We start from the raw sequence: 515318 nt of genomic DNA, 5'->3' as shown, positions 1-515318 counted from the left end.
ACCCACGAGAACCCCGAGCCTTAGAAAGCATTAATGCAGAAACAATTAAGACAAAACAGACCGTAATTCCTTCGCGCTGCCTTGGTGGTCAAATAGCGAAATAATTTTAAAGAAAAAAACTTCCTCGATTCTCCGTCACCGAAAGAGAGCGCCCACAGCGGATAAAAAACCAGAATTGGAAGAAAATAAGAATTGGATCATTTTGGTGGCCCATCGTATAGGCCTCGACCAATAAGTACAATAAAGGAAACACTAATGCGCAGTCCAAGGCCGAAGGAAAGGCTTAGGATGACTTGTCAAGAAGAGAGAAGCGTTGGACTGCGGCGGTTCGCCCGCCTTAAAGCGTGGTATTCGGTTAAGCCTTTGTTCTATCTAAGCCTCGGCGATCTCTTCACTGTCTTTCGCGTCTCCCGGGCCTATTTAGATAGTGCGCTCGCTTGAAGTGGCCCGCCTGCATAGCAATTTCTGCAACATCGACTGAAATAGCGACTCTCGGATTCGGCTGGGAGGTAAGAGAAAGGATGCGGAGGTTTCTCCACCAGATGGCGTTTACCTACTGTTCGATTTTCAGTGTTTTGTTTAGTGGGAGGCTTGCGCGTGTTGTTTCTATGTCTACGCTGGTGTTTCGTCTTGCCTGTTTATAATTAAATAAAAATTGTTGACTTGTTTTTCTATTTCTGGATACGATATAATCAATGACACGTTTAAAACTAGGCCACGAACTTTCTCGTTTAATATAAATAAAACAAATATCTAGTTCTACGCGATGACTTGTTCGTATTGAATTGTACGTATCGAAATGCCCTTGATAAAAGTGTTAACCGAGAAAACGATAGGTCAGCGCTATTTTCTCTTATCGTCTCTAGTTAAGATATCGCTAATACCTTTGAGGAGCTTTCCTCAAATCCACTCTAACCTGTCAATTAATACAAAGTGCATTGTCAGTCGTACCGCGTTTCTAGATCAATGCCAAGTCCGTTTGACCCGAATAGGTGTAATTTAATTTGACGATTAATTCGCTCGCTTAGTAATTAAAGCCACCTAAAGCTACTTCAGACTGTCGTTAAATAAGTTGTTTTCGTTTAATTTTAAGCAGATCGATTGTACTGTCATTAAAACTCGGCTTATAAATTATATTAGTTTTACTAAACAGCTATCGGACTGTATGTATCCAATTTTAATATAGAATGTTTATCACCTGATGCGAAAAATACTAGCCTTTGATCATAGCCAAAATACTACCCTTTGATCATAGCCAAAATACTACAATTTGATCTTAGCCAAAATACTACAATTTGGTCTTAGCCAAAATACTACAATTTGGTCTTAGCCAAAATACTATAATTTGGTCTTAGCCGAAATACTATAATTTGATCACAGCCAAAATACTACCCTTTGATCTTAGCCAAAATACTACAATTTGGTCTTAGCCAAAATACTACAATTTGGTCTTAGCCAAAATACTATAATTTGGTCTTAGCCGAAATACTATAATTTGATCACAGCCAAAATACTACCCTTTGATCTTAGCCAAAATACTACAATTTGGTCTTAGCCAAAATATTATAATTTGATCACAGCCAAAATACTACCCTTTGATCTTAGCCAAATACTACTATTTGTTCTTAGCCAAAATACTACAATTTGATCACAGCCAAAATACTACCCTTTGATCTTAGCCAAAATACTACAATTTTATCTTAGTCAAAATACGAAGAACTTGGAAGAAGCTTATTAATATATTTCAAAAATATTATTATATAAAAATAATTTTTTTAGAAATTGTAGATTTATTTTATTAAAAATTAAAAATATTAATTTTACACGCTATTTAAAGAAGATACATATTTTTTGTTGGTGATAATAGATGCTAAACTTTGATCTTAGCCAAAATTCAATTAAGCTTTTTATTCATTTTGTACAGAACCAAATATTTTAATGGTGCCTATCGACGCATAAATGTTTTACAAAAAGTGTGTTACAGAATTACGCCAAAAACGATACAGCTAAGGAATGTATAGCAGTTGTACTGTTGAAATTCCAACGTATTTCGACAAAATTATAAACAAAATCCCGAAATTTTTTTTTTAAAGCCAATAATATCGTGGCAGTATCTACAAAGCTATAGCTACTCAAGACTCAGGTTTGCCTTTAGCGTCAACCAACCTTGGTCCCTTAACTTAAGAAGTGTAACCTTGATTTTCTATAAAAACTTTCGAATAAGCGTAAACTGTACTTTTGCCCTACCTTTGATAGCGCTATTTCCTAAACCTAAGGCTAAAGTGAACTGGGAAAGTTTTTGTAGCTATGCCAAAAAAGGACCCCGGGCAAAAATGTTTTTATTGTTCTTAGAAGAATTGTTTGCTGTAGGTGAGTTACGTCTAAAAACTATATTTTATTTTTCGAGAATCGTTGTTTCGAGACACTTGATTTGATTTTTTTTTGCAGAATTTTTGAAACGCTTTGAGTATTTTTGTTCAATGCGTTTTTAAGGTGAAATTGTTTTTCGACAAGGGTTGTTTTAAAAGTATGAAAAATGAGTTGATGGACGTTTTGAAAGTGTTAAGTTTCGTTCACATTATACAACTTTAGTTTGGCCATCAAATTTGTCGAACCATAAGTGTATAATATTTTTACATGAGTGTGAAACTTTATATTCTTCAAAAACACGTAAATAATCCTATTGGATGACCCCAGAAGGCTAGCCCTTCTGTGTGTTGTACTATAGAGTAGTAGCACTCCGTAGCTTTGGCCATGGCCGCTATTGTGGGCGCGAATGTTTTATGAATAGGAAAAAGCATGGGTGACGTAGTGCGACGTCGCACTGCCATTACTCTATTGAGTGATCAGTATTGAATATAAAGATGAGTGTGTATATATATTTATACATGATATATATACGTTATATATATATACATTATATATATACATTATATATATATATATATATATATATATATACAGTTTTCAACTTAGGCCGACCACATTTGGTATAGTATCTCATGGTACCCTGACTGTGGTTTTCGACGGTTCCGGTCAGCAAAAAAATTTTAAATAATTGAATTAATTTAATAACTAGGTATATCCACTATTTACAAGATACTACACTTTGATCTCAGCCAAAAGACTGAGTTTCTTAATTCTTTAGGCATACCCCCGAAAAAAGCATAAATTATAGCAATTTTGTTTAAAAGCCTTCTTCTATAGACACAAGGCCGTATATTAAAAGGTAAATTATTATGTAGTCAACGTACAATTGGTTAAAATTCTCATTAACCAGTTGGTTATATTGTGTACGTTGCCATGCGTCGATAGTGTTGTGGTAGCGTTCTATTTTCATGTTAAATGTGTAAGAGTTCCGTAATTTATGTATAAAAAATAAATAGTTTAATAATCAACGTAAAAGTTTATCGGTAAAGATTGTAATCTTATAATATATATTCATAGTTCCGCGGGAAATACCGTGTACCCCTGCTAGTATTGACACAAAGGCATTGTTTGGTGGTAAAATAGAGTGACTAATTAGTTGGTACATCGTAATTATGAACAACTAATTTTCACCAACATAATTGCCTAGTCTGAACATAACTTGAAAAGTGTGAAAGATTAGCAAACTTTTGTCAAATATTCGTTGTCATACTTGAAAATACTTTTTAAATGGCAAAACAGAAGTTGTAAAGTGTGAGTGCTCCTATATGCATTTCGTCTCACTTGAGTGTTTTTTTTATAAAAATAAACTTAGACATAAAACGCTCGTTTTTAAAGGCTTAACGTACGCGTCTGTGACTGTAAAGTTTGAATTTAAAATTTAAAAACAATGTAATTTTTTTAAGCGTTTTACCCAAAAATAACTATCTTTAAAAAATACCCTATAAACTTACTAACATAGTAACGCTATTATATTAGGCAAATTCTAAGTCAGCAGTATGAAACACCAGCACATCATATTCACAGCTCCAAACTTAACTTTTAATATCAGGTGGCACGCGTAACCTAGATATCAACTTTAACCTTTACGTCAGTGGCCAATCAAAACGGTCAGTAGAGTTTCAACCTAAAGACAGCCCAAGTACGCGATACGGATAATACATCGCGTTTAGCCTTTACTTCCGCTGCATAGTTAACTAGTCAGGGAACTGTATAAAATACGAAAAAAAGGGTTCCCTAAATCTGACCGCACCCAATGTGTTTAAATTCAAACTGTCAGTTTCGGAGTCAAGAGTACCTGTCAGCCATGTCAAAGCGGGAGTAGGCTCACGCCAGAAGTGAGAGGCGCTGTCAACCAACCTGCCATCGTCGGGGGTTACGCCTACCTATTAGGAAGGTTAAGAAGACGATCTTTTCACGCGTACGTGTACGTCTAGATATAACGAAACGTCCACGGGTTCAAGGTTGGGCCATTGACGATCTAAAGATATCTATTTCGATGCGCAATTTATCGTATTTATTTGAAAACATTTCGTGTAATAGTTATAGATAATAATAAAACAAAATAAAATAAAATGTAATGTAATGTAAACTAATGAATTGAATTGTAATGTAATATAATGTAATGTAATGTCAGGGCTGAAAAAAAAATATTTTTTTTTTTAATAAAAACCCAAAAAACCATTTAAACCAGGTTTTTTTTGGTTTAAATCAGCTTTTTTACTTTTAATCTAGTTTTCGCTTTTGTTTAACCGTGCATACATATTACCAATCAACTAAAAATTAATAAGTATTATTACAGGTCTCACGTGACCATGACAAAGTTTTAGTTTTAGTTTCGTTTTTTACAAGTCTTACCAGAACGAAGTTTTAGTTTTAGTTATGATTTTTTATAAATGCAGGGTGACCAGGAAAATGCCTAGAAAATTTTATAGAAAATAATATGAAATTTTCAAGCGAATTAAAGGACAATATAGGAAAAACATTAAGCAAAAATAAGGATTCTTAACGAATAAAAGTAGCTAAAATAAAGTGAAATATAGGATGAAGAAGGGTACACGACGACGGAATGATTTCGGGTTATACTACATGAGAAAACCTAAGGAATTTATAGGAAGGTATTGAAAATATAGGAAATGTGGTAATCATTACGGTAAGAAAATGTACAAACATATTGGAATAAATTTTAGTTTAAAAAAAATCATTTAGTTTAAACCATGGTTTTAACCAGGCAACGTTGTGTAATTTTATTTATAATACATTATAAGAATTATATATTACATTATATTATATAATATAAAATTTAATATATATAGTAATGTAATATAAAATATATTAATCATAAAATAATTTAGGTTAATATACGATATTTTATTAAATAAAACATTGCCTAACATACAGGATATCTGAATATCTATGAACACTTTTAGCGCGCAATAGCCTAGACAGTAATTCGTCTCGATAAAAGCTAAAAGTTGGAGTCCAGAAGGGGTAAAAATGCATTATAGTCAGAGCTACGTGCAAGGGGGACATTGCCAAGAAAACCCCCGATGCCGTGTTTACTTTACACACTTTAAAAAGTCGTTTTTCCAACGAAACAAACTTTAATTTGTTTTCATAAATTCGCGATTCGGAAAGTGACTCATTTTGAGCGAAATTTCTCCAAGTATTCTGTATAATTTAAAAACGCACGCTTAAGTTCAGACCAGATGAGATCAAGTTACTTCCTTGAAACCTAGCCAAATGTTTTTCTACATAAATTTCGGAGAATATCCGACCATAAAACTAAAACTCTAATCATTCACTGTTTTTCTTCTATATTCTTGGCATCCGATGTTAGGAACTTACGAAGGCTGACCTAATATAGTCCCTCTTTATGGGCACGTACGGACTTAACCTTATCTTTTGCCTTTCAGCGCACTATTAGGTTAAGTTTGTCGTAAATTTGTCACTGCCCATTAGATCTGGAAATTTTGTGATTTACTAGGCTTCACTAATGGTAACTAATGGTAGGCAATTTGGAGGTGCTTCTTTTCTCTTTGGTGGTTTTTCGAGGATTTCTCGTCGACTTTGAATTCGGAATTCTGTCTCCTAAAATGTGATCAATTTCTCTCTCTCTCTAGGTCAAAATTGATTATTTTTATTTATTTGTGTCCATAAGAGGTTTTATTTGAATCTTTTTTGTCTCGAGGTCGATTCAATTTGCGGCGCTTTATGCTGTTCTTGATTTTTGATCCGTTGAACCTATTTAGGATTACTGATAACGTTTGCTATTTAAAAAGAGTGTCACCTCTAACCTCTACTTACATTTACACATTAGTTTGTTGCGGACGTAAATTCTAAAATTGACTTTGGTTATATTCCCTTTAAAACAAGGTTGTGGGAAAAACTGCTAAAAACCGGAAAAAATGGTAAAAACTCTTTTCATGCTAAATTAATCATCGATATATCTATTAAGTGACTAATTTGGTCATTGCAAATAGGAGAGATTAAAAAAAGAGTGAATAGAATAGAAGAATATACTGCTTTTATTATTTTTTATCGAGTTTTGCCACTAGAGGTGGAAAAAACCATGGAAGTACGATTTTCCACACGGTTTTTAACAGCAAAACAAAAGGTGGAAAAAACCACGGAAAAATCTAGTTTTTGCCACCCTCATTCCATAAATTTTATAACGACATCTGACATCGTTTTTAGTACGTGCAAATTAAATTAATGGTAAATCTAACGGTTTAGAAAATTTTAAAACTTGATATTAATAATCCACGAAAGATGGCGATACTATATATTTAAAAAATTAGATTGGCAATGAATTTTTCTCGTGCACAAGCGTAAAGAGTTTATTTTAAAACCCGACCGCGGTTTCGGTCACCTTCATGGTGCCATTTTCCAGAGTGAAACCGTTTCACATAGTGTTGTTAATTTTTCGGAAATATAAAATGCGGAAAATTTTCCAGCTCTAAACCAGGGACGTCATTTGGGTAGGGCAAGGGGGGGGCATTGCCCCCCCCCCCCTGGATTTCTATGATCTTAAAATGTTCATGCATATCTTGGGAAATTTTTGGTTCTCGCTATTATCCTGAAAATCAATAGCAAATATGCAATAACTATTTCGATTAAAAATCCCAAAAATATGAAATTTGATGGGTTTTTGTCCTTTTAAAAAACTGGTTTTCCGGAGCTCTATAGTTCTGCCCCCTCCTGTAAAATCCTGAAATGACGTTCCTGCTCTAAACTTTTTCGCAAATCGGAAAAATAAAAAAATGAAACATAAATGACTTTTTAAGGGTTTTTATGTTTTTAACTTTTTATCGATATAAAATGTTTAATATCAGTAAACATACCACACAACATTAATAGTGTTACATTGTTAACCAGTTTAAACTAGTCTAGAGGTTTAGTTTTACTTTCAGATTCGAAAAAATGAGGCGAAAATGCCGCTTTATTTAAATTTGCAAACGATATATTAGACTAATCATGGAATGAAAACTTTTTTTTTATTTTTTTCGGAAAAATACGGAAAATATTCCGGAAAAAAGGCCTCGGTCATTTATTATTTTTGATCAAATACGATTCCCTAATATTTAATTCTAATAGGTGGTTACATTCTTTTTTAAGGGTAGTGTTATCCGTCGTATTGTGTGATTTAAATTAAGACAGTGTTCAGCTAATGCTGATTTTCCTACCCTCCCGTGGTTGACGTCTACTTTTGTTCGGTTGGGTTTTAAAATAACCTTTTTACGCTTGTGCACGATAAAAATTCTTTTTCAATCTAATTTTTTAAATAAATATATTTTGCGCAAGTCAATCGCTAACCTCTAAATAATTTAAAGTAAGTGTCGGCTCGACGTCATGTAGCTCTTTTTTCATCAGATGTCGCTATCATCGAAATAAAAACAAGTTAGTTAAGCTAAATTTTGACCCAAAATGCGGGTACTTATAGGTACCCCTCGCGTTGATTGGATAGTTTGTAAATTGGTCAATAACATAAATTACAGTAATTTTAAACATTATTTTTCACATGGGATATATAATTTAGGTTCAAGCCCACTAAATAAAGTATCAGTTGCCTAAATACAATCCCCTACAAAGGCTCTCTGACGACGTTATCATTTGGCTATTTTGAATTTAACTTCCTTTGGCATTAATAGATGGCACTACGCTCTCCACTTAAGTTGCTTTTTTTCGAAGAATCGGATAGATTCATGGCCATCTCTAATAAAAGAGGTCGTTTCATAATACAGGTGGCAATGATAGAGCCGACAGTTGCTTTAATAACTAGTTGAGGTTAACGGTAATAGTTAGTGTAGGGAGCTGTTGGCTCGATCGCGTGGCATGCAGGGCTTGCCAGTTGCCACCACCCTCCTACGCATTGTAACCCGGCCACCTGAATTAATGGCTTTAAAAGTCTCTTGATGACTTAAGCCTAAGGTGGTGCCTTGGGTATTAGCCTAGCTGATTATTATTATTTTTATTATTTAATCTCCACCAAAAGTGACTTAATTACCAAAAGTGTGTCAATCGGACCTATTTCCGAATGAATGTTACGAGCGAAATACAAGTTGGGAGGGGAGAAGGGAATGTAGGCCTTGGGGGAGGGGAGGAAGTTAAAACCAACAAATAACGCCTCGTAGTGAGGAACGGAGGAACTAAGTAGCACTGGTCAAAGTTAGTGAATTTTTTGATTTTTCGTCGTTCTGTGGAGATGCTATCGCCATCTAAGTACGATATAATACCATAGACTATAATAAATAGTCTTTTATGTGCTCGATCTCGAGTCGAGCATTCTTAAACCTTTAGCATACGAAAGTACAGGGATTGTCACACTTTTGGTAATTATGTCACTTTTGGATCTACGCAGTAAGTACTCCCTGTCCTAAAAAACCTTTTAATATAAACGTTGAATAAACGAGTTTCAATAATATCTCACACACGCGCAGTTAGACGAACAAGCAGACGAGGATTGAACTTTGACGTCATACCTCGGGGACCTATGACGTCATCTTAGGCTTCCATTTTTTTGTGACAAGTACCATACTAATATTTATTTTTAAATTTGAAAGATGGCGGTTCGGTTATTGAAACTCGATTAATAAATATGTATTGCCCAATAGTGAATAGGGTAAACATAAATTTGAAATTTAGTTTTAATAATTAACGAAAGATGGCGATACGGTTTTTAAAATAAGTAACTCCCAATAGTACTTCCTGTCTCAAAAAAAAAGCGTTGGCTGCGTTCATAAACTCTAAAATTTTAACTTCCGGTTTTGACGTCACGTTGCCCGTCCGTTGAGCAACGAAGTAAGAGCAGGTTTTTCCGTTGCTCAACGGTCACGTGACGTCTCAGCACGGAGGAAGGCTGGCTGCAGATGACGCAACAGACGATATTTTACAAAATTTAAAACGTTCAACAAGATCCTACGTCATAGATAAAGTAAAAGAAAGGCCACTATTGCGTAGTACTGACTTAATTATTTTATTTACAAAATAAAACATGTTGAAACCGAACGGTTATCGAAACTAGTCGTGTATTTTTTGTAAATAAAATATTTAAGTCAGTATTACGTGTAATAATATTGTAATTGAAATTCGCGCCATGTAGATGGCGTTAGCGTGAATACCGGAAAAAGACGGAAAACCCATGTAATGATCAGACCGTATTCAAAGAGTATAAAAGTTTATTAAATAGCTGAGAAGAATATGTTCTTCCAATCTCGTTAGATTGGCTTATATTAAATACAAAGCAATTTAGTTTTTTATAATTTGTTTTCCGTCTTTTGCCGGTAGGCACGCTAACGCCATCTACATGGCGCGAATATGGTAAAAATGCATTTTAAAACATGATTTTATTATTACAAGAAAGATGGCGATACTGTATTTTTTAAATAAGAATTTAAAGAAATAGCCAAAGCACAAAAATCCTACGATACCGAAATAATCTTCAACAAATGCTTATCGTTTAAACTACGGAAAGTAGGTCTAGAGCAGTGGGAATTACAATCATTCAGGAAAATTCGAAGCTACCGGAAAAAGGGAGGGGAGGCAATAATATCAAAAGAAACTACATCTGCAAAGCCTCAGAAGTAGGATATAACCTTCAATCGCAACCATAACGAGTGCTCTTTGTTGAGAGAGCTCGCGAACGAAACTAACAAAAAATGAAGCGTCTTATGCCTCGCTTTCAAGACAAAGGATTTGGCCCAAAATGATCTTGCCCTAGTTTCGCTACCCCCTTTTCATTCCTCCCCCTTCGCCTGGCCAATCAGCAGCGAGCTAATATCGACGGTTGTTTTGGAACTTTCAAAGGCTCGTTAAAGCGACGGTTCAAGATCAAGGGTACAGAAGCCAATATGGAAACGGAAGGTCATTTCATTTACTAAGCCTTGGCCCCAATATTACGCGCAAAGTTAAACAGGAATTCACACTTATCGTCTTTTCAAACTACGTCTAGTGGAGAAATTAAACAATCTGGTCTTGTAAAATCCATTCTTTCGTGTTCGCCGAAGTTGGCAGGCATTGGTCCTATTTAGTCTAAACAATTCCATGGCTTTAACTTACACGATTAGAAATATTAAATTCAACTTGCAAATTTTGGAATTGAACATAATATCAAGAATGGGGTTATTTATACTTGGGGGATAATAGGCGAAGCTATAAATTAAATTTGGTCTTAACCAGCTTGTTAAAATGGGAAAACAAAATCACGTGACTACCATATCACAGCCAACTTCGATTCGGTAACTCGTGTTCAAAGTTGGTCGTGCGACGGTAAAGAAAAAAATTATTCCTTCCAGATACTACAGACAGCTAATTAACTTACACCTGTCTATGACAAGATGGTTTAAATAATAATAATAAATAGATAATTTAGATGAATAGATCAAAATTTAAACCACCATTGGCAAAACAGCTCGATGTGTCTACCATCTTTTCAGCCCCCCTGGACTTTATAGTTAAGTTGAGAAGTTTTAGGGTTGCTCCCATTCTCCGTTATGCTTTAAAAGTAAGCTCCCCCCCCCTTAAAAAACCAAATCAACTCGGCCGAATATTTTCGGTTATCCCGAAGACGTTTTTGGTAAAATCTAACCCAAAATCTGTAAACAGGACTAAAAATTCGTGCTAAAAATTTTAATAATAGTGAAAACCGTTTTTTATTATAATTGTAAAATGTAATCAAAATGGTGAATGTTCAAAAACTTAAAAATTATTTTCAAAAAAATTAAATTGAGAACCGTTAGTAATCTCAAAATATTTCTAAAAATAAATAGAGACGCGTTGGTAATCTCAAAATTATTCATAAAAATTAAATAGAGACACATTAGTAATCTCAAAATTATTTCCAAAAAATAAATAAAAACCGTTAGTATTCAAAATATTATTACTAAAAATTAAATATAGAAACGTTATTAATCTAAAAATTATTACTAAAAATTAAATCGACACGGTAATCTCAAAATTATTTTCAAAAAATTAAATAGATAAAGTAATCTCAAAATTATTTTCAAAAAATTAAATCGACACGGTAATCTCAAAATTATTTCCAAAAAATCAAATAGACAAAGTAATCTCAAAATTATTTTCAAAAAATTAAATAGATAAAGTAATCTCAAAATTATTTTCAAAAAATTAAATAGACAAAGTAATCTCAAAATTATTTTCAAAAAATTAAATAGACAAAGTAATCTCAGAATTATTTTCAAAAAATTAAATAGATAAAGTAATCTCAAAATTATTTTCAAAAAATTAAATAGATAAAGTAATCTCAAAATTATTTTCAAAAAATTAAATAGATAAAGTAATCTCAAAATTATTTTCAAAAAATTAAATCGACACGGTAATCTCAAAATTATTTTCAAAAAATTAAATAGATAAAGTAATCTCAAAATTATTTTCAAAAAATTAAATAAAGAAACGTTAGTAATCTCAAAACGAGCCGTCTCAAAATTATTCCTAAAAATTAAATCGACACAGTAATCTCAAAATTATCTTCCGCAAATTAAATAGAAGCTGAAAACTATTCGTGAGTTCTGAACCGTTCAACCAGTCCCCATGCGCACTATTCGGCAAAAAAAAATTCTAGAACTACCCAAATGCAAACTATTCGCAGACAAGAACCTCTTGTTGAACCGTTCGGAACCGTTCTAAATGGTACCTGCTCAAGAGCAAGTACTGGCCGGAACTCAAGGTTGAAATCTCTAAAATTCGTCTGCACATCGGGCTGTGTACGTCAAATCGTACGAATCACAACTATTCGTACAATGTTCTGAACTATCCAGAACTGTTGCGTGACGTTACAGCTCAGTCCTAGGCCGTTCTCTTAACGGTTCAGAACTCACGAATAGTTTTCAGCTAGAGAAACGTTATCATTCTTTAGATCAGTGCGAACAAATTCAAGTAATAATTCCGATTCGCCTCACCAGTCTAGTGCCGGATTAAGGACTAGGCCTACTAGGCACAGGCCTATGGGCCCCCACCAACAGAAGGCCCACACCACTGATGAAATCAATGGATTTTTCACTGATTCGGTTTAAGAGAAAAACATATCAAGCTCGTTGCTTTATTATTGGAAAAATCATTACTTTCGTCACATAACTCAGCTTCGGGATACGCGAGTTTTGCGTTTTTACGCTTTCCTTACAAGGGCCCCACCAACTTAGGGCCCCCTAACTTAGGGCACCTTCAACCTAGGGCCCCACCAACTTAGGGCCCCACCAACTTAGGGCCCCACCAACGTAGGGCCCCACCAACTTAGGGCCCCACCAACGTAGGGCCCCACCAACTTAGGGCCCCACCAACTTAGGGCCCCACCAACGTAGGGCCCCACCAACGTAGGGCCCCACCAACTTAGGGCCCCACCAACTTAGGGCCCCACCAACGTAGGGCCCCACCAACTTAGGGCCCCACCAACTTAGGGCCCCACCAACTTAGGGCCCCACCAACGTAGGGCCCCACCAACTTAGGGCCCCACCAACTTAGGGCCCATCCAACTTAGAGCCGTTCCTACTTAGGGCCGTTCCTACTTAGGGCCCTTCCTACTTAGGGCCCCTCCAACTTAGAGCCCCACCTACCTAGGGCCCCACTAACTTAGAGCCCCACCTACCTAGGGCCCCACCAACGTAGGGCCCCACCAACTTAGGGACCATCCAACTTAGGGCCCCTCCAACTTAGAGCCCATCCAACTTAGGGCCCCTCCAACTTAGGGCCCTTCCTACGTAGGGCCCCTCCAACTTAGAGCCCCACCTACCTAGGGCCCTCTTTCAGTAAATGCGGCACTGACCTCACCAGCAATGCGATTTAGATTCTTGTTTACATTGAGACCTTGGAAGTAGCCGCATCGAGTCATTACCAGCTGCTGCTGATTAATTAAACCGAGTGGCTTAGGTGTCGAGTGGCTACAACTCTTGCTACTGCGTTACGTGATCTGGACTCCTTAACGCGTACCTACTGCCTGCGAATATTTCACGAAACGATACTTATAATAATGTCCTTGTAAGTCTCGCGTCTATTGCTGCTACCAGAAGTATATAGGATACCTCTTAGGAAGAAGTTTGCACAAGCTTAATAGTAGCGTACAGGGTTGGACATAAGGCACTAGTCACGGCATTTGACAACTAAAATAAATGCTCTGACTGCTAAAATCGAAATCTGGGGGCTCAATAGTCATTTTGACTAGTGAAAAATTTAGCTAACCATTTATGAATAATGGCGAATATGGCGTATCATAAATTCATCATTCATCAATCCCATTTTATTTAAATAAAATAACCACATACTTGAAGAGCTTGTAGAATATTAAGAGTGCAGAGAGTCCACTGCACCTCAGACAAGTTCTGATTCAGAATCTCTATCTCAAATTATTGCGTCATTTGATGATATTATCAATGAAAATATTTTAATCTAGTCAAAGACTCTAAAGCCTGGTTTTCACTTGGCGGAAAATCACCGACAGAAAGTTTGACGTCGGCGATATGGTTTTCGACGTTTCGCTCACTGTCGGCGTTTTAGCATTTTCACTTGGCGTTTTTTTAGGGGCGGAAATAAAGCGATTTCTTTCAGGCAGCGAGTTCGTCGGTTTTCGTCTGATAGTGGAGATTTAAGGCTAGGCCTAAAAATGGATGATTTATCTGATCATAATAATGAACTATTGATTAAAGCTCATGTAAGCATTTTAAATTTAATGTTATTTTACATGATCTATCGTGTTCAAAGAAATATGAGTTATGAAAGATCGGTTTGTGTGAAAGAAACATACTGGAAAAGAAGGCAACAAGGGTATCAAAAAAAAACACGTTCCAAAATTCACAGAAAAGCACGTGGCCGAGTTCCGGATGCGAGAAGCGGGAAATTAACCATCCCCCTAACGTCACAGTCACCTTTCGAAAATGGTTTTTGATTGGTTGAAAAAGAGCGAAATCGCCCAACTGAGCGAAAAAATAGAAATGAAAATCGCCACACAAAACCGAAAACCGACGGAATTTCCGCCCGGCGTCGACGGAAATTTTCGCCCATTTTCCGTCGACGCCGGGCTTTTTCGCCCAAAAACCGCCAAGTGAAAACCAGGCTTTACGCATTTTTTTGCATCGATCAAAAATCTCGATTAGGCCTAATTCAATGTTTTTGGCGTTGACACAAAAATCTACATTAAGCATAACGCAATATTTTCGCGTCGACGGAAAAATCTCCGTTAGGCCTAACGCAATAATTTCGCGTCGACGCAAAAATCTCCATTAGGCTTAAGCCTGGTTTTCACTTGGCGGTTTTTGGGCGAAAAAGCCCGGCGTCGACGGAAAATGGGCGAAAATTTCCGTCGACGCCGGGCGGAAATTCCGTCGGTTTTCGGTTTTGTGTGGCGATTTTCATTTCTATTTTTTTCGCTCAGTTGGGCGATTTCGCTCTTTTTCAACCAATCAAAAACCATTTTCGAAAGGTGACTGTGACGTCAGGGGGGATGGTTAATGCTTTTCCGTGAATTTTTTTAACGTGTTTTTTTTTCATGATACCCTTGTTGCCTTCTTTTCCAGTATGTTTCTTTCACACAAACCGATCTTTCATAACTCATATTTCTTTGAACACGATAGATCATGTAAAATAACATTAAATTTAAAATGTTTACATGAGCTTTAATCAATAGTTCACTATTATGATCAGATAAATCATCCATTTTTAGGCTTAAATCTCCACAATCAGACGAAAACCGACGAACTCGCTGGCAGAAACAAAAGCGCTTTATTTCCGCCAAAAAAAAAACGCCAAGTGAAAATGCTAAAACGCCGACAGTGAGCGAAACGTCGAAAACCATATCGCCGACGTCGAACTTTCAGTCGGTGAGTTTCCGCCAAGTGAAAACCAGGCTTTAACACAAATTTTCCCCACGACGTTTTGTCTCTTTGAAAACTAGCTCGCACGTCCACGTTTTCTTTGCTGAATGGGTTTTATTTAAGCGTTTATTCGACAAGTTTGTTTGACGGTGCTTTCTAAACGTTTTACATTTATCATTTAAACGTCTACGCTCCTAATTTCTTGACAGTGCTTTCTGAACGTCTACGCTATCGAATCAAATATAACGCGCGCGTCTACTTTGTATTCCTAAATATCGAGTTATTTTCGCTAAAACGTTGTCCGTGAAAAATTCGACGCGTGTGTAAAACGCGGAACTAAAATTAATATTCAAGAAACGTTTCACCGGAACACAATTGATCTTTCCGCGTCGGGCCGAGTTGGCGCACCTTCGCTGTATCTTCCCGCCTGAATATTTAAAATCGAAACGTTTTGTAATTAACGGGAAGTTCCCGCACCAAATCTTTTAACAAGATCAAAACTTTGTCACTGGGCTACATATTAGGTCCTTTTAAAAGCTTTTATTTCGTGATTCATAAATCGATACGTCGATTTTGAAGTTAAACCTATTTTAGTTTGTCGTGTCGCCATATTTAATAAAGAGCTATTTTTGTAAATCAATTTTTAGTTTAATTCAAAATATTTCTTTTTTTTAAATAAATGAAATTAGATTGAAAAATTTGATCAATCGCTATTATTAGACAGGTTAAGCCATCATTTAGAGGTTAGATGCAGCTTTATTCTGAGCAGGGGGTAGAAACGTACGCGAAATGCGTTGTCTCATGCGATTCCCTAGTGGGAGAGGTGGGGGTGGAAGTTTAGTCTGAAAGTTTCAGCGGGTTCGTCTGCTTCGGTATCTGGACCTCGTTCGGGCCTCGGGCTAAAAATGGATCACGCTTATTGTCAAAAGAAACAACCCAAATCTAAAAAGCCGAATGGTTAGTATTACAATTTTAATTATCATCGATGTAGTCATAAATTGTTTGTTTTAAATATAATTTCAGGGGTAAACTTTAAAAAACGCTTCAAAATTAATATTTTTGCCCAATGAAGAGATTGAATCTCCTGATTTACCTTTTGTAAAAATTAGTTTTAAATGCTTAATTTCAAATGTTTTTCTATATTTTTATTCTTTTTAAACAGCTTTGCTTAGAAAAAATTAAGGCAAATGAAGCATTCCATTACTGGTCCATATTTACAATTGAAGGCACCAACTTATTAATAAACTTCGCTACAATTTCAATTTAACCCAACTTATGACTTGTGATAGTTCTTACAACTCTTGAATTGGCAAGATTTTCCCATATTTAGTTTACACCTTGGTAAAATAAAATAAACCTTAGTTTAATATTATATCTGGTTAATGTAACTTAAAACTAATACCTTTGAAATTCAATCAGTAAAATAAAGAAAATTTACGCTTCAAATCAAACTTGGTCGAACCCTCGGGGCTCGGGCCTCGTCCTCCAGTTCCGATTTTTTTTTGTTTAGACTGCCAGCAGCCAGAACCGACCGTTCAACTGAATTTTTCAGACTTTTTACCCCCACGTTATTACATTGCCCCCCGCAACTAGGGAATCAACATGTTTAGACGGGAACCCGTAGGAATCTCGCCGCATTTCCAATCTAGGGTACGTAGTCTAGATTATCTTTGTTCTGAGCAATATAATCTTCTTCGAGTTTCCCCTACACGTTTTCCAAAAGGTTGCTTAATCTGTCTAATTTTATCGTTTTGGAAATCAATTAATAAATAAATGTAAAATAATAATTTGTTGTAAATCAATTCTTAATTTAATGTAAATCAATTCTTAATTTAATGTAAATCAATTCTTAATTTAATGTAAATCAATTCCTAATTTAATGTAAATCAATTCCTAATTTATTGTAAATCAATTCTTAATTTAATGTAAATCAATTCCTAATTTAATGTAAATCAATTCCTAATTTAATGTAAATCAATTCCCAATTTAATGTTTAACAATTATTAATTTATTGTAAATTCCAATTTTTTCGGGTTTGAAAATTTTATAAATAAATCTGTATATTTTGATGCGTTATTGAAAAATAAAACTAATACAAATCCAATAAATCTATAAATTTAAAATCTAATTCGTATAACAAGAAATAAATAGAAATAGCATGAAGTCCATTTTCGATCATTTTCCCCATCGTCTCCCCACTTTGACAACGCGTAGGAAATAGCTACAATAGGATGACTGTGACTTTTGACTGTACCTTTAAAAGCGGCAGATGTGTTACTACCTCATGAAAAATAGTGCACCAAGTTATTTTTCATTTTCAGTGCTTACTCCAATTGGTCTCCGAAATAATCTCATGTTTAATTGATGAGTTTTGGAATTCTTAAAAGTAGCTTAATGAGAACAGCTGATTATTTTATTAACTTAAATAATTTATGTGGTGTCGTTCAATTGGCCATTTAGATTTAAAATATCCTTAATTATTAACTTACAAACACTAACTCTGTATTTATTATTGTAATTTTTGGTTCCGAATCAATACTATAGCATTATTTTGCCAACGTAAACATTATTTTAACACGTTTCATTCCGTAAGCCTTTGCTGAAATGTTAAATAAGTTATTTCCTCAAACATTATTTTAAACATCTTTTGCTGCTTTTACTATTATTATTATTATTATATATTAATTAATTATTATTAACTAATTTATTGATGCGAATTATGGCTAGTAGTGCATCGTCCCATTGCCACATGAGCGTAAAGCTCGTGCGTGGCGGGGACATTCTTATACATTTTTACACAAAAGTTCATTTAAAAAAATAATGAAATATTTATATCGGACAGAACTCCGTGGGTGGTTTATACATTAATTAAAGATTTAGCGATTTTTAAATTTAGTGTTTTAAATTTATAAATTTTAAAGTTATTAAATTTTTTGACACTTTATGGGTCTAAATAATTATACAATTTGGGGCCTAAATATTTCGCGTGTTTTATCCCAACAGTTTTTAACGTTTTTGATGGTAACAAATTTACATCCTACACAAATCTTGTAAAAAGATCACCGAAAAGAACACGATTTTTAATTACATTTTTATTTTATTATTATTAACTTAATAAATTATTATTATTGTTTGTCGAAAACGAACAATTAGTTAAGGCATGTTCTAAATCTTTTTTTTTAACTTAACCAACGCCAGTTAACCCAAGTTTCTGTTAAACTTGCTAAATATGAAATTAGGTGATCTACAGTAAAAATATTATTTTGGAGTTGTAATTGCGTAATTAGCTTGTCGGCTTTCATCAAAGCATCGGAAGCAATCGATTAAACTTAAAGTCGATAATTTTACCCATAATTATCTGCCCAATCAAGCCGAAGTGCAACGCTACTCCACTATTATTGGTTACACGTGACGTAATTTATAGTTTAGAAATCGTGAAATCAACTTGAAAATCCAAAAACCTGGCCGAAAATTAGTTCCAAAATTTCCAAATAAGTCTTAATCATTAGAAATCAACACGACCAACGTACTCAAAATTATCCAAAACAGTTTCTGTATTCTGAAATTTAAAAAGTGCTGAAAAACCAAATACTAATTTATTTTAAGCTATTTCTATTTATTTTTGGTATCAAGGGTTAGAAAAATACCTTTTATAAAACGTATGAAAGGTATAAACTTTCTAAAATATCCATGATAATTTATTAATAATATTTTTTATCATTGATATTATAATAATTATTATTATATCTTTAAGGTCAAACCTTTTATCTCGTGTTACGTAATAGTTCCACTTTAGTCGCTACGAGCTATAAAAGCGAATCGTTAACTGGCAACTCGATCCCGCCCCCTGTGGAGGAAAGGACGAAAGATAAAAAACCTTCGATTTAATCTAATAATAGCTCTTTAACGCCCTCTCATAAAAAAAGCCACATCTTTTTTTTACGATGTACAAACTCCGATGATGTCTTTTTCGGACACCAAATGGATCCCGTCTTTAGCTATGACGTATTTCGGAATGACCCTTCCCACTGAAATACAAATTTCACCGGATATTTTTACATTTTTTGTACCTGTACAAGAAATGTTAAACTGTGATTTTGTTGGAAATTCCTCGTTACTATGGTTACTGATATATTAAGGGTACTTAATGGACTAAAGATAAGGGGGGGGGGGATTAATTGTAGTTTAGACTTGTTCGAGCTCGGTTTTTAAAAGTATTAAAAAATATTAAGAATATTTTAGATTTCTTTGCATATATATATATATTTTAAAATTTAAGACCTGGTTTGCACGAATACTTTGTATATTTTAATTTTAATATTTTAAACTCGTTTTTACAACGTTTAAGTATATTTAAATACTTTAGACATAGACTAAGAAAGGTTTCACAAGGACATTTCGCTCACGAAATTAAAACCATGTAAAGTCTCAGCACGGGAGGGCGCCACGTATATCAAAATGCTGGTGCGATCAAAAGACTAGTTAAAGTTTACCCAAACACGTGACCGCATTTTTCTTATTAGCACGTGTTTTAGAAATCAGATGTGATACACGTGAGGTACTATATGGGTTTGAAAACGTATATATTTAATTAAAAATGAATTTGAATACAAATATGGATGATTTGGATACTAATATGCATGATTTGGAAAGTCTCTTCAATCATGGTATGTATTAAGTTATTAAATTAGCTTTCCAGTACTAATAATAACTAATTAAATAACGAACCAGGGGGCCTATTCTGTAAATATTCGAAATCCAATTTTCGATCGAAAACTAGATTTTGAACTTCTAGATCTCGACGAATGGTATTCGGTAAAGATTTCGAATAAGCATAAATCAATGCAAATTGTCGAAGTCGATCTCGACATGGTATAGGATATCGAGATCGAATTACCATTCGATTTTTTACAGAATCGCCCCCCAGAACGCACCCCTTGTTTTTCGGAATTTTCAACGTTTAAAAAAGAACTAAAAATAATAAAGGTCATACAATAAAATTCCAAAATGTGAGAAAAACTTAATTTACCTTTTCAGTTTATTGTTCGGGAATAAATTTCCTAAAATTATTAAATAATTCTAGAAAATATAACCATTTCCAAAATGAAACTATGAAGAAGAGCAATGCAGACGAAATTCTGTTGAAATTCAAATGAAAATAATATGCACGTGATCACCACTTTCTTTAAAATCCGCTAGGCGCGCGGCCGTTCCCACCATTAACGAAGTCGGGGGTCTCGCGCCGCCGGTTATAGAGGAAAAAGCTAAGGGGGGTCACACGCGAAATGTCCTTGTGAAACCTTTCTTAGTCTATTCTTTAGACTTGTTTGTATCAATTTCAAGTATATTTAAATACTTTAGACTTGTTTGTATCAATTTCAAGTATATTAAAATATTTTAGACTTGTTTGCACAAATTTCAAGTATATTTAAATATTTCATACTTGTTCGAACCAATTTCAAGTATAGTTAAATACTTTACACTTGTTTGCACAAATTTTAAGTATATTTAAATACTTTAGACTTGTTCGTAACAAATTCAAGTATATTTAAATACTTTAGACTTGTTCGTACCAAATTCAAGTATATTTAAATACTTTAGACTTGTTCGTACCAAATTCAAGTATATTTAAATACTTTAGACTTGTTTGCACAATTTCAAGTATATTTAAATATTATAGACTTGTTCGTACCAAATTCAAGTATATCTTATTATTTTAATCTTGTTCGCACAACTTTGAAGTTGACTTGGGCCTAATGTTGTGCCTTGGATATTAGCCTAGCTGCTTATTTATTTATTTATCTAATTATTTTAGACTTGTTTGCACAATTTAAAATTTTAATTTTAGAGTTGTTGGCGCTATTTTGAAGTATAAATTTTGAAAGAGCTTAAAATGTTTTCCACGAACGATCCATGGATACAGATGGCGTGATCAACGTATTGATGCTATTTATATTTAATTCGGTTTCGCTTCGATAACGTTGATTACAGTGTGAAAAGGTAAGCTGGTTGTTAAGTGACAGGCGGGGAATTGAGACTATCAGGGTCGCGAAACTACCAGCTATGGCGCGAGTAGGTCAAACAATCGGTTTTCAAATTAGCATATTTTCTCAATGTTCGTTACTGTTACTGCTTTATTTGGTAGGCTGACTTCGTAGTAGCGAAAAAACCTTGACCATTAGTTTTGTGGTCAGCTAGTTTACTTAGCTGACACGCGATTGGGCCAATGCATAATTGAAGGGAATTTCTGGCTTGAATTAGAGACAGACGGACCTTGTCATACGTATTTATTTGGGTACTGCTTAGTTGGAAATTATTCTTTAGAGTTTTGGTCGGTCTTTAGAGTTTTGGTCGGTCTTTCGAGTTTTGGTCGGTCTTTAGAGTTTTGGTCGGTCTTTAGAGATTTTGGTCGGTCTTTAGAGTTTTGGTCGGTCTTTAGAGTTTTGGTCGGTCTTTAGAGATTTTGGTCGGTCTTTAGAGATTTTGGTCGGTCTTTCGTTAAGTTTTGTTTCTTAAATTAGTTCTTTTTTCCGGGTTTGCTAATGAGATTTGGCTAAAGCTTTCCCAGTAGCTAAAATAAGTGAAATATAGGATGAAGAAGGGTACACGACGACGGAATGATTTCGGGTTATACTACATGAGAAAACCTAAGGAATTTATAGGAAGGTATTGAAAATAAAAGAAATGTGGTCACCTTGTAAATGTTTTTAGAAATGTAATCATTTCGGTAAGAAAATGTACAAACATTTTGGAATAATTTTAAATTAATTAAAAAAAAAACAAATTATTAAAAAAACTTTTTTTTAAATCACTTGGTTTAAACCAGGCAACCTGTGTAATGTTATTTATAATATGTTATAAGAATTATATATTATTTTACATTATATTATATTATATAATATAAAATTTAATATATATAGCAATGAAATATAAAATATATTATTAATAAAATAATTTAGGTTAATATACGATATTTTATTAAAATAAGTCATTGCTTAACATACAGGATATCTGAATATTATCTACGAAAACTTTTAGTGCTCAATAGCATAGACAGTAATTCGTCTGGGTAGAAGCTCAAAGGGGGGTCGAGAAGGGGTAAAAATGTATTATAGTCAGAGCTACGTGCCAAGAAAACCCCCGATGCCGTGTTTACTTTACACACTTTCAAAAGTCGTTTTCCAACGGAATAAACTATAATTTTTTTTTTATAAATTCGCGATTCGGAAAGTGACTTATTATCAGTGAAATTTCTTCAAGTACTCTATAGTCGTTAATTTTATTTTATTTTATTTAATTTGATTTAATTTTAAATGATTTTATATCATTTGATTTGATTTGATTTGATTTGATTTGATTTGTTTTATTTGATTTTATTTGATTTGATTTGATTTGATTTGATTTGATTTTATTTGATTTTATTTGATTTTACTTGATTCTATTTGGTTTTAATTGATTTTATTTCATATTTTATAAACATCTGACTATATTAAATGAAATTATTATTTTCGAATTATTTTAAAAATTAGGGTATTTGACTCCAATATAACATTTTATTTTTTCGTCTGGTTACCCTGTAATTTCATAAAATTATCCTATATTAATTAATCGTTGATTATATGACTGTGAGCTTAAATGATCAAATGTATCAAAAATATTAAAATCCTGAAATATACTTATTCTTATTATAACTTTTGCGTGTTGTGGATGAAACTATTCACAATTCTTGTTCATTAAAATTAAAATTTCGTTTTAATTGCTTAATTTCAAACTTCATCAAAACTTAAGATTGGCAGGATTGAAGTTACTTTGGAAACTTTCTAAAGAGATAAAATAAACTCCAATTATGATTAATTAAGCAACTTGATTTGACGTATTTTATAAAATGAATCGCTTATTAAAGGAAGTATGAATTACCAAGCTAGGGGTGATTGGCGCTAGTTAGGTTAAAACCATTTGCTCAGAGTGTTAGCAGACGATTTTTTCTATTTAGTTTGCCTCAATTTTAGCTGGTTTAACACTTTCCTAATTATGATGTATTGACAAATTTAAAGAATTTGCCACTAGGTTTACCAATAGCTAGGGGTGATTGGCGCTAGTTAGGTTAAAAACAAATCGTAACGCGTGTTAATCACCTATTTATGTTTCTATTTACTTCCTAGTTAAGTCAGTTTCGCTGGACGAAAAACCTGACGTTTTTACGATAAATATAACGCTGAACTTAAAATATAACGAAACTTATTCAAACTTAACACTAAATGGAAAATATAACTAAACTTATTCAAACTTATTAACACTAAACGGAAAATATAACGAAACTTATTAAAAATTAACGCAGAACTTTAAATAAAACGAAACTTATTCAAAATTAACGCAGAACTTTAAATAAAACGAAACTTATTCAAAATTACCACTAAACGGAAAATATAACGAAATTTATTCAAAATTAACACTGAACGGAAAATGTAATGAAACTTATTCAAACTTAACGCAGAGCTTAAAATATAACGAAACTTATTCAAAATTAACACTAAACGGAAAATGTAATGAAACTTATTCAAACTTAACGCAGAGCTTAAAATATAACGAAACTTTTTCAAACTTAACGCTGAACTTGAAATATAACTTAACTTATTCAAAATTACCACTAAACGGAAAATTTAACGTAACTTATTCAAACTTATTATCACTAAACGGATAATATAACGAAACTTATTCGAACTTATTAACACTAAACGGATAATATAACGAAACTTATTCCAACTTAAAGCTAATGCGGATAATTTTCCGTTTAGTGTGAAAACAACGTTTTTAAAATCGTGTAATGAAGGGGCGATGCAGGGGCAAAGCTTACCTGTTTGCCAGGGCATCCCCGGACGGCCAATAACTGCTCGATGACTTTATCCACGTTGAGGTCGCTCTTCTTATTGGTCATCGCGGTCGCGTTGGGCTGCTGGTGAACGGGCATCGAAGATTCCGGCTTCTTCTTCTTGGGTGCCAGTCCGAAAAAAGCCCACCGCCCGCCGTGATCCTTGGCCGCCGCAGCTCCGCACTCCCCAATTTTCATGCAAATTTCGAAAGCCCTACTAATCACGTTTCGGTCACTGATTGCTTCTCTGGGAAGATCGCTTCCGGTGTTATCGTCCTTCGCGCGTCATTCAGGCTCGATACTTTGCTGGTGTGTCTGACGCAAGTTCGCGTTGCGGACTGCCCAACGCCGCTAACCAGGGTTTCTCTATAACTCCATTTAGCCCCCTCTGGTGGGGGGGGGGGGGGGGCTGAGAGTTAGGCTTCCCAGCGCTCGCCACTAGCGGAGAAGAGTCACGTGATCGACTCGCCGTTGCCGTGGAAACGACGCTATTCCACCCCCTCCGCCGCCGATCCGGGATTGACTGGGAACTCTCCGAGAGAAAAATGATTTCGGGAGATTGGAAAGGCGCCCGTGCCGCTACCTGCCGGTGGTTACGGGAAGTTTATCGTAGGCGAAAACATTGATAAGATGAAATTTCAATACCGTTATCATTTATTAGAAATGTCGAAATTTTTCTAATTGGGTTTGAATTATAGTTTCCAAGTTACGAAACCTTTATTCCGTAATTAAGATTTGAGAATGTAGGCCTGGTTACGATACACCGGTGTGTGTTAGTTGGAACACTTCTACAGGCGCTGGTAGGTCAAAAATAGACCTAATTTAAAAAACGTCCAAATACGCTTGTAAAGTCATAAGTGACATAGCGCAAAAGTATAGTCGAAACAAAGGTTGGTACTAATTGGTAAAGTAATATAACACATAAGTAAAATGAAAAATAGTATCGAGGTAGGAATTACTAATCTTCAATTTTAAAGTTCTGTTCCATGGTTCAATTTGAATAAGTAAAAAGATTTAAGAAAATAATTACTGTTACTTCATGGAAATAAAATATTTAATCTAATTTAAAATGTTCAGTTCTTTTTTCTTAAGTCTTTTTACTTATAGGAATTACTAAGTAAGGTAGGTTCAGAACAGGAAACCCGTCACTCCTTCCGCGTTGAGTTTGCAAGTTATATCCCCACTGGTTAAAGGGGTTTTCCCCCGAGTTCTTTGGTTTCGCCTTTCTATTAAAAAAACCTTTTGAGGTTAACGGTAATAGTTAGTGTAGGGATCTTTTGGCTCGCGTGGCATGAAGGACCTGCCACCCCACTCTTACACATTGTGACCCGGCCACCTGAATTAAGGCATTAAAAGTCGCTTGATGACTTGGGCCTAAAGTGGCAGCGGCGTAGACAAGGGAGGGGGGGGGGTTTCCAGGTCCAGACCCCCCCTTGGGCCTACCTTTGACTGTACTAAATTTCCACCCCTTCTCGACCCCCTCTTAAAATTCACATACTTCGACCCCCCCTGGACGAATTTCTTGCTATGCCACTGTAAAGTGGTGTCAAGGGTATTAACCTAGCTAGCTGATTATTATCCTATCTTTTTATTGGAAAAAATTCTGCCAGGTTAGCTATATGGTTAGCAGTGCAAACGCGAAATTAATTTGCTTGAGAAACCAACGGCGTGTTTAAAGTAGCCAAATTTACCTTTGGTTTCGAAAATTCGGTAAAAATCAAAAGTATATGCTACTTTCTAAAGCGTTTAGATTTTCAATAAGACTTGGCTGCTTGGGCATCGTTACCTGGAAACTCCCAAAACTGGTGAAGTTATAAATCATATCATTGTTCAACCTTATTGGTCATTGGTGGAACAGACTATCAATAAATCATTCGCATTGGCACGAATCGGGCGTGTCCTACTTATAATGTTACCTTACTCATGGTATCACTGATAAAGGTTCGGTCTTCTAATAACATTCCTCATAATTACACAAATATTTAATATAGTTTTCTGATATTTAAAAAGCTTAAATCGAACAACTTTTAAATTAATTTAAATAAGAAAGAAAAAATATTACGCATAGTTTGGATGCAAGTGTTTTGCAGATAAGCTTTTTAATAGTTGAATTTATAAAATAAAAAGGTCTTGCCCAACTTGTTAAAATGTTGCTCTTACGTCACAAGACACAGCTTTATTAGTATATTTTTCGCACGCGCGCTAGTAAACCGAATATTCCTCTGACGACTGTAGCGCGCGCTCGTAGACTTGTAGAAGTATAAGAGACTGTGACGTCAGAGCCACATTTAAACAATAAGGCCACGTTACTTTATAAAAATAACTAATACATTAAATAAAAACATGATACATTTTTCACTCGTAGATCTATTTGGTCCGAGTTTCGCGTCTTTTTGTTTGCTCGAAGACCTATCGGTACGAGCTATTAGTAAGTTTTTAAATTTCTTCAAATTTGTTTAGGGCTTAGCTTTATTATCCCTTTTTCATAATGGACTAATCTACTTATTCGCTAATTTTATCATCCTTTACAATGCAGTCCATAGGTGGTTCCATTTAACTTAACATTGAGTAAATAAAAACATAATTACTTCTAACGTTAATTTTTAATAAAAACGAGCCTTAAGAAACATATTTGTTTTCTTTAGGCAAACTATTTTTTTTTAAGAAAAACAACTTTATTTCAACGTTTCTTCTGGCATTAAAAACGCAAACCGAATTTCTTTTGAGATGGTAACCTCATTGCGTCCGAATGAAGCCTACAAATTCCCAACAAAACCCGCAAAATATCGCCCTCTTTCCAGAAAAACCTTTTTTTTCTTCTAAATTACGCCCAAAACGGTGATAAATACGTGATACAAAACGTCAAGTCGTCAAACAGAGGTCTTTCAACGGCATCCAAAGAAGCCGAAACGTTTCCTCTGAAACATAAACAAAAGATCGTTTTAAAAACGATTCCGCTTAAAAATAGATATTTCCCCTTAAAGAAAAACCTAATTCGTCGTAACGCCACCAGATGGCGTCAGATGAAGCGTCGTCCCGAGAAATTTGGCGTTAGTCCTAACTCGACAGTTTCGGATTTTCCTAGATTTATCCCAACTCCTTTAGGTTCAGCTGATAGCGAAAGCGGAGGCTACGATGGGGGTATACTCTACGTTAAGGAATGGGTGCGATGTATATCAACTTAAGTGAAGGGTTTCCGGATTTAAAATCCAAAGAATAGCCACTATTCTTACAAAATAAACCGATTTCTTTTATGTGGAAAAATTTTTAAAATAAATGTTATTGTATTTCTAAGGAAAATGGGTAGAACCTTTGGCTATTCTTCGTTTGTAACGGGGAGTTATGGTATTGGCATACGCGCTTTTATGCAGATTTAGGTCAGGGTGAAACTTTTTCGGTTTGGCTTTTAGTTCAAAATACTTTGCGGGATTAAAATAGAGTTATTTAGAGTTTGTCTAGTTTCTTTTTTTCTATTTTCGCGGTTTGTTTGCGAAAATGCAAATTTGGGTTAAAACAACTGTTAGGTGTTCTAAAATTGGAGATTCCTTATTTTTGGAAGTGTTATTAGGATGTTTATGGTGGGTGCAAATATTTATAGGTTCAATGGGGTTTTTGGGAATTCTTCCAGATGTTTCAATTTTCTCAATCGGGACCATCGGGGTATTTTTTATATAATATTATATATTCAAAACGAATTTACAAATGGATTATACGGCAACAAAAATTTAAAGAAAAGGGTGCCCAAATTTTCAATTTTGAAGGTCGGGATTGTTTTATAAAAGGCACACCTGCCATAAAGGTTCTATTTTAAACTCTTTAATTGATATTAGATGGCGATTAATTTAAACGATTTTTCAGGAAATTAATAAATGCTTAAGGATTTATTACAAAAACCACATATAACACTATTTAAAACGATGTTCGATGTAAAAGCTGTAAATAAAAATGAAATTCAAATACAAAGGAAAAGGACCACGAAAATAATTATTTTCGTGGCTGTTGGCGCCATTAAGAACGCATAGAACTAAGTAAGAACTGCTGTTATGATGTCATAGTTCTCAGAATAGGGAACGCTCTAAAAATCGGTCTGTAGCGCCATCTGGAAAATGAAAAAATGAAACATTTTTCTACTATCTGTTTAAAAATTTAAAAACAGGAAGATAATTTTTTAAAATTTGCATTACCTAACTGAAGTTTTATGATTTATAATTATACTAATTAGTAGATAATAATAATAATTATATTATAAATTTTATAATTTATAGACTCAATTTTTCAAGACTTTACGAAAATGTGGGCCCTAGATGGCACCATTAAATTCTCTGAGTTTGAGAAGTAGAACTTCATAGTGCCAGCATTTAATATTTTCATTATTCTTAGTTACTTCTTACGCGTTCTCAGTGCCATCTGTTAGACTTCGGGTAATTAAAAATTGACCTTTAATGGCGTGACACCTGCAAAGGATCTTCTCCCTGGACTAATTAAACTAATTAAATATATTAAATAACAGACGAATTTAGTTGCCTAGTAAATTTCATACGCCAAACAAAAGCGCAATAAATGACACGTGGCTCCGTAGCCCAATTCGTCTAAAAATGGTATTTAGGTCAATGGCGCCACCTAGTGGCAACTGAAGCCATCCCATATATCAATCGGTATTTAATTTAAGGGTTTGGCAATCGAAAACTGTATAGCCGTTTACCACAATTCATTATCGTCCCCGTCGACTACCTCGACCTCCACCGACTTCAAACGTTCCTTAGTAGCAGCGAACCTCGAACGTCAAAAACAACCCAATATGTTCCCTCAGACGAAGAAGAGATATTTGAACTCGATAGTCAGTTTCCTTTGGCGTTACTGGCCCTACGGTGGAGGGTAAATTTCCCCAATTGCTTTATCAAACCGTACGAAAGCAGCGAGGTGACAATGGTGTCTGACGGAGGAGCGCCTATATTTAGAAGTTAATATTGGGTTTTGGAACGGCTCGGCTTCAACCTTGAATCCTTCAATTGATCAGATTTTTCTTTGTTTGCAACCGTGACTCCGGGGATTTCATTAGCAGTCGAAATGTATGTCATTAACGCACGATCTCGAAAAATTAGTCTTAAGCCTTGGCTCGCATTTTCGAGGTTATATATAGATTATGGATTTATTAGTACGCAGATATTTTCCTATTAATAAAATGACTACCATAAACCAGTCAAATTCCTTAAAAATGCTTATATATTTACTAATACCAGAAGTATATAATAGCAGAAGTATTTCATCTCCTTATGCCTAGTGCTCAGCATTCGATTAATTTTTATCCATGAATAAAATAAGCTCAGCGATATTTAAATAATATTCATTTAAATAACCAATAGTTGAATAAAAATTGTTAAATGTTTAAATAATCGAAAGTGAATAAGCCTATTATTTAAATAAAACAAACAATTATTTAAATAAATGCCACTTTTATTCAAATAAATGCTTGGTTGCGTAAAAAACATAATTAAATAAGTTAAAATGATATTCTTTTTACCAACGTTTTTTAAATAAATAAGAAAATTTGTGGATAATGAATAAACAATTCCGAGCACTACTTATGCCGATAATTTTATTTAATAGCTTTTTCCGTGGATCTTTGCAAGTTAACTATTTTTTCTCAAAATATGTTTTGTAAGAAAAATTGTTGCACTATAAAGTTGATTATTAAGTTCCATAAACCTAATTTAATTTATCATCAAGTTTAACAGGACTTTTCGTGTAACTCGTGTTCGTAGACGATTTTTACCTCTCCGGGAGGAGTTTTACAATCACCCTGTCGGTCTGTCTGTCTGGGCGTTCGCAGTTTCTTGGAGCCCTCTTTTTGTCATTGGGTGTAGTACAAATTTTTTTCAATTTGCGTTACTATCGGGCGGGATTCAACCCGAGCCCTCCTGCACGACAGGTGAGCGTTCTACCACAAAACCACGGATACATATTACTTTTCACTGAAAATGAGAAACTCTTCCGAGGATAGGTATATTTTGGCTTGCCAACTTGTTCTATAATCGAAATTTTAATCTAGCAATAGGCGATATTGTAAAGTCAGATATGCTTGCTCAACTTGTTAAAATGGGATAACGAAATAGTACAGTTAAAGCCTACGGATGAATTCATAGTCTCTTTGGTGGGAAAGCTAATGGAAGCATAGTGGAAGGTGGCCTTTCCCATCAAAACAAGAAGGCCACGTTACTTTATTATATCGCCTATTTGCGCAAAAATTACTAATAAAAAATAATAAAAACAATGATTTTTTCTAGTGCACAAAATTTAATTAAGACTAAAAATATTTATATGAATTTGCTGTTCAAAAATCGATTGTGTTTTTTTTTTATAAAAAATCAACTGTATTTTGACATCGCTCCCGTTGATATAAATTGATTGCTTCAACACTTGAAACGGTTAAACGTCGGGGTGTGTAATTAAATATTTTTAGTTTTAATTAAATTTTGTGCACTAGAAAAAAATCATTGTTTTTATTATTTGTTATTAGTAACTTGTTCTATTTGTCGGCAAAATCCAACACGATTTTCAAATGACTCTACATCTATCAGAAGTGGATTAAAAGCGAAGTGTTCAACTTTGAACGGCCGTCTATAGGATACGCGAACGTGGTCAAGAATAAAATATGGAAATATGGAAACGTCCAAACAAAACTAACTAACTTTTTATCGTTTCTATCCTGTCGGTTGGTGGGTATGATAACGTGTTTGTATTTTAAATTATTTTAATTTTAATTCCTTCCTCCCCCCACCCATTTAATTCCGTCAGTGCACGATAGGTAACGCCATGATCAAGTTAATATTTTTAATTAAAGGGGAACGGTCAAGCTTTAACCAGTTAGATAGCCCTATAACCCGTTAAAAACAAAATTTTATGGCGAAAACCGCATAAAAATATTAAGTGGTTAATTTTTATTAAAATAAAAGAAATTTCTGGAAATTAAAAAGCTCCCGTCCACCGCGACACCTGGTGAGAAATCGGTGAGACAGAAAAACAACGTAAAAGCACGCGCGGCTGAAGACGCAAAAGATTTGTTTCGTACGCGCGGCGCGTTCCAGTTATAAGAGAGTTAAGACTAAATTACGCGATTTTAAAAGTTAGGATAGTTCGCAAATCGCTCACTAAGGTGCTGCTGGCGCTGGCGATACACCTTAAGATGGCGGCGAAAATTCAAACCCAAATACTTGGCTTTATTTTGCGTTTCAACTTTTTGAGCTAAAAACTATTTTTTTAAGACAAAATAAGGTACGTGTAAGTATATTGAACGTCGTGTTGATCTTTTGATATGCAAATAAGGCGATATTTGGAAACGGTTGGCCGTTCCCTTTTAAACATTAGCTTCGCAAGAATCGCAACAGATAGTGTTACGCGCGCAACAATTGACGTAGCACGTGTTTCAATCTTGCACCAATATTGAATACTTCTATCTTGATATGAACTCCTGATATAGGGCTGATATTTTCATAGTAGAAAAACGATTCCTTTCAAAATGCATCTGGCATGACAAATAGCGAATAATCTTGCCAGCAACGCGAGAACGGCTAACTGACCATCCAGCGAAACTATCCCGGCGAGCGGAGTTCAACGAACTTCCTTTAGAAAACGGGCGAGTGTCCTAAATTCCGAAGGAACCTATTTTTCCACTCAATTTTTATTTATCTTCTTCCACCATTCTTATAGACTCCGGTCCTCAGAATCTAACGTTAGTTTGCAGCGCCGACGAAGGCTAAGAGACGGGTACGAGCTACGTACACGCTTGGCTGACTGTTAAACTAAACCACGGAATGTTCGAAATTGTTCTATAGGACGGAAAACGCCCAAATTCGACATGAAGAACCCTCGTCGTTCGATTTAGTCAGGGCCAATTGACTGTTCGTCCGGTTGCTCGTTGCCAGGTCAGTCCTCTTAGAGTAGCGCTGTCAATCGGTCTTGTCCGCTGGATTTCACTATATGGGAGAACTTTCGGATGGACCTCACGTTCGGATTTGAGATTTCGTCCCGTCCTCTTCCAAGATTGCGCCGATAAAATCTGGGTTACAACGTGTTTTTATGGAGGATTGGGCTTCTTTCTTTATCAAGTGACTTTATGGATTTCGTGATCCGCGGAAACTTCTTTGACCATTTCTATTTGGGGTTAAAAGGATTGTTACGCCATTTTCTTGTTTCTTGACAATTGCCGGTTTGGAAACGCGTTGACTATTTTTCGTGGCTTTTAAGATATCGCTTTAGTGAGGAAGGTTTTTGCTTCGATTCTGCTGAAGATGGCGCTACGCAACAATAATTATCAGCTACGCTAATACCCAAGGTATAGCACCTTAGGCTTAAGTCATCTAGTGACTTTTAAAGCAACTGTCGGTTTTATCATTGCCACCTGCAGGGCCGTCTTTCCCATTGGGCAAAAAGGGCACTGCCCTAGGGCCCCAAGATTCTGGAGGGCCCCATTTTTAAAATTGGGAAATGTAAAAGAAATTTTAATAAAAAAATGATTTTAACATTGCTCGAAAGTCCTAAACTTCGTATTTAGTCGCGTCTACAACCAGGGTAAATCTAAAACGAATAAAGACTTTTGGTTGTTAGTATTTTTAAATTCAGAAAAAGCTTCTTCTTTAGTAATCTTTAGTAGGTTAAGTGAAACTATTTGAACCGATAGTTGTAGATTAGAGTGACGATGGACTTCGCACTGGAGGTTGGAAACTTGGGTGGAGTTACGGGGGATCGCCCATAGCCTTGCCCAGGGGCCTCCCATTAGGTAAAGACGGCCCTGGCCACCTGTATTATGAAAATGCCCCTGTTATTATAGATGGCCATGAATATATCCGATTCTTCGAAAAAATACTGAAGCGTGTGGTGCCATCTAAATTTATGTCAAAGGAAGCTAAAATTCAAAATAGCGAAACAATAACGTCGTCGGAGAACCATGCATTGTAGAGTATTATAGTTAGGAAATGTATACTCTATTTAGTGGGCTTTAACCTAAATTATATATCCCATGTGAAAATATTGTTTATAATTGCTGTAATTCATGTTATTGGCAAAATTTACAAACGATCCAATCAACGCGAGGGTTACCTATAAGAACCGCCTTTTATATTTCGACGCTAGCGACATCTATTGAAAAAAGAGTTACTACACGTCGATCCGACACATGCTTTAATGCCTTTAATTGATGTGACGTTCACCGTTTTCAAATACAAGCTGGGAAACCCCCCTAGCGTGAAGTAGCGCCATCTTCAGTGTGGCCGGAGCAAACATCTTCCTCATTGCAAGAACTATTGGAAATTGGTCATTCTTTTCCGTTTAAAATTAAAAGCCTTAAGTAAAACTTCGTTAGAAAATTGTACCTCCAACTTATTTAAAAAAAATCGTTTTAAAAGAAAAATAGTGCCAAGCTAATTACATCAAATACTGACTTTCTAAAATTATTATTGACTAAAATATGGTTTATAAGAAAGTATATATGCATAGGATATATAATTTTTATATTTTACATAGTTCGGCGAAGTAATACAGGCGGTTTGACGAGAATTTAACTCCCAATGGAATCTACGTCGAGCCTGCAAAGGTTCATGTTTCATTTGTATAGCCTAAAGGTTCATTATATACTTCTAGTATAAGTTATTGTTATTCCAAAATTATCGAGATGAAAATATAAATTATTTCAACATCATGACTTCTATAGCGTTTGCAAAAATGCCCTTACTTTATCTGAATATTTTTTTATTTACTTGTATGTTAATCAATATTATTAATTGTAAATATTGAAAATATTTACAATCTATCTCATTGATTATAATAGGTGTTTTTTTTTTGCCTGTTCTTGGTTTTTTGAGCAGGTTAAAAAGTGTAGCGTCATTTTACTTCAATTCTGTTTTGACGAAAAAACGAGTTGTAGTAAGAATTAAGGGAGTAGTTATAGGTTAAAGGTTATTTACAACAAGCTTGCCTCATGTGAAGAAGTCTAAACGAGTCATGTTTTCGTTTAAGCAGACGACAAAGCTAGATTACTCCATCTACACCTCCTTTCGAGGAGGAGTAAAAAGTGTAACCTTAGATCTCTGGAACGAGCGAACAAAATTCGGGACAGGGTAAATCTTACCCCGAGAACAGGCGAATAAAATGTTTTAGGACAAAAAGTTTACACTTTTTGTCCTCGGACAAGCGAAAAAAACCACCTAATGTTTATACAACGTGTGTTACGATATGACACCCCACGAGACTTGAAAAATAAAAGCACGCACTCATTTTCAAAATTTCAAAACACTTCAGCAAAGGCTTCTTGACAAAATTTTAAATTATAGCCGTGCTCTAAAATGCGGTCTTCTAAACGAGCAATAATCAGAAGTGATCCAAGGTCAAGGGCCAGCACCACATGGACAATATCGTCCAGCAAACCTTCATTGACAGCGGCCAACAGGAAAAGAAACGCAAACTTAAGCAAAACAGCACCGACAGCATCCAATACCGTTAGGACACGAAAAGCGAGAGCGCCACCATCGAGAGCCACTAATAACAAAAGGAAAGTAACGTCAAGTAAACAATCATCGGCAGCATTCAAGACCTTAAGGACACGAACGGTGGGAGCAGCACCATCGAATACGGCCAACAGAAAAAGGAATGCAAAGTCCAGAAAACAGTCCTCGGCAGCAGCCAAAACCGAAAGGACAATAAAGTCGATCACTCAGCCATTGACAGCGACCATTAGAAAAAGGACACTAACGTTAAGCGAACAAGCATCGAGAGCAGTCAAAACCCCAAGGACACGAACAGTGAGAGCAGCTCCATCGACAGCGGCCAACAGAAAAAGGAAACTAATGCCAAGAAAACAATCCTCAACAGCCGCCAAGACTGCAAAGACAATAAATTCGTCCGCTCAGCCATCGATAACGACCAATAGTGAAAGGACACTAATATTAAGCACACCAACCTCGAAAACAGCCAGCACTACAGCGATACCAAGGTCAATCACATCACCAACGACAACAGCCAGCACCATGAGGACATCATCATCCAGAAAATCACAATCTATAGTGGCCAGCACCACACCAATAGTAACGTCAACTACACCAACATCGACAGCGACCAGCGCCACACGGACACTATCTTCGGGCACACCTCCTTCGGCAACAGCCAGCACCACATGGACACCATTGTCTAGCAAATCACCGTTGACAGCGGCCAGCACCACACGAACAGTAACATCCAGAAAATCGCCATTGACAACGTCCAGCACCACACGAACAGTAACGTCAAGTACACCAACATCGACAGCATTCACCACCACATGGATACCATCGTCCAGCAAATCACCATCGACAGTCCCCAGCACTACACGGACACTATCGTCAAGTGCACCACCATCGGCAACGGCCGGCACTACATGGACCACACCGTCCAAGAAACCACAATCGAGCGTGGCCAGCACCACACGTACACTAACGTCAAGTACACTACCATCATTAACTGCCAGCTCCACAAGGACAGCAGCGTCAAATACACCACCATTGACAACGGCCGACAGTCAAAAGGAAGACTTACCAGTGATTATATATGCCCAAAACCCTGTCAGTGGATCACCTGGTTCAATTTCAAGTACATTTGAATGTCCCATTTGCATGGAGAGCTACAATACTTTACTACGAAAGAATCGACAAATTGTCTCCACTAGTTGCGGACATCTTTCGTGCGATGTCTGTCTCGAACGCCGCCTGAAAGTTAAAATGACTTGCCCAAAATGTAATCAAAAAGTCCTCTACCATCACAACATTTATTTCTGAATTTTCCTGAACCCGTTCAAAGATAACAATTCTTCAAAATTTAGGTTACGAAGCCAAACACGAACACCAAATCTTTCGTTGTCTAATCTTCCGAAGTCAGTGACTTAAAATTTATTTCTTGTGTCGTCCGACTTCCCCTACGTAATACAGTCTGTTCCATCGTCTTCTCTCCCACTCTCTCTTTTATGACGTAGTACAAGAACGAAATTTTCTCCCACTGACATTTTTCGGAATTTTGCATCACTTAAATTTTGAACTAAATTTGTTTTTAATTTTTCTTCTGCATATTGTAAATATTTTATAATTTACTAAAATTGTCTAAATTCCAATAGATCTAATGTGTCAATGTGAAGTCAATGTACAACTACGTGTCTACTTATCCCCGCTCAAAACAAGGGTAGTCGGTAATTTTGCACAAAGGTAAAAATGTACAAGTGTGTTTTTTTTTCGTTGTACATTTTTACCGCGTATCTCTATATACATATTCATTTGTACCTTGCAAATTTTTAACTGGGAAAACATATCTTGTACATTTATACCTTTGTACATTTTCACCTAGATTCCAAAACAAGTGCGTACAGCATGTCTACTAATCCCCGCCCAAAACCCCGGTGCACTAAGTGTCTACTTATGCCCGCCCAAAAATGTTAGTACTACGTGTCTATTTATCTGCGTCCAAAATAGTGAGTACTACGTGTCTATTTATCTGCGTCCAAAATAGTGAGTACTACGTGTCTACTTATCTGCGTCCAAATAGTGAGTACTACGTGTCCACTTATCTGCGTCCAAAAAAAGTGAGTATTACGTGGTGTCCACTTATCTGCGTCCCAAAAAAGGGGGGCCTACGTGTCTACTTATCTGCGTCCAAAACACATCGACTGAGAATTTGTGTAAAACCTAGAACCAGAACATGTTACCCCTAAATGATATTCAACCGGATGAAACTTAATGTTTAAATCGAGGTATTTCAACTGAACGAAAAGTGTCGAATTTTTCTCATCGCGAAACGGAGTCTCAGAGAGTTTAATTCGATTAAAAAGATCTTCCGGGAACTTTATTTTCAAGAAGGGTGTTTAACCAAAAAGCAATTTATTCCCCACCCCCGCGCTCTGTATAATTTCGTTTCAATTTTGACTCGATGTCGCAGCACTTCAGGTTCGTTGAACTTAGTCTCGAGATTTTTCGCTTTGTAGCCGATTTTTTACAGTTTAAATTCGAAATTTGTATTTGGCTTTTATACATGTTTTTGGAGGAGCCTTAGGCATTCTTCTTTCGATTCTCGAGAGGTTTTGGCTGCTAGGGGGCGCACTCTTCCTAACGAAAGGTGTGTATAAGTCAATTTCCTAAATAGGTATTTCCATTAGAAAATAATAACCGTAAGTATGACATTTCTTATTCTTCCTTTAAAGAGAGTATGAACGAATTCCTCATTTCTTTAACAGACGTGTTAGCAGACGATTTTTATTTTGTTCATACTCCCTTTAATGATAGTCAATGGCCCAATAAATCATAATGCGGCTAAGGACTGACAACTTTCCGAGTATCATTAGTTGCAATTGCGAATTTAAGTGGCGCTAGTTAAGTTTCAAACAAGTCGTAGACCGTGTTAGCAGACTTTTTTATTTAGTTCACACTCCCTTTAATGATAGACAATGACTAAATAAGTAATATCGTGGGCTAAGGACTGGCAACTTTCCGAGAATCTTTGGTAGGTTTTGGGTGGTGCAAAACGTAAGGGACTTTTTGGACTAAGAAAGATGACGTACAGTTTAAACCACACCTAAAATGAAATCCTGGATACGCACATAGTAGTCCTTGAAAGTGACCGATAAGAATGTAAATTTACCAAAAATACCAATAAAAAACTTGAACTTGAACGTGAAATTAATTTGGTCTACGAAGAGAGTAGGCCGTGACGTAATTCCTCTTCCTAAACTACCGATGACGTAATCACTTAATCACTTTGCAACACTTTCACTATCCGAATAGTGTCATACTTATTCTATAATGTTACTTATGCTATTTCCAATTTGGGGTTTTGCGTTTTTGGGAACAATAGAGATTTGTTCTCGGTTGATGAGAATTTTATATAAAAGCCAGGCTTAGCCCGTGATAGAAAGCGCGTAGAGAGAAATCGAGTAGGAGTGTAGACGTAGCTTTATTGTGTAGAGAGTGTTTACCCCACGCGTTTCGTAACGCTGGTTACTATCTATTTAGTGCAGTGCTTTTTAGTGGCTGAAGTCGTTGACCTTTAAGTTGTCTGTTTTGGAATGAGTCTCTAGCAACAGTTATTATTGTCAAAGCATAGACTTTGCGTTCGCCACCATAGTATACCTTGACCAGGAACACTGCTATCATGTCTGTTTACATCTAGTTACAAAATGAAAAATACCATTAAATTTTGAATTTTCGAAATGGCCAGCCATAAGGTAAATTTTTTTTGTGGTTAGCTAAGGTGGTCTTCGTCAATAGATTTTTCTCAAACTATAGGTGTGGGCGGAGTGGTTAGCACTTTCGCCTCGCAGCAAGAGGAGCCGGGTTCGATCCCACCTTGTGCCACTGGGTGAAATTCGAAACAACTCCTTCTGCATTGACTTTGCAAGTTCTCTCCCCACTGGTTTAAGGGATTTTCTCCTGAGCTCTTAGGTTTCCCCTTCCGTAAAAGCTTGTAGAGGTTAACGGTAATAGTGAGTGTAGGGAGCTGTTGGCTCGCGTGGGACGAAGGGCTTTCCACCACCCTCCTACGCATTGTAACCCGGCCACCTGAATTAATGGCTTCAAAAGTCGCATGATGACTTAGGCCTTGGGTGGTGCCTTGGGTATTAGCCTAGCTGATTATTATTATTAATAAAATGGAATAGAACACGGAGTTACCAAAACTTCATTGTAAAGGGAACTAACACTCCGTAGCTTTGGCTGTCGCCCGAGGGGCAGGTCACTTGATTAACGACGCACCCCTCAAAAGATTAAATCCGATTTAATCGTGATTTAATGATTAAATCTGATTGAAATGATTAATTCCTGATTGAAACGATGAAATCGTGATTAGTATGATTAAATCGCGATTAGAACTTAGAACGAGAATCAGAATGATTATATCGGTGATTATAATGATTATAATTGTGCGTGATTAGAACTAGCGGATTAGAATAATTTAATATTAAAAAATGTAGTTCCTATAACAATGTTACCTTAATTACTAAGCTACGATAACTCGTGTTACAAAGCTGTGATGTTTTCGTATGTTTTTTTTTCAATCATTTCAATCAAACTCAATTGCGATATAACCATCAATATTAAAAGTTAATATTAAATCGTACTTTAGTTTTGATTTTAATTATAAAATCTCGATTCGACCGATTATATTGATTAAATCGTGATTAAAGTGATTAAATCTAATTAAAATGATTAAATCTAATTAAAATGATTAAATCTGATTAAAATGATTAAATCTGATTAAAATGATTAAACCATGATTAGAATGATTAAATCTCTTTTAATTCGTGATTAGATTGATTAAATCGTGTTTAGATTTTCTAATCTTGATTTAATTATTTAATTATTTTTTCAATAGGAACGTAGAACTGTTAGCTCCTTATACAATAAATTGCTCACACATTACACTAATAAATACGTAAGCACAATAATCAGCTAGGCCAGCGGTTTCCAAAAGGTGTTCCGCGGAACCCTGGGGTTCCGTAAAAGGGTCACAGGGGTTCCGAGAATTCGCAGCGCGGCCATCTTTGTTTGTGTCAAGAGTTTAAGATGAGTAAAAAAAATGAGTTGGGGTTCCGCTAGAATTAGGTGGATAATTTAGGGTCCCATAGCAAAATAAAATTGGGAAGCGCTGAGCTAGGCCCAAGTCATCGAGCGACTTTTAAAGCCATTAATTCAGGGTTTCAATGCGTAGGAGCCCTTCATGCCACGTGAGCCAACAGCTCCCTACACTAACTATTACCGTTAACCTCTACAAGTTGGAAGGAACATGATCTTCAATATGTCTATTTTTTGTATCCCTCGGGTTCTGGAATTGCATGTTTTCACTTTTATGTCTGACCAATTGGTTAAAAGCATATCCACTGCTACATAATCCGATTTGATAACCTTGCTCTTATTTTTCAGTTACTTAAGTACTATAGGAGGAAAAGTGTGCACAACGTAGGGTGTCCAATTAATTGGTACTTAGGAAATGAACAAGAAATTGGCACCAATAAAATTCCATAGTCTAAACGGTTCTTTTAAGTATTTAATTCCTTACAAAATGTTTAAATAGGTCTTTCCATAAATTCGCTAAGACTGCCCAGCTTGTTCTTGAGATAGTGCACTCAAGCCTATGGACGAATTAACTAGCTCCTTTTAGTGGGAAAGAAGGAGTAGCATTGTAGAAGTGGGGGGCAAAACAGTAATCATCAAGACCGCGTTATTTTATAGAAATGCCTAGTGGCGCCATCTAGAAAAAATACGCTCATTAAAATCGAACCGCCAAGGGCTTCGTTCTAAACTTTTGTTTTCCTGTAAGCAATTTGCGAATGGCTCGATTGTCCACTCCTACGCTAAGTAGATATATGCTTTTACCTCCGGGTTCGCGGACCTCCTTATATTTGACCCACAAAAGCCCGTAGAAGAGGGTTCCAAACTCAGGTAGGAAATCCACCATAGCTAGGGAGACCATTGTTTACAAAAACACTCGAGACACGGTAATCCGGAAATGAAAATAGCGAAACCGGATAAGTACATAGAAGGCTAAAAAACGAGGTAAAGGGTCCCCCCTCCCTGAAAGGTCAACGAACTTTTCGCGACCATCCGTATATTTCTTAGCCTTTTTTGTGTTTGTCTCCTCCGTCGCTAGATGGCGATAACTGATCTTAGCAGCGCCGCAATTGAGAATGAGACCGCGAAAAATTGTTTTCTTTATCGCCAAAAATACGCGACGCAAAAACGCAGATTCAATTCGCGTTTAGACCGATGCTTAGTCACCATTGCCAAGGCTTAGTCGGCATTGCCAAGGCTTAGGCATTTCCCCCCATCCATGTTTTTTCTACGGATTCTGTGTATAGCTTCCAATTGGAAATGCGCGGAAGTTCTGGATGGGAGATTTTATTGGGTTATCGACGATGTCTTTTTTTTATTATTTTTGTTTCCGGGGGGTGAGGAAGGGGGGGGGGAGTACGTTTGTATGCAAAACGTGGGCAACCACCGGTTCCCTAAATTGGATTGCAGAGACATCTACGTGAAGGAGAGTTTTTTCGGGGAAACCCTATAATTTTCTAGGAATTTATTGGGCTTCATTTTTAAGAGCTATAATGGTGTCTAGACTGTCATGGTAGTGGAATTTTATAGCTCACCACTTTCGAGTGTTTATACGAAGATGAATTATTATTGGGAATTGATCAGGATGGCTGTGTTTTAATATAAATAGGATTTTTAATTTAATTTAATATCTTCATTCTTCGTAATTATATTGACGATGTTATTCACTTGAAACTTTCGCAGACTCCCTTTGGTAATATTGATTCTCTAAAACTATTTCAATGGGAAAAAAATTATTTATTAATGAGTAACTATCCGAAATTAACGTATTTTTTGAAGCCTGAGCAACAAACACGAGGAGAACGCAGCTATCCTTAAAGTAATTGTCGACTCGACGTCATGTAGCTCTTTTTTCATCAGATGTCGCTATCTTCGAAATCAAAACAAGACAGTTAAGCTACATTTTGACCCAAAAGGCGGGTACTTATAGGTACCCCTCGTGTTGATTGGATCGTTTGTAAATTGGTCAATGACATAAATTACAGTAATTTTAAACAATATTTTTTTCATGGGATATATAGTTTAGGTTAAAGCCCACTAAATAAAGTATAAGTTGTTAAGTTGTCTAAATATAATACTCTACAAGGGCTCTCTGACGACGTTATCATTTGGCTATTTTGAATTTAACTTCCTTTGCCATTAATAGATGGCACTACGCTCTCCACCAAAGTCGCTTTTTGTCGAAGAATCGGATAGATTCATGGCCATCTCTAATAAAAGAGGTCTATTCATAATACAGGTGGCAATGATAGAGCCGACAGTTGCTTTAAAACACGCTAAGGCAGTGTTGTGTACAAATTTCATTGGACGAGCCTTTACGCTGACCGTTTTACGGGCGGAGGGAAGACAATTTCCGAATTTTCCCCTTCCGACGGCAGCAGGCGCTAAAGCGTCTAACCAATGAAAACTGTACGCAAGAAAATGCATGACTTTTGACGGGTTGCGTTCTCCTTGTGTGGGGTGCTGTGTTTGTGGCTCCTAGTTTGAATTATCTTTATTTAAAGGATCCGTCACCAAATCTAGTTCCTTTTTCAAAACAGGAGCAATGAAATGAAATTAGGGTGAATTTTCATGTTTTTCGTCGTGACTACTTCTTCAATAACTTTAAAAGTTCAAGTCCGATCTCAGTGTGATCACGCGTCGAACAAGTGCAGGCACGATATAATTTATTCATTTATTCGTGATGTCATTATGGACGGGTTTTTATATTTCCGGGTTTGCTCACGTCCAAATGGTGCTAGCGCATTATTTATCACTGCATATTATTTTCATGAAGGTATTCTTTCCCAAAAGCCCACAGTCGGTTCTTTACATAAAATAGAAACAAAATGGCTGCCAAGAGAAAACGGCCAGAAACGGAACTGTACGTAAGACGTCAGCTTTAGCGAACCAATGAGAAATCGAGTCTGATTTGATTTTGTTTAAGGGGTTGGAGCTTACTGCTAGAGCGTGAGGGGGATTGGGAGTAACTCTGAAGTTTGCATCACCATAGGCTTCGAGCTTATGAAATATAGCGCCATCTGCCTTAATATCCGACAACTAAATATGTGAAGAAATAGCAGAAGACTTTTTGCAGAGATAATTTTGATTGAGCAGACACCACTTATATATTCAATTTAAATAGTTTTTTTAATTTTTCGGAAAAATGCGGAAATATTTCCTGAAAATTACTTTTTAAGGGATGTTAATGTTTTTAACTTTCTATCGATATAAAATGTCAAATATCATAAACATACTACAAAACATTAATAGTGTTACTAGTTTAAACTAGTCTAAAGGTTTAGTTTTACTTTAAGATTCGAAAAAATGAGGCGAAAATGCCACTTTATTTAAATTTGCAAACAATATATTAGACTAATCATGGAATTAAAACTTTTTTTATTTTTTTTTCGGAAAAATACGGAAAATTTTCCGGAAAAAAGGCCTCGGTCATTTTCCGGAAAATTTTACGACTAACAAGTTACAACACTAAATTTAAAACTCGGTCGGTAGGCGGCGATACTTATGACCAAAATTTAAACTACGCACGAAACATTTTGAATACCAATGACTATATACTAGCTGCTACTTTGGTGATCAATGTGCTGAGTTTCCGGTAGATAATTGTCCTGGCTACGACTATCGAATGAAGTAATAAGCGGAAAACACGGGAACCGCTGCTATCTCCCGCTCCTAATGCGTAATGTCTAAGCTATATATACGTAGTTGAAAAGATCTATTGATTTGTAATTTGCTTCTCTAGCTAAGTCGAACGTACCCGATCTAACTCTGTAATATAAGCGAATAAGTAGAAAAGTCCATTAAGAAAAGGGATAAAAAAGCTAAACCCTAAACAAATTTGAAGAAATTTAAAAACTTACAAATAGCTCGTACCGATAGGTATTCGAGCAAACCAAAAGACGCGAAACTCGTACCAAATAGATCTTCGAGTGCAAAACTAATGCAGTCCATAGGTGGTTCCTTTAAACTCTGTAATATACCTTATGAAAAACGTAAATAGTACATTTATTTATATCGTACAAAATACATAGTTTGCATCCCTACGTCATCAATAACGCAGTTCCAAGTATAGATATATGCACCAAGAATAAATATGTAATATTTGTAATTTGAGCAAGAATGATTAACTCCATTTTGCTGGTGTAGATTTCTTACTAATACGCGAGGGTTAACAGTTTCAATCGTCTGTTTACGGATTTTAATTATTTTCAAATGATTCAGAATTTAGTTTCACGTTAAAAATGGTTACCTGCCTTGTTAAAAATTGTTCGATTAGTTCAATTAGAAAGAGAGACCGAATATTGCAAAAGGATCACGACAAAGGCCTAATTTGATAAATTTTACCAAACTCTTACTCTGGTATTAATAGACCTTTACAATAGTTTTAGAGTTCAGTGAGCAACAAAAATTATCGAATAGTTTTCCCCTCGAAAAGACGACGTTTGAGTGTTTTAACATCCAGGCTTAGAAAAGCAGCCTTCAACATTGTTTCAATTATCTGAACAAGTTCAATCAAAAGTTCGTGAGGGAAAATGAAATAACCTCCATTAAGCCTTGTCACCGCGGCTTCTTTCATTACTTTCCGAATTGTCCCGTCGGGATTTTGGCGGACGTCAAAACAAGATGTTTAGAGGCAAAGACAAAGTCGCGGGCGCTCGGCGTGGTCTCAATCGATCATGGCCGCGGATATATGCATTTGCAGGTTCAACAAACGGAGCTTTCTCTTCCTTATTGCTTCGCTATTTTCTCTAATGGGACCCTGTCTTTAATATCATTTGTTGGATGGATTCTACGCCCCCTGGTGGTTAGAAGATCGTTAATTTGCCCCCCCCCCCCTGAAACTTCCAGATAGGAAAGTATCAATTCACTTAAGCTCTCCTTACTGACCATTTGGTCTCAGTGGGCGATTTGTGTATAGGACTTTTAATCGATATTCGATTTAATATTAAATTAAATTCTATTTCAGTAAAGGCTAAGTTCCGGGTTATCTTTTTACGGAAATTTGTTTAATTTAATTTAGAAACTTGTACGCCTCAAATGCGATTCGAAATAAATCTAAGATGTAACGTAAAAGTACTTATGATAAGAAAGTAACTAGAAACTAAAACATTTTTAATTTAAATTAAAGAAAATAAATATAGAAATGTGGTTTTAATGTATTTATTTTCTGGGTTATTTTTTTTTAAATCTTAAATTTTAAGAATTGGAAAAAAAATCGATTTATTTAATTTAAATTGATTTTAACTGAATTTTTATTTTGATAATTTAAGGTTTTATGCCTGTTTTTCTTGATAAATTATTTATAATTTGAGTGCAGTAAACAAAAATATAAATTAATCATCATTAAATTTAGTTAATATTAAAAATTAAATTTAATTGAGTTTGTTTTTAATTGACAGTGTTAGATTACCTATGTTCGTACATTTAACTATGATGTGGGAAATATCCTCGACAGAGCAGCCACACAGGGGACACTCGGGGTTTTCTCCAAAGACATCCGCTCGACGACTGGCCGTTGGGAGCACGCCTGTCCTCGCTAGGAAGAACAAGTGACTTCGACGGTCATTCCGATAAAAAGGCTCGAACGATGGAAGAGTCTTCTTCGTGTACCACCCCAAACTAGGATGAGAGGCCACTTCGCGCTTCCAGAAGGAATCAGATCTTTCCCGAACCGCGTCGTCCACCGCCCGTTGCCAATCTCTCAGGTTCGTGACACCCTTTCTTGAAACGGCTGACCCGAACAACCCGTCTAAATAGGTGGCGCGCGTTACCCGCTTTGCGCGAAGACCCGTCATGCGAACATATTGATATACCCCGTGCGCTAGGTTGACCATGCCATTTCCCCTTTTATGGCAGCGTTGGCCGTCAGGAAGTTTCCACCTAACGCTAGTTTCCCAACTGCATTTTGGGCTGGGTCACACGTTTGCAGGATGTTGGGGGAGAAGCGGAGAACTTCGTTGCCGTAGGTGAAGCTGGGGACGGCAATCGTTTTCCAAAGAGTTCGCGTCACTGTATACGTGTTGTAGGAGTGGGCTCCTTTGTGTTTGATGGCTCCCACTAAAGTTGTCGCGCGTCTTCGTATTTTCTCTTCGTGGCTCCCGAGGTATTGGTCTTCTCTGGATATTTTTATTCCTAAGTAGTCTATCTTTTCAACTACAGGTACGCTTTGACCCTGAATACTTATCATTAAATGAAATTATTCAACATTTTGTAGCGTTAAAATCAAGGCCGTAGTCAAGAGCCAATGGCGTAAATAGCGCCCCCACAGACCCCGCGGCGCGGGGGCCCCCCGATAACTAGGGGCCCCCAAACGTTTATGATTAAAATCGGTGCTATTTAAAAGGGCCCCGAGTTGTTTTTCGTGGGGGGCCCCGGAGTTCCAAGTTACGTCACTGTCAAGAGCGTACTGGCCACATATACCCAGTAGGTCTTGGAGCTCTTTAGTAGATTCCGACGTGTTAAATATATCGTCTGCGAAAAAGAGTGACGGGATATATATATTTATTAGATTTAATTTATATTATTTAATTGCGCTTAACCGTTTATCCATGGATATTATCCATGGACAAAAACGATTTAATATGGGAAAAAGCCAAGAATAACTGATTATTTTTTGGATAATTTTTGTTAATGGATATTATCCAAACAAACCGTTAATTGTTATCCAAACGCCGACCTCTAACTGTAATACATTCCCCCAAAACTTACAATACACCCACGTATTACGGGAAAGCACCGGCTGTTCTAAGGGGCAACTTGGCGTATTTCTGTTATTTATGATCTGTGGTTAGATAAAAGGCAAATATGTTATTAATTGACCTCAAATAATTTTTCCACAGAAATAAATCCGTGTTAAAAATATACATCCGAAATATCGTCTAGTCGCGCTTGGTGGCTCTCTTCCCCTCAAATCCCCAAAAGAGAAAAGCCCATTATCCCAAAGTAGCGCCTTACATCCAAGGGGAACAAGCCGTCCCACGTTCTTCGCGTTTGGTGGTTCAGCCACCCTTAGAACTACAGCTACGGGCACACTGTTCTCATTTTGGAACTTCGAGAGGAAAGAAAATCGTTTTAAAAGAACGCGAATTTCAACCCGGCGCTCAAAGAAGATCCAAACCGGAGGAGCGCAAATTTCGACGCTCAAAGAAGAGTAAAAAGAAAGGAGAGCAAATCTCACCGCTCAAAGAAGAGCGAAAAAGAGGAGCGCAAATATCACCGCTCAAAGAAGAGCGAAAAAGAGGAGCGCAAATCTCACCGCTCAAAGAAGAGCGAAAAAGAGGAGCGCAAATATCACCGCTCAAAGAAGAGCGAAAAAGAGGAGCGCAAATATCACCGCTCAAAGAAGAGCGAAAAAGAGGAGCGCAAATATCACCGCTCAAAGAAGAGCGAAAAAGAGGAGCGCAAATATCACCGCTCAAAGAAGAGCGAAAAAGAGGAGCGCAAATATCACCGCTCAAAGAAGAGCGAAAAAGAGGAGCGCAAATATCACCGCTCAAAGAAGAGCGAAAAAGAGGAGCGCAAATATCACCGCTCAAAGAAGAGCGAAAAAGAGGAGCGCAAATATCACCGCTCAAAGAAGAGCGAAAAAGAGGAGCGCAAATATCACCGCTCAAAGAAGAGCGAAAAAGAGGAGCGCAAATATCACCGCTCAAAGAAGAGCGAAAAAGAGGAGCGCAAATATCACCGCTCAAAGAAGAGCGAAAAAGAGGAGCGCAAATATCACCGCTCAAAGAAGAGCGAAAAAGAGGAGCGCAAATATCACCGCTCAAAGAAGAGCGAAAAAGAGGAGCGCAAATATCACCGCTCAAAGAAGAGCGAAAAAGAGGAGCGCAAATATCACCGCTCAAAGAAGAGCGAAAAAGAGGAGCGCAAATATCACCGCTCAAAGAAGAGCGAAAAAGAGGAGCGCAAATATCACCGCTCAAAGAAGAGCGAAAAAGAGGAGCGCAAATATCACCGCTCAAAGAAGAGCGAAAAAGAGGAGCGCAAATATCACCGCTCAAAGAAGAGCGAAAAAGAGGAGCGCAAATATCACCGCTCAAAGAAGAGCGAAAAAGAGGAGCGCAAATATCACCGCTCAAAGAAGAGCGAAAAAGAGGAGCGCAAATATCACCGCTCAAAGAAGAGCGAAAAAGAGGAGCGCAAATATCACCGCTCAAAGAAGAGCGAAAAAGAGGAGCGCAAATATCACCGCTCAAAGAAGAGCGAAAAAGAGGAGCGCAAATATCACCGCTCAAAGAAGTTCCAAAACAGAAGAACAGCTAATCCCACCGCTCAAAGAAATTTCACTGCTCAAATAAGATCCAAAACAGAGGAGCGCAAATCTTTCCGCTTAAAAAGAGCATAAAGAGAGGAACGCCAATTTCTTAGCTCAAAAAGAGCGTAAAGATGCATAAGCGCAAATTTCATAGCTCAAAGCTTCTCACGAAGATAATCGTAAATTTCACCGCTCAAAAATGACCAGCAAGAGATGATTACAAATATCACCGCCTCAAAAAGAACCACAATATGAAGTATCGCGAAATAAACCACTCAAAAACATGGCTGTGGGTGCTCTTTAGCTGCTGCCACCTAGGAGCAACAAACACAGCACTGCCCACACAAGGATAACGCAACCCGCTAAAAGTCGTGCATTTTCTTGAGTACATTTTTCATTGGTTAAATGCATTAGCGCCTGCTGCCGTCGGAAGGGAAAAATTCGGAAATTGTCTCCCCCCACCGCCCGTAAAACGATCAGCGTACAGGCTCGTCCAATGACATTTGTACACAACTCGGCGTTAGCGTGTTTAAAGGTTATCTGCGTTCTCCTTGCGTTTGTGGCTCCTAGCTGCCAAACTCGATCGCGTGTAAAGACAGACAACGATCCGACTTCTCATAAGAGCCTTCTTATCCCGGAAAGGCCCGTTTCGAATGAGAAATCGCAGAGCGAGGACCGTTTTCTCATCCCTGGAGAAAAACGTTCCTTTTTTTGACTCTGCCTGAGATGAAATTCCCGGAATTTTGGCGTTTTACTCCTGCCGTTACGGGGAAAAGATTTACAAAAGTTTTCACTCGCGCGTGTGTGTACATACTGAAGGAAACGTGTACTCATTTCGCAAATGATCTCAAGCTATTTTTAGATCTTCGTCACGTATCAAATGCCTCATTAGGGAAAACGACACGAACGCCACCTACACTTTGTTTTCGAAAATAATTATGGACGTTATAAATTTTACGTGAAATTTTATTGTTTGAAGTGTCTAGTAGGATTTGTTTGAATGCGAGTACATTAATGTGTTATTATAAGTCGATAAGATTACTCTAAAAGTATGACACGTTTTATTTTTAACGTGGTAAATTTATTTTCAGAATTATTTGTAACACAGAATATATAACGGGCTTAATAGCTATCCGATGGTTCTCGCGTCTCACGGGTAATTTGACAGTGTCCCGCTAGAGGGCATGGTTTGACACACTTATATTTTTATATTTTCTGGAATTTATCGATTTTTTAGGAATTAGTGATGGATAATTTGTCAATATCGGTTATTCAAACTAAAATTAAATTGAATCTTAAAATAAATTAATTATTATTTAATAATTTACTTTGTATTGGAAATGTATAAGAACCTATTTTTTGCCATATTTAAATACACATTATGTGATATAAAACAATTATTTGAAAAAAAAACATTTGATTTAAATCCGGGTTTGAAATTGTGATGCAAAACAATTATTTGAAAAAATAATTTTATTTAAATCCGGATTTGAATTTGTGATTTAAAACAATTATTTGAAAAAATCATTTCATTTAAATCCGGGTTTGAAATTGTTAGGGGGCGATATTTTTAATGCTATGACGTCACGCCGTAAATAGTTCTAAGTAACATATCTCCCAAAGGGTCATACTTATAGAACAAAAGGCTTACGAAAAATACAATTTTTTATATTAGGTATTTTTCTAATTTTGACCATTAGCCCAAATAATCCAAAATTATTATGAAGTAATTTTTATTATATTAAATATTTCTACAAGTTCTTTATAAATTATGGATCATTTTAAATAGAACACGTCCTTAAAAAAATTATCCAATACATCAGGATGGATCACAAAATTGCGTGGAATTTTTAATAACATTTTAATATACAAAAATAATCGTAATCGTAGGACTTTGTTACACGGATAACGTACTCTTATTAAAACGATGCTCCATTTTTTTTCTATCTCGCTGCCATATCTGCCAAATGAATTCCAGCCCAACGTCAAATAATTGTAACCGCCGAAGAACGCGGGATATGACTTTTTAGCTGAGCTGACATCCGCGCGTCGTTCTGGAGAGTATACTTTGTAAAGGGCAAAAGGCAAAAGTGAATGACCTAATATATACCTTCGTCGGAATTGGGTTAAAAATGTTTTATTAATGAAGTCTCCACCGCCAGGGGGCGTTGGTGGATAGCGTGTTTCGCGTTATCACCGCCTCGCCTGCTGATGTCTCCTCGAGCTTTTAATATTAGATAAACTCGAAGCTATCCAATCCTAATAGCGGGACTATAACTAATAATTATAGTCTGGCATTTGACCGAGTTCTACGGTGACTCAGCGGAGGGATATTTCGTTATATATTGGATGAAATTCCTTCGCGTACTGTTTTCTTTGATCCTGCCTTATTGCATTTGGGGGTATTTTAAAGCGGTTGACGAATTAATTGGCCAAAATGAAGGGTTTCTACGGTCAGTGAATACCGGGAAATCAGGGAAACAGGAAATATCGGGGAAAACAGACCTAAATAGTTAGGGAAAGGTCAGATAATTTTAGGAATTTGGGTGAAAGTCAGGGTATTTGAAAGTAGACCTAAAAGGTCAGGGAAATTTAAGAATTAGGGAAAGGTCGAGGTATTTTAAATGGACCTAAAAGGTCGGTTAATTTTTAGAATTAGGGAAAGGTCGAGGTATTTTAAATGGACCTAAAAGGTCGGCTAATTTTGAAAATTAGGGAATAGTAGGGGATTTGAAAAAGACCTAAAAGGTTGGGTAATTTTTAGAATTAGGGAAAAGTAGGGGATTTGAAAAACCCCTAAAAGGTTGGGCAATTTTTAGAATTGGGGAAAAGTCGAGGTATTAAATTTTGAAATAGACCTAAATAGTCAGGTAATTTTTACAACTAGGGAAAAGACGGGGAATTTGATATAGACCTAAAAGGTCGGATAATTTTGAGAATTAGTTAAAAATCATGGAATTTAAATTTATATTGAAAATTTTTGCCCTCCTACGCAGTATAACCCGTCATTAAAATTCGCTTTGGGCCTAAAGTGGTGACAAGGGTATTAACCAATGCTTATTATTATTAATATTTTTAAAACGTTTTTCTGGATAACTTTTAAATAAGATACGGTAATCTCAATGATTAATTAAAATAATCGGGCCCGTAGCCAGGATTTTTCAGATGAGGATCATGAGGGGGCCCGACAAATTCTTAAGGGGACACCCTTAAAAATCAATTTATTACCTAAGACTTATGAGGCTATGACTACTTTAATATGAGCTTAAAGGGCGTTTGACATTGGAACATGTGGTTTAAATAGATATAAATTAAATTTACATACTAATCACATTAGTTTGGTCTTTTTTTCATTATGTTATTACGACAAATTCAAACATACTTGGACCTACCATGACTTAATTAATAAATTAACATCATGCGAGTCGATAGCGAAACTAAAATGGTGTAAACTTGGAATGTTCTATTGTTCTGAAATATAGAACGCCACTACACGGAGGGAATAAAGTGAAAAAGCCCCAGTTAGTATAGTCCAATCAATATTTGTACTTGATAACGTGCCATATTATGGTTTCTGCTACAGCTACAACTTTCAACTTCAAATCCGAATATAGTAAAGCAAAGTACACGAAAGTAAATAATATAGTTTGGGCAGTTGGACTTAACTAAATATAATATGTTAATAGGATATTTTTTATTGATTTTGTTTCCTTACTAGGGCCACAAATATTTGAAGGGTCTGGGCCCCAACAGGCACCTCGCTGGCTACGGGCCTGAAAATAAGGCTTTTCTGATTTTACAAATTTGGCCAGTCGTATTTTGACCCGCCCTGACCCTATCTCGTTTTCGATATTACGAAAAACGAATCTGTACGTTGTATTTCAATCGGCAAAAAATAAGGAAACAAACTTAATTAGGCGTGTAATATCTCGCTTTCTGCTTTGGATTTTGAACTTCGTCGCCAAGAAAAAGGACCAACTTCAAATCGACTGCTTTCTCCAAGTCCCGTAAGTGCTTTTCGTTTTGTCGTTGCAATTCAAAGCGGAAACCGGAAAAGGATCATCTCCGGTTTCTTACTTAAAACAACGCGTTTCCTTTATTTCATTATTAGCCAGGCGCCTCTAAGCCTCGGCAGTACGTTTCGTCTGCTACCTATTCAATTCTACCTTTGGCTTTTCTTCAATAACCGCAGTGCGCCGTTAGACCCTCAAAACGTGCATCAAGATAGTCTGGGCAATATATATAATATGTCCAACACAATTCTTGTAACTTGGAAAAATTACGTGTTTTTGGTCTAAACCCCCACACGTGTGGGGATCATCGTGCGCAGGTATGCCCACCTATTGTCTTGTAACTGAGAAAAATAGCGTGTTTTTGGACTAAACCCCCACACGTGTGGGGATCATCGTCTGCAGGTATGCCCACATATTGTCTTGTAACTGAGAAAAATAGCGTGTTTTTGGACTAAACCCCCTCACGTGTGGGGATCATCGTGCGCAGGTATGCCCACATATTGTCTTGTAACTGAGAAAAATAGCGTGTTTTTGGACTAAACCCCCACACGTGTGGGGATCATCGTGCGCAGGTATGCCCACATATTGTCTTGTAACTGAGAAAAATAGCGTGTTTTTGGACTAAACCCCCTCACGTGTGGGGATCATCGTGCGCAGGTATGCCCACATATTGTTTTGTAACTGAGAAAAATAGCGTGTTTTTGGACTAAACCCCCTCACGTGTGGGGATCATCGTGCGCAGGTATGCCCACATATTGTCTTGTAACTGAGAAAAATAGCGTGTTTTTGGACTAAACCCCCTCACGTGTGGGGATCATCGTGCGCAGGTATGCCCACATATTGTTTTGTAACTGAGAAAAATAGCGTGTTTTTGGACTAAACCCCCACACGTGTGGGGATCATCGTGCGCAGGTATGCCCACATATTGTTTTGTAACTGAGAAAAATAGCGTGTTTTTGGACTAAACCCCCACCAGAAATCCTATATAGCTACGCTAAGGGAGATATGAAACACAACGCTAGAGCAATGGTAAAATGGCGTAAAGTGCCTGCCCCCTTTTTTGCCTTGCTACGCCAGCGCCTCAGTGGCAGGAAGTAAAAACATTTATTTCCCAAAAATTATCACATGTTTCTGGCACGCCCGTAACCAGCCACCAAAACTCGGGAGCGCAAAATTTTTGGAGGGGGGGGGGGCACCAATGCCTTGATACTAAAAATCGTAATTTTTAACTCCTACTCCTGAAATTAGTAAACATACCGAAATTACTGTGAGGATCCTTATGCACTGGTATGTCCAAATTGTAACGGGGAAAATAACGAGTTTTTGGAACAAACCCCTCACATGCGGGAGTCCGTGTGTACAAGTATGCCCACATAATTAGTTTTGAAAATATGTTGTATTTGTACTAATCGCTCACAGTATAAATATGGAAAATATGTGGGGAACCGTGTACAACACTGTCTAAATTAGACAGAAAATATTAAAATAGGCCGTCTTTTCGACCTTATCCCAAACTTATCTTCATATAAATATAAATATATTTTAAATTCATCAAAAATTAAAGTGTAAACAAAAGCTCTAAATTTAATTATTTTAAAAGCACGTTACTTCAAAACCATATCAGAAAAAATTGCAAGAATTCTTATCAACTTGACGTCCACACTGTTTATAAGGATTAAGGAAGTAAATCGTTTAGACGAGGTGCTGCCCTCTATCGAGAGCTAGCGAAAACAATCGCGTGATGGCGTTTTGAAAAATTAGCGATTCTGGACTACCCATCACTCAAAAGCGGCGCTCTGCGGCCCTGTGTTATCGGAAACGGGGGATTTTTCATACAAAGTAGATTTGGTTGTCCCCCTTTTTATGAGCGAGGCTATTCCCAGGATCCTTTGACCCAGTGACCCTCCAAAAACAGAAAGAGAGCGCGCGCGCGAAACCGGACGGCGCCTAATCACAACGACGGAAGTGGGTGTGGCTTCAACCTTGTTTCAAGGGTTCCCCCTTTTAGGAGAGCTCCTTTAAATTAAGATTTAATAAACGCGTATTACGACGACCTTGTAAAATGGTACGCGTTACTGTGGGCAAATTCGATTCGGTTTTTTAATAGAACTTAAGCCTTGGACTCTTTCGTTTTAATTATAGAATATGATTTGAACGTTTTCGCTAGATTTAATAGTCTGACGGGTGACGGACAGACGTCAAAATAAAGAAATAAAATAAAATCACTGGATATAGGCTAAAATTAGTCGCTAAATACGTACCTAAAAGTCTCTGAATCAGCATAATAAAATCACAGTTGGAAATCTCATAATCAACACGAAAATCACTGTTGGAAATCTCATAACCAGCACGAAAATCAAATTGGGAAATCTCATAACCAGCACGAAAATCAAATTGGGAAATCTCATAATCAGCATGAGAAAATCACTGTTGGAAATCTCATAATCAGCATGATATAATCACAGTTGGAAATCTAATAAACAGCATGATAAAATAACAGTTGGAAATCTCATAATGAGCACGAAAATCAGTTGGTAATATCATAATCAGCACGAAAATTACAGTTGGAAATCTCATAATCAGCATGATATAATCACAGTTGGAAATCTCATAATCAGCATGATATAATCACAGTTGGAAATCTCATAATCAGCATGATATAATCACAGTTGGAAATCTAATAAACAGCATGATAAAATAACAGTTGGAAATCTCATAATGAGCACGAAAATCAGTTGGAAATATCATAATCAGCACGAAAATTACAGTTGGAAATCTCATAATCAGCATGATATAATCACAGTTGGAAATCTCATAAACAGCATGATAAATTCACAGTTGGAAATCTCATAAACAGCACGAAAATCACAGTTGGAAATATCATAATCAGCACGAAAATTACAGTTGGAAATCTCATAATCAGCATGATATAATCACCGTTTTAAATCTCATAAACAGCACGAAAATCACAGTTGGAAATCTCATAAACAGCATGATAAAAGCAGAGTTGGAAAGCTCATAAACAGCACGAAAATCACAGTTGGAACTCTCATAATCAGCATGATATAATCACAGTTGGAAAGCTCATAAACAGCATGATAAAATCACAGTTGGAACTCTCATAATCAGCATGATATAATCACAGTTGGAAATCTCATAAACAGCATGATAAAATCACAGTTGGAAATCTCATAATCAGCACGTAAATCACAGTTGGAAATCTCATAAAGGCACGATAAAAGCACAGTTGGAAACCTCATAAACAGCACGAAAATCACAGTTGGAAATCTCATAATCAGCACGAAAATCACAGTTGGAAATCTCATAATCAGCACGAAAATCACCGTGGAAAATATCATTATTTGCACGAATATCACAGTTATAAATCTGATAATTTGCACGAATATCACCGTTGGAAATCTCATAATCAGCACGAAAATCACAGTTGAAAATATCATTATTTGCACGAATATCACAGTTATAAATCTGATAATTTGCACGAATGTCACAGTTGGAAATCTCATAATTTGCACAAATATCACCGTTGGAAATCTCATAATCAGCACGAAAATCACAGTTGGAAATCTCATAATCAGCATGAAAATCACAGTTGGAAATCTCATAATCAGCATGATATAATCACAGTTGGAAATCTCGTAAACAGCATGATAAAATCACAGTTGGAATTCTAATAAACAGCATGATAAAATCACAGTTGGAATTCTAATAAACAGCACGAAAATCACAGTTGGAAATCTCATAATCAGCAAGATATAATCACAGTTTTAAATCTCATAAACAGCATGATAAAATCACAGTTGGAAATCTCATAATCAGCACGAAAATCACAGTTGGAAATCTCATAATCAGCATGAAAATCACAGTTGGAAATCTCATAAACAGCATGATAAAATCACAGCTGGAAAGCTCATAAACAGCACGAAAATCACAGTTGGAAATCTCATAATCAGCATGATATAATCACAGTTGGAAATTTCATAAACAGCATGATAAAATCACAGTTGGAAACATCATAATCAGCATGATATAATCACAGTTGGAAATATCATAATCAGCACGAAAATTACAGTTGGAAATCTCATAATCAGCATGATATAATCACAGTTTTAAATCTCATAAACAGCATGATATAATCACAGTTGGAAATCTCATAAACAGCATGATAAAATCACAGTTGGAAAGCTCATAAACAGCACGAAAATCACAGTTGGAAATCTCATAATCAGCATGATATAATCACAGTTGGAAATTTCATAAACAGCATGATAAAATCACAGTTGGAAACATCATAATCAGCATGATATAATCACAGTTGGAAATATCATAATCAGCACGAAAATTACAGTTGGAAATCTCATAATCAGCATGATATAATCACAGTTTTAAATCTCATAAACAGCATGATAAAATCACAGTTGGAAATCTCATAAACAGCACGAAAATCAGTTGGAAATCTCATAAACAGCATGATAAAATCACAGTTGGAAATCTCATAATCAGCATGATATAATCACAGTTGGAAATCTCATAAACAGCATGATAAATTCACAGTTGGAAATCTCATAAACAGCATGATAAATTCACAGTTGGAAATCTCATAAACAGCACGAAAATCACAGTTGGAAATATCATAATCAGCACGAAAATTACAGTTGGAAATCTCATAATCAGCATGATATAATCACCGTTTTAAATCTCATAAACAGCACGAAAATCACAGTTGGAAATCTCATAAACAGCATGATAAAAGCAGAGTTGGAAAGCTCATAAACAGCACGAAAATCACAGTTGGAACTCTCATAATCAGCATGATATAATCACAGTTGGAAAGCTCATAAACAGCATGATAAAATCACAGTTGGAACTCTCATAATCAGCATGATATAATCACAGTTGGAAATCTCATAAACAGCATGATAAAATCACAGTTGGAAATCTCATAATCAGCACGTAAATCACAGTTGGAAATCTCATAAAGGCACGATAAAAGCACAGTTGGAAACCTCATAAACAGCACGAAAATCACAGTTGGAAATCTCATAATCAGCACGAAAATCACAGTTGGAAATCTCATAATCAGCACGAAAATCACCGTGGAAAATATCATTATTTGCACGAATATCACAGTTATAAATCTGATAATTTGCACGAATATCACCGTTGGAAATCTCATAATCAGCACAAATATCACCGTTGGAAATCTCATAATCAGCACGAAAATCACAGTTGGAAATCTCATAATCAGCATGAAAATCACAGTTGGAAATTTCATAATCAGCATGATATAATCACAGTTGGAAATCTCGTAAACAGCATGATAAAATCACAGTTGGAATTCTAATAAACAGCATGATAAAATCACAGTTGGAATTCTAATAAACAGCACGAAAATCACAGTTGGAAATCTCATAATCAGCAAGATATAATCACAGTTTTAAATCTCATAAACAGCATGATAAAATCACAGTTGGAAATCTCATAATCAGCACGAAAATCACAGTTGGAAATCTCATAATCAGCATGAAAATCACAGTTGGAAATCTCATAAACAGCATGATAAAATCACAGTTGGAAATCTCATAATCAGCACGAAAATCACAGTTGGAAATCTCATAACCAGCATGAAAATCACAGTTGGAAATCTCATAAACAGCATGATAAAATCACAGTTGGAAAGCTCATAAACAGCACGAAAATCACAGTTGGAAATCTCATAATCAGCATGATATAATCACAGTTGGAAATTTCATAAACAGCATGATAAAATCACAGTTGGAAACATCATAATCAGCATGATATAATCACAGTTGGAAATATCATAATCAGCACGAAAAATACAGTTGGAAATCTCATAATCAGCATGATATAATCACAGTTTTAAATCTCATAAACAGCATGATATAATCACAGTTGGAAATCTCATAAACAGCATGATAAAATCACAGTTGGAAAGCTCATAAACAGCACGAAAATCACAGTTGGAAATCTCATAATCAGCATGATATAATCACAGTTGGAAATTTCATAAACAGCATGATAAAATCACAGTTGGAAACATCATAATCAGCATGATATAATCACAGTTGGAAATATCATAATCAGCACGAAAATTACAGTTGGAAATCTCATAATCAGCATGATATAATCACAGTTTTAAATCTCATAAACAGCATGATAAAATCACAGTTGGAAATCTCATAAACAGCACGAAAATCAGTTGGAAATCTCATAAACAGCATGATAAAATCACAGTTGGAAATCTCATAATCAGCATGATATAATCACAGTTGGAAATCTCATAAACAGCATGATAAATTCACAGTTGGAAATCTCATAAACAGCACGAAAATCACAGTTGGAAATATCATAATCAGCACGAAAATTACAGTTGGAAATCTCATAATCAGCATGATATAATCACCGTTTTAAATCTCATAAACAGCACGAAAATCACAGTTGGAAATCTCATAAACAGCACGAAAATCACAGTTGGAAATCTCATAAACAGCATGATAAAAGCAGAGTTGGAAAGCTCATAAACAGCACGAAAATCACAGTTGGAACTCTCATAATCAGCATGATATAATCACAGTTGGAAAGCTCATAAACAGCATGATAAAATCACAGTTGGAACTCTCATAATCAGCATGATATAATCACAGTTGGAAATCTCATAAACAGCATGATAAAATCACAGTTGGAAATCTCATAATCAGCACGTAAATCACAGTTGGAAATCTCATAAAGGCACGATAAAAGCACAGTTGGAAACCTCATAAACAGCACGAAAATCACAGTTGGAAATCTCATAATCAGCACGAAAATCACAGTTGGAAATCTCATAATCAGCACGAAAATCACCGTGGAAAATATCATTATTTGCACGAATATCACAGTTATAAATCTGATAATTTGCACGAATATCACCGTTGGAAATCTCATAATCAGCACAAATATCACCGTTGGAAATCTCATAATCAGCACGAAAATCACAGTTGGAAATCTCATAATCAGCATGAAAATCACAGTTGGAAATCTCATAATCAGCATGATATAATCACAGTTGGAAATCTCGTAAACAGCATGATAAAATCACAGTTGGAATTCTAATAAACAGCATGATAAAATCACAGTTGGAATTCTAATAAACAGCACGAAAATCACAGTTGGAAATCTCATAATCAGCAAGATATAATCACAGTTTTAAATCTCATAAACAGCATGATAAAATCACAGTTGGAAATCTCATAATCAGCACGAAAATCACAGTTGGAAATCTCATAATCAGCATGAAAATCACAGTTGGAAATCTCATAAACAGCATGATAAAATCACAGTTGGAAAGCTCATAAACAGCACGAAAATCACAGTTGGAAATCTCATAATCAGCATGATATAATCACAGTTGGAAATTTCATAAACAGCATGATAAAATCACAGTTGGAAATCTCATAATCAGCATGATATAATCACAGTTGGAAATCTCATAAACAGCATGATAAAATCACAGTTGGAAAGCTCATAAACAGCACGAAAATCACAGTTGGAAATCTCATAATCAGCATGATATAATCACAGTTGGAAATTTCATAAACAGCATGATAAAATCACAGTTGGAAACATCATAATCAGCATGATATAATCACAGTTGGAAATATCATAATCAGCACGAAAATTACAGTTGGAAATCTCATAATCAGCATGATATAATCACAGTTTTAAATCTCATAAACAGCATGATAAAATCACAGTTGGAAATCTCATAAACAGCACGAAAATCAGTTGGAAATCTCATAAACAGCATGATAAAATCACAGTTGGAAATCTCATAATCAGCACGTAAATCACAGTTGGAAATCTCATAAACAGCACGATAAAAGCACAGTTGGAAACCTCATAAACAGCACGAATTTCACAGTTGGAAATCTCATAAACAGCACGATAAAAGCACAGTTGGAAACCTCATAAACAGCACGAATTTCACAGTTGGAAATCTCATTATCAGCATGAAAAAAGCACAGTTGGAAATCTCAAAATCACTAAGAAAATCAAATATTTGAAATCTCAAAAATAATGCAAGAAAATTGTAAAAGAAAAAATGTGATTTAAAAAAAATTGTTTTTGATACAGAAGGTGTCAAAATAGAGGTCAAAGACTAAAATGGTCTAATGACCTCTACAGTATATCGTTAACGGTCTTACGGCTGGTTGGATTTAGATTTTGGGGTTCTGCGGGATCAATTGAGTGAATTAATTGTGGAACTACCCGATGACCTTAAGTACTTTTTCATGCAAATGACCATCGAATAAATTTTGGGGCTCTTCAATTAATTTAGGACATTTAATAGCGAACAATATTTCGTGTTAATTAAATCATATTTCGGCTAGAAAACAAAATTCATCTAACTACAAGATTTTCCAACGTATATACAAAAGACTAAAATCAATTCCAAACCCCACACCACCTAAAAATCGAACAAAAATACAAATTTAAACCGTCGTTTTGCAATAACGTGAAATTTCCTCCATTTGGCAAAACTCCGGAGATAGCAAAACACCATTAGGTATATTTTAAAATAATTAAGTCAACCTCGACCACGCCACCAGTATTAATAGCTACAAACTCTACTTGCTTCACCATCGTCGCCTAGAGTGTCAGCTAGATAGTGCATTTCTAGCGAATTATCCCGATACGGAAACCCCGGGCGATGCTATATATAGCTTCCGTGACGTCATACATACGTAATCACCCGCGGCCTTACTTCCGCTTTCTTTCCCCCCGCGAGCTACTTTTAGAACTTACCACCATTGACGCTGGTAATAAATTGATATTGATATAGCCTTTCATACCTGGAAATTCTTGCGTTGAACGACAGTAGCGCCATCTTCTGTTCCGAATTGAAACTACGCGTTAGGGGATTGGTTTATCCGCTTGAAAATTGGGGATTAGGTCAAATAAATTACAAATAATTTAAAAGTAAAAAATAAGCTAATAATTTAAACTCAATTGTACTAGTTAATAATAATTTAGAGATCCCGAATATCAGAAAATTTGGTCTATTTTTAGTCTACTAACGCCTGTAGAAGTGTTTCACACGCAGTACACTAATGTTCAGGAAGAAGCTAGCTTAAGCGATTTAGAATTAATACTTACCTGGTATAACTATCAAATCATTGTTACCTCTCCGAGGGGACAAATTGAACTCGGGTCTGTCTCGTGCAACAGATTTACTCTAACCACTCAGCCACCACCGCTTGTTAAATTACGGTGTTTTTCTAAAAAACAGCTTTGGCGAATGTCATTTACAAAAATATAACGTTAGGTACTATAATTTATTCTACATCATTTTAAATATTTCTAAATTATATTAATATTATATTTAATTAAATATTTATAAATTATATTTAATTAAATATCTGAGTATTTTAATTTATTTGATCGTGTTCAGGAATTGAACTCGGGTCGCATCGTTACAATGCAGATAGTTTACCGCCGAGCCATTTACTTCCTTTAGGAAAACAAAAAGTAAAGAAACCATTATGATAAGGCGGGTTTTTTACCTTTTAATAACGCTATAAAAAAGTAATAATATAGCGCCACCGTGTGGAGAACTATCAATCAAACCGGGTAAAAAATATAATCTCTTCAATTTTTCGAACTTAAGTCAAATCTCGAGGGGTCAAAAAAAACACGAAATAAAGGTATATAAAGCCGTTGCCGTCAATTTAAAAGATTTAGTCTTTCTTAGCTCTTGGCTGTCAGACGAACTACTACAGGACACGGTCCTGGTGTCGGTCAAAAGTTATGAGGTAACTTTGCGGTTTTAATTAGTATGTTCGGTCTTCGGTCAAGAAAAGAGTTAAATTGTGTTTCGCGTTTGGAACGTGAGTGAATGGACTTAAGTGTATGAACCGTGCGTGCTTAAGACTGAAAGTGTTAAAGTAATTGTGAACTAACTCAAGTCAGCTGTAAGATAAAATTGATTGTTATTTTTTTTAATTGGAATAACCTAATTATACCCTTGAAATTGTCAACTCAACCTGTGAGGCTAATTAAGTAGATTGGAAGTAATTAGTAGCGAACAGCTCTCAGCTGTTAATTAAGACAGTTTATAGTTAGGTAGTTTGAATTTAGTTAAAATTACTCAGTATAATTTATAATATTTACTTAAGTATAAGTGTGTTTTTTGTTTATGTTTCAATCACGATGAACTAAGACAAATCTAGTCTTAGACACTTAAGTACCAGTTCTGTACAATTACGTAGAAGGGAATAAAAATAAACATTTATAATTTTGTATAATTCTTGTTGCCATTTTATTTTCTAATCACTCGCCCACAACATTACAGTTCTGGCAATCCCGAATCAAATAAATTTTCGATATAACGGCGACGGGAAATTATTCTCGTAAATTTATCGCGCGGCCTTAGGGAATATTATTTTAACAAAATTTCGATAAACTATCGTTTAATTAAAATCAGCCCGATTCCGTTAAAATTATAAACCAAAAAGCGAACGGTCGTTATAATACCCTCTGTAGATATTTCTTTCATTAAAATTTGCTTCGTATTATACATGTATTCAACTTATAAACTTGTACTGTAAAAAAGGGTTAAATTCAATTGTGCAGTGTTATAGTACGTCTAACTCACTGTTGTAACAACTAACTTATGATATTCTGAATAAATTAAAATTGGTCGTTTCGTCTCAATTATTTTAATTATAATTAAAATTTTATACCGGGCGGGATAGAACTGGGATAAAATTTTTAACAAATAACTCTAAATTGCGGAGATATATCTTAAAGAGTTATCTCGAGACATTAATACCACTAGGGACAATTCTTCCGAGGAGAGGTATATTTTGGCTTGCCAACTTGTTTAAAAACACCTTAACCGTCTTATACAAATTAAACCATGGACAACATTAACTTTTATATTTATGTATTTGGTTTCAACGTAGCTATTAAAAATCGCAATTCGTATTTTTAATAATAGTTACAATTAAATAATGTAAATTATTTAATGTAATATATTTAATAAAATAATATGACAATTTCGCAACAGAAACATTCGTAACAGTCAATTCTCTTCTACAGATATGAAAAATGAAATGATGTCTTCGCAAATGATCCCATTTTGTTACCATAAACACTCCATAAAATGGAACCCATTTCTTCTCACAACTGCAACTAAAGTTAATTTTGACCATCAGCGCCCCCAGCTAAAACACGCCACGATAAAGTACCCCATCCCAGGGGAAAGTGGTTGAAAAGGCAAATAAAAAATGTACTTGTTCCGAATTATGTCTGAAAATATGGGTCAAGTACCCCCCATTTGTTCGGCAGACGAAATTTGTGTCCGTAATAATCCAATGAGCTTCTGAAATCCCTGAGATTTCTCTTTCCCTTATTTGCCTTAGGTTCAAACCTTGGCCCCCATCAATATACGGGGCTCATTGTCGTTTGGCTCGTAGTATTTCATTTCACTGGACCTCTTTTCGATATTTTTGCTCAGTGTTTGGGTAGTCTAGGAGACTCCCCGCGAGAAAGTAGATGGGATTTTATTTGATAAATTTGACCCAGTTTTCCGGACTTTTTTCGGCGCTGTCAATTTTTTTCCTCACGCCCCTCGGAATAAATTTAAGGGGTGTTTGTTTTGAACTCTGCGCCTTTTTTCCGGGCTTTGGCATCAGGTTGTTGGATGTGAAATTTTAATTAAAGCAGGATTGGCTGGGGCTTAACTCGCTTAACGCCACGACCAGGGTAAGAATGCAAACGCATTCGGGGCTTTTCGGTAATTGTTCAAGTTTTTAAACCGTAAAAGGTTCGTTATTATGTAAATAATACTGCGAAAAATGGTCGAATTATGTTTACAAAAAGTATGACTTGAATAGTTAAATTACAGGGTTTGACCCAGTTTTCGTTAAACACGCTTTAAATTTAGATAATTTAATAATTTTAAGTTCATCTGTATGATCAAAGTGCGGTATCCGTTGAGTCCTAAGTATGGGTACGCCTGACCTGTACGATCAAAGTGTGGTATCCGTTGAGTCATAATTAGGTGCGCCGTACCAATTAAATAATTAATACAACATTTGTTTTATTATAATTAAGGCGCTACTTTATTTTCAGGAGACCGGGTAATACTTTGTAGGAGGGTCATGCCACGACAGCCAACAGCTCCCTACACTCACTATAACGTTAACCTCAACAAGTTTTTATGGAAAGGGGAACAGAAAAACTTGGGGAAACCCCTTTAACCACTGAAAAGAGAACTTGCAAACTTAACGCGGAAGGAGTTGTTTAGAGGTTTCGGCAATGCTACAAACTGGAGTAGAACCCGGCTCCTCTTGCGGCGAGCCGAAAGTGCTAACCACACCGCCATTCTAATCGACAGAACTGGAGGAATTGAATGTCAGCTTCGATGTAACTTAGCTTTTCATAATGAAAATGCTAACTACTTTTAAGGTCAATTAATTTTCAAACTACGGTTTCATTTACTTTTGGTATTATTCATTATTTTCTTCTTTAACATTGATTGTTTATTGGCTAACCAAAGATCAAAGTGTAGTATTAGTTTTGTCAAACTATTACATTGGGAAAATAAATATTATATAAAAAATTAACCATCGAGATCAAAGTTCAACATTTTACATTTTGAGATGCGCAGTAATATGCGTAGTATGCTCAAGAATGTATTTATTTCAACTTAGGTACGAATTTGAAATTTTAAGGATATGAAGAGTGTAGGGATCATTCGATAATAAAAATTTCAATGACCTTGAACCATGTCTTCAAGGTCATTCTAAATGTATCTCGAGAACCATTAGGGTTAGGGGAATGGTTCCAATTTGAAAAATGTGCGCCAACGTTTTTTAAGTAAAATTAACTCTAACACGATTCAAATTGACCAAAAATTAAGTAATAAAATTAAATGAAAAATCTATAATTCATCAGAATTTCATAAGTTGGGTTATTTTGGACAATTTGCAACGGGCAAAAGTGACATAATTACCAAAAGTGTGACAATCCCTGTACTTTCGTATGCTAAAGGTTTAATGAATGCTCGACTCGAGATCGACCACATAAAAGACTATTTATTGTCGCCTTTCTGGATCTTTTTTTAGTCTATGGTATTATATCGGAGGTAGATGGCGATAGCATCTCCACAGAACGACGAAAAATAAAAAAATCCACTAACTTTGACTAGTGCTACTTAGTTCCTCCGTTCCTCACTACGAGGCGTTATTTGTTGGTTTTAACTTCCTTCCCTTCCCAAGGCATACTTTCCCTTCTCCCCTCCCAACTTGTATTTCGCTCGTAACATTCATTCTGAAATAGGTCCGATTGACACACTTTTGGTCATTATGTCACTTTTGCAACGGGTATATTATGAACTTTTGATCTCACTTATATTAGAAGCAGCCACCATTATTTAAAACAGAATAATACATAATTAGAACCTTCTTAATTTTTTACCTTTTTAAAAAAATATTTAAAAAACAGATGTCGTAAAAACGGAAATAAAATTTTTTACCTTTTTAAAAAAAATATTTAAAAAACAGATGTCGTAAAAACGGAAATAAAATTTTTTACCTTTTTAAAAAAATATTTAAAAAACAGATGTCGTAAAAACGGAAGTAAAATTTTTTACCTTTTTAAAAAAACAGATGTCTTAAAAACGGAAGTAAAATTTTTTACCTTTTTAAAAAAATATTTAAAAAACAGATGAGTCATTCCAGGTCAAATCAACCAGGTCCATACCCCTCAAGTTACCGATTTTGATGAAATTTGGTGAACAGGTGTAGTTATGCATAAAACCAACCCCTGTAAAGCAGAAATGCCGAAAAGGTTTTTTGAGGGGAGTTACAGGACTAAATGTATTTTGGCAGTTTTCCAAATGCCAGTTCCGCTTTAGCTATAAAATCACTATAGCTTCAGTTTGAAAGGTGATATAAATATGCCTAATGGCTTATTTTCAAGGTAATTAATCAATTAATGCCCCAGATTATTATTTTCAAAAAAATTTAAAATTTGAAAACAAATTGAAATTTGAAATTTGGAAGTCACCTATTCGTGGATACCCAAAATAGCTATATTTAGAAAAATTATTTTTTGGCTTTTATTGCCTTATTTGATCACATTACGTAATCTGTAAAAATATTTTCTTGTGTTTTCCAGTTTTAACGAAGTTACAATCAATTTACCTTACCGCCGCGCCTCAACCAATTTTTTTTGGCGGGGATTTTAAAATTTTATATTTTTTCCTTGTGAACAACCAAATTTCCTCGTATTTTTTAAAACTTATTATCAGTTCCCGCAAGGTGTACTCCTGCTATATAAACACTTAAATATAATTAAGGGCAAAGTTTACTCCACCGCACCATATTTTGTTTGTTGGTTTCTAATAGCTTATCAACAACAGACTTGTATAGTACTGAGAAATCAATTTTATGATTAAAGAATTTACAAAGTCTTAGCACTTATAGTTAGTGCTTTTTCAGCTTTTTTAGTTTCCGCAGCTGTTAGCTTATATTGGGAAGGAGCACCATCTGAGAAGTAAACAACTCCCCGCAAACCAGTTAAAGCTTTTTTTCAAAAACTCAATTAGTTTCATTAAAAACACGTGAACAGTTGTAGCATCATGCTTTACGCTATCAGATATTACAACATAGTTAACATGGTTTAATGGTCCTCCGATGTGTTCTCTGTAATAGCAAACAAATGGATGGAGAGTGGCTTGATCCGATGCCCAGTGAAAAGACTGAATTGCGTCTTGCGCTATAAACGTATAATTTTCAGAAAAGTCGCCGATGATGAGGGCATAGCCTGGAACTAGGGACGCTTTTCTCTGTTGTAAATACAGCGATTGCTCTGTTGTAATATGATCATGCGTTAAAAGCTCTTCTAAATTTTCAAGAAGTTCATCCACAAATTCTAAATAATTTTTTTGTATAACTTCAAGAGTGCTTCTATCCACGTTGATCCATTGTCTGAAGGTGACAGTGTCGATACTTTCCTCATCAATTATATTTTCGATGTAGTTTCTGAGTTCGTAAAATCCTGGGCATTCCTCACATTCTTTCAGAAAACAGTCTTCTGTCGGATTGACACAGACAACGCTCTTCAGTCAATCTTTATAACTTTTCAAATGCTCTTTCGTCAGTTCCCCTAACCTAACACCTTTACTTCACATTTTGATGATACTTGCATACGCAAGTAGAATGAGTACAAGAGGATCCAGCGAGTAAGCAGTTTTTTGGTCTTAATTCGGCAAACTTAGAACAGGATATTGGTATTTCACTGTGCATTGACTTAAACATTTGATGTAGTTCCTTTAAATTGCACAAAATGAGTCTTTTCTGTTTGTGTACTCTTTGGTCAAATTCACGGATGCTTTTAAAATCTTTCTTGCCTGGAAGAGTTCGGCCACTGCATTCCTCATTTTCAAGGAAATTTCTCACACTATCCACCGTATTCTGATCCAGATTTTTCCCAGGTTTGGGGTTGGGTGTACTCAAGATTCCTTTTTCTTCCACAAGCAGGAGTACACCTTGGGGGAACTGATAATAAGTTTTAAAAAATACGAGGAAATTTGGTTGTTCACAAGGAAAAAAATAAAATTTTAAAAATCACCGCCAAAAAAAAAATAAAATTGGTTGAGGCGCGGGGGTAAGGTAAATTGATTGTAACTTCGTTAAAACTGGAAAACACAAGAAAATATTTTTATAGATTACGTAATGTGATCAAATAAGGCAATACAAGCCAAAAAATATTTTTTCTAAATATAGCTATTTTGGGTATCCACGAATAGGTGACTTCCAAATTTCAAATTTCAATTTGTTTTCAAATTTTCAAATTTTTTGAAAATAATAATCTGGGGCATTAATTGATTAATTACCTTGAAAATAAGCCATTAGGCATATTTATATCACTTTTCAAACTGAAATTATAGTGATTTTATAGCTAAAGCGCAACTGGCATTTGGAAAACCGCCAAAATACATTTCGTCCTGTAACTCCCCTCAAAAAACCTTTTCGGCATTTCTGCTTTACAGGGGTTGGTTTTATGCATAACTATACCTGTTCACCAAATTTCATCAAAATCGGTTACTTGAGGGGTATGGACCTGGTTGATTTGACCTGGAATGACTCAGATGTCTTAAAAACGGAAGTAAATTTTTTTACCTTTTTAAAAAAAATATTTAAAAAACAGATAAACAGATGTCTTGAAAACGGAAGTAAATAAATTAAACAGCCTAGCGGGATACTTTTCCCATATGAACTTCCGCTACAATCTTCCAAATTTGAGTTAAAAATACAGAATTCAAGACTATTAGAAAGCAAAATGAAAAAAACACTTTAAAATGTCCAAACAAACCAGACATGTTTCGCCACCTAGGGGCCATAAACTTAAACTTTCAAACCGATATAAGCATCTTTAAGAGAGTGTCGAGTGTTCGTTCTCAATACAAATGAAAGCTATAGGGTGGAAAGTAGCAACCCATCTCTTTCTAAGTCTCTCTGGCGAAAGTAGGCTAACGACCCGGATGCGACAAGGCTTAAAGGACCTCAAAACTGACTGATTTGATGTATTTATCAAGCTTATAGTTTAGGCGACGGGGGTTTTTTGTTGAAGAGGAAATGTTTTCAGAGCTATCCGCCGAAGAACTGGCACTTAGAACCTATGACTGGAAACTGGGATGATCGAGTGGGTTACTTCTACTGTTTTTGGTTCCTAAGATGTCATAACACAGTCTGTCGACAGCAACCAGTGGCCTAGGCCTAATTTGCGAACTCGGCACAACAAAATTATCTTCTATGTTGATTCCGTAAGTAACATAATAAATCACGAGAATGATTTACGCGTCTTGTTTGTAGTGGCGCCAAAATATATCTCGAAATAACGCCACGCAGTGGTGACTTCGCGAACTATAACTAATTGTTAATCGTTGTAATAATCATTGTATCCAAATTTTATCCAATTAATGGCGTTATTAAAATTATCATATAAAATAATAATATGATTAAAAAATGTTAGTAACGCCACACAGTGGTGACTTCACGAGCTATAACTAACGCTCATTGTATCGACGCGATATCAAAATTAGATTCCCTTACTGACAAAAATATTTAATAACGCCACACAGTGGTGACTCCACGTACTAAGATCAACGCTAATTGTATTCAAATGTTACCGAAATTAATAACATAAGTAAAATAACCATATAATACCAATAATAAATACGATTTGGTCAGTGACATATAAAATGTTAATAGCGTCACATGGTGGTGAATTTGTGAATTATAACTAATTCGTATCAAAGTGAATGAAATTTATTTTTCCGTTTTTTGGACTGACCATTATTTAAAAAATGAAAATCCACGTAGACTTCTAAATTAGCCAATCCTTACCCGTTTTTATTAGTGGATTTGATAGATACTATGAAAAAATCATTGGCAACAGCTACTTATGACAATTAAGTTACTTATGATAATGTCAGAAGTAAATGAACCGAAGTTATCGAAATAGCGCTCAGAATCGGAGGGCGTTTTCTAGATGAAAATGATGAGAAAATCGAGTTAAATAAAAGCTAATTTCCATCCCCGTCTTTTGACGCGATACATTACGCTTGGGAATTGTGGGTAGTAGCTATTTCTATGTATAAAAATAGTTTCATAAAAACCAAAACTTGTTTCGGCCTAGGAGCGCGCAAAATTGCAAATTCGAGGTCAAAATGTAACTTCATAAGGAAAACGCCTCCAACATGGGGAGTATAGCAGTCTGATAACTTCGGTTCATTTACTTCTGATAATATAGCCTGAGTTTCAGTTTCAGTTTCGCGTTTAAACTCGGGGCCTTAAACAGTAATACCCTTTTGACCCAGATTGAAATTAATATCAAACTACGACTGTGTACGCATAAATAAATGAACAATTTATCGTGTTAAGTAATTACAAATGCATTATTACCGGAAGTGGAGCGCGAATCAATTTAATAACATATTGGAAATAAAACGTTCTTTAATATTTACTAGTAAAATTCAACGCGCCTTCAATTCTGGCGAAATACGCGCTCAGTCTAGGCTCATAAATTATAACCGAAACTGCCGTTGATCTTCAACAGATGGGGCGACCTACTTTCGAACGCCGAGCGCCGACCGTCTTTCGCGGTTCCTCGGTTAGGCTTAGCTCGCGTACCGCGTTCAGGCCTTAAAGAGGGTAAAGTCGGCGTCGTCTTTGTTAGAAACGCGTCGCCCGCTAAGCCTTTGCCCTCTAGGGTTTTTTAAGGGTTGATAGTGACCTAGATACGAGCCGGGAAAGTTGGAGGATTTCCCCAGTCGTAACCATAAAGAAAAGGCGGATTCTTTTCGATTCTAATATATTTTTATGTCTTCTTTACCTTATGATTTGATCATAATTCCTATCGTACCGGAAACGTTATTTTATTCGGTGGAAGTAATACGACACCTATCAAGCGAAAGTTTTCCCGTTGTCTGCTCAAATTTTGTTGTGATCGTCTGTCGGAGGAATCTTAAATTAAATTCTAACGTTGGCTGTCTTGAAATTCCCATATTTCGGCACCTATAGTCATTGAAGATGGATGGAGTGCAAGAATGCCCGAATCATCTTCTACCATTAACTTAAGTATAGAGAGACTCTCCAGTTATACCACTTAGAGGTACTATAAACGTCGTTGATATTTAAAAAAAAATTACGACTTGATTATGTAGTTCAAAAGTACGCCGCAAACTATAGTAACTTAATTAGCGCTTTATGTAACGGGAAATTAATACCAGGGTTATTCAACTTTTACGCTGTAATTTACAGGTAACGACAGCTGGGAATTTCCTTCAACAGCTAAATTTTTACCTCTCCGAGGGGACAAAGTCCCCTAGGAGGGGTTATACAACGACCGTGTCTGTCTGTGGGTCGGTCTGTGGGTGGGTCTGTGGGTGTGTCTGTCTGTCAGGACTGCGAACGCGTTCGCATTTTCGGTGCAAAGTGTAATCACTGCGTACGCAGTTTCTCAAAGGGTTGGCAAAACCACCGTGTGACGGTGAGCGTTAACGGATGCATTTGCGGTTTGGTTTGGATGGTGTTTTTTCGCTCACCGTCGTGACGGTTTGGTGTATTACGTTTTTGTAATGTTTATGCGTAGGTTGTGAGTGTTGAATTTGTTGTGTTTGTGTTCTGATGGATGTGCATGTTGAGACTGTTGTGTTTATATGGGCGTTTTCTCTCCAACTTCTTCTTAATGACTTTGGGACGGACCGAGTGCTGAGTGTAATGCTACCTCTCAACGTCCAATGGCAGGGTTTCCACCAGTTGTACACGGTATTCGTCTTAGTATCAATTTGCGATCGCATCGGGCGGGATTTGAACCCGAGACCTCCTGATTGACAGGCGGACGTTCTACCACAGAACCACCGACACTTGTTACGCCTTATTGAAAATTAGACCTTCAGCTTTATCGGAAGCGTATTTAATAGAGTACGAAATTTTGGTTTAATTGAAATAGAATTGAAATTGAAATTATTGCATCGAAGAAATTCTAATTTAGCGTTTCTCTATTGATTAAAAACAAATGCGCCACCCAGGTTTCGAACCCAGACCATTCGGCTTGGCAGTCGAGCGCTCTACCACAGAACCACCGATAGCTGCTTAGATTCACTGAAATTAAGGCAGGCATCGTAAGCATAATAGGTAATAAAGTCTTTTTTTATTAATGAATTTATGAAGGCCTAATCTGGTATTTTTTAAAGGTTAAATCTTGTTTTAGCGCAGTCAGCCGAGATTAGAGGGTTAAAGGGTAGACCCTTTAACGTTAATTGCTTTAAAAGCTGGCGGTTAGTCAAGTGGCTCTCTGTGCTTTGTTGATGGTAAGGTTTTTGCTTCTTGTAAATACATTTGGTGTGGATATTTGGATATCTACGATTTCTAACGCAGTCAATGATTTCTTGGGTGTGCGAGTCATTATATGATATTGGAAATTGGACGGCATTGGTCTTTTTCATGTGGTATGCGTCACAACGTCAACAGGAAGTGAACGAGTCGTCCACTACCAGATATCTACGGTATCTTCATCAAGGGCGAGTGTTGAAATAAAATGAGCGTTAAAGATGCGGCAAGTATTGCGTAAGCGAGTAATTCCAAAAAGCCTCTGTAGATATTTCATAAAAATTTGCTTCGTATTATATTTAACTGATAAACTTGTTCTGTAAAAGGGTTTAATTCAATTGTGCATTGTTATAGTACGTCTAACTTACTGTTGTAACTACTTAACTTATGATATTCTGAATAAATTAAAATTGGTCGTTTCGTCTCAATTATTTTAATTATAATTAAAATTTTATACCGGGCGGGATAGAAATGGGTTAATATTTTTAACAAATAACTCTAAATTGCGGAGATATATCTTTAAGGGTTATCTCGAGAAATTAATACCACTAGGGACAATTCTTCCGAGGAGAGGTATATTTTGGCTTGCCAACTTGTTAATTGATGCCAACTTCGACGGTTAAATTTTTAATTGATGCCAACTTCGACGGTTAAATTTTTAATTGATGCCAACTTCGACGGCTAAATTTTTAATTGATGCCAACTTCGACGGTTAAATTTTTAATTGATGCCAACTTCGACTTCTAAATTTTTAATTGATGCCAACTTCGACGGCTTAATTTTTAATTGATGCCAACTTCGACGGCTAAATCTTTAATTGATGCCAACTTCGACGGCTAAATTTTTGATTGATGCCAACTTCGACAGCTAAATTTTTGATTGATGCCAACTTCGACGGCTAAATTTTTAATTGATGCCAACTTCGACGGTTAAATTTTTAATTGATGACAACTTCGACGGGTAAATTTTCAATTGATGCCAACTTTGACGGCTAAATTTTCAATTGATGCCAACTTTGACGGCTAAATTTTCAATTGATGCCACTTTGACGGCTAAATTTTCAATTGATGCCAACTTTGACGGCTAAATTTTCCATTGATGCCAACTTCGACAGCTAAATTTTTAATTGATGCCAACTTCGACGGCTAAATTTTTAATTGATGCCAACTTCGACGGTTAAATTTTTAATTGATGCCAACTTCGACGGGTAAATTTTTAATTGATGCCAACTTCGACCGGTAAATTTTCAATTGATGCCAACTTTGACGGCTAAATTTTCAATTGATGCCAACTTTGACGGCTAAATTTTCAATTGATGCCAACTTTGACGGCTAAATTTTTAATTGATGCCAACTTCGACGGTTAAATTTTTAATTGATGCCAACTTCGACTTCTAAATTTTTAATTGATGCCAACTTCGACGGTTAAATTTTTAATTGATGCCAACTTCGACTTCTAAATTTTTAATTGATGCCAACTTCGACGGTTAAATGTTTAATTGATGACAACTTCGACGGGTAAATTTTCAATTGATGCCAACTTTGACGGCTAAATTTTCAATTGATGCCAACTTTGACGGCTAAATTTTCAATTGATGCCACTTTGACGGCTAAATTTTCAATTGATGCCAACTTTGACGGCTAAATTTTCCATTGATGCCAACTTCGACAGCTAAATTTTTAATTGATGCCAACTTCGACGGCTAAATTTTTAATTGATGCCAACTTCGACGGTTAAATTTTTAATTGATGCCAACTTCGACGGGTAAATTTTTAATTGATGCCAACTTCGACCGGTAAATTTTCAATTGATGCCAACTTTGACGGCTAAATTTTCAATTGATGCCAACTTTGACGGCTAAATTTTCAATTGATGCCAACTTTGACGGCTAAATTTTTAATTGATGCCAACTTCGACGGTTAAATTTTTAATTGATGCCAACTTCGACTTCTAAATTTTTAATTGATGCCAACTTCGACGGTTAAATTTTTAATTGATGCCAACTTCGACTTCTAAATTTTTAATTGATGCCAACTTCGACGGTTAAATGTTTAATTGATGACAACTTCGACGGGTAAATTTTCAATTGATGCCAACTTTGACGGCTAAATTTTCAATTGATGCCAACTTTGACGGCTAAATTTTCAATTGATGCCACTTTGACGGCTAAATTTTCAATTGATGCCAACTTTGACGGCTAAATTTTCCATTGATGCCAACTTCGACAGCTAAATTTTTAATTGATGCCAACTTCGACGGCTAAATTTTTAATTGATGCCAACTTCGACGGTTAAATTTTTAATTGATGCCAACTTCGACGGGTAAATTTTTAATTGATGCCAACTTCGACCGGTAAATTTTCAATTGATGCCAACTTTGACGGCTAAATTTTCAATTGATGCCAACTTTGACGGCTAAATTTTCAATTGATGCCAACTTTGACGGCTAAATTTTTAATTGATGCCAACTTCGACGGTTAAATTTTTAATTGATGCCAACTTCGACTTCTAAATTTTTAATTGATGCCAACTTCGACGGTTAAATTTTTAATTGATGCCAACTTCGACTTCTAAATTTTTAATTGATGCCAACTTCGACGGTTAAATGTTTAATTGATGACAACTTCGACGGGTAAATTTTCAATTGATGCCAACTTTGACGGCTAAATTTTCAATTGATGCCAACTTTGACGGCTAAATTTTCAATTGATGCCACTTTGACGGCTAAATTTTCAATTGATGCCAACTTTGACGGCTAAATTTTCCATTGATGCCAACTTCGACAGCTAAATTTTTAATTGATGCCAACTTCGACGGCTAAATTTTTAATTGATGCCAACTTCGACGGTTAAATTTTTAATTGATGCCAACTTCGACGGGTAAATTTTTAATTGATGCCAACTTCGACCGGTAAATTTTCAATTGATGCCAACTTTGACGGCTAAATTTTCAATTGATGCCAACTTTGACGGCTAAATTTTCAATTGATGCCAACTTTGACGGCTAAATTTTTAATTGATGCCAACTTCGACGGTTAAATTTTTAATTGATGCCAACTTCGACTTCTAAATTTTTAATTGATGCCAACTTCGACGGTTAAATTTTTAATTGATGCCAACTTCGACTTCTAAATTTTTAATTGATGCCAACTTCGACGGTTAAATGTTTAATTGATGACAACTTCGACGGGTAAATTTTCAATTGATGCCAACTTTGACGGCTAAATTTTCAATTGATGCCAACTTTGACGGCTAAATTTTCAATTGATGCCACTTTGACGGCTAAATTTTCAATTGATGCCAACTTTGACGGCTAAATTTTCCATTGATGCCAACTTCGACAGCTAAATTTTTAATTGATGCCAACTTCGACGGCTAAATTTTTAATTGATGCCAACTTCGACGGTTAAATTTTTAATTGATGCCAACTTCGACGGGTAAATTTTTAATTGATGCCAACTTCGACCGGTAAATTTTCAATTGATGCCAACTTTGACGGCTAAATTTTCAATTGATGCCAACTTTGACGGCTAAATTTTCAATTGATGCCAACTTTGACGGCTAAATTTTCAATTGATGCCAACTTCGACGGTTAAATTTTTAATTGGTGCCAACTTCGACGGCTAAATTTTTAATTGATGATAAATTCGACAGCTAAATCTTTAATTGATGCCAACTTCGACGGCTAAATTTTTAATTGATGCCAACTTCGACAGCTAAATTTTTAATTGTTGCCAAGGCTTATTGAAAAATAAAACCGGGGTTATACCACTTTTAGGAAGCTGGATTGAGACGCTGTATGTAACTTACAGTTAACGACAGCTAGGAATCTACTTTGACAGAATTTTTACTTGATGCCAAGGCTTATTGTAAAATGAAACCAGGGTTATTCAACTTGGATAACGACGCTGTACCTGCGTACGAAATTTTTTGTCCCACAGTAAGTCATACTTAACCGTATCAGCAGGGCGAAGGAAGACGATTTTATGTTGATTTGCAGATAAATATAAGCTCGTGAAAAAATAAGAAAGCATTGGTGGTGTTAATTATGAAACAAATTTACTTATATTAGGCATATAAAAATATTTAATGTAATTAACAAAGGTTAGAAAAGAGGGGATATTTTGGTAAATCACATCTGACATATGGGCACCAGCCGAAAAGCTTCCGTAATCAAACCTCCTTAAGTTGAATAACCCTGCCAAACAATTCCATAACGAAATCCGACGATTTCTTCTACAACACATCGTATTGAAAAGTAAAATTGACTAGTATAAGCACTTACGTTAATTTTTTGGACACGAGGATATTGTCACCATAAGACATTCTCGCTAACTATATGCATTATTCGTAAAATCGTGATTGTCATTAAAATGATTGTTTTTTGTTTTCTATAAACCAATTTTCAGTCTATCGGTGGAATTCAAACCTGAACCATTCCAAGCTACAAATACATTGAGCAAGATACGCATGTCTGTAATGGAATAATTTTGAATTTGATTTTGTTCCACCTTTGTAGGTTCTCTTAAAGGGAGTATAATCTAAATAAAAAATCGTCTCCTAGCCCGTGTTACAATTTGTTTCTAACGTAACTAGATTCTGTTAGACCTGCTAGCAGATATTTTTAATTCGTTGATCCATAAATATGGAGGTTTTAACTCCCTTTATATATAATATATTCTACATCGAAAAGTCGTCTAGTAACTTAACTTAACTAGAGTTAATTACTCTCACTAATTAGCCCTAGGAAGCAGAAATTGGAAATTCGTTGATCGACCCGAAATATTGCTCAAGACTTAATAAACCTTCCAGAAATATAGATCTCGATACTCCCTCTAATTCACTTTCCAGAAATATAGATCTTGCTACTCCCTCTAATTCACTTTCCAGAAATATAGATCTTTATACTCCCTCTAATTCACTTTCCAGAAATGTAGAGCCTTATACTCCCTCTAATTCACTTTCCAGAAATATAGAGCTTTATACGCCCTCTAGTTCACTTTCTAGAAATATTGATCTTGATACTCCCTCTAGTTCACTTTCCAGAAATATAGAGCTTTATACTCCCTCTAATTCACTTTCCAGAAATATTGATCTTGATACTCCCTCTAATTCACTTTCCAGAAATATTGAACTTGATACTCCCTCTAATTCACTTTCCAGAAATATTGAACTTGATACTCCCTCTAATTCGCTTTCCAGATTAGTTCCCTCTGCCCCCTAACCCCAACACTGCTCTGTTGCGCAATCAAAGATTAGTACTTTGAACAGAACCCCCTAGTATACAAATCTGACCTAGTAGAAATATACTACCAAAGGATGAGAATACTCGGTTCGATTGCTGGACGAGAGTAAAAAAGGTTCGGTAAACAAATTAACATTAAAACAACAGAAAGTGTCATACTTATTGATATAACGTTACTTAAAGGGGTACACCGGCGTATGCAAAATTCTGGGTGAAAATCAAGTAGCTCCTCCTCTTCCGTATCTCGTGATAGCGGATCCGGTCGATGTGGTCCTTTAAGGAGATGTTCACAAGCCACGTCACACAAAGCAAAATACATTTTTCGACACTCTTTCCCCCTAAAAAATTACGTTGCAAATCCTCATGGTTTAAATCATTGCTATAGCCAAGAAGTAATATTTCCGAGAGCCAGGACCTGCAAGTTACTGTTTATCTAGGAGCAACAAACACAGCACTGCCCACACAATGTCAATAGTAGTACATTTTTCATTGGTTAGACGCTTTAGCGCCTGCTGCCGCCGGAAGGTGAAAATTCGGAAATTGTCTCTACCCCCGCCTGTAAAACGTTCAGCGTAAAGGTTCGTCCAATGAAATTTGTACACAACGCTGTGTTAGCATGTTTAAAAGCTAGCTGCGTTCTCCTTGTGTTTTTTGCTCCTAGCTGTTTATATTGTGCTTGTTAAAGTAACAAGCGTTCCCTTTTAACCAGGTAACTATTGAGGCTTGGCAAAAACACGACGTTCTGTTTACAGGTGAAGAGTTTTAATTATTTCCACAAGCACTATGTAAACAATAACTTGCGGGTCCTGGCTCTCGGAAATATTACTTCTTGGCGATTTCTTGGGAGGATGATTTATTGAAATGCCTATTCATAGCATAAATTTCAAAGCATAGAATACTTTAATATAAAACTGGTTTGATAGACTATGCTATAGCATTATTCGTTTGAAAATCGAACAACTATGTACGTAACGCTTTGCTATAGCATTTGATGTTCAAAATCGCCTTTCGCTATGCTATTCTATATCATTCAAAGTTCAAAATCATCGATTACTACGCTATGCGATTGCAATTTTGTTCTAAAACCACTTTGATAGATTAAGCTAGAACATTTAACGTTCAAATTTCCGTTTGATATGCTTTCCTATTGCATTATATTTAATAAAATGGATTTTTCATGCTATATTGCAGAAAGTATGTTAAATTCCGGTTTCTTAAGGCACTATTTTGATATATGTATTATAATTAATATACTAAAATACAGAAATGAGCGAAAACATCTTAACGTAATCAAATTAATTAGGCGTTTTTTATAACATTGACTACAAAACTAAACTGGTGAACACACACACGCCAAATTATGGAAACTTTGTGGATTAAATATTCGTCTATATCACCAAATAACTACAGTAGAACTGAAACTATTGGTAGCTTTAAATGCCCTAAAAGTAAGTCCTTGAAATGAGACATCCAGTTGTTAAGAATTATCACTCCCTGATTTAAAACGAACTATCGAATTTACTTTTCTGGTTTAGAAAATGTACATATCCCGAATTCAATTTAATTTTTTAAACAAAAATTAAAACACAAATACACAATCTAGTGTAAACCTCTTCCATTGTGTGGATGAGTTACTAACGAAGAAATGGTTTACATGGTAACTTTCTGATTTAACACTTAATAATTCATAATCTGTGGATCACCTGGCGCCATCTAACTTACCAACCATTAGGATATTTAATTATTATTTTAAAAATATTTTAATTTTAATTTAATTAAAGACAATGCTGATTTCACTGAAATTTTTGTGATAACTGTAAACTTGTATTTATACTTTACAATTTAAATAAATTGTTAATCGACCATATTCCTATTTACGCCTAGCGGTAAAAAGGGGGAAACACATCAGTGGACAGTGGAGTTTTTGCGCGGGCCTAATAGGTTCAGAGGGCTCTGACCGATTATTGAGTAGTCTCGGATCGTAGATTGTTAAAATGGCAGCGTAGTTACACTCGACCGTCTCGACGTTTTTTTGACAGTTTTTTCGACTGCTTCCATTACGAATTTTTGTCGTACGATAAAGATAAGTTATTTATTTTATTCTTTTATACTTGCACTTTACTTGGAATAAGATTCTCAAGTGAAATTCGATTTCTATCGTCCCCCCCCCCAAGGTATTTTCCTTAAGCCATGATTTGCTCTTGTCGAGACTAGTGATTCAAATTCTTTTGATGCATCATTTTCAGATATTCTTTTTGAGAAATTAGAATTTAAGTTTCGATTGTTCTTCTATTTTAAAATATTGTGATACTATGTACCAAACGAAGCAAAATAAAATAATTAGTTTTCCAAATGTATATTTACTTTAATATTAACTTTACAGAGGTGCACTATTACAATGAAAAATTCCTCCATGGGAGTTAATTATCTTGTTGAACCACATTTCACATTCACTATCTCATCAAGCACTTCTTTAGTTTCACCCTCCTGGCCAATGTATGATACAGTGTTAAAATTTAAAATAGTTAATTACGCGTTTTTAGATTGTAAGTGAAATAATTAAATTAATTAGTGTAAAAATTGTATTGTATGACTGTAAATTTTAAGTGTATTAACCTTTGTAAAAATAATAGTGTTGTATATAATATTTCGATTGTTGTAAATAGGCCTAAAAATATTCCATTTTTGTTGTAAAGAAAATAACTTTTACTTCAGAGAGGAAATCCTCTCTGAAGATCGTTCATTGTATGTCGTGTTTCAAATGTATTGTGTGTACGAGAGTGTGGAAAACCAAAAGATAATTCCGCTGCCCATCCTAGAAGTCGTGGGAGTAGGGGTACGTGGTCAGCTTGTCGCCTGTCTAAATTTTCCAGGCATTGCCCGGCCACTTATCCCCCTCCCTCCCCCCCATTTGAAAGGAGGGGCCCTTTCCGAAGGGTAAAAAGCCCTGTAGAACCAAGAAATCAACCAGAATCGAATAAGCTTTCGAACTCGAAGTCCTTAGCTGTAATTCTGCCAAAGCAGATAATCATTTCCTTCAGCAATAATAAAGTATTAAAGTTGTTCGGTTACCAAAAAATGTTGTATTTTTTACATTAACTTCGTCCAGCAAGGGTTCCTACTGTTTCAGTCCGGTAGGAAACTTAAATTAGCTCTCCCCTAAGACCAAATCGCCTAATATCACGAAAGAAATTCTTCATACAGAGGCTGCCTCGGGCAACAAAAATTGGTAGAAAGCACAAAATTGTTCATAGGATGAAAATCCAGTATAAAATGTAATTGTTTTATCGCTGCATAGAAATTTATTTTAAGTCAATTTCCCCTTTTTGCCTCAGTTCGAAAAACAAATTGGTACTTTAAGTTGCCAGTGATTTAGTACTATAGTCAGATCCAATACTACTTAATGGCATCATGGATATTGGGAATCAATAATTAGTTCTTCAGCTTGTGGGATGGGATTTTCCAAGTCCTTGAGAGAAAATGTTTCCTCATCATCACTACTGCCTGTTTGTAAAATATACTAATCGTGCATGTAAGTACATATAAGAATGTTCTTTCGAAGCTTTGCTGTAGTGTTCGGCTGCCAGAGAATAAGCGTGGTCTGAATGTTGCTCAGTTTCAGTATTTTCAGTTGACCAGGGAAATATCGGTAGTGTAGCATAGTGTTTCAGAATGGGTATCTTTCCAACAATTTTGAATAAGATGAAAAGGGTTTTATAGTGGCTTTAATAACTCTTATTTCATGCATTATATGCCAAGGCTTAGGGGAAATATCTCGGGGGAAAAACGATAGAAATCAAATTTTACTCTAGAATCTTATTCCAAGTAAAGTGCAAGTATAAAAGAATAAAATAAATAACTTATCTTTATCGTACGACAAAAATTCGTAATGGAAGCAGTCGAAAAAACTGTCAAAACAAACGTCGAGTGTAACTACGCCGCCATTTTTACAATCTAGGTTTAAAGCCTACTCAATAATCGGTCAGAGCCCTCTGAACACATTAGGCCTGAGCAAAAACTCCATTGTCCCCCGATGTGTTTCGCCCTTTTCGCCGGTAGGCGTAAATAGGAATATGGTCGATTGAAATCAGTCATTGAAATCGTAAATATAGGTCAAAATGTGTCACACTACACATAAGGCGTGCATTTTCTTGCGTATGTTTTTCATTGGTTAGACGCTTTAGCGCCTGCTAGCTGCTGCCGTCGGAAGGGGAAAATTCGGAAATTGTCTTCTCCCTTTCCGTGAAACGTTCAGCGCAAAGGCTCGTCCAATGAAATTTGACCACAACACTGCCTTAGTTTAAAGGCTAGCTGCATTGTTGCTCCTAGATGTCACGAAGTCTGTTTGAAATGTCTCCGCGGTGCGAGGGGTCCGACACTCTTTCAAATTTCGTACACGCCAGTGATTTGAAAATTTCCAAATTTCAAATTTCTGATTAAATTTTAGAAAATATTTTCAAATTTCTCAAATTTCTCAAATGTTTTGGTAAATTTTTAAATTTTTTAAGGATTCCGACAAATTTCTCAAATTTAATAAATCTTATGAAATTTGATGGTTTTCCGCAAATTTTTATGAAATCTTACAAAAATTTGTAAATTGGAATTAAAATTTTAGCAAATCTTGAGAAAATTCATAAATTTCTACGAGAAATTTAAGAAATCTTCAAAATTTACAAATTTACAAAAATCGCCGCGAAATTATCTTCGCCCTCGCTAATATATCCAAGGCAATATCCGAGCTTTATAGGGTCGGCCCTCGGATCTACCATAGCGTTTGCCGAGTGATCGTTCACATACTATAAATTTGTAAAACAAATGGGATTTCTACCATCAACCTCGAGCGCTCAACTTAGTCTAACATTGTTTTTGTATAAATCGTAGTTCTACTTCACCCACCTATACATCGACGTTGAATTTTGCCCCGTTTTGGTTTTTGTCTCAGTTGTTCGCTCGTTTTTACACACAATCCTAAGGATTTATGTGTATTACCCTCACGTACAGTGTAGCCGATGTCGATGCCGCCGTGTCGTGCATATCTCTTCCAACGGTTAGGACTAGAAGAGTCAATGATATCTCGTTCGAATGTACACATACATCGCCATTGATAGCCGTTTATAAAGTTTTCAAATCGGAGCCCTAGAAGTTGGGCATTTTCCCAATTTACTATTTCGCTTTATGTGGTAGATATTTTTTTTACAATTAAGTCCGATAACGTTAAAAAAATATTATTGTATAGGTTAGGATTCAGCGGACCTACAACTTCAGTTATATCAGTAAATATTAAATTTAAGTAGAGTTTTCAGGGTAATTTACGGGACGCCAATTTACGTGGTTTAATATTTTGGCCTAAAAATCTACATACAGTTCCTTAATTTAAGTCCGATATCCATGAAATTTATATTTTTGAATAGCTGTTGTTTACATATAACCTAGAGTTGCAAATACGTTCCTTAATTTTAATTCTAAGTAAAGTTTTTTTTCAGCGTATACGGACCCCCACAATTTCCAATATTGTAAATCCGCGTGTTTATAGAGGTCTACGCGCCCGTTTCCCTCTAGCGTTTTTCAAGGCCGTTCAGAGTGCGCCGCGCTTTCAACGTATGACCAGAAGTAACAATTAAGTATGACACTGATCGACCTAGTTTTCGGCGTATGTCCAGAAGGTTTACCCCATTTCGCTCAAAATAGTTATCCCAATTCCAATTTCTCCCAATCCCATTTCTCCCAATTCCCATTTCTCCCAATCCCATTTCTCCCAATCCTATTTGTCCCAATCCCATTTGTCCCAATCCCATTTGTCCCAAAATAGTTATCCCAAATCCCATTTATCCCAAAATAGTTATCCCAAATCCCATTTGTCCCAAAATAGTTATCCCAAATCCCATTTGTCCCAAAATAGTTATTCCAAATCCCATTTGTCCCAAAATTACACTTGGTATAAACATGAATCTAAGTTTTATTTTAATATGCAAGTATATCAATTTTTGCCCATTTCATTTTACATCGAATCCCCATTTTATCGCTTCGAGGAATTCTTCTCTGGTTTTGGATCCTAACCTAATCTAACCTAACCTAACCTAACCTAACCTAACCTAACGCCAAGTCAATTCACATATTCACAAAACGGTAAACTTACTTTGTTTACCGATTCCAAATAATGATTGGGAGAAAGGGGAATCCATATTTTTGGGAATATTGATCGTTGGGAGAAATGGGAATCAATTTTTTTGGGAAACTTGATCGTTGGGAAAAATGGGAATACATATTTTTGGGTTAAATGAACTCCGGTTCGGAGAAATGGAATTGGGACAAATGGGACACCATGTTTTTGGGAGAACTGATAACTTTGGGAGAAGGTAAAATTGGGTTAAATGGGAACATACCGTCCAGAAGTAATAAGTGTGACACTCAACGGCTGACTAGTAGTAACAAATAAGTGGGATTAGAAGTAAAAAATAAGAGTGACACTGATCGAAGGAATCTTCGATGTTTTCAAAGTATGACTAGAACTAACAAATAAGTGTAAATACATTTATGTGTGACCGTGGATATATATCGGTTGCAGGTTGCTGTGAATAGCTCAAACAAACTGAACACATTAGAAGGATTGTGTGTATTCTGACCATCGTACGTCTTGTTGTTTCTCGCTCGATCCAGAATTAAAGATATTTCGTCAAATTTAAAAATTTAAAGGTACTGTTACACTCTTGTCCATCGAAAAAATACTACCTGAATATTTCGGTAAAATCCCGGACATGTTGGTAATATCGAAATGTTGATGTACTACCCTTTAGTCATAATAAACCGAGTAATATCCACTTTTAGATTGATTAGTTAAGTAAATTCAATAAAATTGGCCTCTTAACACACCTTTGGAAATTCAAAAGCTTAGATATCCCTTAAAGAAATACTCTCGCTTCGTTGCTTTAAAATTAATTAAATTTAAAATTTAAATAGCTAACTGCAGTAAGTTTCCTAATTACAATCAGAATTTGCGTTTCTCATAAGCTTTGGTCACACGTTGGAATCGATTTCGAAACGGTTTTGGACCACTTTGGAAGTACGGTGTTACGTCACGAAAACGATTTCGAAGCAATTGAAACGGTTTGAAGATAATTAACGCGGTTCACACTAGCCTTTGAGAACCGTTTTCGACCGTTTTGGAATGGTCAACTTGATTTTTTTGAGCCATTTGAGTGATCGTTGAAAAATGAAATTATACTTTTCAAAATTAATTTTGATTTCTCAAAACGATCGAAAACGGTTCTCAAAGTCTCTAGTGTGAATACGACTTGAGCCGCGTTAACACTAGAGACTTTGACGAAAACGGTTTGAAGCCCCTTGAATCGCTATGAGATAATGAGAGAAATGTAAACCGAGCTCGAAAGAGCTATAGATTTTCGAAATATTAAAATGGCGATCACGATCAAATCTCATGAAAATTTGAAAATCCCCATCAAACCTCATAAAAATTTCCAAATCCTTATCAAATCTCGTTAAAATTTCCAAATTCCTATCAAATCTCATCCAAATTTTCAAATCCCTATCAAATCTCATTGAAATTTGCAAATCACATATAAAATTTGGAAATTCTGCAAATTTAGGAAATTTCGGTCAAATCTTCAAATCTGGACGTCAAGATTTGAAGATTTTCAAATTTCGTACGCATTTTAGACGAGTGTCGGACCCCTCGCCGCGGTGGCCGCATGGACATGGAGTCTATATGAGGATGTAAACAAAACCATCCCAAATGATCCAACAGCCAAAGGCGTTTTTACCCATTTGACCTCATTAGGGTGTCAGCAGTGCGGTCAGATCTAAATTTATATCGTTAAATGAACAATTTAAATTATAAGTTCTTATCAGTGTTAAGGGTCTAAATTTGACATATTTCTATTAAGCTTTTCCAAATATGGCCTTATTTCCGTATGAAACGATTAACAAGACGTTCAATATACTAACACGTACCTTTTTTTGTCTTTTAAAAATAGCTTTTGGCCCAAAAAGTTGAAACGAAAAAAATCGCCAGGTGTTCGGGTTTGAATTTTCGCCGCCATCTTAGGGGCTGCCACCAGCGCCCCTAACCCCGTATGAACGATTTGCGAAATATCCTAACTTTTAAAATAGCGCAATTTAGGCTTAAGTCTCTTATAACTGGAACGCGCCGCGCGTGCAAAACAAATTTTTTGCGTCTTCAGCAGCGCGCGCTTTTACGTTGTTTTTCTGTGTCACCGACTTCTCACCAGGATGGTGTCGCGGCGGACGCGCGCTTTTCGAATTCCCGAAATTTCTTTATTTTATTAAAAATTAACCACTCTATATTTTTTGATCCGGCTTTCACCATAAATTTTAGTTTTTAATAAGCTATAGGGCTATCTAACTGGTTAAAGCTTGACCGTTCCCCTTTAAGTACACCTAATTTTCTTGGTTCTCTTTCAAGGTGTTCTAATCATGTTTAAAAACCAGCTATTGGTGCTATCATTGAATACTTCTACACGACTTTCGATAGTGTCAAAGTGTTAGACAGTTTTTTAAATACCAATATATGAAAATGGTTTCCACTATTATAGTATCAATCTAACCTATAATTTTTTTCAATTTAAAAATAAATTACCCTACGAGCGAAATGCTACGCAGTATTTCTATTACTTTTGTATTAACATTGGCATGGTAAGTCCACTTACCTACGGAATTAAAATCTACTAAGCAGACGATATGCGATTTAAAGGACAAAGAATCTGCTTAGCTTAAAGATTTCTAGCGTAGTCCGCTAGGTGGCTCTATGTTAACTTAAAGGCTAATCATCTTTTCCATTAAGCAAAGTTTTATTAGAACAAAATTTTAAATTTCAAGCTCATAGTTTTAAATAGCAAATCTTAGTATTTCAAAAAAGCTTAGCAAAGATAGCATTTAAGCCCTTCAAATTTCTTCCAGCATCGCATAGTTAAGTGTTTCTATCCATCTCGTTTCTAAGAGCAGGGTACAGTTTAGCATTCCGGGCATTTTATTTCTGAGAACAGCAAAGTTTAGCATTCCGGGAAATTTATTTTTGAGAACATAGCACAGTTTAGCATTCCGGGCATTTTATTTTTGAGAACAGAGTACAGTTAAGCATTCCGGGAATTTTATTTTTTGAGAGCATAGCACAGTTTAGAATTCCGGGAATTTTATTTTTGAGAACATAGCCCAGTTTAGCATTCCGGATAATTTATTCTTTGAGAGTATAGCACAGTTTAGTATTCCGGGCATTTTATTTTTTTGTGGGAGCAGAGTACAGTTAAGCATTCCGGGCATTTTCCTTTGAGAGCATAGCACAGTTTAGCATTTTATGTCATCCCTTTTTATAATAGCATAGCCATAGTTTAACAATTTGTGTCAAACGTTACTTGTAGCAATAGCATAGCATTTTATATCAGCAAATCATTTTAAACCCTGCAAATACTACGACCCTCTTAATTATTAACCATACATGTTTAAATAATTTTATTTATAATTAAGCCTACAAATCTGTTATTTTACCATTTAAAAACTAATCAGATTGTAATTTACGAACGACCCCTTTTTTTGTAACTTTCCGAGCAATTTGCATAATGCCTGGACGTGTTTTTGGCATATTTCCGTTTAGCGGCTCACTTAAAATTCCGCCCTCTAGCGCCGTTCGTGTCAATTAAATATTATCCCGCCGAGTTTGAGCCGAAATTTCCGAAATTTGTTGAGTTTGACCTAAATTTCAAAAGTGGCTCCTTCTCAGCGAGCGGTGACAAACCTCGACAACCGTCCCAATCATCTAAAGCCCGTTCTTTTAATGTGTCCTGAGATCGCTCTACACCAGATTGAATATCTTTTGGCTTAACCGTTGACTTCAATCATGGACCAAGAATTAAAAGGGACTCACTGTTCAGGCTTAAAAAGTATGCGTTAATACAAAAGTGACATAATTACCAAAAGTGTGACAATCCCTGTACTTTCGTATGCTAAAGGTTTAATGAATGCTCGACTCGAGATCGACCACATAAAAGACTATTTATTGTCGACTTTCTGGATCATTTTTTAGTCTATGGTATTATATCGTAGGTAGATGGCATCTCCACAGAACGACGAAAAATAAAAAAATACACTAACTTTGACCATGGCAACCGAAAACGTTTTTGACAACATGATTTGGAATTATTCCCATTGAAAATAACATGGGAATCTGAAGGATTTTAATTGACCAAATTGCATTTAAACTTGATAAAATTTAATTTGTAAAATCAATTTAAATGTATTTTTAACGGTTTTGAAATTTTCAGAATTTTTCATTTTTTAAAAGGTTTCACAGGGGGGACCCTTAAAATCCTTCAGATTCCCATGTATTTTCAAAGGAAAACCCCAAATCCTGTTGTCAAAAACGTTTTCGGTTGCCATGGCAAAATGAAAGCCCGTCGCAACTTTTCCCTTGCAGGTTTTTTAAGGTACATGGAGGTGTACACTATACCCGAGTTTGAACAAAATCGGTGATTATCACCTCGGGTCATCTCCTTGTTAGTTCCTCCGTTCCTCACTACGAGGCGTTATTTGTTGGTTTTAACTTCCTTCCCTCCCCAAGGCATACTTTCCCTTCTCCCCTCCCAACTTGTATTTCGCTCGTAACATTCATTCAGAAATAGGTCAGCACTTGTGGTTAATACTGGGAATAGGAAAATCACAGGCTTATGGTCCCCCACCAACGGCAATAAACATTTTTGTCTCGTGAAAAATCAGTGAACTTTTACTGTTTCACTGGTTTTGCAGTGAACATTTCACTCACTGATGAAATCAATGGATTTTTCACTGATTCTGTGTAAAGCAGCGTTCAGACTATGTGAAAATATTGCGTTTGCGTCGATCGTGTCGGTTCTTTCGATTTCTTACATCGTTCAGACTTCTCAACAGAGACTTTAAATTTTCGCGCGTGTCGTTTACATTTTTTTCATTTCGTTGCGGACTGCCTAGATGGCGTCTCGGTTTAAAGCTCAAAATTTCATAGCAGACAATTAGCCTTATGCCTCACCTTTAGAACCATCGAAATACTATAACCAATCAGAGGTGGATAAAAAATTATTTCAATTTTTTAACCACCTCTGATTGGTTATAGTATTTCGATGGTTCTAAAGGTCGCCACTACCTAGAGTCAGCGCTGATGAGGCATAAGGCTAATTGTCTGCTATGAACGTTTTGAGCGCCACGAAATGAAAAAATGTAAACGACACGCGCGAAAATTTAAAGTCTCTGAACGGTGTAAGAAATCGAAAGAACCGACACGATCGACGCAAGCGTCATATTTTCACATAGTTTGAACGCTGCTTAAGATAAAAATATATCAGGCTTGTTGCTTTATTATTTGAAAAATCATTATTCTCGTGACATAAGCTCAGCTTTGGGAGTTATGCCTTCCTTACATAGGCCCCACCTTCAATAAATGCGGCACTGTTTCCGGCGTAGTTTCGTAGAGAAGCTGGAGCGTTCACGTTCAATTTTGACCAAATGGCGCCGTCGTGGTTGGTTAAATGATTAGGCTTAGTAAGTTTTTGACAATTTTTTTTTAGGAAATTGGTTCTTTAAAAGCTTAATTAATGGTAATTAACCATTGTGTTAATAAAAATAACCAGTAAGCCACCTTATTCCGCATATAGCTGAGAAATAACCAGTAAGCCGCATTCACTGGATTCTATTTCATTTCTAAACTTAAAGCATTTCATGAACCAGGCTTTACCTAATTTCCTCGCACGTACTGTCGACTAAGGTTCTTGTAGTGATAGTTGAACAGAATTCTTGAGGCGCTTCAAAGCGGCTGATGTACTTCAGTAAGCCTTCCAATTTAGGCCACGTCTACCGTGAGTCCACTTAGATTCTTCGTCCATGCTTCAATACATAAATCCTTTGCCTGGAAATTTAAGAGTTGTAGACAGCATGGCGCCATCTAGATTGCGTATTTGGAAACTAGCAGCTGGGAAATTATGATTTATTTGTTTTAATTTGCATTATTTAGATATTTTAAGGAATAGGCGTTGCCCCAGAAGTGTATAAGCCATCTTACTACATAAGTATATTCACCTACCTATACTGCTGATATGTTATGCACTTGAGGCATGTACCATCGCAGGTTTAACAACGAAAAAGTATTAAAATGTTTAAAAATATAAAGATGCTAACGTCGTAAGTTAATATCAATACGCGGTTTAATTTCGAAATTTTGCACCATTAACTTCCGATTATTTCACTTATTTCACCTTGAATTCGCGATTAGTTATTTACCACATGTTTCATGACTTAAAAATATGAAAAAGTAAATATTGAATGAAAGTAAAGTTTTAATACATAAACCAATCGTTTATTTTCAAAATGTTTTCACAGAATGCAATGTTAAATTTTCCCCATACAATCCTGCAATTAAAATTAAACTCGTTAATTATTTGTGAAAATCAAAATTAATGAATTGAATTAGTTAACTAAATTTATTTATTTATTAACTAATAAATTCAATTCAATTTATTTATCAAGTTTATTAATTTAATAACTAATTAATTCAGTTAAATTAATTTATTTATCATGTTAATTAAATTCAAAAATATTAATTTGAGAAAATCAAAATTAATTAATTGAATTAATTTGCTAAATTTATTTATTTATTAACTATTAAATTCAAGTAAATTTATTTATTTATCATGTTAATTAAATTAAAATATATTAGGTTCATTAAATCACTAAATACTTAAATTATATTTATTTATTTATTAAGTTCATTCACTAAAATATATTTATTAAAATTATTCATTTTTAAGATAATTACTATTTCCTATTTTTAAATTAATTATTTTCAAAATAAATAATTTTAATTTAATTAAGTAATTAATTAAATTAATTAATAAAATAAAATAAAATAAAATAAAATAAAATAAAATAAAATAAAATAAAATAATTAAATTAAATTAAATTAATATAATTAAATTAAACTAATTAATTAAATTAATTTAATTAATTAAATTAATTAATTAAATTAATTAATTAAATTAATTAATTAAATTGAAATTATTTATTTTTAAGATAATTAATATAAAATAGGAAATAGTCATTAATTAAATTATATTAATTAATTAAATTTATGATTAAAATATTTATTAAGTTAATTAATGAAATAAAGTCTTTATTAAGTTAAATAATTAGCTTATTATTTTTAAATTAAATTAAATTAATTCTAAATTTAATTTAATATTTACCCATCTTTCTTTGTTCTCTTCGGCGGTCTGTGAAAAGAAAGAATTCAAATTATTATTCTTATTTGCATATTCTCAAATTAAAGCTATCAAGCTTTGAAAATAACTCACGATGGGCTCAAAGTTTTTCTCTGCGCATTGTCCAAACTTGAAATATTGAATTATTAATATTACTATAATTTATATAATTTAATTAGTGTAAAATAAAATTACCTGCTTAAATAATGCCTTTTCTGCACACATTTTCATCAGAAATTCGTCATTCGCAATACTAGCTGAGGCACTGCACGCTTCTTGCTTGCATTTATTCCATGGTCCCAGTTTCTGCGTTAAAATTGGATCTTTTAAGTCCGGCGTCTCATAGATGGCGCCAGAATAATACTCTGATAAAGGGATTAATTTCGTCTTTTGTTGACACCATTTCGAAAGATTGATCGACCCTTGAATAGCTTAAATATCTGAAAAGTGGCTCGCAGGGTATTGAGAGATAATATATTGAAGGCTTTTCGCTTCGTTTCGTCGCTGTCTGTTCTAGGAATATGGAGCCCCCTATCTATTGCAGCGCTGGAGGATAAACTTAAAAGCGTAATTTTAAAATTAATTTTAAATTAAGCATTAAAAATAAATTAAATTAATATTGAATTAGTTTAATTAAATTACTATTAATATAATGTTACGGTGCTTTTCTCACCAAATGGTCGGTTTCGCGAATGTAGATGGCGACCTAAGCGCCGGACTATATTTTGAATTGGGTAACGTGTTATAAGGACTATTTATAAAACTCAACAATAAAGGTACTTATTCAGTAAGAGATTCATTATAAACTTTTGCTGTCACTTACGTTAGATCCCTCTACCATTTTGAAGCAGGTCAATACTTTGTTAGCACTTTCTTTATTTTTAACTTTTTCTGTAAAATATGTAAATTTATGGTTTTTATTAGATTATTAGCAGAAGTAAATTAATTTTATTATTAGCAGAAGTAAATTAATTTTATTATTAGCAGAAGTAAATTAATTTTATTATTAGCAGAAGTAAATTAATTTTATTATTAGCAGAAGTAAATTAATTTTATTATTAGTAGAAGTAAATTAATTTAAATATTACCAGAAGTCAATTAATAAAATTATTAGCAGAATAATATTAAATTTTTATTTGAAGACGTAAATTAATTAGATTATTTCCAGAACTAAACTAATTAGATTATTAGCAAAAGTGAATTAATTAAATTATTAATAGAAGTAAATTAATGAAATTTAAGCAGCTGGAAATTAATTAAATTATTAATGTAAGTAAATGAAATAAATTATTAATGTAAGTAAATGAAATAAATTATTAATGTAAGTAAATGAAATAAATTATTAGCAGAAATAAACGAAATAAACTAATAGTAATAATAATATTAAATTATTAGCAGAAGTATATTTATTAAATTTTTGACAGAAGTATATTTATTAAATTATTGACAGAAGAATCTTAAATTATTGACAGAAGTATATTAAGTTATTGACAGAAGTATATTAAGTTATTGACAAAAGTATATTAAATTATTAGTAGAATAAATTAAATTATTAGTAGAATAAATTAAATTATTAGTAGAATAAATTAAATTATTAGTAGAATAAATTAAATTATTAGTAGAATAAATTAAATTATTAGTAGAATAAATTAAATTATTAGTAGAATAAATTAAATTATTAGTAGAATAAATTAAATTATTAGTAGAATAAATTAAATTATTAGTAGAATAAATTAAATTATTAGTAGAATAAATTAAATTATTAGTAGAATAAATTAAATTATTAGTAGAATAAATTAAATTATTAGTAGAATAAATTAAATTATTAGTAGAATAAATTAAATTATTAGTAGAATAAATTAAATTATTAGTAGAATAAATTAAATTATTAGTAGAATAAATTAAATTATTAGTAGAATAAATTAAATTATTAGTAGAATAAATTAAATTATTAGTAGAATAAATTAAATTATTAGTAGAATAAATTAAATTATTAGTAGAATAAATTAAATTATTAGTAGAATAAATTAAATTATTAGTAGAATAAATTAAATTATTAGTAGAATAAATTAAATTATTAGTAGAATAAATTAAATTATTAGTAGAATAAATTAAATTATTAGTAGAATAAATTAAATTATTAGTAGAATAAATTAAATTATTAGTAGAATAAATTAAATTATTAGTAGAATAAATTAAATTATTAGTAGAATAAATTAAATTATTAGTAGAATAAATTAAATTATTAGTAGAATAAATTAAATTATTAGTAGAATAAATTAAATTATTAGTAGAATAAATTAAATTATTAGTAGAATAAATTAAATTATTAGTAGAATAAATTAAATTATTAGTAGAATAAATTAAATTATTAGTAGAATAAATTAAATTATTAGTAGAATAAATTAAATTATTAGTAGAATAAATTAAATTATTAGTAGAATAAATTAAATTATTAGTAGAATAAATTAAATTATTAGTAGAATAAATTAAATTATTAGTAGAATAAATTAAATTATTAGTAGAATAAATTAAATTATTAGTAGAATAAATTAAATTATTAGTAGAATAAATTAAATTATTAGTAGAATAAATTAAATTATTAGTAGAATAAATTAAATTATTAGTAGAATAAATTAAATTATTAGTAGAATAAATTAAATTATTAGTAGAATAAATTAAATTATTAGTAGAATAAATTAAATTATTAGTAGAATAAATTAAATTATTAGTAGAATAAATTAAATTATTAGTAGAATAAATTAAATTATTAGTAGAATAAATTAAATTATTAGTAGAATAAATTAAATTATTAGTAGAATAAATTAAATTATTAGTAGAATAAATTAAATTATTAGTAGAATAAATTAAATTATTAGTAGAATAAATTAAATTATTAGTAGAATAAATTAAATTATTAGTAGAATAAATTAAATTATTAGTAGAATAAATTAAATTATTAGTAGAATAAATTAAATTATTAGTAGAATAAATTAAATTATTAGTAGAATAAATTAAATTATTAGTAGAATAAATTAAATTATTAGTAGAATAAATTAAATTATTAGTAGAATAAATTAAATTATTAGTAGAATAAATTAAATTATTAGTAGAATAAATTAAATTATTAGTAGAATCAAGAATTGATCTATTTATATATAGAGAGAATGTTTATATTCCGTCGATTTTTACCATCGCTCCCATTGCAGCTTTGGGATAAGAACCTGGCCCTCCTCTTTAAAATTCAATCAATTCTAGGCGGCGCATTATTGGCTCCCTAAATATTACGTCCGCTTGACGCGATTGACATTCGCGTGAGAGACGTAGAATTAATGAAATTATTAGTAGAATAAATGAGAATATGAGAGGAATAAATGAAAATTATTAGTAGAATAGATGAAATTAGTAGTAGAATAGATGAAATTATTAGTAGAATAAATGAGAATATTAGTAGAATAAATGAGAATATTAGTAGAATAAATGAGAATATTAATGGAATAAATGAAATTATTAGTAGAATAGATGAAATTATTAGTAGAATAAAAATAAATAAATTAAATTATTGGTTGAAAAATAAATTAATTAAATTAATGGTAGAATAAATAAATAAATTTAATTACTGGTAGAATAAATTAATTAGATTTTAAGCAAAAGTGCATGAATTAAATTGACGTGTGAAATAAATAATACAGCTAAGTTTGAAATATAATTTGGGTCTTACCGCAAACTTTCAAATCCTCTTCACTCTGGGCGGTGACGCAAGCCAAACCCAGAACAATCATAGCGAAGCACTTCATTTTCACGGTAAATTTCGTTTTAATGTAAAACTATTTCTAAGTTGTGCCTGGTTTTTATTTGTCATTTATCTCGTGAATTTTCATAATCCTCGATACCTTTGAAGAAAAACCTGAGTAAACTAGACTGCATTGTGTTAAAAGTTTTCGTCGTCGTATTTATTTTTATTGAATAGTTTATATTTAAAAGTATCTGTTTAAACAGATATTGTCACTCAAATTTATAAAATAAACGTGTAAAATCGGCACAAAGACGTTTTTGGTCGTCAATTGTTATGTCAAGTCCTCAAATACCGCACTCCTGAACAGGAAAAACAATGTAACACGAATTACGTCTTTTTTGCTTTAAAGAGTTTTGAACTTCTACGAGGCATTCTGATATCAGGGCGAGGGGTCGAAAAATTTCCGAAAACCATGTACGGAATTTTGCAATTCGATTCCATTAAATTCAGTTTAATTAGAAAAATTAATTAAAGAATTAGTGGGGTCGGTTCATTTTGTGACATGGATTATAGTCTGGATGTACGAAATTTTCCAAATTTCAACTGTAGCTTTAAAAAATTAATGAATTTGTGGATTATTAAAAAATTCACGAATCAGGATTTTTTCATCCATTTGTGGATTTTTAATAAATTCATGATTTTGTATTTCTTATTGGATTTAACGACTATTCTTTTCCAGTTTATATTTCCAGTTTTTACCACTGAATCGAGAATCCCATCGATGCTGATTTGACCCGATTGTTTCACGGTTAATATTTTTGCGTCTAAATTACTGATTTTTGCCAATTATTCGTTTCGTGTGTAAATTGTCGATTTGTACCGATTAATGGAAAAGAACTACTGGTACCGATTTGATTCGATTTTGAACTTTATCTTGGTTAACGTAGGCTTAAGGTTTCGATTCGTAACTTTTGAAGTAGTTACAGTGAACCATCAAAATTGAATTTGGGAAGCTCATTAAAAAAGAGTGTGAAATTCCTTTATTAATAAGTAATACCATAAGTGTATAATATAGTAAGGCTGACACTTCCTATTCTTCACTGAGAGCTATCCACAAGACAGACTGCATTACCGGCTTCGACGCAGTTTTGCGTCCGCTCGCTAACGCGTCACACGTAGCCATTGACAGCGCGTCGCTAGGGGGAGATTTTCTTCTTGTGATGACGCTTCTCCATTAATAACTCTCATTAAAATAATCCGTAAAGTGACAAACTTATGGAATAATATTATAGACTTATGGTAATACAAATGGTAATAAGACCGTTAATTTTAATTAGGAAAAACGAAGCATGTACAAAAATGTCTTCGAGGTGGTTAGAAAATTAAAACACCTTAGTAGTTAAATTAGACAAAATTTTTACACCTCATTTTCCTAATTTTTAAAATACAAATCACTTGGCCATCGCATTAACCGACTGCCATATTTTCAGAGAGAAGTGCTGCCAGACACATTTTCCGAAAATCTTTTTGCATGTTGATGTACGTTTGGGACGTTCCACTCTGAAAATATGGCCGGTGATCACGTCATCCGCAGGGCTGGTCGATAATTATCGATGGATAATTATCAATGATAATTATCATGATAATTATCGATATTTATCCGATGAAAAAATCATGATAATTATCGAATTAAATTAAAATATCTGAAAACAGTTTTTAAAGTTAAATTTAATAATTTTGAAAGCAATATACAGCAGTATTAAGTATTTATGACATTTATGCTCGCATTTATGTAATGTTTACAACTATCCAAAATGAATTTTCTCAAATTTTAAACTTGAAAAGGCAATGTTGTTAATTCATCGGAATCATCGTAAAATTTTTCAACTTAAATTCCAAATATTCATAATTATCAAAAAAATCAGATATTTATCCAAATAATCCGATAATTATCCAAATAATCGGATTATTATCAAATGATCGGATAATTATCAAAAAATCCGATAATTATCGTATAAATCGGATTTTTTGATTTTTTCCGAAAAAATCCGATTTTTTGCCAACCCTGGTCATCCGAGATTTCCCGCGAAAAACGCCGCAAATTTGCGAGACTTGTGCGGCGTAGATATCGACTAAGACTATTTGTGGATTTTTTAAAACAAATGTGGATTTTTAAAAAATGGGGATTTTAAATAAAATGTGGATTTAAAAAAAATGTGGATTTTTCAAAAAATGTGGATTTTAAAAAATGTGTATTTTAAAAAAAAATGAATTTTAAAAAATGTGGATTTAAAAAAAAATTATTTTTAAAAATTTATGGATTTGGTTTTTTATTGGATTTGTGTATAAATTTCTGATGGAGTATGACTGGTGTTAAGGTAGGAGCCAACTTATTGTAGTAGTGTTTATAACTAGAAAATCTTTATTTTGAAATCACCGTTTCACACAAAATCGCTCATTTTTAGGCGAAACAAGAAATTTAAATATTTATATCTTTTTATTTCTTAACAATTTTGAACACAATATATTGTTTACCGCATTTCTTCCTAACATCTTAAATGGCTTGCAAGCAATCCTGTACGTAAGGAAAAGCTTTCCCAATTTCAAATCATTTAAATATATAAATTTATGTCATAATACCTTAACTTTCTTCATATCCGATTCACTCTGTGTGATAAATTAATGAAATTATTAAAATTACTATTTCATTTAAAAAAATTTATTATAGAATTAAAGTCAGTTAAACTTACGATTGGCTTGAATTCTTTGTTGGCGCATTGATCGAACTATAAGATTTTCAATGATAATATTAAACTCATGTTTTTTTCAGTAATTGCAAATTTTTAGTGTACTTTTTCTCGCAGCGGTTCGTCCTTGCAAAGTGCCATCAGGAAGGTGGCGCAGGATTGTAATTCGTTCCCGCCGTTCGCTTCCAATTTGCATTTCTTCCAAGCTTTCATGTCCTATTTTTAGTTGATTTTAAGGTGTTATTTAATATTCGTTTCTATTCTACTGTTTCTATTATGCTGTAACGGTGCTGTAAAAACTATTAGTTACAATTTCCAGCAACATTCGTACCGTTTACTAGAATAGTTTGATTCGTACCGTTTTACGACTTGAATAGTGGGATTTTTACCGATTTACGACTTGAATAGTGGAATTCGTAGCGTTTTACATTATGAATAGTGGGATTCGTACCGTTTTACGACTTGAATAGGGGGATTCATACCGTTTTACGACTTGAATAGTGGAATTCGTAGCGTTTTACAATATCAATAGTGGGATTTCTACCGTTTTACGACTTGAATAGTGGTATTCATACCGTTTTGCGACTTGAATAGTGGGATTCGTACCGTTTTACGACTTGAATAGTGGGTTTCATACCGTTTTACGACTTGAATAATGGGATTCGTACCGTTTAACGACTTGAATAGTGGGATTCCGGATTCGTACCGTTTTACGACTTGAATAGTGGGATTCCGGATTCGTACCGTTTTACGACTTGAATAGTGGGATTCCGGATTCGTACCGTTTTACGACTTGAATAGTGGGATTCCGGATTCGTACCGTTTTACGGCTTGAATAGTGGGATTCCGGATTCGTACCGTTTTACGGCTTGAATAGTGGGATTCCGGATTCGTACCGTTTTACGACTTGAATAGTGGGATTCCGGATTCGTACCGTTTTACGGCTTGAATAGTGGGATTCCGGATTCGTACCGTTTTACGACTTGAATAGTGGGATTCCGGATTCGTACCGTTTTACGACTTGAATAATGGGATTCCGGATTCGTACCGTTTTACGACTTGAATAATGGGATTCCGGATTCGTACCGTTTTACGACTTGAATAGTGGGATTCCGGATTCGTACCGTTTTACGGCTTGAATAGTGGGATTCCGGATTCGTACCGTTTTACGGCTTGAATAGTGGGATTCCGGATTCGTACCGTTTTACGACTTGAATAGTGGGATTCCGGATTCGTACCGTTTTACGACTTGAATAGTGGGATTCCGGATTCGTACCGTTTTACGACTTGAATAGTGGGATTCCGGATTCGTACCGTTTTACGACTTGAATAGTGCGATTCCGGATTCGTACCGTTTTACGACTTGAATAGTGGGATTCCGGATTCGTACTGTTTTACGACTTTTATAAAAAAGATTCATAACGTGGTTTTATATAACGGCTTTAAATTTTGTAGTAGTATCTACCATACTACCCCCAAATCCATAGTTAAATTACTAGCATAATACCGCTAATTTAGTAGTTTCATACTGATATCTAGGAGCATCAAACACAAGGAGAACGCAACCCGTTTAAAGTCGTGTATCTTCTTGTGTACATTTTTCATTGGTTAGATGCTTTAGCGCCTGCTGCCGTCGGAAGGGAAAAATTCGGAAATTGTCTTCCCCCTTTCTGTAAAACGTTCAGCGTAAAGGTTCGTCCAATGAAATTTGTACACAACCCGGCGTTAGCGTGTTTAAAGGCTAGCTGCGTTCTCCTAGTGTTTGTTGCTCCTAGCTGATATCAAACTTAGTAATACCTCGGGTTTGTTTTCCATGTCGAAACATTTCAGTACTTTTTCGGTGGATTCAATCGTTTTTGTATTATCTGATAAAACGAACAAAATTAGTACAAACTGAGGGCAGGGTTGGCAAAATCCTTGTTTTTTTCAAGAAGAACAAAAACAATGTTTTTTATTGTTTTAAACAAGTTTCATTGTTTTTAACTGTTTTTAAATCAAACCATAAAAAACACAAAATAAACAATAAAAAACTTTGTTTAAAACACGTTTTAAACAATTCATTATACTTATGAATCAGACTCACGAGTAAACTCATTTAAAGAAATATTACGTATCAATAAACGTATTATCATAAGTGGCATATTTACCCTAAGTGTGTCAATAAGATGAATTTTTCAATGATACCTTGTTTAACGAAAGTGACGTAAATGACGTCATTTTTCCAGTGACGAAATTTACGTAATGTGTTTGCGAAGCGGCGTCTGCGGCGAGAGCATTAAAAATACCATATAGGGTACTTGAACGGAATTCGCTAGTCCTACGTTTCTTTGGTCTGTTTAGAATAAGCTCTAATTGAAGATTTTCTGTGTGAAAGGCTCCTATTGGCACACTTAGGGTAATTATGCCACTTATGGTATTATAAATAAACTCACAGGGCGAAGAACCAAAGAGTACACGCTTATTTAAACGAGCCAAGAATTTCGCTAAGCGTTGTTGACCAACCATTGACGGCCTTAGGGTTTTCGATGCTCCATGCAAATACTACCTAATTAACCTGTAGTAGGGTTTTTAATATAGCTATCATCCTGGAATTTTCGGTCGCATAGTACTAAGAAAAGGGAAAATAGCTAGTTATCCACACATTGTTTTTAGGTTTGGTTTATTGAAATGTGCACGTCTGCAGTCATAAATCATCACAAATAAACAATGTTATAAAAAATAAGCACTTAGATACCTCTATAATCTTAAAACTTCCATCACATCATAAAATTTCAAAAAAATCTACCGAAATCCCTTAATTTTTATCTAGGAGTGCCGCCTAGTTGGTTTTAACCCGATTTGTCCAGACCGGCCGTGTTTCTTGTACTGGCACAGCCCGACTAAACAGCAACCCTACTTTTATCTCGTGCATAGGTAGGGTGCCAAATAAATGTATATTGGCAGCTATATACATTCTATTTAGACAAAAAGATAAAATTCAATGCGTTCGTAGGATTTTTGCACTGGTAGGAAATTTATGAAATCATATCGAGCCCATTCAGTCGCTCTTTTCAAAGAATCTTAAGATCCAACTAGCCGTTATCAATACAATTTACCTTTCTTAGAGCCTTGGAATGGTTTTTTCTGCCTTTTCCCTCATATTGAATAACCAAAATCTTACAAAAAAACAATGAAAATTTACCTTATAAAAAACATGTTTAAAACAGATAGTTTAAAACGTTTAAAACAAATTGGTGTTTGTTTAAAATATTTGTTTTAAACGTGTATTAAACACTTGTTTTAAACATTTTGTTTTAAACTTGCCAACCCTGACTGAGGGTAACAAATGGCGCAATGGTGTACTTGCCACAAATTAGTTTAAATTCCTCAGAATCCAAAGCGGCATTTACGGCGACGGCAATTGAAAATACCGCTAATACAATTAAACTTTTCATATTGGTAGAGAATTTCAACAACTTATTGAAAGTAAGTTATAGGTAAATTCTTTCGAAAACCAGAATATTTATACCCAAAAATGTCTAGACATTTGTTCAGTTGTAAAAATTCGCTTCTACTCTTGAAGATAAGGACACGTCTGTTTCCGTATAATTTTGATTTGTACGACTCTTACGTACCTATTTTGTAACTTTTCCTTTGTCACAACTTGTAATTTACAACTGAAATAACATTTCTATCTTTGTAGTTTTTTGATATTTATATTCTTAAGTAGATCGGTCAATATAAGATTAGATAAAATGCTTTTTACCCAGACGGAAATAATAGGTGTTAAAAGTTCTCGGATCGTGTTTTGGGCTGTTTAAACATTTGATTTTATAGTTTACATTCTAATCCGTAAAGTGGGTTATTTTTTACATCAGAAATTTAGTTCGGTTTTCTTTATTCGCTATGTCTAGGTCACAATTAATTACTTAAATTCTGACATGCAGTGAAAGCAAAAGTATCGTAATAACACTTTCTATTCTTTTAATGCCAGTTTTCGGACATTCTCTCACATCAGCTCCGACTTGGACTCGCAACCGGGTAGTATATTGAGCTTTGTAAATATTTAGAACTCAATTAATATTAAATTAAAAGGTAGAACTCAATTCTGAATTAAATTAAAATGTAGAACTCAATTCTGAATTAAATTAAAATGTAGAACTCAATTCTGAATTAAATTAAAATGTAGAACTCAATTCTGAATTAAATTGAAATGTAGAATTCAATTATGAATTAAAATTAAGAATTCCATTCTGAATTAAAATTAAGAATGAAATTAATTCTATATTTAAATTAAGAATTCAATTAATTCTATATTTAAATTAAGAATTCAATTAATTCTATATTTAAATTAAGAATTCAATTAATTCTATATTTAAATTAAGAATTCAATTAATTCTATATTTAAATTAAGAAGTCAATTAATTCTATATTTAAATTAAGAATTCAATTAATTCTATATTTAAATTAAGAATTCAATTAATTCTATATTTAAATTAAGAATTCAATTAATTCTATATTTAAATTAAGAATTCAATTAATTCTATATTTAAATTAAGAATTCAATTAATTCTATATTTAAATTAAGAATTCAATTAATTCTATATTTAAATTAAGAATTCAATTAATTCTATATTTAAATTAACATTTAAATTATTATTAAAAAAATGAGAATTCAATAAATATCAAATTAAAATTAGGAATTCAATTATTATTAAATTAAAATTAAGAATTCAATTATTATTAAATTAAAATTAAGAATTCAATTATTATTAAATTAAAATTAAATTCAATTATTATTAAATTAAAATTAAGAATTCAATTATTATTAAATTAAAATTAAATTCAATTATTATTAAATTAAAATTAAATTCAATTATTATTAAATTAAAATTAAATTCAATTATTATTAAATTAAAATTAATAAATCGGTTAGTATTAAATTAAAATTAAAAATTAAATTATTATAGATTAAGATTTCAAATAATATTAAATTAACTTAGTTATATCCATATTAAATTTATTTGACTTAGTTAAATCAATATTAAATTAAATTAACTAAGTTATATCAACATTAAATTAAATTAACTAAGTTATATCAATATGAATTTAAATTAACTAAGTTATATCAATATGAAATTAAATTACCTAAGTTATATCAATATTAAATTAAAATAACTAAGTTTTATCAATATTAAATTAAATTACCTAAGTTATATCAATATTAAATTAAATTAACTAAGTTATATCAATATTAAATTAAATTAACTTACAATTGTTAGATAAATCAATATTAAATTATTTTAACTTACAATTGTTAGTTAAATCAATATTAAATTCACTTAGATAAATCAATGTTAAATTTATTTAAATTAGTTAAATCTATACTGAAAAAAATTAATTTAACTTATTTAAATCAATATTGAAAAAAATTAATTTAACTTAGTTAAATCTATATTGAAATAAATTAAATTATCTTAGATAAATAAAAATTAAATTAATTAAATTCATATTAAAAAACTATTTTTGTGTTTTTCTTGACAAATGTTCGTTTTCACGAATGTTACGCACTGCCGTGCAAAGCACAAAAGCATTAACGACCAAAACCAAAATATGGAGAAAACCCGCGAAATTCAAACTTTCTTTGCCTTAAGATACCCCAACTTACTTCTTTCAAGTTTATATAGTAGACTTGGATTTTTCAACTCAAATTATATTCTGGCACTAAACAATTTACAGGCCAAACGATATTTCAGAAATATCATAAAAAATACTTTTTAGCACGTATATGTTGGACTGTTTATGTCTTAAAACGCTAAAAATTGCGTCTTGATTTGACTTTTAAAGAAAATAAACACATTAATGCGTTTTTGGTTTGAAAATAATGTAAAAATCTAAAATAATGCGTTTTGCAACAAGTCATTTCTCTAAGAACAAAAATTTTAAATTCAAAAATTAGTTCAAAATTGAATTTAACGTATAACATAAGGTAAAATAAAACCAAAATCTGTAAATCGAAAATTTGGTCGTTAATGCTTTTGTGCTTTGCACGGTAGTGTAGATGGCTACTTAAGCGTGAAGTCAAAACCACCATGGACCAATAATCTAAGGGGACTCGCTGTTCAGGCTTTAAAAATTACGCGTTAATACTGGTATTAGTTCAATGTGGACAAACTTGTCGTCGCTGAAGTCGATTTCCGGCGTAGTTTTGTAGAGAAGCTGGATCGTTCACGTTCAATTTTGACAAAATGGCGCCGTTGTTGTCGGTTAAATGATGAGTCTTAGAAAGTTTTAGATCTTTTAGTTTTGAAATGGGTTCTTTAAAAGTTTAAGTAATGTAATTAACCATGGTGTTAAGTAAAAATAACCGGTAAGCCGCGTATGGCTGAGGGCTTTTAACCAAATTCACTGGAATCCATTTAATTTCTAAACTAAATTTAATGAACCAAGCCTAACGTAACTTTATCGCACGTTATGTCACCTAAGCCCCGACTAAGCCTCTCGTAGTGATAGTTGATCAGAATTCTTGAGGCGCTTCAAAGCGGCTAGCGTACCTCAAAAAGCCTTCCAATTTAGATCACGCCTACTGTGCCAAAATATCGGGAACAGTGAGTCCCCTTTTAGATTCTTGGTCCACGAAGCCACAAAATTCCCAACTAGAGGAGCGAAAAAATATCCCATTTTTTGAGACTTCAGTAACGCTTTAAAATTGTCTTACAGCACCACTCCCGACTTTTTCTCTTTGATATTCCTCAAATCAGTATAATAAATAATTCAGTTTTTTTTTAAAACTTGCCTTTATTTTATAATATATTTAGAACATAACAAATTTAACAACAAAAATTAATTTTATTTTAAATGTTTTATTGGATTTTGAGGACGCACTCCTGAAATTTTTAAATTTTTAATTAGTTGAGAATACAAACTTAGATTGATAAATATTTAATACTAAAAGTATATAAGATATTCATTAAGAGATAAGTTCATCTAGAAACTGCCGAGGGTAAATTCGACCATAATGGCCCGGCTGGTCTCAACATAGACTTCGTGCGTATTTAAAATTTTGGTCATAAGTATCGCCGCCTACTGACCGAGTTTTAAATTGAATATATGAAAGCTGTCTGCTCGTTCAAAATTATCTTTGGACAACCGCTGAACGTTTCAACCGAAGAACTTAAAAATTTAAAAGTCCTCTGCTATTTCTTTACATAAATAGTTCAGTAATATTAAGGCAGATGGCGCTATATTTCGTAGACTCGAAGCCCGTAGACATTATCCATAGATATAGGAAACGTATAGAAAGGTCTAGATAAAATATTTCAAAGGGAGTGAATAGGGAGGTGCTCCATGGTGACAGCTAGCAGAAAGCCAGAAACGCGTAATTTCTGCAGGCTATCCTTATAAGGCGCTATCTATCGGTAAGAAAGCTCGTGCTATCGTCGCGAGAGCCATTGTCTCCTGCTTAAAAATTATACTAAAAGTCACCAACAGATGGTGTCTAAAGACTACGGCCGGCGGAAAGGTCAAGCACTTAGTACTAAAATGCTAGGAGAGCTCGCGCTCTTGGTCACGTGCCTTCCTCGGTGTCTGCTAGGTGTCAATTGACGGCTTTTAAAATTCATTTTGCGCGTGAAAATACCTCTACATGTTATGGTAAAAAAAGCACGCAAAGAAGGCTGTGTGCCCAAGACATGTACAGTCCTGATCAAAAGTTTCTGGCCGTTTTTGTTTGGGAGTCAATTTGTTTCTATTTTAGGTAGAGAGCCGAGTGAGGGCTTCACGGAAAGAATACCCTCACGAAAATATTATGCCGGGTACGATAATGCGCTACCACTAGTAGGGCACAACCCATACCGGAAATAGTAAAACCCCCCGAAATGGCGTCACGAAAAAATTAGTATAATTTGTCGTGTTTACGCTCGTTCGACGCGTTATCCTATTTAAAAACCAAATCCGGGTTCACTTTTCTAATCGGAATTGTGGTTGAAAAGTTATTGAAGAAATAGTGACGACGTAAAACACGAAAATTAACCCTAATTTGGTTTTCAAGTGAAACAAAAGCAAACGTGAAAGTACTAATATTTGACATAATATCGCGCGAGACCATTTATTTAATAAATTATAATTATAAACACGACAAATTATACTAATTTTTTCGTGACACCATTTCGGAGGGGTTTTACTATTTCCGGTATGGGTTGTGCTCTACTAGTGGTAGCGCATTATCGTAACCGGCATAATATTTTCGTGAGGGTATTCTTTCCGTGAAGCCCTCACTCGGTTCTCTACCTAAAATAGAAACAAATTGACTGCCAAACAAAAACGGCCAGAAACTTTTGATCAGGACTGTACCTGTAGTGTCGCGCGCTAAAACGTCATTTCAAAATTCGTCAATTCCGTATTTTATGTTAGGCTTGACGCCCCGAAATTTATCTAGACCTTTGTATACATTTCTTATATCTATGAAATATATCCTTGATTACACTACTTAGGGCTATTGATTTTTTTTATTATTTTATTATTTTCGCGTTTTTCCAGAACAAATTTATCTGCCGAAACGAATTTTTTTAAATGCAATGGGAGCCTTCGAAGCTACATGTTTGAAGCGAGTAACAGTTCTCTAAATAGATATAATATATATTTATGTTAACACTCACCCCATAGGATTTTATAGTTTCCACAGTCTGCAAAAAATGTGTTAAACAAAAGGGTTATACTCAACGTTATCTACATTATCTTAGATTAAATTAAAATGAAAAAGATAGTCCACTTACGGGAAATTTTCCGCTTTTGAGAAAACAGTTCACGGCCTGATTTAAATAGCGGGGATAAAATTAGTATTCGACTAGCAAATTCACTGAAAATTATGGCTGATTCTCACTCGGACAAGAGCACCACGACGGCGAGCGTGGACACAAAACAAAAACTTAGTTAGGCCTAATGCAATTTCTTTTGCTTTGACGGCAAATATCATCGTTAGGCGATTCGTTAGGCCTTATACAATTTGTTTTGTGTCGATGCTCGCCATCGTCGAGTTTTTCCCTGGTGAAAACCCGCCTTCTCTGAAATGTAATCGTACCATGCGTGATATAGATTCGTCCATACACATTTTCATGAGAAAATCGGCATTTTCAAGTTCTTGGTTGTTGTTAGCCTCTACTTTGCACATTTGCCAAGCAGCTTTGCTCTAAAAAAGTAGCTTTTTTAATTTTGGTTTTACTAGACCCTTTAAAAGGTTCCGTATCTCCTGGTCCATAGACCCATTTGAAAACTTGTTCATTTTAGACCCCTCTGAATTAACTTTAGCGTTTATCCTAGACCTAGACCTCTTTGAAATATTTCCTGTCTTTATGCCTATATCACAACGAATTCATTCCCACGTTTCCTAGACCTAGACCTAGACCTCTTTGAAATATTTCCTGTCTTTATGCCTATATCACAACGAATTCATTCCCACGTTTCCTAGACCTAGACCTCTTTGAAATATTTCCCATCTTCTACACCTAGAACTATTTGAAATATTTCAGTCTCCTATGCCTAGACCGCATTGAATTTTACTAGTCTCCAAGACATGAGTCTTTGAAATATTTCCCGTCTCCCATGTCTATACCACCATTAATAAATAAATTTGGACCGAAATTTTTTTGTATGATTCTGTGATCCTTTAAAGTACCAACCTAGCGGCCAAATTGCCACTTATAGTCAGTGCCGTGCTTAGAGGTCTCGCGGCCCCGGGCGAAATGCATGGGCGAAACTGATTGTAGCGGCCCTCCGGTATATACATCCCTATGGTAAAATTTTAAAGGCCCTGGGCGACCGCCCGGCTCTCCACCCCCTAAGCACGGCCCTGCTTATAGTTTCAGTTAAAGGGTCAATAGATATGATAGAGACAGTGGCGTAGCTAGCATGGGTGGCACCCGGTGCGGATATCATGGTGTGCTACTTACTAGTCAAAACGCGTAAAAAAGTTTTTTCGAACTTTTCTAGTTTGTGTAAGTTTTTATATTTTTCACGGTCGGTTGTCACCCCCAAAACGGCCCCAAACGGGTGGCACCCGGTGTGGGCCGCCCCCCCCTAGCTACGCCACTGCGCTTCAATAAAACATCTTCAAGGAAATCACCAAGAAGTAATATTTCCGAGAACCAGGACCTGAAAGCTACTGTTTATATAGTACTTGTTGAAATAATGGTAACTTTTCACCTGCACGATATGCAACAAGTTTTTCCTTTTAACCAAGGTGCCTTTTTTGACATATTTAGGCTTAGCAAAAACATGAACGAATTATAACCGACGTTCTGTTAACAGGTGAAAAGTTTCCATTATTTCAACCAGCAGTAAATTGCAAGTCCTGGCTCTCGGATATATTACTTCTTAGCCATTTCCTTGAAGAGGTTTTATTTAAGCGCCTATTCTGTCCCACGTCTCCTAGACTTGAATTATTTCTCATTTCCAAGCCAAATTTGATTTAAAACTAGCTCGTCTCTTAGACCACATTCTTTCTTTTATCAAGATTAAATATTAAATTTAAATACCTCATCATTGAAATGCTGCATCATGCAATCCACACTTTTTTGCGCCAGGTTAGATTTCTGGGCTTTCCCTACACATTTTATTGTTGATTACGTAATTACGATGATTAAATTATTTGGAAATAAGTCTAAGACATACATACCGCAAAACCACTGCCTAGCTTCTTCCATATCAGCCGCATTCGCGATTGCAATAACCAAACAAATGGAAAAAATACTCAACAAATGACTCATCTTTACAAATATTTCTTGCGAAAAACGATGATAAACTTTAAAGAAAATTTAACTGTTTAAAGTTTCAATTTCTTGCTTATATACTATCCGAAACAATCGCTTATTTAATAACATAGCAGATTAATTGGATAATTTTAGGTTATAAGGAGGAAAATATTACAATATTAAAGTTATAGTTACCAGGACATTAATTCAAAGCTAGGATAAGGGTAAAGTTTACGTTAGAGTGATACAAAGTAAATAGTTCTAAATGCTTCCAAAGTTACCCAACAGATCTATTAAAGGCAGTGATAGAGTGAAGTTCAAATTCTAATTGGTTCGGGTAACTGTCAGGTGACATATAAGTGCATATATCTAATTCAAGGTTCCTCAAGTAATTTAAAATTTTCATTGTATTTAAATTAGCGACAAATTTCCTTGAATAACAAAATAGCCCTGAATTGTAGGTAATATTAACGAAATTAAATATCATATGCAAATCATTTTATTTATTACACAAACAACAAAATATAAAATATTTCTATACATATCAATATACCGCATTGAGTGTAGTGTTTTTTAGACATATATTGGCAGTAATACGTTAATTTTTATTGACTACAATGATTTTTAACAAGCAATTCCTTCGTGATGTAGCAACCATTTTTTAATTTTGGGTCCACCACCTGAATACTGCCCTATAGTTCCATCTCCGCGTAAAACACGATGACACGGAACCAAAATCATGATTGGGTTGTTCCTCATTGCAGAACCAACGGCCCTAGCTCCATTGCTACCGCATAATTTGGCCAGATTATGGTATGTTATTGATTGACCTAATGGTATATCCGCGAGTAATTTCAACCATGTTTTTTGGTAGAATGAACCTGAAATATTAATAATATTTTTACTGAAAATGAGAAACATTTATTATTAAACCCTCTTATTACCATTATTATTTGCAATTGAAGAACATATTGGCGGTTTTATGGCTAAATCAATGCCATTCGGGTTTTTAAAATAGACTTTTAACCAGTCAATACATTGCAACGCTGGTTTGTAAGAATAGCCATTATCCTGCCAATGCTGTTCGATTAATGCCACTTCTTGTCTATAAAAATTGAGCTGTGAGTCTTTGAAACACTTTTAAAATTAGGGGTGTGCATACTCGGGTTGGGGTTCGAAGTCGGGATCTACTCGCTTGCTTTGAATGTTATGTAATCCACTGGGACAGCTAGTGATAAGCATATTGCCAATCGGGCTGCTCACAAGGTAGCTATTTGTTGGACCATAGTGGCATGAGTGTTTTTTGTTTCCTTTGTGCATCTTCGCTGCTTGATGAGCGGAATATGCAGCTGCAACTTTATTGAAAAACAAAGCATTTAAGATTAGTAAACATTCTAAGCCTTGGCTCGAATTTATTTTTCTGGTGTTTCTTAAGATAAAACAGGCGTATTATGATTAAAATGTAAAAATTTCGCTTTTAAACCTTTATTCGATGAAATCTTGACGGAAACTTAAACGAGACAAAGTTTAAAAATTATATTATTTAGCAATTTTGCAGACTGATTCGAGCCAAAATCGAGCTTACCAAAAACAAACGGGCTTTACTATTTTTGACAGCCTTTAAGTTTCAGAACCTCCAGGAAATAATCCGAAATTACCCGGATATCTTCACAATATATTTCTGGCAGTTCTGTAGATATTGATAATGTAGTTTAGAAAACCGAAAATAGATGGCGATACCTTTTTGATCTTTAAGTATTCTTCGACATCCGTCCAATCAGCCACAGGAGGCGCTCGTACATTTTCGATGTTTTCAAAGAAAATCAGCAGAAACGAGATTGGCTTCGCAGTGAGTGTGTACTGTTGTTATTATTCCGTTCTATTTGGTTATGTTGCCGTGAATAACGTGGGGGAAAACCCACATTATAGTGAAATATTGACGTGTCAAATTCGCGCATTCGTCGTCCAAACGCAATGTATGTCTAGTATTAGAATATATTATTTTACTTAAAAATTTTTTGGCGTTGTGATACAGTTAAGCCTTGGCCATTCAGACCTTGACCTGGTGAACGGAAAAAAAATATTGAGAACGTGCGTTGGGTGATTGTCATTTTAAAATCACCCAAGTATGCGTTGCGGTTGTGCGTTTTCAGCGCTTTTCTTGACGGTGTAGTAAAGTCATGTCCCAGAATAATTCGCCAAAGTACAGCAGATCAGCTTCAGAAGGGAATTTAGCCGATTGTGAAGATGACGAACCATTCGAACGAGATAGCCTACCTGTGTATTCCAAATCATCCTCGCCAGAATCCAAACTGGTCTCTTCGTTTTCGACCCTACCTCGTAGGATGGGACCCAGGAAAAGGTTCAAACGTAAACAGCTGAAGAGGGACGAACGTTACGAAAGGGTTTTAGAACCGAAACCCACTAAACCAAGCAAACATAATCCAGAACTGAAGAAAATTCCAAAAAGTCATTCCACCGATGGTTTTTTTACAAGACTGTTTCGAACTTTAGGTTCATTAACCACGAACAATCGAGCCAATCAAAATTATAAAGTCTCCGCTTTGGAACCCACTCAAGTTGTTGTACGGCCTGCTAGCAATCAAGTTGTACCGGTGTCCAAACCTAAACAAACTAAATCAAGGTTGATATCCGCATCTAACAATGATATAAGATCTCAACAACCTGCGTTGGAAATTACCGCAACTGATCATAGTGATCGATTTAAAGATAAAACACCAGCTATATGCGGACTAAGGAACCACGGTAATACGTGTTTTATGAATGCAGTTATTCAGTGTTTGTGTAACACGGACCCATTTGCCGAGTACTTTGTATTGGACCAGTATAAAGTGGACCTAAGCCGTCACAATAAAATTCACGCGAAAAAGTACGGTACCAGAGGAGAGGTGACTGAGCAGCTAGCTCAGCTATTGAAATCAGTGTGGTCTTGTCAGTATTCGCAGGAAATTTCAAATAAGTTCAAAAACTTGGTGTCAAAGTATGGAAATCAATACGAAGGCAGCTTACAACATGATGCCCAAGAGTTTTTGTTATGGTTGTTGGATAAAGTTCACGAGGATCTCAACATTGCAACAAAAAAGAAATATAAGAAGCCCAAGGTATGCTAAGTTTTCTTTTATTTGTTTCTGTTAGTGTTTTTAACATAGCGTTTTGTTATAAAGAATGATGCATTGGATTTAGTCGCTGCAAATTGATAGAGGCATTTGCATGTGATTATCATTCATCTTGAATCTTTTTGTGCTTTGCAATTAATAGAAAGCGCGTCAAATGGTTTTTCGTTTTTTTTATAGAAAATGCGCCTAATCCCTTGATATTTATAGAAAACTTGCAGGATTCATTGATATTTATAGAAAACGCGCCGAATCTCTGGCTATTTATAGAAAACCATCGAATCTCTTGATATTTATAGCAAACGCATCGATTATCGTTATATTTATAGAAAACGCGCCGAATCTCTTATTTACAGAAAACGCGCCGAATCTCTGGATATTTATAGAAAACCATCAAATCTCTTGATATTTATAGCAAACGCATCGATTATCGTTATATTTATAGAAAACGTGCCGAATCTCTTATTTACAGAAAATGCGCCGAATCTCTGGATATTTTCAGAAACGCGCCGAATCTCTGGATATTTTCAGAAACGCGACGAATCTCTGGATATTTTCAGAAATACGCCGAATCTCTTGATATTTATAGCAAACGCATCGATTCTCGTGATATTTATAGAAAACGCGCCGAATCTCTGGATATTTAAAGAAAACTCACCGAATCTTTCATTTACCGAAAACTCGCCGAATCTCTTGTTATTTTTAGAAAACGCGCCGAATTTCTTGTTATTTTTAGAAAACGCGCCGAATCTCTAGATAGAAAACGCACCAGATATCCTTCTTTTTTTGTTAAAAAAAATCGCAAAATTTTATAATTTTCGTAGAAAACTCTCAGCATCATTCGGCTTAATGCAGAAAACGGGCCGATTTTTGAAATTAATAGTAGAAAACGTTATAAAAATGTACATGCCATTTTGTACACTTGAAAAAGATTAATTTTGGCTGTCCATTTTTGTGACAAAATACGCGTACTTTAATTTTTCGGGTTCCCTACAAAGAGAACCCCTTTCATCGCAGTTCATCTAGAATTTCTATTTTTTTCAAGGGCATTTTACTGTCATTTTCGTTTTAGGTTGCTTTTTTTTCTCCTTTTGGTAAATGACATGTTCAATTATCTAGCCAGAAATTTCGCAATTTTTGTCAGTAACAATGGGGATTAATTTAGACAAAAGACATTAGGAAAAATCCTTATCAACTTCGTTTTCTCGAGTACCAGTCCGGTCTACGAACGAAGAATTTTTGCAATGAAGATAAATGTTTAAATAGCCTCCCTTCAAAGAACACGTACCATCCGGAGCTCCCCTTTGTTGCAATTTTGACCACTTTTTTGTTTTAATCCAAGCAGCACGAGCCAGGGGGGTTTGTCTACGCCATCAGACTTATTTACTACCCTTCCATTTTACGGTACTGCCAAGCGAGCAAGCGAGATCGTCCCCCTCCGCCCCAAAAACGGGCTATTTTAAATATGAAATTGTTTCAATGCCCAATTTTACGGTACGGTGGGTTTCGAAAAAATACGTTAAAAACTATACTCGTACTTTAAAAACCTCGAGCAAAACCTTAAAAGAATAAGGCCTTCTTTAAATATTTAACGTTGGAAAGGTTTTTAGGCACGATATTTTTATTATTTATTATGACAGGTCTACCGTTTTAAAGCTCCGTTTTTCCCCGCATTTTAAACGCGTTTTCCAACGACCGAGGCTTAGTTGAAATGGATAATTTCGGTTATTTTTGATACTTCGCGTAAAACGCGCGCTTTCGTTCAATTTAATTCTTTTTTTTTTAAAAGATAGTATTTGAAACAATGCGTTAAATATCTGTATCACGAAATCTCGACCGAAAGGGCAGTTCTTTTTTTGACCCACCCCAGACGAAACTTGTCTTATTATATTTTTTGCACCTCTCGCGCACGAGTATTCGTTTTATAAAACGGCTTTTTTACTGCATAACGGTGGATGATTTTTTACGTATTTTTAGACTTGTTTTTTGTAGCTATCCCTTATTACGTGATATTACCAGGGTTAATAACTTGTCGCTACCCGGTATTTGGGGCCTCATCGTATATTAAAATTGCAAATTTTTGGCGAGGTGATTTTTTTTGCTGGCCTAAATAACAGGAAAATGTCTTCCGTTTTGGTTCGGATGATATTATCGAAGATTTATTTCATTATACGGTAACTTGACCTTTATAAGGTTTTTATTTATTTAGCGTTCATTTGATCTTCGAACTCCCCGTTTATTAGACTAGACTTCTGTTGGTTTTATCTCGGGTTTCGTAATGCTGGGTTCTTATCTAGCGTTTAACATCTGCGTTTAAAAATGACGTTAATGTTGAAAAGCTGTCTTGAATATTAAATGTTGATTTGTTCTTTATGAAAGTTGATCATTACGGGCAATTTTTTAGTTTAGAAACACGTCCCTAGATAGCGCTGTTTGACGTCAAAGCAAATTACTAGCAAGTCTAATAAAATACTATTTGTTAACAACTGAATTTTTATTTAATATAAAGCGTAATAATTTAATATTTGAAATATATTATGTTGAAGTGTGTTATAAAGTTATTAAATTTTCCTTTAAGATCCTATGTGTTAAAAATGTTAGTCCTATCCCATATAATTATATTTCGTGTCTATAATTCTATAAATTGACAAATATCCTTTTTTTCCTATACGGAATTCAAACTGTTATGCCATCTGTTGGGGATTTGTTTGGAAATATTTTGCCTTGACACAATAACTGAGATTCCACGAAACTCTTCTAGTATATGTGAAGGAATTAAAAAAGTTACTTCGTTAAATTCAGCTTTTTTTATTTATTCAGCTGATTCTGTTTACGGGGCGGAGCTTACTCTTAAAGCTTATGAGGGCGATTGCGAGCAATGATAAAAATAATCTTAACATAGTCAGTTTATCTTAATGGAAATAAATAAATTTTTGACTAAAATAAATATTGGTAAATTTATAATTTTTTCATAAATCACGTTTTTTGACTTGCTTGACATTTTCTCGCGCTATTTTTTTTAGGGATGCACCTATATATCGGCCTATTTTTATAATATCGGTATCGGCCAATATCGGCACGATATTAAAAAAACCATTTACAGAGAAACAGTTAAAAATAAGAAAATTCTCAATTAACTTTTGATAATATTTTATTTGATTAGCCGCACCACGTACGGCAGACTTCAGAAGCTAGATCATACCTTTTTTAGACAGCGGGTTACGAGTGTAAACAAATAAAAAACAACGACATTTAATTTGTGATAGAAAATATGTATCAAGTATAATGGAAAAAAACATATTCGGATATGCTCTTGCAAATTTTTTTCATGAAAATTTTAATTAACTTTTAAGATTTTAAGGCAGTGCACTGAACCGTCTTTTACAATGATTTATTCGTATTAGGGTTCGTACACGACCTGCAAAAGTCAGGGAAAAGTCAAGGAATTTGAAAATGGTCCCAAAAAGTGAGGGGATTTTAAAATGGTCCAAAAAAGTGTGGGGATTTTAAAATGGTCCAAAAAAGTCAGGGGATTTTAAAATGACCCCAAAAAAATCAGTCAAATAAAATTTTGAAAGATGTATTAAAAATCATCGGAGAAAATTTGCCAAATTGGTCAAGAAAAACCTGGAAATGTCAGGGAATTTAATTCCGGAAATTTTGTACGAACCCTGCGTATAACACTACTGTTATGATAGATATCTTTGTTAATATCAGCCGATATTATCGGCCACGAATAGCCGATATATTGTCCGGCCCATATCGGTGCATCCCTTTTTTTAAACAAATTATTGAAAAGCAATTATGCAAATTATATACAGAAACGCCGAGGCAAATTATTCTCAAAATCAAATCGGCAATTAAGAAAGTTTTGGAAACATCTCGTCGAAGAAGTTCGTGCGTGTTTTGGATAAATGTTCGTTTTGAGCCGTGACACGCGGTGGACGTCCAAGGCTTAAGGGAATGAGTTATTGACGGCTTGCAGGTGTTCTACCTAATATGATAAACTGGAATTCCTGCATACGGGTAAAGCTGTCCCAAAATACCACCAGTACGAAGGGGAAATACACCCATCACGAACTCGTATAAATTATTTTTCTAAAAAGATTTTGTAAAACATAACCCCTTTTTTTCTAAAGGGTTATGACGCTGATTTAAAGGGGATGTTCGCAAATTACGTAATGCGATAGAGTAATGTTCAATTTTAAAGATCCCTACGTGACGTTTAACCTAACCCCCTCAATTGTAATTAACATCACGCACCTTAAAATTACAACATTTCTTTCATAATGAAGCCTATTTATTTACCCGTTGAAACCTAATCATATCTAGTGCTCGGAATTGTTTATTCATTATCCACAAAATTTCCGATTTATTTAACAAAAGTTGGTAAAAAGAAGATAATTTTAACTTATTTAATTAAGTTTTTTACAAAAGTTTTTTTTAAAATGGTATTTATTTAAATAATTGTTTGTTTTGTTTAAATAATAGGCTTATCCACTTTCGATTATTTTAACATTTTACAATTATTATTCAAATATTGGTTATTTAAATAAATATTATTTAAATATCGCCATGCTTATTTTATTCATGGATAAAAGTTAATCGAACGCCGACCTCTAATCATATCATTTAATAATCAGCTAGAAGAGTAAATGTTTCAAAATTTGAAAAGTATTAAAAAGTCGCGCGAATCAATTATTAAACAAAATTCCCTTCAAAAAATCCCTGGATTTTTACTTCATAAGTACTTGAAACATATATTTTAATGTAATTCAGAGCCCCCAGAGGTCCTATAATTCCTATAAAATCCTACATTTTCAAAAATGTCCTATAGCATCCTATATTTTTAGCCAAATCCCCAAAAAGTTCTATAAAATACTATCATTATGATATTTTCCATTTAAAATCAATTAAATTGCTAGATTTAGCTATAGGATTAATTCCTATACATAGCCATTCTAGTCTATATTTTTTTATTGTTAACATGGTTAGCTACTAGTATATTTTTGTGATAAAATCGTTAAGTAGTTCATATTTTTTAATTGAAAATCAAAGATTTATTTCCCTAAATATAGATTTTGTTTTTAAATGCATTAAGTTAATAAAATCCTATATTTTTATAAATAGTCTTATTTTTCGTATAAAACATTTGAAGATTTGACCTGGTAATTTTATGGCATTATCCTACATAGGGATGCACCGATATATCGACCTATTTTTCTAATACCGGTATTAAAAAAATTATATCCAGAAAAACATTTCAAAATAAGAAAATTATTGATTTAACTAACTAATGATAATATTTTATTTGATTAGCCGCGCCACGTACGGCAGACTTCAGAAGCTAGATCATACCTTTTTTAGACAGGGGGTTTACGAGTGTAAACAAATAAAAAAACAACGATATTCGATTTGTGATAGAAAATATGTATAACGTAAAATGAACAGAAACATATTCGGATATGCTCTTTGCAAACATTTTTCATGAAAAATTTTAATAAAATTGTATGACAGTGTACTGAAACGTCTTTTACAATTATTTTATCATATACACTACTGTTATGAAAGATAACTTGGTTTATATAGAGTAATATCGGCGTGACGTATGTTGACGTCACCCATGCTTTTTCCTATAGATAAAAAAATCGCCCTCAAAATGGTGGCCATATCCTAAAGCTACCGAGCGATACTACTTTATTGTCCGATATATCGGTTGTACCCATATCAGTGCATCCCTAATCCCATATTTTCCTTAACTTTGCAAAGAAATGTTTCTATACTATCCTATAAATCGACTACTAATTTCCTATTTCTCCTGCGAATGGAGTGCACACCGGTGACGTCTTGCTTATGCAGAGCCCTACCTACGTGACGTAATTTGTGAACAACCCCCCAAGGAATAATTTAATTTTTTTTAAACTTTTTTATACATAAAACAGCGCAGTCGCGTGTTTTATTGAGACACGATCTGTATGCGGGTGTCGTGAATAATCCTACGCGATGTTAAATAGTTCCCTCGGAAACCGTGATAAGGTCAAATTGAAAAAAAATTGTAGGACCAGTACCTTTAAAAAATGTATGCAAATTTTGATACGGTCATGTGATACTTTTTAAATAATTCATGCTTTTTCCACCGCCGCGCCGTCTTGTTTCGTCGTGATTTACGGTTTTATGACTCGAGGAGAAAACTTTTGAAATAACTTTTTTTTTCCGGAAAATGTGATTTGTATCTCGCAGGTTTTTTTTTTTTTGGAAAGCTGAAACTTAGAAAGGAATTTTTTTCTGATTAGATAGTTGGGAAATAATTTTATCTATGTATTTCGTGGTTTGCTGGAAATGAAATGTCTGATAAGCGATAACGGTTTTAAATTTACCTGCAGATTTTTTTGTTTTTATTTCTCGGCAAGTTTTTACCTTTTTGAAAAGTCAACGTTCGTATGACGTAGCGTATTTGCTTTACAAAGCTTCCCGTATCTGTTAACCACACGTGTTATATCCAAACGCGAGAAGTTATTTTTCAAGGTTATTAACTTTATGTATGCCTGTGTTCCTCGTATGGTATACGTTTTGTTTTGGTTTTCATTAAATTTAATTACTTAAATGTGAATAAATGTCGTATTTAAGTAGCGGTTAGTCAGATCAAGAACATATTTAGTTTTACCGAGTACGCACGTGTCTAAATAAGCGAGTAGTAGTATCACCTGGAAGTGTTGTCTTATTTAAATTAATCAGTGATTTAAATCACCTGAAAATTTACGGATTAACTAGGTTCTCTAGTAATGTCAATTCAGGGCAAATTGAAATTAATCTTAATTAGATTTAATTAAAAATTAAATTTATTTAAGAATAATTTAAATTGTAGTTAAATTAAATTAAATTTTTGTTCATCTGCACTAAAATTATTAATCGATTTATCAAAAAAAGCAGACATAAAACCTTTAAAATGCAATACAAATCTTATTTAAATCAAATAAATGTATTTTTATCGGTTTTTTTTTAATCCAAACCTTGTTACCTGGGTGTGACTTAAATTCGCAATTCTAATTAAAACTCCAATGCCATCTATCGGGGACCTGTTTATTTATGGATTAAATAATAAAATGAACTCCTTAAATTCAGCTTTTATGGAAGTTGCGTGAACTAAATTACTAGAAAATATAGGTTCTATTTGGCGTAATGAATAATTAGTTTCTTTGAGCAATGTTAATTTGTTGAGTGGGTGCCCTGATAATTTTAATGGTGTTAACCTATATTTTCCTTAATTTTGCAAAAAAAAATTCTTCTTTAATATCCTTCAAATTGACTACAAATTTCCTATATTTCGGATAACATTTAAAAAAAATTCTGACGCCATTGAAATGCACGCCAGGGGATGCTCAGGGAATACCCGACCGACCCAGACACAAAATCGATTGCTCAACTACCAACTAATATCATAAAACATCGGTTACCTGTATTTTTAATAAAATATTCTTTTTTCAAGTTGAAATTTCTAATTTAAAAAATAACAAAATAAGCCAATTTCGGGAGTTAAAAATGACGATTTTTAGTATGAAGGCATTGGCGCCCCCTCCCTAAATTTCAGCGCCCCCGAAGTTGGCGGCTGGTTCCGATTTAAAATTAATTGAAATTTTAAGTTATGTTTAAAACGTATCTATTAAAATATCCGATTTAAGTTGATTAAATCACGTTTAATCATAATTAGAATGTTTAAATTTGATTTAATCATGATTAAATGATTAAAATGATTAAATCTGTTTAAAATGATTAAATCCTGATTAAAAAAATTGTATCGTGATTAGTATGATTAAATCGTACTATAGTTTTGATTTTAATGATAAATTCTCTATTCGACCGATTATATTGATTTAATCTAATTAAAATGATTAAATCTAATTAAAATGATTTAATCTAATTAAAATGATTTAATCTAATTAAAATGATTTAATCTAATTAAAATGATTTAATCTAATTAAAATGATTTAATCTAATTAAAATGATTTAATCTAATTAAAATGATTAAATCTGATTAGATCTAATTTAAATGATTAGATCTGATTAGAATGATATGATTAGAATGATATGATTAGATTATGATTAGATTATGATTAGATTATGATTAGATTATGATTAGATTATGATTAGATTATGATTAGATTATGATTAGATTATGATTAGAATGATTAGATCTCGTTTAAATCGTGATTAGATTTTTTAATCTTTATTACCTTGATTTAATAATTTTACTATGATTAAGACGCACCCAAAATGGAAGTGACCTGCCCCTCGATCACGTAGCCCGCCATTTTCTGTCTATAATATTATACAGCTCTAGCAAGGCTAAAACACAGTTGGCCAATGGCGCAGCCCATAGCGAACACTGCGAAATAAGGTCGCGTGACCTGGCTGAAAGAAGCAATTCTGAAATCTCGGTATCGAGGGAGTCGACCTTCTTTTCTGGCCGGAACGAGTTAAAAATTATACGATTCTTTAAAAGCAAATAATTTCCCGGGATGAAAGAAGCGCCGTTAAGCCTTTGAATTTCGAAATCCCGCCAGATTTAGTCTCTATCCGCTTCTATTGATGCAGTTTCGTAGATTGGGTTCCGTCTTTTCAGTTTCATCTCGTTATTGGGAGCAAACGTTGAGATCGCATTTGTTGCTCGCTCTCGGGTTTTGTTGATTTAATTTTTTTTCCGTCCCAAGTAAAGATTTACTCCAAAATCGATTTTTATTTCGAGCGGGTGGACAGACGCTAAAACGTTGCCTATGATTCTCTTTTACCTCGATTTAAGCCTTTGAAATTGACGTATCTTTGCACCCGCCCCTGGATAGGCGAAACTATAAAGTCCAGGGGGGGCTCACGTGACTTTGTGGAGAGCTGCAGCGCCATCTATCCTTAGAAATACGAATTATTATTAATTTTACTTTGCTAATGGTGGTTTAAATTTTGATTCATCTAACTTATCTAATTATTTTTATTATTTAAACCATCTTGTAATAGAAAGGTGGAAGTTAATTAGCTGTCTGCAATATCTGAAAGGAATCATTTTTCCTTTAAAGGTTAAAGGTTTATTTGTGGATCGTACAAACGTACACTCCGTTGAATCGGAGCGGCATACACAGATTGAATATATACACACACATGTACACATACATAAACAATTATATTGATCGCACGGCCAACTATGAACACGAGTTACCGAATCGAAGTTGGCTGTGATATGGTAGTCACGTGATTTTGTTTTCCCATTTTAAGAAGTTGGTTAATAGTTACAAAATATACCCGAATTGTTCGAAATTGGTATACAGCTCTGAAAATTGATACACACGTGCCTTGAACTATACTCTCGACTACCTGAATTATTTTTCAAAAAACCGACAGGAAAAACTTTTATAAGCAAAAAACGCCTTTGTTTGCCGAGGACGCGCGCATCTTAGTTTATTTGTGTTTTTAAAATGCTTTAATCTACGTTGCACCGCATCTCCGCAACTTTAGGAATAAAAAATGGTAAATCGCGTGTAGCTCGCGTGGTAAAGGTGGTAAAGTTATGAATTTTTTATGGTAATACGTGTCACAGTGCTACTTAAAACCTGATATGGAACCACATCGAGGTATTTTTTTTACTTGACGTTTTTTACCATTTTTCATTTTTCTCTATAGGGAGAAATGGCATATCAGGTTTTAAGTAGTACTTTGACACGTATCACCATAAAGAAATTTCATAACTTTTCCACCTTTACCAACCGAGATACACACAATTTACCATTTTCAAAATTTCGAAAATGCCAAAAATAGAAAAAATAGATAAAAATTGACAAAAAAAACATCAAAATTGATCAACTTTTGAAGTCAAAATCCCATGTCATTTTCAATGGGAAAATTTAATATTTTGTGTTGTTAAAAACATTTTTCGTTGCCATGGCAAAACGGTTGCCCATTGAATAAATTCCCTTTAGGATTTTTCATGATACATGAAGGTCTACCAATCCCCCGAGTTTGAACAAAATCGGTGGCTTACACTTCGGGATGTCTCCTTGTCAGTTAAATTGCTAAATTTAGCTATAGGATAAATTCCTATTCAAAGTCATAAATAAATAATAATAAACTATGCTGGTTATCGGCTCCTGCTAATACCCTTGGCACCACCTTGGGCCCAAGTCATCGAGCGACTTTCAATGCCTTTTATAACAACATAGATGAAGAACGGGTCTACCAGTTCTTCATCTATGATAGCAGGTGGCCGGGTTACAATGCGTAGGAGGGTGGTGGAAAGCCCTTCATACGACACGAGCCAACAGCTCCCTACACTATTACCGTTAACCTCTACAAGTTTTTATGGGAAGGGGAAACCGAAGAACTATACTATACTTTTGTTATTGTTAACACGGTTGGCTTACTAGTATATTTTTGTGATAAAATTTCTATTTTTTTAAGGGAAAATCAAAGATTTATTTAACTAAATATAGATTTTTTTTAAATGCATAAAGTTAGTAAATAGTCATATAAAATCCTATAATTTTGAAAAAAATATTTTTCCTATAAAAAAATTTAAGATTTAAGTGGGGGGCCTATACTTGTGTAAAAATTGGTTAAGGTAGCGAGGGTTTTCGACATAATAAGATTAAACCTTAGTTTTGATTGAGGTTATCGTAAAACGTTGGTGCATTTGCACCGGGAAAAGTCAGCGAATATCAGTTGGAAGTCAAAAATTAACCCTGAAAATAATTGAACTTTTGTGTGCTGTAGTTTAACGAAATTGGGACTCTAAAGTGTAGCTATAATGAAAAAGTCTTGGAATGTCACGGATTTAAAGGACAATATTAAGCGCAGGGTGACCAGACTTCCTATATTTCCTATATTTATAATGCCTTCCTATAATTTCCTTTATTCTTACCTATTTTATTATAATTTCACGGTCTTTTGAAAATGAAAGAACTTTTTTGTACGTGTCATCATCTAGTGTAAATACTGCCATTTTAAAAAAAAATCTTGAAATTTACGAGCTTTGTAAATCCGCTAAGTGATCCAATAATGCAAGAAAGTAGTGTACAAAACATTATCAATATTCTAGGTGATTCGAGTCTAAGTATACCGACATGCAATAATTACCTTATTATTTTTCCCATATTTTTCTTTGTTAGTTTCCTATATTTCGCCTATTTAATATCCTATTATTCCTATATTTTCCTATAATTCGCCCCTAAAATTCCTATTTTTCCTATAAAATTTTCAAAGCTTTTCCCTGGTCACCCTGTAAGCCGGTAGTGGTAGGCCAATCGAATGGCTAATATTAAGCCTGGATTCGTAAGTCAATCTGATGACAAAATGATTGCTGGTGTAGATTTTTCAATCTTGCCATATTCGCAGTTCCATTTCGCAACTAAGCCGGGGTAACGATGTCAAATTTTTCGTTCCACTCACTTTCGTAAACTTCCTGAAAGTTTGAATCTCTGGGAGAGCGCGTGGTATGTTAACGGCAAATCTTTCTCGGCAACATGAGATTAAAGTCAATTTAGAAGCAGCGGCGTCCCACGCTGACCTTCCGTTCAATTACCCGAGGAGCCGAGAAATCGCATTTCGCCAAAATGAGAATCTTTTGCGACACGCTTCTGACATTCCGTCGCTGCTTCGGCGAGAGAAGTGCCTGCGTTTTGTACATTGACTATTTGAAGCAGCGTTGCCAACTCCCGAAGAAATTAAATCGTTGTATCGATGCCACAAAATACTCGATTATACCAAAATAAACCATCCATGTGCCTAATTTTCAGATAAAAAAACCCAAATAACCGTCAGAACAAAGTTAGGGAATTTGAAAATGATTCCAAATGGTCAGGGAACTTGAAAATGATTCCAAATGGTCAGGGAACTTGAAAATGATTCCAAATGGTCAGGGAACTTGAAAATGATTCCAAATGGTCAGGGAACTTGAAAATGATTCCAAATGGTCAGGGAACTTGAAAATGATTCCAAATGGTCAGGGAACTTGAAAATGATTCCAAATGGTCAGGGAACTTGAAAATGATTCCAAATGGTCAGGGAACTTGAAAATGATTCCAAATGGTCAGGGAACTTGAAAATGATTCCAAATGGTCAGGGAATTTTAAAATGGCCCAATAAAGTAAGGGAATTTTAAAATGGCCCAAAAACGTAAGGGAATTTTAAAATGATTCCAAATGGTCAGGGAACTTGAAAATGATTCCAAATGGTCAGGGAACTTGAAAATGATTCCAAATGGTCAGGGAACTTGAAAATGATTCCAAATGGTCAGGGAACTTGAAAATGATTCCAAATGGTCAGGGAACTTGAAAATGATTCCAAATGGTCAGGGAATTTTATAAGTGCCCAATAAAGTAAGGGAATTTTAAAATGGCCCAAAAAAGTAAGGGAATTTTAAAATGACCCGAAAATAATCAATATTTTTCAAGATTTTACCTCAAAACATTCATTTATTCTACAAAAATGGCCAGGGAAAATTTGTCAAAAACCTGGAAATGTCAGGGAATTTAATTCCGGAAATTTTGTACGAACCCTGTTAAATCAGGTTTTTTGAAAAACTGCTTTATTTTACTTTTAATATATTTTTCGCTTTTGTTTAACAGTGCATACATATTACAAATTAACTAAAAATTATTATGAGTATTATTACAAGTCTCACGTGACCAGAACGAAGTTTTAGTTTTATTTTTGATTTTGTATACATGCAGCGTTTGCAGGTTTTGAAAATATGAATTCAAAGTATCTAGGTCATCTCGAATTTTGTCAAAATAAACCGCCCACGTGGCTAATCATATGCATTGACAATATTTAGGCAACGCTGCCATGTCCTTAAAATTAAATCATAGTATTGAGGCCAGAATATTCTCGAATTTTGAAAAAATAAACCGCCCACGTTACTGATCTTTACATTGACAATATAAAACGGAGTTTCTGAAAATAGAATTGCAAAATTATCGATTTTGACAAAATAAACCGCCCACATGCCTGACCATATGCATTGACAACATTTAGCCAACGCTGCCGTGTTCTAAAAATTAAATTATTTGCGACCGAAAACTATCGCTACGCCCCCTTTGGTTCGCCTTTGAAACCTAGATAGGTAGCGGCTAAAGCAGACGCTATTAGTTTTTCCTCATCGTTGTTCGTAAATTTTACTTTATAAATAATGATACTTTGATTTTTATACAATTTTTGCATCGTTTGCGTATATTTTGATAAATTTATTTTGAAAAAACGTTCTTCTGACTGTTTAATTTGTCTGTAGCAGACGCTAGATCATAGGAGCAACCTCTGAGAATATAGCGCCGTTACGCCACCTAGATAAATAGTATCGTGGTTAGAATTTTTAGGTAATTATTATCTTAAAAATTGTCGGTAAATTGGAATATTGTTTGAACATTGGCGTTAAAAACGCTCAAATAGAGTAGTATCACCTCGTAGCTTTGGCCATGGCCGCCATTTTAGGCGCGTTTTTTCTCTATAGGATATAGCATGGGTGACGAGGGGTCGGACATTTGTATTATTTGTGTACGGGATTGTGGATTTTTAAAAAATCCAGGATTTTTTTATTGTGGATTTGTCATACAAAGTCTATAGGAGCAAAATTGGTGGATTTTGGATTTGTGGATTTTTTCCAAATTTTGTACGGGATTTCGCCAAATGTCCGACCGCTCGATGGGTGACGTTGCGTGATGTAGCACTGACACTACTCTATAAAGTTAAATATATTGAAAAAGAATCTTGATTAACACCAAAATCATGTTGTCTATTTTTAACAATTTTTTTGTATACATACACTGACCCATTTATTGAAAATAGCGTACTATATAATACAATACGCGGTTAAAATTATCGAGACGTTCTATAATTATCGTACGTTTGGCAAACGCTTTTTTTACAGGCTAGCCAGTTTTCCCAATTTTTTTATTGCGTCTTAAATTTCGTTTTGTGGCGTGTAAACGATCCGTCGCGCCATCTACCGTTATTTCGAAAAACATATTTCTTGCTTTTTTTTGGCGGGAAACGGCGAAAAAGAAATGTGGAAAACGCGTCGTAGTAACACTGAGCTGAGCGAGTGGAAAGATTGATTGTGCACGCTATTGGGAGCCCTGGCTCTCCGAATCAGAAATCGGGCCTTGGCCCGTCCGGCGCTCTGAAAGCCCCAGCGCCGAACAAGAAGTCCCCTTCAAAATATATCCGCGAAAAATTGCACCGTCCACGATTTGCGTTTTTTTTACGCTCGATTTAAGGTTGATTTTCTACTTTTCTTCAGGGCCAGAACGCCACAACGGAGCTTAGGCCTTAGCTAATTTTCTCGCCTCGACGCAAAAAATTCCCGTTAGGCCTAATATTTTTTTTTGCGTCAAAATTCACTGTCGCGGCATTTTTTGGCGAAATTATATATTTTAAAATATATTTATAGTTGGTAAACAGCCAATTCGTTCGGGTAACTAAAAGTATTAAGCAAATTTTAATAACGAAACTTGTTGGCTAACGTCTATATGAGTGTCGTAAAAAACGAAAGCAGTGAGCAGGTGAATTTTTGCTGCCCTAAAATATGCAAAGATCGGTGTAGAACCTTGGACGAATAATTACTGGACCCGAAACCAAATGGCGCGCTGGGTGCTTTTACGGCAGCGCCGCTTGAAGCGCCGTAGTGTCAAGTATTGGAAAGATTCTATCCAAATACTAAACACATGCCCAATATTAGCGTTCTTAGCTCGTCACTCTCGTCAAAGCTTACCCCTTTATTTAAATTTATAATGTATTTAAACTTTCACACAAACTATAATATACTTCCTATTTAAATTAATTAAATCATTACCCTTTCATTTTTATTCCAATACAATTATTACTGAATAATCTAAAGCCTATTAAAATTCCGAAAGCCTCACTTCTATTAAAAACAGCAGAGCAGACGACGGAATGCGGGTCATCTGACATTTTTACGCAGGTGTTTTGTATTTGGATAGTAATATTTCGCGATCCTCTCGGTAGGAGTGCTGACGGGCGATGCAAATTGTGGAACCGGGGATTTGGCTTAGGTTTCGAGTCCAGTAATTATTCGTCCAAGGTATAACCTATGCAATCTCATATTGTTGTAGTTACCCTAATTCATTGTTGGTGCTAGTGCATTTTTAAAATGGAAAATCTTCAAAACTAGCCACTACTACAGTGATATTGAGTGTAGGGAGTTGTTGGCTCGTGTGGCATGAAGGGCTGACCACCACCCTCCTACGCATTGTAACCCTGCCACCTCTTTAAAGGTATAAAAAATCGCTAGATGACTTGGGCCTAAGGTGGTTTCAAGGGTAATAATCATAGCCTAGATGATGAAGACTTTTATTATTATTATTAATACTTGCAAACTGATAGAAGTTTATTCTATTAATTTTAAACATTTTCCCCAATATAATTTTTTATTTAGTATTTTGTTCTGATAATTTATTTCTGATAATTTTCGCGTTTTTCCCCTAATAATTTTCGCGTTTTCCCCCCTTGTAATTTTCGCGTTTTTTCCTGGTAATTTTCGCGTTTTTTCCTGGTAATTTTCGCGTTTTCCCCCTGGTAATTTTCGCGTTTTCCCCCTGGTAATTTTCGCGTTTTCCCCCTGGTAATTTTCGCGTTTTTTCCTGGTAATTTTCGCGTTTTTTCCTGGTAATTTTCGCGTTTTTTCCTGGTAATTTTCGCGTTTTTTCCTGGTAATTTTCGCGTTTTCCCCCTGGTAATTTTCGCGTTTTCCCCCTGGTAATTTTCGCGTTTTCCCCCTGGTAATTTTCGCGTTTTCCCCCTGATAATTTTCGCGTTTTCCCCCTGATAATTTTCGCGTTTTCCCCCTGATAATTTTCGCGTTTTCCCCCTGATAATTTTCGCGTTTTCCCCCTGATAATTTTCGCGTTTTCCCCCTGGTAATTTTCGCGTTTTCCCCCTGGTAATTTTCGCGTTTTCCCCCTGGTAATTTTCGCGTTTTCCCCCTGGTAATTTTCGCGTTTTCCCCCTGGTAATTTTCGCGTTTTCCCCCTGGTAATTTTCGCGTTTTCCCCCTGGTAATTTTCGCGTTTTCCCCCTGGTAATTTTCGCGTTTTCCCCCTGGTAATTTTCGCGTTTTCCCTATGATAATTTTCGCGTTTTCCCTATGGTAATTTTCGCGTTTTTTTCACTGGTAATTTTCGCGTTTTTTTCACTGGTAATTTTCGCGTTTTTTTCACTGGTAATTTTCGCGTTTTTTTCACTGGTAATTTTCGCGTTTTTTTCACTGGTAATTTTCGCGTTTTTTTCACTGGTAATTTTCGCGTTTTTTTCACTGGTAATTTTCGCGTTTTTTTCACTGGTAATTTTCGCGTTTTTTTCACTGGTAATTTTCGCGTTTTTTTCCCTGGTAATTTTCGCGTTTTTTTCCCTGGTAATTTTCGCGTTTTTTTCCCTGGTAATTTTCGCGTTTTTTTCCCTGGTAATTTTCGCGTTTTTTTCCCTGGTAATTTTCGTGTTTTTTTCCCTGGTAATTTTCGTGTTTTTTTCCCTGGTAATTTTCGTGTTTTTTTCCCTGGTAATTTTCGTGTTTTTTTCCCTGGTAATTTTCGTGTTTTTTTCCCTGGTAATTTTCGTGTTTTTTTTCCCTGGTAATTTTCGTGTTTTTTTTCCCTGATAATTAATTTCAAAACTTCCTTCAATTTTCGCATCACTCGTTTTAATGTAGCTCAACGTGCTACACATTGTAGTAATTTAAAAATCCAGAAATAATCCGATTTTATTGAAAACAACAACAACCAAATAAAATCTTTAGTGCCAAAACAAATCGATAATCGGGAAAATTTATCCGTTTAGCCCGGAAAATTGATTTCTGACAGCCATTGCGATCACATTCGCTACCCCTCCTTGCCAGGTTAATCCGCCCCCGCCCCCGAAAGAGCGGAGGGTATAGGCGGCGCGTCGGGCGGCGGAAGGGGCTCATCGGCTCGGGCCATAAGCGTGATATCTTTACCTAATGCGGTGACTGCTTTTTCTCGCCCATTGGATCTCTTTTATTGCTCCCCGGGGCTGAGGGAGAGGTAAAGGATCGGCCGTGTCGCTGCGACGTCGAGAAATAGTTTCTAGTCCGGCGCCCGTTTTGTAGATGCAGCCGAAATTATACTCTGATAAAGTAGGGATGCACCGATATGGGTACAGCTGATATATCGGCCGATATTAACAAAGTTATCCGTCATAACAGTAGTAGGGTTGCCACGGTACCTGGAAAACCTGTAATTGCTGGAAAAGTTGTAATTTTAAAAATTGTCTGAAAATCAGGGAAATGTCAGGGAATTTTAAAAATTGTCTGAAAATCAGGGAAATGTCAGGGAATTTTAAAAATTAGTCTGAAATCAGGGAAATGTCAGGGAATTTTAAAAATTAAGTCTGAAAATCAGGGAAATGTCAGGGAATTTTAAAAATTAGTCTGAAAATCAGGGAAATGTCATAGAATTAAATTTCGGTTGCAAATAGGAAACTTATACTAAAATATAGATAAAATATACAACATTTCGGCACAAAATAAGCCAAGAACAATCTCCGGAGATGGTCAGGGAAAACCTGGAAAAGTCGGGGAATTTGAATCTGTAAAAAACTGTGGCAACCCTGAGTAGTGTATATGATCAAGTCATTGAAAAAGACGGTTCAGTGCACTGGCATACCATTTTATTATAATTCTTCATGAAAAAAAGTTAACAAGAGCATATGTTTCTTTTAATTTTACTTGATAAATATTTTCAATCACAAATCGAATATCGTGGTTTTTTAATTGTTTACACTCGTAACTAGAGGTCGGCATTTGGATAACAATTAACCGTTTGTTTGGATAATATCCATTAACAAAAATTATCCAAAAAATAATCAGTTATTTTTGGCTTTTTCCCATATTAAATCGTTTTGGTCCATGGATAATATCCATGGATAAACGGTTAACCGCAATTTTTATGGTTAATTGAAATTTTGCCAGTTAATTTATCTGCTCCGCCGATCTCTACTCGTAACCCCCTGTCTAAAAAGGGAATGATCTAGCTTCTGAAGTCTGGCGTACGTGGCGCGGTCAATCAAATAAAATATTATCGTTAGTTCTTAAAATATTTTTCTAATACCGATATATCGGTGCATCCCTATAAGAAAGGGATTAATTTCGTTTCGGTTGACAACCTTGCCAAAGGTAGAGAAGAGGATTATGAGATATCTGCAAAATGGCTCAGTATATTATAGAAGGTTTTCCGCTTCGTCGCTGGCTGTTCTAGGAGTTCTCTATCTATAGGAGTCAAAAGATGAAACTTAAAAGCGTAATTTTAGAATTAAATAAATATTATATTGTGATTGAGAATGTTATTAATTTTAAATTGCGATTGAGAAATAAATTAATTTTAAATTGCGATTGAGAAATAAATTAATTTTAAATTGCGATTGAGAAATAAATTAATTTTAAATTGCGATTGAGAAATAAATTAATTTTAAATTGCGATTGAGAAATAAATTAATTTTAAATTGCGATTGAGAAATAAATTAATTTTAAATTGCGATTGAGAAATAAATTAATTTTAAATTGCGATTGAGAAATTAATTAATTTTAAATTGCGATTGAGAAATTAATTAATTTTAAATTGCGATTGAGAAATTAATTAATTTTAAATTGCGATTGAGAAATTAATTAATTTTAAATTGCGATTGAGAAATTAATTAATTTTAAATTGCGATTGAGAAATTAATTAATTTTAAATTAAGATTGAGAAATTAATTAATTTTAAATTGCGATTGAGAAATTAATTAATTTTAAATTGCGATTGAGAAATTAATTAATTTTAAATTGCGATTGAGAAATTAATTAATTTTAAATTGCGATTGAGAAATTAATTAATTTTAAATTGCGATTGAGAAATTAATTAATTTTAAATTGCGATTGAGAAATTAATTAATTTTAAATTGCGATTGAGAAATTAATTAATTTTAAATTGCGATTGAGAAATTAATTAATTTTAAATTGCGATTGAGAAATTAATTAATTTTAAATTGCGATTGAGAAATTTATTAATATTAAATGGCGATTGAGAAATTTATTAATTTTGAATTGCGATTGAGAAATGTATTAATTTTAAATTGCGATTGAGAAATTTATTAATTTTGAATTTCGATTGAGAAATTTATTAATTTTTAAATGGCGATTGAGAAATTTATTAATTTTAAATTGCGATTGAGAAATTTATTAATTTTAAATTCAGTTGAGCAATGCCCCCCTGAATATTTATTAATTTCTTTCTCAATTGCAATTTAATATTAATTAATTAAAATTGTGAATAAATATTTTATTAATAACGAAGTCAAACTACTTTAATTACACAGTAAAAACTTTTTAATATAATATTGAAAATTATAATACGCTATACAGAGCGCACGACTAGTTTCGCCGTCTAATACAGAGGCATCTTCAGGTCTGAAATAAATATTTTGATTGAAACGTCACCGTTCTCTCGATTTCACGAATGTAGATGTCGACTCTAAGCGCCGGACTATATTTAGCCCGTGGGCAACTCGTTCCCGGGGGTTTTCTGAGCGTGAATAATGCACGCGCCTCGCTTTCTCTTCCCGAAAAGAAAAGGATTGAACCTATTGACCCGGCCGTCTCCCGCTCGCCCGAAGAGCTAATCACTAAAGGCAGATTCGCCACGCGTTTAAAAGAAAAACTAGAAAATCTTTTTCCAAGGAAGATATAATTGAAGTTTATCGACCTTCTAAAGGTTCAATTTAGAAAAAAGATTCTAAAGGAAATTTGGTCTGAATGGCGTATGTTTCCGACCCCTTTTTGACACCTTATAAGCGTCTAATTTTCCACGGGTTAAGTGTCGCGCTACACCTGGCTAATATTGTAGTAATTGCTTGTAAAAGGTTTGCGTGTAGTCGTTCGATCTTTACATTACCGCAATTATTATATATTAACAAACTAGTGAGCTAGGTTTAAACATCCAAGCGAGGGGTCGGACATTTGCATGTTTTGTGTACGGGATTTTGGATATTTGAAAAATTGAGGATTTTTTAATGTGGATTTGTCATACAGTGTCTATGGGAGCGAAATTCTTAGATTTTGGATTTATTGTTTATTTTTCCAATTTTGTACGGGATTTGGTCAAATGCCCGACCCCTCGCATCCAAGTGTAGTAATTATAGTTTTAAGATGGGAAGGTTAGGGTAATTTCTATATTTTTGTCGATCAGAAGTGTAGTAATTAGGTTGAAGGTTCAAACTGTAGTGAATACGCTAAAGCATCGAAGCGTAGTAACTATGATCTTTAAGATCAGAAGCGTAGTAACTATGATCTTTAAGATCAGAAGCGTAGTAACTATGATCTTTAAGATCAGAAGCGTAGTAACTATGATCTTTAAGATCAGAAGCGTAGTAACTATGATCTTTAAGATCAGAAGCGTAGTAACTATGATCTTTAAGATCAGAAGCGTAGTAACTATGATCTTTAAGATCAGAAGCGTAGTAACTATGATCTTTGAGATCAGAAGCGTAGTAACTATGAGCTTTGAGATCAGAAGCGTAGTAACTATGAGCTTTGAGATCAGAAGCGTAGTAACTATGAGCTTTGAGATCAGAAGCGTAGTAACTATGAGCTTTGAGATCAGAAGCGTAGTAACTATGAGCTTTGAGATCAGAAGCGTAGTAACTATGAGCTTTGAGATCAGAAGCGTAGTAACTATGAGCTTTGAGATCAGAAGCGTAGTAACTATGAGCTTTGAGATCAGAAGCGTAGTAACTATGAGCTTTGAGATCAGAAGCGTAGTAACTATGAGCTTTGAGATCAGAAGCGTAGTAACTATGAGCTTTGAGATCAGAAGCGTAGTAACTATGAGCTTTGAGATCAGAAGCGTTGTAACTATGAGCTTTGAGATCAGAAGCGTTGTAACTATGAGCTTTGAGATCAGAAGCGTTGTAACTATGAGCTTTGAGATCAGAAGCGTTGTAACTATGAGCTTTGAGATCAGAAGCGTTGTAACTATGAGCTTTGAGATCAGAAGCGTTGTAACTATGAGCTTTGAGATCAGAAGCGTTGTAACTATGAGCTTTGAGATCGGAAGCGTTGTAACTATGAGCTTTGAGATCGGAAGCGTTGTAACTATGAGCTTTGAGATCGGAAGCGTTGTAACTATGAGCTTTGAGATCGGAAGCGTTGTAACTATGAGCTTTGAGATCGGAAGCGTTGTAACTATGAGCTTTGAGATCAGAAGCGTAGTAACTATGAGCTTTGAGATCAGAAGCGTAGTAACTATGAGCTTTAAGATCAGAAGCGTAGTAACTATGAGCTTTAAGATCAGAAGCGTAGTAACTATGAGCTTTAAGATCAGAAGCGTAGTAACTATGAGCTTTAAGATCAGAAGCGTAGTAACTATGAGCTTTAAGATCAGAAGTGTAGTAACTATGAGCTTTAAGATCAGAAGTGTAGTAACTATGAGCTTAAAGATCAGAAGTGTAGTAATTAGATTGAAGGATCAAACTGTAGTGAACACGATAAAGCATCAGAGTGTAGTCAATATAATCTTAAAGATCGGAAGTGTAGAAATTTGATTTAAGAATCAAGGTGTCGCTAACTAAATGTAAATAAATTTTCAGTTTAACTTGAATAGGGTTCGTATTTTTAAACTTAAATTAACTCGGCACTACTCTTTAAAGATCAAGATGTAGTAAATAGATTTCAGAATTAAGAATTTTGTGCTATTTTATGTTCCCAAATGTCAATTTACTCGGAAGTTCAAGATGCAGTAGTTTTAACATGGCCACTAGATTCGATACTACACTTTGGAAGATCCAGCTGTAGTACCAGTCTTAAACGTGGCCACTAGATTCGATACAACACTTTGGAAGATCCAGCTGTAGTACTAGTTTTAAACGTGGCCACTAGATTCGATACTACACTTTGGGAGATCAAGATGTAGTTAGTCTTAAAGGCCGACTACATAAATCTTCGGTTTATTCTTTCTTTCACTGGAAGTAGGCTGACTGCATGGCACACGTGTATTGCAGTAAGCCTACTTCCAGTGAAGACAGAGTAAACCGAAGATTTATGTAGTCGGCCTTTAAACGTGCCGACTATAATTCGGTACTACACTTTGGAAGATTAAGCTGTAGTACTTGTCTTAAACGTGTGGCGACTAGATTCGGTACAACACTATGGAAGATCAAGCTGTATTACTAGTTTTAAACCTAGCCACCAGATTCAATACTACATTTTGGAAGATCAAGCTGTAGTACCAGTCTTAAACGTGCCGACTATAATTCGATACTACACTTTAGAAGATTAAGTTGTAGTACTTGTCTTAAACGTGTGGCGACTGTATTTCGATACTACACTTTGGAAGATAAAGCTGCCAGATTCGATACTTAGTGTATATATTAAACACAATAACCAAATTTGACCATCCATAATGGGATTTATTTTGTGAATGTACGGAGAATTCGAATAACTTTAAACAAGCAAACCTTAAATTGAAGGCACGCAATTGCGGTAGCGGAATAGAAATTTAACTTCCTTTGAATACAATGCAACCAAAACGATCGTATCTGCTTACAATGATATTCTTTTTTTTTGTAACAATAACTTAATACGGCCATCCGTTTCGATTCTACATTAATATCCAAAACGCTTCGAAATAAAACATTTCCATAAAAAGAATATAATAACCTAAAGTAACGCAATTCTTTCCTATTTTTTGTCGATAGTAATTCAACTACTTCCGGTTTCCTGGCCGGAAATGCATTTTTTATGATTAACTAACGGAATATGCGTGCGCGGGAACTTATTTCCCATCAATATATAATAACAAGAATGCATTCGGGTTAGCGGATAATGTGTAGGCGTAACTATAACCTCTAATTTCATGATTCCCGCAATATATGCCCCGCCTACACGGAGAGAGAGCCTGATTTTGTACTGGAGTGTCTTGCCCCCTTACTGACAGGAAGTGGGAAAGATTACGCGATGAAAGGCTAAGGGGCGTGCAGCTCACACCGCAATGCATTCTTGTTATTAATAGCAAACATGCTGGGCCTTTATCATAGCGACGTTGTTTGTAAGGCCAAGGCTTATAGGGTACAACGTAGTCGCCCAGATGGCCCTTAAGCCTCGGCCATATAGAATAAGCTCGGGCGTCGTTATTTGACATGGTTCACGTAACGGGAATGTAATTACTCGAAAAGTAACTCCAGTAGCGTCACCTTCGACGGTAGGCAGGGCCAAAGTCGCTAGTGTGGGCCTTTGTTGCCATTTCTGCGGCGGACATAGGTGGCCGCCGGAGCGTACGAAACTCGAAAAAAGAAGTTAAATCTAATAAAAGGGGCTTTGAGGGCTCCCTGGATTTCCCAGTTGTTGTACTGTTGACCCGGACATTATTTGCCAAGGTTTATTTTATTTATTTTTTTGGGCATGGGTATTGTTGTTGTTGTTGTTGTTGTAAAGGAATGGTATATTGTAAAGAATACTGTGCTCTCCGGGTTTGGGTTTCGTAAGTACAGCCAACAGGGCTCTCAATAGCGTTAGGAAGTGTTTGCTATGCGGGAAGATATTGTCAATGGCGTTTTCTAAGAGGAAATTTGTCGGTCTCTGGCGAGACTTACAAACTTATTTCTGTTTTTCCCTCCGTTTTTTTTCCGATTCAATAGTGTCTTTTTCGGCACTGGGCTGTAGTTATAAAAATAGTAAATCTTTGTAGTGTAGTTACAACGAAATGTTAGTTATAATGAATTAAGAGCCCCGCAATGGTATCACATAAATGTCGTGGTTGGGAATTGGTTATTGACGTCTAGTATAATGAAATAGAGCCTCGCAATGGTATCACATAAATGTCGTGGGTGGGAATTGGTTATTGACGTCTAGTTATAATGAAATAGAGCCTCGCAATGGTATCACATAAATGTCGTGGTTGGGAATTGGTTATTGACGTCTAGTTATAATGAAATAGAGCCTCGCAATGGTATCACATAAATGTCGTGGTTGGGAATTGGTTATTGACGTCTAGTTATAATGAAATAGAGCCTCGCAATGGTATCACATAAATGTCGTGGTTGGGAATTGGTTATTGACGTCTAGTTATAATGAAATAGAGCCTCGCAATGGTATCACATAAATGTCGTGGTTGGGAATTGGTTATTGACGTCTAGTTATAATGAAATAGAGCCTCGCAATGGTATCACATAAATGTCGTGGTTGGGAATTGGTTATTGACGTCTAGTTATAATGAAATAGAGCCTCGCAATGGTATCACATAAATGTGGTGGTTGGGAATTGGTTATTGACATCTAGTTATAATGAAATAGAGCCTCGCAATGGTATCACATAAATGTAAAATGTGGTTGTTGGGAATTGGTTATTGACGTGTAACTAGTTATAAATAAATGATGTCACAAATTTGAGGTGTCTCGTTTTTGCCCATACAACCAATTATGGCCATAATAAACTATAAAACGACGTGCAAGCTACTCTTTATATGGTCCTTGAGTACGCTCGATAACGCTCATCAAAAACATCGGTTAGTAATCGATTGCCAACATTTTGTAACTGTACCAATTAGTCGCGTTTCCGATTTGACGTCATGATGGGCATCGGATGCTCATAAAAAACCATCTCGGAGAGAAGGTTTTTTTTGACGTCTTGACGTCAAACGCGCTGTGTTTACAATTTAGCTGGCGGAGGAGTTAAAATTATGCAACTGTAGTTTTAATCATCAATTCTACTGGTTTGGACAAAGGCATCTCATTTAATTGAAATGCCTCAGCTACTGCAATGGCCGTTTTCGCTTTTTTAATAAAAGACTGATCGTTGCAACAATAAAGAATATTGTCATCAACAATTTCGTCATTTACCAACTCATTAATTATTGAAAATAATATTTTTCACTTCCTCTGATTTTCGGGCCCTGTAACATTTATAGCCGCCATCTTCAAAAACAGCGCTGACTAGAAATAACACCGTTCAGTAACTTCCTACGACAAGCAATCATCAAGTTAAAACAGATTCCCCCCCCCCCCCTATATTTGCGTTATTAGAACGTACCCCTTGCAAAGCCCGGTTTTCAAAAGGGCAAAAACGTGCGTTAGGCCTAACGGAGATTTTTGGGGTCGACGCGAAAATCGTGAGTTAGGCCTAACCGAGACGCAAAAAAATTTCCGTTAGGCATAGCACACGTTTTTCGCGTAAAAAGAGATGGTCTGTTATTGAACGTCTATTACCTAAACCCAACTAATTATCGGTTTGTAGGAATATATTTCTAGTGTAGCTATTATTTTCTCTAAAATTTATTTTTCTACTCATTTGAATATTTAATTATTATATTATTACGCAAAGAGCGCAATGATTAAAATTCAATGTCTTTTTTTGTCTCGTTCAGAGTGGCCATGGCAGATTGGACGTGGATCTGGCCGCCGAGGTGCTGTCCAATTACCGTCGCTGCAACAACAGCTTCGTCCAAGACCTGTTCCAGGCGCAGTTCCGTTCTTCGCTGACCTGTCCCGGTTGCATGAAGAAGAGCAACACCTTCGACCCGTACCTGTGCATTTCTCTTCCCATCCCCAACTTGCAGACCAGGCCTTTTTTCGTCAACCTCATTCTGCCTTCGCAGACCGGATTCAAGGAGGTGAGAGATCACCGTAACCACCTACTTATAGCCACGATCACACTGTGTCTCCAAACTAGGTTTCATTATTAAGATATTTACCATTTTATTGGGGAAAACCCACATTCAAACCCTAGTTAAAGTTAAGTCTAGTGTGATTGTGGTAATAATTTCGAAATTAGGCTTCAACTATCTCAAACAAAGTAATCAATAACGAGAATAACTCAAACCAAATTAGGCTCTAAATAGCGACAAACGAAACCAAATTAGGCCCTAAATAGCGACAAACGAAACCAAATTAGGCCCTAAATAGCGACAAACGAAACCAAATTAGGCTCTAAATAGCGACAAACGAAACCAAATTAGGCTCTAAATAGCGACAAACGAAACCAAATTAGGCTCTAAATAGCAACAAACGAAACCAAATTGGGCTCTAAATAGCAACAAAGATAACTACATTAAGTTTTAACAGGGTTCATACAAACATGGAAATCAGTGAAAACCTGGAAATATCAGTGAAATTTATTTAAAGCAAAAAAGTCGAGAAATATCAGGGAAAATGACAATTTTCCAGAAAAATCCAAGAAATCAGGGAAAATAATTATGATAACTCCAAATTATTTGCAATTTGTTTAAGTATTACTGAAATTATTACTTAGTATTGAATTCATACGTTCAATCTTGACTATATTATATTAGAAAGTGTAAAAGTAATGCTTTTAACATTTTAGAGACCCCTATTGTTTTAAAAAGTACACCTGGAAAATATTAAAAAGTACACCTGGAAAACCTGGAAATATCAGGGAAAATGGTTTTTGAAATATTGTATGAACCCTGTTTAAATAGAAAACAATTAATTAAAATTAAGCTTGGAACTAGCAACTAATAAAAAATATATCTCTAAATAGCTTTTACAATTTATAACGTTCGATTTTCAGATTAGGTATTCCCACGAAAATTACCACTAAATCCTGTGTAAACATACAGTAGACATTAGCGCCCTCTTCCGATGGATATTTGAACTCCCCCCCCCTCCACCTGGCCACGCAATTGGCTGGAACGAAAACAGTTCTAAACTTACGGTTGAACGAGACAAAAAATTAACAGAAATAGTCAAAATTATACGAAATTTAGCTACAAGTTCCAACGATAAAAAAAATATGCCAAGGACGCAAATTAAAGGAAAAACTTAAGCTAATCCAAACCCTCAAATTAAAGAAAAAATAGGCTCGAGCCAGTGAAAAAAATAATCTTAACTCTTATTAGAGCCCTACGTCGGCGTACTGGTTTTCATTTGAATAATCGGCGCGCCGCCGCCGAAATATGTATTTTGCGGCGTGCCGCCGCCGAACTTTTCTCGGCGCGCTGCTATTATTTTTTATCGAAGTTGGCCAACAATGAATAGTACTCTTTATAACGAGCTGTTCCGTTTTACCAATGAGTTCATAGTTTTAACAATTTAAGTTTTTATTTGTAACGTATAGTAACTTCTTTAGAAGAATAAATGCACACCTTAGTTATTAGTCGTTATGTTAATTATTTTTATCGCTGATTAAGTTAACTTAACGCCGCCGCCGAAACAAAATTGTCAGCATGCCGCAGTCAAGCGCTTTAGAAATAGGTTACGCCGACGCTGGTAATTTTTCATCGGCGTCGGACTCTTAACTCCTATCCGCTAACAAGGAACTGCAAAGGCTTAGCAGACGGGGAAAAAACGTGGGAAAAATGTCCTTTGTCTTTGTTGGTTAGTCATGCGGAACTTTTTAGCGAAAAATGTTACGAAACTTTACGAAATAAGACAATAGCTTAATAAGTTATTAGCTGGAGAACAAGCCATGAAAATCACAGGATATTTTTATAAGACTTTTTGACAATATCTTTTATAATATTGTTTGGTTGCCTCGAATGATTTACGATTGCGAAGACCCGTTTTTTGATCCAGTTAATTGGGCGTTTAAATGATAAGTTTCTTTGAATTTAAGAGTTTTGACCAGTCGTTGAACCGCTTAAAAGGTTTTAGACAATGCCTTTTTAGGTTTTGCGTCTAGTCCCCAAAACCTAGGAGCAACAAACACAACACCCCACACAAGCTCCTAGCCAAATGACTGCGCTCATCATTTTTCTGACCGAATTATTTTACAAAGGGTAAAAAATTATAGTACAACAATAGAAATTATGGTACCAATATAAAATAGTATTAATTACTTTTAATTTAAAGTGTTTGTTGCAAAACACGCAGATAACTGTTCTCGTGTTTCGTTTTATTATGGGGAGTGGATATAGTCAGTATCGACTCTCGACCATAGAAATCAAATAACCAACTAGAACGATTTTGGAAATTTTGCCGCGCGCGCCGATTAGAAATTCCGATTTTTATGGTATCGACTATCGAGTGATCTGGCAACACTTGAACGTGGACTTAATATTTGGTCGCCTGAAAGCAAAAACTACGTAACTTTAACTATACTTTTAATAAGTATAAAGTTACGTGGTTTTTGCATTCATGCGACCAGGGGCGTAGGAACCAGGGGGGGGGGCAAGGGGGGCAATGTCCCTCCCTAGAATTTTACTGGGAGGGGCAACTAATGTTATTGCCCCCTCCAACTTTTTGGTCAGTCGAAATCTTCGCAAGGCTCAAATTATCATTTTAAAAGCGTATAAAGCTTATAGAACCTCAAATGTGTTTAAATTTCAGTCTTTTCCCGCCAATGTATATAGTATAAAAACGTACTAATGCAGACCCCTTTTGGTTTCACTTTGCCCCCTCCAACTTCTAGAACGTTCCTACGCCCCTGCATGCGACGATTTTATGTATGTAAATATAAAAATAGTACCATTTTAGTACAATAGGTTGGAAATATGATACATTTTGGTACTATATAGTACGCTCTCAAAATAATAGTATAATTTATAATATGATGCAAAATTATGGTATTTTTACCATAATTACAGTACGTATGACAACGCTGCATCATAGCAAAATTCTTTATTATCCCAAAGACTTCCTCATTGACTTTCTACGAATATTTCACCCACTAAGCCTAGGCTTGCATTTATATTTAACGTAAACGCTTTAAAACCTTTAGAATATTAGAAAAAAGACGTAAAGTACCTTATATAAATCATTAAAAAAAATACGAGGAAAGATTTGACTCGAGGAAGAAATTTTCACTTTTCATTTCCTCGTAAGCCGTAGTTCAGTCCGCCAGTGGCTTCTTAAACTGGTTATTTCGCGAGTGCAGCGTTACTCTAGGTCTATTTCTTCGAGCATATCATAATCGAGGCTCTGAATTATATGGTGCATAAACACAATAAAGGTTGATGTAGGTGAATTCTTTGTTGATTTCTTTCGGGGTTTATGTTTTAGAAAAGCTTTATTTTCTTTTCATTGTATTAGTAGGCCTAGGCACTCGAAACTAGGTTTATGTGACTTTTGGTTTTTTATACTATTAAATTTCATATTTATTGCGGATCACGTAATTTCACATTTAACCGGCGCTAGTTACGGTTAAAAATCAGTTGTAGCAGACGTATTTACTATTTACAATATACTCCATTCAATCATCCTTAAAATCGTCTGCTAAAGTTTTTTTGTAACGTAACTGGTGTAGAAACTGTAGATGTTTCTATAAAATAAAAAGAATAAAAAGTAAAAAAATTAAACATGTTGCTCTTACGTCACAAATCACGGCTTTTCATAGTATATTCTTCGCACGTGCGATTTGCACGCGCACAACAAAAGTTATATTAATCGCGATTGTAGCGCGCACTCGTAGGCTTGTGACGTCAGAAACATCTATTGAACAAAAATATAAATATAAAAATGTATCTCATACGTCACAAGGCAGAGCTTTATTAGTATAATCGTAGCACGCGCTATTTGCACGCGCACTAGAAAATCCTTAATTCCTCGTGACGTCATCACCTGGTGTCAAAATATGTAATTAGGTAATATGTTACTCTTAAAAAAAATCTATAGTGGATGTTAAATCTATAGTGGATGTTAAATTTAATTGTTCGAAAGATTCTAGCTTAAAATTTACGTCAACTTTAATTGCATTATCTACTTTCAACGGGAAGCATAAATTATAGACCAAATTATTCAATAAATAAAAACTCGGGTCTAATGCGTGTCCCATCCTAAATATTTATGATCTGTCACTGCTCAAAGTTCAAATAACTTTTATGTAAATTCAATACAACGTCATTGGTTCCACTACACACACACACACACACACCTGTGGCGCCATATTTCACGTTAACTTTTCAACGGATATTTACAATAGCCTTTAGTTTGATTACGGCAGCGTTTTTGAATAATTAATTTACGACCTTTCGGCTCGCGATGGGAGGTATTTTAATCTAAAGGGTCGTAAAAATGGCTGGCTTTAGGCCTAAAACCGTTTATTGGATTACCTGCTTCGAAAACACAGGAAGTAGACGTGGGTACAGGTATACACGTTTCATTTTCTGCTATTATCATTTAAAAACCGAGGGGAATGGAAGTTACGAAACTGGTTTTTGGGGTTTTAATAGCCTGTTTTTTTTGCCCCAATTTAATGATGTATTTATTCCATTTGTTTCTTTGTTCTGTAATTTCGATTTTGAATTATGGTTTGGAAATATAATTATTTGTAATTATCCCCGTAATTATACCTAAGGCCTTAAATATGGGATCTAATAGCGTAAAAAAACTAAACTAACGGTATTGAATTCTTTTAAACTACTAAAACGCCCTCAAAACGGCTCAAAATATTCACAGATTCTACTTTACGTCCTTAGCTATACCACTGTTAACTTTTTACATTAACTTCCGGCGAAACTGTACCTCGAAATTGGACGTAAACTGCTCGGAGGGAAAAGACGAAAAATGAAAAATCTTTTATCGTGATAGCGGGCGCGATAGAAACGCTATCGCCATCTATCTTCGGAAATAAGAACTATTCTCGAGACATTTCCTGTTAAATTTCGTTACTATTTCAAGGTCGATATATCGTTTTAAGACGCCGTTTGGAATAGTATATGGTATAATATAACAGGTTAGGACTATTTCTAGGCCCCTTCCTGGTAAAAGTTTCTAGAAGTAAAAAACACATTTGCATTGGGTGTTGGCTTAAGGTCATGCTATTCTGACAAATATTAAAATTCCCAGTATCTTGTTTTTTTAACGATTTAGTCAAAGATTGAATGCTTTTATTTTCTTGAATATTTTGAATAAAAATTACTGCACTTGTACATTCGAATAGCGAAAATTTATTTTCTACCGTTGCCTTGTTTTTCGACCTTGACTCCTCGAGAATGGCGAAATTTGGTACTTAAAAGCAAATTTAAGAGTTTATCGGTTTTATATGGGTTATGAAATGTTAAGTAGGCGTAGTTTTTCTATGGTGGGGCTAATGTGTTTTATTTTTGAAAATATTTCCTCAATACCGAGTAATTTCACTCTCACGTGAATTAATATGCGTTCTGAATGTTAATGTTGTTAGCTGCAATAAAATCGATTGGAAATAAGATTTTTTCGTGGTCAAATTTCCCATCGATAGTCCTAAGTTTCTTTTACCATTAAGACTAATTTTCAAAGGATCAGTTTTATCAGAAGTTTATAACAAATATCTTAGGAGACTATAAAAAGTGTTCATCTAGCAATTTGCAGATTAAATTGAGCGCGAATTTCCGCAGGGCCTCCAGTGGTCCTATAATTCCTATAAAATGTCCTTTACCATCCTATATTTTTAGCAAAATCCCCAAAAAGTCCTATAAAATCCCCTAATTTTGATATTTTGCCCATTTCAAATCCCGCCACTCAGTTAAATTGCTAGATTTAGCTATAGGATAAATTCCTATAGCAAAGTCATTCTAGTCTATACTTTTTTTATGGTTAACATTGTTAGCTACTAGTATATTTTCGTTTCTAGTTTTTAAGTGAAACTCAAAGATTTATTTAACTAAATATATATTTTGTTTTTAAATGCATATAGTAAATGAAATAGCATATATAGTCCTATAAAATCCTTTAACTTTGAACAAATAGTCCTATAAAATCCTTTAACTTTGAACAAATAGTCCTATAAAATCCTTTAACTTTGAACAAATAGTCCTATAAAATCCTTTAACTTTGAACAAATAGTCCTATAAAATCCTTTAACTTTGAACAAATAGTCCTATAAAATCCTTTAACTTTGAACAAATAGTCCTATAAAATCCTTTAACTTTGAACAAATAGTCCTATAAAATCCTATATTTTTAGAAATATAATCCTATTTTATCTATAATAAGGTTTGAGTGAGGGTCCTGGTAAATGTAATCGTCGAATATGTAGTAATTATAATAGTTTATGAAATTCTGAATTTCGCCCCACACTAACATTGTAAGTTTTCTTCCATAAAACCACTTGTTAATCGCAGGCTCTAGCTGATTTTTTCCATCTAAACGTTTTCTCGTTTAGACTTAACTAAAAGATATTTTTTCGTTTAAATTAAATTGGTTGATTTTTCATTTAAAGTTCACTTAACTGTCCATTTTAGTCTAAACTGAAAGGGTTGATTTCTATTTGGACTAAACGAAAATATATTTTCCAGTTTAGATTAAACTAAACACAATTTTTATCAGTTTAGACTAAACTAAACATTTTATTTATCGGTTTAGACTAAACTGAACACAATGTTTATCAGTTTAGACTAAACTAAACATTTTATTTATCGGTTTAGACTAAACTGAACATTATATTTATCGGTTTAGACTAAACTGAACATTATATTTATCGGTTTAGACTAAACTGAACATTATATTTATCGGTTTAGACTAAACTGAACATTATATTTATCGGTTTAGACTAAACTGAACATTATATTTATCGGTTTAGACTAAACTGAACATTATATTTATCGGTTTAGACTAAACTGAACATTATATTTATCGGTTGAGACTAAACTGAACATTATATTTATCGGTTGAGACTAAACTGAACATTATATTGATCGGTTGAGACTAAACTGAACATTATATTGATCGGTTGAGACTAAACTGAACTAAAAGGGTTGATTTCTATTTGGACTAAACGAAAATGTATTTTCCAGTTTAAACTTTCATTTAACTAAAAACTTTCCGATTTAGTATAAACTGTAAGGGTTGATTTAAATTTGGAGTAAACGCTAAGATAATTTCCAGATTAGGCTTAACTAAGCGATATTTTATACAGGTTTAGATTAAATTGATTTTCCTATTTGGACTACAATATTATCTTAAAGGTTAAACTTACATAAATGATTTTTTTCCGGCTTAAACATAACTAAACACGTTTTACCCTTTTATACGAAATTGAAAGTATTGATTTTTATTTGGACAGGGTGACCAGACTTCCTATATTTAATGCCTTCCTATAAATTCATTTATTTTCACCTATTTTCCTATAAATTCACGGTCTTTTGAAAATTAAATAACTATTTTTACGTGTCATAGAACATCTAGTGAAATCTTTTGAACGAAATCTTGAAATGTACGGCCTTTGTAAATCCGCTAAGTGATCCAATAATGCCAGAAAGCAGTGTACAAAAAAATATTAATATTCAAGCTGATTCGAGTCCAAGTATACCAATATGCAATAATTACCTTATTAAAAACAAGATTCACGAAAATACACACATAAAAAAAACATTGGATAAATACCCGCAGACATGAAAATTTCCACAAAATCAACGTTTTTGAAAAAATAATTACGTTTTTCCCACAGAGCCAAAACGAACCCCAAAAATTCCCATAATATGGCAACACTCAGCCTGAAACGTAAAGGTTTTTATTCTTTTACTTAACTTGTGTTTTCTCTTATACCAAAATTAAGGAAATGCCAGTTGCGTAATAAAGAGCATTCACCCCACGAGAAAAAAATGTACCCTGTCAACCACGTTTAAGTAATTTAAAACAACACCGCCACTAATTCAGCACAACAAAAGAAAGTAATATTCACTAATTACGGAAATCATCAAATTTTTCTCGCTTGTAAATAGAGATACATTTTCAACGCCCATAAAATCTTCATCCGACGAAACACAACAGACTCCACCCACCTAGCTTTCCTCTCGTAAAATTAATTCCCAAATTTAACACTTGGTCATACGTGAGCTAAGCCTTCCCTATCAACAATGCTCGAGGGAGATTAACCGTAACTTTTCTAACCTACATTCGCTTCCGACCAAAACCGAGCCACTCGTTTCTATAAGCCAGAAAACTAATTTGTTAATTCCCTTTTAATTAGATCAAATTGGGAATTGCCATGGATTCGCAGTGCTCCATGAAGGAGTTACGGGAAAAACTGGCGTTGGATTACAAAGTACCTGAACAACAGGTGAGTTGCGCTTCTACAATAATAGGGCGGCCACGGGTTAGGGAAAAAGTCGGAGAATTTAGAAAAGGGTCTCCGAGTCAAAGGGGGAATTTTTCAAAATTGGCACCGAGTCGAAGGGGGGAAATTTTTTCTAAATTGGCACCGAGTCGAAGGGGGGAAATTTTTTCTAAATTGGCGCCGAGTCGAAGGGGGGAAATTTTTTCTAAATTGGCGCCGAGTCGAAGGGGGGAAATTTTTTCTAAATTGGCGCCGAGTCGAAGGGGGGAAATTTTTTCTAAATTGGCACCGAGTCGAAGGGGGGAAATTTTTCAAAATTGGCACCGAGTCGAAGGGGGGAAATTTTTTCTAAATTGGCACCGAGTCGAAGGGGGAAATTTTTTCTAAATTGGCGCCGAGTCGAAGGGGGGAAATTTTTTCTAAATTGGCGCCGAGTCGAAGGGGGAAATTTTTTCTAAATTGGCACCGAGTCGAAGGGGGGAAATTTTTTCTAAATTGGCGCCGAGTCGAAGGGGGGAAATTTTTTCTAAATTGGCGCCGAGTCGAAGGGGGGAAAGTTTTTCTAAATTGGCGCCGAGTCGAAGGGGGAAATTTTTTCTAAATTGGCGCCGAGTCGAAGGGGGGAAATTTTTTCTAAATTGGCGCCGAGTCGAAGGGGGGAAATTTTTTCTAAATTGGCGCCGAGTCGAAGGGGGGAAATTTTTTCTAAATTGGCGCCGAGTCGAAGGGGGGAAATTTTTTCTAAATTGGCGCCGAGTCGAAGGGGGGAAATTTTTTCTAAATTGGCGCCGAGTCGAAGGGGGGAAATTTTTTCTAAATTGGCGCCGAGTCGAAGGGGGGAAATTTTTTCTAAATTGGCGCCGAGTCGAAGGGGGGAAATTTTTTCTAAATTGGCGCCGAGTCGAAGGGGGGAAATTTTTTCAAAATTGGCGCCGAGTCGAAGGGGGGAAATTTTTTCTAAATTGGCGCCGAGTCGAAGGGGGGAAATTTTTTTCTAAATTGGCGCCGAGTCGAAGGGGGGAAATTTTTTCTAAATTGGCGCCGAGTCGAAGGGGGGAAATTTTTTCTAAATTGGCGCCGAGTCGAAGGGGGGAAATTTTTTCTAAATTGGCGCCGAGTCGAAGGGGGGAAATTTTTTCTAAATTGGCGCCGAGTCGAAGGGGGGAAATTTTTTCTAAATTGGCGCCGAGTCGAAGGGGGGAAATTTTTTCTAAATTGGCGCCGAGTCGAAGGGGGGAAATTTTTTCTAAATTGGCGCCGAGTCGAAGGGGGGAAATTTTTTCTAAATTGGCGCCGAGTCGAAGGGGGGAAATTTTTTCTAAATTGGCGCCGAGTCGAAGGGGGGAAATTTTTTCTAAATTGGCGCCGAGTCGAAGGGGGGAAATTTTTTCTAAATTGGCGCCGAGTCGAAGGGGGGAAATTTTTTCTAAATTGGCGCCGAGTCGAAGGGGGGAAATTTTTTCTAAATTGGCGCCGAGTCGAAGGGGGGAAATTTTTTCTAAATTGGCGCCGAGTCGAAGGGGGGAAATTTTTTCTAAATTGGCGCCGAGTCGAAGGGGGGAAATTTTTTCTAAATTGGCGCCGAGTCGAAGGGGGGAAATTTTTTCTAAATTGGCGCCGAGTCGAAGGGGGGAAATTTTTTCTAAATTGGCGCCGAGTCGAAGGGGGGAAATTTTTTCTAAATTGGCGCCGAGTCGAAGGGGGGAAATTTTTTCTAAATTGGCGCCGAGTCGAAGGGGAAATTTTTTCTAAATTGGCGCCGAGTCGAAGGGGAAATTTTTTCTAAATTGGCGCCGAGTCGAAGGGGAAATTTTTTCTAAATTGGCGCCGAGTCGAAGGGGAAATTTTTTCTAAATTGGCGCCGAGTCGAAGGGGAAATTTTTTCTAAATTGGCGCCGAGTCGAAGGGGAAATTTTTTCTAAATTGGCACCGAGTCGAAGGGGAAATTTTTTCTAAATTGGCACCGAGTCGAAGGGGAAATTTTTTCTAAATTGGCACCGAGTCGAAGGGGAAATTTTTTCTAAATTGGCACCGAGTCGAAGGGGAAATTTTTTCTAAATTGGCACCGAGTCGAAGGGGAAATTTTTTCTAAATTGGCACCGAGTCGAAGGGGAAATTTTTCCAAATTGGCACCGAGTCGAAGGGGAAATTTTTCCAAATTGGCACCGAGTCGAAGGGGAAATTTTTCCAAATTGGCACCGAGTCGAAGGGGAAATTTTTCCAAATTGGCACCGAGTCGAAGGGGAAATTTTTCCAAATTGGCACCGAGTCGAAGGGGAAATTTTTCCAAATTGGCATCGAGTCGAAGGGGAAATTTTTCCAAATTGGCATCGAGTCGAAGGGGGAATTTTTCTAAATTGGCACCGAGTCGAAGGGGGGAATGTTTCTAAATTGGCACCGAGTCGAAGGGGGAATTTTTTCTAAATTGGCACCGAGTCGAAGGGGGAAATTTTTTCTAAATTGGCGCAGAGTCGAAAGGGGGGGGAAATTTTTTCTAAATTGGCGCAGAGTCGAAAGGGGGGGGGGAAATTTTTTCTAAATTGGCGCAGAGTCGAAAGGGGGGGGAATTTTTAAAAATTGGCGCCGAGTCGAAAGGGGGGGGAATTTTTAAAAATTGGCGCCGAGTCGAAAGGGGGGGGGGATTTTTCAAAATTGGCGCCGAGTCAAAGGGAGGGAATTTTTCAAAATTGGTGCCGAGTCAAAGGGAGGGAATTTTTCAAAATTGGTGCCGAGTCGAAGGGGGGCCAATTTTTCTAAATTGGCGCCGAGTCGGCCCAAGTACGTAATTTTTTTTGTCGGTAATATTATTAGGACATTTTTAAATGTTGTAATAACCTTAAGAGTAACTTTCATATTAAAATAAAAGTAAATTTGTTAACTTCTGATAAAAATAAAATATAGATTTAAAAATTGTCTACTTGTGGCCTTAAAAAGGTCAAGGAAAAGTGAAGGAATTTGAATCTCAAACCCATAATAAACACTCTTCTCTTTGAAGCGGGTACAAAAGCTCTAGACAGTCATTTCGTAGACTTCATTTTATTTATCAGCTGCATTTAATCGCAGTTCAACATCCTTTATGATAGGGTTGAACTTTTTTTATAGTTCTTTAAGCCTTTTAAGTATTTGGTTTATTGTTGCGAAGATATCTTAGTTGCATTTCTTTATCTGTTATTGTAAGTCTATATTATTTTTTACAATAAGTTTGACTTGAAGCATTTTAGCATATTTCACACGCTCCCGCTTTGATTGCAGTTAGTTTTCAGCCCTTCTGTAAAACTTGAGATACAGTGGAGTATTAAGTTTTTCAAGATAAAGATTATTAGTAAAATAAATTATAAAGAGTCACATTTCGTGAAAAAAAAATAATATAAATATATTTGATTTTACCATATAATTCTTACGAGAAAAATTATTTTTCACGTCACCGTGATGCCAGCAGGAGAATGGGAACAATGCGGGCTGGCACAGATCTTTTTTTTGGCACGCAATTGGCCATCTGTTGCCGTTATCACGCGTCAGAAAAGACCAAATGTTACCCCTTTTTTGTCAGCCATATCTACATATTATTATTATTATTTTATTTATTATTCCAGAATCAATTATTTTACTAAGAATCTTGAGCTGTAAAAGCCTACTTACAAGTTGAGATACAGTGGCGTATACAACTTTTTATGATACACTAGAATATATTAACAGTTAAAGCTTTTTAATTTATTATAATTGAAATTTGAAAAATATGATTTTGATAACATATCAAATTAAACTATGCAATAAACTATAGAAATTCAGATTGTGATTTAGTGATTTTTAATCATAGGTTTAAATAACGTATTATACTTCAATGTATTTTATGAAAATGTACGAAAGTAGGTAAATTCAGAACAAACTAAATTAAATTTAGTTTTTACTTAGTAATTAAAATTAATTAAAATTATTAATCAATTTGTCAAGAAAACTAGGCATAAACATTGAATTGGGAATAGTACCGCTAGAATTACCTAGGCGCGTTCGGGAGTCGTGGTTTCGCGAAACTAATTCTGAAATTTCGAGTCGGCGTCCTCAGCCGTCCACTCTATCATTACACGGTGGTGCCATCTATCACTTTCAAGGTGGAATATTGGAAAAAGTAATTTTCATAGGATACAGTTCCCGCCGCTAACAGCGGAGGGCGCCACCGACCAATGATAGAGTTCTCAATTTTGAAAAAATTGTTTCGCGGAACTCAGATTGAAACTGTCATTCTACCGGTACTATTCCCAATTCAATGGGCATAAAACGTTAAATTAAAAATATCAATAAATATGCGATTTTGAAAAAAAAAAAATAAAAATCGGCAACCCAGAAATTTACAAATAGTAATTTTGGTTATATACTATTTAATAGAATCCCATTCAACCGGAAACATGTTCAATTGCCAATTGAATCGTTCTAATAAATTGAATTTATTATTTATTTATTTATTATTATTATTATTAATAGAATCCCATTCAACCGAAAACATGTTCAATTGCCAATTGAATCGTTCTAATAAATATAATTTATTATTTATTTATTATTATTATTAATAGAATCCCATTCAACCGAAAACCTGTTCAATTGCCAATAGAATCGTTCTAATAAATTGAATTTATTATTTATTTATTATTATTAATCGAGTCCCATTCGACCGAAAACCTTTTTACGTCATATGTCTAGAATCTTTTTCCAGTCTAATGGCGGGTTTCGGTTAAATGGGAATTAAATGAAATTAAATGGCCGTTATTTAAACCCAATTAGTGTATTTTTTAACTGCGGATTTAGAGGTTTAGGGTTAGGTTAGGTTCCGACATCCTCTTTCATGCATAATTATTTTTAATTATAATACATTATTTATTAAAATGTACATCGTAATTTTATATCACAATGTATGTTGTAAGTAGATATAATATCTTGTAGCGAAATTAGACAAAATACGCGGTTTTCGGTCGAATCTTCTACAATCGTAATTTTCAATAACAGTTTTGGTATTTAGCGAATTATTAAACATATTGTGTTCTTTTGATCCATCTCGAAGTTTATACTGACTGAAGTAACGGACGAGGCGGGCTTCCAGCAGTCGTTCAGCGTCCTGGATCCGCTGTCCACGATCCAAGGAGGACAGGAGGTGACGGCCATACAAGTACCTTCTTACAAGACCACGACGGACAATGAAGCCGAGAAACTGGTCATCGTCTGGATCAACCAAGTCAAAACCAAATCACAGACCCAAGTGTGAGTTATTAAAAACACTTACTAAATGCCATCTAGGAATATGAAAACTCGGTACCCTGGAATAGAAAAGTGTATTCCCCCACTACGAGCTCCCCTCTCTCTCTACGGCAACGCAGCACGAGCCAGAATCGCGGACATACGAGTTTAGCGCCACCTTTTCTACATGTTTTTAAAAAATTCGTCTGCTAGTTTTCATTGTCTATTCCTACTAAAAACACAGGACTAGAAATACGCGAATAGAAAAACTAGCTGACGAAAAGCCGATTAAAAGTGTAAAGATTCTACGATAGATGGCGATACTTGTTATGTCCGTGAATTTTTTACTGCCCCGCCTAAAACGGGAGACGACCACTCCAGGTTTACTTGAATCCTCCTAGATTCCATACCGCCACCTCTGGTACAGGGTTGCCACGGGGAAATTGAAAATATGACAAAAAGTCGGGGAATTTAAAAATTGTCAAAAAAACCTGGACTTTTTAGGAATTTTTAAAGAAAACGCGGAGTTAATTTTTAAGGATTTTAAAGTCGGGGAATTAATTTTTAAGGATTTAAAAAAGTCAGAATTTAAGAATCTGAAAGTCAGGAAATTATCTTAAAAATTTTATGAAATCTAAAAAATCGTAGGTTTGTAAAGTTGCAATATTGTTTATTTAAAACGTAATCTATATAATAAAATTTAACTAACTTCTTATAAAAGTTAAAAGTTTATTAATTTTGGCTTTAAAGAGGTTAGGGAAATTTTGTGAATACTCCCTGGAGAAACTACGGGGTATTCAACCCAAAAATATTATGGCAACCCCAATATTCAAGGTTTTCGTAAATCGGTTATTTTGCCCTCCAAAGTGAAATTTATTGTTTTCGCGACCGCTCGTGAGACCTGGATTGACTAGTTAGTTGATAAGATAAGTTTCTGACGCATATTTGCCGGCTGATAAGGAATTGTTTTGAAATGAGGTGGTTACAGAGTTAACTCATACTGTCACGCCAATTGCAACTTATTTTTGTTCGGGATAAGCAATTTTTTGACACCCGGATCGGTAGGGGCTTAGTCATATCGTTACCCAATAATTTTGTGTAATTGGTATCTGGAGTCAAGTACTTCAATTGGGCGAAACAGATGCCGTTGAGAACATATATTTGGGTTATGACCAAGGCATATTGTCGAGGGGTCGGACATTTGCCTGTTTTGTGTACGGCATTTTGGATTTTTTGAAAATCCATGATTTTTATTGTGGATTTGTTATACAAAGTCTATAGGAGCAAAATTCTTGGATTTTGGATTTGTGGAATTTTTTCCAAATTTTGTACGGGATTTGGCCAAATGACCGACCCCTCGCATTTTGTTTATTTATCAAAACAATTGCCCCTTCAGAGACATAAAGCCATAAGTTCTTAAACTGCTGGATTTTCGACTGCTAGGCGGATGGTTTTCTATTATAAAACAGTCTGCTTATCACACGCAAATCCCGCAGCTTATGAACATTTCGGGCTGGCCGCTACGTGGCTCTTATGTAAACTCGAGTGGTTAGCGCACGGTTTATCAGTGTCTAACTAATTTTTTTAATTTTAAAATTATATTAGATTGAACAAAGTTTGTACATAACGAATCTATTGAATCTACAATATATTTTTAAATATTAGGATATTATTGCAAATAATTAAGAAGACTAAATAACTGTATCGTAAAATATTGTATTATACGTATATATTTACCAGTTTAGATGTTGTAAAACAACACAGTGATATTCCCCTTCCTGAAACTGATGAATGAGTTGCACCAGAAATTCGGTAGTGCTCCAACCTCTATTATAGAGAGACCCTGTCCGTAGTCATAGATGGATCATTCATTAGTTTCATAAGGTGGATACTTTTCGCCTGTTCTGGGATTTGGGAGTAGGGTAAGAAGAGTAACCCTATGACGTCATTTTACTCCGATTCTGTGGTGGCAAATAGTTAGAGGCAGGGTAGAAACGTTCCTATATTTACCTATAAATTACTCCTATAATTTCCTATAAAATGTCATTAAATCGAGGGTTTTCTGTGTTCACCCTAAATGGGTTTTTTATCCGTAGCATAAGTATTAAAAATTAATACATGTATGGGTAAAAGCAAAAGTGACATAAATACCAAAAGTGTGTTAAAAGAAGTGTTTTTGAAATGAATATTACTCACGAAGTAAATGTTGCTAGGGTAACTGTAAAGTAGATAGTGTCCCCTGGTGAGAGCTTAGAAAACTAAGAAATCTAGGAAGCGTTTGGATTTTTGGCAGTAGATACGCTACCGTCATATATCTACATTTTGTTACAAAACACGAAAGAGCTATCTAGAAAGTGTGAGTACATAAAATATTTACAATAAGAAAATATAGGAACTGGCACTTGTTTGGTAATTACCCCACTTTTGGTAAGAGTAATGTTTGGCGTACAGTAAAAGTTTAAAAAGAAACGTTACTCAACGTAAATAATTCTTTACTTGAACAGTTTCGGTCCACCTTTTGTGATGCAAATTCTTCGCGAAGCCACTTACGCTGCGATCCAGAAAAAGATTCTGGATCACATGAGCTGCATCCTCAAAAGCAACATTCCGAAAGAAGTAAATTTTCTACTAATTCCATAAGAAACCACAATACCATCAACTGTCCAAATTCTAAAACGACACTTTATCGATTCAGGATTTAGGGGTCCTGTTCAAACTTAGAGTGGTCAGCTCCTGCGGTTCGACCACCAGTTACCTTCCCCACGACGTGGACCATCCCTTGTACATGCCATGCGTCGACCAAGCCTTATGGCCCATACCGGAAGGAGACAAGCTTTGCGGACCAACTCATTTGAAGGTCGTCGTCGAGTGGGACGAAGATACCAAGATGACGTCAGTCATAGTTTTGATTAATTGTTCCCGATTCTTTGGAATAGATGCCTTCACTTAAGAGCAACAAACACACCCCACACAAGGAGAACGCAATCCGTCAAAAGTCGTGAATTTTCTTGTGTACAGTTTTCATTGGTTAGACGCTTTAGCGCCTGCTGCCGTCGGATGGGGAAAATTGAGAAATTAACTTCACCCTTTCCGTAAAACACTCGGCGTAAAGATTCGCCCAATGAAATTTGTACACAACACTGCGTTAGCTAGCTGCGTTCTCCTTGTGTTTGTTGCTCCTAGCTTTCACAAAGTGCTTACAGGGAAACAAATATTTAGAGCCAAGCCTTTAACGCTTAGTGCAGTGATGGGTAATTTTATTATAGAACTTTAATGTTTAGTGAACAAAAGTTTTGTTATTTTCATTTAAATAGTCATTGGACTTAACATAGTTTAGACAATTTAATTTTAATTAATTCGCCAGGCTGTAGTTCTATGGCCCACTCGATTGTTTGCACTCGATTATCCTTGCACAAACTATATACAACTTTTACAACACGGCCATAGTGGTTCGATTTTAATGTACACCAAATGGGGCCAATTTAACCGTTTTGGTGGGAAGGGATTCCCATTTAAAAACTTCAAACGCTATTTTAAGTGGAATCTTTTGTAAAATCTAAACTAAGTTCAAGTCAGGAAAAATTCAGTATAAAAATAAACGCCAAGATATTATTATTTTTCGGGTTAAAATAAAAGTTTAAGACTGCAGTCGCCATCTAGTAAGATTTCGGAGTTTTAAAAATCGCGTTATCCGTGTTATCTGTTCCTTTGACAAAATGCCATCAACTCTGTAAATAAACGTTTTTTTCAACTATTATTAGGTTAGTCCGTGATACAATTGATGATTTGAAGGACGAAGACGCTGAAGTCAAGGCGTTACGGAATGAACATCAGAAAACCATGCAAGCATCGCTGCACGAGTGTTTCGAACTATATTTCATGGAAGAGAAGGTAGGTTATAAAGTTACTTCTGCATATTAAAGTAAACAATTTATCTTATTTGCGCATGGGTAACCAAGTGGGGGTCCCTTTTTAATTGAATTTAAGTTATTACTTGGTTGAAAAAACGGTAAAAACGCAGTTTTTGATAGTTGCAAATTTGTGTAGTTTTCTACATTATAATTTGGGTATTTTCCAGTTGGGCATCGAAGATGCTTGGATGTGTCCAAATTGCAAACGAAGGCAGCAAGGAACCAAGAAACTGAGTCTGTGGACAACACCGGACATTTTTATTGTTCATTTGAAAAGATTTCGTCAGTCATCGAGCCAACGTACTAAGTTAACAACTGATGTGGTGTTCCCAATCAATGGACTCGACGTTTCGCCATATATCGCCTACCGGACACCAAATTTTGCGGATGCCACATCGATTTTGGCCAACAGTACCTTAACCGCTATGAGTAGTTGGTCTCCTTGGAGGCGTCATCGAGCCAACCATTTTGAAAGGTCAGAAGAGACTTACGACCTCTATGCAGTTTGCAACCATCATGGAAGTATGCAAGGGGGACATTACACTGGTACTTTGCCTTTTGTTTGATTATAAACTTTACCTGTTAGCTAACGTCATCTGTTTGTGCACTTAGCTTATTGCAAGAATCCGGTAGACAATAAGTGGTATTTGTTCGATGACATGAAAGTCCGCCAGGCACAGGAATCGGAGATTGTGACGCCAGAAGCGTACATCTTATTTTATCAACGCAGCGCCATCAGCAATGGATCATGTTCGTCATCTTCGACTTCTGGTTACAGTACTTCGTCCACCGCGTCATTAATGGTAAATTGCGAACATTGGGCCTATCGGATGCCACCGTTTCATCATTGGTCTGCCAAAGGAAGTCAGAGTCAAGATAATCTGTGCGATTTGGGTGAGTCTTATTTGATTTCTTAGTTTAAGGTGTTTATTGTGTAAAATGCATACACGTATGTATGCTGATCATAAATGATGCCTTTTCCCACAAATTTTTTTCTCTTCTCAAAACCAGCAACCAGAACACCAAAGGCCAATCACAACTTTGAACGCAGCCGACGTGAATATTCAAGTTTAGTGGCTCCTACCAAGCGCAGCCACCCTAACAGTGCTAATGTCTCGGCTGAACTTGATCGGCACTCTGACAACGAAATGAGCAGCAACCATTCGACTAACACTTCCACCCTGCCCACTAACAGATACCGAACTCTTCCCTCTTCCATGAAAACTAGATCCTCAATCTCCTCAAATAAAGACATTCCCATTGTGACTTCCGACACTTTAGTTTCTCCAACAGCTACGACACCTTCTTCAGCACCTAATTCACCTCCATCCTCACCAAAAGTTAAACGAGAAGAAAGTCTGGATGACGACTCTCAACAGGCAAGAATATGGACAGTTACCTCTGTGTAAAATATTAAACGGTATGCACCGAACTTGAAATTCCAAGTGAAACTTTGACATTCAGGGTCAAGTTCAGTCTTTCTAAAAACTGTCTAACATTACCATTTTTGTACCAATTTGTATGGTAACCTCGGCATGCGAATCCAAGACTTTGATAACTCGTTTATCAAATCTTTATGGCCAGTTTTTTGGATAACAAATACATTAAAAAGATCCCAAACAAAAATAACCTTTATTAAGCACAAAATACAGCATTACGGAAATATAAATCCGTTGTTTTTTTATACAAATTTTTCAAAATCAACTTTGAAAAGCTTATTCGAAGATTTATCGACGACAAATTTATATAGAATTGATTTATATATCTCGCGTAGGCTAATTAAAAATCGAAAAAAATGCTTTTAATAACAAAGATTATTAACTAGGAGCTAATCAATTTAAAGAACAATCTCTTTTCTAATAAGCCCATTACCTTAAATGTTTCATCTGTGCTAAATTTTAAATTTGGTAGCATATCAAAATATGTATAATTGTAATTATTAAATTTATTACGTAAGACTTTTAAGCCTAACTTAAGCTTTTTTAGAAACTCATAAATATTTATCTTTTCTAATGTAAAAATACTACTTCTGTAATTCTTAACCAAGGTTTAGCATTTAATTTAATATATAATATTTAATCCTTGGTCAATAATTCTTTCTATTACTTTTTAATATAGCCTGTATAATTAAACTGGTTCCTCCCTCCAAAAACTAATATTGTAGCGATCAATGGAAATGTTCCATTTTTATTAGAGATGGAAATTTTGTACTGTCAGAGCTACAAAGTTTTTGGTTCGAAGCCCAGTCTACTTCTATCGATAACCACCGTTTCAACGTTTTAAGCCTTTTATCAATGATTAGTTTAAATAGTACAATCATTAAAAGTTATTCCTAGTCAGAAAGCAAAAATATTAAAATTTGATTTAATCGAAATAGGAAGTTGGAAATAAAGTCCGAAAGGGGTTTATAATAAACTTCTGTCAAAGTGTACGAACCCTATTTAGAAAGTTGATTTCTGAAAACATTTGCTTATTTCTAGTCAGATTAGGTTAAGATTGTACAACAACTTAATAGAAACGGTAGTGATTTTTCCCGGTTTGGTGAGAATTAAAAAGTGTATAAAATTGTTGGACTGTTGAGTTTAATTAATCGAGAATGTTTGATGTTATTGAAGACAAAGTTTACGAAAAGTTTTAAGATATTGTTAACGAAAAAATGTTTAGAGTATTTTTAGCAGTTTTTAACACCGCAATTTATTTCCCAATTTCGTAACATATAATATAGATTTTGGATTTGGTAGTTTTTTTATCCAATTTGAACATCGCGTATCCAAAGTTGTGATATTTCTGTTTAGTAGTATTATTGTTTTAGGCTGGTTTTGGTCTATTATAGATAATTATCAAGGCGCTTTTCAAAGTTAGGTGCTTCAAATATTGAGTTTTTATTTAGAATTATATAAAAAAAATCATTCCAGACGTATGTACTTCAAATTGCCTGAAAAACCCAAGCTACCTGTTCCATAGCTTTTATCTTGTATTGTAAATTGAAGAGAAAAATTATTAAAATGTTGCGTTTCTATTTTATTTGTGTCTTTGTTGAATTTAAATTGAGAACGTTCTCCAGATCCAAGAAAATAATCCATACATTTTTATTAACACTCACCAATAGGCACATGCAAAAAATTATAACAGGGAAACAAACATTTAGATCGAAGCCATTAAGAGGGTAGGCTAAGAAATACTTTGAAATTTTCAAGAAGCCACCCAATTTGGGCAGAAAAATTAAATTAACGAACATCCTAGGATTGTTTAACCAGAAGGTTGTCTTTTACTTTTTTAAACTAACCGTCGCGTTATAAACTTAACCTACGAAAAGTAAGCGGCGAAAAATAACCTTAAAAAACGTTAATTTTAAAAAATTCATATCTTCGGAAAAAAATAATTTGCTCCAAGAAGTTTTTGCCGCGGTTTTTGCCCTCTATGGGGGCAGTTATTCTACAATTTTACCAAAAGGGAGCACTCAAATTCCTTATAATAAAAATAACAAGTTGGCAAGCCAAAATATACCTCTCCTCGGAAGTATGGTTCCTAGTGGTATTAATTTCTCGATACGACCCCCAAAGATATCTCCGCATTTCAGAGTTATTTACGAAAAACGTATTCTCGGTTCAAACCCTGCCCGGTATAAAATTTTAATTTTAATTTAAATAATTGAGACGAAACAATCGAGTTTAATTTATTCAGAATATTATAAATTAAGTAGTTACAACAGCGAGTTAGATTCACTAAAACAATGCACAATTGAATTTAACCCTTTTTACAGTACATGTTTATCAGTTGAATATAATACTAAGCAAATTTTAATGAAAGAAACATCTACAGATGGTATTTGTATTTTTCTCGCTTACGAAATACTTGCCGCATCTTTAACGCTCATTTTATTTCAACTTCCAGTTGACGTTGTGACACATACCGCATGAAAAAGACCAATGCCGTCCAATTTCCAATATCATATAATGACTCGCACACCCAAGAAATCATTGACTGCGTTAGAAATCGTAGATATCCAAATATCCACACCAAATATATTTACAAGAAGCAAAAACCTTACCATCAACAAAGCACAGAGAGCCACTTGACTAACCGTCAGCTCTTAAAGCAATTAACGTTAAATTATCTCCTTTGAATTAACACAACTATATATAGGTCGTTAAGAATACCCGTAAATAAATAACAAAAAAAACTAACAAAGTGGACCACCCACAGGGTCTACCCTTTAACCCTCTAATCTCAAGATTTAACCTTTAAAAAAAACCAGATTAGGCCTTCATAAATTCATTAATAAAAAAAGACTTTATTACCTATTATGCTTACGATGCCTGTCTTAATTTCAGTGAATCTAAGCAGCTATCGGTGGTTCTGTGGTAGAGCGCTCGACTGCCAAGCCAAATGGTCTGGGTTCGAAACCTGGGTGGCGCATTTGTTTTTAATCAATAGAGAAACGCTAAATTAGAATTTCTTCGATGCAATAATTTCAATTTCAATTCTATTTCAATAAAACAAAAATTTCGTACTCTATTAAATACGCTTCCGATAAAGCTGAAGGTCTAATTTTCAATAAGGCGTAACAAGTGTCGGTGGTTCTGTGGTAGAACGTCCGCCTGACAAGCAGGAGGTCTCGGGTTCAAATCCCGCCCGATGCGATCGCAAATTGATACTAAGACGAATACCGTGTACAACTGGTGGAAACCCTGCCATTAGACGTTGAGAGGTAGCATTACACTCAGCACTCGGTCCGTCCCACAGACCCACAGACCCAGAGACAAACACGGTGGTTGTATAACCCCTCCTAGGGGACTTTGTACCCTCGGAGAGGTAAAAATGGGGCCCACCTTACTTGACCTACCTAATCAAAAAGTCTAGATATTTTTAAATTTTTTACTTTGGTATTTAAAAATCAACCTCTAATGGCATTATCACCGTGAAAGCTAGGGTGTTGTGTTTGTTGCTCCTAGGTGAAAGGTTCTCCTTTGGCAAAAAGTGTTACGTACTGAGATAATGTGATACAATAGAGGGCGCTAGTGAGTGAGGCCTGCCTAAGACAGGCAGACCAGAATAAAATAAAGATGTTAAAGATGCTTCAAAAAAAAATAAAAATGTTACGTACTGAGATAATGTGATACAATAGAGGGCGGAGTGATTGCGGAAGTATGAGGATGAATGACTAGTGCGGTTGAGGGGAGATTTTCAGAGTGTACAGCAGTGTTTGTTATTTGAGATACCAGTGGTTTCAAGTGCAGTCCAGTTCGTCGATATTGAGCACCATTTTCAGTTTGTATTATGTAGGAGTCCGGTTCCGACGCTACAGCAATGACAGTGGCAGGAACCCAATTTCTGTGGGAAGCCATGTAGCGGTCAGGCATTTTCGTGACACGACCGGATCGAGTAGTGTGATTGGGAATCCCTTGGGAAGTGAGTTCTGCAGCAGATTTCGGAGCAGGAACACCAGTTTGTGGACGCTCATAAAAGACTGTTTGAATTGATGGAGAATGATGGTACAAACTGGGAGTATAAGTGTCTCGGGGTGGGCTTTGATTGCAGGGGTGACCGGTCGATAGCACTTCTTGAGGCACCGGAACAGGGTTAGGTAGTGTCAGTGGTATAGGAACTTTGGAACGAGTATTGTAAGACACTGTGATCGGAATTTGAGTTGGCCGGGCCGAGGGCGGAGTGATTGCGGAAGTATGAGGATGAATGACTAGTGCGGTTGAGGGGAGATTTTCAGAGTATACAGCAGTGTTTGTTATTTGAGATATCAGTGGTTTCAAGTGCAGTCCAGTTCGTCGATATTGAGCACCATTTTCAGTTTGTATTATGTAGGAGTCCGGTTCCGACGCTACAGCAATGACAGTGGCAGGAACCCAATTTCTGTGGGAAGCCATGTAGCGGACTTTAGACCCCACTGTATATGATGGACGTTTGGCAGGAGAAGACTGTATCATAGCAGCGCGACGAGAGTTCAATACATCTTGTACATGAGTCGTAGGAAATTTGGGAATTAGTACATTACTATTCGTAGCAGTTGGAGTGCGCAACAAACGACCCATCAGGGTATAAACTCCTGCTTACCGCTCTCATGATCGAGCGCAGTCTCACATGGTTACCACTCCTCATCCGGTCCCTCAACGCCCATGGGAAACGGTTGGAATGGATCTTTTTCATCATAACACTAAAAATCTGTTACTATGTGTGGCGGGCCATTATCCGTGATGACCAACTGAGGCACCCCATGGCGGGCAAAATGAGGTTTGATGGCACGTATCACTGAGACCGCATCGGTGGAGCGCAGCTCATCAACTTCCAGATATTTTGAGTAATAGTCCACACATAGTAACAGATTTTTAGTGTTATGATGAAAAAGATCCATTCCAACCGTTTCCCATGGGCGTTGAGGGACCGGATGAGGAGTGGTAACCATGTGAGACTGCGCTCGATCATGAGAGCGGCAAATGGCACACCGTTGAATCAATGCCTTGAGAGAAGAGGAGAGGCCAGGCCAGAAAACATAGAGACGAGCTTTACGTAAGCAGGAGTTTATACCCTGATGGGTCGTTTGTTGCGCACTCCAACTGCTACGAATAGTAATGTACTAATTCCCAAATTTCCTACGACTCATGTACAAGATGTATTGAACTCTCGTCGCGCTGCTATGATACAGTCTTCTCCTGCCAAACGTCCATCATATACAGTGGGGTCTAAAGTCCGCTACATGGCTTCCCACAGAAATTGGGTTCCTGCCACTGTCATTGCTGTAGCGTCGGAACCGGACTCCTACATAATACAAACTGAAAATGGTGCTCAATATCGACGAACTGGACTGCACTTGAAACCACTGATATCTCAAATAACAAACACTGCTGTATACTCTGAAAATCTCCCCTCAACCGCACTAGTCATTCATCCTCATACTTCCGCAATCACTCCGCCCTCGGCCCGGCCAACTCAAATTCCGATCACAGTGTCTTACAATACTCGTTCCAAAGTTCCTATACCACTGACACTACCTAACCCTGTTCCGGTGCCTCAAGAAGTGCTATCGACCGGTCACCCCTGCAATCAAAGCCCACCCCGAGACACTTATACTCCCAGTTTGTACCATCATTCTCCATCAATTCAAACAGTCTTTTATGAGCGTCCACAAACTGGTGTTCCTGCTCCGAAATCTGCTGCAGAACTCACTTCCCAAGGGATTCCCAATCACACTACTCGATCCGGTCGTGTCACGAAAATGCCTGACCGATTCCTGGACTGATAAAGTTGTATTTTACATAATTTGTTATCATCCAATAATAACCTGTTCCTAAGTTTTATATTTCTTCCTATTGTAAAAAAAAAACATGTTAGGTACTGAGATAATGTGATACAATAGAGGGCGCTAGTGAGTGAGGCCTGCCTAAGACAGGCAGACCAGAATAAAATAAAGATGTTAAAGATGCTTCATTATTAGCCTTATCATAAACTAAGTTAGAGAGTATTATAATTTACTAAACAATATTATAAATAACACAACAGCAAAAAGGACAAGAATGGAACTAGCCTCAAAGATAAACCATCTATAGCCAAACGCATCGAAGAATTTGCCGAAAATGAGGAACAGAACTTCCAGCGAACACACGCAATTTCTGACAATGGCGATCTCGTCGCTACAGAGGACAGACTTATGAGCCCAATATCGCTCGATGAATTGAACTCCGCCATCAAAGGTTTGCCACTTGGAAAGGCTGCGGGGGAGGATAAAATTTCAAACGAACTTATTCGCGCGCTGCCGGAATCTTCTCGTCTCGTCTTACGTAACCTCTTCAACAGCATCCCCGACACAAATGTCATCCCTAAGGTTTGGTCCGCTAAGGAGATCCGCCTAATCTTTAAAGGTGGTGATAGGGACCAGAAGAGCTGAAGGAACATCGTCCTATCGCGGTGTCCCAATGCCTATCGAAGCTATATCTGTCAATTTTGAAGAATCGCCTAGTGTTCTTGGTGGAAGATAAAGGATTGTTGGGTGAGCTCCAAAACGGTTTCCGTAGGGATCGCAGTGGATCGGATAATCTATTAACGCTGACGCAAATGATTGAGATAGCCCGTCTGGAAAATAGAACACTCTACGTAGCATTCCTCGACTTAAGGAAAGCCTATGATAGCGTTAAGAGGAAGATGTTGTGGGAAACGCTTATCCGTCTCGGAATTCCGTCGAACTTTGTCACCCACCTCCAGGCCATCTACGCTTCTACGGCCTATCGTTACTGGTTTGGCGATATAGCAACTGACTGGGTATTGTCGAACGTGGGGCTGAAACAGGGATGCCCGCTGTCTCCCGTACTTTTCGCTCTCTACCTCCAGCCGCTCGACCACGCACTTACGGAGTCAAATCTCGGGTTTCCATTCCACCATCCTTCGCGCCTGGATCTCCGCTTCACGCTCTCTGGCCAGTTTTTTGCGGACGATATTTTTGTGGCTGCAGAGTATTTAGAAGTACTTCAATCCCTTCTCGATATTTGCGGTAACTTCGCCTCTGACTACGGTCTCGCATTCAGTGGTGACAAATGTAAAATTCTCCAGTTCAGCGGAAACGCGTGCGATGAGGCCCTGACCCCAACCCTCCAAGGTTCGTCAATCCAATTTGCGACCGAAATTGTCTACCTAGGAGTGTCGTTTGGCTCGGGCATCGATTATCTGGAACAACACGAAGCGGGTCTGCGGCCGAGGTCTGGGCGCCTACAAGGAGCCATAAAACACAAAGGCTCCCACTCGCTCAATCCGTACACAGTAACTCGTACCTTGTGGAAAGCCGTTGCTATTCCTAGCCTAACATATGCAAATGATGTCCTCTGCCTGTCCGAACCCACTATTCGCCAGCTGGAGCAATCCCAGTTTTCGGTGGGTAAGGCGGCTGTTGGCGGAAATTTCCTGACAGCGAAAGCGGCCGTTAAGGGAGAGTTAGCGTGGTCCACCTTCGCCGAACGGGAAGCACGTAACAAGCTGGCTTACCTTGGTCGCCTAACATTCCTACCACCAACCCGCCCAGCCACGCGTATCTACCGATATCTACGCGCCATGGGACACGCTACTCGTTGGGCGAAGAGGGTGGACGCTTTGGATCGGGCTACGGTCACTCCCGAGCAGGTGTAAAGTCCTACCGTGAGTGGAATAAGATCACTGACACGGCGGTCAACGACAACGGAATGGAAAAATGGCGACAGGAAATGGCTAAACACCAGAGCCTTGCCCTCTACGCGAAGAAAGACAAGTTGGCGATGGAGAAACGCTACACAAATGACAAGGCGAGCCATTTGCTGTTCCTCGCGCGTTCCGGGGCTCTTCCGACTGCGGCCAGGTTCGCGACCATTTTTGGAGAAAACCCGGAATGTCCGTTGTGCGGCGCGTCGGTTGAAGACATCCCTCACATTCTCGTCGATTGCCCGAGATTCGATCCAGTGAGACGCGATTATGTTTACGCGGATGAACTGGTCAATTCAGAAAATTGCGTGGCTTTTCTGCTTTGCTTAGGTGATGGTTGCGGGGGACCCCAGGATCTTACGGTTACGAAACGAATTCTCGGCCGATGGGGTGGCTTACGTTTAAAGAAGAAAAACTAATGTAGTGCTGGGATGTCTGTAGAGCCTTAACTCTTTTTGTAAATAATTTTGTAAATATGTTATTGTATTATATATATACTGCTTCTGGTTATCTTATGACTTTAAGTGTTGAACTATTATGTTTTTATTACTCCGCTTTAAAAAATGTAAATTCCTGCGAATCCATTGTATAATGGTTTCCTCGTTGATATAAAACGGATTTGTACCCCAAAAGGAAAATAAATATAGATAGATAGATAGCAATCTATTGACTGCTTTTAAAATTCATTTTGCACGTGAAAATACCTCTACATGTTATGGTCAAAAAGCACGCAAAGAAGGCTGTGTGCCCAAGACACGTACCTGTAGTGTCGCGCGCTAAAACGTCATTTCAAAATCCGTCAATGAAGGACGGTACTCCAGGATGGTATGGCACGCCACACAGGACAAAATTAGACTTGCTCACGTGTATAACGCGCACGTATCACCATGAATCACTTTATACCTCGCTTTATACCCTTCTTGTTGATTATTTTGTTTCCCAGGTAAGTTTCAAGGTTTCAAACTTCGCACGATATTAGTTTATAAACAGTAGCTCCATCTGGCGCCGTTATTGTTTCTGTAAAAAATTTGATGGCTTAGAGGTTTGTCAACACCGTTCTGTTCGTCAAAGGCTGGTAGGTCCTCTACGGACTACTTACAATTATTGCTTCCTTGAACTTTTACCCAGTGGTGCCCGAGCCACTCGTCCACAGTCTGTGTGTTTAATAGATCAAAGATAATTTAAACTCGTACGAGTTTAAATTATCTTTGAATAGATCATTCAATAGATCAGTTTGCCGTGATTGAGGATAATCCATTCCGCCACCGTATTATAATAAAGTTTATTGAACAGAAAAAAATGTTTACACTTATTGCGCCCTGCTTTAGTAGGGAATGGAGATAATATTAAATACCATGAAAGTTACACAAAAAATAAATAACAGCAATGACAAAGGAATGGTGATGGATGGCATAAGGTACAGTTAAGACCTTTTCACACGAGCCAACTTTTCAAATCAAAATGCTGAGTCAGCAAAAATGGATCAGTGATCCATTTTTTTCTCGCGTACTTTTCGGGTAGATCAACTCATCGAACTTTTATTCACACGATCCAACTAGTTGACTAAACTCAAGTTGACTCATCTAGTTGGGTCAAAAAGTTGGCTCGTGTGAAAAGGCCTTTAGTAAAATATGTATATTTTATTTTTCGTTTTATACAACTATATACATAAGATATTTACCACCCATAAAACTTGTCTAGCCGACTCTTAAAGGCAGAACTAGAGGATTTAATCTTAATTTGGGAAGGGAGGGCATTCCATGAGTTTACTACTCGCTGTGTGATGAAAACAAGCATTACGCGCCTTACATATCGGCGGAACTTTCCTACCCGTCTAGCGAATGGTAAAGAAGGAGGTGGCCGGGACGTCATACAACTCATAAATTAGTTTGAAGGCCTAAAAAAAATCAGTTCGCAGGCGCCTATTTGCCTATTTGAAAGGGACCAAAGACCAAGGCGCTCAAGACGTTCAAGGTTATCATTGTTGGACTTGAATGATTTCCCAGTGGTTTCCTAGCCACTCATCTTCAGCCTGCGTGTTCAAAAGTTCATCCAAAGGCTCGGGTTGCGTTTCGCGGTGAATTGCTGCACCAGTTTGTTGTTGGGCTTCCCAGTTTAACATATAGTTGTCGAGAAGGGCGTCATCGGTTTGGGTGTTCAGTAACTCGTCCAAAGGATCATCGTCGTTAACTTTATTTTCAGAGAATGAATTCAGTGAAAAGTTCTTAATAGACCCATTATTATTTCCCTCCGCAACGGCTGTATCTATAATTTCACTCGTGGCCTACGTTATTATAAAGTCCCGTGCACGCCTCACGACGAGGGGGGGGGGGGGGGAGCACTTTTGATTTTAACTTGATTATTTCCTTCACGAAAGATGGCTCTCAGATTTGGCCCTAATAAGGGGTAGCTTTCCCATTGAGACGAAACTTCAATTCATATTAGAACCATTTAAATTATAAAATAAATTTTGAGAATTAGGCTTTTCACTATACTAGAGCCACCTAGCGGCCATCACGATAAGCTCATTAACTGCGAAATTTTTACAAGGTTCGTAGAGAAAAATACACTATTGAAGCTACGTGATTTATAATCTTTTTAGCAGACGAAAATTCAGCAGTTTATGAGCTACGTGGATCTATGTAAACCGAACAGGCTTATTAAACTTCTTTAATTAATCTAAAAAAGTAGATTACATCCCAAATTTGTGATAAATTTGCACTTTGCAACGCCATGTTTTTCTTGCCCATCTTGAATTTGTTAAAGTTTAAAATTTGACGTTGCTTAGCAACGAGGTCAAGATACGAGGAAGACTAGTGGCCATTATTGTCGAACTAAAATGCCGGGAACGAATTGAATATATTTCATCATTTTCATGAATAGAAGGAATCGGTGCGTGTAGATAATAATTGTCCGGTAGCTAAATAATTTTATACATTTTTAAAATTTATCATCTTCAATAAATACCATTTCAAGCTTGATCTTTTTACGAGATTCATTTTGAGAAGAGGCGTCCGTCTTTGCGTGGAAATTGACCGGAGTTACAGACTCGGTTTTCTTTACGGCAGGATTCGGCGCCTCAGCGGGTGACGGCGGCGGTAGACTCGGCTGTGGACCATGTGCCGGAACGGGCACCGTGGGTTCGAAGTGGCGTTGGCCGTGATTTTCGCGTTTGTTGCGTTCTAGAACTTCAAGCCTCGAAAATGGCTTATAACACAAGGGACATTTGAACGAAGAATGACCGTGAACGGTTATCATATGACGGTCGAGGCTTCTCTCACGAGTAAAAACGACGTTACAAGTATTACAACAATACCAGGGCCGGATTAACCAATAGGCCGAATAGGCCTGGGCCTAGGGCACCAAGCCTTCAAGGAGCAGCAAGAGGGTTCGAAAAAAAATAAAAGTACAAAACTTTAATCATTTGCTTTTCACAAAATATTTTCTGGAGTAATTTTAGTAAACGCGTCCACCCCTATGAACCAAAAACGTTTGATTGTCACATTCTCTAGCTCCTGACGACATACTAAATCTGGCAGCAAAATGAATTTTCCTTCCATTTCTCAATTATAAATTGAGGAAGCGCCTAGCTCGCTCCGCTCGCTGTTGAAAGGGGGCACCAAAATTAACTTGGGCCTAGGACCCCATAAAGTCTTAATCCGGCCCTGAACAATACATATTGAGCCCGAATGTGACTTTTTCTCCGCTACACTACCCTTTTATACCCATCGCTAGGTCTGTTGAAACGTGGTGCAATTTTCGGGACCACTTTCCCCAAGATTCCCATTGGCTAAAAATGACGTATGCCTAAAAAGTGTCCGACTCCGAGAGCGTGGTGTTTTCTGTGTTTTCAAATTTTATCCCGAAACGTAATATTGTGCAATTATTGGGTACCATCCCACTTACTCTTGCCTATTGGTTAAAACTGACATAGCCAAAGGGGTTTCTTTGGATTCTTCTTAGGGCGTAGATAAAATTGATTGACATGAAGGGGTCTGTACGTGGGGGTCCTGGGGGATACCCGGGGTAGGGGGGCCTTCTTAGTGCTCGGAATTGTTTATTCATTATCCACAAATTTTACGATTTATTTAAAACACGTTGGTAAAAAGAATATCATTTTAACTTTTAAAATTATGTTTTTTACGCAACCAAGCATTTATTTGAATAAAAGTGGTAATTATTTAAATAATTGTTTGTTTTATTTAAATAATAGGCTTATTCACTTTCGATTATTTAAACATTTTACAATTTTTATTCAACTATTGGTTATTTAAATAAATATTATTTAAATATCGCCGAGCTTATTTTATTCATGGATAAAAATTAATCGAATGCCGAGCACTAGGCCTTCTTCTTTCTCCGTCGGCTTCTTTATTTCATGACCACGGCACGATTGCACCCGTCTCCCAATGTTCATTGGAAGCTATAGTACACCTGTATTTCCCGAAGCCATAGTTTTCCCCTCAAGAAGAGTCAAGACATTGTCTTTCACACTATATTTAGTATTAATAGTAACATAATAACAATAAGTATCACACTTCCTATTGCTTTAATGCTAATTTTCTAACCGAACCTTTTTTCGGCACTGATACTCTCTTCAAGCTGCGACTTGGACTCGCGACTTATCGTTTTGGATGACTACGTTTTGATAAAAATTTAAGCCTAATATCGGAGAGCACGTTCTGGAGTCGCGAAGGGCTTTGGCTTATTTTAGAAGCCCGCGTGCGAATCATTCGTGATAAAAAACATGAGCTCGTGGCACCGAGAAAAACGTTTTTAATTTTTATCATTTTAGCCTAATATTCCGTCCATCTACGGAGTCCAGACATTTCGGCTTAGCGGAAGTCTCGCGTATTTTAGACCCTAGAGGGCTCTGTGCTGAGAAAACCACTTGATTACTACGCAATAACTATGAAAATCAGTTTGGTTGTAAATCTCGTTAATTGTCATACTTATTGTTATTATGTTACGTTAGTGAAATCACGTAAAATACATGGTATCAAAAACAATATATAGACCACGATTCTACATTAAATCACAGAAAAGATTAGACAGAAAATTGAAAAATACCTAGAAAAAACAATTGATCTTTTTTCTTAATATTTATACATTTGATATTTATATTGCGTAATTTATTCCCCCCCCCCCCCCAACTACAATTTTTAATTTACCTTCAATACATCTGGTCTCTAGGCCTTGGTCTTTTAGGCTATTTTCCATAAATTCCTTGAATTAATGAAAAAAAGTATTTTCAATATTGAAATATTCAAAACTAGTAAACTTTGCTGTACTTACTTTTTATATTTACAATGAAATTTTGCATTTCATCTTTTATTAACAATATTCAACATCCTAAAATTATAGGAAACTATTTCCAGACAATCAATTCTTTGAAAGGTGACCACTAGCGACATCTATATAGGGATCCTGAACTTCTCTTCAATTCCCTTATGGTCCAAAACCCGTGTACGAATCGGGAATACGAAGATACGTCTCTCTATACTATACAATCTCTGGTACAACTGTACCTTTTCGGTACAATTTCCAATTGAAGTACAATAGTATACATTGGTGCAGTGGCGTAGACAAGGGGTAGGGTTTCCGTGTCCAAATCCCGCCTTGGGTGTAACTTTGGCTGTACTCAAATATCACCCCCATCATGACCCATCTGAGGTATTTTACATAGTTTGGACCCATCCCTTAAAGGCAAAATTTTGTAAATTGCAAGCTATTGATCACCTGATTTTCCCGAAGCCGGAGTTTTCCACCTCAAGACATTATTATTAGGATTTTAGTACTACTTTTCGGGGTCCTTATTTTTACAACTATGGGAAAAACTCTTCGCATCCGATCAGCGCGTATAAAGTTAAAGTGGCCCTACAGATGACAAAAATTTACAGTTTAAGAGTACATTGCCATAATTGGTACAACCAGAGAGTATATAGTATCAAGGACCCTAAATTATAGCACGGACTGTAAATTTTATAATTTACAGTCCGTGATAGGGATGTCTCTCTTTCAAAAAGCCGTATTCATTTTTTTGGTGGGAAAATTCCCATAGAATCCGGATAAGAGATGGCGCCACCGGTATCGCCAGCTAGTAGGACCCGTTTCAACACTGATGGAGGACGACGCAAAAAATAACTAGTTTACATTTAATATTTTGAAAGTTTATTTAATTTGTAAAAGTGTTTAAATATGCTTGGATCGTTTGGTTCAGTCAGAAATTGTTCCGCAAATAAAAAACAAAACTATCTTTTATATTTTATCCACGTTCTAAAGGATAAAGATCGGTGAATACGCGTTTTTATTACTACGGCTTATTTTATATTAACTTTTTTTCTGAAATTTTAAGTCCCATTTTGTATCGGAAAAATGTAAAAAACAACAAACTTAAAAATAAATCAACCGAATACCTTCATGGTAATCATATAACTTTCTCTATTCATTTCACCAGATTATCTAATCCACAAGTGCTTTTTAAACCATCAATGTTTTGGTCCTAATGAAATTCAATAAGATAAACCCAATTATTGACCCTACGAACGTGCTCAACTACTTTCAAGCTCAGTTCACACTATACAATTAATTGGGCCACTTAAATGTATACAATTAATTGGAAGCAAGAAAATTGTATAGTGTGAACAGAAATATTGTAACAATGGTTCCAACTATTTCTGTTCACACTATGCAATTGGGTAATGTCATTCTACTAAATGATTTTTTCTTGAAATTTATAAGAACATTCAAATGAGGTTTTTGATCCTAGTTTAACATTTATCTATCATGTGACAAACGTCCAAGGGCGGTTAGAACGATTCCTTACGCGGCTAATTGATAAGGACTGGTTTCTGGATTCTGTTTTGCATACGATGTGCCCTCCATAAACAAGATCTAGACCACGACATTAAAATACAGAAAAGATTAAACTAGATTAAACTGTTATAAATTCCACACTAAAATAAATATCTAAGGAAAATCAACTGATCTGATACTATTTCTTCATATTTATTCTACTCCAAATTGAATTTATTTTAACCTTCTGTACTTCTGGTCTCTAGGTCTTGGTCTTTTAGGTTGTTCTCCAAATATTACTGGAAATAATAAAATATATAAATAGTTTAAATATTGAAATATTAAAAACTAATAAACCTTTCTGTGCTTACTTCTTATATTTACAATGAAATTTTTACATTTAATTATTTTTATGAACAAAAATGATAGAAAATTGCCGTTTTTATCCCTACTAGTGAGAACCCGGGCACTCCTGCGTGCCAGGCGAGTGTTCTACCATAAAACCACCGACACTTATTACGCTTCACTGAAAAGCGTATATTAATAGTGTTTTATGTTTTGGTTCTTATTGAAATATAAAGAGATTTCGGGTTCAATTTAAATTATTGCAAAGAAGAAATTCAAATGTTGCCGCTTGTCCATTGAATAAAAACAAAGACAGCGATCGGTATGTGATCCCGGGCCCTCCAGCTTGGCAGGCGAGTGACCTACCACAAAATCACGAACACATATTATGTTTTAACGATATTTAGAAAAAACAGTTTTGGCGAAAGTCCGTTTTCTTCTACGCTTTTATAAACGTATTAACGTCAATTTATTCTATAATATTTTTAATATTTTTACAGGGTTGCCACACGTCAGGGAAATCGGGGAAAGGTCAGGGAATTAAAAAATGGCCCTAATAGGTCAGGGAAATGTCAGGGAATTAGATTTTCTCTTGACACTTTTTGAAAGATAATTTTACTCTAGATCTATGACACATTCTTTTATTATCATTTATTTCTTTGAAAGTTTTTCTAATATTTTCAACATTGCAATAACCATTTTACTGAAATATAGGTCCATTTAAATTTATTAATTTCGGATAAAAGTGAAATATAAAATAAATATTTTGACCTTAAAAAAGTCAGGGAAAATAGGGAATAGTCAGGGAATTTTAATCTGAAAATTTCGTGACAACCCTGTTATAATTAAAATTAAAGTTAATTAACTTAATATAAAATACGATCGTGGCCAGGAAACGAATCCGGGTGCCATATGTACCAGGCGGATTGCTTACCGCTGAGCCATTGACTTTCATGAATAATGACACAGGAAAACTGTTACGAGGAGAGGCATATTTAAATATGCCATGTTGCTTCGCATTACACCTGCTTAAAAAACTCCAATCTTAAGAAAGGAGTTTTCACTTTTTCATCACTCACCAAGTGAGCCCACTTACAAAAGAATGAAGGAAGTCAAAGTCAACACTTTCAGTCAATCGATTTTCCAGACTTTCAAAAGAAGGCGGCCAATTTCTAAAGTTTTATTTTTGGATTTTTTAATGTAAACTATTGTGGAGTTTAACCGTAATAGTGAGTGTAGGGAGCTGTTGGCTCACATGACACGAAGGGCTTGCTACCACCCTCCTACGCATCGTAACCCGGCCACCTGTTTAAAGGCCTTAAAAGTCTCTCGATGAATTGGGTATTGGGCTAGCTTATTATTAAAACAATTATTATTTTTTATTATTATTTCCCACGAGAACGAAAAGAATTCCCTATTTAAACTAATATATATTACGCAAATTATCCAGTTTAAATTCAATAACAAGATATCTAAATTTACAATTAATTAATATGAAGTCTCTCTTCGCGAAAAAACGGATTTGGTTTCATTCGGTAATAAATGAAAATGAACAATTTGTCAGAATTGGAGTTCGAACACACGCCCTCTTTCGAGGATCAGAGCTTAAATCTGACGCCTTGACCGCTCGGCCATCCTGACTGCGCAACTTGATTATTTTTTAAGGATACGATCGTTTTTAAGAAAGTTTAAGTTCGTAGTCTCTCTCCTCGAAAAAACGGATAGGGTTTCTTTGCAAAAGACATGATAAGAAAGAATTTGTCAGAAGTGGGGTTCGAACTCACGTCCTCTTTCGAGGATCAGAGATTAAATCTGACGGCTTAACCGCTCGGCCATCCTGACTCGGAAAATTAGTTATTTTTAAAAGAATACGAACTTTTTTTGAGAGATTAAATTCGCAGTCTCTCTCCACGAAAAAACGGATTGAGTTTCTTTGCGGAAGAAATGAAAAGAAAGAATGTGTCAGAAGTGGGGCTCGAACCCACGTCCTCTTTCGAGGATCAGAGCTTAAATCTGACGCCTTAACCGCTCGGCCATCCTGACTGCCGAAAATTAGTTATTTTTCCAGAATACGAACTTTTTTTGAGAGATTAAATTCGCAGTCTCTCTCCTCGAAAAAACGGATTGAGTTTCTTTGCGGAAGAAATGAAATGAAAGAATTTGTCAGAAGTGGGGTTCGAACCCACGCCCTCTTACGAGGATCAGAGCTTAAATCTGACGCCTTAACCGCTCGGCAATCCTGACTGCGAGCATCAGTTATTTTTCTAGAATACGAACTTTTTTTGAGAGATTAAATTCGCAGTCTATCTCCTCGAAAAAAAGGATTGAGTTTCTTTGCGGAAGAAATTAAAGGAAAGAATTTGTCAGAAGTGGGGTTCGAACCCACGCCTTCTTACGAGGATCAGAGCTTAAATCTGACGCCTTAAGCGCTCGGCCATCCTGACTGGGAAAATTAGTTATTTTTCCAGAATACTAACTTTTTTTGAGAGATTAAATTCGCAGTCTCTCTCCTCGAAAAAACGGATTGAGTTTCTTTGCGGAAGATATGAAAGGAAAGAATTTGTTAGAAGTGGGGATGGAACCCACGCCCTCTTTCAAGGATCAGAGCTTAAATCTAACGCCTTAACCGCTCGGCAATCCTGACTGCGAGCATTAGTTATTTTTCCAGAATACGAACTTTTTTTAGAAAGATTAAATTCGAAGTCTCTCTCCTCGAAAAAACGGATTGAGTTTCTTTGCGGAAGAAATGAAAGGAAAGAATTTGTTAGAAGTGGGGATCGAACCCACGCCCTCTTTCAAGGATCAGAGCTTAAATCTAACGCCTTAACCGCTCGGCAATCCTGACTGCGAGCATTAGTTATTTTTCCAGAATACGAACTTTTTTTAGAAAGATTAAATTCGCAGTCTCTCTCCTCGAAAAAAGGATTGAGTTTCTTTGCGGAAGAAATGAAAGGAAAGAATTTGTCAGAAGTGCGGTTCGAACCTACGCCCTCTTACGAGGATCATAGCTTAAATCTGACGCCATAACCGCTCGGCCATCCTGACTGGGAAAGTTAGTTATTTTTCCAGAATACTAACTTTTTTTGAGAGATTAAATTCGCAGTCTCTCTCCTCGAAAAAACGGATTGAGTTTCTTTGCGGAAGAAATGAAAGGAAAGAATTTGTAAGAAGTGGGGATCTTACCCACGCCCTCTTTCAAAGATCAGAGCTTAAATCTGACGCCTTAACCGCTCGGCAATCCTGACTGCGAGCATTAGTTATTTTTCCAGAATACGAACTTTTTTTGAGAGATTAAATTCGCAGTCTCTCTCCTCGAAAAAAGGATTGAGTGTCTTTGCGGAAGAAATGAAAGGAAAGAATTTGTCAGAAGTGGGGTTCGAACCCACGCCCTCTAACGAGGATCAGAGCTTAAATCTGACGCCTTAACCGCTCGGCCATCCTGACTGGGAAAATTAGTTATTTTTCCAGAATACTAACTTTTTTTTGAGAGATTAAATTCGCAGTCTCTCTCCTCGAAAAAACGGATTGAGTTTCTTTGCGGAAGAAATGAAATGAAAGAATTTGTCAGAAGTGGGGATCGAACCCACGCCCTCTTTCAAAGATCAGAGCTTAAATCTGACGCCTTAACCGCTCGTTCATCATGACTGTGAAAATTAGTTATTTTTAAAAGAATACGAGCTTTTTTTGAGAGATTAAATTCGCAGTCTCTCTCCTCGAAAAAACGGATTGAGTTTCTTTGCGGAAGAAATGAAATGAAAGAATTTGTCAGAAGTGGGGTTCGAACCCACGCTTTCTTTCGAGGATCAGAGCTTAAATCTGACGCCTTAACCGCTCGGCAATCCTGACTGCGCGCATTAGTTATTTTTCTAGAATACGAACTTTTTTTGTCTGATTAAATTCGCAGTCTATCTCCTCGAAAAAAAGGATTGAGTTTCTTTGCGGAAGAAATGAAAGGAAATAAATTGTTAGAAGTGGGGTTTGAACCCACGCCCTCTTTCGAGGATCAGAGCTTTAATCTGACGCCTTAACCGGTCGGGCATCCTGACTGGGAAAATTAGTTATTTTTAAAAGAATACGAACTTTTTTTGAGAGATTAAATTCGCAGTCTCTCTCCTCGAAAAAACGGATTGAGTTACTTTGCGGAAGAAATGAAATGAAAGAATTTGTCAGAAGTGGGGTTCGAACCCACGCTTTCTTTCGAGGATCAGAGCTTAAATCTGATGCCTTAACCGCCCGGCCATCCTGACTGGGAAAATTAGTTATTTTTCCAAAATACGAACTTTTTTTAGAAAGATTAAATTCGAAGTCTCTCTCCTCGAAAAAACGGATTAAGTTTCTTTGCGGAAGAAATGAAATGAAAGAATTTGTCAGAAGTGGGGTTCGAACCCACGCTTTCTTTCGAGGATCAGAGCTTAAATCTGACGCCTTAACCGCTCGGCAATCCTGACTGCGAGCATTAGTTATTTTTCCAGAATACGAACTTTTTTTGAGAGATTAAATTCGCAGTCTCTCTCCTCGAAAAAAGGATTGAGTTTCTTTGCGGAAGATATGAAAGGAAAGAATTTGTCAGAAGTGCGGTTCGAACCTACGCCCTCTTACGAGGATCAGAGCTTAAATCTGACGCCATAACCGCTCGGCCATCCTGACTGGGAAAGTTAGTTATTTTTCCAGAATACTAACTTTTTTTGAGAGATTAAATTCGCAGTCTCTCTCCTCGAAAAAACGGATTGAGTTTCTTTGCGGAAGAAATGAAAGGAAAGAATTTGTAAGAAGTGGGGATCTTACCCACGCCCTCTTTCAAAGATCAGAGCTTAAATCTGACGCCTTAACCGCTCGGCAATCCTGACTGCGAGCATTAGTTATTTTTCCAGAATACGAACTTTTTTTGAGAGATTAAATTCGCAGTCTCTCTCCTCGAAAAAAGGATTGAGTGTCTTTGCGGAAGAAATGAAAGGAAAGAATTTGTCAGAAGTGGGGTTCGAACCCACGCCCTCTAACGAGGATCAGAGCTTAAATCTGACGCCTTAACCGCTCGGCCATCCTGACTGGGAAAATTAGTTATTTTTCCAGAATACTAACTTTTTTTTGAGAGATTAAATTCGCAGTCTCTCTCCTCGAAAAAACGGATTGAGTTTCTTTGCGGAAGAAATGAAATGAAAGAATTTGTCAGAAGTGGGGATCGAACCCACGCCCTCTTTCAAAGATCAGAGCTTAAATCTGACGCCTTAACCGCTCGTTCATCATGACTGTGAAAATTAGTTATTTTTAAAAGAATACGAGCTTTTTTTGAGAGATTAAATTCGCAGTCTCTCTCCTCGAAAAAACGGATTGAGTTTCTTTGCGGAAGAAATGAAATGAAAGAATTTGTCAGAAGTGGGGTTCGAACCCACGCTTTCTTTCGAGGATCAGAGCTTAAATCTGACGCCTTAACCGCTCGGCAATCCTGACTGCGCGCATTAGTTATTTTTCTAGAATACGAACTTTTTTTGTCTGATTAAATTCGCAGTCTATCTCCTCGAAAAAAAGGATTGAGTTTCTTTGCGGAAGAAATGAAAGGAAATAAATTGTTAGAAGTGGGGTTTGAACCCACGCCCTCTTTCGAGGATCAGAGCTTTAATCTGACGCCTTAACCGGTCGGGCATCCTGACTGGGAAAATTAGTTATTTTTAAAAGAATACGAACTTTTTTTGAGAGATTAAATTCGCAGTCTCTCTCCTCGAAAAAACGGATTGAGTTACTTTGCGGAAGAAATGAAATGAAAGAATTTGTCAGAAGTGGGGTTCGAACCCACGCTTTCTTTCGAGGATCAGAGCTTAAATCTGATGCCTTAACCGCCCGGCCATCCTGACTGGGAAAATTAGTTATTTTTCCAAAATACGAACTTTTTTTAGAAAGATTAAATTCGAAGTCTCTCTCCTCGAAAAAACGGATTAAGTTTCTTTGCGGAAGAAATGAAATGAAAGAATTTGTCAGAAGTGGGGTTCGAACCCACGCTTTCTTTCGAGGATCAGAGCTTAAATCTGACGCCTTAACCGCTCGGCAATCCTGACTGCGAGCATTAGTTATTTTTCCAGAATACGAACTTTTTTTGAGAGATTAAATTCGCAGTCTCTCTCCTCGAAAAAAGGATTGAGTTTCTTTGCGGAAGATATGAAAGGAAAGAATTTGTCAGAAGTGCGGTTCGAACCTACGCCCTCTTACGAGGATCAGAGCTTAAATCTGACGCCATAACCGCTCGGCCATCCTGACTGGGAAAGTTAGTTATTTTTCCAGAATACTAACTTTTTTTGAGAGATTAAATTCGCAGTCTCTCTCCTCGAAAAAACGGATTGAGTTTCTTTGCGGAAGAAATGAAAGGAAATAATTTGTTAGAAGTGGGGATCTTACCCACGCCCTCTTTCAAAGATCAGAGCTTAAATCTGACGCCTTAACCGCTCGGCAATCCTGACTGCGAGCATTAGTTATTTTTCCAGAATACGAATTTTTTTTGAGAGATTAAATTCGCAGTCTCTCTCCTCGAAAAAATATTGAGTGTCTTTGCGGAAGAAATGAAAGGAAAGAATTTGTCAGAAGTGGGGTTCGAACCCACGCCCTCTAACGAGGATCAGAGCTTAAATCTGACGCCTTAACCGCTCGGCCATCCTGACTGGGAATATTAGTTATTTTTCCAGAATACTAACTTTTTTTTGAGAGATTAAATTCGCAGTCTCTCTCCTCGAAAAAACGGATTGAGTTTCTTTGCGGAAGAAATGAAAGGAAAGAATTTGTTAGAAGTGGGGATCGAACCCACGCCCTCTTTCAAAGATCAGAGCTTAAATCTGACGCCTTAACCGCTCGGCAATCCTGACTGCGAGCATTAGTTATTTTTCCAGAATACGAACTTTTTTTGAGAGATTAAATTCGCAGTCTCTCTCCTCGAAAAAAGGATTGAGTGTCTTTGCGGAAGAAATGAAAGGAAAGAATTTGTCAGAAGTGGGGTTCGAACCCACGCCCTCTAACGAGGATCAGAGCTTAAATCTGACGCCTTAACCGCTCGGCCATCCTGACTGGGAATATTAGTTATTTTTCCAGAATACTAACTTTTTTTTGAGAGATTAAATTCGCAGTCTCTCTCCTCGAAAAAACGGATTGAGTTTCTTTGCGGAAGAAATGAAAGGAAAGAATTTGTTAGAAGTGGCGATCGAACCCACGCCCTCTTTCAAAGATCAGAGCTTAAATCTGACGCCTTAACCGCTCGGCAATCCTGACTGCAAGCATTAGTTATTTTTCCATAAAAAATACGATTTTTTTTTAGAAAGATTAAATTCGAAGTCTCTCTCCTCGAAAAAACGGATTAAGTTTCTTTGCGGAAGAAATGAAAGGAAAGAATTTGTCAGAAGTGGGGTTCAAACCTACGCCCTCTTTCGAGGATGAGAGCTTAAATCTGACGCCTTAACCGCTCGGCCATCCTGACTGCCGAAACTGGTTATTTTTCGAGAATACGAACTTTTTTTAGGAAGATTAAATTCGCAGTCTTTCACCTCGAAAAAACGGATTGAGTTTCTTTGCGGAAGAAATGAAAAGAGAGAATTGGTCAGAAGGGCGGTTCGAACCCACGCCCTCTTTTGAGGATCAGAGCTTAAATCTTACGGCTTAACCGCTCGGCCATCCTGACTGGGAAAATTAGTTAATTTTCAAGAATACTAACTTTTTTTGAGAGATTAAATTCGCAGCCTCTCTCCTCGAAAAAACGGATTGAGTTTCTTTGCGGAAGAAATGAAATGAAAGAATTTGTCAGAAGTGGGGATCGAACCCACGCCCTCTTTCAAAGATCAGAGCTTAAATCTGACGCCTTAACCGCTCGTTCATCATGACTGTGAAAATTAGTTATTTTTAAAAGAATACGAGCTTTTTTTGAGAGATTAAATTCGCAGTCTCTCTCCTCGAAAAAAGGATTGAGTTTCTTTGCGGAAGATATGAAAGGAAAGAATTTGTCAGAAGTGCGGTTCGAACCTACGCCCTCTTACGAGGATCAGAGCTTAAATCTGACGCCATAACCGCTCGGCCATCCTGACTGGGAAAGTTAGTTATTTTTCCAGAATACTAACTTTTTTTGAGAGATTAAATTCGCAGTCTCTCTCCTCGAAAAAACGGATTGAGTTTCTTTGCGGAAGAAATGAAATTAAAGAATTTGTTAGAAGTGGGGATCTTACCCACGCCCTCTTTCAAAGATCAGAGCTTAAATCTGACGCCTTAACCGCTCGGCAATCCTGACTGCGAGCATTAGTTATTTTTCCAGAATACGAACTTTTTTTGAGAGATTAAATTCGCAGTCTCTCTCCTCGAAAAAAGGATTGAGTGTCTTTGCGGAAGAAATGAAAGGAAAGAATTTGTCAGAAGTGGGGTTTGAACCCACGCCCTCTAACGAGGATCAGAGCTTAAATCTGACGCCTTAACCGCTCGGCCATCCTGACTGGGAATATAAGTTATTTTTCCAGAATACTAACTTTTTTTTGAGAGATTAAATTCGCAGTCTCTCTCCTCGAAAAACGGATTGAGTTTCTTTGCGGAAGAAATGAAAGGAAAGAATTTGTTAGAAGTGGGGATCGAACCCACGCCCTCTTTCAAAGATCAGAGCTTAAATCTGACGCCTTAACCGCTCGGCAATCCTGACTGCAAGCATTAGTTATTTTTCCATAAAAAATACGATTTTTTTTTAGAAAGATTAAATTCGAAGTCTCTCTCCTCGAAAAAACGGATTAAGTTTCTTTGCGGAAGAAATGAAAGGAAAGAATTTGTCAGAAGTGGGGTTCAAACCTACGCCCTCTTTCGAGGATGAGAGCTTAAATCTGACGAATTAACCGCTCGGCCATACTGACTGCCGAAACTAGTTATTTTTCGAGAATACGAACTTTTTTTAGGAAGATTAAATTCGCAGTCTTTCACCTCGAAAAAACGGATTGAGTTTCTTTGCGGAAGAAATGAAAGGAGAGAATTGGTCAGAGGGGCGGTTCGAACCCACGCCCTCTTTTGAGGATCAGAGCTTAAATCTTACGGCTTAACCGCTCGGCCATCCTGACTGGGAAAATTAGTTAATTTTCAAGAATACTAACTTTTTTTGAGAGATTAAATTCGCAGTCTCTCTCCTCGAAAAAACGGATTGAGTTTCTTTGCGGAAGAAATGAAATGAAAGAATTTGTCAGAAGTGGGGATCGAACCCACTCCCTCTTTCAAAGATCAGAGCTTAAATCTGACGCCTTAACCGCTCGTTCATCATGACTTTGAAAGTTAGTTATTTTTAAAAGAATACGAGCTTTTTTTGAGAGATTAAATTCGCAGTCTCTCTCCTCGAAAAAACGGATTGAGTTTCTTTGCGGAAGAAATGAAATGAAAGAATTTGTCAGAAGTGGGGTTCGAACCCACGCTTTCTTTCGAGGATCAGAGCTTAAATCTGACGCCTTAACCGCTCGGCAATCCTGACTGCGCGCATTAGTTATTTTCTAGAATACGAACTTTTTTTGAGTGATTAAATTCGCAGTCTATCTCCTCGAAAAAAAGGATTGAGTTTCTTTGCGGAAGAAATGAAAGGAAATAAATTGTTAGAAGTGGGGTTTGAACCCACGCCCTCTTTCGAGGATCAGAGCTTTAATCTGACGCCTTAACCGCTCGGGCATCCTGACTGGGAAAATTAGTTATTTTTAAAAGAATACGAACTTTTTTTGAGAGATTAAATTCGCAGTCTCTCTCCTCGAAAAAACGGATTGAGTTTCTTTGCGGAAGAAATGAAAGGAAAGAATTTGTTAGAAGTGGCGATCGAACCCACGCCCTCTTTCAAAGATCAGAGCTTAAATCTGACGCCTTAACCGCTCGGCAATCCTGACTGCAAGCATTAGTTATTTTTCCATAAAAAATACGATTTTTTTTTAGAAAGATTAAATTCGAAGTCTCTCTCCTCGAAAAAACGGATTAAGTTTCTTTGCGGAAGAAATGAAAGGAAAGAATTTGTCAGAAGTGGGGTTCAAACCTACGCCCTCTTTCGAGGATGAGAGCTTAAATCTGACGCCTTAACCGCTCGGCCATCCTGACTGCCGAAACTGGTTATTTTTCGAGAATACGAACTTTTTTTAGGAAGATTAAATTCGCAGTCTTTCACCTCGAAAAAACGGATTGAGTTTCTTTGCGGAAGAAATGAAAAGAGAGAATTGGTCAGAAGGGCGGTTCGAACCCACGCCCTCTTTTGAGGATCAGAGCTTAAATCTTACGGCTTAACCGCTCGGCCATCCTGACTGGGAAAATTAGTTAATTTTCAAGAATACTAACTTTTTTTGAGAGATTAAATTCGCAGCCTCTCTCCTCGAAAAAACGGATTGAGTTTCTTTGCGGAAGAAATGAAATGAAAGAATTTGTCAGAAGTGGGGATCGAACCCACGCCCTCTTTCAAAGATCAGAGCTTAAATCTGACGCCTTAACCGCTCGTTCATCATGACTGTGAAAATTAGTTATTTTTAAAAGAATACGAGCTTTTTTTGAGAGATTAAATTCGCAGTCTCTCTCCTCGAAAAAAGGATTGAGTTTCTTTGCGGAAGATATGAAAGGAAAGAATTTGTCAGAAGTGCGGTTCGAACCTACGCCCTCTTACGAGGATCAGAGCTTAAATCTGACGCCATAACCGCTCGGCCATCCTGACTGGGAAAGTTAGTTATTTTTCCAGAATACTAACTTTTTTTGAGAGATTAAATTCGCAGTCTCTCTCCTCGAAAAAACGGATTGAGTTTCTTTGCGGAAGAAATGAAATTAAAGAATTTGTTAGAAGTGGGGATCTTACCCACGCCCTCTTTCAAAGATCAGAGCTTAAATCTGACGCCTTAACCGCTCGGCAATCCTGACTGCGAGCATTAGTTATTTTTCCAGAATACGAACTTTTTTTGAGAGATTAAATTCGCAGTCTCTCTCCTCGAAAAAAGGATTGAGTGTCTTTGCGGAAGAAATGAAAGGAAAGAATTTGTCAGAAGTGGGGTTCGAACCCACGCCCTCTTTCAAAGATCAGAGCTTAAATCTGACGCCTTAACCGCTCGGCAATCCTGACTGCAAGCATTAGTTATTTTTCCATAAAAAATACGATTTTTTTTAGAAAGATTAAATTCGAAGTCTCTCTCCTCGAAAAAACGGATTAAGTTTCTTTGCGGAAGAAATGAAAGGAAAGAATTTGTCAGAAGTGGGGTTCAAACCTACGCCCTCTTTCGAGGATGAGAGCTTAAATCTGACGCCTTAACCGCTCGGCCATCCTGACTGCCGAAACTAGTTATTTTTCGAGAATACGAACTTTTTTTAGGAAGATTAAATTCGCAGTCTTTCACCTCGAAAAAACGGATTGAGTTTCTTTGCGGAAGAAATGAAAAGAGAGAATTGGTCAGAAGGGCGGTTCGAACCCACGCCCTCTTTTGAGGATCAGAGCTTAAATCTTACGGCTTAACCGCTCGGCCATCCTGACTGGGAAAATTAGTTAATTTTCAAGAATACTAACTTTTTTTGAGAGATTAAATTCGCAGTCTCTCTCCTCGAAAAAACGGATTGAGTTTCTTTGCGGAAGAAATGAAATGAAAGAATTTGTCAGAAGTGGGGATCGAACCCACGCCCTCTTTCAAAGATCAGAGCTTAAATCTGACGCCTTAACCGCTCGTTCATCATGACTGTGAAAATTAGTTATTTTTAAAAGAATACGAGCTTTTTTTGAGAGATTAAATTCGCAGTCTCTCTCCTCGAAAAAAGGATTGAGTTTCTTTGCGGAAGATATGAAAGGAAAGAATTTGTCAGAAGTGCGGTTCGAACCTACGCCCTCTTACGAGGATCAGAGCTTAAATCTGACGCCATAACCGCTCGGCCATCCTGACTGGGAAAGTTAGTTATTTTTCCAGAATACTAACTTTTTTTGAGAGATTAAATTCGCAGTCTCTCTCCTCGAAAAAACGGATTGAGTTTCTTTGCGGAAGAAATGAAATTAAAGAATTTGTTAGAAGTGGGGATCTTACCCACGCCCTCTTTCAAAGATCAGAGCTTAAATCTGACGCCTTAACCGCTCGGCAATCCTGACTGCGAGCATTAGTTATTTTTCCAGAATACGAACTTTTTTTGAGAGATTAAATTCGCAGTCTCTCTCCTCGAAAAAAAGGATTGAGTGTCTTTGCGGAAGAAATGAAAGGAAAGAATTTGTCAGAAGTGGGGTTTGAACCCACGCCCTCTAACGAGGATCAGAGCTTAAATCTGACGCCTTAACCGCTCGGCCATCCTGACTGGGAATATAAGTTATTTTTCCAGAATACTAACTTTTTTTTGAGAGATTAAATTCGCAGTCTCTCTCCTCGAAAAACGGATTGAGTTTCTTTGCGGAAGAAATGAAAGGAAAGAATTTGTTAGAAGTGGGGATCGAACCCACGCCCTCTTTCAAAGATCAGAGCTTAAATCTGACGCCTTAACCGCTCGGCAATCCTGACTGCAAGCATTAGTTATTTTTCCATAAAAAATACGATTTTTTTTTAGAAAGATTAAATTCGAAGTCTCTCTCCTCGAAAAAACGGATTAAGTTTCTTTGCGGAAGAAATGAAAGGAAAGAATTTGTCAGAAGTGGGGTTCAAACCTACGCCCTCTTTCGAGGATGAGAGCTTAAATCTGACGAATTAACCGCTCGGCCATACTGACTGCCGAAACTAGTTATTTTTCGAGAATACGAACTTTTTTTAGGAAGATTAAATTCGCAGTCTTTCACCTCGAAAAAACGGATTGAGTTTCTTTGCGGAAGAAATGAAAGGAGAGAATTGGTCAGAGGGGCGGTTCGAACCCACGCCCTCTTTTGAGGATCAGAGCTTAAATCTTACGGCTTAACCGCTCGGCCATCCTGACTGGGAAAATTATTTAATTTTCAAGAATACTAACTTTTTTTGAGAGATTAAATTCGCAGTCTCTCTCCTCGAAAAAACGGATTGAGTTTCTTTGCGGAAGAAATGAAATGAAAGAATTTGTCAGAAGTGGGGATCGAACCCACTCCCTCTTTCAAAGATCAGAGCTTAAATCTGACGCCTTAACCGCTCGTTCATCATGACTTTGAAAGTTAGTTATTTTTAAAAGAATACGAGCTTTTTTTGAGAGATTAAATTCGCAGTCTCTCTCCTCGAAAAAACGGATTGAGTTTCTTTGCGGAAGAAATGAAATGAAAGAATTTGTCAGAAGTGGGGTTCGAACCCACGCTTTCTTTCGAGGATCAGAGCTTAAATCTGACGCCTTAACCGCTCGGCAATCCTGACTGCGCGCATTAGTTATTTTCTAGAATACGAACTTTTTTTGAGTGATTAAATTCGCAGTCTATCTCCTCGAAAAAAAGGATTGAGTTTCTTTGCGGAAGAAATGAAAGGAAATAAATTGTTAGAAGTGGGGTTTGAACCCACGCCCTCTTTCGAGGATCAGAGCTTTAATCTGACGCCTTAACCGCTCGGGCATCCTGACTGGGAAAATTAGTTATTTTTAAAAGAATACGAACTTTTTTTGAGAGATTAAATTCGCAGTCTCTCTCCTCGAAAAAACGGATTGAGTTACTTTGCGGAAGAAATGAAATGAAAGAATTTGTCAGAAGTGGGGTTCGAACCCACGCTTTCTTTCGAGGATCAGAGCTTAAATCTGATGCCTTAACCGCCCGGCCATCCTGACTGGGAAAATTAGTTATTTTTCCAAAATACGAACTTTTTTTAGAAAGATTAAATTCGAAGTCTCTCTCGTCGAAAAAACGGATTAAGTTTCTTTGCGGAAGAAATGAAATGAAAGAATTTGTCAGAAGTGGGGTTCGAACCCACGCTTTCTTTCGAGGATCAGAGCTTAAATCTGACGCCTTAACCGCTCGGCAATCCTGACTGCGAGCATGAGTTATTTTTCCAGAATACGAACTTTTTTTGAGAGATTAAATTCGCAGTCTCTCTCCTCGAAAAAAGGATTGAGTTTCTTTGCGGAAGATATGAAAGGAAAGAATTTGTCAGAAGTGCGGTTCGAACCTACGCCCTCTTACGAGGATCAGAGCTTAAATCTGACGCCATAACCGCTCGGCCATCCTGACTGGGAAAGTTAGTTATTTTTCCAGAATACTAACTTTTTTTGAGAGATTAAATTCGCAGTCTCTCTCCTCGAAAAAACGGATTGAGTTTCTTTGCGGAAGAAATGAAAGGAAAGAATTTATTAGAAGTGGGGATCTTACCCACGCCCTATTTCAAAGATCAGAGCTTAAATCTGACGCCTTAACCGCTCGGCAATCCTGACTGCAAGCATTAGTTATTTTTCCATAAAAAATACGATTTTTTTTAGAAAGATTAAATTCGAAGTCTCTCTCCTCGAAAAAACGGATTAAGTTTCTTTGCGGAAGAAATGAAAGGAAAGAATTTGTCAGAAGTGGGGTTCAAACCTACGCCCTCTTTCGAGGATGAGAGCTTAAATCTGACGCTTTAACCGCTCGGCCATCCTGACTGCCGAAACTAGTTATTTTTCGAGAATACGAACTTTTTTTAGGAAGATTAAATTCGCAGTCTTTCACCTCGAAAAAACGGATTGAGTTTCTTTGCGGAAGAAATGAAAGGAGAGAATTGGTCAGAGGGGCGGTTCGAACCCACGCCCTCTTTTGAGGATCAGAGCTTAAATCTTACGGCTTAACCGCTCGGCCATCCTGACTGGGAAAATTAGTTAATTTTCAAGAATACTAACTTTTTTTGAGAGATTAAATTCGCAGTATCCCTCCTCGAAAAAACGGATTGAGTTTCTTTGCGGAAGAAATGAAATGAAAGAATTTGTCAGAAGTGGTGTTCGAACCCACGCCCTCTTTCGAGGATCAGAGCTTAAATCTGACGCCTTAACCGCTCGTTCATCCTGACTGGGAAAATCAGTTATTTTTAAAAGAATACGAGCTTTTTTTGAGAGATTAAATTCGCAGTCTCTCTCCTCGAAAAAACGGATTGAGTTTCTTTGCGGAAAAAATGAAATGAAAGAATTTGTCAGAAGTGGGGTTCGAACCCACGCTTTCTTTCGAGGATCAGAGCTTAAATCTGACGCCTTAACCGCTCGGCAATCCTGACTGCGCGCATTAGTTATTTTTCTAGAATACGAACTTTTTTTGAGTGATTAAATTCGCAGTCTATCTCCTCGAAAAAAAGGATTGAGTTTCTTTGCGGAAGAAATGAAAGGAAAGAATTGGTCAGAAGTGGGGTTCGAACCCAAGCCCTCTTACGAGGATCAGAGCTTAATTCTGACGCCTTAACCGCTCGGCCAACCTGATTGGGAAAATTAGTTATTTTTCCAGAATACGAACTTTTTTTAGAAAGATTAAATTCGAAGTCTCTCTCCTCGAAAAAACGGATTAAGTTTCTTTGCGGAAGAAATGAAATGAAAAAATTTGTCAGAAGTGGGGTTCGAACCCACGCTTTCTTTCGAGGATCAGTGCTTAAATCTGACGCCTTAACCGCTCGGCAATCCTGACTGCGAGCATTAGTTATTTTTCTAGAATACGAACTTTTTTTGAGAGATTAAATTCGCAAGTCTATCTCCTCGAAAAAAAGGATTGAGTTTCTTTGCGGAAGAAATGAAAGGAAAGAATTTGTCAGAAGTGGGGTTCGAACCCACGCTTTCTTTCGAGAATCAGAGCTTAAATTTGATGCCTTAACCACCCGGCCATCCTGACTGGGGAAATTAGTTATTTTTCCAAAATACGAACTTTTTTGAGAGATTAAATTCGCAGTCTCTCTCCTCGAAAAAACGGATTGAGTTTCTTTGCGGAAGAAATGAAAGGAAAGAAATTGTTAGAAGTGGGGTTCGAACCCACGCCCTCTTTTGAGGATCAGAGCTTAAATCTTACGGCTTAACCGCTCGGCAATCCTGACTGCGAGCATTAGTTATTTTTCTAGAATACTAACTTTTTTTGAGAGATTAAATTCGCAGTCTATCTCCTCGAAAAAAAGGATTGAGTTTCTTTGCGGAAGAAATGAAAGGAAAGAATTTGTCAGAAGTGGGGTTCGAACCCACGCCCTCTTACGGGGATCAAAGCTTAATTCTGACGCCTTAACCGCTCGGCCATCCTGACTGGGAGAATTAGTTATTTTTCCAGAATACTAACTTTTTTGTGAGATTAAATTCGCAGTCTCTCTCCTCGAAAAAACGGATTGAGTTTCTTTGCGGAAGAAATGAAAGGAAAGAATTTGTTAGAAGTGGGGATCGAACCCACGCCCTCTTTCAAGGATCAGAGCTTAAATCTGACGCCTTAACCGCTCGGCAATCCTGACAGCGAGCATTAGTTATTTTTCCAGAATACGAACTTTTTTTAGAAAGATTACATTCGAAGTCTCTCTCCTCGAAAAAACGGATTGAGTTTCTTTGCGGAAGAAATGAAAGGAAAGAATTTGTTAGAAGTGGGGATCGAACCCACGCCCTCTTTCAAGGATCAGAGCTTAAATCTGACGCCTTAACCGCTCGGCCATCCTGACTGCCGAAACTAGTTATTTTTCGAGAATACGAACTTTTTTTAGGAAGATTAAATTCGCAGTCTCTCACCTCGAAAAAACGGATTGAGTTTCTTTGCGGAAGAAATGAAGGGAGAGAATTTGTCAGAGGTGCAGTTCGAACCCACGCCCTCTTTTGAGGATCAGAGCTTAAATCTTACGGCTTAACCGCTCAGCCATCCTGACTGCGAGCATTAGTTATTTTTCCAGAATACGAACTTTTTTTTGAAAGATTAAATTCGAAGTCTCTCTCCTCGAAAAAACGGATTAAGTTTCTTTGCGGAAGAAATGAAAGGAAAGAATTTGTCAGAAGTGGGGTTCAAACCTACGCTTTCTTTCGAGGATCAGAGCTTAAATCTGACGCCTTAACCGCTCGGACATCCTGACTGCCGAAACTAGTTATTTTTTCAGAATACGAACTTTTTTTGAGAGATTAAATTCGCAGTATCTCTCCTCGAAAAAACGGATTGAGTTTCTTTGCGGAAGAAATGAAATGAAAGAATTTGTCAGAAGTGGGGTTCGAACCCACGCTTTCTTTCGAGGATCAGAGCTTAAATCTGATGCCTTAACCGCTCGGCCATCCGGACTGGGAAAATTAGTTATTTTTCCAGAATACGAACTTTTTTGAGAGATTAAATTCGCAGTCTATCTCCTCGAAAAAACGGATTGAGTTTCTTTGCGGAAGAAATGAAAGGAAAGAAATTGTTAGAAGTGGGGTTTGAACCCACGCCCTCTTTCGAGGATCAGAGCTTAAATCTGACGACTTAACCGCTCGTTCATCCTGACTGGGAAAATTAGTTATTTTTTAAAGAATACGAGCTTTTTTTGAGAGATTAAATTCGCAGTCTCTCTCCTCGAAAAAACGGATTGAGTTTCTTTGCGGAAGAAATGAAATGAAAGAATTTGTCAGAAGTGGGGTTCGAACCCACGCTTTCTTTCGAGGATCAGAGCTTAAATCTGACGCCTTAACCGCTCGGCAATCCTGACTGCGAGCATTAGTTATTTTTCTAGAATACGAACTTTTTTTGAGAGATTAAATTCGCAGTCTATCTCCTCGAAAAAAAGGATTGAGTTTCTTTGCGGAAGAAATGAAAGGAAAGAATTGGTCAGAAGTGGGGTTCGAACCCAAGCCCTCTTACGAGGATCAGAGCTTAATTCTGACGCCTTAACCGCTCGGCCAACCTGATTGGGAAAATTAGTTATTTTTCCAGAATACGAACTTTTTTTAGAAAGATTAAATTCGAAGTCTCTCTCCTCGAAAAAACGGATTAAGTTTCTTTGCGGAAGAAATGAAATGAAAGAATTTGTCAGAAGTGGGGTTCGAACCCACGCTTTCTTTCGAGGATCAGAGCTTAAATCTGACGCCTTAACCGCTCGGCAATCCTGACTGCAAGCATTAGTTATTTTTCCAGATTACGAATTTTTTTTAGAAAGATTAAATTCGAAGTCTCTCTCCTCGAAAAAACGGATTAAGTTTCTTTGCGGAAGAAATGAAAGGAAAGAATTTGTCAGAAGTGGGGTTCAAACCTACGCCCTATTTCGAGGATCAGAGCTTAAATCTGACGCCTTAACCGCTCGGCCATCCTGACTGCCGAAACTAGTTATTTTTCGAGAATACGAACTTTTTTTAGGAAGATTAAATTCGCAGTCTCTCACCTCGAAAAAACGGATTGAGTTTCTTTGCGGAAGAAATGAAAGGAAAGAATTTGTCAGAGGTGCTGTTCGAACCCACGCCCTCTTTTGAGGATCAGAGCTTAAATCTTACGGCTTAACCGCTCGGCCATCCTGACTGCGAGCATTAGTTATTTTTCCAGAATACGAACTTTTTTTAGAAAGATTAAATTCGAAGTCACTCTCCTCGAAAAAACAGATTGAGTTTCTTTGCGGAAGAAATGAAAGGAAAGAATTTGTTAGAAGTGGGGATCGAACCCACGCCCTCTTTCAAGGATCAGAGCTTAAATCTAACGCCTTAACCGCTCAGCAATCCTGACTGCGAGCATTAGTTATTTTTCCAGAATACGAACTTTTTTTAGAAAGATTAAATTCGAAGTCTCTCTCCTCGAAAAAACGGATTGAGTTTCTTTGCGGAAGAAATGAAAGGAAAGAAATTGTTAGAAGTGGGGTTTGAACCCACGCCCTCTTTCGAGGATCAGAGCTTAAATCTGACGCCTTAAGCGCTCGGCCATCCTGACTGGGAAAATTAGTTATTTTTCCAGAATACTAACTTTTTTGTGAGATTAAATTCGCAGTCTCTCTCCTCGAAAAAACGGATTGAGTTTCTTTGCGGAAGAAATGAAAGGAAAGAATTTGTTAGAAGTGGGGATCGAACCCACGCCCTCTTTCAAGGATCAGAGCTTAAATCTGACGCCTTAACCGCTCGGCAATCCTGACAGCGAGCATAAATTATTTTTCCAGAATACGAACTTTTTTTGAGAGATTAAATTCGCAGTCTCTCTCCTCGAAAAAAGGATTGAGTTTCTTTGCGGAAGAAATGAAAGGAAAGAATTTGTCAGAAGTGGGGTTCGAACCCACGCCCTCTTACGAGGATCAGAGCTTAATTCTGACGCCTTTACCGCTCGGCCATCCTGACTGGGAAAATTAGTTATTTTTCCAGAATACTAACTTTTTTGTGAGATTAAATTCGCAGTCTCTCTCCTCGAAAAAACGGATTGAGTTACTTTGCGGAAGAAATGAAATGAAAGAATTTGTCAGAAGTGGGATTCGAACCCACGCTTTCTTTCAAAGATCAGAGCTTAAATCTGACGCCTTAACCGCTCGGCAATCCTGACTGCAAGCATAAGTTATTTTTCCAGAATACGAATTTTTTTTAGAAAGATTAAATTCGAAGTCTCTCTTCGAAAAAACGGATTAAGTTTCTTTGCGGAAGAAATGAAAGGAAAGAATTTGTCATAAGTGGGGTTCAAACCTACGCCCTCTTTCGAGGATGAGAGCTTAAATCTGACGCCTTAACCGCTCGGCCATCCTGACTGGGAAAATTAGTTATTTTTCCAAAATACGAACTTTTTTTAGAAAGATTAAATTCGAAGTCTCTCTCCTCGTAAAAACGGATTAAGTTTCTTTGCGGAAGAAATGAAATGAAAGAATTTGTCAGAAGTGGGGTTCGAACCCACGCCCTCTTTCAAAGATCAGAGCTTAAATCTGACGCCTTAACCGTTCGGCAATCCTGACTGCAAGCATTAGTTATTTTTCCAGAATACGAATTTTTTTTAGAAAGATTAAATTCGAAGTCTCTCTCCTCGAAGAAACGGATTAAGTTTCTTTGCGGAAGAAATGAAAGGAAAGAATTTGTCAGAAGTGGGGTTCAAACCTACGCCCTCTTTCGAGGATGAGAGCTTAAATCTTACGGCTTAACCGCTCGGCCATCCTGACTGGGAAAATTGGTTAATTTTCAAGAATACTAACTTTTTTTGAGAGATTAAATTCGCAGTATCTCTCCTCGGAAAAACGGATTGAGTTTCTTTGCGGAAGAAATGAAATGAAAGAATTTGTCAGAAGTGGTGTTCGAACCCACGCCCTCTTTCGAGGATCAGAGCTTAAATCTGACGCCTTAACCGCTCGTTCATCCTGACTGGGAAAATTAGTTATTTTTAAAAGAATACGAGCTTTTTTGAGAGATTAAATTCGCAGTCTCTCTCCTCGAAAAAACGGATTGAGTTTCTTTGCGGAAGAAATGAAATAAAATAATTTGTCAGAAGTGGGGTTCGTACCCACGCTTTCTTTCGAGGATCAGAGCTTAAATCTGACGCCTTAACCGCTCGGCAATCCTGACTGGGAAAATTAGTTATTTTTAAAAGAATACGAACTTTTTTTGAGAGATTAAATTCGCAGTCTCTCTCCTCGAAAAAACGGATTGAGTTACTTTGCGGAAGAAATGAAAGGAAATAAATTGTTAGAAGTGGGGTTTGAACCCACGCCCTCTTTCGAGGATCAGAGCTTTAATCTGACGCCTTAACCGCTCGGGCATCCTAACTGGGAAAATTAGTTATTTTTAAAAGAATACGAACTTTTTTTGAGAGATTAAATTCGCAGTCTCTCTCCTCGAAAAAACGGATTGAGTTACTTTGCGGAAGAAATTAAATGAAAGAATTTGTCAGAAGTGGGGTTCGAACCCACGCTTTCTTTCGAGGATCAGAGCTCAAATCTGTTGCCTTAACCGCCCGGCCATCCTGACTGGGAAAATTAGTTATTTTTCCAAAATACGAACTTTTTTTAGAAAGATTAAATTCGAAGTCTCTCTCCTCGAAAAAACGGATTAAGTTTCTTTGCGGAAGAAATGAAATGAAAGAATTTGTCAGAAGTGGGGTTCGAACCAACGCTTTCTTTCGAGGATTAGAGCTTAAATCTGACGCCTTAACCGCTCGGCAATCCTGACTGGGAAAATTAGTTAATTTTCAAGAATACTAACTTTTTTTGAGAGATTTAATTCGCAGTATCTCTCCTCGAAAAAACGGATTGAGTTTCTTTGCGGAAGAAATGAAATGAAAGAATTTGTCAGAAGTGGTGTTCGAACCCACGCCCTCTTTCGAGGATCAGAGCTTAAATCTGACGCCTTAACCGCTCGTTCATCCTGACAGGGAAAATTAGTTATTTTTAAAAGAATACGAGCTTTTTTTGAGAGATTAAATTCGCAGTCTCTCTCCTCGAAAAAACGGATTGAGTTTCTTTGCGGAAGAAATGAAATAAAAGAATTTGTCAGAAGTGGGGATCTTACCCACGCCCTCTTTCAAAGATTAGAGCTTAAATCTGACGCCTTAACCGCTCGGCAATCCTGACTGCGAGCATTAGTTATTTTTCCAGAATACGAACTTTTTTTGAGAGATTAAATTCGCAGTCTCTCTCCTCGAAAAAAGGATTGAGTGTCTTTGCGGAAGAAATGAAAGGAAAGAATTTGTCAGAAGTGGGGTTCGAACCCACGCCCTCTAACGAGGATCAGAGCTTAAATCTGACGCCTTAACCGCTCGGCCATCCTGACTGGGAAAATTAGTTATTTTTCCAGAATACTAACATTTTTTTGAGAGATTAAATTCGCAGTCTCTCTCCTCGAAAAAACGGATTGAGTTTCTTTGCGGAAGAAATGAAATGAAAGAATTTGTCAGAAGTGGGGTTCGAACCCACGCTTTCTTTCGAGGATCAGAGCTTAAATCTGACGCCTTAACCGCTCGGCAATCCTGACTGCGCGCATTAGTTATTTTTCTAGAATACGAACTTTTTTTGAGTGATTAAATTCGCAGTCTATCTCCTCGAAAAAACGGATTGAGTTTCTTTGCGGAAGAAATGAAATGAAAGAATTTGTCAGAAGTGGGGTTCGAACCCACGCCCTCTTTCAAAGATTAGAGCTTAAATCTGACGCCTTAACCGCTCGGCAATCCTGACTGCGAGCATTAGTTATTTTTCCAGAATACGAACTTTTTTTGAGAGATTAAATTCGCAGTCTCTCTCCTCGAAAAAAGGATTGAGTGTCTTTGCGGAAGAAATGAAAGGAAAGAATTTGTCAGAAGTGGGGTTCGAACCCACGCCCTCTAACGAGGATCAGAGCTTAAATCTGACGCCTTAACCGCTCGGCCATCCTGACTGGGAAAATTAGTTATTTTTCCAGAATACTAACATTTTTTTGAGAGATTAAATTCGCAGTCTCTCTCCTCGAAAAAACGGATTGAGTTTCTTTGCGGAAGAAATGAAATGAAAGAATTTGTCAGAAGTGGGGTTCGAACCCACGCTTTCTTTCGAGGATCAGAGCTTAAATCTGACGCCTTAACCGCTCGGGCATCCTGACTGGGAAAATTAGTTATTTTTAAAAGAATACGAACTTTTTTTGAGAGATTAAATTCGCAGTCTCTCTCCTCGAAAAAACGGATTGAGTTACTTTGCGGAAGAAATGAAATGAAAGAATTTGTCAGAAGTGGGGTTCGAACCCACGCTTTCTTTCGAGGATCAGAGCTTAAATTTGATGCCTTAGCCGCCCGGCCATCCTGACTGGGAAAGTTGGTTATTTTTCCAGAATACTAACTTTTTTTGAGAGATTAAATTCGCAGTCTCTCTCCTCGAAAAAACGGATTGAGTTTCTTTGCGGAAGAAATGAAAGGAAAGAATTTGTTAGAAGTGGGGATCTTACCCACGCCCTCTTTCAAATATCAGAGCTTAAATCTGACGCCTTAACCGCTCGGCAATACTGACTGCGAGCATTAGTTATTTTTCCAGAATACGAACTTTTTTTGAGAGATTAAATTCGCAGTCTCTCTCCTCGAAAAAAGGATTGAGTGTCTTTGCGGAAGAAATGAAAGGAAAGAATTTGTCAGAAGTGGGGTTCGAACACACGCCCTCTAACGAGGATCAGAGCTTAAATCTGACGCCTTAACCGCTCGGCCATCCTGACTGGGAATATTAGTTATTTTTCCAGAATACTAACTTTTTTTTGAGAGATTAAATTCGCAGTCTCTCTCCTCGAAAAAACGGATTGAGTTTCTTTGCGGAAGAAATGAAAGGAAAGAATTTGTTAGAAGTGGGGATCGAACCCACGCCCTCTTTCAAAGATCAGAGCTTAAATCTGACGCCTTAACCGCTCGGCAATCCTGACTGCAAGCATTAGTTATTTTTCCAGAATACGAATTTTTTTTAGAAAGATTAAATTCGAAGTCTCTCTCCTCGAAAAAACGGATTAAGTTTCTTTGCGGAAGAAATGAAAGGTAAGAATTTGTCAGAAGTGGGGTTCAAACCTACGCCCTCTTTCGAGGATGAGAGCTTAAATCTGACGCCTTAACCGCTTGGCCATCCTGACTGGGAAAATTAGTTAATTTTCAAGAATACTAACTTTTTTTGAGAGATTAAATTCGCAGTATCTCTCCTCGAAAAAACGGATTGAGTTTCTTTGCGGAAGAAATGAAAGGAGAGAATTGGTCAGAGGGGCGGTTCGAACCCACGCCCTCTTTTGAGGATCAGAGCTTAAATCTTACGGCTTAACCGCTCGGCCATCCTGACTGGGAAAATTAGTTAATTTTCAAGAATACTAACTTTTTTTGAGAGATTAAATTCGCAGTATCTCTCCTCGAAAAAACGGATTGAGTTTCTTTGCGGAAGAAATGAAATGAAAGAATTTGTCAGAAGTGGTGTTCGAACCCACGCCCTCTTTCGAGGATCAGAGCTTAAATCTGACGCCTTAACCGCTCGTTCATCCTGACTGGGAAAATTAGTTATTTTTAAAAGAATACGAGCTTTTTTTGAGAGATTAAATTCGCAGTCTCTCTCCTCGAAAAAACGGATTGAGTTTCTTTGCGGAAGAAATGAAAGGAAAGAATTTGTTAGAAGTGGGGATCTTACCCACGCCCTCTTTCAAATATCAGAGCTTAAATCTGACGCCTTAACCGCTCGGCAATCCTGACTGCGAGCATTAGTTATTTTTCCAGAATACGAACTTTTTTTGAGAGATTAAATTCGCAGTCTCTCTCCTCGAAAAAAGGATTGAGTGTCTTTGCGGAAGAAATGAAAGGAAAGAATTTGTCAGAAGTGGGGTTCGAACACACGCCCTCTAACGAGGATCAGAGCTTAAATCTGACGCCTTAACCGCTCGGCCATCCTGACTGGGAATATTAGTTATTTTTCCAGAATACTAACTTTTTTTTGAGAGATTAAATTCGCAGTCTCTCTCCTCGAAAAAACGGATTGAGTTTCTTTGCGGAAGAAATGAAAGGAAAGAATTTGTTAGAAGTGGGGATCGAACCCACGCCCTCTTTCAAAGATCAGAGCTTAAATCTGACGCCTTAACCGCTCGGCAATCCTGACTGCAAGCATTAGTTATTTTTCCAGAATACGAATTTTTTTTAGAAAGATTAAATTCGAAGTCTCTCTCCTCGAAAAAACGGATTAAGTTTCTTTGCGGAAGAAATGAAAGGTAAGAATTTGTCAGAAGTGGGGTTCAAACCTACGCCCTCTTTCGAGGACGAGAGCTTAAATCTGACGCCTTAACCGCTCGGCCATCCTGACTGGGAAAATTAGTTAATTTTCAAGAATACTAACTTTTTTTGAGAGATTAAATTCGCAGTATCTCTCCTCGAAAAAACGGATTGAGTTTCTTTGCGGAAGAAATGAAAGGAGAGAATTGGTCAGTAGGCGGTTCGAACCCACGCCCTCTTTTGAGGATCAGAGCTTAAATCTTACGGCTTAACCGCCCGGCCATCCTGACTGGGAAAATTAGTTATTTTTCCAAAATACGAACTTTTTTTAGAAAGATTAAATTCGAAGTCTCTCTCCTCGAAAAAACGGATTAAGTTTCTTTGCGGAAGAAATGAAATGAAAGAATTTGTCAGAAGTGGGGTTCGAACCAACGCTTTCTTTCGAGGATTAGAGCTTAAATCTGACGCCTTAACCGCTCGGCAATCCTGACTGGGAAAATTAGTTAATTTTCAAGAATACTAACTTTTTTTGAGAGATTTAATTCGCAGTATCTCTCCTCGAAAAAACGGATTGAGTTTCTTTGCGGAAGAAATGAAATGAAAGAATTTGTCAGAAGTGGTGTTCGAACCCACGCCCTCTTTCGAGGATCAGAGCTTAAATCTGACGCCTTAACCGCTCGTTCATCCTGACTGGGAAAATCAGTTATTTTTAAAAGAATACGAGCTTTTTTTGAGAGATTAAATTCGCAGTCTCTCTCCTCGAAAAAACGGATTGAGTTTCTTTGCGGAAGAAATGAAATGAAAGAATTTGTCAGAAGTGGGGTTCGAACCCACGCTTTCTTTCGAGGATCAGAGCTTAAATCTGACGCCTTAACCGCTCGGCAATCCTGACTGCGCGCATTAGTTATTTTTCTAGAATACGAACTTTTTTTGAGTGATTAAATTCGCAGTCTATCTCCTCGAAAAAAAGGATTGAGTTTCTTTGCGGAAGAAATGAAAGGAAAGACTTGGTCAGAAGTGGGGTTCGAACCCAAGCCCTCTTACGAGGATCAGAGCTTAATTCTGACGCCTTAACCGCTCGGCCAACCTGATTGGGAAAATAAGTTATTTTTCCAGAATACGAACTTTTTTTAGAAAGATTAAATTCGAAGTCTCTCTCCTCGAAAAAACGGATTAAGTTTCTTTGCGGAAGAAATGAAATGAAAAAATTTGTCAGAAGTGGGGTTCGAACCCATGCTTTCTTTCGAGGATCAGAGCTTAAATCTGACGCCTTAACCGCTCGGCAATCCTGACTGCGAGCATTAGTTATTTTTCTAGAATACGAACTTTTTTTGAGAGATTAAATTCGCAAGTCTATCTCCTCGAAAAAAAGGATTGAGTTTCTTTGCGGAAGAAATGAAAGGAAAGAATTTGTCAGAAGTGGGGTTCGAACCCACGCTTTCTTTCGAGGATCAGAGCTTAAATTTGATGCCTTAACCGCCCGGCCATCCTGACTGGGAAAATTAGTTATTTTTCCAAAATACGAACTTTTTTTAGAAAGATTAAATTCGAAGTCTCTCTCCTCGAAAAAACGGATTAAGTTTCTTTGCGGAAGAAATGAAATGAAAGAATTTGTCAGAAGTGGGGTTCGAACCCACGCTTTCTCTCGAGAATCAGAGCTTAAATCTGATGCCTTAACCGCTCGGCCATCCAGACTGGGAAAATTAGTTATTTTTCCAGAATACGAACTTTTTTTGAGAGATTAAATTCGCAGTCTCTCTCCTCGAAAAAATGGATTGAGTTTCTTTGCGGAAGAAATGAAAGGAAAGAAATTGTTAGAAGTGGGGTTTGAACCCACGTCCTCTTTCGAGGATCAGAGCTTAAATCTGACGCCTTAACCGCTCGGCAATCCTGACTGCAAGCATAAGTTATTTTTCCAGAATACGAATTTTTTTTAGAAAGATTAAATTCGAAGTCTCTCTTCGAAAAAACGGATTAAGTTTCTTTGCGGAAGAAATGAAAGGAAAGAATTTGTCATAAGTGGGGTTCAAACCTACGCCCTCTTTCGAGGATGAGAGCTTAAATCTGACGCCTTAACCGCTCGGCCATCCTGACTGGGAAAATTAGTTATTTTTCCAAAATACGAACTTTTTTTAGAAAGATTAAATTCGAAGTCTCTCTCCTCGTAAAAACGGATTAAGTTTCTTTGCGGAAGAAATGAAATGAAAGAATTTGTCAGAAGTGGGGTTCGAACCCACGCCCTCTTTCAAAGATCAGAGCTTAAATCTGACGCCTTAACCGTTCGGCAATCCTGACTGCAAGCATTAGTTATTTTTCCAGAATACGAATTTTTTTTAGAAAGATTAAATTCGAAGTCTCTCTCCTCGAAAAAACGGATTAAGTTTCTTTGCGGAAGAAATGAAAGGAAAGAATTTGTCAGAAGTGGGGTTCAAACCTACGCCCTCTTTCGAGGATGAGAGCTTAAATCTTACGGCTTAACCGCTCGGCCATCCTGACTGGGAAAATTGGTTAATTTTCAAGAATACTAACTTTTTTTGAGAGATTAAATTCGCAGTATCTCTCCTCGGAAAAACGGATTGAGTTTCTTTGCGGAAGAAATGAAATGAAAGAATTTGTCAGAAGTGGTGTTCGAACCCACGCCCTCTTTCGAGGATCAGAGCTTAAATCTGACGCCTTAACCGCTCGTTCATCCTGACTGGGAAAATTAGTTATTTTTAAAAGAATACGAGCTTTTTTGAGAGATTAAATTCGCAGTCTCTCTCCTCGAAAAAACGGATTGAGTTTCTTTGCGGAAGAAATGAAATAAAATAATTTGTCAGAAGTGGGGTTCGTACCCACGCTTTCTTTCGAGGATCAGAGCTTAAATCTGACGCCTTAACCGCTCGGCAATCCTGACTGGGAAAATTAGTTATTTTTAAAAGAATACGAACTTTTTTTGAGAGATTAAATTCGCAGTCTCTCTCCTCGAAAAAACGGATTGAGTTACTTTGCGGAAGAAATGAAAGGAAATAAATTGTTAGAAGTGGGGTTTGAACCCACGCCCTCTTTCGAGGATCAGAGCTTTAATCTGACGCCTTAACCGCTCGGGCATCCTAACTGGGAAAATTAGTTATTTTTAAAAGAATACGAACTTTTTTTGAGAGATTAAATTCGCAGTCTCTCTCCTCGAAAAAACGGATTGAGTTACTTTGCGGAAGAAATGAAATGAAAGAATTTGTCAGAAGTGGGGTTCGAACCCACGCTTTCTTTCGAGGATCAGAGCTCAAATCTGTTGCCTTAACCGCCCGGCCATCCTGACTGGGAAAATTAGTTATTTTTCCAAAATACGAACTTTTTTTAGAAAGATTAAATTCGAAGTCTCTCTCCTCGAAAAAACGGATTAAGTTTCTTTGCGGAAGAAATGAAATGAAAGAATTTGTCAGAAGTGGGGTTCGAACCAACGCTTTCTTTCGAGGATTAGAGCTTAAATCTGACGCCTTAACCGCTCGGCAATCCTGACTGGGAAAATTAGTTAATTTTCAAGAATACTAACTTTTTTTGAGAGATTTAATTCGCAGTATCTCTCCTCGAAAAAACGGATTGAGTTTCTTTGCGGAAGAAATGAAATGAAAGAATTTGTCAGAAGTGGTGTTCGAACCCACGCCCTCTTTCGAGGATCAGAGCTTAAATCTGACGCCTTAACCGCTCGTTCATCCTGACTGGGAAAATCAGTTATTTTTAAAAGAATACGAGCTTTTTTTGAGAGATTAAATTCGCAGTCTCTCTCCTCGAAAAAACGGATTGAGTTTCTTTGCGGAAGAAATGAAATGAAAGAATTTGTCAGAAGTGGGGTTCGAACCCACGCTTTCTTTCGAGGATCAGAGCTTAAATCTGACGCCTTAACCGCTCGGCAATCCTGACTGCGCGCATTAGTTATTTTTCTAGAATACGAACTTTTTTTGAGTGATTAAATTCGCAGTCTATCTCCTCGAAAAAAAGGATTGAGTTTCTTTGCGGAAGAAATGAAAGGAAAGACTTGGTCAGAAGTGGGGTTCGAACCCAAGCCCTCTTACGAGGATCAGAGCTTAATTCTGACGCCTTAACCGCTCGGCCAACCTGATTGGGAAAATAAGTTATTTTTCCAGAATACGAACTTTTTTTAGAAAGATTAAATTCGAAGTCTCTCTCCTCGAAAAAACGGATTAAGTTTCTTTGCGGAAGAAATGAAATGAAAAAATTTGTCAGAAGTGGGGTTCGAACCCATGCTTTCTTTCGAGGATCAGAGCTTAAATCTGACGCCTTAACCGCTCGGCAATCCTGACTGCGAGCATTAGTTATTTTTCTAGAATACGAACTTTTTTTGAGAGATTAAATTCGCAAGTCTATCTCCTCGAAAAAAAGGATTGAGTTTCTTTGCGGAAGAAATGAAAGGAAAGAATTTGTCAGAAGTGGGGTTCGAACCCACGCTTTCTTTCGAGGATGAGAGCTTAAATCTGAGGCCTTAACCGCTTGGCCATCCTGACTGGGAAAATTAGTTAATTTTCAAGAATACTAACTTTTTTTGAGAGATTAAATTCGCAGTATCTCTCCTCGAAAAAACGGATTGAGTTTCTTTGCGGAAGAAATGAAAGGAGAGAATTGGTCAGAGGGGCGGTTCGAACCCACGCCCTCTTTTGAGGATCAGAGCTTAAATCTTACGGCTTAACCGCTCGGCCATCCTGACTGGGAAAATTAGTTAATTTTCAAGAATACTAACTTTTTTTGAGAGATTAAATTCGCAGTATCTCTCCTCGAAAAAACGGATTGAGTTTCTTTGCGGAAGAAATGAAATGAAAGAATTTGTCAGAAGTGGTGTTCGAACCCACGCCCTCTTTCGAGGATCAGAGCTTAAATCTGACGCCTTAACCGCTCGTTCATCCTGACTGGGAAAATTAGTTATTTTTAAAAGAATACGAGCTTTTTTTGAGAGATTAAATTCGCAGTCTCTCTCCTCGAAAAAACGGATTGAGTTTCTTTGCGGAAGAAATGAAAGGAAAGAATTTGTTAGAAGTGGGGATCTTACCCACGCCCTCTTTCAAATATCAGAGCTTAAATCTGACGCCTTAACCGCTCGGCAATCCTGACTGCGAGCATTAGTTATTTTTCCAGAATACGAACTTTTTTTGAGAGATTAAATTCGCAGTCTCTCTCCTCGAAAAAAGGATTGAGTGTCTTTGCGGAAGAAATGAAAGGAAAGAATTTGTCAGAAGTGGGGTTCGAACACACGCCCTCTAACGAGGATCAGAGCTTAAATCTGACGCCTTAACCGCTCGGCCATCCTGACTGGGAATATTAGTTATTTTTCCAGAATACTAACTTTTTTTTGAGAGATTAAATTCGCAGTCTCTCTCCTCGAAAAAACGGATTGAGTTTCTTTGCGGAAGAAATGAAAGGAAAGAATTTGTTAGAAGTGGGGATCGAACCCACGCCCTCTTTCAAAGATCAGAGCTTAAATCTGACGCCTTAACCGCTCGGCAATCCTGACTGCAAGCATTAGTTATTTTTCCAGAATACGAATTTTTTTTAGAAAGATTAAATTCGAAGTCTCTCTCCTCGAAAAAACGGATTAAGTTTCTTTGCGGAAGAAATGAAAGGTAAGAATTTGTCAGAAGTGGGGTTCAAACCTACGCCCTCTTTCGAGGATGAGAGCTTAAATCTGACGCCTTAACCGCTCGGCCATCCTGACTGGGAAAATTAGTTAATTTTCAAGAATACTAACTTTTTTTGAGAGATTAAATTCGCAGTATCTCTCCTCGAAAAAACGGATTGAGTTTCTTTGCGGAAGAAATGAAAGGAGAGAATTGGTCAGTAGGCGGTTCGAACCCACGCCCTCTTTTGAGGATCAGAGCTTAAATCTTACGGCTTAACCGCTCGGCCATCCTGACTGGGAAAATTAGTTAATTTTCAAGAATACTAACTTTTTTTGAGAGATTAAATTCGCAGTATCTCTCCTCGAAAAAACGGATTGAGTTTCTTTGCGGAAGAAATGAAATGAAAGAATTTGTCAGAAGTGGTGTTCGAACCCACGCCCTCTTTCGAGGATCAGAGCTTAAATCTGACGCCTTAACCGCTCGTTCATCCTGACTGGGAAAATTAGTTATTTTTAAAAGAATACGAGCTTTTTTTGAGAGATTAAATTCGCAGTCTCTCTCCTCGAAAAAACGGATTGAGTTTCTTTGCGGAAGAAATGAAATGAAAGAATTTGTCAGAAGTGGGGTTCGAACCCACGCTTTCTTTCGAGGATCAGAGCTTAAATCTGACGCCTTAACCGCTCGGCAATCCTGACTGCGCGCATTAGTTATTTTTCTAGAATACGAACTTTTTTTGAGTGATTAAATTCGCAGTCTATCTCCTCGAAAAAAAGGATTGAGTTTCTTTGCGGAAGAAATGAAAGGAAAGACTTGGTCAGAAGTGGGGTTCGAACCCACGCTTTCTCTCGAGAATCAGAGCTTAAATCTGATGCCTTAACCGCTCGGCCATCCAGACTGGGAAAATTAGTTATTTTTCCAGAATACGAACTTTTTTTGAGAGATTAAATTCGCAGTCTCTCTCCTCGAAAAAATGGATTGAGTTTCTTTGCGGAAGAAATGAAAGGAAAGAAATTGTTAGAAGTGGGGTTTGAACCCACGTCCTCTTTCGAGGATCAGAGCTTAAATCTGACGCCTTAACCGCTTGGCAATCCTGACTGCGAGCATTAGTTATTTTTCTAGAATACGAACTTTTTTTGAGAGATTAAATTCGCAGTCTATCTCCTCGAAAAAAAGGATTGAGTTTCTTTGCGGAAGAAATGAAACGAAAGAAATTGTTAGAAGTGGGGTTCGAACACACGCCCTCTTACGGGGATCAGAGCTTAATTCTAACGCCTTAACCGCTCGGCCATCCTGACTGGGAGAATTAGTTATTTTTCCAGAATACTAACTTTTTTGTGAGATTAAATTCGCAGTCTCTCTCCTCGAAAAAACGGATTGAGTTTCTTTGCGGAAGAAATGAAAGGAAAGAATTTGTTAGAAGTGGGGATCGAACCCACGCCCTCTTTCAAGAATCAGAGCGTAAATCTGACGCCTTAACCGCTCGGCAATCCTGACAGCGAGCATTAGTTATTTTTCCAGAATACGAACTTTTTTTAGAAAGATTAAATTCGAAGTCTCTCTCCTCGAAAAAACGGATTGAGTTTCTTTGCGGAAGAAATGAAAGGAAAGAATTTGTTAGAAGTGGGGATCGAACCGACGCCCTCTTTCAAGAATCAGAGCTTAAATCTGACGCCTTAACCGCTCGGCCATCCTGACTGCCGAAACTAGTTATTTTTCGAGAATACGAACTTTTTTTAGGAAGATTAAATTTGCAGTCTCTCACCTCGAAAAAACGGATTGAGTTTCTTTGCGGAAGAAATGAAGTGAGAGAATTTGTCAGAGGTGCAGTTCGAACCCACGCCCTCTTTTGAGGATCAGAGCTTAAATCTTACGGCTTAACCGCTCGGCCATCCTGACTGGGAAAATTAGTTAATTTTCAAGAATACTAACTTTTTTTGAGAGATTAAATTCGCAGTATCTCTCCTCGAAAAAACGGATTGAGTTTCTTTGCGGAAGAAATGAAATGAAAGAATTTGTCAGAAGTGGTGTTCGAACCCACGCCCTCTTTCGAGGATCAGAGCTTAAATCTGACGCCTTAACCGCTCGTTCATCCTGACTGGGAAAATTAGTTATTTTTAAAAGAATACGAGCTTTTTTTGAGAGATTAAATTCGCAGTCTCTCTCCTCGAAAAAACGGATTGAGTTTCTTTGCGGAAGAAATGAAATGAAAGAATTTGTCAGAAGTGGGGTTCGAACCCACGCTTTCTTTCGAGGATCAGAGCTTAAATCTGACGCCTTAACCGCTCGGCAATCCTGACTGCGCGCATTAGTTATTTTTCTAGAATACGAACTTTTTTTGAGTGATTAAATTCGCAGTCTATCTCCTCGAAAAAAAGGATTGAGTTTCTTTGCGGAAGAAATGAAAGGATAGAATTGGTCAGAAGTGGGGTTCGAACCCAAGCCCTCTTACGAGGATCAGAGCTTAATTCTGACGCCTTAACCGCTCGGCCAACCTGATTGGGAAAATAAGTTATTTTTCCAGAATACGAACTTTTTTTAGAAAGATTAAATTCGAAGTCTCTCTCCTCGAAAAAACGGATTAAGTTTCTTTGCGGAAGAAATGAAATGAAAAAATTTGTCAGAATTGGGGTTCGAACCCATGCTTTCTTTCGAGGATCAGAGCTTAAATCTGACGCCTTAACCGCTCGGCAATCCTGACTGCGAGCATTAGTTATTTTTCTAGAATACGAACTTTTTTTGAGAGATTAAATTCGCAAGTCTATCTCCTCGAAAAAACGGATTGAGTTTCTTTGCGGAAGAAATGAAAGGAAAGAATTTGTTAGAAGTGGGGATCGAACCGACGCCCTCTTTCAAGAATCAGAGCTTAAATCTGACGCCTTAACCGCTCGGCCATCCTGACTGCCGAAACTAGTTATTTTTCGAGAATACGAACTTTTTTTAGGAAGATTAAATTTGCAGTCTCTCACCTCGAAAAAACGGATTGAGTTTCTTTGCGGAAGAAATGAAGTGAGAGAATTTGTCAGAGGTGCAGTTCGAACCCACGCCCTCTTTTGAGGATCAGAGCTTAAATCTTACGGCTTAACCGCTCGGCCATCCTGACTGGGAAAATTAGTTAATTTTCAAGAATACTAACTTTTTTTGAGAGATTAAATTCGCAGTATCTCTCCTCGAAAAAACGGATTGAGTTTCTTTGCGGAAGAAATGAAATGAAAGAATTTGTCAGAAGTGGTGTTCGAACCCACGCCCTCTTTCGAGGATCAGAGCTTAAATCTGACGCCTTAACCGCTCGTTCATCCTGACTGGGAAAATTAGTTATTTTTAAAAGAATACGAGCTTTTTTTGAGAGATTAAATTCGCAGTCTCTCTCCTCGAAAAAACGGATTGAGTTTCTTTGCGGAAGAAATGAAATGAAAGAATTTGTCAGAAGTGGGGTTCGAACCCACGCTTTCTTTCGAGGATCAGAGCTTAAATCTGACGCCTTAACCGCTCGGCAATCCTGACTGCGCGCATTAGTTATTTTTCTAGAATACGAACTTTTTTTGAGTGATTAAATTCGCAGTCTATCTCCTCGAAAAAAAGGATTGAGTTTCTTTGCGGAAGAAATGAAAGGATAGAATTGGTCAGAAGTGGGGTTCGAACCCAAGCCCTCTTACGAGGATCAGAGCTTAATTCTGACGCCTTAACCGCTCGGCCAACCTGATTGGGAAAATAAGTTATTTTTCCAGAATACGAACTTTTTTTAGAAAGATTAAATTCGAAGTCTCTCTCCTCGAAAAAACGGATTAAGTTTCTTTGCGGAAGAAATGAAATGAAAAAATTTGTCAGAATTGGGGTTCGAACCCATGCTTTCTTTCGAGGATCAGAGCTTAAATCTGACGCCTTAACCGCTCGGCAATCCTGACTGCGAGCATTAGTTATTTTTCTAGAATACGAACTTTTTTTGAGAGATTAAATTCGCAAGTCTATCTCCTCGAAAAAAAGGATTGAGTTTCTTTGCGGAAGAAATGAAAGGAAAGAATTTGTCAGAAGTGGGGTTCGAACCCACGCTTTCTTTCGAGGATCAGAGCTTAAATTTGATGCCTTAACCGCCCGGCCATCCTGACTGGGAAAATTAGTTATTTTTCCAAAATACGAACTTTTTTTAGAAAGATTAAATTCGAAGTCTCTCTCCTCGAAAAAACGGATTAAGTTTCTTTGCGGAAGAAATGAAATGAAAGAATTTGTCAGAAGTGGGGTTCGAACCCACGCTTTCTCTCGAGAATCAGAGCTTAAATCTGATGCCTTAACCGCTCGGCCATCCAGACTGGGAAAATTAGTTATTTTTCCAGAATACGAACTTTTTTTGAGAGATTAAATTCGCAGTCTCTCTCCTCGAAAAAACGGATTGAGTTTCTTTGCGGAAGAACTGAAAGGAAAGAAATTGTTAGAAGTGGGGTTTGAACCCACGTCCTCTTTCGAGGATCAGAGCTTAAATCTGACGCCTTAACCGCTTGGCAATCCTGACTGCGAGCATTAGTTATTTTTCTAGAATACGAACTTTTTTTGAGAGATTAAATTCGCAGTCTATCTCCTCGAAAAAAAGGATTGAGTTTCTTTGCGGAAGAAATGAAACGAAAGAAATTGTTAGTAGTGGGGTTCGAACCCACGCCCTCTTACGGGGATCAGAGCTTAATTCTAACGCCTTAACCGCTCGGCCATCCTGACTGGGAGAATTAGTTATTTTTCCAGAATACTAACTTTTTTGTGAGATTAAATTCGCAGTCTCTCTCCTCGAAAAAACGGATTGAGTTTCTTTGCGGAAGAAATGAAAGGAAAGAATTTGTTAGAAGTGGGGATCGAACCCACGCCCTCTTTCAAGGATCAGAGCGTAAATCTGACGCCTTAACCGCTCGGCAATCCTGACAGCGAGCATTAGTTATTTTTCCAGAATACGAACTTTTTTTAGAAAGATTAAATTCGAAGTCTCTCTCCTCGAAAAATCGGATTGAGTTTCTTTGCGGAAGAAATGAAAGGAAAGAATTTGTTAGAAGTGGGGATCGAACCGACGCCCTCTTTCAAGGATCAGAGCTTAAATCTGACGCCTTAACCGCTCGGCCATCCTGACTGCCGAAACTAGTTATTTTTCGAGAATACGAACTTTTTTTAGGAAGATTAAATTCGCAGTCTCTCACCTCGAAAAAACGGATTGAGTTTCTTTGCGGAAGAAATGAAGGGAGAGAATTTGTCAGAGGTGCAGTTCGAACCCACGCCCTCTTTTGAGGATCAGAGCTTAAATCTTACGGCTTAACCGCTCGGCCATCCTGATTGCGAGCATTAGTTATTTTTCCAGAATACGAACTTTTTTTAGAAAGATTAAATTCGAAGTCTCTCTCCTCGAAAAAACGGATTAAGTTTCTTTGCGGAAGAAATGATAGTAAAGAATTTGTTAGAATTGGGGTTCGAACCCACGCTTTCTTTCGAGGATCAGAGCTTAAATCTGATGCCTTAACCGCTCGGCCATCCGGACTGGGAAGATTAGTTATTTTTCCAGAATACGAACTTTTTTGAGAGATTAAATTCGCAGTCTCTCTCCTCGAAAAAACGGATTGAGTTTCTTTGCGGAAGAAATGAAAGGAAAGAAATTGTTAGAAGTGGGGTTTGAACCCACGCCCTCTTTCGAGGATCAGAGCTTAAATCTGACGCCTTAACCGCTCGTTCATCCTGACTGGGAAAATTAGTTATTTTTAAATGAATACGAGCTTTTTTTGAGAGATTAAATTCGCAGTCTCTCTCCTCGAAAAAACGGATTGAGTTTCTTTGCGGAAGAAATGAAATGAAATAATTTGTCAGAAGTGGGGTTCGAACCCACGCTTTCTTTCGAGGATCAGAGCTTAAATCTGACGCCTTAACCGCTTGGCAATCCTGACTGCGAGCATTAGTTATTTTTCTAGAATACGAACTTTTTTTGAGAGATTAAATTCGCAGTCTATCTCCTCGAAAAAAAGGATTGAGTTTCTTTGCGGAAGAAATGAAACGAAAGAAATTGTTAGAAGTGGGGTTCGAACCCACGCCCTCTTACGGGGATCAGAGCTTAATTCTAACGCCTTAACCGCTCGGCCATCCTGACTGGGAGAATTAGTTATTTTTCCAGAATACTAACTTTTTTGTGAGATTAAATTCGCAGTCTCTCTCCTCGAAAAAACGGATTGAGTTTCTTTGCGGAAGAAATGAAAGGAAAGAATTTGTTAGAAGTGGGGATCGAACCCACGCCCTCTTTCAAGGATCAGAGCGTAAATCTGACGCCTTAACCGCTCGGCAATCCTGACAGCGAGCATTAGTTATTTTTCCAGAATACGAACTTTTTTTAGAAAGATTAAATTCGAAGTCTCTCTCCTCGAAAAAACGGATTGAGTTTCTTTGCGGAAGAAATGAAAGGAAAGAATTTGTTAGAAGTGGGGATCGAACCGACGCCCTCTTTCAAGGATCAGAGCTTAAATCTGACGCCTTAACCGCTCGGCCATCCTGACTGCCGAAACTAGTTATTTTTCGAGAATACGAACTTTTTTTAGGAAGATTAAATTCGCAGTCTCTCACCTCGAAAAAGCGGATTGAGTTTCTTTGCGGAAGAAATGAAGGGAGAGAATTTGTCAGAGGTGCAGTTCGAACCCACGCCCTCTTTTGAGGATCAGAGCTTAAATCTTACGGCTTAACCGCTCGGCCATCCTGACTGCGAGCATTAGTTATTTTTCCAGAATACGAACTTTTTTTGAGAGATTAAATTCGCAGTATCTCTCCTCGAAAAAACGGATTGAGTTTCTTTGCGGAAGAAATGAAATGAAAGAATTTGTCAGAAGTGGGGTTCGAACCCACGCTTTCTTTCGAGGATCAGAGCTTAAATCTGATGCCTTAACCGCTCGGCCATCCGGACTGGGAAAATTAGTTATTTTTCCAGAATACGAACTTTTTTGAGAGATTAAATTCGCAGTCTCTCTCCTCGAAAAAACGGATTGAGTTTCTTTGCGGAAGAAATGAAAGGAAAGAAATTGTTAGAAGTGGGGTTTGAACCAACGCCCTCTTTCGAGGATCAGAGCTTAAATCTGACGCCTTAACCGCTCGTTCATCCTGACTGGGAAAATTAGTTATTTTTAAATGAATACGAGCTTTTTTTGAGAGATTAAATTCGCATTCTCTCTCCTCGAAAAAACGGATTGAGTTTCTTTGCGGAAGAAATGAAATGAAATAATTTGTCAGAAGTGGGGTTCGAACCCACGCTTTCTTTCGAGGATCAGAGCTTAAATCTGACGCCTTAACCGCTCGGCAATCCTGACTGCGCGCATTAGTTATTTTTCTAGAATACGAACTTTTTTTGAGTGATTAAATTCGCAGTCTATCTCCTCGAAAAAAAGGATTGAGTTTCTTTGCGGAAGAAATGAAAGGAAAGACTTGGTCAGAAGTGGGGTTCGAACCCAAGCCCTCTTACGAGGATCAGAGCTTAATTCTGACGCCTTAACCGCTCGGCCAACCTGATTGGGAAAATAAGTTATTTTTCCAGAATACGAACTTTTTTTAGAAAGATTAAATTCGAAGTCTCTCTCCTCGAAAAAACGGATTAAGTTTCTTTGCGGAAGAAATGAAATGAAAAAATTTGTCAGAAGTGGGGTTCGAACCCATGCTTTCTTTCGAGGATCAGAGCTTAAATCTGACGCCTTAACCGCTCGGCAATCCTGACTGCGAGCATTAGTTATTTTTCTAGAATACGAACTTTTTTTGAGAGATTAAATTCGCAAGTCTATCTCCTCGAAAAAAAGGATTGAGTTTCTTTGCGGAAGAAATGAAAGGAAAGAATTTGTCAGAAGTGGGGTTCGAACCCACGCTTTCTTTCGAGGATGAGAGCTTAAATCTGAGGCCTTAACCGCTTGGCCATCCTGACTGCGAAAATTAGTTAATTTTCAAGAATACTAACTTTTTTTGAGAGATTAAATTCGCAGTATCTCTCCTCGAAAAAACGGATTGAGTTTCTTTGCGGAAGAAATGAAAGGAGAGAATTGGTCAGAGGGGCGGTTCGAACCCACGCCCTCTTTTGAGGATCAGAGCTTAAATCTTACGGCTTAACCGCTCGGCCATCCTGACTGGGAAAATTAGTTAATTTTCAAGAATACTAACTTTTTTTGAGAGATTAAATTCGCAGTATCTCTCCTCGAAAAAACGGATTGAGTTTCTTTGCGGAAGAAATGAAATGAAAGAATTTGTCAGAAGTGGTGTTCGAACCCACGCCCTCTTTCGAGGATCAGAGCTTAAATCTGACGCCTTAACCGCTCGTTCATCCTGACTGGGAAAATTAGTTATTTTTAAAAGAATACGAGCTTTTTTTGAGAGATTAAATTCGCAGTCTCTCTCCTCGAAAAAACGGATTGAGTTTCTTTGCGGAAGAAATGAAAGGAAAGAATTTGTTAGAAGTGGGGATCTTACCCACGCCCTCTTTCAAATATCAGAGCTTAAATCTGACGCCTTAACCGCTCGGCAATCCTGACTGCGAGCATTAGTTATTTTTCCAGAATACGAACTTTTTTTGAGAGATTAAATTCGCAGTCTCTCTCCTCGAAAAAAGGATTGAGTGTCTTTGCGGAAGAAATGAAAGGAAAGAATTTGTCAGAAGTGGGGTTCGAACACACGCCCTCTAACGAGGATCAGAGCTTAAATCTGACGCCTTAACCGCTCGGCCATCCTGACTGGGAATATTAGTTATTTTTCCAGAATACTAACTTTTTTTTGAGAGATTAAATTCGCAGTCTCTCTCCTCGAAAAAACGGATTGAGTTTCTTTGCGGAAGAAATGAAAGGAAAGAATTTGTTAGAAGTGGGGATCGAACCCACGCCCTCTTTCAAAGATCAGAGCTTAAATCTGACGCCTTAACCGCTCGGCAATCCTGACTGCAAGCATTAGTTATTTTTCCAGAATACGAATTTTTTTTAGAAAGATTAAATTCGAAGTCTCTCTCCTCGAAAAAACGGATTAAGTTTCTTTGCGGAAGAAATGAAAGGTAAGAATTTGTCAGAAGTGGGGTTCAAACCTACGCCCTCTTTCGAGGATGAGAGCTTAAATCTGACGCCTTAACCGCTCGGCCATCCTGACTGGGAAAATTAGTTAATTTTCAAGAATACTAACTTTTTTTGAGAGATTAAATTCGCAGTATCTCTCCTCGAAAAAACGGATTGAGTTTCTTTGCGGAAGAAATGAAAGGAGAGAATTGGTCAGTAGGCGGTTCGAACCCACGCCCTCTTTTGAGGATCAGAGCTTAAATCTTACGGCTTAACCGCTCGGCCATCCTGACTGGGAAAATTAGTTAATTTTCAAGAATACTAACTTTTTTTGAGAGATTAAATTCGCAGTATCTCTCCTCGAAAAAACGGATTGAGTTTCTTTGCGGAAGAAATGAAATGAAAGAATTTGTCAGAAGTGGTGTTCGAACCCACGCCCTCTTTCGAGGATCAGAGCTTAAATCTGACGCCTTAACCGCTCGTTCATCCTGACTGGGAAAATTAGTTATTTTTAAAAGAATACGAGCTTTTTTTGAGAGATTAAATTCGCAGTCTCTCTCCTCGAAAAAACGGATTGAGTTTCTTTGCGGAAGAAATGAAATGAAAGAATTTGTCAGAAGTGGGGTTCGAACCCACGCTTTCTTTCGAGGATCAGAGCTTAAATCTGACGCCTTAACCGCTCGGCAATCCTGACTGCGCGCATTAGTTATTTTTCTAGAATACGAACTTTTTTTGAGTGATTAAATTCGCAGTCTATCTCCTCGAAAAAAAGGATTGAGTTTCTTTGCGGAAGAAATGAAAGGAAAGACTTGGTCAGAAGTGGGGTTCGAACCCAAGCCCTCTTACGAGGATCAGAGCTTAATTCTGACGCCTTAACCGCTCGGCCAACCTGATTGGGAAAATAAGTTATTTTTCCAGAATACGAACTTTTTTTAGAAAGATTAAATTCGAAGTCTCTCTCCTCGAAAAAACGGATTAAGTTTCTTTGCGGAAGAAATGAAATGAAAAAATTTGTCAGAAGTGGGGTTCGAACCCATGCTTTCTTTCGAGGATCAGAGCTTAAATCTGACGCCTTAACCGCTCGGCAATCCTGACTGCGAGCATTAGTTATTTTTCTAGAATACGAACTTTTTTTGAGAGATTAAATTCGCAAGTCTATCTCCTCGAAAAAAAGGATTGAGTTTCTTTGCGGAAGAAATGAAAGGAAAGAATTTGTCAGAAGTGGGGTTCGAACCCACGCTTTCTTTCGAGGATCAGAGCTTAAATTTGATGCCTTAACCGCCCGGCCATCCTGACTGGGAAAATTAGTTATTTTTCCAAAATACGAACTTTTTTTAGAAAGATTAAATTCGAAGTCTCTCTCCTCGAAAAAACGGATTAAGTTTCTTTGCGGAAGAAATGAAATGAAAGAATTTGTCAGAAGTGGGGTTCGAACCCACGCTTTCTCTCGAGAATCAGAGCTTAAATCTGATGCCTTAACCGCTCGGCCATCCAGACTGGGAAAATTAGTTATTTTTCCAGAATACGAACTTTTTTTGAGAGATTAAATTCGCAGTCTCTCTCCTCGAAAAAATGGATTGAGTTTCTTTGCGGAAGAAATGAAAGGAAAGAAATTGTTAGAAGTGGGGTTTGAACCCACGTCCTCTTTCGAGGATCAGAGCTTAAATCTGACGCCTTAACCGCTTGGCAATCCTGACTGCGAGCATTAGTTATTTTTCTAGAATACGAACTTTTTTTGAGAGATTAAATTCGCAGTCTATCTCCTCGAAAAAAAGGATTGAGTTTCTTTGCGGAAGAAATGAAACGAAAGAAATTGTTAGAAGTGGGGTTCGAACACACGCCCTCTTACGGGGATCAGAGCTTAATTCTAACGCCTTAACCGCTCGGCCATCCTGACTGGGAGAATTAGTTATTTTTCCAGAATACTAACTTTTTTGTGAGATTAAATTCGCAGTCTCTCTCCTCGAAAAAACGGATTGAGTTTCTTTGCGGAAGAAATGAAAGGAAAGAATTTGTTAGAAGTGGGGATCGAACCCACGCCCTCTTTCAAGAATCAGAGCGTAAATCTGACGCCTTAACCGCTCGGCAATCCTGACAGCGAGCATTAGTTATTTTTCCAGAATACGAACTTTTTTTAGAAAGATTAAATTCGAAGTCTCTCTCCTCGAAAAAACGGATTGAGTTTCTTTGCGGAAGAAATGAAAGGAAAGAATTTGTTAGAAGTGGGGATCGAACCGACGCCCTCTTTCAAGAATCAGAGCTTAAATCTGACGCCTTAACCGCTCGGCCATCCTGACTGCCGAAACTAGTTATTTTTCGAGAATACGAACTTTTTTTAGGAAGATTAAATTTGCAGTCTCTCACCTCGAAAAAACGGATTGAGTTTCTTTGCGGAAGAAATGAAGTGAGAGAATTTGTCAGAGGTGCAGTTCGAACCCACGCCCTCTTTTGAGGATCAGAGCTTAAATCTTACGGCTTAACCGCTCGGCCATCCTGACTGGGAAAATTAGTTAATTTTCAAGAATACTAACTTTTTTTGAGAGATTAAATTCGCAGTATCTCTCCTCGAAAAAACGGATTGAGTTTCTTTGCGGAAGAAATGAAAGGATAGAATTGGTCAGAAGTGGGGTTCGAACCCAAGCCCTCTTACGAGGATCAGAGCTTAATTCTGACGCCTTAACCGCTCGGCCATCCTGACTGCGGAAACTAGTTATTTTTCCAGAATACGAACTTTTTTTAAGAGATTAAATTCGAAGTCTCTCACCTCAAAAAAACGGATTGAGTTTCTTTGAGTAACAAATGAAACCGAACAACTTGTCAGGAATGGGGTTCGAAACCACGCCCTCTTTCAAGGATCAGAGCTTAAATCTGACGCCTTAACCGCTCGGCCATCCTGACTGGGGAAATTATTATTTTTTCAGAATACGAACTTTTTTGAGAGATTAAATTCACAGTCTCTCTCCTCGAAAAAACGGATTGAGTTTCTTTACGGAAGAAATGAATGGAATGAATCTGTTAGAAGTGGGTTTCGAACCCACGCCCTCTTTCGAGAATCAGAGCTTAAATCTGACGCCTTAACCGCTCGGCCATCCTGACTGCGGAAAATAGTTATTTTTCCTGAATACGAACTTTTTTGAGAGATTAAATTCGCAGTCTCTCTCCTCGGAAAAACGGATTGAGTTTCTTTGCGGAAGAAATGAAAGAATTTGTAAGAAGTGGGGTTCGAACCCACGCCCTCTTTCGAGAATCAGAGCTTAAATCTGACGCCTTAACCGCTCTTCCATCCTGACTGCGGAAATTAGTTATTTTTCAGAATACGAACTTTTTTTAGAAAGATTAAATTCGCAGTCTCTCTCCTCGACAAAACGGAATGAGTTTCTTTGCGGAAGAAATGAAAGGAAATAATTTGTCAGAAGTGGGGTTCGAACCCACGCCCTCTTTCGAAGATCAGAGCTTAAATCTGACGCCTTAACCGCTCGGCCATCCTGACCGCGGAAATAAGTTATTTTTCAGAATACGTTTTTTTTTACAAAGATTAAATTCGCAGTCTCTCCCCTCGAAAAAACGGAAAGGGTTTCTTTGCGGAAGAAATGAAAAGAAAGAATTTGTCAGAAGTGGGGTTCGAACCCACGCCCTCTTTCGAGGATCAGAGCTTAAATCTGACGCCTTAACCGCTCGGCCATCCTGACTGCGGAAACTAGTTATTTTTCCAGAATACGAACTTTTTTTGAGAGATCAAATTCGTTGTTTCTCTCCTCGACAAAACGGTTTTAGTTTCTTTACGGAAGAAATGAAAGGAAAGAATTTGTCAGAAGTGGGGTTCGAACCCACGCCCTCTTTCGAGGATCAGAGCTTATATCTGACGCCTTAACCGCTCGGCCATCCTGACTGCGGAAACTAGTTATTTTTCCAGAATACGAACTTTTTTTGAGAGATCAAATTCGCAGTTTCTCTCCTCGACAAAACGGTTTTAGTTTCTTTACGGAAGAAATGAAAGGAAAGAATTTGTCAGAAGTGGGGTTCGAACCCACGCCCTCTTTCGAGGATCAGAGCTTATATCTGACGCCTTAACCGCTCGGCCATCCTGACTGCGGAAACTAGTTATTTTTCCAGAATACGAACTTTTTTTAAGAGATTAAATTCGAAGTCTCTCACCTCAAAAAAACGGATTGAGTTTCTTTGAGTAACAAACGAAACCGAACAACTTGTCAGGAATGGGGTTCGAAACCACGCCCTCTTTCAAGGATCAGAGCTTAAATCTGACGCCTTAACCGCTCGGCCATCCTGACTGGGGAAATTATTATTTTTCCAGAATACGAACTTTTTTGAGAGATTAAATTCACAGTCTCTCTCCTCGAAAAAACGGATTGAGTTTCTTTACGGAAGAAATGAATGGAATGAATCTGTTAGAAGTGGGTTTCGAACCCACGCCCTCTTTCGAGAATCAGAGCTTAAATCTGACGCCTTAACCGCTCGGCCATCCTGACTGCGGAAAATAGTTATTTTTCCTGAATACGAACTTTTTTGAGAGATTAAATTCGCAGTCTCTCACCTCAAAAAAACGGATTGAGTTTCTTTGAGTAACAAACGAAACCGAACAACTTGTCAGGAATGGGGTTCGAAACCACGCCCTCTTTCAAGGATCAGAGCTTAAATCTGACGCCTTAACCGCTCGGCCATCCTGACTGGGGAAATTATTATTTTTCCAGAATACGAACTTTTTTGAGAGATTAAATTCACAGTCTCTCTCCTCGAAAAAACGGATTGAGTTTCTTTACGGAAGAAATGAATGGAATGAATCTGTTAGAAGTGGGTTTCGAACCCACGCCCTCTTTCGAGAATCAGAGCTTAAATCTGACGCCTTAACCGCTCGGCCATCCTGACTGCGGAAAATAGTTATTTTTCCTGAATACGAACTTTTTTGAGAGATTAAATTCGCAGTCTCTCTCCTCGGAAAAACGGATTGAGTTTCTTTGCGGAAGAAATGAAAGAATTTGTAAGAAGTGGGGTTCGAACCCACGCCCTCTTTCGAGAATCAGAGCTTAAATCTGACGCCTTAACCGCTCTTCCATCCTGACTGCGGAAATTAGTTATTTTTCAGAATACGAACTTTTTTTAGAAAGATTAAATTCGCAGTCTCTCTCCTCGACAAAACGGAATGAGTTTCTTTGCGGAAGAAATGAAAGGAAATAATTTGTCAGAAGTGGGGTTCGAACCCACGCCCTCTTTCGAAGATCAGAGCTTAAATCTGACGCCTTAACCGCTCGGCCATCCTGACCGCGGAAATAAGTTATTTTTCAGAATACGTTTTTTTTTACAAAGATTAAATTCGCAGTCTCTCCCCTCGAAAAAACGGAAAGGGTTTCTTTGCGGAAGAAATGAAAAGAAAGAATTTGTCAGAAGTGGGGTTCGAACCCACGCCCTCTTTCGAGGATCAGAGCTTAAATCTGACGCCTTAACCGCTCGGCCATCCTGACTGCGTAAACAAGTTATTTTTCCAGAATACGAACTTTTTTTGAGAGATCAAATTCGCAGTCTCTCTCCTCGACAAAACGGAATGAGTTTCTTTGCGGAAGAAAGGAAAGGAAAGAATTTGTCAGAAGTGGGGTTTGAACCCACGCCCTCTTTCGAGGATCAGAGCTTAAATCTGACGCCTTAACCGCTCTTCCATCCTGACTGCGGAAATTAGTTATTTTTCAGAATACGAACTTTTTTTAGAAAGATTAAATTCGCAGTCTCTCTCCTCGACAAAACGGAATGAGTTTCTTTGCGGAAGAAATGAAAGGAAATAATTTGTCAGAAGTGGGGTTCGAACCCACGCCCTCTTTCGAAGATCAGAGCTTAAATCTGACGCCTTAACCGCTCGGCCATCCTGACTGCGGAAATAAGTTATTTTTCAGAATACGTTTTTTTTTACAAAGATTAAATTCGCAGTCTCTCCCCTCGAAAAAACGGAAAGGGTTTCTTTGCGGAAGAAATGAAAAGAAAGAATTTGTCAGAAGTGGGGTTCGAACCCACGCCCTCTTTCGAGGATCAGAGCTTAAATCTGACGCCTTAACCGCTCGGCCATCCTGACTGCGTAAACAAGTTATTTTTCCAGAATACGAACTTTTTTTGAAAGATCAAATTCGCAGTTTCTCTCCTCGACAAAACGGTTTGAGTTTCTTTACGGAAGAAATGAAAGGAAAGAATTTGTCAGAAGTGGGGTTCGAACCCACGCCCTCTTTCGAGGATTAGAGCTTAAATCTGGTGCCTTAACCGCTCGGCCATCGTGACTGGGGAAGCTATTATTTTTCCAGAATACGAACTTTTTTTAGAAAGATGAAATTCGTAGTGTCTCTCCTCGAAAAAACGGATAGGGTTTCTTTGCGGAGGAAATGAAAGGAAAGAATTTGTCAGAAGTGTGATTCGAACCCACGCCCTCTTTCGAGGATCAGAGCTTAAATCGGACGCCTTAACCGCTCGGCCATCCTGACTGCGGATAGTAGTTATTTTTCAGAAAACGAACTTTTTTTAGAAAGATTAAATTCGCAGTCTCTCTCCTCGAAAAAACGGATTGAGTTTCTTTGCGGAAGAAATGAAAGGAAAGAATTTGTAAGAAGTGGGGTTCGACCCCACGCCCTCTTTCGAGGATCAGAGCTTAAATCTGACGCCTTAACCGCTCGGCTATCCTGACTGCGAAAATTAATTATTTTTCCAGAATACGAGCTATTTTAAGTGATTAAATTCGCAGTCTCTCTCCTCGAAAAAACGGATAGGGTTTCTTTGCGGAAGAAATGAAAAGAAAGAATTTGTCAGAAGTGGGGTTCGAACACACGCCCTCTTTCGAGGATCAGAGCTTAAATCTGACGCCTTAACCGCTCGGCCATCCTGATTGCGTAAACAAGTTATTTTTCCAGAATACGAACTTTTATTGAGAGATTAAATTCGCAGTCTCTCTACTCGACAAAACGGTTTGAGTTTCTTTGCGGAAGAAAGGAAAGGAAAGAATTTGTCAGAAGTGGGGTTCGAACCCACGCCCTCTTTCGAGGATCAGAGCTTAAATCTGACGCCTTAACCGCTCGGCCATCCTGACTACGGAAATAAGTTATTTTTCCAGAATACGAACTTTTTTTAGAAGGATTAAATTCGCAGTCTCTCTCCTCGAAAAAACAGATTGAGTTTCTTTGCGGAAGAAATGAAAGGAAATAATTTGTCAGACGTGGGGTTCGAACCAACGCCCTCTTTCGAGGATCAGAGCTTATATATGACGTCTTACCCACTCGGCCATCCTGACTGCGGAAAATAGTTATTTTCCAGAATACGAACTTTTTAGAAAGATTAAATTCGAAGTCTCTCTCCTCGAAAAAACGGATAGGGTTTCTTTGCGGAAGAAATGAAAAGAAAGAACTTGTCAGAAGTGGGGTTCGAACCCACGCCCTCTTTCGAGGATCAGAGCTTAAATCTGACGCCTTAACCGTTCGGCCATCCTGACTGCGGAAAATAGTTATTTTTCCTGAATACGAACTTTTTTGAGAGATTAAATTCGCAGTCTCTCTCCTCGAAAAAAAGGATTGAGTTTCTTTGCGGAAGAAATGAACGGAAATAATTTGTCAGAAGTAGAGTTCGAACCAACGCCCTCTTTCGAGGATCAGAGCTTAAATCTGACGCCTAAGCCACTCGGCCATCCTGACTGCGGAAATAAGTTAATTTTCAGAATACGAACTTTTTTTAGAAAGATTAAATTCGCAGTCTCTCTCCTCGAAAAACCGGATAGGGTTTCTTTGCGGAAGAAATGAAAAGAAAGAATTTGTCAGAAGTGGGGTTCGAACCCACGCCCTCTTTCGAGGAACAGAGCTTAAAACTGACGCCTTAACCACTCGGCCATCCTGGCTGCGGAAATTAGTTATTTTTCAGAATACGACATTTTTTAGAAAGATTAAATTCGCAGTCTCTCTCCTCGAAAAAACGGATAGGGTTTCTTTGCGGAAGAAATGAAAAGAAAGAATTTGTCAGAAGTGGGGTTCGAACCAACGCCCTCTTTCGAGGATCAGAGCTTAAATCTGACGCCTTAACCGCTCGGCCATCCTGACTGCGTAAACAAGTTATTTTTCCAGAATACGAACTTTTTTTGAGAGATCAAATTCGCAGTTTCTCTCCTCGACAAAACGGTTTGAGTTTCTTTACGGAAGAAATGAAAGGAAAGAATTTGTCAGAAGTGGGGTTCGAACCCACGCCCTCTTTCGAGGATCAGAGCTTAAATCTGACGCCTTAACCGCTCGGCCATCCTGACTGGGGAAATTATTATTTTTCAGAAAACGAACTTTTTTTAGAAAGATTAAATTCGCAGTTTCTCTCCTCGAAAAAACGGATAGGGTTTCTTTGCGGAAGAAATGAAAAGAAAGAATTTGTCAGAAGTGGGGTTCGAACCCACGCCCTCTTTCGAGGATCAGAGCTTAAATCTGACGCCTTAACCGCTCGGCCATCCTGACTGCGTAAACAAGTTATTTTTCCAGAATACGAGCTTTTTTTGAGAGATTAAATTCGCAGTCTCTCTCCTCGACAAAACGGTTTGAGTTTCTTTGCGGAAGAAATGAAAGGAAAGAATTTGTCAGAAGTGGGGTTCGAACCCACGTCCTCTTTCGAGGATCAGAGCTTAAATCTGACGCCTTAACCGCTCGGCCATCCTGACTGGGGAATTATTATTTTTCCAAAATACGAACTTTTTTTAGAAAGATGAAATTCGTAGTGTCTCTCCTCGAAAAAACGGATAGGGTTTCTTTGCGGAAGAAATGAAAGGATAGAATTTGTCAGAAGTGTGATTCGAACCCACGCCCTCTTTCGAGGATCAGAACTTAAATCTGACGCCTTAACCGCTCGGCCATCCTGACTGCGGATAGCAGTTATTTTTCAGAAAACGAACTTTTTTTAGAAAGATTAAATTCGAAGTCTCTCTCCTCGACAAAACGGTTTGAGTTTCTTTGCGGAAGAAATGAAAGGAAATAATTTGTCAGAAGTGGGGTTCGAACCCACGCCCTCTTTCGAGGATTAGAGCTTAAATCTGACGCCTTAACCGCTCGGCCATCCTGACTGCGGATATAAGTTATTTTTCCAGAATACGAACTTTTTTGAGAGATTAAATTCGCAGTCTCTCTCCTCGAAAAAACGGATTAAGTTTCTTGGCGGAAGAAATGAAAGGAAAGAATTTGTCAGAAGTGGGGTTCGAACCCACGCCCTCTTTCGAGGATCAGAGCTTAAATCTGATACCTTAACCGCTCGGCCATCCTGACTGCGGAAATTAGTTATTTTTTCAGAATACGAACCTTTTTTTAGAAAGATTAAATTCGCAGTCTCTCTCCTCGAAAAAACGGATTAAGTTTCTTTGCGGAAGAAATGAAAGGAAAGATTTTTTCAGAAGTGGGGTTCGAACCCACGCCCTCTTTCGAGGATCGGAGCTTAAATCTGACGCCTTAACCGCTCGTCCATCCTGACTGTGAAACTTAATTATTTTTCCAGAATACGAACTTTTTTTAGAAAGATTAAATTCGAAGTCTCTCTCCTCGAAAAAACGTATTGAGTTTCTTTGCGGAAGAAATGAAAGGAAAGAATTTGTCAGAAGTGGGGTTCGAACCCACGCCCTCTTTCGAGGATCAGAGCTTAAATCTGACGCCTTAACTGCTCGGCCATCCTAATTGAGAATTTTAGTTATTTTTCCAAAATACGAACTTTTTTTAGAAAGATGAAATTCGAAGTGTCTCTCCTCGAAAAACGGATTAAGTTTCTTTGCGGAAGAAATGAAAGGAAATAATTTGTCAGAAGTGGGGTTCGAACCCACGCCCTCTTTCGAGGATTAGAGCTTAAATATGACGCCTTAACCTCGCGTCCATCCTGACTGTGAAACTTAATTATTTTTCCAGAATACGAACTTTTTTTAGAAAGATTAAATCCGAAGTCTCTCTCCTCGAAAAAACGGATTGAGTTTCTTTGCGGAAGAAATGAAAAGAAAGAATTTAACATAAGTGGAGCTCAAACCCACGCCCTCTTTCGAGGATCAGAGCTTAAATCTGACGCCTTTACCGCTCGGCCATCCTGAATGCGGATATTAGTTATTTTTCCAGAATACAAACTTTTTTGAGAGACTAAATTCGCAGTCTCTCTCCTCGAAAAAACGGATTAAGTTTCTTTGCGGAAGAAATGAAAGGAAAGAATTTGTCAGAAGTGGGGTTCGAACCCACGCCCTCTTTCGAGGATCAGAGCTTAAATCTGACGCCTTAACCGCTCGTCCATCCTGACTGTGAAACTTAATTATTTTTCCAGATTACGAACTTTTTTTAGAAAGATTAAATTCGAATTCTCTCTACTCGAAAAAACGGATTGAGTTTCTTTGCGGAAGAAATGAAAGGAAAGAATTTGTCAGAAGTGGGGTTCGAACCCACGCCCTCTTTCGAGGATCAGAGCTTAAATCTGACGCCTTAACCGCTCGGCCATCCTAATTGAGAACTTTAGTTATTTTTCCAGAATACGAACTTTTTTTAGAAAGATGAAATTCGTAGTGTCTCTCCTCGAAAAACGGATTAAGTTTCTTTGCGGAAGAAATGAAAGGAAATAATTTGTCAGAAGTGGGGTTCGAACCCACGCCCTCTTTCGAGGATTAGAGCTTAAATATGACGCCTTAACCTCGCGTCCATCCTGACTTTGAAACTTAATTATTTTTCCAGAATACGAACTTTTTTTAGAAAGATTAAATTCGAAGTCTCTCTCCTCGAAAAAACGGATTGAGTTTCTTTGCGGAAGAAATGAAAATAAAGAATTTAACATAAGTGGAGCTCAAACCCACGCCCTCTTTCGAGGAGCAGAGCTTAAATCTGACGCCTTAACCGCTCGGCCATCCTGACTGCGGATATTAGTTATTTTTCCAGAATACGAACTTTTTTGAGAGATAAAATTCGCAGTCTCTCTCCTCGAAAAAACGGATTTAGTTTCTTTGCGGAAGAAATGAAAGGGAAGAATTTGTCAGAAGTGGGGTTCGACCCCACGCCCTCTTTCGAGGATCAGAGCTTAAATCTGACGCCTTAACCACTCGTCCATCCTGACTGTGAAACTTAATTATTTTTCCAGAATACGAACTTTTTTTAGAAAGATTAAATTCGAAGTCTCTCTCCTCGAAAAAACGGATTGAGTTTCTTTGCGGAAGAAATGAAAGGAAATAATTTGTCAGAAGTGGGGTTCGAACCCTCGCCCTCTTTCGAGGATCAGAGCTTAAATCTCACGCCTGAACCGCTCGTCCATCCTGACTGTGAAACTTAATTATTTTTCCAGAATACGAACTTTTTTAAGTAATTAAATTCGCAGTCTCTCTCCTCGAAAAAACGGATTGAGTTTCTTTACGAAAGAAATGAAAGGAATGAATTTGTTAGAAGTGGGGTTCGAACCCACGCCCTCTTTCGAGGATGAGAGCTTAAAACTGACGCCTTAACCGCTCGGCCATCCTTACTGCGGAAATTAGTTATTTTTTAGAATACGAACTTTTTTTAGAAAGATTAAATTCGCAGTCTCTCTCCTCGAAAAAACGGATAGGGTTTCTTTGCGGAAGAAATGAAAAGAAAGAATTTGTCAGAAGTAGGGTTCGAACCCACGCCCTCTTTCGAGGATCAGAGCTTAAATCTGACGCCTTAACCGCTCGGCCATCCTGATTAAGAAATTTAGCTATTTTTCCAGAATACGAACTTTTTTTAGAAAGATGAAATTCGTAATCTCTCTTCTCGAAAAAACGTATTAAGTTTCTTTGCGGAAGAAATGAAAGGAAATAATTTGTCAGAAGTGGGGTTCGAACACACGCCCTCTTTCGAGGATCGGAGCTTAAATCTGACGCCTTAACCGCTCGTCCATCCTGACTGTGAAACTTAATTATTTTTCCAGAATACGAACTTTTTTTAGAAAGATTAAATTCGAAGTCTCTCTCCTCGAAAAAACGGATTGAGTTTCTTTGCGGAAGAAATGAAAGGAAAGAATTTGTCAGAAGTGGGGTTCGAACCCACGCCCTCTTTCGAGGATCAGAGCTTAAATCTGACGCCTTAACCGCTCGGCCATCCTAATTGAGAATTTTAGTTATTTTTCCAAAATACGAACTTTTTTTAGAAAGATGAAATTCGAAGTGTCTCTCCTCGAAAAACGGATTAAGTTTCTTTGCGGAAGAAATGAAAGGAAATAATTTGTCAGAAGTGGGGTTCGAACCCACGCCCTCTTTCGAGGATTAGAGCTTAAATATGACGCCTTAACCTCGCGTCCATCCTGACTGTGAAACTTAATTATTTTTCCAGAATACGAACTTTTTTTAGAAAGATTAAATCCGAAGTCTCTCTCCTCGAAAAAACGGATTGAGTTTCTTTGCGGAAGAAATGAAAAGAAAGAATTTAACATAAGTGGAGCTCAAACCCACGCCCTCTTTCGAGGATCAGAGCTTAAATCTGACGCCTTTACCGCTCGGCCATCCTGAATGCGGATATTAGTTATTTTTCCAGAATACAAACTTTTTTGAGAGACTAAATTCGCAGTCTCTCTCCTCGAAAAAACGGATTAAGTTTCTTTGCGGAAGAAATGAAAGGAAAGAATTTGTCAGAAGTGGGGTTCGAACCCACGCCCTCTTTCGAGGATCAGAGCTTAAATCTGACGCCTTAACCGCTCGTCCATCCTGACTGTGAAACTTAATTATTTTTCCAGATTACGAACTTTTTTTAGAAAGATTAAATTCGAATTCTCTCTACTCGAAAAAACGGATTGAGTTTCTTTGCGGAAGAAATGAAAGGAAAGAATTTGTCAGAAGTGGGGTTCGAACCCACGCCCTCTTTCGAGGATCAGAGCTTAAATCTGACACCTTAACCGCTCGGCCATCCTGACTGCGGGAATTAGTTATTTTTTCAGAATATGAACCTTTTTTTAGAAAGATTAAATTCGCAGTCTCTCTCCTCGAAAAAACGGATTGAGTTTCTTTGCGGAAGAAATGAAAGGAAAGAATATGTAAGAAGAGGGTTTCGAAACCACGCCCTCTTTCGAGGATCAGAGCTTAAATCTCACGCCTGAACCGCTCGTCCATCCTGACTGTGAAACTTAATTATTTTTCCAGAATACGAACTTTTTTTAGTAAGATTAAATTCGAAGTCTCTCTCCTCGAAAAAACGGACTGAGTTTCTTTGCGGAAGAAATGAAAGGAAAGAATTTGTCAGAAGTGGGGTTCGAACCCACGCCCTCTTTCGAGGATCAGAGCTTAAATCTGACGCCTTAACCGCTCGGCCATCCTAATTGAGAACTTTAGTTATTTTTCCAGAATACGAACTTTTTTTAGAAAGATGAAATTCGTAGTGTCTCTCCTCGAAAAACGGATTAAGTTTCTTTGCGGAAGAAATGAAAGGAAATAATTTGTCAGAAGTGGGGTTCGAACCCACGCCCTCTTTCGAGGATTAGAGCTTAAATCTGACGCCTTAACCGCTCGGCCATCCTGACTGCGGCTATTAGTTATTTTTCCAGAATACGAACTTTTTTGAGAGATTAAATTCGCAGTCTCTCTCCTCGAAAAAACGGATTAAGTTTCTTTGCGGAAGAAATGAAAGGAAAGAATTTGTCAGAAGTGGGGTTCGAACCCACGCCCTCTTTCGAGGATCAGATCTTAAATCTGATACCTTAACCGCTCGGCCATCCTGACTGCGGAAATTAGTTATTTTTTCAGAATACGAACCTTTTTTTAGAAAGATTAAATTCGCAGTCTCTCTCCTCGAAAAAACGGATTAAGTTTCTTTGCGGAAGAAATGAAAGGAAAGATTTTGTCAGAAGTGGGGTTCGAACCCACGCCCTCTTTCGAGGATCGGAGCTTAAATCTGACGCCTTAACCGCTCGTCCATCCTGACTGTGAAACTTAATTATTTTTCCAGAATACGAACTTTTTTTAGAAAGATTAAATTCGAAGTCTCTCTCCTCGAAAAAACGGATTGAGTTTCTTTGCGGAAGAAATGAAAGGAAAGAATTTGTCAGAAGTGGGGTTCGAACCCACGCCCTCTTTCGAGGATCAGAGCTTAAATCTGACGCCTTAACCGCTCGGCCATCCTAATTGAGAATTTTAGTTATTTTTCCAAAATACGAACTTTTTTTAGAAAGATGAAATTCGAAGTGTCTCTCCTCGAAAAACGGATTAAGTTTCTTTGCGGAAGAAATGAAAGGAAATAATTTGTCAGAAGTGGGGTTCGAACCCACGCCCTCTTTCGAGGATTAGAGCTTAAATATGACGCCTTAACCTCGCGTCCATCCTGACTGTGAAACTTAATTATTTTTCCAGAATACGAACTTTTTTTAGAAAGATTAAATCCGAAGTCTCTCTCCTCGAAAAAACGGATTGAGTTTCTTTGCGGAAGAAATGAAAAGAAAGAATTTAACATAAGTGGAGCTCAAACCCACGCCCTCTTTCGAGGATCAGAGCTTAAATCTGACGCCTTAACCGCTCGGCCATCCTAATTGAGAACTTTAGTTATTTTTCCAGAATACGAACTTTTTTTAGAAAGATGAAATTCGTAGTGTCTCTCCTCGAAAAACGGATTAAGTTTCTTTGCGGAAGAAATGAAAGGAAATAATTTGTCAGAAGTGGGGTTCGAACCCACGCCCTCTTTCGAGGATCAGAGCTTAAATCTGACGCCTTAACCGCTCGGCCATCCTAATTGAGAACTTTAGTTATTTTTCCAGAATACGAACTTTTTTTAGAAAGATGAAATTCGTAGTGTCTCTCCTCGAAAAACGGATTAAGTTTCTTTGCGGAAGAAATGAAAGGAAATAATTTGTCAGAAGTGGGGTTCGAACCCACGCCCTCTTTCGAGGATTAGAGCTTAAATATGACGCCTTAACCTCGCGTCCATCCTGACTTTGAAACTTAATTATTTTTCCAGAATACGAACTTTTTTTAGAAAGATTAAATTCGAAGTCTCTCTCCTCGAAAAAACGGATTGAGTTTCTTTGCGGAAGAAATGAAAATAAAGAATTTAACATAAGTGGAGCTCAAACCCACGCCCTCTTTCGAGGAGCAGAGCTTAAATCTGACGCCTTAACCGCTCGGCCATCCTGACTGCGGATATTAGTTATTTTTCCAGAATACGAACTTTTTTGAGAGATAAAATTCGCAGTCTCTCTCCTCGAAAAAACGGATTTAGTTTCTTTGCGGAAGAAATGAAAGGGAAGAATTTGTCAGAAGTGGGGTTCGAACCCACGCCCTCTTTCGAGGATCAGAACTTAAATCTGACGCCTTAACCGCTCGGCCATCCTGACTGCGGATAGCAGTTATTTTTCAGAAAACGAACTTTTTTTAGAAAGATTAAATTCGCAGTCTCTCTCCTCGAAAAAACGGATTGAGTTTCTTTGCGGAAGAAATGAAAGGAAATAATTTGTAAGAAGTGGCTTTCGAACACACGCCCTCTTTCGAGAATCAGGGCTTAAATCTGAAGCCTTAACCGCTCGGCTATCCTGATTGCGAAAATTTGTTATTTTTCCAGAATACGAACTTTTTTTAGAAAGATGAAATTCGTAGTGTCTCTCCTCGAAAAACGGATTAAGTTTCTTTGCGGAAGAAATGAAAGGAAATAATTTGTCAGAAGTGGGGTTCGAACCCACGCCCTCTTTCGAGGATTAGAGCTTAAATCTGACGCCTTAACCGCTCGGCCATCCTGACTGCGGATATTAGTTATTTTTCCAGAATACGAACTTTTTTGAGAGATTAAATTCGCAGTCTCTCTCCTCGAAAAAACGGATTAAGTTTCTTTGCGGAAGAAATGAAAGGAAAGAATTTGTCAGAAGTGGGGTTCGAACCCACGCCCTCTTTCGAGGATCAGATCTTAAATCTGATACCTTAACCGCTCGGCCATCCTGACTGCGGAAATTAGTTATTTTTTCAGAATACGAACCTTTTTTAGAAAGATTAAATTCGCAGTCTCTCTCCTCGAAAAAACGGATTAAGTTTCTTTGCGGAAGAAATGAAAGGAAAGATTTTGTCAGAAGTGGGGTTCGAACCCACGCCCTCTTTCGAGGATCGGAGCTTAAATCTGACGCCTTAACCGCTCGTCCATCCTGACTGTGAAACTTAATTATTTTTCCAGAATACGAACTTTTTTTAGAAAGATTAAATTCGAAGTCTCTCTCCTCGAAAAAACGGATTGAGTTTCTTTGCGGAAGAAATGAAAGGAAAGAATTTGTCAGAAGTGGGGTTCGGACCCACGCCCTCTTTCGAGGATCGGAGCTTAAATCTGACGCCTTAACCGCTCGGCCATCCTAATTGAGAATTTTAGTTATTTTTCCAAAATACGAACTTTTTTTAGAAAGATGAAATTCGAAGTGTCTCTCCTCGAAAAACGGATTAAGTTTCTTTGCGGAAGAAATGAAAGGAAATAATTTGTCAGAAGTGGGGTTCGAACCCACGCCCTCTTTCGAGGATTAGAGCTTAAATATGACGCCTTAACCTCGCGTCCATCCTGACTGTGACACTTAATTATTTTTCCAGAATACGAACTTTTTTTAGAAAGATTAAATCCGAAGTCTCTCTCCTCGAAAAAACGGATTGAGTTTCTTTGCGGAAGAAATGAAAAGAAAGAATTTAACATAAGTGGAGCTCAAACCCACGCCCTCTTTCGAGGATCAGAGCTTAAATCTGACGCCTTTACCGCTCGGCCATCCTGAATGCGGATATTAGTTATTTTTCCAGAATACAAACTTTTTTGAGAGACTAAATTCGCAGTCTCTCTCCTCGAAAAAACGGATTAAGTTTCTTTGCGGAAGAAATGAAAGGAAAGAATTTGTCAGAAGTGGGGTTCGAACCCACGCCCTCTTTCGAGGATCAGAGCTTAAATCTGACGCCTTAACCGCTCGTCCATCCTGACTGTGAAACTTAATTATTTTTCCAGATTACGAACTTTTTTTAGAAAGATTAAATTCGAATTCTCTCTACTCGAAAAAACGGATTGAGTTTCTTTGCGGAAGAAATGAAAGGAAAGAATTTGTCAGAAGTGGGGTTCGAACCCACGCCCTCTTTCGAGGATCAGAGCTTAAATCTGACACCTTAACCGCTCGGCCATCCTGACTGCGGGAATTAGTTATTTTTTCAGAATATGAACCTTTTTTTAGAAAGATTAAATTCGCAGTCTCTCTCCTCGAAAAAACGGATTGAGTTTCTTTGCGGAAGAAATGAAAGGAAAGAATATGTAAGAAGAGGGTTTCGAAACCACGCCCTCTTTCGAGGATCAGAGCTTAAATCTCACGCCTGAACCGCTCGTCCATCCTGACTGTGAAACTTAATTATTTTTCCAGAATACGAACTTTTTTTAGTAAGATTAAATTCGAAGTCTCTCTCCTCGAAAAAACGGACTGAGTTTCTTTGCGGAAGAAATGAAAGGAAAGAATTTGTCAGAAGTGGAGTTCGAACCCACGCCCTCTTTCGAGGATTAGAGCTTAAATATGACGCCTTAACCTCGCGTCCATCCTGACTTTGAAACTTAATTATTTTTCCAGAATACGAACTTTTTTTAGAAAGATTAAATTCGAAGTCTCTCTCCTCGAAAAAACGGATTGAGTTTCTTTGCGGAAGAAATGAAAATAAAGAATTTAACATAAGTGGAGCTCAAACCCACGCCCTCTTTCGAGGAGCAGAGCTTAAATCTGACGCCTTAACCGCTCGGCCATCCTGACTGCGGATATTAGTTATTTTTCCAGAATACGAACTTTTTTGAGAGATAAAATTCGCAGTCTCTCTCCTCGAAAAAACGGATTTAGTTTCTTTGCGGAAGAAATGAAAGGGAAGAATTTGTCAGAAGTGGGGTTCGAACCCACGCCCTCTTTCGAGGAGCAGAGCTTAAATCTGACGCCTTAACCGCTCGGCCATCCTTACTGCGGAAATTAGTTATTTTTTAGAATACGAACTTTTTTGAGAGATTAAATTCGCAGTCTCTCTCCTCGAAAAAACGGATTAAGTTTCTTTGCGGAAGAAATGAAAGGAAAGAATTTGTCAGAAGTGGGGTTCGAACCCACGCCCTCTTTCGAGGATCAGATCTTAAATCTGATACCTTAACCGCTCGGCCATCCTGACTGCGGAAATTAGTTATTTTTTCAGAATACGAACCTTTTTTAGAAAGATTAAATTCGCAGTCTCTCTCCTCGAAAAAACGGATTAAGTTTCTTTGCGGAAGAAATGAAAGGAAAGATTTTGTCAGAAGTGGGGTTCGAACCCACGCCCTCTTTCGAGGATCGGAGCTTAAATCTGACGCCTTAACCGCTCGTCCATCCTGACTGTGAAACTTAATTATTTTTCCAGAATACGAACTTTTTTTAGAAAGATTAAATTCGAAGTCTCTCTCCTCGAAAAAACGGATTGAGTTTCTTTGCGGAAGAAATGAAAGGAAAGAATTTGTCAGAAGTGGGGTTCGGACCCACGCCCTCTTTCGAGGATCGGAGCTTAAATCTGACGCCTTAACCGCTCGGCCATCCTAATTGAGAATTTTAGTTATTTTTCCAAAATACGAACTTTTTTTAGAAAGATGAAATTCGAAGTGTCTCTCCTCGAAAAACGGATTAAGTTTCTTTGCGGAAGAAATGAAAGGAAATAATTTGTCAGAAGTGGGGTTCGAACCCACGCCCTCTTTCGAGGATTAGAGCTTAAATATGACGCCTTAACCTCGCGTCCATCCTGACTGTGACACTTAATTATTTTTCCAGAATACGAACTTTTTTTAGAAAGATTAAATCCGAAGTCTCTCTCCTCGAAAAAACGGATTGAGTTTCTTTGCGGAAGAAATGAAAAGAAAGAATTTAACATAAGTGGAGCTCAAACCCACGCCCTCTTTCGAGGATCAGAGCTTAAATCTGACGCCTTTACCGCTCGGCCATCCTGAATGCGGATATTAGTTATTTTTCCAGAATACAAACTTTTTTGAGAGACTAAATTTGCAGTCTCTCTCCTCGAAAAAACGGATTAAGTTTCTTTGCGGAAGAAATGAAAGGAAAGAATTTGTCAGAAGTGGGGTTCGAACCCACGCCCTCTTTCGAGGATCAGAGCTTAAATCTGACGCCTTAACCGCTCGTCCATCCTGACTGTGAAACTTAATTATTTTTCCAGATTACGAACTTTTTTTAGAAAGATTAAATTCGAATTCTCTCTACTCGAAAAAACGGATTGAGTTTCTTTGCGGAAGAAATGAAAGGAAAGAATTTGTCAGAAGTGGGGTTCGAACCCACGCCCTCTTTCGAGGATCAGAGCTTAAATCTGACACCTTAACCGCTCGGCCATCCTGACTGCGGGAATTAGTTATTTTTTCAGAATATGAACCTTTTTTTAGAAAGATTAAATTCGCAGTCTCTCTCCTCGAAAAAACGGATTGAGTTTCTTTGCGGAAGAAATGAAAGGAAAGAATATGTAAGAAGAGGGTTTCGAAACCACGCCCTCTTTCGAGGATCAGAGCTTAAATCTCACGCCTGAACCGCTCGTCCATCCTGACTGTGAAACTTAATTATTTTTCCAGAATACGAACTTTTTTTAGTAAGATTAAATTCGAAGTCTCTCTCCTCGAAAAAACGGACTGAGTTTCTTTGCGGAAGAAATGAAAGGAAAGAATTTGTCAGAAGTGGAGTTCGAACCCACGCCCTCTTTCGAGGATTAGAGCTTAAATATGACGCCTTAACCTCGCGTCCATCCTGACTTTGAAACTTAATTATTTTTCCAGAATACGAACTTTTTTTAGAAAGATTAAATTCGAAGTCTCTCTCCTCGAAAAAACGGATTGAGTTTCTTTGCGGAAGAAATGAAAATAAAGAATTTAACATAAGTGGAGCTCAAACCCACGCCCTCTTTCGAGGAGCAGAGCTTAAATCTGACGCCTTAACCGCTCGGCCATCCTGACTGCGGATATTAGTTATTTTTCCAGAATACGAACTTTTTTGAGAGATAAAATTCGCAGTCTCTCTCCTCGAAAAAACGGATTTAGTTTCTTTGCGGAAGAAATGAAAGGGAAGAATTTGTCAGAAGTGGGGTTCGAACCCACGCCCTCTTTCGAGGAGCAGAGCTTAAATCTGACGCCTTAACCGCTCGGCCATCCTTACTGCGGAAATTAGTTATTTTTTAGAATACGAACTTTTTTTAGAAAGATTAAATTCGCAGTCTCTCTCCTCGAAAAAACGGATAGGGTTTCTTTGCGGAAGAAATGAAAAGAAAGAATTTGTCAGAAGTAGGGTTCGAACCCACGCCCTCTTTCGAGGATCAGAGCTTAAATCTGACGCCTTAACCGCTCGGCCATCCTGATTAAGAAATTTAGCTATTTTTCCAGAATACGAACTTTTTTTAGAAAGATGAAATTCGTAATCTCTCTTCTCGAAAAAACGGATTGAGTTTCTTTACGAAAGAAATGAAAGGAATGAATTTGTTAGAAGTGGGGTTCGAACCCACGCCCTCTTTCGAGGATCGGAGCTTAAATCTGACGCCTTAACCGCTCGTTCATCCTGACTGTGAAACTTAATTATTTTTCCAGAATACGAACTTTTTTTAGAAAGATTAAATTCGAAGTCTCTCTCCTCGAAAAAACGGATTGAGTTTCTTTGCGGAAGAAATGAAAAGAAAGAATTTAACAGAAGAGGAGCTCAAACCCACGCCCTCTTTCGAGGATCAGAGCTTAAATCTGACGCCTTAACCGTTCGGCCATCCTGACTGCGGAAAATAGTTATTTTTCCAGAATACGAACTTTTTTGAAGGATTAAATTCGCAGTCTCTCTCCTCGAAAAAACGGATTAAGTTTCTTTGCGGAAGAAATGAAAGGAAAGAATTTGTCAGAAGTGGGGTTCAAACCCACGCCCTCTTTCGAGGATCAGAGCTTAAATCTGACGCCTTTACCGCTCGGCCATCCTAATTGAGAAATTTAGTTATTTTTCCAGAATACGAACTTTTTTTAGAAAGATGAAATTCGTAGTGTCTCTCCTCGAAAAAACGGATTAAGTTTCTTTGCGGAAGAAATGAAAGGAAATAATTTGTCATAAGTGGGGTTCGAACCCACGCCCTCTTTCGAGGATCAGAGCTTAAATCTGACGCCTTAACCGCTCGGCCATCCTGACTGCGGAAATTAGTTATTTTTCCAGAATACGAACTTTTTTGAGAGATTAAATTCGCAGTCTCTCTCCTCGAAAAAACGGATTAATTTTCTTTGCGGAAGAAATGAAAGGAAAGAATTTGTCAGAAGTGGGTTTCGAAACCACGCCCTTTTTGAGGATCAGAGCTTAAATCTCACGCCTGAACCGCTCGTCCATCCTGACTGTGAATCTTAATTATTTTTCCAGAATACGACATTTTTAAGTGATTAAATTCGCAGTCTCTCTCCTCGAAAAAACGGATTGAGTTTCTTTGCGGAAGAAATGAAAAAATTTGTCAGAAGTGGGGTTCGAACCCACGCCCTCTTTCGAGGATCAGGGTTTAAATCAGACGCCTTAACCGCTCGGCCATCCTGACTGCGGAAATTAGTTATTTTTCCAGAATACGAACTTTTTTTGAGAGATCAAATTAGCAGTCTCTCTCCTCGACAAAACGGAATGAGTTTCTTTGCGGGAGAAATGAAAGGAAAGAATTTGTCAGAAGTAGGGTTCGAACCCAAGCCCTCTTTCGAGGTTCAGAGCTTAAATCTGACGCCTTAACCGCTCGGCCATCCTGACTGCGGAAATAAGTTATTTTTCCAGAATTCGAACTTTTTTTAAAAAGATTAAATTCGCAGTCTCTCTCCTCGAAAAAACGGATTGAGTTTCTTTGCGAAAGAAATGAAAGGAAAGATTTTGTCAGAAGTGGGGTTCGAACCCACGCCCTCTTACGAGGATCAAAGCTTAAATCTGACGCCTTAACCGCTCGGCCATCCTGACTGGGAAAATTAGTTATTTTTCCAGAATATGAACTTTTTTTGAGAGATTAAATTCGCAGTTTCTCTCCTCGAAAAAACGGATTGAGTTTCTTTGCGGAAGAAATGAAAGGAAAGAATTTGTCAGAAGTAGGGTTCGAACAAAAGCCCTCTTTCGAGGTTCAGAGCTTAAATCTGCCGCCTTAACCGCTCGGTCACCCTGACTGCGAAAATTAGTTATTTTTTCAGAATACGAACTTTTTTTAGAAAGATTAAATTCGCAGTCTCTCTCCTCGAAAAAACGGATTGAGTTTCTTTGTGGAAGAAATGAAAGGAAATAATTTGTCAGAAGTGGGGCTCGAAACCACGCCCTCTTCCGAGGTTCAGAGCTTAAATCTGACGCCTTTACCGCTCGGCCATCCTGACTGGGAAAGCTAGTTATTTTTCCAGAATACTAACTTTTTTTGAGAGATTTAATTCGCAGTCTCTCTCCTCGAAAAAACGGAATGAGTTTCTTTGCGGGAGAAATGAAAGGAAAGAATTTGTCAGAAGTAGGGTTCGAACCCAAGCCCTCTTTCGAGGTTCAGAGCTTAAATCTGACGCCTTAACCGCTCGGCCATCCTGACTGCGGAAATAAGTTATTTTTCCAGAATTCGAACTTTTTTTAAAAAGATTAAATTCGCAGTCTCTCTCCTCGAAAAAACGGATTGAGTTTCTTTGCGAAAGAAATGAAAGAAAAGATTTTGTCAGAAGTGGGGGTCGAACCCACGCCCTCTTACGAGGATCAAAGCTTAAATCTGACGCCTTAACCGCTCGGCCATCCTGACTGGGAAAATTAGTTATTTTTCCAGAATATGAACTTTTTTTGAGAGATTAAATTCGCAGTTTCTCTCCTCGAAAAAACGAATTAATTTTCTTTGCGATAGAAATGAAAGAATTTGTCAGAAGTGGGGTTCAAACCTACGCCCTCTTTCGAGGATCAGATCTTAAATCTGACGCATTAACCGCTCGGCCATCCTGACTGGGAAAATTAGTTTTTTTTCCAGAATACGAACTTTTTTTAGAAAGATTAAATTTGCAGTCTCTCTCCTCGAAAAAACGGATTGAGTTTCTTTGCGGAAGAAATGAAAGGAAAGAATTTGTCAGAAGTGGGGTTCGAACCGACGCCCTCTTTCGAGGATCAGATCTTAAATCTGACGCCTTAACCGCTCGGCCATCCTGACTGCGACTAGTAATTATTTTTCCCGAATACGAACTTTTTTTAGAAAAATGAAATTCGTAGTCTCTCTCCTCGAAAAAACGGATTGAGTTTCTTTGCGGAAGAAATGAAAGGAAATAATTTGTCAGAAGTGGGGTTCGAACCCACGCCCTCTTTCGAGGATCAGAGCTTAAATCTTACAGCTTAACCGCTCGGCCATCCTGACTGCGAATAGTAATTATTTTTCCAGAATACGAATTTTTTTAGAAAAATGAAATTCGTAGTCTCTCTCCTCGAAAAAACGGATTGAGTTTCTTTGCGGAAGAAATGAAAGAAAGAATTTGTCAGAAGTGGGGTTCGAACCCACGCCCTCTTTCGAGGATCAGAGCTTAAATCTGACGCCTTAACCGCTCGGTCATCCTGACTGGGAAAATTAGTTAATTTTCCACAATACCAACTTTTTTAGAAAGATTAAATTCGTAGTCTCTCTCCTCGAAAAAACGGATTGAGTTTCTTTGCGGAAGAAATGAAAGGAAAGAATTTGTCAGAAGTGTGGTTCGAACCCACGCCCTCTTTCGAGGATCAGAGCTTAAATCTGACGCATTAACCGCTCGGCCATCCTGACTGCGAGCATAAGTTATTTTTCCAGAATACGAAATTTTTTTAGAAAGATTAAATTCGAAGTCTCTCTCCTCGAAAAAACGAATTAATTTTCTTTGCGGAAGAAATGAATTGAAAGAATTTGTCAGAAGTGGGGTTCAAACCTACGCCCTCTTTCGTGGATCAGAGCTTAAATCTGACGCCTTAACCGCTCGGCCATCCTGACTGGGAAAGCTAGTTATTTTTCCAGAATACTAACTTTTTTGAGAGATTTAATTCGCAGTCTCTCTCCTCGAAAAAACGGATTGAGTTTCTTTGCGGAAGAAATGAAAGCAAAGAATTTGTCAGAAGTGGGGTTCGAACCCACGCCCTCTTTCGAGGATCCGAGCTTAAATCTGACGCCTTAACCGCTCGGCTATCCTGACTGGGAAAATTACTTATTTTTCCAGAATACGAACTTTTTTAGAAAGATTAAATTCGTAGTCTCTCTCTTCGAAAAAACGGATTGAGTTTCTTTGCGGAAGAAATGAAAGGAAATAATTTTGTCAGAAATGGGGTTCGAACCCACGCCCTCTTTCGAGGATCCGAGCTTAAATCTGACGCCTTAACCGCTCGGCTATCCTGACTGGGAAAATTAGTTATTTTTCCAGAATACGAACTTTTTTTTGAAAGATTAAATTCGCAGTCTCTCTCCTCGAAAAAAACAGATTGAGTTTCTTTGCGGAAGAAATGAAAGGAAAGAATTTGTCAGAAGTGGGGTTCGAACCCACGCCCTCTTTCGAGGATCAGAGCTTAAATCTGACGCCTTAACCGCTCGGCCATCCTGACTGCGAATGGTAATTATTTTTCCAGAATACGAGCTTTTTTTAGAAAAATGAAATTCGTAGTCTCTCTCCTCGAAAAAACGGTAAGAGTTTCTTTGCAGAAGAAATGAAAGAAAGAATTTGTCAGAAGTGGGGTTCGAACCCACGCCCTCTTTCGAGGATCAGAGCTTAAATCTGACGCATTAACCGCTCGGCCATCCTGACTGCGAGCATAAGTTATTTTTCCAGAATACGAAATTTTTTTAGAAAGATTAAATTCGAAGTCTCTCTCCTCGAAAAAACGAATTAATTTTCTTTGCGGAAGAAATGAAAGGAAAGAATTTGTCAGAAGTGGGGTTCAAACCTACGCCCTCTTTCGTGGATCAGAGCTTAAATCTGACGCCTTAACCGCTCGGCCATCCTGACTGGGAAAGCTAGTTATTTTTCCAGAATACTAACTTTTTTGAGAGATTTAATTCGCAGTCTCTCTCCTCGAAAAAACGGATTGAGTTTCTTTGCGGAAGAAATGAAAGTAAAGAATTTGTCAGAAGTGGGGTTCGAACCCACGGCCTCTTTCGAGGATCCGAGCTTAAATCTGACGCCTTAACCGCTCGGCTATCCTGACTGGGAAAATTACTTATTTTTCCAGAATACGAACTTTTTTAGAAAGATTAAATTCGTAGTCTCTCTCCTCGAAAAAACGGATTGAGTTTCTTTGCGGAAGAAATGAAAGGAAAGAATTTTGTCAGAAATGGGGTTCGAACCCACGCCCTCTTTCGAGGATCCGAGCTTAAATCTGACGCATTAACCGCTCGGCCATCCTGACTGGGAAAATTAGTTATTTTTCCAGAATACGAACTTTTTTTTGAAAGATTAAATTCGCAGTCTCTCTCCTCGAAAAAAACGGATTGAGTTTCTTTGCGGAAGAAATGAAAGGAAAGAATTTGTCAGAAGTGGGGTTCGAACCCACGCCCTCTTTCGAGGATCAGAGCTTAAATCTGACGCCTTAACCGCTCGGCCATCCTGACTGCAAATGGTAATTATTTTTCCAGAATACGAAATTTTTTTAGAAAAATGAAATTCGTAGTCTCTCTCCTCGAAAAAATGGTAAGAGTTTCTTTGCAGAAGAAATGAAAGAAAGAATTTGTCAGAAGTGGGGTTCGAACCCACGCCCTCTTTCGAGGTTCAGAGCTTAAATCTGACGCCTTAACCGCTCGGCCATCCTGACTGCGAATATTAATTATTTTTCCAGAATACGAACTTTTTTTAGAAAAATGAAATTCGTAGTCTCTCTCCTCGAAAAAACGGATTGAGATTCTTTGCGGAAGAAATGAAAGGAAAGAATTTGTCAGAAGTGTGGTTCGAACCCACGCCCTCTTTCGAGGATCAGAGCTTAAATCTGACGCATTAACCGCTCGGCCATCCTGACTGCGAATAGTTATTATTTTTCCAGAATACGAACTTTTTTTAGAAAAATGAAATTCGTAGTCTCTCTCCTCGAAAAAACGGATTGAGATTCTTTGCGGAAGAAATGAAAGGAAAGAATTTGTCAGAAGTGGGGTTCGAACCCACGCCCTCTTTCGAGGATCAGAGCTTAAATCGGACGCCTTAACCGCTCGGCCATCCTGACTGCGAATAGTAATTATTTTTCCAGAATACGAACTTTTTTTAGAAAAATGAAATTCGTAGTCTCTCTCCTCGAAAAAACGGATTGTGTTTCTTTGCGGAAGAAATGAAAGGAAATAATTTTGTCAGAAATGGGGTTCGAAACCACGCCCTCTTTCGAGGATCCGAGCTTAAATCTGACGCCTTAACCGCTCGGCTATCCTGACTGGGAAAATTAGTTATTTTTCCAGAATACGAACTTTTTTTTGAAAGATTAAATTCGCAGTCTCTCTCCTCGAAAAAAACGGATTGAGTTTCTTTGCGGAAGAAATGAAAGGAAAGAATTTGTCAGAAGTGGGGTTCGAACCCACGCCCTCTTTCGAGGATCAGAGCTTAAATCTGACGCCTTAACCGCTCGGCCATCCTGACTGCGAATGCTAATTATTTTTCCAGAATACGAACTTTTTAGAGAAAAATGAAATTCGTAGTCTCTCTCCTCGAAAAAACGGTAAGAGTTTCTTTGCAGAAGAAATGAAAGAAAGAATTTGTCAGAAGTGGGGTTCGAACCCACGCCCTCTTTCGAGGATCAGAGCTTAAATCTGACGCCTTAACCGCTCGGCCATCCTGACTGTGAATAGTAATTATTTTTCCAGAATACGAACTTTTTTTAGAAAAATGAAATTCGTAGTCTCTCTCCTCGAAAAAACGGATTGAGTTTCTTTGCGTAAGAAATGAAAGGAAAGAATTTGTCAGAAGTGGGGTTCGAACCCACGCCCTCTTTCGAGGATCAGAGCTTAAATCTGACGCCTTAACCGCTCGGCCATCCTGACTGGGAAAATTAGTTATTTTTCCTGAATACTAACTTTTTTTGAGAGATTAAATTCGCAGTCTCTCTCCTCGAAAAAACGGATTGAGTTTCTTTGCGGAAGAAATGAAAGGAAAGAATTTGTCAGAAGTGGGGTTCAAACCCACGCCCTCTTTCGAGGATCAGAGCTTAAATCTGACTTTTTTTTTTTTTTTAATTATATCATTAAAAAAATACACGACGCGGGTATGGTACAAAAAGCGAAATGCAACAAGATAATAGAACAAGAAAAAAATACGAAGTAACATTTGAAAAATCGGTCGCGAAAATGAACAGCGATAAAGAAAGAAAAACGATTAGATAATATTGATTAAACAATAGTGAGAAATAAAATTTAAGCAACGTATCAAACACTATTAGGCAGTACATGTTGTAGAAAGAATTCATGAACAAAAATAGGCTAAATTAGATATTAAACAGCATTAAAGACGATTAAGAAGAAATAAATTAACGAAAAAAAAAACTCCTTATTGAAAATGAGAAGCAAAGGCTTAGAACCGACAGAACACAGAAAAGGCCGCAAAACATTAAGAAAATCCATCACCATTAATTTGTTACTTATACGTTGAAACCGTAATCATCCGGGATCACAAAGTCCTTATACAGAGGACTGGTAACAGGCTGACCCTGATACCGACACACCCGAGCAAAATATTCGTTCTCTGAAGATGGCGGCCAAGCAACCTCCTTAGGCCACCACTCAGGCCGGCGATGACCCTTGAAAGGGAGCAGACGCATAGCAACGGGAACCCTTTGAACTTTCGTAGCAGAGCCAGAAGAAGAAGACAGCTTCTTACCGACATCGCCATCGCTTGACGACAGCGAATGCTTAGCACTCCGACGCGGATCAGACTTGACACCGGCATCGACGATGGAAGATTCACCACTACCGGCCCGGACCGGAGAACCTTGAGGAATAGCAACTGAGGCAGGATCGACGACCATCGCTTCACCGTCACCACCACCGCCCGACGCCGCTTCTAAATCGCGGGATGCCATCCGGGGCCATAGAGGACACTCCCGAACAACATGTCCCTGCTTCTGGCACTTAAAGCACTTGAAATCAGGACAATGGCGATAAATATGGTCAGGAGAATAACACTTATTACAAATTTTCAACTGAGAATCATGTCGGACAGCGTAAAACTTCTCTCGACCAACAGCATCGGCAACTCGTAAGCGATATGGTAATGATGACAGACTCTCAGGTAAGGTAACACGAACGGTACGAAGTCCGCAATAGAATGATGCCTTTTTATGCCAAACAAGCGGACCCTTGATTTCACAGCCAAGCGACGTTAATTTGGATAAAACGGCTTCATCAGTCACAAACTCAGGTAAGTCCGAAAAGGCGACAGTCACAGTCTTCGCAGAAACGCTTGAAAGTTCATATATCTCACCATCAATATCCAAGCCCGAATCTATAACGCCCTCGACATCGGCCAAAGTCTTCAAGGTGAGAATGTAACCACCCTCATCACAGACAACTAAAGCAGAAGCACAATCCAGACCAAAGTTCGCAATCACCGCCGTAGACACAACTTCAAAACTTGGTAGATTTCGTTTAAAATCAATAAAAACCGATCTTTTGAATGCGTCCATCCTGGGTAGAAACACCCAGGAGGGATTAACAAATTAATAAATTAACAACTATTGAATTAAATGCACGAATAATAACCGAAAGAAAAATAAATTGGCAAAATACCCCGCTTAGGCTTAGCGCGACGAAAACACGGAGTGCAAAATCGAACGACCTGCACTCTCCAAAAGCTCGAACGCAACTCCCGAGCTTAAATCTGACTCCTTAACCGCTCGGCCATCCTGACTGCGAATGTTAATTATTTTTCCAGAATACAAACTTTTTTTAGAAAAATGAAATTCGTAGTCTCTCTCCTCGAAAAAACGGTTTGAGTTTCTTTTACAGAAGAAATGAAAGAAAGAATTTGTCAGAAGAGGGGTTCGAACCCACGCCCTCTTTCGAGGTTCAGAGCTTAAATCTGACGCCTTAACCGCTCGGCCATCCTGACTGCGAATAGTAATTATTTTTCCAGAATACGAACTTTTTTTAGAAAAATGAAATTCGTAGTCTCTCTCCTCGAAAAAACGGATTGAGTTTCTTTGCGTAAGAAATGAAAGGAAAGAATTTGTCAGAAGTGGGGTTCGAACCCACGCCCTCTTTCGAGGATCAGAGCTTAAATCTGACGCCTTAACCGCTCGGCCATACTGACTGGGAAAATTAGTTATTTTTCCTGAATACTAACTTGTTTGAGAGATTAAATTCGCAGTCTCTCTCCTCGAAAAAACGGATTGAGTTTCTTTGCGGAAGAAATGAAAGAGAAGAATTTGTCAGAAGTGGGGTTCGAACCTGCGCCCTCTTTCGAGGATCAGAGCTTAAATCTGACTCCTTAACCGCTCGGCAATCCTGACTGCGAGCATTAGTTATTTTTCCAGAATACAAACTTTTTTAGAAAGATTAAATTCAAAGTCTCTCTCCTCGAAAAAACGGATTAAGTTTCTTTGCGGAAGAAATGAAAGGAAATAATTTGTCAGAAGTGGGGTTCGAGCCCACGCCCTCTTTCGAGGATCAGAGCTTAAATCTGACGCCTTAACCGCTCGGCAATCCTGACTACGAGCATTAGTTATTTTTCTAGAATACGAACTTTTTTTAGAAAGATTTAATTCGAAGTCTCTCTCCTCGAAAAAACGAATTAATTTTCTTTGCGATAGAAATGAAAGAATTTGTCAGAAGTGGGGTTCAAACCTACGCCCTCTTTCGAGGATCAGATCTTAAATCTGACGCATTAACCGCTCGGCCATCCTGACTGGGAAAATTAGTTATTTTTCCAGAATACGAACTTTTTTTAGAAAGATTAAATTTGCAGTCTCTCTCCTCGAAAAAACGGATTGAGTTTCTTTGCGGAAGAAATGAAAGGAAAGAATTTGTCAGAAGTGGGGTTCGAACCGACGCCCTCTTTCGAGGATCAGATCTTAAATCTGACGCCTTAACCGCTCGGCCATCCTGACTGCGAATAGTTATTATTTTTCCCGAATACGAACTTTTTTTAGAAAAATGAAATTCGTAGTCTCTCTCCTCGAAAAAACGGATTGAGTTTCTTTGCGGAAGAAATGAAAGGCAATAATTTGTCAGAAGTTGGGTTCGAACCCACGCCCTCTTTCGAGGATCAGAGCTTAAATCTTACAGCTTAACCGCTCGGCCATCCTGACTGCGAATAGTAATTATTTTTCCAGAATACGAACTTTTTTTAGAAAAATGAAATTCGTAGTCTCTCTCCTCGAAAAAACGGATTGAGTTTCTTTGCGGAAGAAATGAAAGAAAGAATTTTTCAGAAGTGGGGTTCGAACCCACGCCCTCTTTCGAGGATCAGAGCTTAAATCTGACGCCTTAACCGCTCGGCCATCCTGACTGGGAAAATTAGTTAATTTTCCAGAATACGAACTTTTTTAGAAAGATTAAATTCGTAGTCTCTCTCCTCAAAAAAAACGTACTGAGTTTCTTTGCGGAAGAAATGAAAGGAAAGAATTTGTCAGAAGTGGGGTTCGAAGCCACGCCCTCTTTCGAGGATCAGAGCTTAAATCTGACGCCTTAACCGCTCGGCCATCCTGACTGCGAATGTTAATTATTTTTCCAGAATACAAACTTTTTTTAGAAAAATGAAATTCGTAGTCTCTCTCCTCGAAAAAACGGTTTGAGTTTCTTTGCGGAAGAAATGAAAGAAAGAATTTGTCAGAAGAGGGGTTCGAACCCACGCCCTCTTTCGAGGTTCAGAGCTTAAATCTGACGCCTTAACCGCTAAGCCATCCTGACTGCGAATAGTAATTATTTTTCCAGAATACGAACTTTTTTTAGAAAAATGAAATTCGTAGTCTCTCTCCTCGAAAAAACGGATTGAGTTTCTTTGCGGAAGAAATGAAAGAAAAGAATTTGTCAGAAGTGGGGTTCGAACCCGCGCCCTTTTCGAGGATCAGAGCTTAAATCTGACTCCTTAACCGCTCGGCAATCCTGACTGCGAGCATTAGTTATTTTTCCAGAATACAAACTTTTTTAGAAAGATTAAATTCAAAGTCTCTCTCCTCGAAAAAACGGATTAAGTTTCTTTGCGGAAGAAATGAAAGGAAAGAATTTGTCAGAAGTGGGGTTCGAGCCCACGCCCTCTTTCGAGGATCAGAGCTTAAATCTGACGCCTTAACCGCTCGGCAATCCTGACTACGAGCATTAGTTATTTTTCTAGAATACGAAGTTTTTTTAGAAAGATTTAATTCGAAGTCTCTCTCCTCGAAAAAACGAATTAATTTTCTTTGCGATAGAAATGAAAGAATTTGTCAGAAGTGGGGTTCAAACCTACGCCCTCTTTCGAGGATCAGATCTTAAATCTGACGCATTAACCGCTCGGCCATCCTGACTGCGGAAATTAGTTATTTTTCCAAATTATAAACTTTTTTGAGAGATTAAATTCGCAGTCTCTCTCCTCGAAAAAACGGATTAAGTTTCTTTGCGGAAGAAATGAAAGGAAAGAATTTGTCAGAAGTGGGGTTCGAACCCACGCCCTCTTTCGAGAATCAGAGCTTAAATCTGACGCCTTAACCGCTCGGCCATCCGGACTGCGGAAAAAATTATTTTTCCAGAATACGAACTTTTTTAAAAAGATTAAATTCGCAGTCTCTCTCCTCGAAAAAACGGATTGAGTTTCTTTGCGGAAGAAATGAAAGGAAAGAATTTGTAAGAACAGGGTTTCGAAACCACGCCCTCTTTCGAGGATCAGAGCTTAAATCTCACGCCTGAACCGCTCGTCCATCCTGACTGTGAAACTTAATTATTTTTCCAGAATACGAACTTTTTTAAGTGATTAAATTCGCAGTCTCTCTCCTCGACAAAACGGAATGAGTTTCTTTGCGGAAGAAATGAAAGGAAAGAATTTGTCAGAAGTGGGGTTCGAACCCACACCCTCTTCCGAGGATCAGAGCTTAAATCTGACGCCTTAACCTCTCGGCCATCCTGACTGCGGAAATAAGTTATTTTTCCAGAATACGAACTTTTTTGAGATATTAAATTCACAGTCTCTCTCCTCGAAAAAACGGATTGACTTTCTTTACGGAAGAAATGAAAGGAATGAATTTGTCAGAAGTGGGGTTCGAACCCACGCCCTCTTTCGAGGATCAGAGCTTAAATCTGACACCTTAACCGCTCGGCCATCCTGACTGCGGAAATTAGTTATTTTTTCAGAATACGAACCTTTTTTTAGAAAGATTAAATTCGCAGTCTCTCTCCTCGAAAAAACGGATTGAGTTTCTTTGCGGAAGAAATGAAAGGAAAGAATTTGTAAGAAGTTGGTTTCGAAACCACGCCCTCTTTCGAGGATCAGGGCTTAAATCTCACGCCTGAACCGCTCGTCCATCCTGACTGTGAAACTTAATTATTTTTCCAGAATACGAACTTTTTTAAGTGATTCAATTCGCAGTCTCTCTCCTCGAAAAAACGGATTGAGTTTCTTTGCGGAAGAAATGAAAGAATTTGTCAGAAGTGGGGTTCGAACCCACGAACTCTTTCGAGGATCAGAGATTAAATCAGACGCCATAACCGCTCGGCCATCCTGACTGCGGAAATAAGTTATTTTTCCAGAATACGAACTTTTTTTGAGAGATCAAATTAGCAGTCTCTCTCTACGACAAAACGGAATGAGTTTCTTTGCGGAAGAAATGAAAGGAAAGAATTTGTCAGAAGTGGGGTTCGAACCCACACCCTCTTCTGAGGATCAGAGCTTAAATCTGACGCCATAACCCCTCGGCCATCCTGACTGCGGAAATAAATTATTTTTCCAGAATACGAACTTTTTTGAGAGATTAAATTCACAGTCTCTCTCCTTGAAAAAACGGATTGAGTTTCTTTACGGAAGAATTGAAAGGAATGAATTTGTTAGAGGTGGGTCTCGAACCCACGCCCTCTCTCGAGGATCAGAGCTTAAAACTGACGCCTTAACCGCTTGGCCATTCTGACTGCGGAAGTTAGTTATTTTTCCAGAATACGAACTTTTTTGAGAGATTAAATTCGCAGTCTCTCTCCTCGAAAAAACGAATTACGTTTCTTTGCGAAAGAAATGAAAGGAATGAATTTGTGAGAAGTGTGGTTCGAACCCACGTTCTCTTTCGAGGATCAGAGCTTAAAACTGACGCCTTAAGCGCTCGTCCATCCTGACTACGAAAGTTAATTATTTTTCCAGAATACGAACTTTTTTAGAAAGATTAAATTCGCAATCTCTCTCCTCGAAAAAACAAATAGAGTTTCTTTGCGGACGAAATGAAAGGAGAGAATTTGTCAGAAGTGGGGTTCGAACCCACGCCCTCTTTCGAGGATCAGAGCTTAAATCTAACGCCTTAACCGCTCGGCCATCCTGATTGAGAAATTTAGCTATTTTTCCAGAATACGAACTTTTTTTAGAAAGATGAAATTCGTAGTCTCTCTTCTCGAAAAAACGTATTAAGTTTCTTTGCGGAAGAAATGAAAGTAAATAATTTGTCAGAAGTGGGTTTCGAACGCACGCCCTCTTTCGAGGATCAGAGCTTAAATCTGACGCCTTAACCGCTCGTCCATCCTGACTGTGAAACTTTACTATTTTTCCAGAATACGAACTTTTTTTAGAAAGATTAAATTCGAAGTCTCTCTCCTCGAAAAAACGGATTGAGTCTCTTTGCGGTAGAAATGAAAAGAAAGAATTTAACAGAAGAGGAGCTCAAACCCACGCCCTCTTTCGAGGATCAGAGCTTAAACCTGACGCCTTAACCGTTCGGCCATCCTGACTGCGGAAATTAGTTATTTTTCCAGAATATGAACTTTTTTGAGAGATTAAATTCGCAGTCTCTCTCCTCGAAAAAACGGATTAAGTTTCTTTGCGGAAGAAATGAAAGGAAAGAATTTGTCAGAAGTGGGGTTCGAACCCACGCCCTCTTTCGAGAATCAGAGCTTAAATCTGACGCCTTAACCGCTCGGCCATCCGGACTGCGGAAAAAATTATTTTTCCAGAATACGAACTTTTTTAGAAAGATTAAATTCGCAGTCTCTCTCCTCGAAAAAACGGATTGAGTTTCTTTGCGGAAGAAATGAAAGGAAAGAATTTGTAAGAACAGGGTTTCGAAACCACGCCCTCTTTCGAGGATCAGAGCTTAAATCTCACGCCTGAACCGCTCGTCCATCCTCACTGTGAAACTTAATTATTTTTCCAGAATACGAACTTTTTTAAGTGATTAAATTCGCAGTCTCTCTCCTCGAAAAAACGGATTGAGTTTCTTTGCGGAAGAATTGAAAGAATTTGTCAGAAGTGGGGTTCGAACCCACGCCTTCTTTCGAGGATCAGAGCTTAAATCAGACGCCTTAACCGCTCGGCCATCCTGACTGCGGAAATTAGTTATTTTTCCAGAATACGAACTTTTTTTGAGAGATCAAATTAGCAGTCTCTCTCCTCGACAAAACGGAATGAGTTTCTTTGCGGAAGAAATGAAAGGAAAGAATTTGTCAGAAGTGGGGTTCGAACCCACGCCCTCTTTCGAGGATCAGAGCTTAAATCTGACACCTTAACCGCTCGGCCATCCTGACTGCGGAAATTAGTTATTTTTTCAGAATACGAACCTTTTTTTAGAAAGATTAAATTCGCAGTCTCTCTCCTCGAAAAAACGGATTGAGTTTCTTTGCGGAAGAAATGAAAGGAAAGAATTTGTAAGAAGTTGGTTTCGAAACCACGCCCTCTTTCGAGGATCAGGGCTTAAATCTCACGCCTGAACCGCTCGTCCATCCTGACTGTGAAACTTAATTATTTTTCCAGAATACGAACTTTTTTAAGTGATTCAATTCGCAGTCTCTCTCCTCGAAAAAACGGATTGAGTTTCTTTGCGGAAGAAATGAAAGAATTTGTCAGAAGTGGGGTTCGAACCCACGAACTCTTTCGAGGATCAGAGATTAAATCAGACGCCTTAACCGCTTGGCCATTCTGACTGCGGAAATTAGTTATTTTTCCAGAATACGAACTTTTTTGAGAGATTAAATTCGCAGTCTCTCTCCTCGAAAAAACGAATTACGTTTCTTTGCGAAAGAAATGAAAGGAATGAATTTGTGAGAAGTGTGGTTCGAACCTACGTTCTCTTTCGAGGATCAGAGCTTAAAACTGACGCCTTAAGCGCTCGTCCATCCTGACTACGAAAGTTAATTATTTTTCCAGAATACGAACTTTTTTAGAAAGATTAAATTCGCAATCTCTCTCCTCGAAAAAACAAATAGAGTTTCTTTGCGGACGAAATGAAAGGAGAGAATTTGTCAGAAGTGGGGTTCGAACCCACGCCCTCTTTCGAGGATCAGAGCTTAAATCTGACGCCTTAACCGCTCGGCCATCCTGATTGAGAAATTTAGCTATTTTTCCAGAATACGAACTTTTTTTAGAAAGATGAAATTCGTAGTCTCTCTTCTCGAAAAAACGTATTAAGTTTCTTTGCGGAAGAAATGAAAGTAAATAATTTGTCAGAAGTGGGGTTCGAACGCACGCCCTCTTTCGAGGATCAGAGCTTAAATCTGACGCCTTAACCGCTCGTCCATCCTGACTGTGAAACTTTACTATTTTTCCAGAATACGAACTTTTTTTAGAAAGATTAAATTCGAAGTCTCTCTCCTCGAAAAAACGGATTGAGTCTCTTTGCGGTAGAAATGAAAAGAAAGAATTTAACAGAAGAGGAGCTCAAACCCACGCCCTCTTTCGAGGATCAGAGCTTAAATTTGACGCCTTAACCGTTCGGCCATCCTGACTGCGGAAATTAGTTATTTTTCCAGAATACGAACTTTTTTGAGAGATTAAATTCGCAGTCTCTCTCCTCGAAAAAACGGATTAAGTTGCTTTGCGGAAGAAATGAAAGGAAAGAATTTGTCAGAAGTGGGGTTCGAACCCACGCCCTCTTTCGAGAATCAGAGCTTAAATATGACGCCTTAACCGCTCGGCCATCCGGATTGCGGAAAAAATTATTTTTCCAGAATACGAACTTTTTTTTAGAAAGATTAAATTCGCAGTCTCTCTCCTCGAAAAAACGGATAGGGTTTCTTTGCGGAAGAAAAAAAAAGAAAGAATTTGTCAGAAGTGGGGTTCGAACCCACGCCATCTTTCGAGGATCAGAGCTTAAATCTGACGCCTTAACCGCTCGGCCATCCTGACTGCGGAAATAAGTTATTTTTCCAGAATACGAACTTTTTTGAGAGATTAAATTCACAGTCTCTCTCCTCGAAAAAACGGATTGAGTTTCTTTACGGAAGAAATGAAAGGAAAGAATTTGTAAGAAGTGGGGTTCGAACCCACGCCCTCTTTCGAGGTTCAGAGCTTAAATCTGACGCCTTAACCGCTCGGCCATCCTGACTGCGGAAATAAGTTATTTTTCAGAATACGAACTTTTTTTAGAAAGATTAAATTCGCAGTCTCTCTCCTCGAAAAAACGGATTGAGTTTCTTTGCGGAAGAAATGAAAGGAAAGAATTTGTAAGAAGTGGGGTTCGAACCCACGCCCTCTTTCGAGGTTCAGAGCTTAAATCTGACGCCTTAACCGCTCGTTTATCCTGACTGCGGATAGTAGTTATTTTTCAGAATACGAACTTTTTTAGAAAGATTAAATTCGAAGTCTCTCTTTTCGAAAAAACGGATTGAGTTTCTTTGTGGAAGAAATGAAAGGAAAGAATTTGTCAGAAGTGGGGTTCGAACCCACGCCCTCTTTCGAGGATCAGAGTTTAAATCTGACGCCTTAACCGCTCGGCCATCCTGACTGGGGGTAATGTTATTTTTCCAGAATTCGAACTTTTTTTAGAAAGATGAAATTCGTAATGTCTCTCCTCGAAAAAACGGATAGGGTTTCTTTGCGGAAGAAATGAAAGGAAAGAATTTGTCAGAAGTGTGATTTGAACCCACTTCCTCTTCCGAGGATCAGAGCTTAAATCTGACGCCTTAACCGCTCGTCCATCCTGACTGCGGATAGTAGTTATTTTTCAGAATACGAACTTCTTTTTAGAAAGATTAAATTCGCAGTTTCTCTCCTCGAAAAAACGGATTGAGTTTCTTTGCGGAAGAAATGAAAAGAAAAAATTAACAGAAGAGGAGCTCAAACCCACGCCCCCTTTCGAGGATCAGAGCTTAAATCTGGCGCCTTAACCGCTCGGCCATCCTGACTGCGGAAATTAAATATTTTTCCAGAATACGAACTTTTTTGAGAGATTAAATTCGCAGTCTCTCTCCTCGAAAAAACGGATTAAGTTTCTTTGCGGAAGAAATGAAAGGAAAGAATTTGTCAGAAGTGGGGTTCGAACAAATGCCCTCTTTCGAGGATCAGAGCTTAAATCTCACGCCTTTACCGCTCGGCAATCCTGACTGCGGAAATTAGTTATTTTTCCAGAATACGAACTTTTTTGAGAGATTGAATTCACAGTCTCTCTCCTCGAAAAACCGGATTGAGTTTCTTTACGGAAGAAATGAAAGGAATGAATTTGTTAGAAGTGGGGTTCGAACCCACGCCATCTTTCGAGGATCAGAGCTTAAATCTGACGCCTTAACCGCTCGGCCATCCTGACTGCGGAAATAAGTTATTTTTCCAGAATACGAACTTTTTTGAGAGATTAAATTCACAGTCTCTCTCCTCGAAAAAACGGATTGAGTTTCTTTACGGAAGAAATGAAAGGAAAGAATTTGTAAGAAGTGGGGTTCGAACCCACGCCCTCTTTCGAGGTTCAGAGCTTAAATCTGACGCCTTAACCGCTCGGCCATCCTGACTGCGGAAATAAGTTATTTTTCAGAATACGAACTTTTTTTAGAAAGATTAAATTCGCAGTCTCTCTCCTCGAAAAAACGGATTGAGTTTCTTTGCGGAAGAAATGAAAGGAAAGAATTTGTAAGAAGTGGGGTTCGAACCCACGCCCTCTTTCGAGGTTCAGAGCTTAAATCTGACGCCTTAACCGCTCGTTTATCCTGACTGCGGATAGTAGTTATTTTTCAGAATACGAACTTTTTTAGAAAGATTAAATTCGAAGTCTCTCTTTTCGAAAAAACGGATTGAGTTTCTTTGTGGAAGAAATGAAAGGAAAGAATTTGTCAGAAGTGGGGTTCGAACCCACGCCCTCTTTCGAGGATCAGAGTTTAAATCTGACGCCTTAACCGCTCGGCCATCCTGACTGGGGGTAATGTTATTTTTCCAGAATTCGAACTTTTTTTAGAAAGATGAAATTCGTAATGTCTCTCCTCGAAAAAACGGATAGGGTTTCTTTGCGGAAGAAATGAAAGGAAAGAATTTGTCAGAAGTGTGATTTGAACCCACTTCCTCTTCCGAGGATCAGAGCTTAAATCTGACGCCTTAACCGCTCGTCCATCCTGACTGCGGATAGTAGTTATTTTTCAGAATACGAACTTCTTTTTAGAAAGATTAAATTCGCAGTTTCTCTCCTCGAAAAAACGGATTGAGTTTCTTTGCGGAAGAAATGAAAAGAAAAAATTAACAGAAGAGGAGCTCAAACCCACGCCCCCTTTCGAGGATCAGAGCTTAAATCTGGCGCCTTAACCGCTCGGCCATCCTGACTGCGGAAATTAAATATTTTTCCAGAATACGAACTTTTTTGAGAGATTAAATTCGCAGTCTCTCTCCTCGAAAAAACGGATTAAGTTTCTTTGCGGAAGAAATGAAAGGAAAGAATTTGTCAGAAGTGGGGTTCGAACAAATGCCCTCTTTCGAGGATCAGAGCTTAAATCTCACGCCTTTACCGCTCGGCAATCCTGACTGCGGAAATTAGTTATTTTTCCAGAATACGAACTTTTTTGAGAGATTGAATTCACAGTCTCTCTCCTCGAAAAACCGGATTGAGTTTCTTTACGGAAGAAATGAAAGGAATGAATTTGTTAGAAGTGGGGTTCGAACCCACGCCATCTTTCGAGGATCAGAGCTTAAATCTGACGCCTTAACCGCTCGGCCATCCTGACTGCGAAAATTACTTATTTTTCCAGAAAACGAACTTTTTTGAGAGATTAAATTCACAGTCTCTCTCCTCGAAAAAACGGATAGGGTTTCTTTGCGGAAGAAATGAAAGGAATGAATTTGTCAGAAGTGGGGTTCGAACCCACGCCCTCTTTCGAGGATCAGAGCTTAAATCTGACGCTTTAACCGCTCGGCAATCCTGACTGCGGAAATTAGTTATTTTTCAGAATACGAACTTTTTTTAGAATGATTAAATTCGCAGTCTCTCTCCTCGAAAAAACGGATAGGGTTTCTTTGCGGAAGAAATGAAAAGAAAGAATTTGTCAGAAGTGGGGTTCGAACCCACGCCATCTTTCGAGGATCAGAGCTTAAATCTGACGCCTTAACCGCTCGGCCATCCTGACTGCGAAAATTACTTATTTTTCCAGAATACGAACTTTTTTGAGAGATTAAATTCACAGTCTCTCTCCTCGAAAAAACGGATAGGGTTTCTTTGCGGAAGAAATGAAAGGAATGAATTTGTCAGAAGTGGGGTTCGAACCCACGCCCTCTTTCGAGGATCAGAGCTTAAATCTGACGCTTTAACCGCTCGGCCATTCTGACTGCGGAAATTAGTTATTTTTCCAGAATACGAACTTTTTTGAGAGATTAAATTCGCAGTCTCTCTCCTCGAAAAAACGGATTAAGTTTCTTTGCGGAAGAAATGAAAGGAAATAATTTGTCAGAAGTGGGGTTCGAACCAACGCCCTCTTTCGAGGATCAGAGCGTAAATCTGTCGCCTTAACCGCTCGGCCATCCTGACTGCGGAACTAAGTTATTTTTCCAGAATACGAACTTTTTTTAGAGATTAAATTCACAGTCTCTCTCCTCGACAAAACGGTTTGAGTTTCTTTGCGGAAGAAATGAAAGGAAAGAATTTGTCAGAAGTGGGGTTCGAACCCACGCCCTCTTTCGAGGATCAGAGTTTAAATCTGACGCCTTAACCGCTCGGCCATCCTGACTGGGGGTAATATTATTTTTCCAGAATTCGAACTTTTTTTAGAAAGATGAAATTCGTAATGTCTCTCCTCGAAAAAACGGATAGGGTTTCTTTGCGGAAGAAATGAAAGGAAAGAATTTGTCAGAAGTGTGATTTGAACCCACTTCCTCTTCCGAGGATCAGAGCTTAAATCTGACGCCTTAACCGCTCGTCCATCCTGACTGCGGATAGTAGTTATTTTTCAGAATACGAACTTCTTTTTAGAAAGATTAAATTCGCAGTTTCTCTCCTCGAAAAAACGGATTGAGTTTCTTTGCGGAAGAAATGAAAAGAAAAAATTAACAGAAGAGGAGCTCAAACCCACGCCCCCTTTCGAGGATCAGAGCTTAAATCTGACGCCTTAACCGCTCGGCCATCCTGACTGCGGAAATTAAATATTTTTCCAGAATACGAACTTTTTTGAGAGATTAAATTCGCAGTCTCTCTCCTCGAAAAAACGGATAGGGTTTCTTTGCGGAAGAAAAAAAAAGAAAGAATTTGTCAGAAGTGGGGTTCGAACCCACGCCATCTTTCGAGGATCAGAGCTTAAATCTGACGCCTTAACCGCTCGGCCATCCTGACTGCGGAAATAAGTTATTTTTCCAGAATACGAACTTTTTTGAGAGATTAAATTCACAGTCTCTCTCCTCGAAAAAACGGATTGAGTTTCTTTACGGAAGAAATGAAAGGAAAGAATTTGTAAGAAGTGGGGTTCGAACCCACGCCCTCTTTCGAGGTTCAGAGCTTAAATCTGACGCCTTAACCGCTCGGCCATCCTGACTGCGGAAATAAGTTATTTTTCAGAATACGAACTTTTTTTAGAAAGATTAAATTCGCAGTCTCTCTCCTCGAAAAAACGGATTGAGTTTCTTTGCGGAAGAAATGAAAGGAAAGAATTTGTAAGAAGTGGGGTTCGAACCCACGCCCTCTTTCGAGGTTCAGAGCTTAAATCTGACGCCTTAACCGCTCGTTTATCCTGACTGCGGATAGTAGTTATTTTTCAGAATACGAACTTTTTTAGAAAGATTAAATTCGAAGTCTCTCTTTTCGAAAAAACGGATTGAGTTTCTTTGTGGAAGAAATGAAAGGAAAGAATTTGTCAGAAGTGGGGTTCGAACCCACGCCCTCTTTCGAGGATCAGAGTTTAAATCTGACGCCTTAACCGCTCGGCCATCCTGACTGGGGGTAATGTTATTTTTCCAGAATTCGAACTTTTTTTAGAAAGATGAAATTCGTAATGTCTCTCCTCGAAAAAACGGATAGGGTTTCTTTGCGGAAGAAATGAAAGGAAAGAATTTGTCAGAAGTGTGATTTGAACCCACTTCCTCTTCCGAGGATCAGAGCTTAAATCTGACGCCTTAACCGCTCGTCCATCCTGACTGCGGATAGTAGTTATTTTTCAGAATACGAACTTCTTTTTAGAAAGATTAAATTCGCAGTTTCTCTCCTCGAAAAAACGGATTGAGTTTCTTTGCGGAAGAAATGAAAAGAAAAAATTAACAGAAGAGGAGCTCAAACCCACGCCCCCTTTCGAGGATCAGAGCTTAAATCTGGCGCCTTAACCGCTCGGCCATCCTGACTGCGGAAATTAAATATTTTTCCAGAATACGAACTTTTTTGAGAGATTAAATTCGCAGTCTCTCTCCTCGAAAAAACGGATTAAGTTTCTTTGCGGAAGAAATGAAAGGAAAGAATTTGTCAGAAGTGGGGTTCGAACAAATGCCCTCTTTCGAGGATCAGAGCTTAAATCTCACGCCTTTACCGCTCGGCAATCCTGACTGCGGAAATTAGTTATTTTTCCAGAATACGAACTTTTTTGAGAGATTGAATTCACAGTCTCTCTCCTCGAAAAAACGGATTGAGTTTCTTTACGGAAGAAATGAAAGGAATGAATTTGTTAGAAGTGGGGTTCGAACCCACGCCATCTTTCGAGGATCAGAGCTTAAATCTGACGCCTTAACCGCTCGGCCATCCTGACTGCGAAAATTACTTATTTTTCCAGAAAACGAACTTTTTTGAGAGATTAAATTCACAGTCTCTCTCCTCGAAAAAACGGATAGGGTTTCTTTGCGGAAGAAATGAAAGGAATGAATTTGTCAGAAGTGGGGTTCGAACCCACGCCCTCTTTCGAGGATCAGAGCTTAAATCTGACGCTTTAACCGCTCGGCAATCCTGACTGCGGAAATTAGTTATTTTTCAGAATACGAACTTTTTTTAGAATGATTAAATTCGCAGTCTCTCTCCTCGAAAAAACGGATAGGGTTTCTTTGCGGAAGAAATGAAAAGAAAGAATTTGTCAGAAGTGGGGTTCGAACCCACGCCATCTTTCGAGGATCAGAGCTTAAATCTGACGCCTTAACCGCTCGGCCATCCTGACTGCGAAAATTACTTATTTTTCCAGAATACGAACTTTTTTGAGAGATTAAATTCACAGTCTCTCTCCTCGAAAAAACGGATAGGGTTTCTTTGCGGAAGAAATGAAAGGAATGAATTTGTCAGAAGTGGGGTTCGAACCCACGCCCTCTTTCGAGGATCAGAGCTTAAATCTGACGCTTTAACCGCTCGGCCATTCTGACTGCGGAAATTAGTTATTTTTCCAGAATACGAACTTTTTTGAGAGATTAAATTCGCAGTCTCTCTCCTCGAAAAAACGGATTAAGTTTCTTTGCGGAAGAAATGAAAGGAAATAATTTGTCAGAAGTGGGGTTCGAACCAACGCCCTCTTTCGAGGATCAGAGCGTAAATCTGTCGCCTTAACCGCTCGGCCATCCTGACTGCGGAACTAAGTTATTTTTCCAGAATACGAACTTTTTTTAGAGATTAAATTCACAGTCTCTCTCCTCGACAAAACGGTTTGAGTTTCTTTGCGGAAGAAATGAAAGGAAAGAATTTGTCAGAAGTGGGGTTCGAACCCACGCCCTCTTTCGAGGATCAGAGTTTAAATCTGACGCCTTAACCGCTCGGCCATCCTGACTGGGGGTAATATTATTTTTCCAGAATTCGAACTTTTTTTAGAAAGATGAAATTCGTAATGTCTCTCCTCGAAAAAACGGATAGGGTTTCTTTGCGGAAGAAATGAAAGGAAAGAATTTGTCAGAAGTGTGATTTGAACCCACTTCCTCTTCCGAGGATCAGAGCTTAAATCTGACGCCTTAACCGCTCGTCCATCCTGACTGCGGATAGTAGTTATTTTTCAGAATACGAACTTCTTTTTAGAAAGATTAAATTCGCAGTTTCTCTCCTCGAAAAAACGGATTGAGTTTCTTTGCGGAAGAAATGAAAAGAAAAAATTAACAGAAGAGGAGCTCAAACCCACGCCCCCTTTCGAGGATCAGAGCTTAAATCTGACGCCTTAACCGCTCGGCCATCCTGACTGCGGAAATTAAATATTTTTCCAGAATACGAACTTTTTTGAGAGATTAAATTCGCAGTCTCTCTCCTCGAAAAAACGGATTAAGTTTCTTTGCGGAAGAAATGAAAGGAAAGAATTTGTCAGAAGTGGGGTTCGAACAAATGCCCTCTTTCGAGGATCAGAGCTTAAATCTCACGCCTTTACCGCTCGGCAATCCTGACTGCGGAAATTAGTTATTTTTCCAGAATACGAACTTTTTTGAGAGATTGAATTCACAGTCTCTCTCCTCGAAAAAACGGATTGAGTTTCTTTACGGAAGAAATGAAAGGAATGAATTTGTTAGAAGTGGGGTTCGAACCCACGCCATCTTTCGAGGATCAGAGCTTAAATCTGACGCCTTAACCGCTCGGCCATCCTGACTGCGAAAATTACTTATTTTTCCAGAAAACGAACTTTTTTGAGAGATTAAATTCACAGTCTCTCTCCTCGAAAAAACGGATAGGGTTTCTTTGCGGAAGAAATGAAAGGAATGAATTTGTCAGAAGTGGGGTTCGAACCCACGCCCTCTTTCGAGGATCAGAGCTTAAATCTGACGCTTTAACCGCTCGGCAATCCTGACTGCGGAAATTAGTTATTTTTCAGAATACGAACTTTTTTTAGAATGATTAAATTCGCAGTCTCTCTCCTCGAAAAAACGGATAGGGTTTCTTTGCGGAAGAAATGAAAAGAAAGAATTTGTCAGAAGTGGGGTTCGAACCCACGCCATCTTTCGAGGATCAGAGCTTAAATCTGACGCCTTAACCGCTCGGCCATCCTGACTGCGAAAATTACTTATTTTTCCAGAATACGAACTTTTTTGAGAGATTAAATTCACAGTCTCTCTCCTCGAAAAAACGGATAGGGTTTCTTTGCGGAAGAAATGAAAGGAATGAATTTGTCAGAAGTGGGGTTCGAACCCACGCCCTCTTTCGAGGATCAGAGCTTAAATCTGACGCTTTAACCGCTCGGCCATTCTGACTGCGGAAATTAGTTATTTTTCCAGAATACGAACTTTTTTGAGAGATTAAATTCGCAGTCTCTCTCCTCGAAAAAACGGATTAAGTTTCTTTGCGGAAGAAATGAAAGGAAATAATTTGTCAGAAGTGGGGTTCGAACCAACGCCCTCTTTCGAGGATCAGAGCGTAAATCTGTCGCCTTAACCGCTCGGCCATCCTGACTGCGGAACTAAGTTATTTTTCCAGAATACGAACTTTTTTTAGAGATTAAATTCACAGTCTCTCTCCTCGACAAAACGGTTTGAGTTTCTTTGCGGAAGAAATGAAAGGAAAGAATTTGTCAGAAGTGGGGTTCGAACCCACGCCCTCTTTCGAGGATCAGAGCTTAATCTGAAGCCTTAACCGCTCGGCCATCCTGACTAGGGAAATTATTATTTTTCCAGAAAACGAACTTTTTTTAGAAAGATGAAATTCGTAGTGTCTCTCCTCGAAAAAACGGATAGGGTTTCTTTGCGGAAGAAATGAAAAGAAAGAATTTGTCAGAAGTGGGGTTCAAACCCACGCCCTCTTTCGAGGATCAGAGCTTAAATCTAACGCCTTAACCGCTCGGCCATCCTGACTGCGGAAAATAGTTATTTTTCCTGAATACGAACTTTTTTGAGAGATTAAATTCGCAGTCTCTCTCCTCGAAAAAACGGATTGAGTTTCTTTGCGGAAGAAATGAAAGGAAAGAATTTGTCAGAAGTGGGGTTCGAACCCACGCCCTCTTTCGAGGATCAGAGCTTAATCTGAAGCCTTAACCGCTCGGCCATCCTGACTAGGGAAATTATTATTTTTCCAGAAAACGAATTTTTTTTAGAAAGATGAAATTCGTAGTGTCTGTCCTCGAAAAAACGGATAGGGTTTCTTTGCGGAAGAAATGAAAAGAAAGAATTTGTCAAAAGTGGGGTTCAAACCCACGCCCTCTTCCGAGGATCAGAGCTTAAATCTGACGCCTTAACCCCTCGGCCATCCTGACTGCGGAAATAAATTATTTTTCCAGAATACGAACTTTTTTGAGAGATTAAATTCACAGTCTCTCTCCTTGAAAAAACGGATTGAGTTTCTTTACGGAAGAAATGAAAGGAATGAATTTGTTAGAGGTGGGTCTCGAACCCACGCCCTCTCTCGAGGATCAGAGCTTAAAACTGACGCCTTAACCGCTTGGCCATTCTGACTGCGGAAATTAGTTATTTTTCCAGAATACGAACTTTTTTGAGAGATTAAATTCGCAGTCTCTCTCCTCGAAAAAACGAATTACGTTTCTTTGCGAAAGAAATGAAAGGAATGAATTTGTGAGAAGTGTGGTTCGAACCCACGTTCTCTTCGAGGATCAGAGCGTAAATCTGTCGCCTTAACCGCTCGGCCATCCTGACTGCGGAAATAAGTTATTTTTCCAGAATACGAACTTTTTTTAGAGATTAAATTCACAGTCTCTCTCCTCGACAAAACGATTTGAGTTTCTTTGCGGAAGAAATGAAAGGAAAGAATTTGTCAGAAGTGGGGTTCGAACCCACGCCCTCTTTCGAGGATCAAAGCTTAAATCTGATGCCTTAACCGCTCGGCCATCCTGACTAGGGAAATTATTATTTTTCCAGAAAACGAACTTTTTTTAGAAAGATGAAATTCGTAGTGTCTCTCCTCGAAAAAACGGATAGGGTTTCTTTGCGGAAGAAATGAAAAGAAAGAATTTGTCAGAAGTGGGGTTCAAACCCACGCCCTCTTTCGAGGATCAGAGCTTAAATCTGACGCCTTAACCGCTCGGCCATCCTGACTGCGGAAAATAGTTATTTTTCCTGAATACGAACTTTTTTGAGAGATTAAATTCGCAGTCTCTCTCCTCGAAAAAACGGATTGAGTTTCTTTGCGGAAGAAATGAAAGGAAAGAAGTTGTCAGAAGTGGGGTTCGAACCCACGCCCTCTTTCGAGGATCAGAGCTTAAATCTGAAGCCTTAACCGCTCGGCCATCCTGACTAGGGAAATTATTATTTTTCCAGAAAACGAATTTTTTTTAGAAAGATGAAATTCGTAGTGTCTGTCCTCGAAAAAACGGATAGGGTTTCTTTGCGGAAGAAATGAAAAGAAAGAATTTGTCAAAAGTGGGGTTCAAACCCACGCCCTCTTTCGAGGATCAGAGCTTAAATCTGACGCCTTAACCGCTCGGCCATCCTGACTGCGGAAAATAGTTATTTTTCCTGAATACGAACTTTTTTGAGAGATTAAATTCGCAGTCTCTCTCCTCGAAAAAACGGATTGAGTTTCTTTGCGGAAGAAATGAAAGGAAAGAAGTTGTCAGAAGTGGGGTTCGAACCCACGCACTCTTTCGAGGATCAGAGCTTAAATCTGACGCCTAAACCGCTCGGTGATCCTGACTGCGGAATTTAGTTATTTTTCCTGAATACGAACTTTTTTGAGAGATTAAATTCGCAGTCTCTCTCCTCGAAAAAACGGATAGGGTTTCTTTGCGGAAGAAATGAAAAGAAAGAGTTTGTCAGAAGTGGGGTTAAAACCCACGCCCTCTTTCGAGGATCAAAGCTTAAATCTGACGCCTTAACCGCTCGGCCATCCTGACTAGGGAAATTATTATTTTTCCAGAAAACGAATTTTTTTTAGAAAGATTAAATTCGCAGTCTCTCTCCTCGAAAAAACGGATTGAGTTTCTTTGCGGAAGAAATGAAAAGAAAGAATTTGTCAAAAGTGGGGTTCAAACCCACGCCCTCTTTCGAGGATCAGAGCTTAAATCTGACGCCTTAACCGCTCGGCCATCCTGACTGCGGAAAATAGTTATTTTTCCTGAATACGAACTTTTTTGAGAGATTAAATTCGCAGTCTCTCTTCTCGAAAAAACGGATTGAGTTTCTTTGCGGAAGAAATGAAAGGAAAGAAGTTGTCAGAAGTGGGGTTCGAACCCACGCCCTCTTTCGAGGATCAGAGCTTAAATCTGAAGCCTTAACCGCTCGGCCATCCTGACTAGGGAAATTATTATTTTTCCAGAAAACGAATTTTTTTTAGAAAGATGAAATTCGTAGTGTCTGTCCTCGAAAAAACGGATAGGGTTTCTTTGCGGAAGAAATGAAAAGAAAGAATTTGTCAAAAGTGGGGTTCAAACCCACGCCCTCTTTCGAGGATCAGAGCTTAAATCTGACGCCTTAACCGCTCGGCCATCCTGACTGCGGAAAATAGTTATTTTTCCTGAATACGAACTTTTTTGAGAGATTAAATTCGCAGTCTCTCTCCTCGAAAAAACGGATTGAGTTTCTTTGCGGAAGAAATGAAAGGAAAGAAGTTGTCAGAAGTGGGGTTCGAACCCACGCACTCTTTCGAGGATCAGAGCTTAAATCTGACGCCTAAACCGCTCGGTGATCCTGACTGCGGAATTTAGTTATTTTTCCTGAATACGAACTTTTTTGAGAGATTAAATTCGCAGTCTCTCTCCTCGAAAAAACGGATAGGGTTTCTTTGCGGAAGAAATGAAAAGAAAGAGTTTGTCAGAAGTGGGGTTAAAACCCACGCCCTCTTTCGAGGATCAAAGCTTAAATCTGACGCCTTAACCGCTCGGCCATCCTGACTAGGGAAATTATTATTTTTCCAGAAAACGAATTTTTTTTAGAAAGATTAAATTCGCAGTCTCTCTCCTCGAAAAAACGGATTGAGTTTCTTTGCGGAAGAAATGAAAAGAAAGAATTTGTCAAAAGTGGGGTTCAAACCCACGCCCTCTTTCGAGGATCAGAGCTTAAATCTGACGCCTTAACCGCTCGGCCATCCTGACTGCGAAAAATAGTTATTTTTCCTGAATACGAACTTTTTTGAGAGATTAAATTCGCAGTCTCTCTCCTCGAAAAAACGGATTGAGTTTCTTTGCGGAAGAAATGAAAGGAAAGAAGTTGTCAGAAGTGGGGTTCGAACCCACGCACTCTTTCGAGGATCAGAGCTTAAATCTGACGCCTAAACCGCTCGGTGATCCTGACTGCGGAATTTAGTTATTTTTCAGAACACGAAATTTTTTTAGAAAGATTAAATTCGCAGTCTCTCTCCTCGAAAAAACGGATAGGGTTTCTTTGCGGAAGAAATGAAAAGAAAGAGTTTGTCAGAAGTGGGGTTAAAACCCACGCCCCCTTTCGAGGATCAAAGCTTAAATCTGACGCCTTAACCGCTCGGCCATCCTGACTGCGGAAAGTAGTTATTTTTCCTGAATACGAACTTTTTTGAGAGATTAAATTCGCAGTCTCTCTCCTCGAAAAAACGGATTGAGTTTCTTTGCTGAAGAAATGAAAGGAAAGAATTTGTAAGAAGTTGGGTTCGAACCCACGCCCTCTTTCGAGAATCAGAGCTTAAATCTGACGCCTTAACCGCTTGGCCATCCTGACTGCGGAATTAAGTTATTTTTCCAGAATATGAACTTTTTTGAGAGATTAAATTCAGTCTCTCTCCTCGAAAAAACGGATTGAGTTTCTTTACGGAAGAAATGAAAGGAATGAATTTGTTAGAAGTGGGATTCGAACCCACGCCCTCTTTCGAGGATCAGAGCTGAAATCTGACGCCTAAACCGCTCGGTGATCCTGACTGCGGAATTTAGTTATTTTTCAGAATACGAACTTTTTTTAGAAAGATTAAAGTCGCAGTCTCTCTCCTCGAAAAAACGGATAGGGTTTCTTTGCGGAAGAAATGAAAAGAAAGAATTTGTCAGAAGTGGGGTTAAAACCCACGCCCTCTTTCGAGGATCAGAGCTTAAATCTGACGCCTTGACCGCTCGGCCATCCTGACTGCGGAACAAGGGTATTTTTCCTGAATACGAACTTTTTTGAGAGATAAAAATTCGCAGTCTCTCTGCTCGAAAAAACGGATTGAGTTTCTTTGCGGAAGAAATGAAAGGAAAGATTCTGTAAGAAGTGGGTTTCGAACCCACGCCCTCTTTCGAGAATCAGAGCTTAAATTTGACGCCTTAACCGCTCGGCCATTCTGACTGCGAAATAAGTTATTTTTCCAGAATACGAACTTTTTTGAGAGATTAAATTCACAGTCTCTCTCCTCGAAAAAACGGATTGAGTTTCTTTACGGAAGAAATGAAAGGAATGAATTTGTTAGAAGTGGGGTTCGAACCCACGCCCTCTTTCGAGGATCAGAGCTTAAATCTGACGCCTTAACCGCTCGGCCATCCTGACTGCGGAATTAAGTTATTTTTCCAGAATACGAACTTTTTTGAGAGATTAAATTCAGTCTCTCTCCTCGAAAAAACGGATTGAGTTTCTTTACGGAAGAAATGAAAGGAATGAATTTGTTAGAAGTGGGATTCGAACCCACGCCCTCTTTCGAGGATCAGAGCTGAAATCTGACGCCTAAACCGCTCGGTGATCCTGACTGCGGAATTTAGTTATTTTTCAGAATACGAACTTTTTTTAGAAAGATTAAATTCGCAGTCTCTCTCCTCGAAAAAACGGATAGGGTTTCTTTGCGGAAGAAATAAAAAGAAAGAATTTGTCAGATGTGGGGTTCGAACCCACGCCCTCTTTCGAGGATCAGAGCTTAAATCTGACGCCTTGACCGCTCGGCCATCCTGACTGCGGAAAAAGGGTATTTTTCCTGAATACGAACTTTTTTGAGAGATAAAAATTCGCAGTCTCTCTTCTCGAAAAAACGGATTGAGTTTCTTTGCGGAAGAAATGAAAGGAAAGATTCTGTAAGAAATGGGTTTCGAACCCACGCCCTCTTTCGAGAATCAGAGCTTAAATTTGACGCCTTAACCGCTCGGCCATTCTGACTGAGGAAATTAGTTATTTTTCCAGAATACGAACTTTTTTGAGTGATTAAATTCACAGTCTCTCTCCTCGAAAAAACGGATTGAGTTTATTTACGGAAGAAATGAAAGGAATGAATTTGTTAGAAGTGGGATTCAAACCCACGCCCTCTTTCGAGGATCAGAGCTTAAATCTGACGCCTTAACCGCTCGGCCATCCTGACTGCGAAATAAGTTATTTTTCCAGAATACGAACTTTTTTGAGAGATTAAATTCGCAGTCTCTCTCCTCGAAAAAACGGATTGAGTTTCTTTGCGGAAGAAATGAAAGGAATGAATTTGTTAGAAGTGGGGTTCGAACCCACGCCCTCTTTCGAGGAACAGAGCTTAAATCTGACGCCTTAACCGCTCGGCCATCCTGACTAGGGAAATTATTATTTTTCCAGAAAACGAACTTTTTTTAGTAGATGAAATTCGTAGTGTCTGTCCTCGAAAAAACGGATAGGGTTTCTTTGCGGAAGAAATGAAAAGAAAGAATTTGTCAAAAGTGGGGTTCAAACCCACGCCCTCTTTCGGGGATCAGAGCTTAAATCTGACGCCTTAACCGCTCGGCCATCCTGACTGCGGAAAATAGTTATTTTTCCAGAATACGAACTTTTTTGAGATATTAAATTCACAGTCTCTCTCCTCGAAAAAACGGATTGAGTTTCTTTACGGAAGAAATGAAAGGAATGAATTTGTTAGAAGTGGGGTTCGAACCCACGCCCTCTTTCGAGGATCAGAGCTTAAATCTGACGCTTTAACCGCTCGGCCATCCTGACTGCGGAAACTAGTTATTTTTCAGAATACGAACTTTTTTTACAAAGATTAAATTCGCAGTCTCTCTCCTCGAAAAAACGGATTGAGTTTCTTTGCGGAAGAAATGAACGAATGAATTTCTCAGAATGGGTGTTCGAACCCACGCCCTCTATCGAGGAACAGAGCTTAAACCTGACCCCTTAACCGCTCGGCCATCCTGACTAGGGAAATTATTATTTTTCCAGAAAACGAACTGTTTTTAGAAAGATGAAATTCGTAGTGTCTCTCCTCGAAAAAACGGATAGGGTTTCTTTGCGGAAGAAATGAAAAGAAAGAATTTGTCAAAAGTGGGGTTCAAACCCACGCCCTCTTTCGAGGATCAGAGCTTAAATCTGACGCCTTAACCGCTCGGCCATCCTGACTGCGGAAAATAGTTATTTTTCCTGAATACGAACTTTTTTGAGAGATTAAATTCGCAGTCTCTCTCCTCGAAAAAACGGATTGAGTTTCTTTGCGGAAGAAATGAAAGGAAAGAAGTTGTCAGAAGTGGGGTTAGAACCCACGCACTCTTTCGAGGATCAGAGCTTAAATCTGACGCCTAAACCGCTCGGTGATCCTGACTGCGGAATTTAGTTATTTTTCAGAATACGAACTTTTTTTAGAAAGATTAAATTCGCAGTCTCTCTCCTCGAAAAAACGGATTGAGTTTCTTTGCGGAAGAAATGAACGAATGAATTTCTCAGAATGGGTGTTCGAACCCACGCCCTCTATCGAGGAACAGAGCTTAAATCTGACCCCTTAACCGCTCGGCCATCCTGACTAGGGAAATTATTATTTTTCCAGAAAACGAACTGTTTTTAGAAAGATGAAATTCGTAGTGTCTCTCCTCGAAAAAACGGATAGGGTTTCTTTGCGGAAGAAATGAAAAGAAAGAATTTGTCAAAAGTGGGGTTCAAACCCACGCCCTCTTTCGAGGATCAGAGCTTAAATCTGACGCCTTAACCGCTCGGCCATCCTGACTGCGGAAAATAGTTATTTTTCCTGAATACGAACTTTTTTGAGAGATTAAATTCAGTCTCTCCCCTCGAAAAAACGGATTGAGTTTCTTTACGGAAGAAATGAAAGGAATGAATTTGTTAGAAGTGGGATTCGAACCCACGCCCTCTTTCGAGGATCAGAGCTGAAATCTGACGCCTAAACCGCTCGGGGATCCTGACTGCGGAATTTAGTTATTTTTCAGAATACGAACTTTTTTAAGAAAGATTAAATTCGCAGTCTCTCTCCTCGAAAAAACGGATAGGGTTTCTTTGCGGAAGAAATGAAAGGAATGAATTTGTTAGAAGTGGGGTTCGAACCCACGCCCTCTTTCGAGGATCAGAGCTTAAATCTGACGCCTTAACCGCTCGGCCATCCTGACTGCGGAAATTAGTTATTTTTCAGAATACGAACTTTTTTTACAAAGATTAAATTCGCAGTCTCTCTCCTCGAAAAAACGGATTGAGTTTCTTTGCGGAAGAAATGAACGAATGAATTTCTCAGAATGGGTGTTCGAACCCACGCCCTCTATCGAGGAACAGAGCTTAAATCTGACGCCTTAACCGCTCGGCCATCCTGACTAGGGAAATTATTATTTTTCCAGAAAACGAACTTTTTTTAGAAAGAGGAAATTCGTAGTGTCTCTCCTCGAAAAAACGGATAGGGTTTCTTTGCGGAAGAAATGAAAAGAAAGAATTTGTCAAAAGTGGGGTTCAAACCCACGCCCTCTTTCGAGGATCAGAGCTTAAATCTGACGCCTTAACCGCTCGGCCATCCTGACTGCGGAAAATAGTTATTTTTCCTGAATACGAACTTTTTTGAGAGATTAAATTCAGTCTCTCCCCTCGAAAAAACGGATTGAGTTTCTTTACGGAAGAAATGAAAGGAATGAATTTGTTAGAAGTGGGGTTCGAACCCACGCCCTCTTTCGAGGATCAGAGCTTAAATCTGACGCCTTAACCGCTCGGCCATCCTGACTGCGGAAATTAGTTATTTTTCAGAATACGAACTTTTTTTACAAAGATTAAATTCGCAGTCTCTCTCCTCGAAAAAACGGATTGAGTTTCTTTGCGGAAGAAATGAACGAATGAATTTCTCAGAATGGGTGTTCGAACCCACGCCCTCTATCGAGGAACAGAGCTTAAATCTGACGCCTTAACCGCTCGGCCATCCTGACTAGGGAAATTATTATTTTTCCAGAAAACGAACTTTTTTTAGAAAGAGGAAATTCGTAGTGTCTCTCCTCGAAAAAACGGATAGGGTTTCTTTGCGGAAGAAATGAAAAGAAAGAATTTGTCAAAAGTGGGGTTCAAACCCACGCCCTCTTTCGAGGATCAGAGCTTAAATCTGACGCCTTAACCGCTCGGCCATCCTGACTGCGGAAAATAGTTATTTTTCCTGAATACGAACTTTTTTGAGAGATTAAATTCAGTCTCTCCCCTCGAAAAAACGGATTGAGTTTCTTTACGGAAGAAATGAAAGGAATGAATTTGTTAGAAGTGGGATTCGAACCCACGCCCTCTTTCGAGGATCAGAGCTGAAATCTGACGCCTAAACCGCTCGGTGATCCTGACTGCGGAATTTAGTTATTTTTCAGAAAACGAACTTTTTTAAGAAAGATTAAATTCGCAGTCTCTCTCCTCGAAAAAACGGATAGGGTTTCTTTGCGGAAGAAATGAAAGGAATGAATTTGTTAGAAGTGGGGTTCGAACCCACGCCCTCTTTCGAGGATCAGAGCTTAAATCTGACGCCTTAACCGCTCGGCCATCCTGACTGCGGAAATTAGTTATTTTTCAGAATACGAACTTTTTTTACAAAGATTAAATTCGCAGTCTCTCTCCTCGAAAAAACGGATTGAGTTTCTTTGCGGAAGAAATGAACGAATGAATTTCTCAGAATGGGTGTTCGAACCCACGCCCTCTATCGAGGAACAGAGCTTAAATCTGACGCCTTAACCGCTCGGCCATCCTGACTAGGGAAATTATTATTTTTCCAGAAAACGAACTTTTTTTAGAAAGAGGAAATTCGTAGTGTCTCTCCTCGAAAAAACGGATAGGGTTTCTTTGCGGAAGAAATGAAAAGAAAGAATTTGTCAAAAGTGGGGTTCAAACCCACGCCCTCTTTCGAGGATCAGAGCTTAAATCTGACGCCTTAACCGCTCGGCCATCCTGACTGCGGAAAATAGTTATTTTTCCTGAATACGAACTTTTTTGAGAGATTAAATTCGCAGTCTCTCTCCTCGAAAAAACGGATTGAGTTTCTTTGCGGAAGAAATGAAAGAATTTGTAAGAAGTGGGGTTCGAACCCACGCCCTCTTTCGAGAATCAGAGCTTAAATCTGACGCCTTAACCGCTCGGCCATCCTGACTGGGGAAATTATTATTTTTCCAGAAAACGAACTTTTTTTAGAAAGATGAAATTCGTAGTGTCACTCCTCGAAAAAACGGATAGGGTTTCTTTGCGGAAGAAATGAAAAGAAAGAATTTGTCAGAAGTGGGGTTCAAACTCACGCCCTCTTTCGAGGATCACAGCTTAAATCTGAAGCCTTAACCGCTCGGCCATCCTGACTGCGGATAGTAGTTATTTTTCCTGAATACGAACTTTTTTGAGATATTAAATTCTCAGTCTCTCTCCTCGAAAAAACGGATAGGGTTTCTTTGCGGAAGAAATGAAAGGAAAGAATTTGTAAGAAGTGGGGTTCGAACCCACGCTCTCTTTCGAGAATCAGAGCTTAAATCTGACGCCTTAACGGCTAGGCCATCCTGACTGCGGAAATTAGTTATTTTTCAGAATACGAACTTTTTTTAGGAAGATTAAATTCGCAGTCTCTCTCCTCGAAAAAACGGATAGGGTTTCTTTGCGGAAGAAATGAAAAGAAAGAATTTGAAAGAAGTATGGTTCGAACCCACGCCCTCTTTCGAGGATCAGAGCTTAAATCTGACGCCTTAGCCGCTCGGCCATCCTGACTGCGGAAATTAGTTATTTTTCCAGAATACGAACTTTTTTTAGGAAGATCAAATTCGCAGTCTCTCTCCTGGACAAAACGGATTGAGTTTCTTTGCGGAAGAAATGAAAGGAAATAATTTGTCAGAAGTGGGGTTCGAACCAACGCCCTCTTTCGAGGATCAGAGCTTAAATCTGACGCCTAAACCGCTCGGTGATCCTGACTGCGGAATTTAGTTATTTTTCAGAATACGAACTTTTTTTAGAAAGATTAAATTTGCAGTCTCTCTCCTCGAAAAAACGGATAGGGTTTCTTTGCGGAAGAAATGAAAAGAAAGAATTTGTCAGAAGTGGGGTTCGAACCCACGCCCTCTTTCGAGGATCAGAGCTTAAATCTGACGCCCTAACCGCTCGGCCATCCTGGCTGCGTAAACAAGTTATTTTTCCAGAATACGAACTTTTTTTGAGAGATCAAATTCGCAGTCTCTCTCCTCGACAAAACGGAATGAGTTTCTTTGTGGAAGAAATGAAAGGAAATAAATTGTCAGAAGTAGGGTTCGAACCCACGCCCTCTTTCGAGGATCAGAGCTTAAATCTGACGCCTTAACCGCTCGGCCATCCTGACTGCGGAAATGAGTTATTTTTCCAGAATACGAACTTTTTTGAAAGATTAAATTCACAGTCTCTCTCCTCGAAAAAACGGATTGAGTTTCTTTACGGAAGAAATGAAAGGAATGAATTTGTTAGAAGTGGGGTTCGAACCCACGCCCTCTTTCGAGGATCAGAGCTTAAATCTGACGCCTTAACCGCTCGGCCATCCTGACTGCGGAAATTAGTTATTTTTCAGAATACGAACTTTTTTACAAAGATTAAATTCGCAGTCTCTCTCCTCGAAAAAACGGATAGGGTTTCTTTGCGGAAGAAATGATAAGAAAGAATTTGTCAGAAGTGGGGTTCGTACCCACGCCTTCTTTCGAGGATCAGAGCTTAAATCTGACGCCTTAACCGCTCGGCCATCCTGACTGCGTAAACAAGTTATTTTTCCAGCATACGAACTTTTTTTGAGAGATCAAATTCGCAGTATCTCTCCTCGACAAAACGGTTTGAGATTCTTTGCGGAAGAAATGAAAGGAAAGAATTTGTCAGAAGTGGGGTTCGAACCCACGCCCTCTTTCGAGGATCAGAGCTTAAATCTGACGCCTTAACCGCTCGGCCATCCTGACTGGGGAAATTAGTTATTTTTCAGAATACGAACTTTTTTGAGAGATTAAATTCACAGTCTCTCTCCTCGAAAAAACGGATTGAGTTTCTTTACGGAAGAAATGAAAGGAATGAATTTGTTAGAAGTGGGATTCGAACCCACGCTCTCTTTCGAGGATCAGAGCTTAAATCTGACGCCTTAACCGCTCGGCCATCCTGACTGCGGAAATTAGTTATTTTTCCAGAATACGAACTTTTTTGAGAGATTAAATTCACAGTCTCTCTCCTCGAAAAAACGGATTGAGTTTCTTTACGGAAGAAATGAAAGGAATGAATTTGTTAGAAGTGGGATTCGAACCCACGCCCTCTTTCGAGGATCAGAGCTTAAATCTGACGCCTTAACCGCTCGGCCATCCTGACTGCGGAAATTAGTTATTTTTCCAGAATACGAACTTTTTTGAGAGATTAAATTCACAGTCTCTCTCCTCGAAAAAACGGATTGAGTTTTTTTACGGAAGAAATGAAAGGAATGAATTTGTTAGAAGTGGGGTTCGAAACCACGCCCTCTTTGATGATCAGAGCTTAAATCTGACGCCTTAAACGCTCGGCCATCCTGACTGCGGAAATTAGTTATTTTTCCGAATACGAACTTTTTTACAAAGATTAAATTCGCAGTCTCTCTCCTCGAAAAAAACGGATAGGGTTTCTTTGCGGAAGAAATGATAAGAAAGAATTTGTCAGAAGTGTGGTTCGAACCCACGCCTTCTTTCGAGGATCAGAGCTTAAATCTGACGCCTTAACCGCTCGGCCATCCTGACTGCGTAAACAAGTTATTTTTCCAGAATACGAAATTTTTTTGAGAGATCAAATTCGCAGTCTCTCTCCTCGACAAAACGGTTTGAGTTTCTTTGCGGAAGAAATGAAAGGAAAGAAGTTGTCAGAAGTGGGGTTCGAACCCACGCACTCTTTCGAGGATCAGAGCTTCAATCTGACGCCTAAACCGCTCGGTGATCCTGACTGCGGAATTTAGTTATTTTTCAGAATACGAACTTTTTTTAGAAAGATTAAATTCGCAGTCTCTTTCCTCGAAAAATCGGATAGGGTTTCTTTCCGGAAGAAATGAAAAGAAAGAATTTGTCAGAAGTGGGGTTAAAACCCACGCCCTCTTTCGAGGATCAGAGCTTAAATCTGACGCCTTAACCGCACGGCCATCGTGACTGCGGAAAATAGTTATTTTTCCTGAATACGAACTTTTATGAGAGATTAAATTCGCAGTCTCTCTCCTCGAAAAAACTGATTGAGTTTCTTTGCGGAAGAAATGAAAGGAAAGAATTTGTAAGAAGTGGGTTGGAACCCACGCCCTCTTTCGAGAATCAGAGCTTAAATCTGACGCCCTTACCGCTCGGCCATCCTGACTGCGGAAATAAGTTATTTTTCCAGAATACGAACTTTTTTGAGAGAATAAATTCAGTCTCTCTCCTCGAAAAAACGGATTGAGATTCTTTACGGAAGAAATGAAAGGAAAGAATTTGTCAGAAGTGGGGTTCGAACCCACGCCCTCTTTCGAGGTTCAGAGCTTAAATCTGACGCCTTAACCGCTCGGCCATCCTGACTAGGGAAATTATTATTTTTCCAGAAAACGAACTTTTTTTAGAAAGATGAAATTCGTAGTGTCTCTCCTCGAAAAAACGGATAGGGTTTCTTTGCGGAAGAAATGAAAAGAAAGAATTTGTCAAAAGTGGGGTTCAAACCCACGCCCTCTTTCGAGGATCAGAGCTTAAATCTGACGCCTTAACCGCTCGGCCATCCTGACTGCGGAAAATAGTTATTTTTCCTGAATACGAACTTTTTTGAGAGATTAAATTCGCAGTCTCTCTCCTCGAAAAAACGGATTGAGTTTCTTTGCGGAAGAAATGAAAGGAAAGAAGTTGTCAGAAGTGGGGTTCGAACCCACGCACTCTTTCGAGGATCAGAGCTTAAATCTGACGCCTAAACCGCTCGGTGATCCTGACTGCGGAAATTAGTTATTTTTCAGAATACGAACTTTTTTTAGAAAGATTAAATTCGCAGTATCTCTCCTCGAAAAAACGGATAGGGTTTCTTTGCGGAAGAAATGAAAGGAAAGAATTTGTAAGAAGTGGGGTTCGAACCCACGCCCTCTTTCGAGAATCAGAGCTTAAATCTGACGCCTTAACCGCTCGGCCATCCTGACTGCGGAAATAAGTTATTTTTCCAGAATTCGAACTTTTTTGAGTGATTAAATTCAGTCTCTCTCCTCGAAAAAACGGATTGAGTTTCTTTACGGAAGAAATGAAAGGAATGAATTTGTTAGAAGTGGGATTCGAACCCACGCCCTCTTTCGAGGATCAGAGCTGAAATCTGACGCCTAAACCGCTCGGTGATCCTGACTGCGGAATTTAGTTATTTTTCAGAATACGAACTTTTTTAAGAAAGATTAAATTCGCAGTCTCTCTCCTCGAAAAAACGGATAGGGTTTCTTTGCGGAAGAAATGAAAAGAAAGAATTTGTCAGACGTGGGGTTCGAACCCACGCCCTCTTTCGAGGATCAGAGTTTAAATCTGACGCCTTGACCGCTCGGCCATCCTGACTGCGGAAAAAGGGTATTTTTCCTGAATACGAACTTTTTTGAGAGATTAAATTCGCAGTCTCTCTCCTCGAAAAAACGGATTGAGTTTCTTTGCGGAAGAAATGAAAGGAAAGATTCTGTAAGAAGTGGGTTTCGAACCCACGCCCTCTTTCGAGAATCAGAGCTTAAATCTGACGCCTTAACCGCTCGGCCATCCTGACTGCGGAAATAAGTTATTTTTCCCGAATACGAACTTTTTTGAGAAATTAAATTCACAGTCTCTCTTCTCGAAAAAACGGATTGAGTTTCTTTACGGAAGAAATGAAAGGAATGAATTTGTTAGAAGTGGGGTTCGAACCCACGCCCTCTTTCGAGGATCAGAGCTTAAATCTGACGCCTTAACCGCTCGGCCATCCTGACTGCGGAAGTTAGTTATTTTTCAGAATACGAACATTTTTTACAAAGATTAAATTCGCAGACTCTCTCCTCGAAAAAACGGATTGAGTTTCTTTGCGGAAGAAATGAACGATTGAATTTCTCAGAATGGGGGTTCGAACCCACGCCCTCTTTCGAGGAACAGAGCTTAAATCTGACGCCTTAACCGCTCGGCCATCCTGACTAGGGAAATTATTAATTTTCCAGAAAACGAACTTTTTTTAGAAAGATGAAATTCGTAGTGTCTCTCCTCGAAAAAACGGATAGGGTTTCTTTGCGGAAGAAATGAAAAGAAAAATTTGTCAAAAGTGGGGTTCAAACCCACGCCCTCTTTCGAGGATCAGAGCTTAAATCTGACGCCTTAAGCGCTCGGCCATCCTGACTGCGGAAAATAGTTATTTTTCCTGAATACGAACTTTTTTGAGAGATTAAATTCGCAGTCTCTCTCCTCGAAAAAACGGATTGAGTTTCTTTGCGGAAGAAATGAAAGGAAAGAAGTTGTCATAAGTGGGGTTCGAACCCACGCACTCTTTCGAGGATCAGAGCTTAAATCTGACGCCTAAACCGCTCGGTGATCCTGACTGCGGAATTTAGTTATTTTTCAGAATACGAACTTTTTTTAGAAAGATTAAATTCGCAGTCTCTCTCCTTGAAAAAACGGATAGGGTTTCTTTGCGGAAGAAATGAAAAGAAAGAGTTTGTCAGAAGTGGGGTTAAAACCCACGCCCTCTTTCGAGGATCAGAGCTTAAATCTGACGCCTTAACCGCTCGGCCATCCTGACTGCGGAAAATAGTTATTTTTCCTGAATACGATCTTTTTTGAGAGATTAAATTCGCAGTCTCTCTATTCGAAAAAACGGATTGAGTTTCTTTGCGGAAGAAATGAAAGGAAAGAATTTGTAAGAAGTGGGGTTCGAACCCACGCCCTCTTTCGAGAATCAGAGCTTAAATCTGACGCCTTAACCGCTCGGCCATCCTGACTGCGGAAATAAGTTATTTTTCCAGAATACGAACTTTTTTGAGAGATTAAATTCAGTCTCTCTCCTCGAAAAAACGGATTGAGTTTCTTTACGGAAGAAATGAAAGGAATGAATTTGTTAGAAGTGGGATTCGAACCCACGCCCTCTTTCGAGGATCAGAGCTGAAATCTGACGCCTAAACCGCTCGGTGATCCTGACTGCGGAATTTAGTTATTTTTCAGAATACGAACTTTTTTAAGAAAGATTAAATTCGCAGTCTCTCTCCTCGAAAAAACGGATAGGGTTTCTTTGCGGAAGAAATGAAAAGAAAGAATTTGTCAGATGTGGGGTTCGAACCCACGCCCTCTTTCGAGGATCAGAGCTTAAATCTGACGCCTTGACCGCTCGGCCATCCTGACTGCGGAAAATGGGTATTTTTCCTGAATACGAACTTTTTTGAGAGATTAAATTCGCAGTCTCTCTCCTCGAAAAAACCGATTGAGTTTCTTTGCGGAAGAAATGAAAGGAAAGATTCTGTAAGAAGTGGGTTTCGAACCCACGCCCTCTTTCGAGAATCAGAGCTTAAATCTGACGCCTTAACCGCTCGGCCATCCTGACTGAGGAAATTAGTTATTTTTCCAGAATACGAACTTTTTTGAGAGATTAAATTCACAGCCTCTCTCCTCGAAAAAACAGATTGAGTTTCTTTACGGAAGAAATGAATGGAATGAATCTGTTAGAAGTGGGATTCGAACCCGCGCCCTCTTTCGAGGATCAGAGCTTAAATCTGACGCCTTAACCGCTCGGCCATCCTGACTGCGGATAATAGTTTTTTTGCCTGAATACGAACTTTTTTGAGAGATTAAATTCGCAGTCTCCCTCCTCGAAAAAACGGATTGAGTTTCTTTGCGGAAGAAATGAAAGAATTTGTAAGAAGTGGGGTTCGAACCCACGCCCTCTTTCGAGAATCAGAGCTTAAATCTGACGCCTTAACCGCTCGGCCATCCTGACTGCGGAAATTAGTTATTTTTCCAGAATAAGAACTTTTTTTGAGAGATCAAATTCGCAGTCTCTCCTCGACAAAACGGTTTGAGTTTCTTTGCGGAAGAAATGAAAGGAAATAATTTGTCAGAAGTGGGGTTCGAACCGACGCCCTCTTTCGAGGATCAGAGCTTAAATCTGACGCCTTAACCGCTCGGCCATCCTGACTGCGGAAATTAGTTATTTTTCAGAATACGAACTTTTTTTTAGAAAGATTAAATTCGCAGTCTCTCTCCTCGAAAAAACGGATAGGGTTTCTTTGCGGAAGAAATGAAAAGAAAGAATTTGTCAGAAGTGGGGTTCGAACCCACGCCCTCTTTCGATGATCAGAGCTTAAATCTGACGCCTTAACCGCTCGGCCATCCTGACTGCGGAAATTAGTTATTTTTCCAGAATACGAACTTTTTTTGAGAGATCAAATTCGCAGTCTCTCTCCTCGAAAAAACGGATAGTGTTTCTTTGCGGAAGAAATGAAAAAAAAGAATTTGTCAGAAGTGGGGTTCGAACCCACGCCCTCTTCCGAGGATCAAAGCTTAAATCTGACGCCTTAACCGCTCGGCCATCCTGACTGCGGAAACTAGTTATTTTTCAGAATACGAACTTTTTTTAGAAAGATTAAATTCGCAGTCTCTCTCCTCGAAAAAACCGATAGGGTTTCTTTGCGGAAGAAATGAAAAGAAAGAATTTGTCAGAAGTGTGATTCGAGCCCACGCCCTATTTCGAGGATCAGAGCTTAAATCGGACGCCTTAGCCGCTCGGCCATCCTGACTGCGGATAGTAGTTATTTTTCTGAAAACGAACTTTTTTTAGAAAGATTAAATTCGCAGTCTCTCTCCTCGAAAAAACGGATAGGGTTTCTTTGCGGAGGAAATGAAAGGAAAGAATTTGTCAGAAGTGTGATTCGAGCCCACGCCCTCTTTCGAGGATCAGAGCTTAAATCGGACGCCTTAACCGCTCGGCCATCCTGACTGCGGGTAGTAGTTATTTTTCTGAAAATGAACTTTTTTTAGAAAGATTAAATTCGCAGTCTCTCTCCTCGAAAAAACGGATAGGGTTTCTTTGCGGAAGAAATGAAAAGAAAGAATTTGTCAGTAGTGGGGTTCGAACACACGCCTTCGTTCGAGGATCAGAGCTTAAATCTGACGCCTTAACCGCTCGGCCATCCTGATTGCGTAAACAAGTTATTTTTCCAGAATACGAACTTTTTTTGAGAGATTAAATTCGCAGTCTCTCTACTCGACAAAACGGTTTGAGTTTCTTTGCGGAAGAAAGGAAAGGAAAGAATTTGTCAGAAGTGGGGTTCGAACCCACGCCCTCTTTCGAGGATCAGAGCTTAAATCTGACGCCTTAACCACTCGGCCATCCTGACTGCGAAAATTAGTTATTTTTCAGAATACGAACTTTTTTTAGAAAGATTAAATTCGCAGTCTCTCTCCTCGAAAAAACGGATAGGGTTTCTTTGCGGAAGAAATGAAAAGAAAGAATTTGTCAGAAGTGGGGTTCGAACCCACGCCCTCTTTCGAGGATCAGAGCTTAAATCTGACGCCTTAACCGCTCGGCCATCCTGACTGCGGAAACTAGTTATTTTTCAGAATACGAACTTTTTTTAGAAAGATTAAATTCGCAGTCTCTCTCCTCGAAAAAACGGATAGGGTTTCTTTGCGGAAGAAATGAAAAGAAAGAATTTGTCAGAAGTGGGGTTCGAACCCACGCCCTCTTTCGAGGATCAGAGCTTAAATCTGACGCCTTAACCGCTCGGCCATCCTGACTGCGGAAATTAGTTATTTTTCCAGAATACGAGCTTTTTTTGAGAGATCAAATTCGCAGTCTCTCTCCTCGACAAAAAGGAATGAGTTTCTTTGCGGCTGAAAGGAAAGGAAAGAATTTGTCAGAAGTGGAGTTCGAACCCACGCCCTCTTTCGAGGATAATAGCTTAAATCTAACGCCTTAACCGCTCGGCCATGCTGACTGCGAAAAATAGTTATTTTTCCTGAATACGAACTTTTTTGAGAGATTAAATTCGCAGTCTCTCTCCTCGAAAAAACGGTTTGAGTTTCTTTGCTGAAGAAATGAAAGGAATGAATTTGTTAGAAGTGGGATTCGAACCCACGCCCTCTTTCGAGGATCAGAGCTTAAATCTGACGCCTTAACCGCTCGGCCATGCTGAATGCGGAAAATAGTTATTTTTCAGAATACGAACTTTTTTTAGAAAGATTAAATTCGCAGTCTCTCTCCTCGAAAAAACGGATAGGGTTTCTTTGCGGAAGAAATGAAAAGAAAGAATTTGTCAGAAGTGGGGTTCGAACCCACGCCCTCTTTCGAGGATCAGAGCTTAAATCTGACGCCTTAACCGCTCGGCCATCCTGACTGCGGAAATTAGTTATTTTTCCAGAATACGAGCTTTTTTTGAGAGATCAAATTCGCAGTCTCTCTCCTCGACAAAAAGGAATGAGTTTCTTTGCGGCTGAAAGGAAAGGAAAGAATTTGTCAGAAGTGGAGTTCGAACCCACGCCCTCTTTCGAGGATAATAGCTTAAATCTAACGCCTTAACCGCTCGGCCATGCTGACTGCGAAAATTAGTTATTTTTCCAGAATACGAACTTTTTTGAGAGATCAAATTCGCAGTCTCTCCTCGACAAAACGGTTTGAGTTTCTTTGCGGAAGAAATGAAAGGAAATAATTTGTCAGAAGTGGGGTTCGAACCGACGCCCTCTTTCGAGGATCAGAGCTTAAATCTGACGCCTTAACCGCTCGGCCATCCTGACTGCGGAAATTAGTTATTTTTCAGAATACGAACTTTTTTTTAGAAAGATTAAATTCGCAGTCTCTCTCCTCGAAAAAACGGATAGGGTTTCTTTGCGGAAGAAATGAAAAGAAAGAATTTGTCAGAAGTGGGGTTCGAACCCACGCCCTCTTTCGATGATCAGAGCTTAAATCTGACGCCTTAACCGCTCGGCCATCCTGACTGCGGAAATTAGTTATTTTTCCAGAATACGAACTTTTTTTGAGAGATCAAATTCGCAGTCTCTCTCCTCGAAAAAACGGATAGTGTTTCTTTGCGGAAGAAATGAAAAAAAAGAATTTGTCAGAAGTGGGGTTCGAACCCACGCCCTCTTCCGAGGATCAAAGCTTAAATCTGACGCCTTAACCGCTCGGCCATCCTGACTGCGGAAACTAGTTATTTTTCAGAATACGAACTTTTTTTAGAAAGATTAAATTCGCAGTCTCTCTCCTCGAAAAAACCGATAGGGTTTCTTTGCGGAAGAAATGAAAAGAAAGAATTTGTCAGAAGTGTGATTCGAGCCCACGCCCTATTTCGAGGATCAGAGCTTAAATCGGACGCCTTAGCCGCTCGGCCATCCTGACTGCGGATAGTAGTTATTTTTCTGAAAACGAACTTTTTTTAGAAAGATTAAATTCGCAGTCTCTCTCCTCGAAAAAACGGATAGGGTTTCTTTGCGGAGGAAATGAAAGGAAAGAATTTGTCAGAAGTGTGATTCGAGCCCACGCCCTCTTTCGAGGATCAGAGCTTAAATCGGACGCCTTAACCGCTCGGCCATCCTGACTGCGGGTAGTAGTTATTTTTCTGAAAATGAACTTTTTTTAGAAAGATTAAATTCGCAGTCTCTCTCCTCGAAAAAACGGATAGGGTTTCTTTGCGGAAGAAATGAAAAGAAAGAATTTGTCAGTAGTGGGGTTCGAACACACGCCTTCGTTCGAGGATCAGAGCTTAAATCTGACGCCTTAACCGCTCGGCCATCCTGATTGCGTAAACAAGTTATTTTTCCAGAATACGAACTTTTTTTGAGAGATTAAATTCGCAGTCTCTCTACTCGACAAAACGGTTTGAGTTTCTTTGCGGAAGAAAGGAAAGGAAAGAATTTGTCAGAAGTGGGGTTCGAACCCACGCCCTCTTTCGAGGATCAGAGCTTAAATCTGACGCCTTAACCACTCGGCCATCCTGACTGCGAAAATTAGTTATTTTTCAGAATACGAACTTTTTTTAGAAAGATTAAATTCGCAGTCTCTCTCCTCGAAAAAACGGATAGGGTTTCTTTGCGGAAGAAATGAAAAGAAAGAATTTGTCAGAAGTGGGGTTCGAACCCACGCCCTCTTTCGAGGATCAGAGCTTAAATCTGACGCCTTAACCGCTCGGCCATCCTGACTGCGGAAACTAGTTATTTTTCAGAATACGAACTTTTTTTAGAAAGATTAAATTCGCAGTCTCTCTCCTCGAAAAAACGGATAGGGTTTCTTTGCGGAAGAAATGAAAAGAAAGAATTTGTCAGAAGTGGGGTTCGAACCCACGCCCTCTTTCGAGGATCAGAGCTTAAATCTGACGCCTTAACCGCTCGGCCATCCTGACTGCGGAAATTAGTTATTTTTCCAGAATACGAGCTTTTTTTGAGAGATCAAATTCGCAGTCTCTCTCCTCGACAAAAAGGAATGAGTTTCTTTGCGGCTGAAAGGAAAGGAAAGAATTTGTCAGAAGTGGAGTTCGAACCCACGCCCTCTTTCGAGGATAATAGCTTAAATCTAACGCCTTAACCGCTCGGCCATGCTGACTGCGAAAAATAGTTATTTTTCCTGAATACGAACTTTTTTGAGAGATTAAATTCGCAGTCTCTCTCCTCGAAAAAACGGTTTGAGTTTCTTTGCTGAAGAAATGAAAGGAATGAATTTGTTAGAAGTGGGATTCGAACCCACGCCCTCTTTCGAGGATCAGAGCTTAAATCTGACGCCTTAACCGCTCGGCCATGCTGAATGCGGAAAATAGTTATTTTTCAGAATACGAACTTTTTTTAGAAAGATTAAATTCGCAGTCTCTCTCCTCGAAAAAACGGATAGGGTTTCTTTGCGGAAGAAATGAAAAGAAAGAATTTGTCAGAAGTGGGGTTTGAACCCACGCCCTCTTTCGAGGATCAGAGCTTAAATCTGACGCCTTAACCGCTCGGCCATCCTGACTGCGGAAATTAGTTATTTTTCCAGAATACGAACTTTTTTGAGAGATCAAATTCGCAGTCTCTCTCCTAGACAAAACGGATTGAGTTTCTTTGCGGAAGAAATGAAAGGAAATAATTTGTCAGAAGTGGGGTTCGAACCAACGCCCTCTTTCGAGGATCAGAGCTTAAATCTGACGCCTTAACCGCTCGGCCATCCCGACTGCGTAAACAAGTAATTTTTCCAGAATACGAACTTTTTTTGAGAGATTAAATTCGCAGTCTCTCTCCTCGAAAAAACGGATAGGGTTTCTTTGCGGAAGAAATGAAAAGAAAGAATTTGTCAGAAGTGGGTTTCGAACCCACGCCCTCTTTCGAGGATCAGAGCTTAAATCTGACGCCTTAACCGCTCGGCCATGCTGAATGCGGAAAATAGTTATTTTTCAGAATACGAACTTTTTTTAGAAAGATTAAATTCGCAGTCTCTCTCCTCGAAAAAACGGATAGGGTTTCTTTGCGGAAGAAATGAAAAGAAAGAATTTGTCAGAAGTGGGGTTCGAACCCACGCCCTCTTTCGAGGATCAGAGCTTAAATCTGACGCCTTAACCGCTCGGCCATCCTGACTGCGGATAGTAGTTAGTTTTCAGAAAACGAACTTTTTTTGAGAGATTAAATTCGCAGTCTCTATCCTCGACAAAACGGTTTGAGTTTCTTTGCGGAAGAAATGAAAGGAAAGAATTTGTCAGAAGTGGGGTTCGAACCAACGCCCTCTTTCGAGGATCAGAGCTTAAATCTGACGCCTTAACCGCTCGGCCATCCCGACTGCGTAAACAAGTTATTTTTCCAGAATACGAACTTTTTTGAGAGATTAAATTCGCAGTCTCTCTCCTCGAAAAAACGGATAGGGTTTCTTTGCGGAAGAAATGAAAAGAAAGAATTTGTCAGAAGTGGGTTTCGAACCCACGCCCTCTTTCGAGGATCAGAGCTTAAATCTGACGCCTTAACCGCTCGGCCATCCTGACTGCGGAAATTAGTTATTTTTCCAGAATACGAACTTTTTTTGAGAGATCAAATTCGCAGTCTCTCTCCTCGAAAAAACCGATAGGGTTTCTTTGCGGAAGAAATGAAAAGAAAGAATTTGTCAGAAGTGGGGTTCGAACCCACGTCCTCTTTCGAGGATCAGAGCTTAAATCTGACGCCTTAACCGCTCGGCCATCCTGACTGGGGAAATTATTATTTTTCCAAAATACGAACTTTTTTTAGAAAGATGAATTTCGTAGTGTCTCTCCTCGAAAAAACGGATAGGGTTTCTTTGCGGAAGAAATGAAAAGAAAGAATTTGTCAGAAGTGGGGTTCGAACCCACGCCCTCTTTCGAGGATCAGAGCTTAAATCTGACGCCTTAACCGCTCGGCCATCCTGACTGCGGATAGTAGTTAGTTTTCAGAAAACGAACTTTTTTTGAGAGATTAAATTCGCAGTCTCTATCCTCGACAAAACGGTTTGAGTTTCTTTGCGGAAGAAATGAAAGGAAAGAATTTGTCAGAAGTGGGGTTTGAACCCACGTCCTCTTTCAAGGATCAGAGCTTAAATCTGACGCCTTAACCGCTCGGCCATCCTGACTGGGGAAATTATTATTTTTCCAAAATACGAACTTTTTTTAGAAAGATTAAATTCGCAGTCTCTATCCTCGACAAAACGGTTTGAGTTTCTTTGCGGAAGAAATGATAAGAAAGAATTTGTCAGAAGTGGGGTTCGAACCCACGCCCTCTTTCGAGGATCAGAGCTTAAATCTGACGCCTTAACCGCTCGGCCATCCTGACTGCGTACACAAGTTATTTTTCCAGAATACGAACTTTTTTGAGAGATTAAATTCACAGTCTCTATCCTCGACAAAACGGTTTGAGTTTCTTTGCGGAAGAAATGAAAGGAAAGAATTTGTCAGAAGTGGGGTTCGACCCCACGCCCTCTTTCGATAATCAGAGCTTAAATCTAACGCCTTAACCGCTCGGCCATCCTGACAGGGGAAATTATTTTTTTTCCAGAATACGAAATTTTTTTAGAAAGATGAAATTCGTAGTGTCTCTCCTCGAAAAAACGGATAGGGTTTCTTTGCGGAAGAAATGAAAGGATAGAATTTGTAAGAAGTGGGGTTCGAACCCACGCCCTCTTTCGAGGATCAGAGCTTATATCTCACGCCTTAACCGCTCGGCCATCCTGACTGCGGTAAATAGTTATTTTCCAGAATACGAACTTTTTTTAGAAAGATTAAATTCGCAGTCTCTCTCCGCGAAAAAACGGATTGAGTTTCTTTGCGGAAGAAATGAAAGGAAAGAATTTGTAAGAAGTGGGGTTCGTACCCACGCCCTCTTTCGAGGATCAGAGCTTATATCTGACGCCTTAACCGCTCGGCCATCCTGACTGCGGAAAATAGTAATTTTCCAGAATACGAAATTTTTTAGAAAGATTAAATTCGAAGTCTCTCTCCTCGAAAAAACGGATTGAGTTTCTTTGCGGAAGAAATGAAAGGAAAGAATTTGTAAGAAGTAGGGTTCGAACCCACGCCCTCTTTCGAGAATCAGAGCTTAAATCTGACGCCTTAACCGCTCGGCCACCCTGACTGCGGAAACTAGTTATTTTTCCAGAATACGAACTTTTTTTAAGAGATTAAATTTGAAGTCTCTATCCTCGACAAAACGGTTTGAGTTTCTTTGCGGAAGAAATGAAAGGAAAGAATTTGTCAGAAGTGGGGTTCGAACCCACGTCCTCTTTCGAGGATCAGAGCTTAAATCTGACGCCTTAACCGCTCGGCCATCCTGACTGGGGAAATTATTATTTTTCCAAAATACGAACTTTTTTTAGAAAGATGAATTTCGTAGTGTCTCTCCTCGAAAAAACGGATAGGGTTTCTTTGCGGAAGAAATGAAAAGAAAGAATTTGTCAGAAGTGGGGTTCGAACCCACGCCCTCTTTCGAGGATCAGAGCTTAAATCTGACGCCTTAACCGCTCGGCCATCCTGACTGCGGATAGTAGTAAGTTTTCAGAAAACGAACTTTTTTTGAGAGATTAAATTCGCAGTCTCTATCCTCGACAAAACGGTTTGAGTTTCTTTGCGGAAGAAATGAAAGGAAAGAATTTGTCAGAAGTGGGGTTCGAACCCACGTCCTCTTTCGATGATCAGAGCTTAAATCTGACGCCTTAACCGCTCGGCCATCCTGACTGGGGAAATTATTATTTTTCCAAAATACGAACTTTTTTTAGAAAGATTAAATTCGCAGTCTCTATCCTCGACAAAACGGTTTGAGTTTCTTTGCGGAAGAAATGAAAAGAAAGAATTTGTCAGAAGTGGGGTTCGAACCCACGCCCTCTTTCGAGGATCAGAGCTTAAATCTGACGCCTTAACCGCTCGGCCATCCTGACTGCGGATAGTAGTTAGTTTTGAGAAAACGAACTTTTTTAAGAAAGATTAAATTCGCAGTCTCTCTCCTCGAAAAAACGTATTGAGTTTCTTTGCGGAAGAAACGAAAGGAAATAATTTGTAAGAAGTGGTGTTCGAACCCACGCCCTCTTTCGAGAATCAGAGCTTAAATCTGACGCCTTAACCGCTCGGCAATCCTGCCTGCGAAAATTAATTATTTTTCCAGAATACGAACTATTTTGAGAGATTAAATTCGCAGTCTCTCTCCTCGAAAAAACGGATAGGGTTTCTTTGCGGAAGAAATGAAAAAAAAAAGAATTTGTCAGAAGTGGGGTTCGAACCCACGCCCTCTTTCGAGGATCAGAGCTTAAATCTGACGCCTTAACCGCTCGGCCATCCTGATTGCGTAAACATGTTATTTTTTCCAGAAAACGAACTTTTTTTGAGAGATTAAATTCACAGTCTCTCTCCTCGAAAAAACGGATTGAGTTTCTTTACGGAAGAAATGAAATGAAATAATTTGTCAGAAGTGGGGTTCGAACCAACGCCCTCTTTCGAGGATCAGAGCTTAAATCTGACGCCTAAGCCGCTCGGCCATCCTGACTGCGGAAATTAGTTATTTTTCAGAATACGAAGTTTTTTTAGAAAGATTAAATTCGCAGTCTCTCTCCTCGAAAAAACGGATTGAGTTTCTTTGCGGAAGAAATGAAATGAAATAATTTGTCAGAAGTGGGGTTCGAACCCACGCCCTCTTTCGAGGATCAGAGCTTAAATCTGACGCCTTAACCGCTCGGCCATGCTGACTGCGGAAAATAGTTATTTTTCCTGAATACGAACTTTTTTGAGAGATTAAATTCGCAGTCTCTCTCCTCGAAAAAACGGATTGAGTTTCTTCGCAGAAAGAAATGAACGAATGAATTTCTCAGAATGGGGGTTAGAACCCACGCCCTCTTTCGAGGATCAGAGCTTAAATCTGACGCCTTAACCGCTCGGCCATCCTGACTGCGGAAATAAGTTATTTTTCCAGAATACGAACTTTTTTTAGAAGGATTAAATTCGCAGTCTCTCTCCTCGAAAAAACGGATTGAGTTTCTTTACGGAAGAAATGAAAGGAATGAATTTGTTAGAAGTGGGATTCGAACCCACGCCCTCTTTCTAGGATCAGAGCTTAAATCTGACGCCTTAACCGCTCGGCCATCCTCACTGCGTAAACGAGCTATTTTTCCAGAATACGCACTTTTTTTGAGAGATTAAATTCGCAGTCTCTCTCCTCGAAAAAACGGATTGAGTTTCTTTACGGAAGAAATGAAAGGAATGAATTTGTTAGAAGTGGGATTCGAACCCACGCCCTCTTTCGAGGATCAGAGCTTAAATCTGACGCCTTAACCGCTCGGCCATCCTCACTGCGTAAACGAGCTATTTTTCCAGAATACGACCTTTTTTTGAGAGATTAAATTCGCAGTCTCTCTCCGCGACAAAACGGTTTGAGTTTCTTTGCGGAAGAAATGAAAGGAAAGAATTTGTCAGAAGTGGGGTTCGACCCCACGGCCTCTTTCGAGGATCAGAGCTTAAATCTAACGCCTTAACCGCTCGGCCATCCTGACAGGGGAAATTTTTTTTTCCAGAATACGAAATTTTTTTAGAAAGATGAAATTCGTAGTGTCTCTCCTCGAAAAAACGGATAGGGTTTCTTTGCGGAAGAAATGAAAGGATAGAATTTGTAAGAAGTGGGGTTCGAACCCACGCCCTCTTTCGAGGATCAGAGCTTAAATCTGACGCCTAAGCCGCTCGGCCATCCTGACTGCGGAATTTAGTTATTTTTCAGAATACAAACTTTTTTTAGAAAGATTAAATTCGAAGTCTCTCTCCTCGAAAAAACGGATTGAGTTTCTTTGCGGAAGAAATGAAAGGAAAGAATTTGTAAGAAGTAGGGTTCGAACCCACGCCCTCTTTCGAGAATCAGAGCTTAAATCTGACGCCTTAACCGCTCGGCCACCCTGACTGCGGAAACTAGTTATTTTTCCAGAATACGAACTTTTTTTAAGAGATTAAATTCGAAGTCTCTCACCTCAAAAAAACGGATTGAGTTTATTTGAGTAACAAATGAAACCGAACAACTTGTCAGGAATGGGGTTCGAAACCACGCCCTCTTTCAATGATCAGAGCTTAAATCTGACGCCTTAACCGCTCGGCCATCCTGACTGGGGAAATTATTATTTTTCCAGAATACGAACTTTTTTGAGAGATTAAATTCACAGTCTCTCTCCTCGAAAAAACGGATTGAGTTTCTTTACGGAAGAAATGAATGGAATGAATCTGTTAGAAGTGGGATTCGAACCCACGCCCTCTTTCGAGAATCAGAGCTTAAATCTGACGCCTTAACCGCTCGGCCATCCTGACTGCGGAAAATAGTTATTTTTCCTGAATACGAACTTTTTTGAGAGATTAAATTCGCAGTCTCTCTCCTCGAAAAAACGGATTGAGTTTCTTTGCGGAAGAAATGAAAGAATTTGTAAGAAGTGGGGTTCGAACCCACGCCCTCTTTCGAGAATCAGAGCTTAAATCTGACGCCTTAACCGCTCGGCCATCCTGATTGCGTAAACATGTTATTTTTTCCAGAAAACGAACTTTTTTTGAGAGATTAAATTCACAGTCTCTCTCCTCGAAAAAACGGATTGAGTTTCTTTACGGAAGAAATGAAAGGAATGATTTTGTTAGAAGTGGGGTTCGAAACCACGCCCTCTTTCGAGGATCAGAGCTTAAATCTGACGCCTTAACCGCTCGGCCATCCTGCCTGCGGAAATTAGTTATTTTTCAGAATACGAAGTTTTTTTACAAAGATTAAATTCGCAGTCTCCCTCCTCGAAAAAACGGATAGGGTTTCTTTGCGGAAGAAAGGAAAGGAAAGAATTTGTCAGAAGTGGGGTTCGAACCCACGCCCTCTTTCGAGGATCAGAGCTTAAATCTGACGCCTAAGCCGCTCGGCCATCCTGACTGCGGAATTTAGTGATTTTTCAGAATACAAACTTTTTTAAGAAAGATTAAATTCGCAGTCTCTCTCCACGAAAAAACGGATAGGGTTTCTTTGCGGAAGAAATGAAAAGAAAGAATTTGTCATAAGTGGGGTTCGAACCCACGCCCTCTTTCGAGGATCAGAGCTTAAATCTGACGCCTTAACCGCTCGGCCATGCTGACTGCGGAAAATAGTTATTTTTCCTGAATACGAACTTTTTTGAGAGATTAAATTCGCAGTCTCTCTCCTCGAAAAAACGGATTGAGTTTCTTTGCAGAAAGAAATGAACGAATGAATTTCTCAGAATGGGGGTTAGAACCCACGCCCTCTTTCGAGGATCAGAGTTTAAATCTGACGCCTTAACCGCTCGGCCATCCTGACTGCGGAAGTAAGTTATTTTTCCAGAATACGAACTTTTTTTAGAAGGATTAAATTCGCAGTCTCTCTCCTCGAAAAAACGGATTGAGTTTCTTTACGGAAGAAATGAAAGGAATGAATTTGTTAGAAGTGGGACTCGAACCCACGCCCTCTTTCGAGGATCAGAGCTTAAATCTGACGCCTTAACCTCTCGGCCATCCTGACTGCGGAAATTATTTATTTTTCAGAATACGAACTTTTTTTAGAAAGATTAAATTCGCAGTCTCTCTCCTCGAAAAAACGGATAGGGTTTCTTTGCGGAAGAAATGAAAAGAAAGAATTTGTCAGAAGTGGGGTTCGAACCCACACCCTCTTTCGAGGATCAGAGCTTAAATCTGACGCCTTAACCGCTCGGCCATCCTGACTGGGGAAATTATTATTCTTCCAAAATACGAACTTTTTTTAGAAAGATTAAATTCGCAGTCTCTATCCTCGACAAAACGGTTTGAGTTTCTTTGCGGAAGAAATGATAAGAAAGAATTTGTCAGAAGTGGGGTTCGAACCCACGCCCTCTTTCGAGGATCAGAGCTTAAATCTGACGCCTTAACCGCTCGGCCATCCTGACTGCGTACACAAGTTATTTTTCCAGAATACGAACTTTTTTTGAAAGATTAAATTCACAGTCTCTATCCTCGACAAAACGGTTTGAGTTTCTTTGCGGAAGAAATGAAAGGAAAGAATTTGTCAGAAGTGGGGTTCGAACCCACGTCCTCTTTCGAGGATCAGAGCTTAAATCTGACGCCTTAACCGCTCGGCCATCCTGACTGGGGAAATTATTATTTTTCCAAAATACGAACTTTTTTTAGAAAGATGAATTTCGTAGTGTCTCTCCTCGAAAAAACGGATAGGGTTTCTTTGCGGAAGAAATGAAAAGAAAGAATTTGTCAGAAGTGGGGTTCGAACCCACGCCCTCTTTCGAGGATCAGAGCTTAAATCTGACGCCTTAACCGCTCGGCCATCCTGACTGCGGATAGTAGTAAGTTTTCAGAAAACGAACTTTTTTTGAGAGATTAAATTCGCAGTCTCTATCCTCGACAAAACGGTTTGAGTTTCTTTGCGGAAGAAATGAAAGGAAAGAATTTGTCAGAAGTGGGGTTCGAACCCACGTCCTCTTTCGATGATCAGAGCTTAAATCTGACGCCTTAACCGCTCGGCCATCCTGACTGGGGAAATTATTATTTTTCCAAAATACGAACTTTTTTTAGAAAGATTAAATTCGCAGTCTCTATCCTCGACAAAACGGTTTGAGTTTCTTTGCGGAAGAAATGAAAAGAAAGAATTTGTCAGAAGTGGGGTTCGAACCCACGCCCTCTTTCGAGGATCAGAGCTTAAATCTGACGCCTTAACCGCTCGGCCATCCTGACTGCGGATAGTAGTTAGTTTTGAGAAAACGAAATTTTTTAAGAATGATTAAATTCGCAGTCTCTCTCCTCGAAAAAACGTATTGAGTTTCTTGGCGGAAGAAACGAAAGGAAATAATTTGTAAGAAGTGGGGTTCGAACCCACGCCCTCTTTCGAGAATCAGAGCTTAAATCTGACGCCTTAACCGCTCGGCAATCCTGCCTGCGAAAATTAATTATTTTTCCAGAATACGAACTATTTTGAGAGATTAAATTCGCAGTCTCTCTCCTCGAAAAAACGGATAGGGTTTCTTTGCGGAAGAAATGAAAAAAAAAGAATTTGTCAGAAGTGGGGTTCGAACCCACGCCCTCTTTCGAGTATCAGAGCTTAAATCTGACGCCTTAACCGCTAGGCCATCCTCACTGCGTAAACGAGCTATTTTTCCAGAATACGAACTTTTTTTGAGAGATTAAATTCGCAGTCTCTCTCCTCGACAAAACGGTTTGAGTTTCTTTGCGGAAGAAATGAAAGGAAAGAATTTGTCAGAAGTGGGGTTCGACCCCACGCCCTCTTTCGAGGATCAGAGCTTAAATCTAACGCCTTAACCGCTCGGCCATCCTGACAGGGGAAATTATTTTTTTTCCAGAATACGAAATTTTTTTAGAAAGATGAAATTCGTAGTGTCTCTCCTCGAAAAAACGGATAGGGTTTCTTTGCGGAAGAAATGAAAGGATAGAATTTGTAAGAAGTGGGGTTCGAACCCACGCCCTCTTTCGAGGATCAGAGCTTATATCTCACGCCTTAACCGCTCGGCCATCCTGACTGCGGAAAATAGTTATTTTCCAGAATACGAACTTTTTTTAGAAAGATTAAATTCGCAGTCTCTCTCCTCGAAAAAACGGATTGAGTTTCTTTGCGGAAGAAATGAAAGGAAAGAATTTGTAAGAAGTGGGGTTCGTACCCACGCCCTCTTCCGAGGATCAGAGCTTATATCTGACGCCTTAACCGCTCGGCCATCCTGACTGCGGAAAATAGTAATTTTCCAGAATACGAAATTTTTTAGAAAGATTAAATTCGAAGTCTCTCTCCTCGAAAAAACGGATTGAGTTTCTTTGCGGAAGAAATGAAAGGAAAGAATTTGTAAGAAGTAGGGTTCGAACCCACGCCCTCTTTCGAGAATCAGAGCTTAAATCTGACGCCTTAACCGCTCGGCCACCCTGACTGCGGAAACTAGTTATTTTTCCAGAATACGAACTTTTTTTAAGAGATTAAATTTGAAGTCTCTCACCTCAAAAAAACGGATTGAGTTTCTTTGAGTAACAAATGAAACCGAACAACTTGTCAGGAATGGGGTTCGAAACCACGCCCTCTTTCAAGGATCAGAGCTTAAATCTGACGCCTTAACCGCTCGGCCATCCTGACTGGGGAAACTATTATTTTTCCAGAATACGAACTTTTTTGAGAGATTAAATTCACAGTCTCTCTCCTCGAAAAAACGGATTGAGTTTCTTTACGGAAGAAATGAATGGAATGAATCTGTTAGAAGTGGGATTCAAACCCACGCCCTCTTTCGAGAATCAGAGCTTAAATCTGACGCCTTAACCGCTCGGCCATCCTGACTGCGGAAAATAGTTATTTTTCCTGAATACGAACTTTTTTGAGAGATTAAATTCGCAGTCTCTCTCCTCGAAAAAACGGATTGAGTTTCTTTGCGGAAGAAATGAAAGAATTTGTAAGAAGTGGGGTTCGAACCCACGCCCTCTTTCGAGAATCAGAGCTTAAATCTGACGCCTTAACCGCTCGGCCATCCTGACTGCGGAAATTAGTTATTTTTCCAGAATACGAACTTTTTTTGAGAGATTAAATTCGCAGTCTCTCTACTCGACAAAACGGTTTGAGTTTCTTTGCGGAAGAAAGGAAAGGAAAGAATTTGTCAGAAGTGGGGTTCGAACCCACGCCCTCTTTCGAGGATCAGAGCTTAAATCTGACGCCTTAACCGCTCGGCCATCCTGATTGCGTAAACATGTTATTTTTTCCAGAAAACGAACTTTTTTTGAGAGATTAAATTCACAGTCTCTCTCCTCGAAAAAACGGATTGAGTTTCTTTACGGAAGAAATGAAATGAAATAATTTGTCAGAAGTGGGGTTCGAACCAACGCCCTCTTTCGAGGATCAGAGCTTAAATCTGACGCCTAAGCCGCTCGGCCATCCTGACTGCGGAATTTAGTTATTTTTCAGAATACGAAGTTTTTTTAGAAGGATTAAATTCGCAGTCTCTCTCCTCGAAAAAACGGATTGAGTTTCTTTGCGGAAGAAATGAAATGAAATAATTTGTCAGAAGTGGGGTTCGAACCAACGCCCTCTTTCGAGGATCAGAGCTTAAATCTGACGCCTAAGCCGCTCGGCCATCCTGACTGCGGAATTTAGTTATTTTTCAGAATACAAACTTTTTTTAGAAAGATTAAATTCGCAGTCTCTCTCCTCGAAAAAACGGATTGAGTTTCTTTACGGAAGAAATGAAATGAAATAATTTGTCAGAAGTGGGGTTCGAACCCACGCCCTCTTTCGAGGATCAGAGCTTAAATCTGACGCCTTAACCGCTCGGCCATGCTGACTGCGGAAAACAGTTATTTTTCCTGAATACGAACTTTTTTGAGAGATTAAATTCGCAGTCTCTCTCCTCGAAAAAACGGATTGAGTTTCTTTGCAGAAAGAAATGAACGAATGAATTTCTCAGAATGGGGGTTAGAACCCACGCCCTCTTTCGAGGATCAGAGCTTAAATCTGACGCCTTAACCGCTCGGCCATCCTGACTGCGGAAACAAGTTATTTTTCCAGAATACGAACTTTTTTTAGAAGGATTAAATTCGCAGTCTCTCTCCTCGAAAAAACGGATTGAGTTTCTTTACGGAAGAAATGAAAGGAATGAATTTGTTAGAAGTGGGATTCGAACCCACGCCCTCTTTCGAGGATCAGAGCTTAAATCTGACGCCTTAACCGCTCGGCCATCCTCACTGCGTAAACGAGCTATTTTTCCAGAATACGCACTTTTTTTGAGAGATTAAATTCGCAGTCTCTCTCCTCGAAAAAACGGATTGAGTTTCTTAACGGAAGAAATGAGAGGAATGAATTTGTTAGAAGTGGGATTCGAACCCACGCCCTCTTTCGAGGATCAGAGCTTAAATCTGACGCCTTAACCGCTCGGCCATGCTGACTGCGGAAAATAGTTATTTTTCCTGAATACGAACTTTTTTGAGAGATTAAATTCGCAGTCTCTCTCCTCGAAAAAACGGATTGAGTTTCTTTGCAGAAAGAAATGAACGAATGAATTTCTCAGAATGGGGGTTAGAACCCACGCCCTCTTTCGAGGATCAGAGCTTAAATCTGACGCCTTAACCGCTCGGCCATCCTGACTGCGGAAATAAGTTATTTTTCCAGAATACGAACTTTTTTTAGAAGGATTAAATTCGCAGTCTCTCTCCTCGAAAAAACGGATTGAGTTTCTTTACGGAAGAAATGAAAGGAATGAATTTGTTAGAAGTGGGATTCGAACCCACGCCCTCTTTCGAGGATCAGAGCTTAAATCTGACGCCTTAACCGCTCGGCCATCCTCACTGCGTAAACGAGCTATTTTTCCAGAATACGCACTTTTTTTGAGAGATTAAATTCGCAGTCTCTCTCCTCGAAAAAACGGATTGAGTTTCTTAACGGAAGAAATGAAAGGAATGAATTTGTTAGAAGTGGGATTCGAACCCACGCCCTCTTTCGAGGATCAGAGCTTAAATCTGACGCCTTAACCGCTCGGCCATCCTCACTGCGTAAACGAGCTATTTTTCCAGAATACGACCTTTTTTTGAGAGATTAAATTCGCAGTCTCTCTCCGCGACAAAACGGTTTGAGTTTCTTTGCGGAAGAAATGAAAGGAAAGAATTTGTCAGAAGTAGGGTTCGAACCCACGCCCTCTTTCGAGAATCAGAGCTTAAATCTGACGCCTAAGCCGCTCGGCCATCCTGACTGCGGAATTTAGTTATTTTTCAGAATACAAACTTTTTTTAGAAAGATTAAATTCGAAGTCTCTCTCCTCGAAAAAACGGATTGAGTTTCTTTGCGGAAGAAATGAAAGGAAAGAATTTGTAAGAAGTAGGGTTCGAACCCACGCCCTCTTTCGAGAATCAGAGCTTAAATCTGACGCCTTAACCGCTCGGCCACCCTGACTGCGGAAACTAGTTATTTTTCCAGAATACGAACTTTTTTTAAGAGATTAAATTCGAAGTCTCTCACCTCAAAAAAACGGATTGAGTTTATTTGAGTAACAAATGAAACCGAACAACTTGTCAGGAATGGGGTTCGAAACCACGCCCTCTTTCAATGATCAGAGCTTAAATCTGACACCTTAACCGCTCGGCCATCCTGACTGGGGAAATTATTATTTTTCCAGAATACGAACTTTTTTGAGAGATTAAATTCACAGTCTCTCTCCTCGAAAAAACGGATTGAGTTTCTTTACGGAAGAAATGAATGGAATGAATCTGTTAGAAGTGGGATTCGAACCCACGCCCTCTTTCGAGAATCAGAGCTTAAATCTGACGCCTTAACCGCTCGGCCATCCTGACTGCGGAAAATAGTTATTTTTCCTGAATACGAACTTTTTTGAGAGATTAAATTCGCAGTCTCTCTCCTCGAAAAAACGGATTGAGTTTCTTTGCGGAAGAAATGAAAGAATTTGTAAGAAGTGGGGTTCGAACCCACGCCCTCTTTCGAGAATCAGAGCTTAAATCTGACGCCTTAACCGCTCGGCCATCCTGACTGCGGAAATTAGTTATTTTTCCAGAATACGAACTTTTTTTGAGAGATTAAATTCGCAGTCTCTCTACTCGACAAAACGGTTTGAGTTTCTTTGCGGAAGAAAGGAAAGGAAAGAATTTGTCAGAAGTGGGGTTCGAACCCACGCCCTCTTTCGAGGATCAGAGCTTAAATCTGACGCCTTAACCGCTCGGCCATCCTGATTGCGTAAACATGTTATTTTTTCCAGAAAACGAACTTTTTTTGAGAGATTAAATTCACAGTCTCTCTCCTCGAAAAAACGGATTGAGTTTCTTTACGGAAGAAATGAAAGGAATGATTTTGTTAGAAGTGGGGTTCGAAACCACGCCCTCTTTCGAGGATCAGAGCTTAAATCTGACGCCTTAACCGCTCGGCCATCCTGCCTGCGGAAATTAGTTATTTTTCAGAATACGAAGTTTTTTTACAAAGATTAAATTCGCAGTCTCCCTCCTCGAAAAAACGGATAGGGTTTCTTTGCGGAAGAAAGGAAAGGAAAGAATTTGTCAGAAGTGGGGTTCGAACCCACGCCCTCTTTCGAGGATCAGAGCTTAAATCTGACGCCTTAACCGCTCGGCCATCCTGACTGCGGAAATAAGTTATTTTTCCAGAATAGGAACTTTTTTTAGAAGGATTAAATTCGCAGTCTCTCTCCTCGAAAAAACGGATTGAGTTTCTTTGCGGAAGAAATGAAATGAAATAATTTGTCAGAAGTGGGGTTCGAACCAACGCCCTCTTTCGAGGATCAGAGCTTAAATCTGACGCCTAAGCCGCTCGGCCATCCTGACTGCGGAATTTAGTGATTTTTCAGAATACAAACTTTTTTAAGAAAGATTAAATTCGCAGTCTCTCTCCACGAAAAAACGGATAGGGTTTCTTTGCGGAAGAAATGAAAAGAAAGAATTTGTCATAAGTGGGGTTCGAACCCACGCCCTCTTTCGAGGATCAGAGCTTAAATCTGACGCCTTAACCGCTCGGCCATGCTGACTGCGGATAATAGTTATTTTTCCTGAATACGAACTTTTTTGAGAGATTAAATTCGCAGTCTCTCTCCTCGAAAAAACGGATTGAGTTTCTTTGCAGAAAGAAATGAACGAATGAATTTCTCAAAATGGGGGTTAGAAACCACGCCCTCTTTCGAGGATCAGAGCTTAAATCTGACGCCTTAACCGCTCGGCCATCCTGACTTCGGAAGTAAGTTATTTTTCCAGAATACGAACTTTTTTTAGAAGGATTAAATTCGCAGTCTCTCTCCTCGAAAAAACGGATTGAGTTTCTTTACGGAAGAAATGAAAGGAATGAATTCGTTAGAAGTGGGACTCGAACCCACGCCCTCTTTCGAGGATCAGAGCTTAAATCTGACGCCTTAACCTCTCGGCCATCCTGACTGCGGAAATTATTTATTTTTCAGAATACGAACTTTTTTTAGAAAGATTAAATTCGCAGTCTCTCTCCTCGAAAAAACGGATAGGGTTTCTTTGCGGAAGAAATGAAAAGAAAGAATTTGTCAGAAGTGGGGTTCGAACCCACACCCTCTTTCGAGGATCAGAGCTTAAATCTGACGCCTTAACCGCTCGGCCATCCTGACTGCGGAAAATAGTTATTTTCCAGAATACGAACTTTTTTTAGAAAGATTAAATTCGCAGTCTCTCTCCTCGAAAAAACGGATTGAGTTTCTTTGCGGAAGAAATGAAAGGAAAGAATTTGTAAGAAGTAGGGTTCGAACCCACGCCCTCTTTCGAGAATCAGATCTTAAATCTGACGCCTTAACCGCTCGGCCACCCTGACTGCGGAAACTAGTTATTTTTCCAGAATACGAACTTTTTTTAAGAGATTAAATTCGAAGTCTCTCACCTCAAAAAAACGGATTGAGTTTCTTTGAGTAACAAATGAAACCGAACAACTTGTCAGAAATGGGGTTCGAAACCACGCCCTCTTTCAAGGATCAGAGCTTAAATCTGACGCCTTAACCGCTCGGCCATCCTGACTGGGGAAATTATTATTTTTCCAGAATACGAACTTTTTTGAGAGATTAAATTCACAGTCTCTCTCCTCGAAAAAACGGATTGAGTTTCTTTACGGAAGAAATGAACGGAATGAATCTGTTAGAAGTGGGATTCGAACCCATGCCCTCTTTTGAGAATCAAAGCTTAAATCTGACGCCTTAACCGCTCGGCCATCCTGACTGCGGAAAATGGTTATTTTTCCTGAATACGAACTTTTTTGAGAGATTAAATTCGCAGTCTCTCTCCTCGAAAAAACGGATTGAGTTTCTTTGCGGAAGAAATGAAAGAATTTGTAAGAAGTGGGGTTCGAACCCACGCCCTCTTTCGAGAATCAGAGCTTAAATCTGACGCTTTAACCGCTCGGCCATCCTGACTGCGGAAAATAGTTATTTTCCCAGAATACGAACTTTTTTTGAGAGATCAAATTCGCAGTCTCTCTCCTCGACAAAACGGAATGAGTTTCTTTGCGGAAGAAAGGAAAGGAAAGAATTTGTCAGAAGTGGGGTTCGAACCCACGCCCTTTTTCGAGGATCAGAGCTTAAATCTGACGCCTTAACCGCTCGGCGCCATCCTGACTGCGGAAATTAGTTATTTTTCAGAATACGAACTTTTTTTACAAAGATTAAATTCACAGTCTCTCTCCTCGAAAAAACGGATTGAGTTTCTTTACGGAAGAAATGAATGGAATGAATCTGTTAGAAGTGGGATTCGAACCCACGCCCTCTTTCGAGAATCAGAGCTTAAATCTGACGCCTTAACCGCTCGGCCATCCTGACTGCGGAAAATAGTTATTTTTCCAGAATACGAATTTTTTTTGAGAGATCAAATTCGCAGTCTCTCTCTTCGAAAAAACGGATAGGGTTTCTTTGCGCAAGAAATGAAAAGAAAGAATTTGTCAAAAGTGGGGTTCGAACTCACGCCCTCTTTCGAGGAACAGAGCTTAAATCTGACGCCTTAACCGCTCGGCCATCCTGACTGCGGAAATTAGTTATTTTTCAGAATACGAACTTTTTTTAGAAAGATTAAATTCGCAGTCACTCTCTTCGAAAAAACCGATAGGGTTTCTTTGCGCAAGAAATGAAAAGAAAGAATTTGTCAAAAGTGCTGTTCGAACCCACGCCCTCTTTCGAAGATCAGAGCTTAAATCTGACGCCTTAACCGCTTGGCCATCCTGACTGCGGAAATTAGTTATTTTTCAGAATACGAACTTTTTTTAGAAAGATTAAATTCGCAGTCACTCTCTTCGAAAAAACGGATAGGGTTTCTTTGCGCAAGAAATGAAAAGAAAGAATTTGTCAAAAGTGGGGTTCGAACCCACGCCCTCTTTCGAAGATCAGAGCTTAAATCTGACGCCTTAACCGCTCGGCCATCCTGACTGCGGAAATAAGTTATTTTTCAGAATACGTTTTTTTTTACAAAGATTAAATTCACAGTCTCTCTCCTCGAAAAAACGGATTGAGTTTCTTTACGGAAAAAATGAATGGAATGAATCTGTTAGAAGTGGGATTCGAACCCACGCCCTCTTTCGAGAATCAGAGCTTAAATCTGACGCCTTAACCGCTCGGCCATCCTGACTGCGGAAATTAGTTATTTTTCCTGAATACGAACTTTTTTGAGAGATTAAATTCGAAGTCTCTCTCCTCGAAAAAACGGATTGAGTTTCTTTGCGGAAGAAATGAAAAAATTTGTAAGAAGTGGGGTTCGAACCCACGCCCTCTTTCGAGAATCAGAGCTTAAATCTGACGCCTTAACCGCTCGGCCATCCTGACTGCGGAAATTAGTTATTTTTCCAGAATACGAACTTTTTTTGAGAGATCAAATTCGCAGTCTCTCTCCTCGACAAAACGGAATGAGTTTCTTTACGGAAAAAATGAATGGAATGAATCTGTTAGATGTGGGATTCGAACCCACGCCCTCTTTCGAGAATCAGAGCTTAAATCTGACGCCTTAACCGCTCGGCCATCCTGACTGCGGTAATTAGTTATTTTTCAGAATACGAACTTTTTTTAGAAAGATTAAATTCGCAGTCTCTCTCTTCGAAAAAACGGATAGGGTTTCTTTGCGCAAGAAATGAAAAGAAAGAATTTGTCAAAAGTGGGGTTCGAACTCACGCCCTCTTTCGAGAATCAGAGCTTAAATCTGACGCCTTAACCGCTCGGCCATCCTGACTGCGGAAAATAGTTATTTTTCCTGAATACGAACTTTTTTGAGAGATCAAATTCGCAGTCTCTCTCCTCGACAAAACGGAATGAGTTTCTTTGCGGAAGAAATGAAAGGAAATAATTTGTCAGAAGTGGGGTTCGAACCCACGCCCTCTTTCGAAGATCAGAGCTTAAATCTGACGCCTTAACCGCTCGGCCATCCTGACTGCGGAAATAAGTTATTTTTCAGAATACGTTTTTTTTTACAAAGATTAAATTCGCAGTCTCTCCCCTCGAAAAAACGGATAGGGTTTCTTTGCGGAAGAAATGAAAAGAAAGAATTTGTCAGAAGTGGGGTTCGAACCCACGCCCTCTTTCGAGGATCAGAGCTTAAATCTGACGCCTTAACCGCTCGGCCATCCTGACTGCGTAAACAAGTTATTTTTCCAGAATACGATATTTTTTTGAGAGATCAAATTCGCAGTTTCTCTCCTCGACAAAACGGTTTGAGTTTCTTTACGGAAGAAATGAAAGGAAAGAATTTGTCAGAAGTGGGGTTCGAACCCACGCCCTCTTTCGAGGATTAGAGCTTAAATCGGGTGCCTTAACCGCTCGGCCATCCTGACTGGGGAAGTTATTATTTTTCCAGAATACGAACTTTTTTTAGAAAGATGAAATTCGTAGTGTCTCTCCTCGAAAAAACGGATAGGGTTTCTTTATGGAGGAAATGAAAGGAAAGAATTTGTCAGAAGTGTGATTCGAACCCACGCCCTCTTTCGAGGATCAGAGCTTAAATCGGACGCCTTAACCGCTCGGCCATCCTGACTGCGGATAGTAGTTATTTTTCAGAAAACGAACTTTTTTTAGAAAGATTAAATTCGCAGTCTCTCTCCTCGAAAAAACGGATTGAGTTTCTTTGCGGAAGAAATGAAAGGAAAGAATTTGTAAGAAGTGGGGTTCGACCCCACGCCCTCTTTCGAGGATCAGAGCTTTAATCTGACGCCTTAACCGCTCGGCTATCCTGACTGCGAAAATTAATTATTTTTCCAGAATACGAACTATTTTGAGTGATTAAATTCGCAGTCTCTCTCCTCGAAAAAACGGATAGGGTTTCTTTGCGGAAGAAATGAAAAGAAAGAATTTGTCAGAAGTGGGGTTCGAACACACGCCCTCTTTCGAGGATCAGAGCTTAAATCTGACGCCTTAACCGCTCGGCCATCCTGATTGCGTAAACAAGTTATTTTTCCAGAATACGAACTTTTATTGAGAGATTAAATTCGCAGTCTCTCTACTCGACAAAACGGTTTGAGTTTCTTTGCGGAAGAAAGGAAAGGAAAGAATTTGTCAGAAGTGGGGTTCGAACCAACGCCCTCTTTCGAGGATCAGAGCTTATATATGACGTCTTAACCACTCGGCCATCCTGACTGCGGAAAATAGTTATTTTCCAGAATACGAACTTTTTAGAAAGATTAAATTCGAAGTCTCTCTCCTCGAAAAAACGGATAGGGTTTCTTTGCGGAAGAAATGAAAAGAAAGAACTTGTCAGAAGTGGGGTTCGAACCAACGCCCTCTTTCGAGGATCAGAGCTTAAATCTGACGCCTTAACCGTTCGGCCATCCTGACTGCGGAAAATAGTTATTTTTCCTGAATACGAACTTTTTTGAGAGATTAAATTCGCAGTCTCTCTCCTCGAAAAAACGGATTGAGTTTCTTTGCGGAAGAAATGAACGGAAATAATTTGTCAGAAGTAGAGTTCGAACCAACGCCCTCTTTCGAGGATCAGAGCATAAATCTGACGCCTTAACCGCTCGGCCATCCTGACTGGGGAAATTATTATTTTTCCAGAATACGAACTTTTTTTAGAAAGATGAAATTCGTAGTGTCTCTCCTCGAAAAAACGGATTGAGTTTCTTTGCGGAAGAAATGAAAAGAAAGAAATTGTCAGAAGTGGGGTTCGAACACACGCCCTCTTTCGATGATCAGAGCTTAAATCTGACGCCTTAACCGCTCGGCCATCCTGACTGCGGAAATTAGTTATTTTTCAGAAAACGAACTTTTTTTAGAAAGATTAAATTCGCAGTTTCTCTCCTCGAAAAAATGGATAGGGTTTCTTTGCGGAAGAAATGAAAAGAAAGAATTTGTCAGAAGTGGGGTTCGAACCCACGCCCTCTTTCGAGGATCAGAGCTTAAATCTGACGCCTTAACCGCTCGGCCATCCTGACTGCGTAAACAAGTTATTTTTCCAGAATACGAGCTTTTTTTGAGAGATTAAATTCGCAGTCTCTCTCCTCGACAAAACGGTTTGAGTTTCTTTGCGGAAGAAATGAAAGGAAAGAATTTGTCAGAAGTAAGGTTCGAACCCACGTCCACTTTCGAGGATCAGAGCTTAAATCTGACGCCTTAACCGCTCGGCCATCCTGACTGGGGAATTATTATTTTTCCAAAATACGAACTTTTTTTAGAAAGATGAAATTCGTAGTGTCTCTCCTCGAAAAAACGGATAGGGTTTCTTTGCGGAAGAAATGAAAGGATAGAATTTGTCAGAAGTGTGATTCGAACCCACGCCCTCTTTCGAGGATCAGAACTTAAATCTGACGCCTTAACCGCTCGGCCATCCTGACTGCGGATAGCAGTTATTTTTCAGAAAACGAACTTTTTTTAGAAAGATTAAATTCGCAGTCTCTCTCCTCGAAAAAACGGATTGAGTTTCTTTGCGGAAGAAATGAAAGGAAATAATTTGTAAGAAGTGGCTTTCGAACACACGCCCTCTTTCGAGAATCAGGGCTTAAATCTGAAGCCTTAACCGCTCGGCTATCCTGACTGCGAAAATTTGTTATTTTTTCAGAATACGAACCTTTTTTTAGAAAGATTAAATTCGCAGTCTCTCTCCTCGAAAAAACGGATTAAGTTTCTTTGCGGAAGAAATGAAAGGAAATAATTTGTCAGAAGTGGGGTTCGAACCCACGCCCTCTTTCGAGAATCAGAGCTTAAATCTGATACCTTAACCGCTCGGCCATCCTGACTGCGGAAATTAGTTATTTTTTCAGAATACGAACCTTTTTTTAGAAAGATTAAATTCGCAGTCTCTCTTCTCGAAAAAACGGATTAAGTTTCTTTGCGGAAGAAATGAAAGGAAAGAATTTGTCAGAAGTGGGGTTCGAACCCACGCCCTCTTTCGAGGATCAGAGCTTAAATCTGACGCCTTAACCGCTCGTCCATCCTGACTGTGAAACTAAATTATTTTTCCAGAATACGAACTTTTTTTAGAAAGATTAAATTCGAAGTCTCTCTCCTCGAAAAAACGGATTGAGTTTCTTAGCGGAAGAAATGAAAGGAAAGAAGTTGTCAGAAGTGGGGTTCGAACCCACGCCCTCTTTCGAGGATCAGAGCTAAAATCCGACGCCTTAACCGCTCGGCCATCCTAATTGAGAATTTTAGTTATTTTTCCAGAATACGAACTTTTTTTAGAAAGATGAAATTCGTAGTGTCTCTCCTCGAAAAACGGATAAAGTTTCTTTGCGGAAGAAATGAAAGGAAAGATTTTGTCAGAAGTGGGGTTCGAACCCACGCCCTCTTTCGAGGATCGGAGCTTAAATCTGACGCCTTAACCGCTCGTCCATCCTGACTGTGAAACTTAATTATTTTTCCAGAATACGAACTTTTTTAGAAAGATTAAATTCGAAGTCTCTCTCCTCGAAAAAACGGATTGAGTTTCTTTGCGGAAGAAATGAAAGGAAAGAACTTGTCAGAAGTGGGGCTCGAACCCACGCCCTCTTTCGAGGATCAGAGCTTAAATCTGACGCCTTAACCGCTCGGCCATCCTAATTGAGAATTTTAGTTATTTTTCCAGAATACGAACTTTTTTTAGAAAGATGAAATTCGAAGTGTCTCTCCTCGAAAAACGGATTAAGTTTCTTTGCGGAAGAAATGAAAGGAAATAATTTGTCAGAAGTGGGGTTCGAACCCACGCCCTCTTTCGAGGATTAGAGCTTAAATCTGACGCCTTAACCTCGCGTCCATCCTGACTGCGGATATTAGTTATTTTTCCAGAATACGAACTTTTTTTAGAAAGATTAAATCCGAAGTCTCTCTCCTCGAAAAAACGGATTGAGTTTCTTTGCGGAAGAAATGAAAAGAAAGATTTTAACATAAGTGGAGCTCATACCCACGCCCTCTTTCGAGGATCAGAGCTTAAATCTGACGCCTTAACCGCTCGGCCATCCTGAATGCGGATATTAGTTATTTTTCCAGAATACGAACTTTTTTGAGAGACTAAATTCGCAGTCTCTCTCCTCGAAAAAACGGATTAAGTTTCTTTGCGGAAGAAATGAAAGGAAAGAATTTGTCAGAAGTGGGGTTCGAACCCACGCCCTCTTTCGAGGATCAGAGCTTAAATCTGACGCCTTAACCGCTCGTCCATCCAGACTGTGAAACTTAATTATTTTTCCAGATTACGAACTTTTTTTAGAAAGATTAAATTCGAATTCTCTCTACTCGACAAAACGGATTGAGTTTCTTTGCGGAAGAATCGAAAGGAAAGAATTTGTCAGAAGTGGGGTTCGAACCCACGCCCTCTTTCGAGGACCAGAGCTTAAATCTGACACCTTAACCGCTCGGCCATCCTGACTGCGGGAATTAGTTATTTTTTCAGAATATGAACCTTTTTTTAGAAAGATTAAATTCGCAGTCTCTCTCCTCGAAAAAACGGATTGAGTTTCTTTGCGGAAGAAATGAAAGGAAAGAATATGTAAGAAGAGGGTTTCGAAACCACGCCCTCTTTCGAGGATCAGAGCTTAAATCTCACGCCTGAACCGCTCGTCCATCCTGACTGTGAAACTTAATTATTTTTCCAGAATACGAACTTTTTTTAGAAATATTAAATTCGAAGTCTCTCTCCTCGAAAAAACGGACTGAGTTTCTTTGCGGAAGAAATGAAAGGAAAGAATTTGTCAGAAGTGGGGTTCGAACCCACGCCCTCTTTCGAGGATCAGAGCTTAAATCTGACGCCTTAACCGCTCGGCCATCCTAATTGAGAATTTTAGTTATTTTTCCAGAATACGAACTTTTTTTAGAAAGATGAAATTCGTAGTGTCTCTCCTCGAAAAACGGATTAAATTTCTTTGCGGAAGAAATGAAAGGAAATAATTTGTCAGAAGTGGGGTTCGAACCCACGCCCTCTTTCGAGGATTAGAGCTTAAATATGACGCCTTAACCTCGCGTCCATCCTGACTGTGAAACTTAATTATTTTTCCAGAATACGAACTTTTTTTAGAAAGATTAAATTCGAAGTCTCTCTCCTCGAAAAAACGGATTGAGTTTCTTTGCGGAAGAAATGAAAATAAAGAATTTAACATAAGTGGAGCTCAAACCCACGCCCTCTTTCGAGGAGCAGAGCTTAAATCTGACGCCTTAACCGCTCGGCCATCCTGACTGCGGATATTAGTTATTTTTCCAGAATACGAACTTTTTTGAGAGATAAAATTCGCAGTCTCTCTCCTCGAAAAAACGGATTAAGTTTCTTTGCGGAAGAAATGAAAGGGAAGAATTTGTCAGAAGTGGGGTTCGAACCCACGCCCTCTTTCGAGGATCAGAGCTTAAATCTGACGCCTTAACCGCTCGTCCATCCTGACTGTGAAACTTAATTATTTTTCCAGAATACGAACTTTTTTAAGTAATTAAATTCGCAGTCTCTCTCCTCGAAAAAACGGATTGAGTTTCTTTGCGGAAGAAATGAAAGGAAGTAATTTGTCAAAAGTGGGGTTCGAACCCTCGCCCTCTTTCGAGGATCAGAGCTTAAATCTCACGCCTGAACCGCTCGTCCATCCTGACTGTGAAACTTAATTATTTTTCCAGAATACGAACTTTTTTAAGTAATTAAATTCGCAGTCTCTCTCCTCGAAAAAACGGATTGAGTTTCTTTACGAAAGAAATGAAAGGAATGAATTTGTTAGAAGTGGGGTTCGAACCCACGCCCTCTTTCGAGGATGAGAGCTTAAAACTGACGCCTTAACCGCTCGGCCATCCTTACTGCGGAAATTAGTTATTTTTTAGAATACGAACTTTTTTTAGAAAGATGAAATTCGCAGTCTCTCTCCTTGAAAAAACGTATTAAGTTTCTTTGCGGAAGAAATGAAAGGAAATAATTTGTCAGAAGTGGGGTTCGAACACACGCCCTCTTTCGAGGATCGGAGCTTAAATCTGACGCCTTAACCGCTCGTCCATCCTGACTGTGAAACTTAATTATTTTTCCAGAATACGAACTTTTTTTAGAAAGATTAAATTCGAAGTCTCTCTCCTCGAAAAAACGGATTGAGTTTCTTTGCGGAAGAAATGAAAAGAAATAATTTAACAGAAGAGGAGCTCAAACCCACGCCCTCTTTCGAGGATCAGAGCTTACTCCTGACGCCTTAACCGCTCGGCCATCCTGATTAAGAAATTTAGCTATTTTTCCAGAATACGAACTTTTTTTAGAAATATGAAATTCGTAGTCTCTCTTCTCGAAAAAACGTATTAAGTTTCTTTGCGGAAGAAATGAAAGGAAATAATTTGTCAGAAGTGGGGTTTGAACCCACGCCCTCTTTCGAGAATCAGAGCTTAACTCTTACGCCTTAACCGCTCGGCCATCCTGACTGCGGAAATTAGTTATTTTTCCAGAAAACGAACTTTTTTGAGAGATTAAATTCGCAGTCTCTCTCCTCGAAAAAACAGATTAAGTTTCTTTGCGGAAGAAATGAAAGGAAAGAATTTGTCAGAAGTGGGGTTCGAACCCACGCCCTCTTTCATGAATCAGAGCTTAAATCTTACGCCTTAACCGCTCGGCCATCCTAATTGAGAAATTTAGTTATTTTTCCAGAATACGAACTTTTTTTAGAAAGATGAAATTCGTAGTGTCTCTCCTCGAAAAAACGGATAAAGTTTCTTTGCGGAAGAAATGAAAGGAAATAATTTGTCATAAGTGGGGTTCGAACCCACGCCCTCTTTCGAGGATCAGAGCTTAAATCTGACGCCTTAACCGCTCGGCCATCCTGACTGCGGAAATTAGTTATTTTTCCAGAATACGAACTTTTTTGAGAGATTAAATTCGCAGTCTCTCTCCTCGAAAAAACGGATTAATTTTCTTTGCGGAAGAAATGAAAGGAAAGAATTTGTCAGAAGTGGGGTTCGAACCCACGCCCTCTTTCGAGAATCAGAGCTTAACTCTTACGCCTTAACCGCTCGGCCATCCTGACTGCGGAAATTAGTTATTTTTCCAGAATACGAACTTTTTTGAGAGATTAAATTCGCAGTCTCTCTCCTCGAAAAAACGGATTAAGTTTCTTTGCGGAAGAAATGAAAGGAAAGAATTTAACATAAGTGGAGCTCAAATCCACGCCCTCTTTCGAGGATCAGAGCTTTAATCTGACGCCTTAACCGTTCGGCCATCCTGACTGCGGAAATTAGTTATTTTTCCAGAATACGAACTTTTTTTAGAAAGATTAAATTGGTAGTCTCTCTTCTCGAAAAAACGTTTTAAGTTTCTTTGCGGAAGAAATGAAAGGAAATAATTTGTAAGAAGTGGGGTTCCAACCCACGCCCTCTTTCGAGGATCAGAGCTTAAATCTGACGCCTTAACCGCTCGGCCATCCTAATTGAGAAATTTAGTTATTTTTCCAGAATACGAACTTTTTTTAGAAAGATGAAATTCGTAGTGTCTCTACTCGAAAAAACGGATTAAGTTTCTTTGCGGAAGAAATGAAAGGAAAGAATTTGTAAGAAGTGGGTTTCGAAACCACGCCCTTTTTGAGGATCAGAGCTTAAATCTCACGCCTGAACCACTCGTCCATCCTGACTGTGAAACTTAGTTATTTTTCCAGAATACTACATTTTTAAGTGATTAAATTCGCAGTCTCTCTCCTCGAAAAAACGGATTGAGTTTCTTTGCGGAAGAAATGAAAAAATTTGTCAGAAGTGGGGTTCGAACCCACGCCCTCTTTCGAGGATCAGGGTTTAAATCAGACGCCTTAACCGCTCGGCCATCCTGACTGCGGAAATTAGTTATTTTTCCAGAATACGAACTTTTTTTGAGAGATCAAATTAGCAGTCTCTCTCCTCGACAAAACGGAATGAGTTTCTTTGCGGGAGAAATGAAAGGAAAGAATTTGTCAGAAGTGGGGTTCGAACCCACACCCTCTTCCGAGGATCAGAGCTTAAATCTGACGCCTTAACCCCTCGGCCATCCTGACTGCGGAAATAAATGTTTTTTCCAGAATACGAACTTTTTTGAGAGATTAAATTCACAGTCTCTCTCCTCGAAAAATCGGATTGAGTTTCTTTACGGAAGAAATGAAAGGAATGAATTTGTTAGAAGAGGGGTTTGAACCCACGCCCTCTTTCGAGTATCAGAGCTTAAAACTGACGCCTTAACCACTTGGCCATTCTCACTGCGGAAATTAGTTATTTTTCCAGAATACGAACTTTTTTGAGAGATTAAATTCGCAGTCTCTCGCCTCGAAAAAACGGATTAATTTTCTTTGCGAAAGAAATGAAAGGAATGAAATTGTGAGAAGTGTGGTTCGAACCCACGTTCTCTTTCGAGGATCAGAGCTTAAAACTGACGAATTAAGCGCTCGTCCATCCTGACTGCGAAAGTTAATTATTTTTCCAGAATACGAACTTTTTTAGAAAGATTAAATTCGAAGTCTCTCTCCTCGAAAAAACGGATTGAGTTTCTTTGCGGAAGAAATGAAAAGAAATAATTTAACAGAAGAGGAGCTCAAACCCACGCCCTCTTTCGAGGATCAGAGCTTACTCCTGACGCCTTAACCGCTCGGCCATCCTGATTAAGAAATTTAGCTATTTTTCCAGAATACGAACTTTTTTTAGAAATATGAAATTCGTAGTCTCTCTTCTCGAAAAAACGTATTAAGTTTCTTTGCGGAAGAAATGAAAGGAAATAATTTGTCAGAAGTGGGGTTTGAACCCACGCCCTCTTTCGAGAATCAGAGCTTAACTCTTACGCCTTAACCGCTCGGCCATCCTGACTGCGGAAATTAGTTATTTTTCCAGAAAACGAACTTTTTTGAGAGATTAAATTCGCAGTCTCTCTCCTCGAAAAAACAGATTAAGTTTCTTTGCGGAAGAAATGAAAGGAAAGAATTTGTCAGAAGTGGGGTTCGAACCCACGCCCTCTTTCGAGAATCAGAGCTTAAATCTTACGCCTTAACCGCTCGGCCATCCTAATTGAGAAATTTAGTTATTTTTCCAGAATACGAACTTTTTTTAGAAAGATGAAATTCGTAGTGTCTCTCCTCGAAAAAACGGATAAAGTTTCTTTGCGGAAGAAATGAAAGGAAATAATTTGTCATAAGTGGGGTTCGAACCCACGCCCTCTTTCGAGGATCAGAGCTTAAATCTGACGCCTTAACCGCTCGGCCATCCTGACTGCGGAAATTAGTTATTTTTCCAGAATACGAACTTTTTTGAGAGATTAAATTCGCAGTCTCTCTCCTCGAAAAAACGGATTAATTTTCTTTGCGGAAGAAATGAAAGGAAAGAATTTGTCAGAAGTGGGGTTCGAACCCACGCCCTCTTTCGAGAATCAGAGCTTAACTCTTACGCCTTAACCGCTCGGCCATCCTGACTGCGGAAATTAGTTATTTTTCCAGAATACGAACTTTTTTGAGAGATTAAATTCGCAGTCTCTCTCCTCGAAAAAACGGATTAAGTTTCTTTGCGGAAGAAATGAAAGGAAAGAATTTAACATAAGTGGAGCTCAAATCCACGCCCTCTTTCGAGGATCAGAGCTTTAATCTGACGCCTTAACCGTTCGGCCATCCTGACTGCGGAAATTAGTTATTTTTCCAGAATACGAACTTTTTTTAGAAAGATTAAATTGGTAGTCTCTCTTCTCGAAAAAACGTTTTAAGTTTCTTTGCGGAAGAAATGAAAGGAAATAATTTGTAAGAAGTGGGGTTCCAACCCACGCCCTCTTTCGAGGATCAGAGCTTAAATCTGACGCCTTAACCGCTCGGCCATCCTAATTGAGAAATTTAGTTATTTTTCCAGAATACGAACTTTTTTTAGAAAGATGAAATTCGTAGTGTCTCTACTCGAAAAAACGGATTAAGTTTCTTTGCGGAAGAAATGAAAGGAAAGAATTTGTAAGAAGTGGGTTTCGAAACCACGCCCTTTTTGAGGATCAGAGCTTAAATCTCACGCCTGAACCACTCGTCCATCCTGACTGTGAAACTTAGTTATTTTTCCAGAATACTACATTTTTAAGTGATTAAATTCGCAGTCTCTCTCCTCGAAAAAACGGATTGAGTTTCTTTGCGGAAGAAATGAAAAAATTTGTCAGAAGTGGGGTTCGAACCCACGCCCTCTTTCGAGGATCAGGGTTTAAATCAGACGCCTTAACCGCTCGGCCATCCTGACTGCGGAAATTAGTTATTTTTCCAGAATACGAACTTTTTTTGAGAGATCAAATTAGCAGTCTCTCTCCTCGACAAAACGGAATGAGTTTCTTTGCGGGAGAAATGAAAGGAAAGAATTTGTCAGAAGTGGGGTTCGAACCCACACCCTCTTCCGAGGATCAGAGCTTAAATCTGACGCCTTAACCCCTCGGCCATCCTGACTGCGGAAATAAATGTTTTTTCCAGAATACGAACTTTTTTGAGAGATTAAATTCACAGTCTCTCTCCTCGAAAAATCGGATTGAGTTTCTTTACGGAAGAAATGAAAGGAATGAATTTGTTAGAAGAGGGGTTTGAACCCACGCCCTCTTTCGAGTATCAGAGCTTAAAACTGACGCCTTAACCACTTGGCCATTCTCACTGCGGAAATTAGTTATTTTTCCAGAATACGAACTTTTTTGAGAGATTAAATTCGCAGTCTCTCGCCTCGAAAAAACGGATTAATTTTCTTTGCGAAAGAAATGAAAGGAATGAAATTGTGAGAAGTGTGGTTCGAACCCACGTTCTCTTTCGAGGATCAGAGCTTAAAACTGACGAATTAAGCGCTCGTCCATCCTGACTGCGAAAGTTAATTATTTTTCCAGAATACGAACTTTTTTAGAAAGATTAAATTCGCAATCTCTCTCCGCGAAAAAACAGATTGAGTTTCTTTGCGGACGAAATGAAAGGACAGAATTTGTCAGAAGTTGGGTTTGAACCCACGCCCTCTTTCGAGGATCAGAGCTTAAATCTGACGCCTTAACCGCTCGGCCATCCTGATTAAGAAATTTAGCTATTTTTCCAGAATACGAACTTTTTTTAGAAAGATGAAATTCGTAGTCTCTCTTCTCGAAAAAACGTATTAAGTTTCTTTGCGGAAGAAATGAAAGGAAATAATTTGTCAGAAGTGGGGTTCGAACCCACGCCCTCTTTCGAGGATCAGAGCTTAAATCTGACGCCTTAACCGCTCGTCCATACTGACTGTGAAACTTAATTATTTTTCCAGAATACGAACTTTTTTTAGAAAGATTAAATTCGAAGTCTCTCTCCTCGAAAAAACGGATTGAGTTTCTTTGCGGAAGAAATGAAAAGAAAGAATTTAACAGAAGAGGAGCTCAAACCCACGCCCTCTTTCGAGGATCAGAGCTTAAATCTGACGCCTTACCCATTCGGCCATCCTGTCTGCGGAAAATAGTTATTTTTCCAGAATACGAACTTTTTTGAGAGATTAAATTCGCAGTCTCTCTCCTCGAAAAAACGGATTAAGTTTCTTTGCGGAAGAAATGAAAGGAAAGAATTTGTTAGAAGTGGGGTTCGAACCCACGCCCTCTTTCGAGAATCAGAGCTTAAATCTGACGCCTTAACCGCTCGGCCATCCTGACTGCGGAAAAAATTATTTTTCCAGAATACGAACTTTTTTAGAAAGATTAAATTCTAAGTCTCTCTCCTCGAAAAAACGGTCTGAGTTTCTTTGCGGAAGAAATGAAAGGAAATAATTTGTAAGAAGTGGGGTTCGAACCCACGCCCTCTTTCGAGGATCATAGCTTAAATCTGACGCCTTAACCGCTCGGCCATCCTAATTGAGAAATTTAGTTATTTTCCCAGAATACGAACTTTTTTTAGAAAGATGAAATTCGTAGTGTCTCTCCTCGAAAAAACGGATTAAGTTTCTTTCCGGAAGAAATGAAAGGAAATAATTTGTCAGAAGTGGGGTTCGAACCCACGCCCTCTTTCGAGGATCAGAGCTTAAATCTGACGCCTTAACCTCTTGTCTATCCTGACTGTGAAACTTAATTATTTTTCCAGAATACGAACTTTTTTTAGAAAGATTAAATTCGAAGTCTCTCTCCTTGAAAAAACGGATTGAGTTTCTTTGCGGAAGAAATGAAAAGAAAGAATTTAACATAAGTGGAGCTCAAACCCACGCCCTCTTTCGAGGATCAGAGCTTAAATCTGACGCCTTAACCGCTCGGCCATCCTGACTGCGGAAATAAGTTATTTTTCCAGAATACGAACTTTTTTGACAGATTAAATTCGCCGTCTCTCTCCTCGAAAAAACGGATAAAGTTTCTTTGCGGCAGAAATGAAAGGAAAGAATTTGTAAGAAGTGGGGTTCGAACCCACGCCCTCTTTCGAGGATCAGAGCTTAAATCTGACGCCTTAACCGCTCGGCCATCCTAATTGAGAAATTTAGTTATTTTCCCAGAATACGAACTTTTTTTAGAAAGATTAAATTCGCAGCCTCTCTCCTCGAAAAAACGGATTAAGTTTCTTTGCGGAAGAAATGAAAGGAAAGAATTTGTCAGAAGTGGGGTTCGAACCCACGCCCTCTTTCGCGAATCAGAGCTTAAATCTGACGCCTTAACCACTCGGCAATCCTGATTACGAAATTTAGTTATTTTTCCAGAATACGAACTTTTTTTAGAAAGATGAAATTCGTAGTGTCTCTCCTCGAAAAAACAGATTAAGTTTCTTTGCGGAAGAAATGAAAGGAAATAATTTGTCAGAAGTGGGGTTCGAACCCACGCCCTCTTTCGAGGATCAGAGCTTAAATCTGACGCCTTAACCGCTCGGCCATCCTGACTGCGGAAATTAGTTATTTTTCCAGAATACGAACTTTTTTGAGAGATTAAATTCGCAGTCCCTCTCCTCGAAAAAACGGATTAAGTTTCTTTGCGGAAGAAATGAAAGGAAAGAATTTGTCAGAAGTGGGGTTCGAACCCACGCCCTCTTTCGCGAATCAGAGCTTAAATCTGACGCCTTAACCGCTCGGCAATCCTGATTAAGAAATTTAGTTATTTTTCCAGAATACGAACTTTTTTTAGAAAGATGAAATTCGTAGTGTCTCTCCTCGAAAAAACAGATTAAGTTTCTTTGCGGAAGAAATGAAAGGAAATAATTTGTCAGAAGTGGGGTTCGAACCCACGCCCTCTTTCGAGGATTAGAGCTTAAATCTGACGCCTTAACCGCTCGGCCATCCTGACTGCGGAAATTAGTTATTTTTCCAGAATACGAACTTTTTTGAGAGATTAAATTCGCCGTCTCTCTCCTCGAAAAAACGTATTAAGTTTCTTTGCGGAAGAAATGAAAGGAAATAATTTGTCAGAAGTGGGGTTCGAACCCACGCCCTCTTTCGAGGATCAGAGCTTAAATCTGACGCCTTAACCGCTCGGCCATCCTGACTGTGGAAATTAGTTATTTTTCCAGAATACGAACTTTTTTGAGAGATTAAATTCGCAGTCCCTCTCCTCGAAAAAACGGATTAAGTTTCTTTGCGGAAGAAATGAAAGGAAAGAATTTAACATAAGTGGGGTTCGAACCCACGCCCTCCTTCGCGGATCAGAGCTTAAATCTGACGCCTTAACCGCTCGGCCATCCTGATTAAGAAATTTAGCTATTTTTCCAGAATACGAACTTTTTTTAGAAAGATGAAATTCGTAGTATCTCTTCTCGAAAAAACGTATTAAGTTTCTTTGCGGAAGAAATGAAAGGAAATAATTTGTCAGAAGTGGGGTTCGAACCCACGCCCTCTTTCGCGAATCAGAGCTTAAATCTGACGCCTTAACCGCTCGGCAATCCTGATTAAGAAATTTAGATATTTTTCCAGAATACGAACTTTTTTTAGAAAGATGAAATTCGTAGTGTCTCTCCTCGAAAAAACAGATTAAGTTTCTTTGCGGAAGAAATGAAAGGAAATAATTTGTCAGAAGTGGGGTTCGAACCCACGCCCTCTTTCGAGGATTAGAGCTTAAATCTGACGCCTTAACCGCTCGGCCATCCTGACTGCGGAAATTAGTTATTTTTCCAGAATACGAACTTTTTTGAGAGATTAAATTCGCCGTCTCTCTCCTCGAAAAAACGTATTAAGTTTCTTTGCGGAAGAAATGAAAGGAAATAATTTGTCAGAAGTGGGGTTCGAACCCACGCCCTCTTTCGAGGATCAGAGCTTAAATCTGACGCCTTAACCGCTCGGCCATCCTGACTGCGGAAATTCGTTATTTTTCCAGAATACGAACTTTTTTGAGAGATTAAATTCGTAGTCCCTCTCCTCGAAAAAACGGATTAAGTTTCTTTGCGGAAGAAATGAAAGGAAAGAATTTAACATAAGTGGGGTTCGAACCCACGCCCTCTTTCGCGGATCAGAGCTTAAATCTGACGCCTTAACCGCTCGGCCATCCTGATTAAGAAATTTAGCTATTTTTCCAGAATACGAACTTTTTTTAGAAAGATGAAAATCGTAGTCTCTCTCCTCGAAAAAACGGATTAAGTTTCTTTGCGGAAGAAATGAAAGGAAAGAATTTAACATAAGTGGAGCTCAAACCCACGCCCTCTTTCGAGGATGAGAGCTTAAATCTGACGCCTTAACCGCTCGGCCATCCTGACTGCGGAAATTAGTTATTTTTCCAGAATACGAATTTTTTTGAGAGATTAAATTCGCAGTCCCTCTCCTCGAAAAAACGGATTAAGTTTCTTTGCGGAAGAAATGAAAGGAAAGAATTTAACATAAGTGGAGCTCAAACCCACGCCCTCTTTCGAGGATGAGAGCTTAAATCGGACGCCTTAACCGCTCGGCCATCCTGACTGCGGAAATTAGTTATTTTTCCAGAATACGAACTTTTTTGAGAGATTAAATTCGCCGTCTCTCTCCTCGAAAAAACGTATTAAGTTTCTTTGCGGAAGAAATGAAAGGAAATAATTTGTCAGAAGTGGGGTTCGAACCCACGCCCTCCTTCGCGGATCAGAGCTTAAATCTGACGCCTTAACCGCTCGGCCATCCTGATTAAGAAATTTAGCTATTTTTCCAGAATACGAACTTTTTTGAGAGATTAAATTCGCAGTCTCTCTCCTCGAAAAAACGGATTAAGTTTCTTTGCGGAAGAAATGAAAGGAAAGAATTTAACATAAGTGGAGCTCAAATCCACGCCCTCTTTCGAGGATCAGAGCTTTAATCTGACGCCTTAACCGTTCGGCCATCCTGACTGCGGAAATTAGTTATTTTTCCAGAATACGAACTTTGTTTAGAAAGATTAAATTGGTAGTCTCTTTCCTCGAAAAAACGGATTGAGTTTCTTTGCGGAAGAAATGAAAGGAAAGAATTTGTAAGAAGTGGGTTTCGAAACCACGCCCTTTTTGAGGATCAGAGCTTAAATCTCACGCCTGAACCGCTCGTCCATCCTGACTGTGAAACTTAATTATTTTTCCAGAATACGACATTTTTAAGTGATTAAATTCGCAGTCTCTCTCCTCGAAAAAACGGATTGAGTTTCTTTGCGGAAGAAATGAAAAAATTTGTCAGAAGTGGGGTTCGAACCCACGCCCTCTTTCGAGGATCAGAGCTTAAATCAGACGCCTTAACCGCTCGGCCATCCTGACTGCGGAAATTAGTTATTTTTCCAGAATACGAACTTTTTTTGAGAGATCAAATTAGCAGTCTCTCTCCTCGACAAAACGGAATGAGTTTCTTTGCGGAAGAAATGAAAGGAAATAATTTGTCAGAAGTGGGGTTCGAACCCACACCCTCTTCCGAGGATCAGAGCTTAAATCTGACGCCTTAACCCCTCGGCCATCCTGACTGCGGAAATAAATGTTTTTTCCAGAATACGAACTTTTTTGAGAGATTAAATTCACAGTCTCTCTCCTCGAAAAAACGGATTAAGTTTCTTTGCGGAAGAAATGAAAGGAAAGAATTTGTCAGAAGTGGGGTTCGAACCCACGCCCTCTTTCGAGAATCAGAGCTTAAATCTGACGCCTTAACCGCTCGGCCATCCTGACTGCGGAAAAAATTATTTTTCCAGAATACGAACTTTTTTAGAAAGATTAAATTCTAAGTCTCTCTCCTCGAAAAAACAGTCTGAGTTTCTTTGCGGAAGAAATGAAAGGAAATAATTTGTAAGAAGTGGGAGTAGTTAAGCCCCCTCTTTCTGGATACGCGAGGGGGGCGCAGCGTGCTTTCCCCCACGCGTCCCCAGCTGCGTGACGGGGGGGAATGAAGCGGGGAATCGCGATTCCGCCCCCCCTCGGGCGCGTGTCACGCGCGCGTGACCTGAATAATTAATGAGATTAACAGGTGTTAATTAGTTGACCTGTCAATCAACTAGAGTAGGTAAGCAAGTGTTTTAAAAATGGTGCATATTAATGAGCGTGGTATTGTTTAACTAGGTGGATTACCGTTATGGGTCATTGACCTGTTAGATAGTAACATGTGTTTAGGATCATCAAGTAGTTATATTATATGTTTGAATATTAATTTTTGGCGGGAAAGTGTAAGCGTCGATCAACAAGTGGTTAAACGCTTTAGGTTTATTACATGTTTGACATGATTTTGGCGGGGAAACGGGTAAAGTTTGTACCTTTATAATTACCAGTTAACCTGGTTGCTAGATGGTTAACAACTCATTAGCATTTTTGGCGGGGAAACGGGTATAGTTTGTACTCTATTACATGTTTGTATCTTTATAATTAACCGTTAGCGGTAATTGACCTGGTTGCTATATGGTTGTTAAAGTTTTGGCGCGAATTTAACATGCGTTTATGATGATGTAAGCGCGAAAATGAACAAGTGGAGGGGGGTAAAGTTTGTATTTACTAGTATAAACGTTTGCATGGTTTAATTACCTGACAACGGTTAGGAAGCGTCTTTGGGATTATGGACCCAAGTGATCTCTTTTAGTGGATATTATATGGTTGAGCTTTTAGCATTTTGGCGAGAAAATTATTTAACATGTTCTGAAGACGGTTAGCGTGGAAGTATTACCTGTCAAGACATCAATGTTAGGAAGCGTCTTAAGTAATCTTAAGAAGTAAATATTAATGAGTTTTATAAGCTATGTTTTAACGTTAGGAAGCGTGGTAAAAATGATTCACTTTTAATGACTGAACATAACGGGATAAAGCTTGTATCGTGTTATAACCTGTCATTCGTGGTCATCTTTATAGTATCCCACCAGGGGTGTCTCATTGGGTAACAAGTTGTCCCTATATGGTTCGTTAATGATTATAGCAGCGTCACGTGATCATCTTATTTACGGTAATTGAAATGGGTCTTCCATAAAGATTGCTGGTGAAAGTTTAACATTTGTCAATGCTTCACCACTAGACTGGTATCTTTGGATTCGGGTAGAAGTTTCAAATATAAGTCACCCCTAATACGGGCACCTTTTTAACGGTTTTTAGGTTATTAATCTTTATGCACATAAAAAGTATAGACTCTTAAACGCGCCTTCCCGAAGCGCGGTAAAAATGATTCATATTTACAACACATAACGGGGTAAAGTTTGTAGGCTGGTTTCGAGTGGTCTCTCTTTTAGCGGTTGTTAGTCATTTTTGGCTGGAAAATTCATGTGTTTTGGCCGCCAATTCATATTCAAACGGGTTCTGTGTATTGAAAAGGGTGTCCATGTCTGTTATTTGTAGGAAATTTGCCATATATACTTTAGATCAAGTTTGTTTTTAAACAAGTTGTCCCTAAAGGATTTTTATATATATATTAACATAAAACGTCGCATTAAAAGTCGGTAGATGGCTTGGGCCTAGTTTATGACATTGTAAATGCATCAAAAACTATATATTACCGTCACTTAACCTTTAAAAACGACGCGCGGGAAAGTTTGTGAAGTAATTAGGGAGTGGATATTTCAAGTTTTTTAAACATAGTCAATACGTTAATAACGGGGTAAAGATATTTGATAGGGGTTAAATCAACAAGTGGTCTTAAAAGGAAATATTAATCAGTTTTATAAGCGTTGTTTTATTAACCGTTAGGAAGCCCGATAAAAATGACAAAGGCTTAATATAAGTTTGTAACTCTCTTTTAGCTGTTATTAAATGAACTCTTAGTAATTTGTAAAATTCATGTGATCTTTAATGTTGCATATTCAAACGGATAGGGTGGCAATCTTTGTTATTGTTTTAGGAAATTTACCATATTTACGTCAATTTTTTAACGCTTTTTAAACAAGTTGTTCCTAACGGATTTTTATATCGTTACGTACCTAGATGACTTGAACTTGATTATTATGACATATGTATCATATATTACCGTCACGTAACTTTTAATAACGACGCAAGGGAAAGCTTTCTAATTTATATTGAATACATTGCCACTATACGAAATATTTACATAAATTAAACAAGGTCGGTTGCTTATTTGAATAAAATTGATAATAAAACTTTTTTACAAAACTCAAAAATGAATAATACAATGTTATAAAATAATTTTCAGCTCTGAACCTGAAATTAAATGTGTTTGTCAAATTGTTATCACTTTTCTAAATTATCTTATATCCTTCTATGTTTAAAATAAAAAACTCTGATTTAAATTTAAGACTTTATTTATATTTTACAACATTTGTTGTTGACACAAAGGAACTATCGTTAATAACAATTAACACGCTATCAATAAAAACCACTAACTCGTCTATCGCCTTTAAGAATCCAGTTTTTGGGGGTCGTTCCAAATGCATTTCGTGAGAATTTTGCTCTTTTTGAAAATATCTCATTCTTTGTGCAATCAAATCCATTTCAAGTTGACGATTCATTTTTTTCAATTCTTTATTTATATGTTTAATCAGTTCATAGTCCTTGTTTTCTTTATAAGTCATTATTCCACAACAAAAACAAAGCGAAACTAGTTTGTATAAAACGCAATGTGGTTAGTTCAGTACAGGTCGGACACAAAGAAATCTGATTACCGCTAACTATCTCTCTACGCCGTTAGAGCTCCTCTGATTACCGCGAACTATCTCTCTCTCTCCACGGCGTTAGCGCTCCTTTAAAGGAATGCTTTTTTATCCGCGTTTATCTCCATTTTGAACGCTGTGATTTATTTAGAACAGGTGTTGAGCGGAGAATCCCCCGTTGCTATGGTGACCTCGGCGCGACGTTTATTTGAGTATCAACAAACTTAGCAAATAACCTCGCATGGTTTAAATGTTCTCCACTTAAATATACATCGCTATCTATGGATATTTTCATTCGGATACATGATTACCTGATATGAAAACTGTACAAGTTTCAATTTTGGTTTAGTTGTCCCAAACAGGGGAAACCATTTTCGTGTAAAGTTAATCTAACAATGCCTCACGTACATAAATCGTTTACGTATACATTGTTTTATATTACGGTACCATCGGTCTGGTCTAATAAGAAATCGAACATGTTTTGTTCGCGAAAGATAAGGAGAATGAGATTAAGAAACTATCATTTTTAATATTACCACTTCTATAATGAACTAAGGTAGTGCTTTGGGGTCCATACCGTTACTTAAACAAGTCGCTCCTATATGAACTTTTAAACGGTTATTCGTGTTAAACGTGTACATTGCATAAAACATTTACGACAACATATAACCAGTCGAACATGTCTGCGATTATTTATAATTTTGCGTTAGTTTATCAATAATATCGTGTATATAAATTATAGTATTAAGAACTATACTTGTATTGAGCCGTTATAAATGTCGTAAAAATCTTTAATATTTAAATCTATCGTTAACTAGCTGTATATTATTCCGTGTTTACCAAGCGGCACGAGGAATATTTACGTAGCTGTTTAATAGACTTTAACATGTACGGTCCGTTAATTTTCGTAAGTGGTAGCGAAATTATGGAAGGGGCCACTACGTGAAAGAACGCTCATTCAATTTGTGAACCTTTAAAATGAGTTTAAAGGTAAAATAGTGGTAGCAGATATGGGCTTATAGTAATATTTACAGATTCTATTTAGATTTTAGAGTGGCATTGCCATTTCTCACCACCAGGGGTAAATTGAACTCTTATAAACGTTTGTTGTTTATTAAAGGACATTATAGTATTGCTATTTCTCACCACTAGGGGTAAATTGAACTCTTATAAACGTAACAAATAACGAACGTTACTTAATTCGTTGACCGAGGGTATTAAAGAGCATTATAGTTTCAACACCAGGGGTAAATTAAGAACTTAGCACACACTACCCTGATTGTAACGACTGCATTATTAATGTAAGCAATGTTTAAATACTTGACCAACGAATGTTCCTGTATGTTAGTTTAATGTTGATATTTCGGTTAATATTGCAGTAAAAAGCTAAGCCTAACAAATACGTTGTCGTCAAAACTCGGACCAAAGCTATAACTTGTTTTTCTGTTATAATCTCCCGCGTATTAACTTGGTAACGAGTTTAGGGTGAACCCTACGAAGCAAGAATTACATATTTCATTTTACGGAACAAAATTGGACGACAGTTGGATAATGAGTGATAAGGAAAATAACGAACCGTGTACGGAACTATTAAAAAGTATAAATATATTGAAACAACAGAGACGAAAACTTCAAGCGGAATATATAGCAGCGAGAATAGAACTTGAAAGTGTCCTTCCTACGATACGAAAGGAGCATTCGTACGAGTCTTTAAAAATGTTTTCGGAACAAGAAAGATTATTAAGTTTTAAAAACTGGGTTAAATATGGAACCGAAGAGTTGGCCGCCTGGGGATTTTATTCGCTCAAGAACGACTCGAGTGTTAAATGCCCTTTTTGTGGAATGGTGGTTGAGGAATGGAAAGATGAAGACATACCGTTAATAGTTCATTGTCGTTCAATTCCCTTGTGTCCATTTATTCGAGGATGCCAAGTTGGAAATGTAACAATATTACAAAAGTCGTAAACATATTTTTAATTTCAAAGTGTAACAAAAAATATTATAATAAAGTATCAATGTAAAAAAATATGTATCCTAGTTTTTTATTACCGCCTTTACATTAAATTTTAAGTGTTAAACTGTAAGTGTTCTAAAAAATCATTGTTAGTTTACTTTAATTAAAAAGTACTTTATACGGTCCCCTTAAAATGTTATTAAAAAATAACAATGAATTCAATAGAAAGAACGTTTATTCACAATTTCTTTACAACGGTTTTAATATTAGGAATTTGATTAGTTTTACAATATTCTTGAAAATAAATCAAAGCATCCATTGCTTTTCAGTCGGCAATTTGAATTCGGCTGGCAGGTTAGATGTAGTTGACTCGGTTGATTCCATTCTTTCATCGCGCTTTTTACATGCCACAATAAGTTCGTTAAGATAATCGATAATTTTATCATCTGACATTTCCTCTTGCTCGGTATAATGGAGAGATTCACTCTCATCACAATCACACGCCAGATCCGATTCTTCTTTTATTTTATTACAAGATAAATGAGTCATTAAATGATGTTTGAAACCTCTCACGGACTGGTATCGTTCCTCACATATCCAGCATTTCTTTGGTACTCTAAGCAGAGACATCTTTCTCTTTCCCATAGCGGCTGGCTTATGAAAACCACAACGCATCTATGAAAATTATTTCACGACTTGTTTATATCACGTGATCTGTTGAAAAAAGTTGAAAGCTGAAGGAAGCCTACAGAATTGAAAAAACTGAAACTAAATCTCCAAATGGATTTTCCAATGGAGTCACGAAATGCTTTTGGAAATACTGGGTACTTAAAGGCGACGAATTAGGTACATTCATAGCGACGGCGATAGTAAAATATCCATTTTTATTTCAAAGTGTGATCCCGAGTTTGGTAATTGCTAGGATGCTTGGATAACGCCGCCATCTTTTTCATTTTTAAACAAGTGGTCGAATGTTACATTTACACTTTCAGTTACGTTAGCTTAATAAAATTAACCACCTGCGCATTAAAACCGTTACGAAAATTAAACCAAAATGGTTTGCAACGAAATAGAAACAGCTGCTAGAGTTTCCAACGCGTCCCGCTAGGGGTTATAAAATGTCAGAGTAGTTACATTTACACTTTCAGTTACGTTAGCTTAATAAAATTAACCACCTGCGCATTAAAACCCGTTACGAAAATTAAACCAAAATGGTTTGCAACGAAATAGAAACAGCTGCTAGAGTTTCCAACGCGTCCCGCTAGGGGTTATAAAATGTCAGAGTAGTTACATTTACACTTTCAGTTACGTTAGCTTAATAAAATTAACCACCTGCACATTATTCTTAAAACCAACGCGTCCCCCTAGGGGGTTTTAGGTAGTATATATATCCTTAAGTCGCCCGAATCTCGGAATCCTGACCCTAGTAAGCCTTCCCGGAGTATCAAAAATGTAAGTTTCTATAGGTGTTTTTTTTTTATTGTTACAAATACTTAGTTTTTTCTTCTAGGGAATCGTTTGTAGCCGTACACATTCTTTTTGCCATGATTTGGCCTAAAAATAAATATACGTCATCAAAACGATTTTTAGTAAAAGAGGTAATTTTTTAAAGTTTTATATAGTAATTAGTATTTATTGTAATAGTTAGTGTAGGGAGCTGTTGGCAGGGCGTGTAACCCGGCCACCTAAATTAATGGCTTCAAAAGTCGTTTGATGACTTCGGCCTATGGTGGTGCCTTGGGTAATAGCCTAGTTGATTATTATTATTATTATATTTAAAGTTCCATATAAATCTTACAGATTGGATACAAAACTTCGGATGGTCGCGAAGACCTCATTGTTTTTCGAACACCGGCTGCTCAAAATTATTCGGGGGATACAAACCGCAAAATGAACGCGATTAGCAACCATGTCAATAAGCTTCCCAGGGCTCAGGGACAATACGATATTGAGGCCGTCGATCGCCATGTTTTAAATATAACGCGACTGGCCGAATACGTTATTGTCAAAGAAAGGCAAACGAAAGAGTACCTGGGAAACTTTATCGACTTAGATCGAATAATTGTGGCCACGAGATTCGAGTGTCCTAATTTCCCCGAATTAGAGCTAGAGCCGGGAGAATTTCACCACCATTTTAACAACGACCATACGCGGTATGAATCAATGACCACCATCTTTTGTCGGGGAAAATATATAGTATTTCTTATTTTACAGAAATGTGTGCGCCTATGAAAAGGCGAGGCAAGTGGCCGCATATGTAAAAAGTATAGAGGGTAATCCCCTAGAAATATATCCCGAGAAACAGGACGACCCGACCGAATCGCCACCAGCCACATCTCCGAAACCTCCAGCGAACAAACCTAGGGAGCTTGATCTTCGAAATGGTAATTATAAAACAAAACTATCATGTTTCTCATTTTTAATTTGAAATATTAATTACAGCTCCGGGAATCACTATCGTCGTAGAAGGAGGTAAAACATTAGTTTCCGAAAAAATTATTACAATTCTAATACCATTTTCCATTTCTAGGTTCCGAGTTAAAAATTATCTTATAACACGTTTTGTAAAAAAAAAAAAAATGTTTAAAAAATTGTATAAAAAATTGTATAAAAAAATGTATAATAGGTTGTATTAAAATAAAGCAACACACTGATCAAAAGAGGTAAACTTATTGTTACGTATCACTAAATTTTAAATGTGTAATTATTTAACATTTTAAAAAATTTGCAGGAGGACTTGGCCCAAAAGCGTTTGGTATAAATTTACACGCCTCCCTCATTCAGGCGGAGTTTCACCAGCTGGTTATCTCGGCGAGCTATTAAAACATTCCTGCACGTTTTATACAAGGACTAAATGTTATAGTTGTATTGATTCGATAACAAAAAGTGGATTATTCATACAATGTCCTTTAAAAAGGGTACGTTAAAACTTTTTTTTTAAACTTTAATTTTATTTAGCACGTATTTTATTTTAGTTTCACTGACGTTATCTTCACCCACTCAATTGGTAGTGACCGTATCAATATTTAACAAAGAGCCAGGTATTTATATTTCTAATGGAGCCCAAAGTACGGACATTTCCTTAGAAACATGGGACGCCCTTACAAAAGAATGGTCTTCAGTCATTGAAAATCTAAACTCAACAACAATAAAAAAGATTTATCTGCCAATTCCGACCGTCGAACCTTATTCCGATTGTACTTTTGAACACAATTTCGAAGTTTCTTGTTCGGGAGGAAGATTTTCATGGAATTTAATGCCGTTTACTCAAAAATATTTGGAATACGAAATAAACTTATCAGCAAGTTCTGGCTTTAAATGATATTAAAGTGTTTATAGATGAACAGTTAAGTCTGTTAAAACAAAGCGCACCGGTTATAGACCTAATGTTTAGTGTTTTGGTCGACAATTTTTCGAAATTTCAAGCGGTTTATAAACCATTACAGAAGCGACAAATTCCCTGTGTCTTTATAGAAATTTACGCCGCCTTTCGTATTTCTCAGGATCACCAAGTGGAAAAAGATTTTTTGGAACAATTTATAGGTTATTGTCCATTTGACGTAAGGGATTTGATTGATCATTGTTTAAATGATGTAATATATTTGAAAAACATTTTATAAATAAATTTTTTATTAGTAAATGTGTTCTTTGTTATTATACCATACGAAAAATTAGTTTACACTAGCAAATTATATACACGAGGAACCATGATAATAATAGTTTCAGTATATTTTCAAAAAAGCCTCCTCAGGACAGGCGCTACTAGCGACGCTGCGTAACGTACGAAAATAGCTTATTTTAATTGTACATCATTTAAAATTTCCTTACCAACGCGTTCAGAATAGTCTTAAGCTCTGATCCTCGAAAGAGGGCGTGGGTTCAAACCCAACTTCTGACAAATTCTGTCCTTTCATTTCGTCCGCAAAGAAACTCAATCTGTTTTTTCGCGGAGAGAGATTGCGAGTTTAATCTTTCTAAAAAAGTTCGTATTCTGGAAAAATAATTAACTTTCGCAGTCAGGATGGACGAGCGCTTAAGGCGTCAGTTTTAAGCTCTGATCCTCGAAAGAGAACGTGGGTTCGAACCACACTTCTCACAATTTCATTCCTTTCATTTCTTTCGCAAAGAAACGTAATCCGTTTTTTCGAGGAGAGAGACTGCGAATTTAATCTCTCAAAAAAGTTCGTATTCTGGAAAAATAACTAATTTCCGCAGTAAGAATGGCCAAGCGGTTAAGGCGTCAGTTTTAAGCTCTGATCCTCGAAAGAGGGCGTGGGTTCGAACCCCTCTTCTAACAAATTCATTCCTTTCATTTCTTCCGTAAAGAAACTCAATCCGTTTTTTCGAGGAGAGAGACTGTGAATTTAATCTCTCAAAAAAGTTCGTATTCTGGAAAAAACATTTATTTCCGCAGTCAGGATGGCCGAGGGGTTAAGGCGTCAGATTTAAGCTCTGATCCTCGGAAGAGGGTGTGGGTTCGAACCCCACTTCTGACAAATTCTTTCCTTTCATTTCTTCCGCAAAGAAACTCATTCCGTTTTGTCGAGGAGAGAGACTGCTAATTTGATCTCTCAAAAAAAGTTCGTATTCTGGAAAAATAACTAATTTCCGCAGTCAGGATGGCCGAGCGGTTAAGGCGTCTGATTTAAGCTCTGATCCTCGAAAGAGGGCGTGGGTTCGAACCCCACTTCTGACAAATTTTTTCATTTCTTCCGCAAAGAAACTCAATCCGTTTTTTCGAGGAGAGAGACTGCGAATTTAATCACTTAAAAATGTCGTATTCTGGAAAAATAATTAAGTTTCACAGTCAGGATGGACGAGCGGTTCAGGCGTGAGATTTAAGCTCTGATCCTCAAAAAGGGCGTGGTTTCGAAACCCACTTCTTACAAATTCTTTCCTTTCATTTCTTCCGCAAAGAAACTCAATCCGTTTTTTCGAGGAAAGAGACTGCGAATTTAATATTTCTAAAAAAGGTTCGTATTCTGAAAAAATAACTAATTTCCGCAGTCAGGATGGCCGAGCGGTTAAGGCGTCAGATTTAAGCTCTCATCCTCGAAAGAGGGTGTGGGTTTGAGCTCCACTTATGTTAAATTCTTTCATTTCTTCCGCAAAGAAACTTAATCCGTTTTTTCGAGGAGAGAGACTTCGAATTTAATCTTTCTAAAAAAAGTTCGTATTCTATAAAAATAATTAAGTTTCACAGTCAGGATGGACGAGCGGTTAAGGCGTCAGATTTAAGCTCTGATCCTCGAAAGAGGGCGTGGGTTCGAACCCCACTTCTGACAAATTTCTTCCGCAAAGAAACTTAATACGTTTTTTCGAGAAGAGAGACTACGAATTTCATCTTTCTAAAAAAAGTTCGTATTCTGGAAAAATAGCTAAATTTCTTAATCAGGATGGCCGAGCGGTTAAGGCGTCAGATTTAAGCTCTGATCTTCGAAAGAGGGCGTGGGTTCAAACCCAACTTCTGACAAATTCTGTCCTTTCATTTCGTCCGCAAAGAAACTCAATCTGTCTTTTCGCGGAGAGAGATTGCGAATTTAATCTTTCTAAAAAAGTTCGTATTCTGGAAAAATAATTAACTTTCGCAGTCAGGATGGACGAGCGCTTAAGGCGTCAGTTTTAAGCTCTGATCCTCGAAAGAGAACGTGGGTTCGAACCACACTTCTCACAATTTCATTCCTTTCATTTCTTTCGCAAAGAAACGTAATCCGTTTCTTCGAGGAGAGAGACTGCGAATTTAATCTCTCAAAAAAGTTCGTATTCTGGAAAAATAACTAATTTCCGCAGTAAGAATGGCCAAGCGGTTAAGGCGTCAGTTTTAAGCTCTGATCCTCGAAATAGGGCGTTGGTTCGAACCCCTCTTCTAACAAATTCATTCCTTTCAATTCTTCCGTAAAGAAACTCAATCCGTTTTTTCGAGGAGAGAGACTGTGAATTTAATCTCTCAAAAAAGTTCGTATTCTGGAAAAAACATTTATTTCCGCAGTCAGGATGGCCGAGGGGTTAAGGCGTCCAATTTAAGCTCTGATCCTCGGAAGAGGGTGTGGGTTCGAACCCCACTTCTGACAAATTCTTTCCTTTCATTTCTTCCGCAAAGAAACTCATTCCGTTTTGTCGAGGAGAGAGACTGCTAATTTGATCTCTCAAAAAAAGTTCGTATTCTGGAAAAATAACTAATTTCCGCAGTCAGGATGGCCGAGCGGTTAAGGCGTCTGATTTAAGCTCTGATCCTCGAAAGAGGACGTGGGTTCGAACCCCACTTCTGACAAATTTTTTCATTTCTTCCGCAAAGAAACTCAATCCGTTTTTTCGAGGAGAGAGACTGCGAATTTAATCACTTAAAAATGTCGTATTCTGGAAAAATAATTAAGTTTCACAGTCAGGATGGACGAGCGGTTCAGGCGTGAGATTTAAGCTCTGATCCTCAAAAAGGGCGTGGTTTCGAAACCCACTTCTTACAAATTCTTTCCTTTCATTTCTTCCGCAAAGAAACTCAATCCGTTTTTTCGAGGAAAGAGACTGCGAATTTAATCTTTCTAAAAAAGGTTCGTATTCTGAAAAAATAACTAATTTCCGCAGTCAGGATGGCCGAGCGGTTAAGGCGTCAGATTTAAGCTCTCATCCTCGAAAGAGGGCGTGGGTTTGAGCTCCACTTATGTTAAATTCTTTCATTTCTTCCGCAAAGAAACTTAATCCGTTTTTTCGAGGAGAGAGACTTCGAATTTAATCTTTCTAAAAAAAGTTCGTATTCTATAAAAATAATTAAGTTTCACAGTCAGGATGGACGAGCGGTTAAGGCGTCAGATTTAAGCTCTGATCCTCGAAAGAGGGCGTGGGTTCGAACCCCACTTCTGACAAATTTCTTCCGCAAAGAAACTTAATACGTTTTTTCGAGAAGAGAGACTACGAATTTCATCTTTCTAAAAAAAGTTCGTATTCTGGAAAAATAGCTAAATTTCTTAATCAGGATGGCCGAGCGGTTAAGGCGTCAGATTTAAGCTCTGATCTTCGAAAGAGGGCGTGGGTTCAAACCCAACTTCTGACAAATTCTGTCCTTTCATTTCGTCCGCAAAGAAACTCAATCTGTCTTTTCGCGGAGAGAGATTGCGAATTTAATCTTTCTAAAAAAGTTCGTATTCTGGAAAAATAATTAACTTTCGCAGTCAGGATGGACGAGCGCTTAAGGCGTCAGTTTTAAGCTCTGATCCTCGAAAGAGAACGTGGGTTCGAACCACACTTCTCACAATTTCATTCCTTTCATTTCTTTCGCAAAGAAACGTAATCCGTTTCTTCGAGGAGAGAGACTGCGAATTTAATCTCTCAAAAAAGTTCGTATTCTGGAAAAATAACTAATTTCCGCAGTAAGAATGGCCAAGCGGTTAAGGCGTCAGTTTTAAGCTCTGATCCTCGAAAGAGGGCGTGGGTTCGAACCCCTCTTCTAACAAATTCATTCCTTTCATTTCTTCCGTAAAGAAACTCAATCCGTTTTTTCGAGGAGAGAGACTGTGAATTTAATCTCTCAAAAAAGTTCGTATTCTGGAAAAAACATTTATTTCCGCAGTCAGGATGGCCGAGGGGTTAAGGCGTCCAATTTAAGCTCTGATCCTCGGAAGAGGGTGTGGGTTCGAACCCCACTTCTGACAAATTCTTTCCTTTCATTTCTTCCGCAAAGAAACTCATTCCGTTTTGTCGAGGAGAGAGACTGCTAATTTGATCTCTCAAAAAAAGTTCGTATTCTGGAAAAATAACTAATTTCCGCAGTCAGGATGGCCGAGCGGTTAAGGCGTCTGATTTAAGCTCTGATCCTCGAAAGAGGACGTGGGTTCGAACCCCACTTCTGACAAATTTTTTCATTTCTTCCGCAAAGAAACTCAATCCGTTTTTTCGAGGAGAGAGACTGCGAATTTAATCACTTAAAAATGTCGTATTCTGGAAAAATAATTAAGTTTCACAGTCAGGATGGACGAGCGGTTCAGGCGTGAGATTTAAGCTCTGATCCTCAAAAAGGGCGTGGTTTCGAAACCCACTTCTTACAAATTCTTTCCTTTCATTTCTTCCGCAAAGAAACTCAATCCGTTTTTTCGAGGAAAGAGACTGCGAATTTAATCTTTCTAAAAAAGGTTCGTATTCTGAAAAAGTAACTAATTTCCGCAGTCAGGATGGCCGAGCGGTTAAGGCGTCAGATTTTAGCTCTCATCCTCGAAAGAGGGCGTGGGTTTGAGCTCCACTTATGTTAAATTCTTTCCTTTCATTTCTTCCGCAAAGAAACTTAATCCGTTTTTTCGAGGAGAGAGACTACGATTTTCATCTTTCTAAAAAAAGTTCGTATTCTGGAAAAAAAAAAAAATTTCTTAATCAGGATGGCCGAGCGGTTAAGGCGTCAGATTTAAGCTCTGATCCGCGAAGGAGGGCGTGGGTTCGAACCCCACTTATGTTAAATTCTTTCCTTTCATTTCTTCCGCAAAGAAACTTAATCCGTTTTTTCGAGGAGAGGGACTACGAATTTAATCTCTCAAAAAAGTTCGTATTCTGGAAAAATAACGAATTTCCGCAGTCAGGATGGCCGAGCGGTTAAGGCGTCAGATTTAAGCTCTGATCCTCGAAAGAGGGCGTGGGTTCGAACCCCACTTCTGACAAATTATTTCCTTTCATTTCTTCCGCAAAGAAACTTAATCTGTTTTTTCGAGGAGAGACACTACGAATTTCATCTTTCTAAAAAAAGTTCGTATTCTGGAAAAATATCTAAATTTCTTAATCAGGATTGCCGAGCGGTTAAGGCGTCAGATTTAAGCTCTGATTCGCGAAAGAGGGCGTGGGTTCGAACCCCACTTCTGACAAATTATTTCCTTTCATTTCTTCCGCAAAGAAACTTAATACGTTTTTTCGAGAAGAGATACTACGAATTTCATCTTTCTAAAAAAAGTTCGTATTCTGGAAAAATAGCTTAATTTCTTAATCAGGATGGCCGAGCGGTTAAGGCGTCAGATTTAAGCTCTGATCCGCGAAGGAGGGCGTGGGTTCGAACCCCACTTATGTTAAATTCTTTTCTTTCATTTCTTCCGCAAAGAAACTTAATCCGTTTTTTCGAGGAGAGGGACTGCGAATTTAATCTCTCAAAAAAGTTCGTATTCTGGAAAAATAATTATTTTCCGCAGTCAGGATGGCCGAGCGGTTAAGGCGTCAGATTTAAGCTCTGATCCTCGAAAGAGGGCGTGGGTTCGAACCCCACTTCTGACAAATTATTTCCTTTCATTTCTTCCGCAAAGAAACTTAATACGTTTTTTCGAGGAGAGAGACGGCGAATTTAATCTCTCAAAAAAGTTCGTATTCTGGAAAAATAACTAATTTCCGCAGTCAGGATGGCCGAGCGGTTAAGGCGTCAGATTTAAGCTCTAATCCTCGAAAGAGGGCGTGGGTTCGAACCCCACTTCTGACAAATTATTTCCTTTCATTTCTTCCGCAAAGAAACTTAATCTGTTTTTTCGAGGAGAGACACTACGAATTTCATCTTTCTAAAAAAAGTTCGTATTCTGGAAAAATAACTAAATTTCTTAATCAGGATTGCCGAGCGGTTAAGGCGTCAGATTTAAGCTCTGATTCGCGAAAGAGGGCGTGGGTTCGAACCCCACTTCTGACAAATTCTTTCCTTTCATTTCTTCCGCAAAGAAACTTAATCCGTTTTTTCGAGGAGAGAGGCTGCGAATTTAATCTCTCAAAAAAGTTCGTATTCTGGAAAAATAACTAATTTCCGCAGTCAGGATGGCCGAACGGTTAAGGCGTCAGATTTAACCTCTGATCCCCGAAAACTGCGTGGGTTTGAGCTCCTCTTCTGTTAAATTCTTTCTTTTCATTTCTTCCGCAAAGAAACTCAATCCGTTTTTTCAAGGAGAGAGACTTCGAATTTAATCTTTGTAAAAAAAGTTCGTGTTCTGGAAAAATAATTAAGTTTCACAGTCAGGATGGACGAGCGGTTTAGGCGTCAGATTTAAGCTCTGATCCGCGAAGGAGGGCGTGGGTTCGAACCCCACTTCTGACAAATTCTTTCCTTTCATTTCTGCCGCAAAGAAAATTAATCCGTTTTTTCGAGGAGAGACGGCGAATTTAATCTCTCAAAAAAGTTCGTATTCTGGAAAAATAACTTATTTCCGCAGTCAGGATGGCCGAGCGGTTAAGGCGTCAGATTTAAGCTCTGATCCTCGAAAGAGGGCGCGGGTTTGAGCTCCACTTATGTTAAATTCTTTCTTTTCATTTCTTCCGCAAAGAAACTCAATCCGTTTTTTCAAGGAGAGAGACTTCGAATTTAATCTTTCTAAAAAAAGTTCGTGTTCTGGAAAAATAATTAAGTTTCACAGTCAGGATGGACGAGCGGTTAAGGCGTCAGATTTAAGCTCTGATCCTCGAAAGAGGGCGTGGGTTCGAACCCCACTTCTGACAAATTATTTCCTTTCATTTCTTCCGGAAAGAAATTTAATCCGTTTTTTCGAGGAGAGACACTACGAATTTCATCTTTCTAAAAAAAGTTCGTATTCTGGAAAAATAACTAAATTTCTCAATTAGGATGGCCGAGCGGTTAAGGCGTCAGATTTAAGCTCTGATCCTCGAAAGAGGGCGTGGGTTCGAACCCCACTTCTTACAAATTATTTCCTTTCATTTCTTCCGCAAAGAAACTCAGACCGTTTTTTCGAGGAGAGAGACTTAGAATTTAATCTTTCTAAAAAAGTTCGTATTCTGGAAAAATAATTTTTTCCGCAGTCAGGATGGCCGAGCGGTTAAGGCGTCAGATTTAAGCTCTGATTCTCGAAAGAGGGCGTGGGTTCGAACCCCACTTCTGACAAATTCTTTCCTTTCATTTCTTCCGCAAAGAAACTTAATCCGTTTTTTCGAGGAGAGATACTGCGAATTTAATCTCTCAAAAAAGTTCGTATTCTAAAAAAATAACTATTTTCCGCAGTCAGGATGGCCGAATGGTTAAGGCGTCAGATTTAAGCTCTGATCCTCGAAAGAGGGCGTGGGTTTGAGCTCCTCTTCTGTTAAATTCTTTCTTTTCATTTCTTCCGCAAAGAAACTCAATCCGTTTTTTCGAGGAGAGAGACTTCGAATTTAATCTTTCTAAAAAAAGTTCGTGTTCTGGAAAAATAATTAAGTTTCACAGTCAGGATGGACGAGCGGTTAAGGCGTCAGATTTAAGCTCTGATCCTCGAAAGAGGGCGTGGGTTCGAACCCCACTTCTGACAAATTATTTCCTTTCATTTCTTCCGCAAAGAAACTTAATACGTTTTTTCGAGAAGAGAGACTACGAATTTCCTCTTTCTAAAAAAAGTTCGTATTCTGGAAAAATAGCAAAATTTCTTAATCAGGATGGCCGAGCGGTTAAGGCGTCAGATTTAAGCTCTGATCCTCGAAAGAGGGCGTGGGTTCAAACCCAACTTCTCACAATTTCATTCCTTTCATTTCTTTCGCAAAGAAACTCATTCCGTTTTTTCGAGGAGAGAGACTGCGAATTTAATCTCTCAAAAAAGTTCGTATTCTGGAAAAATAACTTATTTCCGCAGTCAGGATGGCCGACCGGTTAAGGCGTCAGATTTAAGCTCTGATCCTCGAAAGAGGGCGTGGGTTCGAACCCCCTTTCTATCAAATTATTTCCTTTCATTTCTTCCGCAAAGAAACTCATTCCGTTTTTTCGAGGAGAGAGACTGCGAATTTAATCTCTCAAAAAAGTTCGTATTCTGGAAAAATAACTAAGAAAGAATTTGTCAGAAGTGGGGTTCGAACCCACGCCTTCTTTCGAGGATCAGAGATTAAATCTGGCGCCTTAACCGCTCGGCCATCATGACTGCGTAAACAAGTTATTTTTCCAGAATACGAACTTTTTTTGAGAGATCAAATTCGCAGTCTCTCTACTCGACAAAACGGAATGAGTTTCTTAACGGAAGAAATGAAAGGAATGAATTTGTTAGAAGTGGGGTTCGAACCCACGCCCTCTTTCGAGGATCAGAGCTTAAATCTGACGCCTTAACCGCTCGGCCATCCTGACTGCGGAAATTGGTTATTTTTCAGAATACGAACTTTTTTTTTACAAAGATTAAATTCGCAGTCTCTCTCCTCGAAAAAACGGATAGGGTTTCTTTGCGGAAGAAATGATAAGAAAGAATTTGTCAGAAGTGGGGTTCGAACCCACGCCTTCTTTCGAGGATCAGAGCTTAAATTTGACGCCTTAACTGCTCGGCCATCCTGACTGCGTAAACAAGTTATTTTTCCAGAATACGAACTTTTTTTTAAAGATCAAATTCACAGTCTCTCTCCTCGACAAAACGGAATGAGTTTCTTTGCGGAAGAAATGAAAGGAAATAATTTGTCAGAAGTGGGGTTCGAACCCACGCCCTCTTTCGAGGATCAGAGCTTAAATCTGACGCCTTAACCGCTCGGCCATCCTGACTGGGGAAATAAGTTATTTTTCCAGAATACGAACTTTTTTTAGAAAGATTAAATTCGCAGTCTCTCTCCTCGAAAAAACGGATAGGGTTTCTTTGCGGAAGAAATGAAAAGAAAGAATTTGTCAGAAGTGGGGTTCGAACCCACGCCCTCTTTCGAGGATCAGAGCTTAAATCTGACGCCTTAACCGCTCGGCCATCCTGACTGCGGAAATTAGTTATTTTTCCAGAATACGAACTTTTTTTTTAAAGATCAAATTCGCAGTCTCTCTCCTCGACAAAACGGAATGAGTTTCTTTGCGGAAGAAATGAAAGGAAATAATTTGTCAGAAGTGGGGTTCGAACCCACGCCCTCTTTCGAGGATCAGAGCTTAAATCTGACGCCTTAACCGCTCGGCCATCCTGACTGCGGAAATTAGTTATTTTTCAGAATACGAACTTTTTTTACAAAGATTAAATTCGCAGCCTCTCTATTCGAAAAAACGGATTGAGTTTCTTTGCGGAAGAAATGAAAGGAAAGATTTTGTAAGAAGTGGGTTTCGAACCCACGCCCTCTTTCGAGAATCATAGCTTAAATCTGACGCCTTAACCGCTCGGCCATCCTGAATGCGGAAATTTGTTATTTTTCCAGAATACGAACTTTTTTGAGAGAATAAATTCACAGTCTCTCTCCTCGAAAAAACGGATTGAGTTTCTTTGCGGAAGAAATAAAAAGAAAGAATTTGTCAGAAGTGGGGTTCGAACCCACGCCCTCTTTCGAGTATCAGAGCTTAAATCTGACGCCTTAACCGCTTGGCCATCCTGACTGCGGAAATTAGTTATTTTTCCAGAATACGAACTTTTTTTAAAGATCAAATTCGCAGTCTCTCTCCTCGACAAAACGGATTGAGTTTCTATGCGGAAGAAATGAAAGGAAATAATTTGTCAGAAGTGGGGTTCAAACCCACGCCCTCTTTCGAGGATCAGAGCTTAAATCTGACGCCTTAACCGCTCGGCCATCCTGACTGCGGAAATAAGTTATTTTTCCTGTATACGAACTTTTTTGAGAGATTAAATTCACAGTCTCTCTCCTCGAAAAAACGGATTGAGTTTCTTTACGGAAGAAATGAATTTGTTAGAAGTGGGATTCGAACCCACGCTCTCTTTCGAGGATCAGAGCTTAAATCTGACGCCTTAACCGCCGGGCATCCTGACTGCGGAAATTAGTTATTTTTCAGAATACGAACTTTTTTTAGAAAGATTAAATTCGCAGTCTCTGTCCTCGAAAAAACGGATAGGGTTTCTTTGCGGAAGAAATGAAAAGAAAGAATTTGTCAGAAGTGGGGTTCGAACCCACGCCCTCTTTCGAGGATCAGAGCTTAAATCTGACGCCTTAACCGCTCGGCCATCCTGACTGCGTAAATTAGTTATTTTTCCAGAATACGAACTTTTTTTTAAAGATCAAATTCGCAGTCTCTCTCCTCGACAAAACGGAATGAGTTTCTTTGCGGAAGAAATGAAAGGAAATAATTTGTCAGAAGTGGTCTCGAACCCACGCCCTCTTTCGAGGATCAGAGCTTAAATCTGACGCCTTAACCGCTCGGCCATCCTGACCGCGGAAAAATGTTATTTTTCATAATACGATTTTTATTGAGAGATTAAATTCACAGTCTCTCTCCTCGAAAAAACGGATTGAGTTTCTTTACGGAAGAAATGAAAGGAATGAATTTGTTAGAAGTGGGGTTCGAACCCACGCCCTATTTCGAGGATCAGAGCTTAAATCTGACGCCTTAACCGCTCGGCCATCCTGACTGCGTAAATTAGTTATTTTTCCAGAATACGAACTTTTTTTTAAAGATCAAATTCGCAGTCTCTCTCCTCGACAAAACGGAATGAGTTTCTTTGCGGAAGAAATGAAAGGAAATAATTTGTCAGAAGTGGTCTCGAACCCACGCCCTCTTTCGAGGATCAGAGCTTAAATCTGACGCCTTAACCGCTCGGCCATCCTGACCGCGGAAAAATGTTATTTTTCATAATACGATTTTTATTGAGAGATTAAATTCACAGTCTCTCTCCTCGAAAAAACGGATTGAGTTTCTTTACGGAAGAAATGAAAGGAATGAATTTGTTAGAAGTGGGGTTCGAACCCACGCCCTATTTCGAGGATCAGAGCTTAAATCTGACGCCTTAACCGCTCGGCCATCCTGACTGCGGAAATTAGTTATTTTTCAGAATTCGAACTTTTTTTACAAAGATTAAATTCGCAGTCTCTCCCCTCGAAAAAACGGATTGAGTTTCTTTGCGGAAGAAATGAAAGGAAAGATTTTGTAAGAAGTGGGTTTCGAACCCACGCCCTCTTTCGAGAATCAGAGCTTAAATCTGCCGCCTTAACTGCTCGGCCATCCTGACTGCGTAAACAAGTTATTTTTCCAGAATACGAACTTTTTTTGAGAGATAAAATTCGCAGTCTCTCTCCTCGACAAAACGGAATGAGTTTCTTTGCGGAAGAAATGAAAGGAAATAATTTGTCAGAAGCGGGGTTCGAACCCACGCCCTCTTTCGAGGATCAGAGCTTAAATCTGACGCCTTAACCGCTCGGCCATCCTGACTGCGGAAATTAGTTATTTTTCAGAATACGAACTTTTTTTACAAAGATTAAATTCGCAGCCTCTCTATTCGAAAAAACGGATTGAGTTTCTTTGCGGAAGAAATGAAAGGAAAGATTTTGTAAGAAGTGGGTTTCGAACCCATGCCCTCTTTCGAGAATCAGAGCTTAAATCTGACGCCTTAACCGCTCGGCCATCCTGAATGCGGAAATTAGTTATTTTTCCAGAATACGAACTTTTTTGAGAGAATAAATTCACAGTTTCTCTCCTCGAAAAAACGGATTGAGTTTCTTTACGGAAGAAATGAATGGAATGAATTTGTTAGAAGTGGGATTCGAACCCACGCCCTCTTTCGAGTATCAGAGCTTAAATCTGACGCCTTAACCGCTCGGCCATCCTGACTGCGGAAATTAGTTATTTTTCAGAATACGAACTTTTTTTAGAAAGATTAAATTCGCAGTCTCTCTCCTCGAAAAAACGGATAGGGTTTCTTTGCGGAAGAAATGAAAAGAAAGAATTTGTCAGAAGTGGGGTTTGAACCCACGCCCTCTTTCGAGGATCAGAGCTTAAATCTGACGCCTTAACCGCTTGGCCATCCTGACTGCGGAAATTAGTTATTTTTCCAGAATACGAACTTTTTTTAAAGATCAAATTCGCAGTCTCTCTCCTCGACAAAACGGATTGAGTTTCTTTGCGGAAGAAATGAAAGGAAATAATTTGTCAGAAGTGGGGTTCAAACCCACGCCCTCTTTCGAGGATCAGAGCTTAAATCTGACGCCTTAACCGCTCGGCCATCCTGACTGCGGAAATAAGTTATTTTTCCTGAATACGAACTTTTTTGAGAGATTAAATTCACAGTCTCTCTCCTCGAAAAAACGGATTGAGTTTCTTTACGGAAGAAATGAATTTGTTAGAAGTGGGATTCGAACCAACGCCCTCTTTCGAGGATCAGAGCTTAAATCTGACGCCTTAACCGCCGGGCATCCTGACTGCGGAAATTAGTTTTTTTTTCAGAATACGAACTTTTTTTAGAAAGATTAAATTCGCAGTCTCTCTCCTCGAAAAAACGGATAGGGTTTCTTTGCGGAAGAAATGAAAAGAAAGAATTTGTCAGAAGTGGGGTTCGAACCCACGCCCTCTTTCGAGGATCAGAGCTTAAATCTGACGCCTTAACCGCTCGGCCATCCTGACTGCGTAAATTAGTTATTTTTCCAGAATACGAACTTTTTTTTAAAGATCAAATTCGCAGTCTCTCTCCTCGACAAAACGGAATGAGTTTCTTTGCGGAAGAAATGAAAGGAAATAATTTGTCAGAAGTGGGGTTCGAACCCACGCCCTCTTTCGAGGATCAGAGCTTAAATCTGACGCCTTAACCGCTCGGCCATCCTGACTGCGGAAATAAGTTATTTTTCCTGAATACGAACTTTTTTGAGAGATTAAATTCACAGTCTCTCTCCTCGAAAAAACGGATTGAGTTTCTTTACGGAAGAAATGAATTTGTTAGAAGTGGGATTCGAACCCACGCCCTCTTTCGAGGATCAGAGCTTAAATCTGACGCCTTAACCGCTCGGCCATCCTGACTGCGGAAATTAGTTATTTTTCCGAAATCAAACTTTTTTTACAAAGATTAAATTCGCAGTCTCTCTCCTCGAAAAAACGGATTGAGTTTCTTTGCGGAAGAAATGAAAGGAAAGATTTTGTAAGAAGTGGGTTTCGAACCCACGCCCTCTTTCGAGAATCAGAGCTTAAATCTGACGCCTTAACCGCTCGGCCATCCTGACTGCGGAAATTAGTTATTTTTCCAGAATACGAACTTTTTTGAGAGATTAAATTCACAGTCTCTCTCCTCGAAAAAACGGATTGAGTTTCTTTACGGAAGAAATGAATGGAATGAATTTGTTAGAAGTGGGATTCGAAACCACGCCCTCTTTCGAGGATCAGAGCTTAAATCTGATGCCTTAACCGCTCGGCCATCCTGACTGCGGAAATATGTTATTTTTCAGAATACGATTTTTTTTGAGAGATTAAATTCACAGTCTCTCTCCTCGAAAAAACGGATTGAGTTTCTTTACGGAAGAAATGAAAGGAATGAATTTGTTAGAAGTGGGGTTCGAACCCACGCCCTCTTTCGAGGATCAGAGCTTAAATCTGACGCCTTAACCGCTCGGCCATCCTGACTGCGGAAATTAGTTATTTTTCAGAATACGAACTTTTTTTACAAAGATTAAATTCGCAGTCTCTCTCCTCGAAAAAACGGATTGAGTTTCTTTGGGGAAGAAATGAAAGGAAAAATTTTGTAAGAAGTGGGTTTCGAACCCACGCCCTCTTTCGAGAATCAGAGCTTAAATCTGACGCCTTAACCGCTCGGCCATCCTGACTACGGAAATTAGTTATTTTTCCAGAATACGAACTTTTTCAAGAGATTAAATTCACAGTCTCTCTCCTCGAAAAAACGGATTGAGTCTCTTTACGGAAGAAATGAATGGAATGAATTTGTTAGCAGTGGGATTCGAACCCACGCCCTCTTTCGAGGATCAGAGCTTAAATCTGACGCCTTAACCGCTCGGCCATCCTGACTGCGGAAATAAGTTATTTTTCCAGAATACGAACTTTTTTGAGAGATTAAATTAACAGTCTCTCTCCTCGAAAAAACGGATTGAGTTTCTTTACGGAAGAAATGAAAGGAATGAATTTGTTAGAAGTGGGGTTCGAACCCACGCCCTCTTTCGAGGATCTGAGCTTAAATCTGACGCCTTAACCGCTCGGCCATCCTGACTGCGGAAATTTGTTATTTTTCAGAAAACGAACTTTTTTACAAAGATTAAATTCGCAGTCTCTCTCCTCGAAAAAACGGATTGAGTTTCTTTGCGGAAGAAATGAAAGGAAAGATTTTGTAAGAAGTGGGTTTCGAACCCACGCCCTCTTTCGAGAATCAGAGCTTAAATCTGACGCCTTAACCGCTCGGCCATAATGACTGCGGAAATTAGTTATTTTTCCAGAATACGAACTTTTTTGAGAGATTAAATTCACAGTCTCTCTCCTCGAAAAAACGGATTGAGTTTCATTACGGAAGAAATGAATGGAATGAAGTTGTTAGAAGTGGGATTCGAACCCACGCCCTCTTTCGAGGATCAGAGCTTAAATCTGACGCCTTAACCGCTAGGCCATCCTGACTGCGGAGATAAGTTATTTTTCCAGAATACGAACTTTTTTGAGAGATTAAATTAACAGTCTCTCTCCTCGAAAAAAGGGATTGAGTTTCTTTACGGAAGAAATGAATTTGTTAGAAGTGGGATTCGAACCAACGCCCTCTTTCGAGGATCAGAGCTTAAATCTGACGCCTTAACCGCCGGGCATCCTGACTGCGGAAATTAGTTATTTTTCAGAATACGAACTTTTTTTAGAAAGATTAAATTCGCAGTCTCTCTCCTCGAAAAAACGGATAGGGTTTCTTTGCGGAAGAAATGAAAAGAAAGAATTTGTCAGAAGTGGGGTTCGAACCCACGCCCTCTTTCGAGGATCAGAGCTTAAATCTGACGCCTTAACCGCTCGGCCATCCTGACTGCGTAAATTAGTTATTTTTCCAGAATACGAACTTTTTTTTAAAGATCAAATTCGCAGTCTCTCTCCTCGACAAAACGGAATGAGTTTCTTTGCGGAAGAAATGAAAGGAAATAATTTGTCAGAAGTGGGGTTCGAACCCACGCCCTCTTTCGAGGATCAGAGCTTAAATCTGACGCCTTAACCGCTCGGCCATCCTGACTGCGGAAATAAGTTATTTTTCCTGAATACGAACTTTTTTGAGAGATTAAATTCACAGTCTCTCTCCTCGAAAAAACGGATTGAGTTTCTTTACGGAAGAAATGAATTTGTTAGAAGTGGGATTCGAACCCACGCCCTCTTTCGAGGATCAGAGCTTAAATCTGACGCCTTAACCGCTCGGCCATCCTGACTGCGGAAATTAGTTATTTTTCCGAAAACGAACTTTTTTTACAAAGATTAAATTCGCAGTCTCTCTCCTCGAAAAAACGGATTGAGTTTCTTTGCGGAAGAAATGAAAGGAAAGATTTTGTAAGAAGTGGGTTTCGAACCCACGCCCTCTTTCGAGAATCAGAGCTTAAATCTGACGCCTTAACCGCTCGGCCATCCTGACTGCGGAAATTAGTTATTTTTCCAGAATACGAACTTTTTTGAGAGATTAAATTCACAGTCTCTCTCCTCGAAAAAACGGATTGAGTTTCTTTACGGAAGAAATGAATGGAATGAATTTGTTAGAAGTGGGATTCGAAACCACGCCCTCTTTCGAGGATCAGAGCTTAAATCTGATGCCTTAACCGCTCGGCCATCCTGACTGCGGAAATATGTTATTTTTCAGAATACGATTTTTTTTGAGAGATTAAATTCACAGTCTCTCTCCTCGAAAAAACGGATTGAGTTTCTTTACGGAAGAAATGAAAGGAATGAATTTGTTAGAAGTGGGGTTCGAACCCACGCCCTCTTTCGAGGATCAGAGCTTAAATCTGACGCCTTAACCGCTCGGCCATCCTGACTGCGGAAATTAGTTATTTTTCAGAATACGAACTTTTTTTACAAAGATTAAATTCGCAGTCTCTCTCCTCGAAAAAACGGATTGAGTTTCTTTGGGGAAGAAATGAAAGGAAAGATTTTGTAAGAAGTGGGTTTCGAACCCACGCCCTCTTTCGAGAATCAGAGCTTAAATCTGACGCCTTAACCGCTCGGCCATCCTGACTACGGAAATTAGTTATTTTTCCAGAATACGAACTTTTTCAAGAGATTAAATTCACAGTCTCTCTCCTCGAAAAAACGGATTGAGTCTCTTTACGGAAGAAATGAATGGAATGAATTTGTTAGAAGTGGGATTCGAACCCACGCCCTCTTTCGAGGATCAGAGCTTAAATCTGACGCCTTAACCGCTCGGCCATCCTGACTGCGGAAATAAGTTATTTTTCCAGAATACGAACTTTTTTGAGAGATTAAATTAACAGTCTCTCTCCTCGAAAAAACGGATTGAGTTTCTTTACGGAAGAAATGAAAGGAATGAATTTGTTAGAAGTGGGGTTCGAACCCACGCCCTCTTTCGAGGATCTGAGCTTAAATCTGACGCCTTAACCGCTCGGCCATCCTGACTGCGGAAATTTGTTATTTTTCAGAAAACGAACTTTTTTACAAAGATTAAATTCGCAGTCTCTCTCCTCGAAAAAACGGATTGAGTTTCTTTGCGGAAGAAATGAAAGGAAAGATTTTGTAAGAAGTGGGTTTCGAACCCACGCCCTCTTTCGAGAATCAGAGCTTAAATCTGACGCCTTAACCGCTCGGCCATAATGACTGCGGAAATTAGTTATTTTTCCAGAATACGAACTTTTTTGAGAGATTAAATTCACAGTCTCTCTCCTCGAAAAAACGGATTGAGTTTCATTACGGAAGAAATGAATGGAATGAAGTTGTTAGAAGTGGGATTCGAACCCACGCCCTCTTTCGAGGATCAGAGCTTAAATCTGACGCCTTAACCGCTCGGCCATCCTGACTGCGGAGATAAGTTATTTTTCCAGAATACGAACTTTTTTGAGAGATTAAATTAACAGTCTCTCTCCTCGAAAAAAGGGATTGAGTTTCTTTACGGAAGAAATGAAAGGAATGAATTTGTTAGAAGTGGGGTTCGAACCCACGCCCTCTTTCGAGGATCAGAGCTTAAATCTGACGCCTTAACCGCTCGGCCATCCTGACTGCGGAGATAAGTTATTTTTCCAGAATACGAACTTTTTTGAGAGATTAAATTAACAGTCTCTCTCCTCGAAAAAAGGGATTGAGTTTCTTTACGGAAGAAATGAATTTGTTAGAAGTGGGATTCGAACCAACGCCCTCTTTCGAGGATCAGAGCTTAAATCTGACGCCTTAACCGCCGGGCATCCTGACTGCGGAAATTAGTTATTTTTCAGAATACGAACTTTTTTTAGAAAGATTAAATTCGCAGTCTCTCTCCTCGAAAAAACGGATAGGGTTTCTTTGCGGAAGAAATGAAAAGAAAGAATTTGTCAGAAGTGGGGTTCGAACCCACGCCCTCTTTCGAGGATCAGAGCTTAAATCTGACGCCTTAACCGCTCGGCCATCCTGACTGCGTAAATTAGTTATTTTTCCAGAATACGAACTTTTTTTTAAAGATCAAATTCGCAGTCTCTCTCCTCGACAAAACGGAATGAGTTTCTTTGCGGAAGAAATGAAAGGAAATAATTTGTCAGAAGTGGGGTTCGAACCCACGCCCTCTTTCGAGGATCAGAGCTTAAATCTGACGCCTTAACCGCTCGGCCATCCTGACTGCGGAAATAAGTTATTTTTCCTGAATACGAACTTTTTTGAGAGATTAAATTCACAGTCTCTCTCCTCGAAAAAACGGATTGAGTTTCTTTACGGAAGAAATGAATTTGTTAGAAGTGGGATTCGAACCCACGCCCTCTTTCGAGGATCAGAGCTTAAATCTGACGCCTTAACCGCTCGGCCATCCTGACTGCGGAAATTAGTTATTTTTCCGAAAACGAACTTTTTTTACAAAGATTAAATTCGCAGTCTCTCTCCTCGAAAAAACGGATTGAGTTTCTTTGCGGAAGAAATGAAAGGAAAGATTTTGTAAGAAGTGGGTTTCAAACCCACGCCCTCTTTCGAGAATCAGAGCTTAAATCTGACGCCTTAACCGCTCGGCCATCCTGACTGCGGAAATTAGTTATTTTTCCAGAATACGAACTTTTTTGAGAGATTAAATTCACAGTCTCTCTCCTCGAAAAAACGGATTGAGTTTCTTTACGGAAGAAATGAATGGAATGAATTTGTTAGAAGTGGGATTCGAAACCACGCCCTCTTTCGAGGATCAGAGCTTAAATCTGATGCCTTAACCGCTCGGCCATCCTGACTGCGGAAATATGTTATTTTTCAGAATACGATTTTTTTTGAGAGATTAAATTCACAGTCTCTCTCCTCGAAAAAACGGATTGAGTTTCTTTACGGAAGAAATGAAAGGAATGAATTTGTTAGAAGTGGGGTTCGAACCCACGCCCTCTTTCGAGGATCAGAGCTTAAATCTGACGCCTTAACCGCTCGGCCATCCTGACTGCGGAAATTAGTTATTTTTCAGAATACGAACTTTTTTTACAAAGATTAAATTCGCAGTCTCTCTCCTCGAAAAAACGGATTGAGTTTCTTTGGGGAAGAAATGAAAGGAAAGATTTTGTAAGAAGTGGGTTTCGAACCCACGCCCTCTTTCGAGAATCAGAGCTTAAATCTGACGCCTTAACCGCTCGGCCATCCTGACTACGGAAATTAGTTATTTTTCCAGAATACGAACTTTTTCAAGAGATTAAATTCACAGTCTCTCTCCTCGAAAAAACGGATTGAGTCTCTTTACGGAAGAAATGAATGGAATGAATTTGTTAGAAGTGGGATTCGAACCCACGCCCTCTTTCGAGGATCAGAGCTTAAATCTGACGCCTTAACCGCTCGGCCATCCTGACTGCGGAAATAAGTTATTTTTCCAGAATACGAACTTTTTTGAGAGATTAAATTAACAGTCTCTCTCCTCGAAAAAACGGATTGAGTTTCTTTACGGAAGAAATGAAAGGAATGAATTTGTTAGAAGTGGGGTTCGAACCCACGCCCTCTTTCGAGGATCTGAGCTTAAATCTGACGCCTTAACCGCTCGGCCATCCTGACTGCGGAAATTTGTTATTTTTCAGAAAACGAACTTTTTTACAAAGATTAAATTCGCAGTCTCTCTCCTCGAAAAAACGGATTGAGTTTCTTTGCGGAAGAAATGAAAGGAAAGATTTTGTAAGAAGTGGGTTTCGAACCCACGCCCTCTTTCGAGAATCAGAGCTTAAATCTGACGCCTTAACCGCTCGGCCATAATGACTGCGGAAATTAGTTATTTTTCCAGAATACGAACTTTTTTGAGAGATTAAATTCACAGTCTCTCTCCTCGAAAAAACGGATTGAGTTTCATTACGGAAGAAATGAATGGAATGAAGTTGTTAGAAGTGGGATTCGAACCCACGCCCTCTTTCGAGGATCAGAGCTTAAATCTGACGCCTTAACCGCTCGGCCATCCTGACTGCGGAGATAAGTTATTTTTCCAGAATACGAACTTTTTTGAGAGATTAAATTAACAGTCTCTCTCCTCGAAAAAAGGGATTGAGTTTCTTTACGGAAGAAATGAAAGGAATGAATTTGTTAGAAGTGGGGTTCGAACCCACGCCCTCTTTCGAGGATCAGAGCTTAAATCTGACGCCTTAACCGCTCGGCCATCCTGACTGCGGAAATTAGTTATTTTTCCAGAATACGAAGTTTTTTTTAAAGATCAAATTCGCAGTCTCTCTCCTCGACAAAACGGAATGAGTTTCTTTGCGGAAGAAATGAAAGGAAATAATTTGTCAGAAGTGGGGTTCGAACCCACGCCCTCTTTCGAGGATCAGAGCTTAAATCTGACGCCTTAACCGCTCGGCCATCCTGACTGCGGAAATAAGTTATTTTTCCAGAATACGAACTTTTTTGAGAGATTAAATTCACAGTCTCTCTCTTCGAAAAAACGGATTGAGTTTCTTTACGGAAGAAATGAAAGGAATGAAATTGTTAGAAGTGGGGTTCGAACCCACGCCCTCTTTCCAGGATCAGAGCTTAAATCTGACGCCTTAACCGCTCGGCCAACCTAACTGCGGAAATTAGTTATTTTTCAGAATACGAACTTTTTTTAGAAAGATTAAATTCGCAGTCTCTCTCCTCGAAAAAACGGATAGGGTTTCTTTGCGGTAGAAATGAAAAGAAAGAATATGTCAGAAGTGGGATTCGAACCCACGCCCTCTTACGAGGATCAGAGCTTAAATCTGACGCCTTAACCGCTCGGCCATCCTGACTGCGGAACTTAGTTATTTTTCCAGAATACGAACTTTTTTGAGAGATTAAATTCACAGTCTCTCTCCTCGAAAAAACGGATTGAGTTTCTTTACGGAAGAAATGAATAAAATGAATTTGTTAGAAGTCAGATTCGAACCCACGCCCTCTTTCGAGGATCAGATCTTAAATCTGACGCCTTTACCGCTCGGCCATCCTGACGGCGGAAATTAGTTATTTTTCAGAATACGAACTTTTTTTAGAAAGATTAAATTCGCAGTCTCTCTCCTCGAAAAAACGGATAGGGTTTCTTTGCGGAAGAAATGAAAAGAAAGAATTTGTCAGAAGTGGGGTTCGAACCCACGCCCTCTTACGAGGATCAGAGCTTAAATCTGACGCCTTAACCGCTCGGCCATCCTGACTGCGGAAATAAGTTATTTTTCCAGAATACGAACTTTTTTTTTAAAGATCAAATTCGCAGTCTCTCTCCTCGACAAAACGGAATGAGTTTCTTTGCGGAAGAAATGAAAGGAAATAATTTGTCAGAAGTGGGGTTCGAACCAACGCCCTCTTTCGAGGATCAGAGCTTAAATCTGACGCCTTAACCGCTCGGCCATCCTGACTGCGGAAATTAGTTATTTTTCAGAATACGAACTTTTTTTACAAAGATTAAATTCGCAGTCTCTCTCCTCGAAAAAACGGATAGGGTTTCTTTGCGGAAGAAATGAAAAGAAAGAATTGGTCAGAAGTGGGGTCGAACCCACGCCCTCTTTCGAGAATCAGAGCTTAAATCTGACGCCTTAACCGCTCGGCCATCCTGACTGCGGAAATTAGTTATTTTTCCAGAATACGAACTTTTTTTAAGGATCAAATTCGCAGTCTCTCTCCTCGACAAAACGGAATGAGTTTCTTTGCGGAAGAAATGAAAGGAAATAATTTGTCAGAAGTGGGGTTCGAACCCACGCCCTCTTTCGAGGATCAGAGCTTAAATCTGACGCCTTAACCGCTCGGCCATCCTGACTGCGGAAATAAGTTATTTTTCCAGAATACGAACTTTTTTGAGAGATTAAATTCACAGTCTCTCTCCTCGAAAAAACGGATAGGGTTTCTTTGCGGAAGAAATGAAAAGAAAGAATTTGTCAGAAGTGGGGTTCGAACCCACGCCCTCTTTCGAGGATCAGAGCTTAAATCTGACGCCTTAACCGCTCGGCCATCCTGACTGCGGAAAATAGTTATTTTTCCTGAATACGAACTTTTTTGAGAGATTAAATTCGCAGTCTCTCTCCTCGAAAAAACGGATTGAGTTTCTTTGCGGAAGAAATGAACGAATGAATTTGTCAGAAGTGGGGTTCGAACCCACGCCCTCTTTCGAGGATCAGAGCTTAAATCTGACGCCTTAACCGCTCGGCCATCCTGACTGCGGAAATTAGTTATTTTTCCGAAAACGAACTTTTTTTACAAAGATTAAATTCGCAGTCTCTCTCCTCGAAAAAACGGATTGAGTTTCTTTGCGGAAGAAATGAATGGAATGAATTTGTTAGAAGTGGGATTCGAAACCACGCCCTCTTTCGAGGATCAGAGCTTAAATCTGACGCCTTAACCGCTCGGCCATCCTGACTGCGGAAATATGTTATTTTTCAGAATACGATTTTTTTTGAGAGATTAAATTCACAGTCTCTCTCCTCGAAAAAACGGATTGAGTTTCTTTACGGAAGAAATAAAGGAATGAATTTGTTAGAAGTGGGGTTCGAACCCACGCCCTCTTTCGAGGATCAGAGCTTAAATCTGACGCCTTAACCGCTCGGCCATCCTGACTGCGGAAATTAGTTATTTTTCAGAATACGAACTTTTTTTACAAAGATTAAATTCGCAGTCTCTCTCCTCGAAAAAACGGATTGAGTTTCTTTGGGGAAGAAATGAAAGGAAAGATTTTGTAAGAAGTGGGTTTCGAACCCACGCCCTCTTTCGAGAATCAGAGCTTAAATCTGACGCCTTAACCGCTCGGCCATCCTGACTACGGGAATTAGTTATTTTTCCAGAATACGAACTTTTTCAAGAGATTAAATTCACAGTCTCTCTCCTCGAAAAAACGGATTGAGTTTCTTTACGGAAGAAATGAATGGAATGAATTTGTTAGAAGTGGGATTCGAACCCACGCCCTCTTTCGAGGATCAGAGCTTAAATCTGACGCCTTAACCGCTCGGCCATCCTGACTGCGGAAATAAGTTATTTTTCCAGAATACGAACTTTTTTGAGAGATTAAATTAACAGTCTCTCTCCTCGAAAAAACGGATTGAGTTTCTTTACGGAAGAAATGAAAGGAATGAATTTGTTAGAAGTGGGGTTCGAACCCACGCCCTCTTTCGAGGATCTGAGCTTAAATCTGACGCCTTAACCGCTCGGCCATCCTGACTGCGGAAATTTGTTATTTTTCAGAAAACGAACTTTTTTACAAAGATTAAATTCGCAGTCTCTCTCCTCGAAAAAACGGATTGAGTTTCTTTGCGGAAGAAATGAAAGGAAATAATTTGTCAGAAGTGGGGTTCGAACCCACGCCCTCTTTCGAGGATCAGAGCTTAAATCTGACGCCTTAACCGCTCGGCCATCCTGACTGCGGAAATAAGTTATTTTTCCAGAATACGAACTTTTTTGAGAGATTAAATTCACAGTCTCTCTCTTCGAAAAAACGGATTGAGTTTCTTTACGGAAGAAATGAAAGGAATGAAATTGTTAGAAGTGGGGTTCGAACCCACGCCCTCTTTCCAGGATCAGAGCTCAAATCTGACGCCTTAACCGCTCGGCCAACCTAACTGCGATAATTAGTTATTTTTCAGAATACGAACTTTTTTTAGAAAGATTAAATTCGCAGTCTCTCTCCTCGAAAAAACGGATAGGGTTTCTTTGCGGAAGAAATGAAAAGAAAGAATTTGTCAGAAGTGGGGTTCGAACCCACGCCCTCTTACGAGGATCAGAGCTTAAATCTGACGCCTTAACCGCTCGGCCATCCTGACTGCGGAACTTAGTTATTTTTCCAGAATACGAACTTTTTTGAGAGATTAAATTCACAGTCTCTCTCCTCGAAAAAACGGATTGAGTTTCTTTACGGAAGAAATGAATAAAATGAATTTGTTAGAAGTGGGCTTCGAACCCACGCCCTCTTTCGAGGATCAGATCTTAAATCTGACGCCTTTACCGCTCGGCCATCCTGACGGCGGAAATTAGTTATTTTTCAGAATACGAACTTTTTTTAGAAAGATTAAATTCGCAGTCTCTCTCCTCGAAAAAACGGATAGGGTTTCTTTGCGGAAGAAATGAAAAGAAAGAATTTGTCAGAAGTGGGGTTCGAACCCACGCCCTCTTACGAGGATCAGAGCTTAAATCTGACGCCTTAACCGCTCGGCCATCCTGACTGCGGAAATAAGTTATTTTTCCAGAATACGAACTTTTTTTTTAAAGATCAAATTCGCAGTCTCTCTCCTCGACAAAACGGAATGAGTTTCTTTGCGGAAGAAATGAAAGGAAATAATTTGTCAGAAGTGGGGTTCGAACCAACGCCCTCTTTCGAGGATCAGAGCTTAAATCTGACGCCTTAACCGCTCGGCCATCCTGACTGCGGAAATTAGTTATTTTTCAGAATACGAACTTTTTTTACAAAGATTAAATTCGCAGTCTCTCTCCTCGAAAAAACGGATAGGGTTTCTTTGCGGAAGAAATGAAAAGAAAGAATTGGTCAGAAGTGGGGTCGAACCCACGCCCTCTTTCGAGAATCAGAGCTTAAATCTGACGCCTTAACCGCTCGGCCATCCTGACTGCGGAAATTAGTTATTTTTCCAGAATACGAACTTTTTTTTAAAGATCAAATTCGCAGTCTCTCTCCTCGACAAAACGGAATGAGTTTCTTTGCGGAAGAAATGAAAGGAAATAATTTGTAAGAAGTGGGGTTCGAAACCACGCCCTCTTTCGAGGATCAGAGCTTAAATCTGACGCCTTAACCGCTCGGCCATCCTGACTGCGGAAATAAGTTATTTTTCCAGAATACGAACTTTTTTGAGAGATTAAATTCACAGTCTCTCTCCTCGAAAAAACGGATAGGGTTTCTTTGCGGAAGAAATGAAAAGAAAGAATTTGTCAGAAGTGGGGTTCGAACCCACGCCCTCTTTCGAGGATCAGAGCTTAAATCTGACGCCTTAACCGCTCGGCCATCCTGACTGCGGAAAATAGTTATTTTTCCTGAATACGAACTTTTTTGAGAGATTAAATTCGCAGTCTCTCTCCTCGAAAAAACGGATTGAGTTTCTTTGCGGAAGAAATGAACGAATGAATTTGTCAGAAGTGGGGTTCGAACCCACGCCCTCTTTCGAGGATCAGAGCTTAAATCTGACGCCTTAACCGCTCGGCCATCCTGACTGCGGAAATAAGTTATTTTTCCAGAATACGAACTTTTTTGAGAGATTAAATTCACAGTCTCTCTCCTCGAAAAAACGGATTGAGTTTCTTTACGGAAGAAATGAAAGGAATGAATTTGTTAGAAGTGGGGTTCGAACCCACGCCCTCTTTCCAGGATCAGAGCTTAAATCTGACGCCTTAACCGCTCGGCCAACCTGACTGCGGAAATTAATTATTTTTCAGAATACGAACTTTTTTTACAAAGATTAAATTTGCAGTCTCTCTCCTCGAAAAAACGGATAGGGTTTCTTTGCGGAAGAAATGATAAGAAAGAATTTGTCAGAAGTGGGGTTCGAACCCACACCTTCTTTCGAGGATCAGAGCTTAAATCTGACGCCTTAACCGCTCGGCCATCCTGACTGCGGAAATTGGTTATTTTTCAGAATACGAACTTTTTTTTTACAAAGATTAAATTCGCAGTCTCTCTCCTCGAAAAAACGGATAGAATTTCTTTGCGGAAGAAATGAAAGGAAAGATTTTGTAAGAAGTGGGTTTCGAACCCACGCCCTCTTTCGAGAATCAGAGCCTAAATCTGACGCCTTAACCGCTCGGCCATCCTGACTGCGGAACTTAGTTATTTTTCCAGAATACGAACTTTTTTGAGAGATTAAATTCACAGTCTCTCTCCTCGAAAAAACGGATTGAGTTTCTTTACGGAAGAAATGAATGGAATGAATTTGCTAGAAGTGGGGTTCAAACCCACGCCCTCTTTCGAGGATCAGAGCTTAAATCTGACGCCTAAACCGCTCGGCCATCCTGACTGCGGAAATAAGTTATTTTTCCTGAATACGAACTTTTTTGAGAGATTAAATTCACAGTCTCTCTCCTCGAAAAAACGGATTGAGTTTCTTTACGGAAGAAATGAATTTGTTAGAAGTGGGATTCGAACCCACGCCCTCTTTCGAGGATCAGAGCTTAAATCTGACGCCTTAACCGCCGGGCATCCTGACTGCGGAAATTAGTTATTTTTCAGAATACGAACTTTTTTTAGAAAGATTAAATTCGCAGTCTCTCTCCTCGAAAAAACGGATAGGGTTTCTTTGCGGAAGAAATGAAAAGAAAGGATTTGTCAGAAGTGGGGTTCGAACCCACGCCCTCTTTCGAGGATCAGAGCTTAAATCTGACGCCTTAACCGCTCGGCCATCCTGACTGCGTAAATTAGTTATTTTTCCAGAAAACGAACTTTTTTTTAAAGATCAAATTCGCAGTCTCTCTCCTCGACAAAACGGAATGAGTTTCTTTGCGGAAGAAATGAAAGGAAATAATTTGTCAGAAGTGGGGTTCGAACCCACGCCCTCTTTCGAGGATCAGAGCTTAAATCTGACGCCTTAACCGCTCGTTCATCCTGACTGCGGAAATAAGTTATTTTTCCAGAATAGGATTTTTTTGAGAGATTAAATTAACAGTCTCTCTCCTCGAAAAAACGGATTGAGTTTCTTTACGGAAGAAATGAAAGGAATGAATTTGTTAGAAGTGGGGTTCGAACCCACGCCCTCTTTGGAGGATCAGAGCTTAAATCTGACGCCTTAACCGCTCGGCCATCCTGACTGCGGAAATTCGTTATTTTTCCGAAAACGAACTTTTTTTACAAAGATTAAATTCGCAGTCTCTCTCCTCGAAAAAACGGATTGAGTTTCTTTGCGGAAGAAATGAAAGGAAAGATTTTGTAAGAAGTGGGTTTCGAACCCACGCCCTCTTTCGAGAATCAGAGCTTAAATCTGACGCCTTAACCGCTCGGCCATCCTGACTGCGGAAATTAGTTATTTTTCCAGAATACGAACTTTTTTGAGAGATTAAATTCACAGTCTCTCTCCTCGAAAAAACGGATTGAGTTTCTTTACGGAAGAAATGAATGGAATGAATTTGTTAGAAGTGGGATTCGAAACCACGCCCTCTTTCGAGGATCAGAGCTTAAATCTGACGCCTTAACCGCTCGGCCATCCTGACTGCGGAAATATGTTATTTTTCAGAATACGATTTTTTTTGAGAGATTAAATTCACAGTCTCTCTCCTCGAAAAAACGGATTGAGTTTCTTTACGGAAGAAATGAAAGGAATGAATTTGTTAGAAGTGGGGTTCGAACCCACGCCCTCTTTCGAGGATCAGAGCTTAAATCTGACGCCTTAACCGCTCGGCCATCCTGACTGCGGAAATTAGTTATTTTTCAGAATACGAACTTTTTTTACAAAGATTAAATTCGCAGTCTCTCTCCTCGAAAAAACGGATTGAGTTTCTTTGGGGAAGAAATGAAAGGAAAGATTTTGTAAGAAGTGGGTTTCGAACCCACGCCCTCTTTCGAGAATCAGAGCTTAAATCTGACGCCTTAACCGCTCGGCCATCCTGACTGCGGAAATTAGTTATTTTTCCAGAATACGAACTTTTTCAAGAGATTAAATTCACAGTCTCTCTCCTCGAAAAAACGGATTGAGTTTCTTTACGGAAGAAATGAATGGAATGAATTTGTTAGAAGTGGGATTCGAACCCACGCCCTCTTCCGAGGATCAGAGCTTAAATCTGACGCCTTAACCGCTCGGCCATCCTGACTGCGGAAATAAGTTATTTTTCCAGAATACGAACTTTTTTGAGAGATTAAATTAACAGTCTCTCTCCTCGAAAAAACGGATAGGGTTTCTTTGCGGAAGAAATGAAAAGAAAGAATTTGTCAGAAGTGGGGTTCGAACCCACGCCCTCTTTCGAGGATCAGAGCTTAAATCTGACGCCTTAACCGCTCGGCCATCCTGACTGCGTAAATTAGTTATTTTTCCAGAATACGAACTTTTTTTTAAAGATCAAATTCGCAGTCTCTCTCCTCGACAAAACGGAATGAGTTTCTTTGCGGAAGAAATGAAAGGAAATAATTTGTCAGAAGTGGGGTTCGAACCCACGCCCTCTTTCGAGGATCAGAGCTTAAATCTGACGCCTTAACCGCTCGGCCATCCTGACTGCGGAAATAAGTTATTTTTCCAGAATAGGATTTTTTTTTGAGAGATTAAATTAACAGTCTCTCTCCTCGAAAAAACGGATTGAGTTTCTTTACGGAAAAAATAAAAGGAATGAGTTTGTTAGAAGTGGGGTTCGAACCCACGCCCTCTTTCGAGGATCTGAGCTTAAATCTGACGCCTTAACCGCTCGGCCATCATGACTGCGGAAATTAGTTATTTTTCAGAAAACGAACTTTTTTACAAAGATTAAATTCGCAGTCTCTCTCCTCGAAAAAACGGATTGAGTTTCTTTGCGGAAGAAATGAAAGGAAAGATTTTGTAAGAAGTGGGTTTCGAACCCACGCCCTCTTTCGAGAATCAGAGCTTAAATCTGACGCCTTAACCGCTCGGCCATAATGACTGCGGAAATTAGTTATTTTTCCAGAATACGAACTTTTTTGAGAGATTAAATTCACAGTCTCTCTCCTCGAAAAAACGGATTGAGTTTCTTTACGGAAGAAATGAATGGAATGAAGTTGTTAGAAGTGGGATTCGAACCCACGCCCTCTTTCGAGGATCAGAGCTTAAATCTGACGCCTTAACCGCTCGGCCATCCTGACTGCGGAGATAAGTTATTTTTCCAGAATACGAACTTTTTTGAGAGATTAAATTAACAGTCTCTCTCCTCGAAAAAAGGGATTGAGTTTCTTTACGGAAGAAATGAAAGGAATGAATTTGTTAGAAGTGGGGTTCGAACCCACGCCCTCTTTCGAGGATCAGAGCTTAAATCTGACGCCTTAACCTCTCGGCCATCCTGACTGCGGAAATTAGTTATTTTTCCAGAATACGAAGTTTTTTTTAAAGATCAAATTCGCAGTCTCTCTCCTCGACAAAACGGAATGAGTTTCTTTGCGGAAGAAATGAAAGGAAATAATTTGTCAGAAGTGGGGTTCGAACCCACGCCCTCTTTCGAGGATCAGAGCTTAAATCTGACGCCTTAACCGCTCGGCCATCCTGACTGCGGAAGTAAGTTATTTTTCCAGAATACGAACTTTTTTGAGAGATTAAATTCACAGTCTCTCTCCTCGAAAAAACGGATTGAGTTTCTTTACGGAAGAAATGAAAGGAATGAAATTGTTAGAAGTGGGGTTCGAACCCACGCCCTCTTTCCAGGATCAGAGCTTAAATCTGACGCCTTAACCGCTCGGCCAACCGAACTGCGGAAATTAGTTATTTTTCAGAATACGAACTTTTTTTACAAAGATTAAATTCGCAGTCTCTCTCCTCGAAAAAACGGATAGGGTTTCTTTGCGGAAGAAATGATAAGAAAGAATTTGTCAGAAGTGGAGTTCGAACCCACGCCCTCTTTCGAGGATCAGAGCTTAAATCTGACGCCTTAACCGCTCGGCCATCCTGACTGCGGAAATTAGTTATTTTTCCAGAATACGAACTTTTTTTTTAAAGATCAAATTCGCAGTCTCTCTCCTCGACAAAACGGAATGAGTTTCTTTGCGGAAGAAATGAAAGGAAATAATTTGTCAGAAGTGGGGTTCGAACCCACGCCCTCTTTCGAGGATCAGAGCTTAAATCTGACGCCTTAACCGCTCGGCCATCCTGACTGCGGAACTTAGTTATTTTTCCAGAATACGAACTTTTTTGAGAGATTAAATTCACAGTCTCTCTCCTCGAAAAAACGGATTGAGTTTCTTTACGGAAGAAATGAATAAAATGAATTTGTTAGAAGTGGGATTCGAACCCACGCCCTCTTTCGAGGATCAGATCTTAAATCTGACGCCTTTACCGCTCGGCCATCCTGACGGCGGAAATTAGTTATTTTTCAGAATACGAACTTTTTTAGAAAGATTAAATTCGCAGTCTCTCTCCTCGAAAAAACGGATAGGGTTTCTTTGCGGAAGAAATGAAAAGAAAGAATTTGTCAGAAGTGGGGTTCGAACCCACGCCCTCTTACGAGGAACAGAGCTTAAATCTGACGCCTTAACCGCTCGGCCATCCTGACTGCGGATATAAGTTATTTTTCCAGAATACGAACTTTTTTGAGAGATTAAATTCACAGTCTCTCTCCTCGAAAAAACGGATAGGGTTTCTTTGCGGAAGAAATGAAAAGAAAGAATTTGTCAGAAGTGGGGTTCGAACCCACGCCCTCTTTCGAGGATAAGAGCTTAAATCTGACGCCTTAACCGCTCGGCCATCCTGACTGCGGAAAATAGTTATTTTTCCTGAATACGAACTTTTTTGAGAGATTAAATTCGCAGTCTCTCTCCTCGAAAAAACGGATTGAGTTTCTTTGCGGAAGAAATGAACGAATGAATTTGTCAGAAGTGGGGTTCGAACCCACGCCCTCTTTCGAGGATCAGAGCTTAAATCTGACGCCTTAACCGCTCGGCCATCCTGACTGCGGAAATAAGTTATTTTTCCAGAATACGAACTTTTTTGAGAGATTAAATTCACAGTCTCTCTCCTCGAAAAAACGGATTGAGTTTCTTTACGGAAGAAATGAAAGGAATGAATTTGTTAGAAGTGGGGTTCGAACCCACGCCCTCTTTCCAGGATCAGAGCTTAAATCTGACGCCTTAACCGCTCGGCCAACCTGACTGCGGAAATTAGTTATTTTTCAGAATACGAACTTTTTTTACAAAGATTAAATTTGCAGTCTCTCTCCTCGAAAAAACGGATAGGGTTTCTTTGCGGAAGAAATGATAAGAAAGAATTTGTCAGAAGTGGGGTTCGAACCCACACCTTCTTTCGAGGATCAGAGCTTAAATCTGACGCCTTAACCGCTCGGCCATCCTGACTGCGGAAATTGGTTATTTTTCAGAATACGAACTTTTTTTTTACAAAGATTAAATTCGCAGTCTCTCTCCTCGAAAAAACGGATAGAATTTCTTTGCGGAAGAAATGATAAGAAAGAATTTGTCAGAAGTGGGGTTCGAACCCACGCCTTCTTTCGAGGATCAGAGCTTAGATCTGACGCCTTAACTGCTCGGCCATCCTGACTGCGTAAACAAGTTATTTTTCCAGAATACGAAATTTTTTTGAGAGATCAAATTCGCAGTCTCTCTCCTCGACAAAACAGTTTGAGTTTCTTTGCGGAAGAAATGAAAGGAAAGAATTTGTCAGAAGTGTGATTCGAACCCACGCCCTCTTTCGAGGATCAGAGCTTAAATCTGACGCCTTAACCGCTCGGCCATCCTGACTGCGGATAGTAGTAATTTTTCAGAAAACGAACTTTTTTTAGAAAGATTAAATTCGCAGTCTCTCTCCTCGAAAAAACGGATAGGGTTTCTTTGCGGAAGAAATGAAAAGAAAGAATTTGTCAGAAGTGGGGTTCGAACCCACGCCCTCTTTCGAGGATAAGAGCTTAAATCTGACGCCTTAACCGCTCGGCCATCCTGACTGCGGAAAATAGTTATTTTTCCTGAATACGAACTTTTTTGAGAGATTAAATTCGCAGTCTCTCTCCTCGAAAAAACGGATTGAGTTTCTTTGCGGAAGAAATGAACGAATGAATTTGTCAGAAGTGGGGTTCGAACCCACGCCCTCTTTCGAGGATCAGAGCTTAAATCTGACGCCTTAACCGCTCGGCCATCCTGACTGCGGAAATAAGTTATTTTTCCAGAATACGAACTTTTTTGAGAGATTAAATTCACAGTCTCTCTCCTCGAAAAAACGGATTGAGTTTCTTTACGGAAGAAATGAAAGGAATGAATTTGTTAGAAGTGGGGTTCGAACCCACGCCCTCTTTCCAGGATCAGAGCTTAAATCTGACGCCTTAACCGCTCGGCCAACCTGACTGCGGAAATTAGTTATTTTTCAGAATACGAACTTTTTTTACAAAGATTAAATTTGCAGTCTCTCTCCTCGAAAAAACGGATAGGGTTTCTTTGCGGAAGAAATGATAAGAAAGAATTTGTCAGAAGTGGGGTTCGAACCCACACCTTCTTTCGAGGATCAGAGCTTAAATCTGACGCCTTAACCGCTCGGCCATCCTGACTGCGGAAATTGGTTATTTTTCAGAATACGAACTTTTTTTTTACAAAGATTAAATTCGCAGTCTCTCTCCTCGAAAAAACGGATAGAATTTCTTTGCGGAAGAAATGATAAGAAAGAATTTGTCAGAAGTGGGGTTCGAACCCACGCCTTCTTTCGAGGATCAGAGCTTAGATCTGACGCCTTAACTGCTCGGCCATCCTGACTGCGTAAACAAGTTATTTTTCCAGAATACGAAATTTTTTTGAGAGATCAAATTCGCAGTCTCTCTCCTCGACAAAACAGTTTGAGTTTCTTTGCGGAAGAAATGAAAGGAAAGAATTTGTCAGAAGTGTGATTCGAACCCACGCCCTCTTTCGAGGATCAGAGCTTAAATCTGACGCCTTAACCGCTCGGCCATCCTGACTGCGGATAGTAGTAATTTTTCAGAAAACGAACTTTTTTTAGAAAGATTAAATTCGCAGTCTCTCTCCTCGAAAAAACGGATAGGGTTTCTTTGCGGAAGAAATGAAAAGAAAGAATTTGTCAGAAGTGGGGTCGAACCCACGCCCTCTTTCGAAGATCAGAGCTTAAATCTGACGCCTTAACCGCTCGGCCATCCTGACTGCGGAAATTAGTTATTTTTCAGAATACGAACTTTTTTTACAAAGATTAAATTCGCAGTCTCTCTCCTCGAAAAAACGGATTGAGTTTCTTTGGGGAAGAAATGAAAGGAAAGATTTTGTAAGAAGTGGGTTTCGAACCCACGCCCTCTTTCGAGAATCAGAGCTTAAATCTGACGCCTTAACCGCTCGGCCATCCTGACTACGGGAATTAGTTATTTTTCCAGAATACGAACTTTTTCAAGAGATTAAATTCACAGTCTCTCTCCTCGAAAAAACGGATTGAGTTTCTTTACGGAAGAAATGAATGGAATGAATTTGTTAGAAGTGGGATTCGAACCCACGCCCTCTTTCGAGGATCAGAGCTTAAATCTGACGCCTTAACCGCTCGGCCATCCTGACTGCGGAAATAAGTTATTTTTCCAGAATACGAACTTTTTTGAGAGATTAAATTAACAGTCTCTCTCCTCGAAAAAACGGATTGAGTTTCTTTACGGAAGAAATGAAAGGAATGAATTTGTTAGAAGTGGGGTTCGAACCCACGCCCTCTTTCGAGGATCTGAGCTTAAATCTGACGCCTTAACCGCTCGGCCATCCTGACTGCGGAAATTTGTTATTTTTCAGAAAACGAACTTTTTTACAAAGATTAAATTCGCAGTCTCTCTCCTCGAAAAAACGGATTGAGTTTCTTTGCGGAAGAAATGAAAGGAAATAATTTGTCAGAAGTGGGGTTCGAACCCACGCCCTCTTTCGAGGATCAGAGCTTAAATCTGACGCCTTAACCGCTCGGCCATCCTGACTGCGGAAATAAGTTATTTTTCCAGAATACGAACTTTTTTGAGAGATTAAATTCACAGTCTCTCTCTTCGAAAAAACGGATTGAGTTTCTTTACGGAAGAAATGAAAGGAATGAAATTGTTAGAAGTGGGGTTCGAACCCACGCCCTCTTTCCAGGATCAGAGCTTAAATCTGACGCCTTAACCGCTCGGCCAACCTAACTGCGGTAATTAGTTATTTTTCAGAATACGAACTTTTTTTAGAAAGATTAAATTCGCAGTCTCTCTCCTCGAAAAAACGGATAGGGTTTCTTTGCGGAAGAAATGAAAAGAAAGAATTTGTCAGAAGTGGGGTTCGAACCCACGCCCTCTTACGAGGATCAGAGCTTAAATCTGACGCCTTAACCGCTCGGCCATCCTGACTGCGGAAATAAGTTATTTTTCCAGAATACGAACTTTTTTTTTAAAGATCAAATTCGCAGTCTCTCTCCTCGACAAAACGGAATGAGTTTCTTTGCGGAAGAAATGAAAGGAAATAATTTGTCAGAAGTGGGGTTCGAACCAACGCCCTCTTTCGAGGATCAGAGCTTAAATCTGACGCCTTAACCGCTCGGCCATCCTGACTGCGGAAATTAGTTATTTTTCAGAATACGAACTTTTTTTACAAAGATTAAATTCGCAGTCTCTCTCCTCGAAAAAACGGATAGGGTTTCTTTGCGGAAGAAATGAAAAGAAAGAATTGGTCAGAAGTGGGGTCGAACCCACGCCCTCTTTCGAGAATCAGAGCTTAAATCTGACGCCTTAACCGCTCGGCCATCCTGACTGCGGAAATTAGTTATTTTTCCAGAATACGAACTTTTTTTTAAAGATCAAATTCGCAGTCTCTCTCCTCGACAAAACGGAATGAGTTTCTTTGCGGAAGAAATGAAAGGAAATAATTTGTAAGAAGTGGGGTTCGAAACCACGCCCTCTTTCGAGGATCAGAGCTTAAATCTGACGCCTTAACCGCTCGGCCATCCTGACTGCGGAAATAAGTTATTTTTCCAGAATACGAACTTTTTTGAGAGATTAAATTCACAGTCTCTCTCCTCGAAAAAACGGATAGGGTTTCTTTGCGGAAGAAATGAAAAGAAAGAATTTGTCAGAAGTGGGGTTCGAACCCACGCCCTCTTTCGAGGATCAGAGCTTAAATCTGACGCCTTAACCGCTCGGCCATCCTGACTGCGGAAAATAGTTATTTTTCCTGAATACGAACTTTTTTGAGAGATTAAATTCGCAGTCTCTCTCCTCGAAAAAACGGATTGAGTTTCTTTGCGGAAGAAATGAACGAATGAATTTGTCAGAAGTGGGGTTCGAACCCACGCCCTCTTTCGAGGATCAGAGCTTAAATCTGACGCCTTAACCGCTCGGCCATCCTGACTGCGGAAATAAGTTATTTTTCCAGAATACGAACTTTTTTGAGAGATTAAATTCACAGTCTCTCTCCTCGAAAAAACGGATTGAGTTTCTTTACGGAAGAAATGAAAGGAATGAATTTGTTAGAAGTGGGGTTCGAACCCACGCCCTCTTTCCAGGATCAGAGCTTAAATCTGACGCCTTAACCGCTCGGCCAACCTGACTGCGGAAATTAATTATTTTTCAGAATACGAACTTTTTTTACAAAGATTAAATTTGCAGTCTCTCTCCTCGAAAAAACGGATAGGGTTTCTTTGCGGAAGAAATGATAAGAAAGAATTTGTCAGAAGTGGGGTTCGAACCCACACCTTCTTTCGAGGATCAGAGCTTAAATCTGACGCCTTAACCGCTCAGCCATCCTGACTGCGGAAATTGGTTATTTTTCAGAATACGAACTTTTTTTTTACAAAGATTAAATTCGCAGTCTCTCTCCTCGAAAAAACGGATAGAATTTCTTTGCGGAAGAAATGAAAGGAAAGATTTTGTAAGAAGTGGGTTTCGAACCCACGCCCTCTTTCGAGAATCAGAGCCTAAATCTGACGCCTTAACCGCTCGGCCATCCTGACTGCGGAACTTAGTTATTTTTCCAGAATACGAACTTTTTTGAGAGATTAAATTCACAGTCTCTCTCCTCGAAAAAACGGATTGAGTTTCTTTACGGAAGAAATGAATGGAATGAATTTGTTAGAAGTGGGGTTCAAACCCACGCCCTCTTTCGAGGATCAGAGCTTAAATCTGACGCCTAAACCGCTCGGCCATCCTGACTGCGGAAATAAGTTATTTTTCCTGAATACGAACTTTTTTGAGAGATTAAATTCACAGTCTCTCTCCTCGAAAAAACGGATTGAGTTTCTTTACGGAAGAAATGAATTTGTTAGAAGTGGGATTCGAACCCACGCCCTCTTTCGAGGATCAGAGCTTAAATCTGACGCCTTAACCGCCGGGCATCCTGACTGCGGAAATTAGTTATTTTTCAGAATACGAACTTTTTTTAGAAAGATTAAATTCGCAGTCTCTCTCCTCGAAAAAACGGATAGGGTTTCTTTGCGGAAGAAATGAAAAGAAAGGATTTGTCAGAAGTGGGGTTCGAACCCACGCCCTCTTTCGAGGATCAGAGCTTAAATCTGACGCCTTAACCGCTCGGCCATCCTGACTGCGTAAATTAGTTATTTTTCCAGAATACGAACTTTTTTTTAAAGATCAAATTCGCAGTCTCTCTCCTCGACAAAACGGAATGAGTTTCTTTGCGGAAGAAATGAAAGGAAATAATTTGTCAGAAGTGGGGTTCGAACCCACGCCCTCTTTCGAGGATCAGAGCTTAAATCTGACGCCTTAACCGCTCGTTCATCCTGACTGCGGAAATAAGTTATTTTTCCAGAATAGGATTTTTTTGAGAGATTAAATTAACAGTCTCTCTCCTCGAAAAAACGGATTGAGTTTCTTTACGGAAGAAATGAAAGGAATGAATTTGTTAGAAGTGGGGTTCGAACCCACGCCCTCTTTGGAGGATCAGAGCTTAAATCTGACGCCTTAACCGCTCGGCCATCCTGACTGCGGAAATTCGTTATTTTTCCGAAAACGAACTTTTTTTACAAAGATTAAATTCGCAGTCTCTCTCCTCGAAAAAACGGATTGAGTTTCTTTGCGGAAGAAATGAAAGGAAAGATTTTGTAAGAAGTGGGTTTCGAACCCACGCCCTCTTTCGAGAATCAGAGCTTAAATCTGACGCCTTAACCGCTCGGCCATCCTGACTGCGGAAATTAGTTATTTTTCCAGAATACGAACTTTTTTGAGAGATTAAATTCACAGTCTCTCTCCTCGAAAAAACGGATTGAGTTTCTTTACGGAAGAAATGAATGGAATGAATTTGTTAGAAGTGGGATTCGAAACCACGCCCTCTTTCGAGGATCAGAGCTTAAATCTGACGCCTTAACCGCTCGGCCATCCTGACTGCGGAAATATGTTATTTTTCAGAATACGATTTTTTTTGAGAGATTAAATTCACAGTCTCTCTCCTCGAAAAAACGGATTGAGTTTCTTTACGGAAGAAATGAAAGGAATGAATTTGTTAGAAGTGGGGTTCGAACCCACGCCCTCTTTCGAGGATCAGAGCTTAAATCTGACGCCTTAACCGCTCGGCCATCCTGACTGCGGAAATTAGTTATTTTTCAGAATACGAACTTTTTTTACAAAGATTAAATTCGCAGTCTCTCTCCTCGAAAAAACGGATTGAGTTTCTTTGGGGAAGAAATGAAAGGAAAGATTTTGTAAGAAGTGGGTTTCGAACCCACGCCCTCTTTCGAGAATCAGAGCTTAAATCTGACGCCTTAACCGCTCGGCCATCCTGACTGCGGAAATTAGTTATTTTTCCAGAATACGAACTTTTTCAAGAGATTAAATTCACAGTCTCTCTCCTCGAAAAAACGGATTGAGTTTCTTTACGGAAGAAATGAATGGAATGAATTTGTTAGAAGTGGGATTCGAACCCACGCCCTCTTCCGAGGATCAGAGCTTAAATCTGACGCCTTAACCGCTCGGCCATCCTGACTGCGGAAATAAGTTATTTTTCCAGAATACGAACTTTTTTGAGAGATTAAATTAACAGTCTCTCTCCTCGAAAAAACGGATAGGGTTTCTTTGCGGAAGAAATGAAAAGAAAGAATTTGTCAGAAGTGGGGTTCGAACCCACGCCCTCTTTCGAGGATCAGAGCTTAAATCTGACGCCTTAACCGCTCGGCCATCCTGACTGCGTAAATTAGTTATTTTTCCAGAATACGAACTTTTTTTTAAAGATCAAATTCGCAGTCTCTCTCCTCGACAAAACGGAATGAGTTTCTTTGCGGAAGAAATGAAAGGAAATAATTTGTCAGAAGTGGGGTTCGAACCCACGCCCTCTTTCGAGGATCAGAGCTTAAATCTGACGCCTTAACCGCTCGGCCATCCTGACTGCGGAAATAAGTTATTTTTCCAGAATAGGATTTTTTTTTGAGAGATTAAATTAACAGTCTCTCTCCTCGAAAAAACGGATTGAGTTTCTTTACGGAAAAAATAAAAGGAATGAGTTTGTTAGAAGTGGGGTTCGAACCCACGCCCTCTTTCGAGGATCTGAGCTTAAATCTGACGCCTTAACCGCTCGGCCATCATGACTGCGGAAATTAGTTATTTTTCAGAAAACGAACTTTTTTACAAAGATTAAATTCGCAGTCTCTCTCCTCGAAAAAACGGATTGAGTTTCTTTGCGGAAGAAATGAAAGGAAAGATTTTGTAAGAAGTGGGTTTCCAACCCACGCCCTCTTTCGAGAATCAGAGCTTAAATCTGACGCCTTAACCGCTCGGCCATAATGACTGCGGAAATTAGTTATTTTTCCAGAATACGAACTTTTTTGAGAGATTAAATTCACAGTCTCTCTCCTCGAAAAAACGGATTGAGTTTCTTTACGGAAGAAATGAATGGAATGAAGTTGTTAGAAGTGGGATTCGAACCCACGCCCTCTTTCGAGGATCAGAGCTTAAATCTGACGCCTTAACCGCTCGGCCATCCTGACTGCGGAGATAAGTTATTTTTCCAGAATACGAACTTTTTTGAGAGATTAAATTAACAGTCTCTCTCCTCGAAAAAAGGGATTGAGTTTCTTTACGGAAGAAATGAAAGGAATGAATTTGTTAGAAGTGGGGTTCGAACCCACGCCCTCTTTCGAGGATCAGAGCTTAAATCTGACGCCTTAACCGCTCGGCCATCCTGACTGCGGAAATTAGTTATTTTTCCAGAATACGAAGTTTTTTTTAAAGATCAAATTCGCAGTCTCTCTCCTCGACAAAACGGAATGAGTTTCTTTGCGGAAGAAATGAAAGGAAATAATTTGTCAGAAGTGGGGTTCGAACCCACGCCCTCTTTCGAGGATCAGAGCTTAAATCTGACGCCTTAACCGCTCGGCCATCCTGACTGCGGAAGTAAGTTATTTTTCCAGAATACGAACTTTTTTGAGAGATTAAATTCACAGTCTCTCTCCTCGAAAAAACGGATTGAGTTTCTTTACGGAAGAAATGAAAGGAATGAAATTGTTAGAAGTGGGGTTCGAACCCACGCCCTCTTTCCAGGATCAGAGCTTAAATCTGACGCCTTAACCGCTCGGCCAACCGAACTGCGGAAATTAGTTATTTTTCAGAATACGAACTTTTTTTACAAAGATTAAATTCGCAGTCTCTCTCCTCGAAAAAACGGATAGGGTTTCTTTGCGGAAGAAATGATAAGAAAGAATTTGTCAGAAGTGGAGTTCGAACCCACGCCCTCTTTCGAGGATCAGAGCTTAAATCTGACGCCTTAACCGCTCGGCCATCCTGACTGCGGAAATTAGTTATTTTTCCAGAATACGAACTTTTTTTTTAAAGATCAAATTCGCAGTCTCTCTCCTCGACAAAACGGAATGAGTTTCTTTGCGGAAGAAATGAAAGGAAATAATTTGTCAGAAGTGGGGTTCGAACCCACGCCCTCTTTCGAGGATCAGAGCTTAAATCTGACGCCTTAACCGCTCGGCCATCCTGACTGCGGAACTTAGTTATTTTTCCAGAATACGAACTTTTTTGAGAGATTAAATTCACAGTCTCTCTCCTCGAAAAAACGGATTGAGTTTCTTTACGGAAGAAATGAATGGAATGAATTTGTTAGAAGTGGGATTCGAACCCACGCCCTCTTCCGAGGATCAGAGCTTAAATCTGACGCCTTAACCGCTCGGCCATCCTGACTGCGGAAATAAGTTATTTTTCCAGAATACGAACTTTTTTGAGAGATTAAATTAACAGTCTCTCTCCTCGAAAAAACGGATAGGGTTTCTTTGCGGAAGAAATGAAAAGAAAGAATTTGTCAGAAGTGGGGTTCGAACCCACGCCCTCTTTCGAGGATCAGAGCTTAAATCTGACGCCTTAACCGCTCGGCCATCCTGACTGCGTAAATTAGTTATTTTTCCAGAATACGAACTTTTTTTTAAAGATCAAATTCGCAGTCTCTCTCCTCGACAAAACGGAATGAGTTTCTTTGCGGAAGAAATGAAAGGAAATAATTTGTCAGAAGTGGGGTTCGAACCCACGCCCTCTTTCGAGGATCAGAGCTTAAATCTGACGCCTTAACCGCTCGGCCATCCTGACTGCGGAAATAAGTTATTTTTCCAGAATAGGATTTTTTTTGAGAGATTAAATTAACAGTCTCTCTCCTCGAAAAAACGGATTGAGTTTCTTTACGGAAAAAATAAAAGGAATGATTTTGTTAGAAGTGGGGTTCGAACCCACGCCCTCTTTCGAGGATCTGAGCTTAAATCTGACGCCTTAACCGCTCGGCCATCATGACTGCGGAAATTAGTTATTTTTCAGAAAACGAACTTTTTTACAAAGATTAAATTCGCAGTCTCTCTCCTCGAAAAAACGGATTGAGTTTCTTTGCGGAAGAAATGAAAGGAAAGATTTTGTAAGAAGTGGGTTTCGAACCCACGCCCTCTTTCGAGAATCAGAGCTTAAATCTGACGCCTTAACCGCTCGGCCATAATGACTGCGGAAATTAGTTATTTTTCCAGAATACGAACTTTTTTGAGAGATTAAATTCACAGTCTCTCTCCTCGAAAAAACGGATTGAGTTTCTTTACGGAAGAAATGAATGGAATGAAGTTGTTAGAAGTGGGATTCGAACCCACGCCCTCTTTCGAGGATCAGAGCTTAAATCTGACGCCTTAACCGCTCGGCCATCCTGACTGCGGAGATAAGTTATTTTTCCAGAATACGAACTTTTTTGAGAGATTAAATTAACAGTCTCTCTCCTCGAAAAAAGGGATTGAGTTTCTTTACGGAAGAAATGAAAGGAATGAATTTGTTAGAAGTGGGGTTCGAACCCACGCCCTCTTTCGAGGATCAGAGCTTAAATCTGACGCCTTAACCGCTCGGCCATCCTGACTGCGGAAATTAGTTATTTTTCCAGAATACGAAGTTTTTTTTAAAGATCAAATTCGCAGTCTCTCTCCTCGACAAAACGGAATGAGTTTCTTTGCGGAAGAAATGAAAGGAAATAATTTGTCAGAAGTGGGGTTCGAACCCACGCCCTCTTTCGAGGATCAGAGCTTAAATCTGACGCCTTAACCGCTCGGCCATCCTGACTGCGGAAGTAAGTTATTTTTCCAGAATACGAACTTTTTTGAGAGATTAAATTCACAGTCTCTCTCCTCGAAAAAACGGATTGAGTTTCTTTACGGAAGAAATGAAAGGAATGAAATTGTTAGAAGTGGGGTTCGAACCCACGCCCTCTTTCCAGGATCAGAGCTTAAATCTGACGCCTTAACCGCTCGGCCAACCGAACTGCGGAAATTAGTTATTTTTCAGAATACGAACTTTTTTTACAAAGATTAAATTCGCAGTCTCTCTCCTCGAAAAAACGGATAGGGTTTCTTTGCGGAAGAAATGATAAGAAAGAATTTGTCAGAAGTGGAGTTCGAACCCACGCCCTCTTTCGAGGATCAGAGCTTAAATCTGACGCCTTAACCGCTCGGCCATCCTGACTGCGGAAATTAGTTATTTTTCCAGAATACGAACTTTTTTTTTAAAGATCAAATTCGCAGTCTCTCTCCTCGACAAAACGGAATGAGTTTCTTTGCGGAAGAAATGAAAGGAAATAATTTGTCAGAAGTGGGGTTCGAACCCACGCCCTCTTTCGAGGATCAGAGCTTAAATCTGACGCCTTAACCGCTCGGCCATCCTGACTGCGGAACTTAGTTATTTTTCCAGAATACGAACTTTTTTGAGAGATTAAATTCACAGTCTCTCTCCTCGAAAAAACGGATTGAGTTTCTTTACGGAAGAAATGAATGGAATGAATTTGTTAGAAGTGGGATTCGAACCCACGCCCTCTTCCGAGGATCAGAGCTTAAATCTGACGCCTTAACCGCTCGGCCATCCTGACTGCGGAAGTAAGTTATTTTTCCAGAATACGAACTTTTTTGAGAGATTAAATTCACAGTCTCTCTCCTCGAAAAAACGGATTGAGTTTCTTTACGGAAGAAATGAAAGGAATGAAATTGTTAGAAGTGGGGTTCGAACCCACGCCCTCTTTCCAGGATCAGAGCTTAAATCTGACGCCTTAACCGCTCGGCCAACCGAACTGCGGAAATTAGTTATTTTTCAGAATACGAACTTTTTTTACAAAGATTAAATTCGCAGTCTCTCTCCTCGAAAAAACGGATAGGGTTTCTTTGCGGAAGAAATGATAAGAAAGAATTTGTCAGAAGTGGAGTTCGAACCCACGCCCTCTTTCGAGGATCAGAGCTTAAATCTGACGCCTTAACCGCTCGGCCATCCTGACTGCGGAAATTAGTTATTTTTCCAGAATACGAACTTTTTTTTTAAAGATCAAATTCGCAGTCTCTCTCCTCGACAAAACGGAATGAGTTTCTTTGCGGAAGAAATGAAAGGAAATAATTTGTCAGAAGTGGGGTTCGAACCCACGCCCTCTTTCGAGGATCAGAGCTTAAATCTGACGCCTTAACCGCTCGGCCATCCTGACTGCGGAACTTAGTTATTTTTCCAGAATACGAACTTTTTTGAGAGATTAAATTCACAGTCTCTCTCCTCGAAAAAACGGATTGAGTTTCTTTACGGAAGAAATGAATAAAATGAATTTGTTAGAAGTGGGATTCGAACCCACGCCCTCTTTCGAGGATCAGATCTTAAATCTGACGCCTTTACCGCTCGGCCATCCTGACGGCGGAAATTAGTTATTTTTCAGAATACGAACTTTTTTAGAAAGATTAAATTCGCAGTCTCTCTCCTCGAAAAAACGGATAGGGTTTCTTTGCGGAAGAAATGAAAAGAAAGAATTTGTCAGAAGTGGGGTTCGAACCCACGCCCTCTTACGAGGAACAGAGCTTAAATCTGACGCCTTAACCGCTCGGCCATCCTGACTGCGGAAATAAGTTATTTTTCCAGAATACGAACTTTTTTGAGAGATTAAATTCACAGTCTCTCTCCTCGAAAAAACGGATAGGGTTTCTTTGCGGAAGAAATGAAAAGAAAGAATTTGTCAGAAGTGGGGTTCGAACCCACGCCCTCTTTCGAGGATAAGAGCTTAAATCTGACGCCTTAACCGCTCGGCCATCCTGACTGCGGAAAATAGTTATTTTTCCTGAATACGAACTTTTTTGAGAGATTAAATTCGCAGTCTCTCTCCTCGAAAAAACGGATTGAGTTTCTTTGCGGAAGAAATGAACGAATGAATTTGTCAGAAGTGGGGTTCGAACCCACGCCCTCTTTCGAGGATCAGAGCTTAAATCTGACGCCTTAACCGCTCGGCCATCCTGACTGCGGAAATAAGTTATTTTTCCAGAATACGAACTTTTTTGAGAGATTAAATTCACAGTCTCTCTCCTCGAAAAAACGGATTGAGTTTCTTTACGGAAGAAATGAAAGGAATGAATTTGTTAGAAGTGGGGTTCGAACCCACGCCCTCTTTCCAGGATCAGAGCTTAAATCTGACGCCTTAACCGCTCGGCCAACCTGACTGCGGAAGTTAGTTATTTTTCAGAATACGAACTTTTTTTACAAAGATTAAATTCGCAGTCTCTCTCCTCGAAAAAACGGATAGGGTTTCTTTGCGGAAGAAATGAAAGGAATGAATTTGTTAGAAGTGGGGTTCGAACCCACGCCCTCTTTCCAGGATCAGAGCTTAAATCTGACGCCTTAACCGCTCGGCCAAACTGACTGCGGAAGTTAGTTATTTTTCAGAATACGAACTTTTTTTACAAAGATTAAATTCGCAGTCTCTCTCCTCGAAAAAACGGATTGAGTTTCTTTACGGAAGAAATGAAAGGAATGAATTTGTTAGAAGTGGGGTTCGAACCCACGCCCTCTTTCCAGGATCAGAGCTTAAATTTGTTGCCTTAACCGCTCGGCCATCCTGACTGCGGATAGTAGTTATTTTTCAGAAAACGAACTTTTTTTAGAAAGATTAAATTCGCAGTCTCTCTCCTCGAAAAAGCGGATAGGGTTTCTTTGCGGAAGAAATGAAAAGAAAGAATTTGTCAGAAGTGGGGTCGAACCCACGCCCTCTTTCGAAGATCAGAGCTTAAATCTGACGCCTTAACCGCTCGGCCATCCTGACTGCGGAAATTAGTTATTTTTCCAGAATACGAACTTTTTTTTAAAGATCAAATTCGCAGTCTCTCTCCTCTACAAAACGGATTGAGTTTCTTTGCGGAAGAAATGAAAGGAAAGATTTTGTAAGAAGTGGGTTTCGAACCCACGCCCTCTTTCGAGAATCAGAGCTTAAATCTGACGCCTTAACCGCTCGGCCATCCTGACTGCGCAAATTAGTTATTTTTCCAGAATACGAACTTTTTTGAGAGATTAAATTCACAGTCTCTCTCCTCGAAGAAACGGATTGAGTTTCTTTACGGAAGAAATGAATGGAAGGAATTTGTTAGAAGTGGCATTCGAACCCACGCCCTCTTTCGAGGATCAGAGCTTAAATCTGACGCCTTAACCGCTCGGCCATCCTGACTGGGGAAATTAGTTATTTTTCAGAATACGAACTTTTTTTAGAAAGATTAAATTCGCAGTCTCTCTCCTCGAAAAAACGGATAGGGTTTCTTTGCGGAAGAAATGAAAAGAAAGAATTTGTCAGAAGTGGGGTTCGAACCCACGCCCTCTTTCGAGGATCAGAGCTTAAATCTGACGCCTTAACCGCTCGGCCATCCTGACTGCGGAAATTAGTTATTTTTCCAGAATACGAACTTTTTTTTAAAGATCAAATTCGCAGTCTCTCTCCTCGACAAAACGGAATGAGTTTCTTTGCGGAAGAAATGAAAGGAAATAATCTGTTAGAAGTGGGGTTCGAACCCACGCCCTCTTTCCAGGATCAGAGCTTAAATCTGACGCCTTAACCGCTCGGCCATCCTGACTGCGGAAATAAGTTATTTTTCCAGAATACGAACTTTTTTGAGAGATTAAATTCACAGTCTCTCTCCTCGAAAAAACGGATAGGGTTTCTTTGCGGAAGAAATGAAAGAATTTGCAGAATTGGGGTTCGAACACACGCCCTCTTTCGAGGATCAGAGCTTAAATCTGACGCCTTAACCGCTCGGCCATCCTGATTGCGTAAACAAGTTATTTTGCAGAATACGAACTTTTTTAGAAAGATTAAATTCGAAGTCTCTCTACTCGACAAAACGGTTTGAGTTTCTTTGCGGAAGAAATGAAAGGAAATAATTTGTCAGAAGTGGGGTTCGAACCAACGCCCTCTTTCGAGGATCAGAGCTTAAATCTGACGCCTAAACCGCTCGGCCATCCTGACTGCGAAAATTAGTTATTTTTCAGAATACGAACTTTTTTTAGAAAGATTAAATTCGCAGTCTCTCTCCTCGAAAAAACGGATACGGTTTCTTTGCGGAAGAAATGACAAGAAAGAATTTGTCAGTAGTGAGGTTCGAACCCACGCCCTCTTTCGAGGATCAGAGCTTAAATCTGACGCCTTAACCGCTCGGCCATCCTGACTGCGGAAATTAGTTATTTTTCAGAATACGAACTTTTTTTAGAAAGATTAAATTCGCAGTCTCTCTCCTCGAAAAAACGGATAGGGTTTCTTTGCGGAAGAAATGAATAGAAAGAATTTGTCAGAAGTGGGGTTCGAACCCACGCCCTCTTTCGAGGATCAGAGCTTAAATCTGACGCCTTAACCGCTCGGCCATCCTGACTGCGGAAATTAGTTATTTTCCAGAATACGAACTTTTTTTAGAAGGATTAAATTCGCAGTCTCTCTCCTCGAAAAAACGGTCTGAGTTTCTTTGCGGAAGAAATGAAAGGAAATAATTTGTAAGAAGTGGGGTTCGAACCCACGCCCTCTTTCGAGAATCAGAGCTTAAATCTGACGCCTTAACCGCTCGGCTATCCTGACTGCGGAAATTAGTTATTTTTCCAGAATACGAACTTTTTTGAGAGATTAAATTCACAGTCTCTCTCCTCGAAAAAACGGATAGGGTTTCTTTGCGGAAGAAATGAAAGAATTTGCAGAATTGGGGTTCGAACACACGCCCTCTTTCGAGGATCAGAGCTTAAATCTGACGCCTTAACCGCTCGGCCATCCTGATTGCGTAAACAAGTTATTTTACAGAATACGAACTTTTTTAGAAAGATTAAATTCGAAGTCTCTCTACTCGACAAAACGGTTTGAGTTTCTTTGCGGAAGAAATGAAAGGAAATAATTTGTCAGAAGTGGGGTTCGAACCAACGCCCTCTTTCGAGGATCAGAGCTTAAATCTGACGCCTAAACCGCTGGGGCCATCCTGACTGCGGAAATTAGTTATTTTTCAGAATACGAACTTTTTTTAGAAAGATTAAATTCGCAGTCTCTCTCCTCGAAAAAACGGATACGGTTTCTTTGCGGAAGAAATGACAAGAAAGAATTTGTCAGTAGTGAGGTTCGAACCCACGCCCGCTTTCGAGGATCAGAGCTTAAATCTGACGCCTTAACCGCTCGGCCATCCTGACTGAGGAAAATAGTTATTTTTCCTGAATACGAACTTTTTTGAGAGATTAAATTCGCAGTCTCTCTCCTCGAAAAAACGGATTGAGTTTCTTTGCGGAAGAAATGAAAAGAAAGAATTTGTCAGAAGTGGGGTTCGAACCCACGCTATCTTTCGAGGATCAGAGCTTAAATCTGACGCCTTAACCGCTCGGCCATCCTGACTGCGAAAATTAATTATTTTTCCAGAATACGAAATATTTTGAGAGATTAAATTCGCAGTCTCTCTCCTCGAAAAAACGGATAGGGTTTCTTTGCGGAAGAAATGAAAAGAAAGAATTTGTCAGAAGTGGGGTTCGAACACACGCCCTCTTTCGAGGATCAGAGCTTAAATCTGACGCCTTAACCGCTCGGCCATCCTGACTGCGGAAATTAGTTATTTTTCCAGAATACGAACTTTTTTGAGAGATTAAATTCACAGTCTCTCTCCTCGAAAAAACGGATTGAGTTTCTTTGCGGAAGAAATGAAAAGAATGAATTTGTCAGATGTGGGGTTCGAACCCACGCCCTCTTTCGAGGAACAGAGCTTAAATCTGACGCCTTAACCGCTCGGCCATCCTGACTGCGGAATTAGTTATTTTTCCAGAATACGAACTTTTTTGAGAGATTAAATTCACAGTCTCTCTCCTCGAAAAAACGGATTGAGTTTCTTTACGGAAGAAATGAAAGGAATGAATTTGTTAGAAGTGGGGTTCAAACCCACGCCCTCATTCGAGGATCAGAGCTTAAATCTGACGCCTTAACCGCTCGGCCATCCTGACTGCGGAAATTAGTTTTTTTTTAGAATACGAATTTTTTTACAAAGATTAAATTCGCAGTCTCTCTCCTCGAAAAAACGGATTGAGTTTCTTTGCGGAAGAAATGAAAGGAAAGATTTTGTAAGAAGTGGGTTTCAAACCCACGCCCTCTTTCGAGAATCAGAGCTTAAATCTGACGCCTTAACCGCTCGGCCATCCTGATTGCGTAAACAAAATATTTTCCAGAATACGAACTTTTTTAGAAAGATTAAATTCGAAGTCTCTCTACTCGACAAAACGGTTTGAGTTTTTTTGCGGAAGAAATGAAAGGAAATAATTTGTCAGAAGTGGGGTTCGAACCAACGCCCTCTTTCGAGGATCAGAGCTTTAATCTGTTGCCTAAACCGCTCGGCCATCCTGACTGCGGAAATTAGTTTTTTTTTCAGAATACGAACTTTTTTTAGAAAGATTAAATTCGCAGTCTCTCTCCTCGAAAAAACGGATAGGGTTTCTTTGCGGAAGAAATGAAAAGAAAGAATTTGTCAGAAGTGGGGTTCGAACCCACGCCCTCTTGTGAGGATCAGAGCTTAAATCTGACGCCTTAACCGCTCGGCCATCCTGACTGCGGAAAATTGTTATTTTTCCTGAATACGAACTTTTTTGAGAGATTAAATTCGCAGTCTCTCTCCTCGAAAAAACGGATTGAGTTTCTTTGCGGAAGAAATGAACGAATGAATTTGTCAGAAGTGGGGTTCGAACCCACGCCCTCTTTCGAGGATCAGAGCTTAAATCTGACGCCTTAACCGCTCGGCCATCCTGACTGCGGAAATTAGTTATTTTTCAGAATACGAACTTTTTTTAGAAAGATTAAATTCGCAGTCTCTCTCCTCGAAAATACGGATAGGAATTCTTTGCGGAAGAAATGAATAGAAAGAATTTGTCAGAAGTGGGGTTCGAACCCACGCCCTCTTTCGAGGATCAGAGCTTAAATCTGACGCCTTAACCGCTCGGCCATCCTGACTGCGGAAATTAGTTATTTTTCCAGAATACGAACTTTTTTGAGAGATTAAATTCACAGTCTCTCTCCTCGAAATACGGTTTGAGTTTCTTTACGGAAGAAATGAAAGGAACGAATTTGATAGAAGTGGGATTCGGACCCACGCCCTCTTTCGAGGATCAGAGCTTAAATCTGACGCCTAAACCGCTCGGCTATCCTGACTGCGGAAATTAGTTATTTTTCAGAATACGAACTTTTTTTAGAAAGATTAAATTCGCAGTCTCTCTCCTCGAAAACACGGATAGGGTTTCTTTGCGGAAGAAATGAAAAGAAAGAATTTGTCAGAAGTGGGGTTCGAACCCACGCCCTCTTTCGAGGATCAGAGCTTAAATCTGACGCCTTAACCGCTCGGCCATCCTGACTGCGTAAATTAGTTATTTTTCCAGAATACGAACTTTTTTGAGAGATTAAATTCACAGTCTCTCTCCTCGAAAAAACGGATTGAGTTTCTTTGCGGAAGAAATGAAAGGAATGAATTTGTCAGATGTGGGGTACGAACCCACGCCCTCTTTCGAGGATCAGAGCTTAAATCTGACGCCGTAACCGCTCGGCCATCCTGACTGCGGAATTAGTTATTTTTCCAGAATACGAACTTTTTTGAGAGATTAAATTCACAGTCTCTCTCCTCGAAAAAACGGATTGAGTTTCTTTACGGAAGAAATGAAAGGAATGAATTTGTTAGAAGTGGGGTTCAAACCCACGCCCTCATTCGAGGATCAGAGCTTAAATCTGACGCCTTAACCGCTCGGCCATCCTGACTGCGGAAATTAGTTATTTTTTAGAATACGAATTTTTTTACAAAGATTAAATTCGCAGTCTCTCTCCTCGAAAAAACGGATTGAGTTTCTTTGCGGAAGAAATGAAAGGAAAGATTTTGTAAGAAGTGGGTTTCAAACCCACGCCCTCTTTCGAGAATCAGAGCTTAAATCTGACGCCTTAACCGCTCGGCCATCCTGATTGCGTAAACAAGTTATTTTCCAGAATACGAACTTTTTTAGAAAGATTAAATTCGAAGTCTCTCTACTCGACAAAACGGTTTGAGTTTTTTTGCGGAAGAAATGAAAGGAAATAATTTGTCAGAAGTGGGGTTCGAACCAACGCCCTCTTTCGAGGATCAGAGCTTAAATCTGACGCCTAAACCGCTCGGCCATCCTGACTGCGGAAATTAGTTTTTTTTTCAGAATACGAACTTTTTTTAGAAAGATTAAATTCGCAGTCTCTCTCCTCGAAAAAACGGATAGGGTTTCTTTGCGGAAGAAATGAAAAGAAAGAATTTGTCAGAAGTGGGGTTCGAACCCACGCCCTCTTGTGAGGATCAGAGCTTAAATCTGACGCCTAAACCGCTCGGCCATCCTGACTGCGGAAAATTGTTATTTTTCCTGAATACGAACTTTTTTGAGAGATTAAATTCGCAGTCTCTCTCCTCGAAAAAACGGATTGAGTTCTTTGCGGAAGAAATGAACGAATGAATTTGTCAGAAGTGGGGTTCGAACCCACGCCCTCTTTCGAGGATCAGAGCTTAAATCTGACGCCTTAACCGCTCGGCCATTCTGACTGCGGAAATTAGTTATTTTTCAGAATACGAACTTTTTTTAGAAAGATTAAATTCGCAGTCTCTCTCCTCGAAAATACGGATAGGAATTCTTTGCGGAAGAAATGAATAGAAAGAATTTGTCAGAAGTGGGGTTCGAACCCACGCCCTCTTTCGAGGATCAGAGCTTAAATCTGACGCCTTAACCGCTCGGCCATCCTGACTGCGGAAATTAGTTATTTTTCCAGAATACGAACATTTTTTGAGAGATTCAATTCACAGTCTCTCTCCTCGAAATACGGTTTGAGTTTCTTTACGGCAGAAGTGAAAGGAACGAATTTGTTAGAAGTGGGATTCGGACCCACGCCCTCTTTCGAGGATCAGAGCTTAAATCTGACGCCTAAACCGCTCGGCTATCCTGACTGCGGAAATTAGTTATTTTTCAGAATACGAACTTTTTTTAGAAAGATTAAATTCGCAGTCTCTCTCCTCGAAAACACGGATAGGGTTTCTTTGCGGAAGAAATGAAAGGAATGAATTTGTCAGAAGTGGGGTTCGAACCCACGCCCTCATTCGAGGATCAGAGCTTAAATCTGACGCCTTAACCGCTCGGCCATCCTGACTGCGGAAATTAGTTATTTTTTAGAATACGAACTTTTTTTTAAAGATCAAATTCGCAGTCTCTCTCCTCGACAAAACGTAATGAGTTTCTTTGCGGAAGAAATGAAAGGAAATAATTTGTCAGAAGTGGGGTTCGAACCCACGCCCTCATTCGAGGATCAGAGCTTAAATCTGACGCCTTAACCGCTCGGCCATCCTGACTGCGGAAATTAGTTATTTTTTAGAATACGAATTTTTTTACAAAGATTAAATTCGCAGTCTCTCTCCTCGAAAAAACGGATTGAGTTTCTTTGCGGAAGAAATGAAAGGAAAGATTTTGTAAGAAGTGGGTTTCAAACCCACGCCCTCTTTCGAGGATCAGAGCTTAAATCTGACGCCTTTTTTTTTTTTTTTTTAAATGGAGTCGCGTTTGGTTTTTTGGAGAGTGCGGTTCGTTTTTCTTTGCTCTCCTCGCCTGCTCGCTAAGCCTTAGTTTCGGTTCTTTCTCTAACATTTTGTTTGTTTAATTTAAAATTTACTAATTCGCGCAGTTTATTTTTCGTTTTTCGTGCCCTCCTGGGTTTTCTTCTGAAATCCAGGATGGATGTTTTAAAACGTTCCATTTTCGTGGAATGCGCCGTGAAAGAAGTTTCGAAGCAAGAAATTTTAACGGCATGTATTTTGGATTACGGGCCTAATACGGTCTCGTCGGTTGTTGCTACGGAGGGTGGCTATTACGTCACCTTCTTACGCGAGGAAGAAGCGGAATTGTGTCTTGATGCTGGGATCGAAGTAGGAGAGACGCGTTTTGATGTGTCTGGGATAGCGAGGAAAACAGTTATTGTCCATATTTATGGTTTACCTGAGTTTGTGAGTGACGAAGCGGTGAAGGAGAAATTGGAAAGCTTACAATGTGAGTTGCGTGGCGAAATTATCTGGACTAAAAATGACGCCGGAATTTATTTTGGAATTCGTTCGGTCAAGGTTCGCCTTGCCGAATGTGTCAGTTCGTTACCGTACGGTCTAAAGATCAAAGACGTTTTAGGTCGGGAGACTTTTTATCAGGTTCGTCACTCCTCTCAGAGTAAAGTTTGTAATGGGTGTCTCTCTTCGAGCCACATGTATAAAGACTGTCCCTCTTTTATCTGTTTTCGTTGTAAGAAGCAAGGTCATGTGGCTCGTTCCTGTCCAACTCGCTCTGAAGTTGTTGAATCCGCGGATACGGTCGCTGATAGGATGGTCGAAGAACAGGATGCGTGCCTGACTACTGATCAGGTTCTTTCAGACAAAGAGTCCTCTCAAGGCATGGTTGCCCAGGGTGGCGACAATGTTGATCGGCCAAAATTTCCCAAGCACGTTACGAAGGACGTTGGTAAGAGATTCTTGACTTCGACGAGTGGCTCGGATGTTGATAAACGCCAGCCTCCTCCTAAGAAGACGAACGTCTACTCTACGGAATCGAATGCCATCGCACCTGCCAAGTTGCCTTCTACGTCCCTGCCAACTGTTGTCACGCCTGTCCCCGGTTCCTTTAATGCCATTAAAAATCGTCTCTCTTAACGTTAATGGTCTTCGGAATGTTAATAAGATGTCGGAAGTGCTTATTTTTATGGACGCGTATGATGTGGTTTTTTTACAAGAGACACACTGGACGAATGAACATGTGAGTACTTTTCGGAAAATTTTTCGCGGCCGCGTTTTTTGGGATAATGACCCTACTACTACTTTTTGCGGCGTAGCGACCTGCTTTCGGGCAGGGCTGGATATTGTTCCTTCGCGAGTTTTTCGAAGCGACTGTGGCCGATTTCTTTCTGTCTCCGCGGTAGTTGACGATGTTCCTATGGATTTCGCGAATATTTATGCTCCGAATGACGCGCCGTCGCGTTCTCTTTTTATGTCTTCGGCGAAGTTGTGGTGTTCGCTTTTACCTCGTCCGATTATAGCGGGGGATTTTAATGATATTTTAAACTCATCTCTCGATCGTCGCCCCGTTTCTAATCTTCGTTCCGCCGTTCCGCCTACGAGTTTTAAGCTTTGGCTTACCAGTCTTGATCTTTATGATCCCTGGAGGGCTTCTCACGCCGATCATTTTGATTATACTCGTTCCGGTTTCGTATTCGGGAACTTTGTCATGTCGCGGATTGACTATTTATTTATTCGCCCAACGGATGCGCATAATTGTTCGCGGAATCTAATCTTGAATGTTCCTTTTTCTGACCACAAGGCCGTGTCTTTCGTCTTTGATCCCAGTGGCGTCCAGCGCGGCCCTGGGGTCTGGGCGTTTAACTCTACGTTACTTCAAGAGGAGCGCTTCCGTACGGGCATCCAGCGTATTGTTGATCGGAGTCGCGACACCGTCGAGTACCGTGTAGATATTTTTCAATGGTACGAAAATCTTAAAGTTTGTATTAAGGATTACGCCATGTTCTACGGCAAAGCTCGCGCTCAGAAGTTGAGAAGTTCTCGCGCTGCTTTATTGGTTCGGATTTCTCACCTCGAGTCTCGCTACGTGTCCGATCCCACTTGTTTGCCGGAGTTGCTGGACGCTAAGCAGGCTTTGGCGGATTTCGATTCTGAGGTGCTTCGTGGCCAGGTCGTACGCGCTAAGACGGATTTTAAAGAATTGGGTGAGCGACCCACGCGCTATTTTCTGCGCCTGGAGACTCATCGTCAGAGTATAAAATCGATTGGTCGTTTAGTGTCTTCATCAGGAGAGGTCTTTCGCGACGGGCGTCTCATCCGTCAGCAAATTTTTGATTTCTATAATGCCCTTTATACTCATGAGCCTATTTGCGAGGCCCAGAGTCGAAGTTTTAGCAATCGGGTCCGGGACCGGGTATCGAAAGCTGATCGTGACGCGGTTGAGTTGCCTGTCACCTGGGAGGAACTCGAGCGGTCCTTGGGGACTATGAAGCCCAATAAGAGTCCGGGACTTGATGGTTTGACGGTGGAGTTTTGGCGGTTTTTTCTTCCGCTTATTAAGGATGACTTTCTTCGCCTAGCCCATATCGCCCGTGACCAGGGTCAAATTCCGCGCAGCATGAAAATAGGTCTTATTATCCTTTTGCCCAAGACTGGGGATTTAACTCTTTTAAAGAACTGGAGGCCTATTACGTTACTCAATACTGATTATAAAATTTTATCCAAAGTTTTTGCTCTCCGAGTAGCGTCGCTTTTGCCGAACATTACGTCATCTACGCAAACGGGTGCGGTTCGTGGTCGGGACCTTTCTACCTCCACGAGACTGTTGTCAGATGTCGCCGAGAACCTCCGCCTTCGCGAAGAGGGTGGCATTATGGTCCAGCTGGACCTTATGAAGGCTTTCGACCGGGTGGCATGGCCATATTTATTTGAGCTCTTAGCGGCCATGGGGTTTGGCCCGTTTTTCTGCAAGTGGATTCAAGCTTTTGTCGCGGGTTCCAGGGCCTGTGTCAAAGTCAATGGTCATTTGACTGATGTCTTTTCGTTAGGGCGGTCGGTTCGCCAAGGGTGTCCGCTTAGCCCTCTGCTATATGTTTTAGCCTCGGAACCTCTGTTTTCCGCGGTCACGTCGCACGAATCCATCCCGCCGGTACGGTTATCCGCGCATTCGGTTTTGCCGACTCTCTTTCAACATATGGATGACACCACGGTTGTAACTTCAACAGCGGCCGCGATCCCCGCGATCTGCGACGTTTTTGCGGATTTCAGTCAAGCCTCCGGAGCGAAATTGAACCCGTCAAAGTGCCACGCGAAATGGCTTGGTCTATATCATGGTCGAGACCCTATCGAGATCAGCGGCGTAACGCTTTCTAGTTCACCTTTGAAAATTCTCGGTATTTGGATAGACTACGATTCTGTGCATTCGGCTCGCCTTCAATGGGAGGAGCGCTACGGCAAGTTCTCTCGGGTCTTACGGTCTTGGAAAGGTCGTACTCTCTCGGTCGTTGGCAAAGTTTTGGTTGTCAATGTGCTCGCTGCATCTATGCTCTGGCATATTTTAAAAACAGTCGATATTTCGCCTTTTTGGCTTCGTCAATTTCGGGAAGCCATTTTGAACTTCATTTGGGGCAATGGCCCTCATCTGGTGCCTATGAGAGTCTTGTTCGGCCAACGCTGATCGGAGGGTTCGGGCTAGTAGACATTTGTACCAAAGTTAAGGCGTTTCGCGTTCGCGAAGCTCTTACGTTGTTTGCAGAGACTACTCCGGTTTTCGCTCGGGATCTTTCGTCGCAGATTCTTAATCTTTATGGCGGCGCCTTGCAATTGGGCCTACACGTTTTCCGGTTATCTATCACTTCTCGTTGCGCCGCTGGTCTTCCGTCTCGGTATGTTTCCATGCTGCTTGCTTGGAGGGATTTTCAGCACATTCATGGCTGGACCTTTCCCGCTCTCTCGAATTTTTTTGGACGAACCGCTTTTTTTAAATCCGCGTCTGTCGTTGCCACATTTCGGTCGTCTTGAGCGTGGGTTTTTCTCGCAAGCGGGTTTTCGGACAGTACGCGATCTGTGTTACGAGTACGTCCCCGGGTTCTTGCCGCCACAGGCGTGTTTAGACGCTACAGCCGATTCATCGCTCGTTTTGCCTCGGTCTCGGGTCTTGCTACTCTACCAAGAACTTATTGATGCAGTTCCTCCGCTTTGGTCCATGAGCATTCAACAAGGGGGGCGTCAATTGCGTCGCCCTCCGGTCGCGCACGAGGTCGGTTTATCGGTTATTGACGTGTCGGGCGAAAAGGTGTCTCTCGCTATCGCAGTGAGGCCCATTTACGCTGCGTTCGCGGAATCATTGTCTATCGAGTCGAGTGGAGAAGAACGCTGGCGTCGCTTTTTCGGCGGCCCTCTTCAACGTATTCGCTGGAAATTCGCGCGATCTAATTTTTTGGGTCCTTCGCTCTCTGCCATAAATTTACGCCTCCTTCATCATGGTTTCACGGTGAAGTCGCGTTTGGTGCACGCTCTAGTGGTACCGGATGATACGTGCATATATTGTCGGATAGACTCAGAGACGGTAGAACATCTCTTCGTAACGTGCCCCGTGGTTTCTCAATTATGGACTTGGCTATTCTGTGATATTTTGGAACTCAATCGTGATTTATATGGCGTTTCTTCGTATACGCGAAATTCTTTCCTTATTTTTGGTTTAATTAATAAAGACTTGCATAACTCTAAAATGTTTTGGACAGTGGTCCAGTTCCTTTGTGCTGTATTGAAAAGAGAAATTTGGTTATACCGGTGTTATTGTTCTTTTAATGATATTCAATTTAATCACTTTTTGTGTCAAAAGAAATTTCATGCAGTTTTAAAACTAGAATGTCGTCATAAGCAACAGAAATAACATTTAGATTTGCCGTCAGAATTAATTTTATACAACATGTTAAACAAAATATTTGAATAGAATGCTTGTTGATTGCTTGTCCTAAATTCTATTTTGTGTTTTATAACCTCCAATCTTTATGATTGTATTGTAATTTTAATACTGTGAATAAATCTGACGCCTTAACCGCTCGGCCATCCTGACTGCGGAAATTAGTTATTTTTCAGAATACGAATTTTTTTACAAAGATTAAATTCGCAGTCTCTCTCCTCGAAAAAACGGATTGAGTTTCTTTGCGGAAGAAATGAAAGGAAAGATTTTGTAAGAAGTGGGTTTCGAACCCACGCCCTCTTTCGAGAATCAGAGCTTAAATCTGACGCCTTAACCGCTCGGCCATCCTGACTGCGGAAATTAGTTATTTTTCAGAATACGAACTTTTTTTAGAAAGATTAAATTCGCAGTCTCTCTCCTCGAAAAAACGGATAGGGTTTCTTTGCGGAAGAAATGAAAAGAAAGAATTTGTCAGAAGTGGGGTTCGAACCCACGCCCTCTTTCGAGGATCAGAGCTTAAATCTGACGCCTTAACCGCTCAGCCATCCTGACTGCGTAAACAAGTTATTTTTCCAGAATACGAACTTTTTTGAGAGATCAAATTCGCAGTCTCTCTCCTCGACAAAACGGTTTGAGTTTCTTTGCGGAAGAAATGAAAGGAAATAATTTGTCAGAAGTGGGGTTCGAACCCACGCCCTCTTTCGAGGATCAGAGCTTAAATCTGACGCCTTAACCGCTCGGCCATCCTGACTGTGGAAATTATTATTTTTCCAGAATACGAACTTTTTTTAGAAAGATGAAATTCGTAGTGTCTCTCCTCGAAAAAACGGATAGGGTTTCTTTGCGGAAGAAATGAAAAGAAAGAATTTGTCAGAAGTTAAGTTCGAACCCACGCCCTCTTTCGAGGATCAGAGCTTAAATCTGACGCCTTAACCGCTCGGCCATCCTGACTACGGAAATTAGTTATTTTTTTGAATACGAACTTTTTTTACAAAGATTAAATTCGCAGTCTCTCTCCTCGAAAAAACGGATAGGGTTTCTTTGCGGAAGAAATGAAAAGAAAGAATTTGTCAGAAGTGGGGTTTGAACCCACGCCCTCTTTCGAGGATCAGAGCTTAAATCTGACGCCTTAACCGCTCAGCCATCCTGACTGCGTAAACAAGTTATTTTTCCAGAATACGAACTTTTTTGAGAGATCAAATTCGCAGTCTCTCTCCTCGACAAAACGGTTTGAGTTTCTTTGCGGAAGAAAAGAAAGGAAAGAATTTGTCAGAAGTGGGGTTCGAACCCACGCCCTCTTTCGAGGATCAGAGCTTAAATCTGACGCCTTAACCGCTCGGCCATCCTGACTGCGGAAATATGTTATTTTTCCAGAATACGAACTTTTTTTAGAAGGATTAAATTCGCAGTCTCTCTCCTCGAAAAAACGGTCTGAGTTTCTTTGCGGAAGAAATGAAAGGAAATAATTTGTAAGAAGTGGGGTTCGAACCCACGCCCTCTTTCGAGAATCAGAGCTTAAATCTGACGCCTTAACCGCTCGACTATCCTGACTGCGAAAATTAATTATTTTTCCAGAATACGAAATATTTTGAGAGATTAAATTCGCAGTCTCTCTCCTCGAAAAAACGGATAGGGTTTCTTTGCGGAAGAAATGAAAAGAAAGAATTTGTCAGAAGTGGGGTTCGAACACACGCCCTCTTTCGAGGATCAGAGCTTAAATCTAACGCCTTAACCGCTCGGCCTTACTGACTGCGTAAATTAGTTATTTTTCCAGAATACGACCTTTTTTTTAAAGATCAAATTCGCAGTATCTCTCCTCGACAAAACGGAATGAGTTTCTTTGCGGAAGAAATGAAAAGAAATAATTTGTCAGAAGTGGGGTTCGAACCCACGCCCTTTTTCGAGAATCAGAGCTTAAATCTGACGCCTTAACCGCTCGGCCATCCTGACTGCGTAAATTAGTTATTTTTCCAGAATACGAACTTTTTTTTAAAGAACAAATTCGCAGTCTCTCTCCTCGACAAAACGGAATGAGTTTCTTTGCGGAAGAAATGAAAGGAAATAATTTGTCAGAAGTGGGGTTCGAACCCACGCTCTCTTTCGAGAATCAGAGCTTAAATCTGACGCCTTAACCGCTCGGCCATCCTGACTGCGGAAATAAGTTATTTTTCCAGAATACGAACTTTTTTGAGAGATTAAATTCACAGTCTCTCTCCTCGAAAAAACGGATTGAGTTTCTTTACGGAAGAAATGAAAGGAATGAATTTGTTAGAAGTGGGGTTCAAACCCACGCCCTCATTCGAGGATCAGAGCTTAAATCTGACGCCTAAACCGCTCGGCCATCCTGACTGCGGAAATCAGTTATTTTTCAGAATACGAACTTTTTTTAGAAAGATTAAATTCGCAGTCTCTCTCCTCGAAAAAACGGATAGGGTTTCTTTGCGGAAGAAATGAAAAGAAAGAATTTGTCAGAAGTGGGGTTCGAACCCACGCCCTCTTTCGAGGATCAGAGCTTAAATCTGACGCCTTAACCGCTCGGCCATCCTGACTGCGGAAATTAGTTATTTTCCAGAATACGAACTTTTTTAGAAAGATTAAATTCGAAGTCTCTCTACTCGACAAAACGGTTTGAGTTTCTTTGCGGAAGAAATGAAAGGAAATCATTTGTCAGAAGTGGGGTTCGAACCAACGCCCTCTTTCGAGGATCAGAGCTTAAATCTGACGCCTAAACCGCTCGGCCATCCTGACTGCGGAAATTAGTTATTTTTCAGAATACGAACTTTTTTTAGAAAGATTAAATTCGCAGTCTCTCTCCTCGAAAAAACGGATAGGGTTTCTTTGCGGAAGAAATGAAAAGAAAGATTTTGTCAGAAGTGGGGTTCGAACCCACGCCCTCTTTCGAGGATCAGAGCTTAAATCTGACGCCTTAACCGCTCGGCCATCCTGACTGCGGAAATTAGTTTTTTTTTCCAGAATACGAACTTTTTTGAGATATTAAATTCACAGTCTCTCTCCTCGAAAAAACGGATTGAGTTTCTTTACGGAAGAAATGAAAGGAACGAATTTGTTAGAAGTGGGATTCGGCCCCACGCCCTCTTTCGAGGATCAGAGCTTAAATCTGACGCCTAAACCGCTCGGCCATCCTGACTGCGGAAATTAGTTATTTTTCAGAATACGAACTTTTTTTAGAAAGATTAAATTCGCAGTCTCTCTCCTCGAAAAAACGGAAAGGGTTTCTTTGCGGAAGAAATGAAAAGAAAGAATTTGTCAGCAGTGGGGTTCGAACCCACGCCCTCTTTCGAGGATCAGAGCTTAAATCTGACGCCTTAACCGCTCGGCCATCCTGACTGCGGAAAATAGTTATTTTTCCTGAATACGAACTTTTTTGAGAGATTAAATTCGCAGTCTCTCTCCTCGAAAAAACGGATTGAGTTTCTTTGCGGAAGAAATGAACGAATGAATTTGTCAGAAGTGGGGTTCGAACCCACGCCCTCTTTCGAGGATCAGAGCTTAAATCTGACGCCTTAACCGCTCGGCCATCCTGACGGCGGAAATATGTTATTTTTCCAGAATACGAACTTTTTTTAGAAGGATTAAATTCGCAGTCTCTCTCCTCGAAAAAACGGTCTGAGTTTCTTTGCGGAAGAAATGAAAGGAAATAATTTGTAAGAAGTGGGGTTCGAACCCACGCCATCTTTCGAGGATCAGAGCTTAAATCTGACGCCTTAACCGCTCGGCCATCCTGACTGCGTAAATTAGTTATTTTTCCAGAATACGAACTTTTTTTTAAAGATCAAATTCGCAGTCTCTCTCCTCGACAAAACGGAATGAGTTTCTTTGCGGAAGAAATAAATGAAATAATTTGTCAGAAGTGGGGTTCGAACCCACGCCCTCTTTCGAGGATCAGAGCTTAAATCCGACGCCTTAACCGCTCGGCCATCCTGACTGCGGAAATAAGTTATTTTTCCAGAATACGAACTTTTTTGAGAGATTAAATTAACAGTCTCTCTCCTCGAAAAAACGGATTGAGTTTCTTTGCGGAAGAAATGAAAAGAAAGAATTTGTCAGAAGTGGGGTTTGAACCCACGCCCTCTTACGAGGATCAGAGCTTAAATCTGACGCCTTAACCGCTCGGCCATCCTGTCTGCGGAAATAAGTTATTTTTCCAGAATACGAACTTTTTTTTAAAGATCAAATTCGCAGTCTCTCTCCTCGACAAAACGGAATGAGTTTCTTTGCGGAAGAAATGAAAGGAAATCATTTGTCAGAAGTGGGGTTCGAACCCACGCCCTCTTTCGAGAATCAGAGCTTAAATCTGACGCCTTAACCGCTCGGCCATCCTGACTGCGGAAATAAGTTATTTTTCCAGAATACGAACTTTTTTGAGAGATTAAATTCACAGTCTCTCTCCTCGAAAAAACGGATTGAGTTTCTTTACGGAAGAAATGAAAGGAATGAATTTGTTAGAAGTGGGGTTCAAACCACGCCCTCATTCGAGGATCAGAGCTTAAATCTGACGCCTAAACCGCTCGGCCATCCTGACTGCGGAAATTAGTTATTTTTCAGAATACGAACTTTTTTTAGAAAGATTAAATTCGCAGTCTCTCTCCTCGAAAAAACGGATAGGGTTTCTTTGCGGAAGAAATGAAAAGAAAGAATTTGTCAGAAGTGGGGTTCGAACCCACGCCCTCTTTCGAGGATCAGAGCTTAAATCTGACGCCTTAACCGCTCGGCCATCCTGACTGCGGAAATTAGTTATTTTTCAGAATACGAATTTTTTTACAAAGATTAAATTCGCAGTCTCTCTCCTCGAAAAAACGGATTGAGTTTCTTTGCTAAAGAAATGAAAGGAAAGATTTTGTAAGAAGTGGGTTTCGAACCCACGCCCTCTTTCGAGAATCAGAGCTTAAATCTGACGCCTTAACCGCTCGGCCATCCTGATTGCGTAAACAAGTTATTTTCCAGAATACGAACTTTTTTAGAAAGATTAAATTCGAAGTCTCTCTACTCGACAAAACGGTTTGAATTTCTTTGCGGAAGAAATGAAAGGAAATCATTTGTCAGAAGTGGGGTTCGAACCAACGCCCTCTTTCGAGGATCAGAGCTTAAATCTGACTCCTTAACCGCTCGGCCATCCTGACTGCGGAAATTAGTTTTTTTTTCCAGAATACGAACTTTTTTGAGAGATTAAATTCACAGTCTCTCTCCTCGAAAAAACGGATTGAGTTTCTTTACGGAAGAAATGAAAGGAATGAATTTGTTAGAAGTGGGGTTCAAACCACGCCCTCATTCGAGGATCAGAGCTTAAATCTGACGCCTAAACCGCTCGGCCATCCTGACTGCGGAAATTAGTTATTTTTCAGAATACGAACTTTTTTTAGAAAGATTAAATTCGCAGTCTCTCTCCTCGAAAAAACGGATAGGGTTTCTTTGCGGAAGAAATGAAAAGAAAGAATTTGTCAGAAGTGGGGTTCGAACCCACGCCCTCTTTCGAGGATCAGAGCTTAAATCTGACGCCTTAACCGCTCGGCCATCCTGACTGCGGAAATTAGTTATTTTTCAGAATACGAATTTTTTTACAAAGATTAAATTCGCAGTCTCTCTCCTCGAAAAAACGGATTGAGTTTCTTTGCTAAAGAAATGAAAGGAAAGATTTTGTAAGAAGTGGGTTTCGAACCCACGCCCTCTTTCGAGAATCAGAGCTTAAATCTGACGCCTTAACCGCTCGGCCATCCTGATTGCGTAAACAAGTTATTTTCCAGAATACGAACTTTTTTAGAAAGATTAAATTCGAAGTCTCTCTACTCGACAAAACGGTTTGAGTTTCTTTGCGGAAGAAATGAAAGGAAATCATTTGTCAGAAGTGGGGTTCGAACCAACGCCCTCTTTCGAGGATCAGAGCTTAAATCTGACGCCTTAACCGCTCGGCCATCCTGACTGCGGAAATTAGTTATTTTTCAGAATACGAACTTTTTTTAGAAAGATTAAATTCGCAGTCTCTCTCCTCGAAAAAACGGATTGAGTTTCTTTTCTAAAGAAATGAAAGGAAAGATTTTGTAAGAAGTGGGTTTCGAACCCACGCCCTCTTTCGAGAATCAGAGCTTAAATCTGACGCCTTAACCGCTCGGCCATCCTGATTGCGTAAACAAGTTATTTTCCAGAATACGAACTTTTTTAGAAAGATTAAATTCGAAGTCTCTCTACTCGACAAAACGGTTTGAGTTTCTTTGCGGAAGAAATGAAAGGAAATCATTTGTCAGAAGTGGGGTTCGAACCAACGCCCTCTTTCGAGGATCAGAGCTTAAATCTGACGCCTTAACCGCTCGGCCATCCTGACTGCGGAAATTAGTTTTTTTTTCCAGAATACGAACTTTTTTGAGAGATTAAATTCACAGTCTCTCTCCTCGAAAAAACGGATTGAGTTTCTTTACGGAAGAAATGAAAGGAATGAATTTGTTAGAAGTGGGGTTCAAACCACGCCCTCATTCGAGGATCAGAGCTTAAATCTGACGCCTAAACCGCTCGGCCATCCTGACTGCGGAAATTAGTTATTTTTCAGAATACGAACTTTTTTTAGAAAGATTAAATTCGCAGTCTCTCTCCTCGAAAAAACGGATAGGGTTTCTTTGCGGAAGAAATGAAAAGAAAGAATTTGTCAGAAGTGGGGTTCGAACCCACGCCCTCTTTCGAGGATCAGAGCTTAAATCTGACGCCTTAACCGCTCGGCCATCCTGACTGCGGAAATTAGTTATTTTTCAGAATACGAATTTTTTTACAAAGATTAAATTCGGAGTCTCTCTCCTCGAAAAAACGGATTGAGTTTCTTTGCTAAAGAAATGAAAGGAAAGATTTTGTAAGAAGTGGGTTTCGAACCCACGCCCTCTTTCGAGAATCAGAGCTTAAATCTGACGCCTTAACCGCTCGGCCATCCTGATTGCGTAAACAAGTTATTTTCCAGAATACGAACTTTTTTAGAAAGATTAAATTCGAAGTCTCTCTACTCGACAAAACGGTTTGAGTTTCTTTGCGGAAGAAATGAAAGGAAATCATTTGTCAGAAGTCGGGTTCGAACCAACGCCCTCTTTCGAGGATCAGAGCTTAAATCTGACGCCTTAACCGCTCGGCCATCCTGACTGCGGAAATTAGTTATTTTTCAGAATACGAACTTTTTTTAGAAAGATTAAATTCGCAGTCTCTCTCCTCGAAAAAACGGATAGGGTTTCTTTGCGGAAGAAATGAAAAGAAAGAATTTGTCAGAAGTGGGGTTCGAACCCACGCCCTCTTTCGAGGATCAGAGCTTAAATCTGACGCCTTAACCGCTCGGCCATCCTGACGGCGGAAATTAGTTATTTTCCAGAATACGAACTTTTTTAGAAAGATTAAATTCGAAGTCTCTCTACTCGACAAAACGGTTTGAGTTTCTTTGCGGAAGAAATGAAAGGAAATCATTTGTCAGAAGTGGGGTTCGAACCAACGCCCTCTTTCGAGGATCAGAGCTTAAATCTGACGCCTTAACCGCTCGGCCATCCTGACTGCGGAAATTAGTTATTTTTCAGAATACGAATTTTTTTACAAAGATTAAATTCGCAGTCTCTCTCCTCGAAAAAACGGATTGAGTTTCTTTGCTAAAGAAATGAAAGGAAAGATTTTGTAAGAAGTGGGTTTCGAACCCACGCCCTCTTTCGAGAATCAGAGCTTAAATCTGACGCCTTAACCGCTCGGCCATCCTGATTGCGTAAACAAGTTATTTTCCAGAATACGAACTTTTTTAGAAAGATTAAATTCGAAGTCTCTCTACTCGACAAAACGGTTTGAATTTCTTTGCGGAAGAAATGAAAGGAAATCATTTGTCAGAAGTGGGGTTCGAACCAACGCCCTCTTTCGAGGATCAGAGCTTAAATCTGACTCCTTAACCGCTCGGCCATCCTGACTGCGGAAATTAGTTTTTTTTTCCAGAATACGAACTTTTTTGAGAGATTAAATTCACAGTCTCTCTCCTCGAAAAAACGGATTGAGTTTCTTTACGGAAGAAATGAAAGGAATGAATTTGTTAGAAGTGGGGTTCAAACCACGCCCTCATTCGAGGATCAGAGCTTAAATCTGACGCCTAAACCGCTCGGCCATCCTGACTGCGGAAATTAGTTATTTTTCAGAATACGAACTTTTTTTAGAAAGATTAAATTCGCAGTCTCTCTCCTCGAAAAAACGGATAGGGTTTCTTTGCGGAAGAAATGAAAAGAAAGAATTTGTCAGAAGTGGGGTTCGAACCCACGCCCTCTTTCGAGGATCAGAGCTTAAATCTGACGCCTTAACCGCTCGGCCATCCTGACTGCGGAAATTAGTTATTTTTCAGAATACGAATTTTTTTACAAAGATTAAATTCGCAGTCTCTCTCCTCGAAAAAACGGATTGAGTTTCTTTGCTAAAGAAATGAAAGGAAAGATTTTGTAAGAAGTGGGTTTCGAACCCACGCCCTCTTTCGAGAATCAGAGCTTAAATCTGACGCCTTAACCGCTCGGCCATCCTGATTGCGTAAACAAGTTATTTTCCAGAATACGAACTTTTTTAGAAAGATTAAATTCGAAGTCTCTCTACTCGACAAAACGGTTTGAGTTTCTTTGCGGAAGAAATGAAAGGAAATCATTTGTCAGAAGTGGGGTTCGAACCAACGCCCTCTTTCGAGGATCAGAGCTTAAATCTGACGCCTTAACCGCTCGGCCATCCTGACTGCGGAAATTAGTTATTTTTCAGAATACGAACTTTTTTTAGAAAGATTAAATTCGCAGTCTCTCTCCTCGAAAAAACGGATTGAGTTTCTTTTCTAAAGAAATGAAAGGAAAGATTTTGTAAGAAGTGGGTTTCGAACCCACGCCCTCTTTCGAGAATCAGAGCTTAAATCTGACGCCTTAACCGCTCGGCCATCCTGATTGCGTAAACAAGTTATTTTCCAGAATACGAACTTTTTTAGAAAGATTAAATTCGAAGTCTCTCTACTCGACAAAACGGTTTGAGTTTCTTTGCGGAAGAAATGAAAGGAAATCATTTGTCAGAAGTGGGGTTCGAACCAACGCCCTCTTTCGAGGATCAGAGCTTAAATCTGACGCCTTAACCGCTCGGCCATCCTGACTGCGGAAATTAGTTTTTTTTTCCAGAATACGAACTTTTTTGAGAGATTAAATTCACAGTCTCTCTCCTCGAAAAAACGGATTGAGTTTCTTTACGGAAGAAATGAAAGGAATGAATTTGTTAGAAGTGGGGTTCAAACCACGCCCTCATTCGAGGATCAGAGCTTAAATCTGACGCCTAAACCGCTCGGCCATCCTGACTGCGGAAATTAGTTATTTTTCAGAATACGAACTTTTTTTAGAAAGATTAAATTCGCAGTCTCTCTCCTCGAAAAAACGGATAGGGTTTCTTTGCGGAAGAAATGAAAAGAAAGAATTTGTCAGAAGTGGGGTTCGAACCCACGCCCTCTTTCGAGGATCAGAGCTTAAATCTGACGCCTTAACCGCTCGGCCATCCTGACTGCGGAAATTAGTTATTTTTCAGAATACGAATTTTTTTACAAAGATTAAATTCGCAGTCTCTCTCCTCGAAAAAACGGATTGAGTTTCTTTGCTAAAGAAATGAAAGGAAAGATTTTGTAAGAAGTGGGTTTCGAACCCACGCCCTCTTTCGAGAATCAGAGCTTAAATCTGACGCCTTAACCGCTCGGCCATCCTGATTGCGTAAACAAGTTATTTTCCAGAATACGAACTTTTTTAGAAAGATTAAATTCGAAGTCTCTCTACTCGACAAAACGGTTTGAGTTTCTTTGCGGAAGAAATGAAAGGAAATCATTTGTCAGAAGTCGGGTTCGAACCAACGCCCTCTTTCGAGGATCAGAGCTTAAATCTGACGCCTTAACCGCTCGGCCATCCTGACTGCGGAAATTAGTTATTTTTCAGAATACGAACTTTTTTTAGAAAGATTAAATTCGCAGTCTCTCTCCTCGAAAAAACGGATAGGGTTTCTTTGCGGAAGAAATGAAAAGAAAGAATTTGTCAGAAGTGGGGTTCGAACCCACGCCCTCTTTCGAGGATCAGAGCTTAAATCTGACGCCTTAACCGCTCGGCCATCCTGACGGCGGAAATTAGTTATTTTCCAGAATACGAACTTTTTTAGAAAGATTAAATTCGAAGTCTCTCTACTCGACAAAACGGTTTGAGTTTCTTTGCGGAAGAAATGAAAGGAAATCATTTGTCAGAAGTGGGGTTCGAACCAACGCCCTCTTTCGAGGATCAGAGCTTAAATCTGACGCCTTAACCGCTCGGCCATCCTGACTGCGGAAATTAGTTATTTTTCAGAATACGAATTTTTTTACAAAGATTAAATTCGCAGTCTCTCTCCTCGAAAAAACGGATTGAGTTTCTTTGCTAAAGAAATGAAAGGAAAGATTTTGTAAGAAGTGGGTTTCGAACCCACGCCCTCTTTCGAGAATCAGAGCTTAAATCTGACGCCTTAACCGCTCGGCCATCCTGATTGCGTAAACAAGTTATTTTCCAGAATACGAACTTTTTTAGAAAGATTAAATTCGAAGTCTCTCTACTCGACAAAACGGTTTGAGTTTCTTTGCGGAAGAAATGAAAGGAAATCATTTGTCAGAAGTCGGGTTCGAACCAACGCCCTCTTTCGAGGATCAGAGCTTAAATCTGACGCCTTAACCGCTCGGCCATCCTGACTGCGGAAATTAGTTATTTTTCAGAATACGAACTTTTTTTAGAAAGATTAAATTCGCAGTCTCTCTCCTCGAAAAAACGGATAGGGTTTCTTTGCGGAAGAAATGAAAAGAAAGAATTTGTCAGAAGTGGGGTTCGAACCCACGCCCTCTTTCGAGGATCAGAGCTTAAATCTGACGCCTTAACCGCTCGGCCATCCTGATTGCGTAAACAAGTTATTTTCCAGAATACGAACTTTTTTAGAAAGATTAAATTCGAAGTCTCTCTACTCGACAAAACGGTTTGAGTTTCTTTGCGGAAGAAATGAAAGGAACGAATTTGTTAGAAGTGGGATTCGGACCCACGCCCTCTTTCGAGGATCAGAGCTTAAATCTGACGCCTAAACCGCTCGGCCATCCTGACTGCGGAAATTAGTTATTTTTCAGAATACGAACTTTTTTTAGAAAGATTAAATTCGCAGTCTCTCTCCTCGAAAAAACGGATAGGGTTTCTTTGCGGAAGAAATGAAAAGAAAGAATTTGTCAGAAGTGGGGTTCGAACCCACGCCCTCTTTCGAGGATCAGAGCTTAAATCTGACGCCTTAACCGCTCGGCCATCCTGACTGCGGAAAATAGTTATTTTTCCTGAATACGAACTTTTTTGAGAGATTAAATTCGCAGTCTCTCTCCTCGAAAAAACGGATTGAGTTTCTTTGCGGAAGTAATGAACGAATGAATTTGTCAGAAGTGGGGTTCGAACCCACGCCCTCTTTCGAGGATCAGAGCTTAAATCTGACGCCTTAACCGCTCGGCCATCCTGACTGCGGAAATATGTTATTTTTCCAGAATACGAACTTTTTTTAGAAGGATTAAATTCGCAGTCTCTCTCCTCGAAAAAACGGTCTGAGTTTCTTTGCGGAAGAAATGAAAGGAAATAATTTGTAAGAAGTGGGGTTCGAACCCACGCCATCTTTCGAGGATCAGAGCTTAAATTTGACGCCTTAACCGCTCGGCCATCCTGACTGCGTAAATTAGTTATTTTTCCAGAATACGAACTTTTTTTTAAAGATCAAATTCGCAGTCTCTCTCCTCGACAAAACGGAATGAGTTTCTTTGCGGAAGAAATGAAAGGAAATAATTTGTCAGAAGTGGGGTTCGAACCCACGCCCTCTTTCGAGGATCAGAGCTTAAATCTGACGCCTTAACCGCTCAGCCATCCTGACTGCGGAAATAAGTTATTTTTCCAGAATACGAACTTTTTTGAGAGATTAAATTAACAGTCTCTCTCCTCGAAAAAACGGATTGAGTTTCTTTGCGGAAGAAATGAAAAGAAAGAATTTGTCAGAAGTGGGGTTTGAACCCACGCCCTCTTACGAGGATCAGAGCTTAAATCTGACGCCTTAAACGCTCGGCCATCCTGACTGCGGAAATTAGTTATTTTTCCAGAATACGAACTTTTTTTTAAAGATCAAATTCGCAGTCTCTCTCCTCGACAAAACGGAATGAGTTTCTTTGCGGAAGAAATGAAAGGAAATAATTTGTCAGAAGTGGGGTTCGAACCCACGCCCTCTTTCGAGAATCAGAGCTTAAATCTGACGCCTTAACCGCTCGGCCATCCTGACTGCGGAAATAAGTTATTTTTCCAGAATACGAACTTTTTTGAGAGATTAAATTCACAGTCTCTCTCCTCGAAAAAACGGATTGAGTTTCTTTACGGAAGAAATGAAAGGAATGAATTTGTTAGAAGTGGGGTTCAAACCCACGCCCTCATTCGAGGATCAGAGCTTAAATCTGACGCCTAAACCGCTCGGCCATCCTGACTGCGGAAATTAGTTATTTTTCAGAATACGAACTTTTTTTAGAAAGATTAAATTCGCAGTCTCTCTCCTCGAAAAAACCGATAGGGTTTCTTTGCGGAAGAAATGAAAAGAAAGAATTTGTCAGAAGTGGGGTTCGAACCCACGCCCTCTTTCGAGGATCAGAGCTTAAATCTGACGCCTTAACCGCTCGGCCATCCTGACTGCGGAAATTAGTTATTTTTCAGAATACGAATTTTTTTACAAAGATTAAATTCGCAGTCTCTCTCCTCGAAAAAACGGATTGAGTTTCTTTGCTAAAGAAATGAAAGGAAAGATTTTGTAAGAAGTGGGTTTCGAACCCACGCCCTCTTTCGAGAATCAGAGCTTAAATCTGACGCCTTAACCGCTCGGCCATCCTGATTGCGTAAACAAGTTATTTTCCAGAATACGAACTTTTTTAGAAAGATTAAATTCGAAGTCTCTCTACTCGACAAAACGGTTTGAGTTTCTTTGCGGAAGAAATGAAAGGAAATCATTTGTCAGAAGTGGGGTTCGAACCAACGCCCTCTTTCGAGGATCAGAGCTTAAATCTGACGCCTAAACCGCTCGGCCATCCTGACTGCGGAAATTAGTTATTTTTCAGAATACGAACTTTTTTTAGAAAGATTAAATTCGCAGTCTCTCTCCTCGAAAAAACGGATAGGGTTTCTTTGCGGAAGAAATGAAAAGAAAGATTTTGTCAGAAGTGGGGTTCGAACCCACGCCCTCTTTCGAGGATCAGAGCTTAAATCTGACGCCTTAACCGCTCGGCCATCCTGATTGCGTAAACAAGTTATTTTCCAGAATACGAACTTTTTTGAGAGATTAAATTCGCAGTCTCTCTCCTCGAAAAAACGGATTGAGTTTCTTTGCGGAAGAAATGAACGAATGAATTTGTCAGAAGTGGGGTTCGAACCCACGCCCTCTTTCGAGGATCAGAGCTTAAATCTGACGCCTTAACCGCTCGGCCATCCTGACTGCGGAAATATGTTATTTTTCAAGAATACGAACTTTTTTTAGAAGGATTAAATTCGCAGTCTCTCTCCTTGAAAAAACGGATAGGGTTTCTTTGCGGAAGAAATGAAAAGAAATAATTTGTCAGAAGTGGGGTTCGAACCCACGCCCTCTTTCGAGGATCAGAGCTTAAATCTGACGCCTTAACCGCTCGGCCATCCTGACTGCGGAAAATAGTTATTTTTCCTGAATACGAACTTTTTTGAGAGATTAAATTCGCAGTCTCTCTCCTCGAAAAAACGGATTGAGTTTCTTTGCGGAAGAAATGAACGAATGAATTTGTCAGAAGTGGGGTTCGAACCCACGCCCTCTTTCGAGGATCAGAGCTTAAATCTGACGCCTTAACCGCTCGGCCACCCTGACTGCGGAAATATGTTATTTTTCCAGAATACGAACTTTTTTTAGAAGGATTAAATTCGCAGTCTCTCTCCTCGAAAAAACGGTCTGAGTTTCTTTGCGGAAGAAATGAAATGAAATAATTTGTAAGAAGTGGGGTTCGAACCCACGCCATCTTTCGAGGATCAGAGCTTAAATCTGACGCCTTAACCGCTCGGCCATCCTGACTGCGTAAATTAGTTATTTTTCCAGAATACGAACTTTTTTTAGAAAGATTAAATTCGCAGTCTCTCTCCTCGAAAAAACGGATAGGGTTTCTTTGCGGAAGAAATGAAAAGAAAGAATTTGTAAGAAGTGGGGTTCGAACCCACGCCATCTTTTTAGAATCAGAGCTTAAATCTGACGCCTTAACCGCTCGGCTATCCTGACTGCGAAAATAAATTATTTTTCCAGAATACGAAATATTTTGAGAGATTAAATTCGCAGTCTCTCTCCTCGAAAAAACGGATAGGGTTTCTTTGCGGAAGAAATGAAAAGAAAGAATTTGTCAGAAGTGGGGTTCGAACACACGCCCTCTATCGAGGATCAGAGCTTAAATCTGACGCCTTAACCGCTCGGCCATCCTGATTGCGTAAACAAGTTATTTTCCAGAATACGAACTTTTTTAGAAAGATTAAATTCGAAGTCTCTCTACTCGACAAAACGGTTTGAGTTTCTTTGCGGAAGAAAGGAAAGGAAAGAATTTTCAGAAGTGGGGTTCGAACCCACGCCCTCTTTCGAGGATCAGAGCTTAAATCTTACGCCTTAACCGCTCGGCCATCCTGACTGCGGAAATTAGTTATTTTTCCAGAATACGAACTTTTTTGAGAGATTAAATTCACAGTCTCTCTCCTCGAAAAAACGGATTGAGTTTCTTTATGGAAGAAATGAATGGAATGAATTTGTTAGAAGTGGGATTCGAACCCACGCCCTCTTTCGAGGATCAGAGCTTAAATCTGACGCCTTAACCGCTCGGCCATCCTGACTGCGGAAATTAGTTATTTTTCAGAATACGAACTTTTTTTAGAAAGATTAAATTCGCAGTCTCCCTCCTCGAAAAAACGGATAGGGTTTCTTTGCGGAAAAAATGAAAAGAAAGAATTTGTCAGAAGTGGGGTTCGAACCCACGCCCTCTTTCGAGGATCAGAGCTTAAATCTGACGCCTTAACCGCTCGGCCATCCTGACTGCGTAAATTAGTTATTTTTCCAGAATACGAACTTTTTTTTAAAGATCAAATTCGCAGTCTCTCTCCTCGACAAAACGGAATGAGTTTCTTTGCGGAAGAAATGAAAGGAAATAATTTGTCAGAAGTGGGGTTCGAACCCACGCCCTCTTTCGAGGATCAGAGCTTAAATCTGACGCCTTAACCGCTCGGCCATCCTGACTGCGGAAATAAGTTATTTTTCCAGAATACGAACTTTTTTGAGAGATTAAATTAACAGTCTCTCTCCTCGAAAAAACGGATTGAGTTTCTTTACGGAAGAAATGATAGGAATGAATTTGTTAGAAGTGGGGTTCGAACCCACGCCCTCATTCGAGGATCAGAGCTTAAATCTGACGCCTTAACCGCTCGGCCATCCTGACTGCGGAAATTAGGTATTTTTCAAAATACGAATTTTTTTACAAAGATTAAATTCGCAGTCTCTCTCCTCGAAAAAACGGATTGAGTTTCTTTGCGGAAGAAATGAAAGGAAAGATTTTGTAAGAAGTGGGTTTCGAACCGACGCCCTCTTTCGAGAATCAGAGCTTAAATATGACGCCTTAACCGCTCGGCCATCCTGATTGCGTAAACAAGTTATTTTCCAGAATACGAACTTTTTTAGAAAGATTAAATTCGAAGTCTCTCTACTCGACAAAACGGTTTGAGTTTCTTTGCGGAAGAAATGAAAGGAAATAATTTGTCAGAAGTGGGGTTCGAACCAACGCCCTCTTTCGAGGATCAGAGCTTAAATCTGACGCCTAAACCGCTCGGCCATCCTGACTGCGGAAATTAGTTATTTTTCAGAATACGAACTTTTTTTAGAAAGATTAAATTCGCAGTCTCTCTCCTCGAAAAAACGGATAGGGTTTCTTTGCGGAAGAAATGAAAAGAAAGATTTTGTCAGAAGTGGGGTTCGAACTCACGCCCTCTTTCGAGGATCAGAGCTTAAATCTGACGCCTTAACCGCTCGGCCATCCTGACTGCGGAAAATAGTTATTTTTCCAGAATAAGAACTTTTTTTAGAAGGATTAAATTCGCAGTCTCTCTCCTCGAAAAAACGGTCTGAGTTTCTTTGCGGAAGAAATGAAAGGAAATAATTTGTAACAAGTGGGGTTCGAACCCACGCCCTCTTTCGAGAATCAGAGCTTAAATCTGATGCCTTAACCGCTCGGCTATCCTGACTGCGAAAATTAATTATTTTTCCAGAATACGAAATATTTTGAGAGATTAAATTCGCAGTCTCTCTCCTCGAAAAAAGGGATAGGGTTTCTTTGCGGAAGAAATGAAAAGAAAGAATTTGTCAGAAGTGGGTTTCGAACACACGCCCTCTTTCGAGGATCAGAGCTTAAATCTTACGCCTTAACCGCTCGGCCATCCTGACTGCGGAAATTGGTTATTTTTCCAGAATACGAACTTTTTTGAGAGATTAAATTCACAGTCTCTCTCCTCGAAAAAACGGATTGAGTTTCTTTACGGAAGAAATGAATGGAATGAATTTGTTAGAAGTGGGATTCGAACCCACGCCCTCTTTCGAGGACCAGAGCTTAAATCTGACGCCTTAACCGCTCGGCCATCCTGACTGCGGAAATTAGTTATTTTTCAGAATACGAACTTTTTTTAGAAAAATTAAATTCGCAGTCTCTCTCCTCGAAAAAACGGATAGGGTTTCTTTACGGAAGAAATGAATGGAATGAATTTGTTAGAAGTGGGGTTCGAACCCACGCCCTCTTTCGAGGATCAGAGATTAAATCTGACGCCTTAACCGCTCGGCCATCCTGACTGCGGAAAATAGTTATTTTTCCTGAATACGAACTTTTTTTTAAAGATCAAATTCGCAGTCTCTCTCCTCGACAAAACGGAATGAGTTTCTTTGCGGAAGAAATGAAAGGAAATAATTTGTTAGAAGTGGGGTTCGAACCCACGCCCTCTTTCGAGGATCAGAGCTTAAATCTGACGCCTTAACCGCTCGGCCATCCTGACTGCGGAAATAAGTTATTTTTCCTGAATACGAACTTTTTTTTAAAGATCAAATTCGCAGTCTCTCTCCTCGACAAAACGGAATGAGTTTCTTTGCGGAAGAAATGAAAGGAAATAATTTGTTAGAAGTGGGGTTCGAACCCACGCCCTCTTTCGAGGATCAGAGCTTAAATCTGACGCCTTAACCGCTCGGCCATCCTGACTGCGGAAATAAGTTATTTTTCCAGAATACGAACTTTTTTGAGAGATTAAATTCACAGTCTCTCTCCTCGAAAAAACGGATAGGGTTTCTTTGCGGAAGAAATGAATAGAAAGAATTTGCAGAATTGGGGTTCGAACACACGCCCTCTTTCGAGGATCATAGCTTAAATCTGACGCCTTAAAAGCTCGGCCATCCTGATTGCGTAAACAAGTTATTTTCCAGAATACGAACTTTTTTAGAAAGATTAAATACGAAGTCTCTCTACTCGACAAAACGGTTTGAGTTTCTTTGCGGAAGAAATGAAAGGAAATAATTTGTCAGAAGTGGGGTTCGAACCAACGCCCTCTTTCGAGGATCAGAGCTTAAATCTGACGCCTAAACCGCTCGGCCATCCTGACTGCGAAAATTAGTTATTTTTCAGAATACGAACTTTTTTTAGAAAGATTAAATTCGCAGTCTCTCTCCTCGAAAAAACGGATAGGGTTTCTTTGCGGAAGAAATGAAAAGAAAGAATTTGTCAGAAGTGGGGTTCGAACCCACGCCCTCTTTCGAGGATCAGAGCTTAAATCTGACGCCTTAACCGCTCGGCCATCCTGACTGCGGAAAATAGTCATTTTTCCTGAATACGAACTTTTTTGAGAGATTAAATTCGCAGTCTCTCTCCTCGAAAAAACGCATTGAGTTTCTTTGTGGAAGAAATGAACGAATGAATTTGTCAGAAGTGGGGTTCGAACCCACGCCCTCTTTCGAGGATCAGAGCTTAAATCTGACGCCTTAACCGCTTGGCCATCCTGACTGCGGAAATAAGTTATTTTTCAGAATACGAACTTTTTTTAGAAAGATTAAATTCGCAGTATCTCTCCTGGAAAAAACGGATAGGGTTTCTTTGCGGAAGAAATGAAAAGAAAGAATTTGCAGAATTGGGGTTCGAACACACGCCCTCTTTCGAGGATCATAGCTTAAATCTGACGCCTTAACCGCTCGGCCATCCTGACTGCGGAAATTAGTTATTTTTCAGAATACGAACTTTTTTTAGAAAAATTAAATTCGCAGTCTCTCTCCTCGAAAAAACGGATAGGGTTTCTTTGCGGAAGAAATGAATAGAAAGAATTTGTCAGAAGTGGGGTTCGAACCCACGCCCTCTTTCGAGGATCAGAGCTTAAATCTGACGCCTTAACCGCTCGGCCATCCTGACTGCGAAACTCAATTATTTTTTAAGGATAGAATCTTTTTTTAGAAAGATTAAATTTGTAGACTCTCTCCTCGAAAAAACGGATTGAGTTTCTTTGAGTAACAAATGAAAAAAAGAATTTGTCAGAAGTGAAGAACGAACCCACGCCATCTTTCGAGGATCAGAGCTTAAATCTGACGCCTAAACCGCTCGGCCATCCTGACTGCGGAAATTAGTTATTTTTCAGAATACGAACTTTTTTTAGAAAGATTAAATTCGCAGTCTCTCTCCTCGAAAAAACGGATAGGGTTTCTTTGCGGAAGAAATGAAAAGAAAGAATTTGTCAGAAGTGGGGTTCGAACCCACGCCCTCTTTCGAGGATCAGAGCTTAAATCTGACGCCTTAACCGCTCGGCCATCCTGACTGCGGAAAATAGTCATTTTTCCTGAATACGAACTTTTTTGAGAGATTAAATTCGCAGTCTCTCTCCTCGAAAAAACGGATTGAGTTTCTTTGTGGAAGAAATGAACGAATGAATTTGTCAGAAGTGGGGTTCGAACCCACGCCCTCTTTCGAGGATCAGAGCTTAAATCTGACGCCTAAACCGCTTGGCCATCCTGACTGCGGAAATAAGTTATTTTTCAGAATACGAACTTTTTTTAGAAAGATTAAATTCGCAGTCTCTCTCCTGGAAAAAACGGATAGGGTTTCTTTGCGGAAGAAATGAAAAGAAAGAATTTGCAGAATTGGGGTTCGAACACACGCCCTCTTTCGAGGATCATAGCTTAAATCTGACGCCTTAACCGCTCGGCCATCCTGACTGCGGAAATTAGTTATTTTTCAGAATACGAACTTTTTTTAGAAAAATTAAATTCGCAGTCTCTCTCCTCGAAAAAACGGATAGGGTTTCTTTGCGGAAGAAATGAATAGAAAGAATTTGTCAGAAGTGGGGTTCGAACCCACGCCCTCTTTCGAGGATCAGAGCTTAAATCTGACGCCTTAACCGCTCGGCCATCCTGACTGCGAAACTCAATTATTTTTTAAGGATAGAATCTTTTTTTAGAAAGATTAAATTTGTAGACTCTCTCCTCGAAAAAACGGATTGAGTTTCTTTGAGTAACAAATGAAAAAAAGAATTTGTCAGAAGTGAAGAACGAACCCACGCCATCTTTCGAGGATCAGAGCTTAAATCTGACGCCTTAACCGCTCGTCCATCCTGACTGCGAAACTCTATTATTTTTTAAGGATACGATTTTTTTAGAAAGATTTATTTCGGACTCTCACTCCTCGAAAAAACGGATTGAGTTTCTTTGCGCAAGAAATGAAAGGAACGAATTTGTTAGAAGTGGGGTTCGAACCCACGCCCTCTTTCGAGGATCAGAGCTTGAATCTGAAGCCTTAACCGCTCGGCCATCCTGACTGCGAAAGCCAATTATTTTTTAAGGATACGATCTTTTTTTTAGAAAGATTAAATTTGTAGACTCTCTCCTCGAAAAAACGAATTGAGTTTCTTTGCGGAAGAAGTGAAAGGAAATAATTTGTCAGAAATGGGGTTCGAACCAACGCCCTCTTTCGAGGATCAGAGCTTAAATCTGACGCCTTAACCGCTCGGCCATCCTGACTGCGGAAATAAGTTATTTTTCCAGAATACGAACTTTTTTTTAAAGATCAAATTCGCAGTCTCTCTCCTCGACAAAACGGAATGAGTTTCTTTGCGGAAGAAATGAAAGGAAATAATTTGTTAGAAGTGGGGTTCGAACCCACGCCCTCTTTCGAGGATCAGAGCTTAAATCTGACGCCTTAACCGCTCGGCCATCCTGACTGCGGAAATAAGTTATTTTTCCAGAATACGAACTTTTTTTTAAAGATCAAATTCGCAGTCTCTCTCCTCGACAAAACGGAATGAGTTTCTTTGCGGAAGAAATGAAAGGAAATAATTTGTTAGAAGTGGGGTTCGAACCCACGCCCTCTTTCGAGGATCAGAGCTTAAATCTGACGCCTTAACCGCTCGGCCATCCTGACTGCGGAAATAAGTTATTTTTCCAGAATACGAACTTTTTTGAGAGATTAAATTCACAGTCTCTCTCCTCGAAAAAACGGATAGGGTTTCTTTGCGGAAGAAATGAATAGAAAGAATTTGCAGAATTGGGGTTCGAACACACGCCCTCTTTCGAGGATCATAGCTTAAATCTGACGCCTTAAAAGCTCGGCCATCCTGATTGCGTAAACAAGTTATTTTCCAGAATACGAACTTTTTTAGAAAGATTAAATACGAAGTCTCTCTACTCGACAAAACGGTTTGAGTTTCTTTGCGGAAGAAATGAAAGGAAATAATTTGTCAGAAGTGGGGTTCGAACCAACGCCCTCTTTCGAGGATCAGAGCTTAAATCTGACGCCTAAACCGCTCGGCCATCCTGACTGCGAAAATTAGTTATTTTTCAGAATACGAACTTTTTTTAGAAAGATTAAATTCGCAGTCTCTCTCCTCGAAAAAACGGATAGGGTTTCTTTGCGGAAGAAATGAAAAGAAAGAATTTGTCAGAAGTGGGGTTCGAACCCACGCCCTCTTTCGAGGATCAGAGCTTAAATCTGACGCCTTAACCGCTCGGCCATCCTGACTGCGGAAAATAGTCATTTTTCCTGAATACGAACTTTTTTGAGAGATTAAATTCGCAGTCTCTCTCCTCGAAAAAACGCATTGAGTTTCTTTGTGGAAGAAATGAACGAATGAATTTGTCAGAAGTGGGGTTCGAACCCACGCCCTCTTTCGAGGATCAGAGCTTAAATCTGACGCCTTAACCGCTTGGCCATCCTGACTGCGGAAATAAGTTATTTTTCAGAATACGAACTTTTTTTAGAAAGATTAAATTCGCAGTATCTCTCCTGGAAAAAACGGATAGGGTTTCTTTGCGGAAGAAATGAAAAGAAAGAATTTGCAGAATTGGGGTTCGAACACACGCCCTCTTTCGAGGATCATAGCTTAAATCTGACGCCTTAACCGCTCGGCCATCCTGACTGCGGAAATTAGTTATTTTTCAGAATACGAACTTTTTTTAGAAAAATTAAATTCGCAGTCTCTCTCCTCGAAAAAACGGATAGGGTTTCTTTGCGGAAGAAATGAATAGAAAGAATTTGTCAGAAGTGGGGTTCGAACCCACGCCCTCTTTCGAGGATCAGAGCTTAAATCTGACGCCTTAACCGCTCGGCCATCCTGACTGCGAAACTCAATTATTTTTTAAGGATAGAATCTTTTTTTAGAAAGATTAAATTTGTAGACTCTCTCCTCGAAAAAACGGATTGAGTTTCTTTGAGTAACAAATGAAAAAAAGAATTTGTCAGAAGTGAAGAACGAACCCACGCCATCTTTCGAGGATCAGAGCTTAAATCTGACGCCTAAACCGCTCGGCCATCCTGACTGCGGAAATTAGTTATTTTTCAGAATACGAACTTTTTTTAGAAAGATTAAATTCGCAGTCTCTCTCCTCGAAAAAACGGATAGGGTTTCTTTGCGGAAGAAATGAAAAGAAAGAATTTGTCAGAAGTGGGGTTCGAACCCACGCCCTCTTTCGAGGATCAGAGCTTAAATCTGACGCCTTAACCGCTCGGCCATCCTGACTGCGGAAAATAGTCATTTTTCCTGAATACGAACTTTTTTGAGAGATTAAATTCGCAGTCTCTCTCCTCGAAAAAACGGATTGAGTTTCTTTGTGGAAGAAATGAACGAATGAATTTGTCAGAAGTGGGGTTCGAACCCACGCCCTCTTTCGAGGATCAGAGCTTAAATCTGACGCCTAAACCGCTTGGCCATCCTGACTGCGGAAATAAGTTATTTTTCAGAATACGAACTTTTTTTAGAAAGATTAAATTCGCAGTCTCTCTCCTGGAAAAAACGGATAGGGTTTCTTTGCGGAAGAAATGAAAAGAAAGAATTTGCAGAATTGGGGTTCGAACACACGCCCTCTTTCGAGGATCATAGCTTAAATCTGACGCCTTAACCGCTCGGCCATCCTGACTGCGGAAATTAGTTATTTTTCAGAATACGAACTTTTTTTAGAAAAATTAAATTCGCAGTCTCTCTCCTCGAAAAAACGGATAGGGTTTCTTTGCGGAAGAAATGAATAGAAAGAATTTGTCAGAAGTGGGGTTCGAACCCACGCCCTCTTTCGAGGATCAGAGCTTAAATCTGACGCCTTAACCGCTCGGCCATCCTGACTGCGAAACTCAATTATTTTTTAAGGATAGAATCTTTTTTTAGAAAGATTAAATTTGTAGACTCTCTCCTCGAAAAAACGGATTGAGTTTCTTTGAGTAACAAATGAAAAAAAGAATTTGTCAGAAGTGAAGAACGAACCCACGCCATCTTTCGAGGATCAGAGCTTAAATCTGACGCCTTAACCGCTCGTCCATCCTGACTGCGAAACTCTATTATTTTTTAAGGATACGATTTTTTTAGAAAGATTTATTTCGAAGTCTCACTCCTCGAAAAAACGGATTGAGTTTCTTTGCGCAAGAAATGAAAGGAACGAATTTGTTAGAAGTGGGGTTCGAACCCACGCCCTCTTTCGAGGATCAGAGCTTGAATCTGAAGCCTTAACCGCTCGGCCATCCTGACTGCGAAAGCCAATTATTTTTTAAGGATACGATCTTTTTTTTAGAAAGATTAAATTTGTAGACTCTCTCCTCGAAAAAACGAATTGAGTTTCTTTGCGGAAGAAGTGAAAGGAAATAATTTGTCAGAAATGGGGTTCGAACCAACGCCCTCTTTCGAGGATCAGAGCTTAAATCTGACGCCTTAACCGCTCGGCCATCCTGACTGTGGAAATTAGTTATTTTTCCAGAATACGAACTTTTTTTTAAAGATCAAATTCGCAGTCTCTCTCCTCGACAAAACGGAATGAGTTTCTTTGCGGAAGAAATGAAAGGAAATAATTTGTTAGAAGTGGGGTTCGAACCCACGCCCTCTTTCGAGGATCAGAGCTTAAATCTGACGCCTTAACCGCTCGGCCATCCTGACTGCGGAAATAAGTTATTTTTCCAGAATACGAACTTTTTTTTAAAGATCAAATTCGCAGTCTCTCTCCTCGACAAAACGGAATGAGTTTCTTTGCGGAAGAAATGAAAGGAAATAATTTGTTAGAAGTGGGGTTCGAACCCACGCCCTCTTTCGAGGATCAGAGCTTAAATCTGACGCCTTAACCGCTCGGCCATCCTGACTGCGGAAATAAGTTATTTTTCCAGAATACGAACTTTTTTGAGAGATTAAATTCACAGTCTCTCTCCTCGAAAAAACGGATAGGGTTTCTTTGCGGAAGAAATGAATAGAAAGAATTTGCAGAATTGGGGTTCGAACACACGCCCTCTTTCGAGGATCATAGCTTAAATCTGACGCCTTAAAAGCTCGGCCATCCTGATTGCGTAAACAAGTTATTTTCCAGAATACGAACTTTTTTAGAAAGATTAAATACGAAGTCTCTCTACTCGACAAAACGGTTTGAGTTTCTTTGCGGAAGAAATGAAAGGAAATAATTTGTCAGAAGTGGGGTTCGAACCAACGCCCTCTTTCGAGGATCAGAGCTTAAATCTGACGCCTAAACCGCTCGGCCATCCTGACTGCGAAAATTAGTTATTTTTCAGAATACGAACTTTTTTTAGAAAGATTAAATTCGCAGTCTCTCTCCTCGAAAAAACGGATAGGGTTTCTTTGCGGAAGAAATGAAAAGAAAGAATTTGTCAGAAGTGGGGTTCGAACCCACGCCCTCTTTCGAGGATCAGAGCTTAAATCTGACGCCTTAACCGCTCGGCCATCCTGACTGCGGAAAATAGTTATTTTTCCTGAATACGAACTTTTTTGAGAGATTAAATTCGCAGTCTCTCTCCTCGAAAAAACGGATTGAGTTTCTTTGTGGAAGAAATGAACGAATGAATTTGTCAGAAGTGGGGTTCGAACCCACGCCCTCTTTCGAGGATCAGAGCTTAAATCTGACGCCTTAACCGCTTGGCCATCCTGACTGCGGAAATAAGTTATTTTTCAGAATACGAACTTTTTTTAGAAAGATTAAATTCGCAGTCTCTCTCCTGGAAAAAACGGATAGGGTTTCTTTGCGGAAGAAATGAAAAGAAAGAATTTGCAGAATTGGGGTTCGAACACACGCCCTCTTTCGAGGATCATAGCTTAAATCTGACGCCTTAACCGCTCGGCCATCCTGACTGCGGAAATTAGTTATTTTTCAGAATACGAACTTTTTTTAGAAAAATTAAATTCGCAGTCTCTCTCCTCGAAAAAACGGATAGGGTTTCTTTGCGGAAGAAATGAATAGAAAGAATTTGTCAGAAGTGGGGTTCGAACCCACGCCCTCTTTCGAGGATCAGAGCTTAAATCTGACGCCTTAACCGCTCGGCCATCCTGACTGCGAAACTCAATTATTTTTTAAGGATAGAATCTTTTTTTAGAAAGATTAAATTTGTAGACTCTCTCCTCGAAAAAACGGATTGAGTTTCTTTGAGTAACAAATGAAAAAAAGAATTTGTCAGAAGTGAAGAACGAACCCACGCCATCTTTCGAGGATCAGAGCTTAAATCTGACGCCTTAACCGCTCGTCCATCCTGACTGCGAAACTCTATTATTTTTTAAGGATACGATTTTTTTAGAAAGATTTATTTCGAAGTCTCACTCCTCGAAAAAACGGATTGAGTTTCTTTGCGGAAGAAATGAAAGGAACGAATTTGTTAGAAGTGGGGTTCAAACCCACGCCCTCTTTCGAGGATCAGAGCTTGAATCTGAAGCCTTAACCGCTCGGCCATCCTGACTGCGAAAGCCAATTATTTTTTAAGGATACGATCTTTTTTTTAGAAAGATTAAATTTGTAGACTCTCTCCTCGAAAAAACGAATTGAGTTTCTTTGCGGAAGAAGTGAAAGGAAATAATTTGTCAGAAATGGGGTTCGAACCAACGCCCTCTTTCGAGGATCAGAGCTTAAATCTGACGCCTTAACCGCTCGGCCATCCTGACTGCGGAAGTAAGTTAATTTTCCAGAATACGAACTTTTTTGAGAGATTTAATTCACAGTCTCTCTCCTCGAAAAAACGGATTGAGTTTCTTTACGGAAGAAATGAAAGGAACGAATTTGTTAGAAGTGGGGGTAAACTTACGCCCTCTTTCAAGGATCAGAGCTTAAATCTGACGCCTTAACCGCTCGGCCATCCTGACTGCGGAAATTAGTTATTTTTCCAGAATACGAACTTTTTTGAGAGATTAAATTCACAGTCTCTCTCCTCGAAAAAACGGTTTGAGTTTCTTTGCGGAAGAAATGAAAGGAAATAATTTGTCAGAAGTGGGGTTCGAACCAACGCCCTCTTTCGAGGATCAGAGCTTAAATCTGACGCCTTAGCCGCTCGTCCATCCTGACTGCGAAACTCTATTATTTTTTAAGGATACGATTTTTTTAGAAAGATTTATTTCGAAGTCTCACTCCTCGAAAAAACGGATTGAGTTTCTTTGCGGAAGAAATGAAAGGAACGAATTTGTTAGAAGTGGGGTTCGAACCCACGCCCTCTTTCGAGGATCAGAGCTTGAATCTGAAGCCTTAACCGCTCGGCCATCCTGACTGCGAAAGCCAATTATTTTTTAAGGATACGATCTTTTTTTTAGAAAGATTAAATTTGTAGACTCTCTCCTCGAAAAAACGAATTGAGTTTCTTTGCGGAAGAAGTGAAAGGAAATAATTTGTCAGAAATGGGGTTCGAACCAACGCCCTCTTTCGAGGATCAGAGCTTAAATCTGACGCCTTAACCGCTCGGCCATCCTGACTGCGGAAGTAAGTTAATTTTCCAGAATACGAACTTTTTTGAGAGATTTAATTCACAGTCTCTCTCCTCGAAAAAACGGATTGAGTTTCTTTACGGAAGAAATGAAAGGAACGAATTTGTTAGAAGTGGGGGTTGAACTTACGCCCTCTTTCAAGGATCAGAGCTTAAATCTGACGCCTTAACCGCTCGGCCATCCTGACTGCGGAAATTAGTTATTTTTCCAGAATACGAACTTTTTTGAGAGATTAAATTCACAGTCTCTCTCCTCGGAAAAACGGTTTGAGTTTCTTTGCGGAAGAAATGAAAGGAAATAATTTGTCAGAAGTGGGGTTCGAACCAACGCCCTCTTTCGAGGATCAGAGCTTAAATCTGACGCCTAAACCGCTCGGCCATCCTGACTGCGGAAATTAGTTATTTTTCAGAATACGAACTTTTTTTAGAAAGATTAAATTCGCAGTCTCTCTCCTCGAAAAAACGGATAGGGTTTCTTTGCGGAAGAAATGAAAAGAAAGAATTTGTCAGAAGTGGGGTTCGAACCCACGCCCTCTTTCGAGGATCAGAGCTTAAATCTGACGCCTTAACCGCTCGGCCATCCTGACTGCGGAAAATAGTTATTTTCCTGAATACGAACTTTTTTGAGAGATTAAATTCGCAGTCTCTCTCCTCGAAAAAACGGATTGAGTTTCTTTGCGGAAGAAATGAACGAATGAATTTGTCAGAAGTGGGGTTCGAACCCACGCCCTCTTTCAAGGATCAGAGCTTAAATCTGACGCCTTAACCGCTCGGCCATCCTGACTGCGGAAATTAGTTATTTTTCCAGAATACGAACTTTTTTTTAAAGATTAAATTCGCAGTCTCTCTCATCGAAAAAACGGATAGGGTTTCTTTGCGGAAGAAACGAATAGAAAGAATTTGTCAGAAGTGGGGTTCGAACCAACGCCCTCTTTCGAGGATCAGAGCTTAAATCTGACGCCTTAGCCGCTCGTCCATCCTGACTGCGAAACTCTATTATTTTTTAAGGATACGATTTTTTTAGAAAGATTTATTTCGAAGTCTCACTCCTCGAAAAAACGGATTGAGTTTCTTTGCGGAAGAAATGAAAGGAACGAATTTGTTAGAAGTGGGGTTCGAACCCACGCCCTCTTTCGAGGATCAGAGCTTGAATCTGAAGCCTTAACCGCTCGGCCATCCTGACTGCGAAAGCCAATTATTTTTTAAGGATACGATCTTTTTTTTAGAAAGATTAAATTTGTAGACTCTCTCCTCGAAAAAACGAATTGAGTTTCTTTGCGGAAGAAGTGAAAGGAAATAATTTGTCAGAAATGGGGTTCGAACCAACGCCCTCTTTCGAGGATCAGAGCTTAAATCTGACGCCTTAACCGCTCGGCCATCCTGACTGCGGAAGTAAGTTAATTTTCCAGAATACGAACTTTTTTGAGAGATTTAATTCACAGTCTCTCTCCTCGAAAAAACGGATTGAGTTTCTTTACGGAAGAAATGAAAGGAACGAATTTGTTAGAAGTGGGGGTTGAACTTACGCCCTCTTTCAAGGATCAGAGCTTAAATCTGACGCCTTAACCGCTCGGCCATCCTGACTGCGGAAATTAGTTATTTTTCCAGAATACGAACTTTTTTGAGAGATTAAATTCACAGTCTCTCTCCTCGAAAAAACGGTTTGAGTTTCTTTGCGGAAGAAATGAAAGGAAATAATTTGTCAGAAGTGGGGTTCGAACCAACGCCCTCTTTCGAGGATCAGAGCTTAAATCTGACGCCTAAACCGCTCGGCCATCCTGACTGCGGAAATTAGTTATTTTTCAGAATACGAACTTTTTTTAGAAAGATTAAATTCGCAGTCTCTCTCCTCGAAAAAACGGATAGGGTTTCTTTGCGGAAGAAATGAAAAGAAAGAATTTGTCAGAAGTGGGGTTCGAACCCACGCCCTCTTTCGAGGATCAGAGCTTAAATCTGACGCCTTAACCGCTCGGCCATCCTGACTGCGGAAAATAGTTATTTTCCTGAATACGAACTTTTTTGAGAGATTAAATTCGCAGTCTCTCTCCTCGAAAAAACGGATTGAGTTTCTTTGCGGAAGAAATGAACGAATGAATTTGTCAGAAGTGGGGTTCGAACCCACGCCCTCTTTCAAGGATCAGAGCTTAAATCTGACGCCTTAACCGCTCGGCCATCCTGACTGCGGAAATTAGTTATTTTTCCAGAATACGAACTTTTTTTTAAAGATTAAATTCGCAGTCTCTCTCATCGAAAAAACGGATAGGGTTTCTTTGCGGAAGAAACGAATAGAAAGAATTTGTCAGAAGTGGGGTTCGAACCCACGCCCTCTTTCGAGGATCAGAGCTTAAATCTGACGCCTTAACCGCTCGGCCATCCTGACTGCGGAAATTAGTTATTTTTCCAGAATACGATCTTTTTTTTAAAGATCAAATTCGCAGTCTCTCTCCTCGACAAAACGGAATGAGTTTCTTTGCGGAAGAAATGAAAGGAAATAATTTGTCAGAAGTGGGGTTCGAACCCACGCCCTCTTTCGAGGATCAGAGCATAAATCTGACGACTTAACCGCTCGGCCATCCTGACTGCGGAAATATGTTATTTTTCCAGAATACGAACTTTTTTGAGAGATTAAATTCACAGTCTCTCTCCTCGAAAAAACGGATTGAGTTTCTTTACGGAAGAAATGAAAGGAATGAATTTGTTAGAAGTGGGGTTCGAACCCACGCCCTCTTTCGAGGATCAGAGCTTAAATCTGTCGCCTTAACCGCTCGGCCATCCTGACTGCAGAAATTAGTTATTTTTCAGAATACGAATTTTTTTACAAAGATTAAATTCGCAGTCTCTCTCCTCGAAAAAACGGATTGAGTTTCTTTGCGGAAGAAATGAAAGGAAAGGTTTTGTAAGAAGTGGGTTTCGAACCCACGCCCTCTTTCGAGAATCAGAGCTTAAATCTGACGCCTTAACCGCTCGGCCATCCTGACTGCGGAAATTAGTTATTTTTCAGAATACGAACTTTTTTTAGAAAGATTAAATTCGCAGTCTCTCTCCTCGAAAAAACGGATAGGGTTTCTTTGCGGAAGAAATGAAAAGAAAGAATTTGTCAGAAGTGGGGTTCGAACCCACGCCCTCTTCTGAGGATCAGAGCTTAAATCTGACGCCTTAACCGCTTGGCCATCCTGACTGCGGAAATAAGTTATTTTTCAGAATACGAATTTTTTTACAAAGATTAAATTCGCAGTCTCTCTCCTCGAAAAAACGGATAGGGTTTCTTTGCGGAAGAAATGAAAAGAAAGAATTTGTCAGAAGTGGGGTTCGAACCCACGCCCTCTTTCGAGGATCAGAGCTTAAACCTGACGCCTTAACCGCTCGGCCATCCTGACTGCGGAAATTAGATATTTTTCCAGAATACGAACTTTTTTGAGAGATTAAATTCACAGTCTCTCTCCTCTAAAAAACGGTTTGAGTTTCTTTACGGAAGAAATAAAAGGAAAGAATTTGTCAGAAGTGGGGTTCGAACCCACGCCCTCTTTCGAGGATCAGAGCTTAAATCTGACGCCTTCACCGCTCGGCCATCCTGACTGCGGAAATACGTTATTTTTCCAGAATACGAACTTTTTTTAAAGATTAAATTCACAGTCTCTCTCCTCGAAAAAACGGATAGGGTTTCTTTGCGGAAGAAATGAACGAAATAATTTGTCAGAAGTGGGGTTCGAACCCACGCCCTCTTTCGAGGATCAGAGCTTAAATCTGACGCCTTAACCGCTCGGCCATCCTGACTGCGAAACTCAATTATTTTTTAAGGATAGAATCTTTTTTTAGAAAGATTAAATTTGTAGACTCTCTCCTCGAAAAAACGGATTGAGTTTCTTTGAGTAACAAATGAAAAAAGAATTTGTCAGAAGTGAAGAACGAACCCACGCCATCTTTCGAGGATCAGAGCTTAAATCTGACGCCTTAACCGCTCGTCCATCCTGACTGCGAAACTCTATTATTTTTTAAGGATACGATTTTTTTAGAAAGATTTATTTCGAAGTCTCACTCCTCGAAAAAACGGATTGAGTTTCTTTGCGGAAGAAATGAAAGGAAATAATTTGTCAGAAGTGGGGTTCGAACCAACGCCCTCTTTCGAGGATCAGAGCTTAAATCTGACGCCTTAACCGCTCGGCCATCCTGACTGTGGAAGTAAGTTAATTTTCCAGAATACGAACTTTTTTGAGAGATTTAATTCACAGTCTCTCTCCTCGACAAAACGGTTTGAGTTTCTTTGCGGAAGAAATGAAAGGAAAGAATTTGTCAGAAGTGGGGTTCGAAGCCACGCCCTCTTTCGAGGATCAGAGCTTAAATCTGACGCCTTAACCGCTCGGCCATCCTGACTGCGAAAATAAGTTATTTTTCCAGAATACGAACTTTTTTTAGAAGGATTAAATTCGCAGTCTCTCTCCTCGAAAAAACGGCCTGAGTTTCTTTGCGGAAGAAATGAAAGGAAATAATTTGTAAGAAGTGGGGTTCGAACCCACGCCCTCTTTCGAGAATCAGAGCTTAAATCTGACGCCTTAACCGCTCGGCTATCCTGACTGCGAAAGTTAATTATTTTTCCAGAATACGAACTTTTTTAGAAAGATTAAATTCGAAGTCTCTCTACTCGACAAAACGGTTTGAGTTTCTTTGCGGAAGAAAGGAAAGGATAGAATTTGTCAGAAGTGGGGTTCGAACCCACGCCCTCTTTCGAGGGTCAGAGCTTAAATCTGACGCCTTAACCGCTCGGCTATCCTGACTGCGGAAGTAAGTTATTTTTCCAGAATACGAACTTTTTTTAGAAGGATTAAATTCGCAGTCTCTCTCCTCGAAAAAACGGATTGAGTTTCTTTGCGGAAGAAATGAAAGGAAATAATTTGTCAGAAGTGGGGTTCGAACCAACGCCCTCTTTCGAGGATCAGAGCTTAAATCTGACGCCTAAACCGCTCGGCCATCCTGACTGCGGAAATTAGTTATTTTTCAGAATACGAACTTTTTTTAGAAAGATTAAATTCGCAGTCTCTCTCCTCGAAAAAACGGATAGGGTTTCTTTGCGGAAGAAATGAAAAGAAAGAATTTGTCAGAAGTGGGGTTCGAACCCACGCCCTCTTTCGAGGATCAGAGCTTAAATCTGACGCCTTAACCGCTCGGCCATCCTGACTGCGGAAATTAGTTATTTTTCCAGAATACGAACTTTTTTGAGAGATTAAATTCACAGTCTCTCTCCTCGAAAAAACGGTTTGAGTTTCTTTACGGAAGAAATGAAAGGAATGAATTTGTTAGAAGTGGGATTCGAACCCACGCCCTCTTTCGAGGATCAGAGCTTAAATCTGACGCCTTTTTTTTTTATAAAATCTTTATTCACATGTCTAAAACAATACAATACAAATATAACAATTTTATGTGATCATAGCGGGTACGAAAATAAAAGAGGAAATGTCTCTATTGTTAAAAAATAAATAATTTCGACATTGATAATGATAAATATCGCAATTACCGAAAAACTATATTTAATAGATTATTCATGATAACGTCAGACGGAATATCCATATTTAGTTTTATTTGCTTATTCCGACATTCTCTTTTTAATATTGCGCGGACTTTTTTTAGAAATATGACATCCTGAAATACGGTTTCATTAAAGGAACATTGACAACGATACATCCAAATTTCTAGTTTAAAAATTGCACTTAATAAATTGACAACTTTCCAAAAAATAACAGGTTTTTTTAAATCAGTAGTTATCTCGCCAAAAATTATAAAAGAGTTTCGAGTTTTTGTAGGACCACCGAATAAGTCCCGGGAAAGGTCTAAGACGGCACAGAACAACCAAGTCCACCATTGCGACACCACGGGACACTCCACGAAAAGATGTTCTACAGTTTCGGAGCCGGTTTGACAAAAGGGACATCGAGAGTCCGGGACCACGAGACCGTGCACTAAACGTGACTTTACTGGAAAACCCTGATGGATCAGTCGAAGATTCATGGCAGAAACGGAAGGGCCCAAATAGTTGGAACGGACGAATTTCCAACGAACACGGCATAGAGGGCCACCGAAAAAGCGACGCCAACGCTCCTCGCCGCTGGACTCAGTAGATAAACCGGTCGCGAAAGTATCGTAAATAAACTTGACCGAAAGAGCGAATTTGATCGTTTCACCATTGTCATTTACAACCGATAACCCGAAATTAGGCGCGACAGGAAAACGGCGCGGTTTCTTCACACCCCGCGCAATCTTGGTTGCCCAGGCAGGAGGAATAGCAGCGATAAGTTCTTTATAGAGGTCCATCGTTTTGGACTGCGACATTCTGATTATCGAATCCTCGGTAGCATCGATGATCGCTTGCTGTGGTAAAAATCCTGGAACGTACTCGTAACACAAATCACGAATGGTCCGGAAACCAGCACGAGAAAAGTATTGACATTCGAGACGACCGAATCGCGACAAGCTCAATCGCGGATTCAGGAAGAGTGGTTCGTCCAAAAAGTCCAAGAGAGGGGGAAAAATCCATCCGCTGAGATGAGAATAATCATCCCAAGCGCGAAGCATTGAAACGTACCGATCGGGAAGACCGGCAGCACGACGCGAGTCAATAGTTAATCGGAAGACTTGAATGCCAAGTTGCAAATCGCCCCCATAGTGGTCAAGGATCGCTGAATAAAGGTCCCGATAGTAATCCGAAGTAGCGTCTTCAAACAGAGTAAGGATTTCGCGAACGCGAAAAGCTTTGACTTTTGTCGGGATATCCACGAGGCCGAAACCCCCAAAAAACGTTGGCCGAACGAGAGTGTCATACGCGACAAGGTGAGGACCGGTTCCCCAAATAAATGATAAAATGGCGGCTTGAAATTGGCTGAGCCAAAACCGAGAAATGTCGACCGCTTTTAAGATATGCCAAAGCGTAGACGCAGCCAAAACGTTAACCACTAAGACTTTCCCAATGATAGATAGAGGACGACCCTTCCAAGAACGCAAGACGCGACAAAACTTTCTGTACCGCTCTTCCCACTGAAGTTGAGGTAAATTAGCATAGTCATAGTCAATCCAAATGCCGAGAATCTTCAAAGGCGCACTTGAGATAGTTATACCACGCGAGACGAGAAGATCCCGACCGTGATAAAGACCAAGCCATTTCGCTTGACACTTCGCTGGGTTTAATTTAGCACCCGAAGCCTGACCAAAATCCGAAAGAATTTCGCATATCGGAGGGATAGCAGTCTCAGATGTAGATACGATAGTAGTGTCATCCATATGTTGAAAGAGTTTCGGCAAAAGCGAATGAGCAGAGAGACGGAGTGCCGGTATTGTGTCGTGGCGATTCACCGCGCTTATATCTGACGCCTTAACCGCTCGGCCATCCTAACTGCGGAAAATAGTTTTTTTCCAGAATACGAACTTTTTTTAGAAAGATTAAATTCGCAGTCTGTCTCCTCGAAAAAACGGATTGAGTTTCTTTGCGGAAGAAATGAAAGAAAAGAATTTGTAAGAAGTGGGGTTCGAACCCACGCCCTCTTTCGAGGATCAGAGCTTATATCTGACGCCTTAACCGCTCGGCCATCCTGACTCCGGAAAATAGTTATTTTCCAGAATACGAACTTTTTTAGAAAGATTAAATTCGAAGTCTCTCTCCTCGAAAAAACGGATTGAGTTTCTTTGCGGAAGAAATGAAAGGAAAGAATTTGTAAGAAGTGGGGTTCGAACCCACGCCCTCTTTCGAGAATCAGAGCTTAAATCTGACGCCTTAACCGCTCGGCCACCCTGACTGCGGAAAATAGTTATTTTTCCAGAATACGAACTTTTTTAGAAAGATTAAATTCGAAGTCTTTCTCCTCGAAAAAACGGTCTGAGTTTCTTTGCGGAAGAAATGAAAGGAAATAATTTGTAAGAAGTGGGGTTCGAACCCACGCCCTCTTTCGAGAATCAGAGCTTAAATCTGACGCCTTAACCGCTCGGCTATCCTGACTGCGAAAATAAATTATTTTTCCAGAATACGAACTTTTTTGAGAGATTAAATTCGCAGTCTCTCTCCTCGAAAAAACGGATTAAGTTTCTTTGCGGAAGAAATGAAAAGAAAGAATTTGTCAGAAGTGGGGTTCGAACCCACGCCCTCTTTCGAGGATCAGAACTTAAATCTAACGCCTTAATTGCTCGGCCATCCTGACTGCGGAAATTAGTTATTTTTCCAGAATACGAACTTTTTTGAGAGTTTAAATTCGCAGTCTCTCACCTCGAAAAAACGGATTGAGTTTCTTTGAGTAACGAATGAAACCGAACAATTTGTTAGAAGTGGGGTTCGAACCCACGCCCTCTTTCGAGGATCAGAGCTTAAATCTGAAGCCTTAACCGCTCGGCCATCCTGACTGCGAAAGCCAATTTTTTTTTAAGGATACGTTCTTTTTTTAGAAAGATTAATTTCGAAGTCTCACTCCTCGAAAAAACGAATTGAGTTTCTTTGCGGAAGAAATGTAAAAGATAATTTGTCAGAAGTGAGGTTCGAACCCATGCCCTCTTTCGAGGATCAGAGCTTAAATCTGACGCCTTAGCTGCTCGGCCATCCTGACTGCGAAACTTCATTATTTTTCCAGAATACGTTCTTTTTTTAGAAAGATTAAATTTGAAGAATATCTAGTTAAAGGACTTCCGAATTTATTCTTCTTTTCCGCGCCTTTAACTATTAATTTGGGAGAGCTACTTAATCTTCTAAACCGACTGAAAAATCTAGAAGATAGGTTATTATTTGGACTATCTTAATTTAGAAAGTACAAGATTTTGTATAAAACTTTGATTTATTTACTACGTGGTTACGGTGGTTAAAAGTTGACCCATTCACTTGAGTCCCGATGATAATTCTGCCTTAAAGGCGTCGTGAAGACTACCAAGAAACATTTTTCCCTGGTGGCCAACATGTTAGAGAAAAGGGTATGGAAAGTTTTGGGGATTAGCGGGCGAGTACATATTAGCGCCAGAGAGTCTGGATTATTTTTCGATGGGGTTTACTTTACATGTAGAAAGGGTCAGAGAATATAATATATCAATTTGTGCCGCTTGAAATCAGGAATTTTTATGATGGGGAATTTTACTTTTGGAAGAGTTTGCTAGGGGCCATTTACAAATAATGGTTATAAAAATAAAATGTACACACAAACATTAATACATACAGTAAAACAAAATATACAATGAAACAAATTATACAATGAAACAAATTATACACTCCGCCGATAAATACGTTAGTATTTATAATGGGTAAACAAATTATTCCGACAAGTTAAATCAAGATTATTATTATTATTTTTTTTACAACATATCTATTTTAATGTTGATTTAAACATTTAAGCTTCACAGTTCAAATCGTCCGAATTTTCGCGTACCGAAATTGCGTCTATTTCCAACGGATATAACAATTGAATAGGTCTCCTTATTACATTTCCATTTGATGTTCTCCCGGGCCTCAACAAATGGGATGAGTTTTAACCATGATAAATCCACGGTCCTCCGTTGTTGTCCTAAAAATCCCCTTTTCCAGTTCCGGTTGGGTGGTCGGGTCATCAAGGCCAGCGAAATTGTTCGTCGTGTTGGATGGAAAAATGTTGGGCATCACTCACAGTCGGGTGGCTTCTGCCCGCGGCCTCCGTGCCCTGTATGTTTTAAAACGTTCGTTTTCCCATTTCTCTATCAAATCCTTTAAGGTGTTATATCAATCTTATGTCCGTCCGCATCTCGATTATTGCTCGAGTATTTGGTCCCCTCACCTGGTAAAGGATATTGAGAGGCTTGAGAGAGTGTAACGTAAGGCCACCAAGATGGTCTCTGGCCTTCGTTCTCTGTCTTCTGAAATCTCACTTATTTCTTGAAGTCTTAGAAATTTTGAATTCCCAAATGAAGTCTGTGAATTTCTTGTAAAACTACCCTGAAGTCTCGTGAAATCCTAAAAAAATTGGTAAAACTAAACTGAAGTCCGACGAAGTCTCTGCTAATTCTTATAAAAATAGAGTGAAGTCTTGAAAATCTACTCGTATTCCCACGTAGTCCCGTCTAACCTACATTAAATGCCTTCTTCTGGCGTAGTAGCGACAACGTTGTGCACTCTTCCGCAATTATTACGTTGACAGATGACGGTGCCATACATCGTACAAACCCAAAAGCCGTTAAAATTGAGACGCACGTCGCAAGCTTTTCCCTTACAGTTTGGCGGGGAAAAAAGGACGCTCGATAGTCCCTTTGTCTTGAATTCACTTGGGCTAGTCATTGCTATAATAATTTTATCTTTAAGAGCTTCTAGTTTCCACAATTACCCGCTAGCTTGATCAGTTTGGAGTAATTTGAGTAGCATCTAATACAGAGTGTGAAATAAATTGTTAATAATGTCTGGAGACGAAAGCCTCGAGGAAAGCCAAGTAAGTGCCAGTAATCATATTTAGACTATTTTTATTTACTGACAAGGGAAGGCTTTCGACTGTTACTCGGGGATCCGAGAAAACGGTATGGGAACATCTAGACCATGCCCCAGGAAGGTATCAGCCGGCCGGTTTTTTAGCCTCTTTTTGAGCACAGTCAAAAGGTCAAGTTTTATGACCTTTTGAAATTTTGAGCTTGGTAGAGCCTGAAATTTCCTCGGAAATTTCCTATGGAATTTTACATGCTAATTTCATGGGTCCCACAGGGTCCCCCCTATGGAAAATTTGAAAATTGGACTTTTGTCAGGCCCATGCCATACATGGTTAAAAGTGGTCATTCAAAGATAAAATTGGTTAAAATGGACCAAACCGGACAGTGTGAACCGGTAGTGGTCAAGATGGTCAAAATGGTCAGTTTGGGTTGGGAGCGTCCCTAGTGGTAAAAAATGTTCAGTTTGAGATGGGAATACCCTAAATGGCTAAAAATAGTCAGTTTGAACTGGTAGTGGTCAAGATGGTCAAACATGGTCAGTTTGGGTTGGGTGTGTTCATAGTGGTCAAAAATGGACCGTTTGAGATGAGTGTCCATAAGCCGTTTCTTAAACCCTTTTAGCCGTTTCCGAAAAGATTTTAGCCGTTTCTCAAATTAAAGAGATAGTGTCAGAATTTTCTACGTATATGGAGTTTTTTCATCAATTATTGAAAAATATAGTAAAGAAAAATATAGTTATAAAACATTTGGTATAAATATAAATATTCACGATTAATTTCAAATTTTAAAATAGAAAGATAGCGTAACTTTTTTTTATCACATACTGTCTACGTCATATATAGGTTGATGTTTATTGGTTGCTACTAGAGCGAGCTGGAAATAGAATTTTTAGGGGATTACAGGAAGAAATTTGGATTCGAGTTTCCCGCTTTCGCACGCTTTAAGACCCTCATTCGATGGAAAGTAATGGAAAGATAAGCCACTTTTGTTGTTATTATTACTGCAGGAAGGAACTGCGCAATACACTGTGGCGCCCACGCTCTTCGGTGCTTTCGGTGGCATCTTTCCGTAGAATATAAATATTGTTATAATGACTACGTATAAGAAATAATGATATAATTTATAAACAATACCTTGTTATCGATTTTTTCTTCAATTTCTATTTTTACACGTAGCCGGCTCGTGAAGTCGTGATTCGAGAATCTCGAACCGCGTGGTCCGCGAGAAGAAAGTCAAAAAACGCGCTTACAAATCCTCTACGCGATAGTAGAAAATACTACTGGAAATTCCCCGCCGCTCAAGCGCGCCGAAATCGACCAAACTCATGACGTCAACAATCTATAAGTTTTGACGCGGCTATTGAAATACCATTATTTTACATTAAAATATAAAACTAAATACTAATTGAAAGTGCTAATATGTATATATATTCGGATTCAGGACTTAAAAATCTATCATAACGTGTAAGCCAAAGAACAAAATTTTAAATTCATCTGAGTTGGCACTATCTATTTAAACCATTTTAGCCGTTCTTAACCCATTTTCGAGGTATCCCAAAATAATAAAATTTTAGTAAGATATGATGGTTTTCGGTTAGGTATTTTCGCTGTATTTAAAACGCATTTTAGGGGTTAAAATAGGGACCTTGGGCGAGGAAAATATAAATACTATCTAAGAGAAAAATTATAGTTTTGTAGGGAGATATTAGATAAAATATTATGACACACTGGCATCCTAGATCCACGGACTTTACAGTTCTGGATTTTTTCATGTGGAGCTTTATAAAAGGCCACGTATACCGTATGCCTGTGGCCACCTTTAAATGTTGAAGCATGTCGTCTTGTCATTCCAGTAATGATACAAACTCTTTTCGAATTTCTTTACCGTGCCCAGGGTCGGTGGTATATCTAGAGTTATTTAGCGACTTGCACAGAAATATAAATTATACAATAAGTAAAAACAACGATATTTAAGAGTACACAAGAATTGTTTATTAAAAAATAAAATATTTAAAACCCGACTAGTTTCGGCCGCAACATCGCTCCGTCATCAGGGGTCTAACCCGTTTGTTGGTTACGTCTCTATATTTGTAAGCTAGGTTAACAAACAATATATGTCATTTTTTAAAATAATAGATTTTTCCAATTTTTAATGTAATCTACTCCGGGTCCTAGGTCTCGATTTAAACAATTATTTTTATCTGTTGATTTTTTAATATAATACGATTCATAAATATTTAGTTCTATACGATTTTTACAAGTTTTAATAAGTTTTACGGTATCTGGGTTAATGGAGTGGTTGGTTTTACAAATATGCGCCGCTAGGGCAGAGGTTTCAATCTTTTTTAGTCTAACATCGGCAAAATGTTCTTTTGAACGTTTTTTTAAACTTCTTTCTGTCTGACCTATGTATTCCTTACCGCAGCCACATTGTATAGAATAAATCCCATTCTAAGGAATTTGTGGACTTAACTAAAACTTTGAATCTTGAAGACCAGGACATACTAGCTTCTTTTGACGTTGTGTCACTATTCTCAAATATACCGGTTAATGAAGCGTTAGATTGTTTTGAAAGGAGATTGGTCGAGGCCAATTATTCTCATATAGAAACAAATGACATTTTAACCCTAACCAGACTGTGTGTGGAATCCCCCTTCTTTATATACAATTCCCAGTACTATGAACAAATTGAAGGACTCCCTATGGGGTCTCCTTTAAGTCCGCTTCTCGCCGATATTTTTCTGAATGACTTTGAATCCAAAGCGTTGGGAAATTACCAACAAAAGCCGTTAATTTGGATCCGTTACGTGGACGACATTTTTTTAATTTGGCGACACGGTAATGAAGAACTAAAAAAGTTTCATGACTACATAGACAATATCCACCCTAACATAAAATTTACTTTAGAATACATGTTAAATAATAGTTTACCTTTTTTGGATGTGTTAGTTAAAAATGTCAATAATAAAATTGAAACCACTGTGTATAGGAAACCTTTTTCTGTTACTACAATACCTCATAACAGATCAGCTCACCCACTATCCCAAAAGATGTCGTCCTTCTACACATTAGTCTATAGGGCCCTAAATGTCTGCTCTAATGACACCCTTTTAAGTTTGGAACTAGATTTTCTAAAACTAGTAGCCACAGATAGAGGTTTCTCCCCTACAGTGGTTGAAAAAGCGTGTAATAAGTTCCTTAGTTCCAATGACGTTGCCAAACGTACTAGACTCAAACCGTTTGACAAAAACCAGACGATTGTTTGTATCCCTTACTACCCCACATTGTCATCCAGAATTGCTAACATCTTGAGGACTTCTCTAGATTGTTTTACCGCATTCAAACCTATTAATAAAATAGCAAGCTACCTAACTAGCTCAAAAGACCCTATAAAACCGGAGGATAAACCTGGGATTTATTCTATACCATGTGGCTGCGGTAAGGAATACATAGGTCAGACAGAAAGAAGTTTAAAAAAACGTTCAAAAGAACATTTTGCCGATGTTAGACTAAAAAAGATTGAAACCTCTGCCCTAGCGGCGCATATTTGTAAAACCAACCACTCCATTAACCCAGATACCGTAAAACTTATTAAAACTTGTAAAAATCGTATAGAACTAAATATTTATGAATCGTATTATATTAAAAAATCAACAGATAAAAATAATTGTTTAAATCGAGACCTAGGACCCGGAGTAGATTACATTAAAAATTGGAAAAATCTATTATTTTAAAAAATGACATATATTGTTTGTTAACCTAGCTTACAAATATAGAGACGTAACCAACAAACGGGTTAGACCCCTGATGACGGAGCGATGTTGCGGCCGAAACTAGTCGGGTTTTAAATATTTTATTTTTTAATAAACAATTCTTGTGCACTCTTAAATATCGTTGTTTTTACTTATTGTATAATTTATGTCGGTGGTATAATTGAAAAAAAAAACATTTGTAAACTTGTTTTGTTTTAGAAAATTCCAAGTGGTTAATTAAAACAGAAACATTATGATCAATTTTCGATTAAAATATATGGAGTTGAAAGCTGTTGCATCTTACGACCAGCTTATTTTCTAATGAGCTCATATTTCAGTTAAAAATAGGCGTAATTTAACCAAATGAAGTGTATTATCACCTTTTAGAGTCTGCTCTTTCACTATCTACTTGAAACGTTTTGTCTGCAAATAATTGTTTTCCAAAACCATGAAAAATACCTAGATTTTCGTGAAAATATAAAACAATTACAAGTCATCGAATACGCCCTGATATTTTCGTACTTCTACAATACATATTTTCAGTCATTAATTTTTATTTTAAAATAAATGATAAAAATCCAGCGAATATATTTAAAATCAGCATTAAAGTGGCTTTTTCATAGAGGGAACAGAAAAACAGATTAATAAATATAATTTGTCTTTTTTAGTCCCTTGCAACAATTCTAGAAAGTTAAGTAGCTATTTTATTATCTTATGTATTTCTTCATAAAAATGACAAAAAAACTTCTCGCACTAAAGTAGAAAAGGACTGAATCTAAAAAAAAATTAAAATTCACGATTCTTTTGATATTAAAAACCTTACAAATTATAGGCATTGAAATAATCTATCAGGTCCGCTGATGACTAATTAATTTAATTTAAATTTTTGGGTGTGTTTTTTTCTTTAAGACAATTCTTAGACATTTACAAAATTGCGCTAAGAGGTATTTAGTCTTTCTAGCTTCTTCGGGAGTCTACCACAAATAAAATTATGTTTCAATAACAATTTTTGTTCAGATTACTTTTTCTGCCTGTTCTCTTTTCGAATCCTGGAAACAAAAACAAAATTTTTACAAAATTTTCGTTAAATCGTTTATTAAACATCTTACACTTGATAAATTGAATAACAAAGATAAATTAAAAGCTTAAATTTATATAAAAACTTATTTTAGCAGAATAAGGAATAAATTTTTCGACCAAAATTTAAAATACAATAGGCGATACAATAAAGAAAAAGGGTCCAGTCCATCTTGTTTTTTATGTTGCTCATACGTCACGGATTGACATCAGAAAAGTCACGTGATTATTGATTTAGGGGCATATTTCCGCTGCCGGTTTAAAATTTCAGTACACTTCACCAAGCCTACATTTCAAGACATTTTTTCGAAGTAAGCGTTGTATTTCCGTGTTTTATTTTAATAATAATTTTGATCTTATATTGTTTTCCTTTATTTTTGTAGAATTTTACCTTTCCTCAGTCTCTTCTTGGAAATAAGGCATCTAACTAACATTATAAAATCAAAATGGGTCCTAAAGAGAAGGTGGCAGTGAACTGCAAAATAAATCTTCCTAAAGGAAATTGGACGAAGCAAATGCGAATTATCCCCAATTTATTTAAGGAGAGTGCTATTACAAAACATCATGACCGTTTAAAAGCAAAGAAACATTTACCCCTTGGCTATAGAATGTTTAAAGCCAGCAAAGTTACGGAGCTTTTCTTTAGCCCTGGACCTAAAACTGATTCTAACTCGGATTCAACTACAATCCAAACCATATTTGTGAAAAGCAAAGTTGAGGGCTCCTTTTCTCTACACACAAAATATAACGTAGCGATTAGGTTAAACTCATCAAATGGAACTGTTTACTCGGCTTGGTGTGGTTGCGAGGCTGGAGGCGGAGGAGCGTGCAAGCACGTTGGAGCCGTACTTTGGTACATACTTGACTGTAAAAGGGATGGCAAGAAATTTGTACCGGACGATCAAGCTTGCACACAAAAACCTCGGACATGGAGTGCGCCAAGTGATAAAAAATCTTTGTCACAACGTAGTTTTGAATCATTGGATTTCGTTAAAAATATACCAGGGAAAAAACAGTGAGGCTTTGAAAAAAAAGCTGAAAAAACAACAAACCAACAACTCTTTAAGCAATTACGAAACTACGGAGGATATTATTGAAATGCAAAAAAGAATCAGAACCACCACAGAGAAGTTAAAGTCGGGTAAACGTAGATCCATGTTATGCGCGATACAGCAAGAAAACAATTTTCAACATAATTTTCGTACAAATTTACTACAGAAGTGCAAGTTCCTAATAAAGTTACGGATGAAAATGTAGTGGATAGGATTTCTCTTCCACTTGGTGCTATAGATCTGGACGATAGCGTTAAATCCCTTTTAGATGATACCATGAGGGCAATACCTGATTCTTTAAAACTTAATTTAATTAGTGCAATAACTTTAGAAGTTGATACTCGTGAGCAATCTAACTGCTTACTTTGGAAATAAGAGAGGAAGGCTCGACTAACTGCCTCAAAATTCGGGCTCATTTGTAAACGTAGAAAAGAAGTGAATGAAGTCTTTTTAAAAAGTATTTTCAATGGAGCCGACCTCTCGCGTAATAAATATGTACAAGAAGGTTTACAAAATGAATCTCTGGCAACGAGCAAGTACAAAGATTATCGCAATGGCACTGTCACTACCTTTTCGGTCGGTCTTTGCATAAACCCTAGTCTTCCCATGTTCGGTGCCACTCGTGACCGCTTAGTCTTTCAAAACGATGTAGGGTATGGTATCTTAGAGATAAAGACCTTAGCTAAATGTAAGGAAACTGGAACAAGCATAGCGGAAGCCGTAAAAACTAAAGAGCCTACTGCTAAATTCCTCAAGTTTGATGAAAATGGAAAACTAACGTTGGATATGAATCATAATTTATACTTTCAAATTCAAGGTCAACTGGCCATCACGGGCCTGAAATGGTGCGACGTGCTAGTTGACTGTGGAGATACCTATCCTTTCTGTAAAATAATAAAGTTCAACGAGTCATTTTTTAACTCAAAAATAGTTCCTAAGTTGTTGAGTTTTTATTTGTATCATGTATTGCCATATTTACAAAAAACAGACTATGATTAATGACTAAAATAAATTTTATTTTGCCATGAAATAAACATTTTAAAATTTAAAATTTATTGTTTTTCTTTATTCACATCAAGAAGCGGTTCATTGCAGAAATTTACTAAATGGGCACATATTTTCCATATTTTATTTAGTTGGTTATGTATACTATTTGGGAAAATAAAACTTAGTATGTGGATCTAACAACTCGAGTAAGCCACATTCCTCAGTTAAATCTTCGTCTGACTTACGACCGGGGAATAGGTCTGAAATAAAACTGATGAATCCATTAGGAGTGATACCGATAAGGCCTTTTGCAGTGTGATGAGTTTTGTAAGAGGACCAGGTGTCACTTTGTGTTTTAAAGTCAGACGGCTTCTGAATAAATAATTCTGATGCGTCGATCACCAACCTAGTTTTTGGAAATTTAATCTTGAATTCTTCAGGCATATATTCATCTACCACTATACGAGAGGGCCAAATCCTTAAATTAGTCAGCCTCTTTTCCAGCAAGTCAATCCACGTAGCGCATACATTTGAAACGGTGGTTATGGATACTTGAAACCTATGGGACAAGTCTTCTTCCAAAAGAACCACTTTCAATCGGCATAAAGTCATAAACAGTTGATCTTTAAAAGACAGACTCATGGGACGGCCAGATTCATTATTAAAATTATAGCCTCGGGCCTCATTATACAAATTCAAGTTTTGTAAGTCTGGTTCAATGTATTCAAACAAATCATTAAAACCATCAAGGTTTTGGCAACCAGTATAAAATTTCAGCTTTTCACTGGATTGAGATACACTTTTTAAAGAGAACCGAGTCGACAATTTTAACTTTTTTTCGAAAATTTTAGCTTTACTTTTGTGTTGCAAATTTTCTATTTTCAAGGAATTGAGAAGATTATTTAAGCGGGTGTTTTACGCGTTAACTTCACCCAACTGCTGAACACAATTTTGTAGCTCTTCCAAATTACTTTTCAAGCTCAAGTTCTCCGCAACAAGCACCTGGTTTGCCATTTTCAGTTTTTCTAGTTCGTCGAATCTTGATTGCAGGTGGAAAATATCATCTTTGTTAGTCTTTATGATATTAGCCAAAATTGCAGGATCAGAATCCAAGTTATAGTTATGGTCTGAAATAGTTTAAAGATTATTAATATCTCTGTTAAATCAGTAAAACTTTGTAAAATGTCTTACCATAAATATTACTCTCCGATTTTGAGGTAGGCAGGTTCAGCGATATTAAATCTCCAACGATTAACGTGATTGCAGTATCTTCCCTTGAATAATCATAAACCTCAACTTCGTGGGAAAGTCCAAGTGTGGAATTAAGCGCCGAAATAGCAGGGTGGGAGAGCCTTAGACTATACTTTAGACGGACTGAAACATCTAAAGGGCAAATTCAAATTACTGAGTTCGGGTATACGTGGTAGGGCGAGTGAGCGCGAAATATTAAGTCGACGTAATAAGGGGATACGAGGATTAATAAAATAACAACTTTATTTTGAAGAAAATTAGTATTAACTACAAATCGCGACTGTACAAAACAACTTAAGGAAAAGTACCGCGTACAAGCAAAATCCGAGAAGGGTTCATGAACTTACAAGGGTACAGCCACTCGTGATGATATCCAAGAGACAGTGACAGAAAAATATACACACTTCCCTTTTTATCGGGGCTCAATATCCAGACGAGTAAAAAACCCCAACTCGAGCGGCGACTCGGCTTTCCCGAAACCAGTTCAAAACCAGAAAGCCCAAAACTTTCCGTCGCTGCTGAGGGTTCGAGAAAGGGGGGATCTCTTACTGGTCACCAAAGATGGAATTTTCCTCGGCCGGACATTGAGGTAAACACAATGGGAAAATACATTTGAAAGAAAAAATACAAAATTCATGATACCAAATTTCCACAACAGATTTTAAACAAAATTCAATTATACATTTGTGAAATTAATGTTAATCGTTAAGCATTTAATTATACCGTTAATTAGAATAAAATAAACCTTGAATTTATTCAACACCTAGAGTAGTAACATCAAGCGGATTGCCGAAATATGTAGGGTTTGCCAGACTTGTTAAAATGAAAAGCGCATACTGTGTGGCTTTTATGACCGATATCTTTCTTAATTGCAGGTGTTCTTTTCGACACATTAGAGACATTGTCACTTGCATTTAATAATATCAAGCGAATCCATTCACTCCGTTGAATATCATTTTTTGGGATTCCTAACACTTGACGATTTGCATCCTGGCACACAACAATATCTTCCCACCATTTTATAGCATTTAATATTTGGATTAATAATATGACTATTATTTTTAATCCAAGCTGGGACCCTGGGGCTGAGTGGGGCCTGGGTAGCACTACGCCAAGGCTTACGAAAAAATTTAAATTTTAAACTTTAACTTATTTGTTTCATCATTTTATTGTTATATTTAGATACCGAAAAGATTACAAAATAACAATTAAATATTAATGATATTTGAAAACCATGACGTAAATAACTTCTCGCGATTAAACGAAGTAGAACTGAAAACGCTGATTTATCTGTCCACTGCAGCGGCCAGCGGAAGCTCGCTAGTCAGGGAGAGTTTGCTGCTTAAGAATTTAGTCAGCGCTTTATTCAAGCGCAAAACCTAGACAATAAAACGTCATGGGTGACGTATGAACAAAATTTTTTTCTTAGACACCTCCTACTTTATTAAATCGCCTATTTCACAAAGAAATACCATAGTAGCTATACAGTGTGAAATAGTCAAAATTTCAAATATAAGTTTTAGTTCAAATAATGATATAAGACTGATATAAGATTTTTGATTTAAGAATTTCACTTCATTTCGATTGTAGTTCCTTAAAAGGTCGTGGTTCCATTTTGCAATTATTCCGGAAGAGCGAAGTTGAGAAATTCTAAAAATAAGTGTATTTTATCATATTAACAGTGGTAGTTTTAACGATTTCATAAATAGCAATGTGCTAAGGGATAAAATATTATTTTTCTGATTGTATTTTGCTTAAAATTCAGTTTTCGATGTAAAATCGAAAATATATTCTTAAATGGTGAGAAACTGTGGAATGTCTTTTCATCAAAAGGCAAATCTCAAAATATATTTTACAACCAGCTGTCACTTTTTATCTCGATTTTCTACTATTTTAAAGTTATTTTTTGTTGTTATAAATGATAGTGCGATGATAATAAAATTCCAAATATATAGCTCTATTTTCACTTTAATAACAAATTTAGGCTTATCAATTCCCCAAATATGTTTCTTAAAATTTGAGAATAAAACTTCATGGTGCAAGCATTTAATTTTTTTTGATACTTTCATTTCTATTTTAACGGTTAAGGTTCTTTATCAAGTATGGAAAGTAACGTCTGACACCAATTTTAATTTTCGTTTGAAATTCAATTGCATTAACAATATTCTCAAAACATTTGAAAACTGAAGAATTTAAAAAAGGAATTAATATTAATTAATTAATTAACAGTTTCTGTTATTTCGTAAGATGCACAATTTAAATAATTGATTCGCCATTGACAATTCCTGGTGAATATAGTGAACATTTTCATTCTTATCATTTCCTTATAAAACTTTTTTTAACGCTTTTAAAATAGTTAATGCGTAGTTGTGGAACTAACCCAGTACCATTTCGTGTTCTTTACACTGACTGATAGGAATTCTTGTCTTGATCGGTCACCAGAAAGATTCGTCGTTAACATTCTAACTAGTGCTATTCCCACAACAATAACATGAAATAATAACCAATATTTATACTATGTTTTAAACAAGGGCAAAGTAATAATTTCAGCTTATTAATTTTAGCATATCCCTCCTTGGTCTTAATCCCAATGTGCACTAAGAATTAAAAATTTATTATCCCTTTTTTCGTAAATATTTACAAAGGTATATTTCATACCTACGACCGTTAATAAAATAAGAGGCAACTTTAAATCACTAACGAAAAAGTAAAAATGATTACACAGTTTTTTAATTTGAAAAAATTATTTAAACATCCCTTTAAAAATCATTATTATTTGTCATTTCTTAAATAAATAAAATTAAACCAAAATTATAAAATTATTAGAATAATTCAGAGAAAAGTTGTAATCAAAAGAAACTATTTTTCGAATAAGATCGTTCTATCTTATTTATGGGTAAAGGTTCACCAATCCTTGAGCTCACGTATAAACCTATAAGAAGTCACAAGAAAACCCTACAATCTTTCAAATAAACACCTGCGAAAACGATTGATTTTTATGAAATGATGAAAACCGTAATACATATCAACTAAGAATTTTTTTCTGAAAGCTCTAGACAAAAAGATTTTATCGTCAATTCTAAATAAGGAGTATATCAGCAGTCGGTCCGTCCCAAACGTCAAAGATTATTCACGTACAATCACAATTCACAAAAGAAAATTATAATACCCCCAATGACAAAAGAGGGCGCTTTTGGAAAAACCTGTTCCCTAATTCCAAGAAATTGCGAACGCAGCGATTACACTTTTCTCCGAAAATGCGAACGCGTTCGCAGCGCAGACAGACCGACCCACAGACACACACACCCACAGACACACACCAACAGACACGCTGATTGTAATACCCCTTCTCTGGAACATAGTCCCCTCGGTGAGGTAAAAACCGAAAACTGGTCCAACGAACGCGTCGAGGCTCTTGTTGCTTAAGTCGTTTCTTACAGTGTATCTGATTGATCGGGCAACTCCTTCTAGCTGAAATACACCCTTGATATCGGAGAAAAGACCAAGTGGAACCAATTCCTGGCTAAGGTACCTCCAATGTCTATTCAGAGCTTTTAATGCGGTTTTGGAAACAATGTTGTAATATATTTTGTAGATGGTTAAGCTTTGAATCAGATTCAGGTCGTTAATTGGAGCATCGTAGGAAACGGAGCAAGTGATCCAAGCTTTTGTTTATATCAATGTTTAAATAAAGCTAAGTTTAAGCAGGACTTGCTTAAGCGGTAGCTAGCTTGAACTGATTTTGAAACGTGCTAAACTTCAGCACTTATAGAGTAGCTTTGACATCCAACGCGCATGACAAAAGGCTCCAGGAACCTGAGAACGGATATCGCGTCAAGGCGTTTCCCAAAGAAAGATCAGCGTTAATAGAGAGGTTAAGCAAGGCGCTCTAAAAGTTTGAGCGACAACGCCGGAAGTAACGACACGTACGTTCATGAAATTAATTTCTTTGAAATCGGTTAAGCGTGCTTTCACTTTAACTGGTAAAGAAAAATATTTATAATTACAATGGGATTTTAACACATTTTTGAAATATTTGTTTAGCCCGGTGATAAAAAATTGTTTAATCAATACTAAAACACACCTTATGTATGCGAGTGAGCATTGTCTAAAGACAAACATTTGTTTTCATGGACCCTGCTTTACTTTAAAGGTATCTCCGTAGGTTCGATTTCACCTATAATATACAAGGCTTAGGAAAATTTCAATTTAAACCAGTATTTACGATTGCTAAAACGCATGTTGCTAGGAAAGAAACAACCTGCCATACTTATCTTTCCATTTGTTGAGCAGGAAAATTGTAATATTCACAATTTTGATTTAAACGCTTTAGATATATACCATGTGGCATATTAGCTCGACAGAAGTATGGCGTCGTCTTCAAGTTATAAATGGTTCCGACTCCGAAGTATAAACTCAAAAAGAAAACAGTGTAGAATGTCACACTCGACGTTGGCTATCAAACTAATGGAGCGCTCTGCTTAACCTCTCTAATTCCATCAATTCTCTATAATCTTCTTTGGGAATTTTACCGACTTCTCTCTCCAACACGTCAGAGGCCAACTTCATGGTTTCTACTTTCAGGTCCAGAAAATATCAACGTAGACGTTCGTCGTTGTACTGTTGAATCTGAGTTATTAGTGTATATGCTGCAATCGTATCAAATGACAGCGCAACAATCTGATTCTTAATGTTAAAGTCAGTTAGTGTCTTGAAAACCTCTTGCGGCATTTTCTCTCCACTCCCCTGGCAAACCTTTGGAACTCCAAGCAACTTTTCCATCTGATAGCCTGAGACTATAGGGCAGCCAAACGGTCCTTTCCTGTTCTATTATTAGATAGTGGGGTGGCGGAGTGGTTGGCGCTTTCGCCTCGCAGCAAGAGGAGCTGGGTTCTATCTCAACTTGTGGCACTGGGTGAAAACTCGGAACTACTCCTCCTGCGTTGAGTTTGCAAGTTATCTCCCCCACTGGTTAAAGGGGTTTCCCCCGAGTTCATCGGTTTCCCCTTCCATAATAGTTAGTGTAGGGAGCTGTTGGCTCGCGTGGAATGAAGGGCTTGCTACCACCCTCCTACGCATTGAAACCCGGCCACTTGTTTAAAGGCATTAAAAGTCGCAAGATGACTTGGGCCTAAGGTGGTGCCTTGGGTATTAGCTTAGCTGATTATTATTATTATTATGTTTCTGGAAGTAGTTTCCCGACGAAGTGGCATACCAAAGAACCGTTGTGCGAGAATACTGTTTTGGTGTCGACTGTATGTTTTATAGGATGCTTAATACTGTTCCTCTGAATGCAGTTCCAAGACAAAAAAGTCCAGAAGAATTTTGTGCAGCCGTATTGATGTTCGTTGAGTGTAACACCGCCGAAAAGTCTGACGAAATGAACTCTTAAGCTCGAAGTTTTGAGTACTTGGTTGGCTTAGTGGAAGCTGACGATGCGCTTTCAAGGACGAATTCATCGTCTTCACTGTGATCTTCATATGTATCAGACGAACCAACATCTTCCGCCGCACCTGCACCACTACTGCTTACAGGTGATTCAAAAAATATTTAATTCCATTTCGAATCGCAGCTCTTTTCTCTGTTCTTTTTCGACAGATTTTTTGTCTACAGCTCCCATGGCGTACTTTCTCTCTAACCGTTGGTCACTTAAGAATTTAAAGTCTTCCTCAATTTTCATCAGACTGAAGGCATCGTGATGGGATGTATCAAAAAAGACGGTGACTTATTTTAAAAATTCTTCCTCTTTGGCACTCTGCACAGACGTTTAACGTTTTTTGTTGCGACAAATATTCCTGTATTTGTCGAGCAGTCCTATTAATGTTTTATAATGCTTCTTCCTCTAGCTTTCTCACGAACCTCACGACAGGATTTATTGAATTTGTTCTTGATTCATTGTCTTTATTGTCCCGATGGAAGTAGACTTGTATAACTTCATGCCCAGTAGGTAGAACTCGACCACCAACGTTTTCCTCAATGAAATCGGGGGAACTGCAGTAGCAGCGAGTGAATACAGGCAATGACACGTTATTGCTATGGCGTGTGCTTTGAGGCAGTAGTTAATATTGAGCGATTTGGATAATATTTTGTAGAATGATTCTCTAGGCCTAAATTAACAAAACAATCCAGTGCCCCGAAATTTTAACGATATTTACGTTTTCCCCATTTAAAGTGAAACACGTAGTCTATATTTTGTTTTCTTATAATATAGTGTAATTTCTATATAAAACTACGTTGAGAAACTTTTACTTTCAAAATCTGAAGCTTCCTATACTTACTGGCGATTAAATGATGAGACGCATGGGAAATCTTTACGAAAAGCCACGCTCGTGAGTTTATTCAGTAACCTTTCAGGTAATAATCGAACACTTCCCATCAGCTTACGATCGGAAATGGCGAGCTCAAGTTTAATTCCCATAGTTGCAAAAGCTAGTTTTTTTTGTAGTACTAAATCCAGCGCGGCGTCTACTGGCATTTCAATGGTCTGAAGGTTTTCTCTGATATTGCTGGGAAAAGTATTCGAATTCTGAAATAACAACGTTGCGAATATTTATATGAAATATGCTCGGCGTTTAAAAGAATATCCTAACTTTTAAGTGGGAGATGTATTAGCATAGACATAAGATAATGATACCTCTAAGTAGACAAATGGCTATGCTGCCTATGGCGGATATGCTTGTCCAAATCGACCTATGTCTCTCCGTACTGCGTATCAAAGTAGCCTTAACATACAAATGGAACTGCCAAAGCTGACGTTTCTTCAATCCCGTTTGGTGCAAGGCTAGCTTGAACTTCCCCAAAAGAGATAAATTTCGGTATTCCCTTAGAAAATTCGTTCCCCCCGCAAAGGCAAAAGAACGTTTTTTTTTGCTATTGGTTTATTTCTCTCAGCCCAAAATAGTTTCATTCTCGACCGCACAGCGGCGCTGGGTCCGAGATAGTTTTCAAATCTTTCATTTTCGCGGGAATCGGAGAGACAAGATTTGACATCACATTTTCTGGACAAAGATTCCACCTTGAAAGGGCTTATTTGTCTACTTAGAGGTATCATTAACTTATGGCATAGACTAAATGAAATACCTTTTGTGAAAAATAACTTAACTTTTTTTATATAAATATGGCGTTGACTATTGCAGCCTTTAAAATTCCCCGAAAAAAGATATAATTTTATGGGAATTATATCATTAGTAACCCTTATTGTAAAATTTATTTAAAGAAATCTTTGATCTACTACCAAAAATATGTTTTCGTGAACGGTTATTAAAAAGTCCGTTTTATGAAATTTCAATATCAGAAGGTTTTGAGATTTGTTTTACTTTTATAATTGACTCTTCGGCTGAACCTTTAAGTACAGCGAAAAAATATACTCCTGGCTGCATCTGCCAGTTCTTTAATGGTGTTAATCATTGTTTCGGATGGCGACACACTTGTTATTGATTTTATGGTACAACTGTACATAATATTCCAAAACAGAAAACTGATCATCCATGAAATATAAAATAGTTCTACTGCAAGATAACCGAGTTTTGTAATGTGCTGATTTGTCGCCAGAAATGATAATTTGAAATCTAAAAAACCGCCAGAAATATAAATGATAAATAAACTCAAACACTAACTCATTTTTAACGGATATCTAATAAACCTATTAAAATAAAATATTTATCTTTGGTATTGAAATTAAATATTTTAATAATCTATAATTACCTTGCTTTAAAATTATTCTGAGGAGATAATAAAATCCTTTTATTATATATGTATGCAGTTCAGAGATGGAAATTGCTTTCAAAATTAACAAAAAAGCTCCAAAACCAAAAATAATTCCGCAAAGAGACAAAAGCCATTCCTAAAAACAACGTAATAAATATTTAAACCAATCGGTTTGAGTAATAAAAAGGTTTTAATTATGATTAGTAAAAGATTACTTACGCATAGAGAAATACTTCTGATGAAAAACCAACTGGCGGTCGATGTGAATTTAGGAGCTCGAAGGACAAACGAAATAGTGTCGTCCATGTAAGTGTTTGAAAAAGCGACCACTTCGTGTCTCTGGAAGCTGGCAGTAATAGTATCAATTGAGATATCCGATATCTGAAATGATTATAATTACAACCGGGTCATTCCATGTCCAATCAGCTACCGATGACACCCGGGATCAGAAAATTTTCATGAAACTTGGCATACTAGTTGAAAAGCTCAAAATAACTTATTTCGAAAATATCAGCTTAGTACTTCAATTAGATTTGGTTTAACCTAGGAGCAACAAACACAACACCCCACACAAAGAGAACGCAACCCGTCAAAAGTCGTGGATTTTTTCTGTACAGTTCTCATTGGTTAGACGCTTTAGCGCCTGCTGCCGTCGGAAGGGGAAATTTCGGATATTGTCTTCCTCCCCCCCCCCCCGCCCATAAAACGTTCAGCGTAAAGGCTCGTGACGCTCGTCCAATGAAATTCGTACACAACCCTTCGTTAGCGTGTTTAAAGACTAGCTGCGTTCTCCTTGTGTTTGTTGCTCCTAGGTTTAACGGTGCTTTCAGAAAAGGCAGAATTTTTATTTTCGCTGTTTCGCTCTTTGACAGCTTTTACAAATATTTTGATATTGCTTATTAGGGTTGAGCTTCAATCTTATGGTTTCACAGGGTCACGGAAGAATGTATGGTACACGCGATGGTTGTTATTTAAAAAAGTTGCCACAAATAGTTTTTGCGCAATAGACCCCGAAAAACGATTTTGTTTTATTTTGTGGGGGTCACTTTGAGATCCATAAAATTTTATATTCTTACAAAGATTACGCCGGGGGATATCGATAAATATGCATTTTTATATTTATTTTTGGTTCCTAAATTGGGATTTAGAGGAAAAATTATATTAATTATTTTATCATTTTTTTGGGCTGTTTTCAATGTTTTTATTACTTGTAACGAAAGCAAATGTACTATATCTTTTCGGTAAGGTACTGATTTTTCTTTAATTCTTTTGGTAGAACTTGAAAGTACTTAATTGGTTTTTGTGTTTCTTTGTACAATATACAGCTTAATGGAACATAGCATTGATCTGTCTACTTTGGGCACGTAAGCCATTATTTTGGGTTTTTTTTTATAATCCATTTCTTATTGACATTTTCCCACGACTGATGAACCAATCTTTATCATATATTGCTGCGACATATTAACCAACTTCAAGGTCATGAAATATGATTGTGTCTTCGGGGAACTTCGTTACCTTGACTTATCGGATATATATTGTGTTCGAAACAAATCCAATAGCGCTGACATTGGATAGTCTTACTTTTTGGTTTTCTTTGACATTTTTAATAACCTCTTTTGAAACATAAAATAACTTTATCCCTTTAATATTTTCTTTTGCAAATTGTAAGAATTGCAGTGGCGTTAGAATCTGATTACTTTCAGAACATTGAAGGGACTCTCTTGTTACAATTCATTTTGCTGTACCACTAATACCGTCGCAAAATTATTCTATTCAGCTTTTATACCAAAATCAGCTTCATTGTTGCATAAGATCAAGAGATTCTTACAGTTTTTGTATTGCGAAGCGGCTCTGTCGCTAAAATAATGCATGCGTTTTACATGTAAGAATTTCACACAGCCCATGAGTTTTTCAATGAAAACGTGAACCGTTGTTGCTCCGTGCTCTTCACTTACTACGCAACTATTTAAGCATTCAAGCTGTCTATTTCTCTTAACATAGCTAAATATGTTTAAGGACTATCTTGTACATATTATAACTATATAAAGAACAGAGAACCACTGTTGTACAATAAAACTTTATTTATTTTTTTATTTTTTTATCAGCCAGATTAAAGGAACACAATGCGGATCTTAGACTAAAAAGGCCCAAGGCCATTGTTGAACATGTTCGGGGGGTTTCACACACTATAGACACCAACAATGCAAAACTAATCTCTAACGAAAACAACCCAATAAAATTGAACATTAGAGAGTCTATAGAAATTGTGAAATTAAAAATTGCTAATCGACTTATTAACAACATTGAAGGCCCCACCCAGGAGATTGCTATGCGCTATGTACAGTTACTCAACCAGGGGAATATTGTTTTGGTATAAATGTATTTTTGTTATTCTTGTGCCTACACTCGAACCGTGTTTACTCGGTTTCTGTCAATAACTCTCAGCCATAGATAGTCTCTAGATTAGTTGTGCCTGACGACGACGCCAGTTGTAGCGCCGAAACGGCCATAGCATAGCTTTTAAATAAAGTTTTATTGTACAACAGTGGTTCTCTGTTCTTTATATAGTCTCTTAAAATAAATATTAAACGGATGTAAAATAGCTCGCGTAGTTTCCCAGTGAAAGCCTTGAACGGCATCTTGTACTACGAAAGAAGATTTTTCAGTGAAATCCAATAGAATAAAAGCATGGTCGTCTTCAAGATTTTTCTTTAAATCTCTTAAATAAGCCGACTGCGCCTTGGCGATGAAATGATGCGGGAGTGACTTTTGTACCCATGAGGTCAGTGTTTCAATGTATTTTTCAACTCCCTATTTAATCTCAACTAGTTTTGTTTGACCCTCTTGGTGAATCCACTGCTTGCCCATAACGGAATCATCTCCATCAATCTCATTTCCTTCAAATATTTCTTTAATGGACGTGGAAAACTTGTCATCAGACGGACAATCGTTGCAACGATGTAGCATACACTGAAGGTTTGAGGTTGAGCAAACGAACTTAGGCATCAGTGACTTGTAGTCTTGTTTTGGTGGTAAAGTAAGAGACATTAACTTGAGCTTTTGAGGTATTTCACATACCCAGACATTGTGAACACCTTTAGATCCGACAATAACGCACCATTTTGCCTCACTTTGAAAAGTTTCTTTTGTTTTTGAACCTTCTGTCCCTCTTTACGAACCGGAACGAAATCTTTTTTACCAGGGCACATTCTACTAATTTCGTCATCCTCTGAGAATGACTGTCCTGCATTTATAGTTTCCAAGCGAAGTTTAATTCCTTGTCTTTTCTCAATATTTGGAAGAATTCCATCTTTATCTTTAAATTTTCTTGATTTTGCAGTTAAATATTGTGATACATTAAGCTCGTCACACATTTTTTTGAGAGTTCATGAGTGTAGCGCAAGTGTTAGCAGCTTGCATTGTTCTTGTCTGGTTGAGTTTTGTATCTTTATTTTGAGATCGTAAATTAAACTTTCCAAATAAGAACGAATGACAAATAATTTATTCTACCAAAGACTTCTAAAGCAAGTCGTTTACGACTAAAAGAAAATTAAATTTAAAAGCACCATTAGTTGAATGGTACTAAAAGAAAGTTTAATATCGCTAATATCAACTTGAAGATCGAAATAGCGAAAATTTTACAAATTTCATAATATTAATTAAAAATAATCATAAATTTTTCCAAAAATGATTATTGCTTCTATGACTTGTTAAGTAATTCATTCTAACATCAACGAGGTGGCTATTAAGTTACTCCGAAATATTAAAATTATAATAACCTTAACAATAACAATAATATTATTTTTAATAATCATAATATTTCCTCTAGCAATAGTCAAGTAGACATGATATGTTGGTATCGGCCAGCAAGCGCATAGAAAACGTATTGACTGAAATAAAAGCATTCTTTTACTGCCAACTGAAACTGACATCGAGTGCGACGAATTTTGGAAAGGAGACAATGTCGCACCACTAATAACGTCACTAACGTGCTCGAATGTATTTAATTTTGATTGGTCGAAAAATCGACTTCTTGGTTTCTTAAGCCTTGGCTAGGTTTTACTAAAAATATTTGAAATTTGACATAAAAGGAATGATGTATCATATGACTTTCTACTAGAAGCGCTTGGAAAAATATAGCGCAAAAAAATGTCCAGAAACTTTTGTCCGGGACTGTTTACGTTAAGAGACCATAACATCTTTGAAATATTTTATATAAGTTTAGAATTGATTTTTTAAAAATATCTTGGTAGATTAAGAAAAAAAAAACATCTGTGTTTCTCACTCTAGTCAAATAAAATTTTTTAAATTAAATAGAAAATGAATTTTTGATAATCATTCGGACACCTATTTTTGATTCGTTGTGCAAAAAACCCAACAAAATAATTTGCAGGTCAAAATAGAGGCAATGTCAAAAAAAATTCGTGATTGTGTTGAAGAAGATCTATTTTAAAGTTAACATTAATTCATGTAAAATTTCAGAAAAGCAGCAGTGAATTTTGGAATTAGAGGTCGTTGAACGTACATTTGTAAGAAGCATTCCAATGAGCCCTGTCCATGTGCCATTTGGTAGCTTTTTCCCGTACTGCATATCCGATGGTAAGTGCACTGTAAAACTGGAACAATTTACAATTTCATTATTTTTTCCAAGTTGGAGTGGTTTTTGTAAGTTTTACTTAATGATATCGGTGCGAAGAGAGAGGTGACTACAGTGTTACGAAACAAATTATCACTTTTCGGAATATTTTACTGAGAGATAGTAATGGAGTGGCGTCATCACAACAAGAAAATCTCCCCCTAGCGAGGCGCTGGCAAAGGCTACGTGTGACGCGGGAGCAAGCGGACGCAAAACGGCGACGAAGCCCGTAATGCAGTCTGTCTTGCGAATAGCTCTCAGCAAAACTTTTGCATGTGAAGAATAGGAAGTGTCACACTTATGTAACAATATTATACACTTATGAAATAACTTTTCAAAGCTCGTACCTAATATTACTTATGAAACAATCGCCATATGTATCAATTGTAATAGCAGAAATGAACAGTATACGCACACGGAATGTCTTGATTTTCATGGAAATGGCGTAGATTAAGGGTTCACAATTAAGATCCCAGCGTTAGACGCTAATCCTGAAGCCTTATATTTATGATTGAGCGTTGCTTCTCATTTCTTTTTACTTTTTTGAGTATTCAAACCTTCTAGGTAAGTTTTTGTTAAAAGCTTTAGCGATTGTTCGAATTTGGAATTATTCATTTTATTTTTAAATTAACGTCTTTTCCCTTTACTAGCCAATAAATTTAAAATAACGCGTTAAATGGAAAACGGCGGTGTACACGCCAACATGCCGAAACATGTCACGCGATTTCAATTTATTTATTAAAATATCTTTTATAGTGTACCGGTAATCGTTGTAATGTTTTATTTTAATTACTAGTAGCATGATATTTTAAAAGAAAGACTAAAATTAAATAAAACCAGATTTCAATATAATTTATCGTTAACTAAATTTTAACGAAGCCCCTGATAGTTTGTTGTTTTAACAGCGTTTACGTGTATCAAATATTTATCAGATAAAACGGCTTGGAAATAAAAGAGTGGGCTAAAATCTTTAGCAATTAAAAATAGAAAATAAATCGTGTTCCTGTCAATATTTTTGAAAACATCAGCTAATAGTTTATAATTGGGGTCAGAAGCACTTAATATGAACATAGAGGAACAGAGTAAGTGAGGAAGGGTTGTTTACAATTGTACCTTTGATTCGAAAGGGATTTCAATAAATATGTCAATAAATAGAGTTGTATTGAAATGTATCTTGTGAACGCCCCCTTCAACAAAAAGCACTTTTGCAAATAATGGGAAATTACAATTTAATCTTACAAATTATAGATTTTCCCGATGAAGAACGCTTGTTTACTGGCCTTAGAATGTGGAACACACGCTAAAGTGTCAGTGCAGTTGTCTCGTGAAAAAGGTATCTTAAAGGCTGGTTCACACGGGCAGTGTTTTCCTGGTTTTCTCTATTTCTCGTTTTACCGCCTTTTCCCGTTGTTCTTGCGCACAGGAAACTGACTGTACACCAGGACCTAATTGCCGGGTTTTATCGCGGTCAGCGCGGCAAACGAGAAAACAGATGACCTTTTTTTAGGCTTGTTGGGCTCGACCAATCAGGGAGCGTATGCCGTCACGTGATAGACGCAAAAAAAATTAGGCCTACTTTTAAAGACTTTAAAAATAGCTCTTTATATCACATGACAGCGTGATTGGTCGTGCTCACAGTGCTTCAAAAAACCGGGAAAATAATGTAAACAAAGAGATATTTCAACTTTATTTTCTCCGTTTTCTCGTTTACCGGCAGCGCTCGCGGCGGTAAAATCCGGCAAATTTTGTCCGGGTGCACAGTCGTTTTCCCGTGCGCCAGAAAAATGGCGAAAGGTGGTAATACGAGAAAATGGGGAAAACACTGCCCGTGTGAACCAGCCTTTAAGGATGGGATGCACAGTTTTGGATTCAACTTGATCTATTATGAAAGCATTAATTTATTTAGTGTTGTCTTATCTCCTGATTATTTTATATAATATCTTAAAAATAATAAAAGTGTAAAAATTTAAGAAATAATTTAATTTATTATTGTAAAAAAATTAGCGAACCTAAAATTTAAAGTTGTAGAAATCGTTTCCAACAATTTGTAATCATAAAGTGACAGAGGGTAAGACAGGATACCTGGATGAGAAACCGAGTCTGAATTTTCCCAACGGTTCTACGAATACAAAAATTAGTTCCAAAATGATAAGTGGTATCAACAATTTATTTCATTCTTCCTTTATACCATAAAATTATTTCAAATTATCCAATCCTTCGAAGAAACTAATAATGATAGGAATTATTTCTATAATACTCAATTAGTTTTAAATTAATATAAAGTTAAAGTCAAATTGAAAATATTGAACTCATTATAGGCGAAATTAGTAGAAGTTTTAAATTATTAATTTTTTGTTTATAATTTCTTCATTTATTTTTTAATTTCCTAGCTCCTCATGTACCTAATTGTTTAGCTCAACTTGACTTCTTTGTCGATCAGCGTTATTGTTTTAATGCCATAAAATGATAAAATATTAGTTATATTTATTATCCTTGGGATAGAAAATTTCTTGACCAGCTCGTAATGATTTTAAAAGAAACACAACTATGAAAGGTTTCTTAGGACTACTTGTTTGAGTAGGAATCCTTCTAAATAACCGGCAATCATTGTCTGTTATTAATACCGTTTGGAAATTGAGCCCACGATATTTTATATTACACATAATACTCAGAGCAAAAAATTAAAATGAAATACAATATAAAAAATTAACAATTTTACCTTAGTCGCCACCCTCAATTGGCGAAGCTGGCAACGTAACATATTAGCTGTTAGTTTGTGATTTTTTTCAATCGTTGAAATTAAAAGTGAAATAAAGCTGTTTCAGTTAGAAACCAAGTACGTATCCTCCAAATTAAAGTCGAATATAATAGTGACCAATAGTGAGTTTTACAATTTTAACAACGAAATTCAATTAATTTATATGAAATAACACCTAGTGGTAAAAAATGTTTATAATTTCAAAATGAACTTGAAAAAGTAATTTAATACAACTTGTTCAAATTTTATCATTAAAAGAAAAATTCCCTATTTGCAAAACCACCTACATTTTAATTTGTACTCTGATACGTGAAGCTATTCAAGCTAACTAACTTTCACTTTAAATTGTGCTATAATCAATTATGTTCCAAATCATTTAAATTATATCCAACATCGTTACACGACTTAAATATTTTTAATAATTTATTTTAATATCTATAAATAATATTTGGTAAAGAAGCTATATATCTTATCCGAAATATTTTGCACTCTACTATAGACAAAGCTAGTCTAATGGCAGATTTTGCTATTTTTACACATTAAATAGCACGACGAAGAAATTTTTAGTTTGAAAAGATATTTGTGTGGGTATATTTAAAAAATTAATTGAACCATAATTACATTTAGTTAAAAGTTTTAAAAAGAATAACCACAGGAATATTAACTAGAACAATGTTATAATATATATAAAATATATAAAATATAATATACAAACTTAAAAAGTTTGAAAGAATTACCATCATTTCATTTCCAATACACGAGGAATTTGAAATCAAAGTTGGCGATACTCGACAAGTCCGACGTTACTTGCGGTTTGAACGGTCAAATTATGGCATTAAGGGAGTAGAAAGAAAATCAATACAGAAACTAAGCGCATAATGAAACTGGGATTCGTGCTCTCTCTGGGCGTACGTGCCAAAAAAGACATTTTCTATTTTAAAGCTCCGTAAATGTACAATCAATTCTGTTGCACTCAGACGGAAATTTAATTTAAAAGAGAACAAGCCGTAACATTAGTTCATCATTGACACAGCGGTTTCCAATAAATCAATTTCCAAAATTCCAGGGCCCCAATAGGTATCGCGATCGAGATAAAATTTTACCGCCAGAGGCGTAGCAAGGGGGGGGGGGCAAAGGGGGCATCATGCCCCGGGCGCCACCATGAGAGGGCGCCAAATTTCTGCTTTGCGCCCCGAAATTTATCTAAACCTTAATATACATTGCTTATAACTATGCTTAAATCGCAATGTTGCGTAATTATCGCATATTTAGCCGAAGCTTGTTAAGAGCGCTTATTTAGTAATGCAACCGCAGAGCTCCGACTTCTACGCTGAATTAGGGAAAATCAGGCACAGCCTAGTTCCAGGTTGTAGAGTAAGTGCAGCTCGTGAAAGGTAGCCCGGTAGTCATCGCTAATTTAAACGAAAACCTGTCTTCAGTCTTCACATCTCGTTTTAGAGGTAATGAGACAGTCCCAACTACCAGTATCGGTTCGCTAGTGAGTAGCGGAGTAGTGGGTGCTAGAAATCAAAAGTAAGTTAATTTTTTATCTAATAAAATTAAAATATACGCTTGTGGTTGTTAGTAATAAACATCCCAGCGTCTTCTAAGCTCTACGGTTACGGTAGTCGCTAAATTATCATGATTGGTCACGGTCACTAAATTATTTAGAAAGATTTAAAGAATCAGGATTGTGTTATCCGAAATTCTAATAACTAAATTCCAACTTTTTTTTAAAGTGTTCAAATTCAATGAAATATTTATAACCTTAGGTTAGGTAAAAAATAGGCACAAAAACAGTAAATAGTAAATTGCAAGTCGAATTGGGGTACGCGACGGATAAGAGCAATTTTAGGGTTAAACTGTACTAAAATACGCAGGTTAAAAATTAACATGAAGAATTTTCAGGACGGTTCACTCAACCCGTTTCGAATTATTTCTAAACACCTAAATGTAGTGAAATTACAAATAAGTGTTTCATATTTAGGCAGATATGTCTACCAGTAAACCGAGTGGCGCCCAGTTTCGGAAACGACGATTGGAAAATAAGAAAGTGGACGATAAATCAAAAAGATTTATGCAAGAATTTTTTAAACCGAGAGCGACAAAAGCTCAAAGTTCATGTGAAGATAGTCTAGATACAGAACCTAGCAACTCATTTGATATTACAAAACCTCACACTGAAGATACATCTGAAATATTTTGCGTGAAATCCAACATTGATAATAAAATGCCTAAAAATTTGTCAAATGATGTAGCTATCGAAAATTTAATTATTCCGAATGTTCTCAAATTTAATGACATTGGCTATTTAAAATTTCATAAAATATCAAATTTACCAGATATTTCACAGCAACTACGTCAGCAACTCACTGAACTTGGACCAGGTATATTTCAAAACAAATTTGTAAATGCAATATCAGGTGAACGTTCAATACCCTCCTCGTGGTTTTCACGAAGACTAGCTAATGAACAAGGGAATGAAGTTTGCCGAACTTGGCTTTTATATTCGCCTTCTAAAAATTCCGCTTACTGTTTTTGTTGTTTATTCTATTCACTATCATTTAATACAAACTCTCGATCTAATTTTATCAACGCCCCAGGATTCAACAAATGGAAAAAAAAGAAAAGCTTACTAGTCATGAAAACAGTTCATTCCACCGCAAATCGTTTACAGAATGGAAGGAAGCTGAAAGAAGAAATAATTGCTTAAAAGGCCTTGACAATGTGTTAGAAAGTGCAATTCAATCAGAAAAACAAAGATGGAGGAATATATTGGAGCGAGTACTTTCCTGTATTAGGTTTCTGGTGACTCAAAATTTGCCGCTACGCGGGCATGTACCCAACGCTGGGTCAGTATTTACCATAGATATAGGAAACGTATATAAAGGTCTAGATAAAATATTTCAAAGGGAGTGAATACGGAGGTGACAGCTAGCAGAAACGCGTAATTTCTGCAGGCTATCCTTATAATACGCTATCTATCGGTAAGAAAGCTCGTGCTATCATCGCGAGAGCCATTGTCTCCTGCTTAAAAATTCTACCAAATGTCACCAACAGATGGTGTCTAAAGACTACGGCCTGCGGAAAGGTCAAGCACTTAGTACTAATATGCTAAGAGAGCTCGCGCTCTTGGTCACGTGCCTTCCTCGGTGTCTGCTAGGTGTCAATTCCGTATTTTATGTTAGGCTTAGACGCCCCGAAATTTATCTAGACCTTTATATACATTTCTTATATCTATGGTATTTACCCTACCCTTTTTGGGTTATTTAAATTTCAACCCAGGGTTCGCGATATACGGCATCTAATATTGGAGAATAAGAGAGCCAATACCTTTCAATAGTGCCTAGTTTTTGTTTTAACAAAATAGTATTCGTTTCGATTTTTATTCTATAGAAAAAGCACCGCTTGGTTTTCAAGATTTCGATCTTAATAATTTTTCTTTTATTTCCGCGGTAAGGTTTTCACCAAATAGCCCTATATCAGTTGAAAATAACGTTTTGTATCATCAATATCGTAATTTTCGCCCAAAAACCCCTCAGGCTGAACGTCAAGTGCTCTACTTCCCACAGCGTCCAGGATATTTGTCGAATCAGGCTTATCTACATCTTTAATTTGAAAAATTGAAGACGACGGAGAACCAGGACTTGTACTCAGAATTATTTTAAAATAGTGACTATTTTCTCTTTCTGCTCCAAAAGTTTCTTTTTCAGGGCATCACTGTGATATTTTCTCCGATTTCCAGCCTTGGCCTTGGCAGTTATACACACGAATTTCACGAAACGATGTTAGTAAAAATATTCGCATTTTGTCTAAACCAACTTACTTGAACCAAGTCGAGATTTTTTAATTACTAACCATTAACCAAAGGCTTTAGTACCAATTAAAATGTAAATAGAGATATGCACAAACACGAGGTGATGCCGTTATGAGATATACATGTATTCTGGAAAAATAATTAATTTTGGCAGTCCGGATGGCCGAGTGGTTAAATCGTCAGATTTAAGCTCTAATCCTCGAAAGAGGGCGTGGGTTCGAACCCCACTTCTAACAAATTCTTTCCTTTCATTTCTTAAGCGAAGAAACTCAATCCGTTTTTTCGAGGAGAGAGACTGTGAATTTAATTTCTCAAAAAAAGTTCCTATTCTTTTAAAAAATACAAATTTTCCCAGTGAGGATGGCCGAGCGGTTAAGCCGTCAGATTTAAGCTCTGATCCTCGAAAGAGCGCGTGGGTTCGAACCCCACTTCTGACAAATTCTATCTTTTTATTTCTTCCGCAAAGAAACCCTATCCGTTTTTTCGAGGAGAGAGACTACGAATTTAATCTTTCTAAAAAAAGTTCGTATTCTGGAAAAATATCTAATTTTCTCAGTCAGGATGGCCGATCTTTTAAGGCGTCAGATTTAAGCTCTGAACCTCGAAAGAGGGCGTGGGTTCGACCCCACTTCTAAAAAATTCTTTCCTTTCATTTCTTCCGCAAAGAAACTCAATCCGTTTTTTCGAGGAGAGAGACTGCGAATTTAATCTCTCAAAAAAAGTTTGTATTCTGGAAAAATAACTTATTTTCCCAGTCAGGATGGCCGAGCGGTTAAGGCGTCAGATTTAAGCTCTGATCGTCGAAAGAGGGCATGGGTTCGAACCCCTATTCTGACAAATTATTTCTGTGCATTTATGACTGTAAAAATGCATTTTTTTCATGGAGAGTGACAAGAAATTTAATCCTTCGTAAAGGAAAGAATTAATTCTAGAAAAATTAGCACTACAGGCTGTCAGGATGGCCGAGCGGCTTAGGTGCCAGAGTTAAGCTCTGATCCTCGAAAGAGGGCATTGGTTCGAACCCCACTTGTGACAATTTCTCTATGTGCGTTTATGACTGTAAAAATGCGTTTTTTCATGGAGAGTGACAAGAAATTTAATTCTTCGTAAAAGGAAGAAGGTATTCTAGAGAAATTAAAACCAACAGCAGTCAGGATGGCCGAGCGGTTAAGGCGTCAGATTTAAGCTCTGATCCTCGAAGACTTGCATGGGTTCAAACCCCACTTCTGACAAATTGTTTCTGTGCATTTCTGACTGTAAGAATGCGTTTTTCTTGGAGAGTGACAAGAAATTTAATCCTTCGTAAAAGAAAGAAGGTATTCTAGAAAAATTAAGACCATCGGTAGTCAGGATGGCCGAGCGGTTAAGGCGTCAGAATTAAGCTCTGATCCTCGAATGAGGGCATGGGTTCAAACCCCACTTCTGACAAATTGTTTCTGTGCATTTATGACTGAAGTAATGGGTTTTTTCTTGGAGAGTGACAAGAAATTTAATCCATCGTAAAAGAAAGAAGGTATTCTAGAAAAATTAAAACTAACGGCAGTCAGGATGACCGAGCGGTTGAGTCGTCAGAGTTAAGCTCTGATCCTAGAAAGAGGGCATGGGTTCGAAACCCACTTCTGACAAATTATTTCTGTGCGTTTATTACTGAAAGAATGGGTTTTTTCGTAAAGAAACGCTACAAATTTAATCCTTCGTAAAAGAAAGAAGGTATTCTAGAAAAATTAAGTCTAACGGCAGTCAGGATGGCCGAGCGGATAACTCGTCAGAGTTAAGCTCTGATCCTCGAAAGAGGGCATGGGTTTGAACCTCACTTCTGACAAGTTTTTTCTGTGCATTTATGACTGAAATAATGCGTTTTTTCATGGAGAGTGACAAGAAATTTAATCCTTCGTAAAAGAAAGAAGGTATTCTAGAAAAATTAACACTAACGGCAGTCAGGATGGCCGAGCGGCTTAGTTGCCAGAATTAAGCTCTGATCCTCGAAAGAGGGCATGGGTTCGAACCCCACTTCTGACAAATTTTTTATGTGCATTTATGACTGAAAGAATGCGTTTTTTCCTGGAGAGTTACAAGAAATTTAATCCTTCGTAAAGGAAAGAAGTAGTTCTAGAAAAATTAAAACTAAAGGTAGTCAGGATGACCGAGCGGTTAAGTCATCAGATTTAAGCTCTGATCCTCGAAAGAGGGCGTGGGTTCGAACCCCACTTCTGACAAATTGTTTCTATGCGTTTATGACTGAAACAATGCGTTTTTTCATGGAGAGTGACAAGAAATTTAATTCTTCGTAAAAGGAAGAAGGTATTCTAGAGAAATTAAAACCAACAGCAGTCAGGTTGGCCGAGCGGTTAAGGCGTCAGATTTAAGCTCTGATCCTCGAAGACTTGCATGGGTTCAAACCCCACTTCTGACAAATTGTTTCTGTGCATTTCTGACTGTAAGAATGCGTTTTTCTTGGAGAGTGACAAGAAATTTAATCCTTCGTAAAAGAAAGAAGGTATTCTAGAAAAATTAAACCCAACGGCAATCGGGATGGCCGAGCGGTTAAGGCGTCAGATTTAAGCTCTGATCCGCAAAAGAGGGCGTGGGTTCGAACCCCACTTCTGACAAATTGTTTCTGTGCATTTATGACTGAAGTAATGGGTTTTTTCTTGGAGAGTGACAAGAAATTTAATCCATCGTAAAAGAAAGAAGGTATTCTAGAAAAATTAAAACTAACGGCAGTCAGGATGACCGAGCGGTTGAGTCGTCAGAGTTAAGCTCTGATCCTAGAAAGAGGGCATGGGTTCGAAACCCACTTCTGACAAATTATTTCTGTGCGTTTATTACTGAAAGAATGGGTTTTTTCGTAAAGAAACGCTACAAATTTAATCCTTCGTAAAAGAAAGAAGGTATTCTAGAAAAATTAAGTCTAACGGCAGTCAGGATGGCCGAGCGGATAACTCGTCAGAGTTAAGCTCTGATCCTCGAAAGAGGGCGTGGGTTCGAACCCCACTTCTGACAAAAGGTTTCTGTGCATTTATGACTGAAATAATGCGTTTTTTCATGGAGGGTGACAAGAAATTTAATCCTTCGTAAAAGAAAGAAGGTATTCTAGAAAAATTAACACTAACGGCAGTCAGGATGGCCGAGCGGCTTAGTTGCCAGAATTAAGCTCTGATCCTCGAAAGAGGGCATGGGTTCGAACCCCACTTCTGACAAATTTTTTATGTGCATTTATGACTGAAAGAATGCGTTTTTTCCTGGAGAGTTACAAGAAATTTAATCCTTCGTAAAAGAAAGAAGGTATTCTAGAAAAATTAAAACCGACGGCAGTCAGGATGGCCGAGCGGTTGAGTCGTCAGAGTTAAGCTCTGATCCTAGAAAGAGGGCATGGGTTCGAAACCCACTTCTGACGAATTGTTTCTGTGCATTTATGACTGAAATAATGCGTATTTCTTGGAGAGTGACAAGAAATTTAATCCTTCGTAAAAGAAAGAAGGTATTCTAGAAAAATTAAAACCGGCGGCAGTCAGGATGGACGAGCGGTTATGTCGTCAGATTTAAGCTCTGATCCTCGAAAGAGGGCGTGGGTTCGAACCCCACTTCTGACAAAAGGTTTCTGTGCATTTATGACTGAAATAATGCGTTTTTTCATGGAGAGTGACCAGAAATTTAATCCTTCGTAAAAGAAAGAAGGTATTCTAGAAAAATTATAACCGACGGCAGTCAGGATGGCCGAGCGGTTGAGTCGTCAGAGTTAAGCTCTGATCCTAGAAAGAGGGCATGGGTTCGAAACCCCCTTCTGACAAATTGTTTCTGTGCATTTATGACTGAAAGAATGCGTTTATTCTTGGAGAAAGGCTGCAAATTTAATCCTTCGTAAAAGAAAGAAGGTATTCTAGAGAAATTAAACCTAGCGGCAGTCAGGATGGCCCAACTTTTAAGGCGTCAGATTTAAGTTCTGATCCTCGAAAGAGGGCGTGGGTTCGAACCCCACTTTTGACAAATTGTTTCTGTGCATTTATGACTGAAATAATGCGTTTTTTCTTGGAGAGTGACAAGAAATTTAATCCTTCGTAAAAGAAAGAAGGTATTCTAGAAAAATTAAAACTAACGGCAGTCAGGATGACCGAGCGGTTAAGTAGTCAGATTTAAGCTCTGATCCTCGAAAGAGGGCGTGGGTTCGAACCCAACTTTTGACCAATTGTTTCTGTGCATTTATGACTGAAGTAATGGGTTTTTTCTTGGAGAGTGACAAGAAATTTAATCCATCGTAAAAGAAAGAAGGTATTCTAGAAAAATTAAAACTAACGGCAGTCAGGATGACCGAGCGGTTGATTCGTCAGAGTTAAGCTCTGATCCTAGAAAGAGGGCATGGGTTCGAAACCCACTTCTGACAAATTATTTCTGTGCGTTTATTACTGAAAGAATGGGTTTTTTCGTAAAGAAACGCTACAAATTTAATCCTTCGTAAAAGAAAGAAGGTATTCTAGAAAGATTAAATCTAACGGCAGTCAGGATGGCCGAGCGGATAACTCGTCAGAGTTAAGCTCTGATCCTCGAAAGAGGGCATGGGTTTGAACCTCACTTCTGACAAGTTTTTTCTGTGCATTTATGACTGAAATAATGCGTTTTTTTCATGGAGAGTTACAAGAAATTTAATCCTTCGTAAAGGAAAGAAGTAGTTCTAGAAAAATTAAAACTAAAGGTAGTCAGGATGACCGAGCGGTTAAGTCATCAGATTTAAGCTCTGATCCTCGAAAGAGGGCGTGGGTTCGAAACCCACTTCTGACAAATTATTTCTGTGCGTTTATTACTGAAAGAATGCGTTTTTTCGTAAAGAAACGCTACAAATTTAATCCTTCGTAAAAGAAAGAAGGTATTATAGAAAAATTAAGTCTAACGGCAGTCAGGATGGCCGAGCGGCCTAGTTGCCAGAATTAAGCTCTGATCCTCGAAAGAGGGCATGGGTTCGAACCCCACTTCTGACAAATTTTTTATGTGCATTTATGACTGAAAGAATGCGTTTTTTCCTGGAGAGTTACAAGAAATTTAATCCTTCGTAAAGGAAAGAAGTAGTTCTAGAAAAATTAAAACTAACGGTAGTCAGGATGACCGAGCGGTTAAGTCATCAGATTTAAGCTCTGATCCTCGAAATAGGGCATGGGTTCAAACCCCAGTTCTGACAAATTATTTCTGTGCGTTTATGACTGAAATAATGCGTTTTTTCTTGGAGAGTGACAAGAAATTTAATCCTTCGTAAAAGAAAGAAGGTATTCTAGAAAAATTAAAACCGACGGCAGTCAGGATGGCCGAGCGGTTATGTCGTCAGATTTAAGCTCTGATCCTCGAAAGAGGGCGTGGGTTCGAACCCCACTTCTGACAAAAGGTTTCTGTGCATTTATGACTGAAATAATGCGTTTTTTCATGGAGAGTGACCAGAAATTTAATCCTTCGTAAAAGAAAGAAGGTATTCTAGAAAAATTATAACCGACGGCAGTCAGGATGGCCGAGCGGTTGAGTCGTCAGAGTTAAGCTCTGATCCTCGAAAGAGGGCGTGGGTTCGAACCCCACTTCTGACAAAAGGTTTCTGTGCATTTATGACTGAAATAATGCGTTTTTTCATGGAGGGTGACAAGAAATTTAATCCTTCGTAAAAGAAAGAAGGTATTCTAGAAAAATTAACACTAACGGCAGTCAGGATGGCCGAGCGGCTTAGTTGCCAGAATTAAGCTCTGATCCTCGAAAGAGGGCATGGGTTCGAACCCCACTTCTGACAAATTTTTTATGTGCATTTATGACTGAAAGAATGCGTTTTTTCCTGGAGAGTTACAAGAAATTTAATCCTTCGTAAAAGAAAGAAGGTATTCTAGAAAAATTAAAACCGACGGCAGTCAGGATGGCCGAGCGGTTGAGTCGTCAGAGTTAAGCTCTGATCCTAGAAAGAGGGCATGGGTTCGAAACCCACTTCTGACAAATTGTTTCTGTGCATTTATGACTGAAATAATGCGTATTTCTTGGAGAGTGACAAGAAATTTAATCCTTCGTAAAAGAAAGAAGGTATTCTAGAAAAATTAAAACCGGCGGCAGTCAGGATGGACGAGCGGTTATGTCTTCAGATTTAAGCTCTGATCCTCGAAAGAGGGCGTGGGTTCGAACCCCACTTCTGACAAAAGGTTTCTGTGCATTTATGACTGAAATTATGCGTTTTTTCATGGAGAGTGACCAGAAATTTAATCCTTCGTAAAAGAAAGAAGGTATTCTAGAAAAATTATAACCGACGGCAGTCAGGATGGCCGAGCAGTTGAGTCGTCAGAGTTAAGCTCTGATCCTAGAAAGAGGGCATGGGTTCGAAACCCCCTTCTGACAAATTGTTTCTGTGCATTTATGACTGAAAGAATGCGTTTATTCTTGGAGAAAGGCTGCAAATTTAATCCTTCGTAAAAGAAAGAAGGTATTCTAGAGAAATTAAACCTAGCGGCAGTCAGGATGGCCGAACTTTTAAGGCGTCAGATTTAAGCTCTGATCCTCGAAAGAGGGCGTGGGTTCGAACCCCACTTCTGACAAATTGTTTCTATGCGTTTATGACTGAAACAATGCGTTTTTTTGGAGTGTGACAAGAAATTTAATCCTTCGTAAAGGAAAGAAGTAGTTCTAGAAAAATTAAAACTAAAGGTAGTCAGGATGACCGAGCGGTTAAGTCATCAGATTTAAGCTCTGATCCTCGAAAGAGGGCGTGGGTTCGAACCCCATTTCTGACCAATTGTTTCTATGCGTTTATGACTGAAACAATGCGTTTTTTCATGGAGAGTGACAAGAAATTTAATTATTCGTAAAAGAAAGAAGGTATTCTAGAGAAATTAAAACCAACAGCAGTCAGGATGGCCGAGCGGTTAAGGCGTCAGAATTAAGCTCTGATCCTCGAATGAGGGCGTGGGTTCGAACCCTATTTCGGACAATTTGTTTCTGTGCATTTATGACTGAAAGAATGTGTTTTTTCATGGAGTGACAAGAAATTTAATCCTTTGTAAAGGAAAGAACTAGTTCTAGAAAAATTAAAACTAACGGTAGTCAGGATGACCGAGCGGTTAAGTCGTCAGATTTAAGCTCTGATCCTAGAAAGAGGGCATGGGTTCAAACCCCACTTCTGACAAATTGTTTCTCTGCATTTATGACTGAAGTAATGGGTTTTTTCTTGGAGAGTGACAAGAAATTTAATCCATCGTAAAAGAAAGAAGGTATTCTAGAAAAATTAAAACTAACGGCAGTCAGGATGACCGAGCGGTTGAGTCGTCAGAGTTAAGCTCTGATCCTAGAAAGAGGGCATGGGTTCGAAACCCACTTCTGACAAATTATTTCTGTGCGTTTATTACTGAAAGAATGGGTTTTTTCGTGAAGAAACGCTACAAATTTAATCCTTCGTAAAAGAAAGAAGGTATTCTAGAAAAATTAAGTCTAACGGCAGTCAGGATGGCCGAGCGGATAACTCGTCAGAGTTAAGCTCTGATCCTCGAAAGAGGGCATGGGTTTGAACCTCACTTCTGACAAATTGTTTCTGTGCATTTATGACTGAAATAATGCGTATTTCTTGGAGAGTGACAAGAAATTTAATCCTTCGTAAAAGAAAGAAGGTATTCTAGAAAAATTAAAACCGACGGCAGTCAGGATGGACGAGCGGTTATGTCGTCAGATTTAAGCTCTGATCGTCGAAAGAGGGCGTGGGTTCGAACCCCACTTCTGACAAAAGGTTTCTGTGCATTTATGACTGAAATAATGCGTTTTTTCATGGAGAGTGACCAGAAATTTAATCCTTCGTAAAAGAAAGAAGGTATTCTAGAAAAATTATAACCGACGGCAGTCAGGATGGCCGAGCGGTTGAGTCGTCAGAGTTAAGCTCTGATCCTAGAAAGAGGGCATGGGTTCGAAACCCCCTTCTGACAAATTGTTTCTGTGCATTTATGACTGAAAGAATGCGTTTATTCTTGGAGAACGGCTGCAAATTTAATCCTTCGTAAAAGAAAGAAGGTATTCTAGAGAAATTAAACCTAGCGGCAGTCAGGATGGCCGAACTTTTAAGGCGTCAGATTTAAGTTCTGATCCTCGAAAGAGGGCGTGGGTTCGAACCCCACTTTTGACAAATTGTTTCTGTGCATTTATGACTGAAATAATGCGTTTTTTCTTGGAGAGTGACAAGAAATTTAATCCTTCGTAAAAGAAAGAAGGTATTCTAGAAAAATTAAAACTAACGGCAGTCAGGATGACCGAGCGGTTAAGTAGTCAGATTTAAGCTCTGATCCTCGAAAGAGGGCGTGGGTTCGAACCCAACTTTTGACCAATTGTTTCTGTGCATTTATGACTGAAGTAATGGGTTTTTTCTTGGAGAGTGACAAGAAATTTAATCCATCGTAAAAGAAAGAAGGTATTCTAGAAAAATTAAAACTAACGGCAGTCAGGATGACCGAGCGGTTGAGTCGTCAGAGTTAAGCTCTGATCCTAGAAAGAGGGCATGGGTTCGAAACCCTCTTCTGACAAATTATTTCTGTGCGTTTATTACTGAAAGAATGGGTTTTTTCGTAAAGAAACGCTACAAATTTAATCCTTCGTAAAAGAAAGAAGGTATTCTAGAAAGATTAAGTCTAACGGCAGTCAGGATGGCCGAGCGGATAACTCGTCAGAGTTAAGCTCTGATCCTCGAAAGAGGGCATGGGTTTGAACCTCACTTCTGACAAGTTTTTTCTGTGCATTTATGACTGAAATAATGCGTTTTTTCATGGAGAGTGACAAGAAATTTAATCCTTCGTAAAAGAAAGAAGGTATTCTAGAAAAATTAACACTAACGGCAGTCAGGATGGTCGAGCGGTTGAGTCGTCAGAGTTAAGCTCTGATCCTCGAAAGAGGGCATGGGTTCGAACCCCACTTCTGACAAATTTTTTATGTGCATTTATGACTGAAAGAATGCGTTTTTTCCTGGAGAGTTACAAGAAATTTAATCCTTCGTAAAGGAAAGAAGTAGTTCTAGAAAAATTAAAACTAACGGTAGTCAGGATGACCGAGCGGTTAAGTCATCAGATTTAAGCTCTGATCCTCGAAATAGGGCATGGGTTCAAACCCCAGTTCTGACAAATTATTTCTGTGCGTTTATGACTGAAATAATGCGTTTTTTCTTGGAGAGTGACAAGAGATTTAATCCTTCGTAAAAGAAAGAAGGTATTCTAGAAAAATTAAACCCGACGGCAGTCAGGATGGCCGAGCGGTTAAGGGGTCAGATTTAAGCTCTGATCCTCGAAAGAGGGCGTGGGTTCGAACCCCACTTCTGACAAATTGTTTCTGTGCATTTATGACTGAAACAATGCGTTTTTTCTTGGAGAAAGGCTACAAATTTAATCCTTCGTAAAAGAAAGAACGTATTCTAGAAAAAATAAAAGCTAACGGCAGTCAGGGTCGGCCGAGCGGTAAAGTCGTCAGATTTAAGCTCTGATCCTCGAAATTGGGCGGGAGTTTGAACCCCACTTCTGACAAATTTTTTCTGTGCATTTATGACTGAAAGAATTCGTTTATTCATGGAGAGTAACAAGAAATTTAATCCTTCGTAAAAGAAGGACGGTATTCTAGAAAAAGTAAAACTATAGGCAGTCAGGATGGTAAAGCGGTTAAGTCATCAGAGTTTAGCTCTGATCCTCGCAATGTAGAGTGGGTTCGAACCTCACTTCTGACAAATTGTTTCTGTGCATTTATGACTGAAGTAATGGGTTTTTTCTTGGAGAGTGACAAGAAATTTAATCCATCGTAAAAGAAAGAAGGTATTCTGGAAAAATTAAAACCAACGGCAGTCAGGATGGCCGAGCGGCTTAGTTGCCAGAATTAAGCTCTGATCCTCGAAAGAGGGCATGGGTTCGAACCCCACTTCTGACAAATTTTTTATGTGCATTCATGACTGAAAGAATGCGTTTTTTCCTGGAGAGTTACAAGAAATTTAATCCTTCGTAAAGGAAAGAAGTAGTTCTAGAAAAATTAAAACTAACGGTAGTCAGGATGACCGAGCGGTTAAGTCATCAGATTTAAGCCCTGATCCTCGAAATAGGGCATGGGTTCAAACCCCACTTCTGACAAATTATTTCTGTTCGTTTATTACTGAAAGAATGCGTTTTTTCGTAAAGAAACGCTACAAATTTAATAATTCGCAAAAGAAAGAAGGTATTCTAGAAAAATTAAGTCTAACGGCAGTCAGGATGGCCGAGCGGATAAGTCGTCAGAGTTAAGCTCTGATCCTCGAAAGAGGGCATGGGTTTGAACAATTTTTTCTGTGCATTCATGACTGAAATCATGCGTTTTTTCATGGAGAGTGACAAGAAATTTAATCCTTCGTAAAAGAAAGAAGGTATTCTAGAAAAATTAACACTAACGGCAGTCAGGATGGTCGAGCGGTTGAGTCGTCAGAGTTAAGCTCTGATCCTAGAACGAGGGCATGGGTTCGAAACCCACTTCTGACAAATTATTTCTGTGCATTTATGACTGAAATAATGCGTTTTTTCTTGGAGAGTGACAAGAAATTTAATCCTTCGTAAAAGAAAGAAGGTATTCTAGAAAAATTAAACCGACGGCAGTCAGGATGGCCGAGCGGTTAAGGGGTCAGATTTAAGCTCTGATCCTCGAAAGAGGGCGTGGGTTCGAACCCCACTTCTGACAAATTGTTTCTGTGCATTTATGACTGAAATAATGCGTTTTTTCTTGGAGAGTGACAAGAAATTTAATCCTTCGTAAAAGAAAGAAGGTATTCTAGAAAAATTAACACTAACGGCAGTCAGGATGGTCGAGCGGTTGAGTCGTCAGAGTTAAGCTCTGATCCTAGAACGAGGGTATGGGTTCGAAACCCACTTCTGACAAATTATTTCTGTGCGTTTATTACTGAAAGAATGCGTTTTTTCGTAAAGAAACGCTACAAATTTAATCCTTCGTAAAATAAAGAAGGTATTCTAGAAAAATTAAGTCTAACGGCAGTCAGGATGGCCGAGCGGTTAAGGCGTCAGATTTAAGCTCTGATCTTCGAAAGAGGGCGTGGGTTCGAACACCACTTCTGACAATTTGTTTCTGTGCAGTTATGACTGAAATAATGCGTTTTTTCTTGGAGAAGGGCTACAAATTTAATCCTTCGTAAAAGAAAGAACGTATTCTAGAAAAAATAAAAGCTAACGGCAGTCAGGGTGGCCGAGCGGTAAAGTCGTCAGATTTAACCTCTGATCCTCGAAAGAGGGCGGGAGTTTGAACCCCACTTCTGACAAATTTTTTCTGTGCATTTATGACTGAAAGAATTCGTTTATTCATGGAGAGTAACAAGAAATTTAATCCTTCGTAAAAGAAGGACGGTATTCTAGAAAAAGTAAAACTATAGGCAGTCAGGATGGTAAAGCGGTTAAGTCATCAGAGTTTAGCTCTGATCCTCGCAATGTAGAGTGGGTTCGAACTTCACTTCTGACAAATTGTTTCTGTGCATTTATGACTGAAAGAATGCGTTTTTTCATGGAGAGTGACAAAAAATGTAATCCTTCGTAAAAGAAAGAAGGTATTCTAGAAAAATTAACACAAACGGCAGTCAGGATGGCCGAGCGGTTGAGTCGTCAGAGTTAAGCCCTGATCCTAGAAATAGGGCATGGGTTCGAAACCCACTTCTGACAAATTATTTCTGTGCGTTTATTACTGAAAAATTCCTTATTTCGTAAAGAAAGGCTACAAATTTAATCCTTCGTAAAAGAAAGACGGTATTCTAGAAAAAGTAAAGCTATAGGCAGTCAGGATGGCCAAGCGGTTAAGTCATCAGAGTTTAGCTCTGATCCTCGCAATGTAGAGTGGGTTCGAACCTCACTTCTGACAAATTGTTTCTGTGCATTTATGACTGAAAGAATGCGTTTTTTCATGAAGAGTGACAAAAAATGTAATCCTTCGTAAAAGAAAGAAGGTATTCTAGAAAAATTAACACAAACGGCAGTCAGGATGGCCGAGCGGTTGAGTCGTCAGAGTTAAGCTCTGATCCTAGAAATAGGGCATGGGTTCGAAACCCACTTCTGACAAATTATTTCTGTGCGTTTATTACTGAAAAAATGCCTTATTTCGTAAAGAAAGGCTACAAATTTAATCCTTCGTAAAAGAAAGACGGTATTCTAGAAAAAGTAAAACTATAGGCAGTCAGGATGGCCAAGCGGTTAAGTCATCAGAGTTTAGCTCTGATCCTCGCAATGTAGAGTGGGTTCGAACCTCACTTCTGACAAATTGTTTCTGTGCATTTATGACTGAAAGAATGCGTTTTTTCATGGAGAGTGACAAAAAATGTAATTCTTCGTTAAAGAAAGAAGGTATCCGTTAGTTTCAAATCACTCGCGGTAGAATTAATAACTATATTTGAGACGGAATTCTGGGGAGCTGGATGTTCTATTTATATATACCACTGACTAATGTAAATTCGACGAGGAAAGTCAGCTTCGTTTAAAGCTTGTACTTTTTGTATAGGTGGTATGGGTGGAATTGGTGTCCATGTAGAATTCGCCACACCACTAAGTGATTAACACCTAATTTCTGTCCAAATTGCCTGGTACTTGTACAGGGATTATCTTAAAAAAATGGTCAGTATCTATTGTGTTAAAGTAATTAGATAAATTGAAATAAAGATTGAGTGGTTACTCAATTGTAAATACTTGTTCCTCTTCGTCTTCCGGACTGTCTCACGCTCTTTCCCGGTCGTTAACTGCTTGCACTAATTGTCCGCTCTCCCTTGGACGTCTATGTGGCACCCGTCTTTGAGAAAACTGTTCCTGGTACAATCTTTGAAATTCTAAACTATTTCCTCGAACATCAAATGCATATCCACATATTCACAACGATTGCCATATTAATCGGAGGAACTACACACAGTTTGAAATTGAAATTAATTGAAAAATTTCTTATTCGTATAGTAACTGCACCGATAAGAAAATTTTAAATCAATTCCTTGAGATAATTGTCAGCATTTGAATCTTTAATTTGGAAAATTAAAAGCATTTGTGACGATAAAAGTTGATTTTTAACTTTATTTGGAACAGTATCAGCACTTTAAAATAGCGGGTATTACATCTCAAACCTATCTTACTTCTAAAACCACAATCATGAACTTTTGCCACTTGTTATAAATTTTATCGCTTTATGGATGAAAAACAATTGCTCATTTTATGAAAACCATTTGTTGCGGGGAAGAACCAAGTTCGTAAGTTTAAGGTAGAAGCAGGCCCGTATATGGAGGGGGGGGGCGTCAGGGGATGCTCAGCGCCCCTGAATGAATACTTGAGCATCCCCAACCCTTCCGTCGCAAAAAAGAATCGATTGCTCATCTACCAGCTCACTATTTTAATAAAATATTTTTTTCCAAATAACAATTTAAAGCCAATTTCGGTATATTTACTAATTTCAGAAGTGGAAGTAAAAAATTATGATTTTAAGTATCAAGGCATTGGCGCTCCCCAAAAAAATTAGAGCACCCCCGAGTTTTGGCGGCTGGTAACGTGCCTGCGTAGAGCTCGATGGAACAAATAAATTAACGGCCAAAATTTTTACTATTCATAAAAATTTAGGTTAATTGTTAATTTATGGATATTATTCGCGGTTTTAAAACGATTTAATATGCAAAAAAATAAGTTTTTTTGGAAAGTTTTCGGCTTTGGATAAATACAAATAAATCCAAGAATCCATTCAGGTACCTAAATGGATTCTTGATAAAACATATATTTCTTATCCAAATCACGAGCTCTATTTTTTGGGGTTGTTTTTTGGAAGCCCATTCTCTGAAATAGGCCCTTTAGGACCCATGCTCATACAACATTATTTGCTCATTGCGACCCATAGAACACACACCTGAATTTTTTAAATACTTATCCGTAGCACCCTGCATTCTCTCTCTTTAAGGAATGAAACTCTTAGAAGCCCTTTGCCTCAAATTACGCTAAAAAGACAAAATTAATTAATAGTCCGATAGAAACTGTCTCCTCTCTCGATGGGGGCTTTTGCAATTTTAGTATAGTCTACAAGGTTATTACGCTCTTCGCGAGCCCTACAAAACCAAAATATTAAAGAAACCCAGTAGCAACAAACACAAGGAAAACGCAGCTAGCTAAGGCAGTGTTGTGTACAAATTTCATTGGACGAGCCTTTACGCTGAACGTTTTACGGGCGGGGGGGGGGGAGAGACAATTTCCGAATTTTCCCCTTCCGACAGCAGCAGGCGCTAAAGCGTCTAACCAATGAAAACTGTACTCAAGAAAATACACGACTTTTGACGGGTTGCGTTCTCCTTGTGTGGGGTGTTGCGTTTGTTGCTCCTAGATGAAACAAATTAATAGCGAATTGATCCACGACCATTGCAACTGGCCGGTTTTCGTCCTGGCAGAAAATAATGTTTGCGTAGTGATACCTTGCACATGTTTTCGACGGCTTCACTAGTATAAAAAAATAAATGACCATCTAAATTTACTTCTAATCGCCGTTTATTATCGAAAAAATTAACACAAAAGTGCGCCAAAATTTTATGCGTTTTTTACACACTGACAGATTGTCGATCGGCTGGCATATCCCGTTCTATCTATGATAGGGAGGCAATGGCCAGTTAATCCTTTTAAGCACTTCATTTTCGAGCAGCCATCATAATCTTGAAGGGCTGGTTCAATATAATTGTGTCGAATTATAAAGCAAGAACATTCGCACGTTTTCACTCTACCCATTACTGGGCTCTTATGTACGGTGAAGCATCCGACATCTTCACTTGACAAGCCTTTACAGTTGTCTTTTTCACCAGTGCAATTTCCCTTATCTCCTTCATTGATTGTATTTATACATTCTATTTAAAAAGCAAAACATATCTCAATTTTGCATTAAAATGCTATTAGCAAGTATTAAAATATTTTGTTTTGCGTCAAAACGTAATCGAGGCAATTTAATATAGAACACGGTCAGGATTTTAGCAAATATATTCCATATAAATATAAATAATTAATGGTAAATTTTGCATTTATTTATTAATATTAATCGGGATTGTTTTAAAATAAATAAATTCTAACAATCAAAATTTTAAATCTGTAAAACGGAAAATATTCTACTAAAAGTAACAAATTATTTAGAAATATACTCCCGTTGTGGGAGTTGGGGTTTGTCGGGTTGAGCTAAATGTTTCCAATCAGAACTATCACAATTCAAAGCCCTGGGTGAAAATATGGTGGGGCAGGGGCAGGGTTATGTTGCGACAGGGGCAGGGTTATGTTGCGACAGGGGCCGGGAGACGTTGGGACTAAGGTAGGGATACGTTTCGACCAGGGTGGGGATACGTGGGGACAGGGTTGGGGATACGTTTGGACAGGGGTGGGGATACGTTTGGACAGGTGTGGGGATACGTTTGGACAGGTGTGGGGATACGTTTGTACAGGGGTGGGGAAACGTCGAGACAAGGGTGGGAATACGTTTGGACAATGGTGGGAATACGTATTAAAGGAACGTTTTTAAAAGCGTGGAAAATGAAATCGGAATTAAGTCAACGGGTTCAAAACCGATATAAAGTGGAAATAGAATAAGGTTAAACAGTTATGAAGAGGAATCGGAATAAGGTAAAACAGTAATTAAATGGGATCGCAATAAGGTAAAACAGTAATGAAGTGGAATCGGAAAAAGGTAAAAGAGTAATGAAGCTGAATCGGAATAGGGTAAATCAGTTATGAAGTGGAATAGGAATTAGATAAAAAAGTTATGAAGTGGAATCGGAATAAGGTAAAACCGGAACGAAGTGGAATAGGTATAAGGTAAAACAGTTATGAAGTGGAATTGGGATAAGGAAAACAGCAATGAAGTGGAATCGCGGGAAAGTATGTTAGCTGGTACCCCAGCGTTTAGCCCTGCTGAAACATTTAAAAGTATAATAACTTACTGTTGCAGCGGTCTTCCGGGCCATACCACGTTCCTTCGTAACAAGTCATAGAATGGGATCCAAATTTTCTTCTCTCGTCTCCTGGTTGACAAGGGAAATGGCACTCCAAGGTCGACAGAGCTATAGCCGTATTATATCGATCTGGCTCGCATTGACGGCCACCGGTGTCCAGGTAAGGGTGATAAGGGCATTCCCAATTTCTCTCTAATTCGGAATAAATTATCTCATTATTGAGGAAATTCAAGTTTTTTATGCTCTGTCCAAAGCCGAGTAATATTGGAACTCACCCCTTACTTTTATCATAAGTAACGTAAAACACATAATCATTAATTTTAACAGCAACCCGTCACACACCGATCGGAGGTTTTCGAAAGCGAAATTTCTTCGCCTTTTTTCGTTGGCTCAAAGAGACGGTTAGGTTAGTGTAATGACGATCAATACGAGCGAAGACGAGTTTAGGTCCTGTTCGTATTTAAGTTTATTTACTCTAATGTAAACCTTGAACTGATAAGAACCTATGAACAGCCCTGACCCGATCTGTTTTTCCCTCCTCACGCCTGTAGTCTGCTTATCTCCCACCGGTGTTTATTTGTTGCCCTCCACCAATTCACTCCTCTCCTAGTCACCACCACAAATAATGGTTTTGTTTACCTCTTTCTAGTTTATAATACAGTGGATTCCGTTTAAATCGGACATCGGTTAAATGGGTCAGCCGCCTATTAAGGACAAATAGTAATAATCAGCTTGACTAATACTCAAGGCACCATCTTAGGCCTAGGTCATCAAGCGACTTTTAAAGCCATTATTTCAGGTAGTCGGGTTAAACCGCGTAGAAGGGTGTTGGCCAGCCCTTCATACCACGCTAGCCAACAGCTCCCTACACTCACTACTACCGTTAAACAGTTTTATTATGTTAATAAATAGTTTCTGTTCGTTTTATAATATTGAGTGTATTTCTACTTAATACGCCTGGTCCCAAATTAGAAAATAACTACGATCAGAAGCTAAACGAGTGGTATAAAACCTAATTTTAAATTTCATTTGAAAAACCCGTCTTTTGGTAACGAATGGAAATTTTATTTTTACTGGGCTGATCCTTCAAATACGAGTTACGACGGCGATTCTATTCACCGTTACAAGCCATCTCCAAACAGTGATATCATCCTATTTATTTGGCCTTTGGCGAAAAGAAAATTCCAATCAGCAAAGAAACTAAAGACGGCTGAGCAATAAGGCAAAAACCACCACGTACATTGTATCGGTAGTTCATATCGCTGTGGACCTGGTTCGGGTTATTCTAAACCCGATTCAACGCCGAGCATAGTTTTAATTAAGGGATGGGAAGTATTTATTTTTTAATTCATAAAAGTAAGAGAGTTCGTAACTCGGTTAGCTCACGGCTGGCCCTACCATTAGGCGAAAGGAGCGGCGCTCCAGGCGCCAAGTCTCAGGGGGCGCCTCAATGGTAAAGAAAAATAAATGAAAACATATTTTTATATTAGGGGCAAGCAAGAGGGGCGCCATAATCGGATCTCGCTTCATCCTAAAACTTGCCTCGGGCCGGCACTGGCGTAGCTGTGTTGTGAGATTCCTTGTCCGTTTTAAGCGAGTGCGCGTTTGCTTTCAGGATTTAACTTTGATTGTAGCAACAACTGAAAGCGCGGCTAACCCTTTGATTAACAAAATATATTTCAACTTAAACAAGACTGGTGAACCGCAACGTGACAGTTGCTCAAAAAGCATTTTTACAAACGTGGTCGCTTTTATCTTGGAATTTTAAAACCTGGAAACTTATTCGGATCTGAATCTTCGTCTGTGGGCGAGGTGAGTGGACCAGTGGGACACGGCTGAAGCCATTAATTCGCTAAATAAAATAGAAAACGGAAAGATTCTTTCGAGAATGGTTGAATGGAAACGGAATTAATAGGCTTTTTCCTGGAAAACCATAAATTCCTGATCTCCGCGCATTGGGACATGGATCAGTATAGAGCAGTTATTTTAAAAGGAAATCACCAATGTTTTTGTTTTTCTCGACTTTTCTTGGCCGTTAGAATGTCCCACCCCCAAATGTTTTCTCCCCGCCACTGGTTCCAAAATCTAATAACTAATCATGGAGGGTTGTTGTCAGTCGTTATCTACGTCGTTGAGGCCCTTAACGGGTCACGATGTGCAATAACTGGTGGCTTTACCGGGAAGTCAGGGTAACCCATAAGGACGGTGGCGCACTGGGATATGTTAGCCGTGGTCAAATGGTCATATCTTCACCTCCTACTTCGGTCAGGTAGGGGCCGGAAACTGGGTTTTCGCTCAAGCTAATGTAGAGAGTCCAGGCATCCATGGTGCCTCGAAGGATTTGGTTTCCAGCTGTGCGGCGACGGCTCTCCGTATGAGGCGATGTGGCCCTTGCTTCCTACCTTTGGGGCCAACACCGGGGCTCCAATGCCAGCCGTGCTAGTTTGCGCTGGGTCGCAATGTGCCCGTTGTCCGTCTTTTGGTACCATTTCTGAAGGGCTAGTGGTCATCTACCTAAGAAGGTGTGGTGTCAGCTGGTGTTGATAGAGCATCCACTCTTATTTTTAAAGCTGTGCACGAAGTGGGCCTATTCGTCCCATGGCTGCGCCTTTGGGAGGATTGGGTGGCTCGCGTCGTAGGTGCGACTGTCCTTAGTAGGGTTCTCTTTCTACCCCTTGCTGTGGGTCACCTGTCCAGGCTGTGGACGCTGGCGTAGATCATTATGATGAGACAACCGGTGATATAGGTTGACTGATATCCCAGGCGCACCGGTATATATATACTGATGCAATCTACGTGTTTGAGTTATATTGAAATTACCAGTACAGAATAAAGTTAATAAATAGCTTTGGAAGAACAGGAAGTCTCATAGTTACCGGCGGGTGTCACTTACGCTACCACAAGAGAGTTAGCCCTCAACCGTGGCAATGGGAAGTGTTTACCTATTATGACGTCACTGAAATATTGTTTTGATGGTTAACTCTGTAATTTAACTGTCATGACTTGGCGTGACATTTTATTCTTGAACGAAATTTGGTCAACGTAAGAATTCGCAGTAATTATTTTTGCGGGTTAAAATACGCTATTTACCGGATTTATCGAGGACAAACGCCTGTCTCCTGATTGGTTAAATTGATTACGTAACACGCGGAAAGGCACCGCCCATTCTAGCCGCAGAACATGTAGAAATACTCATGTCGGAGTTACACGGAAGAAATGAATACGTTCACGCTATAAATTTCATCAATGTGAAAAACGTTTTAGAGAATAATTAATCAATTTGTTCCAATTTAATAATTTCACACTTTTTAAACTTTAGCTACTCGTCTTCAAAAATGTCGAACACTTTCTTCGGGCCCGTTATAGCTTTGAGCAGGAATTCATACCTCTAACTTGGAATGGTTATCTTGGCCGATTTCCGTCTCTATCTAGGGGACCGTTTTTTTTCCATCATTTTGAGGTCAGAGCATACGTGTTTTCTCATACGATTTTCAATGGTATTAAATCCTACACAGAAAAAACGATGTTTAAATTCTAGACGTTTTTCTAAACGGGAAAATGCAACGCTCTTACAGACATAAACTATACCAACACGCGTTGAGTAGAAGAAACGTTAAGTCTTTTTGAACGTTGAATTACAAAACGTTTTCGTTTAAAGCATGTTAAGTTCTAGAAATGATTGTTTTATGCGTGTTGAGGTCTTGTAGTGCTTAAAATGTAAACTCGTCTATTTGACGAAACGTTTAATTTTCAAACGCGTCGAGTTCTTGAAACGTGTAAGATTCAAACGCGTCGAGTTCTAAAATCGTTTACGTTTCAAACGCGTCGAAATCTGGAAGCGTCCAAGTTTCAAACGCGTTGAGTTCTCCAATCATTTAAGTTTCAAACGCGTCGAAATCTGGAAGCGTTTAAGTTTCAAACGCGTCGAGTTGTCGCAACGTTTACGTTTCAAACGCGTCGAGTTGTCGAATCGTTTAAGATTCAAACGCGTTGAGTTCTTGAAACGTGTAAGATTCAAACGCGTCGAGTTGTCGAATCGTTTAAGTTTCAAACGCGTCGAGTTCTTGAAACGTTTAAGATTCAAACGCGTCGAGTTCTTGAAACGTTTAAGATTCAAACGCGTCGAGTTCTTGAAACGTTTAAGATTCAAACGCGTCGAGTTCTTGAAATGTTTAAGATTCAAACGCGGCAAGTTCCCGCAACATTAGAATTCCAAACGTATCGAGTTCTTGAGACGTTTCGGATTATTCAAAGAAAAAATTGATTCTTAAGAAAATTTTTATTTGGAAAAAATATTTTATTGATTATCAAACATTTTATATCAATATGATGTTCTTCCCAAATTTTAAATATTTTTATTGGTTTTAACAAATGACGATTTTGGGGACCGATTATTAAGTACGTACTCTTGCTCTGCTCCGCAGCGCTCCCCAGTGGCCAAGGGGAAATATAATCGTGCAAAAACGGACACAACCGTCTCTTAAAAATAAAAAGGTCTCATATCGGCGTCGTTACAAAAATATGGACTCAGCTCGGACTCGTAGTAGTACATTATATTGGACTCCGCTAAGGCTAACTGCAATTTTCTATATTTTAATGGTCGCATCTCGAGCTCACAAATATACGCTGTATTAAAATAGTTTCAGTTCGAGCACACAAAAATACGCTATAATATAAAGGTCTCATCTCGGGCTCAAATTAAATGACCACAACGTTTTGGTCTCTTCTCGGGCTCGTATCATTCTCAAAGCTTCAAATCGAGCTCGGGCTCTTGGTGTGAGACGAGCCCGTTCCGCTATGTTCTTTCCTAAAACTGAATTTTTTGTTTTTCTTTATTATTTGACCCAACCAAACTGAAGTGAAGTGAAGTAGAGCTCATAAAGAAGCTTTTGAACTGCGTGGACAATATTTAGTAAGTTGTGTGTCTACAACGAAAGATGCCCAAGAATCATTTAGACTAAAAATTTGCGTGTTTACATATAACACTTTAGATTCGTAGCGCCAAGTATACGATTTCGTTCTGTGACGTAAATAGAGGTTTTGGTGCCCTGGGCTAACATTTAATTTGGCGTGCAGTTATAATACCAACATACAGGGCCGTTCTTAAGGGGGGGGGGAGCAGGACGGTCGCCCAGGGCCTCTAAAATTTTACCATAGGGATGTATAAACCGGAGGGCCTCTACACTCAGTTTCGCCCATGCATTTCGCCCGGGGCCACGAGCGCTCTAAGAACGGTCCTGTACCAACGCAAAATACGTTGAAAATGACATTGCCTCACGTTAAAAATGCAGCCCAGTTCGAACCGCCCCCTTTGCAATGGTACTGACTTTATTTATTACCACTATGGGTTTTTCGACAATAGGAATCAGGTGGTAAAGTTAGTAAGAATTTTGCCTAAACCACATTGCATGGCATTCATGAGTTCTACTTCACTTCAATAATATCAATTTGCCAATAATTATATTCTAAGCTTAATTTCTAGACTAACCCCTTCCTACTTTTAACCTCTTCGCTAGTTTACCTTTACCTCCAAAATTTATAATTAATGTCTTCCCTAAATTGTAATAACATTGTTGAATTTAATATTAATTTTTTGATCGAATTAATAATTAGCTTAGAACTAAAATGTTTAAGTTTTTATTTAATAATCGTTTGGCTATAGATTTCATTAGGCAAACTAGCACTGGTATTCATGATAATAGTACAATACTACATCCAAGCTTAACTTAGGCCTAAATTTTCGTTACGCAGATATTTGGAATTACATTAATATACAAGAAGAAGCAACTCTTCTATTTTGCAAGTAATTGTTAATCAGAAATAAAATCATCTCTCACGTAGACTTACTTTCAAAGAAAAACGTGAGCAGCTCGGAATCGTCTCGAAATGGAAGTCAAGCATAAATAAAGCGACTATGCGAATATTTCCAACGAACAGCGTTGCCAGATGTTCAAAACATATTAAACGTAACTAAAGCCCAGTTCACACTATACAATTAATTGGGCCACTTAATTGTATCCAACTAATTGTAAGCAAGAAAGTTGTATAGTGTGAGCCGAATAATTCTAAGAATTGTCCCCACTTTTTCTGTTTACACTATATGTCACCACTTTTTCTGTTCACACTGTACAATGTTCTTGGTTACAATTAGTTGAATACAATTAAGAGGCCCAATTAATTGAATAGTGTGAACTGGGCTTAAGTAGTAAAATTTGTAACACATCAGACTATCAGTAACGCTAGATTTCGCTCTCATCTAGGGTAGGAAGACAGCGTTTCAGAAACAGCTTAAAAAATATTTTTTAATTTAATATGAGGGCCCTGGTGGCCCGCTACCCCCGTTCAATTGATTTATTTTAAGGGGCCCCTGATTTTTTTAAGGGCCATTGGCCCCAGGACTACCGCTGTTTCCAAGTCTGCTAGCAACTATAATAATCAGGAGCCATGCAGACATCAGAGCCGCACCCATTAATTATATTTTGTAAATGTAGGGAATATTAAAAAAGAGCACCTTGTGATGATGAAGGAATTAGTTTTTCAGATAGGTTGATTTTTATTCCCTGGCCTAAGACCTTAGCCATTGGAATATTGAAGTTAATTAAACTATTTAAAATACATGACAGCGATGATAATCTAGTGATATTTACTAATTTAAGTCATTGGAATGATATACAGGAAAGTACATAGAGTAATGGCAGTGTGACGTCACGGCACGTCACCCATGCTTTTTCCTATAGATAAAAAATCGCGACCAAAATGGCGACCATGGTCAAAACTACGGAGTGCCGGCCATTACTCTATTGTCAGAAATTACAAATCATTTATAAAACATATATAAACTTAGCAGACGACTTGACTATTTTGGCGGGTAAAATTCCATATATTTGTTTAAAAACCGAACGATAGATGGCGTTAAGAACTAAGTAGTTTCCGAATTGAATCACCAAATTTCAAGCCGGGGGACGCGTGGGTGGCTTGTAAACGAACGTTTTTCACGAGAGGTATAATAAAATATACGGCTACAAACCGTCCCTATAGCTCAACGGCAAAATTCGCCCCAACTTGCAATTTGGCCTACTTTAAGGATGATGAGTCCGCAGCGATGCGGGGTGGCGAACATAGTTTTTGGGGGGTGGGGCAAAGTAGGCAATAGGGGGCAGTTGGCCCCGAAATTTGCGTTCAACGAATTGGACCGCGTTTGGTGTTGTGCCCGATGATAATTTTCACGCTGAGTCGAACTGTAATTTGTACTGAATTACGTGGTCGTTTTTCTCTGATATGAAAAAAACCTTTTAAATTTAGAACTCTGGTCGAGTTGGGTATCGTTCTGTAGTATGTGTTAACGCGGGTCGCTAGTACTAATAGTTTCCGAGTTATGACCAAAAGTACACTCAAAAACGTGATTTTCTCGAAATTTCACTAAATATTGGACAAGACCAACCATACTTTCGGATGTTACGTATTGTTTAGTGCCGAATTTCACCGACCGCAAATCCGTAGGATAACTCGTTTACGAATTATAACTAAATCTGTGAGGAACATTAGAATTTGAAAGAAGCAAAATAAACGGTTACATCGGCGCAGTCGGATCTAACGCGTTATTAGCGGAAACTTTGGTTTTTATAACAGAAGCCGTTTGAAATCTATATCCCAGAGGAACCATTTTGAACACTTTAAAACACAGGTGTTTGGGTTTATGCTAATTTTGTTAATCGTCTAGGTTTCAAACGTGTTTCTATAGATTTTCGATTCCTTCTCGTGTTTAGTTGTTTAGCCATTTTGTCCGTTTACATCTATAACGCGTTACATTGCAATTCAAGTGTTTAAAAGCTAAACGTGGTTTTTTCTGAGTGGATCCGTTTTGAACACTTTAAAACACAGATGTTTAGGTTTATGTTGATTTTGTTAAACGCCTAGGTTTTTTACGCGTTTTTATAGATTTTTGCTTGCTCCTCGTGTTTAGTTGTTTTGCCATTTTGGATTTAAACATTTTGGTGTTTAGTGAATCAACGGCAAAAGTAGCCATTTACATTTATAACGCGTTAAATTGCAATTCAAATGTTGAAAAGCTAAACGTTGTTTTTTCTGTGTAGTTTCAGATAATTTCATCCCCCAGTGTCGAAAAAGGGTTCAAACATCTTTTTGCTTTTCACTTCGCTATCGCTCTATTGATAGCGACGGTCACCTCGTAATTCGGACTTAGCGCTTCTCAAGGGCATTGTCACTGCTGACAATTTTGACAGCGCTAACAATGCCGGACTTAATCCTTCCACATGGAGAGGTCGGGAGAGCGAGCTGACCCGTCGCTATCAATGGTGGGGTTTCAAACCCTAAATTTCGAAATGGCCGGGGAGTCGAACAACAAAAAACTACAGTTGTAAAAACGGGAGGTTGCGCGGGGTAAAAACTCCTAAAGAGGGGAGACGCGTGCGAAGGGGCGATTTTTTTTTCTCATACACGTCACTGAAAACGGTCCCCGAGATCTTACCATAGGGAATACGGCCGGATAACCATTCCAAGTTAGAGGTATGAATTCCTGCTTTGAGTTTTTGAACACAGCACTTAATGTCGTTTATTCCTTACAAATGTCTCTAAGATCTCTTTTACGTAAAATAGTGTTTTTGTGAGAAGTAAACGGAAAAGACTTTTATATAACCTACAGATTGATAATCATTTTCAACTGTGGTGAACGGGGCCAGGGAAACCAATGCCCAATTGATGGGCCCCTAGCCCTATACCTATTTATTGAAGTATCAGTTTAATTCCATTACCCATTGGGGTAGGACGGGATGAAATATTAACAGATGCAGAGTTGGGTCTCACCAATGGCTGTTCAAAGAGCTGATGCAGTACCACCGTCACCATCGGGTTATTTTCGCCTCGGTTTATCTAACTGAACTGAATTTTTATTAAGTTGCCATCATCCCATAGAGCAGCGGTTCCCAATTTCGTTTTGATATGGAACACTAAATTATGCACCTAATTCTGGTGGAACCCCGACTAATTTTTTTTTACTTATCTTAAAAGACTCTTGACAGAATCAAAGATGGCCGCGCTACGAATTCTCGGAACCACTGTGACCTTTCCGCGGAACACCTTTTGGGAACCGCGGCCATAGAGCCTTCGGCATCCCTTCAGCCACTGATGTGCTCCCGCCGCCATTTTTCTTTCAGCGACTCTCAGGCCTTCTGCCCCCTTGTGACGTGTTTAGAGAGAGGACATCGAGATCACGATGGTTAAAGATTAAAGAAGCACCCTCTTCTTCAAGGGTGCTTTCTCTCTATTGCATTCCTCCACCTTATTTTAATTACCTTCGGTTCGCGGAAAAATAATAAATTTCAGTACATTCGCGAAAACCTAAGATTGAATTCCGTATTACAGTTCCTATAGGCTGAGACTGACTCAAAGATTAAATGTGGGCGAAAAATTAAAATGTTATTCCAAATCTCATTTAGCTATTAAACTAAAAATACGCTGGTTTAATTCTAAGAGATAAAAGAGATTGTCTAAGTGGAAGCACTGACGAGGAGACTACCCGAGGTGATAATCACCGATTTTGTTGAAACAAGGTGGGTATATAGACCTTATGGTAACATGAAATTTCCCCAAGGGAAAAATTGCAATGGGCATTAGTTTTGCCATGGCAACCGAAAATATTTTAGACAAAACAGTACGTATATTTTCTCATTGAAAATAACATGGGAATCTGAGCACTTCTAAAGGGACACCCCTGTGAAAAATTTTAAAAAAATTTCAAATTTCAAAACCAAAAATAAATAGATCAAAATTGACAAATGAAATGAATTTTATGATATTTTGATGAATTTTGGTCAATTTGATCAAAATATGTAAAAATTGATCAATTGTTATTTTCAATGGGACAATATACAGACTGTGTTGTCAAAAACATTATCGGTTGCCATGGAAAAACTAATGCCCATTGCAACTTTTCCCTTGGGGAAATTTCATGTTACCATAAGGTCTACATACCCACCTAGTTTCAACCAAATCGGTGATTATCACCTCGGATAGTCTCCTCGTGAGTTTAGGATCAAGCTTCAATAGCAACTTAAGGCTAATAATAATGATTTTATAACGTTGTCATTTTAACATCGTGGGTAAACACCTAATTGGAACCAATAAAATTGCGTAACCTGAGCTTTACTCAAAGTGCAAACCGTCCTTATTCAAAATTTCTGTTGAAAGTGAATATCTTAACGCTTCCTGATTGAGAAAAGCGCTTTTAATCGCGATTGGATCTCTGTTATTTTGTTTGATAAAACTTTGTCAAAATCAAATGAAGCGGTATTTTTTGAAAATCTGCGGATAACTGGTTCGCGGTAAACAGAATAAAATTGCGCCAATAAAACTTTATGTTTGAATAACAAAATTATCATAATGAGATAGGAATAATAGACTTTTCGTCTTTTCTTTAACAGTTAAATCCTAATTAGATATCATTTCTTTCTGAAGCGTAAGCCACGAAAACTGTTTCTCCAACCGCTCCTATATTTCGAATAAATAAATGAATTTAAATATTTACCTGGGTATTTCTTTCCGCAATCAATTCTGTGAGGAGATGCTAATTCAATCGTGCATTTCAATTTCGGAATGTTATCCGTTTCACACTCGCTTGGTATTCTATGAATCGGGGAATCAGGTATCGGACATCGCACTTCTTTACAATAGCTTTTTATTTTTTCGGTGCACGGTGTTTCGAACCAAGGATCTAAAAGATTCCAGAAACAGAACATCCGTTTACTAGACAAATAGGCCGACTGTATCAACCTCGAATGAAAATGACCAATTGGACAACGAGACGAAAATGATACGATCACATTGAGCGTTTGAAGCACATAGCTGTGTACCACGGTATTCCCGCGTAAATGGGTGAGGATCATATTGATATCGGTTAGAAACTGAATAAATGGGAAATTTAGAGTTCGGGAATAGTTGGGAGTAGATTTTCCCCCTGATTAAGGTACTCTAAATCTAGGATGAGAATGACTGGGAATGATAAACTTTACAAAATAAGAAAATGGAATTGTTGGAATTGAGAAGTGAATCGATAATGTTTTAAAGGAAATGGGTGGCATTCGATATATTTTGTGCTAAACGCGCAAAGAGTAAGGGGCTTTCACTTAGTGCCACAACCCGGCTATTCTTGCTGTGAGGCGAAAGTACTCATCACTCGACCACCCTTTTTTTAAGAGGACTATTTTCTGTTCTACTCTTAGTGTCCGATAAATGATTTTTTTCGAAGAGGAGCCGTTGAACCATTAAACAATAGTACCTTATCTTATTCGCACTGTTTTCTTCACTAAGGGCGCGGAATGCAATAGATCAGTACCATTTATCCTAAGGGTTTTTCAACAAGCATTTACTAGTCGTTGAAATAAGCTGTTCGCGGCGATTTCCATTTTCCATTTCGGAGCTTGTAAAAAGTACCGACCATCGCTAACTTTTCATTCGTGATGGGACAGTTCAAAGGTACGCGTTACATACCGGAGCAGTCTTTCTGTTTCGTCCAGGTGAAATTTGCTTGGCACGCAAACGTCGCGCTCAGTTTCTCATCCTTTAAGCATGGCACTTTGCACGTCCACAGTTGAGACAGCGGGTCCACGTAGCATTCTACGCCTTTGGTCCGATTCAACCCTTTGAATGGACAGGACCATTCTCTCTCTGAAAACCAGGGAAGACCAAATCAAAACTAGTCTTTAACCACAAACAACTGTTTCATGTTAAAAAGAAATAGTTTACTTTAAACTGCGTAACTTAATTGATAAACTACAAAAGTTTATGTTAAACTGAAAGAACTTATGTAAACAGCATTAGTTTATTTGAAACTACGATAGTGTATGTTAAACAAAAAAAACTGTTAGTGCACACGCCTTTTTGATTATTTATTCTGTGAAATAAAATGTGGTAATATTCCACATAAATTATTTATAATTCTTTCGTTCCAATTACAATGTAATTATTGGTACTAAGAAAGGAAGTTGAGAGGATTTATCCCAATCCACCTTTCCACCTCAAGGTCTGCCAGTATGCTACTTCCCCTTACGGGTGTGACGAATAATTGAGTACACTCATGTATATTACTAATCATTCGCGTTAGGAACTAAGCCATCTTGTTTGAGTGAAAGGAGGTTTTCACAGTTTTTAATCCTCTTTGTAAAAATATCCTAAGAATAGAAGGATCTCGAGCGTTAGGGTATTCTTCCCTACAGATTAGAAACGCATTATGTTCCATAGATTAGTTTCAGTATATATGATACGAGTAGCGATAGTTATCTTAATTTTTATACAATCACTTTAGAAATAATAAAATTGGTAAATACGAGTTTTTTATATGGTTATTTCTAATGGAAGTATGATATTCGTGTTTGTGAAAAGTTTGTGTAAATATTTTCGATTTGACTATCGCTACTCGTAATAGATATACTGAAACTAATCTATCGAAGATAATGCGTTTCTGATCTGTAGGGCATGGCAGCCGAGGATATGGGCAGAGGAGTTCGACTTACGCCTGGAGGCTGGAGCAAGACTGGACTCTCTCTCGACTAAGAGATCAGTGTGGCTGCCCATCGGATAATAACACGCGCGGAGCTAAGCTACTCGACCAGTCAAAAAAGCACGGACGTGTGTCAAGCCGTGAATCAGGACGCCGGTCACCGCAGCATCCCGGCGCCAGCTCTCGACCAGAAATCATCCCAGCAATGAGATAAGTACTTTGAACTTAACCCAAGCCCACTTGTAGGAGAGCAACGGATTCGTTCCAAAAAGTTGCGTTAGGTCTCATATATGATAATTTCGCGTAAGTACGTTTTTGGTCGCTTTTAAAGTCGGTATGGTGACCTTTCATTTTGGACCACTTGCCGACTCTAAAAGTCTTAAACATTTTTTTAGATAATTCCGCGTAAGTACGTTTTTGGTCGCTTTTAAAGTCGGTATGGTGACCTTTCATTTTGGACCACTTGCCGACTCTAAAAGTCTTAAACATTTTTTAGATAATTCCGCGTAAGTACGTTTTTGGTCGCTTTTAAAGTCGGTATGGTGACCTTTCATTTTGGACCACTTGCCGACTCTAAAAGTCTTAAACATTTTTTTAGATAATTCCGCGTAAGTACGTTTTTGGTCGCTTTTAAAGTCGGTATGGTGACCTTTCATTTTGGACCACTTGCCGACTCTAAAAGTCTTAAACATTTTTTTAGATAATTCCGCGTAAGTACGTTTTTGGTCGCTTTTAAAGTCGGTATGGTGACCTTTCATTTTGAACCACTTGCCGACTCTAAAAGTCTTAAACATTTTTTTAGATAATTCCGCGTAAGTACGTTTTTGGTCGCTTTTAAAGTCGGTATGGTGACCTTTCATTTTGGACCACTTGCCGACTCTAAAAGTCTTAAACATTTTTTTAGATAATTCCGCGTAAGTACGTTTTTGGTCGCTTTTAAAGTCGGTATGGTGACCTTTCATTTTGGACCACTTGCCGACTCTAAAAGTCTTAAACATTTTTTTAGATAATTCCGCGTAAGTACGTTTTTGGTCGCTTTTAAAGTCGGTATGGTGACCTTTCATTTTGGACCACTTGCCGACTCTAAAAGTCTTAAACATTTTTTTAGATAATTCCGCGTAAGTACGTTTTTGGTCGCTTTTAAAGTCGGTATGGTGACCTTTCATTTTGGACCACTTGCCGACTCTAAAAGTCTTAAACATTTTTTTAGATAATTCCGCGTAAGTACGTTTTTGGTCGCTTTTAAAGTCGGTATGGTGACCTTTCATTTTGAACCACTTGCCGACTCTAAAAGTCTTAAACATTTTTTTAGATAATTCCGCGTAAGTACGTTTTTGGTCGCTTTTAAAGTCGGTATGGCGACTTAACATTTTGGACCATTTGGAGACTCAATAAGTCTTATCATCGGAACTATTTAGAGTCCGAACGCCGACTTTAAAAAGACAATAAACATTTATAGCCCGACCAACGGCCGACTTATATCCGACATTTTATTGGCCAATTAATCGCGCAAAACTGTGCAAGTTTGCGATTTAATAAAACAAATGGAAATATTTTTTAAATAACTTCTTTTCTGTACTCTATTTTTCCGAAAAAGATCATATATTCAGTCTGCAAATGTTTGCTTTTTTAAAAATCTCTCAACTCGAGTAGGTTACATCTATATAATTAAATATGTTAGGTGATATATTATTAATGAAGATTTATGTGATACTCTTTCTAAACCCCAAGAAAATACCGAACTCCGCACCCTAGATTCGAGAGCTTTCCGATTGACGGTTATGTAGAGAAGTGATAACCCACTTCCGTGGCCTCCGTAAAATCGCCCCCATCAGTTATTCATTGTTTCACTCCCGTTCATGGGACTGCACCAACTTAAAGCTATACTTACGACTTTACGTGGTAATTTTTCAGTCAGATAAAATATCAGAAAGGAAGTCGGCCCAACGCCGTTGGGCAGTTGGTCCAGTGCCTTTTGGTAGTCGGTTTAGGGTCAATCAGTCAAGGTCGGCCGACCGTCGGCCTATCCAATTTCGACTAAAATAGTAATATTTGAGAGTCGTACAATATTTGTCGGTCGACCGTCGGCCACTCCCGATGCGCCTAGGACATTTCGACCAGAAAAAGGAGGGTCGGCCAACGGTCCACCGATCATGTGGCTCGACACTTTTTGTCGACGTCGGCCCGACCCTGAATTGCTACAGGGGTAGGTGCAGAAAATATAATTCCTGACATGATTTGTGGCTAACTTCAAAGAAAATATGCTTTCTTCTTATAAAACACATAATTTATAGCTAGGTGCAAAGAAAATATAATTCCTACTTTGTATCTAGGTGGCGCCCACAAAATCTATATGGAAAATATTAAGAAATGTGGTAAAATACGCTAAAACTTAAGATTTCAACTTCTCTGAGCCAGAAATCTATAAAAAAAAACCACTCCAGACAGACACCAATTTATCAAATCTACTTTTTGGACCAAAATCTCAAAGCCAAAACCAAATTCATTCTTCCTTTTAAAAGCGCCATTTCATTAAATAAAGTTATTTTTTCATTTTAAAAATTCTAATGCGTACAAAGTGTGTAATTACCTGGACGTTTACATCCGCAATCAATCCTATCGGGTTTCTCAGTCGCGATTGTACACTTGCCCCTTTTAGAACCGGCGCACTTCTTTCCATATATTTGGTCGCAGTACAATAATTCGGCAGCGCTGCATTTTGTTTCACTCCAAGGTTCTGAAATTGTTTTATAAATATAATTACTCGAGCATCAATACAAATAATACCAAGAGTATAGGTGATTCTTGGGAAAAAACCACGGCCCTAGCGTAAAATCTTTTGATCTTTTTGTAGGTAAGGGGGAAAACAATTCGGTACTATAGCAAGCTCTCAGTGTTCGCGGAGATATTCTTGAGGGAATGATGAAAACAGAGGCTTAATTTCCGGCCACACATTATTGGTTTATCTAAAGTCTAGCTGGATAACGTTGGTTTACGCGAATTTTGAATCAATTTCTACTTATCTCTCTCACATTGAAGACCTTATTTCATTTATGATTGGGTTTTCAAGTTCTATAAAATCGAGAAAGTCTGAAATTTTTCTTAAAGTGTAAGATCGAATCTTTTCACATTTAAAATTAATCTACAGAATTCTCTTTTTCACAAATCTCGCTCTCCAAAAGATAAATTTTAAAAAGTACCTTTCTTCCGCCTTTATAGGGGATATGCAAAAATCTACGTGAAATTTAAGGGGTACTTGTATCCTAAGAAATAGGACAAAAAATTTAAAATTAGCGAAAACATTTGGCTGATAAGTTTTAAATTACTTAAAAATCTAAATAAATGGTTTTAATACAATTTTCAATTTGAGGGATAAACCACCATATTTTGGTTCCTTTAGGAAATGATTAAGAGCCAAAAATTGAAGGTCCCATTACACGAGTCAAGTTTGGGGAAAACGGGCTTAAAACTTTGTCTTTTTTTTGTCGACCCGAGGCCTTAGACACCAGCACACACACAATAACTGATTAATCAGGGTGAGATATGTGTAACGGCCACGCCAACGGGGGGATACGTGGGGACAGGTGTGGGGACACCCGTGGCGGAATTATCCCGACCACCCGTTGGGGGATTGCTAGTCGTCCTCACACGGCCTTCCACAAATTCTGCCTCCCGGACGCCTGGGAGTACAGGAGTGAGCCACTACTCCCGGCCTTAAAACTTTGTCGAATACCGAGAAAAAGTGCCAAAGAAAAAGTACTTGTGAGAAAGATAAATGGCAAAATTACCGCATGTTGGAGCATCTTTGTACCGTCGTCCTTTGGAATTGCAGTTGTGAATCATTACGCCGACTGCTTTGAAATCCTCGGAGCAATTAAAAACGCACTTCTTTGTTTTAGTTACCATATCTAGTTCGCATTCAACTCTTCCATTTTTTGGTGCTTTTAGGTCTGGGCAAATTGCTACTAAATATACACACAGGGTAAAGAAATATATTTTAATAAACTAATGCAAAATGGGGAATCACTGCCGTTGGTTTATGTGCGCAAAAATAGAAGCATAATAACTTACATTTCATCACGTAACCTTTTCATTGGGTGTTTGGTCGTAGGGTCGTAGGCATACATAGTAGCTAAACCCCGCCTTAAAACAGCCACCATTACCTTAATTCCACGTCACAGATCCCGAGACAAAACGCCACACGATCCCCCGAAAAATCACGTGACCCACAAGGGTGTTTTAATGTCATGGTCGACCTATACGCGCTACCCTGGCGACGAACACCAGTCAAACCCAGGAGCAAGCTACGCGAAACTTAAAATTCATTACTTTACATACGCTACAGCATCACGATCCAGACACTTCGCGACTGGATGGCCTAAATGTCCGATCTCAACTTACAAAATAGCCATCTCACCCTTCAAAATGTTTACATCAAAACTACATTAAAATCTTTTAAAAGAAATAACAGAGTTGCTGGACCTAACTACGACAAATGAACAAAAGTTTTTTTCAAATGACATTTTCCAGCTGAAAAGAATATACTTACGCGTGCATTTAGGGAAAGTTTTGTTCGTCCATTTCTTGTTTTTACATTCGATGTCGCTGTTTCCGACCAGTTTGTACAAGAGTTCGTCTGTGCATCGAAACCTGCAGGCTGCTATTTCTCCATTTTTCTGCCAGCACGAGTATTTTAAATGGGATTTTTCCCCAATTTCAATTTTCTCACAATCAATTTCTGTAAGCACGTAAGCATCTTTACTACAAATTATAAGTAATATAAGAATGACACTTCCCATTCACTCACGGTATTTTTTAAACATCTGGTTCGCCAATGACCTTATAAATTCCCGCGAGCTTGATACTTATTTATAATATTTAGCTAAGCTAATACCCAAGGTACCACCTTAGACCTAAGTCACCAAGTGACTTTTAAAGCCATTAATTCAGGTGGCCGGTTTACAATGCGTAGGAGGGTGGTGGCAAGCCCTTCATGCCACGCGAGCCCACAGCTCCCTACACTAACAATTACGGTTAACCTCAACAAGTTTTTATGCGAGGGAAAACCAGTGGGGAGAGAACTACACAGAAAAAACAACGTTTAGCTTTTCAACATTTGAATTGCAATTTAACGTGTTATAAATGTAAATGGCTACTTTTGCCGTTGATTCACTAAACACCAAAATGTTTAAATCCAAAATGGCAAAACAACTAAACACGAGAAGCAAGCGAAAATCTATAAAAACGCGTAAAAAACCTAGGCGTTTAACAAAATCAACATAAACCTAAACATCTGTGTTTTAAAGTTTTCAAAACGGATCCACTCAGAAAAAACAACGTTTAGGTTTTAAACACTTGAATTGCAATGTAACGCGTTATAGATGTAAACGGACAAAATGGCTAAACAACTAAACACGAGAAGGAATAGAAAATCTATAGAAACACGTTTGAAACCTAGACGATTAACAAAATCAGCATAAACCTAAACACCTGTGTTTTAAAGTGTTCAAAATGGTTCCTCTGGGATATAGATTTCAAACGGCTTCTGTTATAAAAGCCAAAGTTTCCGCTAATAACGCGTTAGATCCGACTGCGCTGCTGTAACCGTTTATTTTGCTTCTTTCAAATTCTAATGTTCCTCACAGATTTAGTTATAATTCGTAAACGAGTTATCCTACGGATTTGCGGTCGGTGAAATTCGGCACTAAACAATACGTAACATCCGAAAGTATGGTTGGTCTTGTCCAATATTTAGTGAAATTTTGAGAAAATTACGTTTTTGAGTGTACTTTTGGTCATAACTCGGAAACTATTAGTACTAGCGACCCGCGTTAACACATACTACAGAACGATACCCAACTCGACCAGAGTTCTAAATTTAAAATGTTTTTTTCATATCAGAGAAAAACGACCACGTAATTCAGTACAAATTACAGTTCGACTCAGCGTGAAAATTATCATCGGGCACAACACCAAACGCGGTCCAATTCGTTGAACGCAAATTTCGGGGCCAACTGCCCCCTATTGCCTACTTTGCCCCACCCCCCAAAAACTATGTTCGCCACCCCGCATAACTGCGGACTCATCATCCTTAAAGTAGGCCAAATTGCAAGTTGGGGAGAATTTTGCCGTTGAGCTATAGGGACGGTTTGCAGCCGTATATTTTATTATACCTCTCGTGAAAAACGTTCGTTTACAAGCCACCCACGCGTCCCCCAGCTTGAAATTTGGTGATTCAATTCGGAAACTACTTAGTTCTTAACGCCATCTATCGTTCGGTTTTTAAACAAATATACGGAATTTTACCCGCCAAAATAGTCAAGTCGTCTGCTAAGTTTATATATGTTTTATAAATGATTTGTAATTTCTGACAATAGAGTAATGGCCGGCACTCCGTAGTTTTGACCATGGTCGCCATTTTGGTTGCGATTTTTTATCTATAGGAAAAAGCATGGGTGACGTGCCGTGACGTCACACTGCCATTACTCTATGTACTTTCCTGTATATCATTCCAATGACTTAAATTAGTAAATATCACTAGATTATCATCGCTGTCATGTATTTTAAATAGTTTAATTAACTTCAATATTCCAATGGCTAAGGTCTTAGGCCAGGGTATAAAAATCAACCTATCTGAAAACTAATTCCTTCATCATCACAAGGTGCTCTTTTTTAATATTCCCTACATTTACAAAATATAATTAATGGGTGCGGCTCTGATGTCTGCATGGCTCCTGATTATTATAGTTGCTAGCAGACTTGGAAACAGCGGTAGTCCTGGGGCCAATGGCCCTTAAAAAAATCAGGGGCCCCTTAAAATAAATCAATTGAACGGGGGTAGCGGGCCACCAGGGCCCTCATATTAAATTAAAAATATTTTTTAAGCTGTTTCTGAAACGCTGTCTTCCTATCCTAGATGAGAGCGAAATCTAGCGTTACTGATAGTCTGATGTGTTACAAATTTTACTACTTAAGCCCAGTTCACAGTATACAATTAATTGGGCCACTTAATTGTATCCAACTAATTGTAACCATGTACAGTGTGAACAGAAAAAGTGGTGACATATAGTGTAAACAGAAAAAGTGGGGACAATTCTTAGAATTATTCGGCTCACACTATACAACTTTCTTGCTTACAATTAGTTGGATACAATTAAGTGGCCCAATTAATTGTATAGTGTGAACTGGGCTTTAGTTACGTTTAATATGTTTTGAACATCTGGCAACGCTGTTCGTTGGAAATATTCGCATAGTCGCGTTATTTATGCTTGACTTCCATTTCGAGACGATTCCGAGCTGCTCACGTTTTTCTTTGAAAGTAAGTCTACGTGAGAGATGATTTTATTTCTGATTAACAATTACTTGCAAAATAGAAGAGTTGCTTCTTCTTGTATATTAATGTAATTCCAAATATCTGCGTAACGAAAATTTAGGCCTAAGTTAAGCTTGGATGTTGTATTGTACTATTATCATGAATACCAGTGCTAGTTTGCCTAATGAAATCTATAGCCAAACGATTATTAAATAAAAACTTAAACATTTTAGTTCTAAGCTAATTATTAATTCGATCAAAAAATTAATATTAAATTCAACAATGTTATTACAATTTAGGGAAGACATTAATTATAAATTTTGGAGGTAAAGGTAAACTAGCGAAGAGGTTAAAAGTAGGAAGGGGTTAGTCTAGAAATTAAGCTTAGAATATAATTATTGGCAAATTGATATTATTGAAGTGAAGTAGAACTCATGAATGCCATGCAATGTGGTTTAGGCAAAATTCTTACTAACTTTACCACCTGATTCCTATTGTCGAAAAACCCATAGTGGTAATAAATAAAGTCAGTACCATTGCAGAGGGGGCGGTTCGATCTGGGCTGCATTTTTAACATGAAGCAATGTCATTTTCAACGTATTTTGCGTTGGTACAGGACCGTTCTTAGAGCGCTCGTGGCCCCGGTTGAAATGCATGGGCGAAATGCATGGGCGAAACTGAGTGTAGAGGCCCTCCGGTTTATACATCCCTATGGTAAAATTTTAGAGGCCCTGGGCGACCGTCCTGCTCCCCCCCCCCCCTTAAGAACGGCCCTGTATGTTGGTATTATAACTGCACGCCAAATTAAATGTTAGCCCAGGGCACCAAAACCTCTATTTACGTCACAGAACGAAATCGTATACTTGGCGCTACGAATCTAAAGTGTTATATATAAACACGCAAATTTATCGTCTAAATGATTTTTGGGCATCTTTCGTTGTAGACACACAACTTACTAAATATTGTCCACGCAGTTCAAAAGCTTCTTTATGAGCTCTACTTCACTTCACTTCAGTTTGGTTGGGTCAAATAATAAAGAAAAACAAAAAATTCAGTTTTAGGAAAGAACATAGCGGAACGGGCTCGTCTCACACCAAGAGCCCGAGCTCGATTTGAAGCTTTGAGAATGATACGAGCCCGAGAAGAGACCAAAACGTTGTGGTCATTTAATTTGAGCCCGAGATGAGACCTTTATATTCTAGCGTATTTTTGTGTGCTCGAACTGAAACTATTTTAATACAGCGTATATTTGTGAGCTCGAGATGCGACCATTAAAATATAGTAAATTGCAGTGACCCTTAGCGGAGTCCAATATAATGTACTACTACGAGTCCGAGCTGAGACCATATTTTTGTAACGACGCCGATATGAGACCTTTTTATTTTTAAGAGACGGTTGTGTCCGTTTTTGCACGATTATATTTCCCCTTGGCCACTGGGGAGCGCTGCGGAGCAGAGCAAGAGTACGTACTTAATAATCGGTCCCCAAAATCGTCATTTGTTAAAACCACCAAATATTTAAAATTTGTGGAAGAACATCATATTGATATAAAATGTTTGATAATCAATAAAATATTTTTTCCAAATAAAAATTTTCTTAAGAATCAATTTTTTCTTTGAATAATCCGAAACGTCTCAAGAACTCGATACGTTTGGAATTCTAATGTTGCGGGAACTTGCCGCGTTTGAATCTTAAACATTTCAAGAACTCGACGCGTTTGAATCTTAAACGTTTCAAGAACTCGACGCGTTTGAATCTTAAACGTTTCAAGAACTCGACGCGTTTGAATCTTAAACGTTTCAAGAACTCGACGCGTTTGAAACTTAAACGATTCGACAACTCGACGCGTTTGAATCTTACACGTTTCAAGAACTCAACGCGTTTGAATCTTAAACGTTGCGACAACTCGACGCGTTTGAAACTTAAACGCTTCCAGATTTCGACGCGTTTGAAACTTAAATGATTGGAGAACTCAACGCGTTTGAAACTTAAACGCTTCCCGATTTCGACGCGTTTGAAACGTAAACGATTGGAGAACTCGACGCGTTTGAATCTTACACGTTTCAAGAACTCGACGCGTTTGAAAATTAAACGTTTCGTCAAATAGACGAGTTTATATTTTAAGCACTACAAGACCTCAACACGCATAAAACAATCATTTCTAGAACTAAACATGCTTTAAACGAAAACGTTTTGTAATTCAACGCTCAAAAAGACTTAACTTTTCTTCTACTCAACGCGTGTTGGTATAGTATATGTCTGTGAGAGCGTTGCATTTTCCCGTTTAGAAAAACGTCTAGAATTTAAACATTGTTTTTTCTGTGTAGCAAACTCAACGCAGAAGGAGTTGTTCCGAGTTTTGCTGCGAGGCGAAAGTGCTAACCACTCCGCCACCCCACCTTGAAATGTTAGATAACGGTGCTCAAGAAATCGCGGTTTACAACCTATTTGAAGGATCAGCCAAGGCTTCAAGAAATTTGAAAGGCTTTCAAAATTGAAGTATTTTAAAATACGCTTTCATCGCCTCGGTACGCGTCAGTTTTGGGGGGAAAATCAGATAAAGGGCTGATTTGATTTGCTTTCGGGAGAGAGCTTACTGTCAAAGTGCGAGGATGGACCGGGAGCAGCGCTCAAAGCCGTTTAGAGGTAGTCATTCTCTTCAAGTACAAAAATTAAGTTATGGTCTTTCATCTTCTCAGTTAGCAAAAATGACTCACTTTTACAAGACGTCACTTCTTCAATTCCTTTGCCATGAATGTCACATCGCCACTTACTCGGTCCCACCATGTAATGGTTCTCGTTGCAAGTGAAGTCGCAATGCACAGCGTGATGTTCGCGAACGCCACATTTTATATTTCCATTGGTAAAAGTCTTTTCCAAGTGTTTCTTATAATCTAAACATTTTCCGTGCACTAAAAATGACAAAAAAGGATTAATCTTTGCACAAAAATTTCCTTGCTATAAAATTTCAGCAATTTTTGAGTTTCATTTATTCAAAACGATGCGAGATAAAATGTGTGTTGGTAAAGAAGTTAGTTTTAGCAGATGTAACGCTTTACTACAATTTCAAAATAATTAATTTTAGCCGAAATGGTGCGGCGGAGAGGATAGCGCTTTCGAATCGCGGAAAGAGTAAGCAGGTTCGAGCCCAGCTGGTGGCACTGGCGGAAAACTCGGCTTAAAGGAGTTCTTCGTTTTTTCCTTACCATAAGAACTTATTAAAGTTAACGTTAATAGCGAGTGGAGGGAGCTGTTGGCTCACGTGGCACTTACAAGGGGAATACCCGAGGTGTTTTTTGCCGATTTAGTTCAAAGTCCGGCGTAATATAGACCAATATGAGATATGAAATTTCGCAAAAGGAGACGTTGCACACTAACCTGACACTTATTTTTCTATTGTTCATTCAATGCCATTCAGTTTAATACGTTACTTGTGATATTAATGTAATTACCATCAATTTGAATTCTTTAACTCGAGGGGTAAGACACTCTGCCAACTCGGTGTACACTGCCGTACCGTAGACAGTGCTAAATAGAACTCGCGAACTCTTGAAAATATGTACCTTTAACAGTGGTAAATGCACGAACTCGGTGTACAGATTATCTGAGACTGTGTTACAACTCGCTTTAACTTCAAGCCAAGCTTTTCAATTGAAGATTTTATTTTTCGGAACCGGGGCGCTTCTAGCTGTGAACCATCGGACTGGCGGTTTGGTATCATGCCAAGATGGGTCGCAGCGACCTTCACTCAGCACTCAACTCTACTTTTTAGCAAGGGGTCGACAAAGCAGCGACTAATCGAACATTTTGTCATTGCTGGGAGCCCAAAATCAGGGGCGTAGGAACGTTTTAGAGTTTGGGGAGGGGGGGGGGGGGGTACATTGCGAGCTAATCGATCGAAGTGCTCCACAACATATGATATTAAAAAATTGAACCAATATTTGGAAATTTTACTTCAATTTGACCAAAAATCGAAAGCAGACGAAGGATTATAATGAAGAGCCTTCATTATAATTCTTGGTCTGATTTTATATAGTTATTTTGAAACTCGGCCGCTAGGGGCGAATCTTCTATCTACTTTCTGAATGAGTCCTTATAAATGACAAATTAGACAAGTTGAATTTGAATTCGCCCTTACTTTGTTGTTAAAAGTTTTAAACGACAAATTTATCTTTTTCATAATGGTTATAAAAACAAATTTACAATATTTCAGGGAGGGGGGACAGGTGTTGTTCCCTAGCAGAAAATTTAGGAGGGGACATTCAGCACCGTAACCAGGATTGGATTACAGGGGGGCGGGCACGCAATGGAAACAAATAAAAAAAATAAAAAATTGTACATACAACCATACGTTTCAGGGTGGGCACGGCCCGACCGCCCCCCCCCCCCTGGTTACGGCCCTGGGGACATTATCCCCTTGTCGCCCGGGCTGCTACGCTGCTGCCCGAGATGAAATGTCGCGGTTGTTCAGCACACTTTACCACCAAAGTAAATTTTGGAAATACAAGTTTTACCAAGTTTTTTTCCACGGGCGGAACTATTGCGTTAGAGCGAATCGTCTAATTTTGACCTTGAACTACCGCTGACGGCTATGTACCGTAGCTGGCAATCGTATATGAATATTTTTGGAATTTAGCACTACTTTTTCATCTCTAATCTGCATTCAAAACTGGAAAATTAATAGAAAATGCGGATCACCTTGCGACGTATTCTTCTTAAACGAAAATGGTACACTTTTTCTCACAGAACGTTTCGCACGTAGACCTCGAAAACGTTGAAAGCTGTTTGTCATAAATTAATTTCGGTGCAAGCCCAATTTGACTGCACTAAAAATTTACAACCTTTTTTCGGTTGCAATGACAAAAAGATAATTTCTTTGTTTGAAGCAACATGGAAAAATCAGTTTTTAAGGGCGAAATTAAAAAAAGTAATTGTTAAATATTTAAATATTCTACAGAAATCTTAGTAAATTTGTATAATTGCCAAAATAAATCGTTAAAAACGAGACTAATAAGGAAAGTTTTGTTAAAGTGTGATAAATGTATAAAGTGATATAAATAAAATAAAATAAAGTTGGATAAAATCGAATAAATTGGGTGAATTCTAATATTTTTGGAAATGCCGCTGTTTTTCTAAGATAAATTATTTCGGGTATATTCGATTAAATTGGGTTAATTTATATATATTTGGGCAATTTAGGTGATTTTTAGGGGAAAGCAACTTTAAACGGTTGGATAATTAGGAACCAAATCAATTAACATTTAACCAGAGTTGTTCGAGTGTACCCATACTTACTGGCATTTACCCAATTTACATATTTTTATTCATTTTCCTATTCGTCAAATAAAAATTAATTTATCCAATTTAAATGTTTAGACCAAAAACTGCATTTATTTTTCAAATGATTGGGAGCTAACCCGATTTAATCGATTTTATCCAATATTTACATGAATTTACCAAAACTACTTAACATTCCTCGAATTTACTTAACATTTAAAGATTTTATCAAAAGTTCTTTAATACACCCACTTTTAAAGTGTACCAGTAATAAATTTCCGAAATTATGTAAATATGCCATATTTTGTCTCATCTTGTTTAACGGCATTCATCACACATAATCAATATTTCGAATTATCCCTCGATTTTTTAGTGTTTACCGCAATTTTCTGACAATAATGTACTCGGATCTCAATCGAAAATTCATGAACTGAAATTTTTTCAATTTCTCCATGTCAAATACCAAAGAGTTAAGATTTTTTTTAAGTTTATTACTCGAAGATCTATTTGATCCGAGTGTCGCGTTTTTTGTTTGCTCGAAGACCTATTGGTACGAGTTCCTAGTAAGTTTTTAATTTGTTTAGGATTTAGCTATATTATCCCTTTTAATTATGGACTAATCTATTTTTTCGCGTATTTTATCATTCAAATACCAAAGAGCCATTGTCCTTTCTTTTTTTTGCCAAAAACATTTTCGGTCGTTGTATGAAATCGAAAACCCTTTGTAACTTTTCTTTTTGGGAGTTTTCAAATTACGTGATCGTCTACTTACCACCCCGAGTTTAAACCAAATCGATAATGAATACCTCGGGATGACTCCTTGTAAGTTTTGTGACGGTCCAATAGTTCTTTGTATAAAATAACCCTGAAAATCATGTTGAAATGTTGCCTCCCCGCTTCAGCTGTGGATCCGTTTTCTCTCCCACTAAAGAGCTTATGAACTCATTCTTAGGCATTGGCTGTACTATTCCAGGGCAACATTTCAACAAGCTGAGCAAGCGTAAAGACATTTTATAAAATCAACTATTGGCGCTAGAATAGCGAATGAGGAGTTTATTTTTCAATAGAGAGCCGAGGGGCTGATCACTCCCCGTAATCGGTGTACAGGCCTGTAGCTTTGACTTTACTAAAATGATTACAGATTTAGTACTACCAAAGGCTGTACTCATTTTTCTACTCCCGTAATCGGTGTACAGATTTTTAGGAAGTGGTTAGCCCCTCGTAGAGAGCCGCTGCTAAACGGAGTCGACATTGGCTATTTTTGGGCCAATCGCAGAGCCGCTATTCCCGAACACGTGGTTTGATCTCCCGCTACGCAATGGTGAAGGTCCATTCAAGGGTCATCAGACCTTTATGTATGCCAGACTTACCTTTCTTAGGAACACAGGCGCAATGATCGGTGATTTCTTGCCCCTCGCAAGCGTAGATTTTTCCTAAGCGACACTCTCCTCGAAAATCCTTACAACCATCGCATTTTGGCGAGTTTCCTGAAGTTATGAAACGAAAATTAAATCAAGCTATTCGAGTAATTCGGGGCACGCGCTTGGCTATAAAGTCATGAGACAGTTCCCTGCCGAACTAGCGAGACTCTAAATGTAAACGCTTGGATTGTCTAAGATATAGTGCAATGGCCCTAACGATTGTCCAAGAAACGGGCCTAGGTAGCCGCCTCATCGCTTTAAAGCTCGTCTCGTATAGAAGTTCGCTTCCTAAAATTACTTTTCACGTTTTCGTAATTGTGTAGAGACGTGATTTTACGAGGAAATATACCATGACGAATTATAAGAGATCGGCATCGCTGGAACTTAAATGGGTTTCTTATATTAGTGTATTCTCATTTCATTTTGGCAGCAAGTCAAAGAATCTGAAAAAGCGACTTCATTGGACGTAGTTTGTAAAATGAAATAATAATTGGTGAACTGCCCGTTTTGAAATTGTTTCTCTTCCCATTCTATCGTAATGCGAGCTTTTTCGTTAATGGAATTCTGTTGCCCAGTTTTTGTTTCCTCGGGGATTCGGGGAACTTGACAGTCAAACTTAGGTCCCGGGCGATATTTTTGGTCACCTAGTCTTTTCCGAGAAAGCCAAACCGTTTCCGCCATCCGCAATTACCGTGGACCCTAAACAATACCCGAAATTGAAGCGGAAAATCTTCTGTCTTCAGAAGGGCATCTTTTACCCATCCACTTCCTAAACTGCGGCTGTTCCTTTATACCCATCCACTTCCAAAAACTGCCTCTGTTCCTTTATACCCATCCACTTCCAAAAACTGCCTCTGTTCCTTTATACCCATCCACTTCCAAAAACTGCGGCTGTTCCTTTATACCCATCCACTTCCAAAAACTGCCTCTGTTCCTTTATACCCATCTACTTCCAAAAACTGCGGCTTTTCCTTTATACCCATCCACTTCCAAAAACTGCGGCTGTTCCTTTATACCCATCCACTTCCAAAAACTGCGGCTGTTCCTTTATACCCATCCACTTCCAAAAACTGCCTCTGTTCCTTTATACCCATCTACTTCCAAAAACTGCGGCTGTTCCTTTATACCCATCCACTTCCAAAAACTGCGGCTGTTCCTTTATACCCATCCACTTCCAAAAACTGCGGCTGTTCCTTTATACCCATCCACTTCCAAAAACTGCCTCTGTTCTTTTATACCCATCTACTTCCAAAAACTGCGGCTGTTCCTTTATACCCATCTACTTCCAAAAACTGCGGCTGTTCCTTTATACCCATCCACTTCCAAAAACTGCGGCTGTTCCTTTATACCCATCCACTTAAAAAACTGCCTCTGTTCCTTTATACCCATCCACTTCCAAAAACCGCCTCTGTTCCTTTATACCCATCTACTTCCAAAAACTGCGGCTGTTCCTTTATACCCATCCACTTCCAAAAACCGCCTCTGTTCCTTTATACCCATCTACTTCCAAAAACTGCCTCTGTTCCTTTATACCCATCCACTTCCAAAAACTGCGGCTGTTCCTTTATACCCATCCACTTCCAAAAACTGCCTCTGTTCCTTTATACCCATCCACTTCCAAAAACCGCCTCTGTTCCTTTATACCCATCTACTTCCAAAAACTGCGGCTGTTCCTTTATACCAATCCACTTCCAAAAACTGCCTCTGTTCCTTTATACCCATCCACTTCCAAAAACCGCCTCTGTTCCTTTATACCCATCCACTTCCAAAAACTGCGGCTGTTCCTTTATACCCATCCACTTCCAAAAACTGCCTCTGTTCCTTTATACCCATCCACTTCCAAAAACCGCCTCTGTTCCTTTATACCCATCCACTTCCAAAAACTGCCTCTGTTCCTTTATACCCATGCACTTCCAAAAACTGCGGCGGTTCCTTTATACCCATCCACTTCCAAAAACTGCGGCTGTTCCTTTAAACCCATCCACTTCCAAAAACTGCCTCTGTTCCTTTATACCCATCCACTTCCAAAAACTGCGGCGGTTCCTTTATACCCATCCACTTCCAAAAACTGCGGCTGTTCCTTTAAACCCATCCACTTCCAAAAACTGCCTCTGTTCCTTTATACCCATCCACTTCCAAAAACTGCGGCTGTTCCTTTATACCCATCCACCCATATTTAAAATCGCAGGAATTCCGGACCAGTTTATCCTTTCAGTCGGTTCGCAAAAACCAATAATTTTTTCCAAATTTATTATCATTTTCACTAATTATTCCGGGACAGAGCTTAAGCCCGGCCCGTTTCTTAAGACACGGCACCAATCGAACCTTGGTTATTCCTAGTGTACGCATATAGGCCTTTATTAAAATGTGGGTAAAAATGACGACCCTCCCAGCAAAATTTGAATTTATGTGAAAGACCAAAAAGAAACTGCTATTTCGTTACACGACGTCTGAAACGCAGACGATTTTAAACCGAAAACACGAAACTACGCAAGACAGGAAATTCGTTTTCATATAATTTCAAATATTGCTGCGAGGGTCGACATTTTTACCCACCTTTTAAAAAAGGCCTATAGAGTTTCCCACTACTACTGAAACGGACCTTTGCCAAAATTCGATTGTCCGTATCCGCTAGCACTGAAATGCAGTATTAATTTTGCAAATGATTCTTTGCCCTTTAATAGCGGGCTATGATAACAAATAGAGGGAAACAAAAAAGTAATAAAATAGAAAAGTGTATTCTTACGGTAGTGGTTCTTTTTTTCTGAAATAAAAATGTCGATTTACTTTATGGCAGATGTAAAACACTCATACGCGAACAGTGTTCGGCGATCTTAAATTTGGCGTATCTAAAGTGTAGGGAGCGGCTTGGAATCGGTTATTACCATTAACCAAGGTTATGTAAGGACGGGAATGGTAATTTTGAGTTTGCGAATATTTATAATAGGTAAATCTCTTCCAAAAAAGGATGGGAATAAAAAACGGTAACTGTCATGGCGACCACTATTAACACCACAGCTGTGACGTTACAAGTTTTCAAAATCGTATCAGACGACAACACTCTATTCTGGACTTCTCATAAAACGCAAGAATAATAAAGTTGGTTTTTCCGTGTAGTATAGCACAAAAACCATTTTGCCGTCGTGTACCCACATGTGTCCTACATTTTCCTTTATTTTACCTATTTTATATCCTATATTTTCTTATAATTCGCGTTGACATTTCATATTTTTCCTATACATTTTCCGATTAATTTCTCTGGTCACCTGCGTATGAAATAAGAACAATTTAACATTTTTCGAAGTGACACTGTAGCGAAAGTTTCAGTCGGGTTGAAACACGAGACAATAATACAAGTTAAACCACCTCTTGGAAACGTGGAAGGGCAAGGAGACTAAACCTGATGCTCTTCCAGTAAGTTCCTTCAATCTAAGGAAGTTTTGATATCTCATCGGTTCCCCGAAACTGAAGTCTTCGACGCGTTTGAAGCGAAAAGTGGTCACAATAAGCAAACCAAACATTTTCGTAGAAAAAATGTTCCTTTTCTGTTTTCTGCAATAAGTTTTTATAACACTAGTTTCGCTCCAATTTATTAAAATGCAAGGTTGTTGATTTTTTTATATTATTGATTTAATAAGGTTTTATGCCTGTCTTTCTTGACAAATTGATAAATGCTTTGAGTGCGGCGATAACCTTAACTATAATCGTATAAATTGAATTTTCTTACCTTGGTTAAAACTATAATTAATTAGAAATAATTTATGTCGACGGATACTTCATGGAGAGCTTATATTTGTAAGCTATATACAATCTGACTAGCCGCTTCAGAAGGAGCTCCTCCGAAAGCTTGCGCATTTTTTTTTGTTAACATAAACTCACCATAAAGTATCCGTCGACGTTAATTATTTATAATAATTCAAAGTTAACTATACTTTCAATTAATATCTATTGAATTGAATTAATAATTCATAATAAAATTTAAATGCAGTTTATCTGAATTGGAATTTGTAAAGAACCTAATTTCGTTCATTTTCATGAATATTTATACGTGATTTAAATCTATGCTTTTTAAAAAAATAGTTGATTGAAATCACACAACCCCGTGTGATAGATAGAAGTTTGTTTTTTATCTAGAAAATATAAGAATGGAAATTGAAATTTTGCAAACAAAATAGTCGAACCAATATATTATTATTATTATTATTATTTTATAATGAAGATTTTCCTGAAAAATCAGGGAAATCAGGGGAAAAAATTATGATAACTCCAAATTATGTGCAATTTGTTTTAGTATTACTGAAATTATTACTTAGTATTGAATCCATACGTTCAATCTTGACTATATTATATTAGAAAGTGTAACAGTAATGCTTTTAACATTTTAGAGACCCCTATTGTTTTAAAAAGTACACCTGGAAAATATTCAAAACTACTCTGGAAAACCTGGAAATATCAGGGAAAATGGTTTTTGAAATATTGTATGAACCCTGTTTACGCCACTGACCTACAGGCGTTAACCCACGTCTAATATTATTAGTTACCTTCAATGCACTTCAACTTTCTACCCTCAGAATCCTTCCATTGGCCGCCACGACAAGCGATTAAAACTTCCTCCACTTTGTTTTCCGAGACAAATCCTGCTTTGCATTGCACAGCGTAATAACCCGCGTCGTAAACTATATACTGATTTGAAGGGATAACTAGTTGTTTGTTGGCGCACGTTCGTTTTTCTAAAATGAAATCGATACAAAGAAAAAAGATAAAATTACCAAAATCAATAAAGTGAAACCTAGGAGCAACAAACACAGCATGCCACACAAGAAGAACGCAACCCGTCAAAAGTCGTCTATTTTTTTGCGTAAAATTTTCATCGGTTAGACGCTTTAGCGCCTGCTGCCGTTGGAAGTGGAAAATTCGGAAATTGTCTTCCCCCTTTCCGTAAAATGCTCAGCGTAAAGGTTCGTCCAATGAAATTTGTACACAACACTTCGTTAACGTGTTTAAAGGCTAGCGGCGTTCTCCTTGCGTTCGTTGCTTCTAGGTGAAACGAAGAACACAGCAGCGCTTCCAACGTGCAACTTGACAGGTTATTCAGGTCTTAATTCTCAGATATCTGAACATCATCAATCAGGTTCGTCTTTTATATTGCCCTGAATGAGGCGTAGGAAACTTATAAAAAACTCGTATACTACTAGCAAAATCCAAACAGTAATACTACTCCTTTGTTAATAAATGGATTTAAAATTAAAATGATCCACATATCTGGAAATACACCGTCCTTCTTGGATTGGTTTGAAGGTGAATTTAATTGATTTGTATTTGTGGCAGATACTCTCGTTTCTATCGTCATTATGGCACTGTTATCCGAGAGTGGTTTGGAAGCGCTGTAAAGCAGTCAGTTTACGTAGAAGCAAGTAGCGGCCAACGCCAAGTGTCCCATTCATGGACTGAAATCCAGCTGTTTTCAAGCCGCTTATTGGCTACTTCTACGCCTGCTTATGCCAACTGTTCCATAAAAAATTACGAAACGCGAATAATTTTTCAAGAGTGCCCTACTTTCGCAAATAGTTGTGTCGATAAAACGAGCTGTATCTTCACTGTAGATGTGGCCAAGATCATACCGTAGCCGATGGTCGCATCTGTACAGCGGGTCGGTAGCCATCGTTCTCACGGTATCGTTTATGCACTTGATGACGCACAAGCCATCTGTGCAATTCGCTTTTTCATTCTCCTTTACAATGGGATAGCAAGGATCTAGATAAAGAAGAAAAGTACTCAGCGATTTTATCACGCTCGATTTATGACGCGAATAAAAATAAGTTTGCTTTAAAGACCCTATAAAATTTACAACCACAGATATGAGCTACCAAGAACGAGTTAGTAGTTCATATCTCTTGGTTGGTAGAATGACCACCAGATTAAGTTGATGGCCATATCGTGCTTTTATAACAATTAATTTTACGTTTCGATTCAATAATGTTTATGTCGCTGGAGTAAGCGTTTTTTATAGGTCGATATCTTTTTAAGCGTCTAGGACTTTTATAGGGCCTTAAATAGGTTTGAATAAATCGATCTCATAATACTCAGTGCACCCACCACCTTAGGTTCAAATCTACTTTCGACTTTTAATGTCATTAAATTAGTTGCCTGGGTTACATCAAGCTCGTCATGCCACGTGAGCTACCAGCTCTCTTTTTTAATGCCATTAAATTACTAAACCGAGTTACAATAAAGCCCGTCATGCCACGTTAGCTAGCAGCTCCTTACACTCGATATTACCGTTAAACTCAAAAAGTGTTTACGGAAAGATGAAACAAAAAACCCATGGGAAACCCCTTTAACCAGTGGGGAGAGAGCTTTCTAACTTAACACGAAAGGAGTTGTTGCACGTTGGCACCCAGTGACACAAGCTCTTGCTGCGAGGCGAAAGTGCTACCCACTCCGCCAACCCACATTCAAATCTTTTAATCTAAAAGTTTTCTAGGGTCTTAACACTTAAGCACCCGCTAAAAAACGAACGTTTCGTCGTGTAGACAAATCTTTATTGCGTCTTCGCTGCACGTTTTATAGCCTAGCTAAATGTTCTTTTTTAAGGATAAAGAGATCACTAGGCGCGTAGGAACATTTTGGATTTCGGGGTACAGCCGCAGTATTGAGTTTGATACCCATTCGAACCAAATGTTAAAACGTCAATGGAAACATTATCGTGTTGCGTAGTGATTTTTTAATCATCAAACAAATTTGCAGGGTGAAGCATTTATGTACGTCAAAAATAAGTCTCATTAGTAACATAAAACACATTTAAGTATGACACTGTAACGATGACTTTTGGGTCACCCCCGTTGTTACTCATGGTTATGAATTCTTCGAGGTAACGATGACGTAACGATCACCCCCTTTTGGTACCTATGGTTAGGAATTCTTCGATGTAGTGATGGCTTTAGTGTCACCTCTTTTATAACTATATATGGTCAGGAATTAATCGACGGAACGATGCAATGTAGGATCGCCACCTTGGTTACCGATGGTTAGGATTTCTTCCATGTAACGATGACTTTAGGTCGCCCCCTTTTGAAATATGGCAAGGAATTCATCGATGTGACGATGCCCTTAAGTATCTTCCCCTTTGTTACCGATGCTCAGAAATTTTCGATGTAAAGATGACTTAATGATCACCCCCATTTATAACTATCACCAGGATCTTTTCAACGTAACGATGCCCTTTATGATCACCCTCTTTGTTACCGATGGTCAGGAATTCTTCCAGGTATCGATGACTTAAGGATAGCCCCCTTTGTTACCTTTGATTAGGATGCTCTTTATGATCGCCCCCTTTGATATCGATGGTTAGGAATTCTTCGATATAACGATGAATTAAAGATCGCCCCTTTTTAGCTATGGCTCGTGATTAATCGATGTAACGATGCTCTGTAGGATCGCCCCTTTGTTACCGATGATCAGGAATTCTTCCATTTAACAATGACTTTAGGGTCGCCCTTTGGAACCTATAGTTATGAATTATCGATGTGATGATGCCCTTTAGTATCGCCCCCTTTGTTACCGATGGTCAGAAATTCTTTCATGTAACGATGCCCTTTATGATGACCCCCTTTGTTACCTATGGTTAGGAATTCTTCCATGTAAAGATGAATTAAAGGTCGCCCCATTTTTTCGATGTAGCGATGCTCTGTAGGATCGCCCCTTTGTTACCGATTGTCAGGAATTCTTTCATGTAACGATGAATTAAAGGTCGCCCCATTTTTTAGCTATGACCTATGATTCATCGATGTAGCGATGTTCTGTAGGATCGCCCCTTTGTTACCGATGGTAAGGAATTCTTCCATGTAACGATGAATTAAAGGTCGCCCCATTTTTTAGCTATGACCTATGATTCATCGATGTAGCGATGCTCTGTAGGATCGCCCCTTTGTTACCGATGGTCAGGAATTCTTTCACGTAACGATGCCCTTGAAGATCCCTAACTTTGTTTCCTATGATCCGAAATTCTTCCATGTAATGATGACTATAGGGTTGTCCCCTTTGGTATCTATGGTTATATATTCTTCGTTATAATGATGAATTGAGGGTCACCCCATTTTTTAGCTATGACCTATGAATCATCGATGTAACGATGCCCTGTAGGATCTCCCCCTTTTTTTACCGACGGTCATGAATGCTTCCATGTAACGATGACTTTAGAGTCACTCCATTTGGTACCTATGGTTAGGAATTCCTCGATGTGAAGATGACTCTAGTGTCACCCCTTTTATCACTATGGCCAGGAATTCATCAATGGAACGATGGACTGTAGGATTGCCCCTTTGGTTACCGATGGTGAGGTTACTCCCTTTCTTAACGGTTTATTTGTAGATATTATTCGCGACTATTTCTCTCACCGACGCTATGTTATTGAAAGAGGGGGGGAACAAACTTAAGCTTCTAAGCGCTTCAAATGACCTTGAAACGTTGGAATATAAAGTTAAGTTTAAAGTTTGCGCTATAATTATTATCCAAGATGGCAGTAGTGCATCAGGGTTTTCAAAGCGAAACATAAAACTAAAAGTTTCGTCTCATATTCTTTGTTAATCCAACCTCTTTTTTTAGTTCTAAAGAGAGGCAAGATCTTAACTCGCTCTTTTATTTTTTCATCTAAATTGTTTTCTTTAAGCAGATCATTGCAAATAAACTTTTAGGACCGAGCCTTTTTTCAATATGAAATCTCCCGTTTTTAAAGTACGGCCGTCCTTATTCAGCTGGCCGCAAATTAACAAATTGTTCAATACAAATAAAGATGAACTATATTCCAGTTGAATAAAATTATTGGTACTGACGGGAATAAAGTCACCCGGATGTTCCGTGATGCCTAGTTCGAGAACCTCTGTTTTAAACGAACGAATGTCTTACGTTTACAATGAGGAATGACCCCACTCGAAACGCCGTTCAGGTCACACGTTAAGGACGCGTTCCCCTCGAGCTCTTGACCTTCGGGGCAGGAGAAGTCGCATTTCACAGTTTTAGTCGCATCATCCGTCTGGCATGTCGTTGTCCCATGAAATACTTCATCCGGGTTTGGGTAATCGTCTTTGAGCGTTTTCTGATTGAGAATCCTCACTAAACGCTCGCATCGCCCATGCACTATGGAGTATAACAGAAACGTTGCTTTAGTAAATCATGGCTTCTTTGGCAAAATAATTCGCTTAGTTGTTAGGCCAAGCCAAAATTGAATGCTAAGAAGTTAATCTTATGAACGATATATTTTTTTAGGGGATGACGACGGTTTCAACTGGACCCTCCCCGTCCACGTTAGAAAAATGCCGCTTAAAAACTGGAATCTTTCCTATAAATTATTCTCATTAATTTCCCAAACCGATATGACACTTTTATCGTTTATCGATATGCCGATTTGACCCCAGGGGCGGATACAAAAAAAAAACTAAAGGGAGGGGGCGGGAGCGCTAAAAGAGATATTGAGCATTGAGCTATGGGTGTAATAACAAAATAGTCACTGTTTGACCCGTACAGATTTTACCCGATATTTTGCGTTTAAGTACAATATATTTTATCAAATACGGTTTAGATGGTGCAGTTAGCCTTGAAGTTTGATAGCGCAGGGTTCTTGGTTCACGTTTGGGTTTCGGCCACTCGAACAGAACCCTCCATCCCAGCCATGGCTGGGCATTGGTTAATAGTGACCCATTTTCCGCTAACGTAAGATAACTCGAGTTCAGGATTGTTCTGGGTGCCCCAATGGGCGATTATTAGGAAATGGAGTTTTCAATCTTGAAAATGACTATCTCGACCTTTAAACGGTGATCTCAATGAATTATATTTTTCATTCGGATACGACCTGAGGTAGTAGAGTTTCTCATATAGATATGAAACTCACCTCGTTTAGGGGTGCATTTGCATTTTTCAAAATCCATCGGGTCCTCTGTGTAGCAAGTGTAAATTTCCTTCTGGCCACACGGGATTTTTAATTTAGCGCAATGACTGCATTTCGGTGGTCGTACTAGAAAAATATTGCGTAAATGGTTAGATTTCGGAATAACCAAATGTGGTTAAAATCCAAACGAACCAAATGTGGTTCAAATCCAAACGAACCAAAAGTCACGTAAAATTACCCAACCCAATAAAACTATAAGTAACTACGTATCGTTTTGATGGCAATTTTTATAAGAGATCAATTTTTCGAGAGCGACGGTACCTACGATATCCCACCTCCACTTTTTTCTTATTAGGTGAATATTTTTTTAAATAAAGTTACGCGGCCTTCTTCTTTGAATGTGGCTCTTACGTCACAGTCTCTAGATTTTACGCTTGCAAATCGCGCTTGCGAATAATATACCAATGAAGCTCTGTCTGCTGACGGAAGAGCAGCATATCATAAAATATTACTTTTTATTCATTTTATTTGAGAGAAACCACTATTAGGGGAATTATCCCCTAGTGTCTAAAATATGCGGTTTGTACCGAAAACTAAACGTTGTAAAGTTGTACTGTGTAAAAAATCAGTTGTGTGAGAATTGCCATACGTGGTTTGATTTTATTAGATGAAGGAGCTAACTCGGCGAGCATTAGCTTGTAAATCGTCTCATCATAGTCATTCTCCATAAGCAGAAATAAATCTGATCTGTTAAATAACTAACCCCATTTATACTATGAAGGGCAATATTTTCTAACAGAATTGTATGTATGTGAGGCTAAAATAATTTAGATTTAAAAATTATATTTCCTTTTGTCAATTAACAGGATGAAACAGATATTTCCAGCGTTAATACGCATTCGCAACGACACGTGACAAAATGGTGCAATAGAATAGAAGATACGCTCAAATTTAGTTAATTTCAAAATAAAAAGACTTTTAAGCTCTATTGGCTTCTAATCTTTCTAACCTAATAGTAAGTTTTTTTCTTCAGAATTATTTAACCTAGTACATCAATCAACTTCTTGAATTTGAAATTATCTAATAACTTACTATATAAATCCTTAGTGTAATCTGAAAAGAAAAACAATTCAATCAGTACAGATCGCTGGTGGGCTGCCGGATGCGCCTGGAAAGCTAAACAAGTCCACTACAATCCATACCCATTAATAATCAACTCCTTCCGCGTTGAGTTTGCAAGTTCTCTCTCCACTGGTTTAAGGGGTTTTACCACGAGCTCTTCGGTTTCCCCTTACATAAACACTTATTGAGGTTAACGGCAATAGCTAGTGAGTGTAAGGAGTGGTTGGCTCGCGTGGCATGCAGGGCTTGCCACCACCCTCCTACGCATTGTAACCCAGCCATCTGAATTAATGGCTTTAAAAGTCGCTTGATTAGCCTAGCGGATTATTATTATTATTATTATAATCGGTTAATCAATAATGACGCCTGATGTCACCGAAGCCAACGTTATTTCATTGGGTTTGAATAATTAAACAGCTCGTCTAATACTCTACAACGCGTAGACTCAAATCAAACAAAGTCAACAAAGATCATATAAAGAGTAGCTTGCACGTGCAGCCTCCATCGATTCGCTGAACGGCTTTTATTGAAGTGCCTATTGAAAGGAACGATTTGCAAAATTTGTTTAAACTTTCTAAAAAAATTAAATGAAATTTTAGCTTAATCCGATATGGGAATTTATAATAGACTACTTTATTTCCTTTAATACTAAGAAAAAAAGCTGGAATTGATTATAACGTTAAACCAATAAACTACTGAACCCGAATCTAATTTGCACACTTGTAACGCCACCGTGTCCAATATTAGAAAGATTTCGACACAAATAGTAAATACCGGCGCAGTGAAAGCGAACGACGTTAGGCCTAATATCGTTCAGGATCATTCTTATTTTTCGCTAACGCTTTCCACGCGCAACCTTTGTTGGCTTGTTGAAGGGTTTTTCCAAAAGTCTTATAAGTAGTTGAAAATTTAGAAAATTTGGTATTCCCGAAAGTTTCCATAATCAATACTATCAATTCCGATCAATGGATGGCGATATTTTTTATGTATTTCAAAATAAATAAATTAATTAATTTGGTAGAAATTAAAACTGGATCTATTCCAAGTAGTCCCTCACGTTAGCATATCTAGATATTAAAGAGGCCAGACCACGGTTGCACTTCGACCCTGTATCACTGGATATTCTTTTAATTATTTCCATCTCATTCTGGTCATTTCATAAATATTAGCGAAGAGATGTCAACGTCTACGAGCGCGAACTAAATGTCTCGAGCAACGTCAGAGTTTATAGCAGTCGTTCAAATTACGCGTGACAAATCTATATAATAAGGAAGAGCCGGTCACTTATTCGTAGTTGTCATTGGGCGATTTTTTTCCGTCATCTTGCGGTCGTCGCGTCGGGCGTTAGGGACTCGCTAGAGTCCTTTTGGTTTTTTTAATCTAAAACTACGCTACGCGTTTTCTAACTTGACCGTCTCAGATTTCCAATGACCATTTTAGTTATTATTTAAAAAGATCTTAAACGTGGCCGTTCAAATTCACTTTTGGCGAGAAAATATCCTCCTTTCCAAAAACTAGGGGGGGGGGGGGTTACACTCGAAAGAGAAAAATATTCCTTCCATAGTAATCCCCACGCTCGCTTGGCCTGTGTCCCTAAGCGATGCTTTCGGCGCTGACCCTACCGGAGAGGGAAGGGGGAGGGGTCTTGCAATTGAACCGTCGATTCTGTAGCCTTTCTCTCTATATATTTTTGTTCTGCGCTATTTTACTTTTGTAGAAGCATAGAAACTACAAGAGGAATAGAAGGAGCTGTTGAAAATGGCCACGGGCGAAAAGTTCTCCTATTATTTCCGGTTATGACGTCAAGTCTTGGGTCCAATCAGAGCTAAGCAGTAGCATCAACTTTACGAAAGCATCCAGAAATGGAAAGTGTTAACGTTTCGACTATTAATTTTAATAAAGGTAAGTTATAAAACAACCGTATTCTTTTTTCAATGGCAAGTATTAACTATTGTGATTGTAATTATTTAATTTAACAGACAATTTGTCTTATGGGCTGCTTAAATTTAAAAAAATAAACACTTTTTCGTTAAGCCTTGCCAGTAAGGGAAATAATAGAGAACCATACATTATAAATACAGAAAGTTTAACCATGCCATGGTATTTCATTTCAGATAATTATGAAGAAACAAAAACTGTTTTAAATAAAACTTTAAACGAGTTAAAAAATTATCTTCCTTGTGAATACGTTGATGAGGTGATGAGAAATAAAACAAAACAGTTTCTCGAAGAATTCCATAGCAATTCAACAATTATCAATGCGTTCGAACAAATTTTGTTTCAACACTTGAAATCCCACAACTTGAATTCCCAAAGTACAAGAGAAAGTTATTTAACTGTAGTTAATTTGATTTGTCGCAAGGAGAGGAAAAATGATGCAGTAAGAATTCTTCTTGAAAAACAACTTAATAGTTTTAAAGAAATGGACGTTCAGCATCAAAGATCTGTTTTGAGTACTATTTATGAGAGGTTCTTTACGTTGTCCATGGTTGTTTTAAAAATTGGTACCGAGAAAGTTCTTTTACAATATGAAAAAAAGAAGAAGAAAATGGAAGCTAAGCCAGAGTTGTTTCAAGAGCAAAAAAAGGATTAAATTAAGATGTTTTGAGGTTTGTGAGTGGTTTCGCTACTTTTAAAGCATCGAAAAAGACCAAACAAGATCTGGCCAGCATCAAAAAGGCCATTCTAACAGACAAGGAAATTCCGCAATCACTATCCCTAGACCCATCGGAACTGTGGATATCAAAGCTTACACGGGGAAGATTAACTAATGTCTCGGATGATTTTTTTGAGATAATGAAGAAGGTTAAAGAAATATCAGACATGTTTTATGTTGAATCTGCCCAAGAAACCAGGGGTCTAAAACTAAAAGTTATAGCAAAGAATGCAGTTTTGGATAAGAAAGAAATCATGGAGAATTGGTCTGAAATATATCCAAATGATATCAATGAAAAAGTATTTAAGAAAATTTTGGATGTTTTCTTCAACACAAGGGGAAAGTGTCTTGTAAATGGTATTCAAGAACAATATCAGTTAGATACCAAAGAAGACTTGGCCCTCTAATACCTTAGACAAACCTAAAAGGAATTAAAATATTTGATTTGATTTGATTTTGATTTGATTTTGAAGCTTTAAAAGTCAACAAAGCACTCAGGAAGGATTTACAAGAAAAAACTCGAAGGCAGCTGCAAAAGCTACAATATCTGACTCGTGCTGCAACTGTTCCCCTGATAAAGATTTTTCTTTCCTGGATAACGATCCAGACAAAGATCTGTATTTAAAATTTTACAAGCAAAGTTCCTGTGATAAGGCGAGTAAACCTAGTCATCTAGAGAAAGAAAAGTCTGAAGATTTTTCATTCCTTGACAACGATCCAGACAAAAATCTCTATTTACAATTTTACAACCAAAGTTCCTGTGATAAGAAGAGTAAACCTAAGAAACCTAGTCGTCTAGAGAAAGATAATTATCTTAAGAAAACCACTAAACTAAAAACTAACAAAACACTTCCATCGCCTACTACAGGAGAGGACAAATCTCCAATGAAGAAAAAAACTAAAGTTTTGAGCATTCAAACAAACAGCATGAGTAACTCCACTACCTCGGGTATTAAGAATACCTAAATCCAGCCACTACCTACAACTACAAGCCATTGTGATATTCCGAAGAATATTGATCCTTCCCAGGGCATAACCCAGATTTTAAATTTATAAAATCAAAATGTGATATTTGACCAAAATGAATTGAGTGAGATATTACCTAATTAGTTTAATTACCTAAAATATGTAAAACAAATGTTTAAATTTTATTTTTTTAAAGAATAAAAGTCGATGTTAAAACACTAAGTTTCTTTTGTGTTGCCTCCAACAGCTTCTAGAATAAACCCTTTTAAAGACTTGAGTTTATCGATGTTGGCTTCGTATAACCAAACTGACGGATTGGTGTTCCTTCCACATGCAGATCGATGACGCCCAAAACTTTGCTCCAACGGATCTTGGTTCAAATGCTGTGTAAGAACGTAAGGCGCATCTTTATTTAGAAGGAAACGTACAATTTTTACAGTTGAATGGGCTGAAATAAAAATAAAAATTTCAGAAAATGTTAATAATAGTTCAAATACGCATGCATTTTTATTTACTAGTTATTTTCAGCCCTTCGATAGTTTCTCGGCTCAGCATCATATTATCTCGCTCGAACTTTGAAAAGTCACCTGGTCTTGCTTGGAAATCTCTCTACCATTCATCCAAATATGCAATAAAATCGCCTTCTAGCCACTGTAATTAAATTTTTATGTCATTAAGGATTAAATTAAAACTAAGTTGCCTTTAAAAAACTAACCGTTAATCGCTCATCGTCAATTGAAGTGTATGGTTTTTTATCTTGGTTGAGGGTTCGATTAGCTTCACTGGAACTTTTAACATTGCAAAGATCAAAGAACTTGTTGAATGTTCTAATGAACTTCACAGTTTCTGTATATCGATGCATCTCTTTCCCAAATAAAACTTCAATTGCCGATGCAACTGTTTCGCTTAAAATTTGCACTGCAAGGGAGACACGCATTCTTGAGTAAGATTGAAGGAAAACGTGAGAGTACGTTAACTTGCAACTCCTATATCATCACACATTTGTTTGAAAACTTCATATTGAAATCCAGATGAGTTCGTAGTAGTGTGCATGTGGTTATATAATGTTCTAGTAGTAGGAAGATGTATGGTTCTTGATTTTCTAAAAGCTTCGTAAGTCGACTTGGATTTATTTTTCAAGTAGCAGCACCATTTAAGAAATAGGGGGTCCCATTTCATGCCATATTTTGAAGTGGTCATGGCTTTCATTTGTTGTTCCAAGTAAACTGATAAAAATGAACCTGGCTTTTCTTTATTTAGTCGTCCTTTACATATCTGTATCATTTTCTCAGTGATATTCCTGGATTTCTTAAGTCTTGACAACATCTCTTTGGAATTGGAAACCACTCGTTTGGCTTTTTCTGATTTTGTGGTACTAGGCTTTGGTTTTTTAAACGCTTCAAGCTTCGGGCTTTCATAGCTCTTAAGGTACAACGGTATTGCGAACACTTCCAACAACGGGGAGTGTTGGATGATTTCGTGAACAATCCCGAACAACTTCTGCTATATACCGAATCTATAGGTACGGGCACAAATAACCTTTTCCTGTAGGTGCTTTTCGGGATTGCTTGTACAATGCTACTAAGTCACAGTCATCATTGCTCGGGCATATCGAAAATGCATCCAATTTAATCAAGAAAATGTTAATGTCATTGGCTGATTTTACTATGAGATTTGGAAAAATTCTTTCCGGATCATTTTTTTTATCCAAAACTTTCACTGATGCAGAAGTAGCCTTGCTTGATATTGTTGTAAAAAATTCCTTATCTAGTTCTAAAGCCCATCCTTTTGGTAAATGCAGATTGTTAAAGTCCACTTTAGATGGTAAATCCAAATAGAATAGTTCTCGTGGGCAAACACTTTTAGATACTTTGGGCGTTTCAGTTGCCTGCAACAAAATAACATTTAAATCAAAGCTATCAAATTAATGGAAACTGAAAATGACTTACTACTTCAAAGTTAGGTGTGTTTTGGTTGTGAATTTGGTTCTGCGGTGTAATAGCGTTAAAAGGAATAGGATCAGGGTGTTCTGGAGTAGGTCCTTGAACATATGTAACTTGATTTATTTATGTTTTCAATAGATAAATTATCACGTCCACACGCTGAAATCCATTTTCTACATTTTTCCACATCGATTTTTGGTGATGGGAATTTAACGAAAAACACTCCATCACCACCTTTCACTTTATATTTTAGACTTTTAATTCGCGATTTACACGCCCCATACGAACATTGGAAGCCCATCACCAAGACTATTTTGGAACTCGTTAGCTGATTAATTCAGATAAAACAACTAATTAACAAAATCAAAAAAGTCTTAACATTTTCAAACCTAGATGCTAAGCCTTTGATTCTATGGTAGCCGAAACCAAAGATAATTTAAACTTCGCCGAAACTAACTAAGCCAACCGCAAAATGCTCTAACAGATCCAAAAATGACAGCCAATGAGAGACAACCGGAACCGAGCAGAGAACCCGAAAGTGGGGGTAAAACGGGGGTGTGCCCGTGGCATTTTCGTAAAGCCTGTACAAAGGGGGGACCTTCTATTCCTCTTGTAGTTCTATGGTAGAAGGATAGCGTGTTTTTTTGGGACAGAGGGAAATCGGGACTCAAGGACGAGCGTATATTTATTTGTTCGTCATGAGAGTAAATCAGCCATTGGACACTGTTAAAAATAAAGGTTTATAAAACGACCAAAATTGGACTTTTAATTTATTTCAAACCATTTAGTTACTGAAAACGGTCTTATCTATTATTTTAGTCTTTCATGTTTAATACAATACCTTTTGGGGTATTGAAAAGGAACTATCCCTAAGAATAAACCTTTTCCAGTCCTGGTGGTAAAGGTATAAAAATGTTATGTTCTAACATTTAGTCCTTTTGAATACCCATTTAATTCCTTTAAACGAAGAAAAAAATGATATGGACCAATTTCGAGACTAATTTTTGAATACTACGTTATTTATTTTTTAATATTTTCTTTAAAATAACATAATGCGAAGAAATTCCAATCACCAGGAATATTTAACTAAGGTTAAGTCTTTAAAACTTTGATAACAGATTTAAATATAGGGGATATTGATTATGGCTTCAAACTATTAGTACCCAAATATCGGCACTAAAGTAATTTTTGCTAGGTGTAAATCAAAAAATGAAAGTATTAAATGATACTTTACGTGATCAACTCCCTTCGTTCAACGACTATTTCCCCCTAGCGGAAACCAGCTTAATCTGGCCATGTTAATGGTTAATATTTTGAGTCGTATTGAATAATAATAAAAAAAGTATTAAATAAGGGCCTATAAAGGACTGAAAATAAAGTTAAAAAGGATTAACGTCTTACTGTTTATGAAGTGAAACGGATAAAAGAGTGTAAAATAAGTACTTAAACACTCCACAAAAGGACTGAATTTGGGGAGCAGAAGGTTTAAATATGTTCTATGATAAAACCCTGAATGGTCTTAAATATTGGAAAATGTTTTAAGCACTTTAGAGGTCTAAAATAAGACCTTTATTTTTAACAATGGATACAGAGGGTTTAAAGGGGTACGGGGGGGTTTGGTACGACCGTGAGTTTAAGTTATTTTCACATGGAGAAATGGTGGAGGAAGGGCCTTACTGGGGTGGTTCTATATTTGGGGAAAAGGGTACCATGGGAATTATCGCATGTGAAAAAAGGGAGGGGGGTCTTACTGCGGTGGTTCGACGATGGGGTAAAGGGAGCCACGGAAAATCTCGCATGACAAAATGGGGTAGGGGGGTTTACTGGGGTGGAGTGCCTCGAAACACACAACTAGCTGAGGGCCCGCCTGTCAGGAACGGCATGTTTGAACCTTTTTCGTAACTGGGGAATGAATTCATCTGATACTACTAAGGCCTTTCAATTCAGTGTAACCAAAGCAGGGAAGGTGAGAGTCAGAATGTAGAGGAAAATTCTAATTGGCCATCCTGTTACTCGTTGAGAGGTTAACACTCGACGCAGGAGTGTCTACAACGCTCTAGAAAACAAGTGGAAAATGACGAAAGTGGACCACCCTGCTGGGATTATTGTCCTTTTAAGAGCAATATTGGATAATTCTACATGTGTTTAAGTTTATATTTAGAGAACTATTATAAATTCTATGAAATGCTGTGATTAAAATATACTTACCAAAATTTGCTTCATCTGGAAAAGAAAAAAATTAATTAATAGAACCTTGGAAATTGAAGATCTTGAAAAATACAGAAATTTTATTAATTAAACTTTGTGAAAGATATCTCAATAAATTGTTAATATTCTAATCCTATATTTCCAAAACTCGGATTATCATTGACTTAAGCTACACATTTCTATATGAACTTCTAATTCCATTTCTGGAAGCTAAGATAAAGTTGGTACAAGCGGATTATGTCTGGTTAAGGTCACTGAAAGGTTGTTGACCTTGTGGAATCAGCTGGGGGATGTGTACTATAATTTTTAAGGCAAACCGATACGCACTTTTAAAAGACAGACGCGACGGTTTAAAGGCCGAGAACAGATATTAAATTTTCTAGTGCGATAATTTTGACCCCCACATAAATAATCTTAACAATTTCTTGAAAAATGACAGCGTGTACAGCTTGACCAACGGCTCAGAATGTCATATACATAACGATCATCAATAAAAGAGGCACAGTATAGTATCCACAATTTTTCAGTGGTTAATCAAAGTTGTCAGAGTAGTCAAAAAAGTTATCACTCGTCAAAAAATTGAGTACAGGACGAAAGGTGTGGAAATTCGCTCTGTTCTTGGTCTTTAAAGAAAGACATCGCCGCATACGGTCTCTTTAATGACCGAGATCGGAGATGTATTTTCTTGTGTACATTTTTCATAGGTTAGACGGTTTAGCACCTGCTGCCGTCGGAAGGGGAAACTTCCGAAATGGTCATCCCCCTTTCCGTAAAACGCTGAGCGTAAAGGTTCGTCCAATGAAATTTGAACACAACACGTCATCCAAGTTGGCTGAGCTCGATGGTGGGGGAAGCAAACACAAACTCTCTCTCAACCAAAGCAGTATCACAAGCTGCACTTTTCGTAAAAATATAATCTTACCTTCGCAAAAGCACGTATATTTCGCCTTGTTATTCTTCTGATATACGCAAGCCAATTTCTGGTCAGCATCGTTGCATCTTTCTTCGAAATATTTACCACAGGTTTTAACTGGAGACTCGCAACGTTCACCTTCTGGCTTTTCTAAAATTTCATTTAAAAACAATATATAATAATTATTATTATTATTATTATTTTATTGTGCTATATTGTACTTTTTTTAGAATACAGTGATACATAAATATATTGCACAACAGAACCTCTTCATACCTTAGCAGTGCTTGTACTTAGGCAGATTTAGTCAGTTGCACGATTTATAAATTCAATTACGTATGTTCCAAAAAAATTGTTGAAGAGATTATCAAATCACGGAAATCAAGAAACAAAAAGTGTCGAGTTATTTTTTACCAGTGGTTTTAGTTGAATTTTAAATCGTTTTCTGTTTTTAATTCTAAAGGTAGCAAATTGAACCATTTTGGTCTGAGATATAGTAGGTTTCTCCGAGTAATTGTAAAGTTTACTCTGGGAATTTCCACATATTGGTCCGAGATATATTAGACTTCTCCGAAAAATTGAAAAGTTTGCTTTGGGAATTTGCACATTACGGTTATCGAGAAACCGGGTTAAATCATTTTTTATTAGATTCATAACTCCGAAATATCAATTTGTTTAAGCGGGTGCAAACTTCGGCCTCCAGCTTTGGGCTCCGCTGTTACGCCCCACTCATTTAAAGGTTCCATTTTGATTTTAGTTTTAGAGCGCCACCTTTTGAATGGAAATCGTATTACTATACTAACTATTATTCGGCAAATATTAAATTAAGATTTTGACGGGTGTGAGAGCTTCTAGCAAGGGCCCAATGTTCCGTCACTCCCATGTTTTGTCGCGCAACGTTCCAATGTCCCGTGCTTTATCACGTAGCGTCCCACTATCCCGTGTTTAATCGCGCAGTGTCGCCCTTTCCCGTGTTTTTACACGCAGTGTCGCACTTTCCCGTGTTTTGCCACGGAGTGTCCCACTTTCCCATGTTTTGTCACGCAGTGTCCCACTTTACCGTGTTTTGTCACGCAGTGTCCCACTTTTCCGTGTTTGGTTACGCAGTGTCCAACGTTCCCGTGTTTGGTCGTGCAGTGTCCCACTTTTCCGTGTTTGGTTACGCAATGTTCCACGTTCCCGTGCTTTGTCACGCATGGTCCCACTTTCCCGTGTTTTGTCACGCAGTGTCCCACTTTACCCTGTATTTTCACGCAGTGTCCCACTTTCCCGTGTTTTTTCACGCAGTGTCGCCCTTTCCCGTGTTTTTACACGCAGTGTCGCACTTTCCCGTGTTTTGTCACGCAGTGTGAGACTTTCCTGATTTTGTCAATAGCAACGATATATTTAGTACATGGTGGGATTTTGAAAGGTCATTTGTGACCATTTTAAGAAACGTTTTGGAAAAGAAGTAAATTAAATCACAATTTGTTTTAGGTGAAACCTTAACTCTCTTAGATGACGGGTGAGTTGCGTTGTCAAAATATAAGTTCGTTTCTGATTGCTCGTGAAACTACTCACCTATGCATTTGGGCTCATCCCCAATCGGTGTCTTCGCGTACCACTTTCCCTGGTAGTCGCAATCAAGTTTCCTGACGAACTGATGCAAATATCCCTCGTTGCATTTCACGAAACACCTTGTAATGAAGCTTTTCCCCAGGTCTTCGTACAAATGTGGTCTACAGCCGTAAATGACGCCGTTCTTTGGCGGATTTGGCCGAGGACAATTCGGTTCTGTAAAATCCAAAAAAAGGTACTTATCATATCAATCTTGAAATCCAAATACCTGAAAGATGTTTAATACCGTGAATTTATTCACTTCAACCGAAGAAAGTTTAGAACTTCGTTCCCTAGATTCGAATTCAGAAAGCTTTCCTATTGACAATTTATTTAACAAAGCGATTGCCCACTTACGACACGTGACCTCCGACAAATAGGACTCAATTGGTTGCTGTAGGGCGCAATTTGTAGTCGGTTGCCTTAGTAACTATGGAGCTAATTTATCCGGAGTCCCGGCAGGAAGTGGGTAAACGCGATTGACTACGAGTGAGGCAGTTATTTCGAATCTAGGGTTCGGGGTTTATATTATCTTTGTTTCTGCCAATCGCCAACGATCTTACTTAGCTATTTTTATTGCTAAAGCCAAGAGCGAAATTTATTTCGTCAAATATTAACACTCAATCTTTTAGATTGAATAAAAATAGGGTAAATTTTTCAGAGAAAATTTCTTTATTTACGATAATCAACTGATTTTCTAGTTGCGTGGGTATTTTTGTTTGAATTACGGATCATATTTTTCACCGGATTTACAATCAGGGAATCTTAGTCTGGATGGAGTCGAGGACAAATGACTAAAGAAATTTTAGCCCCAGATGGCAGAAGAGGTAGTGATCGATATCCATTCATTGTTTTACTCTGTGAATTCAAGTGAGAAAATCGCGATTGGATGAATTTCAGCTAATTTTGTGTACTTAAAGGAAAGAGGCAAAAAACTTTCCGCCATTGGAAGACCTTGAAAAATAATGACTAAATTCATTTGGAATCAAGTTTAAGGTATTATTTATAAAGCTCTTTTGCGTGAGACTCTCCGGCGACGCTACCTGAAAACGCTTTAAAATGCTCGAATTACAAGCCTAGCTCGTAGATAAAAACTTATAGATGTTAACGGTAATAGTGAGAGTAGCGAGCTGTTGGCTCGCTTGGCACGAACGACTTACCACGACCACCCACTTACGCGTCGTAATCCGGCCCCCTGTTGAAAGACATTAAAAGTCGGTAGATGACTTGGTCCTTATGGTGTGCCGAGGGTATTAGCCTAGCTAATTATTGTTATTATGCTTTATTGAAAATATTTATGATGGTAACTTTTCGCTCATATAGATAGAAGCAAATTGAGATTGCATTTATAATTAATCTTTTAATGGTAAAAGGCGGTTCTCAGTCTTTCCTTGAAAATATTGGTTCGTGTAAATTCTGAAATAGCCGCGCTCTTCCATACATTTCTTGTCAAATCTGAAAGTGCAATTTCCATTGTATTTCTGAATTCCAGGTAATTAAATTTAAAATGGTATTAAATACGCGCCCCGCCGTACATTCGACGATGTTGAAGCCCCGGCCAATTCTCCAAACGCCTACAATTTACAAATATAATTTCCTGGTGTTCAGGATGATCTTCTGAATGGTAGATGCGCTTGTGTAAATGCGTAATTCGATACGACCGACCCTACAAGATAGGAGCAACAAACACAAGGAGATCGCAGCAAGCCTTTAAACACGCTAACGCAGTGTTATGTACAAATGTCATTGGACGAATTTTCTTCTTCCGACGGCAGTAGGCGATAATGCGTCTGACCAAGAATGTATTTATTTATACTCAGGGAGAATGAATATGTCGAGACTATCGACGGACACGTTGAGGCCCTAACCCCGTCACGCTAAAGGGGGGGGGAGGAAAAAAGGAGGCGGTCTTATTTTTTGCGTCCTCGCACCAGCGTTAATCACGCCAAAAAACGTAATTTTTAAGAACCAATGAGATTGCAGTATTATTTGATTTTATTAAAGCGGAGGAGAATACCGGGGGCCCCATCGGGTGGAATTGGAGAAACGCTAAAAATGTACACAAGAAAACGCGCGACTATTGACGGGTTGCGTTCTCCTTGTGTGGGGTGCTGTGTTTGTTACTCCTACCTACAATTGTGTTTTCAAATACCATTTGTTTTCTGAGTACGTCAAGTACCAAGTCGAATAGTTGGGCCGAATATTTTTGATGGAAATAACATTACCAGTTAACTGATCAAATACCAAATAATTTGACGAATTTGGATTAATAGTTTTAGTTTAAATCTAGCCAATAAGTGACCTTACAACTGAGTGAGCAGCACCACAGTCTAAGTCACAAACCATCGCGTTTCCTCTTGATGTACTTCACACCTAACCACCAAGAAATTGCTCAAACGGTTATTCGCCAAACTATTTTCAATGTTAAATATTTTCCGCATATTCGTGAATTTTTTCAATGTCTATTCGATTTGGAATATTTACCTTCCTTGCATATTAAAGGTGCGGGATCGTAGGTCCAGTTTTTATTGTCCGTACATTTCAAAGTAGTGGAACCTGATAGAATGTTCACTGGAAAATATGGATATTGGCAAACCTCTTCGAAAGAATTTTTTGAAAGTTTTTCAGAAATTTCAGTGTGTTCCGTTAACAATACATATTCTTTGCACATTTTTGTTTCTGAAAAGAAACGAAAGCAATGGTGGTGAAGACGAAAAGTAAAAGATTTTGTTGATTCAGTCATATGGTTTGCTTCTTTCGTAGAGCTCGGCAGAACAAATAAATTAACCGCAAAAATTTCAATTAATCATTAAAATTAGTATTATTTGTTTTATACGAATAAATTATACGATTAAACAACGATTTAACATGCAAAATTATTCATTTTTTTCGAATATTTCTGAATAATTCTCGGTTATGGATAAATATAAACAATCGTATAATTTCTTGGTCAAACGCCGACCTCTATTCTGTCGTGATTTTTTCGTACACACGGTGACAACCCATCAACATATTTAAAAAAAATAGTTTACTATTTTATTTGGTTACAGCTACGAATGGCCGCATATAACTTCTTAAACTATAATCGGAAGAAAATAGGGGGAATAAGTTTCTTAGTAAATTTGGCGAGGCGTCACTTTCTCGATTTTTCCGCGCCATTTCGTAGAGAGCGGTATTAGCGGAAAACCGCGGATGGTCACACCAACTGCTTAATGACGTTAGTAAAATGGTAAAACTATTTTCTGGGCTAGAGTTCGTGTAATCTGTTAATCATCTGGCTCTTTATGACTCACGGATTTGTTTAAATGTGAGTAATGTTAACAATATTTTGATAAATTTAATTTATCTTTAGAAATTTAATTGTATGTATTAAAAATTTTATGTTTTTAATGCCCCAAGGAATCCAATAGTTTGCATAGTTGAATGTTCACCAGTCTCGTTAGCTATTTGAGTTTGGTCATCACTACGTGTACTGGCGGCCGGGCTATCAACGCCAAGGTTAATTGTTCGCTAGTGTTTGTCAAAATTTCAACCTGACTACCTTTAAAACTGGTTTGGCAAATATTGTCTCTTGTTTCTCGACAAAATAAATTGCATTGAACACTCTTATTTAATTAACTAAATTAAGTACCATAACAGTACACGAAACTGTAAACTCGATCAGATGGTCTGTCTCGACTCTCTCGCCACTAAGGAAATTTTGAACGATTCTTTGTTTCTCTCTGATTGGCTAAATTTGAAGTTATTTGGCCCGAGTCTGGTTTTTAGGGACAAGGGTCGCCTTGCATTACATGGCCCAAAGCTACAGAACCGTACTTCACCCCTATTTTCTTCTGATGTAAAATATTAAGATCGGACGATTTTATGTAACTTAATTATGGACACTCCACGTGTTAAGAAATATAAATTTATCGATAATAGCCGTTATGACTTTAAAAGAATATGACATATGCAAGCCGGTCCATTACACGAGAGCAAAATCTCTCTCCGACTGAAAAACTAGTCACTTATAGTTTAGTAAGGCAAATTAGAATGCCGAACAATGACGAATAAAAATGTTTATTAATTGAAAGAGACACGAATTAAACTTTTACAAAAGTACTTGTATCTAACTTAAGCACTGATATCCACCACACTTTCGCGTTCCACGGGTTCGACTGATTGCGAAAAATTCTTCCAAAAGTTATTGTTCAACTTTTTCCACTTATTGGCACCGTATGCTCTAGCTGCATTCCAAACTGATGTAGATAAAATTATTTAACGACTAAACACTTTGAATCCTGAAAAGGGCCCAGGCGGGTATGTGCCTACCCCTTTTGACCCCTCTATTAATGTCGGGTGATCCCTAACCGTCCCGCTCTCGCTAATAATCGCCTTATCTCCGCGCCACTCCCTCGCGTCCAGCGCGATACAAATTTAAACTGTCGCAAAAACGTAGCCAAACGTGTAAAAATAGAACGATTACTAGTTATCAGCGGCATCATCTCGGCAGGTAAAAAAATTCCACACTGAAAGGTCGAAGATTTCTTCAGCTGTTACCCCTTTAAAATGTCTTTCCCTCTACGCTTACTCTCGCATTGACGCTTTCCGCAAAATAGGTTTTTGGAGAGGGTCAATAGGGGATCCTGCTTCGCGAGCGGGACATTTCACGCCTACCTGTGTTGGAGGTGACGACTAAGAAGCTTTATTTTTTATACCCAAAATACTGAAAATAATATATAAAACGCACATTTCGTTTGAACAAAATGATTTTATTTTTGATATTTCGCGCAACAAAATTAGCGAGAGGGTTCTATTGTTTTGATAATTTTTTAATTATCTAATTGGTTTCAGTTTCTTTATTAGAATTGGTTTTTCAACATTTTTTTCACATATTTTTTTATTATTTTTTAAAATAAATAATAAGCGTACCACTATTTTGTATTATTATAATAACATGACAATTAATAATTGGAGGGTTACGCTTTTGAACAAAACAATGGTTTGCCACAGTCTATGAACGAACTCGAATGTCTTACTAGCGTAATAATAGTTTTTCCTCAGAATGCAATTGTTTCCGCAATTTTCCAACATGGTTGTTCCAGTCAAGTACGTCTAGCGAACGCCATTGAAAATATGTTTGTTTTCCATAATCCAGAGCCTCGACGGATTGGATTACATGGGCCACAAATGGGAGTAGTTGAATATTTATCAAAACAATAAAACTATCAAGTTATTTTTGTTAGAAATAAAATTAATTCATTAAATTCAAAGAAAATGTGTTTCTTGATCTTTAATCTTTTTTCACTCTTTCAGCTGTTGCCCGATTGCGTACAGTTGGCAAAAGACGGTTTTAGCCCTCAGAGGCCCAGCAATGCCTCAGAATTAGTTCTCGGCGTTTCAGTTCACTTCTTTCTCTCAAAATACTAACAATAATAATAATAATAATTAGCTAGGCTAATACCCAAGGCACCACCTTAGGCCTAAGTCATCGAGCGACAATGGTCAACCATACCGGAGAAATTCCTGATGGGTGACTCACTGATATTACCTTACGATCGTCTCGCGTATAGAATACTAGCTTTAATACCCGGCTTCGCCCGGGGTCTTTTTGGTTTGTACGTAATAAAAGTACGGCACCATAACAAAACCTTCTTCAGAAAACTTCGTATTTTTATTTCCTTCTTCTTAATTAGCCCACTGAAGAGCTAACTAAGATTTAAAAACCCGGCAAAACCCGTTAACTCTCAATACGCGAAAGAAAACCGAATAAGAATACTATAAAAAATACGGGCGAAAAGCAAACCTCGCTAACTTTCCGTACGCGAAAGATAATACGGTAAAGAATACGGGCGAAAAGCAAACCTCGCTAACTTTCCGTACGCGAAAGAAAACCGAAAAATAATACGGTACGCGAAAAGCAAAACTCGAAGGAATACCGAAAAATAATACGGTCCACGGAAGCCAAAAACACACAAACACACAAACATTGAGGATTATATATAAGGGTACTTTCGACAACTGAATCTTATATATAATCCTCAATGTTTGTGTGTTTGTGGCTTCCGTGGACCGATCGACGACCGTCCCCTAAGTTTTCTCCCCCCTCGCTCTCGGTCTCTCGCTCTCTCTTGAACCCTTTGCGGTTGTCCCCTCCGTTTTCGCCCTCCCGTAGCCGCTAATTAGTCCCCGGCCAACAATTATTCTGTACCGTATTATTTTTCGGTTTTCTTTCGCGTATATAAAGTTAGCGAGTTTTGCTTTTCACCCGTATTCTTTACCGTATTATTTTTCGGTATTCCTTCGAGTTTTGCTTTTCGCGTACCGTATTATTTTTCGGTATTCCTTCGAGTTTTGCTTTTCGCGTACCGTATTATTTTTCGGTATTCCTTCGAGTTTTGCTTTTCGCGTACCGTATTAGTTTTCGGTATTCCTTCGAGTTTTGCTTTTCGCGTACCGTATTAGTTTTCGGTATTCCTTCGAGTTTTGCTTTTCGCGTACCGTATTAGTTTTCGGTATTCCTTCGAGTTTTGCTTTTCGCGTACCGTATTAGTTTTCGGTATTCCTTCGAGTTTTGCTTTTCGCGTACCGTATTAGTTTTCGGTATTCCTTCGAGTTTTGCTTTTCGCGTACCGTATTAGTTTTCGGTATTCCTTCGAGTTTTGCTTTTCGCGTACCGTATTAGTTTTCGGTATTCCTTCGAGTTTTGCTTTTCGCGTACCGTATTAGTTTTCGGTATTCCTTCGAGTTTTGCTTTTCGCGTACCGTATTATTTTTCGGTATTCCTTCGAGTTTTGCTTTTCGCGTACCGTATTAGTTTTCGGTATTCCTTCGAGTTTTGCTTTTCGCGTACCGTATTATTTTTCGGTATTCCTTCGAGTTTTGCTTTTCGCGTACCGTATTATTTTTCGGTATTCCTTCGAGTTTTGCTTTTCGCGTACCGTATTATTTTTCGGTATTCCTTCGAGTTTTGCTTTTCGCGTACCGTATTAGTTTTCGGTATTCCTTCGAGTTTTGCTTTTCGCGTACCGTATTAGTTTTCGGTATTCCTTCGAGTTTTGCTTTTCGCGTACCGTATTAGTTTTCGGTATTCCTTCGAGTTTTGCTTTTCGCGTACCGTATTAGTTTTCGGTATTCCTTCGAGTTTTGCTTTTTGCGTACCGTATTAGTTTTCGGTATTCCTTCGAGTTTTGCTTTTCGCGTACCGTATTATTTTTCGGTATTCCTTCGAGTTTTGCTTTTCGCGTACCGTATTATTTTTCGGTATTCCTTCGAGTTTTGCTTTTCGCGTACCGTATTAGTTTTCGGTATTCCTTCGAGTTTTGCTTTTCGCGTACCGTATTAGTTTTCGGTATTCCTTCGAGTTTTGCTTTTCGCGTACCGTATTAGTTTTCGGTATTCCTTCGAGTTTTGCTTTTCGCGTACCGTATTAGTTTTCGGTATTCCTTCGAGTTTTGCTTTTCGCGTACCGTATTAGTTTTCGGTATTCCTTCGAGTTTTGCTTTTCGCGTACCGTATTAGTTTTCGGTATTCCTTCGAGTTTTGCTTTTCGCGTACCGTATTAGTTTTCGGTATTCCTTCGAGTTTTGCTTTTCGCGTACCGTATTAGTTTTCGGTTTTCTTTCGCATATTGAAAGTTAGAGAGTTTTTCTTTTCGCCCGTATTCTTTAAAGTAATATTTTTCGGTATTCTTTCGCGTATTGAAAGTTAGCGAGGTTTGCTTTTCGCCCGTATTTTTTATAGTATTCTTATTCGGTTTTCTTTCGCGTATTGAGAGTTAACGGGTTTTGCCGGGTTTTTAAATCTTAGTTAGCTCTTCAGTGGGCTAATTAAGAAGAAGGAAATAAAAATACGAAGTTTTCTGAAGGAGGTTTTTGTTATGGTGCCGTACTTTTATTACGTACAAACCAAAAAGACCCCGGGCGAAGCCGGGTATTAAAGCTAGTTGGTTCATAAATTTAAAATGAAATGAGAAATATTTATAACAGGAGGTCGCCACACTAAGGGCACCCGTATCATATAAACCGATATGTAAAAAAAACTGACGGTTGTCAACTCTTATCGAAGGCGACGGTAAAAATGGTATTGTCCCTGCTGAATAGTGACACAAGTTCGTCGATGTAATCTACATATATTGAAAATGAAATTATCATATTGAGATTATGTTACAAATATTACGTTCATGTATATATATATTCTATACGATTCGCAATTTTCTTTCTTTACATTGGCTAAAATTTATTTACTACGCGTTAGTCCAATCTACCCCTGATTATGGAATTAACGTCTGGGGCGGAACAAATAAGGTATACATAGAACTATTCGAAATCATCCAGAGGAAAATAACAAGACTTTGTTTAAAATGTATTTGAGCATATAGTGTAGATTTATACCGTAACATGGATGTTTTTTCAGTCTGACAATTATATGCCAAGTGTATTTTATTGTATACATATAAAAATAGGGATAGATTAAATATTCTAAATCCTTATATAACTCGAGATACGACAAATAAAAATGTTATGGTATCTAGAATGTATAAGGATATTGGGCAAAAACACTTTAATTATCTAGGTCCTTTATTATATATAATAACTTGGTTATATATATCAAAAACTCCAGAAATATTTTTATATTTAAAAAACAAATATGTCACTGGCTTTCAGATTATGGATATTCAAATTTATATAACTAATTATTCTTTATGTAATGTATAGCCTATTAATATTACTTTTTTGCCTTTTTTTCTCTTCCAAAAATGTTTTTATTAATATCTCTCTCCAATGAATATTTACGTATTAAGAATTAGACCTAGGAGCTGCTTATGTTGAGTATAGGGGCGATGTATTATTTCCCTTGCTTTACTATTGTATCTAAATTCTCCGCATCAATAAATTATTAGATTATTATAATAATTAGATATTAGTCAGGGACACCTGACACCTAGGAGCAACTAACACAAGGAGAACGTAGCTAGTCTTTAAACACGCCAACGCAGTGTTGTGTACACATTTCATTGGACGAACCTTTACGCTCAACGTTTTACGGGTGGGGGGAAGACAATTTCCGAATTTTCCCCTTTCGAGGGCAGCAGGCGCTAAAGCTTCTAACCAATGAAAACTGCACACAAGAAAATCCACAACTTTTGACGGGTTGTGTTGTCCTTGTTTGGGGTGCTTTGTTTGTTGTTCCTAGCTGACAACTATAATGGTTGACTGTCCGGCGAAGTTGGAGAGGTCAGATGAATAGGCTTACGAGCGTCTTCAAGGGCAAATCAGCGGATGGCAACAGGCAGGCGGAAAATGTCCCACTTGCGAAGCAAATTCGCCACTCGACCCTCTCCAAAAAAACGTTTTTGCCGAAAGCGTCAATGCGAGGGTAAGCGTAGAGGGAAGTAAATTTTCAATGGTGAACAGCTGAAGAAATCTTAGACCTTTCCTTTCTTATATCTTTCTTATATGCCCAGGGCCGTCTTAAGACCTTTTGGGGCCCTGGGCTAAATTATTTCTTAAGACCTTTGCGATCCCCAACAGTCAGCCTTTGTATGTCCGTTGTCTAAATTCAACTACACAAAAATCAAACCAAAACTTTTAATTGCAAAAGTATAACATAGACCTACCGAAAATAGATTTTACTGATAGTGACTTGCTGTTAGGTTTTAATAATTGTTGGTACTGTATGATACGCGATGTGGCGAAGAGTCAAATTACTTTAGACGTAAATAAAAGATACATAACATTAAATGAGCATAAATAATATTTATCCAACTAAACCCTTATCCCTAGAGTAGAGGCTGTATGGTTGGCCTTTCAGGAGTCCCAAAACTGGCTGGGGGCCCTGGGCTGTAGCCCATTTAGCCCATGCCTTAAGACGGCCCTGTATATGCCGCCGCTAACGAGTAATCGTGTTATTTTCGTAAGTTGGGCAACGTTTTTGCGACTGGGACGCTCAGCGATGAATAGAGGGCTCAGAAGGGATAGGCACATTCCCGCCTGGACCCTAGTTTCGGGATTCAAAGTGAAACTAGGCCTTTAAGAATAAAATGCAGCATCATTGTGAAGATGTTCTCTTGTTACGCAAATCGAGTCATTTAGCTGGGCCCAGCTTTGAATACTGAAATTCATCTTTTACTGAAAAATAACAATTCTGCGTGTTAAACGATTTATCGGCTCGCGGATTCAGGCCAGTTTTGGTTTGTGAAATTCAGGGCTGATTAAAATAAACGTGCTTCAGAAATATAAATTTTACAAGTTGATTGGACCAATTACGTGAAAGAAGGTAAAACTAACGTGAAGATAATTGTAAAATCAAAATTTTATTGGCTGTTGCGGTTATAAAAAAATTGATAGGATATTGAATTTTATATTGTTATAAGTGCTAACTTAGTAGAAAAAAGGTTTAAAAATAGATACACATTATGAGCTCTTTTGTACAAGTTTTCGACTAATCGTTAGGATTTTCCGTTAGATAAAAAAAACATTTAAAGCCCTTCAATTTCTCCATAAGCAACCTTAAGTCTTAACCCATTTTTAAATCAAACACGTACGTCCACCAAAAAGCGGCTAAATCTAGTTCGGTGTAAGTGCTCAAAAGTAACGTAGAATAGAATTTAATAAGCAATATGACTCACCTAAGCACTCGTATGAACCAAAAATATTTTTGAATTCCATTTCAATCACTCCAGACCCGCGTTCGTTTCGGTAAAATCTGTTTTTATTCTCGCAATTGATGGCCGGGTGATTGAGCCCTCTACTCGACACGAATGGTGGTTTGCATTTCAGGATGCAGACGTTGCCAATGCATTCCGCGACTTGGTTTGATCCTTCTGGAGGAACCACGTCTTTGCAAACGCCTTGCGCTGAAAGATATTTTAGGGCGTGATTACTAGAAAATATTTATTAGAACTTATTAGTACTGATAATAATTGATAATAATTTTTAGTAATAGGACGTTTTTAACATGGCCTAAATACCTCTCACGCTCTAACTGAAGCTCCTCCCCTTTAAAAAAGGGGCGCGGGATCTCATTGGTTCCCTAAAACCGACGTCTTCTCCCCCCTCTCGTGCTGGGAGAGAACCAGACCATGAGTTCCATGAGAAGAGAGATGGGCTCCACCCACCCATAGGAAAAAAACACACATACAAATATAATATCAAAGCCCACCTAATGAGAGAGAGAGCACACCTACGGAAAGTAAGATATCACGCTACCAACGACAGAGAGGCACTTGCTCACACAACCCAAGGAAAACAAGCTATCACACAACGACAGCAAGGCAACACCCACCCACCGAATGACACACACGCAACCCCACCGAAAAAGTGTCAAACACACACTAATAGAAAGAGAGAGATGCACATACCCTCCGAAGGAAAGGAAGCACCAATATAAAGAGAGAGAGGGAGGCTATACCCACCCAAAGAGAGAGATAGAGAGTGAGGAAACAACCACCCACCGAAAGAGTCCCTATCACACACACCAGTCAAAGATAGACAACACCCAGTCATCAAGAAAGACAACACTCACCCACAGAAAGTGCGATAGTTCCCCACCAACAAAAGAGGCAACAATAGCTCACAAAAAGGAAGTCACCTACGCAAACATCTACAAGGAAGACAACACGAACTAAAGAGAGGGACATACGCATACGCGCACCCAAGAGAGGGACACACGCACACACCCACCGAAAGAGAGGGACACACGCAGCAACTAAACAAAAAAGGCAACACCCCCTGAAAGAGAGGGACCCACTCAAACACCCACTGAAAGAGAGGGACCCACTCAAACACCCACCCAATGAGAGGCAACACCCCCTGCCATTATTTCTTAATTATTGATTGAATTTTTGTTTTAGTTTTTTTTCTGTTGTCAGCGGATTTCGTCGGTCAAAATCATTTTTTTGGGGGGTACTTGTTTTGGAGGATTACATCCTACGCCTTATTTCTGGGTGGACTAATAGGGAATAACAGCTTGATCTTACCTTTAGCGAGAGCGCTTAGAGAAAAAAGGAAACTAAGAACGCAAACTCCACGGACTAAACGATTCTTCTCCATCACTGGATAATAAATAAATGGCATAATTAATATAAATAAGGAAAGATGTATCTAATCGCGTGTGGGTGTGTGTTGGTTTGAATATTTTCGTTTTTGATTTTAATTTGTGTGACAGGTGGGTGGGTACTGCGGCTTCCCGTAAAACCCAACATTGGATCTAAAGACGTTTTGCAAATTTTGTTTTTGTTCTCCTAAATCATAATCATGATGGGTGGCAGAATGGATAACGTTTTCACCTCGCAGCAAGAGGTCAGATTAAGCTCATTCAATCCCTCCTACGTGGTATAAACCGACCAAAAATATAATTGGCATTAAAGTCTCAAGCTGACTTGGTGCCTAGCTTGGCTTCATCTGTACACATTTTTATATCCTCTACAAGTTCAAAATAGTGCCGTACCGTTAGTTTTGTTGGTTGAAGCCGATGGGACATTCAGTCGAAGGCCTTGCTAAAATCCATATAGACTGTATCTTCCTGACCTTTATCCTCTACACTGGATATTTTATCTCCGCAAATGATTAACTAACTAATGATAATTTTTAGATTGGCCGCGCCACGTAATTGATTTGTTATAGAAAATATGTATCGAATAAGATGTAAAGAAACAAATACGGATTTGCTATTTCAAATTTGATTTCAAGAAAAATTAGAATAAAATGGCATGGCAGTGTACTGAACCCTCTTGCACAATGACTTTTTCATATACACAAATGTTATGATAGATAATTGTGAAAATCGTCCGATACTACCGCGAATATTTCGGATGTACCCATATTGGGGCATTCGTAATCTAGCGATAGATTAGTGTTCGTTGACCTCCGACAGCAAAAGCCATGTGGGTCTTTCGATAAGACCAGTTATTTCTGAAGGTATATACTATTGATCCAAATATTTCCGATAAGGTACTAACAAAAGATATAGGTCTGTAGTTTTTACCTCTCCGAGTGGACTTTGTACCCTGGAGGGGTATTACAATCACCGTGTCTGTCTGTCCTGCGAACACGTTCGCATTTTCCGTGCAAAGGTTAATCATTACGTACGCAGTTTCTCGAAATCTCTGGGTTCGCAGTTTCTCGAAGGGTTGGCAAAACCACCGTGTGACGGTGAGCGTTAACGGATTCATTTGCGGTTTGGTTTGGATGGTGTTTTTTCGCTCACCGTCGTGACGGTTTGGTGTATTACGTTTTTGTAATGTTTATGCGTAGGTTGTTCATGTTGAGTTCGTGTTATGACGGTTGTGGATGTTGAGTTTGTACGGGCGTTTTCTCTCCAACTTCTTCTTAATGACGGACCGAGAGCTGAGTGTTATGCAACCTCTCAACGTCCAATGGCAGGGTTTCCACCGATTGTACACGGTATTCGTCTTAGTATCAACTGGTGATTTTTTGGCGCCGGCCGGGAATCGAACCCGGGTCTGCCTCGTGCAAGATATTTACTCTAACCACTCAGCCACCACCGCTTGCTTTGTTGTGGTGTTTTTCTAAAAAAAAGCTTTGGCGATTGTCCTTTTCAAAGTTATAACGTTATGTACTATAATTTATTCTACATCATTTTAAATATTTATAAATTATATTAATCTTATATTTAATGAAATATTTATAAATTGTATTAATCTTATATTTAATTAAATATTTATAAATTATATTAATCTTATATTTAATTAAATATCTATAAATTATATTAATATTATATTTAATTAAATATCTGAGTACTTTAATTTATTTGATCGTGTTCAGGAATTGAACTCGGGTCGCATCGTTACAACGCAGATAGTTTACCGCCGAGCCATTGACTTCCTTTAGGGAAATAAAAAGTAAAGAAACCATTATGTAAGGCGGGTTTTTTACCTTTAAATAACGCTTAGAAATAGGATAATTATTCAAAACTCCCGCGGAAACTATACAGGGTGTCTCAATTTGCTCGATCAGGCCATTTTTCTCAAAATGTATTTATGCTAGGGTTCTGAAAATTTAAGGGTTTATTTGTTAGGTATGGAAGGCTATGGTTACTAAATTTCAGAAAAATCGAACGATTATGTGCCGTTTTGGAAAATTTATTTTTTCACCGGTAGGTGTCACGCATAGTCGAAAGTGTAAAAATAATTTTGGTTCGGTTGAAAAAGACCTATTTTTCACTGAGTTCAGAGGTCGGGGGAAAAAACAAGTTGTACTAGCAGGCAATAGCCTTTAACGTAAACAATCGTACATAATCACAACACACATGTACATTTATTTTAGGGAACTTATGCTTTCAGCTATGTAGTTAATAATCAGATCTGCAAAAAGTTATTGTTAAAGAAAATTATTACGTTCAACACCTAATTAGACAAAGTAGACAAAGACCGCGTCTTCCATTTCGACGTGGTTACGAGTAAGATCATCAAACAAAGATTTGTAGACCAAAAATTACTCTTATTTTTCTTTTGTTGTTTTTAACGTGAAATGTAAATTGTCCGAGTAGTATTTAAAGCGTTTACATTTCAAAGTTAAAACATTACCTCAGCTTGGCCGATTGTTGTCCAGTATGCTTCTTTACACTCGAGATCAGCGCGCTCATATGCTAGAATTATTTTACGGAGAAGGTCGTCGTAATGCTACTCTAGTAAGTCAGTTATTTAGACGGTGATTTTCCAATTGCAGACCAAGTCATACGACGGTTCTTAGAGTGGTCCGCAACTTCGACAACTGGGGTAATATCAATCCGAGGTTTCGTGGTCGTGGTCTCAAGGACATCGACATGGAAAACACCATACTTGCCTACTTTTTCTCCTATCCTCGAGCGAGCGTCAGGACTGCCAGCTTTGACTTAGGGTTGGATCGAAACTACGTTTGGAGAACACTCAAAAGACACCATTTTCATCCTTATCGAGCGACACTTCACCAAGGACTGCATGACGGTGATAGACAGCGCCGACTCGACTTCTGCAATTGGTTTTGCCTCATGGCTGACGCACACCAGGATTTTCACGATCAACTACTGATGTCCGACGAATGTTCATTCGGAAGAGATGGGCCTTTCAACCGTCAAAACCAACATATGTGGGACTACGATAATCCACACTGGGGATTTCCTCACCGCCACCAAGTGCAGTTTCGCTTAAAAATGTGGGCTGGTCTGTTAGGTGACAGAATTATTGGCCCGTTCTTCCTGCCAAATCGTCTGAACGGTCAAAACTACTTGGAGTTCCTTCAAAATGAAATATCCAACGTGTTGGACGACATTCCTCTGGCCGAGTACAGACGCATCTGGTTCCAGCAAGATGGGGCGCCACCTCACCAATATCGTGACGTGGTTGCATATCTAAACGACGAGTTTCCTGGAAGATGGATCGGAAGAACTGGTCCTGTTCGTTGGCCTGAAAGATCCCCTGATCTAACACCACTCGACTTTTTTCTTTGGGGATTCGTAAAGGACTACGTATACCAAACACCTGTGACGAGCGATGAAGATTTACGACAAAGAATCATCGAA

General features: G+C 38.3%; 9 protein-coding genes and 492 non-coding genes across 503 annotated transcripts in view; 24 read left to right on the top strand and 477 right to left on the bottom strand.

The window, feature by feature from the left end:
• Positions 1-24441, bottom strand: part of LOC149961886 (serine/threonine-protein phosphatase PP1-beta-like) — a 58617-nt gene extending 34176 nt beyond the window's left edge. Inside the window, exon 1 of the mRNA XM_090177121.1 lies at positions 24100-24441. Within this exon, the coding sequence (XP_090033247.1) occupies positions 24100-24312 (213 nt within the window). The 5' untranslated portion in view covers positions 24313-24441. The remainder of the gene's footprint in view (positions 1-24099) is intronic.
• Positions 24442-34334: 9893 nt separating this feature from the next.
• Positions 34335-36195, top strand: LOC149961885 (uncharacterized). The gene has a single exon (XM_090170999.1). The coding sequence runs from the start codon at positions 34452-34454 to the stop codon at positions 35913-35915; it is 1464 nt and encodes a 487-aa protein (XP_090027125.1). The 5' UTR covers positions 34335-34451; the 3' UTR covers positions 35916-36195.
• A 53296-nt stretch (positions 36196-89491) lies between these two features.
• Positions 89492-94209, bottom strand: LOC149961884 (uncharacterized). The gene is made up of 6 exons (XM_090170930.1): positions 94135-94209; positions 91237-91304; positions 90609-90719; positions 90507-90542; positions 90399-90425; positions 89492-89565 (listed from the first exon to the last, which is right to left on the bottom strand). Exons 1-6 carry the CDS (start codon positions 94193-94195, stop codon positions 89545-89547), a joined length of 324 nt encoding a protein of 107 aa, XP_090027056.1. The 5' UTR covers positions 94196-94209; the 3' UTR covers positions 89492-89544.
• A 2457-nt stretch (positions 94210-96666) lies between these two features.
• LOC149961883 (uncharacterized) lies at positions 96667-100343 on the bottom strand. The gene is made up of 6 exons (XM_090170861.1): positions 100243-100343; positions 98694-98761; positions 97002-97112; positions 96900-96935; positions 96790-96816; positions 96667-96724 (listed from the first exon to the last, which is right to left on the bottom strand). The coding sequence occupies exons 1-6, from the start codon at positions 100328-100330 to the stop codon at positions 96704-96706; spliced, it is 351 nt and encodes a 116-aa protein (XP_090026987.1). The 5' UTR covers positions 100331-100343; the 3' UTR covers positions 96667-96703.
• A 3333-nt stretch (positions 100344-103676) lies between these two features.
• On the bottom strand, positions 103677-107638 carry LOC149961882 (uncharacterized). Its single transcript, XM_090162084.1, has 6 exons — positions 107548-107638; positions 107408-107475; positions 105955-106062; positions 105650-105685; positions 105533-105559; positions 103677-103762 (listed from the first exon to the last, which is right to left on the bottom strand). Exons 1-6 carry the CDS (start codon positions 107636-107638, stop codon positions 103739-103741), a joined length of 354 nt encoding a protein of 117 aa, XP_090018210.1. The 3' UTR covers positions 103677-103738.
• Positions 107639-108106: 468 nt separating this feature from the next.
• On the bottom strand, positions 108107-109229 carry agt (O-6-alkylguanine-DNA alkyltransferase). The gene is made up of 4 exons (XM_090170807.1): positions 109107-109229; positions 108786-108978; positions 108568-108728; positions 108107-108504 (listed from the first exon to the last, which is right to left on the bottom strand). Exons 2-4 carry the CDS (start codon positions 108941-108943, stop codon positions 108248-108250), a joined length of 576 nt encoding a protein of 191 aa, XP_090026933.1. The 5' UTR covers positions 108944-108978; positions 109107-109229; the 3' UTR covers positions 108107-108247.
• Positions 109230-109406: 177 nt separating this feature from the next.
• Positions 109407-156878, top strand: LOC149961880 (ubiquitin carboxyl-terminal hydrolase 31-like). Its single transcript, XM_090177111.1, has 10 exons — positions 109407-110745; positions 136155-136400; positions 144631-144720; positions 149771-149967; positions 152448-152559; positions 152639-152835; positions 153705-153834; positions 154022-154400; positions 154467-154748; positions 154866-156878. The coding sequence occupies exons 1-10, from the start codon at positions 109804-109806 to the stop codon at positions 155261-155263; spliced, it is 2973 nt and encodes a 990-aa protein (XP_090033237.1). The 5' UTR covers positions 109407-109803; the 3' UTR covers positions 155264-156878.
• A 1547-nt stretch (positions 156879-158425) lies between these two features.
• TRNAV-GAC (transfer RNA valine (anticodon GAC)) lies at positions 158426-158497 on the top strand. The gene has a single exon. It is a non-coding gene; the product is annotated as a tRNA-Val (tRNA).
• Positions 158498-172128: 13631 nt separating this feature from the next.
• TRNAL-UAA (transfer RNA leucine (anticodon UAA)) lies at positions 172129-172211 on the bottom strand. The gene has a single exon. It is a non-coding gene; the product is annotated as a tRNA-Leu (tRNA).
• Positions 172212-172329: 118 nt separating this feature from the next.
• TRNAL-UAA (transfer RNA leucine (anticodon UAA)) lies at positions 172330-172412 on the bottom strand. Its single transcript has one exon. It is a non-coding gene; the product is annotated as a tRNA-Leu (tRNA).
• Positions 172413-172529: 117 nt separating this feature from the next.
• On the bottom strand, positions 172530-172612 carry TRNAL-UAA (transfer RNA leucine (anticodon UAA)). The gene has a single exon. It is a non-coding gene; the product is annotated as a tRNA-Leu (tRNA).
• A 917-nt stretch (positions 172613-173529) lies between these two features.
• On the bottom strand, positions 173530-173612 carry TRNAL-UAA (transfer RNA leucine (anticodon UAA)). Its single transcript has one exon. It is a non-coding gene; the product is annotated as a tRNA-Leu (tRNA).
• A 1519-nt stretch (positions 173613-175131) lies between these two features.
• Positions 175132-175214, bottom strand: TRNAL-UAA (transfer RNA leucine (anticodon UAA)). Its single transcript has one exon. It is a non-coding gene; the product is annotated as a tRNA-Leu (tRNA).
• Positions 175215-176732: 1518 nt separating this feature from the next.
• TRNAL-UAA (transfer RNA leucine (anticodon UAA)) lies at positions 176733-176815 on the bottom strand. The gene has a single exon. It is a non-coding gene; the product is annotated as a tRNA-Leu (tRNA).
• A 317-nt stretch (positions 176816-177132) lies between these two features.
• Positions 177133-177215, bottom strand: TRNAL-UAA (transfer RNA leucine (anticodon UAA)). Its single transcript has one exon. It is a non-coding gene; the product is annotated as a tRNA-Leu (tRNA).
• A 1323-nt stretch (positions 177216-178538) lies between these two features.
• TRNAL-UAA (transfer RNA leucine (anticodon UAA)) lies at positions 178539-178621 on the bottom strand. The gene has a single exon. It is a non-coding gene; the product is annotated as a tRNA-Leu (tRNA).
• A 1123-nt stretch (positions 178622-179744) lies between these two features.
• TRNAF-AAA (transfer RNA phenylalanine (anticodon AAA)) lies at positions 179745-179827 on the bottom strand. The gene has a single exon. It is a non-coding gene; the product is annotated as a tRNA-Phe (tRNA).
• A 1323-nt stretch (positions 179828-181150) lies between these two features.
• Positions 181151-181233, bottom strand: TRNAL-UAA (transfer RNA leucine (anticodon UAA)). The gene has a single exon. It is a non-coding gene; the product is annotated as a tRNA-Leu (tRNA).
• Positions 181234-182355: 1122 nt separating this feature from the next.
• On the bottom strand, positions 182356-182438 carry TRNAL-UAA (transfer RNA leucine (anticodon UAA)). Its single transcript has one exon. It is a non-coding gene; the product is annotated as a tRNA-Leu (tRNA).
• Positions 182439-183561: 1123 nt separating this feature from the next.
• On the bottom strand, positions 183562-183644 carry TRNAF-AAA (transfer RNA phenylalanine (anticodon AAA)). The gene has a single exon. It is a non-coding gene; the product is annotated as a tRNA-Phe (tRNA).
• A 2525-nt stretch (positions 183645-186169) lies between these two features.
• On the bottom strand, positions 186170-186252 carry TRNAL-UAA (transfer RNA leucine (anticodon UAA)). The gene has a single exon. It is a non-coding gene; the product is annotated as a tRNA-Leu (tRNA).
• Positions 186253-186569: 317 nt separating this feature from the next.
• TRNAL-UAA (transfer RNA leucine (anticodon UAA)) lies at positions 186570-186652 on the bottom strand. Its single transcript has one exon. It is a non-coding gene; the product is annotated as a tRNA-Leu (tRNA).
• A 2522-nt stretch (positions 186653-189174) lies between these two features.
• TRNAL-UAA (transfer RNA leucine (anticodon UAA)) lies at positions 189175-189257 on the bottom strand. The gene has a single exon. It is a non-coding gene; the product is annotated as a tRNA-Leu (tRNA).
• A 516-nt stretch (positions 189258-189773) lies between these two features.
• On the bottom strand, positions 189774-189856 carry TRNAL-UAA (transfer RNA leucine (anticodon UAA)). The gene has a single exon. It is a non-coding gene; the product is annotated as a tRNA-Leu (tRNA).
• A 719-nt stretch (positions 189857-190575) lies between these two features.
• Positions 190576-190658, bottom strand: TRNAF-AAA (transfer RNA phenylalanine (anticodon AAA)). The gene has a single exon. It is a non-coding gene; the product is annotated as a tRNA-Phe (tRNA).
• A 919-nt stretch (positions 190659-191577) lies between these two features.
• TRNAL-UAA (transfer RNA leucine (anticodon UAA)) lies at positions 191578-191660 on the bottom strand. The gene has a single exon. It is a non-coding gene; the product is annotated as a tRNA-Leu (tRNA).
• Positions 191661-192177: 517 nt separating this feature from the next.
• TRNAL-UAA (transfer RNA leucine (anticodon UAA)) lies at positions 192178-192260 on the bottom strand. Its single transcript has one exon. It is a non-coding gene; the product is annotated as a tRNA-Leu (tRNA).
• A 718-nt stretch (positions 192261-192978) lies between these two features.
• TRNAL-UAA (transfer RNA leucine (anticodon UAA)) lies at positions 192979-193061 on the bottom strand. Its single transcript has one exon. It is a non-coding gene; the product is annotated as a tRNA-Leu (tRNA).
• A 1119-nt stretch (positions 193062-194180) lies between these two features.
• TRNAL-UAA (transfer RNA leucine (anticodon UAA)) lies at positions 194181-194263 on the bottom strand. The gene has a single exon. It is a non-coding gene; the product is annotated as a tRNA-Leu (tRNA).
• Positions 194264-196786: 2523 nt separating this feature from the next.
• On the bottom strand, positions 196787-196869 carry TRNAL-UAA (transfer RNA leucine (anticodon UAA)). Its single transcript has one exon. It is a non-coding gene; the product is annotated as a tRNA-Leu (tRNA).
• Positions 196870-197588: 719 nt separating this feature from the next.
• TRNAF-AAA (transfer RNA phenylalanine (anticodon AAA)) lies at positions 197589-197671 on the bottom strand. Its single transcript has one exon. It is a non-coding gene; the product is annotated as a tRNA-Phe (tRNA).
• Positions 197672-199793: 2122 nt separating this feature from the next.
• On the bottom strand, positions 199794-199876 carry TRNAL-UAA (transfer RNA leucine (anticodon UAA)). Its single transcript has one exon. It is a non-coding gene; the product is annotated as a tRNA-Leu (tRNA).
• Positions 199877-208809: 8933 nt separating this feature from the next.
• Positions 208810-208892, bottom strand: TRNAL-UAA (transfer RNA leucine (anticodon UAA)). The gene has a single exon. It is a non-coding gene; the product is annotated as a tRNA-Leu (tRNA).
• A 3123-nt stretch (positions 208893-212015) lies between these two features.
• On the bottom strand, positions 212016-212098 carry TRNAL-UAA (transfer RNA leucine (anticodon UAA)). The gene has a single exon. It is a non-coding gene; the product is annotated as a tRNA-Leu (tRNA).
• Positions 212099-212213: 115 nt separating this feature from the next.
• TRNAL-UAA (transfer RNA leucine (anticodon UAA)) lies at positions 212214-212296 on the bottom strand. Its single transcript has one exon. It is a non-coding gene; the product is annotated as a tRNA-Leu (tRNA).
• A 311-nt stretch (positions 212297-212607) lies between these two features.
• TRNAL-UAA (transfer RNA leucine (anticodon UAA)) lies at positions 212608-212690 on the bottom strand. Its single transcript has one exon. It is a non-coding gene; the product is annotated as a tRNA-Leu (tRNA).
• A 116-nt stretch (positions 212691-212806) lies between these two features.
• TRNAL-UAA (transfer RNA leucine (anticodon UAA)) lies at positions 212807-212889 on the bottom strand. Its single transcript has one exon. It is a non-coding gene; the product is annotated as a tRNA-Leu (tRNA).
• Positions 212890-213006: 117 nt separating this feature from the next.
• TRNAL-UAA (transfer RNA leucine (anticodon UAA)) lies at positions 213007-213089 on the bottom strand. The gene has a single exon. It is a non-coding gene; the product is annotated as a tRNA-Leu (tRNA).
• A 117-nt stretch (positions 213090-213206) lies between these two features.
• On the bottom strand, positions 213207-213289 carry TRNAL-UAA (transfer RNA leucine (anticodon UAA)). Its single transcript has one exon. It is a non-coding gene; the product is annotated as a tRNA-Leu (tRNA).
• Positions 213290-213406: 117 nt separating this feature from the next.
• On the bottom strand, positions 213407-213489 carry TRNAL-UAA (transfer RNA leucine (anticodon UAA)). Its single transcript has one exon. It is a non-coding gene; the product is annotated as a tRNA-Leu (tRNA).
• Positions 213490-213604: 115 nt separating this feature from the next.
• On the bottom strand, positions 213605-213687 carry TRNAL-UAA (transfer RNA leucine (anticodon UAA)). The gene has a single exon. It is a non-coding gene; the product is annotated as a tRNA-Leu (tRNA).
• Positions 213688-213803: 116 nt separating this feature from the next.
• TRNAL-UAA (transfer RNA leucine (anticodon UAA)) lies at positions 213804-213886 on the bottom strand. Its single transcript has one exon. It is a non-coding gene; the product is annotated as a tRNA-Leu (tRNA).
• Positions 213887-214001: 115 nt separating this feature from the next.
• Positions 214002-214084, bottom strand: TRNAL-UAA (transfer RNA leucine (anticodon UAA)). The gene has a single exon. It is a non-coding gene; the product is annotated as a tRNA-Leu (tRNA).
• Positions 214085-214395: 311 nt separating this feature from the next.
• TRNAL-UAA (transfer RNA leucine (anticodon UAA)) lies at positions 214396-214478 on the bottom strand. The gene has a single exon. It is a non-coding gene; the product is annotated as a tRNA-Leu (tRNA).
• Positions 214479-214594: 116 nt separating this feature from the next.
• Positions 214595-214677, bottom strand: TRNAL-UAA (transfer RNA leucine (anticodon UAA)). Its single transcript has one exon. It is a non-coding gene; the product is annotated as a tRNA-Leu (tRNA).
• Positions 214678-214994: 317 nt separating this feature from the next.
• On the bottom strand, positions 214995-215077 carry TRNAL-UAA (transfer RNA leucine (anticodon UAA)). The gene has a single exon. It is a non-coding gene; the product is annotated as a tRNA-Leu (tRNA).
• A 116-nt stretch (positions 215078-215193) lies between these two features.
• On the bottom strand, positions 215194-215276 carry TRNAL-UAA (transfer RNA leucine (anticodon UAA)). Its single transcript has one exon. It is a non-coding gene; the product is annotated as a tRNA-Leu (tRNA).
• A 916-nt stretch (positions 215277-216192) lies between these two features.
• On the bottom strand, positions 216193-216275 carry TRNAL-UAA (transfer RNA leucine (anticodon UAA)). Its single transcript has one exon. It is a non-coding gene; the product is annotated as a tRNA-Leu (tRNA).
• A 316-nt stretch (positions 216276-216591) lies between these two features.
• TRNAL-UAA (transfer RNA leucine (anticodon UAA)) lies at positions 216592-216674 on the bottom strand. Its single transcript has one exon. It is a non-coding gene; the product is annotated as a tRNA-Leu (tRNA).
• A 316-nt stretch (positions 216675-216990) lies between these two features.
• Positions 216991-217073, bottom strand: TRNAL-UAA (transfer RNA leucine (anticodon UAA)). Its single transcript has one exon. It is a non-coding gene; the product is annotated as a tRNA-Leu (tRNA).
• A 116-nt stretch (positions 217074-217189) lies between these two features.
• On the bottom strand, positions 217190-217272 carry TRNAL-UAA (transfer RNA leucine (anticodon UAA)). Its single transcript has one exon. It is a non-coding gene; the product is annotated as a tRNA-Leu (tRNA).
• Positions 217273-217389: 117 nt separating this feature from the next.
• Positions 217390-217472, bottom strand: TRNAL-UAA (transfer RNA leucine (anticodon UAA)). Its single transcript has one exon. It is a non-coding gene; the product is annotated as a tRNA-Leu (tRNA).
• Positions 217473-217588: 116 nt separating this feature from the next.
• On the bottom strand, positions 217589-217671 carry TRNAL-UAA (transfer RNA leucine (anticodon UAA)). Its single transcript has one exon. It is a non-coding gene; the product is annotated as a tRNA-Leu (tRNA).
• A 117-nt stretch (positions 217672-217788) lies between these two features.
• On the bottom strand, positions 217789-217871 carry TRNAL-UAA (transfer RNA leucine (anticodon UAA)). Its single transcript has one exon. It is a non-coding gene; the product is annotated as a tRNA-Leu (tRNA).
• A 116-nt stretch (positions 217872-217987) lies between these two features.
• Positions 217988-218070, bottom strand: TRNAL-UAA (transfer RNA leucine (anticodon UAA)). Its single transcript has one exon. It is a non-coding gene; the product is annotated as a tRNA-Leu (tRNA).
• Positions 218071-218187: 117 nt separating this feature from the next.
• On the bottom strand, positions 218188-218270 carry TRNAL-UAA (transfer RNA leucine (anticodon UAA)). Its single transcript has one exon. It is a non-coding gene; the product is annotated as a tRNA-Leu (tRNA).
• Positions 218271-218386: 116 nt separating this feature from the next.
• On the bottom strand, positions 218387-218469 carry TRNAL-UAA (transfer RNA leucine (anticodon UAA)). Its single transcript has one exon. It is a non-coding gene; the product is annotated as a tRNA-Leu (tRNA).
• A 920-nt stretch (positions 218470-219389) lies between these two features.
• On the bottom strand, positions 219390-219472 carry TRNAL-UAA (transfer RNA leucine (anticodon UAA)). Its single transcript has one exon. It is a non-coding gene; the product is annotated as a tRNA-Leu (tRNA).
• Positions 219473-219590: 118 nt separating this feature from the next.
• On the bottom strand, positions 219591-219673 carry TRNAL-UAA (transfer RNA leucine (anticodon UAA)). Its single transcript has one exon. It is a non-coding gene; the product is annotated as a tRNA-Leu (tRNA).
• A 1117-nt stretch (positions 219674-220790) lies between these two features.
• Positions 220791-220873, bottom strand: TRNAL-UAA (transfer RNA leucine (anticodon UAA)). The gene has a single exon. It is a non-coding gene; the product is annotated as a tRNA-Leu (tRNA).
• Positions 220874-221192: 319 nt separating this feature from the next.
• On the bottom strand, positions 221193-221275 carry TRNAL-UAA (transfer RNA leucine (anticodon UAA)). Its single transcript has one exon. It is a non-coding gene; the product is annotated as a tRNA-Leu (tRNA).
• Positions 221276-221792: 517 nt separating this feature from the next.
• On the bottom strand, positions 221793-221875 carry TRNAL-UAA (transfer RNA leucine (anticodon UAA)). Its single transcript has one exon. It is a non-coding gene; the product is annotated as a tRNA-Leu (tRNA).
• Positions 221876-221993: 118 nt separating this feature from the next.
• On the bottom strand, positions 221994-222076 carry TRNAL-UAA (transfer RNA leucine (anticodon UAA)). The gene has a single exon. It is a non-coding gene; the product is annotated as a tRNA-Leu (tRNA).
• Positions 222077-222396: 320 nt separating this feature from the next.
• TRNAL-UAA (transfer RNA leucine (anticodon UAA)) lies at positions 222397-222479 on the bottom strand. The gene has a single exon. It is a non-coding gene; the product is annotated as a tRNA-Leu (tRNA).
• A 117-nt stretch (positions 222480-222596) lies between these two features.
• Positions 222597-222679, bottom strand: TRNAL-UAA (transfer RNA leucine (anticodon UAA)). The gene has a single exon. It is a non-coding gene; the product is annotated as a tRNA-Leu (tRNA).
• A 116-nt stretch (positions 222680-222795) lies between these two features.
• Positions 222796-222878, bottom strand: TRNAL-UAA (transfer RNA leucine (anticodon UAA)). The gene has a single exon. It is a non-coding gene; the product is annotated as a tRNA-Leu (tRNA).
• Positions 222879-223198: 320 nt separating this feature from the next.
• Positions 223199-223281, bottom strand: TRNAL-UAA (transfer RNA leucine (anticodon UAA)). Its single transcript has one exon. It is a non-coding gene; the product is annotated as a tRNA-Leu (tRNA).
• A 518-nt stretch (positions 223282-223799) lies between these two features.
• TRNAL-UAA (transfer RNA leucine (anticodon UAA)) lies at positions 223800-223882 on the bottom strand. The gene has a single exon. It is a non-coding gene; the product is annotated as a tRNA-Leu (tRNA).
• A 517-nt stretch (positions 223883-224399) lies between these two features.
• Positions 224400-224482, bottom strand: TRNAL-UAA (transfer RNA leucine (anticodon UAA)). The gene has a single exon. It is a non-coding gene; the product is annotated as a tRNA-Leu (tRNA).
• Positions 224483-224799: 317 nt separating this feature from the next.
• TRNAL-UAA (transfer RNA leucine (anticodon UAA)) lies at positions 224800-224882 on the bottom strand. The gene has a single exon. It is a non-coding gene; the product is annotated as a tRNA-Leu (tRNA).
• Positions 224883-224998: 116 nt separating this feature from the next.
• On the bottom strand, positions 224999-225081 carry TRNAL-UAA (transfer RNA leucine (anticodon UAA)). The gene has a single exon. It is a non-coding gene; the product is annotated as a tRNA-Leu (tRNA).
• A 919-nt stretch (positions 225082-226000) lies between these two features.
• On the bottom strand, positions 226001-226083 carry TRNAL-UAA (transfer RNA leucine (anticodon UAA)). The gene has a single exon. It is a non-coding gene; the product is annotated as a tRNA-Leu (tRNA).
• Positions 226084-226201: 118 nt separating this feature from the next.
• Positions 226202-226284, bottom strand: TRNAL-UAA (transfer RNA leucine (anticodon UAA)). Its single transcript has one exon. It is a non-coding gene; the product is annotated as a tRNA-Leu (tRNA).
• A 918-nt stretch (positions 226285-227202) lies between these two features.
• Positions 227203-227285, bottom strand: TRNAL-UAA (transfer RNA leucine (anticodon UAA)). The gene has a single exon. It is a non-coding gene; the product is annotated as a tRNA-Leu (tRNA).
• Positions 227286-228204: 919 nt separating this feature from the next.
• On the bottom strand, positions 228205-228287 carry TRNAL-UAA (transfer RNA leucine (anticodon UAA)). The gene has a single exon. It is a non-coding gene; the product is annotated as a tRNA-Leu (tRNA).
• Positions 228288-228405: 118 nt separating this feature from the next.
• Positions 228406-228488, bottom strand: TRNAL-UAA (transfer RNA leucine (anticodon UAA)). The gene has a single exon. It is a non-coding gene; the product is annotated as a tRNA-Leu (tRNA).
• A 920-nt stretch (positions 228489-229408) lies between these two features.
• On the bottom strand, positions 229409-229491 carry TRNAL-UAA (transfer RNA leucine (anticodon UAA)). The gene has a single exon. It is a non-coding gene; the product is annotated as a tRNA-Leu (tRNA).
• Positions 229492-230210: 719 nt separating this feature from the next.
• TRNAL-UAA (transfer RNA leucine (anticodon UAA)) lies at positions 230211-230293 on the bottom strand. Its single transcript has one exon. It is a non-coding gene; the product is annotated as a tRNA-Leu (tRNA).
• A 308-nt stretch (positions 230294-230601) lies between these two features.
• TRNAL-UAA (transfer RNA leucine (anticodon UAA)) lies at positions 230602-230684 on the bottom strand. The gene has a single exon. It is a non-coding gene; the product is annotated as a tRNA-Leu (tRNA).
• Positions 230685-231002: 318 nt separating this feature from the next.
• On the bottom strand, positions 231003-231085 carry TRNAL-UAA (transfer RNA leucine (anticodon UAA)). Its single transcript has one exon. It is a non-coding gene; the product is annotated as a tRNA-Leu (tRNA).
• Positions 231086-231403: 318 nt separating this feature from the next.
• TRNAL-UAA (transfer RNA leucine (anticodon UAA)) lies at positions 231404-231486 on the bottom strand. Its single transcript has one exon. It is a non-coding gene; the product is annotated as a tRNA-Leu (tRNA).
• Positions 231487-231804: 318 nt separating this feature from the next.
• TRNAL-UAA (transfer RNA leucine (anticodon UAA)) lies at positions 231805-231887 on the bottom strand. Its single transcript has one exon. It is a non-coding gene; the product is annotated as a tRNA-Leu (tRNA).
• A 313-nt stretch (positions 231888-232200) lies between these two features.
• Positions 232201-232283, bottom strand: TRNAL-UAA (transfer RNA leucine (anticodon UAA)). The gene has a single exon. It is a non-coding gene; the product is annotated as a tRNA-Leu (tRNA).
• Positions 232284-232600: 317 nt separating this feature from the next.
• TRNAL-UAA (transfer RNA leucine (anticodon UAA)) lies at positions 232601-232683 on the bottom strand. Its single transcript has one exon. It is a non-coding gene; the product is annotated as a tRNA-Leu (tRNA).
• A 517-nt stretch (positions 232684-233200) lies between these two features.
• Positions 233201-233283, bottom strand: TRNAL-UAA (transfer RNA leucine (anticodon UAA)). The gene has a single exon. It is a non-coding gene; the product is annotated as a tRNA-Leu (tRNA).
• A 320-nt stretch (positions 233284-233603) lies between these two features.
• Positions 233604-233686, bottom strand: TRNAL-UAA (transfer RNA leucine (anticodon UAA)). The gene has a single exon. It is a non-coding gene; the product is annotated as a tRNA-Leu (tRNA).
• A 117-nt stretch (positions 233687-233803) lies between these two features.
• Positions 233804-233886, bottom strand: TRNAL-UAA (transfer RNA leucine (anticodon UAA)). Its single transcript has one exon. It is a non-coding gene; the product is annotated as a tRNA-Leu (tRNA).
• A 317-nt stretch (positions 233887-234203) lies between these two features.
• Positions 234204-234286, bottom strand: TRNAL-UAA (transfer RNA leucine (anticodon UAA)). Its single transcript has one exon. It is a non-coding gene; the product is annotated as a tRNA-Leu (tRNA).
• Positions 234287-234606: 320 nt separating this feature from the next.
• Positions 234607-234689, bottom strand: TRNAL-UAA (transfer RNA leucine (anticodon UAA)). The gene has a single exon. It is a non-coding gene; the product is annotated as a tRNA-Leu (tRNA).
• A 117-nt stretch (positions 234690-234806) lies between these two features.
• On the bottom strand, positions 234807-234889 carry TRNAL-UAA (transfer RNA leucine (anticodon UAA)). Its single transcript has one exon. It is a non-coding gene; the product is annotated as a tRNA-Leu (tRNA).
• A 319-nt stretch (positions 234890-235208) lies between these two features.
• TRNAL-UAA (transfer RNA leucine (anticodon UAA)) lies at positions 235209-235291 on the bottom strand. Its single transcript has one exon. It is a non-coding gene; the product is annotated as a tRNA-Leu (tRNA).
• Positions 235292-235612: 321 nt separating this feature from the next.
• TRNAL-UAA (transfer RNA leucine (anticodon UAA)) lies at positions 235613-235695 on the bottom strand. The gene has a single exon. It is a non-coding gene; the product is annotated as a tRNA-Leu (tRNA).
• Positions 235696-235812: 117 nt separating this feature from the next.
• Positions 235813-235895, bottom strand: TRNAL-UAA (transfer RNA leucine (anticodon UAA)). The gene has a single exon. It is a non-coding gene; the product is annotated as a tRNA-Leu (tRNA).
• Positions 235896-236013: 118 nt separating this feature from the next.
• TRNAL-UAA (transfer RNA leucine (anticodon UAA)) lies at positions 236014-236096 on the bottom strand. Its single transcript has one exon. It is a non-coding gene; the product is annotated as a tRNA-Leu (tRNA).
• Positions 236097-238075: 1979 nt separating this feature from the next.
• On the bottom strand, positions 238076-238158 carry TRNAL-UAA (transfer RNA leucine (anticodon UAA)). The gene has a single exon. It is a non-coding gene; the product is annotated as a tRNA-Leu (tRNA).
• Positions 238159-238276: 118 nt separating this feature from the next.
• Positions 238277-238359, bottom strand: TRNAL-UAA (transfer RNA leucine (anticodon UAA)). The gene has a single exon. It is a non-coding gene; the product is annotated as a tRNA-Leu (tRNA).
• A 713-nt stretch (positions 238360-239072) lies between these two features.
• TRNAL-UAA (transfer RNA leucine (anticodon UAA)) lies at positions 239073-239155 on the bottom strand. The gene has a single exon. It is a non-coding gene; the product is annotated as a tRNA-Leu (tRNA).
• Positions 239156-239473: 318 nt separating this feature from the next.
• On the bottom strand, positions 239474-239556 carry TRNAL-UAA (transfer RNA leucine (anticodon UAA)). The gene has a single exon. It is a non-coding gene; the product is annotated as a tRNA-Leu (tRNA).
• Positions 239557-239674: 118 nt separating this feature from the next.
• On the bottom strand, positions 239675-239757 carry TRNAL-UAA (transfer RNA leucine (anticodon UAA)). Its single transcript has one exon. It is a non-coding gene; the product is annotated as a tRNA-Leu (tRNA).
• A 117-nt stretch (positions 239758-239874) lies between these two features.
• TRNAL-UAA (transfer RNA leucine (anticodon UAA)) lies at positions 239875-239957 on the bottom strand. Its single transcript has one exon. It is a non-coding gene; the product is annotated as a tRNA-Leu (tRNA).
• Positions 239958-240669: 712 nt separating this feature from the next.
• On the bottom strand, positions 240670-240752 carry TRNAL-UAA (transfer RNA leucine (anticodon UAA)). The gene has a single exon. It is a non-coding gene; the product is annotated as a tRNA-Leu (tRNA).
• A 315-nt stretch (positions 240753-241067) lies between these two features.
• Positions 241068-241150, bottom strand: TRNAL-UAA (transfer RNA leucine (anticodon UAA)). Its single transcript has one exon. It is a non-coding gene; the product is annotated as a tRNA-Leu (tRNA).
• A 116-nt stretch (positions 241151-241266) lies between these two features.
• TRNAL-UAA (transfer RNA leucine (anticodon UAA)) lies at positions 241267-241349 on the bottom strand. The gene has a single exon. It is a non-coding gene; the product is annotated as a tRNA-Leu (tRNA).
• A 513-nt stretch (positions 241350-241862) lies between these two features.
• Positions 241863-241945, bottom strand: TRNAL-UAA (transfer RNA leucine (anticodon UAA)). Its single transcript has one exon. It is a non-coding gene; the product is annotated as a tRNA-Leu (tRNA).
• Positions 241946-242460: 515 nt separating this feature from the next.
• TRNAL-UAA (transfer RNA leucine (anticodon UAA)) lies at positions 242461-242543 on the bottom strand. Its single transcript has one exon. It is a non-coding gene; the product is annotated as a tRNA-Leu (tRNA).
• A 518-nt stretch (positions 242544-243061) lies between these two features.
• Positions 243062-243144, bottom strand: TRNAL-UAA (transfer RNA leucine (anticodon UAA)). The gene has a single exon. It is a non-coding gene; the product is annotated as a tRNA-Leu (tRNA).
• A 310-nt stretch (positions 243145-243454) lies between these two features.
• Positions 243455-243537, bottom strand: TRNAL-UAA (transfer RNA leucine (anticodon UAA)). The gene has a single exon. It is a non-coding gene; the product is annotated as a tRNA-Leu (tRNA).
• Positions 243538-243654: 117 nt separating this feature from the next.
• On the bottom strand, positions 243655-243737 carry TRNAL-UAA (transfer RNA leucine (anticodon UAA)). Its single transcript has one exon. It is a non-coding gene; the product is annotated as a tRNA-Leu (tRNA).
• A 712-nt stretch (positions 243738-244449) lies between these two features.
• TRNAL-UAA (transfer RNA leucine (anticodon UAA)) lies at positions 244450-244532 on the bottom strand. Its single transcript has one exon. It is a non-coding gene; the product is annotated as a tRNA-Leu (tRNA).
• Positions 244533-245251: 719 nt separating this feature from the next.
• TRNAL-UAA (transfer RNA leucine (anticodon UAA)) lies at positions 245252-245334 on the bottom strand. The gene has a single exon. It is a non-coding gene; the product is annotated as a tRNA-Leu (tRNA).
• Positions 245335-245450: 116 nt separating this feature from the next.
• TRNAL-UAA (transfer RNA leucine (anticodon UAA)) lies at positions 245451-245533 on the bottom strand. Its single transcript has one exon. It is a non-coding gene; the product is annotated as a tRNA-Leu (tRNA).
• A 316-nt stretch (positions 245534-245849) lies between these two features.
• TRNAL-UAA (transfer RNA leucine (anticodon UAA)) lies at positions 245850-245932 on the bottom strand. The gene has a single exon. It is a non-coding gene; the product is annotated as a tRNA-Leu (tRNA).
• Positions 245933-246647: 715 nt separating this feature from the next.
• Positions 246648-246730, bottom strand: TRNAL-UAA (transfer RNA leucine (anticodon UAA)). Its single transcript has one exon. It is a non-coding gene; the product is annotated as a tRNA-Leu (tRNA).
• Positions 246731-246846: 116 nt separating this feature from the next.
• Positions 246847-246929, bottom strand: TRNAL-UAA (transfer RNA leucine (anticodon UAA)). The gene has a single exon. It is a non-coding gene; the product is annotated as a tRNA-Leu (tRNA).
• Positions 246930-247245: 316 nt separating this feature from the next.
• On the bottom strand, positions 247246-247328 carry TRNAL-UAA (transfer RNA leucine (anticodon UAA)). Its single transcript has one exon. It is a non-coding gene; the product is annotated as a tRNA-Leu (tRNA).
• A 715-nt stretch (positions 247329-248043) lies between these two features.
• TRNAL-UAA (transfer RNA leucine (anticodon UAA)) lies at positions 248044-248126 on the bottom strand. Its single transcript has one exon. It is a non-coding gene; the product is annotated as a tRNA-Leu (tRNA).
• Positions 248127-248442: 316 nt separating this feature from the next.
• Positions 248443-248525, bottom strand: TRNAL-UAA (transfer RNA leucine (anticodon UAA)). Its single transcript has one exon. It is a non-coding gene; the product is annotated as a tRNA-Leu (tRNA).
• Positions 248526-248641: 116 nt separating this feature from the next.
• Positions 248642-248724, bottom strand: TRNAL-UAA (transfer RNA leucine (anticodon UAA)). The gene has a single exon. It is a non-coding gene; the product is annotated as a tRNA-Leu (tRNA).
• Positions 248725-249039: 315 nt separating this feature from the next.
• TRNAL-UAA (transfer RNA leucine (anticodon UAA)) lies at positions 249040-249122 on the bottom strand. The gene has a single exon. It is a non-coding gene; the product is annotated as a tRNA-Leu (tRNA).
• Positions 249123-249638: 516 nt separating this feature from the next.
• On the bottom strand, positions 249639-249721 carry TRNAL-UAA (transfer RNA leucine (anticodon UAA)). The gene has a single exon. It is a non-coding gene; the product is annotated as a tRNA-Leu (tRNA).
• A 116-nt stretch (positions 249722-249837) lies between these two features.
• Positions 249838-249920, bottom strand: TRNAL-UAA (transfer RNA leucine (anticodon UAA)). The gene has a single exon. It is a non-coding gene; the product is annotated as a tRNA-Leu (tRNA).
• A 316-nt stretch (positions 249921-250236) lies between these two features.
• On the bottom strand, positions 250237-250319 carry TRNAL-UAA (transfer RNA leucine (anticodon UAA)). The gene has a single exon. It is a non-coding gene; the product is annotated as a tRNA-Leu (tRNA).
• Positions 250320-251034: 715 nt separating this feature from the next.
• TRNAL-UAA (transfer RNA leucine (anticodon UAA)) lies at positions 251035-251117 on the bottom strand. Its single transcript has one exon. It is a non-coding gene; the product is annotated as a tRNA-Leu (tRNA).
• Positions 251118-251433: 316 nt separating this feature from the next.
• Positions 251434-251516, bottom strand: TRNAL-UAA (transfer RNA leucine (anticodon UAA)). The gene has a single exon. It is a non-coding gene; the product is annotated as a tRNA-Leu (tRNA).
• A 116-nt stretch (positions 251517-251632) lies between these two features.
• TRNAL-UAA (transfer RNA leucine (anticodon UAA)) lies at positions 251633-251715 on the bottom strand. The gene has a single exon. It is a non-coding gene; the product is annotated as a tRNA-Leu (tRNA).
• A 315-nt stretch (positions 251716-252030) lies between these two features.
• Positions 252031-252113, bottom strand: TRNAL-UAA (transfer RNA leucine (anticodon UAA)). The gene has a single exon. It is a non-coding gene; the product is annotated as a tRNA-Leu (tRNA).
• A 715-nt stretch (positions 252114-252828) lies between these two features.
• Positions 252829-252911, bottom strand: TRNAL-UAA (transfer RNA leucine (anticodon UAA)). The gene has a single exon. It is a non-coding gene; the product is annotated as a tRNA-Leu (tRNA).
• A 316-nt stretch (positions 252912-253227) lies between these two features.
• On the bottom strand, positions 253228-253310 carry TRNAL-UAA (transfer RNA leucine (anticodon UAA)). The gene has a single exon. It is a non-coding gene; the product is annotated as a tRNA-Leu (tRNA).
• Positions 253311-253426: 116 nt separating this feature from the next.
• On the bottom strand, positions 253427-253509 carry TRNAL-UAA (transfer RNA leucine (anticodon UAA)). Its single transcript has one exon. It is a non-coding gene; the product is annotated as a tRNA-Leu (tRNA).
• A 514-nt stretch (positions 253510-254023) lies between these two features.
• On the bottom strand, positions 254024-254106 carry TRNAL-UAA (transfer RNA leucine (anticodon UAA)). The gene has a single exon. It is a non-coding gene; the product is annotated as a tRNA-Leu (tRNA).
• A 315-nt stretch (positions 254107-254421) lies between these two features.
• On the bottom strand, positions 254422-254504 carry TRNAL-UAA (transfer RNA leucine (anticodon UAA)). Its single transcript has one exon. It is a non-coding gene; the product is annotated as a tRNA-Leu (tRNA).
• Positions 254505-255017: 513 nt separating this feature from the next.
• Positions 255018-255100, bottom strand: TRNAL-UAA (transfer RNA leucine (anticodon UAA)). Its single transcript has one exon. It is a non-coding gene; the product is annotated as a tRNA-Leu (tRNA).
• Positions 255101-255217: 117 nt separating this feature from the next.
• On the bottom strand, positions 255218-255300 carry TRNAL-UAA (transfer RNA leucine (anticodon UAA)). The gene has a single exon. It is a non-coding gene; the product is annotated as a tRNA-Leu (tRNA).
• Positions 255301-255416: 116 nt separating this feature from the next.
• On the bottom strand, positions 255417-255499 carry TRNAL-UAA (transfer RNA leucine (anticodon UAA)). Its single transcript has one exon. It is a non-coding gene; the product is annotated as a tRNA-Leu (tRNA).
• Positions 255500-255616: 117 nt separating this feature from the next.
• Positions 255617-255699, bottom strand: TRNAL-UAA (transfer RNA leucine (anticodon UAA)). The gene has a single exon. It is a non-coding gene; the product is annotated as a tRNA-Leu (tRNA).
• A 515-nt stretch (positions 255700-256214) lies between these two features.
• On the bottom strand, positions 256215-256297 carry TRNAL-UAA (transfer RNA leucine (anticodon UAA)). Its single transcript has one exon. It is a non-coding gene; the product is annotated as a tRNA-Leu (tRNA).
• Positions 256298-256413: 116 nt separating this feature from the next.
• TRNAL-UAA (transfer RNA leucine (anticodon UAA)) lies at positions 256414-256496 on the bottom strand. The gene has a single exon. It is a non-coding gene; the product is annotated as a tRNA-Leu (tRNA).
• Positions 256497-256613: 117 nt separating this feature from the next.
• TRNAL-UAA (transfer RNA leucine (anticodon UAA)) lies at positions 256614-256696 on the bottom strand. The gene has a single exon. It is a non-coding gene; the product is annotated as a tRNA-Leu (tRNA).
• Positions 256697-257211: 515 nt separating this feature from the next.
• On the bottom strand, positions 257212-257294 carry TRNAL-UAA (transfer RNA leucine (anticodon UAA)). Its single transcript has one exon. It is a non-coding gene; the product is annotated as a tRNA-Leu (tRNA).
• Positions 257295-258604: 1310 nt separating this feature from the next.
• TRNAL-UAA (transfer RNA leucine (anticodon UAA)) lies at positions 258605-258687 on the bottom strand. The gene has a single exon. It is a non-coding gene; the product is annotated as a tRNA-Leu (tRNA).
• A 314-nt stretch (positions 258688-259001) lies between these two features.
• TRNAL-UAA (transfer RNA leucine (anticodon UAA)) lies at positions 259002-259084 on the bottom strand. Its single transcript has one exon. It is a non-coding gene; the product is annotated as a tRNA-Leu (tRNA).
• Positions 259085-259400: 316 nt separating this feature from the next.
• TRNAL-UAA (transfer RNA leucine (anticodon UAA)) lies at positions 259401-259483 on the bottom strand. Its single transcript has one exon. It is a non-coding gene; the product is annotated as a tRNA-Leu (tRNA).
• Positions 259484-259797: 314 nt separating this feature from the next.
• TRNAL-UAA (transfer RNA leucine (anticodon UAA)) lies at positions 259798-259880 on the bottom strand. Its single transcript has one exon. It is a non-coding gene; the product is annotated as a tRNA-Leu (tRNA).
• A 515-nt stretch (positions 259881-260395) lies between these two features.
• TRNAL-UAA (transfer RNA leucine (anticodon UAA)) lies at positions 260396-260478 on the bottom strand. The gene has a single exon. It is a non-coding gene; the product is annotated as a tRNA-Leu (tRNA).
• A 515-nt stretch (positions 260479-260993) lies between these two features.
• Positions 260994-261076, bottom strand: TRNAL-UAA (transfer RNA leucine (anticodon UAA)). Its single transcript has one exon. It is a non-coding gene; the product is annotated as a tRNA-Leu (tRNA).
• Positions 261077-261390: 314 nt separating this feature from the next.
• TRNAL-UAA (transfer RNA leucine (anticodon UAA)) lies at positions 261391-261473 on the bottom strand. The gene has a single exon. It is a non-coding gene; the product is annotated as a tRNA-Leu (tRNA).
• Positions 261474-261789: 316 nt separating this feature from the next.
• TRNAL-UAA (transfer RNA leucine (anticodon UAA)) lies at positions 261790-261872 on the bottom strand. The gene has a single exon. It is a non-coding gene; the product is annotated as a tRNA-Leu (tRNA).
• Positions 261873-261986: 114 nt separating this feature from the next.
• Positions 261987-262069, bottom strand: TRNAL-UAA (transfer RNA leucine (anticodon UAA)). The gene has a single exon. It is a non-coding gene; the product is annotated as a tRNA-Leu (tRNA).
• A 316-nt stretch (positions 262070-262385) lies between these two features.
• TRNAL-UAA (transfer RNA leucine (anticodon UAA)) lies at positions 262386-262468 on the bottom strand. The gene has a single exon. It is a non-coding gene; the product is annotated as a tRNA-Leu (tRNA).
• A 314-nt stretch (positions 262469-262782) lies between these two features.
• On the bottom strand, positions 262783-262865 carry TRNAL-UAA (transfer RNA leucine (anticodon UAA)). The gene has a single exon. It is a non-coding gene; the product is annotated as a tRNA-Leu (tRNA).
• Positions 262866-263181: 316 nt separating this feature from the next.
• On the bottom strand, positions 263182-263264 carry TRNAL-UAA (transfer RNA leucine (anticodon UAA)). The gene has a single exon. It is a non-coding gene; the product is annotated as a tRNA-Leu (tRNA).
• A 111-nt stretch (positions 263265-263375) lies between these two features.
• On the bottom strand, positions 263376-263458 carry TRNAL-UAA (transfer RNA leucine (anticodon UAA)). Its single transcript has one exon. It is a non-coding gene; the product is annotated as a tRNA-Leu (tRNA).
• Positions 263459-264375: 917 nt separating this feature from the next.
• On the bottom strand, positions 264376-264458 carry TRNAL-UAA (transfer RNA leucine (anticodon UAA)). Its single transcript has one exon. It is a non-coding gene; the product is annotated as a tRNA-Leu (tRNA).
• Positions 264459-264575: 117 nt separating this feature from the next.
• On the bottom strand, positions 264576-264658 carry TRNAL-UAA (transfer RNA leucine (anticodon UAA)). Its single transcript has one exon. It is a non-coding gene; the product is annotated as a tRNA-Leu (tRNA).
• Positions 264659-264774: 116 nt separating this feature from the next.
• TRNAL-UAA (transfer RNA leucine (anticodon UAA)) lies at positions 264775-264857 on the bottom strand. The gene has a single exon. It is a non-coding gene; the product is annotated as a tRNA-Leu (tRNA).
• Positions 264858-264973: 116 nt separating this feature from the next.
• On the bottom strand, positions 264974-265056 carry TRNAL-UAA (transfer RNA leucine (anticodon UAA)). Its single transcript has one exon. It is a non-coding gene; the product is annotated as a tRNA-Leu (tRNA).
• A 117-nt stretch (positions 265057-265173) lies between these two features.
• Positions 265174-265256, bottom strand: TRNAL-UAA (transfer RNA leucine (anticodon UAA)). Its single transcript has one exon. It is a non-coding gene; the product is annotated as a tRNA-Leu (tRNA).
• A 115-nt stretch (positions 265257-265371) lies between these two features.
• Positions 265372-265454, bottom strand: TRNAL-UAA (transfer RNA leucine (anticodon UAA)). The gene has a single exon. It is a non-coding gene; the product is annotated as a tRNA-Leu (tRNA).
• A 116-nt stretch (positions 265455-265570) lies between these two features.
• Positions 265571-265653, bottom strand: TRNAL-UAA (transfer RNA leucine (anticodon UAA)). The gene has a single exon. It is a non-coding gene; the product is annotated as a tRNA-Leu (tRNA).
• A 315-nt stretch (positions 265654-265968) lies between these two features.
• On the bottom strand, positions 265969-266051 carry TRNAL-UAA (transfer RNA leucine (anticodon UAA)). The gene has a single exon. It is a non-coding gene; the product is annotated as a tRNA-Leu (tRNA).
• Positions 266052-266763: 712 nt separating this feature from the next.
• On the bottom strand, positions 266764-266846 carry TRNAL-UAA (transfer RNA leucine (anticodon UAA)). The gene has a single exon. It is a non-coding gene; the product is annotated as a tRNA-Leu (tRNA).
• A 117-nt stretch (positions 266847-266963) lies between these two features.
• TRNAL-UAA (transfer RNA leucine (anticodon UAA)) lies at positions 266964-267046 on the bottom strand. The gene has a single exon. It is a non-coding gene; the product is annotated as a tRNA-Leu (tRNA).
• Positions 267047-267362: 316 nt separating this feature from the next.
• TRNAL-UAA (transfer RNA leucine (anticodon UAA)) lies at positions 267363-267445 on the bottom strand. The gene has a single exon. It is a non-coding gene; the product is annotated as a tRNA-Leu (tRNA).
• Positions 267446-267759: 314 nt separating this feature from the next.
• On the bottom strand, positions 267760-267842 carry TRNAL-UAA (transfer RNA leucine (anticodon UAA)). The gene has a single exon. It is a non-coding gene; the product is annotated as a tRNA-Leu (tRNA).
• Positions 267843-268157: 315 nt separating this feature from the next.
• On the bottom strand, positions 268158-268240 carry TRNAL-UAA (transfer RNA leucine (anticodon UAA)). The gene has a single exon. It is a non-coding gene; the product is annotated as a tRNA-Leu (tRNA).
• Positions 268241-269153: 913 nt separating this feature from the next.
• On the bottom strand, positions 269154-269236 carry TRNAL-UAA (transfer RNA leucine (anticodon UAA)). Its single transcript has one exon. It is a non-coding gene; the product is annotated as a tRNA-Leu (tRNA).
• Positions 269237-269550: 314 nt separating this feature from the next.
• On the bottom strand, positions 269551-269633 carry TRNAL-UAA (transfer RNA leucine (anticodon UAA)). The gene has a single exon. It is a non-coding gene; the product is annotated as a tRNA-Leu (tRNA).
• A 509-nt stretch (positions 269634-270142) lies between these two features.
• TRNAL-UAA (transfer RNA leucine (anticodon UAA)) lies at positions 270143-270225 on the bottom strand. Its single transcript has one exon. It is a non-coding gene; the product is annotated as a tRNA-Leu (tRNA).
• A 115-nt stretch (positions 270226-270340) lies between these two features.
• TRNAL-UAA (transfer RNA leucine (anticodon UAA)) lies at positions 270341-270423 on the bottom strand. Its single transcript has one exon. It is a non-coding gene; the product is annotated as a tRNA-Leu (tRNA).
• A 118-nt stretch (positions 270424-270541) lies between these two features.
• On the bottom strand, positions 270542-270624 carry TRNAL-UAA (transfer RNA leucine (anticodon UAA)). Its single transcript has one exon. It is a non-coding gene; the product is annotated as a tRNA-Leu (tRNA).
• A 117-nt stretch (positions 270625-270741) lies between these two features.
• TRNAL-UAA (transfer RNA leucine (anticodon UAA)) lies at positions 270742-270824 on the bottom strand. Its single transcript has one exon. It is a non-coding gene; the product is annotated as a tRNA-Leu (tRNA).
• Positions 270825-271541: 717 nt separating this feature from the next.
• Positions 271542-271624, bottom strand: TRNAL-UAA (transfer RNA leucine (anticodon UAA)). Its single transcript has one exon. It is a non-coding gene; the product is annotated as a tRNA-Leu (tRNA).
• A 117-nt stretch (positions 271625-271741) lies between these two features.
• On the bottom strand, positions 271742-271824 carry TRNAL-UAA (transfer RNA leucine (anticodon UAA)). The gene has a single exon. It is a non-coding gene; the product is annotated as a tRNA-Leu (tRNA).
• A 117-nt stretch (positions 271825-271941) lies between these two features.
• TRNAL-UAA (transfer RNA leucine (anticodon UAA)) lies at positions 271942-272024 on the bottom strand. The gene has a single exon. It is a non-coding gene; the product is annotated as a tRNA-Leu (tRNA).
• Positions 272025-272540: 516 nt separating this feature from the next.
• Positions 272541-272623, bottom strand: TRNAL-UAA (transfer RNA leucine (anticodon UAA)). Its single transcript has one exon. It is a non-coding gene; the product is annotated as a tRNA-Leu (tRNA).
• Positions 272624-272937: 314 nt separating this feature from the next.
• Positions 272938-273020, bottom strand: TRNAL-UAA (transfer RNA leucine (anticodon UAA)). Its single transcript has one exon. It is a non-coding gene; the product is annotated as a tRNA-Leu (tRNA).
• A 118-nt stretch (positions 273021-273138) lies between these two features.
• TRNAL-UAA (transfer RNA leucine (anticodon UAA)) lies at positions 273139-273221 on the bottom strand. Its single transcript has one exon. It is a non-coding gene; the product is annotated as a tRNA-Leu (tRNA).
• A 117-nt stretch (positions 273222-273338) lies between these two features.
• On the bottom strand, positions 273339-273421 carry TRNAL-UAA (transfer RNA leucine (anticodon UAA)). Its single transcript has one exon. It is a non-coding gene; the product is annotated as a tRNA-Leu (tRNA).
• Positions 273422-274138: 717 nt separating this feature from the next.
• TRNAL-UAA (transfer RNA leucine (anticodon UAA)) lies at positions 274139-274221 on the bottom strand. Its single transcript has one exon. It is a non-coding gene; the product is annotated as a tRNA-Leu (tRNA).
• Positions 274222-274338: 117 nt separating this feature from the next.
• Positions 274339-274421, bottom strand: TRNAL-UAA (transfer RNA leucine (anticodon UAA)). The gene has a single exon. It is a non-coding gene; the product is annotated as a tRNA-Leu (tRNA).
• Positions 274422-274538: 117 nt separating this feature from the next.
• On the bottom strand, positions 274539-274621 carry TRNAL-UAA (transfer RNA leucine (anticodon UAA)). Its single transcript has one exon. It is a non-coding gene; the product is annotated as a tRNA-Leu (tRNA).
• A 516-nt stretch (positions 274622-275137) lies between these two features.
• TRNAL-UAA (transfer RNA leucine (anticodon UAA)) lies at positions 275138-275220 on the bottom strand. The gene has a single exon. It is a non-coding gene; the product is annotated as a tRNA-Leu (tRNA).
• A 116-nt stretch (positions 275221-275336) lies between these two features.
• On the bottom strand, positions 275337-275419 carry TRNAL-UAA (transfer RNA leucine (anticodon UAA)). The gene has a single exon. It is a non-coding gene; the product is annotated as a tRNA-Leu (tRNA).
• Positions 275420-275736: 317 nt separating this feature from the next.
• TRNAL-UAA (transfer RNA leucine (anticodon UAA)) lies at positions 275737-275819 on the bottom strand. Its single transcript has one exon. It is a non-coding gene; the product is annotated as a tRNA-Leu (tRNA).
• A 116-nt stretch (positions 275820-275935) lies between these two features.
• On the bottom strand, positions 275936-276018 carry TRNAL-UAA (transfer RNA leucine (anticodon UAA)). The gene has a single exon. It is a non-coding gene; the product is annotated as a tRNA-Leu (tRNA).
• Positions 276019-276134: 116 nt separating this feature from the next.
• On the bottom strand, positions 276135-276217 carry TRNAL-UAA (transfer RNA leucine (anticodon UAA)). The gene has a single exon. It is a non-coding gene; the product is annotated as a tRNA-Leu (tRNA).
• Positions 276218-276334: 117 nt separating this feature from the next.
• Positions 276335-276417, bottom strand: TRNAL-UAA (transfer RNA leucine (anticodon UAA)). The gene has a single exon. It is a non-coding gene; the product is annotated as a tRNA-Leu (tRNA).
• A 117-nt stretch (positions 276418-276534) lies between these two features.
• On the bottom strand, positions 276535-276617 carry TRNAL-UAA (transfer RNA leucine (anticodon UAA)). The gene has a single exon. It is a non-coding gene; the product is annotated as a tRNA-Leu (tRNA).
• A 116-nt stretch (positions 276618-276733) lies between these two features.
• TRNAL-UAA (transfer RNA leucine (anticodon UAA)) lies at positions 276734-276816 on the bottom strand. The gene has a single exon. It is a non-coding gene; the product is annotated as a tRNA-Leu (tRNA).
• Positions 276817-276933: 117 nt separating this feature from the next.
• On the bottom strand, positions 276934-277016 carry TRNAL-UAA (transfer RNA leucine (anticodon UAA)). Its single transcript has one exon. It is a non-coding gene; the product is annotated as a tRNA-Leu (tRNA).
• Positions 277017-277931: 915 nt separating this feature from the next.
• On the bottom strand, positions 277932-278014 carry TRNAL-UAA (transfer RNA leucine (anticodon UAA)). Its single transcript has one exon. It is a non-coding gene; the product is annotated as a tRNA-Leu (tRNA).
• A 117-nt stretch (positions 278015-278131) lies between these two features.
• Positions 278132-278214, bottom strand: TRNAL-UAA (transfer RNA leucine (anticodon UAA)). Its single transcript has one exon. It is a non-coding gene; the product is annotated as a tRNA-Leu (tRNA).
• Positions 278215-278330: 116 nt separating this feature from the next.
• Positions 278331-278413, bottom strand: TRNAL-UAA (transfer RNA leucine (anticodon UAA)). The gene has a single exon. It is a non-coding gene; the product is annotated as a tRNA-Leu (tRNA).
• A 117-nt stretch (positions 278414-278530) lies between these two features.
• On the bottom strand, positions 278531-278613 carry TRNAL-UAA (transfer RNA leucine (anticodon UAA)). The gene has a single exon. It is a non-coding gene; the product is annotated as a tRNA-Leu (tRNA).
• Positions 278614-278931: 318 nt separating this feature from the next.
• Positions 278932-279014, bottom strand: TRNAL-UAA (transfer RNA leucine (anticodon UAA)). The gene has a single exon. It is a non-coding gene; the product is annotated as a tRNA-Leu (tRNA).
• A 318-nt stretch (positions 279015-279332) lies between these two features.
• TRNAL-UAA (transfer RNA leucine (anticodon UAA)) lies at positions 279333-279415 on the bottom strand. The gene has a single exon. It is a non-coding gene; the product is annotated as a tRNA-Leu (tRNA).
• A 517-nt stretch (positions 279416-279932) lies between these two features.
• On the bottom strand, positions 279933-280015 carry TRNAL-UAA (transfer RNA leucine (anticodon UAA)). Its single transcript has one exon. It is a non-coding gene; the product is annotated as a tRNA-Leu (tRNA).
• Positions 280016-280132: 117 nt separating this feature from the next.
• On the bottom strand, positions 280133-280215 carry TRNAL-UAA (transfer RNA leucine (anticodon UAA)). Its single transcript has one exon. It is a non-coding gene; the product is annotated as a tRNA-Leu (tRNA).
• A 713-nt stretch (positions 280216-280928) lies between these two features.
• TRNAL-UAA (transfer RNA leucine (anticodon UAA)) lies at positions 280929-281011 on the bottom strand. Its single transcript has one exon. It is a non-coding gene; the product is annotated as a tRNA-Leu (tRNA).
• Positions 281012-281523: 512 nt separating this feature from the next.
• TRNAL-UAA (transfer RNA leucine (anticodon UAA)) lies at positions 281524-281606 on the bottom strand. The gene has a single exon. It is a non-coding gene; the product is annotated as a tRNA-Leu (tRNA).
• A 517-nt stretch (positions 281607-282123) lies between these two features.
• TRNAL-UAA (transfer RNA leucine (anticodon UAA)) lies at positions 282124-282206 on the bottom strand. The gene has a single exon. It is a non-coding gene; the product is annotated as a tRNA-Leu (tRNA).
• A 117-nt stretch (positions 282207-282323) lies between these two features.
• TRNAL-UAA (transfer RNA leucine (anticodon UAA)) lies at positions 282324-282406 on the bottom strand. Its single transcript has one exon. It is a non-coding gene; the product is annotated as a tRNA-Leu (tRNA).
• A 117-nt stretch (positions 282407-282523) lies between these two features.
• TRNAL-UAA (transfer RNA leucine (anticodon UAA)) lies at positions 282524-282606 on the bottom strand. Its single transcript has one exon. It is a non-coding gene; the product is annotated as a tRNA-Leu (tRNA).
• A 117-nt stretch (positions 282607-282723) lies between these two features.
• On the bottom strand, positions 282724-282806 carry TRNAL-UAA (transfer RNA leucine (anticodon UAA)). Its single transcript has one exon. It is a non-coding gene; the product is annotated as a tRNA-Leu (tRNA).
• Positions 282807-282923: 117 nt separating this feature from the next.
• On the bottom strand, positions 282924-283006 carry TRNAL-UAA (transfer RNA leucine (anticodon UAA)). Its single transcript has one exon. It is a non-coding gene; the product is annotated as a tRNA-Leu (tRNA).
• Positions 283007-283122: 116 nt separating this feature from the next.
• TRNAL-UAA (transfer RNA leucine (anticodon UAA)) lies at positions 283123-283205 on the bottom strand. The gene has a single exon. It is a non-coding gene; the product is annotated as a tRNA-Leu (tRNA).
• Positions 283206-283322: 117 nt separating this feature from the next.
• Positions 283323-283405, bottom strand: TRNAL-UAA (transfer RNA leucine (anticodon UAA)). The gene has a single exon. It is a non-coding gene; the product is annotated as a tRNA-Leu (tRNA).
• A 317-nt stretch (positions 283406-283722) lies between these two features.
• On the bottom strand, positions 283723-283805 carry TRNAL-UAA (transfer RNA leucine (anticodon UAA)). Its single transcript has one exon. It is a non-coding gene; the product is annotated as a tRNA-Leu (tRNA).
• Positions 283806-283922: 117 nt separating this feature from the next.
• TRNAL-UAA (transfer RNA leucine (anticodon UAA)) lies at positions 283923-284005 on the bottom strand. Its single transcript has one exon. It is a non-coding gene; the product is annotated as a tRNA-Leu (tRNA).
• A 716-nt stretch (positions 284006-284721) lies between these two features.
• TRNAL-UAA (transfer RNA leucine (anticodon UAA)) lies at positions 284722-284804 on the bottom strand. The gene has a single exon. It is a non-coding gene; the product is annotated as a tRNA-Leu (tRNA).
• A 115-nt stretch (positions 284805-284919) lies between these two features.
• Positions 284920-285002, bottom strand: TRNAL-UAA (transfer RNA leucine (anticodon UAA)). The gene has a single exon. It is a non-coding gene; the product is annotated as a tRNA-Leu (tRNA).
• Positions 285003-285113: 111 nt separating this feature from the next.
• Positions 285114-285196, bottom strand: TRNAL-UAA (transfer RNA leucine (anticodon UAA)). Its single transcript has one exon. It is a non-coding gene; the product is annotated as a tRNA-Leu (tRNA).
• Positions 285197-285313: 117 nt separating this feature from the next.
• TRNAL-UAA (transfer RNA leucine (anticodon UAA)) lies at positions 285314-285396 on the bottom strand. Its single transcript has one exon. It is a non-coding gene; the product is annotated as a tRNA-Leu (tRNA).
• A 518-nt stretch (positions 285397-285914) lies between these two features.
• Positions 285915-285997, bottom strand: TRNAL-UAA (transfer RNA leucine (anticodon UAA)). The gene has a single exon. It is a non-coding gene; the product is annotated as a tRNA-Leu (tRNA).
• Positions 285998-286314: 317 nt separating this feature from the next.
• Positions 286315-286397, bottom strand: TRNAL-UAA (transfer RNA leucine (anticodon UAA)). Its single transcript has one exon. It is a non-coding gene; the product is annotated as a tRNA-Leu (tRNA).
• A 517-nt stretch (positions 286398-286914) lies between these two features.
• Positions 286915-286997, bottom strand: TRNAL-UAA (transfer RNA leucine (anticodon UAA)). Its single transcript has one exon. It is a non-coding gene; the product is annotated as a tRNA-Leu (tRNA).
• A 117-nt stretch (positions 286998-287114) lies between these two features.
• Positions 287115-287197, bottom strand: TRNAL-UAA (transfer RNA leucine (anticodon UAA)). Its single transcript has one exon. It is a non-coding gene; the product is annotated as a tRNA-Leu (tRNA).
• Positions 287198-287912: 715 nt separating this feature from the next.
• On the bottom strand, positions 287913-287995 carry TRNAL-UAA (transfer RNA leucine (anticodon UAA)). The gene has a single exon. It is a non-coding gene; the product is annotated as a tRNA-Leu (tRNA).
• Positions 287996-288106: 111 nt separating this feature from the next.
• Positions 288107-288189, bottom strand: TRNAL-UAA (transfer RNA leucine (anticodon UAA)). Its single transcript has one exon. It is a non-coding gene; the product is annotated as a tRNA-Leu (tRNA).
• A 117-nt stretch (positions 288190-288306) lies between these two features.
• On the bottom strand, positions 288307-288389 carry TRNAL-UAA (transfer RNA leucine (anticodon UAA)). The gene has a single exon. It is a non-coding gene; the product is annotated as a tRNA-Leu (tRNA).
• A 318-nt stretch (positions 288390-288707) lies between these two features.
• On the bottom strand, positions 288708-288790 carry TRNAL-UAA (transfer RNA leucine (anticodon UAA)). The gene has a single exon. It is a non-coding gene; the product is annotated as a tRNA-Leu (tRNA).
• A 718-nt stretch (positions 288791-289508) lies between these two features.
• On the bottom strand, positions 289509-289591 carry TRNAL-UAA (transfer RNA leucine (anticodon UAA)). The gene has a single exon. It is a non-coding gene; the product is annotated as a tRNA-Leu (tRNA).
• Positions 289592-289708: 117 nt separating this feature from the next.
• On the bottom strand, positions 289709-289791 carry TRNAL-UAA (transfer RNA leucine (anticodon UAA)). The gene has a single exon. It is a non-coding gene; the product is annotated as a tRNA-Leu (tRNA).
• Positions 289792-290700: 909 nt separating this feature from the next.
• On the bottom strand, positions 290701-290785 carry TRNAL-UAA (transfer RNA leucine (anticodon UAA)). Its single transcript has one exon. It is a non-coding gene; the product is annotated as a tRNA-Leu (tRNA).
• Positions 290786-290902: 117 nt separating this feature from the next.
• Positions 290903-290985, bottom strand: TRNAL-UAA (transfer RNA leucine (anticodon UAA)). Its single transcript has one exon. It is a non-coding gene; the product is annotated as a tRNA-Leu (tRNA).
• A 517-nt stretch (positions 290986-291502) lies between these two features.
• Positions 291503-291585, bottom strand: TRNAL-UAA (transfer RNA leucine (anticodon UAA)). Its single transcript has one exon. It is a non-coding gene; the product is annotated as a tRNA-Leu (tRNA).
• Positions 291586-291701: 116 nt separating this feature from the next.
• TRNAL-UAA (transfer RNA leucine (anticodon UAA)) lies at positions 291702-291784 on the bottom strand. The gene has a single exon. It is a non-coding gene; the product is annotated as a tRNA-Leu (tRNA).
• Positions 291785-291895: 111 nt separating this feature from the next.
• Positions 291896-291978, bottom strand: TRNAL-UAA (transfer RNA leucine (anticodon UAA)). The gene has a single exon. It is a non-coding gene; the product is annotated as a tRNA-Leu (tRNA).
• Positions 291979-292295: 317 nt separating this feature from the next.
• On the bottom strand, positions 292296-292378 carry TRNAL-UAA (transfer RNA leucine (anticodon UAA)). Its single transcript has one exon. It is a non-coding gene; the product is annotated as a tRNA-Leu (tRNA).
• Positions 292379-292494: 116 nt separating this feature from the next.
• TRNAL-UAA (transfer RNA leucine (anticodon UAA)) lies at positions 292495-292577 on the bottom strand. Its single transcript has one exon. It is a non-coding gene; the product is annotated as a tRNA-Leu (tRNA).
• A 116-nt stretch (positions 292578-292693) lies between these two features.
• Positions 292694-292776, bottom strand: TRNAL-UAA (transfer RNA leucine (anticodon UAA)). The gene has a single exon. It is a non-coding gene; the product is annotated as a tRNA-Leu (tRNA).
• A 517-nt stretch (positions 292777-293293) lies between these two features.
• On the bottom strand, positions 293294-293376 carry TRNAF-AAA (transfer RNA phenylalanine (anticodon AAA)). The gene has a single exon. It is a non-coding gene; the product is annotated as a tRNA-Phe (tRNA).
• A 514-nt stretch (positions 293377-293890) lies between these two features.
• On the bottom strand, positions 293891-293973 carry TRNAL-UAA (transfer RNA leucine (anticodon UAA)). The gene has a single exon. It is a non-coding gene; the product is annotated as a tRNA-Leu (tRNA).
• Positions 293974-294089: 116 nt separating this feature from the next.
• On the bottom strand, positions 294090-294172 carry TRNAI-UAU (transfer RNA isoleucine (anticodon UAU)). The gene has a single exon. It is a non-coding gene; the product is annotated as a tRNA-Ile (tRNA).
• A 317-nt stretch (positions 294173-294489) lies between these two features.
• TRNAL-UAA (transfer RNA leucine (anticodon UAA)) lies at positions 294490-294572 on the bottom strand. Its single transcript has one exon. It is a non-coding gene; the product is annotated as a tRNA-Leu (tRNA).
• A 316-nt stretch (positions 294573-294888) lies between these two features.
• TRNAL-UAA (transfer RNA leucine (anticodon UAA)) lies at positions 294889-294971 on the bottom strand. The gene has a single exon. It is a non-coding gene; the product is annotated as a tRNA-Leu (tRNA).
• A 319-nt stretch (positions 294972-295290) lies between these two features.
• On the bottom strand, positions 295291-295373 carry TRNAL-UAA (transfer RNA leucine (anticodon UAA)). The gene has a single exon. It is a non-coding gene; the product is annotated as a tRNA-Leu (tRNA).
• A 119-nt stretch (positions 295374-295492) lies between these two features.
• Positions 295493-295575, bottom strand: TRNAL-UAA (transfer RNA leucine (anticodon UAA)). Its single transcript has one exon. It is a non-coding gene; the product is annotated as a tRNA-Leu (tRNA).
• Positions 295576-296093: 518 nt separating this feature from the next.
• Positions 296094-296176, bottom strand: TRNAL-UAA (transfer RNA leucine (anticodon UAA)). Its single transcript has one exon. It is a non-coding gene; the product is annotated as a tRNA-Leu (tRNA).
• A 718-nt stretch (positions 296177-296894) lies between these two features.
• TRNAL-UAA (transfer RNA leucine (anticodon UAA)) lies at positions 296895-296977 on the bottom strand. The gene has a single exon. It is a non-coding gene; the product is annotated as a tRNA-Leu (tRNA).
• A 320-nt stretch (positions 296978-297297) lies between these two features.
• Positions 297298-297380, bottom strand: TRNAL-UAA (transfer RNA leucine (anticodon UAA)). Its single transcript has one exon. It is a non-coding gene; the product is annotated as a tRNA-Leu (tRNA).
• Positions 297381-297897: 517 nt separating this feature from the next.
• On the bottom strand, positions 297898-297980 carry TRNAL-UAA (transfer RNA leucine (anticodon UAA)). The gene has a single exon. It is a non-coding gene; the product is annotated as a tRNA-Leu (tRNA).
• A 1317-nt stretch (positions 297981-299297) lies between these two features.
• TRNAL-UAA (transfer RNA leucine (anticodon UAA)) lies at positions 299298-299380 on the bottom strand. Its single transcript has one exon. It is a non-coding gene; the product is annotated as a tRNA-Leu (tRNA).
• Positions 299381-300289: 909 nt separating this feature from the next.
• TRNAL-UAA (transfer RNA leucine (anticodon UAA)) lies at positions 300290-300372 on the bottom strand. The gene has a single exon. It is a non-coding gene; the product is annotated as a tRNA-Leu (tRNA).
• A 117-nt stretch (positions 300373-300489) lies between these two features.
• Positions 300490-300572, bottom strand: TRNAL-UAA (transfer RNA leucine (anticodon UAA)). Its single transcript has one exon. It is a non-coding gene; the product is annotated as a tRNA-Leu (tRNA).
• A 1116-nt stretch (positions 300573-301688) lies between these two features.
• On the bottom strand, positions 301689-301771 carry TRNAL-UAA (transfer RNA leucine (anticodon UAA)). Its single transcript has one exon. It is a non-coding gene; the product is annotated as a tRNA-Leu (tRNA).
• A 909-nt stretch (positions 301772-302680) lies between these two features.
• Positions 302681-302763, bottom strand: TRNAL-UAA (transfer RNA leucine (anticodon UAA)). Its single transcript has one exon. It is a non-coding gene; the product is annotated as a tRNA-Leu (tRNA).
• A 117-nt stretch (positions 302764-302880) lies between these two features.
• On the bottom strand, positions 302881-302963 carry TRNAL-UAA (transfer RNA leucine (anticodon UAA)). Its single transcript has one exon. It is a non-coding gene; the product is annotated as a tRNA-Leu (tRNA).
• A 716-nt stretch (positions 302964-303679) lies between these two features.
• On the bottom strand, positions 303680-303762 carry TRNAL-UAA (transfer RNA leucine (anticodon UAA)). The gene has a single exon. It is a non-coding gene; the product is annotated as a tRNA-Leu (tRNA).
• A 317-nt stretch (positions 303763-304079) lies between these two features.
• On the bottom strand, positions 304080-304162 carry TRNAL-UAA (transfer RNA leucine (anticodon UAA)). The gene has a single exon. It is a non-coding gene; the product is annotated as a tRNA-Leu (tRNA).
• Positions 304163-304879: 717 nt separating this feature from the next.
• On the bottom strand, positions 304880-304962 carry TRNAL-UAA (transfer RNA leucine (anticodon UAA)). The gene has a single exon. It is a non-coding gene; the product is annotated as a tRNA-Leu (tRNA).
• Positions 304963-305281: 319 nt separating this feature from the next.
• Positions 305282-305364, bottom strand: TRNAL-UAA (transfer RNA leucine (anticodon UAA)). Its single transcript has one exon. It is a non-coding gene; the product is annotated as a tRNA-Leu (tRNA).
• Positions 305365-305681: 317 nt separating this feature from the next.
• On the bottom strand, positions 305682-305764 carry TRNAL-UAA (transfer RNA leucine (anticodon UAA)). Its single transcript has one exon. It is a non-coding gene; the product is annotated as a tRNA-Leu (tRNA).
• Positions 305765-305880: 116 nt separating this feature from the next.
• On the bottom strand, positions 305881-305963 carry TRNAL-UAA (transfer RNA leucine (anticodon UAA)). The gene has a single exon. It is a non-coding gene; the product is annotated as a tRNA-Leu (tRNA).
• Positions 305964-306481: 518 nt separating this feature from the next.
• TRNAL-UAA (transfer RNA leucine (anticodon UAA)) lies at positions 306482-306564 on the bottom strand. Its single transcript has one exon. It is a non-coding gene; the product is annotated as a tRNA-Leu (tRNA).
• A 116-nt stretch (positions 306565-306680) lies between these two features.
• TRNAL-UAA (transfer RNA leucine (anticodon UAA)) lies at positions 306681-306763 on the bottom strand. The gene has a single exon. It is a non-coding gene; the product is annotated as a tRNA-Leu (tRNA).
• Positions 306764-307478: 715 nt separating this feature from the next.
• TRNAL-UAA (transfer RNA leucine (anticodon UAA)) lies at positions 307479-307561 on the bottom strand. Its single transcript has one exon. It is a non-coding gene; the product is annotated as a tRNA-Leu (tRNA).
• A 509-nt stretch (positions 307562-308070) lies between these two features.
• Positions 308071-308153, bottom strand: TRNAL-UAA (transfer RNA leucine (anticodon UAA)). The gene has a single exon. It is a non-coding gene; the product is annotated as a tRNA-Leu (tRNA).
• Positions 308154-308270: 117 nt separating this feature from the next.
• On the bottom strand, positions 308271-308353 carry TRNAL-UAA (transfer RNA leucine (anticodon UAA)). The gene has a single exon. It is a non-coding gene; the product is annotated as a tRNA-Leu (tRNA).
• A 116-nt stretch (positions 308354-308469) lies between these two features.
• TRNAL-UAA (transfer RNA leucine (anticodon UAA)) lies at positions 308470-308552 on the bottom strand. Its single transcript has one exon. It is a non-coding gene; the product is annotated as a tRNA-Leu (tRNA).
• Positions 308553-314613: 6061 nt separating this feature from the next.
• Positions 314614-315968, top strand: LOC149961626 (uncharacterized). Its single transcript, XM_090170743.1, has 5 exons — positions 314614-315010; positions 315213-315565; positions 315627-315796; positions 315855-315884; positions 315943-315968. Exons 1-5 carry the CDS (start codon positions 314957-314959, stop codon positions 315966-315968), a joined length of 633 nt encoding a protein of 210 aa, XP_090026869.1. The 5' UTR covers positions 314614-314956.
• A 1857-nt stretch (positions 315969-317825) lies between these two features.
• Positions 317826-317908, top strand: TRNAL-UAA (transfer RNA leucine (anticodon UAA)). The gene has a single exon. It is a non-coding gene; the product is annotated as a tRNA-Leu (tRNA).
• Positions 317909-318025: 117 nt separating this feature from the next.
• Positions 318026-318108, top strand: TRNAL-UAA (transfer RNA leucine (anticodon UAA)). The gene has a single exon. It is a non-coding gene; the product is annotated as a tRNA-Leu (tRNA).
• A 506-nt stretch (positions 318109-318614) lies between these two features.
• Positions 318615-318697, top strand: TRNAL-UAA (transfer RNA leucine (anticodon UAA)). Its single transcript has one exon. It is a non-coding gene; the product is annotated as a tRNA-Leu (tRNA).
• A 903-nt stretch (positions 318698-319600) lies between these two features.
• On the top strand, positions 319601-319683 carry TRNAL-UAA (transfer RNA leucine (anticodon UAA)). Its single transcript has one exon. It is a non-coding gene; the product is annotated as a tRNA-Leu (tRNA).
• Positions 319684-320189: 506 nt separating this feature from the next.
• Positions 320190-320272, top strand: TRNAL-UAA (transfer RNA leucine (anticodon UAA)). Its single transcript has one exon. It is a non-coding gene; the product is annotated as a tRNA-Leu (tRNA).
• Positions 320273-321175: 903 nt separating this feature from the next.
• On the top strand, positions 321176-321258 carry TRNAL-UAA (transfer RNA leucine (anticodon UAA)). Its single transcript has one exon. It is a non-coding gene; the product is annotated as a tRNA-Leu (tRNA).
• A 710-nt stretch (positions 321259-321968) lies between these two features.
• On the top strand, positions 321969-322051 carry TRNAL-UAA (transfer RNA leucine (anticodon UAA)). Its single transcript has one exon. It is a non-coding gene; the product is annotated as a tRNA-Leu (tRNA).
• A 518-nt stretch (positions 322052-322569) lies between these two features.
• On the top strand, positions 322570-322652 carry TRNAL-UAA (transfer RNA leucine (anticodon UAA)). The gene has a single exon. It is a non-coding gene; the product is annotated as a tRNA-Leu (tRNA).
• A 116-nt stretch (positions 322653-322768) lies between these two features.
• Positions 322769-322851, top strand: TRNAL-UAA (transfer RNA leucine (anticodon UAA)). Its single transcript has one exon. It is a non-coding gene; the product is annotated as a tRNA-Leu (tRNA).
• Positions 322852-323766: 915 nt separating this feature from the next.
• On the top strand, positions 323767-323849 carry TRNAL-UAA (transfer RNA leucine (anticodon UAA)). Its single transcript has one exon. It is a non-coding gene; the product is annotated as a tRNA-Leu (tRNA).
• Positions 323850-323967: 118 nt separating this feature from the next.
• On the top strand, positions 323968-324050 carry TRNAL-UAA (transfer RNA leucine (anticodon UAA)). Its single transcript has one exon. It is a non-coding gene; the product is annotated as a tRNA-Leu (tRNA).
• A 116-nt stretch (positions 324051-324166) lies between these two features.
• On the top strand, positions 324167-324249 carry TRNAL-UAA (transfer RNA leucine (anticodon UAA)). The gene has a single exon. It is a non-coding gene; the product is annotated as a tRNA-Leu (tRNA).
• A 317-nt stretch (positions 324250-324566) lies between these two features.
• TRNAL-UAA (transfer RNA leucine (anticodon UAA)) lies at positions 324567-324649 on the top strand. The gene has a single exon. It is a non-coding gene; the product is annotated as a tRNA-Leu (tRNA).
• A 717-nt stretch (positions 324650-325366) lies between these two features.
• Positions 325367-325449, bottom strand: TRNAL-UAA (transfer RNA leucine (anticodon UAA)). Its single transcript has one exon. It is a non-coding gene; the product is annotated as a tRNA-Leu (tRNA).
• Positions 325450-325768: 319 nt separating this feature from the next.
• On the bottom strand, positions 325769-325851 carry TRNAL-UAA (transfer RNA leucine (anticodon UAA)). Its single transcript has one exon. It is a non-coding gene; the product is annotated as a tRNA-Leu (tRNA).
• Positions 325852-325969: 118 nt separating this feature from the next.
• Positions 325970-326052, bottom strand: TRNAL-UAA (transfer RNA leucine (anticodon UAA)). The gene has a single exon. It is a non-coding gene; the product is annotated as a tRNA-Leu (tRNA).
• Positions 326053-326170: 118 nt separating this feature from the next.
• TRNAL-UAA (transfer RNA leucine (anticodon UAA)) lies at positions 326171-326253 on the bottom strand. The gene has a single exon. It is a non-coding gene; the product is annotated as a tRNA-Leu (tRNA).
• Positions 326254-326569: 316 nt separating this feature from the next.
• TRNAL-UAA (transfer RNA leucine (anticodon UAA)) lies at positions 326570-326652 on the bottom strand. Its single transcript has one exon. It is a non-coding gene; the product is annotated as a tRNA-Leu (tRNA).
• Positions 326653-326768: 116 nt separating this feature from the next.
• On the bottom strand, positions 326769-326851 carry TRNAL-UAA (transfer RNA leucine (anticodon UAA)). The gene has a single exon. It is a non-coding gene; the product is annotated as a tRNA-Leu (tRNA).
• Positions 326852-327157: 306 nt separating this feature from the next.
• On the bottom strand, positions 327158-327240 carry TRNAL-UAA (transfer RNA leucine (anticodon UAA)). Its single transcript has one exon. It is a non-coding gene; the product is annotated as a tRNA-Leu (tRNA).
• Positions 327241-327554: 314 nt separating this feature from the next.
• On the bottom strand, positions 327555-327637 carry TRNAL-UAA (transfer RNA leucine (anticodon UAA)). The gene has a single exon. It is a non-coding gene; the product is annotated as a tRNA-Leu (tRNA).
• Positions 327638-327951: 314 nt separating this feature from the next.
• Positions 327952-328034, bottom strand: TRNAL-UAA (transfer RNA leucine (anticodon UAA)). Its single transcript has one exon. It is a non-coding gene; the product is annotated as a tRNA-Leu (tRNA).
• Positions 328035-328351: 317 nt separating this feature from the next.
• TRNAL-UAA (transfer RNA leucine (anticodon UAA)) lies at positions 328352-328434 on the bottom strand. Its single transcript has one exon. It is a non-coding gene; the product is annotated as a tRNA-Leu (tRNA).
• Positions 328435-328750: 316 nt separating this feature from the next.
• TRNAL-UAA (transfer RNA leucine (anticodon UAA)) lies at positions 328751-328833 on the bottom strand. The gene has a single exon. It is a non-coding gene; the product is annotated as a tRNA-Leu (tRNA).
• A 117-nt stretch (positions 328834-328950) lies between these two features.
• Positions 328951-329033, bottom strand: TRNAL-UAA (transfer RNA leucine (anticodon UAA)). The gene has a single exon. It is a non-coding gene; the product is annotated as a tRNA-Leu (tRNA).
• A 116-nt stretch (positions 329034-329149) lies between these two features.
• Positions 329150-329232, bottom strand: TRNAL-UAA (transfer RNA leucine (anticodon UAA)). The gene has a single exon. It is a non-coding gene; the product is annotated as a tRNA-Leu (tRNA).
• A 307-nt stretch (positions 329233-329539) lies between these two features.
• On the bottom strand, positions 329540-329622 carry TRNAL-UAA (transfer RNA leucine (anticodon UAA)). The gene has a single exon. It is a non-coding gene; the product is annotated as a tRNA-Leu (tRNA).
• A 117-nt stretch (positions 329623-329739) lies between these two features.
• Positions 329740-329822, bottom strand: TRNAL-UAA (transfer RNA leucine (anticodon UAA)). The gene has a single exon. It is a non-coding gene; the product is annotated as a tRNA-Leu (tRNA).
• A 107-nt stretch (positions 329823-329929) lies between these two features.
• TRNAL-UAA (transfer RNA leucine (anticodon UAA)) lies at positions 329930-330012 on the bottom strand. Its single transcript has one exon. It is a non-coding gene; the product is annotated as a tRNA-Leu (tRNA).
• A 514-nt stretch (positions 330013-330526) lies between these two features.
• Positions 330527-330609, bottom strand: TRNAL-UAA (transfer RNA leucine (anticodon UAA)). Its single transcript has one exon. It is a non-coding gene; the product is annotated as a tRNA-Leu (tRNA).
• A 316-nt stretch (positions 330610-330925) lies between these two features.
• On the bottom strand, positions 330926-331008 carry TRNAL-UAA (transfer RNA leucine (anticodon UAA)). Its single transcript has one exon. It is a non-coding gene; the product is annotated as a tRNA-Leu (tRNA).
• Positions 331009-331522: 514 nt separating this feature from the next.
• Positions 331523-331605, bottom strand: TRNAL-UAA (transfer RNA leucine (anticodon UAA)). The gene has a single exon. It is a non-coding gene; the product is annotated as a tRNA-Leu (tRNA).
• Positions 331606-331911: 306 nt separating this feature from the next.
• TRNAL-UAA (transfer RNA leucine (anticodon UAA)) lies at positions 331912-331994 on the bottom strand. The gene has a single exon. It is a non-coding gene; the product is annotated as a tRNA-Leu (tRNA).
• Positions 331995-332111: 117 nt separating this feature from the next.
• TRNAL-UAA (transfer RNA leucine (anticodon UAA)) lies at positions 332112-332194 on the bottom strand. Its single transcript has one exon. It is a non-coding gene; the product is annotated as a tRNA-Leu (tRNA).
• A 107-nt stretch (positions 332195-332301) lies between these two features.
• On the bottom strand, positions 332302-332384 carry TRNAL-UAA (transfer RNA leucine (anticodon UAA)). The gene has a single exon. It is a non-coding gene; the product is annotated as a tRNA-Leu (tRNA).
• A 514-nt stretch (positions 332385-332898) lies between these two features.
• TRNAL-UAA (transfer RNA leucine (anticodon UAA)) lies at positions 332899-332981 on the bottom strand. The gene has a single exon. It is a non-coding gene; the product is annotated as a tRNA-Leu (tRNA).
• Positions 332982-333297: 316 nt separating this feature from the next.
• On the bottom strand, positions 333298-333380 carry TRNAL-UAA (transfer RNA leucine (anticodon UAA)). Its single transcript has one exon. It is a non-coding gene; the product is annotated as a tRNA-Leu (tRNA).
• Positions 333381-333894: 514 nt separating this feature from the next.
• TRNAL-UAA (transfer RNA leucine (anticodon UAA)) lies at positions 333895-333977 on the bottom strand. Its single transcript has one exon. It is a non-coding gene; the product is annotated as a tRNA-Leu (tRNA).
• A 116-nt stretch (positions 333978-334093) lies between these two features.
• On the bottom strand, positions 334094-334176 carry TRNAL-UAA (transfer RNA leucine (anticodon UAA)). The gene has a single exon. It is a non-coding gene; the product is annotated as a tRNA-Leu (tRNA).
• A 306-nt stretch (positions 334177-334482) lies between these two features.
• On the bottom strand, positions 334483-334565 carry TRNAL-UAA (transfer RNA leucine (anticodon UAA)). The gene has a single exon. It is a non-coding gene; the product is annotated as a tRNA-Leu (tRNA).
• A 117-nt stretch (positions 334566-334682) lies between these two features.
• TRNAL-UAA (transfer RNA leucine (anticodon UAA)) lies at positions 334683-334765 on the bottom strand. The gene has a single exon. It is a non-coding gene; the product is annotated as a tRNA-Leu (tRNA).
• A 107-nt stretch (positions 334766-334872) lies between these two features.
• Positions 334873-334955, bottom strand: TRNAL-UAA (transfer RNA leucine (anticodon UAA)). The gene has a single exon. It is a non-coding gene; the product is annotated as a tRNA-Leu (tRNA).
• A 514-nt stretch (positions 334956-335469) lies between these two features.
• Positions 335470-335552, bottom strand: TRNAL-UAA (transfer RNA leucine (anticodon UAA)). The gene has a single exon. It is a non-coding gene; the product is annotated as a tRNA-Leu (tRNA).
• Positions 335553-335868: 316 nt separating this feature from the next.
• TRNAL-UAA (transfer RNA leucine (anticodon UAA)) lies at positions 335869-335951 on the bottom strand. The gene has a single exon. It is a non-coding gene; the product is annotated as a tRNA-Leu (tRNA).
• A 514-nt stretch (positions 335952-336465) lies between these two features.
• TRNAL-UAA (transfer RNA leucine (anticodon UAA)) lies at positions 336466-336548 on the bottom strand. The gene has a single exon. It is a non-coding gene; the product is annotated as a tRNA-Leu (tRNA).
• Positions 336549-336664: 116 nt separating this feature from the next.
• Positions 336665-336747, bottom strand: TRNAL-UAA (transfer RNA leucine (anticodon UAA)). Its single transcript has one exon. It is a non-coding gene; the product is annotated as a tRNA-Leu (tRNA).
• A 117-nt stretch (positions 336748-336864) lies between these two features.
• Positions 336865-336947, bottom strand: TRNAL-UAA (transfer RNA leucine (anticodon UAA)). Its single transcript has one exon. It is a non-coding gene; the product is annotated as a tRNA-Leu (tRNA).
• Positions 336948-337263: 316 nt separating this feature from the next.
• Positions 337264-337346, bottom strand: TRNAL-UAA (transfer RNA leucine (anticodon UAA)). Its single transcript has one exon. It is a non-coding gene; the product is annotated as a tRNA-Leu (tRNA).
• A 316-nt stretch (positions 337347-337662) lies between these two features.
• On the bottom strand, positions 337663-337745 carry TRNAL-UAA (transfer RNA leucine (anticodon UAA)). The gene has a single exon. It is a non-coding gene; the product is annotated as a tRNA-Leu (tRNA).
• Positions 337746-337863: 118 nt separating this feature from the next.
• On the bottom strand, positions 337864-337946 carry TRNAL-UAA (transfer RNA leucine (anticodon UAA)). Its single transcript has one exon. It is a non-coding gene; the product is annotated as a tRNA-Leu (tRNA).
• A 315-nt stretch (positions 337947-338261) lies between these two features.
• Positions 338262-338344, bottom strand: TRNAL-UAA (transfer RNA leucine (anticodon UAA)). The gene has a single exon. It is a non-coding gene; the product is annotated as a tRNA-Leu (tRNA).
• Positions 338345-338460: 116 nt separating this feature from the next.
• On the bottom strand, positions 338461-338543 carry TRNAL-UAA (transfer RNA leucine (anticodon UAA)). The gene has a single exon. It is a non-coding gene; the product is annotated as a tRNA-Leu (tRNA).
• A 115-nt stretch (positions 338544-338658) lies between these two features.
• Positions 338659-338741, bottom strand: TRNAL-UAA (transfer RNA leucine (anticodon UAA)). The gene has a single exon. It is a non-coding gene; the product is annotated as a tRNA-Leu (tRNA).
• A 314-nt stretch (positions 338742-339055) lies between these two features.
• Positions 339056-339138, bottom strand: TRNAL-UAA (transfer RNA leucine (anticodon UAA)). The gene has a single exon. It is a non-coding gene; the product is annotated as a tRNA-Leu (tRNA).
• A 316-nt stretch (positions 339139-339454) lies between these two features.
• On the bottom strand, positions 339455-339537 carry TRNAL-UAA (transfer RNA leucine (anticodon UAA)). The gene has a single exon. It is a non-coding gene; the product is annotated as a tRNA-Leu (tRNA).
• Positions 339538-339852: 315 nt separating this feature from the next.
• Positions 339853-339935, bottom strand: TRNAL-UAA (transfer RNA leucine (anticodon UAA)). Its single transcript has one exon. It is a non-coding gene; the product is annotated as a tRNA-Leu (tRNA).
• Positions 339936-340251: 316 nt separating this feature from the next.
• On the bottom strand, positions 340252-340334 carry TRNAL-UAA (transfer RNA leucine (anticodon UAA)). Its single transcript has one exon. It is a non-coding gene; the product is annotated as a tRNA-Leu (tRNA).
• A 116-nt stretch (positions 340335-340450) lies between these two features.
• Positions 340451-340533, bottom strand: TRNAL-UAA (transfer RNA leucine (anticodon UAA)). The gene has a single exon. It is a non-coding gene; the product is annotated as a tRNA-Leu (tRNA).
• A 117-nt stretch (positions 340534-340650) lies between these two features.
• TRNAL-UAA (transfer RNA leucine (anticodon UAA)) lies at positions 340651-340733 on the bottom strand. Its single transcript has one exon. It is a non-coding gene; the product is annotated as a tRNA-Leu (tRNA).
• Positions 340734-340851: 118 nt separating this feature from the next.
• On the bottom strand, positions 340852-340934 carry TRNAL-UAA (transfer RNA leucine (anticodon UAA)). Its single transcript has one exon. It is a non-coding gene; the product is annotated as a tRNA-Leu (tRNA).
• A 515-nt stretch (positions 340935-341449) lies between these two features.
• Positions 341450-341532, bottom strand: TRNAL-UAA (transfer RNA leucine (anticodon UAA)). Its single transcript has one exon. It is a non-coding gene; the product is annotated as a tRNA-Leu (tRNA).
• Positions 341533-341647: 115 nt separating this feature from the next.
• Positions 341648-341730, bottom strand: TRNAL-UAA (transfer RNA leucine (anticodon UAA)). The gene has a single exon. It is a non-coding gene; the product is annotated as a tRNA-Leu (tRNA).
• Positions 341731-342046: 316 nt separating this feature from the next.
• Positions 342047-342129, bottom strand: TRNAL-UAA (transfer RNA leucine (anticodon UAA)). The gene has a single exon. It is a non-coding gene; the product is annotated as a tRNA-Leu (tRNA).
• Positions 342130-342248: 119 nt separating this feature from the next.
• TRNAL-UAG (transfer RNA leucine (anticodon UAG)) lies at positions 342249-342331 on the bottom strand. Its single transcript has one exon. It is a non-coding gene; the product is annotated as a tRNA-Leu (tRNA).
• Positions 342332-342836: 505 nt separating this feature from the next.
• Positions 342837-342919, bottom strand: TRNAL-UAA (transfer RNA leucine (anticodon UAA)). Its single transcript has one exon. It is a non-coding gene; the product is annotated as a tRNA-Leu (tRNA).
• Positions 342920-343234: 315 nt separating this feature from the next.
• Positions 343235-343317, bottom strand: TRNAL-UAA (transfer RNA leucine (anticodon UAA)). The gene has a single exon. It is a non-coding gene; the product is annotated as a tRNA-Leu (tRNA).
• A 514-nt stretch (positions 343318-343831) lies between these two features.
• Positions 343832-343914, bottom strand: TRNAL-UAA (transfer RNA leucine (anticodon UAA)). Its single transcript has one exon. It is a non-coding gene; the product is annotated as a tRNA-Leu (tRNA).
• A 316-nt stretch (positions 343915-344230) lies between these two features.
• On the bottom strand, positions 344231-344313 carry TRNAL-UAA (transfer RNA leucine (anticodon UAA)). The gene has a single exon. It is a non-coding gene; the product is annotated as a tRNA-Leu (tRNA).
• Positions 344314-344429: 116 nt separating this feature from the next.
• On the bottom strand, positions 344430-344512 carry TRNAL-UAA (transfer RNA leucine (anticodon UAA)). The gene has a single exon. It is a non-coding gene; the product is annotated as a tRNA-Leu (tRNA).
• A 117-nt stretch (positions 344513-344629) lies between these two features.
• Positions 344630-344712, bottom strand: TRNAL-UAA (transfer RNA leucine (anticodon UAA)). Its single transcript has one exon. It is a non-coding gene; the product is annotated as a tRNA-Leu (tRNA).
• A 515-nt stretch (positions 344713-345227) lies between these two features.
• Positions 345228-345310, bottom strand: TRNAL-UAA (transfer RNA leucine (anticodon UAA)). The gene has a single exon. It is a non-coding gene; the product is annotated as a tRNA-Leu (tRNA).
• Positions 345311-345426: 116 nt separating this feature from the next.
• On the bottom strand, positions 345427-345509 carry TRNAL-UAA (transfer RNA leucine (anticodon UAA)). Its single transcript has one exon. It is a non-coding gene; the product is annotated as a tRNA-Leu (tRNA).
• A 117-nt stretch (positions 345510-345626) lies between these two features.
• On the bottom strand, positions 345627-345709 carry TRNAL-UAA (transfer RNA leucine (anticodon UAA)). The gene has a single exon. It is a non-coding gene; the product is annotated as a tRNA-Leu (tRNA).
• Positions 345710-346025: 316 nt separating this feature from the next.
• TRNAL-UAA (transfer RNA leucine (anticodon UAA)) lies at positions 346026-346108 on the bottom strand. The gene has a single exon. It is a non-coding gene; the product is annotated as a tRNA-Leu (tRNA).
• Positions 346109-346226: 118 nt separating this feature from the next.
• On the bottom strand, positions 346227-346309 carry TRNAL-UAA (transfer RNA leucine (anticodon UAA)). Its single transcript has one exon. It is a non-coding gene; the product is annotated as a tRNA-Leu (tRNA).
• A 116-nt stretch (positions 346310-346425) lies between these two features.
• Positions 346426-346508, bottom strand: TRNAL-UAA (transfer RNA leucine (anticodon UAA)). The gene has a single exon. It is a non-coding gene; the product is annotated as a tRNA-Leu (tRNA).
• A 116-nt stretch (positions 346509-346624) lies between these two features.
• TRNAL-UAA (transfer RNA leucine (anticodon UAA)) lies at positions 346625-346707 on the bottom strand. Its single transcript has one exon. It is a non-coding gene; the product is annotated as a tRNA-Leu (tRNA).
• A 116-nt stretch (positions 346708-346823) lies between these two features.
• Positions 346824-346906, bottom strand: TRNAL-UAA (transfer RNA leucine (anticodon UAA)). The gene has a single exon. It is a non-coding gene; the product is annotated as a tRNA-Leu (tRNA).
• Positions 346907-347021: 115 nt separating this feature from the next.
• Positions 347022-347104, bottom strand: TRNAL-UAA (transfer RNA leucine (anticodon UAA)). The gene has a single exon. It is a non-coding gene; the product is annotated as a tRNA-Leu (tRNA).
• Positions 347105-347420: 316 nt separating this feature from the next.
• TRNAL-UAA (transfer RNA leucine (anticodon UAA)) lies at positions 347421-347503 on the bottom strand. The gene has a single exon. It is a non-coding gene; the product is annotated as a tRNA-Leu (tRNA).
• Positions 347504-347822: 319 nt separating this feature from the next.
• Positions 347823-347905, bottom strand: TRNAL-UAA (transfer RNA leucine (anticodon UAA)). The gene has a single exon. It is a non-coding gene; the product is annotated as a tRNA-Leu (tRNA).
• Positions 347906-348022: 117 nt separating this feature from the next.
• Positions 348023-348105, bottom strand: TRNAL-UAA (transfer RNA leucine (anticodon UAA)). The gene has a single exon. It is a non-coding gene; the product is annotated as a tRNA-Leu (tRNA).
• Positions 348106-348220: 115 nt separating this feature from the next.
• TRNAL-UAA (transfer RNA leucine (anticodon UAA)) lies at positions 348221-348303 on the bottom strand. The gene has a single exon. It is a non-coding gene; the product is annotated as a tRNA-Leu (tRNA).
• Positions 348304-348619: 316 nt separating this feature from the next.
• Positions 348620-348702, bottom strand: TRNAL-UAA (transfer RNA leucine (anticodon UAA)). The gene has a single exon. It is a non-coding gene; the product is annotated as a tRNA-Leu (tRNA).
• Positions 348703-349021: 319 nt separating this feature from the next.
• TRNAL-UAA (transfer RNA leucine (anticodon UAA)) lies at positions 349022-349104 on the bottom strand. The gene has a single exon. It is a non-coding gene; the product is annotated as a tRNA-Leu (tRNA).
• Positions 349105-349619: 515 nt separating this feature from the next.
• Positions 349620-349702, bottom strand: TRNAL-UAA (transfer RNA leucine (anticodon UAA)). Its single transcript has one exon. It is a non-coding gene; the product is annotated as a tRNA-Leu (tRNA).
• Positions 349703-350017: 315 nt separating this feature from the next.
• Positions 350018-350100, bottom strand: TRNAL-UAA (transfer RNA leucine (anticodon UAA)). The gene has a single exon. It is a non-coding gene; the product is annotated as a tRNA-Leu (tRNA).
• A 316-nt stretch (positions 350101-350416) lies between these two features.
• TRNAL-UAA (transfer RNA leucine (anticodon UAA)) lies at positions 350417-350499 on the bottom strand. Its single transcript has one exon. It is a non-coding gene; the product is annotated as a tRNA-Leu (tRNA).
• A 118-nt stretch (positions 350500-350617) lies between these two features.
• On the bottom strand, positions 350618-350700 carry TRNAL-UAA (transfer RNA leucine (anticodon UAA)). The gene has a single exon. It is a non-coding gene; the product is annotated as a tRNA-Leu (tRNA).
• Positions 350701-351215: 515 nt separating this feature from the next.
• On the bottom strand, positions 351216-351298 carry TRNAL-UAA (transfer RNA leucine (anticodon UAA)). Its single transcript has one exon. It is a non-coding gene; the product is annotated as a tRNA-Leu (tRNA).
• Positions 351299-351413: 115 nt separating this feature from the next.
• TRNAL-UAA (transfer RNA leucine (anticodon UAA)) lies at positions 351414-351496 on the bottom strand. The gene has a single exon. It is a non-coding gene; the product is annotated as a tRNA-Leu (tRNA).
• A 316-nt stretch (positions 351497-351812) lies between these two features.
• On the bottom strand, positions 351813-351895 carry TRNAL-UAA (transfer RNA leucine (anticodon UAA)). Its single transcript has one exon. It is a non-coding gene; the product is annotated as a tRNA-Leu (tRNA).
• A 119-nt stretch (positions 351896-352014) lies between these two features.
• Positions 352015-352097, bottom strand: TRNAL-UAG (transfer RNA leucine (anticodon UAG)). Its single transcript has one exon. It is a non-coding gene; the product is annotated as a tRNA-Leu (tRNA).
• Positions 352098-352602: 505 nt separating this feature from the next.
• On the bottom strand, positions 352603-352685 carry TRNAL-UAA (transfer RNA leucine (anticodon UAA)). The gene has a single exon. It is a non-coding gene; the product is annotated as a tRNA-Leu (tRNA).
• Positions 352686-353000: 315 nt separating this feature from the next.
• On the bottom strand, positions 353001-353083 carry TRNAL-UAA (transfer RNA leucine (anticodon UAA)). Its single transcript has one exon. It is a non-coding gene; the product is annotated as a tRNA-Leu (tRNA).
• A 514-nt stretch (positions 353084-353597) lies between these two features.
• On the bottom strand, positions 353598-353680 carry TRNAL-UAA (transfer RNA leucine (anticodon UAA)). Its single transcript has one exon. It is a non-coding gene; the product is annotated as a tRNA-Leu (tRNA).
• A 316-nt stretch (positions 353681-353996) lies between these two features.
• Positions 353997-354079, bottom strand: TRNAL-UAA (transfer RNA leucine (anticodon UAA)). Its single transcript has one exon. It is a non-coding gene; the product is annotated as a tRNA-Leu (tRNA).
• Positions 354080-354195: 116 nt separating this feature from the next.
• On the bottom strand, positions 354196-354278 carry TRNAL-UAA (transfer RNA leucine (anticodon UAA)). Its single transcript has one exon. It is a non-coding gene; the product is annotated as a tRNA-Leu (tRNA).
• Positions 354279-354395: 117 nt separating this feature from the next.
• TRNAL-UAA (transfer RNA leucine (anticodon UAA)) lies at positions 354396-354478 on the bottom strand. Its single transcript has one exon. It is a non-coding gene; the product is annotated as a tRNA-Leu (tRNA).
• A 515-nt stretch (positions 354479-354993) lies between these two features.
• TRNAL-UAA (transfer RNA leucine (anticodon UAA)) lies at positions 354994-355076 on the bottom strand. Its single transcript has one exon. It is a non-coding gene; the product is annotated as a tRNA-Leu (tRNA).
• A 116-nt stretch (positions 355077-355192) lies between these two features.
• On the bottom strand, positions 355193-355275 carry TRNAL-UAA (transfer RNA leucine (anticodon UAA)). The gene has a single exon. It is a non-coding gene; the product is annotated as a tRNA-Leu (tRNA).
• A 117-nt stretch (positions 355276-355392) lies between these two features.
• TRNAL-UAA (transfer RNA leucine (anticodon UAA)) lies at positions 355393-355475 on the bottom strand. The gene has a single exon. It is a non-coding gene; the product is annotated as a tRNA-Leu (tRNA).
• Positions 355476-355791: 316 nt separating this feature from the next.
• On the bottom strand, positions 355792-355874 carry TRNAL-UAA (transfer RNA leucine (anticodon UAA)). Its single transcript has one exon. It is a non-coding gene; the product is annotated as a tRNA-Leu (tRNA).
• A 118-nt stretch (positions 355875-355992) lies between these two features.
• Positions 355993-356075, bottom strand: TRNAL-UAA (transfer RNA leucine (anticodon UAA)). The gene has a single exon. It is a non-coding gene; the product is annotated as a tRNA-Leu (tRNA).
• A 116-nt stretch (positions 356076-356191) lies between these two features.
• Positions 356192-356274, bottom strand: TRNAL-UAA (transfer RNA leucine (anticodon UAA)). The gene has a single exon. It is a non-coding gene; the product is annotated as a tRNA-Leu (tRNA).
• Positions 356275-356390: 116 nt separating this feature from the next.
• On the bottom strand, positions 356391-356473 carry TRNAL-UAA (transfer RNA leucine (anticodon UAA)). The gene has a single exon. It is a non-coding gene; the product is annotated as a tRNA-Leu (tRNA).
• Positions 356474-356590: 117 nt separating this feature from the next.
• On the bottom strand, positions 356591-356673 carry TRNAL-UAA (transfer RNA leucine (anticodon UAA)). Its single transcript has one exon. It is a non-coding gene; the product is annotated as a tRNA-Leu (tRNA).
• A 514-nt stretch (positions 356674-357187) lies between these two features.
• On the bottom strand, positions 357188-357270 carry TRNAL-UAA (transfer RNA leucine (anticodon UAA)). The gene has a single exon. It is a non-coding gene; the product is annotated as a tRNA-Leu (tRNA).
• Positions 357271-357386: 116 nt separating this feature from the next.
• On the bottom strand, positions 357387-357469 carry TRNAL-UAA (transfer RNA leucine (anticodon UAA)). Its single transcript has one exon. It is a non-coding gene; the product is annotated as a tRNA-Leu (tRNA).
• Positions 357470-357586: 117 nt separating this feature from the next.
• TRNAL-UAA (transfer RNA leucine (anticodon UAA)) lies at positions 357587-357669 on the bottom strand. The gene has a single exon. It is a non-coding gene; the product is annotated as a tRNA-Leu (tRNA).
• Positions 357670-357985: 316 nt separating this feature from the next.
• TRNAL-UAA (transfer RNA leucine (anticodon UAA)) lies at positions 357986-358068 on the bottom strand. Its single transcript has one exon. It is a non-coding gene; the product is annotated as a tRNA-Leu (tRNA).
• Positions 358069-358186: 118 nt separating this feature from the next.
• Positions 358187-358269, bottom strand: TRNAL-UAA (transfer RNA leucine (anticodon UAA)). The gene has a single exon. It is a non-coding gene; the product is annotated as a tRNA-Leu (tRNA).
• A 116-nt stretch (positions 358270-358385) lies between these two features.
• TRNAL-UAA (transfer RNA leucine (anticodon UAA)) lies at positions 358386-358468 on the bottom strand. Its single transcript has one exon. It is a non-coding gene; the product is annotated as a tRNA-Leu (tRNA).
• A 316-nt stretch (positions 358469-358784) lies between these two features.
• TRNAL-UAA (transfer RNA leucine (anticodon UAA)) lies at positions 358785-358867 on the bottom strand. The gene has a single exon. It is a non-coding gene; the product is annotated as a tRNA-Leu (tRNA).
• Positions 358868-358985: 118 nt separating this feature from the next.
• TRNAL-UAA (transfer RNA leucine (anticodon UAA)) lies at positions 358986-359068 on the bottom strand. The gene has a single exon. It is a non-coding gene; the product is annotated as a tRNA-Leu (tRNA).
• A 116-nt stretch (positions 359069-359184) lies between these two features.
• On the bottom strand, positions 359185-359267 carry TRNAL-UAA (transfer RNA leucine (anticodon UAA)). The gene has a single exon. It is a non-coding gene; the product is annotated as a tRNA-Leu (tRNA).
• Positions 359268-359383: 116 nt separating this feature from the next.
• Positions 359384-359466, bottom strand: TRNAL-UAA (transfer RNA leucine (anticodon UAA)). Its single transcript has one exon. It is a non-coding gene; the product is annotated as a tRNA-Leu (tRNA).
• Positions 359467-359582: 116 nt separating this feature from the next.
• On the bottom strand, positions 359583-359665 carry TRNAL-UAA (transfer RNA leucine (anticodon UAA)). Its single transcript has one exon. It is a non-coding gene; the product is annotated as a tRNA-Leu (tRNA).
• Positions 359666-359780: 115 nt separating this feature from the next.
• TRNAL-UAA (transfer RNA leucine (anticodon UAA)) lies at positions 359781-359863 on the bottom strand. Its single transcript has one exon. It is a non-coding gene; the product is annotated as a tRNA-Leu (tRNA).
• A 1314-nt stretch (positions 359864-361177) lies between these two features.
• On the bottom strand, positions 361178-361260 carry TRNAL-UAA (transfer RNA leucine (anticodon UAA)). Its single transcript has one exon. It is a non-coding gene; the product is annotated as a tRNA-Leu (tRNA).
• Positions 361261-361377: 117 nt separating this feature from the next.
• TRNAL-UAA (transfer RNA leucine (anticodon UAA)) lies at positions 361378-361460 on the bottom strand. Its single transcript has one exon. It is a non-coding gene; the product is annotated as a tRNA-Leu (tRNA).
• A 709-nt stretch (positions 361461-362169) lies between these two features.
• Positions 362170-362252, bottom strand: TRNAL-UAA (transfer RNA leucine (anticodon UAA)). The gene has a single exon. It is a non-coding gene; the product is annotated as a tRNA-Leu (tRNA).
• Positions 362253-362369: 117 nt separating this feature from the next.
• Positions 362370-362452, bottom strand: TRNAL-UAA (transfer RNA leucine (anticodon UAA)). Its single transcript has one exon. It is a non-coding gene; the product is annotated as a tRNA-Leu (tRNA).
• A 709-nt stretch (positions 362453-363161) lies between these two features.
• Positions 363162-363244, bottom strand: TRNAL-UAA (transfer RNA leucine (anticodon UAA)). Its single transcript has one exon. It is a non-coding gene; the product is annotated as a tRNA-Leu (tRNA).
• Positions 363245-363360: 116 nt separating this feature from the next.
• On the bottom strand, positions 363361-363443 carry TRNAL-UAA (transfer RNA leucine (anticodon UAA)). The gene has a single exon. It is a non-coding gene; the product is annotated as a tRNA-Leu (tRNA).
• Positions 363444-363757: 314 nt separating this feature from the next.
• On the bottom strand, positions 363758-363840 carry TRNAL-UAA (transfer RNA leucine (anticodon UAA)). Its single transcript has one exon. It is a non-coding gene; the product is annotated as a tRNA-Leu (tRNA).
• Positions 363841-364356: 516 nt separating this feature from the next.
• On the bottom strand, positions 364357-364439 carry TRNAL-UAA (transfer RNA leucine (anticodon UAA)). The gene has a single exon. It is a non-coding gene; the product is annotated as a tRNA-Leu (tRNA).
• A 115-nt stretch (positions 364440-364554) lies between these two features.
• On the bottom strand, positions 364555-364637 carry TRNAL-UAA (transfer RNA leucine (anticodon UAA)). The gene has a single exon. It is a non-coding gene; the product is annotated as a tRNA-Leu (tRNA).
• A 117-nt stretch (positions 364638-364754) lies between these two features.
• TRNAL-UAA (transfer RNA leucine (anticodon UAA)) lies at positions 364755-364837 on the bottom strand. The gene has a single exon. It is a non-coding gene; the product is annotated as a tRNA-Leu (tRNA).
• A 315-nt stretch (positions 364838-365152) lies between these two features.
• On the bottom strand, positions 365153-365235 carry TRNAL-UAA (transfer RNA leucine (anticodon UAA)). The gene has a single exon. It is a non-coding gene; the product is annotated as a tRNA-Leu (tRNA).
• A 314-nt stretch (positions 365236-365549) lies between these two features.
• On the bottom strand, positions 365550-365632 carry TRNAL-UAA (transfer RNA leucine (anticodon UAA)). The gene has a single exon. It is a non-coding gene; the product is annotated as a tRNA-Leu (tRNA).
• A 516-nt stretch (positions 365633-366148) lies between these two features.
• On the bottom strand, positions 366149-366231 carry TRNAL-UAA (transfer RNA leucine (anticodon UAA)). Its single transcript has one exon. It is a non-coding gene; the product is annotated as a tRNA-Leu (tRNA).
• Positions 366232-366345: 114 nt separating this feature from the next.
• Positions 366346-366428, bottom strand: TRNAL-UAA (transfer RNA leucine (anticodon UAA)). Its single transcript has one exon. It is a non-coding gene; the product is annotated as a tRNA-Leu (tRNA).
• Positions 366429-366545: 117 nt separating this feature from the next.
• On the bottom strand, positions 366546-366628 carry TRNAL-UAA (transfer RNA leucine (anticodon UAA)). The gene has a single exon. It is a non-coding gene; the product is annotated as a tRNA-Leu (tRNA).
• A 316-nt stretch (positions 366629-366944) lies between these two features.
• TRNAL-UAA (transfer RNA leucine (anticodon UAA)) lies at positions 366945-367027 on the bottom strand. The gene has a single exon. It is a non-coding gene; the product is annotated as a tRNA-Leu (tRNA).
• Positions 367028-367143: 116 nt separating this feature from the next.
• Positions 367144-367226, bottom strand: TRNAL-UAA (transfer RNA leucine (anticodon UAA)). The gene has a single exon. It is a non-coding gene; the product is annotated as a tRNA-Leu (tRNA).
• A 5594-nt stretch (positions 367227-372820) lies between these two features.
• On the bottom strand, positions 372821-372903 carry TRNAL-UAA (transfer RNA leucine (anticodon UAA)). The gene has a single exon. It is a non-coding gene; the product is annotated as a tRNA-Leu (tRNA).
• A 116-nt stretch (positions 372904-373019) lies between these two features.
• On the bottom strand, positions 373020-373102 carry TRNAL-UAA (transfer RNA leucine (anticodon UAA)). Its single transcript has one exon. It is a non-coding gene; the product is annotated as a tRNA-Leu (tRNA).
• A 317-nt stretch (positions 373103-373419) lies between these two features.
• On the bottom strand, positions 373420-373502 carry TRNAL-UAA (transfer RNA leucine (anticodon UAA)). Its single transcript has one exon. It is a non-coding gene; the product is annotated as a tRNA-Leu (tRNA).
• A 116-nt stretch (positions 373503-373618) lies between these two features.
• TRNAL-UAA (transfer RNA leucine (anticodon UAA)) lies at positions 373619-373701 on the bottom strand. The gene has a single exon. It is a non-coding gene; the product is annotated as a tRNA-Leu (tRNA).
• Positions 373702-374218: 517 nt separating this feature from the next.
• Positions 374219-374301, bottom strand: TRNAL-UAA (transfer RNA leucine (anticodon UAA)). Its single transcript has one exon. It is a non-coding gene; the product is annotated as a tRNA-Leu (tRNA).
• Positions 374302-374418: 117 nt separating this feature from the next.
• TRNAL-UAA (transfer RNA leucine (anticodon UAA)) lies at positions 374419-374501 on the bottom strand. Its single transcript has one exon. It is a non-coding gene; the product is annotated as a tRNA-Leu (tRNA).
• A 316-nt stretch (positions 374502-374817) lies between these two features.
• Positions 374818-374900, bottom strand: TRNAL-UAA (transfer RNA leucine (anticodon UAA)). Its single transcript has one exon. It is a non-coding gene; the product is annotated as a tRNA-Leu (tRNA).
• Positions 374901-375216: 316 nt separating this feature from the next.
• Positions 375217-375299, bottom strand: TRNAL-UAA (transfer RNA leucine (anticodon UAA)). The gene has a single exon. It is a non-coding gene; the product is annotated as a tRNA-Leu (tRNA).
• Positions 375300-375616: 317 nt separating this feature from the next.
• Positions 375617-375699, bottom strand: TRNAL-UAA (transfer RNA leucine (anticodon UAA)). The gene has a single exon. It is a non-coding gene; the product is annotated as a tRNA-Leu (tRNA).
• Positions 375700-375814: 115 nt separating this feature from the next.
• On the bottom strand, positions 375815-375897 carry TRNAL-UAA (transfer RNA leucine (anticodon UAA)). The gene has a single exon. It is a non-coding gene; the product is annotated as a tRNA-Leu (tRNA).
• Positions 375898-376214: 317 nt separating this feature from the next.
• On the bottom strand, positions 376215-376297 carry TRNAL-UAA (transfer RNA leucine (anticodon UAA)). Its single transcript has one exon. It is a non-coding gene; the product is annotated as a tRNA-Leu (tRNA).
• A 116-nt stretch (positions 376298-376413) lies between these two features.
• Positions 376414-376496, bottom strand: TRNAL-UAA (transfer RNA leucine (anticodon UAA)). Its single transcript has one exon. It is a non-coding gene; the product is annotated as a tRNA-Leu (tRNA).
• A 117-nt stretch (positions 376497-376613) lies between these two features.
• On the bottom strand, positions 376614-376696 carry TRNAL-UAA (transfer RNA leucine (anticodon UAA)). Its single transcript has one exon. It is a non-coding gene; the product is annotated as a tRNA-Leu (tRNA).
• A 315-nt stretch (positions 376697-377011) lies between these two features.
• On the bottom strand, positions 377012-377094 carry TRNAL-UAA (transfer RNA leucine (anticodon UAA)). Its single transcript has one exon. It is a non-coding gene; the product is annotated as a tRNA-Leu (tRNA).
• Positions 377095-377808: 714 nt separating this feature from the next.
• On the bottom strand, positions 377809-377891 carry TRNAL-UAA (transfer RNA leucine (anticodon UAA)). Its single transcript has one exon. It is a non-coding gene; the product is annotated as a tRNA-Leu (tRNA).
• Positions 377892-378206: 315 nt separating this feature from the next.
• Positions 378207-378289, bottom strand: TRNAL-UAA (transfer RNA leucine (anticodon UAA)). Its single transcript has one exon. It is a non-coding gene; the product is annotated as a tRNA-Leu (tRNA).
• Positions 378290-378605: 316 nt separating this feature from the next.
• Positions 378606-378688, bottom strand: TRNAL-UAA (transfer RNA leucine (anticodon UAA)). Its single transcript has one exon. It is a non-coding gene; the product is annotated as a tRNA-Leu (tRNA).
• A 316-nt stretch (positions 378689-379004) lies between these two features.
• On the bottom strand, positions 379005-379087 carry TRNAL-UAA (transfer RNA leucine (anticodon UAA)). Its single transcript has one exon. It is a non-coding gene; the product is annotated as a tRNA-Leu (tRNA).
• A 315-nt stretch (positions 379088-379402) lies between these two features.
• TRNAL-UAA (transfer RNA leucine (anticodon UAA)) lies at positions 379403-379485 on the bottom strand. Its single transcript has one exon. It is a non-coding gene; the product is annotated as a tRNA-Leu (tRNA).
• Positions 379486-379602: 117 nt separating this feature from the next.
• Positions 379603-379685, bottom strand: TRNAL-UAA (transfer RNA leucine (anticodon UAA)). Its single transcript has one exon. It is a non-coding gene; the product is annotated as a tRNA-Leu (tRNA).
• A 116-nt stretch (positions 379686-379801) lies between these two features.
• TRNAL-UAA (transfer RNA leucine (anticodon UAA)) lies at positions 379802-379884 on the bottom strand. Its single transcript has one exon. It is a non-coding gene; the product is annotated as a tRNA-Leu (tRNA).
• A 714-nt stretch (positions 379885-380598) lies between these two features.
• On the bottom strand, positions 380599-380681 carry TRNAL-UAA (transfer RNA leucine (anticodon UAA)). The gene has a single exon. It is a non-coding gene; the product is annotated as a tRNA-Leu (tRNA).
• A 315-nt stretch (positions 380682-380996) lies between these two features.
• On the bottom strand, positions 380997-381079 carry TRNAL-UAA (transfer RNA leucine (anticodon UAA)). Its single transcript has one exon. It is a non-coding gene; the product is annotated as a tRNA-Leu (tRNA).
• Positions 381080-381395: 316 nt separating this feature from the next.
• TRNAL-UAA (transfer RNA leucine (anticodon UAA)) lies at positions 381396-381478 on the bottom strand. Its single transcript has one exon. It is a non-coding gene; the product is annotated as a tRNA-Leu (tRNA).
• Positions 381479-381794: 316 nt separating this feature from the next.
• TRNAL-UAA (transfer RNA leucine (anticodon UAA)) lies at positions 381795-381877 on the bottom strand. The gene has a single exon. It is a non-coding gene; the product is annotated as a tRNA-Leu (tRNA).
• Positions 381878-382192: 315 nt separating this feature from the next.
• Positions 382193-382275, bottom strand: TRNAL-UAA (transfer RNA leucine (anticodon UAA)). Its single transcript has one exon. It is a non-coding gene; the product is annotated as a tRNA-Leu (tRNA).
• A 117-nt stretch (positions 382276-382392) lies between these two features.
• On the bottom strand, positions 382393-382475 carry TRNAL-UAA (transfer RNA leucine (anticodon UAA)). The gene has a single exon. It is a non-coding gene; the product is annotated as a tRNA-Leu (tRNA).
• A 116-nt stretch (positions 382476-382591) lies between these two features.
• Positions 382592-382674, bottom strand: TRNAL-UAA (transfer RNA leucine (anticodon UAA)). Its single transcript has one exon. It is a non-coding gene; the product is annotated as a tRNA-Leu (tRNA).
• A 315-nt stretch (positions 382675-382989) lies between these two features.
• TRNAL-UAA (transfer RNA leucine (anticodon UAA)) lies at positions 382990-383072 on the bottom strand. Its single transcript has one exon. It is a non-coding gene; the product is annotated as a tRNA-Leu (tRNA).
• A 117-nt stretch (positions 383073-383189) lies between these two features.
• Positions 383190-383272, bottom strand: TRNAL-UAA (transfer RNA leucine (anticodon UAA)). Its single transcript has one exon. It is a non-coding gene; the product is annotated as a tRNA-Leu (tRNA).
• A 316-nt stretch (positions 383273-383588) lies between these two features.
• TRNAL-UAA (transfer RNA leucine (anticodon UAA)) lies at positions 383589-383671 on the bottom strand. Its single transcript has one exon. It is a non-coding gene; the product is annotated as a tRNA-Leu (tRNA).
• Positions 383672-383786: 115 nt separating this feature from the next.
• On the bottom strand, positions 383787-383869 carry TRNAL-UAA (transfer RNA leucine (anticodon UAA)). Its single transcript has one exon. It is a non-coding gene; the product is annotated as a tRNA-Leu (tRNA).
• A 318-nt stretch (positions 383870-384187) lies between these two features.
• On the bottom strand, positions 384188-384270 carry TRNAL-UAA (transfer RNA leucine (anticodon UAA)). The gene has a single exon. It is a non-coding gene; the product is annotated as a tRNA-Leu (tRNA).
• Positions 384271-384386: 116 nt separating this feature from the next.
• TRNAL-UAA (transfer RNA leucine (anticodon UAA)) lies at positions 384387-384469 on the bottom strand. The gene has a single exon. It is a non-coding gene; the product is annotated as a tRNA-Leu (tRNA).
• A 117-nt stretch (positions 384470-384586) lies between these two features.
• TRNAL-UAA (transfer RNA leucine (anticodon UAA)) lies at positions 384587-384669 on the bottom strand. Its single transcript has one exon. It is a non-coding gene; the product is annotated as a tRNA-Leu (tRNA).
• Positions 384670-384985: 316 nt separating this feature from the next.
• Positions 384986-385068, bottom strand: TRNAL-UAA (transfer RNA leucine (anticodon UAA)). The gene has a single exon. It is a non-coding gene; the product is annotated as a tRNA-Leu (tRNA).
• A 515-nt stretch (positions 385069-385583) lies between these two features.
• TRNAL-UAA (transfer RNA leucine (anticodon UAA)) lies at positions 385584-385666 on the bottom strand. The gene has a single exon. It is a non-coding gene; the product is annotated as a tRNA-Leu (tRNA).
• Positions 385667-385780: 114 nt separating this feature from the next.
• TRNAL-UAA (transfer RNA leucine (anticodon UAA)) lies at positions 385781-385863 on the bottom strand. Its single transcript has one exon. It is a non-coding gene; the product is annotated as a tRNA-Leu (tRNA).
• A 118-nt stretch (positions 385864-385981) lies between these two features.
• Positions 385982-386064, bottom strand: TRNAL-UAA (transfer RNA leucine (anticodon UAA)). Its single transcript has one exon. It is a non-coding gene; the product is annotated as a tRNA-Leu (tRNA).
• Positions 386065-386179: 115 nt separating this feature from the next.
• TRNAL-UAA (transfer RNA leucine (anticodon UAA)) lies at positions 386180-386262 on the bottom strand. The gene has a single exon. It is a non-coding gene; the product is annotated as a tRNA-Leu (tRNA).
• A 915-nt stretch (positions 386263-387177) lies between these two features.
• On the bottom strand, positions 387178-387260 carry TRNAL-UAA (transfer RNA leucine (anticodon UAA)). Its single transcript has one exon. It is a non-coding gene; the product is annotated as a tRNA-Leu (tRNA).
• Positions 387261-387377: 117 nt separating this feature from the next.
• TRNAL-UAA (transfer RNA leucine (anticodon UAA)) lies at positions 387378-387460 on the bottom strand. Its single transcript has one exon. It is a non-coding gene; the product is annotated as a tRNA-Leu (tRNA).
• A 117-nt stretch (positions 387461-387577) lies between these two features.
• On the bottom strand, positions 387578-387660 carry TRNAL-UAA (transfer RNA leucine (anticodon UAA)). The gene has a single exon. It is a non-coding gene; the product is annotated as a tRNA-Leu (tRNA).
• A 116-nt stretch (positions 387661-387776) lies between these two features.
• Positions 387777-387859, bottom strand: TRNAL-UAA (transfer RNA leucine (anticodon UAA)). The gene has a single exon. It is a non-coding gene; the product is annotated as a tRNA-Leu (tRNA).
• Positions 387860-388374: 515 nt separating this feature from the next.
• Positions 388375-388457, bottom strand: TRNAL-UAA (transfer RNA leucine (anticodon UAA)). Its single transcript has one exon. It is a non-coding gene; the product is annotated as a tRNA-Leu (tRNA).
• Positions 388458-388973: 516 nt separating this feature from the next.
• TRNAL-UAA (transfer RNA leucine (anticodon UAA)) lies at positions 388974-389056 on the bottom strand. The gene has a single exon. It is a non-coding gene; the product is annotated as a tRNA-Leu (tRNA).
• Positions 389057-389173: 117 nt separating this feature from the next.
• TRNAL-UAA (transfer RNA leucine (anticodon UAA)) lies at positions 389174-389256 on the bottom strand. Its single transcript has one exon. It is a non-coding gene; the product is annotated as a tRNA-Leu (tRNA).
• A 117-nt stretch (positions 389257-389373) lies between these two features.
• TRNAL-UAA (transfer RNA leucine (anticodon UAA)) lies at positions 389374-389456 on the bottom strand. The gene has a single exon. It is a non-coding gene; the product is annotated as a tRNA-Leu (tRNA).
• Positions 389457-389573: 117 nt separating this feature from the next.
• Positions 389574-389656, bottom strand: TRNAL-UAA (transfer RNA leucine (anticodon UAA)). The gene has a single exon. It is a non-coding gene; the product is annotated as a tRNA-Leu (tRNA).
• Positions 389657-390170: 514 nt separating this feature from the next.
• TRNAL-UAA (transfer RNA leucine (anticodon UAA)) lies at positions 390171-390253 on the bottom strand. Its single transcript has one exon. It is a non-coding gene; the product is annotated as a tRNA-Leu (tRNA).
• Positions 390254-390368: 115 nt separating this feature from the next.
• TRNAL-UAA (transfer RNA leucine (anticodon UAA)) lies at positions 390369-390451 on the bottom strand. The gene has a single exon. It is a non-coding gene; the product is annotated as a tRNA-Leu (tRNA).
• A 316-nt stretch (positions 390452-390767) lies between these two features.
• On the bottom strand, positions 390768-390850 carry TRNAL-UAA (transfer RNA leucine (anticodon UAA)). The gene has a single exon. It is a non-coding gene; the product is annotated as a tRNA-Leu (tRNA).
• Positions 390851-391167: 317 nt separating this feature from the next.
• TRNAL-UAA (transfer RNA leucine (anticodon UAA)) lies at positions 391168-391250 on the bottom strand. The gene has a single exon. It is a non-coding gene; the product is annotated as a tRNA-Leu (tRNA).
• A 115-nt stretch (positions 391251-391365) lies between these two features.
• TRNAL-UAA (transfer RNA leucine (anticodon UAA)) lies at positions 391366-391448 on the bottom strand. The gene has a single exon. It is a non-coding gene; the product is annotated as a tRNA-Leu (tRNA).
• A 316-nt stretch (positions 391449-391764) lies between these two features.
• Positions 391765-391847, bottom strand: TRNAL-UAA (transfer RNA leucine (anticodon UAA)). The gene has a single exon. It is a non-coding gene; the product is annotated as a tRNA-Leu (tRNA).
• A 316-nt stretch (positions 391848-392163) lies between these two features.
• TRNAL-CAA (transfer RNA leucine (anticodon CAA)) lies at positions 392164-392246 on the bottom strand. The gene has a single exon. It is a non-coding gene; the product is annotated as a tRNA-Leu (tRNA).
• A 119-nt stretch (positions 392247-392365) lies between these two features.
• Positions 392366-392448, bottom strand: TRNAL-UAA (transfer RNA leucine (anticodon UAA)). The gene has a single exon. It is a non-coding gene; the product is annotated as a tRNA-Leu (tRNA).
• A 117-nt stretch (positions 392449-392565) lies between these two features.
• Positions 392566-392648, bottom strand: TRNAL-UAA (transfer RNA leucine (anticodon UAA)). Its single transcript has one exon. It is a non-coding gene; the product is annotated as a tRNA-Leu (tRNA).
• Positions 392649-392765: 117 nt separating this feature from the next.
• Positions 392766-392848, bottom strand: TRNAL-UAA (transfer RNA leucine (anticodon UAA)). The gene has a single exon. It is a non-coding gene; the product is annotated as a tRNA-Leu (tRNA).
• Positions 392849-393362: 514 nt separating this feature from the next.
• On the bottom strand, positions 393363-393445 carry TRNAL-UAA (transfer RNA leucine (anticodon UAA)). The gene has a single exon. It is a non-coding gene; the product is annotated as a tRNA-Leu (tRNA).
• A 115-nt stretch (positions 393446-393560) lies between these two features.
• Positions 393561-393643, bottom strand: TRNAL-UAA (transfer RNA leucine (anticodon UAA)). The gene has a single exon. It is a non-coding gene; the product is annotated as a tRNA-Leu (tRNA).
• A 316-nt stretch (positions 393644-393959) lies between these two features.
• Positions 393960-394042, bottom strand: TRNAL-UAA (transfer RNA leucine (anticodon UAA)). The gene has a single exon. It is a non-coding gene; the product is annotated as a tRNA-Leu (tRNA).
• Positions 394043-394359: 317 nt separating this feature from the next.
• Positions 394360-394442, bottom strand: TRNAL-UAA (transfer RNA leucine (anticodon UAA)). The gene has a single exon. It is a non-coding gene; the product is annotated as a tRNA-Leu (tRNA).
• Positions 394443-394557: 115 nt separating this feature from the next.
• Positions 394558-394640, bottom strand: TRNAL-UAA (transfer RNA leucine (anticodon UAA)). Its single transcript has one exon. It is a non-coding gene; the product is annotated as a tRNA-Leu (tRNA).
• A 316-nt stretch (positions 394641-394956) lies between these two features.
• Positions 394957-395039, bottom strand: TRNAL-UAA (transfer RNA leucine (anticodon UAA)). The gene has a single exon. It is a non-coding gene; the product is annotated as a tRNA-Leu (tRNA).
• Positions 395040-395355: 316 nt separating this feature from the next.
• Positions 395356-395438, bottom strand: TRNAL-CAA (transfer RNA leucine (anticodon CAA)). Its single transcript has one exon. It is a non-coding gene; the product is annotated as a tRNA-Leu (tRNA).
• Positions 395439-395557: 119 nt separating this feature from the next.
• TRNAL-UAA (transfer RNA leucine (anticodon UAA)) lies at positions 395558-395640 on the bottom strand. The gene has a single exon. It is a non-coding gene; the product is annotated as a tRNA-Leu (tRNA).
• A 117-nt stretch (positions 395641-395757) lies between these two features.
• Positions 395758-395840, bottom strand: TRNAL-UAA (transfer RNA leucine (anticodon UAA)). Its single transcript has one exon. It is a non-coding gene; the product is annotated as a tRNA-Leu (tRNA).
• Positions 395841-395957: 117 nt separating this feature from the next.
• TRNAL-UAA (transfer RNA leucine (anticodon UAA)) lies at positions 395958-396040 on the bottom strand. The gene has a single exon. It is a non-coding gene; the product is annotated as a tRNA-Leu (tRNA).
• A 514-nt stretch (positions 396041-396554) lies between these two features.
• On the bottom strand, positions 396555-396637 carry TRNAL-UAA (transfer RNA leucine (anticodon UAA)). Its single transcript has one exon. It is a non-coding gene; the product is annotated as a tRNA-Leu (tRNA).
• Positions 396638-396752: 115 nt separating this feature from the next.
• TRNAL-UAA (transfer RNA leucine (anticodon UAA)) lies at positions 396753-396835 on the bottom strand. The gene has a single exon. It is a non-coding gene; the product is annotated as a tRNA-Leu (tRNA).
• Positions 396836-397151: 316 nt separating this feature from the next.
• Positions 397152-397234, bottom strand: TRNAL-UAA (transfer RNA leucine (anticodon UAA)). The gene has a single exon. It is a non-coding gene; the product is annotated as a tRNA-Leu (tRNA).
• A 316-nt stretch (positions 397235-397550) lies between these two features.
• TRNAL-CAA (transfer RNA leucine (anticodon CAA)) lies at positions 397551-397633 on the bottom strand. Its single transcript has one exon. It is a non-coding gene; the product is annotated as a tRNA-Leu (tRNA).
• A 119-nt stretch (positions 397634-397752) lies between these two features.
• On the bottom strand, positions 397753-397835 carry TRNAL-UAA (transfer RNA leucine (anticodon UAA)). Its single transcript has one exon. It is a non-coding gene; the product is annotated as a tRNA-Leu (tRNA).
• A 513-nt stretch (positions 397836-398348) lies between these two features.
• On the bottom strand, positions 398349-398431 carry TRNAL-CAA (transfer RNA leucine (anticodon CAA)). The gene has a single exon. It is a non-coding gene; the product is annotated as a tRNA-Leu (tRNA).
• A 119-nt stretch (positions 398432-398550) lies between these two features.
• TRNAL-UAA (transfer RNA leucine (anticodon UAA)) lies at positions 398551-398633 on the bottom strand. Its single transcript has one exon. It is a non-coding gene; the product is annotated as a tRNA-Leu (tRNA).
• A 515-nt stretch (positions 398634-399148) lies between these two features.
• TRNAL-UAA (transfer RNA leucine (anticodon UAA)) lies at positions 399149-399231 on the bottom strand. Its single transcript has one exon. It is a non-coding gene; the product is annotated as a tRNA-Leu (tRNA).
• A 114-nt stretch (positions 399232-399345) lies between these two features.
• TRNAL-UAA (transfer RNA leucine (anticodon UAA)) lies at positions 399346-399428 on the bottom strand. The gene has a single exon. It is a non-coding gene; the product is annotated as a tRNA-Leu (tRNA).
• A 316-nt stretch (positions 399429-399744) lies between these two features.
• On the bottom strand, positions 399745-399827 carry TRNAL-CAA (transfer RNA leucine (anticodon CAA)). The gene has a single exon. It is a non-coding gene; the product is annotated as a tRNA-Leu (tRNA).
• A 119-nt stretch (positions 399828-399946) lies between these two features.
• TRNAL-UAA (transfer RNA leucine (anticodon UAA)) lies at positions 399947-400029 on the bottom strand. Its single transcript has one exon. It is a non-coding gene; the product is annotated as a tRNA-Leu (tRNA).
• Positions 400030-400544: 515 nt separating this feature from the next.
• Positions 400545-400627, bottom strand: TRNAL-UAA (transfer RNA leucine (anticodon UAA)). Its single transcript has one exon. It is a non-coding gene; the product is annotated as a tRNA-Leu (tRNA).
• Positions 400628-400741: 114 nt separating this feature from the next.
• TRNAL-UAA (transfer RNA leucine (anticodon UAA)) lies at positions 400742-400824 on the bottom strand. Its single transcript has one exon. It is a non-coding gene; the product is annotated as a tRNA-Leu (tRNA).
• Positions 400825-400941: 117 nt separating this feature from the next.
• TRNAL-UAA (transfer RNA leucine (anticodon UAA)) lies at positions 400942-401024 on the bottom strand. The gene has a single exon. It is a non-coding gene; the product is annotated as a tRNA-Leu (tRNA).
• Positions 401025-401141: 117 nt separating this feature from the next.
• Positions 401142-401224, bottom strand: TRNAI-UAU (transfer RNA isoleucine (anticodon UAU)). The gene has a single exon. It is a non-coding gene; the product is annotated as a tRNA-Ile (tRNA).
• Positions 401225-401739: 515 nt separating this feature from the next.
• On the bottom strand, positions 401740-401822 carry TRNAL-UAA (transfer RNA leucine (anticodon UAA)). Its single transcript has one exon. It is a non-coding gene; the product is annotated as a tRNA-Leu (tRNA).
• Positions 401823-401938: 116 nt separating this feature from the next.
• TRNAL-UAA (transfer RNA leucine (anticodon UAA)) lies at positions 401939-402021 on the bottom strand. Its single transcript has one exon. It is a non-coding gene; the product is annotated as a tRNA-Leu (tRNA).
• Positions 402022-402137: 116 nt separating this feature from the next.
• Positions 402138-402220, bottom strand: TRNAL-UAA (transfer RNA leucine (anticodon UAA)). Its single transcript has one exon. It is a non-coding gene; the product is annotated as a tRNA-Leu (tRNA).
• A 115-nt stretch (positions 402221-402335) lies between these two features.
• TRNAL-UAA (transfer RNA leucine (anticodon UAA)) lies at positions 402336-402418 on the bottom strand. The gene has a single exon. It is a non-coding gene; the product is annotated as a tRNA-Leu (tRNA).
• A 315-nt stretch (positions 402419-402733) lies between these two features.
• TRNAL-UAA (transfer RNA leucine (anticodon UAA)) lies at positions 402734-402816 on the bottom strand. Its single transcript has one exon. It is a non-coding gene; the product is annotated as a tRNA-Leu (tRNA).
• Positions 402817-402932: 116 nt separating this feature from the next.
• TRNAL-UAA (transfer RNA leucine (anticodon UAA)) lies at positions 402933-403015 on the bottom strand. Its single transcript has one exon. It is a non-coding gene; the product is annotated as a tRNA-Leu (tRNA).
• Positions 403016-403133: 118 nt separating this feature from the next.
• Positions 403134-403216, bottom strand: TRNAL-UAA (transfer RNA leucine (anticodon UAA)). Its single transcript has one exon. It is a non-coding gene; the product is annotated as a tRNA-Leu (tRNA).
• Positions 403217-403333: 117 nt separating this feature from the next.
• Positions 403334-403416, bottom strand: TRNAL-UAA (transfer RNA leucine (anticodon UAA)). The gene has a single exon. It is a non-coding gene; the product is annotated as a tRNA-Leu (tRNA).
• A 318-nt stretch (positions 403417-403734) lies between these two features.
• TRNAL-UAA (transfer RNA leucine (anticodon UAA)) lies at positions 403735-403817 on the bottom strand. Its single transcript has one exon. It is a non-coding gene; the product is annotated as a tRNA-Leu (tRNA).
• A 2522-nt stretch (positions 403818-406339) lies between these two features.
• Positions 406340-406422, bottom strand: TRNAL-UAA (transfer RNA leucine (anticodon UAA)). Its single transcript has one exon. It is a non-coding gene; the product is annotated as a tRNA-Leu (tRNA).
• Positions 406423-406539: 117 nt separating this feature from the next.
• TRNAL-UAA (transfer RNA leucine (anticodon UAA)) lies at positions 406540-406622 on the bottom strand. Its single transcript has one exon. It is a non-coding gene; the product is annotated as a tRNA-Leu (tRNA).
• A 315-nt stretch (positions 406623-406937) lies between these two features.
• On the bottom strand, positions 406938-407020 carry TRNAL-UAA (transfer RNA leucine (anticodon UAA)). The gene has a single exon. It is a non-coding gene; the product is annotated as a tRNA-Leu (tRNA).
• Positions 407021-437426: 30406 nt separating this feature from the next.
• Positions 437427-437509, top strand: TRNAL-UAA (transfer RNA leucine (anticodon UAA)). The gene has a single exon. It is a non-coding gene; the product is annotated as a tRNA-Leu (tRNA).
• A 1098-nt stretch (positions 437510-438607) lies between these two features.
• TRNAL-UAA (transfer RNA leucine (anticodon UAA)) lies at positions 438608-438690 on the top strand. The gene has a single exon. It is a non-coding gene; the product is annotated as a tRNA-Leu (tRNA).
• Positions 438691-439591: 901 nt separating this feature from the next.
• Positions 439592-439674, top strand: TRNAL-UAA (transfer RNA leucine (anticodon UAA)). Its single transcript has one exon. It is a non-coding gene; the product is annotated as a tRNA-Leu (tRNA).
• Positions 439675-441365: 1691 nt separating this feature from the next.
• On the top strand, positions 441366-441448 carry TRNAL-UAA (transfer RNA leucine (anticodon UAA)). The gene has a single exon. It is a non-coding gene; the product is annotated as a tRNA-Leu (tRNA).
• A 3851-nt stretch (positions 441449-445299) lies between these two features.
• On the top strand, positions 445300-445382 carry TRNAL-UAA (transfer RNA leucine (anticodon UAA)). The gene has a single exon. It is a non-coding gene; the product is annotated as a tRNA-Leu (tRNA).
• Positions 445383-446666: 1284 nt separating this feature from the next.
• On the top strand, positions 446667-446749 carry TRNAL-UAA (transfer RNA leucine (anticodon UAA)). Its single transcript has one exon. It is a non-coding gene; the product is annotated as a tRNA-Leu (tRNA).
• Positions 446750-447060: 311 nt separating this feature from the next.
• TRNAL-UAA (transfer RNA leucine (anticodon UAA)) lies at positions 447061-447143 on the top strand. Its single transcript has one exon. It is a non-coding gene; the product is annotated as a tRNA-Leu (tRNA).
• A 3424-nt stretch (positions 447144-450567) lies between these two features.
• Positions 450568-484256, bottom strand: LOC149961386 (C4b-binding protein alpha chain-like). Of its 3 annotated transcripts, none has more exons than XM_090177078.1 (12): positions 484087-484255; positions 483072-483260; positions 481277-481294; positions 478480-478596; positions 474550-474744; positions 469070-469258; positions 468309-468485; positions 467111-467257; positions 463512-463688; positions 462550-462735; positions 451995-452198; positions 450568-450917 (listed from the first exon to the last, which is right to left on the bottom strand). In XM_090177078.1, the coding sequence occupies exons 1-12, from the start codon at positions 484190-484192 to the stop codon at positions 450607-450609; spliced, it is 2016 nt and encodes a 671-aa protein (XP_090033204.1). In that variant the 5' UTR covers positions 484193-484255; the 3' UTR covers positions 450568-450606. The 3 variants fall into 3 exon arrangements, with proteins under 3 accessions (XP_090033204.1, XP_090033222.1, XP_090033213.1); XM_090177096.1 differs by lacking the exon at positions 484087-484255 and adding an exon at positions 483935-484017; XM_090177087.1 differs by lacking the exon at positions 481277-481294 and having other exon boundaries at positions 484087-484256.
• Between the last annotated feature and the right edge of the window lie 31062 nt (positions 484257-515318).

This window comes from Leiobunum rupestre, chromosome 1 (assembly GCF_980474605.1).
Source record: "Leiobunum rupestre chromosome 1, qqLeiRupe1.1.hap1, whole genome shotgun sequence".
Classification (NCBI taxonomy): domain Eukaryota; kingdom Metazoa; phylum Arthropoda; class Arachnida; order Opiliones; family Sclerosomatidae; genus Leiobunum; species Leiobunum rupestre.
The sequence above is the reverse complement of the archived record's forward strand: the minus strand, read 5'-3'. Positions and strand labels throughout refer to the sequence as shown.

Coding starts and splice junctions, on each gene's coding strand:
- LOC149961386 (XM_090177078.1), bottom strand. CDS start 484,192: ATGGCTACCGACCCGCTGTACAGATGCGACCATCGGCTACGGTATGAT. Junction 463,689..467,110: donor TTGCGGATGTAAACGTCCAG/GTAATTACACAC, acceptor CCTGGTTTTCAG/AGAGAGAATGGTCCTGTCCA. Junction 452,199..462,549: donor TTGCGGAAAGAAATACCCAG/GTAAATATTTAA, acceptor ATTCCGAATTAG/AGAGAAATTGGGAATGCCCT.
- LOC149961880 (XM_090177111.1), top strand. CDS start 109,804: ATGTCCCAGAATAATTCGCCAAAGTACAGCAGATCAGCTTCAGAAGGG. Junction 149,968..152,447: donor ACCAAATCACAGACCCAAGT/GTGAGTTATTAA, acceptor TTACTTGAACAG/TTTCGGTCCACCTTTTGTGA. Junction 154,401..154,466: donor GCAAGGGGGACATTACACTG/GTACTTTGCCTT, acceptor TTGTGCACTTAG/CTTATTGCAAGAATCCGGTA.
- LOC149961882 (XM_090162084.1), bottom strand. CDS start 107,638: ATGAGTCATTTGTTGAGTATTTTTTCCATTTGTTTGGTTATTGCAATC. Junction 106,063..107,407: donor TGCAGCATTTCAATGATGAG/GTATTTAAATTT, acceptor CTACTTTTTTAG/AGCAAAGCTGCTTGGCAAAT. Junction 105,686..105,954: donor ACGAATCTATATCACGCATG/GTACGATTACAT, acceptor TATTTAAATCAG/GCCGTGAACTGTTTTCTCAA.
- LOC149961883 (XM_090170861.1), bottom strand. CDS start 100,330: ATGAAAAGTTTAATTGTATTAGCGGTATTTTCAATTGCCGTCGCCGTA. Junction 96,936..97,001: donor ACGAACCGCTGCGAGAAAAA/GTACACTAAAAA, acceptor AAAATCTTATAG/TTCGATCAATGCGCCAACAA. Junction 96,725..96,789: donor CGGATATGAAGAAAGTTAAG/GTATTATGACAT, acceptor CCTTACGTACAG/GATTGCTTGCAAGCCATTTA.
- agt (XM_090170807.1), bottom strand. CDS start 108,943: ATGCACAAAGGAAACAAAAAACACTCATGCCACTATGGTCCAACAAAT. Junction 108,729..108,785: donor GACTTCGAACCCCAACCCGA/GTATGCACACCC, acceptor CAATTTTTATAG/ACAAGAAGTGGCATTAATCG. Junction 108,505..108,567: donor TTCAATTGCAAATAATAATG/GTAATAAGAGGG, acceptor TTAATATTTCAG/GTTCATTCTACCAAAAAACA.
- LOC149961885 (XM_090170999.1), top strand. CDS start 34,452: ATGCGGTCTTCTAAACGAGCAATAATCAGAAGTGATCCAAGGTCAAGG.
- LOC149961884 (XM_090170930.1), bottom strand. CDS start 94,195: ATGATTGTTCTGGGTTTGGCTTGCGTCACCGCCCAGAGTGAAGAGGAT. Junction 91,305..94,134: donor AGAGGATTTGAAAGTTTGCG/GTAAGACCCAAA, acceptor CATATTTTACAG/AAAAAGTTAAAAATAAAGAA. Junction 90,543..90,608: donor AAAAGGCATTATTTAAGCAG/GTAATTTTATTT, acceptor CAATATTTCAAG/TTTGGACAATGCGCAGAGAA.
- LOC149961626 (XM_090170743.1), top strand. CDS start 314,957: ATGATTTGGCCTAAAAATAAATATACGTCATCAAAACGATTTTTAGTA. Junction 315,797..315,854: donor GGAGCTTGATCTTCGAAATG/GTAATTATAAAA, acceptor TATTAATTACAG/CTCCGGGAATCACTATCGTC. Junction 315,885..315,942: donor CACTATCGTCGTAGAAGGAG/GTAAAACATTAG, acceptor TTCCATTTCTAG/GTTCCGAGTTAAAAATTATC.